General features: G+C 42.1%; 1 protein-coding gene and 2 pseudogenes across 5 annotated transcripts; 2 read left to right on the forward strand and 1 right to left on the reverse strand.

The window, feature by feature from the left end:
* Positions 1-11,382: 11,382 nt before the first annotated feature.
* On the forward strand, positions 11,383-13,138 carry LOC137095140 (NLR family CARD domain-containing protein 3 pseudogene; annotated as a pseudogene).
* Positions 13,139-80,035: 66,897 nt separating this feature from the next.
* LOC137095223 (calpain-15-like) lies at positions 80,036-419,191 on the forward strand. 5 transcript variants are annotated; one of them, XM_067461636.1, is made up of 15 exons: positions 80,036-80,171; positions 148,549-148,704; positions 163,291-163,488; positions 171,418-171,738; positions 368,710-370,192; positions 372,516-372,724; positions 386,437-386,620; positions 387,858-388,081; positions 396,357-396,482; positions 403,738-403,890; positions 406,119-406,274; positions 408,326-408,555; positions 410,358-410,524; positions 411,998-412,176; positions 418,940-419,191. In XM_067461636.1, exons 4-15 carry the CDS (start codon positions 171,560-171,562, stop codon positions 419,115-419,117), a joined length of 3,468 nt encoding a protein of 1,155 aa, XP_067317737.1. In that variant the 5' UTR covers positions 80,036-80,171; positions 148,549-148,704; positions 163,291-163,488; positions 171,418-171,559; the 3' UTR covers positions 419,118-419,191. The 5 variants fall into 5 exon arrangements, with proteins under 5 accessions (XP_067317737.1, XP_067317738.1, XP_067317740.1 ...); XM_067461637.1 differs by lacking the exon at positions 163,291-163,488; XM_067461639.1 differs by lacking the exons at positions 148,549-148,704; positions 163,291-163,488.
* Positions 324,685-325,568, reverse strand: LOC137095266 (AT-rich interactive domain-containing protein 4B pseudogene; annotated as a pseudogene).
* Positions 419,192-576,716: the final 157,525 nt, after the last annotated feature.

Here is a 576,716-nt window from a genome sequence, read left to right on the forward strand (position 1 = left end):
TCCTCCCTGTGGCTTCCTCTCACATATTTATACATGGCTATCATATCCCCTCTCAGCCTTCTCTTCTTCAGGCTAAACATGCCCAGCTCCTTAAGCCGTTCCTCATAGGGCTTGTTCTCCAGACCTTTTATCATTTTAGTCGCTCTCCTCTGGACACATTCCAGCTTGTCAATATCTCTCTTCAATTGTGGGGCCCAGAATTGGACACAATATTCCAGGTGTGGTCTAACCAAAGCGGAATAGAGGGGTAGCATTACTTCCTTAGATCTAGACACTATGCTCCTATTGATGCAGGCCAAAATCCCATTGGCTTTTTTTGCCGCCACATCACATTGTTGGCTCATGTTTAACTTGTTGTCCACAAGGACTCCAAGATCTTTTTCACACGTACTGCTCTCGAGCCAGGCATTGTCCCCCATTCTGTATCTTTGCATTTCGTTTTTCCTGCCAAAGTGGAGTATCTTGCATTTGTCACTGTTGAACTTCATTTTGTTAGTTTTGGCCCATCTCTCTAATCTGTCAAGATCGTTTTGAATCCTGCTCCTGTCCTCTGGAGTATTGGCTATCCCTCCCAATTTGGTGTCATCTGCCTTCTAACCCTTCATCTAAGTCATTAATAAAGATGTTGAACAGGACCGGGCCCAGGACGGAACCCTGCGGCACTCCGCTCGTCACTTCTTTCCAGGATGAAGAGGAAGCATTGGTGAGCACCCTCTGGGTTCGTCCATTTAACCAATTAGAGATCCACCTCACCGTAGTTTTGCCTAGCCCACATTGGACTAGTTTCCTTGCCAGAAGGTCATGGGGGACCTTGTCGAAGGCCTTACTGAAATCCAGGTACGCCACATCCATGGCATTTCCCACATCTACCCAGCTTGTAACTCTATCGAAGAAAGAGATCAGATTAGTCTGGCATGATGATGATGAAGAAGAAGAAGAAGAAGAAGAAGAAGAAGAAGAAGAAGAATTGAGACTGTTATGAGATTGTGTAATGTTTTGGAGGGTATATAACAATGGGTAACAAGATGTGGGGAGAATTTGTGGTTTGAGGAGGGGGGAGGGAGAAGGAGGAGAGGGTTAATAGATGAAATCACAGGGGTTAAAAATTATTTCTATGAATGCAAATGGTTTGAACAACTGTATTAAGAGGAAAAGGGTTTTTCACTTCATACATAAAAATAAGGTGGACATAACTTGCATCCAAGAATCCCATTTTGTATCAAAAGATAAACACTTACTAGTCCAAGATAAATTGGGACAGTTATTTACGGCGTGCAATGTAAATAACTTGGGTATTGTTCTATATAAATAAGAATCTAAACCCAGAGAAAATATACGAGGATGAAGAAGGTAGAATATTAATGGTCAAAGTGAAGCTGCAACACAAATATATTCTTTTAGTAGGGATCTATGCACCCAACACAAATCAAAAAATATTTTATAAAAAGTTATCGAATATCTTAGCAGAAGTAGGGGAGAAAGAAATGTTATGGCTAGGTGACTTTAATGGAGTAATCAACCCAAAGATAGATAGGAATTTTAAAAGAAAAAAAGACTCTAAGGAAGGGAGACTCCCGGGCACCCTACTCGCAGATTTAAAACACTGGGATTTATACGACCTATGGAGGAATCAGACAGAAGGGAATATTCATACTATTCTCATAGACATGGATCATCATCCAGAATAGACTACATTTTCGCTACTAAAGAATTGGTGGTCAAAACTGAGAAGGTGGAATTCCTTCCCAGAGTGTTCGCAGACCATAACCCGATGCTGTTACAATTTAAAGGGGGAGTGTGGGAAAGGAAGCCCTGGAGACTAAACGATTACATACTGAAAGACCAAAAAATTAAGGATAAGATCAGGTTAGGAATACAAAAGTACATCAAAGAGAATAACAAGGGGGACATCGTGGTAAAGACAGTTTGGGATGCAGGAAAAGCGGTGATAAGAGGTCTATTAATTCAACAACATGCTATTTGGTGTAAAAAAAGAAACAATATGCAATTAGAGATGCTTATTAAAATCAGAGAGAAAGAAAAAGAATTAGAGACATCTAAGGGGGGCAAGAAAAAAGCAAAACAAGAGTTAGTCAAAGTTCAACAGCAATATGAATTATTCTTATCAAATGAATTAGAAAAGAAAATTATGTACAATAGGCATAATTTTTTTGAAAATGCAAATAAACCGGGTAGGCTTCTGGCTTGGCAAATGAAAGATCATAGGAAGAGACCATTAATTGCCAAAATAAGGCACAAAGGAGAGACAATTACGAACATAAGAAAAATTCAAAAGTCTTTTGAAGATTATTATAGAAATTTCTACAAAAATAATCCAATAGATATAAAAAAAAATAGACCAATACCTAGCGGACATAAAGGTCACTAAGTTCACAGAAGATATGAAACTAGACCTGGATAGACAAATAACATGGGAAGAATTGAATACGGCCATAGATAAAGCTAAATTAAATAAAGCCCCAGGTCCAGACGGATTCTCCGCTCTGTTCTATAAGGTATATAAAGAAGAATTAGGTCCGTTATTGCTATCTACAATGAATCAAGTACTCCAAAAAGGAGAGATGCCAGGGTCCTGGGAGGAAGCTACAATAGTTCTCTTACCTAAACAGGACAGAGACTTGGAGCAAATAAAGAACTATAGACCAATTTCATTGGTTAATAACGATTATAAATTATTTGCGGAAATCTTAGCAAACAGGTTGAAACAAATTCTAGCTAAAATAATTCATGGGGATCAAGCAGGCTTTCTTCCAGGCAGACATCTAAGTCAAAATGTGAGAACGGTGATAGATATATTAGAGTATGCTGAACAAGACCCAAGCAGAGAGATTGCATTATTATTCTTAGATGCGGAGAAAGCATTTGACAACGTGCAATGGGACTACTTGATTAAAGTACTGGACCATTTTGGAGTGGGTCCGTACTTCAGAAAGGCCATAGGAGCCATTTACTCAAAACAAAGGGCTAAACTAAAAATAAATGACCAAATGTCAAGCTATATAGAAATTCAAAAAGGAACAAGACAAGGCTGTCCCCTATCACCACTATTGTTTATTTGGATATTAGAAATCTTGAACGGAAGAATTAGAGAGGCAAGTGAAACCAAAGGAGTTAAGGTAAAAGGGCATGAATTTAAAGGGAAAGCATATGCAGATGACGTGGTTTGTTTTTTAACGGACCCATTAAGAAGCACGCATACCTTATTGGAGATTATTAATGAATTTAGCACGGCGTCAGGTTTTAAAATTAATAAAGAGAAATCAGTATTTCTAACTAAAAACTTACCTACAAGAAATATTGCTAAATTGGAGAAACTAACTAATTGTAAGGTAGTGCCAAAAGTAAAATATCTTGGAATATGGCTCCCCAACAAAAATAGTAAACTTTACCAAAATAATTACAACAAAATGTGGAAGGAGATCAAAAGAGACCTCGTAAACTGGCAAAGACTTCAACTTACCTGGTTAGGGAGGGTAGCAGTTATAAAAATGATGGTATTATCTAAAATGTTGTTTTTGTTTCAGAACTTACCGATTATCAAGGGAGTAAAGGTTTTCAAAAAATGGGATTTGGTCAATTTCATTTGGAAAGGCAAAAAAGCCAGAATTGCTTATAGGAACCTTATTGATGGGAAAGACAGAGGGGGCTTGGCTCTGCCAGACCTCAGATACTATTATGAAGTAGCCAACTTTAGTTGGCTAAAAGATTGTATCAGACTGGAAAATAAGGAACTGCTTAACTTAGAAGGACATAATCTAAGATATGGATGGCATGCCTATCTATGGGATGAAAAGGACAGGGTGAATAAAGAATTCAATAGACATATAATAAGAGCCAGCCTTTTGGCAACGTGGAAAAGGTACAAGAAGGGGATAGAGCCCAAAATCCCCTTATGGCTGCGTCCACTGGAAGCTGTGCAGTGACCGGCCACACATTCTGAATTTAGAACTTATGAAGAATATTTAGTTAAAGAGAAAGGGCAATGGACACTTAAAGGTAGAGAAGAATTGGGGATAAAAGATTGGTTTTGCTTCTTTCAATTGCATGATAGATTTAGGAAGGACGTAAAGGTAGGAAATGCCTCTAAAAAGTCAGAGCTAGAACTCTATAAATTTATCTTAGATTACAATTTAATAGATAACCAGATAAAACCTGTTATGATTATGTGGTCCAAAGATTTAGGCAGAAATATTGATTTGGAAGAATGGGAACATTTGTGGAAAAAGGGGTTTAAATTTTCAGTGGCCAGTTCAATTAGAGAAAATATGTTTAAAATGTTTTATAGAACCTACATAACTCCAGAATTATTGGCTAAAATAGAGAAAACAGGACAAGGAACTTGCTGGAGATGTAAGAAGGTGAAGGGTTCATTTTTCCATGTATGGTGGATGTGTAATATAGTTAAAGAATTTTGGGAAAAAGTGGTGAAGGAAACAAACAATATGATTAACAAAAAAGTTAAGAAACCCGGAAATGTGCCTTTTAGGATTATTTAGAACATGTATCAGTGCAGGAGATGAAGAAATTTGTCAATATTGCTTTGTTGCGGCAAGACTAATAATAGCCAAAACTTGCAAAGGGGAAAAAGAGTTATCTCTTAATGATTGGAGAGATAAGTTAGCAGACTATATCCAAATGGCCAAGCTGACAAATAGCAACAGAGGAGGAGATAATGAAGAATTTGCAAATAAATGGAGGCTGGCACTTGAGTATTTGGAAAAGAAGACAAAGGTAAACTTGAAGATTGCCATAAAGGGGATTCAGTGAAAGAAGATATTTGGGTAGTTGTTGTTTTGGAATGCGATCCTGTTTTGAGGGGTGTTGGAGGTCAGGGGGTGGGGGAGGGAGGGTTAGGTAATGTTAAGGTATAAATAATTGTACAACCAAATCTGATTGTACATATGTTTAATGAGCGCTGAATGTTGACTCTTTTGTTTTTTTTTGCATATGTTTTCTTTGTTTACTTTTGTTCCTTTTGTTTGTTTTGTTTTCTGCATACACTATAAAACAATAAAAATTATTTAAAAAGGAAAAAAAAGAAACTACTTTGAGGTAACAGAAATGCAAAATAGAGGGGGTTTTTTCAGAGGAGCAAGACCCCTTGGTCCAATGTGCCCGCAGTAAGTGGTTGAAACTACTTTGAGGTAACAAAAAAGCAAAATATAGGGGTTTTTTTTCAAAACAGCAAGACCCCCTTGGGCCAATGACCCCGCAGTAAGTGGTTGAAACTACTTTGAGGTAACAGAAAAGCAAAATAGGGGTTTTTTTTCAGAGGAGCAAGACCCCTTGGGCCAATGTGCCCGCAGTAAGTGGTTGAAACTAGGCCTGGGTAACAACGCAAAAATTTGTTTCTAAAATCGATTTGTAATTGGGGGGTTTTTTTGTTTCGATATTTAAAATAATTACAAAATTTTCCCCTAAAAAAAGTTTGGTATTTACGAAATTTCGTAAATATTTACAAAACATTTTGTAAAGATGGCGCCCTTTTTTTCAATATTTTTTCAATATTTTTTTAATTTAATTATTAATTTAGTAGAATAGGGAGGAGAAATTAAAATTATTATTAAGGAGGGAAGGCAGGCACTCACTCTGGCGGGCTCTCTCGCTCGCCGCTCACTCGCCGCTTGCTCGCCCCTCTCGCTCACCACTCGCTCGCCCCTCTATGCTTAGAAGAGACGGAAAGCGTCCCAAATCCTCCTCCAGCCCCCTCTCCACCTCCCCTGACTTGGGACTGAATGGCCTCTGATCCCAGGACAAACTCCCTTCCAAGGAAAAGTAAAAGCTCACCCTCAGTCCATCCATCCAGCGTGCTTTTCTCCCACTCTTCCCCGGCTTGGAAGAGGGGGAGGAAAGAAGTCATTCAAACACCCCTGCCTGCCGTAGGTATGTGCTTTAAAGCTCTTTCTGTGTATTGGGGGGGGGGGAGGAGATGAGAGATGAACAACACCAAAAGGACTCCTTCTCTACCACCAAAGATAGACTAATGCAATGAAAATGTCTCTGGTTAATCGCCCCTCTCGCTCGCCGCTCGCTCGCCCCTCTATGCTTAGGAGAGACAGAAAGCGTCCCAAATCCTCCTCCAGCCCCCTCTCCACCTCCCCTGACTTGGGACTCAACAGCTTCTGATCCCAGGACAAACTCCCTTCCAAGGAAAAGTAAAAGCTCACCCTCAGTCCATCCATCCAGCGTGCTTGCTGCTCGCTCGCCCCTCTCGCTCGCCGCTCGCTCTCCCCTCTCGCTCGCCCTCTCGCTTGCTTGCTCAGCCGGCGCCGAGAGAGGAGAGCTCCCAGCAAGCATCGGCAGGCGGCCATCTTACGTATTTCTGAAATGGACGGAAATACAAAATTTTTTGGCGCCTGCCGTTTCGATATTTAAAAACACTTCCGGGTTTAAAAAAAAGTTTTGTAATTGTTTTGTAATTGCTAAAATTAACGAATATTTAACGAATTACAAAATTAACGAACGAAACCGCCCAGGCCTAGTTGAAACTACTTTGAGGTAACAGAAAAGCAAAATAGAGGGGTTTTTTTCTAAACAGCAAGACCCCCTTGGGCCAATGACCCCGCAGTAAGTAGTTGAAACTACTTTGAGGTAACAGAAAAGCAAAATGGAGGGGTTTTTTTCAGAGGAGCAAGACCCCTTGGTCCAATGACCCCGCAGTAAGTGGTTGAAACTAGTTTGAGTTAACAGAAAAGCAAAATAGAGGGGGTTTCTTCAAAAGAGCTTGATCCCCTTGGGCCAATGACCCCACAGTCAGTGGTTGAAACTACTTTGAGGTAACAGAAAAGCAAAATGGGGGGGGGGTTTCAAAAGAGTTTGACCCCCTTGGGCCAATGACCCCGCAGTAAGTGGTTGGAACTACTTTGAGGTAACAGAAAAGCAAAATGGAGGGTTTTTTTTCCAGAGGAGCAAGTCCCCTTGGGCCAATGACCCCGCAGTAACTGGTTGAAACTACTTTGAGGTAACAGAAAAGCAAAATAGAGGGGGGTTTTTCCAAACAGCAAGACCCCCTTGGGCCAATGACCCTGCAGTAAGTAGTTGAAACTACTTTGAGGTAACAGAAAAGCAAAATGGAGGGGTTTTTTTTTCAGAGGAGCAAGACCCCTTGGTCCAATGACCCTGCAGTAAGTGGTTGAAACTACTTTGAGTTAACAGAAAAGCAAAATAGAGGGGGTTTCTTCAAAAGAGCTTGACCCCCTTGGGCCAATGACCCTGCAGTAAGTGGTTGAAACTACTTTGAGGTAACAGAAAAGCAAAATAGAGGGGTTTTTTTCAAAAGAGTTTGACCCCCTTGGGCCAATGACCCCGCAGTAAGTGGTTAGAACTACTTTGAGGTAACAGAAAAGCAAAATGGAGGGGTTTTTTTTCAGAGGAGCAAGTCCCCTTGGGCCAATGACCCCGCAGTAACTGGTTGAAACTACTTTGACGTAACAGAAAAGAAAAATAGAGGGTTTTTTTTCAAAACAGCAAGACCCCCTTGGGCCAATGACCCCGCAGTAACTGGTTGAAACTACTTTGAGGTAACAGAAAAGCAAAGTGCACTGAATAATAATAACAATAATAATAAAACTATGTATTAATAATAACAGAAAAATAATTCTTTATAAATAATAAAATTAATAATATAATAAAATATTGCTAATTAAATAAAATTAAAGAAAAATAAATTAAATTAAAATTTCTTCCCCTCCCCACCCCACACACAGGCAGGCCTGGCGCAAGCCACAGCCTCAGCTAAAACAAGGGACTGGGAGACAGTCTACAAGCTCTCTGTCCCCAACCCCCAGCACTCCAAAGCCAGAGCAAAACTCCCGGTCCCAAGAAAGGCACTCCAAAGCCAGAGCAAGAAGCACACAGGCAGGCCTGGCACAAGCCACTGCCAGCCAGCCACAGCAAGGGACTGGGACGGGAGGCAGTCTACAAGCTCTCTGCCCCCAACCCCAAGTACTCCAAAGCCAGAGCAAATACTCCAAAGCCAGAGCAAAACTCCCAGTCACTGAAGAAAGCCCTCCCACCCTCGCTTCCCCGGCTGCAATGCGGCCACGAGGAGCGCACAGCCGCTTTTAAAGGGCAATGGCCGCCCTGACTGACCCGTGGCTACTCCTGATTGGCTCGCTGCGCTCCCAGGATCCTTCCATCTTTTTTTTTTAAATATAATCTTTATTAAAGTTTTCAGTACAAACATCAGAAATATTTAGTGCATAAGAAAGCGGGTTAGACAGTGTGGGACGGAGAGGTCGGGGGAGGGATGGACTGGGTGACGGGTAGGGAGAAGAGATTAAGATGGGTAGGAGAGTTGGGTAGGGTAGGGAGGGGGAAAGAGCAGAGTTTTAAAGATAAAAAAGCTTGACTTCCGAATAGTCTGTCGGGGTTATTCCAAAACTTTGATGTACTTTGTCCTTCTTTCTCTTAGTCACTTCCTCTACCTTCTGTCCCAACAATCTGGGGCAATGTTTCTCTTTTCCTTCAGAAATGATTTCATTAATTCCCAATCTGTCCCTTTTTTTTTGCTTTTGTCATACATTAAGTTGGTTAGCGTGTCCATGTCCATTAGGTCTCTTATCTTTAATAGCCAGTCTTCAGTAGTTGGTAGCTCCTTTTTTTTTTCCACATACTCGCCAGGACAGTCCTCGCTGCGGCTGTTAGGTGGTACAGTAGCCTCTCTTTGCTATTTTCTAGCTCGAAATCTATTAGATGGAGTAAGTAATACTCTGGTCTTAACTCAAATTTGGTCTGTATGATATGCTGGGTCTGCTTGTGGATCTCCGCCCAGAAGCTCTTCACTCTCTTGCACTGCCACCATAAGTGGAAGTATGTCCCCAGGTGGGAACCACACTTCCAACAGCTGCTGTTCGTCCCTTTATAGAATTTCGCTATTTTCTGCGGGGTGAGATGCCAACGGTACGCCATCTTATACCAGTTTTCTGTTATCGATGTCGCCTTTGCAAACCTAATTTTCTTTTTCCAGACCTTTTCCCACTCCTGAAGCAGTATAGTATGTCCAAAGTCAGAGGCCCATGCGATCATACTTTCTTTGATTAATTCAGTTTCTGTATCCCATGCAAGGAGTTTCTGGTAGAGCACTCTTATCAGTTTTTTTTCCTTCTTCATTATTGAGTCCCAAAAGTTGTCTTGTGACGCAAAGCCATTTTTTTAATCCTCCCTGAAGGCATTTGCTACTTGATAGTAGTGGAACCAAGACATATTTTTGTCCATCCTCCTGATTGCGTCTATTGACTTCAGTTTCAATTGATTGTCTTTGTTTTCTAGTAGTGTTTTGTAGGTGTGCCAGTTGTTGCTTGGGAATTCTCTCTTGTGGTAGGCTTCAATGGGTGATAGCCAGAGGGGAGTTTTGCTGTAAAAGTTTCTTTTGTATTTTACCCAAACTTTGAGGAGGGCTGCTCTGACAAAGTGGTTGGTAAAGTTTTTCTCGATTTTTGCTTTGTCATGCCAGAGATAGGAATGCCAACCTCTTCGGATATCAAATCCTTCTAGATTTAGCAGTCTTTTCTTTGCGAGTGTGGACCATTCCTTTACCCAAGTTAAAACACAGGCCTGGTAGTAGAGTTGAAGGTTTGGTAGACTCAGGCCTCCTCTTTCCTTTGAGTCTGTCAAGGCTTTGAAGTTGATCCTGGCTTTTTTTCCGCTCCACACAAATTTCAGAATGTCTCTCTTCCATTGTGTGAAGCAATAGTTGGTTCTTAGTATCGGGATCATTTTAAATAAAAAAATCATTTTGGGGAGTACGTTCATCTTCACGATGGCTATCCTGCCGAGAAGGCTTAAGTTTAAAAATTTCCAGCTGTCCAACTTCTTAGTAATGTCTTTCCAAGTTGTTTCGTAGTTGTTTTTTATCAGCTGGGCATTGTTTGCTGTAAGATGAATCCCTAAATATTTTATCTTGTTTGTGATCCCGAACTGTGTTATTTCCTGTAGTTTGTCTTTTTTAGTTGTGTCCATATTTTTTGTCAATATTTTGGTCTTGGTTTTGTTAATTCTTAGACCTGAGATTTTCCCGTAGGTGTTTATTTTGTCCGTCCACTCTTGAATCGTCTCTATCAGGTCCTCAATTATACAGACGATATCGTCGGCGTAGGCCTTCACCTTGAATTCGTCCTTCCGCACTTTGGTTCCTTTCAAGTTTGCGTCACTTTGACGTCACTTCCGAAACTGGCGGAAGTTGTTTCAAAGCTGGCGGATGCCGCTTCAATATAGAAAAAACACTTCCGGGTTCTAGAAATAGCTCAAAATCGCTTCTAAATAAAAAAAATAATGAAAAAATAATGAAATGCAAAATTAACAAACGAAACCGCCCAAGTCTACTTCCCAGTTCTCAGTGTCTATGCTAGAGTTCTTAAGGTTGTCTTTGAGCCCATCTTTAAATCTCTTTTCCTGTCCACCAACATTCCGTTTTCCATTCTTGAGTTCGGAGTAGAGCAACTGCTTTGTGAGATGGTGGTCGGGCATCCGGACACTCTCTTTCCAAAGCAAGGAGGCAAGTTCTGGGAAACACTCAGTTGCAGGTGAAAGCAGGCTTGGAGCTGGAATCAGCTCCAGCTTGCTTTCAGGTCAAGCTGATTTTCACGTGAGGAGGTGGCTTACCGTTTCAGGCTCCTGATGAAATGAAAGACATGGGAGAAATGAATTCACCACACAACTCTATTACAGAGTAAATACTGTTTGACACCGCTTTCACTGCCAAGACTCAGTACTTTGCAGTCACAGAAGTTGCAGTTTTACAAGGTTTTTAGCTTTCTCTGCCAAAGGGTTCTGGTGTCTATATAAATACAACTTTTGTGATTCCATGCTGCAGGCAGACCATAGAGAACCTAGAGATTCCTAGCAAGGTTTTCTCTCGGGTGCGGGAAGTTTTGATGAAAAGCAAGCCCATCCCTAATTAAAATTTTAATAAATAACAAGAACGTTCATTTGCAAGGCTTGTTAAACAGGCTGTTTTTCCTTTTTGAGTAACACAGCTGGAGCATTTTCTGCAGAGTCCACTATAAACTCAGCACAGTGTTGTAAACAGATTTGTGTAAATAGGTGGCATTCGGAAATCTTTTCCTGTTGCTAAATTGAGGTAAGGGGATCTTATTTGGCTTAGGGTCCACAGTTTAAGAAGCAGTCATTTAGAAAGGTTGGAGGTTGCCTATCTTCTACTTGGCCCATAGGACCACTCTGGCTTTCTATTTCCCAGTGAACCCATGGAATGATCCTCAAGTGGATTTCTTGTGAAATCCACCAGTCTATTAGAAGTCATGAGAGTGGGAAAAATAGTGATAAGAAAATTCTAGAATGTCCAAATAAGATCCTTCTCTCTCTTGCCAATGTCTCCTTCTGATTCCTTTCTTTGCAGAGGCAATGCTGCAGAAGCACATAGAGACCCTTCCAGCCTAGTGTGGCCTGAGCACCCAGTTTGTCCCTTTGGGAGGACTGACTGACCTCCTGCTGGTGGAAGGACTGACCGACCTCCAGCAGAAGCAGCATGACTTTGTCCAGATCAAAACCACGAAAGGCACGAGGAATCCCTCCAAACAGATCTCCTTGGAGAAGCTCTTCTTGCCCCTCTCCAAGCTCAGCATCCCTCTGCAGGTTTCGGTGACCATTGTGGTCAGTGGCATTGGCAAGAGCACATTGGTCAAGCTCTTTGTCCACACTTGGAGGAAAGGCGAGCTGGGCAAGGACTTTGAGTTTGTGTTGTCCCTCACCTTCCAGGAACTGAAAGGTGAGGGACAACAGGCTCTCTGCCGAGCGGCTGATCCACTTGGCATCTCCCCACTTAGTGGACCTGAGCCTTTTCTCTTCTGTGGACGCATCCCAGACTCTTCTAATTCTGGATGGCTTGGATGAATTTAAAACACTCTTAGATTTTTCCAACGCCGCTGTTTGCACAGACCTTTGCAAGGAGGTTCAGGTAGAAAACCTAATCACCAACATCATCCGAGGAAACCTATTGTGTGAAGTTTCAGTTTGGGTCACCTCCTGGCCTACAGCAGCTAGTCAGATCCCAGGTGGCCTGGTGGACAGGATGACTGAAATCCAAGGTTTTCAAGAGGCAGAAATCAAGGACTATTTAGACCACATGTTCATCGAGGACCTAAACTTATCAGATGATGTGATGCATCATCTCAAGGAGAACAGGCCTTTATATATCATGTGCACAATGCCAGCGTTTTGCAGGATCTGTGGATCCTCCATCGGATACTTCCTAAAGAGTGCCAAGGGCTCTCCTGAAATGTTAGCTGTTCTGAAGACTTTGTCAGAAATCTATTCACACTTCTTTAAAATGGCACTGTGTAGTGAAGGAACAGGGAAGCAAAACGAAGTTCTCAGGATAGAGCAGGTGGAGCAAAATTGCAAAAAACAATGAGTTGTTTGGGCCGATTGGCCTTCTATAGCCTGATCAAGAAGAAATATATCTTTCATGAGCAGGACATGAAGGCCTACGGCGTGGACTTCTGGTCTCTTCACATCAGCTTGAGCAACAGGCTCTTGATGTAGGAAGAGATTCCGTTTTCCACGCTTTACTATTTCCCCCATTTAACGTTTCAGGAATTCCTGGCAGCTGCTTATTATTATATGGCTTCCAAACGGGCCCTTTTTGACCTCTTTGTTGAGAGCGGGATGTCTTGGCCCAAGTTGGGCTTCTTCAACCACTTCAAAAATGCCATGCAGAAGTCCCTGCAGTCTGAGGATGGACACCTGGATGTCTTTGTGCGCTTCCTTGCTGGCTTCCTCTCTCCACAGGTGAACAAAGTCCTGTCTGATTGGTTCTTGGTGAGGGAGGAACACCACAGTTACCGGAGCCACGCCATCAGCCTGCTCAAGAACATCCTGGGTTTGGACCAAGTGGTTTCCTGCCAGACAGTGAACCTCATGAGATGCTTCCATGAGATCCAGCACACAGAGGTCACTGGCATCATTGAGGATGCTATTAATAATGAGAACCTGACTGGGACAGTTAATTGCTCTGCCTTGGCTTATGTTCTGCAGACCTCAGAGGTGTGTGCGGAGGAGGCAAACCTCTCCAGCTGCCTCACTTACCATGCCTTCCAAAACCTTCTCTCCCAGCTGCTCTATTACAACAAGCTCAGGTAAGTGACACCACAGATGAGGACATGGGCCAAGATTCACCATGTTGTGGTCCCCAAGTGTGTTCTCAGCAGTAGGACTTCATTCTGAGTGAGTATGAACCAGGAACAAAGTTGAGTGTTGGGGTGTTGTGTGGTTTCCAGGCAGTATGGCCAGTGTGTTCTAGTAGAATTTCTCTGAATGTTTCTCCTGCATTTGCCACGAAATTAACTGCAGAGACTGGTTTGATGGCAGCTGAGTCAGGATTGGGCACTCAGGGCAGAATCCTATTGCTGACATCAGGCCCGTAGCCAGGATTTCGTTTCGGGGGAGGCTAAAAAATTTTCAGGGGGGGTTTCGGGGGGGGCTGAGTTTCGGGGGGGGGGCTGAGTGAGTGAAAGAGGGTCTAGCCTAGCAAACCTTTTGTATCATTACCCCAATACCCCCATACATATGGGATATATTGAGAATGGTGATCAAATCATGATATTAATAAACATAACAGTTTAAATAATGCACCAGTAAGGCCTTTTCGCGAACCACCATGAGAATTTCGGGGGGGGGGGGGGCTGAAGCCCCCCGAGCCCCCCCCCCCCCCCCGGCTACATGCCTGGCTGACATATTACTATATACCTGGTTCAGTTTCTCTAGACCAGGGGTTCTTAAACTTTTTCAGCCATGGAGCCCTTTTTGAAGCAAAAGTTTCTCATAGAACACCAAGAAATGTGTATATATTATATTTAGTGTGTGTGTGTGTGTGTGTGTGTGTGTGTGTATATATATATATATATATATATATATCAGCCCTTGGTGGTGCAGTGGGTTAAACCGCTTAGCTGCTAAACTTGTTGACTGAAAGGTCGCAGATTCGAATTCAGGGAGCAGCATGAGTTCCTGCTGTTAGCCCCAGCTTCTGCCAACCTAGCAATTCAAAAACATGCAAATGTGAGTAAATCAAGAGGTATCACTCCAGCGGGAAGGTAACAGCACTCTATGCAGTCATGCTAGCCACATGACCTTGGAGGTGTCTATGGATAATGCCAGCTCTTTGGCTTAGAAATGGAGATGAGCATCAACCCCCAAACCTTTACCTATATATATATATATATATATATATATATATATATATATATATATTAGGCCTGGGCGGTTTCGTTCGTTAATTTTGTAATTCGTTAATTATTCGTTATTTTTAATAATTACAAAACGATTACGAAACACATTTTCAAACCTGGAAGGGTTTTAAAATAACGAAGTGGCATCCCCCATTCTTTTAGCGAGCTTCCGCCCGTTTCGGAAATGGGATGGAGGATGCTGGTGCCTGGGAGCCAATCCGGCGCTCCCAAGCACCCAAGCAGTGCACCGTGGCTGTGTCTGATTGGCCAGCAAGGCCTTTAAAAGCGGCTCCGCGTGGCCGCAGAGCTCATTTGTTGCGCGGAGGCGAGGGAGGAGAGAGGTCTGGGAGGGCTGCTTGCTTTGGGTTGGCTTGGTTGGTAGGAAAAAGACTTGCATTGGGTTGGCTTGGTTGGAAAAGCTCTCGATTGCCCTGTCTTTTGGCTGTGTTAGCTCTACATCAGGGCCAGTTTTTGGTTAATTTTCCATTTTTGAATATTTTCTAAAAATACCTGTCTTTTATTCTTAAAAAAAATACAAAAAATATTCTAAAAAAAGAAAAGACTCTTCTGTTGGTGTGTGCTCTTGATTGCCCTGTCTTTTGGCTGTGTTAGCTCTACATCAGGGCCAGTTTTTGGTTAATTTTCCATTTTTGAATATTTTCTAAAAAATACCTGTCTTTTATTCTTAAAAAAATACAAAAAATATTCTAAAAAAAGAAAAGACTCTTCTGTTGGTGTGTGCTCTCGATTGCCCTGTCTCCTGACTGTGTTTGCTCTATTTCAGGGCCAGTTTTTGGTTAATTTTCCATTTCTGAATATTTTCTAAAAATACCTGCCTTTTATTCTTAAAAAACAAAACAAAAAATATTCCAAAAAAGGGAAAGACTCTTCTGTGGCGGTGTGCTTTCGATTGCCCTGTCTCCTGCCTGTGTTAGCTCTACATCAGGGCCAGTTTTTGGTTAATTTTCCATTTCTGAATATTTTCTAAAAATACCTGTCTTTTATTCTTAAAAAAATACAAAAAATATTCTAAAAAGAGAAAAGACTCTTCTGTTGGTGTGTGCTCTCGATTGCCCTGTCTCCTGCCTGTGTTTGCTCTATTTCAGGGCCAGTTTTTGGTTAATTTTCCATTTCTGAATATTTTCTAAAAATACCTGTCTTTTATTCTTAAAAAAAATACAAAAAATATTCCAAAAAAAGAAAAGACTCTTCTGTTGGTGTGTGCTCTTGATTGCCCTGTCTCCTGCCTGTGTTTGCTCTACATCAGGGCCAGTTTTTGGTTAATTTTCCATTTCTGAATATTTTCTAAAAATACCTGTCTTTTATTCTTAAAAAAAATACAAAAAATATTCCAAAAAAAGAAAAGACTCTTCTGTGGCGGTGTGCTTTCGATTGCCCTGTCTCCTGCCTGTGTTAGCTCTACATCATGGCCAGTTTTTGGTTAATTTTCCATTTTTGAATATTTTCTAAAAAATACCTGTCTTTTATTCTTAAAAAAAAACAAAAATATTCCAAAAAAAGAAAAGACTCTTCTCTTTTGAATATAATACAGTGCTCGCTCATTCTTTGTGTAGTTACAGCCATTGTGATGAAACGCTTCCTTCCCGGCTTTTCTAGTCGCAAGGGCCAAGTGCTATTGCGAATACCAAAGAAAGGCAGGGGAATGCAGATGGACACATTGAGAAGAAGGGAACATTCAACCGACGAGATGGTTATTGAAACACCCACAGGTGCTTCAACCAGCTGTGAGATGGCAGGACCTCCTCCTTATTCCTCAGTTCGAAAGACTCTACGTTCAGATCCTGATTTCCTTCCAAGTACCTCTGATCCTACTCGTTATGAAGAGGAGGGCGAGGAGGCGGACGTGTCTGAGGAATGGGAGGAAGAAGACAATATGGAATCTGCTTCCACCACAGGAATTAGTGATCAAGAGGACTGCATGGTGCTGGAGGGCGAGCCACAGAAACAACCAACAATCCCTTCCACAAACACCGACAGTCCAAACACGAGCATGAGTACATCTCAAGTGAGTAATAGGGGTAAGCCGAGATCGCTCCTATGGGATCATTACGACGTCCATAAGGAGGCCACTTTGGCAGTTTGCAGGCATTGCGGTGCGAGCGTCAGCAGAGGAAAAGATATGAGGCATCTTGCCACAACAGGGATAAGGATGCACATAAGGAGACACCACCCAACTGTGAAGTTGGACGCAGTTGAAGTCGCCAGCACATGCAGCAGTACACAGAGCACTCCAAACACACCAACAGGCCCCATGCAGAAAACCATCGATGCTTGGGGCCTGCAAGTTACAAGGGTGAGATCTGGATTTAAGCCGCCATCAGTGAAGGAAATAACACGTCGCCTGGGAGAGATGATGGCTCTGGACCACCAGCCCTTCCGTATGGTGGAACGGGAAGGTTTCCGCCGATTTGTTCACCTCCTGGCACCATGGTACAATATCCCAAGTCGTAGAACTTTCTCTCGAACAGTCATTCCCGCTTTGTTCGAGGGATGCAAGCAACGTCTCAGAACCCTCTTGAACAAATCACAACCCGTCCATGTACATTTCACCTCAGACATCTGGACGAGCACGGGAGGAGGGCATTCCTATTTGTCCCTGACCGCTCACTGGTGGGAGATGGAGGGTTGCCTAGACTCGGGTCATCGTTGGGCACTCCTGTCCCTTGAGGTGATCGATACGGATCACAGGGCCAACACCATTTCTGAGTACTTGCGAGAGATGATGAGAGACTGGATGCGGCATACTCATTCCGGTGGTACTACCTCGGGATTCATGGTCACAGACGCAGGAAGGAACATGATCCGGGCGGTCGAAAGTGCCGGCTTCACAAACGCATATGCCGGCTTCACAAATGCATAACTGCGTAAAAGATGGCTTCAAGGGGCCCGATGAGAACAGCGCCACCGCCGTCTCTCAACTCATTGAGCGTCGCCGCAGAATCGCGGGCTTCTTCCACCGTAGCTCTAAGTCTGCAAAACTGCTGCGTGACAGGCAAATCCTGGAGTGCCTCCCACAACAGTGAAGGGGCAATAAAGATCTCCAGCCTGCTCCCAGGGGCAATAAAGATCTCCAGCCTGCTGTGAAGGGACAATAAAGATCTCCAGCCTGCTCCCAGGACTCCTTGTGAGTAGCCAGCAGCCCAGGCCTCCTCCAGTGGGGTGTGACTCAGCAATCTGCAAGGAGGCCTCTACATCTATAAAGCTGAGTCCACAGGCCTGCCAGGGACTGAGTCTGCTGTGCTTGCTGTGAAGGGGCAATAAAGATCTCCAGCCTGCTCCCAGGACTCCTTGTGAGTAGCCAGCAGCCCAGGCCTCCTCCAGTGGGGTGTGACTCAGCAATCTGCAAGGAGGCCTCTACATCTATAAAGCTCTACATCTGCGGCCGCCATCTTGCGTCTCGCTTTTCCATTGCCGCCGCCGTCCCTTCACCGCTGCCGCTGCGACCGGACCACCGCTGGGGCCAGGGCCGAGCCAGGGCGTCCCGCTTCTCCATCGCCGCCGCCGTCCCCTCACCGCCGCCGGTACGACCGGACCACTGCTGGGCCACGGAGAGTGTCGCGGCCGCTGAGGCCGCCATCTTGGCGCCCCGCCTTCACCATCGCTGCCGCTGCTGCGACCGGTCCACCGCTGGGGCCGTTGGGCCAAGCCAGGGCACGGAGAACGCCGCGGCTGTTGCGACCGCCATCTTGGCACCTCGCCTCACCATCGCCGCCTTTCCATCGCTACCGCTGCAGCTGCTGGGCCGCCGCTGGGCCGCTGGGCCATCGCTGCCGCCTTCCATCGCGGCCACCACCATTTGGCCCGCCGCCTTGTCATCGCTGCTAGATTTCACCTTTGCCACCACTGCTGGATCTTCTAGAGTTTCATCTTTTCAGCGTTGACTAATATTGTGTAGAACCTTTGTATGTGCCTTAATATTGTGTAGACCTCTTGTGCTGGCCTCAATAGTGTGTAGACCTTTGGTGCTAGCCTTAATACTGTGTAGACCTCTTGTGCTGGCCTTAATATTGTGTAGACCTCTTGTGCCGGCCTAATATTGTGTAGACCTCTTGAGCTGGCCTTAATATTGTGTAGACCTCTTGTGCCGGCCTAATATTGTGTAGACCTTCTGTGCTGGCCTTAATACTGAGTAGACCTTTTGTGCCGGCCTTAATATTGTGTAGACCTCTTGAGCTGGCCTCCTTTGGATTGATAGATATACAATAGACCAACTGTGCTGACCGCCACTGTGTACACCATCCCCGGATGCCCCCATCCGCTCTCAGACCAACCGTCTAGAGGTACATCTGAATCATAACAACCTTATTCAAGTGGTATCACCATCATCTTCGTAAGAACGTGACTACATATTACTATCTTAGCACACTCTTCTGGTTGTCGCTGCTGCTAAGCTGATATAAGAACACAACAGCACTTTAAGGCGCCTGCCACCTGCTGCTAAATAACACTAGCACTTACGCCCCCTTCCTTATCCCTCTATGCCGCACTTTAGTGAATGCTGAGAACCAGTTTCAGGTTACCTATTGCACTTTAGATCTTGCACTTTATGTATGTGCCCAACGGCACGTAGTGTGTTGTTAACTGAGTGGTATTACTGACTGTGCTGCACTGAAGACTCTCGCACTCTCGCACTTTACGAACTATCCTAACTGGTGTGGCTGGAACGCCCCTTCCTTCTGAAGCTATTGTTATCCATGAGGTCCCCCACCCCCCTGTTGGTACTATCCCTGTTGCTACTGACTAGCGGAAGGGTCAGGGGAGGAGGCGGGCTGGAGCCTGTGGATAAAAATGGGGCGGGGAAGGGGGAGGAAGGGGAGCAAGGATGTTGGCAGGGACCAACAAATCAAACAACTGATGAAGCAGGAAATAAGACCTTGATATTAGATCGCGGCATGGAGGGGGGGAGGTGTTCCACTAGCCGAGGGGCCCCCATAGAGGTCGTGGTGGGGAGGAGGAGATGCGGAAAAAGGAGACCTCGAATTTGGCCTAATTCGGACCGTTTATCTACATTAACAATTCCCAACCGGTCTCCTAAGGTAAATTGGTGTAACCAGGTGAGCGGGCCCTCGGGATTGAAGGTGGTGCTGCTGAACGCCAGATCTGTCAACGGAAAAACGACCTGGATCCAGGACCTAATCCTGGAGGAGCGGGCAGATCTGGCGTGCATTACGGAGACCTGGTTGGATGAAGCTGGAGGCGTAAATCTGACCCAGCTTTGTCCTCCAGGCTTCTCCGTACAGCACCAACCGAGATCCGGAGGACGGGGAGGCGGGGTCGCAGTGGTCTATAGAGATTCCATCCGTCTGACCAGGAGCCCCATCCCGCAGACCACAAATTTTGAATGCGTCCACCTGAGGGTGGGTGACCGGGACAGAATAGGGATTCTGTTAGTGTACCGTCCACCTCGCTGCACTACAGTCTCCCTACCTGAGCTAGCGGGGGTGGTCTCGAGCCTGGCGTTGGAGTCTCAACGGCTTCTTGTGCTGGGGGACTTCAACATCCATGCCGAGGCGACCCTCACAGGAGCGGCTCAGGACTTCATGTCCGCCATGGCAACCATGGGGCTGTCCCAACGAATAACTGGCCCCACCCACTGTGCTGGACATACATTGGACTTGGTTTTCTGCCAGGGATGGGAGCAGGGTGGCGGGGTGGAGGAGTTGTTCATCTCTCCGTTGCCATGGACCGACCACTTCCTGATCAGATTTAGGCTCACTGCGCCTCCTAACCTCCGCAAAGGTGGAGGACCCATTAAGATGGTCCGCCCCAGGAGGCTTATGGATCCGAATGGATTCCTGATGGCTCTTGGGGACTTTCCCGCTACCTCGGCAGGTGATCATGTCGAGGCCTTGGTCGCTCTCTGGAATGGGGAGATGACCAGGGCAATTGACATGATCGCTCCGGAACGTCCCCTCTCAAGTAACCGAGCTAAACCAGCTCCTTGGTTCACTGAGGAGCTGGCAGCGATGAAGCGAAGGAAGAGGGAACTAGAGAGCGTGTGGCGCTCGGACCCAAGCGAGCCAAACCGAGCACGGTTTGTGTCCTTTCTAAGGGCATATGCCGCGGCAATAAAAGCCGCAAAGAAAACTTTCTTTGCGGCCACTATTGCGTCTGCAAAAAACCGTCCGGCGGAGTTGTTTCGGATTGTCAGAGGTCTTTTGACTCCCGCCACCTCAGGCGGGAGCCCTGACAATTCGGCCACGCGCTGTGAAGCATTTGCTCGGTTCTTTGCAGACAAAGTCGCTTTGATCCGTTCTGGGCTGGACACCATATTAAATGCAGTCTCTGTGGATGTGACACGAGCACCTGCTTGTCCTGTTTTGATGGATTCTTTTCAGCTTGTGAAGCCCGAGGATGTGGACAAGATACTTGGAGGAATGAGGCCCACCACATCCATCCTAGACCCCTGCCCATCCTGGCTTCTGAAGGAGGCCAGAGGGGGATTGACCGAGTGGGTAACGGTGGTGGTTAATGCCTCCCTTCGGGAAGGCAAGATTCCAGCGAGCCTAAAACAGGCTATTATAAAGCCGCTGTTGAAAAAACCATCACTGGACCCCACTAAATTTGACAACTTTCGGCCTGTTTCCAATCTTCCCTTTTTGGGCAAAGTCATGGAAAGCGTGGTGGCCTCACAACTCCAGGTATTCTTGAGAGACACGGATTATCTGGATCCGGCACAGTCTGGTTTCAGACCGGGACATGGTACCGAGACGGTCTTGGTCGCCTTAGTGGATGATCTGCGCCGGGAGCTAGACAGGGGGAGTGTGTCCCTGTTGGTGCTCCTGGACCTCTCAGCGGCCTTCGATACCGTCGACCACGGTATCCTTCTGGGGCGCCTTGCGGAAATGGGTCTTGGGGGCACTGCTTTGCGGTGGCTCCAGTCATTTCTGGAGGGTCGTACCCAGAAGGTGTTATTGGGGGACTCCTGTTCAACCCCACAGCCTTTGACCTGTGGGGTTCCACAGGGCTCTATATTGTCCCCCATGCTGTTTAATATCTACATGAAGCCGCTGGGTGAGATCATCCGGAGTTTCGGGGTGCGGTGTCATCTGTACGCAGATGATGTCCAGCTCTGTCACTCCTTTCCACCTGCTACTAAGGAGGCTGTCGAAGTCCTGAACCGGTGCCTGGCCGCTGTAATGGTCTGGATGAGGGCGAACAAACTGAAATTAAATCCAGACAAGACAGAGGTACTCCTGGTCAGTCGCAAGGCCGAGCAGGGTATAGGGTTACAGCCTGTGCTGGATGGGGTCGCACTCCCCTTGAAGGCGCAGGTTCGCAGCTTGGGTGTGATCCTGGATTCATCGTTGAGCCTGGATCCCCAGGTTTCAGCGGTGACCAGGGGAGCATTTGCACAGCTTCGGCTTGTGCGCCAGCTGCGCCCGTACCTTGGGAAGTCTGACTTGGCCACGGTGGTACACGCTCTGGTCACATCCCGTCTTGACTACTGCAACGCTCTCTACGTGGGGCTGCCCTTAAAGACGGCCCGGAAGCTTCAGCTCGTCCAGCGCGCGGCAGCCATGTTGTTAACAGGAGCAGGACGCAGGGAGCACACAACGCCCTTGTTGTTCCAGCTCCACTGGCTGCCGATTTGCTACCGGGCCCAATTTAAGGTGCTGGTGTTATCCTACAAAGCCCTAAACGGTTCCGGCCCAAAATACCTTACGGACCGCATCTCGGCCTACGAGCCCACGAGGACCTTGAGATCATCTGGGGAGGCCCTTCTCTCGATCCCGCCTGCCTCACAGGCATGTCTGGAAGGGACGAGAGAGAGGGCCTTCTCGGTGGTGGCCCCCCGGCTGTGGAACTCCCTCCCTGCTGACATCAGACAGGCGCCCTCCCTCATGGCCTTTCGTAAGGGCCTGAAGACGTGGCTCTTCGAGCAGGCTTTCAACTGAGTGCTATGTTACTGGAAATGACAACCGGAATGAATTTACGACTACGAGATTGATTATGATTCCATAATATGACGCAGCGGATTTTTAGTGTAATTTAAATGTTGTGTATTAGTGATGTTAGTTTGTTGTCCTGATTGCTTTGTAAAGTGTCTTTTTTGTATTGTACACCGCCACGAGTCGCCCTAGGGCTGAGAGCGGCGGTTAATAAATGCAAGAAATAAATAACACTGGTTACTGCAGGATGTCCCCACCCGCTGGAACTCCACCTACATCATGTTGGAGCGCATGGTGGAGCAACAGAGGGCAGTCCATGCTGTCTCGCTGTCAATTGCGGCTCCGATAAACAAGCTGGTCCCCAACAACCAGGAGTGGATGACCATCACTCAGCTGGTTGAGATCCTAGAACCGTTCACACTGGCCACCGAAAAACTTTCAGGACAGAAAGCACTACTCAGCCATGTGGTCCCAGTCATCTTGCGTTTGAAGAGCCATTTGGAGTCGCTGGGTGGACAAAGTACATTGCAGTGTACGGCTCGGCCCTTGACTCCACAGGCCCAGGAGGTGGTCAGAAAGTTGAATTTCGCCCTCCGTAAACGTCTTCTACCGTTGACGGAGAGTAAGACTCATGTTGTGGCAGCACTCTGCGACCCTTGCATCAAGGACTCTGTCTGCCCCAAAGAACTGCCAAAGTGGAAGGCCGAACTTCTCTCGCTCGTGAGAGAAGAATACTCTCGGAGGGTGGGGGAACGCTCAGAGCAAATTCATTCTGCCGTTACTCCCCAAAACACCAGCGGTTACGGCAGCACCGATAACATCAGTCCCACCTTGCCACCTATCAGGGATGAAGCAAGAGCACTGCAGCTGAAAAAGAGGAGAGCGGAGCGTTTCATATCCGACAGTATCGTTTTGATGGCAGGGCAAGGAACATCTTCGTCGGCCCAGGCAGCAAAGATGGACTCGGCAGAGTTCTCTGTCAATCGGTACTTTGACGAGCCTCAGGAGATTGTAGACAGCGATCCATTGGCGTACTGGTCCTCAAAAAGCAATACATGGCCTGACCTCTCAACCATAGCCCACAAGTTTCTCAGCTGCCCACCAACTAGCGTGCAGAGTGAGAGGGTCTTCAGTCTGGCAGGAGATGTCATCACCCTCCAACGTACCTCACTCGACCCCCTTGCGGTGGAAAAGCTGGTGTTCTTAAAGGCCAACTTGCCAGTTTTGGGATACCTGGAGATAGATTTCGATAGCAACCCTTGCTCCGTGCCGTAGATCACCTTAGTTCCTTTGCGCTTTGTGTTGCCTTACATTACAACTGCCTGCTGAACGCGGGAACATTGTCCTGATGCGTACTATTTTGCTTTGTGTTGCCTTACATTACCTATCAGGGATGAAGCAAGAGCACTGCAGCTGAAAAAGAGGAGAGCGGAGCGTTTCATATCCGACAGTATCGTTTTGATGGCAGGGCAAGGAACATCTTCGTCGGCCCAGGCAGCAAAGATGGACTCGGCAGAGTTCTCTGTCAATCGGTACTTTGACGAGCCTCAGGAGGATGTAGACACCGATCCATTGGCGTACTGGTCCTCAAAAAGGAGTACATGGCCTGACCTCTCAACCGTAGCCCACAAGTTTCTCAGCTGCCCACCAACTAGCGTGCAGAGTGAGAGGGTCTTCAGCCTGGCAGGAGATGTCGTCACCCTCCAACGTACCTCACTCAACCCCCTTTCGGTGGAAAAGCTGGTGTTCTTAAAGGCCAACTTGCCACTTTTGGGCTACCCGGAGATAGATTTCGACACCAACCGTGCGGTAGATCACCTTAGTTGCTTTGTGCTTTGTGTTGCCTTACGTTACCACTGCCTGCTCAACGCGGGAACATTGCCCGGATGCGTACTTTTGTGCTTTGTGTTGCCTTACATTTCCACTGCCTGCTCAACGCGGGAACATTGCCCAGATGTGTACTTTTGTGCTTTGTGTTGCCTTACGTTACCACTGCCTGCTCAACGCGGGAACATTGCCCTGATGTGTACTTTTGTGCTTTGTGTTGCCTTACGTTACCACTGCCTGCTCAACGCGGGAACATTGCCCTGATGTGTACTTTTGTGCTTTGTGTTGCCTTACGTTACCACTGCCTGCTCAACGCGGGAACATTGCCCAGATGCGTACTTTTGTGCTTTGTGTTGCCTTACGTTACCACTGCCTGCTCAACGCGGGAACATTGCCCTGATGTGTACTTTTGTGCTTTGTGTTGCCTTACGTTACCACTGCCTGCTCAACGCGGGAACATTGCCCAGATGCGTACTTTTGTGCTTTGTGTTGCCTTACGTTACCACTGCCTGCTCAACGCGGGAACATTGCCCTGATGCGTACTTTTGTGCTTTGTGTTGCCTTACGTTACCACTGCCTGCTCAACGCGGGAACATTGCCCAGATGTGTACTTTTGTGCTTTGTGTTGCCTTACGTTACCACTGCCTGCTCAACGCGGGAACATTGCCCTGATGCGTACTTTTGTGCTTTGTGTTGCCTTACGTTACCACTGCCTGCTCAACGCGGGAACATTGCCCAGATGCGTACTTTTGTGCTTTGTGTTGCCTTACGTTACCACTGCCTGCTCAACGCGGGAACATTGCCCTGATGCGTACTTTTGTGCTTTGTGTTGCCTTACGTTACCACTGCCTGCTCAACGCGGGAACATTGCCCAGATGTGTACTTTTGTGCTTTGTGTTGCCTTACGTTACCACTGCCTGCTCAACGCGGGAACATTGCCCTGATGCGTACTTTTGTGCTTTGTGTTGCCTTACGTTACCACTGCCTGCTCAACGTGGGAACATTGCCCTGATGCGTACTTTTGTGCTTTGTGTTGCCTTACGTTACCACTGCCTGCTCAACGCGGGAACATTGCCCTGATGCGTACTTTTGTGCTTTGTGTTGCCTTACGTTACCACTGCCTGCTCAACGCGGGAATATTGCCCTGATGTGTACTTTTGTGCTTCGTGCTTTGTGCTGCCCCCCCAAACTCCCTTTCATACACCCTTTCCCCAGTCGTCCCCTACCGGTCCCCTTTCAGCCTGTTGGGCATCGCCTCTGGGGTGCCAGGAGAAGAGGCACTCCTGTACTCCTGTGTACGCTTCCCCCCTCCCCCAACTCCCTTACCCATAAACAAACTACCTACCTCATAAAAAAAACACAAAAAAAACCACCAAAAAAATGAAAAACCCATTAAAAATGAAGGTACTTCTATTTTAATATTTATAAGTAGAACAGCTGCTATTATTCGTTGATTTAATTATTTAAAAAAGGAAAACAAAGATACTCACCAAAAAATGCTGCTATTATGTATTTATTTATATATTTCTTTAAGAGGCACTCCTGTAGTCCTGTGTACGCTTCACAACAGGGCGTTTGTCCTCTAGTTTGTCCTGTCTCGTGGCTGTGTTTGGTCCACAACAGGGCCAGTTTTTTGTTAATTTTCAATTTCTGAATATTTCCTAAAAATACCTGTCTTTTATTCTTAAAAAAATACTAAATATTCGCTTTCACGAATCGATTCGTTATTAATCTCAATATCGAATCGAATCGTATTTAATAACAATGTTTCGGAAGTCGCTTTTGCGCATGCGCGATCGCGTCCACCGTACTAACGAATCGATTCGTTATATCCTTAACGAATCGACCCCCGCGCCAATAATGAAGCTTCGGTAGTGTATTTTAAGAGCCTCAGGAGAATTTATCCAGCGATCCATTGGTGTACTGGTCCTCCCGAAGCAATCATGGCAAATCAAAGAACAATGCCTTCCCAAGCTTCCTCTCCCATCCTTCCCTCTCAGGCAAGAAGCCCAACTGCCTGTGCTCCAGTGTACGCTTCCCCCCCGTGACCCCGTAAAAATAGGGATTACTACAAAATGGGAAAGTTCAGAAAAGCAAAGGGGAAGCAAACTACAAGCTATCATTAGCTAAATATTTCTTTTATTCTTGATTAATGATTAATGATTGATTTTAATGGCGACTTTTAGTCAAGTTTATTTATGGTCACCCTCTTTTTTTCCCCGTCACCCCATCACGAATGGGGTTCAACGGGTTACCTGCACCTGTCGGCGTAGGGAACATTGCCCTGATGCGTACTACTTTGTGCTTTGTGCTTTGTGTTGCCTTACATTTCCACTGCCTGCTGAACGCGGGAACATTGTCCTGATATTGAATACAAACAGTACATAGGCACTCCTGTACTCCAGTGTACGCTTCCCCCCCCCCCAACTCCCTTTCATACACCCTTTCCCCAGTCGTTTCCTGCCGGTCCCCTATCAGCCTATTGGGCATCGTCTCTGGAGTGCCCGGAAAAGAGGCACTCCTCTACTCCTGTGTGTACGCTTCCCCCCCCCCCCCAACTGCCTTTCATACACGCATCCCTTTGCAAATAAAATGCATAGAAATTAAAGAACTGGGTTCAAAGGCAATTAATTTCCTGCTGGTAAAAGATTAAGAATTCTTTCTGTCCCTCTCCATGGAAAAAAAAGTATCTTTGTGGTTCCTAGTTAAATGCATTAACTAGGCAACAGCTAGGCACTACACGCCCCCCCCCCCAACTCCCTGCCATGCAGCCTTTGGCACTCCTGTGCCCTCCCCCCCCCAACTCCCTGTCATGCAGCCGTTGGCACTCCTGTGCCCTCCCCCCCCCCAACTCATCACAACAGCTTCGGGAGGGAAGCACATGGAGCGGTGAGGGAGGAAGGGGACACCCGCATTGCCAGCCAGATCATCCGAATCAACCCTGGCGATCAATGGCACTCCTGTACTCGTGCACTTGTTCCTGATAGATGGGACCGGCCTGCTTTGAACACACTAAAAAGGAAACACTTTGGACCACAGGGACACTCGTTTAAGAGCATGGGGGGAGCACCGAGAGGCAGGGGCTGGGACAGACTGGCGGAAGAGGTCTCTGCTGCCCTCTCTACATTTTGGAGGAAGCACTTCTTTGTATTGATGATTTTAATGGCGACTTTAGGGCAAGTTTTCGGACTGATAACGACCAAAGGAACCATAACAGATGCAAATCAACTGGGTTAAATAGCTTTTGTTTCACCAAAGAGAAATGCACTCCTGTGCCCTCCCCCCCCAACTCCCTGTCATGCAGCCTTTGGCACTCCTGTGCCCTTCCTCCCCCCCTCCCAACTCCCTGTCATGCAGCCTTTGGCACATTGCCCTGATGCGATCGGACCCAGGTTATCTAGAGTAACCAAAGCGGCCGGGCCGAAATACTCTTCCGTTGGTGTTTGCTCTCACTTGCCCTGTCTCGTGGCTGTGTTTGGTCAACATCAGGTCCACTTTTTGGTTAAGTTTCCATTTTTGAATAGAGGCACTCTACTCCTCTGCCCTCCCCCCCCAACTCCCTGTCATGCAGCCTTTGGCACTCCTGTGCCCTTCCCCCCCCAACTCCCTGTCATACAGCCGTTCCTCCGGTATCTGACCGTCTTCAAACCTCCGACTTTCGTTCTTGATTGATGCAAGCGGCCAGCTTTGACCGCACTAATTTTTTCAAAGTAAATGCTTCGGTCCTCCACATTTTCATAGAAGCACTTCTTTTTATTGATGATTTTAATGGCGACTTTATGGCAAGTTTCTGTGCCCTTCCTCTTGGCACTCCTGTGCCTTCCCCCCCAACTCCCCGTCATGCAGCCTTTGGCACCCCTGTGCCCTCCCCCCCCAACTCCCTGTCATGCAGCCTTTGGCACTCCTGTGCCCTCCCCCCCCAACTCCCTGTCATGCAGCCTTTGGAAAAACGAATGCGACTTTATTTTGTTATAAAAAATAGGGATTACTACAAAATGGGAAAGTTCAGAAAAGCAAAGGGGAAGCAAACTACAAGCTATCATTAGCTAAATATTTCTTTTATTCTTGATTAATGATTAATGATTAATGATTGATTTTAATGGCGACTTTTACTCAAGTTTATATACGGTCACCCTCTTTTTTTCCCCGTCACCCCATCACGAATGGGGTTCAACGGGTTACCGGCACCTGTCGGCGTAGGGTAGACACACACTGTAGTGCGCGTGCAGCCCCGGACATCTAAGGGCATCACAGGAACCCCAGGACACTTTTTATTGATGATTTTAAAGGCGACTTTAATACTGGAGACCTCGGTACACTCCTTCTTTACCTTGGACGTCGTCCTCTGCCACCGAGCGCGCAGCTTCGGGAGGGACGCACATGATTAATGATTAATGATTAATGTTTTTTAAATTAAAATTAAAATTAAACTCTAGCATTACCACAGTTATACAAGGATGGAATTACATATTGGGAGGGTGCCCTGATGCATACTAAATGCGGGAACATTGCCCTGATGCGATCGGACCCAGGTTATCTAGAGTAATCAAAGCGGCCGGGCCGAAATACTCTTCCGTTGGTGTTTGCTCTCACTTGCCCTGTCTCGTGGCTGTGTTTGGTCAACATCAGGTCCACTTTTTGGTTAATTTTCCATTTTTGAATAGAGGCACTCTACTCCTGTGCCCTCCCCCCCCCCCAACTCCCTGTCATGCAGCCTTTGGCACTTCCTCTCCCCCCAACTCCCTGTCATGCAGCCTTTGGCACTCCTGTGCCCTTCCTCCCCCCCCCCCAACTCATCACAACAGCTTCAGGATGGTCACCAAAATACTGTATATTTCAGGTTTGTGATTGATTACCAGTCTTGGAATTACTCTAAAGATTTTCTATCATATTATCTACCAATCTATATGTCTTTATTAACATTAATATGTAGTCTACATTATTGTAAAAAAAGAGAGAGGTAGGAATGGCCTCCTCCCAAGCTGGACCAAACGTCCGACGTGAAGTGGATGCAGCTTCCTTGGGCGCTGTGCAAAAACTTCACAAGGCGTTCCTTGCAGCCCTCATAAAAGGATGGAATGATGTTTTTGGAGAAGATGGCACCTGTGGGGATCTTGTAGTGAGGAAATGCGAGAGCCATCAAGCGGCGGAAGCCTTCCCGCTCCACCATATGGAAGGGTTGGTGGTCGAGAGCCATCATCTCTCCCACGCACTGGGTGATCTGCTTGGCTGTGGGTGACTTTTCCCCCGATCTCATCCTGCCCATGGGCAGACCCCAAACTTTCAGCGTGGACTGAGTCTGTCTCCCCGCTTTGGCAGTTGGCAAAGTGGGAGTATTCTTCCTGCGGCTGCAGGTGCTGCCAGTTTCTCTTACTCTCACCTTGATCATTGGGTGATGCCTCTTCATATGCATCTCCAACCCTGTGCTACCCAGATGCGTCAAGTTTCTGCCCCTGCTGATCTTCCTCCTGCAGTGCTTGCAAACTACCAGTGAGCGCACCTGGGGGTGGACATCAAAATGATCCCAGAGGAACGAGGTTGTGAGGTCTGTTGGAAACTAGGCAAGTGGCGTTGATATATATATAAATTCATTCAGACCCCCGGGACACTCATTTAAGAGCATGGAGGGAGCGCAGAGAGGCAGGGGCTGGGAGAGGCGGTAGCTCGCCTCGCGGTGGACCGCCAGCTTGATCCCAAGATCCATCAAATCAAATCAAATCAATCAAATCAATCAAATCAAATCAATTCAATCAAATCAATCAATTTTGCTTTGCTTTACTTTTACATTGCCACTGCCTGCTGAACGCGGGAACATTGTCCTGATATTGAATACAAAACAGATCATAGAATCATACAGTTGGAAGAGACCTCATGGGCCATCCAGTCCAACCCCCTGCCAAGAAGCAGGAAAACCGCGTTCAAAGCACCCCTGACAGATGGCCATCTAACCTCTGTTTTTTTTTTTAGGCCAGCTCGATCCCAAGATCAATCAAATCAAATCAATCAAATCAAATCAATCAAATCAATCAAATCAAATCAAATCGGACCCAGGTTATTTAGAGTAACCAAAGCGGCCGGGTGAGCCCGGGTTGTTTTCGGACTGATAAATGCACGCATCCCCAACTCCATAAAAAAATGAATATTATTTCATACACCCTTTCCCCAGTCGTTACTGGCTTCCCCCCATCCCAACTCCCTTTCATACACGCATCCCTGAGGTCTGCACTCGTCGGCATGTATAAGCTCTAGAGGGTGAGCATGATTTTAATCGCAACTTTTCGTCAAGTATTTAAAATTAAAATTAAAGATTCCAAACAATGTCATAAAAGGATGGAATTATATTTTGGGAGAGTGCCCTGATGCGTACTACTGTACTTTGCTTTCTGCGTTGTGGTGCCTTACATAACCAGTGCCTGCTCAACGCGGGAACATTGCCGTGATGCGATCGGACCCAGGTTATCTAGAGTAACCAAAGCGGCCGGCCGAGCTTTTTGGTTAATTTCCCATTTTTGAATGGAAACCCTCCCCCCCAACTCCCCTTCATACACGCATCCCTGAGGTCTGCGCTCGTCGGCATGTATTAGCTCTAGAGGCCATCCAATCCAATCTCCTTTTGCTAGGCAGGAAGGCACCATCCAAGCCTTCCTGACAGATGGCTAGCCTGTCTCTACTGAATCATAGAATCCTGAATCACAAAATCCTACATTTGGAAGAGACCCAAAAGGCCACCTAGATGGCTTCCCCCCCCCCCCCAACTCCCTTTCATACGCATCCCTGAGGTCTGCGCTCGTCGGCTCTAGAGGGTGAGCATGATTTTAATCGCAACTTTTCGTCAAGTTTTTCGTCCAGTTTAAAATAGCTTTTGTTTCACCAAAGAGAAATGCTCCCATAACTTCATACCCTGCCAGTCCCCATTTTCATAAAAGCACTTCTTTTTATTGATGATTTTAATTTTCAGGGCTGGGAGAGGCGGTAGCTCGCGTCTCGGCGGACCGCCAGCTCGATCCCAAGATCCATTTAGCTTTCTAAAGTTTCTCGGTGGATTTGGGAAGCCTTATGCAAGTAGTCGTCGTTTCTTCTTGTCAAGCATGATTTCTTGCAAGGCACTTCTGTGAGTCTTCTCTTGCCGTGCCGTTTCGGAAAACGTAGAAATTCTCAGGTTTGAAATGTCTTCTTGGCTGCTGTGAGCTTTTTGGTTAATTTCCCATTTTTGAATGGAAACCCTCCCCCCCAAATCCCCTTCATACACCAGGGTTCAGAGACGTTGCTCGCATCCCTCATAGAAGGCTGGAATAATGTTTTGGGAGGGTGCTAACTGTCTTCCTGGTTGCTGAGAGTAGGCCAGTACTTCATCCCAGACTACCCTCGGGAGTCTCTCTGCTTCGGTCCTCTACATTTTCGTAGAAGCACTTCTTTTTATTGATGATTTTAATCGCAGGGGTCAGCACACACGGAGTGCAATGGATGAGCCTAACCCCGGAATACCACCTTCGTGATCATGGTGTCTCCCCGGTCATTCCCTGCCAGTCTCCCCTAACTCCCCTAACTCCCCCCGAACTAGAAGCACTTCTTTTTATTGATGATTTTAATCGCGACTTTTCGTCAAGTTTCTAAAATTAAAATTAAAATTAAACTCTAGATTTACCACAGTTATATCTAAGGAACACATTATGCAGTGAGTTTCCCGCATTTGGGGAAATCGCAGGGTTAAGCACACACGGTATAGCTTTTGTTTCACCTAAGAGAAATGCTCCCATAACTTCATTCCCTGCCAGTCCCCATTTTCGTAGAAGCACTTCTTTTCATTTATTGTTTTTATTGCCAGTCCTGTACTCTAGTGTACGCTCCCCCCCCTCCAACACAACATGCTTTGAGCACAGTAGTTTTTTCAAAGTAAATGCTTCGGAACCGCGGGACTCAATTGAAAATTTGACTTTGAATGGCTGTGAGACCAAAGTTCCTCTTTACCTCCCTTAACTCCCTGTCATACACCCTTTCCCCATACACCTTTCCTCCGGTATCTGTTCGTCTGCAAATTAAACTCTAGAATTACCACAGTTATATCTAAGGAACAGGGGGAGCGACCAAAGGAACCATAACAGATTCAAATCAACTCGGTGAAATACATACATACACCCTTTCCCCAGTCGTTACTGGCTCCCCCCCCCCCCAACTCCCTTTCATACATGCATCCCGGAGGTCTGCGCTCGTCGGCATGGATTAGCTCTAGAGGGTGAGCATTTGGAAAATTTTCCATTTTTAAATAGAGGCGAACAACTCGGTGAAATAGCTTTTGTTTCACCATGGGAAAACCACCTTCGTGAGCACTTCTTTTTATTGATGATTTTAATCACGACTTTTCGTCAAGTTTCTAAAATTGAAATTAAAATTAAACTCTAGAATTACCAGTTATATCTAAGGAACAGGGGGAGCGACCAAAGGAACCATAACAGATTCAAACAACTCGGTGAAATAGCTTTTGTTTCACCATGGGAAAACCACCTTCGTGAGCACTTCTTCATCACGGAGGTCTGCGCTCGTCGGCATGGATTAGCTCTAGAGGGTGAGCATTTGGTTAATTTTCCATTTTTGAATGGAAACCCTCCCCCTCAACTCCCCTTCATACACCAGGGTTCAGAGACGTTGCTCGCATCCCTCATATAAGGATGGAATTACATTTTGGGAGGGTGCCCTGATGCATACTACTTTGCTTTCTGCATTGTGGTGCCTTACATTCCCCAGTCGTTACTGGCTCCCCCCCCCACCCCAACTCCCTTTCATACACGTATCCCTGAGGTCTGCGCTCGTCGGCATGTATTAGCTCTAGAGGGTGAGCATTTGATTAATTTACCATTAAATAGAGGCAAACAACTCGGTTAAATAGCTTTTGTTTCACCTAAGAGAAATGCTCCCATAACTTCATTCCCTGCCAGTCCCCATTTTCGTAGAAGCACTTCTTTTTATTGATGATTTAATTTTTTTTGATGATTTTAAATCCAAGCACTTTTTGCGGAGACATTGGCCCTTTGGGTTCCGGCACTTATTGAAAATCAATTTTACTTTGCTTTCTGTTACCTCGAAAGACTTAGGCTTGGCCAGTTTCGTTCGGTAATGTTGTATTTCGTCAATGATTTGTATTTCAATTATTTTACATTCGAATATAGATCCATTTTGTAATAGTTTGAGGATCAATGAAGAATCAAATGCATGTCTCCAAGTTTAGTAATTGATTTGTTACTTTTTTGTATATCTGGTGCAAGTGTTACAATCTTCGTTTAATTTTACTTTAATTTATATAATTCTTTATTTTATTTTATTCTAAAATATTCAAAAAAGTATTCTAAAAACAAATATTCTCCTGGAATTCCAATCTGTCTGCTATGCATCCACCCATAAAAAACTTCCCTCTTTACCTCCTTTGTCTCCAGGCAAGTACTGCTTGATTACTGTGTTTTCATGGAAGCACTTCTTTATATTGATGATTTTAATCGCGACTTTTGGTTGGTCCCCATCCCTGACCTATACTTGAGAACCCTCCCCCCCAACTCCCCTTCATACACCAGGGTTCAGAGAAGTTGCTCGCATCCCTCATACATGGCTGGAATAACATTTTGGGAGGGTGCTAACTGTCTTCCTGGCTGCTGAGAGTAGGCCAGTACTTAATCCCAGACTACCCTCGGGAGTCTCTCTGCTTCGGTCCTCTACGTTTTCATGGAAGCACTTCTTTTTATTGATGATTTTAATTTTTATTGATGATTTTAATCAAGTTTTTTTCAAATCAAGTTTTTTCAAAGGAAACCCTTCGGACCCCTGGAACACTCAGTTAAGAGTTACTGGCTTCCTTCCCCCCCCCCCCCAAACCCCTTTCATACACCCTTTCCTCAGTCGTTTCCTGCCGGTCGCCTTTCAGCCTGTTGGGCATCGCCTCTGGCGTGCCCGGAAAAGAGGTACTCCTCTACTCCTGTGTAGTGTGTACGCTTCACAACAGGGCGAGCATTTGGTTAATTTTCCATTTTTGAATAGAGGCACTCTTCTACTCCTGTATACGCTCCCCCCCCCCTCAACTCCCTTTCATACACGCATCCCAGAGCTCAGTGCTCGTCAGGATGTATTAGCTGTAGAGGGTGAGCATTTGGTTAATTTTCCATTTTTGAATAGAGGCACTCTTCTACTCCTGTATACGCTCCCCCCCCCAACTCCCTTTCATACGCACCTGTATACGCTCCCCCCCCCCAACTCCCTTTCATACACCCTTTCCCCAGACGTCCCCTGCCGGACGCCTTTCAGCCTGTTGTCTGTCCTCCCCCAAATCTTGCAAGACAATAAACCGGTTCATTGTGGTTAATATGTGTGTCAACTTGGCCTTCAGTCTTCAACAGGGGGTCGCAGCAGAAGGGCCGCACTGCTTGGAACTACACAAATAATGAGCACTGTAAGCATTTTGTGTTGGCTTATGGGCCGCACTAGTTGGAACTACACAAATGAAATGCTTGCCCTGATGTGCAGCGAAACTGCCACAGGGCACACAAAAACTGCAGACAAATGTGCTGCAGTGTTTTCATTTTTTTTCAAATATTTTATAAATTTTTCTTAAGAATAAAAGAAATATTTAGCAGTGAAACTTTTAAAAAAGAAAAATTTCAAAATGCTTGCCCTGTAGTGCGGCAAAAACAGCTGCAGGACAGCCACAACAACTGGGTGAAACAGCTTTTGTTTCACCAAAGACAAATGTGAAGACGTCTACGGATGGCGAAAGTCAACTTTCTGACCACCTCCTAAGCCTGTGGAGTGAACAGGGGCCCAACCATAGATACTGATAGCAATGTACTTTGTCCACCCAGCGACTTACCACAAAAAAGGCTGTAGTGATCTACGGGTCCATGCTATCCAGATCAATCTGAGGATAGCCCAAAACTGGCAAGTTGGCCTTCAAGAAGACCAGCTTTTCCACAGCAAGGGGGTCGAGCAAGTTACGTTGGAGGGTGACGGTTGCAATGTACTTTGTCCACGCAGTGACTCCAAATGCCTCTTCAAACGCAGGACGACAGGAACCACATGGCTGAGTAGTGCTTTCTGTGCTGAAAGATGTTCGGTGGCTAATTTGAATGGTTCTAGGATCTCGACCAGCTGAGTGATGATCATCCACTCCTGGTTGTTGGGGACCAGCTTGGGCTGACAAAGATGTTCCATGCGCTCCAACATGATGCAGGTGGAGTTCCAGCGGGTGGGGACATCCTGTTGTGGGAGGCACTCCACTTTTGCGGACTTAGAGCTACGGTGTAAGAAGGCCGCGATTCTTTGGCAGCGGTCAATGAGTTGAGTGACGGCGGTGGCGCTGTTCTCATCGGGCCCCTTGAAGCCATCTTTTACAAAGTTATGCAGCAAATGCGCCATGCATGTTACGTTTGAGAAGCCGGCACTTTCGACCGCCCGGATCATGTTCCTTCCTGCGTCTGTGACCATGAATCCCGAGTTAGTACCACCGGAATGAGTATGCCGTATCCAGTCTCTCATCATCTCTCGCAAGTACTCATCACTCGAACAAAGCTGCAATGACTGTTCGAGAGAAAGTTTTGCAATTCGTATTGTACCATGGTGCCAGGAGGTGAACTGAACAAATCAGCGAAAACCTTCCCGTTCCACCATACTGCATGATTGCAACAGCCTGTCTCAGTGGCATGGGAGGGAGAAGGCCGGGAAGGGTATCGGCCTTCTCTCAGCAGACAAAAAGGCAGTCAATCCCGGGGGGGGGGCAGGGTCAAGAGCCCACCCCGGGAGGACTTACAGTCTGTCTCAGTGGCATGGGAGGGAGAAGGCCGGGAAGGGTATCGGCCTTCTCTCAGCAGACAAAAAGGCAGTCAATCCCGGGGGGGGCCAGGGTCAAGAGCCCACCCCGGGAGGACTTACAGTGTGTCTCAGTGGCATGGGAGGGAGAAGGCCGGGAAGGGTATCGGCCTTCTCTCAGCAGACAAGAAGGCAGTCAATCCCGGGGGGGGGGCAGGGTCAAGAGCCCACCCCGGGAGGACTTACAGTCTGTCTCACTGGGGGACGGCCAATATGCTGTGAAAGAAATGTGCACACCATGACACTCACGGGGGGGGGGGGGGGCTGAGCAATGTCCCCCTGGGAGGGCATGGGAGGGAGAAGGCCGGGAAGGGGACGGCCAATATACTGTGAAAGATATATACTTGTTTTGAAGGAGTTATTGGGAGTTTTTGGCCAAAAAAGCTTAACAAAAAAAACTGTTATTTTAAGAAAAATTGCCCAAGAACTGGAGTTAAAGAGATGCATGGTCAAGGAACCCTTATTTTGCAAATAAAATGCATAGAAATTAAAAAAACTGGGTTCAAAGGCAATGAATTTCCTGCTGGTAAAAGATTAAGAATTCTTTCTGTTCCCTCTCCATGGAAAAAAAATATCTTTGTGGTTCCAGGAGAGAGAAAAAACTGGAGTAAGTAAATGCATTAACTAGGCAACACCTAGGCAGACTTGTTTTGAAGGAGTTATTTGGAATGTTTGACCAAAAATGCTGAACAAAAAAAAAAGTTATTTTAAGAGAAATTGCCCCATACGCATTTTCTTTGCAACTAGATAAAAATGGGTGATTGCAAAGGCAAAACTCCTAATTATTGCATTGCCTTTTTCCAAATTATTTTACTTCCTTTCCTTTAAGAAATAACAACTACGGCCCTAAAACTCTCTTTCCAATTCTTCTTTGCCTATTAGCAAGAACTAGAACTATAAATTCTTTTGAGTGGAAAGAACTTCGATTTAGAACTTCGATTTAGAAGAAACACTTCCAGGTTTGAAAGAAATGTCGATATTGTACTGTTATAAAAAAAAACAATTTACAAAATTGTCGAACAAAACCGCCCAGCCAGATAATTTCCCTTAATTTAATATTCATAGTTGTTTCAAAGTGCAATTTATGATATTTTCTTCTTTTGATTTAATTTACTTTCTGCATTTTTAAAAATTAATTTGTAATTTTTGACATTATAACTATATATTATAAATAAATAATTTATATTTCGTATTGTTATGTTAAAATATGATAATTACATTTCTTTATGTATTATATTTTATTACAGTCTTAAGTAATTTAATTTCAATTTCTTACCTTGCTTCTTGTTTAGCAACTGACTGTGTTTTAATTTTTTGTTTAACTTTTTATTCTATTTGATTTATATTCTATTTGATAATTTTATTATTGTTATTATTGTTTATGTTTAGTTATATTATTTTATTGTAGCAGTTTATTGTAGCAGTTTTTTGTTAACGAATCGATTCGTTATTAACGAATATACGAATAACGAAATTTTGTTAATGCCTTCGCGCATGCGCTTAAGCGCGGGAGCGCCATCTTAAAGAATCGATTTGTTATTAACGAATAACGAAATTTCGTTTCGTAATTAGCGGATTGACGAATTAACGAATTTCGTTAATGTTCGCGCATGCGCTAAAAACCCGCAGGCGCCATCTTAACGAATCGATTCGTTATTGGGCCTAAATAACGAAATTTCGTTTATATTAACGAAATTTCGTAAATAACGAACTTTTTTGGGGGAAAATTTTGTAATTATTTTAAATAACGAAACAAAAAAACACCCAAATTACAAATCGATTTTAGAAACAAATTTTTTCTTGATCAAACAGGCCTACTGTGAACCCAAAGAACAATGCATCTGGACCAAACTTGGCAAGCATACCTGATATGCCCAAATTTAAATACTGGTAGGTTTTGGGGGGGGTTACCCTTGACATTTGGGAGTTGTAGGTAATGAGATTTAAAGTTCACATTAAATCAAAGAGCACTCTGGACCCCACTTATGATGGACCTGGACCTAATTTGGCACACAGAACCACCATGATCAACTGAAAATACCCGGGGGTGGGGGATTGGAGGGAATGGACCTGCCTTTCTGGGATTTATAATTCACCTCTATCTAGAGACACTGACCATCACCGATGATGGATCTGGACCAAACTTGGCACACAGAACCCCAATGACCAATTTAACCTACTGGCAGGATTTGAGGGGACTGATCCACCATGGTTTATCCTGCAGCCAGAGATCACACTGAACAGCACTGATGCATCTAGTGCAAACTTGCCCAACATGACAAACTTTACTGATGGAGTTTCAGGGGGTAAACCTGGCATGATTATTATTTACTGTACTTATACCCCACTCTTCTCACCCCTGAAGGGGGATTTGGACCGGCTGATGTGATGTAGTACACCCACAACCTTATGCTGGATACCCAAGCTAGTTACTTAATAAAATTGCAAAAAGTTTCCAAAATGTTAATCTTAGCATGCTGATGCACTTCTGTTGCATTGACACAAGGGGGCATCCAAGCATTGTTGAAATTACAGCGTGCAAGTGGAACATTGCCTTGCACCTTTCTTTAGAGAAAGGCAAACGATGCATCTGTTCTCTTCCCTCTGGAGACTCATGCCTTCTCTTTGATGAAAGGCTCATCTCTTGGTTGCATTTCACAATAATGGGACAAGAGAATTTAGCTTTCATAGAGAATGAGGGTATGAATCCACATGATCAACCTAATGGATGCATTATTCTGAAGTGTTCAATCCATTTACATTAGAAAGTGGCAACATCAGAGCATCTTGGGGCTAATATGCAGATCTGAGGACCTTCTGGTGGCCAAAAATGAAATCTGGAAATGAGCTGACACCCATTTCTGGTTTGATTTTTTTTAATGGTAAAATAGTGTATGATGGGAGGTGCTGCAACTTGCCCTGAGTATGAATTGCTGTACTTGGCAGCTTTCAAGAAAAAACTGTCATCTGCTTGTCCAAAAGAGGCACAGTTATTCAAAGTAGTTGAGGTCTGAAAAAACCTAATACGGATAATTCACCATTCCACTCAACAGCTCACTGCAAAGACCTCACATCATTTTTTGCTTCCAAAATCAATCAGATTAGCTCTGAATTAGATATCATAGTTGCTCCAGCTCCTGTGAATGCAACCAAAGCACCATCTAGTTCCTTATTTATAGATCATTTTCAATTGGTGTTACCTGAGGATGTAGACTGGATTCTTGGAGAGGTCAGGGCCACCACTTGTTAAACAAGCCAGGAGGGGCATGTCTTGGATAAAGGAGCTTATCAGTGCCTCAGTCCACCAAGGCAAGGTCTCTACAGTACTAAAAGAAACGGTGGTGCAACCTAAGTTGAAAAAAAATCACCCCTTAATGCGACCATGTTGAGAACTATAGACTGGTGTCAAATTTGCCATTTATTAGAAAAGTTCTGGAACGGGTAGTGGCCAGACAACTTCAGGGATTCTTGGATGAAGCAGATTTTCTTGACTCATTTCAATCTGTCTTAAGGCTGGGACATGGAACAGAGACTGCTTTGGTCCCCTTGGTTGATGATCTACATGGAAAACTAGATGAGGGGAGTATGACCTATTAGGTTCTCCTGGACCTCTCACTGACTTTTGATACCATCAGCAATGGTATCCTTCTGGAATGACTGAGGAGAGTGGGGCTGAGAGGCCCTGTCTTTCAGTGGTTCCAGTCCTTTCTAATGGATCACAGCCACAAGGTGGTTCTGGGCAAGTCCTCCTCAACCCCATGGTAATTAAACTGTGTGATCCCAAAGGGCTTATCACTTTCCCCAATGTTATATAACATTTACATGAAACCGCTGGGAGAGATCATCAGGAGTTTTTGAGTTTGTTATCATCTGTACACAAACGATGCCCAACTCCACTACTCCTTTCCACCAGAAATCACCAAGGAAGCCATGATGCGCCTGAACCGGCGCCTGGAGGTAGTAATGAGGGTGAGGGTGAAAAATTGAAACCGAATCCTATTAACATGGAAGTACTACTGGTCCTGTGTAAGATGGATCCAGGAATAGGGTCACAGCCGGAGCTGGACAGGGTAACACTCCCCTCGAAAGCTCAGGTCCATAGCTTGGGGGTGATTCTGGATTCCTTCTTAAACTTGGAAGCCCAGGTGACGGAGGTTACCAGGATCGCCTTTACACAACCTATACTGGTGTGCCAACTGCACCTGTTCCTGGACAAATCTGACCTGGCTACAGTGGTGCACACCCTGGTTCCATCCCGCCTGGACTACTGTAACATGCGTTACATGGGGCTGACTTTGAAAATGGTTTTGAAACTCCAATTTGTTCAAACATCGGCAGCTAGGCTGTTGTTGGGAGCAAACATAAGAGAACACACCACTTTGCTCCTTAAACAGCTGCACTGGCTCCCTATTAGTTTCTAGAACTGATTCAAAGTGCTGGTGTTGACCTTTAAAGCCCTTCAGAGCATTGGTCCAGATTATTTGAGAGACCGGGTTCTTATATATGTGCCAGAGAGATCTCTTAAGTCCAGAAGGGAATTGTTAGTGTCCTCTAACATCTGGTACACTCAACACCTGGAGATCGGTAGAGAGAGATCCTTCTCAGGGGTGGCTCCCTTTCTCTGGATTGCCCTGCCAGATGATATTAGACCTGAATCTTCTCTATAACATTTAGAAAGGGCCATAAAACCTTCCTGTTCAAGAAAGCCTTTGGGGATCATAATTCAATGGTACTAAATGGCTAAGAAGGCCAATAGGTCTTTTACATATGACTGGGTTGGTATAATTTATTTTATTCAACTTTAATTAGACTTTACGGCATGTCTAATATTTATGGTTTTAACTTGGTTTTCATTTGTGTATTGTATGTTTTATTGGCTGTGATCAACCTTAGGCCCTTGAGTGGAGAAAAGCGGGGCACAAATTTCTTAAACAAACAAACAAACAAACAAACTTGGGAGTGAGAGAAGTTATTGGGGCCACTTCTCTCCCAGGACTTTAATTTTCCTCCCCCTATGAAGTGTTCTTCTACCAGCATTATAAGAGAATTACATTTTTGTCAGAGATGGGGAAAGTGTGCTTGAAATATCTTGAGTCCAGTAAAGGTTCTGACATATATACCATTTTATTATTTCAGACAAGCCAGTAAAACATGGGCTTTACTGGCTTCAGGCAGGTTTTTGGTTTTTGTGATCTTCAGGCAGGTTTTTGGTTTTAATGCAATGGCCCAAGCCCTTAAAACACTTTTTATCATGGAGAAAAGTGGCAAGTGGAGAAGGTGCCACAAAGTTCAGTGCGGTTCAACATCTTCAATCGATATTCATCAGATAAGAAGAAGACATCAACCTCTCAAGAGAATCAAGATCCCAGATGACCAGGAGAAATAAAATTGGGCCAATTATTTTCAACATCATTTCAAGACCTGTACATTTAAACAGGGCGGGGAGGGGGCCACACAGAACAAATTGCACTTGGCTGGACACTGGACAACAGCACACTTAAAAAGCTGTTCCAGAAGATCAGAAATGTAAATACCAGTTAATAAAAGTGTTGCAGAAATTAAAACAAAAACACTCTGTCAAAAATGCAATTCTAAGCTGTATCGGAAGCACAGTGTCCAAGAGATGTATAATATATCTATCTACACTGCCATACAATGCAGTTTCAGAAGGCTGGATTGAACTGGATTATCATCAGTGATCACTCATGTCCGATTGTCTTCCAGGTATAGTGACTTGGTGTTGGTTCCGTAGGTGACTGTAGAGACCTATTCTTGATCTGCATGTTCTTCTGCAGTGAGGACATTAGTTTTCCAGATGGAAGATGGTCCTGGTCAGGGTTGGCTTAATGCACCTTCCTCTTGGCATGTTTCAGGAATCCTTTCGCCCTCCATTCATGTCTCCTCAAATTCCACAGCACTGTTGGTCACAATTGATCTCCAGTTAGACACTTGAGGGCCAGTTCTCTCTTACAGTTGATGCCACAGTTTTTAAGGCTGGCTTTAAACACATATTTCAATCTCTTTTCCTGTCCACCAACATTCTGTTTTCCATTTATGAATTGAGAATAGAGTAACTAATTGTGAGACAGTGATCTTTGGGCATTTGAACAACATGATCTTTAGTCCAGTGGAGTTGATGGCAGAGGATCATTGGTTCAGTGCTGGTGGTCTTTGCTTCTTCTTTCAGAACACTGACATTTGTCCACCTGGCTAGAAATATGCAAGATTTTTTGGATGCAATGTTGATGGAATTATTTCAGAAGATGAGTGTGATATCTGTAGACAGTCCATGTTTCGCAGGCAAAGAACAGGGTTGGGAGGACAATGACCTTATAGACAAACATCTTGGTCTTCCTTTGAATGTCCCAATCCACAAATACTCTCTGCTTCATTTGGAAGAATGCTGCACTCGCAGAGCTCAGACGGTGTTGTATTTCAGTATTAATGTTGGCTTTTGTGGAGAGGTGGCTGCTAAGGTAGTGGAAATGGTCAATGTTTTCTAACATTATACCAATAAACTGTATTTCTGGCCTTGCAAAAGGTTTGGCTGGTTCCATTTGCTGAAAGAGCATTTTGGTTTTCTCAATGTTCAGAGAGGGGCCAAGCTTTTTTTGGTGTTTAGAGTGGCTTGTAGGTCTTATTCCTAATGAGCACAGACTACAGCATCCCTACCTGAAATCCAAGGGAGATTATACTCCAGCCTTACTTCTTCTGAAAGTTGACTAGCCACAGATTCTAACCATGTTGGGGGGGACACCGGAGGAGGGGGGCACCATTCAAGTCGTGTGGGGGAGGAGAATTGCTGGTCACCAATGCCCTAGGGAGAAGCGCAACACAGTTCTTGCGACCTTGGTGAAGGTAGGAAGTGGTAGGCCCCATGGCAGACCCCTCGGTCTTAAGGTCTTGCTGATCAATGCCAGATCCGTCAATGGTAAGACCGCTGCCATTCAGGACCTGATCCTGGATGAGGGGGCGGATCTGGCTTGCATTACAGAGACCTGGCTGGACGAGCTGGGGGGAGTAAATCTCACTCAGCTGTGCCCACCGGGTTTCGGAGTACATCAGCAGGCCAGGCTGGGGGGGGGGCAGGGAGGAGGGGTCGCAGTTGTCTATCGGCAATCCATCGCCGTGGTCAGATGCTCTGTTCCGCAATCATCTGGGTTCGAGTGTGTCCACCTGAGGGTGGGGAACAGTGATAGCGTGCGGTTTCTGCTGGTGTACCGCCCACCCCGTGACCCAGTAGCTTCCCTGTCTGAGCTAGCAGAGGTGGTCTCTAATTCGGCCTTGGTCTCTCAGCACCTGGTTGTGCTGGGAGACTTTAACATTCATGCCGAGACCTCATTGACTGGTGCAGCTCAGGATTTCATGACCGCCATGATGACCATGGGGCTATCAGAAATCATATCTAGATCCACCCATCAGGCTGGACACACACTCGACCTAGTTTTTGTGGCGGACAGTGGAATGATCAGAGTGAAAGAACAAAACATCCTTCCTTTGTCATGGTCCGATCACTATCTGGTCAGTTTTAGATTCTCTGCGATACTTAACCTCCACAGGGGCGAGGACAGATTTTTGGTCCGACCTAGGAGACTGATGGATCCGGAGGGATTCCTGAGGAATCTTGGAGTTCTTCCTGCCATGGAGCCTGGCGATTCTGTCGATGTCTTGGTCCATATCTACAACAGGGAGATGACCAGGGTGATAGATACGATCGCTCCCGAACGCCCCATCATGTTGTGTCATGACATGCCGTCTCCCTGGTTCACCGAGGAGTTGGCTGTGATGAAGCACACAAGAAGGGGGCTAGAGCGCATTTGGAGGAGATCTCGGGATGTGTCTGACCAAGTACGGGCTACTGCCTCTTTTAGGGCATATACCGTGGCTATACGGGTAGCCAAGGAGTCCTTCACGACTGCCCATATAGCGTCTGCAGCAAATAGATCATCGGAGTTTCGGGTCGTCAGGGAACTCCTTCAGCCACCTGTGGTGGAGGAGACCTTCGACGACCCAGCAACTCGGTGTCGCGAGTTCACACACCATTTTGCAGGCAAAGTTGCTCAGATACGCCTTGAGCTCGACTCCAATTTCATCACAGTGCCAGAGGAGGTGATTGAGGCATTTATTTATTTATTTATTTACTTTACTTGTATACCGCAGTTTCTCAGCCTAACAGGCGACTCAACGCGGTTTACAACAAGGATAAGATCAATCAACGATATACAATTTAAAACCATTAGAGCACAATATACAATATTGACACAACAATAACAACACAATGCATCTCATAACTAGAGTCGTGATCCAAATTCGTCGTCCATATTTCCATTCCTGTAATCGTCACATTCATTGCACTGATTAACCAAATGCCTGTTCAAACATCCAAGTTTTTAATCTCCTTAGGAACACCATTAGCGAGGGGGCTGATCTTACCTCTATGGGAAGGGCATTCCACAGCCGAGGGGCCACCACAGAAAAGGCCCTGTCTCTCGTCCCCGCCAGCCGCACCTGTGAAGCAGATGGGATAGAGAGCAGGGCCTCCCCAGAAGATCTTAGGGTCCTGGCGGGCTGATAGGCAGAGATACGTTCGGATAGGTAGCTTGGGCCAGAACCATTTAGGGCTTTAAAGGCCAACGCGAGCACTTTGAATTGAGCCCGGTAGCAAATCAGCAGCCAGTGGAGCTGGTGCAGCAGAGTAGTGGTATGCTCCCTGCGCTCTGCTCCTGTTAGTATCATGGCTGCCGAGCGTTGGACTAGTTGAAGCTTCCGAGCCGTCTTCAAAGGCAACCCCACATAGAGAGCGTTGCAGTAATCTAAGCGGGATGTAACAAGAGCGTGGACTACCGTGGCCAAGTCAGACTTCCCAAGGTACGGGCGCAGCTGGCGCATGAGTTTTAACTGTGCGAATGCTCCCCTGGTCACCACCGAAACCTGAGGTTCCAGGCACAGCGATGAGTCCAGGATCACACCAAACTGCGAACCTGCGTCTTCAGGGGGAGTGCGACCCCATCTAACACAGGCTGTAACCCTATACCCTGTTTGGCCTTAAGACTGACCAGGAGTACCTCTGTCTTGTCTGGATTCAGTTTCAATTTGTTCGCCCTCATCCAGACCCTCACAGCGGCCAAGCACCGGTTCAGGACCTTGACAGCCTCCTTAGTAGCAGGTGGAAAGGAGTGACAGTGTTGGACATCATCCGCGTACAGATGACATCGGACTCTGAAACTCCGGGTGATCTCTCCCAGCGGCTTCATGTAGATGTTAAACAACAAGGGAGACAGTATTGAGCCCTGAGGAACTCCACAAGACAAAGCTTGTGGGGTTGAACAGGAGTCTCCCAGTAACACCTACTGAGACCGACCCTCAAGGAATGAGTGGAGCCACTGTAAAACAGTACCTCCAAGACCCATCCCCGTGAGGCATCCCAGAAGAATACCGTGGTCGACGGTATCGAAGGCCGCTGAGAGGTCCAGCAGCACCAACAGGGACACACTCCCCCTGTCGAGCTCCTGTCGCAGATCATCGACTAAGGCGACCAAGGCTGTCTCGGTACCATGCCCCGGCCTAAAGCCAGACTGTGCCGAATCCAGATAATCCGTGTCTACCAAAAATGTCTGGGGTTGTGAGGCCACCACACGTTCCAGGACTTTGCCCAAGAAGGGGAGATTGGAAACAGGTCGATAGTTGACGAATTGAGTGGGGTCCAGTGATGGTTTTTTCAACAGTGGTTTTATTACAGCTTGCTTTAAGCTGGCTGGAATTTTGCCTTCCCAAAGGGAGGCATTAACCACCACCTTCACCCACTCAGCCAATCCCCCTCTGGCCTCCTTCAGAAGCCAGGATGGGCAGGGGTCTAGGATGCATGTGGTAGCTCTCATTCTTCCAAGCACCTTGTCCACATCCTCGGGTTTCACCAATTGAAATGAATCCAACATAACTGGACAAGCAGATGCTCGTGTTACATCCTCAGAGACTGCCGTTAATATGGTATCCAGACCAGAGTGGATCAAAGCGACTTTGTCTGCAAAGAACTGAGCAAAGGCTTCACAGTGAGCTGCCGAGTCATCAGGGCTCCCATCCTGCGTGGTGGGATTTAAAAGGCCTCTGACAACTCGGAACAGTTCAGCCGGACGGTTCTTTGCAGACGCAATAGTGGCCGCAAAGAAGGTCTTCTTTGCGGCTTTTATTGCCGCGGCATATGCCCTTAGAAAGGACACAAACCGTGTTCGATTTGGCTCGCTCGGGTCCGAACGCCACACGCTCTCTAGTTCCCTCTTCCTTTGCTTCAACGCTGCCAGCTCCTCTGTGAACCAATGGGCTGGTTTAGCTCGGCTACTTGAGAGGGGACATTCTGGAGCGATTGTGTCTACTGCCCTAGCCATCTCCCCATTCCAGAGAGTGACCAGGGCATCAACAGGATCACCAACCGAGGTGGCGGGGAACTCCCCAAGAGCCATCAGGAATCCATCAGGATCCATAAGCCTCCTGGGGCGGACCAGCTTAATGGGTCCTCCACCTCTGCAGAGGTTGGGGGGTGCAGTGAGTCTAAAACTGACCAGGTGGTGGTTGGTCCATGGCAACGGAGAGATGGACAACTCCTCAACACCGCCACCTTCCTCCCATCCCTGGCAGAAAACCAAGTCCAATGTGTGTCCTGCACTGTGAGTGGGGCCAGTTACCTGTTGGGACAGTCCCATGGTTGCCATGGCAGACATGAAGTCCTGAGCCGCTCCTGACAGAGCAACCTCGGCGTGGACATTGAAGTCCCCCAGCACAAGCAGCCGTTGGGACTCCAATGCCAGGTCCGAGACCACCCCCGCTAGCTCAGGCAGGGAGACTGTAGTGCAGTGAGGTGGACGGTACACTAACAGAATCCCTGTTCTGTCCCGGTCACCCACCCTCAGGTGGACACATTCAAAATTTGTTGACTGCGGGATGGGGCCCCTGGTCAGAGGGATGGAATCTCTATAGACCACTGCAACCCCGCCTCCCTGCCCTTCAGATCTCGGTTGGTGCTGTACAGAGAAACCTGGCGGGCAAAGCTGGGCCAGATTCACACCTCCAGCTTCGTCCAGCCAGGTCTCCGTAATGCATGCCAGATCTGCCCATTCATCCAGGATTAAATCCTGGATGAAAGCTGTTTTACCATTGACAGATCTGGCGTTCAACAACACCACCTTCAATCCAGAGGGACCGCCATCTTGGTTACACCAACTTACCACATCAGGAGACCAATTTGGAATTACTAATATTGTTCCACAATCCCTAGGCCAAATTAAAGGTCTCCCTTTCCCGTATCTCCCCCTCACCACCATGGCTTCTATGGGGGCTCCTCGGCTGACGGAACACCCTCCCTCCTCCATGACGCGATCAACATCCATAACTTCAACCCATGCTTCACTGCTAATTATTTGATTTATTGCAGGTTCAATTTTGTGGGATTCAATTTTGTGGCATCAATTTTGTGGGATTCTTTTAGGCTTGTTCTTCCTGAGACTGTGGAAGAGGTCCTTGTGGCTGTGAGGGCGACCATGTCGGCTCTAGAACCTTGCTGTGAGGGCGACCACGTCGGCTCTAGACTCTTGGCTAATTAAATCAGCCAGGGAGGGGTTGGTTGATTGGTTAGTGCTGATCATTAATGCATCGCTAGAGCAGGTGATCTTTCCATCTCATCTGAAACAGGCTGTGGTTCGTCCACTCCTCAAAAAGGCCTCCCATGAACTCCACGGTGCTGAACAATTTCAGATCAATCTCCAACCTCCCTTTTTTGGGTAAGGTGCTGGAGCAGGTGGTTGCCTCCCAGCTCCAGGGCTTTTTAGATGACATCAACTCCCTAGATTAGTCACAGTTTGGTTTCAGGCCTGGTCACGGCACCGAGACAGCCTTGGTTGCCTTGGTGGATGACCTCCATAGAGAGCTGGACAGGGGGAGTGTGACTCTGTTGGTTCTCTTGGACATCTCAGCGGCTTTCGATGCCATAGATCATGGTATCCTTCTGGGTTGACTCTCTGGGATGGGTCTTGGGGGCACGGTTTTGTCATGGCTCTGGTCCTTCCTGGAGGGACGATCCCAGATGGTGAAGCTGGGAGATGCCTGCTCGGACCCCTGATCTTTGACCTTTGGGGTCCCACAAGGCTCTATTTTGTCTCTCATGCTTTTTAACATCTACATGAAACCGCTGGGAGAGGTCATCCAGAGTTTGGAGTTAGGTGCCACCTCTATGCAGATGACACACAACTCTATTACTCATTTCCACCTAACTCCAAGGAGGCCTCTCGGGTGCTGGACGAGTGCATGGTTGCTGTGTCTATCTGGATGAGGAGGATCAAGCTGAAGATCAATCCCGACAAGACAGAAATCCTCCTGGTTGATTGCAAACCAGATTGGGATATAGGGTCGCAACCTGTGTTGGACGGGGTTACATTCCCTCTGAAGCCACAGTTTGGGAGTCCTCTTGGATTCATCGCTCACGCTTGAGGCTCAGGCGTCAGTGGTGTACGGGAGGGCTTTTGCACAATTGAGACTCGTGCGCCAACTGTAACCGTACCTCGTGAAGGTTGATCTGGCCGGGGGGGTCCATGCCTTGGTCACCTCTAGATTGGATTACTGTAATGCGCTCTATGTGGGGCTGCCCTTGAAAACAGCTCAGAAATTCCAACTAGTCCAACGGGCAGCGGCCAGGATGTTAACTGGTGCTCCTTACAGAGAGAGGTCAACCCTCCTGTTTAAGGAGCTCCACTGGCTGCAGTTTATTTTCTGAGCCCAATTTAAGGTGCAGGTGCTTACCTACAAAGCCCTAAACGGTTTGGGACCACCCTACCTGCGTGACTGCATCTCCGTTTATGAACCCATGCACTCACTTTGTTCATCCGGAGAGGCCTTGCTCGTGATTCCGCCAGCATCGCAGGCGCGTTTGGTGGGGACGCGAGACAGGGCCTTTTCTGTGGTGGCCCCCTGACTCTGGAACACCCTCCCAAAAGATCTTAGACAGGCCCCTACATTGGCAGTCTTTAGAAAGAACTTGAAGACCTGGTTGTTCCGATGTGCCTTTCCGGAATAGGAAAACTCCAATAACAAGTCCCAGAAGCACTTTATTAGAATTAAGATTGCTGCACACTGCACACTGCACTTACCCTATAATCCTTACATATCACCTGTCACACTTTTAATCCTGTACCTATTACTCTGGCCCAGTTTTATAGTGTCGTGATGTATTGTTTATTGCTTGTTGTTTAATATTGCTTTAATTGTTTTTAATTTGCTTTAGGTTTTGTATTGTTGTTGTGTTTTGAGGCCTTGGCCTTTGTAAGCCGCATCGAGTCTTCGGAAGATGCTAGCGAGGTACAAATAAAGTTAATAATAATAATAATAATAATAATAATATCATCAGTTTATTGGAGTTCTATAACAGACGTTGTTGTGAGCTTGCTTTTGGCTTTTAGTCTGCTGAATATAAACAGCTTGCCATCTGTCCAATAGATGATTTCTACACAGGTAGGAAGCTTCCCATTAACAAGGTGCAGGATCATAGCAATGAAGATGGAGAATAAGGTTGGAGTGGCAACACACCCGATTGCACCTTAAATGAGTCACTTTGGGAGCCACTGCCGTCCAAGACTGCTGCCATTATGTCATCATGGAACTAGATTATATGGTAGTGTAGACTAGTATAATCCAGTTCAATATAGTTAAACTACATTGTTTGACAACGTAGATCCACCCCCAATTTACCATTCTGTTTTGTTTTGATTGGATTTTACCTCATGTACTGTGTCCAGTCTTGAACCTCACATTTAAAGAAAAATACCAAGAAGTTGGAACAACAACAACAAACAACAACAACAATGTCTTGAGGAGGACACCTTGGTTGTAGAAACCCAGTCCTTTGAAGAGTACTAAGGACCTTAGTATCTTGAAAAGGGAAGACACAGAAATGATGGGATAGCTGTCTTCAGACATATGAAAGGCTGTCATGTTGAAGATGGAACAAATGCATTTCAGCTAATGCATTCCGATCACAAGAGAAATGTTTATTTATTTATTTATTTATTTATTTATTTGGTTTACTTTTACCCCGCCCTTCTCACCCCAAAGGGGACTCAGGGCGGCTTACACATCCAAGGCACAATTCGATGCCCATAGCATACATCAATAATAAACAATAAAGCAAAATAACACAAATTAGCAAACAACAACAATACATTGCATCTAAACCCGTTAAAACCAATAAAACCAATAAAATTTCATACAAACCGATACAAACCGCTTCTTCCTTCTTGCCAGTCAATGTTCGCTATCTCATGGTTCAGAGTTTTCTTCCACATTTATCAGTCCACATATATCAGTCTTGCCGGTCCTAATTGCCTGGTTGTCCTATCTAGTTAGCAGATTGCCTGAAGGCAATGTTTGTGATGAAACCTTAAGATTGCCCGAAGGCAATGTTTGTGATGAAACCTTAAAAATAACTTTCTGGAGGGTAAGAGCTGCTTGACTATGGAATGTATTGTCTTTAAAACCTTCACTGGGTTTTTAAAAAGTGAAATCCACTGGGAAAACATCATCTGATGTTTTCAGCTGCCTTAAGCCTTAATTCAGGACATAGACGGGATATTGAATTCTTTGATGAATTCTATTACCATAGCTATTTTTATTTTACTATGTCATTACTAAGTATTTATGTGATGTTATTGTTTTTGTTTATATGTTTTTGGTTTATTGTAATTTTGTTTGGGCTCGGCCTCATGTTAGCCTCCCTGAGTCCCTTCGGGGAGATGATGGTGATGTATAAATAATAATAATAATAATAATAATAATAATTATTATTATTATTATTATTATATTGATCAGTCCAATCAATCTGTGGGTTCCTGCAAAGGTAAAGGATAGGACTAGAAGGTAGCTTTAAGTTTGACCTGTCTATGAGATAGATCTAGTTGGAGCAGAACATGCATTTCTCTAATGCACAAGGAGCATTGGCTTATTTATATCTCCTACTTTGACATCAGTGTGTGATTCTGAAAGCCCTGAGATGTTAAACTCTTTCAACTTGGTGGAGTAGGGGTCTTTTAAATAATATTTAGTAAGCCTACTGAAAATGCCTGATGTTACATATGCTGATTGATTTCTGGCAGCCTTTTAAATGTTGTTCCCTCGGTTCCTAAGCTTTTAGTTTTCTCTTCCCCCTTAAAACAATGGCACAAAACATTTGCCCCTCCCTTTGAATTTTGATGAGAAAACATACATAACACCAGAGGTGACCCTAGGTAATTTTCAACAGTAAGCAAACAGTATTTTGGTGCCCCCCACCCAACCAATCACTGATATATATTTTCTGTTGGTCATGGGAGTGCAATGATTGGTAATGAACATAGGAATGGAACAATGGATGACGAATCTGGATTATGTTTTTGATTGACGATAGTGAATGGTTATTGTAGTAATTGTTTATTAATTGTGTAATGTGTTAAGTTGTTAACCCCCTCGATGGACTGTCACCTTGTCGTGGTGAGGGGGCTTGCGTGTTCCGATGAACCTGTGGGCACAACTGGAGTCCTGCGCTCCCAGGAGTGGCCGCGGGGGAGGTCCCAGACCAAGCACAGTCCGAAGACCCAAAGACCTCAACGGCGGAGCAGGCGGAGGATAACATGGCACATGTTACAACGGCTGCGAAGGCGGAAGAAGGCTGCAACAGACTGAGAAGCCATGGTCATTGTGTTAAACTACATCACCAGTGGAACCTCATCTGTGAAGACTGTGTGTTGTTCAGTTGTGCACTGACCTCCACACATTAAAAAAACCCACGCACAGGCGTCTTCCAAAGAAAATAAAAACAAACCAACCAAAGTCCCATGGCGATCAGCGAGTGGCGATGGGGGCAGGACTGTGAAATCTGGAAGCCCCTAGTCACAGACTGGCACATGGGCGGTGGGTACGGACTCAGTCGTTCTACCTCAAGGTCCGAGGCAGTTGAGTAGTTCGGCAGCTGTATCCACGACTGAGCAGCCCTATTGAGGACCCACTCTGCTCACCCCACACGGGGAGGGGGCTAGAAAAGGTGCCCTAAACATAGTCTGCCTCTCTCATCCCTGACTGGACTGCCGCGTCCAGTGGGGTCACCATCCTGCGGCCAAAAAAGAAAAATGAACTTCGGTACGTGGAACGTACGGACACTGATGGACAACAGTGACAGTGAACGCCCCGAACGCAGAACTGCCATCATCGCAAGGGAGCTGGGACGCTTTAACATCGACATAGCAGCCCTTCAGGAGACCCGGAGAGCTGGAGAGGGACAGTTGAAGGAAGAAAAAGGAGGCTACACCTTCTTCTGGAAGGGACTGCCCGAAGAAGACCAAAGAATGCATGGAGTTGGCTTCGCTATAAGAAATGATCTGATGAAACATCTGTCCGAAGCACCCACTGGCATCAACGAACGACTCTCCACCCTCCGAATTGATCTTGCCAAAAACCAACGGGCAACCATCATAAGTGCCTATGCACCAACACTAGACGCTGATGAAGACATCAAGGAGAAATTCTACTGTCAGCTGGACACCGTCCTATCGGGAATACCTAAGGAGGACAAAATCATTCTCCTGGGGGACTTCAATGCAAGAGTCGGGCGAGACTTCGACCTGTGGCCAGGCACCATAGGAAAAGACGGGGTTGGAAACAGCAACTCGAGTGGCATCCTGCTTCTCACCAAATGTGCGGAGCACAACCTTGTCATCACCAACACGCTCTTCCGCCAGAAAAACAAGTTCAAGACATCATGGAAGCACCCCCGGTCAAAGCACTGGCACCTCTTAGACTATGTAATCACACGTGCCAGAGACCGCCGTGACGTGCTCCTCACAAGAGCCATGACAGGTGCTGACGACTGCTGGACCGACCACAGGCTAATCCGAACCACGATGGCTATCAAGATTGCCCCCAAGCGCAGACTCCAAGGAAGGAAGACAAGGAGCAAAATGAACACCCAAGCCCTTCAGGAGCCCTCCAGGCGAGCCCATCTCCAAACAGCACTCAAGGACCATCTACCCACAGTACACCCCGAAAATGTTGAGGAACATTGGAGCAAACTGAAGACCTCCATCATCCAAGCCTGCGAAGAAACTATTGGATACCAAGCCAAGAAACATCAAGACTGGTTTGACGAAAATGACATCGAGATCCAACAGCTAATCGACAAGAAAAGGAAAGCCTTCCAAACATGGCAGAGAGACATCAACTGTGCTGCTAAGAAAAAGATCTATGCCAGTGCAAAAGCTGAGGTCCAAAGAAGGACAAGAGAACTCAAGAACATCTGGTGGACAAAGAAGGCTGAATAAATCCAACACCTGGCAGATACCCATAATGCTCAAGGATTTTTCAAAGCCACAAAGGTCATCTATGGGCCAAGAAACCATGGCATACAGCCTCTACGCTCATCAGACGGAACCAAACTCCTGAAGGACCAAAAGTCAATTGCACTACGTTGGAAAGAACACTACCAAAGCCTCCTAAACCGCAGCTCCAGTGTGGCCGAAGAGGTCCTCTCACAAATCCCGCAACAACAAACCAGGGATGAGCTTGCAGCACTGCCTAGTTTGGAAGAAGTCAGCAATGCCATCAGCCAACAAAAGAACAACAAAGCCAGCGGACCGGATGGGATCCCTGCTGAAATCTTTAAAGAGGGAGGACCTGCGCTGACACACCAACTCCACCAGCTCATAGAAAAAGTGTGGGCGACCGAGAAAATCCCAGCAGACTTCAAGGATGCCACCATCATCACCCTCTTCAAAAAAGGGGAAAGAACAGATTGCGGAAACTATCGAGGTATCTCCCTTCTAACCTCCGCTGGGAAAATCCTCGCAAGAATCCTTGCAAACTGCCTTCTGCCCCTCTCAGAAGACACCCTCCCAGAATCCCAGAACGGCTTCCGCCCCTCCAGAGGAACTGTGGACATGATCTTCACTGCACGACAGCTCCAAGAAAAATGCAGAGAACAAAATCAACCTCTGTACATGGCATTCATCGACCTTGCAAAGGCATTCGACACAGTGAATCGCAGCGCTCTCTGGACCATCCTCCAAAAAATCGGGTGCCCAAGCAAATTCGTGAACATCCTGCGGCTCCTCCACGATGACATGATGGCAACAGTCTTGGACAGCAATGGCTTCCAAAGTGACCCATTTAAGGTGGAATCGGGTGTCAAACAGGGATGTGTTATTGCCCCAACTCTATTCTCCATCTTCATCGCCATGATACTTCACCTTGTTGATGGGAAGCTTCCCACCGGAGTGGAAATCATCTATCGGACAGATGGCAAGCTATTCAACCTCAGCAGACTGAAAGCCAAAACCAAGGTCACAACAACATCTGTTATAGAACTCCAGTATGCTGATGACAATGTCGTCTGTGCGCATACAGAAGAAGATCTACAAGCCACTCTCAACACCTTTGCAGAAGCATACACAAAGCTTGGCCTGTCACTGAACATCGAGAAAACCAAAGTGCTGTTCCAGCAGTCACCAGCCGTCCCCTCTCCAATGCCAGAGATACAGCTTAATGGTGTAACATTAGAAAATGTGGACCATTTCCGCTACCTTGGCAGCCACCTCTCCACCAAAGTCAACATCGACGCCGAAATACAACACCGCCTGAGCTCTGCAAGTGCAGCATTTTCCCGAATGAAGCAGAGAGTGTTTGAGGACCGGGACATCCGTAGGGATACCAAGGTGCTTGTCTATAAAGCTATTGTCCTCCCAACCCTGCTATATGCCTGTGAGACGTGGACTGTCTACAGACGTCACATGCAGCTCCTGGAACGATTCCATCAGCGCTGCCTCAGGAAAATCCTGCAAATCTCCTGGGAAGACAAGCGGACAAACGTCAGCGTGCTGGAAGAAGCAAAGACCACCAGCATTGAAGCAATGGTCCTCCAACATCAACTCCGCTGGACAGGCCACGTTGTCCGGATGCCTGACCACCGTCTCCCAAAGCAGTTGCTCTACTCCGAACTCAAGAACGGAAAACGGAACGTTGGTGGACAGGAAAAGAGATTTAAAGATGGGCTCAAAGCCAACCTTAAAAACTCTGGCATAGACTGTGAGAACTGGGAAGCCCTGGCCCTTGACCGCTCCAGCTGGAGGTCAGCTGTGACCAGCAGTGCTGCAGAATTCGAGGAGGCACGAGTGGAGGGTGAAAGAGAGAAACGTGCCAGGAGGAAGGCGCGTCAAGCCAACCCTGACCGGGACCGCCTTCCACCTGGAAACCAATGCCCTCACTGCGGAAGAAGATGCAGAGCAAGAATAGGGCTCCACAGCCACCTACGGACCCACAAGGAAACCCATGATGGAAGACCATCTTACTCGTCCAACGAGGGATCGCCTAAGTAAGTAAGTAAGTTGTTAACTGTTTTTTTCACTGTAGCATTGAATTTTTGCTGTTCTTATCGGTTGTGAGCCGCCATGAGTCGCCTTCGGGCTGAGAACAGCGGTATATAAGTAAAGTAAAGTAAAGTAAAGTAAATAAATAAATGGGAGCTCTGTGTGTTATATTTGGTTCATTTCCATCTTTGGTGGAGTTCAGAATGCTCTTTGATTGTAGTATCCCAGTAACTGCAACTCGCATATGTCAAGGTCTATTTCCTCAAGAGTGCCCCTGGGAAAACCAACTATACTGCAAATGCTTACTTTGCGTAATGGGTTGAGCCGCCCGTGCATAACACCCACAAATCCTATTCCCATGCTTAAATATATGTTACTTGTTGAAAATCTGAAAATTCCCTTAGAACTGAGAGTGACCGTGCTTTTAAATGTATTTATTTATTATTTATTTACTTTACTTCTATACCGCTGTTCTCAGCCCGGAGGAGACTCACAGCGGTTCACAGGACACAAGACACAGCAAAGTTTAATACACCAATATAAAACAGTTAATAAACAATCTAATACACAGTTAGTATACAATTACTATAATAACCATTCAATAGTGTCTCTTCACTAAAAACATGATCCAGATTCGTCATCCATTGTTCCATTCCTATGTCATTGCCATTCATTGCACTAATTATTCGAACGCCTGCACAAACAACCAGGTCTTTACTTTTTTGCGGAATGCGATTAAAGATGGTGCTAATCTAATGTCTGTGGGAAGGGCGTTCCACAGCTGGGGAGCCACCACCGAGAAGGCCCTATCTCTCATCCCCGCCAGCGTGCTTATGATACTGGTGGGACTGAGAGCAGGGCCTCCCTGGAAGATCTCAAAGTCCTGGTGGGTTCATAGGCCGAGATGCGGTCGAATAGGTAGCTTGGGCCAGAACCGTTTAGGGCTTTAAAGGTCAACACCAGCACTTTGAATTGAGCCCAGTAGCAAATCGGTAGCCAGTGGAGTTGGCGCAACAGGGGGGTTGTATGCTCCCTGCGCTCTGCTCCTGTTAGAATCATGGCTGCCGAGCGTTGGACTAGTTGAAGCTTCCGAGCCGTCTTCAAAGGCAACCCCACGTAGAGAGTGTTGCAGTAATCTAAGCGGGATGTAACCAGAGCGTGGACCACCATGGCCAAGTCAGACTTCCCAAGGTACGGGCGCAGCTGGCGCACAAGTTTTAACTGTGCAAATGCTCCCCTGGTCACCGTCGAGACCTGGGGTTCCAGGCTCAGTGATGAATCCAGGGTCACATCCAAGCTGCGAACCTGCGTCTTCAGGGGGAGTGCGACCCCATCCAACACAGGCTGTAACCCTATGCCCTGTTTGGCCTTGTGACTGACCAGGAGTAACTCTGTCTTGTCTGGATTCAATTTCAATTTGTTCGCCCTCATCCAGTCCGTCACAGCAGCCAGGCATCAGTTCAGGACCTCGACAGCCTCCTTAGTAGCAGGTGGAAAGGAGTGACAGAGTTGGACATCATCTGCATAGAGATGGCACCGTACCCCGAAACTCCGAATGATCTCCCCCAGTGGCTTCATGTAGATGTTAAACAACATGGGAGACAGAATTGAACCCTGTGGAACCCCACAAGACAACAGTTGTGGGGTTGAACAGGTGTTCCCCAATAACATCTTCTGGGATCGGTCCTCTAGGAATGACCGGAGCCACTGTAAAACAGTGCCTCCAAGTCCCATCCCTGCAAGGCGTCCCAGAAAGATACCGTGGTTGATGGTATCGAAGGCTGCTGAGAGATCCAGCAGCACCAACAGGGACACACTCCCCCTGTCGAGCTCCCGGCGCAGATCATCCACTAAGGCGACCAAGTCTGTCTCGATACCATGTTCCGGTCTCAAACCAGACTGTGCCGAATCCAGATAATCCGTGTCTACCAAGAATACCTGGAGTTGTGAGACCACCACGCGTTCCAGGACTCTGCCCAAAAAGGGGAGATTGGAAACTGGCTGGAAGTTGTCAAATTTAGTGGGGTCCAGTGATGGTTTTTTCAACAGCAGTTTTATTATAGTTTGTTTTAAGCTCGCTGGAATCTTGCCTTGCCGAAGGGAGGCATTCACCACCACCTCAACCCACTCAGCCAATCCCCCTCTGGCCTCCTTCAGAAGCCAGGATGGGCAGGGGTCTAGGATGGATGTGGTAGGCCTCATTCCTCCAAGTATCTTGTCCACATCCTCGGGTTTCGCCAATTGAAAAGAATCCATCAAAATAGGACAAGCAGGTGCTCGTGTTACATCCTCAGAGACTGCATTTAACATGGTATCCAGACCAGAGCAGATCAGAGCGACTTTGTCTGCAAAGAACTGAGCAAAAGCTTCACAGCGAGAGGCCTAATTGTCAGGATTCCCACCTTGAGTGGGGGGATTTTAAAGGCCTCTGACAATTCAGAACAACTCAGCTGGACGGTTCTTTGCAGACGCAATAGTGGCCGCGAAGAAAGCTTTCTTCGCGGCCTTTATTGCCGCGGCATATGCCCTTAAAAAGGACACAAACCGTGTTCGATTTGGCTCGTTCAGATCCGAACGCCACACACTCTCTAGTTCCCTCTTCCTTCGCTTCATCGCTGCCAGTTCCTCGGTGAACCAAGGAGCTGGTTTAGCACGGCTACTTGAGAGGGGACGTTCCGGAGCGATCTTGTCAATTGCCCTAGTCATCTCCCCATTCCAGAGAGCGACCAGAGCATCGACAGGATCACCTACCGAGGTGGCGGGAAACTCCCCAAGAGCCATCAGGAATCCATCCAGATCCATAAGTCTCCTGGGGCGGGCCAACTTAATGGGTCCTCCACCTCTGCAGAGGTTAGGGGGTGCAGTAAGCCTAAATCTGACCAGGTGGTGGTCGGTCCATAGCAACGGAGAGATGGTCAGCTCCTCAACACCGCCACCTTCCTCCCATCCCTGACAGAAAACCAAGTCCAATGTGTGTCCTGCACTGTGAGTGGGGCCAGATACTTGTTGGGACAGTCCCATGGTTGCCATGGCAGACACGAAGTCTTGAGCCGCTCTGATAGGGCCATCTCAACATGGACAATGAAGTCCCCCAGCACAAGGAGCCGTTGAGATTCCAATGCCAGGCCCGAGACCACCCCCGCTAGCTCAGGTAGGGAGACTAGTGCAGCAAGGTGGATGGTACAGTAACAGAATCCCTATTCTGTCCCGGTCACCTACCCTCAGGTAGACTCATTCAAAATTTGTTGACTGCGGGATGGGGCCCCTGGTCAGAGGGATGGAATTTCTATAGACCACTGCAACCCCGCCTCCCCGCCCTCCGGATCTTGGCTGGTGCTGCACAGAGAAACCTGGCGGGCAAAGCTGGGTCAAATTCACGCCTCCAGCTTCGTCCAACCAGGTCTCTGTGATGCACGCCAGATCTGCCTGTTCGATGAAAGTTGTTTTTCCATTGACAGATCTGGCGTTCAACAGCACCACCTTCAGTCCGGAGGGACCGCCATCCTGGTTACACCAATTTACCATATTAGGAGACCGGTAAAATGCTGCAATTAAAAAAAACTAAAATATGGATCAGCATTTTAACAGCTGAACAGAGAAAAGGAATTAAAATGCTGCAATTAAAAAAAATCATGAGTGGATGGGTAAAGCATGTAGAACTGAAAATTTACAAACTAGTTAAACTAATGTTGTTTCACGATCCCTAGGCTGAATTATTGGTCTCCTTTTCCTGCATCTCCCCTTCCCCACCACCACTGCTATGGGGGCCCCCCGGCTAGTGGAACACCCTCACCCCCCATGCCGCATTCCATGTCCACAACCCCGGCCTGCATTCCATTGTTGGTTATTTGATTTGTTGAGGTCTCAACTCGCCATACATTTCTGTTCTCTTTGTCTCGCCCCTCCCCCCCCGCCCTGTTGTTTCCTGCGATCTCCAGCCCGCTTTGTCCCCTGTCCCTTTCGCAATTAATAAGCAATAAGAGTAACAAATACAGGGGGATTGGGTAGCACATGGGTGATAGATGTTAAGACACTTCACTAGAATTTCACAATATCGAAAAGTGCAGTAGATAATCGTACCCATCGTAATATTCATTACAAACACAGAATGGAAATGGAGAATCTCCCCAAAAAATGACAGGAAAGCAATTTTTTCTGAAATGCACACATTTTGAAATGCTTCAGCTTAAAAGTCCTAAATAAGATGGCCATAAATGCTAAACTTATCTTCCAATATGTCACATTGCATTCTGCTAGATCTATTCTCCATTACAGTCCTGTCTTCCTGTCCCTCCACTTTCTACTTGAAAACAGCTCCTGATTTTCCATTGCCAATCCTGCAGGTACAAACAAGTATAGTAGCATTCTTATATATGTTTGCAGCCCTTTTTGCTTGAGAACAAACGTGATAGTTGTTAAAGATCTGGTCCTTAAACCTGCTTTCTTTGGGAAATGAAGGAGGCTAAATGGGGTTTCTAAGAGAGATGGAAGTGTGAAAGTATCACTTTATAGCTCATCAAGATACCGAACTCTAATAATTTGTGTCTAAATACAGATTATTATTATTATTATTATTATTATTATTATTATTATCATTTACACTCTTTTTATCTACCCAAAGGTGACTCAAAGCAGCTTGACATAAATGTATTTTAAATTTAAAATAAACAAATATACAAACATTAAAACAGAATTAAACACAAACAGCACTAAAAAATTGCCTCCAGAACATGGCCATATAGCCCGGAAAAACCTACAACAACCCAGCACTAAAAAAAAAATAAATCAATGCTTTCTTCTCCAACTAAAGATAGCAACAAATCTGTCCCTGCTTTAGTAAATTAGTGTGGTTTGACAGCACTTAACTACCATGGCTCAATAGTATGAATTCCTGTGAATTGTGGTATAGAAGGCACTCTTTGGCAGAGAAAGCCAAAGACTTTTGAAATCTACAACCCCCACCTTTAACTTTTCTACCTGATGGGTCATCTATATGTCATTAATGCTTTCTTAAGCATTGAAAAGGTTCTTTTATTTTACTTACAGCGAGACAGACTATATCACAGGTGCTTTACAGAGGAAGAAGTTAGACTTACAGACTATAGCTACATTGGATACACAATCAAACCAAAAAGGGAAGCAGTCACATATACTCCAGCATCCATTCATCATTCATTCATCATGCATACATTACTATTCCTTCTTGCTTCTCCTGAAGAAGAGACCTGAATGTAGGCCAGATCGCATTGCCTACAAAACTGATATTCTGTCAAATACACCATCTCTCTCCTTTCCTTGGAGAAAGAGGCGGTTGTACAGACTTTGCATTCCTCTACAGTCTGTCACGCTTTTGGATAGTAAAAAGGTCTTTTATGTAGCATATTTATTGCTGTTGTGGTTTCAAAAAGTTGTAAATGACTGACAGGTTGTTTTTCCTAGCTAAAACATGCTAACTCCATCAGTTCTGGAGAGATGTTGGCTTTTCTTCCTTAACTGATGTTGGCTTTCCTTCTTAGGTAAGGTGCATTGTGTTTGCTTCCTTAACTTAAGGAATTATTCTCTTTGAATATGTAAATATGTTGTTTTCAACCACAGAGTTAATTATTTGTCTCTGGTCATGTTAGCAGTTTAGTGGTTCGTGAACTCTCAATTTCTTTTTCCAGGCTTTGATATTCTTAGGACGGTATCTTCATGCTATATACTGAGGCCCCAACCATGCTCATTTAATGCTATTTCATTCAATCCACTCATTACATTCACTGCAGGAATGGATGCTAGTTGTTGTTTAATAAAATCTAGGGATCCAAATTGGGTAGAAACTAAAGCGCACTGAACACTATGTAAAAATAATTGTAGATCTGTCCATGGATGCAATGGAGTTCTGAAAGCAACCATGAGACTGGTGTGGCCCTTGCTGGGAATGAGTTCAACATCCTCACAATACTTCATAATATTATATAGATGTGGTATTTTTACAATGTCTATGGTGTTTTAATTATTCTGTAACCAACTTCAAGCCACAAGGAGAGGCAGGTAAGAAATAATAATAATAATAATAATAATAATAATAATAATAATATACTTTATTTATATTCCACTCTATCTCTCCAAGGGGACTCAGAGTGGATTACAGAATATATATATGGCAAACATTCAATGCCATTATACAATTAATAACAAAGACAGACAGTATATAAACAGAGGCAAGGTTTCCCTCTTTTTTTTCATCTCCGACATCAGGAGGCTGTGCTCGACTCAGCCATGGGGAGGTGCTGTTGATCCATTTTTCCATGCCAGGGAGCCTGTTGTCCATGAACACCTTCCTAATCAAATATTCAGAATGTCTTCAAGGGCGCCTTTTACTTCCCCACCAAAGCAGTACCTATTGATCTACTCACATTACATGTTTCCGAACTGCTAGGTAAGCAGAAGCTAGGGCTGACGAGGAGGAGCTCACCTTAACCTGTGGCTTGGACTTCGGATCTTCTGATTGGAAGGATATTTTTGTAGCTGGTGGCTTAACCCGCTGTGCTAACCGCAGCCCCCTATTATTACAATTAGAGAAGCCAAGGAGTCAGACTCAGACCTCAGGAGCACTGGAAAACACATGGCTTCCTATCCTTCCTCTGAATTGTACTATCTGGACTTTTAATTTTCCCATGATGGATCTATTTCTAATACTTCAAAAACCCTCCCCATCTATATATACCTGCTGCTAAGTATAGCAGTCCACACATCTCATTAAATGCAGTCTAGTTCACAAAAGCTGACATCGACGTGCACGCGTTAGTTATCAAGACCCTAGAAGACGCTTGGTGGTTTTTATTTATTAACTAGCTTGGGGAACCGGCGCTGCACGGGTTATTAGCAAAAGTGGGTAATGGCGGTTCTGTATACCAAGTTTGGTCTTTATTGATTATTGGATGACGGTTGCATTGTTTTCAGGAAGTGAGTGAAGGTACTGCAAATCCCATCATCCATCGTCCGCCGTCCTCCAAACAGCATTGGGATCTAAAGTGGGCCATGGGGGCTCATCCAAAGTCCATTCTCTTTCAAACTGCAGCAGGCTGCAGAGTGGGTCATAGGGGCTCTGTGTGTTAAGTTTGGTATTTATTAGTCATTGGATTAGGGTCGCAGTGGTTTCAGTAAGTGAGTGAAGGTACTGCAAGTCCCATCATCCATGATCCACCCTCCTCCAAAGTGAAATAGGATGTAGATAGGTCATGGGGGCTCTGTGTGCCAAGTTTGGTCTTGATTGGTCATTGTTGAGTGTCACAGTGGTTTCAGTAAGTAAGTAAAGATACTGCAAGTCCCATCATCCATGGTCCATCCCCCTTAGAACTGCATCAGAATGTAGAGTGGGCCATGAGTACTCTGAGTGCCAAGTTTGGGCCTGGTCTGTGATTTGTAGGGGCTACATTGTTCTGTGGAATGTGAATCGGGTGAAGATTCTACAAATCCCATCATTCGTGGCCCATTCTGCTCTAAACCGCACCAGGTTTAATGTGAGCCATTGGTCCTCTTTTGCCAAGTTTGGTCCTGACCCGTCATTGGTGTGGGCCACAGTGCTCTAATGAAGTGAGTTAAACTACTGCAAGTCCCATCATCCATGGTCCATCCTCACTCAAACTGCACCAGGATGTTGAGTGGGTCTTGGGGGGGGGGGGTCTGTGTGCCAGGTTTGGTCTTGTTCTGTCATTGTTGGGGGCCACAAGGTGTTTTGGACTTCAACTCCAACCATTCCTGACAGCTTCAGGCCCCTTTCCTATTCCCTCTGCTTCCTCGAAATGTTGCGGTTGGCTAATCAGAGACCATATGCAAATTGTACCTCGGAATGTTGAAGTTGGCCAATCAGAGACCATATGCAGATTGTACCTCGGAATGTTGAAGTTGGCCAATCAGAGACCATATGTAAATTGTACCTCGGAATGTTGAAGTTGGCCAATCAGAGACCATATGCAGATTGTATCACAGTGACAGCCAATCGGAAACTTGGAACTTTCAGGTTGGCCAATCAGAGACCGCAGTGGCAGCCAATCAGAAAGGTAGCACATACACCGCCACACCTCTGTCTGCCGCATACAAACTTTGACTTTTATTTTATACTAGCTTGGGGACCCGGCGTTGCCCGGGTTACTAGAGAAAGTGGGTAATGGTGGTTCTGTATGCCAAGTTTGGTCTTTATTGTCTTTGGATAACGGCTGCATTATTTTCAGGAAGTGAGTGAAGGTATTTGAAGTCCCATCATCCATGGGCCATCCTCCTACAAACAGCAACAGGATATAGAGTCATGGGGGCTCGGTGTGCCAAGTTTGGTCTTTATCAGTCATTAGATGAGGGTGGCAGTAGTGTCAGTAAGTGAGTGAAGGTACTGCAAGTCCCATCATCCAAAGTCCATCCCCTTTCAAACAGCAGCAGGATGTAGAGTGGATCATGGGGGCTCTGTGTGCCAAGTGTGGTCTTGATTGGTCTTTAGAAGAGGGTTGCAGCAATCTTCGGAAGGGAGTGGAGGTACTTGAAGTCCCATCATCCATGGTCTGTTCTCCTCCAAACTGCACCAGGATGTAGAGTGGGTCATTGGAGCTCCATGTGCCAAGTGTAGTCTTGATTAGTCATTGGCGAGGGTCTCAGTGGTCTCAGGAAGTGAGCAAAGGTAGTGCAAGTCCCATCATCCATCTCCAATTTTTTCCAAACAACACCAGGATGTAACGTGGGTCATGAGAGGTCTATGTGCCAAGTTTGGTCTTGATGAGGTCCTGGATGAGGTTAACAGCAATCTCAGAATGTGAGTGATGATACTGCATGTCCCATCATCCAAAGTCGATCCTCCTTCAAACTGCAGCAGGATGCAAAGTGGGTCATGGGGGCTCTGTGTGCCAAGTTTGATCTTGATCAGACATTAGATGAGGGTTGCAGCCGTCTTGGGAAGGGAGTGGAGGTACTTCAAGTCCCATCATCCATGGTCTGTCCTCAAAAGTGCACCAGGATGTAGAGTGAGTCATGGGGACTCTGTGTGCCAAGTTTGGTCTTGATCAGTCATTGGTGAGGGTCTCAGTGGTCTCAGGAAGTGAGTGAAGTGACTGCAAGTCCCATCATCCATTATCAAATTCTTCCAAACCGCACCAGGGTGTAGAGTGGGTTATGCGGGCTCTCTGTGTAAATTGTGGTCCTGATCCATCATCGTTGGCAGTTGTAATGGTCTTAGGAAGGGAGTGCAGGTATTGCAAGTCCCATCGTCCATGGTGCATCCTCCATGGTGCACCTGGATGTAGAGTGCGTCATGGAGACTCAGTGTGCCAAGTTTGGTCTTTATCGGTAATTGGATGATGGTTGAAGTGGTCTCAAGAATTGAGCAAAGGTACTGCAAGTCCCATAATCCATGGTCCATCCCTGGCCAAACCATACCAGGACGTAAAGTGGGGCATGAGAGGTCTATGTGCCAAGTTTGGTCCTGATCAGTCATTGGATGAGGTTAACAGTAGTCTCAGAATGTGAGTGATGGTACTACAAGTCCCATCCTCTATGGTTCATCCTCCTCCAAACTGCAATAGGATGTCAAGTGGATCTTGCAAGCTCTGTGTGTCAAGTCTGGTCTGTATTGGTAATGTTCTAACTCAGCCCCTGGCCTTTTCTTTTCCTCTCTTTGTCATCTCGGAATCTTGGAATTGAGGCTGGCCAATCAGAGACCATATGCAAATTTCCTTCTCATGTCCCCGTTTCTGTCACGAACCCTTTTCTCCACCAGGGGCTCCTATTGAAGCTGGCCAATCAGAGACCATATGCAAATAGCACCACAGCGGCAGCCAATCAGAACACTGGCACATACTCCTCCCGCCACATTTTTGTCCTCCGCATACAAGTTTTGACTTTTATTATATACATAGACTAGCTTGGGGACCCGGTGCTGCCCGGGTTATTAGAGAAAGTGGGTAATGGCAGTTCTGTATGCCAAGTTTGGTCTTTACTGGTCATTAGATAATGGCTGCATTGTTTTCAGGAAGTGATTGGAGGAACTTGAAGTCCCATCATCCATGATCTACCCTCCTCCAAACAGCAGCTGGATACAGAGTGTGACATGGGGGCTCTGTGTGCCAAATTTGGTCTTGATGAGTCATTGGCGAGGGTCTCAGTGGTCTCAGGAAGTGAGTGAAGTGACTGCAAGTCCCATCATCCATTGTCAAATTCTTCCAAACCGCACCAGGATGTAGAGTGAGTTATGCAGGCTCTCTGTGTAAATTGTGGTTCTGATCCATCATTGTTGGCAGTTATAATGGTCTTCGGAAGGGACCATGGCACATCCTCCTCCAAGTCGCACCAGGATGTAGAGTGCTTCATGGAGACTTAGTGTGCCACGTTTGGTCTTTATCGGTAATTGGATGAGGGTTGCAGTGGTCTCAAAAATTGAGCAAAGGTACTGCAAGTCCCATACTTCATGGTCCATCCTCGGCCAAACCTCACCAGGACGTAAAGTGGGTCATGAGAGGTCTATGTGCCAAGTTTGGTCCTCCTGATCAGTCATTCCATGAGGTTAACAGCAGTCTCAGAATGTGAGTGGTGGTACTGCAAGTCCCATCATCCATGGTTCATACTCCTCCAACCTGCAGTAGGATGTAAAGTGGGTGATGGGGGCTCTGTGTGCCAAGTCTGTTCTGTATTGGTAGTGTTCTGACCCAGCCCCTGGCTTTTCCTTTCCTCTCTTTGTCATCTCGGAATGTTGGATTTGAGGCTGGCCAATCAGAGAACATATGCAAATTTCCTTCTGTCATGCTCCGTTTCTGCCATGAACCCTCTTCTCCACCAGGGGCTCCTATTGAAGCTGGCCAATCAGAGACCATATGCAAATAGCACCACTGCGGCAGCCAATCAGAATGTTGGAACTTTCAGGCTGGCCAATCAAAACGCTGGCACATACTCCTCCCGTCGCACCGCCACACTTTTGTCCGCCGCATACAAACTTTCACCTTTATTATATATATATATAGACTAGCTTGGGGACCCGGCGTTGCCCGGGTTATTAGAGAAGGTGGGTAATGTTGGTTCTGTATGCCAAGTTTGGTCTTTATTGGTTTTTGGATAACGGCTGCATTATTTTCAGGAAGTGAGTGAAGGTACTTGAAGTCCCATCATCCATGGGCCATCCTCCTACAAACAGCAGCAGGATATAGAGTGCATCATGGAGACCCGGTGTGCCAAGTTTGGTCCTTATCAGAAATTGGATGATGGTTGCAGTGGTCTCAGGAATTGAGCGAAGAGACTGCAAGTCCCATAATCCATGCTCGATCCACAGTCAAACCACACCATGGTGTAAAGTGGGTCATGAGAGGTCTATGTGCCAAGTTTGGTGTTGTTCAGTCATTGTTGAGGGTCGCAGCAGTCTCGGAAAACGAGTAGAGGTATTTCAAGTCCCATCATCCATGGTATGCCCTACTCCAAACCACAGTAGGATGTAGAGTGGGTCATGGGGGCTCTGTGTGCCAAGTTTGGTTTTGTTCAGACATTAGATGAGGGTTGCAGCAGTCTTGGGAAGAGAGTGGAGGTACTTGAAGTCCTATCATCCATGGTCTGTCCTCCTCGAAAGTACACCAGGATGTAGAGTGGGTCATGAGGACTCTGTGTGCCAAGTTTGATCTTGATCAGTCATTGGCAAGGGTCTCAGTGGTCTCAGGAAGTGAGTGAAGTGACTGCAAGTCCCATCATCCATAGTCAAATTCTTCCAAACCGCACCAGGATGTAGAGTGGGTTATGCGGGCTCTCTGTGTAAATTGTGGTCCTGATCCATCATTGTTGGCAGTTATAATGGTTTTAGGAAGGGAGTGCAGGTATTGCAAGTCCCATCGTCCATGGTGCATCTTCCTCCAAGATGCACCAGGATGTAGAGTGGGTCATGGAGACTCAGTGTGCCAAGTTTGGTCTTTATCGGTAATTGGATGAGAGTTGCAGTGGTCTCAAGAATTGAGCAAGGGTACTGCAAGTCCCATAATCCATGGTCCATCCCCGGCCAAACCACACCAGGACGTAAAGTGGGTCATGAGATGTCTATGTGCCAAGTTTGGTCCTGATCAGTCATTGGATGAGGTTAACAATGGTCTCAGAATGTGAGTGATGGTACTGCAAGTCCCATCATCCATGGTTCATCCTCCTCCAAACTGCAATAGGATGTCGAGTGGGTCATGGGAGCTCTGTGTGCCAACTTTGGTCTGTATTGGTAATTTTCTGACAGAGCCCCTGGCCTTTTCCTTTCCTCTCGTTGTCATCTCGGAATCTTGGAATTGAGGCTGGCCAATCAGAGACCATATGCAAATTTCCTTCTCATGTCCCCGTTTCAGTCATGAACTTTTTTCTCCACCAGGTACTCCTATTGAAGCTGGCCAATCAGAGACCATATGCAAATAGCACCACAGCGGCAGCCAATTAGAATGCTGGCACATACTCCCCCCGCCACACCGCCACACGCCTGCCGCATACAAACTTTGACTTTTATTATATGTATAGATATATAGATACAGATAGATTGCTTGCCGCCAGACTCTCGCTCGCTTTCGGCACAACACAAAGTAACGGGGTAATTCCCCTGCCAATGAAATAATAAATACGTAGCTGGGCATTTATTGAAGGCAAACAGCAAACCTCTGCTTCAGCCAGAATATGTGGAGGAGAGATGATTTCTGGTTCACAGCCTTATTGCTGCACGTTTCCATTTCAATCGAGGTCAGAAACATGTACTACAAAGGGAGGAGGATCTGGGTGAGTAAGAAAGGGCAAGGAGACATGGGTTTCGGTGGTTAGTATGACAAAAATGAAAAGGCAGGGGATCGGGTTTGGTAGGAAGGACTGTGTGTGTGTGTACCTTTCCTAACAACTTAGAATCTATTCTGTGGTTGGAGTAAGCTTTCAGGATCCAAGATATTCAAGGAGCTAAAGATTTAGGGAGAAATATTGATTTGGAGGATTGGGATTATCTCTGGGAAAGGGGGTTTAAACTCTCGATAGCTGGTTCAATTAGGGTGGAAAATAACTCTATGGTTCTTAAAGACTCAATGCTAATCAAGTTTACTAATTGCAACATTCACAATCCACATTCAGTCTTTAAGTATATATCTTATTAACGTCTTTGATCTATGGACTATTAATTAAGAATGAAGCCCTGTGTTCTCAATACAGGGAAACTACATCCTATTTATAACTGAATTTTAATAAGAAATGTGCCTATATGCTAAATTAATACAAGATATTTGTGAGTAAACAGACACATTACTTTCTAAATAAGACTTTGTTTTGTTTTGTTTTGTTTTTGGTCTTTGAGTGCATAAGAGGTTTTGGGCAATTGTAATTTCAATTTCAACTTCAGAGAAACATTTTCAAAACTCTACTAAGTAAGTATATGTAGATAGCGTAGTATCATGTCTTTGTCCCTGGCAGTTTGTAATGATTCTTACCTAGTAGGCCAAAGGAGAAGCCTGGGATATCAGTGAGTCAGACCTCCATTTTGGGAGTGTAAGCCAGGGAAGCAGACATCTTGTGAGGGGAAAGTGAGAAGAGGGGAGGGGAGAAGATGGAGGGAAGGAGTTGGAGGGGAAGAGCTGGAGATCTCTTGTGATTGGTTAGGGCAGATGGGAGGAGTCAAGTCCTGGGAGGGAAAAAGTGTCAGCTTCTAAGAGAGAGATGAGTTTTGGGAACAGAAGAGAAAAGAGGTATTTTGAAGTCTAGGTTTACTGAGAGAGAGCGTTTGTGGCGGGCAAGGCTGCATTATTGGCCAGAAGGTGTTAACCAAGTTGTTTGCTCTCTGGGTGGAGTAGATTAGCTTTAGAGTACTCTGTTTAGAGTGAGCTAATTGCTCTGAAGACAGCCTAAGGAGGTTAGTCTGGGACTCACTGCTACTTCGTTATTGTAGTGTGATGAATTTTGCTAATAGTGAAGCCAAGTGACTGTTTAAAGAAACCATCATGAATATTGTACCTTAGTAACAAGTTAAGCTTTTGTGCCTCATCAAAGAAGTCAGTTGTTAGTTTATTCTCATAAAAAATCTTTTCTCTATTCAACTTTTAAAGGAGTCTCAATTGTTATTCATTCCTGTGGGGATAATTCTAGTTTCTTTAACATCTTAACATCACAGTCATCTTTGGGAGTTAAGGGACAGCTGGGTTGGCAGGGAAAGGTTTACCTCAGAGGATCATTTTTAAATTCCTAAGGTGGCTTAGGTGGTGGCAGCAAACAAACCAGAAGAAGATTGAAGCGGTGTTCATTCTACCAGAGCACACACATTACAACATTATATATATAATAACTCTGTGTAGAATCCTTTGTACTGGTGTCGGCAGGTAGGATGTGATATTCTCTCCCCCTTACAGTGTAAAAGGTCGCCTTTTTCTTTCCCATATCTTTTATACAGTTCAAAGACATAGTTTATCAGTTTAACAGCTGAGTTACCTGTGTGCCATTACATGAACACTTTTCAAAAGGTTGACTTCTAACAAGGTCATGCCTTTCTTTGACTAGTGGTCTCCAGATGTTCATGGAGATTCACATTTGCCAAAAGGTTACGAGTGCCATTTTTCCAAATTGGAAAGCTTAAAGAAATGATATTTAGAAATATCTGATTCAAAGAAACTGCTAAAGAAAACACCTGCTCCATTGTTCAACTGGGGAGGTTGTCTTTGGGCAGATCATATACCATAAAATTGATTATCATGAAGACACAAGCTGATTGGACTCTTAGATGTACACATGGTTTATCAGAAATCACCTAATTTCAAAAATTGAAAGTTACATAGAAATAGCACCACACATGTGCACCTCACCCAATCTGCTAATAAGGATAAAACCCCTGATTTACAGGAATATATGGTTTGAAGGAAATGTAAAGTTAACTTTGAAAAGAGTATAAAAGCCCACCTATCTATAAACTCAAGATGGCAGTTTCACCTTTTACCTGCATGTCCAGAAAATAAATCTGATTTTTCACTTGAACCAATCAATTTGTTTTCTCCACCTGCTCTCTCTCTGATCTAGTGTCTTCACAAATCCACTACAAACTCAGACGGTGTCCTTTTGTATTATATGTAATAAGTGTGTGGTCTTGTTTCTGCATTCATATGCAAAATTTGGTTTTTTAAATTGCTTTAAAATACAATATGTTGAAAGCATGACCTATTTGGGGGCCCAAAACTAAATCATGGAACTATTAATTGTGTCCTGATCTGCACCTTTGTCCAAAGCCAGTTTACATAAGAATTAATGCATCTCCAATTTCTCAGAGGTCCCCAGCTCTACTGCAGGGTCATTTTGTAGCTATCTCTGCAATGATTAATTTGATGCAACAGCTCTTTCTTCTGAGAACAACCATATCCCTCTGACGTTCTCTGAGAAATAAATGCAACCTGGCTGTCTTCTAGGCATGTTTTCACAGCAAGTGGGAAATAACGTGGTTTTTTTCAAAGGACCTGATCCAATAATCTTCAGCTCTTCTGATTCAGGAGGAACCCCTAACCTCAGCTTTCAATATGGGAGCTGCTTCTAAGTTTCCGCTTTCTCTCTGCCCTTTCTAATCTTAATCCTAGCAAGGTCTTTTACACCATCTGTTGATATGTAAGGGCCTATTTTATATCTCTACCTCTCCAAATGATGCTGTGTTTTTCTTTCCTTTGTACGATTGTTTCTTCTGTATCAAGCAGGAAAAATATCTCCCCCTCTTTTTTCTTGATGTGACGATGTAATGTAATGTAATGCAGTGCAAAAACCAATGCTGTGCAAATCAAATGCAATGAAAAAAACAATGCAATGCAAAAACCAATGCAGTACAAATTTCCAAATTTGGAAAGCTTGCAGGACTCAAAATAAATAAGAACAAAACCAAAATACTCACAAAAAATATAACTAAGGAAGAGAAAGAGAAAATCTATAAAGACTCAAAGATAGAAGTGGTCAAAAAAATTAAATACCTAGCTGTTACGATATCAACTACTAACAGGCATATATTTAAAGACAATTATGAGAAAATATGGGACAAAATCCAAAAGAAATTTAATAACTGGAAATATCTAAACTTGTCATTATTAGGGAAATTTTCAACCATTAAAATCAGGGGTATCCAAACTCAGGCCCGCGGGCCGGATACGGCCCGCCAAGGGCATTTATCCGGCCCGCGTGGCCTGGCCTGGCGCAAGGCCCCTCGCCGTTTCTATCTCTCCCTCCGGAGCGGCTTCAGGTGGGGTCGCGCCGGAACAGGCTTCTCCCTCTTTCTTTCTTTCTTTCTTTCTTTCCTTCCTTCCTTCCTTCCTTCCCTTTCCCCCTTTCTCTCCCCTTCCCCTTCCTTCTCCTTTCCCCTCCCTCCTTCCCTCCCTTCCTTTCCTTCTTCCTTCCTTCCTTCCCTCCCCCCGGATGCCGGCCCGGGGAAGCCAGCGCCCACCCGGCCACGCCCACCCGGCGCCGCCTCCGCTTGTTCTCCTGCCACGGCTGGGAGGGGAACAGGAACCTCATGGCCGCGGATCTTCTTCTGCTGCGCTACCTTGTTCTCCGTGGCCACGAGACGCTGCCTGCTTCCCTCCTAGCCGTACCAGGAGACAAGCAGAGGCGGTGCCTTGCCCGGTGTCCCCACAGAGAGAAGGAAGAAGGAAGGAAAGGAAGGGAGCGAAGGAGGGAGAGGAAAGGAGAAGGAAGGGAAGGAAGGAAGGGGAAGGGAAGAGAAAGGGGCAAGGTGAAGGAAGGAAGGAAAGAAGGAAAGAGGGAGAAGTCTGGTCTGGCCAAGTTTGGTCCAGATCCAACATTGTTTGAGTCCACAGTGATCTCTGGATGTAGGTAAACTACCACTCCAAAACCAAAGGACACTGCCCACCAAACCCCTCCAGTATTTTCTGTTAGTCAGGGGAGAATTGTGTGCCAAGTTTGGTTCCATTCCATCGTTGGTGGGGTTCAGAATGCTCTTTGATTATAGGTGAACTATAAATCCCAGTAACTACAATTCCCAAATGTCAAGGACTATTTCCCCCAAACTCCACCACTGTCCACATTTGGGCATATTGAGTATTTGTGCAAAGTTTGGTCCAAATCCATCCTTGTTTGCGTCCACAGTGATCTCTGGATGTAGGTAAACTACAACTCCAAAACCAAAGGACACTGCCCACCAAACCCTTCCAATATTTTCTGTTAGTCATGGGAGAACTGGTTCCATTCCATCATTGGTGGGGTTCAGAATGCTCTTTGATTATAGGTGAACTATAAATAACAGTAACTACAATTCCCAAATGTCAAGGTCTATTTCCCCCAAACTCCACCAGTCTCCACATTTGGGCATATTGAGTATTTGTGCCAAGTTTGGTCCAAATCCATCCTTGTTTGAGTCCACAGTGATCTCTGGATGTAGGTAAACTACAACTCCAAAACCAAAGGACACTGCCCACCAAACCATTCCAGTATTCTCTGTTGGTCATGGGAGAACTGTGTGCCAAGTTTGGTTCCATTTCATTGTTGGTGGGGAGGGGGGGGGGGGAAGGGTTCAGAATGTTCTTTCATTATAAATCCCAGGAACTACAACTCCTAAATGTCAAAATCAATTTTTTTGAGTGAAGGACATACATTGGGTTGTTAAGTGTCCAGTGGTTTTTGATTTCTGTGAATCTCACAAATGAACATTACATTTTTATTTATATAGATTTATTTCCTATATTTATACCCTGCCCTTCTCCCCCTGAAAGTGGTTTCCAAAAAACCACTTTCAAAACGACAGAAAATATAATTTTTTTCCTCATTTTCATTGGAACCATTTTATTTTCAGAAATGCTACAGCCATCTTTTTCTACGTACTCCTATATTGCTTTCTGCAGCCCATGGTTGAGTGTGTGTTCTCCTTTTATTGTGTGTGTTATCCTTTTATTTATGGCATCCCCATGAATTTAATAGGGTTTTCTTTGAGAGGAAATACTCAAAAATAGTTTTGACAGTTTCTTTCTCTGAAATAGAGCACCTGCTATTCATTTGTGGCTTCCCATCCAAATACTAACCAGAACTGGCCCTGCTTAGCATTCCAGGTCAGAGACATTTAGTCTTTCATTGACTTTGCCAGGTATTATTCTTCTATACCGTCATCTCTGTGACCCCCTGTGACCCAACCTGGACAGGCAGTCCCCAAGTTACAAACAAATTATGTAGTCAGTTCTTGTGGGTTTTTTCGGGCTATATGGCCATGTTCTAGAGGCATTTCTCCTGACGTTTCGCCTGCATCTATGGCAGGCTTCCTCAGAGGTCTGCTGGAGCTGGGAAAAAAGGGGTTTATATATCTGTGGACTGACCAGGGTGAGACAAAAGGCTTTTGTAAGTTGGGCTAGGTGTGAATCTTTTCAACTGACCACCTTGATTAGCATACAATGGGCTGACTGTGCCTGGAGCAAACTCTTAATGAAAGGTGCTTAGATGTCCCTGCCTGTTTTTCTCTCTGCTGTTTTAATTTTAGAATTTTTTAATACTGGTAGCCAGATTTTGTTCATTTTCATGGTTTCTTCCTTTCTGTTGAAATTGTCCACATGTTTGTGGATTTCAATGGCTTCTCTGTGTAGTGGAAAAGAAGGAAGATTGCCTTTTCTAGATGTCCTAGTCATCTGTAAACCAGATCAACAATTGGGTCACACCGTTTACAGAAAACCCACACACACAGACAGATATCTACATAAAAACTCCAACCATCACCCAAGTCAAAAAAGAAGCACCATTAAAGCCTTGGCAGACCGTGCAAAAAGAATCTGTGAACCCCACCTCCTCCAAGATGAACTGAACCACCTCAACTGGGCTCTACAGGCCAATGGATATTCCACCTCAGACATCAGAAGAGCTGAAAGACCAAGAACAAGCCACAAGAGTAAAGATGAAGATCCACCCAGAGGAAAAGTGTTCCTGCCATACATCAAGGGAACCACTGATCGCATAGGAAAGCTGATGAGGAAACACAACATACAAACAATCTACAAACCCACCAAGAAAATCCAACAAATGCTACGTTCAGCAAAGGACAAGAGGGATCCTCTCACCTCTGCAGGAGTCTACCGTATACCATGCAGCTGTGGACAAGTCTACATAGGGACCACCAAACGCAACGCCCAAACAAGAATCCAGGAACATGAAAGGCACTGCAGACTACTCCAACCAGAGAAATCAGCCATAGCAGAGCACCTGATGAACCAACCTGGACACAGTATTTTATTTGAGAACACAAAAATGCTGGACCACTCTCACAACCACCATGTCAGACTACACAGAGAAGCCATTGAAATCCACAAACATGTGGACAATTTCAACAGAAAGGAAGAAACCATGAAAATGAACAAAATCTGGCTACCAGTATTAAAAAATTCTAAAATTAAAACAGCAGAGAGAAAAACAGGCAGGGACATCTAAGCACCTTTCATTAAGAGTTTGCTCCAGGCACAGTCAGCCCATTGTATGCTAATCAAGGTGGTCAGTTGAAAAGATTCACACCTAGCCCAACTTACAAAAGCCTTTTGTCTCACCCTGGTCAGTCCACAGATATATAAACCCCTTTTTTCCCAGCTCCAGCAGACCTCTGAGGAAGCCTGCCATAGATGCAGGCGAAACGTCAGGAGAAATGCCTCTAGAACATGGCCATATAGCCCGAAAAAACCCACAAGAACTGAGTGATTCCGGCCATGAAAGCCTTCGACAATAAATTATGTAGTTTTGTCCTCACTGAGGGCTGAACAGTCAACATATTCATGGATTTCCTGCTGTTATATTAAGACTGTTACACATGCTGTGACATGCTTGAAATCAAAATTTCATTTATTTGTAATTAGAAATAAATATTTCACAATGTATATTACATATTGTTTTTGTGATTCATCACTATGCTTTATGTTCAGATTGTAACAATAAAAATATATCGTGCATATCAGATATTTACATTACGATTAATAACAGTAGCAAAATAAGACATGTGTAGTGTGCATAGGAATTTGGTCATTTAAAAAACAAACAAACTATTGTCCAGCCCTCCAATGGTCTGGGGGACAGTAATCCGGCCCCCGGTTTAAAAAGTTTGGGGACCCCTGATTAAAATGTGCGTGTTTCCCCAAATGATCTTTTTGTTCCAAATGATCCCAATTATAAAAACAGGTAAATGTTTCAGAAAATGGAACAAGGACATCTTAAACTTCATTTGGGATGGGAAAAAGCCTAGGATCAAATTTAAAATGCGAAATGCAGAGGGGGATTGGCTTTACCAGACCTGCTGACATACTACGAAGCGTGTGCCCTATTGTGGACCAAAACGTGGGCCACGCTGGAACAGAAAAAAATCTTAACTTTGGAAGGGCACGACATTAGAAGGGGATGGCATGCCTACTTTCTAAATTTAACAAAAATTACGATGGAACCTGCTGGAAATGCAAAAAGGAGTCTTACTATCTTCAATTTTACTATTGAAGTAATTTTACAACTTACTATCATCAATTTTGGGAATGTAAGAAAATCCAAAAATTTTGGCAGTTGGTTCACAAACATGCCCAAAACATGATTCAAACAAAATTTGATGTGAAGCCCGAATGTTACTTATTGAACATAATGGATCTAGACCTAAAGAAAAACGAAGAAAAGATCTTCCTCTACATATCATCAACGGCAAGAATCCTTATAGCACAAAAATGGAAAAATAAAGAAACCCCATCCAATGAAGATTGGATTAAAAAAATAATAGAGTTTAAGGATTTGGATAAGCTCTCGCAAATACTAGAAGAAAAGAGCAAAGAAAAACAAACCAATTGGAAATATTTTGGAGAATACATAAGAAAACAAATTAAGTTGGACATTTAGGATGCTACATACAAGACCGAATTTAGATCAACACAATTACAGGATGAACTATTAAACTATGGACTATTTTCCTGCGGACTGAATGGGAGTCAGATACCTTTCTTTCCCCTCTCCCTTATCCCTAGTACCTACCCCTTGACCCTTCCCGATCCCTTCCCCAACCTTTCACTGCCCCCCCCCCCCGTCCCACCCTTCTCTTTCCCCACCACACAAGCCGGCTCAAATTTTCCCACCCTTTCTATCTGAAGTTTTGTTCCCCCTCTTTCACTGTATATTTCAAAAAGAATCAATAAAAATTACATTATATATTAAAAAAACCAATGCAGTACAAAATGGGGTGGCACAGCTGGTTGGGAGTCAGCTGCATTAAAATCATTTCTGACAGAAGGTCATAAGTTTGAAGCCAGCCTGGGTCGGAGTAAACTCCCGGCAATTTGTCTAGCTGGCTGTCGACCTTTGTAGCCTGAAAGACAGTTGCATCTGTCAAGTAGGAAATTTAGGTACCGCTTATGCAGGGAGGCTAATTTAAGTAATTTACGATGCCATAAAAATCTTCAGCAATGTGCAAAATAATGAGGAAGTACTCCATTGGTGTCACAAGTGGACGGTGAAGCGACAGCTCCCCTGGTGGCCGGAATTCGAGCATACCCTCATGAAGCTGGAAAGTTAAATAGCCTCTGAGTGTCTGTCTATATATGTTGTGTGTCTATGGCATTGAATGTTTGCCATGTATATCTACGAACCCACACGCTTGCTCCGGTCATCTGGGGAGGCCCTGCTCGTGATCCCACCCACGTCGCAAGCGCGCTTGGTGGGGACACGGGACAGGGCCTTCTCTGTGGCGGCCCCCCGATTCTGGAATGCCCTTCCAAAAGATCTTCGACAGGCCCCTACTTTAGCAGCTTTCAGAAAGAACCTAAAAACTTGGCTGTTCTGATGTGCCTTCTCAGATTAGGAATCCCCCATCCCAAGTCCTAGAAGCACTTTAGTACAATCAATATTACTGCACACCGCACTATTTTAATCCTACGTTCCTCCTGCCATTTCAGCATTTTTAACTCTGTACCCCATTGCGCCGGCCGGCCCAGTTTTAAAGTGTCTTGATGCATTGTCACTGTTGCTGTTATTTTGCTTAATTATTTGATTTGCTTTGTTTATTGTTGTGTTTATGTTTCTATTGTATTGTGCTCTGAGGCTTCGGCCTGTGTAAGCCGCATTGAGTCCTTCGGGAGATGCTAGCGGGGTACAAATAAAGTTAATAATAATAATAATAATTGTCACATCCATTTTGCAAATATGAATCTCCATGAACATGTGGAGACCACCTTTTGAAAACCACTAGTCAAGAAAAGCATGACCTTGTTAGAAGTTAACTCTTTGAAAAAGTGATACTCATAAGCATTCATGTAATGGCAGCTGTACTATTGTAGCAAGTGTCACTCAAATAGCTGTCAAAATAAGGGAGAGGGAGAAAGCAGCCCTTGAAGTCTCCCCACTTGCACAATTACTAGGATGAAACAGTCACAAAATGGAGTTACTCTTGGTATAGGAATGAAATTTTCACTAGCAATGTCAAACTGGCACCCCCTAATTTTGTAATGACTTTTGAAAATGCCTACAAGTGTGCTGAATTTCATCCTGATAGTTGTAAAAATAACAACCCTTGAATTTTTTCCTCATTGCCGCCCGTGGAACGAATCTTAACAAAGCCATTACAAAACTTCAGAGATTACTGTGACGGCGCGTGTGGCACCACATATATGTAGTACTGTTAGTTGCAGGATTTAAACTGTCATTTTATTCCTGTCTACCTTGTATATGTATAGTTAAATTTCATTGGTTATTATAGCTGTCAATTTATTGTTGTTGTGCGCCAATTGGCTTGTTTCCCCAGTTAATTTGTTTAGATTCCGCCCCTTCCAAGGGAGAAAGGAAAGGTATCTCTCTCACCTTTTTTACCTCAGAAAAAGACTCATTGGATGGACATGTGCAAAGCTTGGCCCAAAGCCCCTGGTCAAGCCATTTTTTACTATCAACTCTTAGGTTTTTACCCCTGAGTCTTATTCTTTATGTTCAGACCACCCTGAATGGAATTGTGAAGATCTCAGGCGCCTTCATTCCGGTTCTTTGGCACCATAGGAAGGTCTTGTCCTTCAATTTAGGCCACTGAACTGGGGTTGTGGTTTGCTCCGGCATTCACAACCATAGAGAAAGAGGGAACAGGAAAAGCTTCTCAGCTTATAACTCCTAGGACCCTGGACTTTAGAGTTTATAAAGTATTTTTCCCTGTTGAAACATCACGTTTGTGTCTACGAAAGTGAACCCATTGCCAACAATAAACATCATTTCGAGTTACCTGTTGTGTTCTGGTCCTTGGGAGTTCCAGTTTCCCTAAAGGAGGGCAAGAAGCAATCCCCTGGGGAAAGATTTCACATCCATGCATCTTTCTCTATAGCCCCAGGCGCGATGGCATAATTACCATAATGAATCTTTACGAAATGAAGCGTTTCTGAACCTCGAATTGGATTACTAATTTGATTTCAGCACACATCTGTCATCTCTTCTGGGAAATTTGTATAAACCTTTCCCTTGTTGTTGTTCATTCGTTCAGTCGCTTCCAGCTCTTCATGATCTCATGGACCAGCCCACGTCAGAGCTCCCTGTCGACCATCATCACCCCCAGCTCCTTCAAGGTCAAGCCAATTACATCAAGGATGCCATCCATCTATCTTGTCCTTGGTCTGCCCATCTTCCTTTTTCTTTCCACTTTCCCCAGCATCATTGTATTCTCTAAGCTTTCCTGTCTTCTCATGATGTGGCCAAAATACTTTGCCTCTAATATCCTTCCCTCCAATGAGCAGTTGGGCTTTATTTCCTGAAGTATGGACTGGTTGGATCTTCTGGCGGTCCAAGGTACTCTCAGAATTTCCTCTAGCACCACAGTTCAAAAGCATCTATCTTCCATAGTCTTCCCTATGGTCCAGTTCTCACATCCGTAGGTGACTACGGGGAATACCATTGCTTTGACTACGCGGATCTTTGTTGCCAGTGTGATGTTTCTACTCTTCACTATTTTATCAAGATTGGGCATTGCGCTCCTCCCAAAAAGTAAGCATCTTCTTTTTTCCTAGCTGCAGTCTGCATCTGCAGTAATCTTTGCACCTAGAAATACAAAGTATGTCACGTCCTCCACATTTTCTCCCTCTATTTGCCAGTTATCAATCAGTCTGGTTGCCATAATCTTGGTTTTTTTATGTTTAGCTGCAACCCAGCTTTTGCACTTTTTCTTTCACCTTGATTAGAAGGCTCCCCAGCTCCTCCTCACTCAAACTGGTATCATCTGCATATCTAAGGTTGTTAATGTTTCTTCCAGCAATTTTTACCCCAGCCTTCCATTCGTCAAGCCCCGCACACCGCATGATGATGATGAACCTTTCCCAGTTCTGCCTATAGGACTAAATGGAGCTGTATCTTTAAGAAGCGCGCGGGTGGGCGGGGCCGAACGAGGAGGCGGAGCCTCGTTTGGCTGAATGGCTCTAACTAGGTAGCGCGCAGGTGGGCGGGGCCGAAAGAGGGGGCGGGGCCTCGCTTGCTCTGCGTTGGCCGGGCCGAACAAAGGGGCGAGACTTGGGTCGGCTGAGTAGTCTCTAACATTTGGATCCACGCGCACGGTGGGCTGGGTCGAGGCAAGAGCGCAGCCTCGGTCAGCTGAACGGCTCTCTAGATTTGGGATGCGCGCGCAGGGTGGGCGGGGGCCGGGCGAGGGGGCGTGGCCTCGCTCGATCTTGGCTCCGCCTCCAGAGCGCCCCTTAAGACTGACCGAGGCCGCGAAAGGCATCCTGGGATTGCCCGCCCTCACCTAATTGTCTGCCCTGCCGCCTTAAAAGCGCGTTCATCTGAAGGACGGAAGCCACGCCTTGCAGGGCGGGGCTTAGCGTCGCTCCTACATCCGTCTTCCGCGCAGCGCCTTCTGGGGCTTGTAGTCGCGCGGCTTGCGATTCAGGAAGGCTTTTGCTCTCTTTTCTCAGTGGGACCCCGGCTTGGGGTGCGGGGGCGGGGCTTGCGCTACGGAAATGACGTAAGGCGCCGGGTTTCTGGGCTCTGTGAAGGGGTTGAGTGGGAGGAAGAGGGGAGGAAAGGAGGAAAGGACGGGAAGAAGGAAGGAAGGGCGGCAGCGGAGGAAGAGGCCGGCAGCAACGGTCAGTTGGGCGAGCGGTCAGGAAGGGAAGGAAGGAGGGAGGGGCAGCGGGGGTTAGAACAGCGGGGAGGCTGAGAGAGTGGCACCCGCTTCTTTTTAAAGGCTTTGCTTCCAGACCAACTATTCCTATTATTGTTATTATTGTGCCTTCAGGTTGTGTGTCTATGAAGCAGGGATGGGTTTTGGGGTCTATAGCCCTTCCACACCGCTATAGAACCGAGAGTATCCAGGCCGGTTATCCACAATCTCTGCTTTGAACTGGGTTTTCTGAGTCCATATTGCTATCCAATCCAGTTCAATGTGGGTTTGACACCACTGTGTGGAAGGGGTTTATGCAAGTATTCCTAAAGAGACACTCAGGTCACTTCTACACTGCCATATAAAAATCCAGACTACCTGCTTTGAACCGGGTTATATGTCAGTGTAGACCCGAGTTCAGACCAGATGCTCTCCTTTGATAATCTGGATTATATGGCAGCGTAGAAGGGGTTTGGGATGCCCCATTGGTATCGCTTTGAGGCTGAGAGATTGTGACTCGGTTTAAGGGTGCGTCTACACAGCAGAAATGATGTAGTTTGACACCTGTTTCATCGCTATGGCTACGGTTTATGCTGGAGTTTGTTTTGGCGGGGGGGGGGGGGGGGGGGGGGAGACACGGGACACCAGCGCTTTTTGGGTGCAGAAGGTGACGAAAGGCCTTGTTGAAACTCCATGGAATTGAGCCATGGCAGTTCAGGCAGCGTCAAACCGCATTTAATTCTGCAATGGAGAGTCACCTTAAAATTCTCCCCTACCCATTGTGTGTTTCCATGGAAAAGTAGGAATTCAAGTTGTGATCTTCAGCAGGGTCATCGTAACAGTCCCTTGGTTATAATTTTTTTATATATATATAAATTTTAATTAAGTTTTATATAATTACAGCGAAAGTGGGGGAATAATATAAGAAGTTAGAAAAGATAGAAAATTCCAAGAGCCATAACACCTGTGAGGGGAAAAAAAAGAAAACAAAACGAGCATCCAAAAAAATCAAAAACAAAATCCACAGAAAACTATCGTAAAAAGAAAAAAGAAAAAATATATAAAAATAAGAGAAAAAAAATAGGGGAAAAAAAAAGACTCCCTTCTGATTCAGCTCGTACCATAACTTTCGTTTTATCTGTTTATATGAGAAGAAGAAAATAATCTATTTTGTACCATCCTAATGGCCTCAGTCCCATTATAGTTCTTTGTATCTTGTTTCTATATAATCATCAATTATTGACCAATTTGTCTCTTTGATTATATTACCTGTGTTCTTTTTTAATAGAAACATTAGCATGTCCATGTCCTTTATTTCATTTATTTTGTTTACCCAGTGGAGTTTTTCTGGTGTTTCTTTCTGCTTCCAGATTTTAGCAAGACAATTCTGGCGGCCGTCGTCAAATATGTAAACAAGATATCCTCATTCGAGTCCAATTTAATATCATCATCTACAATTCCCAATAAATAGTATTCGGGTTTTCTTGGAAATTTCTTATTGAATATTATTTGCATTTCTTCATGTATGTCTTTCCAATATTTCTGCGATTCTGTACAGCTCCACCATAAGTGAAAAAAGGTTCCATCGTGTTTATTACATTTCCAACAGGCTTTTGATACATTCTTATACATACAATTTAGTTTTACTGGAGTCATGTACCACCTATTGGTTATAATGTTTTAATGACTAATGCATCTTACGTTTCATCTTCAGTTTTGTGTATCTCAATATGAATTTTGTGGAAACAATATATGTGTGTTTTAAAGATTTTTTTTCTGATGAGTGTGGGTTTTAGCAATGCTGTGAGCTTTGAGCTGTGAGGTGGGCAAGAAATAAATATTATTATTATTATACTTGTATGCCACATGCAACCATACACAAGCACATATACACACATTTATGTATGTATTATGTACTTATTTCCGTACATAACGAAAATGCAGAATCTTTAAATTGCTGCAGTATTCCTTTAATAATTATTATGATTATTTTAGTTCTAACCTGTCTCTTCTCATGGCTCAGTGCTGGTTACAGCATAATTAAAACACATAAACATTTACAAGTTCTACAACTATATATATATTAAAATGTATTTTTTTAAAAAAGATACATATTTGAAAGGTATTTTTAACCTAGAGAACTAGCCTTCTGTAGGCTATTGGACTCTTGATAATAAAAAATGACATTCTTTTCTTTCTGGTGGGAGTTCTTGTTGGTCAGAGAAGACTGGTTTCCGGACACTTCCGGGTGGAGGCAAGATAGAGGCAGCAGCAGCTTTCAGAGCTCCATGAGCCTGAAACTGAATTTCCTTCTCTAAGAGGTTGGGAGAATATCTAATCTCCCCAATATCGACGGAAAAAAGTCGAATTGGCATACTTCCATTGAGGAATTGTTCGATAGGAAAGGAGAGGACTCAAAGGAGCCTCTACAATCCATATCTGAATCTCAAGGAATGACCTCAGAAGGAGGACGCCGGACTGCAAAGAATGGTGAGCAAGCCTTCCGCCTCCACTTATTTTCAAAGTAAAGTCAAATAAGTCAAGTACAGATTAGAAGAAAAATAAGGAAAGCAGAGGCAAAAGAAAGAAGGTCAGAAAGATCAAAAAGACTAGCCCAAAAACTGGGAAACTGGGAAATCTACATGTGAAAGGACTCCCAGCAACAACTACATTACACATTCAAATAGCAAATACCTGGGAACAAAGAGCCGAGGCGGCAACGGTAGTAAAAAGGGGAAGAGATGGTTGACAGTGGGGCTGCTGCTAGCGAGAGTTGCCGAGTTACTGAGTTGCTGAGGGAGACTGGAAAATGTCATGCGTTAGCATGAGTAGCATGCAGATTGACTCTAGCCCAGTTAACTGTGTGTGTGATGAATTGGCTCATAAAAGAAAAACACACGAGACTTCGGCTTAAAGTAGAAAAGAAAAATATTGTAGTATTGGCAGCATACAAAAACAAAGTAGCAGGATTACTGTTTCCACAAAAGTAACATGAAACAATATCTTTTGAGAGATATCACTACTCAGCTGAGATAAGCAGGAATCCTTGTCCTCTTCTCATGGCTGTGTCTTTGCAGGACATCTGCAGCGAAGTCCCCGGCTTACACAAAGCAGAACGGCACAGAGGCATAGATGCACAGTAGCATAAATGCACAATGGCAAAGAACTAAACACACAGTAGCTATCTTTATACACATGAAAATAACACTCTCAATTAACTCTTCAATTAACTGAAACAGCTGTAGCACAAACAGCCTTGAACCTTACAGCAACTTAAAGTTATAGCACAAACAACATTGATCCTTACAACAACTTAGATAAAGTACGTTGCAACCTCTTAGTAGCAACAGAAAATACCAGAAAGTAAAAGCCGCAGAAAAAAAGCCGCAAAACTCTCGCCAGGAAACAATTGCCAAGGAAACAAGGGAACTACTACCAACTCACCCCCCCCCCCCTGCCCAGAAGGAGTAGAATGCTGCCACTTCCAGCTCCCAACTGGAACATGTTAACTTAACAGAATCGCCAGAACAGAGGAAGAGTCTAAAGACAAGCCTAATGGAGAATCCAAGAATCTAAGAATCTTGATATGAGAGCCAAACGGATGGTGACAGATGAAAGAGGACATATCCAGCGTCAGTGAGTAACTTAAACCTCAAACCAATTAATTTATAACTATTGACATAAATAACATTAGAATTGATATTGGATGTACAACTATAAACGAGAGTAATAGAATTGAATAGTAACTAAGTAGATATTATAATAATAAACTGAATTGTGTTCTGCTCATTGTGTATTGTGTATTGTGTATGACTCTGTATGATGAACTGAATTGTGACTGCAAAAGAATATAGGATATAGAATATAGTCTCTTTTCTACTCCTTATTGTGGACAAATTGTTAACTAAGTAATTGTTAACGGAACGAAGATTAATATGCAAGGTGAATAAGGTGAAACTGGAATCAAAAGGAATTGAAAATATAATATTTATAGTTTGAGAAGACTAAGTGGAACTTTACAGAACTACGAAAGAAACCAGAAAACAAAGAATGAATCTGAGGACTTTTAATTAACTATATGAAGGACTATAAAACGCAATAGTCCATTAGAATGCTGAACTGCCGAACTGCTGAATGAGAGCACACTTGTTCATATAACGAATTATATTTCCACAATTCAATTCAATTAAGTATTTATAACTTAAGAAACAGAAAACGTAGTTCAGGATGGACAAACAGACAACAGCCAAATAAAGCAAGTTACTTGCTGTAAGAAGACACTTGGTACATCTAGTACAAGGCGAATCTTCCCCCAAACAAGGAGAACCAACTTTAACAGATCTAATGGCCGAGCTACTTAAAATACAAGAAACACAAGTCAAACTACAAGAAACACAAGTGAAACTGCAAGAAACACAAGAGAAAATGCGACTATCTCAAGAAAAAAAGCAGGCAAAATTAGAGAAAATGATCCAAGACGAAATGGGGAAAGAGAGGGGAGATCAAAGATGAACTTTCCACAGTTAAAAAAGAGATGGATGGAATGCAAAATGAAATTAGTGCCATCAAGAAAGATAATACAACACAGAAGAAGTACCAGGAGAAAATGAAGAAAAGATTGGATACAGTGGAATAGATCTCAAACAGAATAACTAGACAACAAGAGATGATAGAAATAAGAGAGACAGAATACCAGTTAAGAATAAGGAATATTGAAGAGGAGGAACAAGCTAATTTAAGAGGTATTATAACGGAAATAACCACCAAAATACTCGACATTTCTACAGTAGAAATGGCATCAAATATAGACAAAGTGTACCGAGTGCAAACAAATTACGCTAAGAACGGAACAGTAAAAGATGTTGTGGTCCACCTAACAAGGAAGTGCCTGAGGGACCAGATTCTAAAAAATAACGCCAAGCAACCGACATTCTACAGAGGAAAAAAAATAGCCATTATAAAAGAAGTGCCAGCGTTTAAAAAAGGAAAGGAAAGGAAACCATATTATTTCTTGACGGATGAGCTTAAAAAACAGTAAATAAAATTTTGATGGGAAAGGAAGGAAGGGTTAATGGCAACCTTTAAAGGAGAAAAAATATGGGTGACCTCGGTGGAGAAAGCGAAAGCCTTTTACCAGAGAATCACAAAAGAACAAGATTATGATGGAAAATAACACAAAGATAAGCCAGCCCCCAAAGACGACACTGAGTCAGATGACGATAATAAAATAATGCAGGCCGCGGGAGGGCCAGAAAGGAAAAAAGGAGAGAAAAGACTTTCCAGAAAGGAAAAAAGGAGAGAAATATCACCGGAGGATTACAGTAAACAGTACTATAGAAACCAACCAACAAAGAATTTGATAGACTTAGAACTTAAAGATGGCGCTGAAGATCGTATCGAATAATGCGAATGGCTTTAATGCACCTAATAAAAAAAGTAATATTTAACCAACTCAAAAGTTTAAAGTGTGACATAATTGCGATACAGGAAACACATATAGCACAGAAGCATTTCTCACACCTCGAGAATAAGCAATTAGGGAAACTATTATATTCTTCCGCATTGGAGAAGAAACGAGGCGTGGCCTTATACATAAAAGAAAATTTAAACCCAGGATTTGCATTTAAAGATTGTGGTGGTAGAATAATAGGAGTTAAAATAAGAATAAAAGATCAGAACATACTCGTTTGTAATATATATGCCCCTAATGGAGCTAAGTCCTCATTTGTAAAAGTTCTAAGAGAAAAAATAACAGAACATGTGTGTGACAACTTGATGGTGATAGGGGACTTTAATGGTATAATAGATAGTAAGCTAGACAAAACAGGAAAGTGGGAAACTACTCCAAAACCTTCTACAATTGAAAAAAGGAATTAAGACTACAGGACATATGGCGAATAAAAAACCCTGATGTTAGAGATTATACCTACTATTCTGCCAGTCACTGGATATGGTCCCACATAGACATGTGCTGGGTGTCTAGTTTTTTGTCAGTTAAAACCAAAAAGGTCAAAATACTTCCTAGAACCAACACAGATCATTGTCCACTTATGCTAGAGATTACAATTAGCCCAAAAGATAGGAGGTGGAAGCTAAATGAAATTCTAATCAAACAAGAAGAGGACATAAAGAATAGCAAAAAAGCATTAATGAATTACTTTGAGAATAACATTGACAAAGGCACTAATCTAGAGACTGTATGGGAAGCCAGCAAAGCAGTGATGAGGGGCCACTTTATCCAGCTAGGAGCCATTAAAAATAAGAAAAGGAAAGAAGATCGGGGGAAGCTAGAAGCAAAATTGAAAGAAAAAGAAGAACTATTAAAAAAGAAACCAGGGAATAAAAAAATACAGTTAGAAATTGACATAATAAGAAAAGAAATTAACTCCGCACAGTTAAATTTAATGGCTCAGAATCTAAAATTTTTAAAAGCCCAATATTTTGTTGAAGCAAATAAGCCGGGGAAATTCCTAGCCAAAAAATTGGCAAAGAAACGGCAGCAAAGGCTGATTACACAAATAATAGAAGGAGGAGAAAATTATACCAAGGAGAAAGATATCGCCAATCAATTCAAGGAATTTTACAAAAAACTATATAAAAAAGACATATTAAAGAATGAGGACATAACAGCATTTATTTCCAACCAAAAAATATCGAGGATTTCTGATGCAGAAAGGGAACTACTAAATACACCGATTAATGAAGACGAAATATATGATGTAATAAACAAATTGGCAAACAATAAAGCACCTGGGCCTGACGGCTTTACGGCGCAGTATTATAAATTATTCAAAGAAGAACTAGTGCCGCATCTCAAAGGAGTTATGAACAACATAATGAAAGGGAAAGATATGCCGGAGACCTGGAAGGAGGCGTATATAACACTGATCCATAAGGAGAGCTCAGATCCCACAAATGTAAAGAACTATCGCCCTATTTCTTTATTAAACTGTGATTATAAGATATTTGCAAGCGTAATCGCTGAAAGATTCAAGGGAGTACTTAATGCAAGAATAAAAGAAGATCAGAGAGGATTCCTTCCGGGAAGACAACTGAGAGATAATATAAGATCCATCTTAAACATAATTGAATATTATGAAAAGAACAGACAAAAAGAAATAGGCCTTCTCTTTTTAGACGCTGAGAAGGCATTCAATAATACAAACTGGAATTTTCTAACCCATACACTAAAAGAGATGGATGCAGGTTACCACATTTTAAATATTATAAAATCCATATACGCTAATCAGTCAGCAAAAATAATAGTGAACGGGCAATGTACTGAGACAATCAAAATACAGAAAGGAGTTAGACAGGGATGTCCCCTGTCCCCGTTATTATTTGTAATGATATTAGAAGTCCTATTAGAAGACCTAAGAGCAGACAAAGACCTAAAAGGAACTAAGATCAGATCAGAGGAGTACAAAGTGTTGGCGTTCGCCGATGATGTTGTATGCATTATGGAGAACCCAACTGAGCTCGCTCAGAAATGGCTGACAAAGATTGAAAATTTTGGGAAACTTGCGGGCTTTAAGATAAATAGAAACAAGACCAAAATACTAACTAAAAATATCAAGGCAGACAGAAAGGATAAGATTGCCAAAGAAACGGGAATAGAGGTAGTTAAAAAAATTAAATACCTGGGAATCACTATCTCCACATCTAATGTAAACCTATTTAAAGATAATTATGAAAAGACATGGGGAATTATCCAGAAGAAACTCAAAAATTGGAAATATCTTAATTTATCCTTATTGGGGAAAATATCAGTTATCAAAATGAATGTATTGCCGAGATTAATATTTCTGTTTCAGACAATCCCAATTATTAAAACAAATACCTGCTTTAGAAAATGGAACAAAGATATTTTGAATTTTATTTGGGACGGAAGGAAACCAAGGATTAAGTTTAAAAACTTAACTGATGCAAGAAGGTCTGGCAATGCTGGACCTTCAACTGTACTTTGAGGCGTGCGCACTATCATGGGCAAAAGCGTGGGCCACTCTTGAACCAAAGAGAATTCTGACTCTCGAAGGACATGACATTAGAAGAGGATGGCACGCCTATTTGTGGTACGGCAAGGCTAAGATAGAAAGAAATTTTAACAACCACTATATAAGCTCATCCTTGCTAAAGGTCTGGAACAAATATAAGGATTACATATATACTAGAACACCCAGATGGTTATCTCCAATGGAGGCTTTTCATAGAAGGGAGTTACCCAAGGAGAAATGGCTAAGATATAAACATCTTTTGATAAAAGACAATAGCATGTGGCGCCTTAAAACCATGGAAGAACTTAAAGAAACAGATGAAGAGATAGAATGGTTCCACTACCTACAGGCCAAAGAGCACTACAATGAAGATCGAAAGAAAGGATTTAATGAAAATGATACGTGCTGGGACAAGGTGATGAAAAGAGAGAAGAATGGTATAGGTCACAATCCTATACCAGAAGTTGCTTGAGTGGAGCAATGAGAGAGAACTGATAAAGGAAACCATGAACAAATGGTCGAAGGATATAGGCCGCTCCATACTATTTAAAGAGTGGGAACAAGTATGGAAGAGCAAAATAAAACTAACAAGAGCCACCACAATAGTAGAAAACTGCTACAAAGTATTTTATAGATGGCATTTGACACCAGCGGTTCTAGCCAAATTTAATAAAAAACAGAATAATTTATGCTGGAAGTGCAGAAAAGAAGTAGGAACATACTTCCATATGTTCTGGAATTGCAAAGAGATCCAAAAATTTTGGACATCGGTCCACAGACATGTACAAAATATACTAAAAACGAAGTTTGATATGAAACCCGAATATTATCTACTAAATATAACAAACTTGGATTTAAAAAGAAATGAGGAGAAGATTCTTTTCTATCTGGCAGCAGCTGCAAGAATACTAATAGCCCAAAAATGGAAGACAATGGAAACACCTTCAAATGATGACTGGATAAGGAAGGCTATAGACTTTATGGACATGGACAGACTTTCGTGCCTACTGGAAAATCAAGACAAGAGGAACCCAATCAACTGGAATCAATTTAAAGAATACTTAAAAACAAAAAATATAATCAGTATATAATATTAAATTACAAGACTCATCCAGAGTAAATAATTAAAACAAGGTTCTTGTGGGTTTTTTTGGGCTATAGAGCCATGTTCTAGAGGCATTTCTCCTGACGTTTCGCCTGCATCTATGGCAAGCATCCTCAGAGGTAGTGAGGTCTGTTGGAATTAGGACAATGGGTTTATATATCTGTGGAATGGCTGGGGTGGGGCAAGGAGCTCTTCCCTGCTGCAGTTAGGTGTGAATGTTTAGCTGATCACCTTCATTAGCATTTGAAGGCCTGCCTGAGCCTGGGAAAATCTCTTGCTGGGAGGTGTTAATCTGTGCCTGGTTGTTTCCTCTGTTGTTTTGCTGTTATAATTTTAGAGTTTTTTTTAATATTGGTAGCCAGATTTTGTTCATTTTCATGGTCTCTTGCTTTCTGTTGAAATTGTCCACATGCTTGTGGATTTCAATGGCTTCTCTGTGTAGTCTGACATGGTGGTTGTTGGTGTGGTCCAGCATTTCTGTGTTCTCAAATAATATGCTGTGTCCAGGCTGGTTCATCAGGTGCTCTGCTATGGCTGACTTCTCTGGTTGAAGTAGTCTGCAGTGCCTTTCATGTTCCTTGATGCGTGTCTGGGTGCTTCGTTTGGTGGTCCCTATGTAGACTTGTCCACAGCTGCATGGTATACGGTAGACTCCTGCAGAGGTGAGAGGATCCCTCTTGTCCTTTGCTGAACGTAGCATTTGTTGGATATTCTTGGTGGATTTGTAGATTGTTTGTATGTTGTGTTTCCTCATCAGTTTCCCTATGCGGTCAGTGGTTCCCTTGATGTATGGCAGGAACACTTTTCCTCTGGGTGGATCTTCATCTTTACTCTCGTGGCTTGTTCTTGGTCTTGCAGCTCTTCTGATGTCTGAGGTGGAGTATCCATTGGCCTGGAGAGCCCAGTTGAGGTGGTTCAGTTCATCTTGGAGGAGGTGGGGTTCGCAGATTCTTTTTGCACGGTCTGCCAAGGCTTTGATGGTGCTTCTTTTTTGACTTGGGTGATGGTTGGAGTTTTTATGTAGATATCTGTCTGTGTGTGTGGGTTTTCTGTAGACGGTGTGACCCAATTGTTGATCTGGTTTGCGGATGACTAGGACATCTAGAAAAGGCAGTCTTCCTTCATTTTCTTTTTCCATGGTGAACTGGATGTTTGGGTGGATGCTGTTAAGATGGTCTTGGAACCTGTTGAGTTCTTCTTCTCCATGGCTCCAAATGGTGAACGTGTCATCCACATATCTGAACCATATCGTGGGCTTTTTGGTTGCTGTCTCCAGGGCTTGTTTTTCAAAGTGTTCCATGTAGAAGTTAGCTATGACCGGGCTGAGAGGGCTCCCCATAGCTACTCCATCTTTCTGTTCGTAGAATTCATTGTCCCACTGAAAGTAACTGGTGGTGAGGCAATGGTGAAACAGAGACCAAAACAAGACCAATTAAAACAAGACCAAAAAGAAGCATCTAAACTGGAAACTACAACCTCTGTGGACCGAACGGAAGTTACCAGAGATCTACTACTCTCTAACCCTTCCCTCTCCCCCCTTCATCCCCCCTTCATCCCCCCTTTTTTCCCCTTTCCTTTACCGAATCTCTTCCCATTCTGCCCCCACTTTGAACCCCCACTTCAACTATCTTCCCACTTTACTATCACTGAGATTGTTCCCACCCTTTCGATGTTAAAAGGAAAACTTTAATAAAAATCAATTATTAAAAAAAGAAGAAGAGAAGGCTGGTTTCTGACATCAGAGAAAATTATGTTTTATTAAACAAATTATCAAGTGTGATTCTGTGACATAAGGTTTATTCCCCATCTCTCACTATTAAGGAGATAATGCAGTTCATACGTGTTGATATCCTGCTTTTCGAGTGATAAAAGTTGAATTCCTAGCGGTTTGCAAAAGGAGGTGGCAGCAAAACGGTTCGGTTTTCCCAGTAAAAGAAAAACAGAAGTCAAAATGTCATAATACTGTATTGGCAGCCTCAGACTGAAAAAACCGAATTGGAAGTGTGAGTCTTGTGTGTTGTGGAAAAGGTTTCAATTTTAGAACTTTGTTCTTTCCTGCCTTTGATCGGATGTGTTTTACCAAAGGTTAGGTTTTATTTAATACACATTTCAATCTGAGGACACATTTAATAATAAAGAGAGTTGGAGACATTCTTCTTGTGTCACGATAGCAGAGTTTGGACACCACTGACTTGGCAGTGTATGGTTAAGAGCAAGACTGAAACAAAGACCTATACCAAAGGCCCTTCTCGGGCCTTCTCGGTGGTGGCCCCCCGGCTGTGGAACTCCCTCCCTGCTGAAGTTAGACAGGCGCCCTCCCTCATGGCCTTCCGTAAGGGCCTGAAAACCTGGCTCTTCGAAAAGGCCTTTAATTAAGTGCTGTGTTTTGGAATGACCACCGGAATGGACTACGATGACGAGATGGATTACGACCCAAACTAGACGAAGCGGATTTTTAGTTTAATTAATTGTATGTTAGTAAGATGTGTGTTATGCTCCTGATTATTGTAACTGTTGTCTTTATGTTCTATGTTCTGTACACCGCCACGAGTCGCCTCCGGGCTGAGAGTGGCGGTAAACAAATGCAAATAATAATAATTTTATCAATAATTCACAAAAGAAATATGGAAGTCTGATCACAGAAGATGTTTCAGAGCATCATAGAACAAGCTTTGCTTTCAGAATTTGGGTCAGTGACCGTCTAGCACAGACATGGACAAATTTCGGCCCTCAAAGTGAAGTCGAGCATGCCCCCCCCCCCCCAAACAAGGGATGGTGACTTATAGTTCTGCAAAGGACAAAGGTACCAGACTGCACAATAGGGGTTAAGTCTTGGTCAATTTGCCAAGGCCTTAACAACAATGAGGACCCCATGAAACTTCGGGAATAGCTAGACCTTGGGGTCTCTGCTTCTCTCGGGAGCTGTAGTTCTCCAAGGGCGGGGAGCAAAGCTTGTTTCCAGAGACACTAGGTCCATTTGGGCCACTCAAGAACTCCTGCCAGGACCTTTGTGCAACACCCTTGCGTTTTAGCCATCCCCTATGGACACTCCCCCCCCCCCACATGGACAAACCTTATGAAATCTTGCCTTTTATGAAGTTTAGATATATGAAATGTGCTTTCTGATTTCTTTGTGTGGCAGAAGCCTTTCCCTTTTTCTTCTGCCCTTTGTTTCCCCTATATACATGAAGAAACTCCACCAAAGGGACTACAAAGCCCCAAACATTCCAGGAATTTTTTATCCACAACTTCCTTTTGCATGAACAATAGCCTGGGCAGCTGGTGGCCCTCGGAGGAATTGCCCAGCCCTCAGCTTGCCCTTTTGGCAAAAATCTTAATCATATTTCCTCCTGAAGGGCAAAAGGTCCTCGAAAAAACCTTTTGCCTTCGCTCTGATTAACTCAGCTATCTCCACCAAGAAACAATCACCCCAGTCTACACATGTTGATCCATTCCACTCAAAGCGCAATAGATCAGGCTGGCTTGAGATTTCCCCTTTGTCTCGCTGGCCACATGGCACTTTTTTCACATTAATTCATAGATTCCTTTGTGTCCTTTCATCCCACCTTCCTCTTTTCTGATTTGCTATCGCCGCTAGATGACAGAAGCCTCCCCATTGGACCCTGCGGACCGCTGGAGCTTCCTGATTGGTCCAGAGGCACCGGGGGTGGGAGGGCCACCTCCCAGCTGTTCGCCCATTGTCCAATCACAGTGGAGGGCGGCAGGGAGGCTGGGGCGGGAAGTTTGAACTCTGCAACTTTGAAAACTCTATATAAATGGCTGTATCAAACGTATTTCTTTATGCTTGCATGTGAATGATCTCTGCAATTGCATCCGCTTCAGCTGAATTGCACAATAATCCTCAGTGCCACTTCTTCGCCTTGGCAAGAGTCTCATTTCAATTATTAATATCAATAAAATTGCTGGAATGAGGCTTCTCTGACGGCTTGCCAAGGTCATGGGCCCTCTTTGATGCGGTCCTAGGGTTTCTTTTACTGGGGAGACCCTCCTAAAGTCCGTATTGACTTCAAAAATGTTTTGAACTTCAACTCCTTACATTCCTAACACCCTCAGGCCCTTTCCTTTTCCCTCTCAGCTGCTTAAGCGGAAAAGGAAAGGGAAAAGGAAAGGACCCGAGGCTGTTAGTAATTGTGGGAGTTGAAGTCCAAAACACCTGGATGGTCTTTGTTTGCCCATGCCTGATCTAGCATAAACCTTGTTCCTACTAGAATACATTGTGTCTTCTGCTGCTTACAGTCTGTTTCTTTGGATGGTACACCATGTCGTTTCTTGAGTATTTGCTATGTGACTTCCAATTAAAGGTGAGACTGTGATCTCATTTGCAGTGATCGTTTAATGCAGTTCAAACCTGGCTCCAAACTGCGGCACGCAAGCAACAAACTCCCACCAGAGTGTATGAAAGAAAGCTGTTAATGTGCATCTGTGGTTTATATCATCCCCATCTGGTTCCATCGTTTTTTATGTAATTATCTGCACTAGAAAACGACTTTCTTCAATACTGGTTAGAAGCTTCATTATATGGTCAATGTGGATGCTCCCTGACTTTGGCTTCTTGGGATTGTCTTTAAACTGATCTTCTTTATAGTTATAAAGACCCAAAAGTATGGTCCGTAGTCAGAGATATGATAGTGCAACCCAAAATATCTGTAGAATAGAGTCATCCCTTCCACACAGTCATATAATCCACATCTACTTTGAACTGGATTATCCGAGTCCACACTGCCATATAATCCAGTTCAAAGCAGACAATGTGGATTTTATACAGCTGTGTAGAAGGGGCCTTGGAATAAATAGCCTTGCCAAGCCTCTTTGTTCACCTCTAGAGGGTTGCTGCCCTTTTTTCAAATATTTTGATAAACTAAAACAGGAAATGTTTTATTCCCCCCCCCCCCCCCCCCCGATTTTTAGGTGAATCACCACACAGTGAAGGAAATGACTGGTAACGTGCTTTTTTCCCCTAGTCGTGTTTGTTTTGGGTTGAAGTTCCAGGATTGTTTTCAGGGCAGTGCAGAATGATGACGAAGAGCTGGAGGAGAAAACAGTTTCCCTCAGAATTACTTTTTGTGTTTAGCTGAATAACACCGAGTAGAATGCATTTTCTGGAAATGTATAAATGTGAGTAAAATGCCAAAAGAGCCTGTTTGGAATAGCGAGGAATAAGAATGTCCTGATTATTTGAATAAGTCTTGGTATAAAGAGTAATTGGAAACAGCAGGTTACAAGAATAGGAGGATCAATCTACAAATGCACCTGATGGTCCAGGATGTCTCTTAACTCACATTAGTATGCCTGTGTGTAATGAATTCTCAGTCATGTGTGCCTTTTTGGAAAAGTTATGCCTGCCCTTTCGAAGTCTCTTGGAGATGGTGAGTGGCCATTTATGCCTTCAAGAAAATTGTTTAAATTATTTATTTATTTATTTATTTATTTATATGCCACCCTTCTCACCCGGAAGGGGACTCAGAGCGGCTTGCAATATATATTTTCATACAATATATTATATTATTAGCATGGTGCAATATCAGTATATATTACTATATTGCACTATACCATTATATTGTAATATTATTAGTAATATTACCTGTAATGTAAATTTAAAATTATAATTATAATATTGAATTATTATTACTAGTATTATATTGTATTACATTACAATATTATAAATATTATATATTAGACATCAAATGCTTATTAAGGCTTCAGTAAATTCCTTTGCCAATAAATGTTATGGATTGTAACACAGCCCTCTGCAAAGCGATGAAGTTCCCAAACAGGAATGAACTTAACCTCCTGATTCTGCTTTGGTGCAAATATGACAGATGGACAGCATGGAGTGAAGCAGCGTCCTGATGAAAGGGCAAAGAGTGGCTGAGAGCAGAATGTCAGATTTCTTGGTCTCCTGTCTTTCATTCTCTTTTTATTGTATGACTAGCTTGGGGACCCGGCGTTGCCCGGGTTATTAGAGAAAGTGGGTAATGGCAGTTCTGTATGCCAAGGTTGGTTTTTATTGGTCTTTGGATAACGGCTGCATTATTTTCAGGAAGTGAGTGAAGGTACTTGAAGTCCCATCATCCATGGGCCATCCTCCTACAAACAGCAGCAGGATATAGAGTGGGTCATGGGGGCTCTGTGTGCCAAGTTTGGTCTTTATCAGTCATTAGATGAGGGTGGCAGTGGTGTCAGTAAGTGAGTGAAGGTACTGCAAGTCCCATCATCCAAAGTCCATCCCCTTTCAAACTGCAGCAGGATGTAGAGTGGATCATGAGGGCTCTGTGTGCCAAGTGTGGTCTTGATCGGTCATTAGAAGAGGGTTGCAGCAATGTTTTGAAGGGAGTGGAGGTACTTGAAGTCCCATCATCCATGGTCTGTCCGCCTCCAAACTGCACCAGGATGTAGAGTGGGTCATTGGAGCTCCATGTGCCAAGTTTAGTCTTGATTAGTCATTGGCGAGGGTCTCAGTGGTCTCAGGAAGTGAGCAAAGGTACTGCAAGTTCCATCATCCATCTCCAAATTTTTCCAAACAACACCAGGACGTAAAGTGGGTCATGAGAGGTCTATGTGCCAAGTTTGGTCTTGATCCGTCATTGGATGAGGTTTGCAGAGGTCTCAGAATGTGAGTGAAGGTACTGGAAGTTCCATCATCCATGGTCCACCCTTCTCCAAAACTGCAGCAGGATGTAGAGTGGGTCATGGGGGCTCTGTGTGCCAACTTTGGTCTTGATTGGTCATTAGATGAGTTTTGCAGCAGTCTTGGGTAGTGGAGGTACTTGAAGTCCCATCATCCATGGTCTGTCATCCTCCAAACTGCTCCAGGATGTAGAGTGGGTCATTGAAGCTCCATGTGCCAAGCTTAGTCTTGATGAGTCATTGGCAAGGGTCTCAATGGTCTCAGGAAGTGAGTGAAGTGACTGCAAGTCCCATCATCCATTGTCAAATTCTTCCAAACCGCACCAGGATGTAGAGTGAGTTATGCGGGCTCTCTGTGTAAATTGTGGTCCTGATCCATCATCGTTGGCAGTTGTAATGGTCTTAGGAAGGGAGTGCAGGTATTGCAAGTTCCATTGTCCATGGTGCATCCTCCTCCAAACTGCTCCAGGATGTAGAGTGTGTCATGGAGACTCAGTATGCCATGTTTGGTCTTTATCAGTAATTGGATGATGGTTGAAGTGGTCTCAGGAATTGAGCAAAGGTACTGCAAGTCCCATAATCCATGGTCCATCCCTGGCCAAACCACACCAGACGTAAAGTGGGTCATGAGAGGTCTATGTTCCAAGTTTGGTCCTGATCAGTCATTGGATGAGGTTAGCAGCGGTCTCAGAACATGAGTGATGGTACTGCAAGTCCCATCATCCATGGTTCATCCTCCTCTAAACTGCAGTAGGATGTCGAGTGGGTCTTGCAGGCTTTGTGTGCCAAGTGTGGTCTGTATTGGTAATTTTCTGACTCAGCCCCCTCTGGCCTTTTCCTTTCCTCTCTTTGTCATCTCGGAATCTTGGAATTGAGGATGGCCAATCAGAGACCATATGCAAATTTCCTTCTCATGTCCCCGTTTCTGCCATGAACTCTTTTCTCCACCAGGGGCTCCTCTTGAAGCTGGCCAATCGGAGACCATATGCAAATAGCACCGCTGCCCAGCCAATCAGAATCTTGGAACTTTCGGGCTGGCCAATCAAAACGCTGGCGCATACTCCTCCTGTTGCACCGCCACACTTTTGTCTGCCGCATACAAACTTTCACCTTTATTATATAGACTAGCTTGGGGACCCGGCGCTGCCCGGGTTATTAGAGAAAGTGCGTAACTGCGGTTCTGTATGCCAAGTTTGGTCTTTATTGGTCTTTGGCGAGGGTCTCAGTGGTCTCAGGAAGTGAGTGAAGTGACTGCAAGTCCCATCATCCATTGTCAAATTCTTCCAAACCGCACCAGGATGTAGATTGGGTCATGCTGGGTCTCTGTGTAAATTGTGGTTCTGATCCATCATTGCTGGCAGTTGTAATGGTCTTAGGAAGGGAGTGCAGGTATTGCAAGTCCCATCATCCATGGTGCATCCTCCTTCAAACTGCACCAGGATGTAGAGTGTGTCATGGAGACTCAGTGTGCTAAGTTTGGTCTATAGGTAATTGGATGAGGGTTGCAGTGGTCTCAAGAACTGAGCAATGGTACTGCAAGTCCCATAATCCATGGTCCATCCCCGGCCAAACCGCAGCAGGACATAAGATGGGTCATGAGAGGTCTATGTGCCAAGTTTGGTCCTGGTCAGTCATTAGATGAGGTTAACAGTGGTCTCAGAATGTGAGTGATGGTACTGCAAGTCCCAACATCCATTACTCATGCTCCTCCAAACTGCAGTAGGATGTAGAGTGGGTCATGGGAGCTCTGTGTGCCTAGTCTGGTCTGTATTGGTAATTTTCTGACCCAGCCCCCTCTGGCCTTTTCCTTTTCTCTCTTTGTCATCTCGGAATCTTGGAATTGAGGTTGGCCAATCAGAGACCATATGCAAATTTCCTTCTCATGTCCCCGTTTCTGTCATGAACTCTTTTCTCCACCTATTGAAGCTGGCCAATCAGAGACCATATGGAAATAGCACCACAGCGGCAGCCAATCAGAACGCTGGCACATACTCCTCCCGCCGCACTTTTGTCCTCCGCATACAAGTTTTGACTTTTATTATATACATAGATATAGAGTAGACTTATATTCAAGTAAATACAGTATTTCCCATGGGAGCAATTCCATGGAAATCAAAGGCTAAATTTGTTGCACTCCAGGCCTGGAAACACCTATGACCACTGAATCTCACATACGAGTCCAGTAATATAAGCAGACAGTTGATTATAGAAGCATATAAAAATCAGGAATAAGAAAAGAAGATATAATCCAAAAAGGTTTGGCAACAAGTGATACCTAAACAATAATCGAAATGTTCCAAAAAGTTCCAGAGGTGTCAAAGTCCAGGAATAGCCATGAAATACAGATACAGCGTAAGTCCACAATCATAAAGGTCTAACTAGTAACACTTGAACAGGAGTATATGAACATGAACACAGAAAACTTCCAAGATATATTAAATCCAAAATCAAAGTTTGACTTGAACCACAAAAAAAGAGAACTCAGGCTCAGCTTCTCACTCTCACACAGTGTTGCCTGAGCTGAATAAGGTAAACAACTTGTTGTTTAATAGACACCCATGAAATCATTCTGTTTCCCATAAATTTCTTTCTCACCTTTCCCACATAATCTCTCTGAATGACATAATCTATTTTTGGCTCTGATTTGTAAACGAAGACTTTTGTTGATCTCCGTAGCTGCAGGGGGGTTCCCATGGGAACCCTCCTTATTACTCAGCTCTTCACTCAGTTTCCTATCTGCTGTTGCTACTTCTGATTCCTTGCACTTTCCGAGCTGGTCTTCTCACAGAAAGAACCATTGTTTCCCAGACTTGAGGACCCATCACTTTGTGCCACAGGAAAGCTCTCAATCCTCTCTAAATCATCAGTTAAACCATCAGCCTCTGGTGACCAATCTATAACAAAATTCTACTGTGTTGAAGATGCACCCCCAGTCCCTGTTGTTAACACTTGCACCATAAGTGTTAAGCATTTAAGCAAGAAAAACAGTTTCGACATGGAAAGGAACATAATCAAACACTGGATACAAATGCTAGCAAATTTCCTGCACTGAATTTGAAGGTGGAAATGTTGGAGTTTGATGCCCAAGTTCAGAACACAATTATTAGTCAATGGACTAATCAATAAACTTTGCTTGCTAATTATTTGTGCTCATACTCAAGCTAGACATCCTGAATGATTTCTGAAAATGCTGGGAGCATCAGATCTCAAAAAACACTACACTACAACAATTGTTATCATTTTGCTTGCATGTACACATAACCGGCAAGTAAAAAGAATCGGGAGTCAGTTCTTACATATTTATTTTATACTAGCTTGGGGACCCGGCGCTGCCCGGGTTATTAGAGAAAGTGGGTAATGACGGTTCTGTATGCCAAATTTGGTCTTTATTGGTCATTGGATAATGGCTGCATTGTTTTCAGGAAGTGAGTGAAGGAAGTTGAAGTCCCATCATCCATGGTCCACCCTCCAAACAGCAGCAGGATATAGAGTGGGTCATGGGGGCTCTGTGTGCCAAATTTGATCTTTATCAGTCATTGGATGAGGGTCGCAGTGGTTTCAGTTAAGTGAGTGAAGGTACTTCAAGTCCCATCATCCATCTCCAAATTTTTCCAAACGACACCAGGATATAAAGTGGGTCATGACAGGTCTATGTGCCAAGTTTAGTCTTGATCAGTCATTGGATGAGGTTCGCAGAGGTCTCAGAATGTGAGTGAAGGCACTGAAAGTCCCATCATCCATGGTCAACTCTCCTCCAAAACTGCAGCAATATGTAGAGTAGTTCATGGGGGCTCTGTGTGCCAAGTTTGGTCTTGATTGGTCATTAGATGAGGGTTGCAGCAGTTTTGGGGAGTGGAGGTACTTGAAGTCCCATCATCCATGGTCCGTCCTCCTCGAAAGTGCACCAGGATGTAGAGTGGGTTAAAGGAGCTTTGTGTGCCAATTTGGCCTTGATTGGTCATTGGATGAGGGTCGCAGTGGTTTCAGTAAGTGAGTAAAGATACTGCAAATCCCATCATCCATGGTCCATTCCCCTTAGAACTGCATCAGGATGTAGAGGGGGCCATGAGTACTCTGTGTGCCAAGTTTGGGCCTGGTCTGTGATTTGTAAGGGCTACAATGTTCTGTGGGAAGTAAATCGGGTGAAGGTACTGCAAATCCCATCATTAGTGGCCCATCCTGCCCTGAACTGCACTGAAAGTCCCATCATCCATCGTCCGTCCTTCTCCAAAAAGCATCGGGATGTAGAGTGGGTCAAGTTTTGTCTTGATCGGACATTAGTAAGGGTTGCAGCAGTCTTGGGAAGGGAGTGGAGGTACTTGAAGTCCCATCATCCCTGATCTGTCCTCCTCGAAAGTGCATCAGGATGTAGAGTGGGTCATGGGGACTCTGTGTGCCAAGTTTGGTCTTGATCAGTCATTGGCGAGGGTCTCAGTGGTCTCAGGAAGTGAGTGAAGTGACTGCAAGTCCCATCATCCATAGTCAAATTCTTCCAAACCGCACCAGGATGTAGAGTGGGTCATGCGGGCCCTCTGTGTAAATTGTGGTCCTGATCCATCATTGTTGGCAGTTGTATTGATCTTAGGAAGGGAGTGCAGGTATTGCAAGTCCCATCATCCATGGTGCATCCTCCTCCAAACCGCACCAGGATGTAGAGTGCGTCATGGAGACTCAGTATGCCAAGTTTGGTCTTTATCGGTAATTGAATGATGGTTGAAGTGGTCTCAAGAATTGAGCAAAGGTACTGCAAGTCCCATAATCCATGGTCCATCCCTGGCCAAACCACACCAGGACGTAAACTGGGTCATGAGAGGTCTATGTGCCAAGTTTGGTCCTGATCAGTCATTGGATGAGGTTGACAGCGGTCTCAGAATGTGAGTGATGGTACTGCAAGTCCCATCATCCATGGTTCATCCTCCTCCAAACTGCAGTAGGATGTAGAGTGGGTCATGGGGGCTCTATGTGCCAAGTGTGATCTGTATTGGTAATTGTCTGACTCAGCCCCTGGCCTTTTCCTTTCCTCTCTTAGTCATCTCGGAATCTTGGAATTGAGGCTGTCCAATCAGAGACCATATCCAAATTTCCTTCTCATGTCCCCGTTTCTGCCATGAACTCTTTTCTCCACCAGGGGCTCCTATTGAAGCTGGCCAATCAGAGACCATAGGCAAATAGCACCACTGGGGCAGCCAATCAGAATGTTGGAACTTTCAGGCTGGCCAATCGAAACGCTGGCACATACTCCTTATATACTAGCTTGGGGACCCGGCGCTGCCCGGGTTATTAGAGAAAGTGGGTAATGGCGGTTCTCTATGCCAAGTTTGGTCTTTATTGGTCATTGGATGATGGTTGCATTGTTTTCAGGAAGTGAGTGAAGGTACTTGAAGTGCCATCATCCATGTTCCACCCTTCTCCAAACAGCAGCAGGAGATAGAGTGGGTCATGGAGACTCTGTGTGCCAAGTTTGGTCTTTATCAGCCATTGGATGAGGGTGGTAGTGGTTTCAGTAAGTCCATCCTCCTTTAAACTGCAGCAGGATGTAGAGTGGGTCATGGGGGCTCTTTGTGCTAAGTTTGGTCTAGATTGGTCTATGGATGAGGGTTGCAGCAATCTTGGGAAGGGAGTGGAGGTACTTGAAGTCCCATCATCCACAGTCTGTCCTCCTCCAAACTGCACCAAGATGTAGAGTGGGTCATGGGGGCTCTGTGTGCTAAGTTTAGTCTTGATCAGTCATTGGATTAGGGTCGCAGTGGTTTCAGTAAGTGAGTAAACATAATGCAAGTCCCATAATCCATGGTCAACCCTCCTCCAAAGCTACAGCAGGATGTAGAGTGGGTCATGGGGGCTTTGTGTGCCAAGTTTGGTCTAGATTGGTAATTAATGAGGGTTGCAGCAATCTTGGGAAGGGAGTGGAGGTACTTGAAGTCCCATCATCCATGGTCTGTCCTCCTAGAAAGTGCACCAGGATGTAGAGTGGGTCATGGAGACTCTGTGTCCGAAGTTTGGTCTTGATCAGTCATTGGCGAGGGTCTCAGTGGTCTCAGGAAGTGAGTGCAGTGACTGCAAGTCCCATTATGCATTGACAAATTCTTCCAAACCGCACCAGGATGTAGAATGGGTCATGCAGGCTCTCTGTGAAAATTGTGGTCCTGATCCATCATTGTTGGCAATTGTAATGGTCGTAGGAAGGGAGTGCAGGTATTGCAAACCCCATTGTCCATGGTGCATTCTCCTCCAAACTGCACCAGGATGTAGAGTGCATCATGGAGACTCAGTGTGCCAAGTTTGATCTTTATTGCTAATTGGATGAGGGTTGCAGTGGTCTCAGCAATTGAGCAAAGGTACTGTAAGTCCCATAATCCATGGTCCATCCCCAGCTGAACCACACCAGGACGTAAAGTGTGTCATGAGAGGTCTATGTGCCAAGTTAGGTCCTGATCAGTCATTGGATGAGGTTAACAGCGGTCTCAGAATGTGAGTGATGGTACTGTAAGTCCCATCATCCATGGTTCATCCTCCTCCAAACTGCAGTAGGATGTCGAGTGGGTCATGGGGGCTTTGTATGCCAAGTCTGGTCTGTATTGGTAATGTTCTGACTCAGCCCCCTCTGGCCTTTTCCTTTCCTCTCTTGGTCATCTCGGAATCTTGGAATTGAGGGTGGCCAATCAGAGACAATATGCAAATTTCCTTCTCATGTCCCCGTTTCTGCCATGAACTCTTTTCTCCACCAGGGGCTCCTATTGAAGCTGGCCAATCAGAGACCATATGCAAATAGCACCACAGCGGCAACCAATCAGAACGCTGGCACATACACCGTCTGCCCTCCACAATTCCTCTGTCCCATACAAACACTCTCTTTTATTATAGACTAGCTTGGGGACCCGGCGCTGCCCGGGTTATTAGAGAAAGTGGGTAATGGCGGTTCTGTATGCCAAGTTTGGTCTTTATTGGTCATTGAATAACGACTGCATTGTTTTCTGGAAGTGAGTGAAGGTACTTGAAGTCTCATCATCCATGGTCCACCCTCCTCCAAACAGCAGCAGGATATAGAGTGGATCATGGGGGCTCTGTGTGCCAAGTTTGGTCTTTATCAGCCATTGGATGAGGGTGGTAGTGGTTTCAGTAAGTGAGTGAAGGTAATGCAAGTCCCATCATCCAAAGTCCATCCTCCTTCAAACTGCAGCAGGATGTAGAGTGGGTCATGGGGGCTCTGTGTGCCAAGTTTGGTCTAGATTGGTCATTAATGAGGGTTGCAGCAATTTTGGGAAGGGAGTGGAGGTACTTGAAATCCCATCATCCATGGTCTGTCCTCCTCGAAAGTGCACCAGGATGTAGAGTAGGTCATGGAGACTCTGTGTGCCAAGTTTGGTGTTGATCAGTCATTGGCGAGGGTCTCGGTGGTCTCAGGAACTGAGTGCAGTGACTGCAAGTCCCATCATCCATTGTCAAATTCTTCCAAACCGCACCAGGATGTAGAATGGGTCATGCAGGCTCTCTGTGTAAATTGTGGTCCTGACCCATCATTGTTGGCAGTTGTAATGGTCGTAGGAAGGGAGTGCAGGTATTGCAAGCCCCATCGTCCATGGTGCATCCTCCTCCAAACTGCACCAGGATGTACAGTGCGTCATGGAGACTCCGTGTGCCAAGTTTGATCTTTATCGCTAATAGGATGAGGGTTGCAGTGGTCTTAAGAACTGAGCAAAGGTACTGCAAGTCCCATAATCCATGGTCCATCCCCAGCCAAACCACACCAGGACGTAAAGTGGGTCATGAGAGGTCTATGTGCCAAGTTTGGTCCTGATCAGTCATTGGATGGGGTTAACAGCGGTCTCAGAATGTGACTGATGGTACTGCAAGTCCCATATTCCATGGGTCATCCTCCTCCAAACTGCAGTAGGATGTAGAGTGGGTCTTGTGTGCTCTGTTTGCCAAGTGTGATCTGTATTGGTAATTTTCTGACAGAGCCCCTGGCCTTGCCTTTCCTCTCTTTGTCATCTCGGAATCTTGGAATTGAGGCTGGCCAATCAGAGACCATATGCAAATTTCCTTCTGTCATGTCCCTGTTTCTGTCATGAACCCTTTTCTCCACCAGGGGTTCCTGTTGAAGCAGGCCAATCAGGGATCATATGCAAATAGCACCACAGCAGCAGCCAGTCAGAATCTTGGAACTTTCAGGCTGGCCAATCAGAAAGCCGGCACATCCACCACCACACATCCACCGCATACAAGTTTTGACTTTTATTATATACTAGCTTGGGGACCCGGCGCTGCCCGGGTTATGAGAGAAAGGAATTGTATATCAAGGCTGGTGTTTGGCTCGCAGTGGTCTCAGGAAGTTAGTGAAGGTACTGTGAGTCCCATCGTCCTCCAAACTGCACCAGGATGGAGAAGTTTGGTCTTGATCAGTCATTGGATGAGGGTCACAGCAGTCTCAGAAAGTGAGTTAAGGTACTGCAAGTCCCATCATCCATAGTCTCCCTCAAACATCACCAGAATGTTGAGTTGGCCATGGGGGCTCTCTGTGCCAAGTTTGGTCTTTATTGGTATTTGGATAAATGTCACTGTGGTTTCAGGAAGTAAGTGAAGGTACTGCAAGTACATCATCCATTGTCCGTCCTCCTCCAAACAGCACCAGGATGTTGAGTCTCTCATGGGGGCTCTGTGTGCCAAGTTTGGTCTTGATTGGTCATTAGATGAGGGTTGCAGCAGTCTTGGGAAGTGAGTGGAGGTCCTTGAAATCCCATCATCCATAGTCTGTTCTCCCCCAAACCTCACCAGAATGTTGAGTTGGCCATGGGGGTTCTGTGTGCCAAGTTTGGTCTTCATTAGTCATTGGATGAGGGTCTCAGTAGTTTCACTAAGTGAGTGAAGGAACTGCAAGTCCCATCGTCCATGGTGCATCATCCTCCAAACCGCACCAGGATGTGGAGTGCATCATGGAGACCCGGTGTGCCAAGTTTGGTCCTTATCGGAAATTGGATGATGGTTGCAGTGGTCTCAGGAATTGATACTGCAAGTCCCATATTCCATGCTCAATCCACAGTCAAACCACACCATGGCATAAAGTGGGTCATGAGAGGTCTATGTGCCAAGTTTGGTGTTGTTCAGTCATTGTTGAGGGTCGCAGCAGTCTCGGAAAGCGAGTAGAGGTACTTCAAGTCCCATCATCCATGGTATGCCCTACTCCAAACCGCAGTAGGATGTAGAGTGGGTCATGGGGGCTCTGTGTGCCTATTTCGGTCTGTATTGGGAGTGTTCTGACCCAGCCCCCGGCCTTTCCTTTCCTCTCTTTGTCATCTCGGAATGTTGGGTTTGAGGCTGGCCAATCAGAGACCATATGCAAATTTCCTTCTCATGTCCCCGTTTCTTCCATGAACTCTTTTCTCCACCAGGGGCTCCTCTTGAAGCTGGCCAATCAGAGACTATATGCAAATAGCACCACTGCGGCGGCCAATCCGAATGTTGGAACTTTCAGGCTGGCCAATCAAAACGCTGGCACATACTCCTCCCGCCACACCGCCACACATCCGCCACATACAAGTTTTGACTTTTATTATATGTACTAGCTTGGGGACCCGGCGCTGCCCGGGTTGAGAAAGTGGGTAATGGCGGTTCTGTATGCCAAGTTTGGTCTTTATTGGTCATTGGACAATGGCTGCATTGTTTTCAGGAAGTGTGTGAAGGAACTTGAAGTCCCATCATCCATGGTCCAACCTCCTCCAAACAGCAGCAGGATATAGAGTGGGTCATGGGGGCTCTGTGTGCCAAATTTGGTCTTTATCAGTCATTGGATGAGGTTGCCAGTGGTTTCAGTAAGTTAGTGAAGGTACTGTAAGTCCCATCATCCAAAGTCCATCCTCCATGACACACTCTACAGCAAGATGGGGGCTCTGTGTGCCAAGTTTGGTCTTGATCAGTCATTGGTTTGGGGTCGCAGTGGTTTCAGTAAGTGAGTTAAGATAGTGCAAGTCCCATCATCCATGGTCAACCCTCCTCCAAGCTGCAGCAGGACGTAGAGTGGGTCATGGGGTCTCTGTGTGCCACGTTTGGTCTTGATTGGTCATTAGATGAGGGTTGCAGCAATCTTGGGAAGGGAGTGGAGGTACTTGAAGTCCCATCATCCATGGTCTGTTCTCCTCAAAAGTGCACCAGGATGTAGAGTGGGTTATGGGGACTCTGTGTGTCAATTTGGCCTTGATTGGTCATTGGATGAGGGTTGCAGTGGTTTCAGTAAGTGAGTAAAGATACTGCAAGTCCCATCGTCCATGGCCCATCCCCCTTAGAACTGCATCAGGATGTAGAGTGGGCCATGAGTACTCTGTGTGCCAAGTTTGGGCCTGGTCTCTGATTTGTAGGGGCTACAATGTTCTGTGGGAAGAGAATCGGGTGAAGGTACTGCAAATCCCATCATTAGTGGCCCATCCTGCCTTGAACCGCACTGGAAGTCCCATCATCCATCGTCCCTCCTTCTCCAAACAGCATCAGGATGTAGAGTGGGTCAAGAGGGCTCTGTGTGCCAAGTTTGGTCTTGATTGGTCATTAGATGAGGGTTGCAGCAGTCTTGGGAAGGGAGTGGAGGTACTTGAAGTCCCATCATCCATGGTCTGTCTTCCTTGAAAGTGCACCAGGATGTAGAGTCGGTCATGGGGACTCTGTGTGCCGTATTGATCAGTCATTGGCGAGGGTTTCAGTGGTCTCAGGAAGTGAGTGAAGTGACTGCAAGTCCCATCATCCATTGTCAAATTCTTCCAAACCACACCAGGATGTACAGTGGGTCATGCGGGCTCTCTATGTAAATTGTGGTTCTGATCCATCACTGTTGTCAGTTGTAATGGTCTTAGGAAGGGAGTGCAAGTATTGCAAGTCCCATCGTCCATGGTGCATCCTCCTCCAAAGTGCACCAGGATGTAGAGTGGGTAATGGGGGCTCTGTGTGCCAAGTGTGGTCTGTATTGGTAATTTTCTGACCCAGCCCCCTCTGGCCTTTTCCTTTCCTCTCTTTGTCATCTCGGAATCTTGGAATTGAGGCTGGCCAATCAGAGACCATATGCAAATTTCCTTCTCATGTCCCCGTTTCTGTCATGAACTCTTTTCTCCACCAGGGGCCCCTATTGAAGCTGGCCAATCAGAGACCATATGCAAATAGCACCACAGCGGCAGCCAATCAGAACGCTGACACATACTCCTCCCGCCACACTTTTGTCCTCTGCATACAAGTTTTGACTTTTATTATATACATAGATAGACATAGATATAGATATAGATATAGATAGAATTTATTTAGGCTTCTAATGTAGAATCCGAAAATAAGTTGAAATATCTTGGGATTGTTGGCTGCCGGCCTATTCTATTAATTGTCTTTTGCACTTAAGTGTGTCGTTGGGAGTGATCAGAAGCCAATATGTTTGCAGATCCAGAGGCAACCCCTGTGTTTCCCTTGAGGGAAGGTTTGAAAATGCAAAAGCCATTTACACACTCATGTCTTGAATGTGTCTTGAGATAGAATAATACAATCCTAAAATTGAAAGAGACCTGGCGGGCCATCCAGTTCAACCCCATTCTGCCAAGAAGCAGGAAAATCCCATTCAAAGCACCCCGGACAGATGGCCATCCAGCCTCTGTTGAAAAGCCTCCAAAAAAGGAGTCTCCACCACACTCTGGGGCAGAGAGTTCCATTGCTGAACAGCTCTCACGGTTCGGAAGTTCTTCCTAATGTTGAGGTGGAATCTCCTTTCTTTCCAGTAGTTTGAAGCCATTGCTCTGCATCCTAGTCTTCAGGGCAGCAGAAAACAAGCTTGCTGTCTTCTCCCTATGATTTTCCCTCACCTCTTGATACATGACCCTCATAATGCCTCCTCTCAGCTTTCTCTTCTGCAGGCTAAACATGCCCAGCTCTTGAAGCCGCCTAAGTGGAGTATCTTGCATTTGTCTCTGTTGAACTTTATTTTGTTAATTTTGACTAATTTTCTCTCTAATCAGTTAAGATTTCTCTCTAATCAGTTGAATTCTGCTCCTGTCTTCTGGAGTGTTGGCTCTCCCTCCCAATTGGGTGTCATCTTTAAACTTGATGATCATGCCTTCTAACCCTTCATCTAAATCATTGATAAAGATGTTGAACAGATTTGGGCCCAGGACGGAACCCTGCATCAGTTCTTTCCAGGATGAAGAGGAAGCTTGGGGAGAATCACCCTCTGGGTTCGTTCACTTAACCAGTTACAGATCCAGCTAACCGTAGTTTTGCCGAGCCAACATTGGACTAGTTTTCTTGCCAGAAGGTCATGGGGGACCTTATCAAAGGAAGGCCTTCCTGAAATCTAGATATGCTCCATCCACGGTGTTCCCTTCATCTACGCAGCTTGTTACTTTATTGAAAAAAGAGATCAGATTACTCCGGCATGACTTGTTTTTTATAAATCCATGTTGACTATTAGCGATGACTGAATTGCTTTCTAAGTTCTTGCAGACCACTTCCCTAAGTCTTTTCCAGAATCTTGCCTGGTATCAACATGAGGCTGACCGGACAGTAATTGTTTGGGTGGTCCTTTTTTCCCTTCTTGAAGATAGGAACATTTATCATCTCTCATATTCCATTGGATCATTTTCTTTAAATGATGGAATGTTGTGGACATTGCTTTGACTGGAGTTTATTGGCATAAAGTTCTTTAACCTCTGGATTTCTGTTAGAGAACAATGGAGGTCTCATCATCTTCTGAGTTATTACCCCCAATTTCTAAACCATTCTGCTTTTTTTCTTGCCTCATGATGTGTCTTCAATGATGAATGTATGTATCGACTAGGTATGAACTACATTTCAGTGATTTTTAGAGCCAGTGAGGTAAAGTGGACACTCTTAAACAGCTGGCTGCAGATAATGGCATCTGAGAGTCCTTTTTGGATAGTTTGCACTTGCTTAGCCTAGTCTGCCTCACGGGTAAAATGGGATAGTCCTGGATATGTTATTCTGGATGCAGATGCGGGCAGAAATCTAGTCTTTATTTAGTTATTTGGAGAACAGTGAAACCTCAACTTAAGAGTGTCTCAACCTCAGTATGTTTTGTGTTGAGAGTTGTCACTTGCTCTGTGTTTTGTTTGACATACGAGCAGCATTTTGAGTTAAGAGCGAGCACTAGAGAGAGTGCAGGGCTTCAAAAGAGCAGCCTCCGGTCCTCGTACTCTTGTCTGCTTTGGGAGAGAGAGATTGCAGTCCACTTTGCTCTTGTCTGCTTTGAGAAACTTTGGGTTTATTGATTTTGTTTGGTTTGTTTTTATTCCTGGTCTATTTGGCTTCATGAAGAGAGAGAGAGAGCAAGAGAGGGAGGGAAAGTGGCTGGAAGGAGGACAGAAGGAAGATGAAAAGGAGGCTTCTGCCTCTTCACTTGGTGCTTTGGGCTTCCTTGCCACAACTTTGGGATTCTACCATTGTGCCAGAATTTTAAAGTTGATCTTTCTTTTTTAAATTGTGCAGTTATAAATTATTTGTTTTTTCTAAAATACATTTTCTTAGTCACAAGCATGTAACAAAAATGGGGAAGTCAGGGGGCTGGAAGGGATTTAAAGCATTTCAATGGGAAAATTTAAGGTAAGAGTTTTTTGAGCTAACAGCTCAGTTACGGAAGGAATGACCCTTAACTCAAGGTATCACTGCATGTACCCTGATCTTCAGCCACAAAAGGCTCTAAAAGCACCAACAAATTGTTAATTTGACAACCCTCTGCCTTCCAGTCAACAGTCTAAAGATCCACTAGGAAAAGGGGAATAAGTCCGTCAGATGCTCATTCTACTCCCCTCCATTTAAGACAATGGCAGTTGAGATGGCAGGAGGGCCTTCCTTCTGCCTCTGGGGCCAGGCACGAGGAAGTATTTGGTCAGAGATATCTCTTAGAAAAATAGGAAGTATTTGAAAAGCAGTGAAACACTACTTTTGTGCTCTACTGCTCTGATGCCATGCTGTCTTGTGACATTATCCACATAATGTCAGCACAGAGATGAGTGCAAAGGATACTAAATCATTAACGGTTTGCATGCTTTTTCCTTGACCTCCATTTTTCTTTGTTAGCTTTTAAATCTGAGATCAGGAGTGTTTGTGGCTGCACATATGATTTCACACTATATCATGAAATATGTTCATGTTTTGTTTTTTAAAAAAAGCTTCCGACTTTGTATTGCATTCCTGGCATTTTCCCATGTGTTATTTTGCTTCATTAGCTTGTACGAATTTGTCCATTCCTGTTTAAAAATTTGATCACCTGTGTAGCATGGTTTTGTACTGTGTAGTATGGGAAGTGATCCATTTGTCTGTTGTCATTGTTATTACCTTCTGTTTGGGATCTGTTTAAAAGTACCAGAGCAGTGGTTCTCAAGCTGTGGGTCCCCAGATATTTTGGCCTTCATCTCCCAGAAATCCAAACATCTGGTAAACTGGCTGGGATTTCTGGGAGTTGTAGACCAAAATACCTGGGGACCCACAGGCTGAGAACCACTGTATTAGAGGATACAAAAGCCGCTAACTTGCAAAAATACCTAGTTCATGGCACTTTAATACACCACTAGCACATGCCGTGTTTAAATTTGGAACTATTCAATTGTTTGTACAAGGTCTAGTATAGCTATGTGCCCTAACTTAGGAGTTAAAATGTAGTGAGGTATCTGATCCTATGCTTGCTTATTTGGAAATAAGTTCTCACAAAGGGAAGCAAATTGTTTTTGAAGTTGTCTGGAGGATTTTTTTAAGAGATAAAGGGAGTTCCAGACATTCCACTTAGCATCCTGTTCAGATTGTTTCCTTTGAATAACAGGCAAGTGCGGCATTGTACCCAGAGCCCTGCGAGATAAACTTTGCTGTCAAAGGGCACTTTCACATGCAAGATAAATCAGCTTCTGATGTGAAAATAAAACCTAATTGGTTGCAGTGTACCTTTTCTGTTCCCAACTTCTTTCCAATGTTAACTGAACTCATGCACAACCCAAGTAAGTATGGTAATGCGTTAGTGTGATAGGGCATGCCACTTTGGATAACAGGTAGGCTATGACGATATGCAACATTGCTCTTTTATCTCTATTCTTTTCCTTTGTAGGCTTTTTAAAGCCATTGTTGCTGATTTAATTATTGTGTCAGGAGCAAATTGAGAAAAGAGTTATAGTGTGTGTGTGTATACACACTACAAACAAAAATAAAAACTTGGCATTATTCTAAATTTCCTTTGACCAGAAGCTGGCCACTTGAAGTGCCACTGGTGTCACTTTAAGAAGGTCCTCCATTGTGCATGTGACGGGGCTCAGGTTGTATTGTAGTAAATGGCATGTGGTTTGTATTGTAGTAAATGGTATTGCTCAGGTTGTATTGTAGTAAATGGTATGTGCCCTAACTTAGGAGTTAAAACGTAGTGAGATATCTGATCCTATGTTTGCTTATTTGGAAATAAGCAATGGCCTCATTTCTTAAGGCTAGCTCTGCATCTCATGGTGCCAGAATGCAGTCATTCATCTTCTGTGTGCCCAGGAGGGAGTTGCAGTGATGGCACAATCGTCAGCATAGATGAAACTCTCTGTCTCCTGGCAGTGGCTGATCATTTGTGTAAATGAACAACAGGTAGGCCATGATAACATGCAACATTGCTGCTTTTATCTCCACTCTTTTCCCTTTCAGGCTTTTTTTTTTTTGAGCTGTCATTGCTGATAGAAGTACATGTTTTTTTCAAAGCCTTCAGAATGAATTTTGTATCTTTTTGGTTGTCCTAATGATAGCATTATCACACTAGGGGTGTAAACTGGCTTTTTATTTATCTAATTTGAGGAATACTAAACGTATCCACCATCTATGAGAGGCTACACTGGCAGAGCAGGTAAATAATAATAATAATAATAATAATAATAATAATAATAATAATAAACCTTTATTTGTACCCCACTATTATCTCTCAAGGGACTCGGTGCGGCTTACAAGAGGCCGAGCCCAAATACAATAGTAAAAACAATAACAACAAGAGCAAAATAATTCAAAAAACAAAGCAACGGCATTAACAACACACAATGACGCCATAACAATCAATGGCAGGGTCAAATGTAATAATTAAAGTTAAAAAGTGCTGGGCGTGACTTTTGGAGGGGGGTGGGCATGCAGATATCCTAGACCTCTGATAAAGTGCATTGGGACATAATGCTAGGAGTTTCCTTATTCTGGGAAGGCACACTGGAACAGCCACGTTTTCAAGCTCCTCCTAAAGATTGCTAGCGACGGGGCCTGCCTGATGTCCTTAGGGAGAGAGTTCCAGAGTCGAGGGGCCACCACCGAGAAAGCCCTGTCCGATGCAGGTGGGATCGTGAGCAGGGCCTCTCCAGATGAACAAAGAGATCATGTGGGTTCATACAAAGAGATGCGGTCACACAGGTAGGCGGGTCACTCAGTAGTTTCATGTAGATGTTAAAAAGCATGGGAGACAAAATAGAACCTTGCAGGACCCCACAGGTCAAAGGCCAGGGGTCCGAGCAGGTGCCTCCCAGCTTCACCAACTGGGAACGACCCTCCAGGAAGGAATGGAGCCACGATAGAACCGTGCCCTCATGGCCCATCCTGGAGAGTCATCCCAGAAGGATACCATGATCGATGGTATCGAAAGCCGCTGAGATGTCCAGGAGAAATAACAGGGTCACACTCCCCCTGTCCAGTTCTCTGCGGAGATCATCCTCCAAGGCGATCAAAGCTGTCTCGCTGCCGTGGCCAGGTCTGAAGCCAGACTGACTGATCCAGGTAATTGATGTCATCCAGAAATCCCTGGAGCTGAGAAGCGACCACCTGCTCCAGCACCTTGCCCAGAAAAGGGAGGTTGGAGATAGGTCTGTAGTTGTTCAGCACCGTGGAGTCAAGGGAAGGCTTTTTCAGAAGTGGTCGAACCACAGCCTGTTTTAGCTGAGATGGAAAAATTTCCTGCTCCAACAATGCATTAATGATCAACACAAACCAGTCAACCAACCCCTCCCTGGCTGATTTAATTAGCCAAGACGGGCAACGGTCTAGAGCTGATGTGGTTGCCCTCACAGCACCAAGGACCTCCTCCATGTCCCCAGGGTGAACAAGCCGAAAAGAATCCCACAAAATTGGACAAGCAGATGCCTCAGTCACCTCCTCTGGCACTGTGATGAAATTGGAGCCCAGCTCAAGGCGTATCTGAGCAACTTTATCTGCAAAATGGTGTGCAAACTCGCAACACCGAGTTGATGGGTCCTTGAAGGCCTCCTCCACCTCAGGAGGGTGAAGGAGTTCCCCGACAACCTGAAACAACTCTGAAGATCTATTTGATGCAGATGCTATATGGGCAGTCATGAAAGACTCCTTGGCTGCCCGTATAGCCATGGAATAAGCCTTAAGAGGCTTTAGCCCGTGCTTGGTCAGATGCGTCCTGAGACTTCCTCCATGTGCACTCTAGCCCCCTTCTCGTACATTTCATCATAGCCAGCTCCCCGGTGAACCAAGGAGATGGTGTGTCTTGAAGCAACGTGATGGGGCGTTCGGGAGAGATAGTGTTAATCATCCTGGACATCTCGCTATTATAGTGATCAACCAGGGCGTCAAGAGGATCAACAGGCTCCAGGACAGGAAGAACCCCAAAATTCCTCAGAAATCCGTCCGGATCCATCAGTCTCCTGGGGCGGACCATCTTAGTTGGTCCTTCACCCTGCGACGGTTGGTGGTCACAGCAAGTCTAAAACTGATCAGATGATGGTCAGACCATGACAATGGAAGGATGTTTTGTTCTTCCACTCTGACCTTTCCGCCGTCCGCAACAAAAACCAGGTCGAGTGTGTGTTCAGCCTGATGGGTGGGTCAGGCTATAACTTGTGATAGCCCCATGGTCATCATGGCGACCATGAAGTCCTGAGCCATTCCTGTTAACGAGGTCTCTGCGTGAATGTTAAAGTCCTCCAGCACAATCATGTGTTGGAAGACCAGGGCCAAATTGGAGACCATGTCAGTTAGCTCAGGCAGGGAAACTGCTGAGTCGTGGGGTGGGTTGGTACAACAGCAGAATCCCCAAGCTATCACAGTTCCCCACCCTTAGGTGAACACACTCAAACCTGGAAGATTGCAGAACGGCGCATCTGACCACAGCGATCGACCCCTACTCCCCGCCCCCCAGGCCTGGCCTGCTGGTGCACCCCAAAGCCTGGTGGGCACAGCTGGGTGAGATTTACCCCGCCCAGTCTACCACTTCCTACTTTCTCCAGGGTCGCAAGAACTCTGTTGCGCTTCTCCCTTGGATGTTGGTGACCAGCAAATCTTCTCCTCCATACGACCTGAATGGTGCCCCCCTCCTCCGGAACCCCTCCCCCCCTACAGAGCTAGATTCTTTAAGTAGTCAACTCTCTGAGGAAAGGGAGCTGGGGTATAACTTCCCTTGGATGTCCTGTAGGGATATTTCTGACATCAGAGTGGAGAGGGAATCATCAAGGGAACTGAGTGGGCTAAAAAAGGTGAGTGTTCTGGGTGAGAGAGTGTGGCCTATTGTGAGGGGACAACTGGAACAGATGGAGTTTTGAATTGATACAATCCAGGTGGGGGGGCCCTAACCGGGGAGCTATTTGTGGATTTATCACAGGGACCTGATGGAGCAAGACGAGAAGGTTCCACTGTGTCAACAAGGGGGCGAACATGGGGGTCCACAAACACCCTTCTGATGGTAATGCCCCATTCTTTTAAGCAAGATGGAATTGCTAGCAGCTCGCTGAGCCATGAATTGTCTTCCGGTGTAGTTAAAAGACAGGTAGAGCGATTAAACGACTGATAGTTTCTACACAACCAGGTTATGGCTTTCAATCTAATTTCCGATGGTCTCTTTGATAAAATTAGGGCCAAAGATTCACACACCGCCCTCCTAGAGGTCCATCTGCCTCTATTAATAATTAAACCAGCAATTTCTACCCCAAAATTGTCTGTTCTCAAAAGATGTTGATCTTGGCCACACACTGTGGTCGGATGAGTAATAGAGATGTAAATGTGATTTAGCAAACAAATTGATATAACAGTGTAGATTTCTTGGGGATCTCACTATTCTTTTCTACAAAGGACTAGGTATAGGCAGTTTTGAGCTTTTCTTTTCTTTCCTTTTTTTTTTTTTTGCATTTTTATAGAAATCCAAGATTTGTTGTTCTGACTTTGTTGTCATCATTTAGCTCATGGCCATTGACTTGATGAGCTGACTTTGACAATATGTAGACTCTTCCTTGTCTATGCCATCTGGCAACCACATACAGTCTATGTAACGAGAACGTCACTCCTCTTCTTAAATATTTTCAACATTTCCTTGATAAAGAAATGTGTGTGTTTTGAATGCGGCATTATCAGATTGGTGCTCTCTTTGCTTCGTTCAATGAAGGTATTTCTACAATATGTATGCTAGAATTTGCCTCACTGTCAATACAGCTGTCATTGAATGTTGTGTTTGCTAAATGGCACTGAAAGGAGGCAAATGCTCTAAACATCTTCTGCCCTCCTACTTTATATCTATCTCGCCGTTCTTTCAGAAGGAGTTCTGTTGTGACATGTATGGTTATTCCGCATGCTTTTATTCTCATAACAACCTCGTAAAGTTTGGATACAATATGGTAATGGGTCCTAGCCTACCCACTGAGATGAATGGCGATATGAACTTTGTTGTGCCAGCTGTGGCCAGGTATCTAACCACTATGTTATTAGGGTCCTTTTCCTGAGAAATGGTAGCTTCTCTCTTCTTCATCAGGCCAAGATTCAGACTCAGAGCATGGCCTTCCTATCACCCTTTCCTGCCCCATTGCAGGAATTCATAGGCTGTGAGGGACAAGGGAAGAAATAACTAGTCAACCATTTTCTGAAAATTCATTGTAATCTTTTATCTGTCATTTTAGTTCTGTTAAGTTGTTTGGGGAGCTAGCTTTCCTCTGGAAAGCAGTATAAACATTTAAAAAAACCTCCCCATGTATATTGCAAACCTCTCTGTAGTTCAATGTAGTTGTTTGTGTTGTCCTCCATGTTTGGCAAAAGCAACCTTTCACATTGGAATCCCAACAAGACTACCCTCTCACATTCTTTTTTTTTTTTTTAAGAATAGTTTTATTGATTTTGTATCGGTAGTGAACCTATAACAGTGACAATAACACACAGTACAGATGTCCATGACAAAACAGTAACTCACAGTACAATTACACATGACAAACATGACGAACAAAAAAGTATCAAGCATAGAATGGTTTCCATACATAGCATTAAATTGACACTTAAATATTTATTTATTCGTGCTCCTTATTATCCCCCCTAGTCCTCCCCCCTTGATTGATTTTTCTCAATGTCTGGTTCAGTTAGTTTCTTCTTGTTCCTTTTCCCTTTTCGCTTCTCCCCTCCTACGCTCCTTCAGTAGCGGTGGTAGGGGATGGTAGGGGGGCATGGTAAGGGAGTAGGGGAAAAGGATTCGGAGTATGTTTGAGTTTACTAACTCCAAATAGATGAAGCATTACAGTACTTGAAACCTTAGGGTTGGGTTATCTGGGGAGGGGAGGGAGTTGTGGAACCTAACTATGGATATACCCACCACCTTGAATAACCCTAGTGACCTTAAAAGTGCTTCCAAGGATATTCTGGGCAATAATTATTATAGTGGGCAGTAATTTGCCCTTTTATTCTGTTTGGTTATCATACATCGGATGGCTAGTGTCGTTCCCTTGATAGCTTTCATTAATCTATACTGATATTAATTTCGTTGTTTGATCTGTTGATGTATTCTATAAAGCTTTTCCAGTTAGTTTTTGGTGGTTTAGGTATGTTTTGAGATATTTTATGGGTTAGGATATCCATATTCATTATATCCCATACCTTTAACAGCCATTGGTCTAGCGAGGGGATTTCTTTAGATTTCCAGACCTTAGCTATAACTGTTCTGGCTGCCGTGGTGAAATAGAAGAACAGTTTGTCGGAATTTTTATTTTGGAGGGGATCTGTAATTCCCAGCAACATTGCTTCTGGTTTAAATATTATTTTCTCTCCTAGTATTATCTGTATAGTTTTGTTCACTTTTTGCCAGAAGTTTTTTATTCTCCTACACTTCCACCATGTGTGGATATAGCTTCCTTTGTGTCTCTCACATTTCCAACACGTATTTTTGATTTTCCCCTTGCTGAATTTGGATATCCTGTCCGGCGTGTAGTACCATCTGTAAAATTGTTTATACCAGTTTTCTTTCATCTCAGTTGAATATGTGTATTTGATTTTTTGGCGCCAGACCTCCTCCCACTCTGTCATATTTATTGGCCTACCTATATCTCTAGACCACTGAATCATGTTGTGTTTGACCTGGTCTGTTTCCGTTGCCCATGTTAAAAGCTGCTGAGTGTTTGTATCGGACAGAGGAAGGGCGGAGGGAGGGCGGTGTATGTGCCAGCGTTCTGATTGGCTGCCGCAGTGGTGCTATTTGCATATGGTCTCTGATTGGCCAGCTTCAATAGGAGCCCCCGGTGGAGAAGAGGGTTCATGGCAGAAACGGGGCATGACAGAAGGAAATTTGGATATGGTCTCTGATTGGCCAGCCTCAAATCCAACATTCCGAGATGACAAAGCGAGGAAAGGAAAGGCCAAAGGGGGCTGGGTCAGAACACTCCCAATACAGACCGAAATAGGCACACAGAGCCCCCATCACCCACTCGACATCCTACTGCAGTTTGGAGGAGGATGAACCATGGATGATGGGACTTGCAGTACCACCACTCACATTCTGAGACCGCTGTTAACCTCATCCAATGACTGATCAGGACCAAACTTCACACAGAGACATCTCATGACCCACTGTATGTCCTGGTGTGGTTTGGCCGGGGATGGATCGTGGATTATGGGACTTGCAGTACCATTGCTCAATTCTTCAGACCACTGCAACCCTCATCCAATTACCAACAAATACCAAACTTGGCACACTGAGTCTCCATGACGCACTCTACATCCAGGTGCAGTTTGAAGGAGGATGCACCATGGACGATGGGCCTTGCAATACCTGCACTCCCTTCCTAAGACCATTACACCTGCCAACGATGATGGATCAGGACCACAATTTACACAGAGACCCAGCATGACCCACTCTACATCCTGGTGCGGTTTGGAAGAATTTGACAATGGATGATGGGACTTGCAGTCACTTCACTCACTTCCTGAGACCACTGAGACCCTCGCCAATGACTCATCAAGACTAAACTTGGCACATGGAGCTTCAATGACCCACTCTACATCCTGGAGCACTTTGAAGGACGACACACCATGGATGATGGGACTTCCAAGTACCTACACTACCCAAGACTGCTGCAAAACTCATCTAATGACCAATCAAGACCAAAGTTGCCACACAGAGCCCCCATGACCCACTCTACATCCTGCTGCAGTTTTGGAGAAGGGTGGACCATGGATGATGGAACTTCCAGAACCTTCACTCACATTCTGAGACCTCTGCAAACCTCATCCAATGACGGATGAAGACCAAACTTGGCACATAGACCTCTCATGACCCACGTTACGTCCTGGTGTTGTTTGGAAAAATTTGGAGATGGATGATGGGACTTGCAGTACCTTTGCTCCCTTCCTGAGACCACTGAGACCCTCGCCAATGACTAATCAAGACTAAACTTGGCACATGGAGATCCAATGACCCACTCTATATTCCTGGTGCAGTTTGGAGGAGGACAGACCATGGATGATGGGACTTCAAGTACCTCCACTCCCTTCCGAAGATTGCTGCAACCCTCTTCTAATGACCAATCAAGACCACACTTGGCACACAGAGCTCCCATGATCCACTCTACATTCTGCTGCAGTTTGAAAAGGGATGGACTGTGGATGATGGGACTTCCAGTACCTTCACTCACTTACTGACACCACTGCCAACCTCATCTAATGACTGATAAAGACCAAACTTGGCACACAGAGCCCCATGACCCACTCTATATCCTGCTGCTGTTTGTAGGAGGATGGCCCATGGATGATGGGACTTCAAGTACCTTCACTCACTTCCTGAAAATAATGCAGCCATTATCCAAAGACCAATAAAGACCAAACTTGGCATACAGAACCGCCATTACCCACTTTCTCTAATAACCCGGGCAATGCCGGGTCCCCAAGCTAGTATATAATAAAAGTCAAAACTTGTATGCGGCGGATGTGTGGCGGTGTATGTGCCGGCTTTCTGATTGGCCAGTCTGAAAGTTCCAAGATTCTAATTGGCTGCTGCTGTGGTGCTATTTGCATATGGTCCCTGATTGGCCTGCTTCAACAGGAGCCCCTGGTGGAGAAAAGAGTTCATGACAGAAACTGGGACATAAGAAGGAAATTTGCATATGGTCTCTGATTGGCCAGCCTCAATTCCAAGGTTCCGAGATGACAAAGAGAGGAAAGGAAAGGGCCAGAGGGGGCTGGTTCAGACAATTACCAATACAGACCAGACTAGGCACACAGAGCCCCCATGACCCACTCGACATCCTACTGCAGTTTGGAGGAGGATGAACCATGGATGATGGGGCTTGCAGTACCATCATTCACATTCTGAGACCGCTGTTAACCTCATCCAATGACTGATCAGGACCAAACGTGGCACATAGACCTCTCATGACCCACTTTACGTCCTGGTGTGTTTTGGCTGGGGATGGACCATGGGTTATGGGACTTGCAGTACCTTTGCTCAATTCTTGAGACCACTGCAACCCTCAACCAATTACCGATAAAGACCAAACTTGGCACACTGAGTCTCCATGATGCCCTCTACATCCTGGTGCGGTTTGGGGGAGTATGCACCATGGACGATGTGACTTGCAATACCTGCACTCCCTTCCTGAGACCATTACAAGTGCCAACAGTGATGGATCAGGATCACAATTTGCACAGAGCGCCCGCATGACCCACTCTACATCCTGGTGCAGTTTAGAAACATTTGGACATGGATGATGGGACTTGAAGTCACTTCACTCACTTCCTGAGACCACTGAGACCCTTGCCAATGACTGATCCAGACCAAACTTGGCACACAGAGTCCCCATGACCCACTCTACATCCTGGTACAATTTCGAGGAGGACAGACCATGGATGATGGGACTTCAAGTACCTCCACTCCCTTCCCAACACTGCTGCAACCCTCATCTAATGTCCGATCAAGACCAAACTTGGCACACAGAGCCCCCATAACCCACTCTACATACCGATGCCGTTTGGAGGAGGGTTGACCATGGATGATGGGACTTGCAGTACCTTTACTCACTTACTGAAACCACTGCGACCCTGAACCAATGACTGATAAAGACCAAACTTGGCACACAGAGCCCCCATGACTCACTCTATATCCTGCTGCTGTTTGGAGGAGGGTTGACCATGGACAATGCGACTTCAAGTACCTTCACTCACTTCCTGAAAACAATGCAACCATCATCCAATGACCAATACAGACCAAACTTGGCATACAGAACCGCCATTACCCACTTTCTCTAATAACCTGGGCAGTGCCGGGTCCCCAAGCTAGTATATAATAAAGAAGAGTGTTTGTATCGGACAGAGGAAGGGCGGAGGGCGGAAGGGCGGACGGTGTATGTGGCAGCGTTCTGATTGGCTGCCGCTGTGGTGCTATTTGCATATGGTCTCTAATTGGGCAGCTTCAATAGGAGCCCCTGGTGGTGAAGAGGGTTCATGGCAGAAACGGGGCATGACAGAAGGAAATTTGCATATGGTCTCTGATTGGCCAGCCTCAAATCCAACATTCCGAGATGACAAAGAGAGGAAAGGAAAGGCCGGGGGCTGGGTCAGAACACTCCCAATACAGACCGAAATAGGCACACAGAGCCCCCATGACCCACTCTACATCCTACTGCAGTTTGGAGGAGGATGAACCATGGATGATGGGACTTGCAGTACCACCACTCATATTCTGAGACCGCTGTTAACCTTATCCAATGACTGATCAGGACCAAACTTCGCACAGAGACCTCTCATGACCCACTTTACGTCCTGGTGTGGTTTGGCCGGGGATGGACCGTGGATTATGGGACTTGCAGTACCATTGCTCAATTCTTCATACCACTGCAACCCTCATCCAATTACCAATAAATACCAAACTTGGCACACTGAGTCTCCATGACACACTCTACATCCAGGTGCAGTTTGAAGGAGGATGCACCATGGACGATGGGACTTGCAAAACCTGCACTCCCTTCCTAAGACCATTATAACTGCCAACAATGATGGATCAGGACCACAATTTACACAGAGAGCCCGCATAACTCACTCTACATCCTGGTGCGGTTTGGAAGAATTTGACAATGGATGATGGGACTTGCAGTCACTTCACTCACTTCCTGAGACCACTGAGACCCTCGCCAATGACTCATCAGGACTAAACTTGGCACATGGAGCTTCAATGACCCACTCTACATCCTGGAGCAGTTTGGAGGACGACAGACCATGGATGATGGGACTTCAAGTACCTCCACTACCCAAGACTGCTGCAAAACTCATCTAATGACCAATCAAGACCAAAGTTGCCACACAGAGCCCCCATGACCCACTCTACATCCTGCTGCAGTTTTGGAAAAGGGTGGACCATGGATGATGGAACTTCCAGTACCTTCACTCACATTCTGAGACCTCTGCAAACCTCATCCAATGACGGATGAAGACCAAACTTGGCACATAGACCTCTCATGACCCACGTTACGTCCTGATGTTGTTTGGAAAACTTTGGAGATGGATGATGGGACTTGCAGTACCTTTGCTCACTTCCTGAGACCACTGAGACCCTCGCCAATGACTAATCAAGACTAAACTTGGCACATGGAGCTCAAATAACCCACTCTACATCCTGCTGCAGTTTGAAAGGGGATGGACTTTGGATGATGGGACTTCCAGTACCTTCACTCACTTACTGACACCAGTGCCACCCTCATCTAATGACTGATAAAGACCAAACTTGGCACACAGACCCCCCATGACCCACTCTATATCCTGCTACTGTTTGTAGGAGGATGGCCCATGGATGATGGGACTTTAAGTACCTTCACTCACGTCCTGAAAATAATGCTGCCATTATCCAAAGACCAATAAAGACCAAACTTGGAATACAGAACCGCCATTACCCACTTTCTCTAATAACCCGGGCAATGCCGGGTCCCCAAGCTAGTATATAATAAAAGTCAAAACTTGTATGCGGCGGATGTGTGGCGGTGTATGTGCGGCTTTCTGATTGGCCAGCCTGAAAGTTCCAAGATTCTGATTGGCTGCTGCTGTGGTGCTATTTGCATATGGTCCCTGATTAGCCTGCTTCAAAAGGAGCCCCTGGTGGAGAAAAGGGTTTATGACAGGAATGGGGACATGACAGAAGGAAATCTGCATTTGGTCTCTGATTGGCCAGCCTCAATTCCAAGATTCTGAATGGCTGCCGCTGTGGTGCTATTTGCATATGCTCCCTGATTGGCCTGCTTCAACAGGAGCCCCTGGTGGAGAAAAGGGTTCATGACAGAAACGGGGACATGACAGAAGGAAATTTGCATTTGGTTTCTGATTGGCCAACCTCAATTCCAAGGTTCCGAGATAACAAAGAGAGAAAAGGAAAAGGCCAGGGGGGGCTGGGTCAGAAAATTACCAATGCAGACCAAACTTGGCACACAGAGCCCACAAGACTCACTCTACATCCTACCTCAGTTTGGAGGAGGATGAACCATGGATGATGGGACTTACAGTCCCATCACTCACATTCTGAGACTGCTGTTAACCTCATCCAATGACTGATCAGGACCAAACTTGGCACATAGACCTCTCATGACCCACTTTACGTCCTGGTGTATTTTGGCCAGGGATGGACCATGGATTATGGGACTTGCAGTACCTTTGCTCAATTCCTGCAACCCTCATCCAATTACCGATAAAGACCAAACTTGGCACACTGAGTCTCCAAGATGCACTCTACATCCTGGTGCAGTTTGGGGGAGGATGCATCATGGACGATGGGACTTGCAATACCTGCACTCCCTTCCTGAGACAATTACAACTGCCAACAGTGATGGATCAGGATCAAAATTCGCACAGAGAGCCCGCATGACACACTCTACATCCTGGTGCGGTTTGGAAAAATTTGGAAATGGATGATGGGACTTGCAGTCACTTCACTCACTTCCTGAAACCACCAAGACCCTCACCAATGACCGATCAAGACCAAACTTGGCACACAGAGTTCCCATGACCCACTCTACATCCTGGTGCACTTTCAAGGTGGACAGACCATGGATGATGGGACTTCAAGTACCTCCACTCCCTTCCCAAGACTGCTGCAGCCCTCATTTAATGTCCGATCAAGACCAAACTTGGCACACAGAGCCCCCATGACTCACTCTACATCTTGATGCTGTTTGGAGGAGGGTTGACCATGGATTATGGGACTTGCAGTACCTTTACTCATTTACTGAAACCACTGCGACCCTATTCCAATGACTGATCAAGACCAAACTTAGTACACAGAGCCCTCATGGATGATGGGACTTCAAGTACCTTCACTCACTTCCTGAAAACAATGCCACCGTCATCCAATGACCAATAAAGACCAAACTTGGCATACAGAAGCGCCATTACCCACTTTCTCTAATAACTCGGGCAGCGCCGGGTCCTCAAGCTAGTACATATAATAGAAGTCAAAGTTTGTATGAGGCGGACAAAAGTGTGACGGTGTGGCGGGAGGAGTATGTGCCAGCATTCTGATTGGCTGCTGCTGTGGTGCTATTTGCATATGGTCTCTGATTGGCCAGCTTCAAGAGGAGCCCCTGGTGGAGAAAAGAGTTCATGACAGAAACGGGAACATGAGAAGGAAATTTGCATATGGTCTCTGATTGGCCAGCCTCAATTCCAAGATTCCGAGATGACAAAGAGAGAAAAGGAAAATGCCAGAGGGGGCTGAGTCAGGCAATTACCAATACAGACCACACTTGGCACACAGAGCCTGCAAGACCGACTCGACATCCTACTGCAACCATGGATGATGGGACTTGCAGTACCATCACTCACATTCTGAGACCGCTGTTAACCTCATCCAATGACTAATCAGGACCAAACTTGGCACATAGACCTCTCATGACCCACTTTACGTCCTGGTGCGACTTGGAGGAAGATGCACCATGGACGATGGGACTTGCAATACCTGCACTCACTTAGTGAAACTACTGAGACCCTCATCCAATGACTGACGAAGACCAAACTTGGCACACAGAGCCCCCATGGCCAACTCAACATTCTGGTGAGGTTTGGGGGAGAACAGACTATGGATGATGGGACTTCAAGTACCTCCACTCACTTCCCAAGACTGCTGTAACCCTCATCTAATGACCAATCAAGACCAAACTTGGCACACAGAGCCCCCATGAGAGACTCTACATCCTGGTGCTGTTTGGTGGAGGACGGATAATGGATGATGGGACTTGCAGTCACTTCACACACTTCCTGAGACCACTGTGACCCTCGCCAATGACTGATCAAGACCAAACTTGGCACACAGAGTCCCCATGACCCATTCTACATCCTGGTGCACTTTCGAGGAGGACAGACTATGGATGATGGGACTTCAGGTATCTCCACTCCCCAAGACCAAAATTGGCACATGGAGCCCCAATGACCCACTCTGCACCCTGGTGCAGTTTGGAGGACAGACCATGGATGATGGGTCTTCAAGTACCTCCACTCCCTTCCCAAGATTGCTGCAACCCTCATCTAATGACCGATCAAGACCAAACTTGGCACACACAGCCCCCATGACCCACCCTACATCCTGGTGCTGTTTGAAGGATGGACGATGGATGATGGGACTTGCAGTACATTCACTCACTTCCTGAAACCATAGCGACACTCATTCAAGAACCAATAAAGACCAGACTTTGAACAGAGAGCCCCCATCGCCAACTCAACATTCTGGTGAGGTTAGGGGAGTACAGACTATGGATGATGGGACTTCAAGTACCTCCACTCACTTCCCAAGACCTCTGCAACACTCATCTAATGACCGATCAAGACCAAACTTGGCACACAAAACCCCCATGACCAACACTCCATCCTGGAGCAGTTTGGAGGGGGATGGACCACAGATAATGGGACTCACAGTACCTTCACTAACTTCCTGAGACAACTGTGAGTCATATAAATAACTGATAAAGACCAACCTTGATACAAAATTCCTTTCTCAAATAACCCGGGTAGCGCCGGGTCCCCAAGCTAGTGTATATAATAAAGGTGAAAGTTTGTATGCGGCGGACAAAAGTGTGGCGGTGCGACAGGAGGAGTACACAGAGAGCCGCCATGAGAGACTCTACATCCTGGTGCTGTTTGGAGGAGGACGGACAATGGATGATGGGACTTGCAGTACCTTCACTCACTTCCTGAAACCACAGTGACATTCATCCAAATACCAATAAAGACCAAACGTGGCACAGAGAGCCCCCATGGCCAACTCAACATTCTGGTGATGTTTGAGGAAGACTAGGAATGATGGGATTTGCTGTACCTTAACTCACTTTCTGAGACTGCTGTGACCCTCATCCAATGACTGCTCAAGACCAAACTTAGCACACAGAGCCCCCATGACCCTCTCTCCATCCTGGTGCAGTTTGGAGGACGATGGACCACAGATGATGGGACTCACAGTTCCTTACGAACTTCCTGAGACCACTACGAGCCATATAAATAACTGATAAACACCAACCTTGATATACAATTCCTTTCTCTAATAACCCGGGCAGCGCCGGGTCCCCAAGCTAGTCTATCTATACATATAATAAAAGTCAAAACTTGTATGCGGAGGACAAAAGTATGGCGGTGTATGTGCCAGCATTCCGATTGGCCAGCCTGAAAGTTCGAACATTCTGATTGGCTGCGGCAGTGGTGCTATTTGCATATGGTCTCTGATTGGCCAGCTTCAATAGGAGCCCCTGGTGGAGAAAAGAGTTCATGGCAGAAACGGGGACATGAGAAGGAATTTGCATATGGTCTCTGATTGGCCAGCCTCAATTCCAAGATTCCGAGATGACTAAGAGAGGAAAGGAAAAGGCCTTTGGCTGGGTCAGACAATTACCAATACAGACCAGACTTGGCACACAGAGCCCCCATGACCCACTCGACATCCTACTGCAGTTTGGAGGAGGATGAACCATGGATGATGGGACTTGCAGTACCATCACTCACATTCTGAGACCGCTGTTAACCTCATCCAATGACTGATCAGGACCAAACATCGCACATAGACCTCTCATGACCCACTTTACGTCCTGGTGTGGTTTGGCGGGGGATGGACCATGGATTATGGGACTTGCAGTACCTTTGCTCAATTCTTGAGAACACTGCAACCCTCATCCAATTACCGATAAAGACCAAACTTGGCACACTGAGTCTCCATGACCCACTCTACATCCTGGTGTGGCTTGGAGGAGGATGCACCATGGACGATGGGACTTGCGATATCTGCACTCCCTTCCTAAAACCATTATAACTGCCAACAATGATGGATCAGGACCACAATTTACACAGAGAGCCCGCATAACCCACTCTACATCCTGGTGCGGTTTGGAAGAATTTGACAATGGATGATGAGACTTGCAGTCACTTCACTCACTTCCTGAGAGCACTGAGACCCTTGCCAATGACTGATCAAGATCAAACTTGGCACACAGAGTCCCCATGACCCACTCTACATCCTGGTGTACTTTCGAGGAGGACAGACCATGGATGATAGGACTTCAAGTACCTCCACTCTCTTCCCAAAACTGCTGCAACCCTCATCTAATGTCCGAACAAAACCAAACTTGGCACAGAGAGCCCCCATGACCCACTCTACATCCTACTGCGGTTTGGAGTAGGGCATACCATGGATGATGAGACTTGAAGTACCTCTACTCGCTTTCCGAGACTGCTGCGACCCTCAACAATGACTGAACAACACCAAACTTGGCACATAGACCTCTCACGACCCACTTTACACCATGGTGTGGTTTGACTGTGGATCGAGCATGGATTATGGGACTTGCAGTCTCTTCGCTCAATTCCTGAGACCACTGCAACCATCATCCAATTTCCGATAAGGACCAAACTTGGCACACCGGGTCTCCATGATGCACTCTACATCCTGGTGCAGTTTGGAGGGTGATGCACCATGGACGATGGGACTTGCAGTTCCTTCACTCACTTAGTGAAACTACTGAGACCCTCATCCAATGACTGATGAAGACCAAACTTGGCACATAGAACCCCCATGGCCAACTCAACATTCTGGTGAGGTTTGGGGAGAACAGACTATGGATGATGGGATTTCAAGTACCTCCACTCACTTCCCCAGACTGCTGCAACCCTCATCAAATGACCAATCAAGACCAAATTTGGCACACAGAGCCCCCATGAGAGACTCTACATCCTGGTGCTGTTTGGAGGAGAACGGACAATGGATGATGGGACTTGCAGTACTTTCACTCACTTCCTGAAACCACAGTGACATCAAATACCAATAAAGACCAAACTTGGCACAGAGAGTCCCCATGGCCAACTCAACATTCTGGTGATGTTTGAGGGAGACTATGGATGATGGGACTTGCAGTACCTTAACTCACTTTCTGAGACTGCTGTGACCCTCATCCAATGACTGATGAAGACCAAACTTAGCACACAGAGCCCCCATGACCCTCTCTCCATCCTGGTGCAGTTTGGAGGACGATGGACCACAGATGATGGGACTCACAGTACCTTCACTAACTTCCTGAGACCACTGCGAGCCATATAAATAACTGATAAATACCAAACTTGATATACAATTCCTTTCTCTAATAACCTGGGCAGCGCCGGGTCCCCAAGCTAGTATATAGTAAAGAAGAGTGTTTGTTTGTATAGGACAGCGGGCGGACAGAGGGAGGAAGGTGTATGTGGCAGCGTTCTGATTGGCTGCCGCTGTGGTGCTATTTGCATATGGTCTCTGATTGGCCAGCTTCAATAGAAGCCCCTGGTGGAGAAGAGGGTTCATGGCAGAAACGGGGCATGACACAAGGAAATTTGCATATGGTCTCTGATTGGCCAGCCTCAAATCCAACATTCCGAGATGACAAAGGGAGGAAAGGAAAGGCCGGGGGCTGGGTCAGAACACTACCAATACGGACCGAAATAGGCACACGGAGCCCCCATCACCCACTCTACATCCTACTGCAGTTTGGAGGACTATGAACCATGGATGATGGGACTTGCAGTACCACCACTCACATTCTGAGACCGCTGTTAACCTTATCCAATGACTGATCAGGACCAAACTTGGCACAGAGACCTCTCATGACCCACTTTATGTCCTGGTGTGGTTTGGCCGGGGATGGACCGTGGATTATGGGACTTGCAGTACCACTGCTCAATTCTTCAGACCACTTCAACCCTCATCCAAGTACCAATAAATACCAAACTTGGCACACTGAGTCTCCATGATGCACTCTACATCCAGGTGCAGTTTGAAGGAAGATGCACCATGGACGATGGGACTTGCAATACCTGCACTCCCTTCCTAAGACCATTATAACTGCCAACGAAGATGGATCAGGACCACAATTTACACAGAGAGCCCGCATAACTCACTCTACATCCTGGTGCGGTTTGGAAGAATTTGACAATGGATGATGGGACTTGCAGTCACTTCACTCACTTCCTGAGACCTCTGAGACCCTCGCCAATGACTCATCAAGACTAAACTTGGCACATGGAGCTTCAATGACCCACTCTACATCCTAGAGCAGTTTGGAGGACGACAGACCATGGATGATGGGACTTCAAGTACCTCCACTACCCAAGACTTCTGCAAAACTCATCTAATGACCAATCAAGACCAAAGTTGGCACACAGAGCCCCCATGACCCACTCTACATCCTGCTGCAGTTTTGGAGAAGGGTGGACCATGGATGATGGAACTTCCAGTACTTTCACTCATATTCTGAGACCTCTGCAAACCTCATCCAATGACGGATCAAGACCAAACTTGGCACATAGACCTCTCATGACCCACTTTACGTCTGGTGTTGTTTGGAAAACTTTGGAGATGGATGATGGGACTTGCAATACCTTTGCTCACTTCCTGAGACCACTGAGACCCTCGCCAATGACTAATCAAGACTGAACTTGGCACATGGAGCTCCAATGACCCACTCTACATCCTGCTACAGTTTGGAGGAGGACAGACCATGGATGATGGGACTTCAAGTACCTCCACTCCCTTCCAAAGATTGCTGCAACCCTCTTCTAATGACCAATCAAGACCACACTTGGCACACAGAGCCCCCATGATCCACTCTACATCCTGCTGCAGTTTGAAAGGGGATGATGGGACTCGCAATACCTTCACTCACTTACTGACACCACTGCCACCCTCATCTAATGACTGATAAAGACCAAACTTGGCACAAGAGCCGCCATGACCCACCCTATATCCTGCTGCTGTTTGTAGGAGAATGTCCCATGGATGATGGGACTTCAAGTACCTTCACTCACTTCCTGAAAATAATGCAGCCGTTATCCAAAGACCAAAAAGACCAAACTTGTCATACAGAACCGTCATTACCCACTTTCTCTAATAACCCGGGCAACGCCGGGTCCCCAAGCTAGTAGGACATAAAGTAAGATATTTATATGGTGTTGGTTTCATTCATTCCCAGTTTCATTCAGTGAATTTGTGTCTGGGACTGATTTCCAGTTTGAAATTTAAACACTTTTCCTTTTGCTTACACTTGCAACCATCATTCCATACCAACTTCCAGATGGCACAGCTCTGGGATGCATGGCATCTTCTTTGGGGAGATCTCCAATCTAAGTACAATGTTGGCTCAAACATCATCTCTTCATGAGCCAAAAGGCGGCTTCAGCACTCTGTTCTCTGACAGTTGAAAACATTGCCGGCCTCCATAAAATATGGTTTACAGGGGAGAATAATCTTGAGGAATATTCTGCCCAATGAGATATTAACTAGCTACTCCGTACATGCAGCCATGCTTATTCCACAGTGATGACAAAAAGATTTCTTCAGTTTCTGTTGGCTCCCATCACTGCAGAAGTCGAACTGCTAGGAATTTTGCTTGAGGGTTCTAGTCCATGTCTGTCTGTTTTTTGCTACTTATACGGATTGAAAAATAACCTCAGTTCAAGAGAGTGTGCATGTAGACCTGTAGTAGACATGGCTTGGTGAGTCACTAGAGAAGGGAGTTTGCTTATTAGCGGGGATGAAACAACAGTGTTTATTAAGGAAGCCGTTGTTTCTGGCAAGCTCAAAATAGTTGTTCCTAGCTTGAGGCAAATTAATTGTACTTTTGTGATGGTCTGATCTGTCACTGCTTCGGGTGCCTGGACTGAAAATTCTTACTGCCTTATTAAAATAGCATTTTAGTCAAGCTGAAATACAGATTGAGGTCCTTCTAGTACCTGATGGCAGTGATACATACCAAAATACAACAACAACTACTACTACTATTACTACTGTGAGTTCCACACCAAAATAGTTGGGGATTGGTAACCAAAGTGTCAATTGCCATCTCTTTTTTCTGTATGTTATCATAGTGCTTTGGTATAGTTCAGTACATAAGAAACAAATGGTTTAATCAATGTGGTGTCTCTAGAAACTCCAAACATCTTTGGTGACCTTTATAAAGAATGGATTTATGTATATATGCAAGACTTTTTGAAAGTTAGTTTGTATGATGGGAACAATAAGACATTTTACAACATCCGAATGCAAAACAACCACTGGGCAGACATTTGGGTTACAGTCTATGGAAAAGTGCTTTGCAATATGATTTGTTGCCTGATATTCGTGTTTTGAAAGTCTGGGAATAGATGGATTCTTCCTAGAACCGAGCTTCCTTTTTCCTTGTAGGCAAAGGGTGGGGGGGTGGGGGGGGGGTCAGGCTGACCTTCTAACTGCAACTCCCTCATTGCTAACAATCGTTCTTCCTTGGAGACAAGGAAATAGCTAAATCAGAATATTATTAGCCAGCTGTCAGAGTTTCAGATGAATTGCTGAGAAATCTGTTTGTGGTACATTTCTATGATAAGTGTAGAGGAGGGGGAAGGTTTGGCTTCTTTTATGCAGAGTGCAGTCTGTTCACTCACTTGTGTGGAATTGCTTGCACTCACCTTGATTCATCCCTGTCGCCTGTGGCATCCAGGTTAGTGCTTGAACATAAGGCAGACTTTGATTTAAACAGAGCTTGACGGGCCTTGTTACCTCAGGGATGGTGGCCACTGGAGCCAAGAAAAATAATTTTGCCAAGCTCAGTTATCAGTGGATCTCAAGTTTGCCAATGTTGTGACTTCAGAAGCTGATATCCGCTGCTGATTTACTCTGGTTGGAATACTTTTTAGCCATATTTTACTTATCCATTTGTTGTGTTTTTGTCCTGGGTAGTTGCAGACTTGTAAGCACTACAACACGGCAGGAAAGTATGGAAAGAGTGAATATTGAAAGGTACATTGCTTTAAGCAGTCTTTTCTAAAGCTTGCAAAATGTAACTGACTCTATAGTCCATACACTGAGACAGGTTAGTATTGATGGAGACACTCTAAAGTGATCAATGCAAACCCATTGATATTAACTACAACTTTATAGTTCAGGCTTTGGAGAGCAGAATAACTCCCATGGTGTCATTTATTACTTTTTCTGTTTTCTTCCTTCTGTGCCTTGCCTTTTGCCACAGTTTGCTTGTTAGGTGACTCTAGCTGTGCCATATGTGTGGCTGTCACGATCTAAGGGTTGCTATGGGAGCAAATAGGAGACTGGGGCTAGCCAGTCCATGCAAAGAGCTATGAGTTATGTATGATTGCACAAACCAGCCATATAAGGGAATGGAGACATGGAGGAGTATACAGTTTCTCGTTCCTACCTGCTGCTTCTTTCCGAGCTTGGGTGAACCATTCCTAAGGTGTCCTGATATCAAGGGGTGGAATCAATGTGTACTGGTGTGGTTTCTACTTGAGGTGAAGGATTCGTTATTATTGTGTGCCTCCGAAATGTGGAGAAATGTCATGTTGCTCCTTTGGGAAATATCCTTTTTGGCTGGCTGTGATTCCTGGAGCAGCATGTGTCATTTTGCTTAGGATGAGCTGTCCGTTGCAGTGAGTGGTCATGCCTTTGGACCTTTTGTTGAAAGCTTTGTCAACTGTCCGGTTTTTGTCTTTTTATTTTGGCTGTCAGGGACGCTTTCCCAGTATAACATAGAATTTTCAGAAGTCTAAATAGGGAAATAACATAATATGAGAAACTATCCAAGTTCATTCTCCAATAAGACAATACAACTTTTTCCTTGCACCGTCTGTAATGAATAGATGTTCAAAGTCAGGATCCATGTTGGTTTCAAGATCACAGGTTGGAAACTCATGTCATCTGTTTGTGATGTTTCCTTCCTTTTCACAGGATAATGCAGTCAGTCATTTGTCTGGTTTTACTCCTGCTTATAGTTAGTACTGGAAAACAGGGGTGCTATTCCTAAGACAGGATTTAAACATGCCCTGAGTTATTTCTGTTGTACTGATGGCAGTACTATGAACTTGGGCTTACTTGAGGAAGAAAGATCCTGTGCTCTGGAGACTAGGGCTCAATGGAGCTGTGAGTTCAAAGGGCAGAAAAAGAGATTCCACTTTAAACATTAGGAAGAACTTCCTGGCTGTAAGAACAATGCAACTCTCTGCCTCAGAGTTTGGCAGAAGATCCTTTCTTGGAAGCTTTTTACCATAATTTGTGTTTTTCATTTTTAATTAACACACGCATAAAAACAATGAAACAAATCTATATACATTTATATATACATAAACCAAAACAGTACTACCTAACATCTATACAGTGTTCGTATTGAATTCTACCCTCCCATATGGGTTTTCCTGTCCCAAAATGGGTTGGAAACATCTGTAATTTTGTTCTTCCTTCCTATTACATTGTGTTTTCTATTCTTCCTTCTGACTTGAAAGTTATTATTTCTAAATTCCCTCCACAGATTCTAACTGATTAAATTATGAAATGTCCTATTAAAACTTTCCCTCTTTCTTTCTTTCTTTCTTTCTTTCTTTTTACAACATTTAGAAGTGGCTCCCAGTCCTTGCTGAATATTTGTTGTGGTTTTTTTCCTGTGTTCATTACTCCTAATTTGTCAATTTCTGCTATTTTACAGACTTTGGCCATCTGTTCTTCTCTATTGTTGAGAGGTCCTACCTTCTTCCAAAACTGTACAAATAATACTCTTGCTACTATTATTATGTAGTGCGATATTTTGTTGTTTAATGATTTTGATTGTTCATTTGACATTTCCAATAAAAAATAATTTGGGCTCCAATTGCATCTTTGATTGAAAGCTTTTAAACAGAGGTTGGATGGCCATCTGTCAGGAGTGCTTTTAACATTCTTTTCCTGCATGGCAGAATAAGGTTGGACTGGATGTCCCATATTGTCTGTTCCATCTCTGTGCTTCTAGCAACATCAGCCCAAGGGCAGGTAGATCTCAGGTCAAATCCACTTTTGACTCCGGTCGATTGCATGGCTTTGGGCATAAGGCTCCTCCCAGCCTAATTCACCTTTTAGATTGGGTGGAGAACCATGACAGACGTGTAATAAAGGGATTCAAACAAATTGCATTTTGCAGTTTGCACTTTTACATGCTTGACTGAGTCAGCTGGACTTGTTTGACGGGCTTGGTCTTTGTCACACGCTGCTCTGTATGTAGCTAAGTGAGAGATCTCCCTTGCCTATGGTGCAAACATACCTAGAATGTCTTTTGGTCATTTTTTTTTGAGTGAAGGGGGAAACAATAAAAAGGGAATTACTAGCATGTTTACAACTTTCATGTCAAGTGTGTTTATGGCTTGTTTGGGATTTTTAAAAGCTTTCCTTTCTTTGTCTGCTTGGAGCTGGAGGGAAGGAGATGAGGGGAGAAGCTTTAATTTGCTTTCCACAGTAACCATTTATGGCATGGACCAACTTCGGCCCTCCATCCAAGTGTTTTGGACTACAACGCCCACAATTCCTAACAAAGTCAAAACACCTGGAGGGAGGACCAAAGTTGACCTAGACCTGCTCTACATTGTAATTTCCAATGAAAGTGTTTCCTCTCTTTGATGTTCTTGCTATCTCTCTGCCAGCCCACAGGCCGTATCAGACACCAGTCCTCACAAATCTAGGACATTGGGTTGGAAATGAGGGCACAGTGAATCATTTTAAGCTCAGAAGAAATGACAAATAATATTTAATCATGGGGACCAGAAATAGGACTTGCTTTAATTAAAGCCAAGATCATGTTTACATACATTGCAATCAGCTGCTAATAATATAGTTAACGTTTCAAATATGGCCCAGTAATTTAGTTCTAGATTGAAATTTCAGTTGTTACGATTAGCTTCACTTCTTTTTTAAATCTGTGAAATGGAATGTCCATTGTCTGCTTGATGGGTTTATTGAGGGAGTAATGATATGTGATGTGTAGCTTATCCAAGAATAAAAAAAAATAGATAAAATGTTTTTTAAAAGATGACTTGCTGGGTTTGATGACTTTCTAAAGCAAGAATGAATTGATAACTTTCTAAAGCACGTCATTGGATTGCAAATCCCAGCATTGCTCCTCTGAAGGTAGTCCACAAGCATTCGTGCAACACACCTACACTCTGCAGCCCACTCACTAATGGGGAACACTGGTTGGGAAACTCTGGTTTGCAGTCTCCAGTAGGAGAATGTATATTTGGTTTCTGAACTAAGTATGGAGAATTTCACTGCCAAAATATTGGCTGATAAACTGTGTAGCAATTATTTGTGCAGTGTTGGTGTAGAAGTGATTGGCTTTGTTGGAGGGGCTGTCTGAACTCATAAACTCATGGCTTTTCAAGGCATTTCAGGTATAATAGATAGATAACAATGTAGTATTTGGTTTTTAAAGGCTTTGAGAAATGAGGGTGCAGGTCAATAGATTGTCTTTTTGAAATTTAGCTGTGTGCTTGAATAGATCCTAGGCATCTTGTTTACTCCTACAGATATATCAGCTACTTTGTAGTATGAGGGGTTGAAAGTGATGAAGAAATTGGGTAAATATTTCAAATTTGAATGGCAGAAAGCACAGCGAAAATGTGATCAATGACAGAAAAGGGCCTATCTTTGGTGGTATTATGTGGTTAGGAGATGGTGATTGGGCATTCGGATGGAAAACGGAATGTTCGTAGACAGGAAAAGAGATGCAAAGATGGGCTTAAAGCTAACCTTAAAAACTGTGGCATAGACACCGAGATCTGGGAAGCCCTGGCCTTTGAGCGCCCTAGCTGGAGGTCGGCTGTGACTAGCAGTGCTATGGAATTTGAAGAGGCACAAATGGAGGATGAAAGGGAGAAACGTGCCAAGGGGCATGCACATTGTGAAGATCCCTTACCTTGCCAGCTGGGGGTGGCAGGGCCTAGGAAGAGACAGGCTAGGTAGTTTCAGCTTAGAAGGCCTGGCAGAGAGCTGCAGGAGCCATCTTAGTTTAGGGAAGCTCCAGTTCAGAGAGGGGGAGTGGCCGAGGCCTGAGCTGGCCCAGCAACAGCCAGGATTGGTTTGGAAAAGGGGGGCGGAGTTAGACAATTGGAGGGAAAGAGAGCAGCTTATTTTGACAGTTCAGTTCAGTTCTGGGTGATGTTAGAGTAGGATTAGAGTTTTAGGAGTCTCTGTTAGGAAATAGGCAGCTTGCCTGAAGTTTGCACAGCAAAGCAGGCTGTGGCAGACTGGTTACAGCTATTTTAGGAAAGAAAATAACTGGGTTGTGTTTAGGAATTGTAACAAAGCATAGAACCATTCTCTCAAGCAACCGTTACGCTTCTAAGAAACAAGAACACTTTAATTTGTAACAGCTAAGCCTCTGAACCTGCATTCACTTTTATTCTGTAACTTGTATTCAATAAACTCTTTCTTGTTATTTTTAAAATTTAAGCCTGAGTCAAGTGCCATTTGTGGTTTGAGTCTATTTCCTTTTTGAAACAACCTCTCCTGTTTCCCCTCAAAGAAGCCTTGATAATATACAGTACTTGGTGGTCCTAGAAAAGCCTTTTAACATTCTAAATAGCTAGAGGGTTCCTGATTATTTGGTTTATGGTGGCAGCGAAGGTTTTAAATCAAGAGACATCCCCTCAAACGCTATAAGTGCCAAAGTGGTGTGAATTCCTCATTGAAGGAGGGACAGGGTTGGGATCTGTTTGCCCCCTGTCCAGTGATATTGTTTGGCCATAAAGACTGCCTTTATGATTAGGGGTAGATGGTGGGATTGAGCGCATTGCCATCTGCCTGGTTATTACAATTGGTGTGGCAGTGGTGGGTTTGCTTGACCCCCTGCCCAAAGAGCATAAAGGAGGCTTTATACTTGGTTTGCAGCGGTGTGGGTTCGTGTAACATCTCAATCCAGGGCATTTTTGTGTGAATCCTGAGGTAAAATTTTGTCAAAACGTGACACCAAGAATTACCTCAGAGAGAGAACACCTCGAGCACCATTTTAAAACACATTAGGCACCATGGCACCACCAAAGACAAAGAAGGGTACTCCTGAAGACCCAGAAAGAGAAGGGGAGACAACTGCCTCTGCAGTTGAGGAAACTGAGACCCAAATACCAGAGGGTAGACAAGAACAGATAGCTACCTCTTTGGCCATTGAAAAGCTTAGGCTAGAAATGAGGTTGAAGGAACTTGAGTTTCAGGCTGAAAGAGAAAGAGAAAAGATTCAGGTTGAAAGAGAAAGGGAAAAGATACAAGAAAGGGAGAAGGAAAGAATGATTGAATTGGAAAGAGAAAAAATGCAGATGGAGAAGGAAAGAATGCAAGCTGAAGAAAGGCAGAGAGAAAGAATGGCTGAGTTAGAGAGGGAGAGAATACAAGTTGAGATAGAAAGAGAAAGAGAAAGAGAAAGAGAACGTTTAAGACATGAGGAACGAATGGCAGAACTACAATTAAGAGAACATGAGAGAACTCCTAACTTAAGCCAACAGCAGGACTCTAACATGCAAAGGGTGTTAAAGAACTTTCCCCGTTATGTAAAAGGGGACTGTGTAGAGTCATTTCTGGCTACCTTTGAACGGGCTGCCCATGATTTCGAGGTACCTGAAGATAAGATGATGGTGTACCTGAGACCACTGCTTTGTGGGGAACTTAGTGAGGTTTACGCTGATCTGCGAGAGACAGAGAGCGGGAGTTACCTCATATTTAAAGAAAGGGTGAAGCTGAGGTTTGGCTTGACTCCTGAACAAAGTAGAAAGATGTTCAGGGAGATCAAAAGGAAGCCAGGAGAAACCTTTTCACAATTGGGAAGCCGAGTGGAAAAAGCCTTAGAGAGATGGCTTGAGGGAAGTAAAACGACCACTTTTGAGGAGTTAAAACATTTAGTTTGTATGGAACAGTTTTATCGACTGATCCCCATACAAATGAGGTGGTTCGTTAAGGACAAGAAGATTAAACAAGTGTCAGATCTCGCGGCTTGGTTGGATGAGATGGAGCATGACTGGAATGTGAGTCATGGCTCAGGAGCCACCAAGAGACCGAGGGAATGGGTTCCAAAAGAGAAAACTGACGTGGGAAACCAAAATCCTGTCAGGAGGGACCGCATTCCAGAGATTGCCACAGGAAAACTTGTCTGTTACTTCTGCCATCAAGAGGGTCATAAGAAAACGGCTTGTCCTAAACTAAACACCCAGAAAAGGCCAGTTACACCACCAAAGCCAGTTAAGGTGGTTAGGCAAATATCTCCACACGAAGAAAGTCAGTCTCCACACGCACAGGAAGAGCCTGTGAAGATAATGCGTGTATGGAGTACTGAGAAAGAGACAAATGGAGATTATTTGAGAGTGATCAAAGTAAAGGGTCAAGAACTAATGGGATTCAGAGACACTGGGTCTGAAGTATCGCTCATTAGGCCAGAGTTTGTCAAGGAAGACCAGATACTTCCAGGCCAAAAGTACAAGCTGAGAGGAATTTATGGCCCTGTGTTCGAAGTGTCAGTGGCTGAAATCCCAATAGAATATAAGAACTTCTCTGGAAAATGGAGAATGGGACTGTTTAATGATTTAGAAGTGCCAGTATTGTTGGGCAATGATTTGGCTGAGCACTGCAGACATGTTAATATGATTACTAGAAGCCAAGCTGAACTAGAAGGGGAGGCTGAATACACTGTTACAGATGAACAACCATCTACCTCACAAACTGAAAATGTCAGCCAAGAAATTCCCTTCAGTTTGAACCAAAGCCATATGAGGCAGTTTGAAGCAGCTCAACAACATGATGAAAGCTTAAAACCCTTATGGGATGAAGTGGTCCCAGAAAACCACACACCCACAAGTGAAAAGCCAGCTTTGTTTAAAGTTGTGGAGAACAAATTGTACCGAGTTGTGAGGAGACAAAAGGGTCCCAAATTCTTTGAGGAAAGAACACAACTGGTAGTTCCACAAAAGTATAGGGCTAAAATCCTCAAGCTAGCCCATGATACCACCTTCAGTGGACACCTAGGTATCAAGAAGACCAAAGATCGCATCCAGTCGAAATTTTTTTGGCCCGGAATGGGAGGTGATGTGACAGCCTATTGTAAATCCTGTGAGACTTATCAAATGGTGGGAAAAGCCAAAGACAAGACAAAAGGACTGTTACAATCCATTCCAGTTGTCACTGTTCCCTTTGACAAGGTCGGAGTGGACATCATTGGCCCTATGTCCCACAAGACGCTTGATGGACATAGATTCATCTTGACTGCCGTGTACTTTGCCACACAATACCCAGAGGCAATTCCACTGAAGGAAACGGATGCCAAAATAGTGGCAGACGCGCTGCTCAATGTATTTGCACGCGTGGGTTTCCCCAGATCTATTATTACAGATCTTGGAGCCACCTTCATGTCCCAGATGATGCAACAACTGTTCCGGACCTGCAAGATCAAGCATCTGACTTCTACTCCATACCATCCTCAAACCAACGGCTTGACGGAGAGATTCAACGGTACCCTCAACCACATGCTGAAGGCGTACGTCCACAAGAACCCTAATGATTGGGACAAGAAACTTCAACACTTCTTGTTTGCTTATCGGGAGGTTCCACAAGCCAGCACCAAGTTCAGCCCATTTGAACTGTTATATGGGAGAACACCAAGAGGATCTATGGACATTTTGAAGGAAGCATGGACAGGAGCAGAGGACATTCCAGAGAGTGATATCAACAGCTACATCGAGGACTTAAGAGAACATTTAACCACCATGAGAGACTGCGCAGCCGAGAGTTTGTCAACTGCCCAGCTGAAGCAGAAAGAACAGGCGGATCTACACGCAAGACATCGTTGTTTTGATGTGGGAGATAAGGTCCTGGTTTTGAAACCAAGATCTAAGAAGAAACTGGAGGTTTCTTGGGAGGGACCTTATGTGATATTGTCTAAGATTTCTGAAGTCACTTATCTGGTGGGGGAAAACATAGATGGGGGAAGGTGTAGGAAATTACATGTTAATATGCTTAAGCCTTACTACTCCAGGGCTAGGGTGGTTATGCAAGTATCCCAGGAGACAGATGGGGAGATTTCACTGTCGGGATGGGGAAAGGTAACGGCGGATTGTACTTTACCCTCTGTAGATGAGAATACCAACTTAACAGATCCCCAGAAACAACAGTTAAAGGATCTATTGTATCAACATAGGGAGGTATTTTCCAACATACCGGGTAGGACCCACTTAGCTTGTCACCGGATCAATACAGGGACAGCTAACCCTATAGCATCTGCCCCATACCGCGTTACAGGAGAACAAGCCAGACTGATCTCAAAGGAGATACAAGAAATGCTAAACCTTGGTTTGATTGTCCCATTGAGTAGCCCCTGGTCATCTCCAATTGTGTTAGTACCAAAGCCAGATAATACCATCATTCTGTGTAGACTACCGTAAATTAAATCAGGTTACCATCTCTGATGTGTATCCGATGCCGCGAATAGATGAGCTAATAGAGACCATAGGGTCAGCCCAATACATAACAACCCTAGACCTTACCAAAGGATATTGGCAGGTGGCTATGCACCCAGAGGACCAGGAGAAGACCGCTTTTATTTCTAAGGATGGGTTGTACCAATTCAACGTCCTGAGTTTTGGGCTAAAAAATGCCCCAGCCACATTCCAGAGGTTAATTGATCAAATGTTAGTAGGGATGAAATACTTTGTTCAACCGTATATCGATGATTTATCAATTTATAGCCAGACGTGGGAGCAACATCTGGAGCACTTAGGGAAGGTGTTGCACAAAATCCGGGAGGCTGGTTTAACAGTCAAAGCCTCTAAGTGCCAAATGGCCAGATCACATGTTAAATATCTTGGACACATAGTGAGAGGAGGTTCCATATTGCCAGATATGGATAAGGTACAGGCAATATGTGAATGGCCGATTCCAAAAACAAAGAAACAAATCCGATCGTTTTTGGGAGCTGTAGGATTCTACAGACGTTTCATTCCTCAATTTAGTTCTCTGGCGGCAGTATTAACTGATTGCACAAAAAAGTCATCACCGGATAAAATTAAGTGGACACCTGAGTGTCAGACCTCCTATGATTTGTTAAAGAGTGCCTTAATGAGTGAACCTGTTTTGATAGCGCCCAATTTTGAGAAACCTTTTGTTTTAACCACAGATGCCTCCAAGGTAGGACTTGGGGCAGTGCTAGGTCAGGAAAACGAAGAAGGTGTGATACAACCTGTGCTGTATCTCAGTAAAAAGCTAATAGAGAGGGAACAACACTTGTCAGTAATCGAAAGGGAGTGTTTGGCGATAGTGTGGGCTATCACAAAATTGAAACCATACTTATGGGGAAGAAGGTTTACTTTGTGCACTGACCATTCACCCTTAAGGTGGTTACACCAGGTTAAGGGCACTAATAGCAAGTTAATTCGTTGGAGTTTAGCCCTCCAAAATTACGATTTTGAAATAAAACATATCAAAGGCATTCAGAATGTCATTGCAGATATTTTGTCCAGAGCTCTGAGAGAAGGTAAAGGTTAGGATTACAAAAGGTATAGTATTTGCTGTGTTAGATTGATTATATGCAATGTTGTATGTATTTAACATGTTTTTTTCCTACAGGAATGTATTTATTGTGTATAATGTATTTATGGTATATATTGATTGCAAAATGTATTTATTGCATAAATGTTTTATTGCAAAAGGTGTTTATTGCAAATGTAGGTATGTACATAGATAGATAGATTAGCTAGAATAGATAGTAAGGGGGGTTAGTTAGGCCTAGTATAGGGTTAGGCTTTGCTTCGGAAAAGGTCTGCAAACCTTTTCACTCCGCAAACCATCTTGACGTGGGGAGGGAATGTGAAGATCCCTTACCTTGCCAGCTGGGGGTGGCAGGGCCTAGGAAGAGACAGGCTAGGTAGTTTCAGCTTAGAAGGCCTGGCAGAGAGCTGCAGGAGCCATCTTAGTTTAGGGAAGCTCCAGTTCAGAGAGGGGGAGTGGCCGAGGCCTGAGCCAGCCCAGCAACAGCCAGGATTGGTTTGGAAAAGGGGGGCGGAGTTAGACAATTGGAGGGAAAGAGAGCAGCTTATTTTGACAGTTCAGTTCAGTTCTGGGTGATGTTAGAGTAGGATTAGAGTTTTAGGAGTCTCTGTTAGGAAATAGGCAGCTTGCCTGAAGTTTGCACAGCAAAGCAGGCTGTGGCAGACTGATTACAGCTATTTTAGGAAAGAAAATAGCTGGGTTGTGTTTAGGAATTGTAACAAAGCATAGAACCATTCTCTCAAGCAACCGTTACGCTTCTAAGAAACAAGAACACTTTAATTTGTAACAGCTAAGCCTCTGAACCTGCATTCACTTTTATTCTGTAACTTGTATTCAATAAACTCTTTCTTGTTATTTTTAAAATTTAAGCCTGAGTCAAGTGCCATTTGTGGTTTGAGTCCATTTCCTTTTGAAACAACCTCTCCTGTTTCCCCTCAAAGAAGCCTTGATAATATACAGTACTTGGTGGTCCTAGAAAAGCCTTTTAACATTCTAAATAGCTAGAGGGTTCCTGATTATTTGGTTTATGGTGGCAGCGAAAGTTTTAAATCAAGAGACATCCCCTCAAACGCTATAAGTGCCAAAGTGGTGTGAATTTCTCATTGAAGGAGGGACAGGGTTGGGATCTGTTTGCCCCCTGTCCAGTGATATTGTTTGGCCATAAAGACTGCCTTTATGATTAGGGGTAGATGGTGGGATTGAGCGCATTGCCATCTTCCTGGCTATTACAATTGGTGTGGCAGTGGTGGGTTTGCTTGACCCCCTGCCCAAAGAGCATAAAGGAGGCTTTATACACATCAAGCCAATCGTGACTGGGATCACCTTCCACCTGGAAACCAATGTCCTCACTCTGGAAGAACATGCAGGTCAAGAATAGGTCTCTACCATCACCACCAAGATCCTACACTTGGAAGGCCATCATACTCGGACAAGTTTATAGAATCGCCTAAGTCAAAGTCAACATGGTTGTAATTGGAAGGCGAAGAAATGTAACTGTTCTTCCAGTATGGCATCAACACATTACTAGCCAGAACACTGGTATGGTATTAGGCCAATCTAAATGCAGTGGATCTGAAGATAGAATCTTTAATTTGCAGTGTACTTCATAGGTAAATTATTGTTTGCTTTGAATTAAATACTGAATCTGGATAGTGATGGATACTTTCGTGTTTGTTTGACCAGAGGAGATGGGTGAGCTGCTTGGAGATTTAAGACCTACTGCCTGTTCTCTGCATTTTTGCATGTCATGACTACTTAAAAGCATTAGATTTTTTGTTCTGGACCTTGGAGGGAACAAATACAACTTTAGGAGTGGATATAGTAGTATGTGGTTATTGATTGTCCATGTAAAGCTTAGATACGTTGTGTATGGTGCTGCATGTATTTAATAAGTGTTGTGATTTATCTTTCTCTTTTAAACCTTTTGTACATCATCATTATCCTTATTTCTTTTGATATTGAAGAATAATGAGGATGATAATGTACATTTGCAGAAGACAGTGTTGAGTGGTGTGCATCCCATTCCGTGTCTTATGGGATATGGATGCCAGAGGTTACCTTTTGTTGTCAATAGAATATGAAAAATTCACTCCCTCTCACTAGGCAGACATTCCAGATTTTAATCTGCAGGGCTAAATGTAGTTTTGAATTGCTTTCAACAAATAGACAAAGCTTGTTTGGCATACTGGCATCTATATTTTGGGATTTTTTTTAGCATTCAAAATTGTTCTACTTTTTCTTGCAGTAGTCAATTGCAGTTAAACCTTACATTAATATTCTACTTTTTTTAGTCACTGTGTTATTATTCCGTTTTTGTGTTTTACCTTTTTTAACAGACCGTACACTCTGCCCAGAAGGCAGTTTCAAAGTTAAATAAGCACCTGTAATCCTCGTCTGCTTTGCATGTGCACTGAGAAGGCACTGTTGCTTTTACACTTAGTGTATCTGGTTTCCCTCCACAAATGCATTTGGCATGCTGCTGTTCTATGAAATGGCTAATGCTGTGAATTAGATGTCTGTTTCTTCCTGTTCGGGCTGTCTGTTTGTACAGCTGGGGCTGCAAGCTATTTCTTCCATGTTAACAACACTAGCTTCTTAAGCAAAACGTTTGGTGACATTGTGCATCTTTTGAACAAGTTCTATTTTATGCTGCTACATTGGTTGATCTGATCTCTTTGGATATTAGCTGGTTGCTGAACATATCCTCTGTTTGCCCTTTGGAGCAAGATGTTGCTGCCAGACCCTTCAGTATATAGCAGGCTAGTCGGTAATGCACCTGAGATGAATGTATTTCAAATCTAATTTCTTTCTGAAATTTGAGATTTTATTCTCAAGACCTTATAAAACTATATGATTCTATAACATTGAACCAGGGCAGTTAAAGCATATTCATTCTGCAGCATAGATGCACCCAAGGTTTTCTTTTCCATTAATGGTAGTTTTTGGTATTTTAACACTTTTGTTTTTAAAGAAGGAATACAAAAAATGGGTTGTTGTAGGTTTTTTCGGGCTATATGGCCATGTTCTAGAGGCATTTTCTCCTGACGTTTCGCCTGTATCTATGGCAAGCTTCCTCAGTGCTCATATCTGTGGAATGACCAGGGTGAGACAAAGGGTGAACTGGATGTTTGGGTGGATGCTGTTAAGATGGTCCAGGAACCTGTTGAGTTCTTCTTTTTCCATGGTTCCACCCAAACATCCAGTTCATCATGGAAAAAGAAAATGAAGGCCGTCTTTTCTAGATGTCCTAGTCATCCGCAAACCAGATCAACAATTGGGTCACACCGTTTACAGAAAACCCATACACACAGATAGGTAATCTACATAAAAACTCCAACCATCACCCAAGTCAAAAAAGAAGCACCATTAAAGCCTTGGCAGACCGTGCAAAAAGAATCTGCGAAACCCACCTTCTTCAAGATGAACTGAACCACCTAAACTGGGCTCTACATGCCAAGGGATACTCCACCTCAGACATCAGAAGAGCTGCAAGACCGAGAACAAGCCACGAGAATAAAGACAAAGATCCACCCAGAGGAAAAGTGTTCTTGCCATACATCAAGGGAACCACTGACTACATAGGAAAGCTGATGAAGAAACACAACATACAAACTATCTACAGACCCACCAAGAAAATCCAACAAATGCTACATTCAGCAAAGGACAAGAGGGATCCTCTCACTTCTGCTGGAGTCTACCGTGTACCTTGCAGCTGTGGACAAGTCTACATAGGGACCATCAAACGCAGCGCCCAAACACAAATCAAGGAACATGAAAGGCACTGCACACCAGAAAAATCAGCCATAGCAGAGTACCTGATGAACCAACCTGGACACAGCATTTTATTTGAGAACACAGAAATGCTGGACCACTCTCACAACCACCATGTCAGACTATACAGAGAAGCCATTGAAATCCACAAGTATGTGGACAATTTCAACAGAAAGGAGAAAACCATGAAAATGAACAAAATCTGGCTACAAGTATTAAAAAACTCTAAAATTACAACAGCACAACAACAGAGAGGAAACAAACAAGGACATCTAATCACCTCTCAACAAAAGTTTGCTCTAGGCACTGTCAGGCCATTATATGCCAATTAAGGTGGTCAGTTGAAACATTCACACCTTCACAACATTCCAGCAGACAAGAGCCCTTTGTCTCACCCTGGTCATTCCATAGATATATAAACCCTTTTTCCTAGTTCCAACAGACCTCACTACCTCTGAGGATGCTTGCCATAGATGCAGGCGAAACGTCGGGAGAAAATGCCTCTAGAACATGGCCATATAGCCTGAAAAAACCTACAACAACCCAGTGATTCCGGCCATGAAAGCTTTCGACAATACATCAATACAAAGCATGCAGCTACCATCATGTGCATCTTTTTTGGTCAAATTACAAAAAGTGTACTTTTTGCAGCAGGGGTTTTGCAGGGTTTTGCAAATTGAGATTCGCATTTGATTCAATGGCTCATGACACTCGAGTCAAGACGGGTAAGTGGTAATTTTGCATCTGAACCATGTTGGAAGTCATTCCTATATGTTGAATCATCGGCACCTGGTGGAACAGATCTCATAGGAAGATGGTGCCTGGCTCACCGCAGTGTGTATCTCTTGGCTATGAATGTGCAAAGACAACAATGCTGCTCTGAACAGACTGGCGCAGCCTCCGATAGGAAGATCTGTGACCGACCCACTTGGCACACCGTTGTTATATATATATATATATATATATATATATATATATATATATTGTGGCAGTTGAATCAGACAAGAAGAGCCGTGCTGTCATTGTAAAGGGAGAGCACCAGGACTGAGCGAAATCAAGGAATAATGTCATCTTGTCCATTTTAGCATTTGTTAGTTTGACATTTTGACTCAAAAAAGAAAAAGAAAAAAAAGAGGGAAGTCAATATTTCCTTCATATTACCAAGTCAAAGTTAGCTCAAACCAAAACATCCTAGGGTGCCATTAGAAGATGTACATGTTCAGTTAAAGCAGTTCGATAACTGAAGAACAGAGCAAAATTGTATTAAGTAAATAAGAATGGTATTCTCTGTACTGTTGAACTTTTTTTGCATTGAGATTGGCAGTAAAATGTTGCATGTCTTATAACATTTATTGTGTATTCTTTTGCAAACAGATAGGCAAAAAGGGGGAAAACACATCATGACACCTTAGCACACATTTTTCATAGAGAACTTGGCTTTGAGTATAGGTGATCAGGGAGACTCTTTATATGGCAATAATGTTGACCAGTAATATTTATTTATTTATTATTTATTTACAGTATTTATATACTACTTTTCTCACCCCTGGGGGGACTCAAAGCAGTTTACAAAAATCATGGCAAAATTCAATGCTTTACATACATAAACCAAATCATAAAGAGATAGACAGAATATAGATATATACCACCAACCAGTGATCCTGTATCCATCCATATCTGTGTGCGTGTGTGTCTTCACTGCCATAGAATCCAGTCCTAAGTAGATAATCTGGATTTTACATGGCAGTGTGGAAGGGGTGACTTTGAGTGCATCCAAGCTGTAGATTTAATAAAGGATGAAGCTGGTGAGGGGGGTGGGGGAGAAAAGGGAAGGAAAGAAAAGGAGGAAGGGAAGGGAGAAAGGAGGAAAGGGAGAAAGGAGTAATGGAGAAAAGGAAAGGGAGGGAGGAAGGAGGGAAGAGAAAGAATTAAAGGAAGGAGAATGAAGGGAAGTACAGAAAGGAAGGAAAGGGTGGAGGGAGGAAAGGGGGCGTTGGTGTGGATGAGAGAATGAGGAGGAGGAGGAGAAATTGTTTATCCGGAGAGCACTGTGAACCCAAACAAAGATGGATCGGTACCAAACTTGGGAGGAATCCTCAATATGCCCAAAGGTGAATTCTGGTGGAAATTGGGGGAAATTTGACCTTGGGAGCTGCTTGGATGTCCAGCTCACCTGGAACTGAACTGGGCTCTCCCCTTCCTTCCTTCCTTCGTCCCCAGCACACTCTGCTCTATTAGGGGTGGGGCTTACTGGATCCCCTTGATGGCAGCATCCAAGGCGAGAGCTGAAGACGGAGGAAGAAGGGAAGGAGGAATGATAAAGGGAGAGAGGAAAGGAAAGAGGAAAGAGAAAAGGAAAGAGGGGAAGGATGCGGGAAAGAGGGAGGGAGGAGAGGAGGCAGGGAATGCATGAAGGGAGAAAATGGGGGAAGAGAGAAGGAAGGGAGAGAAGGAGGAGGGAGAGAGCCAAGGCTGACACCAGGCCGTTGCCGGCACAGGCTCCGCCACGTGGAGCTCTCCTGTGTGTGCGAGTGCGCGTGCACCCCCCCCCCCCATCCCAGTACGCATGCCCAGTGGTATCTTCTCCTTTTTTAGGATTTGTAAGTGCGTTTTTTTGTTTGTTATTATTGATGGTTACACCTTGTATGGTGAGGAGTTTTGTTGCCAAATTTGGTGGGTATTGGCCCAGCGGTTCTTTTGTTTTTAAGCCACTCATTACGACATGAGCATTTATATATATATAGATTATATATATTACTGTTATATCTATTACTATATAATATGTTACTCCTATATGTTACTATATTAAATGGACTCCTAGAATAGAGTTAGAAGGGACTCTACCAGACAGAAGAGCAGTAAGGAGGGAAGGAAGGAGAGAAGGAAGGAAAGAAAGAGGTACCGAAGGAAGGAAGGAAGGAAGGAAGAAGATAAAGTAGAAAGGAAAGGAAAGGCAAGAAAGAGGTAAAGAAGGAAGGAAGGGAAAAGGAAATAAAAAGTGAAAGAAGCAAGAAAACAGTGAAGGAAGACATGAGACAAAGGAAGAAGTAGAGAAAGGGAGAGGGAATGAAGGAAAGAGAGGAGGAAGGATGAAACCAAAGAGTGAAATAAGGAATGAAAGAAAGAGCTAGAGAAGGAAGAAAGGAGAGAAAGGGGAAGGGGAAGAAAAAAAGGGGAAGGAATAGGTAGGTACCTCTCTTTCATAATAGTCCAGATATCTACCTCTACTTCGAAAATTCTTACTATAGACCACAGCAATGCCTGGCAGGGTACAACTAGTAAGATAATAAGACATCTAAATATACAAATACAAATTCAAAACACCTAATAAAAGCATTGGGTATCGTTTAGACATCCCAAAGAAGAGGGTCATAACATTGCTATTATTTTCTGCAAGCAAAACATATAGTACCTGGCTTTTGTGTGACAGCTTCAGAGTGTCCCAAAACCTGCTGCTATCATGTTAGAAGAAGCTAACCCTAAAAATGTTATATATCTTTAATTCACCCTTCAAAAAAAGTATGTTTTTCTTTTCTGAATATTTTGTCTGCTGTGGCTTCAAAGCATCCAGATACTCTACCTCTTGCTTTATAGTTATTGTAGTTTAGAAGCCAAAGTTCAGAAGCCAAACACTTCGAACATCCAAACAAACAGGGAAATTGTGTCTTCAGCAAGCTTGTCTAACGTTGTCAGCCTTTTTATAGCCTGCAGGCCTATTTGGTTGGTCAATTTAGATATCACACAAAACCCATAACATCCCACAAACTGGTTTGCAGGTCTGCTTTGGATCATAGTTTCCCATTCATAATTGTTCCCTTGATCACAGGTTGCATTTTGAATATTTCGCCGAACTATTGCTCAGTGTTGGTGCTGGCAGCTGAATTCCTCCAACGTTTCTCCTCTCCAAAATGATCAAAGGAGGATCTTGTAAACTACAGTCGTACATACGGGGAGAGAGGAACGATCTGTTAAGTATGCAGAGGTAAGTTAGTGTTCTGCAAAAGGACATATTTTAACAAGACTCCTGGCATAATTCCTGTCACATTGTGGTATTCATTTAATAGGCTATCTCACTGAATAAATTAAAGCATTCAGTCATATTTTATGTCTAGTTTCGACAGTTTAAGAAACGGATTTTTTGATATTTAGTCTGTCAATCAGGAGAAACAATTAAAAACATGTCATAGGGGACAGTTCCAAAGTCTCAACAAGATGCAGTCACTCAGTTGCTCAATGTTTGCAGAAGTTATATTGCATTGTCTTCAAGTGGCTGCTGTTCAGATGCCCTGGTTTACAATATCCATATTCGTCTTATAGCTAAGGGATTATGAGAGTTGTTGCCCAAAACACCTGGTTTGTTTGATGTGGAGAATGCTGTTGTATTGTGTGCCCATAGTTGGTTTTTGTTCTTCTTTCCCTTATGTGTGTGTCAGGGTGAAACAGAACTGCTTAAATGGTTGCTGTGTTGCTAATAAGCCATAGATTTCTCCCCCTTTCTATTAGTGCTATCCTAAAAAACAAACAAACATTGAGATGCAGTTCATTGATAAACTGGAAAATACCAAAAGATCTGTCGCACCTTATTGCAGTAATGTTAATCACTGTAATGCATGTTTTTACAGAATTTACATTTTTTGTTTTTGGAATTATGTGCTCAGTCCTGTGTAATCATTGCTGGTTTGTTCAACTGGTGATGCTTGGTTGGCTATGCACCGACTGCCACACATTAAAAAAAACCCAAAAAAACACACAGGCGTCTTCCAAGAACTTGGAAGGCCATCATACTCAGACAACAAGGGATCGCCTAAGTAGGTAAAATAAGTGATGCTTATCTAAAACAAAATCCCTGCTTCTAAATCAGGAGCAAAAAACAAGCTTGTACCTTAGATGTTACTTTAAAAAACATAAGCCACACAACTCCATCCACTGTATTTCATGATTTCATTCTTTCTTGTACTGCAACTTTTTCAGATGCTTGGAGGGGTGGGGGGAAGGACTGTGATTTCATCTATTATTATTATTATTATTATTATTATTATTATTATTATTATTAGCTTGGGGACCCGGCGCTGCCCAGGTTATTTGAGAAAGGCATTGTGTCTCAAGGTTGGTTATGTAATATGGCTCGCAGTGGTCTCAGGAAGTTAGAGAAGGTACTGCGAGTCCCATCATCTGTGGTCCATCCTCCTCCACACTGCTCCAGAATGGAGAGTGGGTCGTGGGGGCTCTGTGTGCCAAGTTTGGTCTTGATTGGTCATTAGATGAGTGTTGCAGAAGTCTTGGGAAGTGAGGGGAGGTATTTGAAGTCCCATCATCCATACTCTGTACTCCCCCAAACCTCACCAGAATATTGAGTTGGCTATGGGGGCTCTCTGTGCCAAGTTTGGTCTTTATTGGTATTTGGATGAGTGTCGCTGTGGTTTCAGGAAGTGAGTGAAGGTACTGCAAGTCCCATCATCCATTGTCCATCCTCCTTCAAACAGCACCAGGATGTAGGGTGGGTCAAGGGGGCTCAGTGTGCCAAGTTTGGTCTTGATTGGTCATTAGATGAGGGTTGCAGCAATCTTGAGGAATGGAGGTACTTGAAGTCCCATCATCCATGGTCTGTCCTCAAAAGTGCGCCAGGATGTAGAGTGTGTCATGGGGGCTCTGTGTGCCAATTTGGTCTTGATTGGTCATTGGTTGAGGGTCGCAGTGGTTTCAGTAAGTGAGTGAAGATACTGCAAATCCCATCATCCATGGTCCATCCCCCTTGGAACTGCATCAGGATGTAGAGTGGACCATGAGTACTCTGTGTGCCAAATTTGGGCCTGGTCTGTGATTTGTATGGACTACACTGTTCTGTGGGAAGTGAATCGGCTGAAGGTACTGCAAATCCCATCTTTAGTGGCCCATCCTGCCCTGAACCACACCAGGTTTTAAAGTGTGCCATTGGGCCTCTGGGTACCAAGTTTGGTCCTGATCCGTCAGTGGCGTGGGCCTCAGTGCTCTAAGGTGGTGAGTTCAAGCACTGCAAGTCCCATCATCCATGGTCCATCCTCACTCAAACTGCACGAGGATATTGAGTGGGTCTTTAGGGGGATGTCTGTGTACCAGGTTTGGTCTTGTTCTGTCATTGTTGGGGGCCACAAGGTGTTTTGGACTTCAACTCCAACCATTCCTGACAGCTTCAGGCCCCTTTCCTATTTCCTTTGCTACCTTGGAATGTTCAAGGTGGCCAATCAGAGAGCATATGCAAATAGTACCACAACGGCTGCCAATCAGAAAACTGGCACATACACCGCCACATTTCCGCCGCATATAAACTTTGACTTTTATTATATAGATAGATTATTATTATTATTATTATTATTATTATTATTATTATTTAAAACTTTTATATCCTGATTTTTTTGACCTCTGTAGAGGGACACAGACCAGCTTACAGCAAGGAGTCGATGCTACTAATACAAGTTAAAACATCATACAGAAATACAAGATTAAAATACATATAGATAAAATACATATATATCAAATCGCCAAGGTAAAATCATGTTCAACTCAGTCCGCATATGTGGTCACTCATTTTGGTCTGTAACCAGTCTCAGCCATTATTCTGGGAATGCTTCATCCCATAACCAGGATTTCACTAGCCTCCTGAAGAACAAGAGGAAGGGGGCAGATCTAATCTCGCTCAAGAGAGAGTTCCATAGCTGAGGGGCCACCACAGAGAAGGCCCTGTCTCTCATTCCCACCAAACGCACAAGATGTTTGTTGTAGGGGATCTCGGCATTCAGTTTTTCAGGAACTTTTTAAAAATGTAGTTATGATAAGCTATTTTGAAAGTTAACTGGAACTCTGTGATATTCAAAATGCTTTATGCCAGAAATGTCTTCCCGCACAGCTGCTGAGATCTAGGGAATGTTCTTCCCTAGATCTCAGCAGCTGTGCGGGAAGACATTTCTGGCATAAAGCATTTTGGGAATGTTCTTCCCTAGATCCATGTTCTTTCTAATACTGTGGCAGAATCTGAGCTTGCAAAAGCAATATTTCTTTACTTACTCTCCATCTGAGGAAGAGGAATTCTGTGAGTTTGGTCCAAAACCACACTTGCTTTCCAGCTGCTTTGTCCATTCTATCAGTCCAGCTCATTTCTCAGAAAACAATACTTGAAAAATATCTGTATACTTTTTAATTGTTAGCTTGTTTCATCTTTTTAATATAAATGTTAGGAAAAAATTCGTGACAGTATCTTTTTTTTTATGGTGTCGTGGCATTGGTTTGATTCTGTGTCATTTGAAATCATAGAATCCTAGAGTTGGAAGAGACCTCGTGGGCCATCCAGTCCAGCCCCATTCTGCCAGGAAACAGGAAAATCGCAATCAAAGCACCCCCGACAGATGACCATCCAGCCTCTCTTTCAAAGCCTCCCAAGAAAGAGACCCCGCCACACTTCAAGGCAGAGAGTTCCACTCCTGAACAGCACTCACAGTCAGGAAGTTCTTCCTTATGTTCAGATAGAATCTCCTTTCTTTCCTCTAGTTTGAAACCATTGTTCCGTGTCCTAGTCTCCAGGGCAGCAGAAAACAAATCTGCTCCCTCCTCCCTATGACTTCCCCTCATCTTTTGATACATGGCCCTCATCATGTCTCTTCTCAGCCTTCTCTTCTGCAGGCTAAACATGTCCAGCAATTTAAACCGCTCCTTATAGGACTTGTTCTCCAGATCCTTGATCATTTGAGTTGCCCTCCTCTGGACACATTCCAGCTTAGAGTCAACATCTCTGTTCAGTTGCAGTGCCCAGAATTGGACACAGTGTGATTCCAGGTGCGTTTTGACTAAGGCAGAATAGAGGGGTAGCATGACTTCCCTAGATCTAGGCACTAGACAACTATTGATGGAGGCCAAAATCCCACTGGCTTTTTTAGCCGCCACATGACGTTGACTCATGTTCGTCTTCCTGTCCATGAGGACTCCAAGATCTTTTTTTACATGTACTGCTGTTGAGCCTGAAATCCCCCATTCCATATCTTTGCATTTCATTTTTTCCTGCCTGTGGAATATCTTGCATTTGTCCTTTTTGAACTTCATTTTGTTAATTTTGGCCAATCATCTCTCTAATCTGTTAAGATCATTTTCAAAAATGTTTTCAAAAAAGCAGCCTCCAGTATAGTACATAACAAAAGGGCTAATACATGTTCCTTTCATGTTCTTGGCCTGAAGCCTTGCAGATGATGTTGGTTTGTTTGAGAAGGGCGAAAGGCTATATTATATGCTCTGGCCATTGCTTTTATTATGCTGAGGATGTTGGCAACAAAGAAAGTAGTTGTAACCACCATTGCATCTACACAGTGTTGTTCAGAGGATTACTTGGATTCTTCAGACATTAACATCATCTTATTGCTCTCCAAAGCATTACAGTGTTCCCTCACTTATCGCGGGTGTTACGTTCCAGGACTACCCGCAAAAAATGAAAATTCGTGAAGTAGGGATGCTATCTATATATATAAAAATGCTCTGTGCATAATGAGTACCTTAAAAACAAAAGAACCAATGAACGAAATCACCCCAAATTTGGCAACAAAACTTCTCACAACACAAGGAGTGACCATCACTCAAAATTTTTTATGATTTTGTCATTTGAGAGTTGTGGTTGCTGGGATTTATAGTTCACTCACAATCAAAGAGTATTCTGAACTCCATCAACGATGGAATTGAACCAAACTTGGCACACAGAACTCCCATGACCAACAGAAAATATTGGAAGGGTTTGGTGGGCATTGACCTTGAGTTTGGGAGTTGTAGTTCACCTACACCTCGAGAGCACTGTAGACTCAAACAATGATGGATCTGGACCAAACTTGGCACAAGCACTCAATACACCCAAATATGAACACAGATGGAGTTTGGGGGAAATAGACCTTGACATTTGGGAGTTGTAGTCACTGGGATTCATAGTTCACCTACAATCAAAGAGCATTCTGAACCCACGAACAACAGAATCGGGGCAGACTTCCTACACAGAACCCCCATGACCAACAGAAAATACTTAAGGCCATCCAGTCCAACTCCCTTCATGAGGGCAAGAAAACGTAATCAAAGTCCTCCTGACAAAGAGCCATCCAGCCATAGATATAGTGAGATAGATAGATAGATAGATAGTTAGATAATGATTCCCACACAGAGAGAAATAGTATCATAGATTTGAAAGGGACCCTTAAAGAAGGACAATGATATGTTGCATGTTCCAGGGTGGGCAAACTAGCCACTTTCCACATCAAAGAAACAGCACTGACAAAGAAACAGCAAGAAATATTGTTTACACACAAGCATAAAGAAATGACATATATTAGAAACCAACACTTTCTCATTACTTTATTTCTGAGATCAACAGACTGGGCCACAGCAACGCATGGCAGGGGATAGCTAGTATATGTATATAGGGTTCTGAGGGTGAGGCAGAAGCAAAGAGAGGTTTAAAGGCACTGAACACTTTTTTTTGCTAGCTATCTCTGCTTTGGAATCTCTCTTGATTGGCGGCCTCTCTCTCTTTTTTAAAAAATATATTCTTTATTGAAATTTTTCTATTACATAATCATTAAAAATCAGAAAGAAAAAGAAAACAAGAGGTCAAAGTTTGGGAAAAGAAAAGGGGAAAGAGCATTGGGAAAAAGAGGGGAAGGGAAAAGCACAGAAAGTAAAAAGAAAAAAGAAAAGTCAAGAAGTGGTCTTTCACCACTCAGGGTGTCTCTTCTTCTTCAAATTGACTTCTAGGGTTCCTTGAGGAGGGTTTCTTCCTTTTCTTTCTTTCTTCTTCCTTTCTTGAGTCTATATCATTTTTTCATTTTTTATTTTTGTCTAATCTATTGAACATAATTGTTGATTTACAAGTTTATACTTTTATTATTCTTATTATACATATTTTCTTCTTATTTATTGTCCTCTTACTTCTCTTGCATTAAATATTCATTTAGTAGTGTCCAATCTGTACATTTCTCTGCCACTCCTTTATTTCTTTGTATTAGATAACTGAGACTGTCCATATTCTTAATATCTAATATTTTCTTTTTCCATTCTTCTATAGTTGGTATTTCTTCCTTTCTCCATCTTTTGGCATAGCACATCCTGGCTGCCGTTGTGGTTAGGAATATCAATTTATCTATATTTTCCTCAATTTTCATATCCGTTATGCCCAATAGAAATAACTCGGGTTTTAGAGGGATTTTAATTTTCAGAATTTTTTGTAGGTTTTTTTGGATTTCTTTCCAATATTTTTTTGCCTTTTTGCAATGCCACCACATGTGGTAGAATGTTCCTTCTGCTATTCCGCATTTCCAACAATTAGGTTTCAATTTTTTATAGCATTTACTTAATTTGTAGGGGGGTCATATACCATCTAAAAAATATCTTTGTCCAATTTTCTTGCATGTCATATGCGCGCAAATATTTTCTTTTCTTTTTCTAAATTAGTTCCCATTCTTCTATCCTTATCGATCTGCCCACGTTTCTTGCCCATTTTATCATACATTCTTTTATTCCTTCCTCCTCTGTGTTCCATTCCAGCAACTTTTTGTATATTCTGGATATTTTTTTCCTCCCTGTCTCCCAAATTACATCCAATTTATTTCTTTTTATCTCAAATCCTATTTTTTTTTGTCATTACCAAAATATTCTTGAATCTGCCTGTATTGCAGCCAGGTCATGTTGGGATAATTTTTTTTTATTTCCTCTAAGACTTTTAAATTTACTTCTCCTTTCTCTTCTCTTATCAATTCTTTATAGTTTGGCCATTTAATCCAGCCTATTTCTCGTCTTTGACATGATTCCAGCAGCGATACCCATGTTGGCGTTTTATTATACATTCTTTTCTTATATTTGTTCCATGTCCTAATAATTGCAGCCCTGATGAAATGGTTTCCAAAGTTCTTTTCTAGTTTTATTTTGTCGTACCAAATGTACGCGTGCCAGCCCCTTCGTAAATCGTGGCCCTCTAGATTCAACAATTTTTCGTTTTTCAATTTTATCCATTCCGTGGCCCATGAAAGTGCGCAGGCTTCTGTGTACAATCCTAGATCCGGGAGTGCTAGTCCTCCTCTTTCCTTTTCATCTGTTAAATTTTTAAAACTTATCCTAGGTTTCTTATTTAGCCAAATGAATTTCCTAATCACTCTGTTCCATTCAGTTATCCCTTTTTGATTCCTTAAAATTGGCAAGTTTTGAAACAAAAATAGCATCCTTGGTAGGACATTCATTTTTATACATGAAATTCTCCCTAGCATTGATATCTTCAAATTCTTCCATTTTTCTAAATCTTTTTTTTATCTCCATCCATGTTTTTACATAATTATTTTGCAAAAGTTGGGAATTTTTTGGTGTTATTATAATCCCTAAATATTTAAGTTTTGAGACTATTCGTATCTTCCATTTTTCTTTGATTTGATCAATCTTTTTCTTGGGTATATTTTTTGTTATTGCTTCTGTCTTGTCTAAATTTAATTTAAATCCTGCCACTTTTCCAAAATCATTGATTGTCTCCATCCAGTTGTTTAAATTTTTGTTTGGGTCTTCAATTATACGCACGATGTCATCCACGAATGCTCTACATTTAAACGAGCTTTCTTTTATCATTGCCCCTTTCAATTCTTTATTTTCTCTTATATTGTTTAGTAGGATTTCAAATGTTGCTATAAATATTAGCGGTGACAGCGGACACCCTTGTCTCGTTCCTTTTCTTATTTCAATCGCTTTACTCTCCTTTCCATTGATTATTATTTTTGCCTGTTGTGTTTTGTAAATGGCCTCAATTGAATTTCGAAAGTGATAACCCATATCCATCTCCCCAAATATCATTTTAAAAAAATTCCAATTTACGTTATCGAACGCTTTTTCTGCGTCGATAGCAAGAAACATAGCTTTACTCGCTTCCCAAATTGTGAATGTTTTTACGTCTTGCGTTTCATTATTTTCAAAGTATTGTTTCAGCACTTCCTTACTTCTCTTGATGTCCTCTTCTTTTACTAGAAGATTGTCATCTAACCTCCATCTCCATGTTCTCTCTCCTCCTTTAATTTCCATCTTTAGGGGGCAATGATCCGAATCTGTTCTTGGAAGAATCTTTTTTTTTTTAACAAAAGGAATGAGGGATGATGAGGCCCAGATCATATCAATTCTCGACCAGGTTCTATGCCTGGCCGAGAAAAAAGTGTAATCTTGCTTGTCTTCATTTTTGTGTCTCCATACATCTTCCATTTTTGTTTCTTTAAATAGCCTTATTAGAGTATTGGGTATCTGTCCCGCCACTTTTTTTCCTTTCTCATTTTGTTTGTTCCCTGATGACCTGTCTAGTTTTCCATCTAGGACGCCGTTGAAATCTCCCATAATTATTATCTTATCAAATTCCTGTTTTATTATATTGGCTTCTAATTCTCTTATAAATGTGGATTTTGTGTCATTGGGTGCATAAATATTACAAATTAATATCTTGGAGTTTTGCCATGTAATTTTTACCCCTACCATTCTTCCTTCCTGGTCCTTAAAGGCAAGTTCTGACTCTATATTTTCTCTCATGTATTTTGCCACCCCTCTTTTCTTTTCTGGGGCTGAAGCGTAGTATAGTTTCCCTAATGCCTTATTTTCTAAATGGGCGGTATGTTTGTGCGATATGTGTGTTTCTTGTATGGCAATCACTTGACATTTTCTTTTTTAAATATTATTAAAAACTTTATTCCTTTTATTGGGGCTGTTCAAGCCATTAAGATTGTTACAGTATATTTTCAAATCAGTGTTCATCTAAAAATTGTTTCCTTGTTCTTGTTGTTGTCTTTCCTGCTTTTCTTCTTCTTGCTTTCCTTCTTCTTCTTCTCCTTGTCCTTCTTCCTCTCCCTTGTTTCCCATTTCTTCTAATTCTGTTACTGGTTCATTTATTTGGTTAGATGTTTTTAAGTTTAATCTGTAGTTCCTTGGGTCTAGGTCTTCTTTCTTGGGGGAAGTCATGCGTTGTCTTTTCGTCTGTTTTCCTTTGTATTCCAGATTCTCCTCTCCTTCCTCTTTGTCTCTTACAATTCCCTTGTAAAACTGTTTGGCCTTTTCCACCGTTTTTATCCAGTTCTTCTGTTCTTTGTACGTTGCCATTAATCCTTCGTCCTTCTCCCACCGAAACCTGATGTTCTGTTTTATTCAATTCATCTGTAAGGAATGTACATTTTCTTCTATTACTGATAACCGGTCCTGGGCACTCCTTCAGAATTACTACTCTTCTGTCTTTGTAGCAAATTACCTTCTTGTTGCTTATTCTCAATATTTCATCTCTTGTCACTTTTCTAGTAAATTGGACTATCACGTCTCAGTCGGTTTTGTTCTTTCTCGCAAAATTCGTGTTAATTCTGAACACTCTGTCCATCTGTTCATCCATATACTCTGTTGTGCATTGCAGTAGTTCAGCTAGTATCTCCGTGATCTTTTCTCTTATGTCCTCTTCTTTTTCTTCTCTTACACTTCTCAGTCTAAGTTGGTATTCTGTCTCTCTCATCTCTAAATTTTCTTGTCTTGCTATTAACTTCTGATTTAACATCTCCAGAGTTTTCATTCTTGTATGGACCGCACTTTGATTTTCTTCCTTTTCGATATTTTTTTCTGCAGTTGTTTTATCTCTTCTTTCATTGTTTCCTAGTCTCTTCTCATCACCCCCAGTTCTTCTTTAATTTCCTTCTTCAATTCAGCCATTTGTTCCTGAGCTATTTTTTGATATGCATCTTGCTTTTCATTCATTTCTGTCAGTTCTTTCCCAATGGCTTTTATTTCCTTTAGTAGTTCCTTCATTCTCATGTCTTCTCCCAAGGAGAGTCTTCTTCCCATATTACTTATGTTACCAGTAATACTTGTATTGTTTGTATTATTTACTTCCTTAGACTCCTTGTCCTTGTCTTTATCTTTATTCGATTCCTTCATTTCTTTAACTTCTTTAGTTTCTTTGCCATTCTTAAGGTACTGGATTGTGGCTTCCTTGCCATTCTTAACCTTTGCTGCTGCTGCCATTTGTCCCTTGTAGATGAACGTTTCTATCTGTAAATAATTTTATTATTTATTTTCTGGTTTTTTCTTGCATATATTTCACAGTTTTTATATAGGCGCTCCCGCTTTCTCCTTTCTGGTATTTCCCTCCTCCTATATCCTTATTTTCTTTCTGTTGCAACAGTTTATTCTTTTGGCAGTCTATTCCCTAGATTTCTCTTCCCTTTTACTCTCCCTTCCTTGCTCTCCATTTATCTAGTATTTACCTTGCTTCGTTCTGTCTCTTCAGTCTGTTCAGTCTGTTTCTCTCCTTTCCCTTCAGTTACTCCGTCACTCCTTCAAGCCGCTTTTCTGTGTTTGCCGCTTTTTTCTCTCCCTTTTATTTTCCACTCTCTTCCGCCCTTCCTTATGCTTCTTCCGCCCTCACTTGTGTTACTGTAAATGCCGTCCCTTCCGCTTTGGTCCGCCTTTTCTAATTCCCTCTTCTTCTTCTTCCTTTTCTCACTTTCTATCGTGGTGCCTTGCGGTCCTTCCTTGCTTTTGGTTCCCACTCTCGTTCACCACCTAATCTCGCGAGATCTTCTGGCTAGTTTGTTTTCATTCCTCCAGCCTCCGTAGACAAAACAAATCAGCCTCAAGGTCAGTTCTTCCTCTTTCAATATCCAGTCTTTTATTTATTTTTAGTAAAAAGCATAATTTTTATATTTTGTTCTAGTTTTTTTCCTCTGTAGATTAACCCCGTTATTTCTTTCTTCTTTTCTTTTCTCCGTTTCTTTCTCTCCTTTCTTCTCTCTATTTATCTATTTTCTTATTTAATTATTTGATTATTTTACTGCATTTAATTTACTTTTAGTAACCACTCTTCATTTATTTAACCGCTCTTCATTCATTTAATTTCCAGTTTATAATATCTCTGCCTTTAGCTTTGGACTCTTCTTTCTCCTCCGTTCTCCTGTTCTCGCGTTCTCCCGTTCACTTCACTTCACCTCACCTCCTCCTCCCTTCTCTCTTCTCTTTGTCTTTCCCCCCTTCGGGACCAAATTCTACTTTTTCCTTCCTTCCCCCTTGGGGAAGGGAGCTTCCACCCTCCTCTCCGAACCCTTCTCTGTTTATTTACTTACCTTTTCTCTTAGTTTCTTGCTCTTCTCCATTTAAAATGCACGTGGCTGGGGATTATTCGGGTATTGTCCCGAGCGCCTTGCCGCAACCTGCCGTACCTCGGGAGCCTTGCCGGGTCTATTCGGGGACCCCCTCTTGAGGAGGGAGCCTCCTTTTAGACCATCGGCGGCATCCCCGGTTCCGCTGCTCCCCTCGCTTCGATCCACGCCGGGGAAGGGAGCTGATGCTCTACCCGGTCTATTGGTCAAGGCTGGCACTTGCCGGAGCACTAAAGTGCCTGTCTCCCCGCCATATTCCATGCACCGGAAGTTGATTGGCGGCCTCTCTCCTGAGGGTGAAACCCTCTTCCATACTCCACCATTGCCAGGAGGCATGATTAGAACACCACTCTGGGCAATGACAACTATTCATAAACTGGGAGGCAAAAACCTGTGAAATAGCGAGTCCGCGAAAAGCGAACTACGAAGTAGCAAGGGAACACTCTACCGCTCTAGCTGGAAGTAATGACGCTCCATGCAGTAATGCTGGCCACATGACCTCAGAGGTGTCTACGGACAATGCCGGTTCTTCAGCTTAGTAATGGAGAAGAGCACCAGCCCCCAGAGTTGGGTACGACTAGACTTAATGTTGACGGAAAACCTTTATTTTTACTTACTTATTATTTATTGGTTGTTTAATTCCATATTTGTGTTGTGTTGTGTGTTGTGTTGTGTTGTGTTGGATACAACAGTGGCTTCTGTGAAGTGATTGAAAGTTGTCTTAGGAGTCAAAGTGTAATCCCTCCATCCCAGAGTGGACATGATACTGGGAGTGATGTATATATCCCTTGAATGTTGTTGCGGCATCATAGAAGTGTCAGGTTGGAAAGTTACCCAAGGCTCATCTACTGCAACCCTTGCCATTTTAGGAATTACTTTCAGTATATATAGAGAACCATAGCAAAAAGCCTTGTTTCTAAGTTTCATGTGCCTTTTGTCTTCCTGCATTGTACTTATTTATTTATTTATTTTATTTGCTGCATTTGTTGACCGCCGTTCTCAGCCCTAGGGCGACTCACGGCAGTGTACAACATATAAAAAACAGTTTACAATAAAACCATAACAAAATATCAACATATCACGAATACCACAATAATATAATTATACTAAACAATCCGCTCCGTCTCATAGTAGAATCATAACCAATCTCGTAATCCATATTCCGTTCCGGTCATCATTACTTGAAAGTGTTCAGTTTTCTTTTCCATTGTTAACTGACCTTGGCATCAATTGCATTGTAAATATGAAATACTTCTGTTTTGTAGTTCTCTTGTGTTGAAGATGACCTCCACTATACCTGAATGTTTGCGAAGTATGACTGATGTTAACGCAAAGCCAGGAATCTTGAGGATTTCCTCTGGCAGGTTTAAATTGTAGTGTTCAGGCTCTCAGAGACTCTAAAAAGGCTGTTAGCCATTGGCAATGTAGCTACAATTTTTCATGCAAAGATCTCAATTTCAGTTTCATTTCACATGCAATTGTAAAAAAAAAGAAACTTATAATTTTGTTTCTTTATTATTATTATTATTATTATTATTATTATTATTATTATTGCAGTAGCTCTCTGCATTTCTTTATGGTTCTCTTGTGTGGTGTATCAATTTGCAAAACTCTGAAACCTTTGGTGAATGTAATGCACAGCAGCAAAAAGTGCATTCTTTTTTTTTTTTTACCCAAACAGTGTGCATTACAGTTGCTGTCTGCTTAGGATTCTTTCTTCAAAAACAGAAGTGTTAGGACATCAAAGCTTTTAGCAATTGAAAAGAAAATCTTGGGGTGCATCTCTGTTGCAGAATAAATCCACTTTAACTGCACTGGTTCAATGTTAGGCCTGTCGCAAACTCTGTTCCTGCGAGAGAAAACCTTGCTAGCAAGTCCCTGACGTCATGAGCCTGCGCCTCTCTCCCCGCCCCTTTCTCCGCCCCTTTCTCTTTGCGAGCGTGGTTTTTCCTTTGCTAGGGCAGCGTTGCCCGCATTTTCTCTCAGTTGAATTCAGCCAACTGAGAGAAAATGCGGGCAATGCTGCCCTAGCAAAGGAAAAACCACGCTCGCATGGAGAAAGGGGCAGAGAAAGGGGCGGGGAGAGAGGCGGAGTCTCGTGACGTCAAGGACATGCTAGCAAGGTTTTCTCTCGCAGGAACAGAGTTTGCGACGGCTCTTATGAAATCACATTGTTTTGCAAGGTCTTGGGCGTCGTCTTCACTAAACTACAAATCCCAGCATTGCACAGCATTGAGTTTCGGTCATTCAATGAGACATGACGTGCCTCAGAGAAGAGTTTGGGAAGCAGCTTCCCCTTTTGCTTCGTCTCAGCGCTGAGATGACCTTATTGCACAAATCTTATGCACACCCCACTTTTGGCGAGGCAAGGCAATTCAGCCAAAAAAAAAAGATGAGCATTAGATTTTAGCAAATATGGTAATTTGGGACACAGAGAAATAAAACAGTAGCTCTTGTTCAGATCGTTTAAATCAGGCATCCTCAAACTGCGGCTGTTTGGACCTCCAACTCCCAGAAGCCCTAAAGAGCTTGTTCAGTTGTCAGGAATTCGGGGAGTTGAAGGCCCAAACAGCTGAAGGGTTGCAGTTTGAGGATGCCTGGTTAAATGAACTTTCTAGTTTGTTGAGAAGATAACTCTGGTTGTGTGTTCCTGTATGGCCGAATGGAGTTAGACTGGGTGGCCCTTGACATCTCATCCCACTTTGGTAGAAGGAAGAAGCAATAGAGAACCAGTGAATTGTGTATGTTGTTTCACATTAAACTTCCGTAGTTCAGTCCAGAATACTGATATTTGTCTATGTCAGGCATGGGCCAACTTTGGCCCTCCCTCCAGGTGTTTTGGACTTCAACTCCCAGAATTCCTAACATGGGCAAACTTCAACCCTCCAGGTGTTCTGGACTCCCGACTCCCACAGTTCCGAACAGTTTTATCAGCTGTTACGAATTGTGGGTGTTGAAGTCCAAAATACCTGGAGGGAGGGCTGAAGTCTTGTGCCTGTTCTATGGCAACCAATAGCGGTAGCTAAGTGTGTGAAGGAAAGCCGCTCAGCACATGGGCCCAGGCACATGTCCTGGGAATTGGCCCTGGTCCTGAAACGCACACACTCTCTGGCTTAGCCATCTTAATGTCTTGCTTTTGGGGGATGGAAGATGGGTACCAGGCGACAGGAACGGATTTGACTGGGATGTGGGGCAGACAAGCTCTCCCCCCTTCCAGAGCCTGATCTTGTTTGTGTTCTCAGCTTTGGCAAGCTCCTACTCTGGATAAACTGGGTAAAGCTGGCTGATTGGCTTATGGGGCTGGGTTGGGGCTGCCTGGGCCCGGCCCCCATGTCAGGCCTTGTTAGAGGCAAACCCCTCTCCTCCCTACGTCTCAGTAGCCCCCAGATTGGCAGCCTCTGCACTCTCTGTTGATCTCCCAGGTGCCCTTAATCGGATGTGGCATTGGGAAAGGCAAGGATAAGCTCGGCACCGCTGTCGGTTTCCTTCCTGCTCTTCTTTGCGCTTAGTGCTAGTCTGTCGAAGGAGGGAGATTCCACCCGGAAGGAAGTATGCCTCTTTTGGGAAGTCTGAAGAGCCCGCTTCATGGGACCGGCTGGCCTTCTTTCTCATATCCTTCCGTAAGTGTTGCTTGGGATGGAGGGGAGAGAAATGTTGTCGCAATTGCTTCATAACAGATTGGTTTATTTTTTTCTAGAAACACTCTTCCAGGCATAATTAACTATAACACTTGAAATGCAATAATTATGCATGAGAACTACAAAAGAAGGCCAAAATAGATACTTAATTATATGTTTGGATTCATTAATTCTTCCCATTCATCTTTTCCCCACGTTGTTATTCCTACAGTGATTTATTTCTCTGCGGGGAGGGCTCCTCCTTCTCTTGGCCCCACTCTCCCCATGCATGTGTTTTCTGCTATTTGCAATATTGTTTGTGAAACATCAGGCAGGTCTTATTTTGACATGCCACCTCTTTGTGTGGCCTCCCTTCTGTTCTCCACAAATTTCACAAACCACTGAACCCAAGCCTTTGAATAATTTTCTATGTGTTGTTTTGTTTCTGTTCATTTTCGCAGCCATGTGCAAACCGTAAATCAGCATAGGAACTGCAGTGAGGCAGGCAGGTAATTACTTACCTGCCTGCCTGTTGGCTCTTCTGTTGCCATAGAGTGGATTTTGATTTAAACATCATTGGGATGAGCACAGTCCTGAACTTGGTTCTCAAGAATGGATATGAACCTCACAATGTGCAAAAGATGGAAGCAAACAATATTTATACTAGGTTACAAATTTTGAAAAAAAAAATGTTCCTGAGTTGAATGTTTAATTGTGCAGCCTTACTTTGAAGATAGTTGTTCTACTCCAGAAGCTTCATTGTTTTTGTGACTGCCACAAACCAGGTTGAATTGGTTGAGACTGGATTATGAAGTATTCATTGTAAAACTAGAGCAAAAGGTGCAGGATGCCCCTTCCACAGAAACAAAACTTTTGTGGTTTAATAAACTTTCCCCATGTTTTTATGATACAAATAGTTATTTATTTATTTATTTATTCATTTATGATATTTCTATCCCATCTTTCTCAAGCCTGAAGGTGATTTAAAGTGACTTACAAATTGGCAACCATTCAATGCCATAACAATCCACAATATACAAATTTAAAAACATTATAAAATCAATATGAAAGCCATTAAAACCATATAATAACCAATGTCTTCCTGTTAATCTCATTTTCCAGTAGCATTGTCTAAGTGAGTGGTTCTCGACCTTCCTAATGCTGCGACCCCTTAATACAGTTCCTCATATTGTGGTGACCCCAGGCATAAAATTATTTTCATTTCATTGAATATTTAATATACCCAAATGTGAGCACTGGTGGAGTTTGAGGAAAATAGACCTTGACATTTGAGAGCTGTAGTTGCTGGGATTTATTGTTCACCTACAGTCAAAGAACATTCTGAACCCCACCAATGATAGAATTGGGCCAAACTTCCCACACAGAACCCCCATGACCAACAGAAAATATTGTGTTTTCTGATGGTCTTTGGCAACCCCTCTGACGTCCCTCTTGCAAATCCCCAGGTGTCCTAGCTCCCGGGTTGAGAAATGCTGGTCTAAGCCGTTCCATGTTTCAACTTACATAATTCCATGTTTGTCTATTGCACTGCATTTCCAAAGGCTTGATCAAAGAACCAGGTTTTTACTTTTTCGGAAGGTCAGGTGGGAGGGGGGCGATCTAATATCCCTAGGGAGGGAGTTCCACAGCAGAGTAGCCACTACTGAGAAGGTCCTGTCTCTCATCCCCACCAGACGTGCTTCGAGGAAGGCAGAATCAAGAGCAGGGTCACCCCAGATGATCTTAAATTCTTAGATGGCTCATAGGGAAAGATATGTTCAAACAGGTAAGTTGGGCCGGAACCATTTAGGCCTTTATAGGCTAAATCCAGCACTTTGAATTGTGCACAGAAGCAAAGTTAAGAAATGACATTGTAAATTGTGTTACATAGTGTTATTTCTTCTATAGCAAATATCTTGTTTGTTGTTATATGCATTGTACCTAAGATGGGATTGATTTTAAAAATCTGGAACAGGAGCTGAAAGAATATTGATGCAGGCGCAACGTGGCTTTTTCTTAACTGTCGTTAATGGCCTGAGTAGTGGGACCATGTGCTTCCATTTCTCCTTGCCTTCATCATATTCAAAAGTTATATCAAACCTGTTGAAAGTAATGAGTGTTTGCTTCTCATGGGACATTTCTCCTAAAATTCTTGGGCTGGATCTACACTGCCATATAATGTAGTTAGGAATGGACTTATGTAGAGTCATATAGCACAGTTCTGTGCAGTTAAACTGCATTATATGAGTCAGCACTGACTATTTAATGTAGTTCCAAACTGTATTATATGGCAGTGTAGATCTGGTCTTGGTTTAGAATAAATCCTAATTAACATTATCTATGTTTAACACAGGCTTCAGCTTTAACCATGGCTTAGGTTATTGAGTAGAACATATATGGGGAAGAATTATTAAGGAGCAATCTGTATTTGGTCTTTTCTGAAGATCGCTTCTCACTGATCTTGGTTTATCCTGAGTTTCAACTATGCATTCACATTCTGCAGTTATTTTTTTTTTAAAAAAAAACAACCCTGAAAATAGCAGTTCATGCCCTTAAATTGTATGTGTGACAAACCTTGCAATACAGTGAGGTGTAGCAACCCATTAAATCAGCAGAAGGAAATGTCAATGCTACTGTCTTTTTTAAAATACTGAAGCAGTAGGAGCAACAAAATAAAAGTCTTTCCCAATTCTGGATCCTATAGCAGTTTTGAAGTTCCCAGAAGAATTACAATTATCTATACAAATGTCTGTAAAATGTAGAGTGCCAATGTGATGAAACACATGTCACATTAGTCTAGTTGTCAGGGACATTAAATGAGCAGAGGCTTCTGGTCAAGTGAATTGCCAGCGACCCTGTGTTTCCTCCATTGTCATGTGTGAAATGGCCTTGAGGATATGTCATTGCTGACTTAATCCTCATTTCTGTCCCACTCACTCTGACTGCCGGCCGCAAATTTTTTTAATATTTTAAAACTTATTTTGTTCTGTTTAGATTCTTGCTCTGTTTCTTCCCAATGTAAGTTGTGAAATTGTATATTTGTTCTATTATTGTTTAATTTTTGATAATGTGTTATCCTTTCTGGTGTAGATGTGGTTATGTTTCAGGTCTGGGTGGGTTGGGTTATTTGTCCTGGTCTAGTTCTTATAGCATTGAATTTTAACCGATATTTGTTGATAACTGCCCTGAGTCCCTTTGGGGAGATAGGGCAGGATATAAATAAATAAATAATAGTAATAATAATAACTTACTTACTTAGATGATCCCTCGTTGACCGAGTATGATGGGTCCGTAGGTGACTGTGGAGCCCTATTCTTGATCCCACAGTGAGGGCAACGGTTTCCAGGTAGAAAGTGGTCCTGGTCAGGGTTGGCTTGACACACCTTCTTCCTCTTGCATGTTTCTCCCTTTTGCCTTCCATTTGTGCCTCTTCAAATTCCCCAGCACTGCTGGTCACAGCTGACCTCCAGTTAGATGAGGGCCAGGGCTTCCCAGTTCTCAGTGTCTATGCCACAGTTTTAAAGGTTGGCTTCAAGCCCATCTTTAAATTTCTTTTCCTGTCCACCAACATTCTGTTTTCCATTTTTGAATTGGGAGTAACTGCTTTGGGGAATGGTGATCAGGTTTGTGGCCAGTGCAGCAGAGTTCATGGCATAGAAGCATTGCTTCAGTGCTGGTGGTCTTCACTTCTTCTTCCAGCACACTGATATTTGTTCACCTGTCTTCCCAAGAGATCTGTAGGATTTTTTGGAGGCAATGCATTGAACCAAGGCAGTTCAAGTACATTCATTCTACATTCATGCACCCCAAGGTTTTCCTTTCCATCGCTGGAATTTTTGGTATTCTAATACTTTTGTTAATGAAGGAGTTCTAATTAGGCAGCCAATGTAATGCACACCTTTTTTTGGCCAAAAAGAGTACATTTTTTTGCTGCTTCATATGACATTTGGCAGCAAATACTTTTCTGGTTTCGGAGTTTTGAAAATTGAGGTGCACCTTGGATTCAATAGTGTATTAGACTCGAGTCAATATGGGTATTTTTATATGGCAGAGCAACAGTAGGCTCAAAAGACTTTCCTCTCCTTGGTTTTTTTTTGGTGAAAGCTGGGCTTCCTAATTACTTCTTTGTAAAAAAAAAACCCTAAAAAAGCTTCAGAGCTTGCAAATGGCTTGTTAAAATCAGTGTAATATTAAACTGTTGGTGTGGGAGAGATTTTAACGAAGTTGGTTTCTAATTTGTTGAGACATTAAATAACTGAACATGGGCCATAATGAATTAAAGTAACAGGAATGATTAATTGCTACTTGAAAGTAATATCGTTGGCATTGAACTGCTAAAAGGATGGATTTTAACATTGTTGTTGAAAATATTAATGCCTTAGACACAGTGAGTTAATTTTTGGTGAATGTTTTGCAATTTTTGTGCAAAACATATTGGTGAATATAAACCTGGACCTATCAACAATATAAAGCAGGCACCATTGTACAGCAAGTGGTTGTCTGAGCAAAAAGAGACAACATTTTTGAAAATCAGATGACTTGGACTGAAGCTGTCTGCAACTATGTCACAATTATAACCATTCAGTATCACCCTAAGTAGTGTGGCTTGGGTTTGCACTTTGGTGAGGTTCTCAGAATTAGAGAGCTCTATCTAGGGCATTCCCAAAGATATTCCCGATTCCACGGGACAAAGCCATGACCAGGTGGCAGTGAACCTATCAACCATGCAGCTGGGGTCAAGTCTACATATGACCACCAAATGCAGCACCCAAACACAAATCAAGGAACATGAAAGGCACTGCAGACTACTTCAACCAGAGAAGTCAGCCATGACAGAACACCTGATGAACCTAGCTGGATATAGCATATTATTTGAGAACACAGAAATGTTGAACCACTCTAACAACTACCATGTCAGGCAACACAGAGAAGCCATTGAAATCCATAAGCATGTGGACAATTTCAACAGAAAGGAAGAAACCATGAAAATGAACAAAATTTGGCCACCAGTATTTAACAAAAAACTCTAAAATTATAACAATAAATAAAGAACAAAACTCTCAAACACAGGGGAACTCCAAACAAGAAACAATCAGGAACAGCTAATCACCTCTCAACAAAGAATTTTCCCAGACAGTAAAACCTCACAACCTCTGAGGATGCCTGCCATAGATGCAGGCGAAACGTCAGGAGAGAATGCTTTTAGAACATGGCCATATAACCCGAAAAACCTACAACAACCCAACCACTATGACTCTTGTGCTGTGTAGATACAAGTAATCAAATGTCAAGTGTATACAGTCTTATTTTCAGAAATTCCTCTCCAAAGCAGTTTCAGATGTTCTTATGACAAACCACCCCCTTTCTTTGCTTTCTTCTTTTTGATAAATTTGCGCTGTTGGGAAGCACATGGCCATTCAGTAGCTGCTAGCAATTACAGCATAATCTTTTTGTGTATCTAATCAATAGTAATATTTGTTAAGAATAAGAAGAATTGAATTCAGTGTGTAGAATTGCAGTCTTTCATAATTGAGCCTTTTTCTGTGCATGCAGAGCAAGTAGACTGGTGAAAACAAGGTTGTGTTAATACTGTTCACTGGGCCACTTTTGAAAGGCAAGCTTTAATCCCTTCAACGCTGGTCACTGGGTTGTACATGGGTGGACAATTTGATTTCTGAAGTAGTAAATTGTCTGTATACACTTGAGGTAAAGTGTGTGCTTCACTTTACCTTCCCTTAAATATCAGACCTTTTGAGTCCGCTTTGGAGTTATCCCATTCAACTTAGTGGGGCGCTCTAAGGCTGCAAATGGTCAAATTGGGATAGTCAGCACTTTGCCACCTTTTGAAATTTGGGTCACAGGGAAATCAGAGACATTCTTCAGGCTACTTTCAATTTCTAAATATGAAACAATTCCTTTCCGCCACCAGTAAATAAATCTTCTTTTGGCAATGAAATGAGGGGAAATACTTCCTCATCCAAATGCCATGGCCCCTTCATATCCACTGGCATGTATTTGGAAGTCCCATTATCTATACAATGGCATGATAAAGTAGTGCCTCTATCAAACCGAGGTTTACTTTTGAGATTTAGAAAAAAATATTTCCATGCTGCTGTTAAATCCATAGATACATGGTTCCATAGGAATCTGGCTTGCAATGTAACAATATTATGCCAGTCTATGATCACCACTCATCTCTGATTGTCATGAGGGTATCTAACAATACTTTCTGAGTTTGGTCCCACGGTTTGTTTAATGCTAATGTGTCAACGTGACAACTTGGCCTGTGCTCCCATCCTCAACCAACATGACAAGAGAAACAAACAGCTGGTTTGTTCTCTGTTTTGTTGAGGAACAAAACTTCAGATCAGTGTCTGTGGTTAGTTTAGCTTCTCTTGCTGCATGGACCAGGCCCACTGTGTGATTATTTTTTGTTATCATGTTCTGTACTACATGGCATAGATGTTTAAATTTTTTTCCTCTCCCTATAGTTCATGTCTTTCTGTCTTATTTCTAAATCCTGGTTATAGTTAAATAAGCAGAAGCCTAGTAATCCTTCTCCTATGCCTTTGATTTTCCTTTGCTAATTGTTCACTTAATCTTGTCTTTTCCAGCCCTGCTCAACGTAATAAAGGCTTCCTCTTCTGCTTAAAAAGAGGACGAGTATCTGTCCTTACATATCTGTCTAATCCTCAATGTTTCCTTCATCATCTAGGCCCATGATGGTGAACCTATGACACGCGTGTCAGCACTGACACGCATGGCTATTTTTGATGACACGCAGACACAGAGAAGTAACACCTTATAAGAGCCCATCTAATTCCATCCTTAAATTTGTCAAAGGTGCTACAAATTTAACATCTGCACGTTTGAGCATTGTTTGCTCCATAACTCAGCATGGAATATACATTTTTCTTATTGAAACTATAAATATTGCAAAATTATGGGGGGGTTTTTTCTCGAAGTTGACACCCCACCCAGGTTTTTGGCAAATTTTGACACATCAAGCTCAAAAGGTTGCCCATCACTGATCTAGGCAAAGAGGAGCCACATAGCCCTGCTGTGTGGTCAGAATAGACAGCCGGTCGAGGAGCCTGGGCTGATGCTATAAAATGTTTATCGTGGGATAGAGGGATTCTCTAAGGGAAAACATGGGATAAAGAAGGGAAAAGGGCTTTTTAATCAGCAGTACTCTTCTTAGAACAATGCGAACACACTGGATGATAGGAAAACAGTTCCAAGGGGTGTACGCAATGTGAGTGAAAGCTTGGTTGCCAATGGAAGTTCCTCTTCTTGTGACAGGCAATGCTTCCCTGTTCTTCCTTGCTGAGCAATCTCAGTATACTGAAGAATCAATTTTTCTGAGAATTCTGGGGTGTCCTCCAGGAAGCGCATCCACTTTGCATAGCCCGTGCACAGGCCTGGTGAGAATTGTGTGAGTGTAGCCAGTTCTTCCAAGCAACTATATCTTTTAGCCAGGTGGACACAAGGAAGTTAAGCAGTCTAGTTGAAAAGGCATTGAAGAGAATATCAACTTTACTTGATCTTCTTTCTGCACCAGATAGGGGTTGTGTTTTTTTTTATATCTCAGGGTTCCCACAATATTCCATAGTTTGAAAAGGTCCATGTAGTAAGCTTCACAAGGATCAAAGGTAAGATGTCCCTCGGAATTTGGGGCTATTTGTTTTATAGAGTGCAGCCAGTGGAAATCTCTTCCATATTCTAGGCCTCCTTCTACATATTTAAATGGGAAACTATGGTTGGCTTGCTTTGCACGATGTGTATGTCTTCCATTCCATCTCTGTTTGAGCGAAATTTTAGAAATGTCATTTCATGGGTTTTGAAGCATCGTTCCTTATTTCTTTCTTCCTTTTCTCTCTTTCTCTCCTCTCCCTCTTGTTCTGTATTTTTATTTCCTTCTGTTTCAACCAGCACTGGCCTCCTTTCCTCCGGTCTTGGGACCTTTCACACCACTCCATGCTGCTGCTCCTCACCCTTTTGGGCCGTCTGCTCGTACCGCTGGTGTGGACCTAGCCTGGGATAACTCTTGGCCTGGACAGGGTTGGGGGGAGCCATGGGCAGCTCGGCCTCATCGCTGGTGGCTGAGACGGAGTCGGACCACGGTTTCACTGGCCCAAACTACCCAGGGCACCTGGCTGCCAGTTGGCATAGGAGCAGCCACAGTGGCCCTGTTTGGGAAAGTGCCCTTATCACACGGCAGCACCCGCAGCACGTGATGCCCTGGGCACGAAGGTAAGAGAGCGGCCAAAGGAGCCTGGTCCCAAGTCCCCAGCTCTGTTTGAAAACTCCACTCACTTTATCCACATTGGCTCTTTAAAACACAGATCGTTGTATCAATTCACATTTTCTGTGTCTGGTCTGATAGACTCATATGTGCAATATTAAAATTGGCTGCTTGGCATACTAATTCAGACTTAACCAGTATTTCCAAGGCCTAAGGACTAAGATTCCCTTTTGGGAGTCAGCATTAAATTTTTAAAATCTTGGAAATGCTCTGAAGGCACCATATCTTGGGATCAAAGCAGTCAGCCAAAGTTGGGACTTGCATGTTTTAGGGGCTCTATGCAGTATTACAATTTCTGTTCATGCAGAAGTGACTTTATTCATTCCAGTTTAGGAATCAGGTATCCAAAAAACACTCTTGTAATACTCTTCTCCTTGAACACACAAGGATAATCAACATAAAACCTTACAGATCTCCATGGTAAACTTTCTAAAATTGGATTTATAAAATGTTTTCGAAGATCTCGGTAAAAAGAGCAGTACAACAAAATGTGCCCCATAGTAACAACAACAACAACAACAACAACACTTTATTTACATTCTGCCTTATCTTCCCAAGGGGACTCAGGGTACACTTACATGGCAAACACAGTACACTTACACAGCAAACATTCAATGCCATTTTGGATAGACAATACAGAGACAGACAGAACAGAAAGGAGTGTGTTGTGTCAACATCCAGCTTTTTTGGCGCCTTGGAAAGTTGTGTTCAAATCCCGCCGCAGGGGGGTGTTGTTGCTCCATCCTCTATAATGAAGAACCATCAGGACTTCCTCCTTCCTTTTGGTCACCAGGCATTTTCTGATCTTTTTTCTTTATGGTGTCATAAAATCCCCCCCCCCCCACACACACACACTTGTTTTAGCAGTACCTAATTTCTCTAAGAACAGCTTAGGTCAACAATAAGCTGGGCTGACAGTCGGCAGCTCATGCTGACCAGGCTTCTAACTGGTAACCTTTCACATGGTAGATCTTATCATTGCTGGTGATTTGCCAGCTGTGCTAAAGCTCATCCCTAATGCTAAATCCCGGTGCTAAAGCCAAGCCCTCAGTTTCCCTTGTTACACTTTTACAAGTGGTTAGGCTAGAGGTATATAAAATGGCAGGTAATTTCCAAATTCTGACAGCACGGGAGATTGCTGATCAGCACCAGGTGTTATAGGCTCTATTTCAGAGGAAGGAGCTCACAAAACTGTCTCTCAGTATTCCTTGCCTATGAAAATCTAACAGAATTCTTGGGGGTTATCCTAAGGCAGGAGATGACTAGAAGACACATGCACACAGATTACATTTTAAAGTGCTGCATCACTTCAGAATGTGTTTCAGATTTTTAGCCGGGCCCAACATCCAATGCTTTTGCAATCCCCTTCCAGCCAGATTGACAGCACCTCTGTACATAACGCCCCGTATTTGCTTGTTAGTGCCTATTTCATAATGTATGACATCCCTGCAGCTAATTGCTGTAAAAGTGATGATAGTATCAACAGTGAATGATTATCAGGAACTCATGACACCTCCAGCTGTGTGGAATATATGCAAACATAAACCTACCCCTGCCGTGGTTGTGAGTGCACAGTCCCTAGAGCAGGGGTCCTCAAACTTTTTCAACAGGGGGCCAGATTACTGTCCCTCAGACCGTTGGAGGGCCGGAGCATCATGCGAGCCAGGCAAAGGAGGCTACACTGCGCAGCCTGGCCTTTCGTGAAGCCCCTCGCAAGGCCCAATCCCCTCACTTGCCTCGCGCTGCCAGTCACGCGAAGCCCTCGCCGCTTCCATTGTTTGCCAGGCCCGACTGGCAGCGTGAGGCAAGTGAGGGGATTGCACCTTGCAAGCAGTGAGGGGCTTTGCATGAGGCCAGATCGTGTGGTGCAACTTACCTACCTCGCGCTGCCCATCATGCAAACTGGGCAAGGGAGGCTGCACTGCGCAGCCTGGCCTCGCGCAAAGCCCCTCGCCGCTTGCAAGGCCCAATCCCCTCACTTGCCTCATGCTGCCAGTCGGGCCTGGCAAGGAATGGAAACAGCAAAGGCTTCACGTGAGAACAGGAAGTGCGGTGTAGCCTCCCTTGCCTCAGATAACCCAATTCAACACAGCTGTATAACCCAGAATATCACGGCAGAAAATCCCACAATATCTGCTTTGAACTGGAATATATATGGCAGTGTGGACTCAGATAACACAGTTCAAAGCAGATATTGTGGGGTTTTCTGCCTTGATTTTCTGGGATATATAGATGTGTGGAGGGGACCTGGGTGCCCTTCTAAACAGCTGTTTAACCCAGAATATCAAGGCAGAAAATCCCACCATATCTGCTGTGAACTGTAATATATATGGCAGTGTGGACTCAGATAACCCAGCTCAAAGCAGATATTGTGGGATTTTCTGCCTTGATATTCTGGGTTATAGAGATGTGTGCAGGGGACCTGGGTGCCCTTCCACACAGCTGTATAACCCAGAATATCAAGGCAGAAAATCCCACCATATCTGCTTTGGACTGGAATATATGGCAGTGTGGACTCAGATAACCCAGCTCAAAGCAGATATGGTGGAATTTTCTGCCTTGATATTCTGGGATATAGAGATGTGTGCAGGGGACCTGGGTGCCCTTCCACACAGCTGTATAACCCAGAATATCAAGGCAGAAAACCCCACAATATCTGCTTTGAACGGGAATATATGGCAGTGTGGACTCAGGTAAAACCAAGACAAGAACCCACCTCAGAATTCCTCGCCGGGCCTTTCCTGCCTTCCTTTCCTTTCCTCCTAAGCCCCAGGAGCCTGGGCTGGTTCTGCTACGGGTTCGGTGTGTTTTGCACAAGAGGATGGAAAGGAGAGGGAAAGGGAGGCGGGCTTGTAAGCTCACATCCTGGTGGGGAGGGGAGAGCAGCGCCCGAGAAGGAGGGCCTGCCAGGCCTCGGCCTCCCTTGGAACTCTCCTCCCGGGAAGAGGCAGCCAGGCTGCTCTCGCTCCACAGGACAAACCAAAGGCGTGGTTGTTTGGAAAGGTGCTTCTCTGAGAGCCAGGCATGTAGCGAAATTCTCATGGTGGTCCGCAAGAAGGCCTTACTGGTATATTGTTTAAACCAGGGGTCCTCAAACTAAGGCCCGAGGGCCAGATACGACCCGCCAAGGTCATTTACCCAGCCCTCACTCAGGGTCAACCTAAGTCTGAAATTACTGGAAAGCACACAACAACAACAAGAATCCTTTCTCATCAGCCAAAAGCAGGCCCACACTTCCGATCAAAATACTAATAAGTTTATATTGGTTAAAATTGTTCTTCATTTTAATTATTGTATTGTTTTAAGTAATTTTTGCATGCAAAGAAGTATGTGCAGTGTGCATAGGAATTCATTTATGCTTTTTTCAAATTATAATCCAGCCCTCCAACAGTTTGAGGGACTGTGACTGGCCCTCTGTTTAAAAAGTTTGAGGACCCCTGATTTAAACTGTTACGTTTATTCATATCGTGATCTGATCACCATGCTCAATATATATCCCATATGCATGGGGGTATTGGGGTAACGATACAAAAGGTTTGCTAGGGTAGACCCTCTTTCACTCAGACTCAGCCCCTCCCCTCCCCCTGAATCAAACTCAGCTCCCCTTGAAACAAAATCCTGGCTACGAGCCTGCTGAGAGCCCTTCTCAGCTGCCCATCGGGCCTGACAAGGGAAGCTGCAATGCGTGGCCTGTTCTTGCCCGAAGCCCCTCCCTTGCCAGGCTTGCACGAGGAGCAGCGTGAGGCAGGTAAGTTGCATCGCGAGCGAAGCACCTCACCGCTTCCATTGCTTGCCAGGCCTGATGGGCGGCGTGAGGCAGGCGAGGGAATTGGGCCTGGCAAGCAGCGAGGGGCTTTGCGTGAGGCCAGGCCAGGCTGCGCGGCCCGGATAAATGCCCTCGGCGGGCCGCATGTGGCCTGCGGGCCTTAGTTTGAGGGGCCCTGTCCTAGAGTCTCGTATAGGTGCCAAGAATCCTTTGACATGTGTTGATCACCTCAGAGACTATTAGCCAGCCTTGTTGTTGTTTGCAGTCAAGCTCACTTTGACTGTATGATTGAGAGACATCCATGGGCTCCAGTGTCAAAAGCCCTGCTGTGTTTATTCCGTCTTTTTCAAACTCAATGGCATGGCTTCCTTGAATCCATCTGTAATGTTGCTTTTCTCTTTTTCCTTCCACTTTATCAAAAATTCTTGAATTTTTCAGTGCATCATGTAGTATCCTAATAGGTCCTAAATACGATTCATGACTTTGAATTTGTCCACCTGTTATAAATGCTGCTTTGGTTACATTTCAGTACCTCTGCTTGCTGGACTATTAACAAAATACTTCCCACTGCTTATTAATTACGATATGAATTGATTAGGGGAACAATGCATTTAATACTTTTTCTGCAGGCTGTGGCCAACGCAGAAGGCAAAGAAGTTTGCTCAATGAGGTGGAGGTTTCCATGTTTATATTGCAAAGAAGGATATACCATCAGTAAATGACTGTTATTTATAATTCTTTTTTTTCTTCAAAAAGCTACATTGGCTCCCAGCTAGTTATCATTGCATCAATGGGTTTATTTTTTTATTGTGTCAAAAGCCAATTGAGGGTATAGTTGTAATGAATTTAAAAACACAGACAAAGTTAACACTTGGCATTATACTAAATGTCCTTTGATCAGTAACTGGCCACTTGAACTGCCTCTGGTGTTGCTATAAGAAGGTCCTCGAAGGGACATTATAGTCAAGGTCACATACCACAAGAAAAAAGAACAGCTGATGGCAATATTAAGGAAAGGTTAAGATCTGGAGGAGTGAATCTACAAATCTACAATGACTCTGTGCTGAAACAAAAACTTGGAGACAATCAGTGAAACCATGCACAGTGTATCTAAGAGAAAAAGAGATTCCCTATTCTTGGGAATATCCAGTACACGAGATTTTTCTTCTAGAAGAAAAGATACAAAATTGACTCTCAAAAACAAGGTCTGCAATTATTAAAAGACCTAGGAATTTGCAAGGACAAAAATGAGGTTTTAAGTAACACCAGGAAAGCAAATGAAGGAAAAGAGAAAAGAGAAGAGGAAGGAGAAGGAGAAGAAGGAGAATTAATAGGAGCTTTTGGAAGAGAGGACTAGATGACAAGAAAACCCAGTCTTAATATAAAAGAAAAGGAAATATGGAGCATGGGGGGAAGGGGGGCTTCTTGTCAGACTTTTGAAGGAACACGGTTCCACTCTCCACAACAGCCCTTGGGGCAGGGTATGGGGCAGGGTGCCTCATAAGTGGGGAGGAGGGAAGGAAAGAGGGGAGGGGAGGGTTAAGGGACATAAAGGTAATAGAACTAAGGGGAAATGGGATGAGGAGCACTGTTTGGAGTTCACTAGTTAACAATATATTGTATAAAAATGATGTCTAAACTAAAATTGGCACAATTAACACAAGAGGTCTTGGAAATGGGTATAAAAGAAAGAAAATTGAAGGTTTGCTTTAAAAAAAATGCTGTGCATGTTTATTTTCTCCAAGAAACTGATCAAAAATGGAAGGTGTAAATGAACTAAAATTAAACTGGGTAAAATATTATGAGAAAGCATATGGCAACTCCAAATCTAGAGGAGTAGCCATAATTGTAGCAAAAAAAATATGTAATTTTGTGAAAACTGGTATATTGAAAGATGAAGAGGGTAGATTTATAATAATGGAAGGAGAAATTGGACAAGACAAATATGTATTAGTAAATGTTTATGCCCCCAATGAAAAGCAAGAAGAATTTTATGAGAAAGTGTTAAAGAAAATAACGAACTGACAACAAAAATATATAATTTTTGGAGGGGATATGAATATGGTAATGGATACAGTAAAAGATAAATCTAACCCAACAGCTAGAGATAAAAGCAACAATATGACAAAGTTAAGTAGGACTATGGGCAAATGGGGATTGAGAGATGCTTGGAGATTACTAAAAGGAGTTGAGAGAAGGTATACATATTTCTCAGAAGTGCATAAAACATACACAAGAATAGACTATATGTTCATTACAAAAAACATGTTAGATAAAGTTACAAATACCAAAATAGGAAACATAAGGATTACTGATCATGCGCTAGTTAGTATAGAAATTGAAATTAAGCAAGATTACAATCAGATAAAAAGATGGAGATTTAATCCTAGTATTCTGAAACAAGAGGAAAATGTAAATAAATTAGCAAAACAGTGGCAAGAAATTTGGGACTTAAACAATAAAGAGATATCAAGAGCTTTATTATGGGATACGATGAAAGCAGTGATGAGAGGGCTGATAATAAAAGAAGCATCAAAGATAAGAAAGAAACAGGAAGAAAGGAAATTATTTCTAGAAAAAGAGATAGAAAAATTGGAAAATCAGTACATAACAAAAAGAACCAAATTTATATACAATGAATTAAGGGCAAAGAAGAAGAATTAAACAAAATGGAGATGGACCAGGTAGAAAAATTTTTGATATATCTAAGGAGAGAATTCTTTGAATATAGCAATAGAAATTCAAGAATGTTGGCTCGGTCAGTACAGAAAATGAAAATGGCAAACACAATAAATGAGGTAAAAGATAAATCAGGAAAGATATGTAGATTAATGAAAGAAAAGTTAAAAATATTTGAGGAAGCTATACCAAGCAGGAGAACACTCAATTGATAAAATAAATGAATACGTGGAAGGAAATTGGAATATAAAATTAAGGGAGGAGGATAGGAAATCATTAGAATCCCCAATAAGAGAAGAAGAAATTGAGACAGTAATATTGAAATTGAAGAATGGAAAAGCCCCAGGATGGAATGGATTAGGGCCAGAATATTATAAATTATTTGGGGAAAAACGAATCCCAAAACTACTAGAGTTATACAATGCAATACTAAATGGAGAAAAAATTCCAGAATCCTGGAAACAGGCACTAGTGATATTAATCCCCAAATCTAATAGAGATTAAACAGATCCAGGGTCTTACAGACCAATTTCATTAATTAATCAGGACGCCAAAATATTGTCAGCTATTATAGCAAACAGAATGAATAATTGGATACAATATATTAATAAGGATCAATGCGGTTTCATAAAAGGAAGACAAATGTCAAATTTAGTAGGGAAACCAATTAAAAATTCAGATAATAAAAAATCAAAAGATAAAGGCAGGGATTATAGCGCTAGACATATTCAAAGCATTTGATTGCGTAGAATGGCCAACATTAAAATGTATTCTGAATAAATTTGGATTGGGAAGCAGAATAATGGGACTAGTGAATCAACTATATCCAGATAGTTATATACAGGTATTAGAAAATGATGGAATAACCAATAGAATAAAAGTAACGAGAGGGACTAGGCAAGGATGTCCTATGTCACCAATACTATTTGCAACCATAATAGAAATATTAGCAAATGTAATCAGGAATGATGATAAATTAATAGGGATAGGACAAGAAACAGATAAAATTAGCCTGTTTGCCGAAGACACAATTTTGACTTTAACAGGCATAACAGATAAAATGAAGATAATAGGAGAACATATAAAGAAATTTGGAGAAATAACAGGGCTGAAAATAAATTGGAGAAAAACAGAAATGATTTTATTTAATTATACAAAAAAGAAGAGGAAGATTTCAAAAGTCAAAGGGAGATAAAAATAACTCTAAAAGAAGATATAAAATACCTTGGAGTAGTAGTAACTAAGAATCTAAGTGAGATGGAAAGGAAAAATTTAGCGGTATTAAGGAAAGAAACAGAGAAAATATTAGTTGAATATAACAATTCACACCTATCTTGGTTTGGCAGAATAGCCTTATTTAAAATGAAAATCCTACCCAAAGTAAACTTCATATTTAGAATGATACCCCTCAAAATTTCAGAAATTGAATTGAATAAATGGCAGCAATTAACAAATAAATTTTGCAACAATGGGAAAAAGAATAGAATAAATACCACTGGTACAAACTACAGAAAGAAGGAGGACTAGGACTACCCGAAATCAAAAGTTAGTATGAGGCAAACCAATTGAGACATGTGGTGGACGGGATGCTAAATAAAGCTGATACAGACTGGATGGAAATAAATAATAAAGATATAGAAATGAGATTAGAACACACACACACACACACACACACACACACATATATATATTTAAGGAATACTCAAAAAAGGAAATTAATCAAATTGGAAATGTACCATTGGAAAATATACTAACAATATGGAACAAATATAAGAAAAACCTAATTAAAGGGAATTCAAAAATAATGCCAGTTATAATGGGGGGGGGGGGATTTCCTAAAAATCTAAAAAAGGAGTTGAAAAAAGAAGAAATTAGACAAAATTGGAAGTTGGATGGAACAAATAAAGGGGAAGACTACCATTAAGGAAATCCTAGGTGAATTAAATATATCATGGCTCCATTGGGTCCAACTGGACCAATGGTTTAAAAATTGGAAAGGAAAGAGCTTAGAGGAAAGAGAACCAACGAAATTTGAAAATATAATATAGTATTAAAAGAACTGCCTAAAGAAGAAAATGAGCATCACAAAGGGACAACAAGTATTATATACAAAATATTAATAGAGATTAAAGGGGTGAGAAAAGGGATACAAATAAGGGAACTATGGGAAGAAGAACTGGGAATAAAAATAGGAGAAAGGAATTGGGAAAAATTATGGAGAGCAAGACACCTCAAGAATTTATCAATTTGGATAAAAGAAAACTACTATAAGATGATATGGAAATGGTACCTGACCCCAACAAAGATCCATAATATGGATAAGAGTTGTTCAGAAAAATGTTGGAGGGGTTGCCAAGAAAGGGATACGTATATCCACATGTGGTGGCAATGCAAATATATACAGAGTTTCTGGGGAAAAGTTATAGTAGAAATAGAAAGTATTATGAAGAAAAAAATTAATAGAAATCCAGTGACTATACTGTTATCTATTTACAATACAGATGAATGGAAGGAAAATGAAAAGAATCTGATAACAATGTTGTTAACGGCTGCAAGGCTACTAATAGCAAAATATTGGAAAGGAGAGGTTGAAATTAAGATAGAAGAATGGTACAAGGAAATTTGGAAATTAGCAATAAATGACAAATTAACATGCAATTTAAAGGTTAAAAAAGGCCTAAGGAAGGATAATGATTTTGAAAATATATGGAAAATATTTATTTTTTGGCAAGGCGGAAAGTGACCCAGGCAAGGCAGATTTGCAGATAATTTACTCCTAAAAATAAGCCGCCAGAGCAATTTCCTGCTTTTTATTTAGATGTTGAACTTTGGCAAAGCTCTCAATTGAAAACAGCTGGTTCACAAGGGTGCCTGGTCCTCCCCCTGCTTCGCCCCCAGTTAGAATGTGCCATCTCAGTTGAGGGTCTCCTGTCCTGCATTTAGCCCTTTATGTAGCAGATCGAGAGGTGTGCCACAGCATTTAGCGGTGCGCTAACTAGGAGAAAGATGGGTGGGTAGCTGTGGCTAGTGAAAGCTGCCATGTGTGCTAAGAATGTGGGAGCCTTTCATTCATGCTGTCTTTTTATAGCTTTTCCATGTTCTGAATGACCGTGCCTTCCTTTCAGCCTGTGTGGAGGCTGCTGCCTATTTCAGAAGAGCAGCTTGCTTCTGTCTCCCATCCACCTTGGCTTAGGAAACATTGGCTTTCTGATGTGTGCTTTGATATCTGTGCCTCCTGCTCTTCTTCTTGCCTGTTGCTTCAAACCCTGAAGAATTTGTTGTTTGCATCCTGCTTGGGGACGTTCTTCAGGCAAACTAAATCCCACGGTTTAATCCCACAGATCTTTTTCAGCTTGGTTTTCAAGTGTTTCAAGAATGATATTTATTTATCATATCAAAAGCAAATTGAGAATATAGTTATAATGTATAAAAACCACAAAGTTAAAACATTGGCATTATACTAGATTTCCTTTGACCGGAAGCTGGCCACTTGGAGCACCTCTGAAACCGCTGTAAGATGGTCCTCCATTATGCATGTGGCAGGGCTCAGGTTGCATTGTAGTAGGTAGTCTGTGGTTTGTTCTTCTCCATACTCGCATGTTGTGGACTCCACTTTGTAGCCCCATTTCTTAAGGTTGGTTCTGCATTTCGTGGTGCCAGAGTGCAGCCTCTTCATCCTTCCTAGTCGGCCCATCTTCTGTATGCCCAGGAGGGAGTTTCTCATTTGATCTCAAGCATTGATTGAGGTTCCTGGTTTTAGCCTGCCACATTTGGACTCTCACATGCTGAGGTGTTCCTCCATATCAACAAAAGGTGGATGCTAGAAATAACTATACGGAAACTGACTGGCACAACCTGGGGATCACAAACAGATACAGTGAAGACATCTGCCCTTGCACTTTGCTACTCTGCTGCTGAATACGCCTGCCCAGAGTGGAACACATCTCACCACATTAAAACAATGGATGTGGCTCTTAATGAGACATGCCACATTACCACAGGATGTCTGCACCCACTACTGGAGAAATTATACTGTTTAGCCAGTATTGCACCACCATTGGGAAATAGCAGCCAGCCATAATAAGACCAAATCATGGACATCTCCGGCCCATCCTCTGTTCTGATATCAGCAAGCAGGCCATCGCCTTAAATCAAGAAATAGCTTTCTAAGATATACTTCAGTGATGATGATGATGATGTAACCAAGTTGTTTCTCAAAACTTTTCTGAGTTGCAGATAACCCTCTTTTAGTTCTCTGTTTGTTGCGTTCTCCATACCGCATTTTGTTTTTTGTCCGATCTTTTGCAACCTGCTGTAGCAAAAAGTATAAAAAGTGAAGAGGGGACAAATTCTCCAGGGACAAACTTTAGAATAGCAAAGACCGATATGGGAAAGTCATAAAGTATATGCACTCATTCCCTGAGAGCCAAAAAGCAAGATGCATATGGCAGAAATCTATAAGATTAGTTCCTGTGCTCATAACCATCTTGGACTCTATTAAGAGCTTTATTTAGCAATTCCACATACCTAGTTTTGTGCAATTAATGACACTGATGTTGAGGTGATACATTGTAAGACAGAAGAGCTTGGAATACAAATTATTAGTTGTTTGTCTTTCATGGGAGCAGCAATTTGTTTTATTTTATTTATATCTCACCATTTTACAATATGGTGCCCCAAATTAGCTAACAGCATAGTGATTAATGCATATTAATGCAAATAATACATTTTTTAATGGAAGAGAATGGGTTAGATGCTCGTTGCTTTGCAGAGATAGAGAGATGGAACATTCATGCATTACCTAAAAATGGCTACTCCTGTGACATGAATTTTACATCCATCTATGCCTGAGGCAAGGCCAGCGATGACAGGGAGATTTAATGCCTTCTGAGTTACATTTTTCAGAACTGCCTTGTGCATTCATATGTGTATCCATTATATTTGCAGCTTGAACAACCCCAGGGTTGCGGATGTACAGTATCCTCACAAAATAGTGCCAATTGGTTGGTTTGAATATTTAACTGGAAGCATGGAAAGCCAGATTCAAATTCTCACTCATATATGAAACTCAGTGTGCTATCTTAGGAATTCCAATTCTTCCCTTTCTTTCTTTTCTCTCTCACATTCTGTCTTATGGAGTGCTTGCGCGGAAATGGTTATGTAGTCATTCTGAAGTGTTTGAAAGAAGGACAGGTTAAAAATGTAATTTAAAAATTGGCAGCCTTGTTAGTTACACCGAGGAACCCAAGTCGCCTAGTAAGCAGAAATTTCAGCAGAGATCTCTCTGTCACTAATATGATATTCTGTCAGTCCTATCAGAAGCTAGACATTCTTTTCTGTGAGGTTTTGCTTCTACCTTTGCTTCAGGTATTCTATGTACTCAGGGCTCCATGTGCACTGCGAAACATAGATCATCTACAAATGTCACTCTCAACTTCTGGAACAATTCCATCAGTGTTCCCTTTGAAGAATCTTGCAAATTCTGAAAAGAAGACAGGTAGAGAAACATCAGTATTCTGAAGAAGCAAGGACCATCAGCATTGAAGCCATCCTCTTAGCTTGACCAAATGCCGTGTTGTCTGAAGACCCCATCACCTTCTCCTAAAGCAGTTAGTTTACTTTCAGCCCAAGAACAGAAAATGGAATGTTGGTGGACAGCAAAAGAGATAAAAAGATGGTCTTAAAGCTAACCTTAAACAATGTGGAATAAACACTGAGAGAGAACTGGGAAGCCCTGGCCCTTGAGTGTCAAACTGGAGGCCAGGTGTTACCAGCAGTGCTATGGATTTTGAAGAGGCACCAATAGAGGCCGAAGGGGGAGGGGGACATGCCAAGAGGAAAAAGGCACATCAAGCCAACCCTTGGTGGGATTGCCTTCCATCTGGAAATGTATGTCCTCACTGTGAAAGTAAGAATGTGGATCCAGAATAAGTCTCAACAGTTGCCTATGGACCCACCACCAAGGTTCTACCCTTGGAAGACATACTAAGCCACAGGTGATATTCTGTAACACACGCATGCAACTTGCTGTTCTTGAGCTTCCCCCCATGGTTTATTTTTCCCTGTTGCACATTGGATGCACAAAAAGACCCTTCTGTGAATTTCCTGGCAAAATTGGAATGGAACAAGGAATATGAGACTGGCTATGATTCCACTAAGAGACGAAGCGGATTTTTAGTGTAGTCTGTAGTTGTTGTATAGTCTATATGTTGTCGAAACTGGCTTTTTGTAATTGTCTTTTATGTGTACTGTACACCGCCATGAGTCGCCCTTATGGGCTGAGAATGGCGGTTAATAAGTGCATCAAATAAATAAATAAATAAATAAAACCCTGAGACAGGCATGTAGCCGGGGGGGGGGGGGGGCTCGGGGGGCTTCAGCTCGGGGGGCTTCAGCCCCCCCCCCCCGAAATTCTCATGGTGGTTCGCGAAAAGACCTTACTGGTGCATTATTTAAACTGTTATGTTTATTAATATCATGATTTGATCACCATTCTCAATATATCCCATACGTATGGGGGTATTGGGGTAATGATACAAAAGGTTTGCTAGGCTAGACCCTCTTTCACTCAGACTCAGCCCCCCCGAAACTCAGCCCCCCCCCGAACCCCCCCCCTGAAATTTTTTTAGCCCCCCCCCCCCCCCCCCCCCCCCCCGAAACGAAATCCTGGCTACGGGCCTGCCCTGAGAGAATCATTTGATGCCTGTTATGATCATGCCAACTTCCTCTCTTTACAATAGTTTTAAGGATTGACTGAAGAAAGATGGCAAGTCAGACTGCCTAGGAGAAACAACCTGATCACCATTAGACTATCAAAAAGGACACAGTGCAAGAAAGAGCAAGGGATGGAAAATAATCATAATGTATAATATATTACAGTTTCCAGGGTGTACCTATCCAAGGCCATCTTAATATGGAAAGGTGTGAGAAGGTTGGAGAAGAATGATTTGTGTATTCCCAGGAAAAGGCTATAGATCAAGTAACTGCGGAGAGAGAAAAAATTCAGAACTTTCAGTGGAATTGATGGCATCCCTTTAATAATTTGCCTTCTTTGAATTTTTTTTAGGATCTCGTGCATTGGTTCTCAGCTTGTGGGTCCCCAGGTGTTTTTGCCTACAACTCCCACAAATCCCAGCCAGTTTAGCAGCTGTTAGGATGTCTGGGAGTTGAAGGCCAAAACATGTGATAACACAGAGGTTGAGAACCTCTGATCTAGTGTGAATCATATGAACTATATTTTTCCATTCCCAGTTTTAGAAGTAATCCAGAAACCGCAGCATGGTTCCATAAAGCTTTTATTGTCCTATGTGCTTCTAAGTTTCCTGTGGCTCAAGGTGAATTTCAAGGTTTTCATGGACATGGAATACTCAGAAGTGGTTCTGCTGGTCCACTCCATTTAAGAATACCTGGTATTCATTGGCAGTCTTTCATCCGAACAGGAACCAGGGCTGGTCCTGCCTAGTTTCCAGGATCAGGTGGGAGCTGGTATCTTTAGGATATTTAGGCCAATAAAGGCTCTGTTTAAGAGCGGCAAAATTATCAAAAATTAACAAACTTACAAGTTTCCCAGAACTCTGCTCCACCGAATGCTGATCTTTATCAGACAAGGTGATAGAAGGTAGTGTTCCAATCTGTGGTGCATAAGGATGCGTTCACTTTGCATTTTGAGCTATGTGAGCTGGTGATGTGTATACAATCATTTCACTTCAGTTGATCAAGGTATATAAATAATTCTGTTCCTGTGCATGAGAGAATCAGGGAATCTTTGTGGAAGATTTTGCATCTGTCTGCTTTTGTTAACTTGGCTTTTGAGTGCTGTTTCCAAAGAGCTCGTGCCTGATCTTATTGCTCTAGTCTAGAGGCCACCTGAGGCTGCAGATAGATTTGGCTTTTCCAGTCAGTCTCTTATCATAGAAGCCAGCCTAAGAGTCAGTCTGCAAGTGGGGGAGATGCATTGTTTTCCCAAGGATTCATTAGACCAGCATTGTGTTTAGATCCCCAGGTGAAGCTTGATAAAGGTAGAATATGCCTTCAATTTTTATGTTATGCTAGGATAATGTGTGTGCCGGCACATTGTTGGGAAGTCATCTCTATGTTAGCTCAGAGACCGTGCTAGAAACTAATTGTAAGCCTAATGGCTAATTTGCATACTTGCAGCTACATCATTTGCATGGATGCGGCATCATCTTGCCCCTGCTGCTGGCACACTGCGTAGCTTAGTTGATGCTGCTCATCCAAAACATGGCATGAAAGTGGAGGCATCTGTGGTAAGGAATACATTCTGAAACAATTCTTTATTTAAAGTCATAAGTTTACAGTTGAACCTCATATTAAAATAATAGAATCCTAGAGTTGGAAGAGACCCCTAAGGCCATCCAGCCCAACCCTCTTTGACCATGCAGGAAAAGCATAATCCAAACCCTCCTGGCAGATTACTGTAAGAAAGATCTTCTACTTTGAGGATACAGAGTGATGTCTGTATCAAAAAAATTGAACCAAATGCTTGTGTCCCCAATTTTGAATGACTCAGAACATTCTTCCCAGTGAACCAGTGAACTTCCGGTTAAGATGGCGACTTGCTAACAGCTAACCTCCCGTCCGGGTAAGGCGATTGCTCTCAATCCGAGCTTAATCTGATCCATCCGCCCCTATTCTGAACTCCTGTCATCGGCTCCTGAACCGGCATCTCCTCAGGACCCCGGAGGGGGGCTTGAGGGGAGCAGAGGAGGAAAAACCAGGGAGGAAAGAAGAAGGGAGAGGAAGGAGGTAGAGCGAAGGCCGCTACTACCGATACGGCCTAGCACGCTCCCTCCCAGCCCGGTTGCTCGGTCTAACCTGGCCTGGAACATCTAACCCGCCAGCTTGCCAATTACCACCCGCTGTGTCGACTACCGGAGGGAGGTCGGAGCGGCCGCCCTTGGAGCTCGGCAGTGTGCGCCGTGTTGCCTGTGTTGCTGTGCCCGGACTCATCCGCGGCTTGGATTGAATTGCGGCCCGGAGCGGAGGCCTGGGCTGGTTGGAGTGGATTGTGGGGCTGCCGAGGGACTGCCGAGCCGGAGAGAGTTGCTGGGGCAGCTGGGGCAGCTGGCTGTCGCTCCGAGCGCTGCGGTGCCAGCGACTTGCCGTTCTGCATTGTCCATCTCCACCCACGGCGCGATCTGGCCCTGACTTTCATCTGAGCCCTCGGCCTGTGTCCCCAGCGTGGCTCCGCTCCCCGCTCCCCGGATTCTGTGCCGATCCTTCCGCGCCAAGCTTGAACTCCTCTGCACTCGGAGGTGTGATTCCTCCGCGACTCCAACTGAGACAGGCCTCGTACTCCAACTTTCTCCGAGGCCTGGAGGCGTCCCGGCTGCTTCTCCCATGCGCCGATACCGCTGGGGCAAGCTCGACAGGGTGAGCCGGCGGTGACTCGGCGCCTTCCTGGGAGAGCCTGACCAACGCCGCGCGGTGACTCAGCGTTTTTAAGATCTCTTGCGGCGATCGTGATCTCTAGCCTGCAACGCTCTTAACCAGCAACACTAACTTCACGACTGCTAGGCTGACTCCTGGGTGGTTGGAACTATATATATTGCTACATAGCTGCTGTTACATGCTTTGTGATCAACCGCCATTACTGTAACGCCACCCACCGCGTTACTGCCTCCATTTCCGGAATTATCCAGCTCATCAGCAGTTCCGGTGGCCATCTTAGCGATCCGTCACTCTGCTGCAAGGCCCCAGTCACCCGACCCTGACACTGATGGTGGGAGGGGGAGGAGGGAGACCAACTGGACTTTACATCTACCAATAGGACTGAGGACTATTCGATCAGTTTGCACATTCATTGCGCTAGTAAATTGTTGTCTGAGCCAACGCTGATACCCTGCCAACTGCCAGCACTTTATATGAGCCAACGCTATTAAGTCTTCCAATTACCAGCACTTTATTTGATCTATTGCTGCCAAATTTTACAACTGTTAGCACTTAGAGGGGCCAATTGCTGCCAAGGTATACAACGGTCAGCACTTTATCCAACAACTTGCACTTTAACCCTGTATAAGTAAGGTTATTAAGTGACTACCATAGCAGTCAGTCTCTGATAACGCGTTATTGTATGCACTTTAACAGCTCTCTATGCACTTTAACAGCTTAGACTAAATCTTTAGCACTTTAAGACCTAGCAATTTAAAATCTACTACTACTTGAACCTAATATCCTACCTCAACCCTGTATCAACTCTGTTCCCCAATGTCAGCATTCCTCTCTTGGGGTCTGCTTATTGTGTTACTGGTGGACTGGGAGGACAATAGAGGGTGGAACGGGTGGGGGGATCCTGGAATTAACACACCAGGAATAGGAAAGAATTGGACTGAGACTGAGTGGCAAAAGTATATAATCTGGTACAAGTCATGGGTTGAAATTACGAATTCTAAGTGCAATATGGTAGAAGAAGGGTATTCCACTGGCCGGGGGGCCCCCATAGAGCCCGTGACGGGGAGGGGGAGATACGGGAAAGGGAGACCACCAATTCGGCTAATTCGGCCTAGAAATAGTAAAAATTTTACAACCCAAATTCGGCCTAGGGAAAGAAGGAAAAAAAACTTAATTACTTGTAATCGGTCTCCTGACTTGGTAAGTGGGTGTACCCAGGTTGGCAGTCCCTCTGGGTTGAAGATGGTGCTGCTGAACGCCAGATCTGTCAACAGCAAAACATCTTTCATCCAAGATCTAATCTTGGAGGAACGGGCAGATCTGGCGTGCATTACAGAGACCTGGCTGGATGAAGCTGGAGGAGTTAATTTGACCCAGCTTTGTCCGCCAGGATTCTCTGTACAGCACCAGTCGAGACCTGGAGGGCGGGGAGGCGGAGTTGCGGTGGTCTATAAAAATTCTATCCCTCTGACCAGAGGCCCCATTCCACAGTCAACCAATTTCGAGTGTGTCCACCTGAGGGTGGGCGACCGGGACAGAATAGGGATTCTGTTAGTGTACCGCCCACCTCGCTGCACTACGGTCTCCCTACCTGAGCTAGCGGGGGTGGTCTCGAGCCTGGCATTGGAGTCTCAATGGCTTCTTGTGCTGGGGGACTTCAATGTACATGCCGAGACTTCCCTAGGAGGAGCGGCTCAGGACTTCATGTCATCCATGGCAACCATGGGGCTGTCCCAACAAGTATCTGGCCCCACCCACTGTGCGGGACACACATTAGATTTGGTTTTCTGTCAGGGATGGGAGCAAGGTGGCGGTGTTGAGGAGTTATCCACCTCTCCGTTGCCATGGACCGACCACTATCTGGTCAGATTTAGACTCACCACACCTTCCAACCTCTGCAGAGGTGGGGGACCCATTAAGATGGTCCGCCCCAGGAGGCTTATGGATCCGAACGGATTCCTGACGGCTCTTGGGGATTTTCCTGCCACCTCGGTTGGTGATTCTGTTGAAGCCCTGGTGTCTCACTGGAATGGGGAGATGACTAGGGCCATAAACACGATTGCTCCGGAACGTCCCCTCTCAAGTAGCCGAGCTAAACCAGCACCTTGGTTCAACGAGGAGCTGGCAGCGATGAAGCGAAGGAAGAGGAGACTAGAGCGCGTGTGGCGTTCGGACCCGAGCGAGTTAAATCGAACACGGTTTGTTGCCCTATTAAGGGCATATGCCGTGGCAATAAAGGCGGCAAAGAAAGCTTTCTTTGCGGCCAATATTGCGTCCGCAAAGAACCGTCCGGCGGAGTTGTTTCGAGTTGTCAGAGGGCTATTGAACCCCACCATTCCGGATGGGAACCCTGACAACTCGACGGCCCGCTGTGAAGCATTTGCTCGGTTCTTTGCGGACAAAGTCGCTTTGATCCGCTCTGGCCTGGATACCACGTTAACGGCAGTCTCTGAGGATGTAACACAAGCATCTGCTTGTCCGATTTTGATGGATTCATTTCAATTGGTGAAACCCGAGGATGTGGACAAGATACTTGGAGGAATGAGAGCTACCACATGCATCCTAGACCCCTGCCCATCCTGGCTTCTAAAGGAGGCCAGAGGGGGATTGGCCGAGTGGGTGGAGGTGGTGGTTAATGCCTCCCTTCGGGAAGGCAATATTCCAGCCAGCTTAAAACAAGCTGTAATAAAACCGCTGTTGAAAAAACCATCACTAGACCCCACTCAATTCGTCAACTATCGGCCTGTTTCCAATCTTCCCTTTTTGAGCAAAGTCCTGGAACGTGTGGTGGCCTCACAACTCCAGGTATTCTTGGTAGACACTGATTATCTGGATCCGGCACAGTCTGGCTTTAGGCCGGGACATGGTACCGAGACAGCCCTGGTCGCCTTAGTGGATGATCTCCGCAGAGAGCTCGACAGGGGGAGTGTGTCCCTGTTGGTTCTGCTGGATCTCTCAGCGGCCTTCGATACCGTCGACCACGGTATCCTTCTGGGACGCCTCGCGGGAATGGGCCTTGGTGGCACTGTTTTACAGTGGCTCAGGTCCTTCCTAGAGGGTCGTACCCAGAAGGTGTTGATGGGGGACAGCTGCTCGTCCTCACAACCTTTGTCTTGTGGGGTCCCGCAGGGTTCAATACTGTCCCCCATGTTGTTTAACATCTACATGAAGCCGTTGGGAGAGATCATCCGGAGTTTCGGGGTGCGGTGTTATCTGTACGCAGATGATGTCCAACTCTGTCACTCCTTTCACCTACTTCTAAGGAGGCTGTTCAGGTCCTGAACCGGTGCTTGGCTGCTGTGTCGGACTGGATGAGGGTGAACAAATTGAAGTTGAATCCAGACAAGACAGAGGCACTCCTGGTCAGTCGAAAGGCCGAACGGGGCATAGGGTTACAGCCTGTGTTGGACGGGGTTACACTCCCCCTGAAGACGCAGGTTCGCAGCTTGGGTGTGACCCTGGATTCATCGCTGAGCCTGGAGCCTCAGGTCTCAGCGGTCGCCAGGTGAGCATTTGCACAGCTTCGGCTCGTGCGCCAGCTGCGCCCGTACCTCGGGAAGTCGGACTTGGCCACGGTAGTCCACGCTCTGGTCACATCCCGCATAGATTACTGCAACGCGCTCTATGTGGGGCTGCCCTTGAAGACTGCCCGGAAGCTCCAGATGGTCCAGCGCTCGGCAGCCAGGTTGCTAACAGGAGCAGCTCTCAGGGAGCATACCACTCCTCTGTTGAGCCAGCTCCACTGGCTGCCAATTCCTTACCGGGCACAATTCAAGGTGCTGGCATTAGCCTACAAAGCCCTAAACGGTTCCGGCCCCACCTACCTCTCCGAACGCATCTCCTCCTATGAACCGACACGGACATTAAGATCGTCCGGGGAGGCCCTGCTCTCGGTTCCGCCTGCGTCACAGGCACGGTTGGCGGGAACGAGAGACAGGGCCTTCTCGGTGGTGGCCCCTCGGTTATGGAATGCCCTACCAAGCGACATCAGACAGGCCCCTTCGTTGCTGGCATTTAGGAAGAAGCTCAAAACCTGGCTTTTTGAGCAAGCGTTTGGCTAATCAGCGCAATTGTACACAGAATGACGGTAAATTGAACATAGGAACGGTATAAGGATATGAGACTGGATCTTGGTTGCGATCGAGGCATTGTATGAATGGTTGTGTGTTTGTTATTGGGTATGCTGTGTTTTAATTGTTATTGCTGTGGTAATTAATATTGTGTAAACCGCATTGAGTCACCTATTATAGGTTGAGAAACGCGGTATAGAAATAAAGCAAATAAATAAATAAATAAATAAACCAGAGGCAGTGATTTTCTCGTACATCTATTCTGAAAAGGGATATGCCGAGATGTAAATAAAATGTTTGAGTTAACCTTTCAAAACCCTTAATAGAGGAAGATGTTATTTGTTTTCCTGCTTTGTTTCTTCAAATTTTCAGAGAAGAAATGTGCAAAAACCCCTAGATTTCTACTGTCTTCCTAGTTTCTAAACTCTAGGACTTTCAGTTCTCAGATTTCTAAACACGTCAAACTTGTAAGTGCTAGAGGTCTCTCCTGCATTTTTAAAAGAGCATTTCAGACAATAGGAAAAGAGGGAATCTGTGTTTTGTTTTGTTGGCTGTTTCTCCCTTTGATTTCTCAGGCACCTTATTTCTGGTTTCCTTCATGCCTGGTTAGAAATGTGGTTTCTCTTCAAGGTTTTGTGCCTTTAGCCTTATTCCTCCTGAGTGAATTGCTTGGCCCCTTTATCTGGCTTTCAGTTTGTTTGCCTTAAATGGTACAAAGCTGGGTACGTGCTCCGAGTCAGGGAGTGGTATCGTTGAGCCTATCAGGCGTTTGAATGCTTAGGTGAACCAGTCAGCAGATGGGCCAAGATGTAAAATGGGCACAAAGGGATTCTTGCAGGTCCCTTAGAATGCATGGCAATTGGACTTCCGGTGAGCAAAGATGGAGACTTCCGGTGAGCAAAGATGGCGGCAGGTAGGATATTCTGAGAATGCTCAGGATACCAACCCCCTCTCAGGCCAGGTGGGCTGTATAGACCCCCTCCCCAGGCAGGACAATAAGCCAGAAGGGGATGCGAAGCCAGGGCATTCCCATCGACGACCCCAAAAGCTGACCCACCTCAAGGGGGCCAGCCGAGTGGGTCCGGAAAGGAACGCTGGTGAGCGGGCCGTGAGGAGGGAAGCGAGCGACAGCCCGCAGAAACTGCCAGCCCAGCTCACCTTTTAATTAAAAGAAACAAAGAAGATTCTACAAATGGCAAGGCGCAAGACCAGCCACAGCGTAACAGTAAGTTACCAGAAAACAGCCTCTACTCTCACCCTGGGTTCCAAAAAGGCACTTACAGAGACTATTAGCAATAATGATATTGAATTAAAAAAAAAACTCGAAGATGGGAAAATCCAGAGGGAAACAGGGCCAGAATAGGAAAAGAAGCTGAAACAACTTAAATACCGAGCCAATACATTATCTTAACATTATAATCAAGCCCTCAAAGGAAGCCTCCTTCCCAACTAAGAACTAACATAAGGCCAGTAAAGAGTAATCCAAGCATAAAATAATAGGATAAACAAAAATTATATACCTACCCCGAAGAACAGGCTGCTCCATCTGGGTGGGGAGGTTCCCCTTTAAACATCTGAAATCACAGAGAGCACAAAGGACAGAGCGGCAAGAACGGCAAAGCAGAGAAACCAGGAAGTAAACAACAAATTACGGGAGGAGAGAGTTCCAAGAGTTCCAAGAAAGGGCAAAAGAAGTTCAATGAGGGCAGAAATAACTAAAAAATACCAAAGCAAGCAACAAATAATACAACAAATAATAAACCCCAGTACCTGAATTTAAAAAGACAAGCAAACTAAAGACCAAAACATTCACGGAAATGCGGGGAAGGGAGAAGGGAGATTAGAAGGAGTTACGACAGAAACCAAAGAGGGAAGAGGACAGCCTTTGATATTGTGGGGCCGCAATTTCAGACTTCTGCCAGCAGATGGCAGCAGATGGCCGCATGAAGAGATAAAAAGAGACAGAATCAAAAAGGGAACCCAGTCAGCAAAAGAACACGTTGTGAAGTACATTCCGCGAGGAAAGGCAGAGGAAAGAAGACTGAAGAGAGAGAAGAGATAGAAGACAAGATCATTCGCTACCTCCCCCCCCCCCCAATGTCAAAGCCAAAAATCATGATATTTCTACAATACTAATATGATCTAGGGCTCCCTAAAACACCAAACAAATAGACAAAAATAAAGCAAAATTCCAGTCTTATACAAAATAATAAAACAATAACAATAATAATAATAATAAAAAATAAAAATAAAATAAATAAAACAAAATACCTATTAAACCCTATAACGTATAATATAACAAAACAAACAAAAATAAATAAATAAATAAAATAATATAAAATAATAATAATAATAATAATAAAATAACAAAATAACAACACAACAAGTAATGAACTAACAACAAAAACAACATACACACAAATAGGTGTGTGTGTGGGCATGTATAATATATTTTAAAAAATTGAAAAAAATTAAAGAAACAAAATAAGACATCAAAAAGCAAAGTTAAAAAGCAAAGTTAACTAAAAGCCAAACAAAACACACAAACAACCTTAGAGGGAACCAAACGGGTCTAATAACCTACTAATATACTACACAATGAACTAACACCAATATTTATTCAATGAATTAATCCCAATAGTTAATAATAAATTAACCAACTGATTCCCTTCTTTCAACCTCCGATTTCCACTGATTAATTATCTTTACATATCTCCATTCATTATTAATACTATTTAATACTTTTTAATACTATTTAATATCTACCAATATTTATAATAGTTATTACAAATCCTATCTAAAAACCCACCAACTGATATAATGTACTGAAATCTCCCTATAAATCATAAGAAAGGGGGAAATAATAATAACAATAATATACTAAATAACAAACCATACCAACTCACAAACCCAGCGCTAAAGCATTGACTATCCTTCAAAAGCTAGCTTATAGAATCCCTATCCAGGATGGACTTAAAGAAGAAAAGACCAGCCCCAAGACAAAATACCCCAGTTAACTTGGACAAAAGAAACCAGGACTTGGAAGAAAACATGGTTACACCAAAAAACAAAGAAGCCAAAGACACCAAAGAGACAAAAGGAACGCAGAAAAAACCCTCAGGAACGGAAGAAGCCTCACTAAAAGACGTAATAAAAGAAATACAAAAACTAGCTGAGAAACAAGAAGCCCACCAACAAAAAATGGAAACTTTGTTGGAGAAACAGGAAGAACAGTACAAGAAGGTCCAAGAACAGATCCAGGGTATGAAAACTGACCTAGACGAAGACATTGGCTTTATAAAAGCAGAACTTAAAGCAGTATGTAACGAAATGAAAGTACTCAAACAAGACAAAGAGAAAATAGAAGTAACACAAGAAAAAATCCAAAGAAGAGTCAAAAGCTTAGAGATCAAGAACACAAAGCTAGAACAAATGCAGGAAAGACTAGAACAAAAAGAATTGGAATTTCAACTAAGGTACAGAAATATCCAGGAAGAACCAAAAGAAAACATAAGACAGATAATTGTGAAAATGACAGCGTCAATCCTGCAAAAAGAAATAGAACAAATGGACCAGGAAATAGACAGGACCTTCAGGGTCTCCACTACCTTTGCCAAAAGAAATAAAGTCCCTAGAGATGTAATCGTGCAATTTAATAGGAAAAGAACACGTGATGAAGTTCTCAAGAAGAACAGTGAGACACCAACCTTCTCCAATGGAAACAGAATGATCATTCTAAAAGAGCACCCCATGTCTACTCTTAGTAAAAGAAGAAAATATTTCTTCCTGACGGACGAACTAAAAAAACTCCAAATTAGGTTTAGATGGGAAAAATCTGAAGGTCTAATGGTTACCTACAAAGAACAAAGATATTGGCTTACTTCTGAAGAAAAGGCACGGGATTTTTATAAGAAATTGAAGAAAGAAAACGAACAAAATACCACCAACGAACCAAATGAGACAAGAACAACGAAGAAACGCTGCCACTCCTCACCAGATTATACCAACGCAACAACCAGCAGAGACTCCCAGCAGCCAAACAATACCGAAGAAGGCGAAATTACCCCGGATGAGATACCTTTTAATAATAAAAATGATGATGAATGATATACAAATAGAAATAAAGTGCTTCTCAAATAATATTAACGGACTCAACTCATTGTCTAAAAGGAAAAGGGTCTTTAATTACCTTAAAAGAGCTAAATATGATCTAGTGATGTTACAGGAAACCCATATAAGACAGAAACATGCATCACATTTGACAAATAAAAACTTAGGTAAAGAATTTTACTCTCTGGTAACTGAAAAAAAAGAGGGGTGGTTACATATGTAAAAGAGAATATACCAGCCGAACTCGCCTTTAAAGATCAGGATGGCAGAATAGTGGGGGTAAAGCTAAGAATAGGAGGGTCAACAACCTTAGTTTGTAACATATATGCCCCAAACGGTCCAAAGACCAAATTCACAGAGACATTAAAGCAACTCATAGAAGAACAAAACTTTGATAACCTGATCATCTTTGGGGATTTAAACGGTGTTCTAGATATAGACGCAGAAAAAAAACCCAAAAAGAAAAACAGGAAAAAAGAAGAAATCAGCACACTCTCAAAATCTCTGCTAAAATTGAAAGATGAATTTGACCTACAAGATACCTGGCAAACACACAACCCAACAAAAAAGGATTATACATTTTTCTCCAATAGACATTTAAGCTGGTCCAGGATCAATATGGCCTGGACCTCAAAATCTCTAACCTCCAAAATAACCCAAATAAAAATTCTGGCCAGAAACCACTCAGATCATTGCCCAATAGAAATGAAAATTAACCACAGAAATAATACAAGAAGATGGAGGCCAAATGACAACTTACTGAAAAAAGAGACAGACATTAAAAAAAACAAAGGACTGATAAAAGAATACTTCGAGAAAAACATCACACTGGATGTAAAACCAGAGACAATTTGGGACGCCTGCAAAGCAGTTATGCGAGGCCACTTTATCCAACAAACTGCGGCCAAAAACAAACACTGACAAAAACAGCAAGAAATACAAACAGAAATAAACAGGGAGGAAAAAAACTTAAACAAAAACCAAACGATAGACAGGCAGCCCAAAACCTGGATACACTGAAAAAGCAAAAACATCATTTAGAGATAGAACAAATGGCCAAAGAATTAAAATTTATCAAACAAAAAAACTTCCAAAATGCAAACAAACCGGGTCATTGGCTTGCTAGGAAGATAAGGGAAAAAAAACAAGTGAACTTTATAACCAGAATCAAAGTAGCAACACACTAGTGTCGGAAGAGGTCATCAAAGATGATTTTTTTAAAATTCTACACAAAATTGTATGGCAAAGACCTTTTTTGATTTGGTCTTTGCCGTACAATTTTGTGTAGAATTTTAAAAAATCGTATTTGATGACCTCTTCCGACACCAGTGTGTTGCTTTCTACTTTGATTCTGGTTATAAAGTTCACTTGGTTTTTTTCCCCTTATCTTCCTAGCAAGCCAACGACCTGGTTTGTTCACATTTTGGAAGTTTTTTTGTTTGATAAATTTTAATTCTTTGGCCATTTGTTCTATCTTTAAATGATGTTTTTGCTTTTTCAGTGTATCCAGGTTTTGGGCTGCCTGTCTATCATTTGGTTTTTGTTTAAGACATCACGAACTTCCTGGGAAAACAAAAACTAGACAAAATATCAGAATACCACAGAGAAATATTAAATAAAGAGATAACCGAGGATGAGATAAAGAAAGCGATAAAGAACCTCGATGGGAGCAAGGCACCAGGGCCAGATGGCCTGACAGCAGGATTTTACAAAGTAATGAAGGAGGAGATAACACCATTCGTCAAGATACTGATGAACCGTGTACTAACTGGAGAGAACATCTCTGATACCTGGAAAGAAGCCATTATCACACTGATATAAAAAGAAAATACAGATGAGACTGACGTCCGGAATTACAGACCAATATCGCTACTCAACATCGACTATAAGATTTTTGTGAATATTCTAGCGGAACGGTTCAAAGTATGGCTGAAAGAATGGATCGGAGAAGACCAAAGCGGATTTCTACCGGAGAGACACATTAAGGACAACGTGAGAACGGTCATAGATCTAATAGAATTTTACGAGACCAACCATCAAAAAGAAATAGCCTTCCTTGTGTTAGACGCGGAGAAGGCGTTCAACATCCTTAATTGGGAATTTTTTAAACTCCTAATAGAGGAAGTCTATTAACAATGCAATTAAGGCGATTTACGAAACACAAAACGCGAAATTATGGATAAATGGCCAACTGACGAAGAGCTTTCAAATATTAAAAGGCACAAGACAAGGATGCCCCCTCTCGCCCTTAATCTTCATCCTTGCCATCGAGATACTAATGAGAAATATAAGGACAGACCAGGAACTTTTAGGACAAAAGGTAGGAAAACAAACATACAAAATAAAAGCCTTCGCGGATGATCTAATTTGCTTCGTAGAAGAACCGAGAGACAACATCAACAAATGGCTGAATAAAATTGAAGAGTTTGGCAATCTGGCCGGCCTCAAAATAAACAAGAAAAAAAACAACGATCTTAACGAAAAACATCTCCAAATCAAACCAAGAAAAACTACAGAAAATAACAGACATGAAAACTTCATCCAAAATCAAATACCTAGGAATCCAAATTACAGCCAAAAACTCAATTAATGAAGAACAACTACGAATCACTGTGGTCGGACATCAAAAAAGATCTATCCTCCTGGAAAAGTTTAAAACTATTATGACTGAGCAGGATTGCAACAATCAAAATGAATATACTGCCAAGATTCCTATACCTGTTCCAAACTATACCAATCATCAGAAACAACAAACATTTGAAAAATGGAACAAAGACATTCTACGATTCGTATGGGAACGGAAAAGGCCCAGAATAAAAATCAAACACCTGATAGACAGCAAAAAAAAGAGGAGGTCTTGTCCTGCCAGATCTTAAATTATACTTCGAAGCGTGCGGGTTATCCTGGCTAAAAGATTGGATCACACTTAAAAGAGAGAAAGTATTAGCTCTGGAAGGGTTCGACCTACGAGTCGGATGGCACGGCTACCTCTGGTATGAGAAGACAAATGTAGAGAAGAACTTTAAAAATCATTTCGTAAGAGCACTGATCAGGATTTGGGAAAAATACAAGAACCACTTTTACACAAAAACACCGACTTGGATCTCACCCCTAGAAGCGAGCCAAAGGAGACTACTAGGCTGGTCGGAATGGCCAAAATACAGCGACCTACTAATGAGGAAAGAAGGGAAAATACATCTAAAACCACAAGAGGAGATAACAATTTAACACAAAAACATTACCTGGTTCCAATTCTTATAAATCAAAGAACACTTTAACAAAGACTCAAAGATAGGATTTACAGATAAGGAAGACTTCTGGGAACCCCTGATAAAGAACGGAAAGAAAATCATAACCAAGATCTACTCAAAACTACTAGAATGGTCAACTGAGACCGAATTAATAAAGGAATGTATGATCAAGTGGGCCAGAAACATTGGAAGACCAATAAACATAAGAGAATGGGAACAAACATGGAAACTGAAACTAAAATACACGTACTCATCTGACTTGAAAGATAATTGGTACAAAATGTTCTTCCGTTGGCACATGACCCCACAGAAACTTGGACTAATGTATAAAAACACCCAAAACAAATGCTGGAAGTGCCAAACCCAAGTGGGAATATATTACCACATGTGGTGGTCATGTACTAAAGCTAGAAAATACTGGAAAACAATACAGGAGGCCTCTCAGAAGATCCTGCAAACAACAATACAATTAAAACCAGAATACTTCTTTCTCAGCATTACGGATGAAGACATACCGCTTGAAAGAAATAAAAACAAACTATTCACCTTCCTGACAACAGCAGCAAGGACAACATATGCCAAGAAGTGGAAACTAAAGGAACTGCCAACCAAAGAAGAATGGGAAGCTAAGGTTTCTGAAATAATGGACATGGATTTATTAACATACTATCTTAAAGACCTAGAGGGCAAGCCAGTAAACCCAACAGACTGGACCCTCTTCAAAAATTACATGGAATCACAACGAATCCCATGAAGACTTGCTACCCCTGAGTGAGTACAAGTGACAGAAATGAAAACAAGAAATCAGAGACTTGGAAAATCCAAAAAAGAAGTGACCAATATTAAACAAAAACGCGGCACCAGAGTGATGACCAAGACTACCCAGGGAAGATAAAGGCGGAAGTCAACAAAAAGAAACAGTTTCTAAACTATTTTTTTAACTGTTATATATCTGTCCCTTTTTCGCCTTTTTTCTCTCCCACTACTCCCCCCCTTGCTTCTCATCCTTTCCCCCTTTTTTCCCCTCGCCATCCCCCTGCTTCTTCATTGCCCCTTATTCTTGACGCTTGAATGCGTCCATCCCCTACCCCCAAGCCCACCCTTGCCTACCCCCACACCTATCCACTATCTTCCCTTTCCTCTTTCTAAGAATTCTAGTGTTTTTAAATGTTTGTAAACAAAACTACAATAAACATATTTTAAAAAAAAGAATGCATGGCAATTGACCAATGCTCCTCGCAAAGAATTAGGTGAGCGTTGGGGAATGGATGATTATCTGAATTAAGTTCGGCACTATGAATTAGGTAGCTCTGAGTAATGCTGCGGGTCCTCTATTAGTAATAATGCCAGAAGTGAGGGTTAAAAGTGAAATACTCTGGTTCACTGTTTGGAGCTACAGGTGCAATAATAGTCTGCACAGTGTTTTATCTCATTCATTAGCTGTTTAATGTCCATATGGCATACATTTTCAATTTCTCTGTGCAAGGGGAAATTCATTCTGCTATGCCCTGTTTCTGGTTCCTTCTCATATGCTCTGCAATAATGTCTTTGGCATTTGGTACATCATAAGGTGCATGAAGTGCTAGGCAAACTTTGTAGATTCTTTGTTCACTGTATGCTCTCTGCAAAATATCAAAGGGTCCCCATGCACTCTACATTGCACTGTGTAACAGGTAAAATTGGACAAGTTTTTTTAAAAAAACAAAAAAACAAACAGAAGCTTTATTTTCATTACTGGCTAGTATTTCTAGCTTACGGAGGTCTACATGCCAGTACATGCCAGTTGGAGATTTTTTTTCCTGGTTTATAAAAGTCATTTACTAATTAGTTCTATCATAAAACATAGAAAAGATTTATTAAACTAAAAGAAAACCTTTGTTCTGTGAAGGGATATCCTGCAAAAGCACATTTTGCAATAGTTTTCTAATGAATATCTCATCATCAAGTCTCAACCAGTTTAACATATTTTGTGGCAGTCACAGAAATGAAGTTTCTTGAAGAGAACAACTACTTTCAAAGTAAGGACTACACAGTTAAACAGGAAATAACACTTCCAAACCAGGAACAGATAATTTTTCAAATTTTGTTCCATGGTGTTATGGGATTTGCAGTCCAACAATATCTGGATCACTTCAAATTAGTCACTCCTCATCTCAAAAATTCCTTCTCTCTTAAAAAAGCATTTGAAGTGTCTCTCCTCCCTGAGCTTGGTTACGGCTGGGGCAGTGTTGGCTCAGTTTTTTGAATAGTCCTTTGTTCTGAGTTTGAGTTTAGTTCAGTTTGTTCAAGATAAGATCTGTTTGGGAAAGGTTCCTGGGTGAGAAAGTGGTTTCTGGTGCAGCTGTTTGTCCCTTAAACCTCTTGGTTGCTAGGCTATAAATAATAATGGGTGGGAATGGTTGGTCTTGTTCAGGAATGAACACCTTCAAAAGTGGAAATGAACTAATCATCACCATCTTCATCATCATCATCATCATCATCATCATCATCTTTATTTATACCCTGCCACCATCTCTCCAAAAGGACTTGGAGTGGCTCACAAAATAATAATAATAATAATAATAATAATAATAATAATAATAATTTTATTATTATTACGTACGACTTAGCAAAATTTCTGGCTGCACAGTTACAAACTCATTTTGGGCTCACTTCACACTACAAGGACTCATCCCACTTCATAGAAAAAATCAGCAATCTCAAGCTAAATACCAATGACAAACTGATCAACTTCGACATGGTGTCTCTATTTACCATGGCCCCGGTAGCAGATACCATTGCACTAATCAACCAGAAGTTCCCAGAAGACATCACGGCTCTATTTCACCATTGCCTCACCACCAGCTACTTTCAGTGGAACAATGAGTTCTATGAACAGAAAGATGGAGTAGCTATGGGGAGCCCTCTCAGCCAGTCATAGCAAATTTCTACATGGAACACTTTGAAAAACAAGCCCTGGAAACAGCAACAAAAAAGCCCATGATATGAAGAACTAAACAGGTTCCTGGATCATCTTAACAGCATCCATCCAAACATCCAATTCACCATGGGGAAAAAAATGAAGAAAAACTGCCTTTTCTAGATGTCCTAATGATCCGCAAACCAGATCAACAATTGGGTCACACCATTTACAGAAAACCAACACACAGAGATAGATATCTACATAAAAACTCCAACGATCACCAAAATAAAAAAAGCACCATTAAAGCCTTGGCAGACCATGCAAAAACAATCTGCGAACCCCACCTCCTCCAATATGAACTGAACCACCTAAACTGGGCTTTACAGGCCAATGGATACTCCACCTCAGACATCAGAAGAGCTGCAAGACTGAGAACAAGCCAGGAGTGTAAAGATAAAGATCCACCCAGAAGAAAAGTGTTCTTGCCATACATCAAGGGAACCACTGATCACATAGGGAAGCTGGTGAGGAAACACAACATACAAACTATCTACAGACCCATCAAGAAAATCCAACAAATGCTACGTTCAGCAAAAGACAAGAGGGATCCTCTCACTTCTGCAGGAGTTTACCGTATACCATGCAGCTGTGGACAAGCCTACATAGAGACCACCAAACGCAGCACCCAAACACGAATGAAGGAACGGCAGACTACTTTAGCCAGAAAAGTCAGCCATAGCAGAGTACCTGATGAACCAACCTGGACAAAGCATATTATTTGAGAACACAGGAATGCTGGAGCACTCTAACAACCACCATGCCAGACTACACAGAGAAACCATTGAAATCCATAAGCATGTGGACAATTTCAACAGAAAGGAGGAAACCATGAAAATGGACAAAATCTGGCTACCAAACTCTAAAATTACAACAGCAAAACAACAGAGAGGAAACAATCAGGGACAGCTAATCACCTCTCAACAAAAGATTACCTCAGACACTTTCAAGCCACACCAAAAAACTGCCAGGCCATCAAATGCTAATCAAGGTGGTCAGTTGAAACATTCACACTTAGCTCCGGCAGACAAGAATTCTTTGTCCCACCCTAGTCATTCCACAGATATATAAACTCAATTTTCCTATTTCCAACAGACCTCACAACCTCCAAGGATGCTTGCCATAGATGCAGGCGAAACGTCAGGAGAGAATGCCTCTAAAACATGGCCATATAGCCTGAAAAAACCTACAACAACCGAGTGATTCCAGCCATGAAAGCCTTTGACAATAATAATAATAATAATAATAATAATAATAATAATAGTAATAACAACAACTTTATTCTTGGATCCTGCCACCACCTCCCCAGAGAGAGTAGGGGCGGCTTACACAAGGCACAAGGTGCCTAAAAATAAAACATAAAATGAAAACAAATTAAAAATACAATTAAATACAACATATGGATATATAAAATATCAACTAACACTCAATTAAAAACAGCGCTTATCAATGAGCGGTAACCTACTAAACATGTGGCCAGGCAATCAACAAACAAACTGGGAACGGGATAAGTGTAAAACTGTAGCCATGGGAAGAGGACATGGGAAAAAGTGCAAGAGTGCATAACATAGTGTAGATAACTAGGGTCTAGGCATTCTCAGAGGGTTGTATGAACATCCAAGCCATCAAATCCCTATGGAAGCAGGACAATGTGGGTGTCTACCTAATCTCCCTAGGAAGGGCATCCCAGAGCCGGACAACCACCACCGGTAAGGCCCTCTCCTTTATCCCCATCAACTGCGCTTGAGACGGTGGTGGGACCGAGAGGAGGATCTCCCAGGCAGATCTTAGAGCTCCTGCTGGTTCATGGGGGAGGGGGGTGGGTGGGTGTGGTCACGAAGATAGGCAGGACCCAAATCATTTCGGCTTCATAGGTAATAACCTACACCTTGAAGTAGGACTGGAAATTTATTGGCAGCCAGTGGAGCTGCTTTAATAGGGGCGCTGTGTGTTCCCTATAACTAGCTCCAGTTAGTAACTGCATACAAAATAAACAATACATAAGCATAAAAACAATAACAACATAAAATTATAGCAGCAACCACAACGCACGCACTTAACATCACATAAGTAATAAAATAGTTAAAATGTATAAAATGCAAAAACTTAAGGTTTCAGGAGCAGCATATTGTGGAGGTTGAAGTGCCTTGACTTATATATGAAACCACCTTATACAACATGTATATATAGTACTTCACATTGGGAATGAATCATAGGGATGATGTGGGATCATTTATGCTGCCTTGAGCCCTTTCCAGGAAGGACGAGAATAAATGTTGTAAGAATAAAATGAGAGCTTCATTTTGGGAAAATGTCTGGTTTGAGTAATATTTAAAATGGCTTGTGTGATCTTCTTTATGCCCTCCATCATCCTTTGCTGCAGATTTAACTTTGAATACATTTTTAATCAGTTTTAAGGATTTTAAATGTTCATTTTAATTAATACAATTGATGTTTAATTCTGTATTAACGTTTGCATATTTTTTAGATTTTAAATAGCATTGAAATGTTTTTAATGTAAGCTGCTTTGAGTTTTATTTGTGGAAAGAAAAAGTGGGTTATAAATAATAATAATAATAATAATAATAATAATAATAATTGTATTACACTCAAACCATCTATACTAATTTCTCTGGGTTGAATGATGTAGTTCTCTCCAAATTCCTGTTTTCAAACAAAGCTCTTTAAATATAAAGCAGGCATGGGCAAACTTGGGCCCTCCAGATGTTTTGGACTTCAACTCCCACAATTCTTAGCAGCCAAAACACCTGGAGGGCCTAAGTTTGCCCATGCCTGATACAAAGCCTAAAGATGTTTCACATTTTATACTCAAATTTTATTTATTACCAAGTAGTAATTAATCAGGAGAGGGCATTAGTCAGGCAAATATAAGGGCCAACTACTTGATGTTATAAACAAATTGTTCAACAACACCAAATATTAGTTCTGGACGTCCTTTGGAAATGACACTTGGGATGAGCCAACAAGAGCTAATGGACTGAAGATATGTCTGATTGACACCTGCTTCTCCTGGATGGTTCAAGTTATGTTGGCTTCTGCCTTTAGTTGCAAAACCCATTGCAAGGAATAGAACAGCTTGCAAGGATCCAAAATCCATTTTGTCGAGCCTGGTTTGTCACTTTGTACCTTGCTGTCAGCTTCATTAACCACGGTTGTTTTTCATCTTAAATGGACATTTGAGAACACGGTTATGTGTTGGTTGCCATGGGTACTGTATCAAGCTGAGTTGGAAGGTGAGCTCGGCTTCTATGAAACATTTAATATGGGAAGGGATAGAAATGTGTCTGGCGAGGAGTATGGAAGATATTTGGAACTTGATGGAGAATGTAATGTGTTTCTGCTTTTTCTGGATCCAGATCTCACTGTAACTTTAGCTAATTCCATATGCTTGATTTCAGCCAGCGATTTACAAAATTTACTAGATTGTTCATGATGATGTTATAAAACTAAGAATAGTTCCTGAAGGAATCTGCACTAATGATGTAGTTTTCAGGGTTGGTTGGAACTTGGTCTGCGCTAGCGGCTGATTCTGGACTAATGGGACTGGAAATGGCCCGTGGGCTGGAGATAAGAATTGTGTGGCCTTCCAGATGTGGCAAGGCAGCATGTCCTGTCATCCCTTTTTGCAGAGCCAATCTTGCGAAAGACTCATGCTTGCAGCCCAGCCTATCCTTGCTGTAGGCAGCATGCTTACCTCCGAATTAATACTGAAACAAATCTAGAACAACAGAGGGGCTGTTCCCATTTTATTTAGCTTGGGTATTCGGCGATGCTTGGGTTAGGTAATTTGTAATGCTGTTTGTCAGAATAAGTCAGTCTTTGCTTTTGTTTTTTATAAATGCACCCATTAGAAAATGCATAAGGATGTGGGTAAACTACAATTCCCAAAATCTTGGGTTAATTCTCCCCAAACCCTGTCAGAATTCAGAGTTGTCCACATTGAGTGGTCCAAACTATGTGCCAAGTTTGGACCAGATCCATCATTGTCTGAGTTCAGTGCTCTCTGGATGTGGGTGAACTATAACTCCCAGATTTCAAGTTCAATCACACTCAAACCCTGCCAGTATTGAAGTTGGCCACATTGGGTCTGTGTACCAAGCTTGTCCAGATGTGTCGTTAGCTGGGTTCAGTGCTCTTTGGGTGTGGGTGAACTATAAACCCCAGAATGCAAGGTCAATCACCCCCAAATCCTGTCAGCATTCAAATTTGGCCATGTTGGGTCTGTGTGCCAAATTTGTACAGATCCGTCATTAGTTGGGTTCAGTGATCTCTGGTCAATGACAACTCCCATCCAGATAGATCAGTCCCCCCAAATAATAATAATAATAATAATAATAATAATAATAATAATAATTTATTTATACCCTGCCACCATCTCCCCAAGGGACTCAGGGCAGCTTACATGAGGCCAAGCCCAACAACACATCACAACAGAAAAGCAATAACAACAATGCAAACCAATACAAAATAATATACATAACATATAACAATAACACACAGGGTTTAAAAGCTTATGGCTAGGCCAGATATAATGATTTAAAATTTAAAAAATAACCCTGGGTATGACAAGATAGGATATATCCCGTAGGAGGTTTTTTAAAAAGTGAGGGTTTTAAAAAAGTGAAGGGTACAGTCCAACGCAACCCAATGGTTAAAGTGCATTTGTAAGAACGTTTTGCTGGGAGTTGTTCCTTTATTCCGGGAAGTCACACTGGAATAGCCATGTTTTCATGTTCCTCTTAAAGACTGCCAATGTTGGGGCATTTCTGATATCCTTTGGAAGTGAGTTCCAGATTCGGGGGGGGGGGGGTCACTACCGAGTAGGCCCTCTCCCTCATCCCCACCAATCGCACCTGCGAGGGAGGCGGGAGCGCGAGCAGGGCCTCTCCGGATGATCGAAGAGATCGTATAGGTTCGTACACAGAAATGCAGTCACGTAGATAGGCGAGTCCCAAACCGTTCAGAGCTTTGAAGGTAAGAACCTGTGGCCACGAGGCATCTCCCGCTCCACTCCCAGCCACGCCGGGAGAACAAGCGATGGGTGCGCGCTTATCTGGACCAGCAGCGGCTCCTGGAGCCCCCACAGGGCTGCTCTGACAAGGTTTGGCCCAATTCTATTGTATATGGGGTTCAGAATGCTCTGTGATTGTAGCAACTACAACTCGCAAAGATTCTATTTCCCCCATACTCCACCAGTGTTCATATTTGGGCATATGGAATATTAGTGCCAAGTTTGGTCCAGATCTATCATTGAGTCCACAGTGATTTATGGAGGCAGGTGAACTACAACTCCAAAATTCAAGGTCAATGCCCACCAAACCCTTCCAGTATTTTCTGTTGTTCATGGGAGTTCTGTGTACCAAGACTGGTTCAATTCCATCATTGGTGGAGTTTAGAATGCTCCTTGCAGATGAATTATTAATCCCAGCAAATACAACCCCCAAACACCAGCAGTGTTCACATTTGGGCATATTGAGTATCAGTGCCAAGTTTGGTCCAGATCCATCATTGTTTGAGTCCACAGTGATCTCTGGATGTAGGTGAACTACAACTCTAAAACCAAAGGACACTGCCCACCAAACCCTTCCAGTATTTTCTGTTGGTCATGGGAGAACTCTATGTCAAGTTTGGTTCAATTCCATTGTTGATGGGGTTCAGAATGTTCTTTGATTATAGGTAAACTATAAATCCCAGCGATTACAACTCCCAAATGACAAAATCATTTTTTTTAGTGAAGGACATCCATTGGGTTGTTAGGTGTCCAGTGGTTTTTGAGTTCTGTTAATCCCACAAACGAACATTACATTTTTGTTTATATAGATTTATTTCCTGTATTTAAACCCTGCCCTTCTCCCCCACCCCCCGATAGGGGACTCATGCTTACATATTCCAAAAACCACTTTCAAAAAGACAGAAAATAGAATGTTTTCCTCATTTTAATTGGAACTATTTTATCTTCAGAAATGCTAAAACTATGCTTTATGTTCAGATTGTAACAATAAAAATACATCATGCATATCAGATATTTACATTACAATTCATAACAGTAGCAAAATAGAACATGTGCAGTGTGAATAGGAATTTGGTCATGGCTTTTTTTAAAAAAAACAAACAAACAAACTATAGACCGGCCCTCCAACCATCTGGGGGACAGTAATCTGGTCCCCCATTTAAAAAGTTTGAGGACCCCTGCTTTATAGGTTTGTAGCCTGAGGCTATAAGAATGGAGAGACCAAGGCTTTTTGCCCCTTGCTGTCTCAGGAATATCCTACGAAGTCAGGAAGTTTCTGAGCTTAGATGAAACTGGATGGGAATGATGGCTGTCTGAGAAACTTCAAGTTGCTTCTGGTGTGAGAGAATTGGCTGTCTGCAAGGATGTTGCCCAGGGGACGCCCAGATATTTAATGTTTTACCATCCTTGTGCGAGGCTTCCCTCATGTCCCCACATGGGGAGCTGGAGCTGACAGAGGGGGCTCAATCAGCTCTCCCCAGATTTGCTGACCTGTCAGTCAGCAATCCTGCTGGCACAAGTGTTTAACCCATTTCACCACCAGGGGCTCCAGGATGAGATGGTGGACGGGAGAGAAAAAGTGTATTCATTAGATCCTGTATTGCTTACTCTTGATATATAATCCTAGAATGCTAGATCTGTAAGAGACCTCCAAGGGCCATCCAGTCCAACCCCCTGCCATGCAGGAAGGCACAATTAAAGCACTCCCAATAGACAGCCTCTTCGGAAAAGCCTCCAGAGAAGGAGGCTTCACAACACTCCGAGACAACCTACGCCACTCTCCAATGGTTCTTACTCTCAGGAAGTTCTTCCTATCTCTTTCCTTGCTATTTGAACCCATTGCTCCCTTGTGCCTGGTCTCTGGAGCAGCAGAAAGTCAGCCCCCCCCCCCCCAAACGGGACATCCTTTGAAATCTTGAAACATGGCTCTCATGTTCCCTCTTTAGCTTCTCTTCTCCCAGATAAAAGGAGAGAGGGAAAGAAGGGTGGAAGGGTGGAAGGGAAGGACTGAAGGAGGAAGAGGGAACTACAGAAGGAAGGGAAGGATGGAAGGAGGAAGGAAAAGAGAGAAGGAAGGAAGGATATTATGTTTAGAGAGAGGAGGGCCTGAGAAAAGAGCCCAAGGGGCTGCATCTGGCTCCCAGGCCTGGGTTTACCCATACCTGCGTTATGTCATGAATTTGGATCCACAGACAATGTGTTTACATGTCTGAATAGAATAACTGTATTGTCTTTTCACATTGTACAACAACATTGAAAACTACCCCAATAAAATATATATGTAGAATTACAAAACCAAAACGCCTGCATATTACAACTTCTCCTATCCAATTTTAACCTAAAAGTACCAGATCCTATCTGATTTTAGAAGCTAAGCAGGGTGAGTCCTGACCAGTCTTTGGACAGAAGACTGTAAATGAATACCAGGTGCTGTGGGCTATACTTCAGAGGAAGGGATTGGCAAAATCACCTCTGAATGTTCCTCATTTAAATAGTTCTATGATTTTCATGGGATTGCCATGAGTTCCCAGACAAATGAAAGCACACGCACACACAAATGGATGCATAACCCTGCATTGTTATTAAAAGGTTTCTCAGGTTTCTCAGCTGCCCACGTTCATTCCTGCTGTTCCCTCGATTGATCGGAGCCGGGCTGACTTTCTTCTTGACTGGATTGTTGTGAGCTTTCTGGGCTGTATAGCCATGTTCCAGAAGCATTCTCTCCTGATGTTTCACCCATATCTATGGCAGGCATCCTCAGAGGTTGAGGGGTATTTTGGAAACTAGACAAGTGAGGTTTATATATCTGTGGAATATACGGGGTGGAAGAAAGAACTCTTGTTTGTTGGAGGCAAATATGAATGTTGCAGTTGGCCAACTTCAAAGCCTGGCTGGTTGCTGCCTGGAGGCTCCTTTGTTGGGAGGTGTTAGCTGGCCCTGATGGATTCTTTTCTGGAATTCCCCCAGCTTTTTGAGTGTTGTTCTTCCTTTACTGTCCTGATTTTAGAGTTTTTAAATATTGGTAGCCAGATTTTGTTCATGTTCATGGTTTCCTTCTTGATTCCTGTATTGGCATCAGGCAGGGAGAGATTTTGTCTTCTGGCTTGTTGTTTCCTCGTAACTAATCATGCTGCTTCTTGCCTGGGTGCCTTTTGCACTCCTGGATCGAAAGACCAGGATAGAAGCTTAAATTGTTTGCATTTTTCCAAATCCACACTTTTTTTTGAATGGAAAGAACTGGAGACTAAAAAACATCACCAGGAATAATAAAGAAGCTGGAAAATGTCTCCATCCTGGCAAAATGTTTTGGATACTGATCTCTGGGGTATGAATGATTATTTATTAATTTTCTATTTATATATACCCCACTTTATCTCCTCTGAAAATTATTCAAATTGGCTTAACATAAAAATGTTAGCACAGCATTTAAAATATACAAATATGCAAATATTAAAACAGAATTAAAGATAAACAGTATTAAAGGATTCATAGTTAAAACCATTCAAACATATTTGGCTCTTTGTATTTGAATCCCTTTGTATTTGGCTGTTTTGGTCTTGAATTAGGATTGTTCACTTTTTTTGCTTTTTAAACTTTTTAGCTGTTCGTCTTTGACATTTGTGTGGCATCATGGTGCCATGTGGGTTTCTCCATGCTCAGAGTAGGAACTATTGACTTGGCTGATACAGACATGGGAGAATGAAGAAAATGCGGGCAATTTTTCTGTTTCAAACTCCAACTACCCCTCAACTCCCCAAAGTCCCTCCAGGCCTTCCAGTCTGAGCTGGTTTATGTTATCAGGGCCTGCAGATGTTTCCATTCTGTAGCCTTAGCTATGAAACTCATAGCATGGAGGTGTTCTAGTCCAGGGGTCCTTAAACCTTTTAAACGGGGCCAGATTGCTGTCCCTCAGACCGTTGGGCTGGACTACAGTTTTTTTTAAAAAAACGACCAAATTCCTATGCTCACTGCACATGTCTTATTTTGCTACTGTTATGAATCGTAGTGTAAATATCTGATATGCAGGATGTATTTTTATTGTTACAATCTGAACATAAAGCATAGTGATTAATCACAAAAACAATATGTAATTATACATTGTGAAATATGTATTTCTAATTACAAATAAATGAAATTTTAATTTCAAGCATGTCGCAGCATGGGTAACAGTCTTAATATAACAGCAGGGAATCCATGAATATGTTTACTGTTCAGCCTATCAGATGAACTCCCATTACCAACAGAAAATACTGGAGAGGATTGGGGAAATTAGACTTTGGCATTTGGGAGTTGCTGGGATGAGTAGTTCCCCTGCCAACGAAGAGCATTCTGAACTCCAACAATGAAATTGAACCAAACTCAACTTAGAGTGAGAACAAAACTACATAATTTGTTTGTAACTTGGGGACTTCCTGTTACAAGTTGGGTCACAGGGGTAACAGATACTACTGTACAGAAGAATAATACCTGGCACAGTCAATGAAAGATTAAATGTCTCTGATCTTGAATGCTAAGCAGGGCCAGTTCTGGTTAGTATTTGGATGGGAAGCCACAAATGAATAGCAGGTGCTATATTTCAGAGAAAGAAACTGACAAAACTATTTTTGAGTATTTCTTCTCAAAGAAAACCCTATTAAATTCATGGGGCCGCCATAAATAAAAGGAGACCTGTACACACACCCAACCATGGGCTGCTGAAAGCAATATTTATTTATTTATTTACATCACTTATTTCCCGCCCATATCTGTCCGCAGGCGACTCAGGGCGGTCTATCTATCTATCTTCTATCTATCTATATCTATATCTATATCTATCTATACCTATACATATAATAAAAGTCAAAGTTTGCATGCAGCGGACATGTGGCGGAGTGGCGGTGTATGTGCCAGCATTCTGATTGGCCAGCCTGAAAGTTCCAAGATTCTGATTGGCTGCCGCTGTGGTGCTATTTGCATATGGTCTCTGATTCACCAGCTTTACAGGAGCCCCTGGTGGAGAAAAGGGTTCATGACAGAAACGGAGACATGAGAGAAGGAAATTTACATATGGTCTCTGATTGGCCAGCGTCAATTCCAAGATTCCGAGATAACAAAGAGAGGAAAGGAAAAGGCCAGGGGCTGGGTCAGAAAATTACCAATACAGACCAAACTTGGCACACAGAGCCCCCAAGACCCACTCTACATCCAGGTGCACTTTCGAGGAGGACAGACCATGGATGATGGGACTTCAAGTACCTCCACTCCCTTCCCAAGATGGCTGCAACCCTCATCTAATGTCTAATCAAGACCAAACGTGACACACAGAGCCCCCATGACCCACTCTACATCCTGATGCTGTTTGGAGGACAGACGATGGATGATGGGACTTCCAGTACCTTCACTCACTTCCTGAAACCACAGCGACACTTATCCAAATACCAAGAAAGACCAAACTTGGCACAGAGAGCCCCCTTAGCCAACTCAACTTTCTGGTGAGGTTTGGGGGAGAACAGACTATGGATGATGGGACTTGCAGTACCTAAACTCACTTTCTGAGGCCACTGTGACCCACATCCAATGATTGATCAAGAACAGAACTTGGCGCACAGAGCCCCCACGACCCACTCTCCATTCTGGTGCAGTTTGGAGGAGGATGGACCACGGATGATGGGACTCACAGTACCTTCACTAACTTCCTGAGACCACTGCGAGCCATATAAATAACTGATAAAGACCAACCTTGATACACAATGCTTTTCTCAAATAACCCGGGCAGCGCTGGGTCCCAAAGCTAGTCTATATATATAATAAAGGTGAAAGTTTGTATGTGGAGGACAAAAGTGTGGCGGTGCGGCGGTGTGGCGGTGCATGTGCCAGCATTCAGATTGGCCAGCCCGAAAGTTCCAAGATTCCGATTGGCTGGACTGTGGTGCTATTTGCATATCGTCTCTGATTGGCCAACTTCAGTAGGAGCCCTGGTGGAAAAAAGAGTTCATGGCAGAAACGGGGACATGAGAAGGAAATTTGCATATTGTCTCTGATTGACCAGCCTCAATTCCAAGATTCCGAGATGACAAAGAGAGGAAAGGAAAAGGCCAGGGGCTCTGACAGAAAATTACCAATACAGACCAAACTTGGCACACAAAGCCCCCATGACCCACTCGACATCCTATTGCAGTTTGGAGGAGGATGAACCATGGATGATGGGACTTGCAGTACCATCACTCACATTCTGAGACTGCTGTTAACCTCATCCAATGACTGATCAAAACCAAACTTGGCACATATACCTCTTGACCCACTTTATGTCCTGGTGTGAAAATGTGGCTGGCCAATCAGAGAACATATGCAAATTTCCTTCTCTCATGTCTCCGTTTCTGTCATGAACCCTTTTTTCCACCAGGGGCTCCTGTTGAAGTTGGCCAATCAGAGACCATATGCAAATAGCACCACACTGGCAGCCAATCAGAAAGTCAGCATATACACCACCACACTTGCGCCGCATACAAATATTGACTTTTATTATATACACTAGCTTGGTGACCTGGCGCTGCCCGGGTTATTAGAGAAAGGAATTGTATATCAAGATTGGTCTTTATCAGTTATTTATATGGCTCGCAGTGGTCTCAGGAAGTTAGTGAAGGTATGGATGCGAATCCCATCATCTGTGGTCCATCCTCCTCCAAATTGCACCAGAATGGAGAGTGGGTCATGGGGGCTCTGTGCACCAAGTTTTGTTCTTGATCAATCATTGGATGAGGGTCACAGTGGTCTCAGAAAGTGAGTTTAGGTAGTGCAAGTCCCATCATCCATAGTCTGTTCTCCCCCAAACCTCCCCAGAATGTTGAGTTGGCCAATGGGCCTCTCTGTGCCAAGTTTGGTCTTTCTTGGTATTTGGATAAGTGTAGCTGTAGTTTCAGGACGTGAGTGAAGGTACTGGAAATCCCATCATCCATCGTCCGACTTCTTCCAAACAGCATCAGGATGTAGAGTGGGTCATGGGGGCTCTGTGTGCCAAGTTTAGTCTTGATCGGACATTAGATGAAGGTTGCAGCTGTCTTGGGAAGGGAGTGGAGGTACTTGAAGTCCCATCATCCATGGTCTGTCCTCCTCGACAGTGCACCAGGTTGTAGAGTGGGTCATGGGGGCTCTGTGTGCCAAGTTTGGTCTTGATCAGTCATTGGTGAGGATCTCAGTGGTCTCAGGGAGTGAAGTGACTGCAAGTCCCATCATCCATTGACAAACCGCACCAGGTTGTAGAGTGGGTCATGCGGGTTCTCTGTGTAAATTGTGCACCAGATCCATCATTGTTGTCAGTTGTAATGGTCTTAGGAAAGGAGTGCAGGTATTGCAAGTCCCATTGTCCATGGTGCATCCTCCCCCAAACCGCACCAGGATGTAGAGTGCGTCATGGAGACTCAATGTGCCAAGTTTGGTGTTTATTGGTAATTGAATGAGGGTTGCAGTGGTCTCAAGAACTGAGTAAAGGTACTGCAAGTCCCTTTGATCAATGGTCCTGGAAGTCCCTTTGGTCCATGGTCCATCCCCAGCCAAACCACACCAGGACGTAAAGTGGTTCATGAGGGCTCTGTGTGCCAAGTTTGGTTTGTATTGGTAATTTTCTGACAGAGCCCCTGGCCTTTTCCTTTCCTCTCTTTGTCATCTCAGAATCTTGGAATTGTGGCTGGACAATCAGAGACCATATGCAAATTTCCTTCTCTCATGTCTTCGTTTCTGTCATGAACTCTTTTCTCCACCAGGGGCTCCTCATCCAAAGTCCACCCTCCTTCAAACTACAGCAAGATATAGAGTGAGTCATGGGGGCTGTGTGCTAAGTTTGGTCTTGATCAGTCATTGGTTCAGTGATTTCAGTAATTGAGTAAAGGTACTGCAAGTCCCATCATCCATGGTCAACCCATCCCCAAACTACCGCAGGATGTAGAGTGGGTCATGGGGCTCTGTGTGCCTATTTGGTCTTGATTGGTAATTGGATGAGGGTTGCAGTGGTTTCAGTAGGTGAGTAAAGGTACTGCAAGTCCCATCGTCCATGATCTGTCCTCCTCGAAAGAGCACCAGGATGTAGAGTGGGTGAATGACTGATCTGGACCAAACTTGGCACATAGACCTCTCATGACCCCTTTACATCCTGGTGTGGTTTGGCCAGGGATGGACCATGGATTATGGGACTTGCAGTACCTTTGCACAATTCTTGAGACCACTGCAACCCTGAAACAATTACTGATAAAGACCAAACTTGACACACAGAGCCCCCATGACCCTATCTGCATCCTGTTTCAGTTTGGAGTTGGGTGGATCAGGGATGATGGGACTTGGAGTACCTTCACTCATTTACTGAAACCACTGCGATCCTAATACAATGACTGATCAAGACCAAACTTAGCACACAGAGCCCCCATGACCCACTCTACATCCTGCTGCACTTTGAAGGAGGATGGACTTTGGATGATGGGGCTTGCAGTACCTTCACTCGCATTCTGAGACCGCTGTGAACCTAATCCAGTGACTGTTCAAGGCCAAACTTGGCTATAGACCTCTCATGACCCACTTAACGTCCTGGTGTGGTTTGGCCAGAGGTGGACCATGGATTATGGGACTTGCAGTACCTTTGCTCAATTCTTGAGACCACTGCAACCCTCATCCAATTACCGATAAAGACCAAACTTGGCATACTGAGTCTCCATGATGCACTCTACATCCTGGTGCAGTTCGGAGGAGGATGCACCATGGACGGTGGGACTTGCAATACCTGCACTCCCTTCCTAAGACCATTACAACTGCCAACAATGATGGATCAGGAGCACAATTTACACAGAGAGCCCGCATGACCCACTCTACATCCTGGTGCGGTTCGGAAGAATTTGACAATGAATGATGGGACTTGCAGTCACTTCACTCACTTTCTGAGACCCTCACCAATGACTGATCAAGACCAAACTTGGCACACAGAGTCCCCGTGACCCACTCTACATCCTGGTGCACTGTCGAGGAGGACAGACCATGGATGATGGGACTTCAAGTACCTCCACTCCCTTCCCAAGACAGCTGCAACCCTCATCTAATGTCCGATCAAGACTAAACTTGGCACACAGAGCCCCCATGACCCACTCTACATTCCGATGCTGTTTTGAAGAGGACAGAGGATGGATGATGGGACTTCCAGTACCTTCATTCACTTTCTGAAACCGCAGCAACACTTATCCAAATAACAAGAAAGACCAAACTTGGCACAGAGAGCCCCCTTGGCCAACTCAACATTCTGGTGAGGTTTGGGGAAAACAGACTATGGCTGATGGCACTTGGAGTACCTAAACTCACTTTCTGAGACCACTGTGACCCTCATCCAATGATTGATCAAGAACAAGACTTGGCACACAGAGCCCCCACGACCCACTCTCCATTCTGGTGCAATTTGGAGGAGGATGGACCACAGATGATGGGATTCGCCGTGCCTTCACTAACTTCTTGAGACCACTGCAAGCCATATAAATAACTGATAAAGACCAACCTTGATACACAATTCCTTTCTCAATTAACCTGGGCAGCTAGTACATCTATATAAATAAAAATGTAATGTTCGTTTTTGGGATTAACAGTACTCAAAAACCACTGGACGAATTGACACAAGGCACCTAACAACCCAATGTATGTCCTTCACTCAAAAATTTGATTTTGCCATTTGGGAGTTGTAGTTGCTGGGATTTATAGTTCACCTACAATCAAAGAGCATTCTGAACCCTGCCAACGATGGAATTGAACCAAACTTGGCACACAGATCTCCCATGAGCAACAGAAAATACTGGAAGTGTTTAGTGGGCAATGTCCTTTGGTTTTGAAGTTGTAGTTCACCTACATCCAAAGATCACTGTGGACTCAAACATTGATGGATCTGGAGCAAACTCCACACGAATACTCAATATGTCCAAATGTGTACACTGGTGGAGTTTGGGGGAAATAGAATCTTGACATTTGGGAGTTGTAGTTGTTGGGATTTATAGTTCACCTACAATCACAGAGCATTCTGAATCCCACCAATGACAGAACTGGGCCAAACCTCCCACACAGAACCCACATGTGGGCCACAGCAACACGTGGCAGGGGGCAGCTAGTAAATAAATACTAGTCTCTCTCTCCCCCCACGTGCGGAGCAAGGGTGGCTGCACTGCGCAGCCTGGCCACTTGCAAGGCCCCGTCCCCTCACTTGCCTCATGCTGCCAGTCGGACCTGGAAAGCAATGGAAGCAGCGAGGGCTTCGCATGGTGTAGCGTCCCTTGCGCGGGGAGAGAGAGAGACACAGACAGAAGAAAGAGTTAAAAGGAAGCTGTCCTTTATCGTTCGATAAAGGGTAATGAAAAAAGATTTACTTTCCACTCCTCAGTGCATAAAAATTATTCAAGAATAGATTATTTCTGTTTCAAAAGACTTAATTTCTAAATCTCAAGATGCCGAAATAGAGATTATAAAAATTTCAGATCATGCACCTATTAGTATTATAATACAAAATAAAAAAATAGGCTAGTTAAAAGATGGAGAATTGACAATAGAGTATTAGAAGATAAAAAAATCAGGAAAAATAGCAAAAGAACTAGAGGAAATTTGGGAGATAAATGACAATAATCAATGTTCTATTGCAATAGTATGGGATACAATGAAGGCGGTGGCCAGGGGACTCTCCATTAAAGAATATCATAGTTGTTTGATTGGTATTTTCTGAATTTCTAATTGTTGTTTTTTATTTTATTTTTTAAAGTTCCTTTTCCGGGTCTGGTCCTACCGACAGAGGGGGGGGGGGGGGGATGGAGTGCATAGAGCCAAAATATATAGTGTTGTAGTGTTAGAGTTCGGGGCAGAGTAATCAGATAGTGGGTCGCAACGTCCTTTCGGTTGGGGCAGCCAGGCTGCGACGCCTGCCCTGATTTTTCAAGATATTCTCTCCTTCTCCCCTCCTGGCGCCCACCTCCTCGGTCTCCTCTGCGATGTTCTTCGTTGTCTCTTCTTCACAACTCCCCCTGGTTTCAATCCTCTTATTATTTATCTCCTGCTGTTCCTTCTCTGTGTCTCTTTATCTCTTTATCTCTTGCTCCTCCCTTCCTTTTCCCTTCCTTTTCCCTTTGCCTTCGTTCTCGGCTGTTTTGAAATGTAGTCTTTAATTATTATGTTGATTAGGCCTTAGCCAGCGTGTGCCTAGTTACAGCTGTGTTGTAGAGCTTGACTCAGCTTAATTAGGCAACGCTGTGCTTCCTCCGAAAAGTCCTCCGAAAAGTCAATTTATACATTCCCCCAGTCTACATTCGAAAGTCCACATAATCAACACAATTATAAACAACAGTCAAAAGTCAATTCCACTTATGGTTAGTGATTCCTAGTGGTTCATATTCTTTATATTCCCTATTCCATATTCCATCTGTATTTCATCTGTATATCTTGTCAACACTGTAAAGGCCAGTAAAGGCCAGCAACATTTCTTCTCTTTTTTGGTATTTTAGCTGCCAGTCATTGACTTTGCGGACATAATTGAATTAAATTAGGTTGCCGCTTGTACTCGGGCAATCATCAGAGTCTCAATTATACAGTCAGATGTAACACTAAAGTGCATTGCGATTATAAATCCATTAGGTTGTAAATCCTAGAGTCATTAGGTTGTAAATCCAAGAGTCATACATTTTATAGCCTTCTTACCATGCCGGGTTCCCTTTTTTCCTTCACAATCAGTTTCTTACTTCTTCCATTCTTCTTCTTTAAAATAGCGGCAAACGGACTGTTCCCGGCTTTTGGCCAGGTAACTTTTCCAAACCCTGCACAACTCGCCAGTAGCTCGAACAGGGAGGGAGACCCTCTGATGCAATTGTCCTGTTTACCGGCTGAGTTACTAGCACCCACCCACTTCTCGCTGCCGGGTTGGGGGGAGCTGGGGGTGAAAGACCCCCGCTCTACCAAGGGTTAATGCGGAAAAGAGGATGCCGAGCTCGGAGCTTCAGCAACCTGTGGCGTCTGCCATGCTGCCGCTACCAATCAAACTACAAGGAAGGCAGAAGGCAGAAGTAACCGCAAAGGAAAAAAAAGCCCAACGAAACACAAAGGAACTTAACAAAATCTGTCAACATAAATCAAATAAGCATGCTCCAAATCTTCATCTACCCCCTCCTCTCACCCATTCCCCTTTTCTATACTCCCTACCAGAGAAAGGTGAAAGAAGCGCAAAGATACAAAGGAGCGACGGTCATAAGGATATTCGAAAGAAGCCAACTTAGCGGGAGTGGCAAAGGACACCCGGCGGGCACGAGTCCCGCCGCGCTCTCACCAGGAAGGATCGCGAGACTGGCAGAAGAGGGAAAAGAAGAAGACGGACTCAGTGTGAAGCAACAGGAGTACAGAAACGGGAAAGTGAAAGACTAGAGATCCACGGAGAAGGGAGGGATAAGGGTGGAGGGTGACAGATGGGAGGGAGAAGGAGAAATGTTTAGGAAATATTCAAGCGAGCCATTCCAAGTCTTAGGCAGGTTAAAAGGAAATATATATATACATATATACATACACATAGGACAAAACAATAGAAAATAATAATAATAATAATAATAATAATAATAATAATAATAATCACACCCTACAAAACTACAATTGAAAATAAAACAACATAACAAATAGAAATATAACAATCCAATACCTTACATACCATAATAAAAGGACAGGTATATTTAACTACCAGAACATTGAAAAATTAAAGGACAATCAACAACAATAGTAACCTCCCATAAAGATGGAAAAAAAGGGGGGGGGAAGCGAATAGGAAAAACTCGCTAACAGAAGAGGTAGGGGTTAAAGATATCCTGAAAGAAATTTGGAAGTTACAGTCAGAAATAAAGAAAGTACAAGAAACCCAAGCAAGTCAAAATGAGATATTGAGAGGAGAAATGAATGAAATAAAAAAAGAGATGAAAGAGGAAATAAAGAAAAGAAAAGAAAAAGAGCTAGGGAGAACTCTCCGAATGTATACCCATCACAGAGACCCGAAAACAAGAGTGATATGGAGATAGAGGATAAAGATAAGATTAATGATGGACAGGAAAATTAAAGTGTATAGTAACAATGTTAACGGTCTTAACCACCCCAATAAAAGAAGGAAAGTATTTCACCAATTAAAAAAGGGTAATTATGGAATTATTTCTCTAGAAGAAACACACATCACAGAAAAACATAATAACTTATTAGAACAAAAAGTATTGGGAAAAATGTATTATACTGCAGGTCCACAGAAGAAAAACGGAATTGTAATGTATATTAAGGAAAAAATACCATCAAAACTAATATTCAAAGATCATGAGGGGAGAATATTAGGAATACAAATAGAGATGGAAGGTAGGGAGATACTGATATGCTCGATATATGCACCAAACTTAACAAAAGACAGCTTTATCAGTAAGCTGAAAAATTATATAGAGGAACAAGAATATAGTGAGCTACTTATAATAGGAGATTACAATGGGGTCTTAGACCCAATACTGGACAAATCCACTAATAGAACAAAACTGAATAAAAAAAGAACAGGAGTATTACCAAAAAAATTCAAGAGTTTGATGGAGGATCTTAATTTAAAGAATGTATGGAGGCACCAACATGAAGGTGAAAAAGATTTCACCTTCTTTTCACACAGACACAGAATATGGACACGGATAGACATGGCTTGGGGGTCCAAATCATTGTTACCAAACATCACAAAAACGAAGATATTACAGATGATAAACTCCGACCACTCCCCGATAGAGATAACAATAAACATCCAGCAGGGATGTCATAGTACGTTTATATGGAAACTGAGGGACAATCTCATAAAGGAGCCTAGCCAATTGGAAAATATTAACTCAGTGATAGAGGAGTATTTCAAGATCAATATGGACAAAGGAACACCAATAGATATAGTTTGGGACGCAAAGAAGGCCTATCTAAGAGGGCACTTTATTCAACAAGGTGCAAGAATGAATAAAATTAAAAGAGAAAAATGTGAGAAACTTCTTAAAGAATTAGCAAAATTCGAATCATTAAAAAAGAAAATCCATATAATAAAAAAACTGCCCATCAATTAGAATTACTAAGAAAGCAAATGAATATATTACAAGTAGAGGAAATAGAAAAGAAGCTTAAATTCGCTAAACAACATCATTTTGAAAACGCTAATAAAATTGGCAAGTGGTTAGCGAGAAGAATAGCTATAAAAACAAAGTAAACAAATAACAAAAATAGATGAAAATGGAATAAGCTACTTCCAAACAAAAGATATTATGGAAAAAATTGTAAAATATTACAAAAATTTATACAAAGATGAAAATGTGTCAGAAGAAAAAATATCTCAATACCTAGGGAAACAACAGATAGAACGCATAACAGAGGAACAAAGGGAAGATTTGAACAAAAAAATAACACAGGAAGAGATAAAAAAAATAATTCAAAACATGCCTACAGATAAAGCGCCAGGGCCTGACGGCTTTACTACTAAATATTATAAAGCCTTTCAGGAAACCTTAATACCTCACTTACAAAAAGTAATGAACAATATACTAGAGGAAGGAAAAATGCCTGAATCTTGGGAAACTGCTTCAATCTCCTTAATACACAAAGAAAACACGAGCAACACATTAGTTAGAAACTATAGACCCATCTCCCTACTAAACGTAGATTATAAGATATTCACGGGAATTTGGCAGCCAGACTAAAAGACCTACTAAGCAAAAGAATAGAGGAAGACCAGGTAGGGTTCCTCCCGAAGCGACAATTAAAAGATAATATAAGAGTAATAATAAATATAGATCACTGCGAAAAAATGAACCAGAAGGAGGTAGCGTTTATGTTTATCGACGCAGAGAAAGCGTTCGATAGAGTTAACTGGAACTTTATCTTGGTGGTACTAAGGGAGATGGATATAGGATATCAATTCACGAAAGCAATTAAAGCCATATATACTGACCAAACAGCAAAAGTAGTGGTAAATGGACAACTCTCTACGGATATTCCTATAATGAAAGGGACGAGACAAGGTTGCCAAATCTCCCCGTTGATTTTCATTCTAACTCTGGAAATCCTTTTAAGCAACATAAGAAACAACAAAGACCTATCAGGATTAAGAATAAAAGGCCACTCTTTTAAAACACGCGCGTTCGCAGACGACGTGGTGTGCTTCATAGAAGATCCAATAAACAACATAAATAAATGGTTATCAGCAATAGATGAATATGGAGCAGTGGCGGGCTTGAAGGTAAACAAAGATAAAACGCAAATCATTGCAAAGAACATGAATAAAGAAAACAAAGAAAAATTGCAGGGCATAATGGGAATAAAAATTAGTACAAAGGTAAAATATCTGGGAATAACAATTACACCTAATAACAACCAACTTATAAAAAATAACTATGAAAAGAAATGGTCAGAAATTAAGAACAAACTTCAGAAATGGTCAACACTCAATTTATCACTGCTTGGTAAAATAGCAGTAATAAAAATGAATGTCCTACCGGACATCCTTTTTATATTCCAAGCACTCCCAATTCTTAAAACAAACACTATGCTGAAGAGGTGGCAAAAAGAAATAATTAAGTTTATCTGGAACAGCAAAAAAACATAGAATAAGTGCGATAAACTTGATCGACGATAAAGGGAGGGGAGGTCTGGCTCTTCCCGAGCTACAGTTATACTACGACGCAACTGCACTAAGCTGGCTAAGAGAGTGGGTGACACTAAAAAAGGAGAAGATTCTGGCACTAGAGGGCTTTGACATAAACTAGGGATGGCATGCCTACCTATGGAGGGATAAGGGGAAAAAAGAATCGGCCTTCAGAAATCACCCCATAAGGGCTGCTTTAATCAACACATGGAATAGATACAAAAATAGATTGTACCAAAAAACACCATTATGGTTCTCCCCTAACGAGGCATATCATAAGAGGGAAATACCAAGTAAGATCTGGTTAACATATAATCAACTCTTAAACATCAGGGGGCAGGACATAACTTTAAAACCAAGAGAGGAACTGAATCAGATAAATCCCTCAATCTCTTGGTTTCAATACCTACAGATTGTAGAAAATTACAAAGAAGATATGAGATTAGGGTTTGAAATAAAGAAACCCTTCTGGGACAAGATACTGACTACCGAAACAAAAATTATAAGAAAAATATATAATCAATTACTAATTTGGGCTACAGAAACAGAACAAATCAAGACTAACATGATAAACTGGTCAAGAGACGTAGGCCAATCAATTCCACTAGCAGAATGGGAAAAAATATGGAAAAACAAACTCAAATATACATATGCCACAGATTTAAAGGAAAGCTGGGTAAAGATCTTTTATAGGTGGCATCTTACGCCTGAGATACTAGCAAAAATTAACAAAGATAGGACCAAAGATCGTTGCTGGAAGTGTAGCAAAGAAAAGGGCGTGTTTTTCCACATGTGGTGGAACTGTAAAAAGGTAAAAAAATATTGGTCACAAATCCACAAGATGATAGAAAAAATACTTAATGTAAGATTTGAACTAAGACCAGAAATACTACTATTAGGAATCCATAATCTGAAGTTAGAAAAGAATGAGGATTAAAAAAAAAATTTTTTTTACTTGACAACTGCTGCTAGGATGGTATTAGCTAGAGTGTGGAAAACGGAAGAGATACCAACAACAGAACACTGGATTGGCAAAATAATGGACATAATGAATATGGCCATTTTGACGCAGAGAATCTCACAAATCTACAAGAAACCACAGAGAACGGACTGGAAATGTGTAATAGAATTCATCAAGGAAGAGAACCAAGAGATGTATACAATAGATCTATAAAAGAAACCCAAGAGAATGACTGATGAAGAAGGGAACGATCACCCCGAGCAAATATGTATAAATTAGCTTTAATAAATATTAAGAGAAGGGACAGAAGTTGGAAGACTAAATATTAGGGCTGGGCGGTTTCGTTTCGTTAATTTGTAATTCGTTAATAATTCGTTAATTTTTTCAATTACAAAACAATAACGAACCATTCTGGAGCAATTATTAAAAAAACGAATTTTCAAAAACGTTTTGTAAATGCTTCGTATTTCGATATTGTATTCGTTTCGTTATGGTTTTGAGGTCGTTTTGTTATTATTTCCGCATGTCTGGGCCAGTTTTATGGTTTAATTAGTGAAAAAAAATTATAATATCACACCAACAGTCAACAACAGAGGGAGAGGGAAGCTTCAGCAGGTTTTGGAGGTTTTTTAGCGTATTTCGCGGTCGCGTCCGCCATTAACAAATCGATTCGTTATTGTTTCGGAAATCGATTCGTTAATTTTTTACCATTTACGAAATTTTGTAATTATCGAACTTTTTAAAAGGAAAATTTTGTAATTATTTTAAATATCGAAACAAAAAACCCCCCCAAATACAAATCGATTTTAGAAACAAATTTTTCCGTTGTTACCCAGGCCTACTAAATATGTATTGAATGAATGTAAAGCATGTAGAATTAAGAATACTTGTACCACCCTGGGCTAACCTGGAAGTACCCAACCCTCACCTGCCACTCCCCCTCCCCCTCCACCCCCCCCCCTTCGCTTACCTTTTAGCCTCCTCCTTCCCCATACCCAACTTATCCCTTCTGTTATTGCCCCTTTAAACCTTCCCCCCGTCTCTGAATTTTGTATGTTTAAATAAAAAAAAGAATATCATAGTTTAAAAAAACAACAGGAGGCAAAAGAAAAAAAACTAGAGGCAGAAATCAAGGAATTAGAGAGAAGATATATGACAGAACAAAATAGAATGAGTTATGCAAAATTAATAGCAAAGAGGCAAGAACTTGAAAAAGAGGGATTGAAAAAGCACAGAGAGATTTGTTTTATTTAAACAGAGAGTATTTTGAGTATAGTAATAAAAACTCTTAAGTTATTAGCTTTTTTTTTTTTGTCGTGTCATGAGCATCCTGTTGTGAGAGAATTGGCCGTCTGCAAGGATGTTGCCCAGGGGATGCCCGGATGATTCTGATGTTTTATCATCCTTGTGGGAAGCTTCTCTCATGTCCCCGCATGGGGAGCTGGAGCTGATAGAGGGAGCTCACCCGCCTCTCCCCGGATTCGAACCTGCGACCTGTCGGTCTTCAGTCCTACTGGCACAGGGCTTTAACCCACTGCGCCACCGGGCTCCGTAGTTATTAGCTAATGCAGCACAAATTAGGAAACAAAAGAAATTGATAACTGTGATTAAAGATAAAGATGGAAAACAGTGCATGAGAATGGAGGATAAAATATTATTTTTTCAGGAATTCTATCAGGAGCTATATACAGCAAATGAAGCCCCTAGAAAGAAAGTTGAAGAGTATATAGATAAACACTGTAAAATAAAGATCCAAGAAACAGATAAATTAATTATGGAACAAGCAATATCAGAGAAAGATATTGAGGAAATTATAGACAATTTAAAACCTGGAAAGACTCCAGGGAGGGTTGGGTTGCGACCAGAATATTACAAAAAATTCAAAACATTATTGATACTGTTCTGTCGCCACTGGGTCCAAACAAAATGTCTTTATTCTATAGAACGCACACTTTAAACCCAGTGGGAAGCCGGGGTGCCCGAAGAGAGATTGTTAGAGACTTCCAAAAGTAATGGGCCTTAGAGTCTTTAAAAGTACAACAAAGTCTTTATTAAGGAACAAATCTTCAAACAAAACTTCACGGCTTTACTATTCAAGTCTTTAAGAGACTGGCACTAACTTGGTTTGACTGTACTATCTCATAAGGAAGAACTCTTTATAATCCCTCCCAGGCCGTCCATCACCTAGGCCTCGCTGGTCTGGGTAATACTGCCGATCCCCAAATGCGTCTGGAAACCGAGTAACCTACCAGACGAAGCTAGAAGATGTTTAGCTGGAATTCTGTGGTTCTGCAGTGATGTCCTGTGGAAACTTCAGGGCTGTTTTCCCCTCTGGTGCTGTGAGGCTGAGAGGCTGTGAGCTCTCAGCCAGAGCGTTTGGGACCTTTTCCTTCTGTTTCCCTGGAACTGGATGGTCACTGGATGACCCCTGGATGAACCCAGGATCACCTTTGGATGATCCCCGGATGGCTATTTCTATTTCCCCGGAAGGTTTTGAGGAATGAAGCCTTTCCTACGGGACTAGCTGATCTGCGTCCTATAGACTGGCTTCCTTGTGTGACTGAAAGAAAAATGGCCCCTTCCCTCCAAAAACTCAAGAAGGGGCGGGACCAGGGAACCTAACTATAATTGGCAGGTGGCTTACCCTATGATTGCAGCCTATAACAGGAAGCCACCCTGCCGCAAAATCCCAACCCTGGGATTGCAAACAAACATTAAACACAGCAAATAAATCTGGAGCTCTTGGAACAGCTGTTCCAGAACAGATACCTAAATTAAAAGATCTATATAATAAAATAATAAAAGGAGAAAAATTCCGCCATCATGGGAACAGTCATTGATCACTTTGATATTAAAACCCAATAAAGACCCTACAGACCCAAGATCGTACAGACCTATCTCATTAATCAACCAAGACGCAAAAATATTAACTGCCATACTGGCTAAAAGGATGAATAAATTTATATATAAATATATCAAAGAGAATCAGTGTGGATTTATAGGAGTAAGGCAAATGTCAAATTTAATGGGTAGGGTATTAAACATAATTCATAGTATTAAAAAAAAGAAATTTAGTTGCAGGAGTATTAGCTCTGGATATTTATAAGGCATTTGATAGTGTATCCTGGCAGACAATGAAATTAATATTAGCTAAATTTGGATTTGGAGAAAAATTTAGAAACCCAATTGATAAATTATATTCCAAAAATTGTGCCCAAGTAATGGTGAATGATGGTTTAACAGGGAAAATAGATATAACACGAGGCACGCGACAGGGATGTCCTCTTTCCCCAATTTTATTTGTAATTATAATGGAACTATTAGCTAATGTAATTAGAGACGACAGTAGTATAAAAGGAATAGGAATAAAACAGAAATATAAAATTAATTTGTTTTCAGATGACACCCTTTTATCAATGGAACATCCAATAAAACAATGGGAGAAAATTGAGGCTCATTTAACAGAATTTGGATTAATGACAGGGTTACAAATTAATTGGAACAAATCAGAAATGATTATATTTAATTATCAAGAAGAAGAGATAAAAAAATATAAAAAAGGAGGGGAAAATTAAAATTAAAATCAAAGAAACTATTAAATATTTAGGAATAAATATAACTAAAGATTTTAAAAACTTAGAAATAAATAATCTAACCAAATTAAGAAAGGAAATTGATAAGAAATTACTGGAATACAATAAGCTCAAATTATTATGGTTCGGTAGGATAGCATTAATTAAAATTAATGAACATTTCTTCTATGTTTCTCTTGTCCGCAGTAGTAGATCTGGTGGTCATCTGATGTGAAGTGGCCCATTCCAGTCCATTTCAGTTCGCTGACCCACAGAATGTCTATCTTTAGTCTTGACATCTCGCCAATAACAACATCCAATTTGCCCTGGCTCATAGATCTTACATTCCAGGTTCCTATGGTGTGTTGATCTTTAGAGCATCGGATTCATCATTCACCTCCAGTACCGTCGGCCGCTAGCCTTCCTTTCAGCTTTGAGCTAGCTGCGTCATCACATCTGGGGCTAGTTGAACTTATCCTCTGCTCCTCCCCAGTAGCATTTTGGCCATCTTCCGACCTGGGAGTCCCATCTTCCAATGGCATACCGACATATCTCTGGTTGTACTGGTCCATTTAGTTTTCTTGGCAAGGATACTGGGGTGGTTTGCCATTGCCTTCCCCAGGGATCACGCTTGGTCTGACCTCTCTACCATGACCGTCCCGTCTTGGGTGGCCCTTCACGGTTTCGCTCATGACATCATTGAGGTGCTCAAACTCCAGCGCCACAACAAGGCGGTGATCCTTTACTGGGGAAAATGAAGATATTACCCAAACTAAATTTTCTATTTAGAATGCTACCTGTACATTTTCAGATCAAGAAATAAAAATCTGGCAAAACATGTTAAATCTGTATTGTAATGGGAACAAAAAAGCTAGGGTTTTTTAAAAATAAAAATGTATGGTATAAGTCACAGAAAGAGGGAGGTCTTGGATTACCAAACCTCAAGTTATATTATCAATCAAATCAAATTAGATATATAGTAAAAAGTTTAGCAAAACAAAAGAGCTTGGAGTGGTTAGAAGAAGATGATAAAAAATTAGAACTGAAATTAGAATACATTTTTAATAAGGGTAATAGAGAAAAGGGTAAAAAGAAATGGTATAACAATTTAAACAATCCCTTTCTAAAAAATATTTTAGAGATTTGGGGGAGATATAAAAAAAACCCTAATGCCAGGTGTGACGATGTGTAAGTTTTATTTCTTTGGTTATGTGTAGTTTGGACAGTGGTTTAGGGATGGTAAGTATGGGAGATTATGTTTTGTGGGGGATGGTGGCTTGGCGTTAGCTGAGTTGCCATAGCAACAGGGGCGGAGCCAACTGCCTCTTCAGGAGGCAGCTGTTTTAAAAAGCCAGTTGTAAGCCGGTGAGCTACAGGGAAGGACTGGTTTCTCTAGTGGGAGAACCAGGGAATTAATTTGTGACCAAAGGGGTTACAGGAAAGGACCCGGTAGTGATAAAACTACAGGGGGTTATTGATTCTGGGTTAAGAATCAAGGTTTGGCTGGGAGCCAATTCTGTTGAATAGGCCTTTTGGCTTATTTGTTTTGTTAGGACAGTTGTCCAGGAAAAATACTTCTGCGTATAGAAACTTCTTGAAGACTGTGCCTGAGATTACTCATGAAACCTTTCCAATGTAACCATCAAGATTTGTGCCTCTTTTGAAGAAACAGTTAAACATGTTATACTCATGTTAAAATAAACTTGTTACTGTTCTCCTCAAGCCTTGCCTGATACAGTTTCTCCTAAGTTGAACAGCCTGTAATAGTAAAGTCAAGCCAGGAAAGAAAACGCTACGCTATCCACTGAATAAGACCTTCTGTAATTAACAGTTCCTTTATAAAATAGCTCCTAGGCTGATATTGATCGTTGCCCAGCTTCCCTCATATATTAGGTGGCAATGGGTGTTTTACCACTCGCACCTTCACATTTGGTGGCATTCAGTGGCATTAAAACGGTCTTCTTCACAATTGGTGGCAGCAGTTTAACGACCTCTTCACACCAGGTATTTTCTCCTATCATTCCAGTTTTAATGACAGAAAACTTCCCAGAAAATTTAAAAAAAGAACTCGAAGTAGAACTTAAAGGAAGAGGTTTAATGAAAGTAAAAGACTGGGATCTGAAAATGGTAAATATGGAAAGAATAAAAGAGGATTTAGGAGACTTGGATTGGTATAAGTATCTACAATTGGATAAATGGTCAAGTGATATAAGGAAAAAATATAATGTAGGTAGTGAATATTCAAAAATAGAAAAGATGATAACTCAAAGGGAGACTAAAGAAGAGAATATAATTTTAAAAGGCACAGTAAGTGATATCTATAAACTGTTAATGAATGAACAGGAACAAGATTATTTGAAGGAGGTATGGGAAACAGACTTGGGGGGGGGAATGAATAATCAAGAATGGGCAAACCTATGGAATATGAGAATATTAAAAATATATGTCTATCAGAATTAAAGAAAATTACTACAAAATGTTATGGAGGTGGTATCTAACCCCTATTAGATTAAATCAGATTGATTAAAAAAAATATTCAAATCAGTGTTGGAGAGGTTGTCAGGAAATAGGGACGTATCTTCATATGTGGTGGTCATGTTACATTATACAAAAATTTTGGGAAAGCATATTCAAAGAAATAAGAGCAATATTAAAAATAGAGATTGAGATTACACCAAAATTAGCTTTATTACTTATACATGATAATATAATTCCCGTACAAGAGGAGAAAGAATTGGTTTCTAATTTGATATCAGCAGCTAAATTGTTAATAGCAAAAAATTAAAAGGAAAAAAAAAGAAATTCAATTAGAAGAATGGTATAGGGAAATTTGGAATATAGCAATTAATGATAAGCTAACTTGCAATATTAAAATTAAAAGGGAAATATATAAACAAACAGACTTTTGGAAAATATGGGGAAAATTTATCGAATATGTGTTTAATGAGGGAAAGGGATATAAGCCAGCAAGAGAAACAATGATATTTTGGAATGGTGAAACAACATGAGTTGGTTGGTCCTTTTGGAGGGGGCACAAACTAAGGGTAAGGGGAAGAGGGGGAAAATGGTATAATAATAATTATAAAGAAATACAATATGTATAACTGGATAAAAGGTGTGTGATAGAGTTATATGTAGCACAAGTTGTAATGGAAATTTTAAAATAATGATAAAAAATATGATCAAAGAAGTTTTTGATGTTTATTTACTGTTAGATTGTATATAATATAAAAAAAAATGAAATCTAAAAAAAAAGAAAAGGAAGCCGTCCTGCAAGAAGCCAGTGGGAGAGTCCAGTTTGCCTTCCCCTCACCCTGTTCCATCCCTGTTTTTTCATCCCTTCCCTCTCCCGCTTCCCAAGCCTTACCATGTTATCTCAGGGTTTGCAACCTTTTTCTTTTTTCACTAAAGATCAAAGTTCTTGCAGGGGCCAAGCCAACAATGTCTGCTATTTATTTAGACAACACTGTGCTTTGAAGCCTGCTTTCAAAGCAAACACTCAGGGAAGGAGAGCTGCACTGGCCCGATGGGCGGCGGGAGGCAGATATATTCCTCGCCTAGATATATTTTCCCGCCATGGAGATGGGCTTCTATTTTTTTTAAATCAATTAAAAATGACGGGGTGCAGCTCTTCTTCCCTGAGTGTTTGTTTTGAAAGCAAGCTTTTTAAAGGTGAAAAAAGAAAAAGGTTGCAAATCCTGAGATAACATGGTAAGGACTTTTGCAGGATGGCTTCCTTTTAACCCTTTCTTCTCTGTGTGTGTGTGTGTGTCTCTCTCTCCCCGCACGCTCTGCTTTGGTGCCTTTTCCCGCCACATCAAGCCCTCATTTGAGCAGCTCCCCATTCTGATGGCGATGAGGGCGTCCGCGATTGGCAGAGGCGGCGCCGGGTGAGTGTGGCCAGGCAACGCCGGGTTCCCTGGCCCAGAGGCCCTGCCCCATTTTACTACAGGCAGCTGCACCACACGGGAGGGAGAAGCCTGGCCCGGCACAACCCCGCCTGAAGCCACTCCGGAAGGAGTGAGAGAAATGCCGCTGACGCAAGTCGCAAGGGGCTTTGCACCAGGCCAGGTCAGGCTGTGGGGGCTGGATAAATGCCCTCGGGGGGGTCGCATATGGCCCGCAGGCCATAGTTTGAGGACCCCTGTTAGTGTCTCGAACACACTAGATACGGATCCGTGACAAAAATCCAATCAACATCAACAAAACCAAGTTGCACATAACAGTGACGGGATTCTCTGAATGCTGATAGTGTTAACAGTCCCTTGTCCTTGTTGACAGAATAAAAGGATGTATGTAAATCTGAATAGGGCTAGGACAGAAATCTAAATAAGTAATTTTACAGAGGCCAGCTGGAAAGTCGCTTCGGCCTTAATAGTGCATAGTGCAGGAAAGATAAAAGATGGAATCTTTCACTGGGCCAAATTAGGTTGTTTGCAATCCAATTAACTGCCTTGGCCAGGGATCTCCTGAAGTCTCAGAGCAATCACACCAACCAAGCCCTGTATAACTTAAGAAGTGAAAATTAATTTTATTTTAATCTTGTGCTGAACTGCCAATGCCCCGGAGAACCTTGCATGGTCTGATACCTTGCAGAAAGAAAGATCTTAAAACAAGCAAAGCTGGTTGAATAATGGATACTCTTTTCACCTGGATTCTCGTTACTGACCAGTGAAGTCTATATTCCTTCCACATCCTGAAGCATTTAGCAAGTGTAACGCACTACCATTGAGCCTACTGGCATTGCTGGGTTTTTTAAAAAGTTTGAGAAGAGGAAGATACAGCAAAGACTTCCTTCTACGATCTGAACAATCTTCACTGCCTGCTGATTGTTCCTTCTCTAATGATACTCGGAGAATTTGCACAGTTCTCCTTTGCTAACTAAACAATTTGCTATCACAACCATTGCCGCTGAAATATTGAATTCAAATGTGGCTAAAGAACTCTAAATGGAAGTCATATTATAAGTGTACTGATATGGCAGCTTCGCACTATGCAGATTTTGTGTCTATAGAACAGGCATGGGCAAACTTCGGTCCTCCAAGTCTTTTGGACTTTAACTCCCACAATTCCTAACAGACTCGGGCCCTTTCCTTTTCCCCCCTCAGCCACTTAAGTGGAAAAGGAAAGGGAAAGGGAAAAGGAAGGGGCCTCTGGCTGTTCGGAATTGTGGGAGTTGAAGTCGAAAACACCTGGAGGGCCCAAGTTAGCCCATGCCTGCTATAGAAGGTAGAACCGGATCTATAGGTCAATTTCAGGGTTATAGTAAGAGACTGGGTTTTCTGAATTCCACATATCTAACTACAGCAGCAATAAAACAATATCCCACTGCGGTCTTTATTTAATGAAGAAAACTTAGGGGAACCACAAATGATTTTGGATATAAATGTCATTATCTGTATATGCAAAACAAATCCCTGGTGAAAATTAAGGCAATCCATTCAGCAAATGCAATAAAGAAATCAGGCATGGAAAAAGGAAGCAGACTTTTTTCGAATATCAGGATAACTAAATCTGACTCCTGTATTCACTTTTTGTTCTGCACAAAAAATGAAAGCACTTGCAAATTTTGGTATTTTTTCAGTCACAGGTGGAAATAAAATTCCTAACTTGGCTGTATAGTAGTAACCTAGCATTAATGAAATTTCCAAGACTTCCTTGTGAGTGATTTTAATTGCTACCCAAAGTTTTGCAGTTACCACCGTTTTGTTCAACCCCATTTTGAGAGCCAGCATGTTGTAGTGTTTTTTTAAATAAGTAACTTTTTTATTAAATAGAAAATAATGTTAATAAAAGCATTAATAATACAAAGAAGACATTTTTATTCCATATAAAGTCAAAGAGAGGAAAAGCGGAGTATGAAATGGGTTGGCACTGAAACTTTGGGCAAGATTAATTGCTGATACTGCAGTTGACTATGCAGGGGAAGCTCTTAACTAACTATTGTGTGGCTGCTTATATTCAACGTTCTCTTGTTTAAGTATTCAATAATATTGAATGTTACATGGTTTCTAACAATGCAAGAGCTAGTTTATATAGTATTTTAATGTTGCGTTGTTTGATCTATATATATAAATCTGTTTGGTTGGTTCAACGGGACAGCAAAACTCTAAAAAAACCCAACAAAACTTAACCAAAATTCCCATGCCCATAACACAACCCACAAGGTACAAACATATCTACTCAAAATGAAAAACAACACAACAACACACTCACAAAATGGCAAAACAACAAAACTCAACTCCCCCCCAACGAAACTTAACCAAAATTCCCATGCCCATAACACAACCCACAAGGTACAAACATATCTACTCAAAATGAAAAACAACACAACAACACACTCACAAAACGGCAAAACAACTGAGCATGCGCATTGGCGCCCAGCCGCAAGTTCCCTGGCGCACACACACAGCCTTCCGGCCAACGTTCCCTCTGCGGAAGCCATGCCCACTCAAAGCCCCGCCGCGCCACTTCCCGCACACCCACACACCCTGCTGCACGCACACACGCAAACCCACGCTCCATCACTCCCCCCACCACCGCACACACACATGCAACCCCACGCTCCATCACTCCCCCTGCCGCCGCACACACACGTGCAACCCCACACTCCATCACTCCCCCCGCCGCCGCACACACACACGCAACCCCACTCCCCCTGCTGCCGCACACACACACGCAACCCAGAAGAGACCAGAAGAGAAAGAAAAAGGGGGAAGAAAGGAAAGAGATAGAGAAGGAAGAGGAGAAGGAAAGATGTGAGGGAAGGAAGGAAGGAGGGAAAGAAGGAGAGAAAGAGGGAAGGTTGGCCACAGCAACACGTGGCGGGTAAAGGTTGTTATTTCTATTATTATTATGCTATTATTCCTCTGAGACCCTTTTAGGGGGAATGGGAGAGGTGTCAGATCCCAGAGGCAATGCATTGCATTATTGTTATTGTTATGATGGTGGTGAAATAAAAGGAAATAAAAAGAGAAAGAAGGAAGCAAACAGGGAGGGAAGAAAGGCAAAGGAAGAAAGGGGGAGGGAATGAAGGAAAGAGAGAAGGATGAAACCAAGTAGTGAAAGAAGGAAAGAAAGAAAGAAGTAGAGAAGGAAGAAAGGAGTGAAAGGGGGAGAAAAAGGGGGAAGGAATAGGTACGTACCACTCTTTCATAATAGTCCAGATATCTACCTCAACTTTGATAAGTTTTACTATAGGCCACAGCAACGCGTGGCAGGGCACAGCTAGTATTTTACAATTTTATAGTAATTGGGTTTATTTATTTATTATTATTATTATTATTATTATTATTTTATTATTATTAACTTTATTTATACCCCGCAAAATCTCCTGAAGGACTCGATGCGGCTTACAAAGGCTAAGGTCGCCAACAACAAAAACATACAAATATAACAGTAAAACTCATAAACAAATACTAAAACATCAAGCAAAAACAATAAAACACTAAAAACAATGACACTATGATGCATTTAAAACCTAAAGGCCGGGCCAAATGTAATAGACAAAATTTAAAAGTGCTGAACTTGACAGGAGGTATGTAGAGGTTTTTTGAAGGTAGGTGCATTGTGCAGACAATCCTGGTCTCTAACAAAGTGCATTTGGGACATGATGCCAGGAGTAGACTAATCTGGAAAGGCACACTGGAACAGCCAAGTCCTCAGTCTCTTCCTAAAGATTGCCAACGTTGGGGCTTGTCTGATGTCCTTGGGGAGAGAGTTCCAGAGTTGGGGGGCCACCACAGAGAAGACCCTGTCCCTCGTCCCCACCAAACATACTTGCGACGCAGGTGGGATCATGAGCAGGGCCTCTCCAGATGATTGAAGGGAACGCGTGGGTTCATATATGGAGATGCAGTCATGCAGGTAGGCGGGTCCCAAACCGTTTAGGGCTTTGTACGTGATCACCTGCACCTTGAATTGGGACCGGAAGATGAACGGCAACCAATAGAGCTCCTTAAACAGGAGGGTTGACCTCTCTCTGTAAGGAGCGCCAGTTAACAGCCTGGCCGCCGACCGTTGGGCCAGTTGGAATTTCCGAGCCGTTTTCAAGGGCAGCCCCACATAGAGCGCATGACAGTAGTCCAATCTAGAGGTGCCAAGGCATGGACCACCCTGGCCAGATCATCCTTTACGAGGTATGGTCGCAGTTGGCGCACGAGTCTCAATTGTGCAAAAGCCCTCCCGGCCACCGCCGACGCCTGAGCCTCAAGCGTAAGTGATGAATCCAGAAGAACACCCAAACTGCGGATCTGTGATTTCAGGTGGAGTGTAACTCCGTTTAACACAGGTTGCCACCCTACACCCCGATCCGGTTTACGATCGACCAGGAGGACCTCTGTCTTGTCGGGATACTTGTTTGTTTTATATGTGAAAGACCCATGGTCTAAGCATGAAATAAGATAGATAATATATAATGCTAAAACCGTGCAACAACATTTTTGCTGTTACAAAGAGTTACAAAACCAAATCAAAATGCAAATACAGCCACAAGTCACACTTCTACATGGAGAAACTCACACAAATTACACTAACAAACAAGGGAACAATTCTACAAACCTAACTTTCATGAACTGATTGCTTTTATACCTTCTACTCTCTTATGATACTATATAACTTACAACTTTTAGTAGCACTCTTGTACTTCATAAGTCTTGTAGCTGACATTTGCCCCCATCCTGGTTGTGAAAATGTGGTTTGGTGTATTGAGTGTTCTGTGGCCAAGCAGGGCTTCAAACTTTTGAGTGATTTCAGCAAATGCAAGAATCGCAGGTTTGGAGGCCCAGCGTATCTAGGTAATCCAGAAAGCCAAATCAGACACAGACAGGGTAGAAGGCCAAAACAGAGGTTTATTCTCAATGGCCAGAGAGGATGCCAGTGGGGAGAGCTCTCCGAAGTACTGACATACTACCATGTGAACACAGAACACTTTTTTTCCCATTTAGCAGCCATTGAAAAAACCTTGCCAGCTCCTGATCAGTTGGAAATCAGCCTGGCTAGGTTCTGTGTCCTGCTTGGCTCAGTACTCCATTAGACATCTTCTTTGGTTGGCTCTTGGTGATGCCGGGACATTAAATCAACCATCATTGGAGCATTTTAAGTGTCCGTCTGTTTAATGGTCTGTCCTTGAAAGGGGCACTATCCAAAAGGAATGTGGTGTGTTATCCAAAAGGAATGTGGTGTGTAATGGGCCCATGGTGAGCTTAATGGTATGGATCAATTGAACATAATTGGGTTAATACACAATAGATATTTGGGATTATGTCCATCTCAACAGTTGAAATTGGCTTGGGGCTTGGGTGCCAGATCATTCTCATAGTCCTGATATTATCAATAGGAGCAGGAAGCACTCTGACGTACATTCGCTGGGTAATTTTCCTCCATACCATTGTGAGGAAACTATGGATCTTGGGTTTGTTGTTGTTCATTTGTTCAGTTGTCTCCGACTCTTCGTGACCTCATGGACCAGTCCACGCCAGAGCTCCCTGTCGGCCGTCACCACCCCCAGCTCCTTCAAGGTCAGTACAGTCACTTCCAGGATGCCATCCATCCATCTTGCCCTTGGTCGGCCCCTCTTCCTTTTGCCTTCCACTTTCCCCAGCATAATTGTCTTCTCTAGGCTTTGCTGTCTCCTTATGATGTGGTCAAAGTACTTCAACTTTGTCTCTAGTATCCTTCCCTCCAGTGAGCAGTCGGGCTTTATTTCCTGGAGGATGGACTGGTTGGCTCTTCTCGCAGTCCAAGGCACTCTCAGAACTTTCCTCCAACACCACAGCTCAAAAGCATCGATCTTCCTTCGCTCAGCCTTCCCTAAGGTCCAGCTCTCACATCCGTAGGTGACTACAGGGAATACCATGGCTTTGACTATGCGGATCTTTGTTGCCAGTCTGATGTCTCTACTCTTTACTATTTTATCGAGACTGGACATTGCTCTCCTCCCAAGAAGTAAGCATCTTCTGATTTCCTGGCCACAGTCTGCATCTGCAGTAATCTTTGCACCTAGAAATACAAAGTCTGTCACGGCCTCCACATTTTCTCCCTCTATTTCCCAGTTGTCAATCATTCTTGTTGCCATAATCTTGGTTTTTTTTATGTTTAGCTGCAACCCAGCTTTTGCGCTTTCTTCTTTCACCTTGATTAGAAGGCTCCTCAGCTCCTCCTCGCTTTCGGCCATCAGAGTGGTGTCATCTGCATATCTGAGGTTGTTAATGTTTCTTCCAGCAATTTTCACCCCACCTTTGCATTCATCCAGCCCCGCACATCGCATGATGTATTCTGCATACAAGTTAAAAAGGTTGGGTGAGAGGATGCAGCCTTGCCGTACGCCTTTCCCAATCTTGAACCAGTCTGTTGTTCCGTAGTCAGTTCTTACTGTTGCTACTTGGTCCTTGTACAGATTCCTCAGGAGAGAGACAAGGTGGCTTGGTATGCCCATCCCACCAAGAACATGCCACAATGTATTATGATCCACACAGTCAAAGGCTTTAGAATAGTCAATGAAGCAAAAATAGATGTTTTTCTGAAACTCCCCGCCTTTCTCCATTATCCAGCGGATATTGGCAATCTGGTCTCTCGTTCCTCTGCCTTTTCTAAACCCAGCTTGAACATCTGGCAACTCTTGCTCCATGTATTGCTGGAGTCTTCCTTGCAGGATCTTGAGCATTACCTTACTGGCATGAGAAATAAGGGCCACTGTACGGAAGTTGGAGCAGTCTTTCGCATTTCCCTTTTTTGGTATGGGGATATAAGTTGATTTTTTCCAATCTGATGGCCATTCTTGTGTTTTCCATATTTGCTGGCATATGGCATGCATCATCTTGACAGCATCATCTTTTAAGATTTTAAACAGTTCAGCTGGGATCCCGTCGTCTCCTGCTGCCTTGTTGTTAGCAATGCTTCTTAAGGCCCATTCAACCTCACTCCTCAGGATGTCTGGTTCTAATTCATTCACCACACCGTCAAAGCTATCCTCAATATTATTATCCTTCCTATACAGATCTTCTGTATAGTCTCACCACCTTCTCTTGATCTCTTCAGCTTCTGTTAGGTCCCTGCCATCTTTCTTTCTTATCATACCAATTTTTGCCTGAAATTTACCTTTTCCAGAAATTTCTAATTTTCTGGAAAAGGTATCTTGTCCTTCCTATTCTGTTGTCTTCTTCCACTTCCATGCATTGCTTATTTAAAAATAGTTCCTTATCTCTTCTGGCTAACCTCTGGAATTGCGCATTTAACTGGGCATATCTCCCCTTATCCCTGTTTCCTTTTGCTTTCCTCCTTTCTTGGGCTACTTCCAGTGTCTCAGCAGACAACCATTTTGCCTTCTTGGTTTTCTTTTTCTTTGGGACGTACTTTGTTGCCGCCTCTTGAACAATGTCTCAGACTTCTGTCCATGGTTCTTCTGGGACTCTGTTTACTAAATCTAGTCCTTCAAATCTGTTCTTCACTTCCACTGTATATTCGCTAGGAATGTTAGTGAGATCATATCTAACTGGTCTGTGTATTTTCCCTGATCTCTTTAGTTTTATTCTAAATTGTGCAATAAGAAGTTCGTGATCTGAGCTACAGTCAGCCCCAGGTCTTGTTTTCACCGACTGGATGGATGTCCACCACCTTTGGCTGCAAAGGATGTAGTCAATCTGATTTCAGTGCTGACCATCTGGTGAAGTCCATGTATAAAGCTGTCTTTTAGGTTGTTGGAAGAGAGTGTTTGTTATACACAGCGAGTTTTCCTGGCAAAATTCTATCAGCCTGCGTCCTGCTTCATTTTGTTCTCCCAGACCATGCTTGCCTGTGATCCCAGTTGTCATTTGACTTCCCACCTTGGCATTCCAGTCTCCTGTAATGAAAATAATGTCTCTTTTTGGTGTATTATCCAGTAGGTCCTGCAGATCTTGGGTGCGACCAGATAAAATTTAAGGGACAGTTTACACAGAAGATTAATGTGAGACAAAAGGCACGGTGGCTTGCTGGGTTTTATATATTTCATGATTTGGGGGTTCAATTAGATGCCAAAACCTTGGTCTGAGGTCAAGAGTTTGAATCCCTGTTTGGCTCTAGAAACTTACTCGTTGACTTTGAACAAGTCATACTCTCCCAGCGTCAGAGGAAGGTAAGGGCAAGCCCCCTCGGAATAAATTCTGTACAAGAAGCACCTTAACGTTGCCATAAGTCAGAAAAGACTTGAAGGCATGCAACAGCATCAGCTTTGAACATGCCAGGCAATGAGCCTGGGAAGGCCTGCATGTCAAACATCTGTTGTTCCACTGAGCTATGATTCCTTTCTGTAGAAACCAGCTGCATCCGAACTGTTGCACACTGCTGTTCTGCCAGCGAAATTAATGTTCCTCATTTAGTTGTCATTGAAGTCAGCAAGTGACAGGAAGCCATTATTAACCACTCTGGAAATCAAAGCCTCTTTAAGTAGGTCTTCAGCACTCAGAGTGAACATAATATTCACCCAGCCCTAGTATCCCAGTCAAGCATTCAGTCTTTGTAGAGGAGAGGACAAACAATTTGCCTGAAATTGAAGGCTCGCATCTGCCTGATCCCAAGCAGAGAGAGAAGCAGCTACAGCTGCTTTTGTGTATTTATCTATGGCACCGAGACACATACGGCTCCCAGTTGTGATCTGTCTGGCAATGGATTTGAGAACCTGTGTAACCCAAGTTGGCTGATTTTTTTTTAAATTAACGCAAACCTTAGCTGGTGTCAAGGTGCAGAATTCAATACAAAAAGTGGAGCTTTCCTGCAGAATAAATATATCATTGCCTTCCTAGACAGGCTTCATCTATGGCTAACAAAAGAACCCATGCTTATTGTGGTCAGAACTTAACTTTTGCTAGATTTATGAAGCACCTGACTCTTAACGGGACATAATTGGCTTTCTGCAAAAGACAAAACCACAAGCTTTTGTGAGTCTATGGGTGGTCAGGATTAAAAGGGTTTACCCTTGAACTGTTCTGTTTTTCTAGACTTGGTTTTGATCTATGGAGGGTATGAAATGATATTTCAAATCAAACAATAATTTTCAACTTTAGGGGTAAAAAAAGCAAGTGAGAGTAGTGAGGCTTTCTGATTGTTATAGGGCTTTAGGGAGTTTTCTTGTCTAAATTTGAAAATGCTGATCAGAGAAAGTAATGTTCCGCAACTCTTTCAGTAATCCAGCCAATATTTATGGATGGCTCTCTGGGGATATGGAGTTGCTCTGTTCTTAATGTTTGGAAAATATAGAAAATCAAAGTGCTTTCTCTAAAAATGTTCTTCTTAGCATGGGATCTATATCTTGAGGCTGTGTGGGCTCAGTCAGTGTTTATGTTGGTCACTGGACCTCTTCCTACATATCGTACAAATGCAAAATCAAGTTCTAAATTGTTCTGCCTATATATGATATGTACCCAGGAATTTGATGAAAGCCAGATTAAATACAGTGAAGTTGCTGAAAATGGGAAGACTTTTTAAAAACAAAATGAGAATAAACATGCATTGGGAATACAAATCTCAATGAAAGCGGGACTTTAGCATTCACTGCAAAAGATCACAAATATTTCTGAGCTTATTCCAAATTGACTGTGGAGCAGGTCACTTTGTTTGTTGTAGCAAAAGCTAACAAAAGCACTAGAGATCCTCAGTGTCTTGGAAAATGTGGTCAAGGCAACCCCAATACTGTTTCAAGTCCTTTGAGAACCCTATAATTGCCTCCCCCATTTAAAAATTAACACACACACACTCCTTTGTGGTATGTAATGTAATTTTATTTAGGATTGTTTTAGGTGCAGAGAAAGCCGTTTTCTCAATAGGAAATGAATGGGAAAATAAATTTCTGATTGACTTCTATTTTTTAAATGACGTATCCACAATATAGAAACATAGAATCCTAGAGTTGAAAGAGACCTTGTGGGCCATCCAGTCCAAACCCATTTTGACAAAGAGGCAGGAAAATTGCATTCAAAGCACCCCCGACAAATAGCCATCCAGTCTGTTTAAAAGCTTCCAAAGATGGAGCAGAGATTTCCACTGCTGAACATCGCTCACAGTTCTTTGTAATGTTCAGGTGGAATCTCCTTTCCAGTAGTTTGAAGGCATTGTTCTGTGTCCTAATCTCCAGGGCAGCAGAAAACAAGCCTGTTCTCTCCTCCCTATGATTTCCCCTCACCTCTTTATACATGGCCCTCATCATGTCTCCTCTCAGTTTTCTCTTCTGCAAGCTAAACATGCCCAGCTCTTGAAGCCGCTCCTCATAGGGTTTGTTCTCCAGACCCTTGATCCTTTGAGTCACCTTCTTCTGGACACAGCTTAGAATCAGCATCTCCTTTCAATTGCAGTGTCTAGAATTGAACACAGTGTGGTTCCAGGTGTGGTCTGACCAAGGCAGAATAGAGGGGTAGCATGACTTCCCTGGACCTAGTACTATACAGTAGAGTCTTGCTTATCCAACTAAATGGGCCAGCAAACATTGGATAAGTGAAAATGTTGGCTCATAAGGAGGCACTTAGGAAAAGCCTATTAAATGTCAAATTATGATTTTACAAATTAAGCACCAAAACATCATGTTTTACAACAAATCGACAGAAAAGGCAGTTCAATACATGGTAACATTATGTAGTAATTACTGTATTTATGAATTTAGCGCCAAACCATCACAATGTATTGAAACAGTTGTGGATCCAAGCAGGAGCCAGACTGCGTTGGATAATAAAGAATGTTGGATGAGTGAAGGTTGGATAAGCAAGACTCTACTGTACTCCTATTTATTCAGGCCAAAATCCCATTGGCATTTTAGCCACAGCATGACATTGTTGGCTCATGTTCATCCTCCTGTCCACGAGGATGCCAAGATCTTTTTCACACGTACTGCTATCAAACCAGGCATCCCCCATTCTGTATCTTTTCATTTCATTTTTTTCTGCCTAATTGGAGTATCCTGCATTTGTCCCTGTTAAACTTCATTGTTGTTGTTGTTGTTTTTCCATTCATTTGCTTCCAACTCTTCATGACCTCATGGATCAATAGACTCCAGAGCTCTCTGTCATTTTGTTAGTTTTGGCCAATCATTTATCTAATCTTTTAAGACCTTTTTGAATTCTGCTCTTGTCTTCTGGGCTGTTAGCTATCCCAATTTGGTTCCGTTTGCAGACTTGATGATCCTGCCTTCTAACCCTTCATCAGAGTCATTAGTAAATATGTTGAACAGAACCGGGCCCAGGATGGAACCCTGCTTATGGCACTCCACTTGTCACTTTTTTCCAGGATGAAGAAGAAGCATTGGGGAGAATAACCCATTGGGTTTGTGTGCTTTAACCAATTACAGATCCACCTAACCATAGTTTTGAGCTAGTTTGTTTGCCAGAAGGTCATGGGGGACCTTGTCAAAGGAAGACCTTCCTGAAATCCAGATAAGCTCCATTCACTGCTATCCCTGAATCTACCCAGCTTGTGACTATCGAAAAAAGAGATCAGATTAGTCTGGCATTACTTTTTTTTTTGATAAATCCATGTTGACTATTAGCGATGACCACATTCCTTTCTAAGTGTTTGCAGATGACTTCTTTAATGATCTTTTCCAGAATCTTCCCTAGTATTGACGTGTGGCTGACCGAACAGTAATTGTTTTGGTTGTACTTTTTCCATTCTTGAAGTTAGGGTATATATGGTTTTGATTTGGGGTAGCATTTTTACAGAGTAAAAGAATGCACCAGTTGAAAGGAACAATTTGTATGTGCAGCCGCCCAAGATCCAAGGAGAGCCAATGCAACTCCTTCGCACTCGGCAATGTGTAGACCTCGCTGATGAAAGTGAGGTTTGAAAAAGCCTAGCGTTTGCCACAATTCTGGTACCCAGAGATTAGAGCCTCTTTCTACTTTTGAGCTGCTTTCCTTCATCTCCCCCTTTCCTCTCTTGAGCAGCGGGAGAGTGCCTGCTTTGCATGCCGATTTCAACAGGTTCATATTCATCCAGGGCTTGGAAAGACTTCTCTTTCAAAGACTGGAGAACGGCTGCTGTCAAGCTAAATGACCCAGTGACTTGGCTCTGTCCAAGGTTTCTGTGTTCCTCCTTTCACTGGTGCATTGCGCCACATCACAAACCTATTGAAAACAGAACTCTAATCCAGGCATGGGCAAATGTTGGCCTTCCCTCCAGGTGTTTTGGACTTCAACTCCCACAATTCCTAACAGTCAGTAGACTGTTAGGAATTGTGGGAGTTGGAGTCCAAAACACCTGGAGGGTGCAAGTTGGCTCCTGCCTGCTCTAACCGATAATTCAGAACATATAATATGCATGCCGACTGAAGACATGTATGTGAGTTATACAGGCACACATGGGTATACATCACTTCTAAGTGTGTACTTGAGTTTGTAATGCTTTCAAAATTAGGCATTTCTCCCCATTACTATGCCATTGCAACCCGGCAACTTTAGAAGGAAGCTGCAAGAGAAAGCGAGCACTGCCATTTCTGGTGAGATTCCTCAGAAGTACACTATTGCTTCTTACAATAGAGAATTGCCTCTTCCCTGTGTAATCATCTTTTTACTATTCTTAGAGCCCAAGGACCCTATTCCTAAATTTAATAAGTGGTTTGCTGAATTGATATCGTCTTTCTTGTTTCTTTTAGACTTTAAACTATCAAAATGTGCACGGGGAAACTAACATAAAATGTGTGTAGATTAATCACAGTTGTCTTCTCTCACACCTATACTAAACTATTATTTTTCTATGAGCCCTAAAGGCACTAGATCCCATGTGGACTTGGAAGCAAAGCAGAGTCAGTTCCGCTTTGTGCTGGGATGGGAGACCTCCAAGGAATATAGGTGCCAAAGGTTGTGTTTCAGAGGAAGAATCTGTTTCTGAGTATTCCTTGCCTAAGGAAACCCTATGAGATCTTTGTAAATCTTACGTCGCCATTAGTCCTTCAGGCAGCTTGAAGGCACATACACATATATACATAGATACACACATTTTTTTCTCCATGGCCAATCCATTTAGCGGTCTCCTTGCCCTGCTTGTCCAGTTTGCATGTTGATAAAGTAGAGATACTCCATCCCAGCCACAAAATAGTAATCTATGGGCAAATGTACATGAAAGTGTACAACTAAAAATAACTGGCTATACACTGCAATGTTGAGGTACATCTTGAGCTGCAAGAGAGATTGGACAGAACTTGGCATGATTAAAGGAGATGCTTCCTAAAAGATGGTATTAGCAGGTGTAGTATTATCTAGGGGTGAAGAGGTCTATTGTTTCCTGGTCAGATCTCATATCAAGTAAAGCTCCCGCTACTTCCCCACTATTTGAAAGAAAAATGGGAAGCCTGGAAACAGAAAAGAAATAAAAAGGTAATAGACAAGGGATAGGTAAACTTGTCCCTCCAACTATTTTGGATAGCTAATAGGGTATTAGGAATTGTGGGAGTCGAAGTTTAACTTGGAGGGATCAAGTTTGCCCATGCCTGTAATAGACTCACCCTTAGATGCAAGAGTAGCAAGGAAAGTGCCCTTAATGTATTACACTGAGAATTAAATTAAGAAAGAGTTCTTATAGGTGTATTGTATAGTCAGGCTGGGCTATGTATGATGCTGCAGTGAAGAGGACTGCAGTTCTACCAGCCACTAGCAAAGGTGGATGGCATTTGTTGTTTTCAAACCTCTAGATTATCCATCCATTATCTAGTGAGCAATATTGCAACAGAGCGTGTTCATCTGTGGACTGCCACTATTGCCCTTCATTTGCAGACATTGTCCATGGTAAGGGCATAGCATCTGATGACACCTGTTGTGTCTAATACTGCGTCCAGTCTCCCATTGGTGACCCATAGTGGCCTGCCTGGCCATCAGCTCCAGGTACATGGAAACCCAACAGATAACCGGCTTGTGCCAAGGTTACAAATAAGGGGGAGGATCTTTGTTTGTTGGTTTGTTTTGCAAGGTTCTTGGCCTGCACTTAATCTGGAAATCTACACACTTTTGAATGTTGCATGCTAGCGCTCAGGATGGCAGACAAAACTGGGTTGTTGATATCTAAAGCCACTTTCTTTTTGAGTAGAACATCTCCAGAACTTGTGCGCGGAGGAGAACATTGGCTTGTCTGCATTTATTTCAGCACTGCCAGCTCCTCACATGATATCATTAGAATGGGATGTTTAAACCGGATTTCAATTTCTCTTTGGCTTTTGATTTTATCTTCCCATAGCCATGGAACTGAGGTCAGGGAATGTGTTAATATTCTTGCATTCTCAGCTATTCCTGGACCTGCTGGGAAGGAATGTTTTGCCGGTACTACGGATGGAAGAAATACTGTGACTTTCAGATATAGCTGCATATAATAAGCCTTCCCAAGAAAGGAGTACCAAAGGAAGGAGGTTAACAAGCCATTTGTTTGACAGAGCTTTGTGAAGAAGAAAGAAGGGAGGAAAAAAAAACAATCAATTCAGGCAGATAATAATAAATAACTCATATGGGACAGTGGTGATTACCTGCAGCAAGTGCTGGTCTGCAGACGAAATTGCTTGGTTGTATTGCTGACCTTGCAAGCTTAAGTAAGATTTTTCTATAACATACGCAGTTGGTTTGCCTCCAGAGTCAGGACATTTGAGCTTGCCGCCTCCCTATTACATCTGCAATTCATATACAGATGCTCAGGCCCAGACACATTAATAACCTGGTGGCTAGGAAACTATATTCAGTATATCTGAGAATATTTTTCCCTATTACCTGCCGGTCCCTCTTCCTCACTCTGGATGGTAAAAGAGGGGGAGAATATAGCATATAGCATGTGTAGTGGTTAGAGCAAGACTAAGCAACTTAATGATCTCAAGATGTTTTCACTGGAAACCTTCACAGTCTGAGCATGATGTCTGGGGCTCAGGGAAGTTGTATTCCATTTTGTCCCCAATATTTTAATGGACATTTTAAAAAGAAAAAGAACACACACATAATAACAAACCTTACTTAATACATAAACACAAACAGACCTAGCAACTGGGTTGTAGGTTTTTTGGGCTGTATGGCCATGTTCTAGAAGCATTCTCTCCTGACGTTTCGCCTGCAACTATGGTAAGTATCCTCAGAGGTTGTGAGGTCAAAACTTGCCATAGTTGCAGGAGGATACTTGCCATAGTTGCAGGCGAAACGTCAGGAGAAAATGCTTCTAGAACATGGCCATACAGCCAGATAAACCTACAACAACCCAGTGATTCTGGCCATGAAAGCCTTCGATAATACATAGACCTAGCAACGATGGCATATCAAACTACACAACATACATCTTTATTTTGATTACATATACATTTAAACTACAAACATATATACATAAATTGATTTTAAAAGTGGGTTTCTTGCTTCCGTTTTGTCGCTTTCTTTATGTTTATTAGCTTTTCCTTCCACCTTATGTCCCACAGTTTACTTCTGCTTATTTGAACATTAACATACCATATCGCTACCGTTTATATTTCCAAGCCTACATATAAAGTGCTTCCCTTTCCCTCAGAGAGAGAGAGAGAGAGAAGGAGAGGAGTGGGGGAGTGGGAGGATAGGTTTCTATTCTTCTAAGAAGTTGTCTACCAAAAGACTTGGGGGACACCATCTTGAGTACCTTGGTTTCGGGTTTCGGGTTAGGATGAGGAGACCCGGGTTCACACACACCAATTGTGAAACTCACTGGATAAAATTATGACACAGCATATTATTTGAGAACACAGAAATGCTGGACAACTCCAACAACCACACAGAGAAGCCATTGAAATCCACAAGTATGTGGACAATTTCAACAGAAAGGAGGAGACCATGAAAATGAACAAAATCTGGCTACCAGTATTAAAAAAAACTCTAAAATTGCTACAGCAAAACAGCAGAGAGGAAACAACCAGGCACATCTTAACACCTCTCAACAGAACATTTTCCCAGGCTCAGCCAAGCCTTCAAATGCTAATGAAGGTGGTCAGCTGAAACATTCACACCTAGCTTCAGCAGAGAGCTCTTTGCCCCACCCCAGTCATTCCACAGATATATAAACCCATTTTCCTATTTCCAACAGACCTCACTACCTCTGAGGATGCTTGCCATAGATGCAGGCGAAACGTCAGGAGAAATGCCTCTAGAACATGGCCCTCTAGCCCGAAAAAACCCACAAGAACCTAAAATTATGACTGTTATCATTTCTCAGGATTACCTACCTTGCAGTCCTTTGGTGAGGATAAAACATGGGTGGGAAATATGCAGCTTTTAGTCCCTTGGAGCAAGGGGAGGATCCCGCAATAATAAATAATAAAACATACTCCTCCATCTGCATTCCATCTTTTCCTTCCTTGTTTCTGTTCAAGGCAGATTTGACCTAGGATTTCTTATGACAGGTTATGAAAATTAGAGTGCCATGAGATATTGCTCTGACTTAAAGACATCTCCCTGGCATTGAAGCTTAGTTGGATCTGTGATTTGATTTTGTCACAGTACTCTTCTTGCACCCATTCTGCTGTATTGTGCAGACTGTATATCTGTAGTGTGTTGCTCTCACATTACTTTTAAGTTGCCCCAAAATGACAATTTTCAATGGTAACACTTTGATATAATATTGCTTTGTGCACCTAAAGCAGGCATGGGCAGACTTTGGTCCTCCAGGTGTTTTGGACTTTAACTTCCACAATTCCTAATAGCCTCAGACCCTTTCCTTATCCCCCTTAGCCAGTTAAGCAGAAAAGGAAAGGGAAAGGGAAAAGGAAGCGGCCTGAGGCTGTTCGGAATGGTGGGAGTTGAAGTCCAGAATACCTGCAGGGCCAAAGTTTGCCCATGCCTGCTCTAAAGAGATGCAATAACATTCCTGTCTCAGTTTCCAAGATAATATTGCCATCATTACAACTAAAGCTGCATGTGGCTTCCAAACCCTGTTGCTATTTCTTGCAAATCCCATGATCTCAGGTTGACAGAAAGTTGGTTTTGGATTACAACCACAGGATCCTCATGCCAACAGACTGTGAGATTCTGGGCTATGTAATGCAAAAGTAACTTCTCCAAGTCATGCAGCCTAGGTATCAGATGAGTCTCTCTGTGATTAGGGCTAGGGTCAGATTTGAGTGTATTTTATTCTTTTAGCCTGGCAGGTGTATATTTTGAACATATTGAGCATTAGAAGCTGGAATAAGTGTAACAATTGACAGCTCCCTAGCAAGGTATGCTGCGCTAATCTGAGCAATTCAAGCAGACGGCTCCATTGACCCATTTTCCCTTCCGCTCTTCTTCTCTTGACTTTATTTACTAATGGCACAGATTGCAGTGTAAATCACAGCGGAACAGCAATCAAAATAGCAAGCCTTTGGGGGGGGGGGGAGACCCATATCCCCTTTTCCTTAGCCAAAGGTGCTTATTTTGTGTTCACGTGTAGATGTTGCTGCTTCAGGGCATTGGAACATCTGCACAATGTCGCTGTTTCGTAGGCTGTGCAATTTCTGAAAGAATCCTGGCTGAAGTCGTCTTGAAATTCCTGCTCCTCAAAAACCTGAGGTTGCTGGAAACATGCTATTTTGGACAACCACTCCCAAGAAAGGCCATTTGTCTGGGAAATGTTGGGATTTGTATTCCATAAAAAATAGGTTTCCGAGTAGTCTTTGCGCACCTGTTGGAACTGGATTTTTATACCACACTTGTCTTGTGAGTTTTGATGGGAAGAAGTTCTTTGAATTGACCCCATCCTTAGGAATAGAATATGAGAGATGCCTGCAAATCCACTCATCCCATTCTGTGTGTGTGCATGTGCTTTTTGTGTCCTTATGCTGCTGTCTCTAGGGTTTGAGAGGAACTGAGCAGAAGAAATTCCTATATCTCCTAGTGCTTCAAGGGATATTTGTTCCCAGTTTCCTACTCTACATAGGCCTTGGCCATGTGATTGGGTACATGTGTCAACCCCAAAGCCTACGGGCTGAATGCAGCTCACCATGTTCTTTTATGTGGCCTTCCAAATGCCGGACTCCAACTCCTGGACTCTTATTCCTCCTCATTAGGCATGGAGCTGATGAGAGTTGGGATACAGGAACATCTGAAAGACTGCTCTTTGTTTTATTTAGGTCAAGAGAACGGGGTTTGGATTGAGATGCAAGGCTTGTGGCTAGGGTGTCTGGCTTCTAACATGTCCTTTAACCTTTCCCAACCTCAAAGCTGCAAGGGCTGTTGGGTTGCAATTCCTATTATTACCAGCCCACATGGCGGATAATCAAAAGTGATGGGAGTTGTCATTCAGTAACATCTGGGGACCTAAACTGGATGAAAACTAAAGAGCACCAACCACTATGTAAAAAGTTATAGTTGGCCTTCTGTCTCCCTGGATTGTCCGTCCATGGATTCAGTGGTCCTTTGAAGGCAATTGTAAGGTTGATATGGCCCTCTGCGAAAACTAGTTTGAAAGACCTGTGTTGCAGATTATGAGAGTTGTACACTAGACACCTCTGGAATGGAGGTAACAGTGTGTGGCTTGAAATAATTCTCATAGGAAAAGGCTAGAGTTTCTCAACATTGCAGTAATTCTTTAATAGAATCATAGAGTTGGAAGCAACCCCAAGGACCATCCCATTCAGCCCTCTGCCAAACAGGAAAAGCATGGTCAAAGCTCTCCTGAGATATAGCATCATCTACACAAGACCATAGGGAAGGCTGAGCGAAGGAAGATAGATGCCTTTGAATTGTGGTGTTGGAGGAAAGTTTTGAGAGTGCCTTGGACTGCGAGAAGATTCAACCGGTCCATACTTCAGAAAATAAAGCCCAACTGCTCATTGGAGGGAAAGATAGTAGAGGCAAAAATGAAATACTTTGGCCATATCATGAGAAGAAAGGAAAGCTTTAGAGAAGACAATGATGCTGGGGGAAATGGAAGGAAAAAGGAAGAGGGGCCGACCAAGGACAAGATGGATGGATGGTATCCTTGAATTGACTAGCTTGACTCTGAAGGAGTTGGGGGAGGTAACAGCCGACAGCTCTAGCGTGGGCTGGTCCATGAGGTCACAAAGAGTCGGAAGCGACTGAATGAATAAACAATAACACACAAGACCTGAGAAAGATTTCGCCAAAGTAAAACCATTGACCCATATGAAATGTAAGCAGAGAGCTTCTCTGAACAAAGCTACAGACTCCAAGAGTTCCTTCTCTCTTCTCACCTCTCCTGCTCTCTCCTTCCTTCTCTAAGTTGTGTTGCTGCTGCGCTTAAAAGATTTAGCTCCGGAACTTGTTTTCATTCAAGGAGTATGTGATGCATTCTGGTGTCTCCAATCCCACATAGAATTCCTTTTTGTCCCTACTGGAGAACTTCAACCACTCCCTTTACTGGTAGTAGTTATAGTTCTCAGATAAGGATGCACATCCTCCCCCCACCCCCTCTCTATATATATTAAAGCTAGAATTTGAGGTAATGATAGGCAACTGCCACATCTCTCTCTCTTGGATTTCTCTCCATTCTTTTTTCTAGTGTCATTTCCTACCTGATAAGACTCTAGAAAACTAGAGATGCTCCGCTTGCCTAGACATCTGAGTGGATTCAATAGTTAATGCCGTGTTTTGTTTTGGAGGACTGTTATGGAATTTCAAACCTGCTTTTCTCCTCAACAAGAACTCAGTCCCTTTTCTCTATTCCATGTTGATAATGTGCTACTTTATGACAGGACATATTATTGCCTGTGCTGTTCAAGCTCTTCTGCAGAGCCAGACTCACTTAATGTGCATGAAGAGACCCTTCAGAAAAGAAATAGCAGGTTTCTTTTTGAAAAGGCACCAACCAAATTGAATCATGAACAGACAATTGGAGCTAGTGATGTTGCTTCTTTTTTCACAAAGCCAATAGCATCATAGTACATGAATGAGAGACTCTTGCAGTGTCCCAGAGTTGCAAGCATTTGCTTGAGTTTTCCTAACATTTAGTCTGAAGGTCTGCAGTCAAAAGCTTGACAGCTGCTGTTGTTGCCATCCAGATAAAGGGATGACTCTCACACTCTTTTTCAACCATTATTCTTAAACGTTGTTTGACCATCTGATGTGTTTGGGCCTTTGGTCTGGACTGGAAGGCTTCCAAAGCCTCTAATGGGACCTTTCCAGATCAAAGCCCCCTTGGCCAAGAGCCACTCTCTGCAGTGCTAAATGATGCTCAGGGACGGTGCCAGACCCTTGAACACATGGACACGCTGAAGCAGCTCAGCGTTCTACTCTTTGAAGGCTCTCTTCCCTTAATTTCTCCAATAAATCATATGCCAGGCTTGCTTCAGAACAAAGCAAAACAAAACCGAAAAAACAAATAGGAGTTGGAAGAGAGTGCTCAAGAGCACATGGACCTGCACTGCCAGTCGAAATGTAAGCTGTTTCAGAGGCATGTTGCGAAAGATGAGGTGGTGAGTAAATTGAAAAGATCTTTGTGAATCAAGGCAGCTGCTGCTGCTTACAGGACTTCAATGTTCTGGTTTCTTTCTTACTCCCTACGGCAGTGTTTCTTCCTAATGCCGTGATCCCTTAACATAGTTCTGCATGATGTGGTGACTCCCAACCATAACATTATTTTCATTGCTACTTCATAACTAATTTTGCTACCATTATGAATTGTAATGTAAATATCTGATATGCAGGATGTATTTCCATTCACTGGACCAAATTTGGCACAAATACTCAATGCCCCAACTCCTGAGGCAGCTCCTTCAGTTTTGCCTAGAAATTTATTTATTTATTTATTTATTTATTTATTTATTTATTTCGTATCAAAAGCATTGCATAAATTAGTATAAAACTGATAAAGATAGAAGGAGCACAAGCGGCTAAATACCTTTTGACCAAAAACAGGCAACAGCAATGGTATTGTTTGTAACCTCCAACAATTCTTCCTCTGTACATGAGGCAGGGCATAGTGGACAAGCATAAAGATGCAGAGTTTTCCGTCTGCTCCACAGTCACACAAGGTGGGGGATCCTTTTAGGTAGTGCCAAATTGCCAGGTTGTTTTTTGATCTGCCCACTCCACTTCTGAGTATGTTAAGGGACTTTCAGGTTGCCCCTTCTTGGTTTGCCCCTGAAGGAAGATCCTTGTGAGGGGGCATCCAACTGGGATTGCCTGGTTTAGCTGCCAAGAGGGATACTCTTGCTGTTGCTGGGGGGAACGTTGAGGAGTGGTGGTTCTATTGACGCTTTTCCTTAATTTAAGTCTACTGGAGAGGACTGATAGCCATGCAGTGGGTGACTTTCACAGTGTTCACCCTTATTTCTCTCACAGTTAACAGCAACTTCCTGTCACACAAGTGGGGGGAGGGGGGTGCCAGCTAGCTTGTAGAGTTTATCAACAGGTGTAGATTTAAGACTTCCTGTGATTATTCTGTATGCCTAGAGATAAAGAGGGCAATTCCAGTCAAAGTTGGTGGGGAAAAATAGTGTTGCAGGAACTGGGAAGAGAGTGTTCTCCTGCAGAAAGGATTGTACAATTTGATATAAACAAAAGCAGGCTTCTGGAGTAAGGGAATACGTTTTCTTGGGGTAAATGATTAAGATAATTGAAATATATCAAAATCTACTTAAACTGGGTTTCATTCTTTTCCAGAAAATGTCAGATGACATTTTATTACAAATATCTGTATACAGTTGATATAGAGTTTCTGGTTTGGTTCAATTTTTTTTTTGGAAAGGTCATGATGTCAGTGCTAGGCTCTGGTACATTAAAGTACAATGTGGAGTGTGTACTTTAATGTACCAGAGCCTAGCAAGATATGAAAGGTATCAGTTACCCTCTCATTGGTCCCGTATTCTGAAATGTACACATCCGGCCTCATAGTCAGCACAGTGAAGAAAGAAAAATCTATATTGCTCAGGGCACTGCAGATTTTTTTTTTTAGCCTGCCTTTAAAAGGACTCTTTTGTGCACTGGTCTTCTTTGTTCATTATTTTGGATCTGTCCTGGATGCTCTTGCCTTTGGATCTTATATGACTGGTTAGTGAAGGTAGTCTTTGGGCCCCTCTGTCATTTGAAATCCCAGTAGCAGCCATTGCTTGTTCATCCACATTGGCTGCTTAGAGTAAGATCAGGTACTGCTGCAAAGCAGATGGAGGGCAGCTTAAGGCATGTTTGGGTTCCTTCCATGAAGCGCAGCCTTCCAGATTAAGCTTTCCTTTCCTTTCTGTCTCATCCAGCTTCTATCCCCCATTCAGCCATGAAAGTCATAGTGGGTCAGTGACTCCTTTCTCAAAGATGGTGAAGATATAAAACGGAGTAAGAAACTCACGTTGATCTCATTGGAGTATAAGGCAGGAAGGAAACTTAAGAAATACATAAATAATACATATGCCTCACATGAGAGATGCCATCTCTTGTCCCATTTCCATCGTACTTCTCTGGTTAATGCTCAACTGGTGCAGGCTTGGGGAAGTTCCTTTCTTGGACCACAGATGAGCTATCTTTAAAAAGACCTTCCCTGAGTTGTGAAGGAGTGGCATCTTCACCCCAGAGAAGGCTGTGACGGTCACAGCTTTCGCCAGTTGCCAAAGAGAACATCTTCCTCACTCCCTGGTGTTGGGCAGAGTTGTGTCCCTTCTCTTTGAGAGACTTCTGCAGCTACTGTGTGTTTCTCAATCTCCTGTCCCTCTCCCATGGGGAAGGCAAAGGCTGTCAAATGTGGTTGCAACATAATTGACACTGTCTGCGTTCGACTGTTGGAACATCTCATGTTGCACTTTGTTGCTTCTTGTCTGCTAGATCAAGGATGCTTTGGGGGGAAGAAAAGGAGAGGCTCTGAGATTTGTGGGGAAGGTTGCTCTTCCCCATGAGTTGTTCACGCTTGAGTTGTTTCATGGTTTGAATAAATAGATAACTGCATTTAAAAATCTGGAGGGCCATATTTCTTCCACATACTAAGGAAATATTACAGTTTTCTGGATCATCAAGCAGGACAGCTATATACTGATCTGTTCCTCTTCCTCTTCTCCTCCCCTTCTTCTCCTTATTCTTCTCTCCTTCTTCTCCTTCTCCCTTTCTCCTTCTCCTGTTCTCATTTTTCTTTCCATTCTCCACCTTCTCCTTCCCCTCCTTCCCCTCCCCTTCTCCTCCTTCTCCTCATCCTTTCCCCCTTATTCTCCTTCTCCCCATCTTCATCTTCTTCTCCTTCTTATTTCCTCTTCTCCTTCTCCTTCTTCTCCTTCTTCCCATTCTCCACCTCCTTCTCCACTTTTTCCTCCTCCTCCTCCCTCTTCTTTTCCTTCTCCTTTTCCTCCCTGTGAAGATGTGTATTTTTATTCTTAAGGTTATGTGTTGTTTAAACAGTAGTTAATAAATGGTAAGTATGTAGGATTATATTTTGTTAGAGATGGTGGCTGGCTTGGTTTGAGCTGAGTTGCCATAGCAAGGGGGTGGAGCCAACTGTCACCTAGCTGCACGGCTGTTTGAAATAGGCAGTCTGTGACCATTAGAGTTACAGAGAAGACTGAAATCTCTGGTGGGAGATTCAGGGAACTAGTCTGTGACCAAAAGGGTTACAGTAAAGGATCTGGTAATGATAAAGCTACAGGGGGTGATTGATTCTGGGTTAAGAATCAAGGTTTGGCTGGGAGCCAATTATGTTAAATAAGCCTTTTAGCTTATTTGTTTTATTAGGACAGTTGTCCAGGAAAGATACATCTGCTTACAGAAACCTCTTAAACTCTGTACCTAAAGTTTCTCATGAAACCTTACTATTGTAACCAACTAAGTTTGTGCGTCTAGTGAAGAAACATTGAATCAGTTATATTCTAATAAAACTTGTTACTGTTCTTTTTACAAGCCTTACCTCTGTTACCTTTACTTCTAAGCCAAACAGCCTGCATAAGAAGTAAAACCAAACCAGGGACATTAAACGCTATGCTATCAAATAAATAAATCCTTCTGTAATTAATCGTCCCTTTATAAACCAACTCTTAAGCTGATAGTGATCATTGTCCGGCTTCCTCACAGAATTGGTGGCAGTAATTTTACACTCCTTCACACTCCCCTTATCTTTCTCCTCCCCTTCTCCTTTTCCTTCTCCTTCTCTCCCCCCCCCCCCCCCCCGCTTTCCTCCCTCTCCTTCACTGTATCTGAACTTATATTTAATGTAACTGTGTAACTGTTGCGTATGTGAAGTCCTGGTTTTGGTGTTCATTTCTCAGCATTGTCCCTGATGGCGCAATGGGTTAAACCCTTGTGCTGGCAGGACTTCTGACTGAAAGGTTGGCTGTTCAAATCCGGGGAGCGGGGTGAGCACCCGTCTGTCAGCTCCAGCTTCTCATGTGGGGACAAAAGAGAAACCTCCCACAGGATGGTAAAACATCTGGGTGTCCCCTGGGCAACATCCTTGCAGACTGCCAATTCTCTCACACCAGAAGTAACTTGCAGTTTCTCAAGTTGCTCCTAACACAAAAAAAAATCAAATGAAATACATATTCAGTTCTCTGACTGCCATTTCCTTTCTCCTTTACATGAATTCACCATCCAAGCACTTTCTGAACTTACGCACCCATGACTTCCTGCTCTATCTGAACTGGATGATGGTCACTAGGATCCATGTTAGAGAACTTGGCTCCCTTTCTGGGAAATGTTGATATATGAGACACAAGGACTACTATACAAGTTATGAATAAGGATATGAATAAGGATATGAACGTTAAATGATGAAAAGGAGCTCCTATAGAGCTGGAACATTTTGGTTGAAGTCCTGTGAAATATCTCGCCTTTCTAAGCCAAACTAGACCATAAAGATCTCGAAAAGGAATAAGAGGGCAGGAAAGAGTCAAACACTGTATACTGGAATATGGAGAAATCAGAGCAGCGCAACCTTGGAGAAAGATGAGGATGAAACATGTACTTTCATAGCTGAAATAAGTTCCTTTTTTTGTACTGCAATTTTCAAAATTCTGTAGGCAGCATGGCTATAAACCATAGATAAATGTAAGAAATATCATATTTCCAAGCCCTGTTTTGGCTCTATTGATGTTTTGGTGTCCCACTTTCCCTTCTAAATTGCTATCCTCTGTGACATTTGATTCATTAACTAGTTTTTAATGGATTTTTTTAAAAAAAACTTGGGGGAACGTGCTATAGAGCAAAGGAATTTGTGGTCTTGACCAGAACTGGGCCGCATGCAAGGATAGAAAATTGGCAGATGGAAACAGCGAGGTGGTCCATTTAAAAAAGGAAAAAGAGAGAAGAAACTTGGAACCAGACACAGTCAAGTAGAAAATCAGGGTAATTAGCATTTTCTCTTATATTGTTGTGCAAAAGCGCTGAGCCTGCCCTGCGGGGTAGCTCTTCCAACAGGAATCTCGTATTGAAGATAGTCGGATGCTATTCATTGCCCCCAGGTGCAGTTATGCCCTCAAGGCAGGCGAGCGCTGTGAATTCTCATCTCTGGAAGTATGCAGAAAAGTTTTAAGTGCTGAAAACTGCCCTTAACATTACAGACAGTGTTTTGACATTTATTGAGCAAGTGAAGGCTTTAATACTAATGAGATTCTCATAGGGCTGCTTCCTCCTTGTGTTCCAGCCTTGGTTTTCAAAAAGCCATTTAGCTCTTCTCTTTGTCTCACTCTCCTTCTGCACATTTGGTGCGTCATGCAAATCAACCAAATGTGCACAGATTGTCTTAGTCTGCATAATTTAGTATTTTATATGGCTTGTGCAGTTTCTGTTGCATCAAGATCTGTCAAGGAGAGGTCCAGGAACCTATGGGACGCTATGTGTTGCTGTTTGTGACTTGTGTTTCCTAGGCCAATGAAGCTGTGATGACTCTTCCCAATAAGACCGGCAATTGGCCACCGTTGTCCCAGAAGGCTAAGAAAGGCTGCAGAGTCTGGCTAGACTTTGTCTGGGTAATAATAGTACCTTCTATTTCTGCTTCAGGTTCTCTTTGTCTCGTTGCATACAGCTTGCCCTGGGAATTGCTAGGAGAGATAGAGGGGAACATGTTGCATTCCAGATGATGTTGCTCTTTATTTTTCTTTGGCCTGACAACATTTCCAGCCATAAGACATACATCTGAGGCCATTTTTCTCTCTCTTGATCCAGACAGGTTTTTTTCCCTGGCGTCTTCTATCAGTGGGACATCATTTTATAAAAAGTCACAACATTCAAAATTTGAGACCACATCTTTTCCCAAGAATTCTAGCTCATTTAGTTATGCATTCCTACACTTGTTGGCTTTCCTTCTCATTTTTAACTAAACCTTATAGACCTTACCTATTATGTGTTCATCATTTAGGATAGTGAGAGAAATAAGGTTGAACACTCTGACAGCCACCCACTGCGTGGCTATCAGCTCCCTCCCAGTAGACTCAAATCAAGGAAAAGTTTCATCAGAACCACCACTCCTCTTAATATTCCCCCATCAACAGCAAGATTATCTGGGCAGCTAAACCAGGCAATCCCAACTGGATGGCGCCCCACAAAAGTCTTCTTCCAGGGGCAAACCAAGGATGGGCAACTTGGAAGTCCCTGAACAGACTTAGAAGTGAAGTGGGCAAATTAAAAGATAACCTGGCAAAATGACATACCTAGTAGAGTCCTCCACCTTGTGTGACTGTGGAGCAGAATAGACAACTTAACACCTGTATGCTTGCCCACAATACCCTGCTTCATGCACAGAGGAAGAAATGTTTCAAGCTACAGACAATGCGGTCACTGTTGCCTGTTTTTGGTCTAAAATTATTTAGCCGCTTGTGTTCTCTCTGTTTTATCAGTTTTATACTAAGTTATTTTGCAATGCTTTTGACATGAAATAAATAAATCATTTGAGCATAATTGCATTTCAGATTCAGATTCTCTTGAGTTTTCCCAATAGAGTCCCTTTTTATCTGGAAGGATGTTTCACATTGCCTGGGAACTAATTGATTCCTGTGTGCAGAATGGGAATTGTGGAGGCATTGGAGATGATGGGCTCTTTTCCAATGTGATCCTTGCCAATTGCCCCATCTCAGATAATTGACCTTGTACTTGTAATGGTAAAAATGCAGCAACTAGACCTCATCACTCCATTATTCTCATGCTCCGTCTTGTTCATAAACCGTTTCCAAAAATGTGGATGTTTAAGGTTTTGCATTGTTGTGTTCTGTGTTTCCTTATGAAACAATATAAATAAAAATACATCTCTAATAACTTATCCTCTAAAAATGCATTGAAACCAGGGCTAGCTCAAGCTATACTGAATTAATGCATTGAATATCAAACATGGGTGTTCGTTTTAGAGTTTCCATTTTATAAAATTGGCTCTAGTAATTGTCTGGGGTTTTTTCCTGAAAGTTTTTGCTTTCTATTTCTGCTTAAAGCTACACAGCCTGAACCAGATTGTCTTCTTGTGATGGAGCTGGATAAGCAAGGGAGAGAAGGCAGGGGGAAAATAATAGCAAATGCAACAAAAGGCTCTGTTCCCTTTGAAATTCGGAGATGAACTTTCGGGGGGGGGGGTAGTGTAAGAGAGGGCCTTACACATTTTTTAAAAATAATCTTTATTACAATTTTCAATATACATAAAAACCTGGGGGGGGGGAGATTGGGTGAGGGGATGGGTGGGGGACGAATGGCGGGACGTTTGGAAGAGGTATAGGGGAGGGTGTAGGTGAGGAGAGTACACAAGGAATAGATGGGGAGGGAAGGGGGGTTGGGGTAACATCAAGGAAAAAAGGGGGGGTTAAGTTACAAGTACTTCCCAGTTGAACAGACAGATAATTATTTCTCTTGTACAAAATAGCAACTGATAATATATCCAGTTCTTTTCCATGATAGTCGAGGTACAGCTCAAACTTTGTAAATTCTTATCTTTCCTTTTCCAGATAGTCCATGAAGTTACCCCAGTCTGTATTTTTTCTCTTGTCGCCATTGACTGTTAGTCTCTGTGTCAGTAAGTCCATATTCATCACTTCAGCGTCCATTGTTCTATTGTAGGGATCTCTCTGGATTTCCAGAGATGGGCCAGTTGGATTCTGGCCGCTGTCGAGAGATGGAAAAAGATCTTGCTTTCATTGCTATCTAGGTCAAAATCAGTAATACTCAACAGGAAATATTCGGGTTTTAGAGCAAACTTCTTTTTTAGAATTATTTGTGAGTCTTTATGAATTACACGCCAGTAGGCTTTCACTTTCTTGTACCCCCACCACATATGTATAAAGGTTCCTGTGGTTCTTTTACATTTCCAACATTTCGCCCCTAATTTCCCTTTACTGAATTTGGCTAGCTGTTCTGGGGTCAGGTACCATCTATAAAACAGTTTGTACCAATTCTCCTTATAATCATTGGAATATGTATATTTCAATTTTTTTTTTACCAAATTCCCTCCCACTCCGTAAAGTTGATTGAGCGGCCTAAGTCCTTCGCCTATTTCACTATATTGTCTTTCATTTGTTCTTTTTCTGTTTCCCACCTGAGTAATAGTTGGTATATTTTCTGTACGTGTTTGTCCTCAGATTGTATGATTTTGTCCCAAAAGGACTCTTCTATTTCGAAACCTATCTTTTGATCTAGGTTGTAACTTTCTTTGATCTGGTGGAACTGGAACCATGAGAGTGTAGGGTCATATTTTTTTTATTCCTCCTGAGTTTTTAGGGATAACTCATGTGGGGTTCTTTTTATTATCTCTTTATAAGTTAACCACTTTTCCCTGCTGGCCCCTCTAATTTGACTGGCCTCATTTGGGGAAAACCAGAGGGGGACTTTTGTGTGGAATTTGTTTTTATAATTTTCCCAAATTTGGATGAGTGGAGCTCTTATGAAGTGGATTTTAAAATTTCTTTCCTTCTTTGCTTTTCTTCTCCATAGGTAATTATGCCAGCCTTGCATTAAGTCATTCCCCTCCAGGGCTTAGCAGTTTTCCCTCTTTAAGACTTATCCATTCCTTTACCCAGCATAAGACTGATGCATCGTGGTAGAGTCATAGATTTGGAAGTGAGAGGCCCCCTCTTCTCTTGTTGTCTCAGAGGTTGACAAAGCTTATTCTATGTCTCCCTCCCTTCCATATAATTTTTTTGATGTCTTTGTGCCAGCTTTCAAATGTGTTTCTTGTTTTAATGATGGGCAGGGTCTGAAAGAGATACAGCATGTCAGGAAGGATATTCATTTCTATTGCTGCTATTCTCCCTAGGAGGAAGAGTTTTAGTGGTTCCCATCTTTTCAGTTTCTCTCTAATTTGTGGCCATTTTCTCTTGTAGTTGTTCTTCTATAGCTGAGCATTTTTCGCTGTTAGGATGACGCCTAAATATTTCACTTTCTTAACTATTCTGACCTCAGTTCTTTATAGAAGTTCTTCTTCTTTCTTTTTGGCAATATTCTTTGTCTGCATTTGAGTTTTTTCTTTACTTATTCTAAAGCCTGCCACGGAGCCATAAGACTCCAATGCTTGCCACCATTTATCCATAGTGTTAAGTGGATCTTCCATCACGCATACAATGTCATCTGCAAAGGCTCGAATCTTGAACCTATACTTCCCTATCGTTAGGCCTTTCAGATCTTCGTTTTTTCTTATGTTATTTAGTAGTAATTCCAATGTCAGAATAAAGATAAGGGGAGACAGTGGACAACCCTGTCTGGTTCCTTTTTCGATGGCAAACCTGGGCGATGATTGGCCATTGATCACTATGTTGGCAAATTGTTGTGAATAAAGAGCATCTATTGCTTTATTGACGTTATAGCCCGTATCCATCTCTTTTAGGGTCTCTTTAATGAAGAACAATTGACGTTACCGAATTCCTTTTCAGCGTCCAAAAAGAAGAATGCCACTTCTTTGTTTATTTTTTTATCGTAGTATTCAATTGCATCTATTATTATATGTATATTATCCCTTATCTGTCGCCTTGGCAAAAAGCCTTTTTGATCTTCTTCTGTCCTGTCAGTAAGTATCTCTTTCAGCCTATTTCCAAGGATGCTGGTAAATATTTTATACTCATTGTTAAGGAGTGAAATTGGTCTGTAGTTTTTGGTCTTGGTATTGTCTGTATTTTCTTTGTGTATTAGGGTTATGTTAGCTGATTTCCATGTATCTGGGATTACTCCTTCTTCAAGTACCTTATTCATTACTTTCAGAAGAGGATTGGTTAAGTGATCTATAAAGGTTTTATAGTATATTGACGTGAACCTATCCGGGCCGGGTGCTTTGTGGAGGGGTAAGTTCTTGATTGTTTTTTACATCTCTTCTTTCGAGATTTTTTTATTTAACCTTTCTCTTTGGGTTTCCGTTATCTTTGTTATATTCTGTCTGCCTAGAAATTGCATCACCTCTTCTTTTGGGATCGTATCTTCAGCATATAGTTTTTTATAGTATCTTACAAATTGTTCTAATATTTCCGGTGTTTTACAGAAAGTCTCCCCTTCCTCTTCTATCTGCATTATTCTGCGGGATTGTCTTTTTATGTCTAGTTTCCTAGCCAGCCACCTGCTTACTTATTGGCATTTTCAAAATAGTCCTGCCTTATATACTTTAGTTTTTTTTTCCTATCTCTTCTAAATCTAAGATATTCAGTTGTTTTCTTATTAGCTCTGTTTGGTGTTGTAATCTTTTATTTCATGGGTTTAATTTTGCTTGCTTTTCTTGATGTTCTAAATCTTTCCTTAATTTCTCATAGTCCATTTTTTCTTTTTCCTTTCCCTTGTTGCATGTTCTATAAAAAGGCCTCTCATATAAGCTTTAGAGGCGTCTCAGACAACTTCTATGGCAGTGTCTTTCTCCATGTTAAGAGTGAAAAAATATTTTATTAGTTTGTTGTATCTATTTTGATTGTCTTCTCCTTTGACTAGATGTTTGTTTAATTTCCAATTATACACTGTTCCCTTTCCTTTATTTTCTCGGATTGTTAGTAGAATTGGGGCATGATCTGATGTTAATATTGGTAGTATTTTGTATTTCTCCACCTTATTTGCTATTGATTTTGTACACCATACCATGTCAATACGTGACCATGTTTGGTGATGGTTGGAGAAAAAGGTATAATCAATCTCAAACTTATGCTGTAATCTCCATATGTCTACCAAGTCAAATTCTGCTAGTATTGGGCAGCAGGATCTGGGGAGTATCCCTGTTACACAAGTGGAACCCCATCCTTCTTTAGCTGATTTATCTTTTTGGATATTGAGGACCCCGTTAAAATCTCCCATGATCAACAGTTCATCATACTCTTGTTCTACTACATAATTTCTTAATTTCTGCATAAATTCCACCTTCCCTCCATTAGGTGCATATATGTTACATACAAGTGTTTTGTCTCCATTTATGTCTACCATAACTCCCAGAATTTTCCCTTCCCCATCCTTAAAGGCTAATTTAGGAGTCAATTTTTCCTTGACATAGGTTGCAACTCCTCTTCCCCCCCCCCCACTACATGCATAAAATAGTTTCCCCAATTTATTCTGTTCCAAATATGCGGCATGTTTCCCTGTAATATGAGTCTCTTGTTATCTCACACTTCTCCTCATATAGAGAGTGCCAAATTTTCTTTCTTTTGTTTGCGGAATTAAGTCCATTAACATTTTGGGTTATTACTTTAATTCTTTCATCCATTTTAGTTTATTTTTATTATTTTCAGCCACTTGTACAGTCTCTCCTGGTCCATCGGGTTAGTGTAGTAATCGGGGTGATTTCTTCCTTGCTCTTTTCCTTTTCTTCTTAATCAGGCCTATCTCTGTCAGGGATTCTTCCTCACTGCCTTCTTCCTCGCCTTTTCCTTCTGTCATGGATGTTTCCATCTCGTTTCTGGTTACTGGTGTCTGCAGTTCTCTACCTTCATCTCATTGAATTTTTCCCCAAAATATTTTTGCCTCGGCTTCAGAGGTTACCCAGTGTTTGGTGTTGTACAGAAGTGTTTATAATAATATGCTTATAACTGTATTTATGTTTGCATTGGTTGCCCTAAGGCTGGAGCGGCCTAGCTGTGAGAAATGTGTTACCATGGAAACGAGCCAGAAGAGGAGGTGGGAGGAGCTTAGAGAGAAAAGGTTTTAAAAAAGTGACAGTTAGAGTCAGTCAGGGAGAAAGACTCTGAGAGAGCAGCAGAGTCAGTTTTAGACTCTGAGGAGTGAAGAGGTGAAGAGTCAGGTTTTAGTGTTCGTGAATAGTAGAGATTTCTTCAGCTAGGAAGCTGAAGGGGAAAACCTTGTTAGTTGCTTTAGTTAGAAAGAACTAACATAGGCTTGTTAGGATCGCCAGTCAGGAGGGAGACTGGAGATCTGTGATTTGATCAAGTATAGATCAAACAGAAAGACTATTCATTGTAGGGAACACTGGTTAATAAAGCGCTTCACCACAGCAAGAGTTCATAAGTTGTAACAACGAAAGTCTGAATTGTATCGCAACCAAGTTACATGTAACCATCAAGTATTTGCCAAGCTTAACATCTTCATACTGCAACCATACGCTTTGTTTAAAAATAAACTTGTTCTCTTTGGTTTTTAAAACTGCCTCATCTCCATTAATTTTACGTTCTGCGCACCCACTCTACCAAAATTACCTCACAACACAAACAGAGCTTTAATACCAGAGCCTTTTACAAATCAGTGGCTCCTCTCTCCTAAACCTAGGCGCTTCCTCACGAGTTGGTAGCGTCTCTCTACAATTGGGTGGCAGCTTCATTACCAGTGGCGGAGGTTCTTTACAATTTTGGTGGCAGATGACGGGATACGTTTAACAACTGATCAAGTGCCTTAAGATTATTTTAAGAATAAGTTGTGAGGTAAAAGTTATTGGAATATGGCTACCAGGCGACAGAGAAAGCTTGCTGAGGAAACAGAGGGAGACCAAGAAGGAAGTTCGGGCTCTGAAGCAGAAACAGAGCCAGTGCCTGTGTCAGAAATGGCTTATAAGTACAAACTAGAGATGAAACGATTGGAGATAGAGGCAAAACAAAGAGAGAGAGAACTGGAAATAGAGGCAAAAGAAAGACAGCAAGAGAGAGAACAAGAGTTAGAATTGAAGAGAATGGAATTTGAGCTGCAGAAGCAAAGATTGGCTTTGTCTCAAACATCCAGTGACATCCAGGAAGGGAGATCTGGAGTGGATACCCCAGATTTGATAAAGAGATTCCCTAAATTCACCAAGGATGACGATCCAGAGAAATTTTTGATCTCTTTTGAGAGATGTTGTAGAGATTTTGGGGTTGCTAAGGAAAAATGGATGATATATCTAAGGCCACAGATAACTGGAAGACTTTTACAGATTTATGGAGATTTGCCTGAGGGGTCTTATGGAGACTATGATTTATTTAAGAAACAACTTCTACAAGAGTTTCAATTAACTCCTGAATTCTACAGATTTAAGTTCAGGACCCTAAAGAGAGATAAAACCCAAAGTTTTGCTCAGGTGGCCTCTAAATTGTCTCAACTGTTTGATAGTTGGCTAAGGACGTCTGAGGTGGAAGATTACCAACAGCTGAGAGAACTTTTAAAGTTGGAACAATTTTTCCAATTAGTGCCTTATGATATTCGCTGGGTGATTCAGGATCGCAAACCATCCACTATAGTAGAGGCAGCGGTTATGGTAGATCAAATAATAACCCTAAAAGAAGGATTCAAAAGGGAAGATCTGCCAAGTGATAAAAGAACAAACAGGCAGCCATTTTACCAACAACAAACGCGCCCACAGCAAGAAAAAGGTTCTGACATAGAAAACACCACCTGGAGGAGGCAGGGTGTAATAAGACAAACTGCTCCTGAGGGAAAAGGAAGGTGCTTCCAGTGTGGAAAGTGGGACCATATAAAGTATCAATGTCCCCTGTTAAGAAAAGAGAAAACAACCCTCTTTGTGAATAAAGTAAAAGAAACACAAAAGGCAGAACCAGATACTTTGTCAAAGGAGAGTTCAGAATCAGAGCCTCAAGAGAAACAGTGTTTGTTCATCTTGTCAAACACCCCATCTAAAGATTACTTAGAATCCATTTCCATTGACAACAAAGACGTAAAAGGACTTCGAGATACAGGCTCCGAAGTATGTATAGTACATCCAGAAATAATACCTCAGAAATTTCAGCGGCCTACCTCTGAAATAAGATTAAAAGGTTTGGGACCTGCGATACCAACAGCAGTGGTGACTTTGCCAATAGAATATGGAGGATGGAAGGGTATGTGGGATTTTGCAGTCAGTCCTGACATACCATACAGATGTTTAATTGGAAATGATCTGGCTAAGAAGATTGAAAGCTGGAGGATGACGTGTGAGGAGGAAGAATATAATAACAAAAGCCCTGATCAAAAAGCCATGTGTTTTGCCATACAACAGGATGGGGATGAGAGTCCGGAATCCAGCGCTACGGTTGCTGATCTTGTTAAGAAGACGGGAGGAGTTGGGGAAATTCGGCAGGAACAAGGAGCCGATGAATCTCTTAAACCTCTGTTCGCTTTGGCTCAAAACCCCACAGTATCGGCAAAAGGACAGCCCTCCGAGTTTGTGTTAAAGAATGGTGTCTTATATAGAGAAATCAGAAATGTGAAGTCAGCACAAGGATCAGTGACATGTAATCAAATTGTAGTGCCTCAAAGTTTTAGAGAACAGCTGATGAGGGTGGCACACGAAAACCCTCAAGGTTGACATTTGGGTGTGAGGAAAACCACAAAGAGAATCACTAAGAACTTTTATTGGCCTGGCATGTTCCAGAAGATCAAAGAGTTTTGCCAGTCTTGTGATATCTGCCAAAGATTGAGTATTGGAAGGGATAAAATTAAAGCTCCTATGATCCCTATGCCGATAATTGGAGAACCATTTTACAGAGTGGGCATTGACATAGTGGGTCCTCTTTGTAAGCCAAGCAGACGTGGTTACAGATACATTTTAACCATGATTGACTACGCCACAAGATATCCAGAGGCTGTAGCTCTAACTAACATCGAGACAACAACGATTGCAAATGCACTGTTATCTATTTGGGGAAGAACTGGTTATCCTAGAGAATTGGTTTCGGATTTGGGAACTCAATTTACTTCCACACTTATGTCGAAATTGCTTGAGTTATGTGGAATCAGACACCTGACTTCAACAGCTTATCACCCACAGACAAATGGACTAGTTGAAAATCTGAACAAGACTTTAGTCAAAATGATAAAGTCTTACAGTCAAAAGAAGCCATACGACTGGGACGTCAAATTGCAACAACTGTTATTCGCCTACAGGACCGTCCCTCATGACAGTACTGGCTACAGTCCATTTGAATTGCTATATGGAAGGAAAGCTCGTGGTCCATTAGACCTGATAAAGGAATATTGGGAGGAAAGTCCGGCAACAGATCCAGTTCCAGTGTCTGAGTATTTAAAGGATCTTCAATCAACAATGCAACTGGCTAGGGACATTGCACAAGAACATTTGCTTGCGGCTCAGCAGAGACAAAAAGACTATTATGATTCTACTGCTAAACCAAAGATCTTCAACATCGGAGATGAAGTTTTATTTTTATCTCCCAACAAAACCAACAAACTTCAATTGGATTGGTCGGGACCCTGGAAGATCACCAGGAAGCACAACCAAATAAACTATGATATTTATGATGAACATTCCAATGTAGAAAGAAGAGTTCATGTAAACATGTTAAAGCCTTATGTTGGAAGGTCTGCTAATGTATGTTTTGTTGTTTCGGAAGAAGAATCCGGTCCCTTCTCTTTTTGGGAGAGTGATCGTGAACAGTACAAAAATTTGGATCGAGTAGAAATGAACATAGAATTGTCCCAACCACAGCGAAGAGAGGTTGTGAAAGTTTTGAATAAATATAAAGACATATTTTCAGATTTGCCAGGAAAGGTCCAGGGAGTCCAGCATCAAATAAACACCGGTGATGGAACTCCTATAGTATCTCCACCCTACAGGGTCACGGGGAGAATTAATGAGTGTATTGAAAAGGAGATTAAAGAAATGTTGGACCTAGGTATCATTGTTCCATCAATTAGCTCTTGGGCTTCACCCATAGTGTTAGTACAGAAGCCAGACAAGACAATTAGATTTTGCGTGGATTATAGGCGGTTAAATAAAGTAACCCAGACAGATACTTATCCTATGCCACGTTTAGATGGAGTTTATGTTTACAGGATTTTACATTTGAAATTAAACATGTTTCAGGTAAACGGAACATAGTTGCAGACGCCTTATCTAGAATTTCGTAAGGTTAAAGGTTTGTATGTATGTATAAATTGTAATGCTTTTAACCATAATATGTTTGCCTTTCAGAAATGTTGTGTATGTATATACTGTTGGATAATATGTAGAATTATTTTTGCCATTCCGGGATTGAGAATGGTCCAAAAATAATTTTTCTGGGGGGGAAGGTGTACAGAAGTGTTTATAATAATATGCTTATAACTGTATTTATGTTTGCATTGGTTGCCCTAAGGCTGGAGCGGCCTAGCTGTGAGAAATGTGTTACCATGGAAACGAGCCAGAAGAGGAGGTGGGAGGAGCTTAGAGAGAAAAGGTTTTAAAAAAGTGACAGTTAGAGTCAGTCAGGGAGAAAGACTCTGAGAGAGCAGCAGAGTCAGTTTTAGACTCTGAGGAGTGAAGAGGTGAAGAGTCAGGTTTTAGTGTTCGTGAATAGTAGAGATTTCTTCAGCTAGGAAGCTGAAGGGGAAAACCTTGTTAGTTGCTTTAGTTAGAAAGAACTAACATAGGCTTGTTAGGATCGCCAGTCAGAAGGGAGACTGGAGATCTGTGATTTGATCAAGTATAGATCAAACAGAAAGACTATTCATTGTAGGGAACACTGGTTAATAAAGCGCTTCACCACAGCAAGAGTTCATAAGTTGTAACAACGAAAGTCTGAATTGTATCACAACCAAGTTACATGTAACCATCAAGTATTTGCCAAGCTTAACATCTTCATACTGCAACCATACGCTTTGTTTAAAAATAAACTTGTTCTCTTTGGTTTTTAAAACTGCCTTATCTCCATTCATTTTACGTTCTGCGCACCCACTCTACCAAAATTACCTCACAACACAAACAGAGCTTTAATACCAGAGCCTTTTACAAATCAGTGGCTCCTCTCTCCTAAACCTAGGCGCTTCCTCACGAGTTGGTAGCGTCTCTCTACAATTGGGTGGCAGCTTCATTACCAGTGGCGGAGGTTCTTTACAGGTGTCCTTCCAGGTAATCATCACGCCCTCCTTTTTCTCCCATCTAAATCGGATATTCCTTTTTTCAGTTCATCGATCAAGAAGTGGTATTTTCTCCGTTTTTCTAATATTGTTATGGGGATTTCTCTTAAAATCGCGATCTTATTCCCTTTGTAGATTATTGGGGATTTTGCATTTTCTCTTAATATCTCATCTCCTGCACTTTTCCTTGTAAAATGCACCAAGACATCCTGAGGTACATTATGTTTCTTTGCATAGATGGAGCTGACTCTGGTAACTCGATCAATGTTCTTTCCGTTGACTCTGGGCTTTTTTTCCCTATGGATGCCACCAGATCTGAGATCATTCCCCTGATGTCCTCATTTTCCTCTTCATTTATATTGCGGAACCTTAGTTGGAATTCCTTTTCTCTCAGTTCTTGCGCCTCCTGTTGGTGTTTTAGAGCAGTGATTGTCCCTTCCATTGTCTTCAGCTTCTTTTTCAGGTCCAGTTGTTGTTCTCTGAAATTGTCATTTTCGTTTTTAAGTGTCTTATTTTCTTGTTTCAGTCTAGTTATGTCTTCTCTTACTACCACTATTTCTCTGTTAATGGCAAGGTGTAATTCCTTCTTTATGTCTTCTTCATCTCCTTTAGTTCCCCCTTTAATTCCTCCTTCAGGGCAGTGTTTTGTTTGTCGTGTTTGTCTTGCATGGCTTGTACTACTGTGTGTAGCTTCGTTATTTCTTTCATGATGTCTCTAAGGTTTGGTTCTTCTGTTGGTGTATCTTTTTTCCCTCCCCCTTTCTTGTCTTTTTCTTTTTCCTTTTCCATCTTCTCTGTCTTTTTTTGGACTGACATGTCTATTGTTGTTGTTGGATTTTTGGTTTCCCTTTCGGTTTTTGTTCCTTCTGTTCTCTCCTTCTCACCCACACCCTTTCCCCACGATGTGGCTAATCTCCAGCAGCCTTCAGTCAGGGGTGGCTTCTCTGCCTCATTCCGACGAGGCTCCCGCTTTACACATTTCTCATGGGGCTGCCCTTCTGTAGCTTTCCCTGTTCCCTCTCACAAGGTTTCCCTCTCCTCGCGAGGTTTCCAATTCGCGCAAGCTTCTTTCTTGCGAGGTTTCCCTCTACTCGCGAGACCTCCTATCCGCGTGGGCTTCCCACGAGGCTCCTCTGGGACTCTCTCCCTCCTCCAGCGTCCCTGGAATCCCCTTTGGTCTTCTGCTCCGTCTCCTCCACCGAAGGGTACAAGATGGGTCAAGTGGGCCCGAAATTCCTAGGTAGGTTTGTCAGATCTTCACGGGGTGGGGGGGGGGGGAGAGGGGAGGGGGGGGTAATGGGATCTTTGGCTGGATTCGTCAGTCCTCCACATTTCTCCGCTTTTCGGCACCAGCTGTGCGGTGGCGGTGCTGTGCGGCTTCTCCCTCTGAACTCCTTGGCTCTATTTCCTCGCCTCCAGCTTTTTATATCTTGCTTCTTGTTCCTTACCCCCCTTGCCCCCAGGCCCCGCTCTCCTCTCTCCTCTCCTCTCTCCTCTCTCTTCTCTCCTTCTCGTTCATTTTCCTCTGGGTTCTTCTGGGTTCTAGTATTTCTGGTATCTTTAATACTTAGTATTTATATTAGTTTTAGTATTAGTATTAGTGTTAATCCTTCCTTCTTTCAGGATTTCTGCGACCTCGACTTATTCTTCTCCCCCTTTTATTACTTTCTTGTTGCTCTGTTCACCTTTTTCATTCCTTTCTCTTCTTTCATGATATTATTAGTTTAAAATAGTGGCTGGTGTCCTGGCCCAGATCCACCCGGGTGCCCACGTTTGGCCCCACCCCTTGGTCTGTTTCAGGGGGATCTCCTAAGGAGATCTCAGCCCAAGGGTCTTGCTGCCCCGTTATATCCACTGGGCAGGGGGAGAAAAAACTCACCCTGAGGCAGGTAACTAATGGCAAGTTCTGACGAGAGTCAGTAACTTGCTGCATCCACCATCTTGCCACCACCGGAAGTGGGGCCTTACACATTTTGAAGAATTTTCTTCCCTAGATTCCGGAAGAAAAAGGAAAACCAGTGGAAGGGCAACACAACTGATGCTGAATAGTACAAGACAGAGAGGCAGCTCCTAGCACTTTGAACCAGTTCCAGTTTTTCACAGCAGCACTGGGATAGTGAGAATATTATCTTCATCTGATATTACTCGCCCACAGCTGACAAGTGGGTCTCCAGTTAAAAAAGCTGCAGGAGAATTCCTATTTCTGTTTTAGTCTGAGAATAATGGTCATAATAATAATAAAATGACTTCGGGAACATGTAAGAGAAGAAATAGCCATGCAAGACTGTAGGGTGGAGTCCATTTATGACTTCAGATTTACAATTTCCTATTATTATTATGATGATGTTTATTTATACCTCATTTTTTCTCTCCGCGAGGAGACTCGTCGGCTTATGTTAAAAGCATTTCCAAACAATTTAAAATCTATGACTCAAGAAGGCTTTTTTAAAAAATTAAAAGAATAAAAAAATACAAGTAGGATTAATCAAAAGGCAGGTTAGGAATGTCTTGGTACTCTCAATGAATCCAGCCCTTCAGGGCCAAGTGAACTACATCCAAATTTATTAAAAGAACAAGCAGAAATCATTTCAGAATCACTGGCAATAATCTTTGAGAATTCCTGGAGAACAGGAGAAAGTTTCAGCAGATAGGAGGAAGGCAAATGTCACAATCTTCAAGAAGGAGAAAAAGAGGACCCAAACCATGACCAGTCTCCAGCCAGCTTGATATCAATAGCAGGAAATACTCTGGAGAAGATCATGAAAGAGGCAGTCTGTAGTCATTTAGAAAGAAATGCTGTGATCACTCAAAGACACCATGGATTTCTTAAAAAGAAGTCATGCCAGACTCATCTTTTTTCTTTTTTTCTTTTTTTTGATAGTGTTACAAGCTTGGTAGATGCAGGGAATGCTGTGGATAGAGCAGATCTTGATTTCACTAAGGCCTTCAACAAGGTCCCTCCATGACTTTCTTGCAAGCAAACTAATCCAATGTGGGCCAGGCAATGCTACTGTTAGATGGACCTGGAATTGGTGAAGCAACAGAACCCAAAGGATGCTTCTCCCCAGTGGTTCCTCTTCATCCTGGAAATAAGTTACTATTTGGTGCCATAAAGAGGGGTTTGGTCCTGGGCCCAGTACTGTTCATCATCTTTATTAATGTCTTGGTTGAAGGTTTAGAGGGAAGGCTGACCAAGTTTTCAGATGACACCAAATTAGGAGGGATTCTGTATCAAAAAATTCAACAACCCATGGTTTGAAAATATATTTTTTTTAATCTGAAAGACAAATTTTTATTTTGCCATTTTATATATAAGGGATGCTATCTTGTTATGTTATCTATCTATCTATCTATATCTATAAAAGTCAAAGTTCGTATGCGGAGGACAAAAGTGGTGGGAGGAGTATGTGCCAGCGTTCTGATTGGCTGCCGCTGTGCTGCTATTTGCATATGGTCTCTGATTGGCCAGCTTCAATAGGAGCCTCTGGTGGAGAAAAGAGTTTGACAGAAACGGGGACATGAGAAGGAAATTTGCATATGGTCTCTGATTGGCCAGCCTCAATTCCAAGATTCCGAGATGACAAAGAGAGGAAAGGAAAAGGCCATGGGGCTATGTCAGAAAATTACCAATACAGAACAAACTTGGCACACAAAGCCCCCATGACCCACTCAACATCCTACTGCAGTTTGGAGGAGGATGGACCATGGATGATGGGACTTGCAGTACCATCACTCACTTTCTGAGGCCGCTGTTGACCTCATCCAGACTGATCAGGAACAAACTTGGCACATAGACCTCTCATGACCCACTTTACGCCCTGGTGTGGTTTGGCCAGGGATGGACCATGGATTATGGGACTTGCAGTACCTTTTCTCAATTCTTGCAACCCTCATCCAATTACTAATAAAGACCAAACTTGGCACACTGAGTCTCCATGATGAACTCTACATCCTGGTGTGGTTTGGAGGAGGATGCACCATGGACAATGGGACTTCCAATACCTGCACTCTCTTCCTAAGACAATTACAACTGCCAACAATGATGGATCAAGACCACAATTTACACATAGAGCCCCCATGACCCACTCTACATCCTACTGCGGTTTGGAGTAGGGCATATCTTGGATGATGGGACTTGAAGTACCTCTACTCGCTTACTGAGACTGCTGCAACCCTCAACAATGACTGAAAAACACCAAACTTGGCGCATAGACCTCTCATGACCCACTTTACGCCCTGGTGTGGTTTGACTGTGGATCGAGCATGGATTATGGGACTTGCAGTAACCTCACTCACTTTCTGAGACCACTGAGACCCTCACCAATGACTGATCAAGACCAAACTTGGCACACCGGGTCACTACATCCTGGTGCTGTTTGGAGGAGGACGGACAATGGATGATGGAACTTCAAGTACCTCCACTCCCTTCCCAAGATTGCTGCAACCCTCATCTAATGACTAAACAAGACCAAACTTGGCACACAGAGCCCCCATGACACACTGTACATCCTGTTGCAGCTTGGAGGAGGGTTGACCATGGATGATGGGACTTGCAGTACCTTCACTCACTTACTGAAACCACTGAAACCCTGAACCAATGACTGATCAATACCAAACTTGGCCCACAGAGCCCCCATGACCCTATCTACATCCTGTTTCAGTTTGGAGGAGGGTGGACTTTGGATGATGGGACTTGCAGTACCTTTACTCACTTATTGAAATCACTGCCAGCCTCATCCAATGACTGATAAAGACCATATTTGGCACACAGAGCCCCCATGACCCACTGTACATCCTGCTGCAGCTTGGAGGAGGGTTGACCATGGATGATGGGACTTGCAGTACCTTCACTCTCTTCCTGAAACCACAGTGACACTCATCCAAATACCAAGAAAGACCAAACTTGGCACACAGAGCCCCCATGGCCAACTCAACATTCTGGTGATGTTTGAGGGAGACTATGGATGACGGGACTTGCAGTACCTTAACTCACTTTCTGAGACCGCTGTGACCCTCATCTAATAACGGATCAAGACCAAACTTAGCACACAGAGCCCCCATGACCCAGTCTCCACCCTGGTGCAGTTTGGAGGAGGATGGACTACAGATGATGGTACTCGCAGTACCTTCACTAACTTCCTGAGACCACTGTGAGCCATATAAATAACTGATAAAGACCAACCTTGATACACAATTCCTTTCTCAAATAACCCGGGAAACGCCGGGTCCCCAAGCTAGTCTATATATATAATAAAGAAGAGTGTTTGTATGGGAAGGACAGAGGTGCGGAGGGCGGAAGGTGTATGTGCCAGCGTTCTGATTGGCTGCCGCTGTGGTGCTATTTGCATATGGTCTCTGATTGGGCAGCTTCAATAGGAGCCCCTGGTGGAGAAGAGGGTTCATGGCAGAAACGGGGCATGACAGAAGGAAATTTGCATATGGTCTCTGATTGGCCAGCCTCAAATCCAACATTCCGAGATGAGAGAGGAAAGGAAAGGCCAAAGGGAGCTGGGTCAGAACACTCCCAATACAGACCGAAATAGGCACACAGAGCCCCCATGACCCACTCTACATCCTACTGCAGTTTGGAGGACTATGAACCATGGATGATGGGACTTGCAGTACCACCACTCACATTCTGAGACTGCTATTAACCTTATCCAATGACTGATCAGGACCAAACTTCGCACAGAGACCTCTCATGACCCACTTTACGTCCTGGTGTGGTTTGGCTGGGGATGGACCATGGATTATGGGACTTGCAGTACCATTGCTCATTCTTCAGACCACTGCAACCCTCATCCAATTACCAAAAAATACCAAACTTGGCACACTGAGTCTCCATGACGCACTCTACATCCAGGTGCAGTTTGAAGGAGGATGCACCATGGACGATGGGACTTGCAATACCTGCACTCCCTTCCTAAGACCATTATAACAGCCAACAATGATGGATCAGGACCACAATTTACACAGAGACCCAGCATGACCCACTCTACATCCTGGTGCGGTTTGGAAGAATTTGACAATGGATGATGGGACTTGCAGTCACTTCACTCACTTCCTGAGACCACTGAGACCCTCACCAATGACTGATCAAGACCCAACGTGGTATACAGAGTCTCCATGACCCACTCTACATCCTGGTGCACTTTGGAGAAGGACAGACCATGGATGATGGGACTTCAAGTACCTCCACTCCCCAAGACTGCTGCAGAACTCATCTAATGACCAATCAAGACCAAAGTTGGCACACAGAGCCCCCATGACCCACTCTACATCCTGCTGCAGTTTTGGAGAAGGGTGGACCATGGATGATGGAACTTCCAGTACCTTCACTCGCATTCTGAGACCTCTGCAAACCTCATCCAATGACGGATCAAGACCAAACTTGGCACATAGACCTCTCATGACCCACGTTACGTCCTGGTGTTGTTTGGAAAACTTTGGAGATGGATGATGGGACTTGCAGTACCTTTGCTCACTTCCTGAGACCACTGAGACCCTCGCCAGTGACTAATCAAGACTAAACTTGGCACATAGAGCTCCAATGACCCACTCTACATCCTGGTGCAGTTTGGAGGACAGACCATGGATGATGGGTCTTCAAGTACCTCCACTCCCTTCCGAAGATTGCTGCAACCCTCTTCTAATGACCAATCAAGACCAAACTTGCCACATAGAGCCCCCATGATCCACTCTACATTCTGCTGAAGTTTGAAAGGGGATGGACTTTGGATGATGGGACTTGCAGTACCTTCACTCACTTACTGACACCACTGCCACCCTCATCTAATGACTGATAAAGACCAAACTTGCAACCGGAGCCCCCATGACCCACTCTATATCCTGCTGCTGTTTGTAGGAGGATGGGCCATGGATGATGGGACTTCAAGTACCTTCACTCACTTCCTGAAAACAATGCAGCTATTATCCAATGACCAATAAAGACCAAACTTGGCATACAGAACCGCCATTACCCACTTTCTCTAATAACCCGGGCAGCGCCGGGTCCCCAAGCTAGTATATAATAAAAGTCAAAGTTTGTATGCGGAGGACAAAAGTGTGGCGGTGTGGCAGTGTATGTGCCAGCATTCTGATTGGTCAGCCTGAAAGTTCCAAGATTCTGATTGGCTGCCGCTGTGGCGTTATGTGCATATGGTCTCTGATTAGCCAGCTTTACAGGAGCCCCTGGTGGAGAAAAGGTTCCACGACAGAAACGGAGACCTGAGAGAAGGAAATTTGCATATGGTCTCTGATTGGCCAGCCTCAATTCCAAGATTTCGAGATGACAAAGAGGAAAGGAAAAGGCCAGGGGCTGGGTCAGAAAATAACAATACAAACCAAACTGGGCACACAGAGCCCCCATGACCCACTCTACATCCTACTGCAGTTTGGAGGAAGATGAACCATGGATGATGGGACTTGCAGTACCATCACTCGCATTCTGAGACCGCTGTTAACCTCATCCATTGACTGATCAGGACCAAACTTGGCACATAGACCTCTCATGGCCCACCTTATGTCCTGGTGGGGTTTGGCCGGGGATGGACCATGGATAATGGGATTTGCAGTACCTTTGCTCAATTCTTGAGACCACTGCAACCCTCATCCAATTACCGATCAAGACCAAACTTGGCACACAGAGCCCCCTTGACCCACTCTACATCTCAATGCTCTTTGGAGAAGGAGGGATGATGGATGTTGGGACTTCAAGTGCAGTTCAGGGCAGGATGGTCCACTGATGATGGGATGTGCAGTACCTTCACCCGATTCACTTCCCACAAAACATTGTAGCCCCTACAAATCACAGACCAGGCCCAAACTTGGCACACAGAGTACTCATGGCCCACTCTACATCCTGATGCAATTCTAAGGGGGATGGGCCATGGATGATGGGAATTGCGGTATCTTTACTCACTTACTGAAAACACTGTGACCCTCATCCAATGACCAATCAAGGCCAAATTGGCACACAGAGCCCCTATAACCCACTCTACATCCTGGTGCACTTTCCAGGAGGACAGACCATGGATGATGGGACTTCAAGTACCTCCACTCCCCAAGACTGCTGCAATCCACAACTAATAACCAATCAAGACCAAACTTGGCACACAGAGCCCCCATGACGCAATCTACATATTGCTGCAGTTTTGGAGGAGGTTTGACCATGGATGATGGGACTTTCAGTACCTTCACTCACATTCTGAGACCGCTGTTAACCTCATCCAATGACTGATCAAGAACAAACTTGGCACATAGATCTCTCATGACCTACTTAACGTCCTGGTGTGGTTTGGAAAAAATTGGAGATGGATGATGGGACTTGCAGTAACCTCACTCACTTTCTGAGACCACTGAGACCCTCGCCAATGACTGATCAAGACCAAACTTGGCACACGGAGCCCCCATGACCCACTCTACATCCTGGTTCAGATTGGAGTAGGACAGACCATGGATGATGGAACTTCAAGTACCTCCACTCCCTTCCCAAGATTGCTGCAACCCTCATCTAATGACTAAACAAGACCAAACTTGGCACACAGAGCCCCCATGACCCACTGTACATCCTGCTGCAGCTTGGAGGAGGGTTGACCATGGATGATGGGACTTGCAGTACCTTCACTCACTTACTGAAACCACTGCAACCCTGAACCAATGACTGATCAATACCAAACTTGGCCCACAGAGCCCCCATGACCCTATCTACATCCTGTTTCAGTTTGGAGGAGGGTGGACTTTGGATGATGGGACTTGCAGTACCTTCACTCACTTACTGAAACCACTGCCAGCCTCATCCAATGACTGATAAAGACCATATTTGGCACACAGAGCCCTCATGACCCACTCTATATCCTGCTGCTGTTTGGAGGAGGGTGGACCATGGATGATGGGACTTCAAGTTCCTTCACTCACTTCCTGAAAACAATGCAGCCATTATCCAATGACCAATAAAGACCAAACTTGGCATACAGAACCACCATTACCCACTTTCTCTAATAACCCGGGCAGCGCCGGGTCCTCAAGCTAGTTAATATAATAAAAGTCAAAGTTTGTATGCGGCAGACAGAAGTGCGAGCGGAGGAGTATGTGCCAGCTTTCTGATTGGCTGCCTCTGTGGTGCTATTTGCATATGGTCTCTGATTGGCCAGCTGCAACAGGAGGCCCTGGTGGAGAAAAGGGTTCATGACAGAAATGGAAACATGAGAGAAGGAAATTTGCATATGGTCTCTGATTGGCCAGCCACAATTCCCAGATTCCGAGATGACAAAGAGAGGAAAGGAAAAGGCCATGGGGCTATGTCAGAAAATAACCCATACAGACCAAACTTGGAACACAGAGCCCGCAAGACCCACTCTACATCCTACTGTAGTTTGGAGGAGGATGAACCATGGATGATGGGACTTGCAGTACCATCACTCACATTCTGAGACCGCTGTTAACCTCATCCAATGACTGATCAGGACCAAACTTGGCACATAGACCTCTCATGACCCACTTTACGCACTGGTGTGGTTTGGCCGGGGATGGACCATGGATTATGGGACTTGCAGTACCTTTGTTCAATTCTTGAGACCACTTGAACCCTCATCCAATTACCTATAAAGACCAAACTTGGCACACTGAGTCTCCATGACGCACTCTACATCCTTGTGTGGTTTGGAGGAGGATGCACCATGGACAATGGGGCTTGCAATACCTGCACTCCCTTTCTAAGACCATTACAACTGCCAACAATGATGGATCAGGACCACAATTTACACAGAGAGTCCGCATGACCCACTCTACATCCTGGTGCAGTTTGGAAGAATTTGACAATGGATAATGGGACTTGCAGTCACTTCACTCACTTCCTGAGATCACTGAGGCCCTCACCAATGACTGATCAAGACCCAACGTGGTATACAGAGTCTCCATGACCCACTCTACATCCTGGTGCACTTTCGAGGAGGACAGACCATGGATGATGGGACTTCAAGTACCTCCACTTCCTTCCCAAGACTGCTACAACCCTCATCTAATGTTCGATCAAGACCAAACTTGGCACACAGAGCCCCCATGACCCACTCTACATCCCAATGCTGTTTGGAGGAGGACGTTTGATGGATGATGGGACTTCCAGTACCTTCACTCACTTCCTGAAACCACAGCGACACTTATCCAAATACCAAGAAAGACCAAACTTGGCACAGAGAGGCCCCTTGGCCAACTCAACATTCTGGTGAGGTTTGGGGGAGAATGGACTATAGAGGATGGGACTTGCAGTACCTAAACTCACTTTCTGAGACCACTGACCCTCATCCAATGATTGATCAAGAACAAAACTTGGCACACAGAGCCCCCACGACCCACTCTACATTCTGTTGCAGTTTGGAGGAGGATGGACCACAGATGATGGGACTCGCAGTACCTTCACTAACCTCCTGAGACCACTGCGAACTATATACATAACTGATAAAGACCAACCTTGATACACAATTCCTTTCTCAAATAACCCGGGCAGTGCCAGATCTCCAAGCTAGTTGTATATAAAAGAACATTATAGTAAAATTGCACAATCTGTATACCTTGCTAGTCATTGTAACCACATTAACTTTAGTGATCCAGATTTGTGCCATAGTTCAATAAATATGGAAAAAAGTACCCAGGAGAAATTGTATTGGGCTTTTCTATTGGTGATCCAGGAATTAAATAAATCCACCCTTCAAGCAAATTGTCCTTGGAACGGAATATTTTCTGCCTAAAATACATCCTCATATAGATCTGATTATTCTTTTCTTCTTCTTCGTGGTCTCTGTGAATGCACACATATAGAGAGTCTGCGTCTGAGCAGGCTCCAACGGAAACTTCTCTAGTTTAAACTTTTCAAGTTTTGGTGGTAACCCCGTCCAGCCCTGGCAGGGCATAAAAGGGCACCCCGTGCGCAGCCTCGCAATTCCTTTTTTTCCGCCGCAAGGCTCACTTCAGTACTTCTGCGATGTCCACGACTTGATTCAAACACTGCACACAGTGTTCCAAAAGATTCTGGATTCGGATAAGCTATCTTTGTTTCTTCTTTGCCTCGGTAAGGCACATATCGCCGACTCTTGCCGTTGTTCTGTCGCCACTGGGCCTGTACACAATGTCCTTATTCTACAGGACGCACACTTTAAACCCAGTGGGAAGCCGGGGGCCCCGAAGAGAGATTGTTAGAGACTTCCAGAAGTAATGGGCTTTAGAGTTCTTTAAAAGTACAACAAAGTCTTTATTAAGGAACAAATCTTCAAACAACATTTCAAGGCTTTACTATTCTAGTCTTTAAGAGACTGGCACTGACTTGGTTTAACTGTACTATTTCAGCATAAGGAAGAACTCTTTATAATCCCTCCCAGGCCGCTTTCTATCTATGCCTAGTCGGCGTGGGTGCTGCTACCGAAATCCACGTGCATCTAGGTATCGAGCAGACCTTACCAGCTGACGCTTGAAGATATAGCAGCTGGAATTCCGTGGTTCTACGATGCTGTCTAGTGGGAACTTCAGGTCTGTTTTCCCCTCTGGTGCTGTGAGGCTGAGAGGCTGTGAGCTCTCAGCCAGAGCCTTTGGGACCTTTTCCTTCCATTTCCCTGGAACTGGATAGTCAGTTAGGACCCCAGATGGTCTTGAGGAATGAAGCCTTTCCTATGGCACAAACTGATTTGCATTCTATAGGCTGGCTTCCTTGTGTGACTGCCTGAAAAAATGGCCCCTTCCCTCCAAAAAACCCAGAGAGGGGCGGGACCAGGAATCCTAACTATTATTGACAGGTGGCTTGCCCTATGAATGCAGCCAAAGGAAGCCACCAATCTGCAAACTCCCTGCAACTTAGGACTATGAACAAACACAGCAAAACACAAAATTGGAGTCCCTGGAACAGCCGTTCCAGAACATTCCTGGCCTAGATTTCTCAATGATGAGAAATCTGCACTATAAAATTGACAAATCTGATTTGGCAATAAACAATTACCCCTTCAATAACAACACAATATCACAAATTGGTCTGTGCAACACAGAAACATTGCCATTTTGGCACACTCTTAGCTTTACCTTCCTTACCAACCCATCTGGACTTGGCAAGGTCTCTGTAACTTTGGCCAAAGGCCACTTGAAACGAGGTAGGGAGTCTTTGAACAAAACAATGTCCCCAACTTAGAGGTTGGGCTTAGAGTCTTTCCACTTCCTTCGACTCTGGAGTTGAGCCAGGTACTCTGCCTACCAGCGTCTCCAAAACCGGTTGGCAAGAGTTTGAGTTTGTTTCCAGAGTGCTTTGTAAGATCCTTCGGGGACAGGGGACATAATTTCCTGCCATTCTGAAGTCTTTTGAGTTGAAATGGACACAGGAATGAGAATCTGTGGAGTATCAGAGTCTGTGGTGATGGGCACTGTGAAGAAGCACTAATCCCACCGCTTGTCAACAAAATTATGTGAGGAAGTATTAATCTTCTTTATAGCCACTAATATTCTGTGAGGAACCTTCTTTTAGATATCAATTAAGCTGCCACCAATATGTTTAGAGACGCTGGATTATGTCTCTGTTTATCTTTAGTTGTGCTGTGAGGTGATTTTGGTAGTGTGGAATGCACCAAGCATGTAAGCAATCGAGGAGGCAGGTTTGAAATATAAAGAGAACAAGTTTTATTGTTAACAGAACGTAATTGTTGCAGTTTTGAGACTTTGAACTTGGCACAAGGCTTGATGTTACAAAATGGCTGGTTTGAGATACATGTTTCTGATGATACAATTCTACAAACTTCTTCTTTAGTGAAGTGCTTATACTACTTCAGAGTTCCCTATTGTGAATGTCCACACTGTTTGCCCTATACTCGGAACAAACCACTGATCACCAGTCTTTCCTTACTGGCAATCCTGAAAACCCCCTCTGTTAGATTCTTTTAACCTAAGCAATCTAACAAGGTAACACCTTCAGCTCTCTTGCTGAAGAAATATTCACAAATTCTAGGAACTACTGAATTCTCACAGCTTCACAACAGAGCCCTAACTGGCTATCCTCTTCCCCGGGTCTCTTCCGCCGGACTGGAGCTTAACTGCCACTTTCAAACCTTTTCCTCCGTAAGCTCCGCCCACCTCCTCTGAGGCTTTGTCTTGTCACCATGGCAACCTATCCCTCACAGCTAGGCCATGGCAATAAATGTAATACATAAATACAGTTTAAATACAGTATAATAAACACTCTATAATAAACATTTCTCTACACCTTCCCCCCCAGAAAAATATTTTTGCATATTTCTTAATCCTAGAATAGCAAAAATAATCCTACATATCATTTAACAATAAATACATATACACCAATTCTGAAAGGGAAACATATTAGGGTTAAATACATTTCAATTACACATACATACAAACCTTTAACCTACGACATTCTAGTATCATCTATGGATGTGGTATCAAAGTCTCACATTTTTATACTTATACATATATTTGTAAATATTTATTGCCTATTGCAAAACGTATATACCTACCACACTTTATTATAATGGGATTATATCTTATATCTATGGTATGAAACATATACAGTTCACCACTGTAATAACATCCTATATTTTATAAGTCTATAATAAAACAGTATACCCATTTGGTTTAAATATTACACTATACTATTTTATACTATATTACACATACATTACCTTTATACATTAACATATATAATTGACCTTCTACCTAGTCTGGTTAATTTATAAGACATTTATCTATATATCATACCACAACTTTTCTCCATACATATGGTCTCAATTTGTTAATAGCCCACACAATAGTTAAACTCCCACATTTGATCATTGACATAGATGTCTTAGTGTCCAATGTCCCATGGTTCAAACACAACCTCAGTTGTATTGGACCAACTGTCTACAGCAATGTCTCTTTATGATGATCTTTTAGCTTCTTTTTTCCACTTCTTCGTTTCTTCTTTTTAGGTTTCTTCTTTTGTCTCTTGATGTCTTTTCGATTACCTGGAGATATGGTTTTCTTCCTCACACGATGTCTGCAAGTCTTTTCTTCTCTCTTTTTTGTTGCTGGGGTATCTTCTTTTAATCTGACCTTCCAATTATCAGGAACAGTTCTGTTTCCATCGACTTTCAGGGCTTGAACAATGGCTTGCTTCCATGAAGCATCAGGTTGTAGTGAATAATCTGGAATTCCTCTAGCATCTTTTCTTGGCACTGAAGAGAATTCACTGTCATTAGAAGAACGAACACGAATATTGTCCTTCTTCATGGCAAGCTCATCACTGCTATCTGGACAAACTTCTAAAGCTAGAAATTGCAGCTTTTTCTTTTTATCACCACCAATATAGTCTGCGTACATCAGCTCTCCTGACAGTCCATCAGCTCGGCCTCCACTCTCTCCTTTCTCTCCGTTCAAGGATAAAGAAGATCTCTCTTCCGACACATGGCCAAATCTTCTTTTTCTGTTCACTTTCTCTTCAGATGTATGGATCTTTGTTTCACAGAAGACCCCTGGATATTCTGAACTCGCATCAGCTTCTACTGTCACATCTAGAGTTTGTTTTTCTTCAGCTTTCCCTTTAGAATTTATTTTATTGTCTTTGTCAAAAAGTTCAGCTGAGGCAATTTCCCTACGTGGAGCTGAAGGAAATACATCTTCCAAGGTCAAGGATTCCTCCTTCTCCTCAGAATTCATCACCCGTCTTTCCAGACCTACTGTCTCTATACTCTCTTCACTGGCTCTCAAATAATCAGCCACTGGAATCGGCTCTGCTGCAGGGCTTGTTCCTCGTTTGCATGGTCTCTTCTGGCTGTACACCTCTGACTTTACACTTGGAACACCATCTTCAGCAATAAATCCATAGGGTTGTTCTTCTGCTCTTCGTTCCTGTCGAATTTCCTCAACTCCTCCCGTCCTCCCAACAAGCTCAGCAACTGTAGCACTGGCTTCTGGGCTCCTATCCCCATCTTGTCGGATGGCAAAACACAGGACTTTCTGTTCAGGGCTTTTGTTGATACATTTTTTCTCCCCACACGCCATCTTACAGTATTTAATCTCCTCAGCCAAATCATTTCCAATTAAACATTGGTATGGTATGTCAGGACTGACTGCAAAATCCCACACACCCTTCCATCCTTCATATTGTATTGGCAAAGTCACGACCGCTGTCGGAATCGCAGGACCTAAGCCTTTTAATCTTACTTCAGAGGTTGGCTGCTGAAATCTCTGAGGTATTATTTCGGGATGCACTATGCATATTTCGGAACCTGTATCTCGAAGTCCTTTCCTGTCTTTGTGATCAATAGAAATGGTTTCTAAGTAGTCCTTAGATGGGCTGCCTGACAGGATGAACAGACATTGTTTCTCTTGAGGCTCTGAGCTTGAACTCTCCTTTGAAACAGTATCTGCTTCTGCCCTTGGTGTTTCTTTCATTTTATTCACAAAGAGGGTTGTTTTCTCATTCCTTAACAGAGGACATTGATATTTTATATGATCCAATTTTCCACATTGATAGCACCGACGTTTTACCTCAGGAGCAGTTGGCCTTATTACACTCTGCCTCCTATAGGTGGTGTCTTCTAAGTCAGCACCCTTTTCTTGCTGTGGGCGCTTTTGTTGTGAATAAAATGGCTGCCTGTTTGTTCTTCTGTCCCCTGGCAGATCCTCCCTTCCAAATCCTTCTTTCAAGGTTGTTATTTGATCTGCCATACCCGCTGCCTCTACAATCGTGGATGGCTTGCGATCTTGAATCACCCAACGAATTTCATAAGGAACTAATTGGAAAAATTGTTCCAATTTCAAAAGTTCCCTCAGCTGTTGATAATCTTCTACCTCAGACGTCTTTATCCAACTATCGAACAGTTGAGACAATCTAGAGGCCACCTGAGTAAAACTTTGTGTTTTATCTTTCTTCAACGTCCTGAACTTAAATCTATAATATTCAGGAGTCAATCTATATTCCTGTTGAACCTGTTTCTTAAACAGATCATAGTCTCTACAAGACTCCTCCGGCATCTGTCCATAAATCTGTAAAAGCTTCTCATTTATCTGAGGCCTTAGGTATATCATCCATTTGTCTTTAGCTAACCCAAAATCTCGACAACATCTCTCAAAAGATATAAGGAATTTCTCTGGGTCATCTCCTTTTGTAAATTTTGGGAATTTCTTTGTCAAATCTGGGGTATCCACTCCAGATCTCCCTTCCTGGACAACACTGGATGTTTGTGCCAAAGCCAACCTTTGTTTTTCTAGCTCAAACTCCATTCTCTTCAATTCTAACTCCTGTTCTCTCTCTCTTTCTCTTTGTCTTTCTTCCAGTTCTCTCTCTCTTTCTCTTTGTCTTTCTTCCAGTTCTCTCTCTCTTTGTTTTTCCTCCATCTCCAATCGTTTTTCCTCCAGTTCTCTCTCTCTTTGTTTTGCCTCCATCTCTAGTTCTAACCGTCTCATCTCTAATCGTTTTTCCTCCATTTCCAGTTTGTATTTATAAGCCATTTCTGACATAGGCACTGCCTCTGTCTCTGACTCAGAGCTCGAGCTTTCCCCTTGGTCTCCCTCTCTTTCCTCAGCCAGCTTTCTCTGCCGCCTGGTAGCCATGTTTTCAACAACTTTTACCTCACAACTTATTCCTAAATTAAACTTAAGGCACTCAATTAGTTGTTACACGAATCCCGTCGTCTGCCACCAAATTATGTGAAGAAGCACTAATCCCACCGCTTGTCAACAAAATTATGTGAGGAAGTATTAATCTTCTTTATAGCCACTAATATTCTGTGAGGAACCTTCTTTTAGATATCAATTAAGCTGCCACCAATATGTTTAGAGACACTGGATTATGTCTCTGTTTATCTTTAGTTGTGCTGTGAGGTGATTTTGGTAGTGTGGAATGCACCAAGCATGTAAGCAATCGAGGAGGCAGGTTTGAAATATAAAGAGAACAAGTTTTATTGTTAACAGAACGTAATTGTTGCAGTTTTGAGACTTTGAACTTGGCACAAGGCTTGATGTTACAAAATGGCTGGTTTGAGATACATGTTTCTGATGATACAATTCTACAAACTTCTTCTTTAGTGAAGTGCTTATACTACTTCAGAGTTCCCTATTGTGAATGTCCACACTGTTTGCCCTATACTCGGAACAAACCACTGATCACCAGTCTTTCCTTACTGGCAATCCTGAAAACCCCCTCTGTTAGATTCTTTTAACCTAAGCAATCTAACAAGGTAACACCTTCAGCTCTCTTGCTGAAGAAATATTCACAAATTCTAGGAACTACTGAATTCTCACAGCTTCACAACAGAGCCCTAACTGGCTATCCTCTTCCCCGGGTCTCTTCCACCGGACTGGAGCTTAACTGCCACTTTCAAACCTTTTCCTCCGTAAGCTCCGCCCACCTCCTCTGAGGCTTTGTCTTGTCACCATGGCAACCTATCCCTCACAGCTAGGCCATGGCAATAAATGTAATACATAAATACAGTTTAAATACAGTATAATAAACACTCTATAATAAACATTTCTCTACAGGCACCAATAGGCGACTATTTACAATAGCTGTCACCTCCGCTATCAAAGTGATCAAAACATCGTGAGTCAAATTCTTACACTCTAAAAACATAGCATTTAAAATATTTCTACACAAACCAATCATACGTTCCCACACACCACCCATGTGAGATGCATACGGTACATTAAATAGCCATGTAACCTTTTCTGCATTCAAATAATTGTCGACACTGGGGTCCTTGGCAAACTTAACAACACAGTCTAATTCTTTGGTTACCCCAACAAAATTTGTGCCACAATCCGATCTGATAGTTCTAACAGGTCCCCTGATAGAGATAAATCTCTTCAAAGCATTTAAAATGGCAGAAGTATCCATACACTCAGTCACCTCGATGTGAATGGCTTGGATAACTAAACAGGTGAAGATGACTGCCCATCTTTTGTTGTTAACAGGGCACCCACGAGTTCTCCTAGTAACAACCTCCCACGGACCAAACACATCAATACCAATATGGGTGAAAGGAGGGTCAATCTGGGTCCTATTGGGGGGGAGGGGGCAGTTCTGACATGAGTTGGCTTTGGCAACTGGCTCTTAGCTTCCTGCATGTAACACATTTATAAATAAAACTACTGGCTAGCCTTCTGGCATTGACCAACCAAAAACCTTGATTTTTCAATGCTCCTTCTGTAAGGGACCTGCCCTGAGGCTGTACCTTGCCGTGAGCATAGCGAACCAACAAGGTGGCTAGATGACCTTTTGGGACGATTACAGGGTTTTTGACACAATCTGAAAACTTAGATCTGTTTAATCTCCCTCCCACTCTAAGGACTCCCTGAGAGTCTAGAAAGGGGTTCAACAATTTAATATAGCTGTCTTCAGGGAGACTGGCTCCCCTTTGAAGGCAGTCGACCTCTTTTTTAAACATGCCCCTCTGGACAGACCTGAAAAACAATTTTTCAGCCTTCAAAAAGTCTTGGCCTTGGGGATTGCCTCCTTTCTTGTGCACAGCTAAATGAAAGAGTCTGGCCACCATGCTCTTCAGTGTGGGCCAACTTGAAAAACATTCAAAAATTGATGAGTCTAAAACTCCAAATTGCTTGCTGGGCTCTAAAGTTGTTGCTTTGCAGGATTGGACCTCAGGAAGGTCCGGATTTTCTGTAAATGAAAAAACCTTTGGAAAGTCAGGGTTGGCTAGGCACTCTGGTCCAGACAGCCAGGTGGAACTTAAAGTCTTGTGTGCAGAAGCGCCTTGACTAGCGATAACTGCAAGGTTGTCATCGAAGATGGATGAAAATTCAGATGAAACTCCTTGGCAGCAAACAGAAATGTGGCTGAGGTAACTTTGCATGAGGGTGACTCTGCCACAACTGAGGGTGTCTGGCTGATCTGGACACAGAGAAGATGGAGGATGTATTCTGTCAACATATACAGGTCCCTGTATGGTCCATCCTAATGGAGTCTTCTGTGCCAAAGGTGCACCAGGAGGACATCTCTTTTCAGCTCGGATGCTCATCAAGCTGGGGCAGTTGGATCCGATGAGCAGGACTATGTCAATGCCCGGCTCAAAGGGTGGAATGAGGTCCTGTATTCCTTTTAGGTGAGGATGTGCCTGCATCATCTCTCTGGTAGCAATCTGGTCCTTATTGCGTGGGATGGATGCACACTCAATAAGGTCAGGTAACTCAAAACAAATGTCTTTGCCACATGGCGAAATGATAAATCCAGATGCAACACAGCTCTGTCTTCATTGTTTGCCTGTACAAGTAGAAATACAATAGTCAATAGTCTTTGCCTGCCCCTTAAAGATTTTGAAGAAGTCAGGGGTGGCCAGGGAACCGTCGCTTTGATTGTCAAGGGCCACGTACATTTTCTTCTTCATCCAAGGCTTGCTGGCAGGAAAAACCTCTGCCAAACAAATGGGGTGGCAAATCCTAGTCTTCTTTGGGCTGCCGCACAACTGGGTGCAGGCCACAGAAGGTGCCTCAGTGCCCGATGAAGGTCCAGCTGAATCCTTAGAACAAGCTTCTGGGGAGTGCTGACTGGTGGCTCCGCTCTTGACCTTGGAGGGCACGAAATCCTTGTCATGCAGAGCTGAGCAATGCTTTTCGGATTGGCACATCTCGCACTTCACCTTTTCTTTGCATGACTTTGACTGATGGGAAGTTGCACCACAGCACCTGAAGCAGATCCTGGACTTCTTGAGGATCTCAACTTTGTCTGCGTGAGGTTTCTTGGCAAACTCTCCGCAGTCGGCCAAACTGTAGAGTTTTGCATGCAGTGGGCACAAGACATCCTTGGGGTCAGCTGGAGATGAGTTGGTCTCCGTGGACTTGACAGCGATGTTTCTCTTGGTACCACTGTCTTTTGTAGATTTCTTAGGGTTTTGATGGGCCTGTCCATCCTTGGAGTCCCATAAAGAGTTGGAAATCCCGTTGTGGGTCGTTGAGCTGCATGGCGGCATTCATAACAAAATCCACAAGATGGGTGAACGAAGGGTACACCTGATGATTGGCCTGTTTAAATCTGAAGACTTCTTGTAAGGAATATGGCAGCTTCTGAGTGATGGCAGTTTGGGACAAGTGTTGGTCCAGGTAGGCAAACCCTGGAAGCTGTGGGTTTCCCTTGGCAGACTGAAGCGCAATCAATAAGTCTGACAAGTCCTAAAGCTATTCAAAGTCCTTAGGTTTGAGCACTGGGAACTTCTGAAGTCTATCCATCAGCGAGGCTTCAATCTGGGTGCTGGACCCGTAGCGCTGATCCATACAGTGTCCAAAGCTCTATCTGGTTGGTCGATGACACCCGAGAAAATCCTTCTCACCTGCTGAGCTGATACTGGACCAAGCCAGGCGATCATAAGAGTCAATTGTTCCTCAGAGGTGAGCCTTAAACTCTGTATGACACGTTGAGAGGTCTTCTTCCAAAGTAGGAAATCTTCTGGCCGGTCAGAGAATTTTTCCACACCTTTGTCCCTCAAATCCTTCTTCGGGTTCCTAAATAGAGACTCAAGCTGCGACTGAGGAGTCTGAAGAAACGGGAGGGGATTTTGGTCAGGGGTAAAGGTGAAGTTTCTCTCGAACCCGGAAAGTCCCTTTAGAGGAACACCTGTGGTCTCAGGTATGGGCAAAACCCTGGTATTCAAGCTGGGCCTCGCTGCCTGAGTTGGTGGCTGTGGGCTCCTGGCCCTGAATTGCTCAACCTGCCTGCGTGGCATGAAGTCGCTGTCCACCTGCACCAGCTTGTCATCTTGGAAGCCAACGTGGGCTGGCAGAAGAGGCGTGGTTGGTGGTGTTGGTAAACGGTTGACATTTTCTTGAGACAGCTCTCCTTGCAGTGCCTTTGCAAGGATCTGGGCACGAACCCTCTTATGAGCTGCCTCTTGTTGGACGCGTGCCAACTTTAGCTTTGATTCTATTTCCATTTGAGCCCGCTCTGCTGCTGCCTCTTGCTGGATGCACGTCAACTTTAACGATGCTTGTTCAGCCTGGAGCTCAACCTGGGCCCGCTTGAAGCCCAGGACTAGATCTGCTGCTGCTGCCTCAGCATTAGCCTCGAGAATCTTCTCTTGTAACTCCATGCGCCTGGCTTCTTTGTTGTAAAGGGCCGCCATCAATGAGGAGCTGTTCCTGCTGATGGAAGACCCTGACGTGGAGCCATGTCTGCTGCTATGCTTCCTGCTGGTGTGGCTGTGCTTGCTTTGACCAGAAGCACCTCCCTGACTGGTCTGCGCACTTAAAGCCTTTGGGGAATGCTCAAGAAGCTCAGGGATCACACTACCAGCGGGCGAAGCTTGACCTTCTTTGTCCCTTCTGGGGGAGGGACCAAAGTCGGCTGCATGAAACAAATGAGCATAGCTAACTTCCCTACACCTAACAGTGTTCAAAAACCGAATTGCCCTAGAATCTGCATCCTGGTTGTTTATTTTACTAAGCAACTGAGTGATGTCATCAACCAGGCACCTCCATTTGTTAACCAAAACCTTAAGATCTGCCTTTATGTTCTGGGATTCTTCTAAATCCTCTGAAAGTTGTAACTGGTTGTCAAGTTTGACAATAGAAAGCCATACGCTTTCAATCTTGTCTGTAAGCTGATACTCCTCCTGCAGGAGCGCATCTAAGGCTTTCTGGGAGGGGTGCCTAGAACCCTGGGATCGGAGGTCAAAGGGTTTGCTTTCAGATTTTGGTGAACCTGAGGTATGAACCATGACAGCAGAATGCCCAAACAATATAGCAATACAGGTAAAATAGCAAGTGGAGCAATCAGTATATCAATAACAACAGTCAATAGAACACACAAAATGAAAATGCAATACGTAGCAATTAACAGTAAATAGAGCAATGCAATATAGCAATGAAGTTACAAAGCAGTCAGTGTACAACAAGCAATATATCAATGCAGTTTCAATAGGATGCAGCAAACAGCATGTAAATGCAATTGCAACAACAAATAGAGCAAGCAAATATCAAGGCAGTTATTAGCACACTCAAGCTTATCACTTTACTGGCAGAATAGACACGGCCAACACGATAATTCAAATGCACAATAAACTCTTGCTGTAAGGCTGCAAAAGGCAAAAAGGAATGCAAATGCTCCTTTCCAGAAATTAGAAAGGCAAAGCAGAAACAAAGCTTATTTCAAAAGAGTGGGAAAGCTTGCTTCTGCTGCTTGAACAAACTGCAGCAATGTTGTGCAGGGCCGCAGAAAAAGGGTGGGAAGAATCTTGCTTCTGGCTGGAGACTTGCAAAGTAGCAAACTGCAGACTTGCTGTGCAAATATTGTAGCAAACTTTGCAGAGCTGGCTGTGTAGATACTTTAGAAAGGGCGGGGAAACCTTGCTTCTGGAGCTGGAACAAACTGTTGCAATTCTGTGTAGACCTGCTGTGCAAGACTGGAGGAATGAAGCAACTTGCAAACTCCCTCTTGCAAAGAAGGTATGGCTTGGAGCGAAGGAGGCAACCAGCCCCTCCCTACTGGTCACATGGTGTGCCTTCCAAGATGGCCGAAAATGAACAGACCCAGCAGATGGATACAGGTAATAGAACTTAAAATGGCCCTGTGCAGGCTCCCTGTTATATACTGTTCTGTAGCTTTTAAAAGTCCTTTTTCTTATACTCCCGGGTGACAAAGGCCACCAGCATCATTCCTCAATGTTCTGTCGCCACTGGGCCTGTACACAATGTCTTTATTCTACAGGACGCACACTTTTAACCCAGTGGGAAGCTGGGGGCCCCGAAGAGAGATTGTTAGAGACTTCCAGAAGTAATGGGCTTTAGAGTTCTTTAAAAGTACAACAAAGTCTTTATTAAGGAACAAATCTTCAAACAACACTTCAAGGCTTTACTATTCTAGTCTTTAAGAGACTGGCACTGACTTGGTTTAACTGTACAATTTCAGCATAAGGAAGAACTCTTTATAATCCCTCCCAGGCTGCTTTTATCTATGCCTAGTTGGCATGGGTGCTGCTACCAAAATCCACGTGCGTCTGGGTATCGAGCAGACCTTACCGGCTGAGGCTTGAAGATATAGCAGCTGGAATTCCGTGGTTCTATTATGCTGTCTAGTGGGAACTTCAGGTCTGTTTTCCCCTCTGGTGCTTTGAGGCTGAGAGGCTGTGAGCTCTCAGCCAGAGCCTTTGGGACCTTTTCCTTCCATTTCCCTGGAACTGGATAGTCAGTTAGGACCCCGGATGGTCTTGAGGAATGAAGCCTTTCCTACGGGACAAACTGATTTGCATCCTATAGGCTGGCTTCCTTGTGTGACTGCCTGAAAAAATGGCCCCTTCCCTCCAAAAAAACCAGAGAGGGGAGGGACCAGGGATTTTAATTATTATTGACAGGTGGTTTGCCCTATGAATGCAGCCAAAGGAAGCCACCAATCTGCAAACTCCCTGCAACTTAGGACTATGAACAAACATTCACAGCAAAACACAAAATTGGAGTCCCTGGAACAGCCGTTCCAGAACAGCCGTCATTGCCAAGCTCTGACGGCACAATCCCAAAACAAGCGGGTTCATTGTCTACGGTACCTGCTCTACCAACAGTCTTTGGCTCCGGTACCCTCGACATCGACGACTCGACCATCGAGATCGGCATCAATGTCGACCGCACAGCTGTCGACCTTGACAGTGGCATCGACCTCTCAATTGGTCAACCCATTAGCTCAGCCTACAATTTGTCAGACAAGGTCAAAGAAAGCAGCTCAAAAGAGACCCCGAGCAACCATGTCAATGACCTCGAAGACCACGAGGCCAACCAGACCATGAACAGTGACTATTGAAACTGTGCAGGTGCGCCACTCCTCGACCAGCTCGGTGGTTTCAGTGAGGTCAGCTCGATCCACGAGATCGACAGCAGCAACTCCGCAATCATCCACAGTGGTTCGGATTGCCTTTCGTCGGGCTCAGTAAGAATCTCGGCGTGCTGCGACTCCTCTGTTCCTCCTACGCCAGGCAAGTCGTTCTCGAAGTCGACATCGACTCAACCCCCGGCAAAGAAGAAAAAGACAATGCCACCTCCTTCATCCTTTTCCTCAAGAAGAGTAAGAACAGCCTCATCAGCCACCTCGTCAGTGAGGTCTTTGCCAATACATTCGGCCCAGCCGGAGCCTCTCCTGCAACCTACTCAGGAGGAGCAAGTGCCGACAGAGGTGCCCGTAGAGCGGCCAGAATCCCCCGTGATTTCGGTGGATATGGTGATAGAGGCACCCAATCGTTCTGTGACTGCCAGTCAGGAGCTTTTCCCGCCCGTGGCAACGCCAGAACGAGGGAGGCAAACCGCAAGATTGGCTTGCGCTGCCCAATCTTCGGCATTCAAGCAACCCCCAGCCTCATCTTCCATGTCGCCACCCCAACCTGCGCGGGACCGTTCCTCATCCACTCCCCCTCCATCCGAAGCTGCAGAAGAAGAGGAAGATGGTGAGATTCTGGCATCAGTCCACTCGGGCTTGGTACTGTCCCTCAGGATCGAGAGGTCACCTACCCACGATGCCTATGAGGCCGACCCTCCGTCACCAACAAATAATGTCAGGGCCTTTGCCGACCAGATGGCCCGCATGGCGGACACTTTGGGCCTGGAGGTTAAGCACACCTCCAAAGGATTAACTGACCCAGTTTTCAAACAGGTGCAATCGGAATCCCCACCGGCCCCTCTCCTACCCTTCCTGCCTTATCTCCTCAGTGTCATCCAAGCCTCTTGGAAGACCCCGTCCTCTATCCCCCCAACTTCTAAGACGATCGAGGCCTGGTATCGAACTGATGATGAGGGCCTGGAATGGCCAAAGCACCACCCCCACCCTAACTTGGTGGTCGTGAAAGCGGCCCAGGCATTTGGGAGACAATCTTCAGCCCCTTCATACCGGGAGGGAAAGAGGTTCGACGCCTTACGCTGAAAACTTTAATCAGGCGCCCTCTTGCTAGCCAGAATGGCTAACTATGGCACGTGCATAGGAGCCTACCAGCATATTCTCTGGGAAAAGGCCATGCCGTTCTTTCAAAGGATGTCAGAGGATGACCGTACGGTCCTGTCCACCCTGGCCCATGAGGTGAACTCTCTGGCGCATCACCAGATGCAAATGGCCAAACACACAGGGGACACAGTGGGGAAGATGATCGCCCATGCAGTCACCATCAGAAGACACGCCTGGCTCTGCTCCTCTGGCCTCTCGATGTCATCAAGACAGGTCATTGAGGACTTGCCCATTGATGCTCTTGGCCTCTTTAACGCAGGGACTGATGATAAATTGAAGGCGAACCAGGAGTTCAAGATTCTGGCAGCCAAATGCAGGATCGAGAACGAATCTCAATCCCAGAGAATAAGATGGTTCCAGTACACCAGGTGTCGAAATGGGGCTCCATACCAGCAGATCCAGTACTGTCAGTCTTTTTGCCCCCTCCAGTCATCCCACCAGCAATCCCACCCGCAACAGCCTCAGCAACAGCGAAGAGCATAACTGCAACAACAGCGCTCGAGGTCCTGCCAGCAGTCGGGAGGGAACCACCCTAGGTGCTGTGTTTGACACCCTAATGGATGATACCGTCTCGTTATCCAGTACCGATGCCATTCCCATGTCCCTCCCGCCAATCCCCAACCTCAAACTTCAACTCCGATGCCCGCCGTTCGGTGACCGCCTGACAGGTTTCATCACTGCATGGCAAGATATCATCTCAGATGCATGGGTGCTAAAAATTGTAAAGGAAGACTATGCATTGGAGTTCGAAGAGCTCCCTCCAACAGGACAGATTGTCGACACCGAACCTTCCTTGGCAATCCTATTGGAGGTCAACACCCTCCTCCTTGCTACAACGGTCAGGCTTTTTTCTCCAGATATTTCACTGTCCCCAAGCCAGCAACTAAAAAGACTTATGTGGCCTGTTTTGCCTGTTTCCAAGTTTTTCTCTGGGAACGGGGAATCGAGGAACCTCAGCCCTCGATACCGTCTATTCTTCAGTTCCTGTTGACCCTTACCAAGCGCGGACTCCCGCTCTCATCCCTGAAGTCTCACCTCGCCGCCATTTCCTGGCATGCCCAACAGAGAGGGGGAGCCTCCCTCTTCAGAGACGCTTTGGTGAGATCCTTTTTGAAGGGGTTCAATAATCTTCACCCCCCGGTCCATCCTCCTACCCCAGGCTGGAGCCTTGACCTCGTCCTCGCACAGTTGGTGCAACCCCCTTTCGAACCCCTGGCTACGGCAGAGCTTCACCTTCTTTCGTGGAAGGTGGCTTTTCTTGTAGGAGTCACCTCTGCCCATAGGCTGTCCGAGTTGGCAGCATTGTGGGTTGACAAACCTTACTTGATCTTCCATGTTGACAGAGCAGTTCTCCGCATGGATGTGTCATTCCTCCCCAAGATTGTTTCCCCGTTTCATGTGAACGAGGACATTGTTTTGCCTTCTTTCTTCCAATCACCTTCCACTCCGGTGGAAAGGAGATTACACCTCCTTGATGTGAGGAGAGCTCTGTTGTTTTATAAGGACAGGACTTCTCAGTCCTGAAAGACTCAGAGACTCTGTGTGTCGTATGCCCAGGACAAGGTGGGCCTATTGATCTCCTCACAATGCCTGTCCCATTGGATTGCGTTGACCATTGAGCTGTGTTACCAACTGGCTCGCCATCAGCCCCCTTCGGTCGTTCGGGCTCGATCGACCAGAGCAATAGCTGCCTCAACTGCCTTTCTAAAAGGGATTCCCCTGGACTCTATTTGCAAGGCGACCATCTGGGCAAACCCGCAGATGTTTGTTTCCCATTATAGGCTGGACACCAGGCATAGACCTGACATGGCCTTCGGGAGGGCGATCCTGGCATCTTGTCCTCCTTAGTCTCATCGTTACTGTGTGGTTGTCTCGATACCGTATTGATTGTTAGGTCTCGATACCATGTGTACATTGACATTGATCGGCATGGTCTTGAGGGTTTTCAATTTGCGCATGGTTTCCATGTGCAAGCAGGGAATTGAACCCTGGTCTCCAAGTCATAGTCCAACACTCAGAACCACTGCAGTGCACTGCATCCATACATTGACTTACAAACACATGCTAAACGCTTGATTGGGGAACAAGTTGAAGCATGCTATTAAGCCTACTTATCAGGAAAATGGGAAAGAGAATGGAAGCGCCCACAGCGTATCGCTTATCCTCCAAACCATGGAGATTCTATCCCGTTTCACCTTGTAATGCTCAGAGCTTTTGAATTGGGATCCCAGCGGATTTATCCAACCTACTTATCTTCGACAAAGCTTACTACATCAGATATCCTCGGGGTTTTGATTTCTGAAGGAAAGTGGCATTTCCAAAAGGCCCAGATTTACGTCAAAACTCCAGTATGCTGTCAGCCTTTACAAATTTGTTTCAGAGTGCCTTGAGCTCCCAGCTGATTTTGTATTACTGCATAAGGAAATAACTCAGAGGCGGTCTACCATAAGGCAACTGAGGGCTGCACCTTGAAGGAGTGCACTGTCTTGATGCAAGTCTCAGTAAAAAGTAGTATTTACCACAAAGTGTTCCCCACACTCCTTAGGTGGAATTTGGAGACTTTTGAAAATAGTTTGCAGCAGTCTGTTCTACTGCAATTTAGATTTACTGTGATTTAGAATGTTGGAAGACAGGAAAAGAGATTTAAAGATGGGCTCAAAGTCAACCTTAAAAACTCTGGCATAGACATTGAGAACTGGGAAGCCCTGGCTCTTGAGCGCTCCAGTTGGCGTTCAGCTGTGACCAGCAGTGCTGCAGAATTTGAAGAGGCACGAATGGAGGGAGAAAGAGAGAAACATGCCAAGAGGAAGTCACATCAAGCCAACCCCGACTGAGACCACCTACAACCTGGAAACCGATGCCCTCACTGTGGGAGAAGATGCAGATCAAGAATAGGGCTCCAGAGCCACCTACGGATCCACCCCCAGGTTACCACTCTTGGAAGACCATCATCCTCAGACTACGAAGGATCGCCTAAGTAAGTAAGTACTGTGATTTAACTGTGCCAGTCATTGTGCAGCCTGGTTATGATCTCACTTCGTTATTGGAGTTCCCATGGTTTGATCCTTTAAGGAAGCATTCCGCTCCCTACTTAGTGTCCTTCTATTTTGCATTGAGAATTTTCTTAGCAGGTTTTCACCTTGAATTTGATTCCCTGACAAGCAAGAATAACCTGATATTTGGCAACCTCTGGCATTGGGAAGGAGAGAGACTTTGATTTTGAGAAGATTCGCCTTCCTGAAACTTGGTGACCTAAACTTGCGAGCAGAATCCAAGGGCAGCATGGCTCGTCATCCTCCTGAGTTATCATGGAAAAGAGATGGATCCCAGGGAAGAAGATGCAAGTAGCCCCTGTGGGCTTAAATGTCAGCCAGGGAGACCAGTGACATCACAATGTGGCCTCCGGCTGCTGATCTAGCTGAGCTGTTATGCCAGAACAATAAGTCCACTCAAGAAAGCCAGCTCCTGGGGTCCTCAACAAGACAGATCATGAAGACCCACAGTCAGAGCATTGCAATCAATTGCTGGCTGATCAGGGCTAGCGAAGAGAAAGGTGAGTGGAGCATGTTGGGAAGGAAGGTGTCATTGGGGTAAGCAGGTAAGGAAGGTGTTGGAAATATTCTGCATATCAATCAATCAGTGATTTATTACGATCTTTGACCAGCACAGTACAGAATGGGGCATCGGTGCCCAAGGAAGGGAATCGCAGTTCCCAAGTAGATCAGGTATAAAAGCAGATTAAAAGCAGATTAAAAGCAGATTAAAAACATGTTATAAAAGGGACAAATTAAAAAGATAAAACAGACTAAACTTACAGTTTAAAGTGCATGTATGAATCTAAAATAGGGGGTGGCTAATAACAAATATCAGACGACTGGGAAGCTATAAAATGGATGAGAGGGGAGCATTTACAGCATTTCAGTTATTACAAATCATTCTAACTATATTCCCAGCAGGAAGTTGCCTGGTGGAGTCGGTCATCAGCCTTCTAATGTTAATTGCTGCTGCACAGAACTTGGCAACACTGTAGGTTGTCGCAGAGCAAGAGTCCGAGAGCAACAGGGAGGTGTAATATCTTTCAGTGCGCCCTGGATGTTTTAAAAGCCATGGAGTGATAAAATTAGCTCTAATGTCTCTATAGAACGCACATTGGAGGAGCACATGCTCGGTTGTTTCGATGTAGCCAGACTCACACGGGCATAGTCTCTCCTGGGCAGGGGTCTTCCGGTACCTCCCCTCCAGTACTGCCGATGGAAGGGCATGGCATCTTGTCAAAGTGAAAGCTCTTCGGTGTTTAGGCACCTCCAAATTTGCTAAGTAAGGCATGGGAGCGATGAGATATCTGCTATCTTCGCTAATGGTGAATGCTGGAGAGCAGGCTAAGTCTGATTGTCGCTCTATATCCAGGATCCGTTGTCTAATAAGAGCCTTGGCTTGGTCCCATCCCATACCTAGCAGTTGTCCTTGAGAGAAGCCTAGAGTTGCGATTTTGATTGCCACTGCCTTATTCCATGTAGACTGAAATTCATCTCTCAGAGTTAACGGAGCAAGGCCACATATTGAGAAAGACAGATGCAGCCAATAATTGAGAGTGGCTGTCCACACTCTCGCCTCCACTCTCACAAGGCCTGTCTCTAATCGCATTTGGGTGGCATTTGAGACACATCTGGGGACCTGCATCGCCGATCTTAGAAATTTTGATTGTACTTGCTCCAGAGGGGTATAGTTTGTGAAGGGACCAAGTTGGGCTCCATACATCATTTGTGCTATGGATTTTGCCTCAAAGAGCTTAAGTGCAGCTGGTATGTAGTGGCCTCCTCCCGTTTTGAGGAACTTTAGGATAGCATATGAGCTCTTTTGTGCTGCCTCTGCTACATAATCCACATGTACTTTCTTGTTTCCTGTGCAGTGATAGAATACTCCCAGGTATTTAAAGCTGGAGACCTGTTCAATATTGTGTCCATCTAGTCTCCAGGTATGATGCTTGGGTCATTTCGCAAACACCATAATTTTGGTTTTTTTTATAATTAAGATGAAGCTGTTCTTCATTACAATATTTTGTTAGGGCTCTCAAGGCTCTTTTCAGGCCTACTTGAGTTCTGGATAGTATCACTGCATCGTCTGCATAAAGCAGGGTAGACACGTGTCTTCCTGCCAGTTTTGGCGGGTGGTAGTCCAAGTTGTAAAGGTGCTCCACCATGGAGTTGATATAAAAGTTAAATAGAAGTGGAGCCAAAGTACATCCCTGCTTGACACCTTTCTCAGTTTCAACGTCCCTAGTGAGATGACCTTGAGGGGTACATCTTATTTTCAATATGGTCCTTTCATGTAGTATGCGAATTAATTGCAATAGTCGTCTATCTATTGAGGTGGACCCAAGTTTTTTCCCATAATTTGATACGAGAGATAGAGTAAAAGCTGCTCTAAAGTCTATGAATGCAGCATAGAGGGAAGATGTTCTCTGGGAGGTATATTTTTCTATAAGATGCTGTGGAACTATGCACTGGTCAATGGTGGACCGACCCTCCCTGAAGCCGGCTTGCTCCTCCGCAAGTATGTTTTCTTGTTCCATCCAGTCCAACAATTTCCAATACAGATGCCTTGTGTATATTTTACTAATGGTATTAAGGAGGCTAATGGGCCTGTAGTTTGCTGGATCATCCTGCCTGCCTTTTCTTTTGTATATTGGTACAATAATTGCCAACCCCCAATCCTTAGGAATTTGGCCATATTTATCAATACAGGTAAATAAAGATGCTAGGATAGGGGCCCAGAAATCCAAATTGTTCTTAATGACCTCGGGTGGGATTGCATCCTCTCCTGATGCCTTTCCCGCTTTTAGTTGGGCTACTAGTCTCTCTATTTCTGCGGTGGTCACAGGTGGCCAGGTAGGGAGGTTTTCCATTGATGTATTAGAGCAAGAGTTTATGCCCGCATTGTCTGAATAGGTGTCCCTGTATAGCTCTTGAAAGTATACTTCCCATCTTGCTGGCAGGATTTGGGAGTCAACTGCAGTTCGGTCCCAGCTTCGTATGTTAGATGTAATGCGCCAGAAGGTGATTGTGTCCTTTGCCTTAACAGCTTGTATGAGCGGATCCCAGTTGTTTTTTATAGCCTCTCTCTTCTTACGGGTTAGTAATTGTTTGTATTGTCTCTTTTGCAGCAGGAGATCTTGTGCAGCTGTTGGGGTAGGATTGAGTTTATAGCTCTGATAAACAGTGGAGAGGGCTTTTTTAGCAGAGAGACATTCCTTATCAAACCATGTTTGTGATTGTTGATATGGTTGCTGAAGTAGCTGTGTCCCCTCTGTATTATTGCCCTGGCGAAACTGAATTTGGAGCTCTTGGACAATGTTTCTGTAGGTTTCCATGAGTACATTGGGAGTTTCTGCAGAGATCAGAGAAGTGCGGAGGCTCGTAAGCCGCTCTATCACCAGCAGGTCTGTTATTCTTTGATTCATGTGTGGGGTCCACTTGACTCGCTTATAGGCTCCTTTTGTAGGCTGTATCGAAGATTTATAGGATTCCGTTAAATGGATTTCCTGGGGGGGGGGGGAGAGAGAGATGTAATTGAAGCAGAACTGGAAAATGATCACTCTCAGGTTTAGACATAACTTTAAGAGTTTTAGCATAGGGGATAAAATCCCTAGAGATTGCTATATAGTCAATAGTGCTAGTTTTTTCACCTGAAAGGAAGGTGAATTCACCTGGATAATCTCCTTTCAGCGCCCCATTTAAGATGTGAAGATTTAGCCTATATGTTGTTCTGGCTAAGCATAGGCCTGCAAAATTCGATTTCTGGTCTTTGGACCAACGGGGCAGAAGGGGTTCTTCATCCTCAAAGGCTGGTGATGGGCAGTTCTGCTGCTTATAGAGAGAGGTCATCTGGGCCCATCCTTGCATTAAGATTCTGCATATCGACTTCCGGTGGACATGACGATGGGGTAGCCTCGCCGAGAGGGAGCTCCCGACGAGGACCGGCGTTGTGGTGGTTAGGTTGAGCTAAAAAGCTCCCCCCTTTGCCGGATTGAGTGCAAAGGTGTCGCGAACCCCAAAGAGGCTTGAGACCCCGGAGATCTCCCCTCCCTCAAGGAGGAGAGATCGAGAGGGTCCGAGCGGGATAGGGGAAGCGAACCACCCCTCAAGGATCAAGCCGCAAGGCTTGTCTTACCGCCGCCAAGCCACTCCAAATAGAAGAAGAGGAAGATTGAAGAAACCCCCAGTAGGGGGAAGAAAAAAGAAAGACTTCATCCCCAGGTAACGGGAGAGTGCTCCCAATTTGATAATAGTTGAAAGAGTGGAGAAACGGAGGGAAAAAGGAGGATAAGGAGAATAAAACGTTGGAGAAGTAACAAGAATAAAGAAATAAAGAAATAAAGAAATTCTAGGAAGCATAAAGAATAAATAGACTACTTGGTGAATTGATAAATTGGACAAGTGGACATTTGGCGAAATTTGGCTAAATTAATTGAAAAATAGGCCGATCTATGGGAATTAATTTTTATAATATAATATAAAAGAGGCGAAGAGGACGAAGAGCCCCCCCACGCATTCCCCCCCGCGACATCTCCCGGACCCAGAGAATAAAGAAATAAATGTAAACAACACCGACCTTGACGCCATGTTTGTTGAGTCTATCCCAGCCTTCTCTATAAACAATCTGACCGCGTAAAGGAAAGGAAGTGACGGAACTGGAAGGCAGGAGATAGCGACGGACCAAGAAACAGGAAGGGAACTAAGAAGGGCCGGAAGGGACTGAAAGGAGGAAGTGACGGGGCGGAAAGGGAGACGGCGCCATCTTGGATCATAGAGAAAAAACGCTATAGATCGGCAGGAAAGAAATTTGTGTATTTTGAAGATATTGAGACCCGGAAGGGGCAGAGGATAGGTGGTGCAAGGACAAGAACGACGAGGAGAAATAACGGAGAGGAGACACGAGGACGAGAAGCAGACGAAAGACATCATAACGAGGACGAGAAGTAGACGATAGTTGAATATTGGAGGAGTAAAATAGAGAGAAGCAGATAAGTAGAGGATCAAATTTTTCGGCTTTTTCAAGTGGAGGAATAGAAGAAGAAGACAGTATTTACCATTAGAATCTATGCCTTTTTGACAAACTGACAAATTGAAACAGTGAAATTAATATTAACTACTACATGAAATTGATTTTATATAAAACAGTGTCATTTCATTAAGTATTTTTTTTAAATAAGGGGGAAAAATAAAAAATAAAAAATAAAATTAATTATTAAAATATTAGGGCCAATAATAGATTGTCTGATATTAGTAATTACAATATTAAATATTAAATTTTAGTGGGGAAATATATTATAAGTAATTGAATTTGTCTTATAAGTTGTAATAATTGAATTGAAGATTTATAAGAAGTTTGAAATCAATTTATATCTTCATTGATTACTCAATTAACTAATTAATTAAATATTAAATTTTAGTGGGAAAATATATCATAAGTAATTGAATTTGTCTTATAAGTTGTAATAATTGAATTGAAGATTTATAAGAAGCTTGAAATCAATTTATATCTTCATTGATTACTCAATTAACTAATTAATTAATTGCCTCCAGTCTTGGAATTTAAATAGTATAATTTGAAGTGGATATTAGTAGAACAAAGATTTTGGAATATAAGAAGCAAATTGGAAATGACAACCCCAAGTAAACCAGAGTCACGAAGAGGATCATTGGATATAAATCCAAAAATGGATAACCTATTAAAAGAGATTAAAAAGATATCAGAAAAACAAGATGCTTTGAAAGTAGAATTGAAGGAGGAAGTGAAGACTAAACATGAAGAATATTATAAGAAACAAGAAGAAATTATTACAAAAATGACAGAAGAATTTAAAGCAATGAAAAAAGAAATAAAAGAAGAATTCGGACAGATAAGAAAAGATATAACACAGCTAGATGGAGAAGTGAAAGAATTGAAAGCCTCTAAAGAGAAAATCGAGGGAACACAAACAGAGATGGCACAGAAAATAAAAGGACTGGATAGACAAAGGGAAAAAATGGAACTAGAACAAGAAAGACTGTTGCAAATGCAAATGGATTTCCAATTAAGACTTAGAAATATAATGGAAGATGACAAAGAAGATATAAGACTATTAATAATCAAAATTCTGGCAGATTGTTTGGAATGTGAAGAAGACGAACTGGAACAGGAGGTGGATCAAGTTTACAGGATATCATCATTTTATTCTAGGAGGAACAAGACAGATAGAGATGTGATAGTGAAATTCACAAGGAAGAAGGTTCGAGACGATGTGCTCTACAACAATAATAGAAAACCAATCTTTTATAAAGGAAAGAAAGTGGCGGTGCTGAAGGAATTTCCACAGATGACCTTAGCAAGAAGAAGAAAATATTTTTTCTTAACAGAAGAATTGAAGAAAAGAATGATAAGATTTAGGTGGGAAAGAAAAGAAGGGATAATGGTGACATATAAGGAAGAAAGATATTGGTTGACATCTGAACACAAGGCCAAGGCATTCTATGAAAAGCTTATGAAACAGAAGGAAGGAGAGGGAGAGAAAGGAGAAGAGGAAGAAGAAGAAGGAACAGGAGAAGAAGAAGAAGAAGGCGAAGCAGAGGCAGAGGAAGTGGAAGAAAGAAGATTATCTACCCCGAGAAAAGGAGTAAAGGAAAAAAAGGCAAGATATAAATCACCAAAAGACTATAGCTATCTGGGAAAAGAACCGAAACCACAGAGAACGACACCACGGAAAAAGGAAGAAAAGGAAGGTCAGAGTATGGAAAAATCGTTAACTGCAACAGCGGAACCGGCTTTTGGCGACATAGGATTGGGACTAGATCAGAATGAATAAAATGATGGAGAGACAAATAAAGTGTTTTTCAAACAACATTAACGGTATGAATTCCCCTCAGAAACGAAGGAAAGTGTGGAAGAGTTTGAAGAAACAGAATTATGATGTAATAATGTTACAGGAAACCCATATCTGCGATAAACATGTGGCGCACCTTTCGAATAAAAAATTAGGAAAGGAATACTATTCGGCTTTTGAAAAAAAGAAAAGAGGAGTGGTAACATATGTAAAAGAATCAATAGACTCAGAACTGGCCTTTAGAGATACAGAAGGAAGATGTGTGGCAGTGAAAATAATAATTGGAGATTCCAAAATATTGATTTGCAACATATATGCACCCAATGGACCAAAGAGAAAATTTGTGGAATACTTAAATATCAAATTAAAAGAAATAGAGTTTGATGAATTGATCTTGGCAGGAGATTTTAATGGGGTCATTGACTGTCAAATAGATAAAAGCGGGAAGAAAAAGAAGCTTAAGGGAGGTAAACTCCCGCAGAAATTTACTGATCTACAAAAAGATTTTGATCTGGATGACGTATGGAGAAGTAGAAATAAAGATAAAAAAGATTATACTTTCTTCTCGAACAGATATCAATCCTGGTCTAGGATAGACATGGTTTGGATTACCAGGAACCTCTCCACTAAAGTGAAAGAGATTAATATTTTACCACGAGATTTATCGGACCACTGCCCTGTAGAAATGGTTATAAACCATAAAAACTATCATAGAAAATGGAGACTAAATGAGAATCTGATAAAAACAGAAGAGGATAAAGAATATTATAAGAAAATAATCCAGGACTACTTACAAATAAATAAATTGGAGGAAATAGAGCCACGAGTGGTATGGGACGCCTTCAAGGCAGTTTTGAGAGGGCACTTTATCCAACAAGGAGCAAGAAGGAACAGAGAAAGGAATAAAAAAATAAATGAGTTGTTGGTAGAAATAGCAGCTAAAGAATCGGAACTTAAAAAAAACCCATCGAAACGAATAGAAAAACAACTGATGACACTGAAACAAGAGAAAAATTATGTGGAGTTGGAACTTCAATCAAGACAAATGAAATTTTTAAAGCAACAGGCCTTTGAAAATGCCAACAAACCGGGTAAATGGTTAGCAAACCAAGTTAGGAAAAAAAAGGCAAATTAATCACATTGCCAAAATAATTACCAAAGAAAAGGAATTGAAGACGGATAAAGAAATCTTGGAGGAGTTCAGGAGATTCTACACACAATTATATACAAAGGATTATATAAGGAAAGAGGACATCATGGAGTATATCGGTCAAATGAAGTTAGACAAAATAACAGATGAAGATAGAGAAGAATTGAACAAAGAGATAACAGAGGAAGAAATAGAGAAAGCTATACATAAAATGAATGCAGACAAGGCCCCGGGACCGGATGGGTTTACGGCAGGATTTTACAAATCGTTCAAACAACAATTAATACCTACTTTTAAAGTTATTGCGAATGAAGCATTGAAATATCGAAAGGTACCAGACTCCTGGAAGGAGGCAGAGATTACTGTGATACACAAAGAAGGCTCACCAGAAACTGATATTAAAAATTATAGACCGATCTCCTTGCTAAACACGGACTATAAAATGTTTGCGAATATTATGGCCACAAGACTAAAATCATTCTTAAGCAAGTGGATTGGAGAAGAACAAACAGGTTTTCTCCCAAATAGACACATGAAAGAAAACATACGCAACGTTTTGGATCTTTTAGAATACTATGAGACTAACCACCAGAAAGAATTTGCCCTTTTGTCAATAGATGCTGAGAAAGCATTTGATAATTTGAACTGGGATTTCTTCAAGATTTTGATACAAGAATTGGACATGGGTGAGAAATTTAATAATGCAATTAATGCCATTTACGAATTTCAAAAGGCTAAAGTTAAAGTGAATGGTCAAGTGACTCAAGAATTTGAAATTACAAAAGGCACTAGGCAGGGTTGCCCACTTTCACCATTGATCTTTGTTATGGCAGTGGAGATCCTGATGAAGAAAATTAGAGAAGATGAAAAGATTAAAGGAGCAAAAATTGGTAAATTTGAATATAAAATACGAGCGTTTGCGGATGATTTAATAGGAACAATCGAAGACCCAGGGAAAAACCTACAAAATTGGATAAATAAAATAGAAGATTTTGGAAAAGTGGCAGGTTTTAAAATGAATATGAAGAAAACTAAACTTTTATTCAAAAATGTGAATAAGGAGAAACAAATAAAGATTCAACAACAGGTGGGAATAGAGGGTGTTAAGAAGATTAGATATCTGGGAGTCTGGATCACAGCTAGAAATGGCCAACTTTTGAAGAATAACTATGAATTAGTATGGAAGAAGGTTCAAAAAGATTTACAGAATTGGGATCGGCTAAACCTATCTCTCCTGGGCAGAATAGCCTTGATAAAAATGAATGTTTTACCAAAACTTATATTTCTATTTCAAAATATACCGGTGATAAGAAACCAAACTCTTTTTAAAAAATGGAAGAAAGATCTATTGAAATTCATATGGAAAGGAAAAAGACTGAGAATTAACTATATAAATCTAATAGATAAGAAAACGAGAGGAGGATTGGGATTTCCCGATCTGAAGACTTATCATGAGGCCTGTGCCCTGTCTTGGATTAGGGATTGGATGACTTTGGATAAAGAAAAGTGTCTAAACCTAGAAGGTTACGATTTAAGAGTGGGATGGCACGCATATGTTTGGTATAATAGAGAGCGGAAAGAAAAAAACTTCGGTAACCACTTTGTTCGAGCCTCCCTATTGCGGACATGGATGAGATATAAAGCACTTTTCTATAAAACTACACCATTATGGATTTCAGCAATGGAGGCACACCAAAGAAGACTTTTAGGATGGAGGACTTGGCCAAGATATAAGGACATATTAGTGAAAGGAAAATTGGAGATTAAATCCTTTGAACAATTAAAGATCTCATATGGTAACATAACTTGGTTACACTACTTACAAATTAAAGAATATTTTAAACAAGACCAAAAAATTGGCTTTGATTGGAAAGAGAATACATGGGATAAAATATTAAAAACACAAAAGAAAATAGTTACAATACTATATAATAAACTGCTTCAGTGGCTAACAGAAACTGAACAGGTGAAAGCCTGTATGGTAAAATGGGCTGAAAATATAAGAAGGCCCATCCATTTCAGGGAATGGGAACTGATATGGAATAAAAAATTGAAATATACATATGCTATGGATTTGAAAGAGAATTGGTATAAAATGTTTTATAGGTGGTATTTGACACCGAGTAAACTTAGTCATATGTACCAAAATGTATCAGATAAATGTTGGAAATGTAGTGAGCAAGTAGGTACATTCTACCACATGTGGTGGACATGTAAAGAGACATCTAAGTTCTGGTCAATTATCCATGAGGAGATGCAAAGAATATTGAAAAAAAGATTCAAAAAGAAACCTGAATATTACCTTTTGGGATTTACAGATTCTGATCTTAAACTGGAGGAGAATGAAGATAAATTATTTACATATTGCACAACAGCAGCTAGGATAGTCTTTGCCAAATACTGGAAGAATGATGGTGTTCCGACTACTGAAGAATGGTGGAAGAAAATTAAAGAAATAAGAGATATGGACGAACTAACTTTCCTGTTGAGAAGGAACAATGGAAAAACTTTAAGGAGGACAGATTGGTCCTCTGTATATGATTATGAAAAGAAAGTTGAAAAAGTATTAGGATGAGAATAGATTAATAAGGAGAAGAAACAGTTTGAGAAGATCCTGAGGCTGGAGTGGAAGTCATTTTAGAATAGTTTAGGTAGTTATTTTGTTTGTATTAGGTGTTTGTTATATTTTGGTTGTTTTCGTTGGTGGGTCTTTCCCTTTCCTACTGTTCTATCTTCTTGTCATTGTTCCCCCTCTTTCCTTGTGTGGATTTGTGAAAACTTTAATAAAAATCATTTAAAAAAAAAAGATTCTGCATATCACTGCTCTTCTTGGATCAACGATTATGGGAGGGTACCTCTCAGGACACAATCGGGACTATTGTCTTTTCTGCACAGTGGATTTAAAGTTCTGGGTCAAGAAATGGCCATATAACATCATCATCCCGTCAAGGCTATCCCTTGTAACCCATGAATCTGATTGCCTTTCAAGTGTAGGGTCTTGATAATGCGTCCGTAGGTGATGGTAAAGACCTATTTTGGATTGGCATGGTCTTAGTTTTGCAGTGAGACATTGGTTTCCAGGTGGAAGGCGGTTCCGACAAGGGTTGGCTTGAGTCGCCTCCTTCTTCTTGATGCGCTCCTCCCTTTCGCCCTCCGTTCATGCCTCCTTGAATTCCATAGCACTGCTGGTCAGAGCTGACTTCTAGTTTGATGCTCAAGAGCCAGGCTTCCCAGTCTCTCTTGGTGTCTATGCCACAGTTTTTAAAGTTGACTTTAAAGCTCTCTTTTAATCTCTCACCCTGTCCACCAACATTCTGTTTTCCATTCTTGAATAGAGTGTAGATTAAGTGCTTTGGTAGACAAAGTAGAATAATTGCTTTGGGAGACATTTGGACAACGTGGCCTACCGTCCAGCGGAGTTGATGGCAGAGGATCACTGCTTCAGTGTTGGTGGTCTTTGCTTCTTCTTCCAGAAGACTGACCTTTGTTGGCCCACCTTCCCAAGAGATTTGCAAGTTTTTTCAGAGCAATGCTGATAGAATCATTCCAGAAGTTAAGAGTGACGTCTGTAAATGGTCCACATTTCGCAGGTGTAAAACAGGGTTCGAAGGACAGTAGTTTTAGAAACAAGCATCTTGGTATCCCTACAAATATCCCAATCCCCAAACAATTTCTGCTTCTTTTGGAAGAATGTTGACTTTTGTGGAGAGGTGGCTGCCAAGGGAACAGAGAGGGTCAACATTTTCCAATGTTGCACCATTAAGCTGTATTTCAGGCATTGCAGAGGGATTGGCTGTTGCCTTTTTCTGAACGAGCACTTTGGTTTTCTTGATGTTCAGTGAGAGGCTAAGTTTTTTGTATGCTTCTGCAAAGGTGTTTAGAGTATATCACCTAACTGTGTCTGGTTAAGATCTGTGCAAGCTAAAGAAGCTTCTCCCAACTTCCAATTGCAATAAGTTCTGTCAACCCAACTATCTTTGGCATTGCTCACATACTTTAAAGCCTCAAGGGCGTTGTTTTAGTCTTAAACCGTGCACAGGAAGTTGGAGCAGATACTTTCACCTTTGAGAATATTTAAGAGCTGTAATAAAAGGAGCATATGCAACTGTAGCATTTCTCATATCTTGCATATCCCATGGAACAAAGCTGGCAATACTAGAACTCACCTGTTTTATATCTATATAAATAAAAACGTAAATGTCTGTTTGTAACATACATTTCATATCTCCCAAACTACTTCACCGATTGCTACAAAATTTTGACAAAACACAGCATGTGAACTGGTGAGTGTTTTAAGGTATTCACATACCTACTACTATACCTGAAACGGATAACAATGCAGAGGACACACATCAAGACCTCGCCACCACCCTATATATAAATATATTGATTTACCCATCTTTTTTTCCAAGGCACTTGAAAAAATAAGTATGGCGTTCAAGCCATGTTATCTATGTAAACAACTCTATGAAGTCAGCCTGATTAATTGTGATTGGCTGGAGTTCACCAGGGAACTCCAGCCAAGGGGAACAATGTAAGTTTGAGTCAAAAGTGCTGTCATTATCTTCACATTTTTCTTCGTGGTCTCCGTGAATGCACACATATGGAGTTCTGCGCCTGTGCGGGCTCCAACGGAAAACTTCCCAAGTTTAAAAGTTTCAAAGTTTTGGCGGTAACCCCGCCCAGCTGCCCACAGGGCATAAAAGGCGCTCCTGCGCACGCTCCCGGTAGTTCCTGTTTTTCCGCCGCACAGCTCGCTCAGAAAAGCTTTCCCATACTATGTCAACGACACGCTTCAAGCGTTGTACCGAATGCCCGAGAAAGATCCCTGACTCGGACAAACATTTGAAGTAACTTCGCTGCCTTGGAGAAGGCCACAACACTCCGACCTGCAAACATTGCCAGGCGCTGTCGGCCCAATCCAGAAAGAACAGGGCGGCGCGCCTTAGAGTCCTTCTTCTCAAAGAAACCCTAGCTCCTTCGACATTGAATGCTTCGACGTCTCGACCTTCCTCGATACCGACGCCCTCGACATCCGCGACGGCATCGGGTCCGTCGGCGTCAACTTCGACGATGCAGGCCTCAAAACCCGCATCGACTTCGTCCAGGGCGTCCAAACGACCTCAAAAACAGCCGTGCACGCTGACAACACAGACGATGCTGGCAAGACGATCGTCCACCTCGAGCTCGGTGGCTTCGGTTTGTTTGACGAGGTCGACCATGGCTACACCGCCTTCGATGTCGGCAATGTGGATAGCCTTTAAGAGGTCGCATGAAGAGTCTCGCAGGTCAAAGTCTGCCCTGCCTGCGGTCCCTCCAATGCCGGGAAGATCTTTTCAGCAACCCCCGGCGAAAAAGAGGCCGCAGCCGAGATCGTCCTCTTCATCCTCCTCCAAACATCCGGCTCAATAGTTGTCGGCGACCTCATCGTCTAGGTCGTCTCCCATCCAGTCGGCTCAGAAACCAGGGCCGGTGATGGACGAGACTCCGGACGTCCAAATTGAGGTGCCTCCGTCACCGGTGCAATCGGTTTCGACCATCGTCGAAAATCCTCCACCGGCAGCGAAGCAACAACTTTTCCCGCCTTCTACTCCAGAAAGAGGACGGCAGACCACGCGGTTAGCAAGAGCTGCTCAGGCCTCGGCATCTAAACAAGCGCCTCCACCTTCCTCCCCGGTGGGAGTGGCCAGGCCTCTCCAGATACCATCGAGACATCCCTCTTCCTCTTCTCAGCGCTCAGAGGAGGAAGAGCTCGACATTCAAGGCTCTATACACTCAGAGTCTGTAATTTCTCTGGCCTTGGACAGATCTCCAACCCATTATGCCTATGACGCCGACTCACCCTCGCCTACGGACAATGTTCGGACCTTTGCCGACCAGATGGTGAGGATGGCAGAAACGCTGGGTCTTGGGATTAAACAGACCTCGAAGGCAGTCACCGATCCGGTCTTTAAGAGGGTGTATTCTGAAGCCCCTCCGGCTCCACTGCTTTCTTTCCTGCCCTACTTATTAGAGGTCATCCAAGTATCCTGGAAGACCCCTTCCTCGATACCCCCTACCTCTAAAAGAATTGAGACATGGTATCGTACCAATGATGAGGGACTGGAGTGGCTCAAACACCATCCTGACCCAAATTCTGTGGTGGTCAAGGCAGCCCAGTCAGGGAGGCAGTCCAACACCCCGTCAGATCGAGAGGGAAAACGCTTCGATGCCGTGGGGAGAAATCTTTACTCGGGAGCCTTGCTCCTCACCCGAATGGCCAACTATGGGGCTTGCATGGGTGCTTACCAGCAAATCATCTGGGAGAAGGCCCAACCATTCCTGGAGAAGCTCTCCTAGGAAGATCGTGCAGTGATGTCCGCCCTCTCTCAAGAGGCCACCTCCCTAGCCCACCATCAAATGCAGATGGCAAAGCATACAGGTGATACTGCTGGAAAAATGATCGCACATACGATAGCAATCCGAAGACACTCCTAGCTCCGGTCTTCTGGCCTCTCTACCTCTTCTCGTCAAGTCATCAAGGATCTTCCCTTCAATGCTCTCGGCCTTTTCAACGCAGGGACTGATGACAAGCTGAATTCCAATCAGGACTACAAACTCTTGGCCACTAAATGTGGTTTCGATAATCCACCGCAGGCCCAAAGAAACCGCTGGAATACTTACCGACAGCGTCGTTTCTCCAACTACCCATATCGACAACAGTCGACGAGGCAGTCTCCACGGCCAGCTCAGGCCGCCCAAAACCAACCCCAGCAACAACAGCGCCGGGGCCAGCAGAACCAGAGGTCTCGCTCCCGCCAACCTCCGAACAACTCCAGATGTCTGGATTGACGCCGTCCTCGACGATACCGTCTCCACATCAGATACTTCTGCCAACTCCACCTCAACCCTCCCAGTTCTGCCCCACACCAGAGAACCCGCAATCTCGAACCACGATCTTCCACAGTTTGGAAACCGTCTCTCAAAATTCATTGAGGCATGGCGACGCATCATATCAGATCATAGAATCATAGAATCATAGAATCAAAGAGTTGGAAGAGACCTCATGGGCCATCCAGTCCAACCCCCTGTCAAGAAGCAGGAATATTGCATTCAAATCACCCCTGACAAATGGCCATCCAGCCTCTGCTTAAAAGCTTCCAAAGAAGGAGCCTCCACCACACTCCGGGGCAGAGAGTTCTACTGTTGAACGGCTCTCACAGTCAGGAAGTTCTTCCTAATGTTCAGATAGAATCTCCTCTCTTGTAGTTTGAAGCCATTGTTCCGCGTCTTAGTCTCCAAGGAAGCAGAAAACAAGCTTGCTCCCTCCTTCCTGTGGCTTCCTCTCACATATATATACATGGCTATCATATCTCCTCTCAGCCTTCTCTTCTTCAGGCTAAACATGCCCAGTTCCCTAAGCCGCTCCTCATAGGGCTTGTTCTCCAGACCCTTGATCATTTTAGTCGCCCTCCTCTGGACACATTCCAGCTTGTCAATATCTCTCTTGAATTGTGGTGCCCAGAATTGGACACAATATTCCAGATCTGGTCTAACCAAAGCAGAATAGAGGGGTAGCATTACTTCCTTAGATCTAGACACTATGCTCCTATTGATGCAGGCCAAAATCCCATTGGCTTTTTTTGCCGCCACATCACATTGTTGGCTCATGTTTAACTTGTTGTCCACGAGGACTCCAAGATCTTTTTCACACGTACTGCTCTCGAGCCAAGCGTCACCCATTCTGTATCTTTGCATTTCATTTTTTCTGCCAAAGTGGAGTATCTTGCATTTGTCACTGTTGAACTTCATTTTGTTAGTTTTGGCCCATCTCTCTAATCTGTCAAGATCGTTTTGAATTCTGCTCCTGTCCTCTGGACTATTGGCTATCCCTCCCAATTTGGTGTCATCTGCAAACTTGATGATCATGCCTTCTAGCCCTTCATCTAAGTCATTAATAAAGATGTTGAACAGGACCGGGCCCAGGACGGAACCCTGCGGCACTCCACTTGTCACTTCTTTCCAAGATGAAGAGGAAGCATTAGTGAGCACTCTCTGTGTTCGTCCACTTAACCAATTACAGATCCACCTCACCGTAGTTTTGCCTAGCCCACATTGGCCCACATTGGCCAGAAGGTCATGAGGGACCTTGTCGAAGGCCTTACTGAAATCCAGGTACGCTACATCCACGGCATTCCCCGCATCTACCCAGCTTGTAGCTCTATCGAAGAAAGAGATCAGATTAGTCTGGCATGACTTGTTTTTGATAAATCCATGTTGACTATTAGCGATGACTGCATTTGTTTCTAAGTGTTTGCAGACCGCTTCCTTAACAATCTTTTCCAGAATCTTGCCCGGTATCGACGTGAGGCTGACCGGACGGTAGTTGTTTGGGTCATCCTTTTTTCCCTTCTTGAAGATTGGGACCACATTGGCCCTCCTCCAATCTGCTGGAACTTCTCCCGTTCTCCAAGAACTCTCAAAGATGGTTGCCAATGGTTCCGAAATGACTTCCGCTAGTTCCTTCAATACTCTGGGGTGTAGTTGATCTGGCCCTGGGGACTTGAACTCATTAAGAGCGGCCAGGTATTCCTGGATGACTTCTTTCCCAATTTGGAGTTGGATGTCCTCCAATCCCTCATCCACTCCATCTTGCTGAGGTTGAAGACTCTCTTTTTGTGAGAAGACCGAGGCAAAGAAGGCATTAAGCAGTTCTGCCTTTTCCCTATCCCCTGTCAGCATTGCCCCATCTTCTCCTTGAAGAGGTCCTATCGCCTCCTTGTTTTTCCTTTTTCTACTGACATAAGAATAGAAGACCTTTTTATTGTTTTTAATGTCCCTGGCAAGTCTGAGCTCGTTTTTTGCTTTAGCCTTGCGGACCTTTTCCCTACAAGTGTTGGCTATTTGTTTGAATTCTTCTTTGGTGATTTCTCCCTTTTTCCACTTCTTGTGCATGTCTCTTTTGTGTCTTAGCACAGTTAGAAGTTCTTTGGACATCCATTCTGGTTTCTTTGCACTTGTCCTATTTTTTCTCTTTGTTGGTACGGTTTGCAGTTGCGCCTTGAGTATTTCACTCTTGAGAAATTCCCGTCCATCCGTAACTCCCTTGTCTTTTAGTATCTGTGTCCACGGAATGCTGCTCAGCGTTTCCTTCATTTTTTGGAAATCAGCTCTCCTAAAGTCCAAAATGCGGGTTTGACTTGTCTTAGTTTCGGCCTTCCTTTGTACCTCAAATTGCAGGAGCACATGGTCACTTGCCCCTAAGGATCCTACCACTTCGACCGCGTCGATCAGGTCCTCCGCATTTGTTAGGATGAGATCAAGAGTAGCCAATCCCCTTGTTGCCTCTTCTACCTTCTGGACCATGAAATTGTCTGCAAGGCAAGCGAGGAATTTGTTGGACCTTGTACTCTTGGCCGAGTTTGTTTTCCAGCAAATATCGGGATAGTTGAAATCGCCCATGACTACTACATCTCTTCTCTGTGCCTGTTTGGTAAACTGTTGGCAGAAGACTTCATCAAGTTCTTCCTCCTGGCTTGGGGGTCTGTAGTAGATGCCTACAACGACATCTTTTTGAGTCCCAGTTCCCTTGATTCTTATCCAGATGATTTCAAGCTGGTTTCCCAGATTGCTGTCTTGAATCTCTTCTCAGCATAAGAGTTTTTGACATATAAGGCTACTCCGCCTCCTCTCCCCTTTGTTCTGTTTCTGTGAAAGAGGTTATACCCCTCGATATCTACATTCCAGCGATAGGAGTCATCCCACCAGGTTTCAGTGATGGCTATGATATCATATTTGTGGTGTTGTGCTAAAAGTTGGAGTTCGTCTTGTTTATTTCCCATGCTCTGTGCATTAGTGTAAAGACATGTGAGCCCCTGAGATCTTCCCTTGAGCTGTTTAATTGGGATTATTGTGCTTTTGGTACTTGGTCCTTGTTGTGTTTGTGCAGCCCTCCGTTTAGCCTTCTGGCGATTCCCAGACATTATGGGTAAAGTAGTGTTCGCAAGGCTGTTGTCCCCCTCCACCGGTGGACCTAGTTTAAAGTGCGTCTAATGAGGTTTGCGAGTCTGTGAGCAAAAAGGTGTTTTCCTACTTGTATGAGATGCACCCCATCCCTTGCCAGTAGGCCATCCTCCTGGAAAAGCAGGCCATGGTCGAGGAAGCCAAAGCGTTCCTCCTGACACCATTTTCTAAGCCAGTCATTGACCTGTAGTATTTTTCTGCCCCTTGTGGGTCCGTGTCTTACAACAGGGAGGAGGGATGAAAAGACCACCTGTACATTACATTCTTTTAGCTTTGCTCCTAGAGCTCAAAAATCATTTGTGATCTTTTGAAATGTATGCCTTGCAGTATCATTGGTTCCTACATGAATCAACATGAGGGGAGGATGGTGATAGGGCTTGAGGAGCCTGGTGAGCCTCTGAGTGATATGGTGTATTTTTGCCCCCGGTAGGCAGCATATTTCTCGAGCCATCCCATCCGGTCTGGAAATGACAGCTTCCGTTCCTCTAAGGAGGGAGTCGCCTACTACCAAGACCTGTTTACTTTCGGGAATGACAGGGCCCCTTTTGTGCAATGTAGTGTGTAGGTCTCCAGAAAAGTGATCCTGTTGGTGTGAATTGTGTAGGTGAAAAGTGTTGTTGTCCTCCTCCTCGACAGCCCCGGTGCATTCGTCAAGGACAATCCATTGAGATTCGTCCAAGAGCCTATGGTTCTCCTGTATGTGTTCCTGTTGCACCTGGTCTATGGTTGGGGATGGTACACCTGCACGATTGTGCAAGTGTGAATGTTGTGAAGTGTTGTCCCAGTCAGGGCTATCCCCCGCACACTGATCAAGGATGAGCCACTGATCAGTATCTAAGCCATTCTGGTCTTCCCCAATATGTTGTGTTTCTTGGTCAGGTGATAGTTGTGTGAGAACTATCTATTGTGTAACTGAAGCTGAACGGAAGTATTCTGAGGAGGCTTCCGGGTCCTATGTGTCCTTCTAAGGGTGACATTTCTCCAAGCCTGAGGGTTGTCCACATCTGAGGTGCTGTTCTGTTGAGCCTCCCCGTAATGTTGGTGCGATATGGGCTGCGTGTCTAGGCCAGTGTGGTGTGTGGTGTCTAAAAACAGCTCAAGTTCCTGAATGTCCTTAAGGGTCTTAATACGGTCCTCGAGTTGTCGGATCCTGTGTTCCATGCGAGTGATCCGTTTACACTTGGGGCAGATGTAATTGAGTAATTGTAGTGTGAAAAAGCTAAACATGCCACAGCTTGTGCATGAGATGGGAAGTTTTCATGTTTGTTCCATCTGGAGGTTGCCAATTACCTCCTCTTGGTGTGTGTTTTATGTTGTTGTCTGTATGCAGGGGTGAAAGTACAGGTTATTGAGTGTACGAGTGCACCTGACGGCGCGCGCGACACTGGTTTATATAGGATAACCAGGAAGCCCCGCCTCTCAAACAAAGCAGTTAATTTTTAAACTCAGGAAGCCCCGCCTCTCAAACAAAGCAGAATGCTTTGGGTGCTCCGTATTGTCAAAGACGGTTATGCCTTCCAGTTCAAAGAACTCCCTCCTACGGGCTGCATAGTCCTGACGGACCCGTCACTGCCCATTCTGGCAGAAGTCGACTCCCTCCTCCAGAAAGGAGCAATCCAAAGGTCTCCATCTCACTTGGACAGTTGAGCCTTTTTTTCGAGGTACTTCATGGTACCGAAGTCCGATGGCTCCCTGCACCCTATCCTAGACCTCAGGGCACTGAACAAATTCATTCGTCTTACGAAGTTCAGAATGGTCACAGTATCGTCGATAACTCCTATGTTGTATCGAGGTGACTTCTTCGCATCGATAGACCTAAGGGACGCGTACTTTCATTTGTCTATCAGACAGTCCCATAGACGTTTCCTGTCCTTCAAAATTGGATAACAAACTTATTCCTTCTCCGTACTGCCATTCGACCTCAGTACAGCCCCAAGGACATGCACGAAATGCATGTCGGTGGTGGCAGCATTCCTCAGAAGACGGAAAATCCGGGTTTTTCCATACCTGGATGACTGGCTTTTGGCCTCGACATCGCCAAGGCTGCTGGAGTCACAAATCTCCTTCACCCTCAGACTTCTAGAGGATCTCGACCTTCAGTTGAACGCCGAAAAGTCTTGCCTACTTCCATCGACGTCGATAAAGTTCATCAGCGCCAACTTCGATTCCCTCTCAGAGACAGTGTCCTTACCAAAATTAAGATTCCAGGCCCTACAACGAGAATTCAACCATTGCACTTCAACAACAAGACTAAGGGCGCGACGCATCCAAATACTCCTCGGCCATATGGCCTCAACGGTGATGGTCACCCCATTGGCCAGGCTGAAGATGCGCCCTCTCCAGAGGTGGTTTCTCGACAATTTCAACCCCCACCGAGATCCCGACTCCAAACTGCTGACAATGCCAGCGAGAGTCAAACATTCCTTGAGATGGTGGAAAGATCCCATCAACGTCTGCGTCAGCCTCCCATTCCACCCCAGACAACCGTCAACAGTCCTCACGACGGACTCATCAACCTTTGCATGGGGAGCCCTCATCGACCATTTCTCGGTCCAGGATATTTGGTCGACACAAGAAAAGACTCATCACATAAATTACTTGGAGCTCCTCGCCATTTTCAAGGCACTCAAGTCATTCCTCCCTCTGCTATAGGGCAAAATGGTCCAAATACAAACAGACAATATGGTAGCAATGTACTACCTAAACAAATAGGGAGGAACAGGGTCGAGAAAGCTCCTCAAACTCTCCATCGAGATCTGGGAATGGTGCTGCCGGTACTCGATAGTTCCAACAGCGCTCCATCTACCGGGCCGACTGAACGACCAAGCAGACTTCTTGAGCCGCTCGATGTCGACGTCCCATGAATGGAGACTCGATCCCGAGGTGATACAACATATCTTCGACATCTGGGGACAGCCGTCGATCGACCTCTTCGCCTCTCCGGACAACGCTCATCTCCGGCCCTTTGCGGCTCGTCTTCCCCGGGATGATACCAACGGGTGTCTCGGAGACGCCTTCCTCCTCGACTGGTCAAGCGAGTTCCTCTACATGTTTCCCCCGATCCTGCTCCTGCTCCGTGTGATCGAGAAAATTGAACTGGTCCAGTCCAACTGCATGCTTATCGCACCAGAATGGCCGCGCCAAGTGTGGTTCCCGACTCTCTCTTGGCTGGCCAAGGGTCGAGTGATACGCCTGTATCCCAGGCCGAACCTCCTCTCCAGAGAGCAGAGCCTGCTCCTCCACCCGGACATCCCGTCCCTGCACTTGGCCGCTTGGAGGATTCTTCCTTGACATCCCTTCCTCCCGAGGTTCGATCAATCATGGAGGCGGCCCACAAGCCTTTGACTTCAAAGGCCTATACTTACCGTATCGCACGGCTTCATGCCTTCCTCCGAGAACGGTCGTGTACCGAGATGCCGCCTTCGGTACCGACCATACTACACTTTCTCCTCTCTTTGGCCGATCAGAAACTGGCCTTGTCGTCGCTGAAGTCTTACGTGGCGGCCTTATCCTGGTACTTCCAAAAACTGGGTTCACCGTCCCTGTTCCAGAACCACTTCATCAAAACTTTTCTTCGGGGGTTATAATAACCTGAACCCCCCAGTCCACCCTCCTACCCCAGGATGGAGCCTCGACCTCGTTCTAGCTCAACTGATTGGCCCTCCCTTTGAACCACTGGCTGCAGCCAACTTGAGGTTGCTCTCCTGGAAGGTTGCCCTCTTGGTTGCAATCACATCTGCTCGAAGGCCCTCAGAATTGGCGGCCCTTCGAATCGACGAACCTTACCTATTGTTCCACTCTGATCGAGTAGTCCTCAGAACTGACATTACCTTCTTGCCGAAGGTAGTATCTGCTTTCCACGTAAACGAGGACATTGTGTTGCCTTCTTTTTTTCAACACCCATCTTCGTCGACGGAGAAAAAGCTCCATGCCCTTGATGTCCAAAGGGCTCTCCTCTTCTATAGACAGAGAACGGCTTCTATCCGTAAGACGCCTAGGTTATTTGTGGCCTATGCGCCGGATAAAGCTAGACTACCAATATCATCGCAGCGAATTTCTCGCTGGATCGGGTCGACAATTGAACTATGTTACGAGTTGGCCCGTAAGACTCCCCCGACCTCAGTTTGCCCGAGGTCGACAAGGGGCATGGCTGCCACGACAGCTTTCCTCAAGGGTGTCCCCATTGACTTGATTTGCAAAGCGGCCATTTGGTCCAACCCGATGACTTTTGTTTCACACTATCGTTTGGACACTCGTTCTCGAAGAGACACTCTATTTGGCAGGTCAATTTTGACCACTTGCCCACCCTAACCATGTCAAGGTTTTTGTTCACTTGTTTGATCTATTTGCACTGATATGCAATGTTTATTCTGTGCCCTTATCTTTTTCCTTTATGTAACAAGCTAAGCCTGGACCTGTGGATACCGTACATACCCCACATGTAGTTTGTAACTGCCTTTATTGCACTTATGCTTCTATGCTGCAATTTCCACTCATTCTTTTTTATCTTATTGACCTTGCACTTGTTCGTGTATTGCATTTGCACTCGTTTGGGTCTCACTGACCCTTATCCGTCTATCCCCTCGATAGACATGTTCTCCTCAGGTTATTTATCCAACTGAAGTTGGTGTATTATGTTATTCTTATTGGGCCATTTTTACATGTATCGACCGTGCTTGTGTTGTATCAACCGTGCTTGTGTTTACATATATGTTTCTTGTCAACATGCGCTCTCAATGGTTTTATTACATATATTTGTCGATCCTTCAATAAACATGTGTTTGGCCCTTAACTGGTGTCGGTTTGTTCCCACCTTCCGGGACCTTAGCTTGCTAGTTCTCCATATGTGTGCATTCATGGAGACCACGAAGAAAAATGGTAGGTTACTCACCTGTAACCATCTTTCTTCGAGTGGTCCTCCGTGAATCCACACAAACCCGCCCGGCCATCCCCTCTTTAAACCTCCCCCTTTTCCCTCGCTAATGCGGCGTAGGAACTACCGGGAGCGTGCGCAGGAGCGCCTTTCATGCCCTGCGGGCGGCTGGGTGGGGTTACCGCCAAAACTTTGAAACTTTTAAACTTGGGAAGTTTTCCGTTGGAGCCCGCGCAGGCGCAGAACTCCATATGTGTGGATTCACAGAGGACCACTCGAAGAAAGATGGTTACAGGTGAGTAACCTACCATTCTGTGTCAAGATGGTAATTGATTTTGAAAGACACTAAGTGCCGACCGCATCAGAACTAAATCATACGGTTTGCAATAGCAATCTTTCAAGTTATACAGATGTCTTCATCAAGAAAAGTAGATGATTGTCCTGCTTTGGGGGAAAGGGGGAAAGTTTCTACTTTTGTTCTGTGTTTGAATGGAGAAGCAAGAAGGGTTTCTTTAGTGTTGCAGAACTACAACTCTACCACTTTATATCAACAGGATTTTTGCTACACTGTTTTGTAAGAGTTTTTTCTGCATTCTTCTACCACTTCCACATGGCTGTGATTTAGGAACATGGAAGAGTTAATTTTGTGGATCCTGAGAGTTATAATCCAGTAACCTAATGTACAGAAGTTGATTATAAATTGTATGATTTTAACTGTATTTGTGTTTAGATTGGCTGCACTAATGCTGGAGCGGCCTAACTGAGAGGAGTGCGTTGCCATGGAGACGATGCAGTAGAGAGAGAAGTGGGAGGAACTTAGAGGGGAGAGTTTGAAAAACGACAGTTAATGTGCAGTTAGGTTTTAGGTTCCGAGGAGTGAGGAGTTAGGGTTTAGCAGTGAGGAGTTAGAGTGAGGAGTTGAGAGAGGAGGAGAGGAAAAGGTGGCTGAGTGACTTCTGAAGCAAAGTTTCGAGGCTTTGGAAAGCCGGGTCTGGCTATTGAAAGTTTCTCTGGCTAGGGTAGCTGAAAGGGGGGAAACATAGCCAGAATTCTTTAGTCCAAGGAGAGGCTAAAGAATAGCTTATTTAGAATTTGATCTAGGAAGGATCAAATAAGGGAAATATCCCTGTATTGATACTTTGTCCGAAGCAAGTGCTCTATGTCAAGAAGATACTGTATAACTTGAAAGAGTGTAACATTCATCTAACCAAGCATTATTCTGAGTTCCATAAGAAAAGTTACAACTTGCAACCACACGCTTTGTGTTCAATAAACTTGTTAACTTTTGTTTGAAGACTGCCTCACCTCCATCAATTCTGCATCCAGTGTGCCATTTCTCACAATATTATAACTTACCTCACGTGGTGGCAGAAACGCAGGGGAAAGTGACCAAATAGATCTATATTCTTATCTCCAGTCACACTGCAATACATATAGTGTAATTACTACTAAGTTATTGCTATCTTAATAAAGGAGGAGGTGCGATTGAACAGCCTCCCTTCTGACTTGATGGTAAATTTGGTTCCTTTCAAATTGGTAACAACAATAATCATCCCTAGGCTCCCCTGCTCCTGCGCACCTAACTTTGCCCAACTCGGTTTAAGAGTCATCCTTATAGTCTTGAGTCTTTATTTTAACTTAGTTCAATGCATTCTTTGTTGGCCCTGAAAGAGTCCCATATCAATGAATCATGTTTGCCTAGAAGAGAGAGACGTCTCCCAAAGTTCCTTGTTTCATCTGGCAATTCGGCAGTGCTTTGTTTTTTGTCTTCAGTTACGTTGACTCTTCAGAGAACAGCCTGAGAATAGATTTTCCATTCTTAGAAAATAATCCATCCTCTTGTAAATTCTCATGAGTTCTACCCATCATGTGCAGTTTGGGGGGGGGGGGGATCCATTAAAAACATTTTTCCTAGGGTTTGGGGAAGTGATATCTACTTCTAGGGGAAATCTGTCCTCAGTGTGACTTTTCACTCTTCTTCTTCTCCTTCTCCTCTTCCTCCTCCTCCTTTATATTTGCTTTTTCTCTCCACAAGGACATGAAAATAATAATAAAGAAGTGCCAGAAGCCTCTACCCATAACTTTATTAACAACTTAGATGAGAGGTTAGAAGGGATAATCATCAAGTTTGCAGATGACACTAAATGGGGAGGGAGAGCCAATACTCCAGAAAACAGGAGCAGAATTCAAAATGATCTTAACAGATTACACAGATAATTGGCCAAAACTAACAAAAGAAAGTTAAACAGAGACATATGCAAGATACTCCACTTAGGCAGAAAAAAATGAAATGCAGCGATACTGAATGGATCTTGGAGTCTTCGTGGACAGGAAGGTGAACATGAACCAACAACTTAAAAAGCCAATGGGATTTTGGTCTGGATAAATAGGAGTCTAGTATCTAGATCCAGGGAAGTCATGCTACCCCTGTATTCTGCCTTGGTCAGACCACACCTGGAATCACACTGTGTCCAATTCTGGGCACCGCAATCCAAGGGAGATGTGACTCTAAGCTGGAATGTGTCTAGAGGAGGGCGACTCAAATGATCAAGAATCTGGAGAACAAGCCCTATGATGAGCAGTTTAAGAGCTGGGCATGTTTAACCTGCAAAAGAGAAAACTGAGAGGAGACATGATGAGGGCCATGGATCAAAATGTGAGGGGAAGTCAAAGGGAGGAGGGAGCAAGCTTGTTTTCAGCTGCCTTGGAGACTAAAGGCCCATCCAGACAGCCCCTTTATTGCAGAAACTTCCACAATGAAAAGGGGGCTGTCTAGATTACATTCTGGCCAACCCGCAATTAATTCACCACAAACTAGGAAAACCCTGGTTTGTACTGAATTAATCAGATAGTAGATTTATTTCGCGCCTTTTTGGATGGAGTGGGATAAACCCACTACTGGGTGTGGACTGCAGACCAGAGACCATTCTGAAGTTTTCCTGACTAAATAAGTCCAGAAAGCCACTGGAATCCCGCCCCTCCCCCAAAGCCCTTTTAAAAGTAAGGAAAACTTACCCAGCCTCCCCAGTGCATAGAAAGGACGAGCCAGGAGTATGCGATGGGGGGTGGGGGTGGGGTGGAGAAAGCTCAACAAATAATTAAGTCTCAACATATCCAACTAGTTTGTAACCCAAAATGAAGTTTCTGGAGTACAACAATACTTTCAGAGTAAGAACCTCATAATTAAACAGGAAATAACACTTTTTAAAACGTTGACAGTGGGTCCATAAGTGACATGGAGACCTGTTCTAGATCCTCAATATCTTTCACAGTGAGAATATACATTTCCAGATGGAAGGCAATCCTGACAAGGGGTTGCTTGATGCTCCTTCTTCTCCTTGATACTCTTCTTTCTTCCGTCCTCCACTGGTGCCTCTTCTAAATCCATAGTCTTGTTGGTCACAACTGACCTCCAGTTTGACACTAAGTGGCCAGGCCTTCCCAGTTCTCTCTCGGTATTTGTTCCACATTTTTTGAGGTTAGCTTCAAGCCCATCTTTCAATCTCTTTTCCTGTCTACCAGCATTCCATTTTTCATTCTTGAGTTGAGAATAGAGTAGCTTCTTTGGGAGACTGATCTTTGGGCATTCTGACAACGACATTGAGTCCAGCAAAGTTGACAGAGAAGGGTAATCTTGTTACTAAAGATCTCTGATCTTGCTCTGGTGCCACATGCCTTGGTGACATCCCATTTGGATTACTGTGATGTGGTCTACATGGACCTGCTTTTGTCATGTTTTTGGAATGGTTGTAAGTTCGGAATTATAGAAGGCACTGGGCAACAGAGAAGATGTGAAAGCATGTGATGTGTGGTCCTCAGAAGGTAGAAAACACTGGCTGTTAGTACATTTTAGATGTTTGGGTATCTGGCCATATGGGAAGCAAAGTGTCCCCTCCAGCAAGCTGATAGGGATGTGTTGCAGCATAGGGCAAGTAGCCAAGAGCCACAGCATATGAGAGAGTAAAAGGTATTTCAGTCACAGTTGTCAGATGGAGAGAAACCTGATGGATGCAAAGCCCTGCCTGGAAGATTTTGTTGCTTGTTGGAAGGTAAAGCAAGCCTGCGATTTCTATTTGAAGGCTCTTCCAAGCAAGAGGATTTGCCTGGGATGTATTGTCTATTGGAGAATTCCGGCTTTCTACTTTGTTAACAAGAAGAATTGATTTATTTTAGTTTTGGTTCGGTTTCTTATAGTAGAGCAAAGCGAAGCAATGGGTTTTAAGGGCTTTGTGTATTTTGAACTCCAAGGAATTTCTTAACTTATTTATTCTTGCTCTTGCGAGAGGGAGAAGGCCTGATTTGAGACTCTGATCTGATGTGTAAATCAATCCACGACAGCACTTGGTGCAGGAAGAGGCGCAAAGGGGCACCTTCAGCCTCGCCGTCTCTGCTCACGGCACAAACCTAACAGGTTTAAGAACTTCTTGTATCTCTACTCAACATGATTGTGTGCCCATTGTAAAGGAGGGTATAATTACTGCCACCAAATTTGTGAGGAAAGCCGGGCAATGATCAATATCAGTTTAGGAGTTGGTTTATAAAGGGACTATTATTTACAGAAGGCTTTATTCATTTGATAGCGTAGCGTTTACTGTTCCTGGTTTGACTTTACTTCTTATGCAGGCTGTTTGACTTAGGAGAAACTGTATCAGGCAAGGCTTGAGGAGAACAGTAACAATTTTACTGGAACAAGCGAGGTATAACACCGGGATTGTGGCGCAGCTGGCTGAGTGTCAGCTGCATTAAGATCACTCTGACCAAAAGGTCATGAGTTCGAAGCCAGCCCGGGCTGGAGTGGGTGTCCAGCCATTGTGTAGCCCGTTGTCGACCTTTGCAACCCGAAAGACAGTTGCATCTGTCAAGTAGAAAAATAAGGCACCACCTTGTGTGGGAGGCTAAATTTAACTAATTTATGAGGCCATAAAGAAAGAAGACTCCGGGGAATGTGGAATGCGGAAGAACTTCATCGGTGTCGTTGATGGACAATGAAAAGCAACAACTCCCCTGGCGGCCAGAAAAAAAGTTAAATAGCCTTTGTCTGTTAAATGTTGTTTGTCAAACTGGCATTGAATGTTTGCCATATATGTGTTTACTGTAATCCGCCCTGAGTCCCCTGCGGGGTGAGAAGGGCGGAATATAAGAACTGTAAATAAATAAATAAATAAATAAATAAATAATAAAATAAAACTGTAAATAAATAAATAACAAATTTGATTGTTTCTTCACAAGAGGCACAAATCTTGATAGGTTACATCAGTAAGGTTTCATGAGTAACTTTAGGTACAGACTTTAAGAGGTTTCTATAAGCAGATGTATATTTCCTGGACAACTGTCCTAATAAAACAAATAAGTCTCACCTCCCAACCCATAGGGATTATTTTTTACTTTTCTACCAACTAGAACGATCAAAAATTATTTGGGTGATATCAACAACATCACCCACAACTACATACAAACCATATACTGATTAGTTATCCAATATCCATGGATGCAATACCAAAGTCTCACATTTTTCTTATCTCTTTTGCAATATACTTGGTTAGTTTCCCTGTGACTCTACTGACATATAATCTCAATATTTTTTACATATATCAGTCTTTTAATATCATTAAGTCCTTTAAACTTATGAACAAGTCTAAATTATTTGAAGAGATTTAAGTCTCTATAGCTAATCACAGGTTGTTCATTACTAAGAGTCTCTCAGTCTTCCATGAAGTTACAACGTTGTTATAGAAAGTTTTCTCTTTTCACTTCTTTGCTGCTGGAGTTTCTTCTTTTAACCTGGTCTTCCAATTATCAGGAACAGTTCTGCTTTTATTGAGTTTTAAGGCTCGTATAAAGGCTTGCTTTAATGTAGCATCAGGTCTTAGTGAAGAATCTGTAGTTCCTTGAACATCTTTTCTTGGTATTGAAGAGAATTCGCCATCGAAGAACGAACAAGAACATTGTCTTTCTTTATTGCAATCTCAACACTGCTGTCTGGATGAACCTTTAAACCTTGGAACTGGAAATTTGTCTTTTTATCAAGACTAACACAGTCAGTGTATATCACTTTTCTTAACAGACCATCAGCTTGGTTTGTATTCTCTTTTTCTTCCTTGCTTGAAAATGAAGAAGATTCTTCCTCCAATATATGATTAAATCTTCTTTCTCTGCTTACTTTCTTTTTAGTTGTAGGCATTTTGAAGTGTTCAGGTTTAGTAAGGAGAAGCTGATCTAATGTTTTATTATTAGCAAAATGTCTCTTCTTTTTGATAAGCTTCACTTAGATTCTTAACTTCAACCACAGTTCTGATCTTTAAAACTTCTTTTGTGCAATCATCTGGAACCTTTACAGTGAATGAATCATGTTTGGAAGTTATCTTTACTTTAACTAGTCTTTCAGATGTGTGGATGTTTGCTTCACAGAAGGCTTTTTGATATTTTGTACTCCCAACCATGTCTACTGCCAAATAAATAGGTTCCTTAAGGGTTAGCTTTTCTTCAGCTTTCTCTTCTTATTGTATTTCATTGTCTTTGTCAATGAGCTCAGCAGAGGTAATTTCTTTACTTGGAGCTGAAGGTAATACATCTTTTAAAGTCAACTATTCTTTCAGCTCTTTTTTCTCCTCAGAATTTTATCACTTGTTCTGCAGGAACCACTGTTTCTATATTCTCATCACTGGCTCTATCTGAGGTACCACACTCAAGTCTTTTCCCTCTTTAGGTAACTCTGATATTTTCTTAATCCTTCTGGCCAAGTCTGAACTTATGGCAAAATCCCACATGCCTGTCCAATTGCCATATCTTATAGGCAAAGAGACTACGTTTGAAGTAATCACTGGTCCTAAACCTTTTAAATTAATCTGTGAAGTAGGATTTTGATACCTCTCGGGTACCATCTTTGGATGAATTACATAAACTTCAGAACCCGTGTCTCTCCATACTTGCAACAGGTTTCCATCTATTTTGATGGGTTCCAAATACTCATTTGGGACTATGTTTAGTACCACAAACAAACACTGTTTTTCAACATTGAGACTTAAAATGTCCTAATTTTCCACAATGAAAACATTTATTTCCCTCAGTACTGTTAGGCTGCATGGTGCCTGTCATCCTCCAGGTGGCGTTTTCTATTGCAGACCTCTCCCTGGCTGACTGTGAGGGAAGTTTTTAAATGGCAGTTGAGATTGTCTTGCTTCCTTCCTGACTCCTCCTTCTTCTTTAAATCCTTCCTTTAAAGTAATCAACTGGTCCACCATGATAGCTGCTTGTGTTGAAATGTTGGGGTTCTATCCTGTATAAGCCATCTATAATCAACAGGAACCTGTTGATAAAACTGCTCCTTTTGAATTAAGTTTTTGAGCTGCTGGAAGTCATTTACCTCAGCGCCTCTGATCCAGCTCTCAAAGTATTGTGCCTGCTTGGAGGCCAATTGAGAATAACTCTCATATTTTTCTTTTTTGATCGTCCTGAACTTCATCCTATAAAATTCTAATGTAACCTTTCAAGATTTGTGCGTCTTGTGAAGGCATCAGCTGTAATTTCTGTTGGACTTGTTATTTGAACTTAGAGTAATCTCTATGTTCTGTCTCTGCCATGTCGCTATAACTCTCCAGGAGTTTACCACAAATTTGTGGCCTTAAATATGCCATCCATTTTTCCTCAGCAACATTGAAGTCCTAACAGCATCTTTCAAAAGAAATTAAAAACTTTTCCACATTATCTTCTTTATTATATCTTGGGAATTTTCTCAAAATATGATCCATAGGGATCTCCTCTTGTCTCTCCTTTAGATTTATTTGAGCTTGAGGGAGAGTTAAATGTTTTTCAATTTCTAATTCCATTTTCTGTAATTCAGCCTGCCTAACTCTCTCCTCCACTTGTCTGATTTTTTCCCTCTCCTCAAACTCCATTTGTGCTCTTTGGGCTTCCATTTCTGCCTGTCTCTTTTGAGTTTCCATTTCTAGTTTCTTTAACTCTAGTTGATATTTGAGTTGTATTTCGGACGTATGAGTTTGTTCTGAGTCTGAGCTTCCCTCTTCTTGATAAATCTCAACCTCCTTTGTAACTTTGCTCTGCTTCTTAACCGCCATATTTTGGGTCCAACTTTTACCTCAGGATTTTTCTTTTTGGCGATCTTAGGCCCTAAATCAGATGTTACACGTATCCCGTTGTCTGCCACCAATTTGTAAAGGAGGGTATAATTACTACCACCAAATTTGTGAGGAAAGCCGGGCAATGATCAATATCAGCTTAAGAGCTGGTTTATAAAGGGACTATTATTTACAGAAGGCTTTATTCATTAGATAGCGTAGTGTCTACTGTCCCTGGTTTGACTTTACTTCTTATGCAGGCTGTTTGACTTAGGAGAAACTGCATCAGGCAAGGCTTGAGGAGAACAGTAACAATTTTATTGGAACAAGCAAGGTATAACAGATTCGATTGTTTCTTCACAAGAGGCACAAATCTTGATAGGTTACATCTGTAAGGTTTCATGAGTAGCTTTAGGTACAGACTTTAAGAGGTTTCTATAAGCAGATGTATATTACTTGGACAACTGTCCTAATAAAACAAATAAGCTAAAAGGCTTATTTAACAGAATTGGCTCCCAGCCAAACCTTGATTCTTAACCCAGAATCAATAACTCCATGTAGTTTTGTCACTACCAGGTCCTTCCCTGTAACCCCTTTGGTCACAAATTAATTCCCTGAATCTCCACCCAGAGATTCAGTTTTCCCTGTAACTCTAAAGGTCACAGACTGCCTATTTCAAACAGCTGCGCCGTGAAGTGACAGTTGGCTCTGCCCCCGTTGCAATGGCAACTCTGCTCAAGCCAAACCAGCCACTATCTCTAACAAAGTATAATCCTACATACTTACCGTTTATTAACTACTGTTTAAACAACACATAAGCATAGAATAAAAATTACACATCGTCACACCCATCTTCATACCAAACCCAGAAGAATCCAAAGAATATGGAGAGAGAGAGAAAAATCTATAGTTCAGGAAGTGCCTTTGTTCTCTGTCAATTGTAGTCTGAAATGATTGTCATCCCATGGTCAAATGAGAGATATGTTTTTGTATTGGTTCTCCTTATGGTATTTCTGTAAGAGGTTGTATAAGCTGTTGTACATATAAAAATGGGGGTGGGAGTTATCTCCTTTTGAAGTTACTTGGTTCCATGCCTTAGTTTGAGGATATAAAGCAGCTGTCTTGAACAAAAGGGTGTCTTTGGATCCAAAGCATACACATGTTTTAAAATAGAGAGTTTGGGAAAATAACTTTTCTGGTCTTTATTTTCCCAACTTGCTTCTTTTTTCATTTCCCACCCATTTTCCAATTATTTCTTTATTCATTGGGATTTGGGCTTTTCTTTGTGTTCCCAGGTTGTTTTTGCCTCTCCAGAGATAAGACAATAACAGCACAGAGAATTAGTGAAACATTGCTCTTTGTTTACTTGTGGTGATCCGTGCATTATGTTCTCAGAGTTTGACATTTGTTATTATTTCGTCAGCATAATTTTGCTTATTCATTTCATTTAATAAATATAAATAAATGAATGCTGAATCAGGGGAATGGGGGAATGAATGCCCATATTCACACAAATTGGATAGCTGCCCAGAAATACCTTGGCAGCTGCTAAGTAGCTCTGTGTGTGTTTGTGTGTATATGTATTTGTATACCATCACATATACATGCATGTACTTTGTATTATGTTCTCCTCATGCCCCAAGGGTGGTACTCTCCAATCCAATTCCCTCCAGGTATGTATTCTGGAGTATAACCCCCAGAACCTAATAATGATCAAAGATGATGAGGTTTGTGTACAGAATTTATTTTTTGTATGTGGAAGCAGGCGTTCGGACATGATAACTATAACTTATTATGTTGATGCCTTTTATAATTATAAACACAACGTGGTTTAAACTTTTGCCCTGGTGAACAATATGTTTTTAAATCCTACTAAATTTAATCTGTGTATATTATGATAATGTTAGTTTAGTTTGCGATGCTTTTTGATTTTGTCTTATGTATTATGTGCTATGTTTTTATTTTTGCTTGATGTTATATTTACTTATAAGCTGCCCCAAGTCCATTTGGAGAGGTGGTTTGGAGAGATTCTTCTTCTTCTTATTATTATTATTATTATTTCACATATATTTTGCCTGGTTTGGAATGCAGTTAAGTTTGACATGGTTTCCATAATAATAATAATAATAATCAACTTTATTTATATTCTGCCCTTCTCCCCTAGGGGACTCAGAGTGGATTACAGCATTTACATACATGGGCAAACATTCAGTGCCTTTACAATCACAGAGACACACACAAATACAAACAAAGGCAGAGGCTTCTCCTTTCATTTCTGGTTTCTGGAGGTGGTGCTCATCTCTGGCTCTGGGGAGGTGGTTTCTCCATTTTCAAGCCATGGAACCTCCTGGTTGTCACCTCCTGGTTGTGTGGCCAGCAAGATTGCTTGAATCGTCTCTTTGCCTTTTCCCACCAAAGCGATACCTATTTGCATGTTTTTGCTAGGTTGGCAGGAGCTGGAGTTGACAAATGGGAGCTCACCCGTCTCATGGATTTGAACTGCCAACCTTTGAACTGCTGAACAGGTCAGCAGTTCAGCCACACAAGGTTTAACCCATTGTGCCACCACAGCTCCATAGTTTGTCTTTTTTCCTTCTTAATTTCCTTAGAATCATATCCTGTCTCCTTATGCTGGTCTGTGACCATAATAAAGATTTGTTTGTTAGAATCATAGAATCCTAAAGTTAGAAGAGACCCCAAAGACCTTCTAGTCCAACCTCCTTCTTTCTGCCATGCATGAAATGCAAAATCAAAGCACCTCTACGGATAGCCATCTGTTTTTTATGAATATTCGTGGGGTTTTTTTCCCTGTACTGAATGGTATTTGGTTTTTAAAATTGATTATTTGTTTATTACATTAATATTCTGTCATTTTTTCAAAGGCAGTGTAAACAATTGTTGTGCAGATGCACAGGATGGGCCACATGATCAACCTTGATTGCATCTCTATGGCAGCACAGTTCTCTATTTCGTTTTAATCATTTTGATTGTATTTATGGGTGTTTTAGAAATTCTTGTCGGTGATTATTTCTTCCCACAGAAGAGCGGGATAGGAATAATTGAGAGATAAATAATGAATGCATTTATGTCCCCAATTTAAATAGGCTAGAATAAGTAATTATCAGTATATATTCAGCTTGGAATTTCCTCATTTTTGTTTTATGGTTGGATTAAAGGGCATATCTCTAATTCTTATGCTTCCAGGAGTATGTTTTAAAATATAATGGCAAAACAAGGAACCAAATACAAATAAGCCCAAAGATATGACATCTCTTTATATTTCACAGTTCGTCAAGGACTGACTCATAGATTTCACATAAGCAACAGATGGTTTTTTGAATATAAATGTTGTGGAATAAATTCAACATATCCCTGCTGTAGGGTCACTTCTGCCTTGCCAGTGGAAATACTTTTGTTATGTTAATTCTATGCACCTGAAATATGCAAATCAGTATCGGTTGCCAGCTCATGATGTCTTTCGTGATATGGCGCTGACTTCCAACCTAATCCCAACCTGGTGAGAATTTAGGAAAGCTGTAGACATACTTTGGGTGTTATTTACCTAGTACTCATATAATTGCAAGAAACAAGGCTTTTTGTGACTTTCTGAAAATATTTGTTTTGCTGACTTCTTAGACCGATTGGTAAAATAACATTAGATAAGAGGCGTGAGCTGTCTTCTATGTTTACATAGAAAAATATCATAGTTCTGGACTTAACTAATGTTGCTTAATGTGAAACCATTGCATATTGATGCCTGCACACAAGCCATTGATTCTCAATTGCTTCTTCCTTCTGCCAGAGTGGGATGAGACGTCAGGGGCCATCTACTCAAACTCCATTCAGCCATGCAGGAACACACAGTCAGAGTTGTATTCTAAACGATCTCAAAGGTTCATTTAACTTGTTTGAACCAGAGCTACTGTTTTTCTTTTCTTCTTCTTCTTCTATGTTCCAAATTACCATATTTCCTCAAATCTAATGCTCACCATTTTTGGCTAAATTGCCCCTCCAAAATTAGGATGCACATTAGATTTGTACAATACGGTCATCTTAGTGCTGAGCCAAAACAAGAAGGGAAGCTGCTTCCGGAGATCCTCTTTGAGGGATGTCATGTCTCCTTGGATAGCCATGACTCAATGCTATGCAATGCTGGGATTTGTAGTTTGGTGAGGAATTTGCATCCTTTGGCAGAGAAGGCCAAAGGACTTGAGTTCTTGTTTTTTTTTTAATATAAATTTTATTGGTTTTGCATTAATAGTAGACACTGAACATTTTACATATATAAAAGGAGACAAGACAAACAATGGGGGTTGGACCTAAGGAGACATTGGACAAAAGACAAAAGACATCCGACTAACAGAGTATGGACACATGTACACCTTACAAATTCCCCGCCCTCGTGATCCCTCCCCCTTCCCCCCCTCCCTTCCCCCCTATCTAAAACCGACTTCCCCTCTTCTTCAGTCACATTCTAAATATTTTCTTCTTACAATCCTATTATTACATTCCTTCTCTCCTCATTTCCCGTGCTAATATTACTTTCATCTTCAAACATTTCTTTTACTACATCAATCTTAAATAAACTCTAATTATTGATTGCATCTCAGTACATTTCAGTTTCTATATAATTCTTGAGTAAGCTCCAATCCGACATCTCTGTTCCTTTTCCATTATTCTGTCTTAACCAGAAAGTTAGTTCATGCATTTCTTGAATGTCCAGTAGTTTTTCTAGCCATTGTACTCTAGTTGGTATAGAGTCCTGTTTCCACATTTTAGCAAACGTCATCCTCGTGGCTGTTACAAAGAAAGTAAACAACTTTTCCATATTATTATCGGGAAAGAGATTTGTGTCAAACATTCCTAACAGGTATGCTTCTGGGGACATAGGAATATCTAATTTTAAGATTTTTCTACATTCCTTATGTATCAACTTCCAGTACTCCCTCGCTTTCGGGCATAGCCACCATAAATGATAGAAAGAACCCTCCTTATCTTTACACTTCCATTTGTTGTCTGCGTTTCTATATATTTTTGCTATCTTTTGAGGTGTTAAGTTCCAAAGATGCAACATCTTGAGCCAGTTCTCATTTAAGTCAGAAGAGTAGGTGTATTTGAGCCATCTCGTCTATATTATTTCCCATTCCCTTAATTGGATGGGTCTCCCTATATTTTTTGCCCATTGGACCATTGAGTTCTTAATTATCTCAGTTTCTGTGGCCCACCCCAGTATATTTTGGTATAGGACCATTTTTACTTTCCTATCTCTCTTCTGAATCCTTTCCCACAGATCATTTTCCTCCCCAAAACTTAGTTTTTTGTCCTCCTTGTAGCTTTCTTTAATCTGGGCAAATTGAAACCATGAGACGTTACTAAAATCTTTGGCTAAGTCACTCTGAGTTCTTAATTCTCTTGAGCCATTCTTTTTAAAGAGAATGTCTTTATAAGTTGGCCATTGGACCCAGCCCAAAAGTCTACGTTGTCTTGCCTCCAGCAAGGAAATCCACAATGGAGTTTTATGGAAGAGGTATCTCTTATGTCTATCCCAGACCTTTATCAGGACTGACCTCACAATGTGGTTCCCGAAATTACTCTCTTTTTTTGGCCCCTTCGTACCAGAGGTACGCGTGCCAGCCCTTTTGGAGGTCGAAGCCCTCGATGTTCAGCGTCTTTATGTTGGTTAATCTGGTCCAGTCGCGTATCCAAATTAGGGCACAAGCGTCGTAATAGGATTGCATGTTTGGTAGGCCAAATCCTCCTTTGTTTACTGGTAAAGTCATTATTGTTTATTTTATTCTAGGCCTTTTGTTTCTCAAGATAAATTTTGAGATCTCTTTGTCCCACTCTAGGAAGATTCTGGAAGAGATAGAGCATTTTGGGTAGGACATTCATTTTAATTGTCGCTACCCTGCCTAATAATGACAGATTTAGTTTTTTCCATGTCTCAATTTCCTTCTTAATTTCATGCCATTTTACTGTATAGTTGTTTTTTGGGAGGTGTAAGTTTCTTTGGGTGACCCAAATTCCTAGGTATTTGATCTTGCTTACCGTTTTGATTCCTGAGAGATCTTCTAACTTCTTCTGGTTGGACTTCGTAATATTTTTAGGTAATAACATTGTTTTCTCCCTGTTTAGTTTGAACCCCGTGACCTTCCCGTATTTGTCGATTTTCTCCAGCCATGTTGTTATATTTTCCCTTGGGTTTTCTACTGCATATATGATGTCATCCGCAAAGGCTCTTAAGTTCTTGTTTATCTATTTTCAGTCCCTTTAATGCTTTGCCCTCCCTTATTTCTCTCAGTAAGATCTCCAACACAAAGATGAAAATTAATGGGGATAGGGGACAACCCTGCCTTGTGCCTTTCTCGATTGGAAAATCCTCTAATCTGAGTCCATTTATTATTAGTTTCACTCTCTGGTCCTTATATAAGGCCTCTATTACGTTTCTAAATTGGAAGCCAAAATCCATCTCCTGGAATAATGTTTTAAAGAAGCCCCAGTTGATGTTATCAAACGCTTTCTCAGCGTCGATGGCTAGTAGAGCCACTTCTTCCTGATGGTGGGTTTCATAATATTCTATTGTGTCTAGGATGATTCTCACATTATCCTTGATATTCCTATTAGGCAGAAAGCCATTTTGGTCATCCCCTATCCACTTTACTAGGAAGTTCTTAAATCTGTTTGCCATGATGTTTGAGAAAATTTTATAGTCGTCGTTTAACAAGGAGATCGGGCGGTAGTTCCTAATATCTTCTTTATTTGTGCCCTCTTTGTGGATTAAGATAATTTCCGCCGATCTGCAAGACTCTGGGATTTTGCCTTTTGTAGTATTTTGTTCATGACTTTTCCCAAAGTGTTTGTGACTTCATCTTGCATTGTCTTATAGAAGCATGCAGTATATCTGTCGGGGCCAGAGGCTTTGTTATTTTGAAGGCCCTTGATCGCTTTTTAAATTTCTTCTGCTGATATTTCTTTATTTAGGTCATACCTTTGTTCCTCCGATATCTTCTCTAGTTTTATATATTTTACTATTTTTATATATTTTAATATTTCTTCTTCATTTACTTCGTTTTTACTGTAGAGGTCTTAGAAGAAGTTTTGGAATTCCTTTATAATATTCTCCTTTATCAGTATTTTATCTTTTGTTTTGATTCTAGTTATTCGTTGCTGCTGATTATTTTTCCTGATTTTCCAAGCCAGAAGTCTTCCTATTTTATTTGCATTTTCGAATTCTCTTTGGCGTATAAACTTTAATTGTTTTGCCATCTTTTCTAACTCCAGCCTATTTTTTTCTTTTTTAAGTATTTCCAATTTTTCTTTCATTATCTGATTATCTGGGCTGTCTTTCGGGTCTTTTTCTGCTCCCCCTATCTTTTTTTCAATCTGGTCTTTTTGGTGATTTTTTATTTTATTTCTGATTACATTTCGTTGAATTAAGTAACCCCGTAATACCGCTTTATATGTGTCCCATACGGTTTGTATCCCAGGTTCCTCTTTGACATTTAATTGAAAATAATCCTTTGTTTTTTCCTTGTTTCTCTTGATGTCCTCTTCTGATTTGAGTAGGTTGTCATCTAGTCGCCATTTTCTAAATCCCTGTTTATGGTTTATTATTATGATTATCGGACTGTGATCCGAGTAGTCCTTGGAAGTATTTTTATTTCCTTTACCTTTGCTATAATTGACCTTGTGGTCCAGATCATGTCTTTTCGGGACCAAACACGGTGTCTATTTGAGTAATATGTATAGTCCTTAACTTCTTCATTATGGGTCCTCCATGTATCATCCAAGTCGTACTCTTCCATACAGGCGAGTAAGCTTTTTGGGAGAGTATTTGTATTTGCTGTCTTTCTCTTATTCTGGGGTACCGTCTTATCTAGTTTGTAGTTTATGATTCCATTAAAGTCACCAAGAATTACCATGTGATTACAGATTCCAGGTGTGATCTTTTCCTTTAGGGTTTTTACAAATCTACCTTTGGGGCCATTAGGGGCATAGATATTACAGATAAGAATGTTTTCTGTCCCTATCGTTATTTTAACTGCCAACATTCTGCCCTCCTGATCTTTAAATATAAGTTCTGTGGGAAAATTCTCATCTATATAAAGTACTACCCCTTTTTTTTTTTCAGGAGCTGAGGAGTAAAATAGTCTGCCTAGTTTTTTTATGCGCTAAATGTGCAGTATGGCGTTGTGATATATGCATCTCCTGTAAGGCAATTATGTTATACTTTCCTCGTATTAGTTGGTTAAGATAAATTGCAAGCAGATTTTCAGGCACGGGCAGAAAAACAAGAGGCCCAACAAAAAGTAATCCAAACAGAAGTCTCAGAAATTAAAAAGGAGTTTAAAGAAGATATGAACTCAATGAAAGGAGAAATAACCAAGGCACTACAGGAAATAAAAGAAATTAAAGCCAATAATACAATGTTAGAGAAAGCCCATTCAAAAGTGGAAAAAAGATTGGACAGTGTAGAGAAGCAAAATCAAAGACTAGAGAGAGTACAGGAGAAACTAGAACAAAGTGAGACAGAATTTCAAATTTGCTTCAGAAATGTAGCAGAGATGGAGAAAGAAAACATTAGGGAGACATAGTCAATCTTCTGAATAAACTATTAGACCTACCGATGCAAGAAATTGATAATGGAATAGACAGAGTCAATAGGATTCAAATGAACTCCGCAAAAAGAAATAAGACCCCAAGGGACATTGTGGTGAATTTTGTCAGGAAAAAGACAAGGGATGAGATATTGAAAATAAGCCATCAGAAGCCTGTATATTACAAAGAGGCTAAAGTGTCAATACTAAAAGAATTCCCACCGAACACATTGGGTAGGAGGAGGAAATACTTCTTCCTAATGGACGAGCTAAAAACATTAAACATTAGGTTCCTCTGGGGAAAGCAGGAGGGAATTATGACCACCTATAAAGGAGAAAGATTTTTGCTCACCTCGGAGGACAAAGCAAAAGAATTCTTTAAGAAGCTAGAAAAAGAGTTCAAAATCAGAACCCCGCAGAGACCAGACGAAAAAAGGAAAAAAAAACCAAGAGGAAAAGAAGCAACTCTCCAGAAACCGGCGGAACGACTTTGAACTCAAAACATACAAACAAGGAACAGGACGATGGAGAAGATGATGACGACATGGACCAGGATGAATTAAAAGAAAGAAATGGATGACTTCACACAACAGGTAAAATTCTACTCTAATAATGTAAATGGTTTAAACTCTCCTAGCAAAGGAAAGGCTATTTTTAACCAACTAATACGAGGACTTGAATTCTTGTTAAACTACAACTTCCATGATTCAATAGCATTAAACCAAGGCAGTTAAAGTGCATTCATTCTGCAGCATAGGTGCACCCCAAGGTTTTCTTTTTCGTTACTGAAATCTTTGATGTCTTAACATTTTTGTTTTCGAAGAAGGAATCCTAAGCAGGCAGCAAATGTAATGCACACCATTTTGGGCCAGAAAGAATGCACTTTTTGTCACTGTGCATTATATTCGCCAGGAATTACTGTTTCTGTTTTCAGGGTTTTGCAAATTGAGGTACTCATTAGACTCAAGTCAATACAGTAGTTTGGAACTCTAACAAGGGATGAACCCCTCTTTGTAGTTCTGTCTCATGAAAGAGGAGTGACAACCAGATAGCTGTCCTTGCCATTTTTTTAGAGAGGGGGAAAAACACTCCCAAGCTTTCATTGTACGCAAAACCATTATGGAGACCAGTCATGAAACTACATTCCCATTGGTAGTGGAAAATGGGTAAAAACCATAGTGAAATAGGGAGGAAATGTTTATAGTATATCCCCGTCCTGTGGTTTTCTATTTAGTTGTCATGGTTCACAGCTTTTGTTTAGACTTATCTCCATTTGAAGAGAAAGAGAGCCTCAATAACTATTAGGAGAAGTTTCAGAATGCCCTGAATCCCTATCAAACTCTGGCTTTTTTATTCCTGCAGTGGGAAATGATGTTTTGGAACTGTGTCATTTTAGCCCAAGGTTGTTGCTGTATTTTCTCCCATTACTGCAGCGAGGAAGTAGAGGAAAGCAGGATTTAATTTTGGAAAGGGCAGGAAGCCTCACCTCAACAGTTTGGGGTGGCAACATTGACTAAGATTCCAGGAAACCATGCATTTTTCTTCGTGGCCTCTGTGAATGCACACTTATGGAGAATCTGCACTTGCGCAGGTCCCAACGGAAAACTTTTCCAAGTTGAAACTTTTAAGTTTTGGCGGTAACCCCACCCAGCCGCCCGCAGGGCATAAAAGGCGCCCCGCGCGCGCGCCGCCATTCCTGTTTTTTCCGCCACACATCCCGCTTGGAAAATCCTATTATGTCAATGACTAGATTTAAGCATTGTGTACAATGCTCGAAGAAAATTCCTGATTCGGACAAGCACTCGAAGTGCCTCCCGTGCCTCGGTGAGGGTCATAATACTTCGACTTGTCGACACTGCCAGGCCCTCACGGCACAATCAAGAAAAAATAGAGCAGCACGGCTGAAGGTGTTGTTCTACGAACAAACCTTAGCCCCTCAGCCATCAATACTGACGGCTGCGATGTCTCAACCGTCAACTGCTCCCTCGACATTGAGACCGACATCGGCTGCGCCCTCAACATCTAGACTGGCATCGGTGGCTTCCACGGCGTCGAGAAGACCATGCCAGGCCAAACAGCCATGCACCCTTACTACACAGACGGTGCCGGTGAGGCGGCCGTCTACGTCGAGCTCAGTGGCCTCGGTCCGATCAACAAGGTCAACCTCCGCTACTCTACCCTCGACTTCGGCCATGAGGATCGCTTTTAAACGTTCCCACGAGGAGGCTAGATGGGCCAAATCGACTCAGCCCTCAGTTCCCCCGACTCCGGGAAAGTCTCTCCAATCTGGACAGCCTCCGGCTAAAAAGAGGGCCCAACGCTCCTCGTCCTCTTCGTCGAGGAGAGTGGCTCCGACCTCCTCAGCAACCTCTTCGTCGAGATCGTCGCCAATCCAGCCGGCTCAACAACCCCTCCCGATCGAGCCTACACCGGAGGTCGTACCTGAGACAGAGTCTCATGTCTCACCTCAACAGTCGGTGGAGATGGTGATACAACTCCCTCAACAACGAACGACCGCGAGACAAGAACTCTTCCCGCCTCCGTCAACGCCAGAAAGAGGGCGCCAAACCACACGATTGGCTAGAGCTGCACAGGCCTTGGCCTCCAAACAGCCTCCTCCACCGTCATCGCCAGTGGAAGTTGCACGACCTCTCCCGGCCGCCTCTAGACAACCGTCATTGTCTTCTCATCCATCCGAGGAGGACGACCAAGATAAAGACATTGAAGGCTCGATCCATTCGGAGTCGGTTCTTTCTCTCAGCATCGAGAGATCTCCTACACACGATGCTTACGAGGCGGAGCCTCCATCGCCTACTGACAACGTTCGGGCTTTTGCCGACCAGATGGCCAGGATGGCTGAAACACTGGGTCTCGAGGTCAAACAGACATCTAAAGCTGTGACCGATCCCGTGTATAAAAGGGTACAGTCCGAGGCGCCCCCAGCTCCTCTTCTACCTTTCCTCCCTTATCTACTGGAGGTGATACAAACATCGTGGAAGACTCCTTCCTCGATTCCACCGACATCCAAGCGCATTGAAGCCTGGTACCACACAGATGATGAGGGGCTTGAGTGGCACAAACATCACCCAGACCCTAACTTGGTGGTGGTCAAGGCGTCCCAGTCCGGAAGACAATCTAACACACCATCGGACTGTGAAGGGAAGCGTTTCGACACCGTAGGCAGGAAGCTTTACTCGGGAGCCCTCCTCTTGACGAGAATGGCCAATTATGGAGCCTGCATGGGAGCCTACCAACAAATTATATGGGAAAAGGCCCAGCCTTTCCTGACTAAGATGTTGGATGAAGATCGGGCAGTCCTTTCTGCACTTTCACAGGAAGCAACCTCTCTGGCCCACCATCAAATGCAAATGGCTAAACACACCAGAGACACTGCGGGCAAGATGATTGCCCATGCCGTGGCTATCCGAAGGCATTCCTGGCTACGTTCCTCGGGTCTCTCCTCGTCATCCCGTCAACTCATCGAGGATCTTCCCTTCGATGCTCTGGGACTGTTCAATGCTGGAACAGACGATAAGTTAAAGTCAAACCAGGACTATAAGATCCTTGCCTCAAAATGTGGGATTGAGACGCATCCACAAACCCAGCGCACACGGTGGTACAGTTACCGTCAATGACGCTTCGGATCCTACCACCATCAATCGGCTAGGCAGGCGCCTCGGCCGCTCCCGTCGGCCCAGGCCCAGCCCCAGCAGCAACAACAGCAGCAGCGCCGAGTTCAACAGCCACAGAGGTCCCGAACTCGCCAGACACACCAACTCTAGACGTCGAGTTTGACGTTTTCCCCGGCGATACCGTCTCCGTCTCCGTTACTTCTGCTGTGCCCATCTCGCCCTTGTCGGGATGCCTTCCTGACACAATAATCGACAACCCAGTCAAGTTTGAAGACCGTCTAAAGACTTTTATACAGGCCTGGCACCATATCACATCCGATGCATGGGTGCTGAAAATTGTTCGAGACGGCTATGCGTTGCAGTTCAAGGACTTACTTCCAACTGGACGCATTGTCCGAACCAAGCCGTCTCCTCTGATCTTGGCGGAAGTTGAGGCCTTGCTTCAAAAAGGGGCGATCCGAAGATCTCCATCTCATTTAGACGGTCGTGCCTTCTTCTCCAGGTACTTCACGGTACCGAAGCCGGATGGCTCCCTTCGACCAATTCTCGACCTCAGGGCACTCAACAAATTCATGAAACCGACAAAGTTCAAGATGGTGACGGTATCGTCAATTATCCCCTTGCTTCATCGAGGTGATTTTTTCGCATCAATAGACTTAAAGGACACTTATTTCCATTTATCCATTCAAGAGAATCACAGAAGGTTTCTCTCCTTCAAAGTAGGCGAAAAGACTTTTTCATTTACCGTTCTTCCATTCGGGCTCTGTACGGCACCCAGAACATTCACCAAATGCATGTCCGTGGTTGCCGCTCATCCCAGAAGAAGGAAAATCCTCATTTTTCCTTACCTGGACGACTGGTTGCTGGCCTCAAAGTCTCCAGAGTTACTTCGAGATCAGATTTTCTTCACTCTCGACTTGCTGCGAAGGCTCGATCTTCAGCTGAACGCAGAGAAGTCCCACCTTACACCCACGACATTGATAAAATTTATCGGCGTTGACTTCGACTCACTGAGAGAAAAGGTGTCTCTCCCAGCGGTTAGGTTCCAGGCCCTTCAACACGAAATTGCACGATGCCTCCTTCCTGTCAAGCTGAGGGCGCGCCAGATCCAAGTTCTCTTGGGACACATCGCATCAACGGTAGCTGTCACACCGTTTGCCAGGCTCAAGATGCGCCCCTTACAGTTCTGGTTCCTCGACAACTTCGATCCTTGTCGAGATCCCGAGACAAAGCTGCTGTCGATGCCAGCCGTGGTTCGCCGTTCCCTGAACTGGTGGAAGGATCGACAAAATGTCTGCGTTGGCCTGCCCTTCCATGCGAGGCAACCATCGGTCGTGCTCACGACGGACTCATCGACGTTCGCCTGGGGCGCCACACGGGACAATTTTCCATACAACACGTGTGGTCCCCAGAAGAACAATCTCACCACATAAACTACCTAGAGCTGTTAGCCATTTTCAAGGCTCTCAAGGCCTTCCTTCCCCTCCTGACGGGGCAAGTGGTTCAGATCCAGACAGACAACATGGTGGCCATGTATTATGTCAACAAGCAGGGGGGCACGGGCTCCAGAAAGCTGCTAGCACTGGCCACGAGACTATGGAACTGGTGCATCCAACATGCAATTTATCCATCGGCACTTCATCTTCCAGGTCATTTGAATGACCAAGCCGACTCCCTGAGCCACTCCACGTCGACTTCTCATGAGTGGAAGCTTGACACAATAGAGCTTCAAGCCATGTTCGACAGGTGGGGATGGCCTTCGATCGATCTGTTTGCCGCTCCAAACAATCATCAGCTCCCGCTCTTCGGTGCACGCCTTCCTCAGGACTCAACGCCAGGCTGTCTGGGAGACGCTTTCCTGATGGACTGGTCGACTCAGTTTCTATACATCTTTCCACCGATCCCTCTCTTGCTCCGAGTGATCGAGAAAATTGAGATGTCCAGGGCCAACTGCATCCTCATCGCACCGGAGTGGCCGAGGCAAGTCTGGTTCCCAGCACTTCTGAGACTATCCAACGCTCAAATGATCAAGTTACCATACCGTCCGGACCTCTTATCCAGGGAAGACGGCCTTCTTCTGCACCCAGATGTTTCATCCCTCCATCTGGCAGCATGGAGGATAACGTTCTAGACCCGTTTTCCCCCGAGCTCAGGTCGATCCTTGAGGCAGCCCACAAGCCTTCGATGTCGAGAGCTTATGCATACCGTATCGGGCGCCTTCGAGAATTCCTTCAGCTTTGAGCGATTTCGGAGTTTCCTCCGCTGATACGGATGGTTTTGGACTTCCTTATGTCTCTGACGACTCAGAAACTTACCTTAGTTTCCTTGAAATCCTACCTCGCAGCGCTCTCCTGGTATTTCCAAAGGTTAGGTGCTCCCTCGCTCTTCAGCAGTCATCTCATCAAGACCTTCTTAAGAGGGTACAACCACTTTAATCCACCGGTTCACCCACCGACGCCGGGATGGAGCCTCAACATCGTACTCTCCCAGCTAACGGGCCCTCCCTTCGAACCTTTGACCACAACAGACCTCTGCCTACTTTCATGGAAAGTCTCCTTCCTGGTCGCCATCACGTCGGCACGGAGACCTTCAGAATTGGCGGCATTGTGGGTCGACGAACCTTACCTGCTTTTTCACACCGATCGAGTAGTGTTGAGAACCGATATCACCTTCCTACCAAAGGTGGTATCCTCCTTCCATTTCAACGAGGACATAGTCCTGCCGGCTTTCTTTCAAAACCCTTAATCTATACCAGAGAAAAAACTACATTCTCTCGATGTTCGAAGGGCATTGCTGTTTTATAGACAAAGGACTGCTGCCCTGAGAAAGACTCCCAGACTTTTTGTTGCTTATGCGTCGGACAAGCTGGGACTACCACTCTCTTCCCAGAGACTCTCTCGATGGATTGCCTCGACGATCGAACTCTGTTATGAACTGGCACATAAGCCACCGCCGTCGACGGTTAAATCGAGGTCGACAAGGGCCATGGCGGCCACGACAGCATTCCTCCGGGGGATCCCGTTGGACTTGATTTGCAGGGTGACCATTAGGTCTAGCCCAATGACTTTCATTTCCCACTACCGACTGGACACCCGTTCTCGGCGAGAGACCGCCTTCGGTCAATCAATCTTGTCAACTTGCCCCCTATAAATATGGTCACTCGGGCTCACCGGGGTGTTTTTCTTTCATAAGTTGTCCTCTTTCGGGACAAAAGCATTACAAAAGCACTACTGTACAATAGAGACTATGCTCTACATGACCCCCGTTGGGTCCATTGATCGCGTGTGCTTTAACAGGTTCCCCCCCATACCGGGAGTACAAAAGTTCAATGTGCCTTGGTTTTTCTGTGTAACATGTGTTCTTTTAATGATATGCCTGCAATACACTTTCGGTACTTGCACGTACTTAAGATTTTGATACCTCTTCTTGTTATCTATCGTGTACCTCTCATTGGACCCATGGTGGTCCGGGGTTGGCTCTGTTGTCACACAAGGTTATGTATTGTTAGCCATCTATGTGGGAATGTGTCCTTCCCCTGGTTTGATTGTATGTTTGCTTATGCAACAGTTATGTTCTTGCTACTGCATATGCTTATGCACACATAAACTTTCCTGTACTATACAGGCTCTCTTTTTATTCACAATAAAACATGTTTTGGTCCATTAATTAAATGTCAGTTTGCTTCCCACCAGCCAGGACCTTAGCTTGCTAGCTCTCCATAAGTGTGCATTCACAGAGGCCACGAAGAAAAATGGTAGGTTACTCACCTGTAACCATGTTTCTTCGAGTGAGCCTCTGTGAATCCACCCTAACCCGCCCGTCCGTCCTCTCTTGCAAACCTCCCCCTATTCCTCGCTAAGCAGCGTAAGGAATGGCGGAGCGCGCGCGGGGGGCACCTTTTATGCCCTGCAGGCGGCTGGGCGGGGTTACCGCCAAAACTTAAAAGTTTCAACTTGGAAAAGTTTTCCGTTGGGACCTGCGCAGGCACAGATTCTCCATAAGTGTGGATTCACAGAGGCTCACTCGAAGAAACATGGTTACAAGTGAGTAACCTACCAATTTTCTGCTGCACTAAACTAAATCTCTGGGTGGCCCCAGTGTTTGGTATTTTTAGATGTTGGTTTTCTGAGTTCCTGTGCAAGTGTTGAAGGTTGGTCACCAGAAGGCAGTTTTTTTAGCCTCTAAAAAGAGAATCTTGGGCACCTCAGGTTTCATCCAAGAAACTGACTTTCTTCCCAAATGTGGGCAGATTGGTTGGGAAGCAAGAACTTCCTGCACACACTTCAGAATTCCCAATTTGTCACTTGTTGCTTGTACATGGATGAAGATGCCTTGTGGTGCAGGGCTGCGTGCGTAGCAGTCTATGGCTTCCTGAGGATTTCAACCAATGTGAGCTCTGGAGGAGGCCTTTGAAGCTAGGGGGAAAGAGGGAAGGTTTGGAGGCAGCCGACAGGGCCATACTGAAAGCCATCTGCTTTGACAGCTGCTTCCTCCAGTGGCAATAAATATACAACCAACTCACAAAATAAACTGCTGGTGTGGGTGGTCTGCCTACATGTGTAATGCGCAGGTCACAGTCCCTGTGATGTTGTCTAAGAATTTCAAGTTCCGTTTTGCTAAAGTTTATCATTCAACCAATTTGGGAGAGATACAGAGGTCCGTCCCCCCTTTAAAAGTATCTGTAAATAGTTTGATAAAACAGTTACAGGCAGAATCCAGGTGTTATCGGAGAGACAGGTAATTCAGATCATTAAGGGAACTGGAAAGTGCAAATAGTTGGTTCATGAGAGGTTGACATGATTGGCAGGGCTCTGATCAGAAGGAAATATGGACCTGAACAAGCTAGATCAGATATGGGCAAACTTCAGTCCTCTAGGTGTTTTGGACTTCAACTCCCACAATCGGCTGTTAGGAATTGTGGGAGTTGAAGTCTAAACACCTGGAGGATTGAATTTTCCCCACACCTGAGCTAGATGGCATATTTACTTTCCCTACCTATAGTTTTGCCATGTCCTCCTCTTATAAATTGGCTTGTAGCTATATCAGAAACATCTCATCTCTTCTCTTGCCCCCCTGCTGCGTCAGCTCCACTGGCTGCCGATCCAATTCTGAGCACAATTCAAAGTGCTGGTTTTGACCTACAAAACCCTATACAGTTCCGGCCCAGTGTATTTGTCCGAACGGATCTCCCTCTACATCCCATCTCGAAGCTTAAGATCTTCTGGGGAGGCCCTGCTCTCGACCCCGCCACTATCACAAGTGAGGTTGGTGGGGACGAGGAGCAGGGCCTTCTCAGTGGTGGCCCCCCACCTGTGGAACTCACTCCCCGGGGAGATTAGATCGGCGACTTCCCTTCTGGCGTTTAGGAAAAAACTGAAGACCTGGGTGTGGGACCAAGCCTTTGGTCATTCTGACAACTAATTTAAGGATCTGACGATAAAGGGCAAATGGAATGGAATGGATATATGGACTCTGAACCCTGAGCATGAGATTGTTTTATTATTTTATGATGTATTGATGTTTTTAATTTAACTGTTGAATTGCTTTGTATTTGTACTGCTTGTCAATGGATTTCGGCATCTAATTGTGCCTCCTCTGTAAGCCGCCCTGAGTCCCCCCCCCCCCCCGGGGTGAGAAGGGCGGGGTATAAGTAAGTGAAATAATTGCCTCTGAAAAGGATTTCAAAAAGTACAAGGAATGTTGGGCATTTCCAGCTAGTTTTTGGACCAAAGACACAGAATCTCCCAGTTAGGTCCATCTTCATGCTGGTTATAGAATGTTATCTAATACATTCAGCATCTCCATGCTCTTGAAGTGACATCATGAGGAGACTGTTGTGGCAATAGGTTTACATCATAATACCTTAATATTTTTATGTTTTCCCAAGTGTTAAAAACTTACAGCAGCTCTAAGATAATCACAGTATTTTTATTTATCCAGTTTGTTCCTGAGCAGAAGAGCCTGCATGTTGTATTGTCTGTGAGTTCATGGTAGAATCAAGATTCAAACCAGGAACTTTGTGTTCCGTAGCTTAGCCTCTTAACCATTATGCTATACTCTCTCTGTGTGTGTCTTACTTCTTATGAAATAATAGCTAATAAAGGTAGAAAAAGGACAGCTTAGAATAAGAGAGATATGCAAAAATAAAAGAACAAGGGTTTTGCAAGATTAAAGTTGTCCTATAGTAGTCCTCTTCCCTTACATTAAAACTGGTCAGGGTATAGCACCTATCAACCTCTAGAGACCATCTCTAAGAGAGAAGAAGTGCATTCTTGCACATTTCCAGGAAATTCCCCTTTTCTTTCTTTTTCTTTTCTTTTCTTTTCTATTCTATTCTATTCTATTCTATTATTATTTTCTATTTCTATTTTTTCTTTTCTATTCCGTCCATCGTAACATGTGATAACAAAATCAAGCAAACAAGCAAACAAATGAAAGTAGATTTTCTGCAACTTCGAGTGTCTTCCTCTCCTCCTCGTCCTCCTCGTCCTCCTGTGTTTACTGTATTGATGGGTGTGGTCTCATGTAAGACGCAACGAGTCCCCTTGGGGAGATGGTGACGGGTATAAATGAAGTTTTATCATCATCATCATCATCATCATCATCACCATCATCGCATTTCTTACCCCCCTCTCCTCATGGCTTGAGACGAGTTACAGAACAATTGAAACACAAACACTGTGTTGTTGAAAGCTTTCCTGGCTGGAATCATTGGTTTGCTGTGGTTTTTCAGACTGTATGGCCATGTTCCAGAAGCAATCACCAGGGTGCTAGTGGAATATGGCTCTATAGCCCGAAAAACTCACAGCAACCCACATAAACACCACATATTAAAATGTACCTCTATAAAAACTGCACACTAAAATATATCTCTATAAAGTACATATTAAAATGCACAAAACAGAGATTAAACATAGGACATGCATTTAAAATTCATGCTTAAGGAAGTAGTCATAAGGGAGTAGTTAAGCCTTTGATGGGCAATGAGAAAAAGTTAGCACACTGGTCCTGCAAAGCCCACCCTTGCCCTGAGATGGGACATTCCGGGAATGGTCCTTGTGCAAAATACTGGATCACAGAAGTGTTTAGCCGTTCATTGCCCTTTGAAAGGCACGATTGCCCACTGCTGTCCACCTGAAGATGCATTTTCCTAGATAGAGCAGTGGGGTTGAAGATAGATGTTGTGCAAAACTGTCTGCGGTCTTGTACCGAAATAGGCATTATGTCATTTTGTGCTTTGCAGAATTGTGTTCTAATCGTTATCATGCTGCTGCTGCCAGTTGTTCTTTTAGGCCAGCCGCATGGGTGAACATTGGGAGGAGCTGCTTCCCTGCTGGCTCTTTTGGCAGCCCCTGCCAAGGCTGTCTCTCTGTGGCTTCGCTGGTCAATTGGACCTGCTGGCCACATGTTGGGAAGACCCAGGCTGAGGGGAAGAAATCGACGGCCTGAGCATGTGTCCTTCTACAAGCAAAGTGCTGAGGCAGAATGTGCACTGCTGCTGTTGCTGCTGCCGGGAGCCCCTAGCTTCCAATCCTTCCCCATGGATGGCCAGGCATTGGGCAGGGTGCGCATGGTGGATGGGCGGGCAGCAGTAACTAGGGCATCCACATCCCAGGGCTGGAAAATAATTAGGCAGCTGGAGCTGGGAAGGGAGGGAGAGAACTCCCTTTCTGAGGAGTGAGAAAAAGACAGGGATGAAGCAAACAGAGGGGCGCATGGCCGTCGTAAGTGCCAAAGAAGACACTGGGGAAATGCTTTCTCACTTTGCCTTGTTTTTTCATCTCAAAACTGTTTTAGTTTATTTTTACAATCATATATTTCAGAAGTTACATTTTTAATCAAGATCAAATGCAAATAACTGCTGCTGAATATGTATGCCCAATGTGGAATACATCTCACCACGTTAAAACAATGGATGTTGCTCTTAATGAGGCATGCCGCATTATCACAGGATGTCTACACCCAACACCGTTGAGAAATTATACTATTTAGGCAGTATTGCACCACTTGATATCATCATCATCATCATCTTTAATTACTTATTAATCACCCTCCATCCAAGATGCTCTAGGCAATTTACATTGCATAAATTATACAGGATAAAATACATACATACAAATATTAAAATTAACATGGATCAAATTCTCTAGTAAAAAGCCAGGTCCTAAGTGCTAGAATAAAATGCTCTAAGTCACGCATGGCTCTCAAATAGGGAGGCAAGGAATTCTATAAGGCAAGGGCAGAAATAGAGAAGGCCCTGTGTCTGGTGCTTTCCAAGTGCACTTCCCTAGGACCCGGTATATAGAGCAAATCGCGTTGGGATGGTCGTGGCGACCTCTGATGATGGGAGAAGGAGAGACGGTCTCTAAGATACAATGGACCCTGGCCATATAAAGTTTTAAAGGTCAGGACCAGCATCTTATACAAACCACAATACTCAATTGGGAGCCAGTGTAGATGCCACAGCACTACACTGGTGTTATATGGCGTTTCATGGGTGTTTTTGTGAGTAACCTGGCTGCAGCATTCTGGACAATACAGAGCTTTTGGGTTGTAGAAATAGGAAGGCCAACATACAAGGCGTTACAATAGTCCAGCCTAGATGTGACCATGGCATGGATGACTGTTGCCAGAGCCTCATCCGACAGATAAGGTGCCAGTTGCCTCACTTGTCATAGAAGGAAAAAGGCCTGTGTGCTGGCAGCAGCGACCTGAGCTTCCATTGTCAGCTGTGAATCCAAAACGACACCTAAACTCTTAATATCCGCTGGGAAGTAGCAGCCATTAGTGAAAAGACCAAGCCATTGGCTCAACCTCTGTTCAAATATCAGCCAGCACCCCAACACCTTAAATCAAGAAATAGTTTTCTAAGATCAACAGAGATACTCACAGGAACACCACCACCACCATCATCATATTTAATTATTTATTAATTGCCCTCCATCCGAGAATGCTCTAGGCGATTTACAGCTAAATTGTAAAAGATAAAATACATACATACAGAAATAAAAAATTAACAAAGATCGAATGCTCTAGTAAAAAGCCAGATCTTAAGTGCTAGAGTAAAAGGTCATAAGTCACGTATGGCTCTCATATAGGATGGCAAGTAATTCCATAAGGCAGGGGCAGAAATAGAAAAAGCCCTGCGTCTGGTCCTTTCCAAGTGCACTTCTCTAGGACCCGGTATATAGAGTAAGTCACGTTGGGCTAGTTGTTGCGACCTCCAACGATGGGAGAAGAGGTGGTCCCTAAGGTACGATGGACCCTGGCCGTAAAGAATTTTATTTTATTTTTATTTTTTATAATAATTTTTATTGATTTGTCACAATTATTACATTCGTGATACATTTGTAATTACTATTATGTTTTGTACAGGAACCTCTTTAATATGTTGTCTTATTATTTTGCTTTAACATTTTCCCCTTTTTTATTTCACCACAGTGCTCCTCTCCACCCGTCTCAAGCCACTATTCTTACATATCATCTGTCCAAAATCTCATTTCTTCTTGTGACGGTAATTTTCCTTCCTTGTTTTTTAGACCATTTACCACAAATCTTCCCCATACAGCATCAAAGTCACTTTGTTTCCATATACCTTTTTTAACCTTTAATATACATGTCAGTTTATCATTTATTGCTATTTTCCATGCTTCCTTATACCACTCCTCTATTTGTATATTCATTTCTTTTTTCCAATTCCTTGCTATGAGCAATCTTGCTATTGTTAGTAAGTTTGTTATCACTTCTTTATCCTCCTTTTTCAATTGCTTATTGTTATATAATGATAGTAAGGCTATACTAGGACTTTTATCTATTTTCATATTCATTATATCTTCTATTTCTCTAAATACTTTCTCCCAAAAATTATTTACATATTTACATTGCCACCACATGTGTATATATGTTCCTGGTTCTTGACACCCTCTCCAACAATTTATTGAGTTATTTTTATTCATATATGCTATTCTTACTGGTGTCAAATACCACTTCCATATTAACTTGTAATAATTTTCTTTAACCCGTATCGATAAGTTTTTAAAATGTCTTTGTCCCCATAACTGTTGCCACTCTATTTCACTTATTTTCATCCCTAAATCTTCTTCCCAAATCTCCTTAAGGGTACACTTTTTTATTTTTTTATCCTTCATTTCAATTAATATCTTATAAATTTTACTAATTATACCTCTCAAGTTTTCATGTTCTTCTACAGCCCTTCCCTTCTGTATTATTTGTTCAAATTGATTGGGTTAGCTTCCATTTCTATTTTTTTCCAGTTTTTTAACCATTGCTCTAGTTGTATACAATGGAACCATGACAATTTTATTTCTTTAAACTCTTCCAACATCATTTCCTTCTTCATTTCCACCTTCATCCAATCCCCTAACCTATCTAAATTTATTTTCCTTACCTTTTTATCCATTACTTTTTAAAAAATTTTTGGAAACTTCTTTTCCATCACTATTGGGGTTATAATTGATCCCTCCTTTATTAACTTCCCCCTATATTTGTTCCATACTTCCAGTATGTTGCTCAACATTGGGTTTCTAATTTCCCTCATTTCTTTTCTAGTAAACTGTTTAAAAAATATATTCCAAATTTCATCTTCCACTTTTCCTGAATCATTACTAAGCCAATCTATTCCCTCTTTTTTAACCATTCCTTCTATAACTAAACTGAATCTACTTGCTTCATAATATTTTTTAATGTTAGGTAGTGCTAGTCCTCCCTCCTTTTGTGATCTGTACCGTAACTGTTTATTTTCCTGTCATAGTCACTGTGAATCGTACACTTGGTATTCCTGCGCATGCGCAGTCAGCTTTCGGAACCTTCTAGAAATAAAAGAAGTACTTCAGACCCGGCTAAGCCCGCCCACCCCGTGGGCGGGGTTAGCCAGCAGTTCTCTTTTCCGTGCTTCTTTTGCAGCAGCTTGAGAACCTCTCTCCTTCCTTGCGAGCTTCACTAACAATTTTTGGCTTTGAACGGGCCGTTTACTGGACTACACTATCTCTTTAACAATTTGGACTTATCTTGCTTCGTTGGTATATCGACCCGGACTGTCTGACCACCCCTTCGCCACTCTCCTGCCCCGATCCGGCCTGTTGACCACGTCATTCCTGCTGCCGTTATGTCTACCTCCTCCTTTAAGAGGTGCACCAATGCCAGCTGCCCCAACACTTTCCCCGACACGGATGGCCATTCTCTGTGTCTGACGTGCTTGGGAGAGGGCCACCTTACCCAATCTTGCGCTGTTTGCTTGGCCTTTACTGCACAGACGCGAAAGAACAGGGAATCGCATCTTAAAGCGGCCCTTTATGAAAGGGCCCTTTTGCCGCTGCCCCCCCCCCCCCGGGACAGACCGCTCCTCCGGAGCCAAATTTACTTACTTTGAGCCGTGCTGACCCCTTAGCCAAGAAAAAAGCCAAGAAGCCCAAGGACAAGGGCCTCCAAGATGGCGGCTGGGCTGTTCCTACAAAAAAGACAGCTCCAAAAAGAGCGGGAAACCCTGGACCCGTCGCTTCAGCTCCTCTTCGCAGAGAACCCTCCCTGGGAGGCTCCTTGCGGCCTCTAGCGGCGGCTGTTGGCGATGCGCAAGTTGCCGCCGGTCCCGAAACCGCTCCGTGCTAGCTGGGCCCTGAAAGATCGGGGGAGGGAGCCCCATCGCTCCCCGCAACACCGACCCCTCCAGCTCAAGAGAGCCATGTTGATAAAGGAAGGAGCCCACTGATGTTCAATGGCTCCCCACCGACACCCCGGCAGCAAACCCATCGGGAAGCCAGGCTTTCGGGGGCATTTTCAACGCCCCTCCGATCCTGCTGGAGGTTCCTCCCACCCTAGCAGCTGACACCCCGATGCCTGCAACTATGAGCGCCTCCCTGATGCCAGCAGGGGTGATACCGAGGGAAGAACCCAGCTCGGTCCCGGCACCGCCTCCCCTGGCACTCTCCCTCCTCCCTCCAGATCAGCTGATACAACCCAGAGCAGCGTGTCCTCCAGGCGGACACCCGAGGCGGTCCCGATCGCCATCTAGAAGGAGCAGAAGCTCCCGGCATCGGCGGTACCGCTCGTCCGCGAGAAGCAGGGCTCGAGGCAGATCTTCCTCCTCCTCTTCATCCTCCTCCTCCTCGTCCTCTTCGCGATCTAGGCACCGATGTCGCTCCAGATCCTCGTGCGCACGCTCCTCTCAACGGAGGGTTTGCGGAGTGGCCCCCATGCCCCCTTCTGGGTATTGGCAATTGAACCAGGTGGGCCAATTTGTCTTTGTGGCAGCTCATATGTCTTTGCCTCCCACCATACCTGCCCTGCCAAGGGCTGCAACCATGGGGCCTGGGATGGAATCCCCTCTAACTGCGCTGCCCTTACCTGCCTGTGCTGCCTGCCCCTGTGGCTACTGGTACTGCTCCACCTCTGAACAACCGCCCTCAAGGAGGGACATCTTGTACTGAACTGAATTTGTGTCGTCCTGATGCTTTGGCATCCTCCACTAATTGTCTTGACCAAGGTGTGTGTAATCCTCCTAATGTACAAACTTACATGTATAATTTGTGCAAAACTCTTTCTTACAAACCCCGTGCCCCCCCCCACAGGGATGGCGGTCTTACAACCCCCACCGGGCACCCCTATCACCCCGATGGCCACCTCCAATTTGGTCTTACCTGGCATCTCTTCTCAAGATGATGATGAGCAAGGGGCTTCTGATTCTGACTCTGAGTCACCTGACACCCCACAATTGGGAGTTGAGGAGGCCTCCACTAACTTGCCTGCAGACTTCAATAAGTTCACCGCACTTGTTGAAAGGATGATTAAAGCCCTCGACATCCCTGCTCCTAAACCCCCGGAGCATGTGGAGGATCCCATGTTTCCTTCAGAAGAACAAAATGTGGTTTCCTCCTCAGCCCTTCCTATACTACCGTACCTGTTGAAACTAGCTAAGGTAGCCGATCTGTCTCCTTCCATGGTAACTGCTGTTCCGAGGCGCTTAGATTCTCCGTATAAGATTGATACGTCCACAGCGAAATGGGTCACAGTGCCCCCCAAAGCAAACACTGTGGTGGCGGAAGTTACAAAATCAAAACTCCCTAGAAACTCCCTCACAGCTCCAGCCGACAGGTAGGGAAGAAAGCTGGACACACTGGGAAAAAAGGCTTACCTCTCGGCTAGCCTGTTCACTTGCATGGCCCACTATGCAACATATATGAGTGGGTACCAGACCTTTCTCTGGAACCGAATGCTACCCTACATTGACGCCTTGCCCGTGGATGATCAACGCCTTCCCTGGGCATTGCAAACCGAAGCTTTGGCGTTGTCCAAACTACAAAAGGACTTCGCGAAGCATATGGTGGAAACATCTGGGAACTTGTTTGCCACCGCCACGTCCCTAAGAAGGCATGCATGGTTAAAGGCTTCTAACCTTTCCGAGGAAGGGAAGGCCCTGGTTGAGGACCTTCCCTTCCACGAAGAAGGATTGTTCAACCCCAATACAGATGACAATCTCAAGCAAAAACAAGATGTTAGGCAATCTGCCTTTAAATTTGGCTACACGTGGCAACCCTATCAACAACAAAAGAGCAAGTGGCAACCTTCTCCCTCTGGCTACCGGAAGCCCTTTAGCGGCTCCTCGGGTTCCTATAGGAATAGGTCAGCTAAACATCAGATATAGCTGGGAAAAACAGGAAGGAATTATGGTTACCTACAAAGGGGAAAGACAGTGGCTTACCTCTGAGGAGAAAGCCAAAGAATTCTATAAAAGACTGGAAAAAGAGTTTAAAATCAGAACGACTTTGAGGCCAGAGGAAAAAAGGAAAAAATCTAAGAGGAAAAGAAGCACATCCCCTGATACCGGAAGAACGACTAAGGATCCTAAACTAACACAAGAAGATCTGGATAATGATGAGGAAGATGGCGATACGGACCTGGATGATATAAAAGAAAGAGATGGATGACTTTACACAAGAGGTAAAATTCTACTCTAACAATGTAAATGGTTTAAATTTTCCTAGTAAAAGGAAATCCATCTTTAACCAAATAATAAAAGGAAAGTATAATATAGTTGCCCTACAGGAGACACATATAGCTCAGCGCCATACTGCACACTTAATCTACAAAAAGTTGGGTAGAATGTTTTATTCCTCAGCCCCCGAGAAAAAGAAAGGTGTAGTGTTATATATTGATGAAAACATCCCCTCAGAATGTATTTTCAAAGATCAGGAGGGCAGAATGTTGGGAGTTAAAATACTTATAGGATCTGAAAGCATTCTTATATGTAATATATATGCCCCCAACGGCTCTAAAAGGAAATTCGTGAAAACCTTGAAGGAGAAGATAGCATCTGAATCGTATAACCATTTGGTTATACTGGGAGACTAATGGTATTATCAATTATAAATTAGACAAGACCACTCCCTCAAATAAGAAAAAAACACAAAATACAAATACTTTACCGAGATGCTTCCTCTCCTGCCAGGAAGAATATGATCTTGAAGACGTCTGGAGGACTCTTAATGAAGATGTAAAAGACTACACATACTACTCTAACCGACATCGTGTGTGGTCCAGGATAGACATGATCTGGACCACCCGGTCAATCACATCCAAGGTAACAGAAATAAAAATACTCCCGAGGGACTACACTGACCATGGTCCAATAACGATGACAATTAATCATAGACAGGGTCCCAGAAAATGGCGCCTAGACGACAATCTACTCAAGATGGAAGAAGATATTAAAAGAAACAAGGAGAAAACGAAGGAATATTTCCAGATCAACAACAAAGATGATATAAAGACTCAGACGGTGTGGAATGCATACAAAGCGGTCCTGCGAGGTCACCTAATTCAACAAAAATCAATTCGTAATAAACTCAAAAGGCTTCAAAAAATCCAGATAGAAAAACGGATATGCAAAGCAGAAAAAGATCTTAAAGATAATGCAGGCAACCAGATAATGAAAGAAAAACTGGAACTACTGAAAAAAGAAAAACATCGATTGGACTCGGAAAGGACGGCGAAACAATTAAAGTTTATAAGGCAACGAGAGTTCGAAAATGGCAACAAAATAGGGAAACTCCTGGCCTGGAAAATCAGGAAAAAGATACAACAGCAACGAATATCCAAGATCAAAATAAAAAATAAAATATTGATAAAAGATGCCGAAATAGTAGAAACATTCCAAGCCTTCTTCCAAGGTATATATAAGAGGAATGAAGTTAATTATATAAGTAATCAAAAACTAGAGAAGATATCAGAAGAGCAAAGATATGAGCTAAATAAAGAAATAACTAAGGAAGAAATTAAAAAATCAATTAAAGACCTTCGAAATAACAGAGCCCCTGGTCCGGGTGGATATACGGCGTGTTTCTATAAAGCAATGGAAGACAACATCGTGGACATCTTAGGAAAAGTGATGAATGAAGCATTACAAAAAGGCATAATCCCAGAGTCCTGGAAATCGGCGGAAATCACCTTAATTCATAAGGAAGGGACGAACAAAGAGGATATAAAGAACTATCAACCAATTTCTTTGTTAAATAGTGATTACAAAATATTTGCCAATATATTAGCAAACAGACTTAAAACCTTCCTTATGAAATGGATAGGGGAAGACCAAAATGGCTTCCTGCCTAATAGAAACATCAAGGACAATGTCAGAATCATCCTGGACACATTAGAATACAATGAAACCAATCATCAGAAGGAAATGACATTGCTTGCCATAGACGCTGAGAAAGCGTTCGATAACATCAATTGGTGCTTCTTCAAGACGCTTTTCCAGGAAATGGACCTTGGCTTCCAATTTAGAAATGCGATAGATGCCATTTACAAAGAACAGAGAGCCAAACTAATAATTAATGGTCTATACTCGGATGAACTCCAAATTGAGAAGGGCACTAGACAGGGATGCCCCCTCTCCCCCCTAATTTTCATCTTCGCCCTGGAGATTTTATTGAGGGAAATAAGGGCAGACAAAAACCTATGTGGATTAAGAATTGATAAACAAGAGCTCAAGGTAAGAGCCTTCGCAGATGACATCATTTGCGTAGTGGAAAACCCAAGGACAAATATAACCAAATGGTTGGAGAAAATCGAGAAATACGGGAAGGTGGCGGGGTTTAGGCTGAACAAGGAAAAAACAATATTGTTATCAAAAAATATGACTAAAACTAACCAAGAGAAATTAGAAGAACTTACGGGTATTAAAATATCAAACAAGATCAAATATCTGGGAATATGGGTAGCCCAAAGGAATCTACATCTACTTAAAAATAACTATACAGTAAAGTGGCGAGAAATTAAGAAGGAATTGGAGAAATGGAGTAAATTAAACTTATTGCTCTTGGGCAGAATAGCGGCCATTAAAATGAATGTCCTTCCGAAATTGCTATATCTTTTCCAGAACCTACCAATCATCCGAAATAATAAGGTATTCAAAGAATGGGACAGAGAGATTTCGAAATTCATCTGGAAACATAAAAGGCCAAGAATAAAATATACACTTATGACTATGCAAATCAACAAAGGAGGCTTTGGTCTACCGAATCTACGTCTATACCATGATGCGTGCGCCCTGTCCTGGGTACGGGATTGGTCAAGATTTTCCAACATTAAAACCCTGACCATAGAGGGCTTCGGTCTTCGCAAAGGGTGGCACTCGTATCTTTGGTATGGGGGAGGGAAAACCGAAAGTAACTTCGGGAACCACTTCGTTAGATCGGCGCTCCTGAAGGTGTGGAATAAATACAAGGGACATTATTTCCACAAAACACCGCTATGGATCTCCCCCCTGGAGGCTAAGCAACGCAGACTGTTAGGGTGGACCTATTGGCCGTCCTACAAAGATATCTTGCATAAAAATAATGGTGTCATTGAATTAAGGTCACAGGAAGACATAGCTAAGGACTTTAGCAACATTTCGTGGTACCAGTATGCCCAAATTAAAGAAAGTTACAAAGAAGACAAGAAAATAGGTTTCGGTGATGAAAACGACCTATGGGGAAGGATTCTGAAGAAGGACAGGAAAGTAGTAACATCTATATACCAGAACTTATTGGGATGGGCTACTGAAACTGAGGCAGTTAAACATTCTATGATTTTGTGGGCCAAAAATATAGGAAAACCTCTCCCCTTAAAGGAATGGGAAATAATTTGGATGAAACGATTAAAGTATACCTATTCATCGGATATGAAAGAGAACTGGCTAAAAATGCTGCATCGCTGGTATCTCTCACCTCAGATGATAGCTAAAATGTATAGGAATACGGACAACAGATGTTGGAAATGTAAAGTGAGGGAGGGATCCTTTTACCATCTTTGGTGGCTATGCCCAAAAGCGAAAGAATATTGGAGGTCTATCCATAACGAGTGTAGGAAAATCCTAAAATTAGAAATTCCAATGCTCCCAGAACTATATTTATTAGGAATGTTTGATAAAAAGCTGTTCCCCAATAACAACATGGAAAAACTATTTATTTTCTTTACTACAGCCGCTAGAATGATATATGCTAAAATGTGGAAGCAAGAATTGACACCAACTATGATCCAGTGGCTAGGAAAGCTGATAGAAATTCAAGAGATGGATGAACTGACCTTTTGGTTAAGACAAAACACTGGAAAAGGCTTTGAAATGACAGACTGGAGTTTGCTTAAAAATTACATCGAGAATGAAAGATATGGGAATACCGGGTCGGACTAAGGCCACTCTATGAGAGGATGTAGCAAATGTACTAATGTTTAAAACAAATGTAATATTAAAAATAGGAATCGCACTTTAAGGAATGCAAATTTAGAATACTAAGAAAAGGAAATAAGGTTTTAAGAAATAATATGTATTGTTACAAAAAAGTTAGTATAAAACCATTTTAAGAAATGAGGAGAGAAAGGCTGTAATAACTTTATTTATTGTATAAATTGTCTCCCATGCGGGAGAACTAACCATTGTAAATGATTGGTGAGGGGAAGTCGGTTTTATAAGGGGGGGAGGGGGGCACCGTATGTACGTTTGTTGGTTAGATATGTATGTGTTTCACACCTAGGAGTAACTCGCTGTACCTCTAGGCGTACTTATTACTAGGTTGTATTCGTAGTTCTGTTTCGTCTTTGTCACGTCATTGTTTCACTGTTCTCCTCTATTTATTGTAAGCGCAAAACCAATAAAAATTATTATTTAAAAAAAAAGGAATAGGTCAGGGGGCCAATCCAGATTTCAGGGAGGAAGACGAACTCCATATTTCCAGAAACCGAGGTCCCAACCTTTCCAGGGAAAGACTAGGCCTGTAGGTGCCTCCAAGAAGTGCCTTTGATGCTCAATACCTACACATGGGAACAGAGCCCCTTCCAATTCACTGTTCTTCCCAGGTTTGTTCACCCTACAATGTCCAACTCCCACACTGCCTGATCAACCCTGATCCAAGGCGTTCAGCAGAGCCACTACCCAGTTTTAAGGACAGGCTCTCCGCCTGTTACCCTTCATGGGCAGAAATTACCTCAGACACCTGGGTGCTGTCTATCATTTCAAGGGGTTATATCATTGAATTTGAAGATCATCCCAGAGTTGGCATTTTTAGGGATACCCAACCCTCATCACAGTTGATGCAAGAGATTGACATGTTGTTAAAAGAAAGGGGCTGTCTTCCTTGTTGACCCCAATGTTGTTCCATTCTGCTTTTTCTCCCGTTATTTCCTTGTTTCTAAAAAGGGTGGTGGGCTGCGTCCCATCTTGGATTTAAGAGCACTAAATAAACACATCAAGCCCAAGAAATTTCGCATGGTGTCCCTCGCCTCCATAACTCCTCTCCTGTCTGGAGGTGTTTGGTTCGCTACTATAGATCTCAAGGATGCATACTTCCACATTTCCATCGCCCTACATCATCGTAGAGTCCAGGGACAGACCTACTGCTTTAATGTACTACCCTTCAGGCTTTCTACCGCCCCACGGGTTTTTACTAAGTGTATGGCAGTGGTGGCGGCACACCTTAGAACAAGAGGGATCACGTTTTCCCTTACATTGATGATTGGCTTCTAGTAGCTGGCTCCCGCAGTCAACTTCAAACACACATCTCCACGGTTTTGTCTCTACTCCAGTCTCTAGGTCTTGTCCTCAACCGGGAGAAGTCTGTACTGGTGCCGACCCAGTGTATCCAGTTCATCGGAGCTCTCTTGGACTCTACCTGCAAGAGGGCTTTTCTGCCGGAGGACCGTTTCGTCAACCTCCAAGATCTGGTGCGACAGGTCACGACCAAAACTCTGGTGTTGGCCAAACAACTACAGGTTTTGCTGGGGCACATGGCATCCACCACGTCAGTCATCAGATATGCCAGGTTACGCATGCGACCACTTTAGTTTTGGTTCCTGTCCAATTTCAACCCCTTATTGGACAAGCCATCCACCAGATTGTCCCCTCCCCACTGGGTCTGCTCCTCACTCCATTGGTGGCTGGACCCAACCTGGGCCTGTTCGGGACTGTCATTCCACACCCCTGTTTCCACAAGAACGATTACCACAGATGCCTCACTGACGAGATGGGGTGCACACTCCCAAGGCCTTGTCACCCACGGGATGTGGTCAGATCAAGACACCAAGCTTCATATAAACATTCTAGAGCTCATGGCAGTCGAAAACGCTCTAAAATTCTTCGAAAGAGTGGTAACAGGTCAGGTAATACACGTTCTCACCGACAACACCACGGTGATGTATTACCTCAACAAAGAAGGGGGCACCCACTCTCAAACACTCTTAACCCTATCCACACAGATCTGGGAGTGGTGTATAGACAGGGGAATCCATCTGATGACAACACACATGCCGGGGGAACAGAATCTGCTAGCAGATGCACTCAGTCACAATCCACTAGCCCACCACGAGTGGTCCCTCAACGATGCGGAAACCCAGAGACTCTTTCTAGCCTGGGGCACTCCCAAGATAGACCTCTTCACAACACGGCTCAACGCCAAGTGTCCCCTGTTCTGTTCCAGGGATCACCCCTCTCCGGAGGAAGGATGCCTGGGAGATGCCTTCCTACACACATGGACGGGTCATCCAACCTACGCTTTCCCCCCCATTCCCCCTCCTGTTGAGGGTGGCGGCGAAAATCCTAAGGGACAATGCACATTGTATCCTGGTGACGCCATAGTGGCCCAGACAACCCTGGTTCCCCCTCCTTACTCAGCTGTCACAAGGGATCTTTTTTCGATTCCCACCCAGGACAGATCTCCTAACATCTCAACAAGGCTTAGTACTGTACCCGGAGGTCCACAAGCTGAGGTTGACTGCGTGGCGGATCCTCCCCGCCCATTAGTTTCCTCCTCAGTTCTGTCCCCCGCGGTGTTGAGGATCATTGAGGCAGCCCACAGGTCTTCCAGCAGGCGATCAATTCTCCATAAATAGAATCATTTTTCTGCCTTCTCAAATTCGCGAGGGGTGGACCCTGGTGTCGCTCCTATCTCCATAATTCTAGACTTCCTGGTTTCTCTATCTGACGCAGGACTGGTTTACGCCTCCCTGAAATGCTATCTGGCCGCCATCTCCTGGTTCAGGAGGAAGTCGGGCCTGCCCTCCTGTTTTACTGATCCCTTGGTCAAGGCCTTTCTGAGAGGGATCATGAATACTAGGCCTTCCATAGCTCCAATCGCTCCTTCCTGGAGCCTGGAGATTGTGCTAAACTCCCTGATGAGACCCCCGTTTGAGCCGTTAGCAACTGTCAGCCTTACTTACCCCTCATTGAAAACCGCCCTTTTGGTGGCAATCACCTCGGTCAGATGGGTCAGCGAACTGTGCGCTTTCAGGGTAGACCCTCCTTACCTCAGATTCCATTCAGACAAGGTTGTCCTAAGGACTGATATAGCCTTCTTACCTAAAGTCTCTACGCGGTTTCATGTTTCGCAGGAGGTGGTTTTGCCTTCCTTCTTTCAAAACCCTACCACTCCTCTAGAAAGGAACTTACACCTGCTCGATGTCCATAGAGCACTGGCTTTTTATACGGATAGAACATCCTCCCTCAAGAAGTCTCCCAAGTTGTTTGTTAAATATCGTTCTGATGTGTTAGGTTTGCCTGTTTCTTCACAGAGACTAGCTTCGTGGATCATATCAACGATACAACTTTCTTACCGCATGGCTGGGAAGGAACTTCCTCTTCCCGTCAGGGGTCACTCGACCAGATCAGTTTCCACGTTGGTCGCCTTCTGGAGGGGTGTCCCATTAGATGCCATATGTCGAGCGGCCATTTGGTCTTCACCGCTTTCCTTTGTATCTCACTATAAGTTGGATATTGTTTCTAAGAGGGATGTTCAGTTTGGTAGAGCTGTTTTATTCTTGGCGGTGGCATGAGTCCCACCATCCTTTTTGGTTAGCTCACTAATCTACCAAGTGTACGATTCACAGTGACTACAACAGGAAATTATAAGTTGCTTACCTGTAACTGTAGTTTCCTGAGTAGTCACCTGTGAATTCGTACACACCCGCCCATCCTCCCCTCGAGTCATGCCATGCCTTCTGGCTGCTTTGCGGCAGAAGAGAACTGTTGGCTAACCCCGCCCACGGGGTACTTATAGTCGAGGGAGGTGGGTGGGCTTAGCCGGGTTTGAAGTACTTCTTTTATTTCTAGAAGGTTCTGAAAGCTGTCTGCGCATGCGCAGGAATACCAAGTGTACGAATTCACAGGTGACTACTCAGGAAACTACAATTACAGGTAAGCAACTTATAATTAGTCTATTTCTTTTACTTCCATTACAGTACTTATTAATCTTTTTTTGCCATCTAGTTAATTCTTCTTCTGTGATTTGAAGTGGTAGCATCCTAAATATAAAATTTATCTTTGGAAGTATTTTTATTTTTACTAATGCTATTCTTCCAAACCAGGATAAGCGTATACCTTCATACTCTATTAACTTTTTCTGAACCTCTTTCCTTAATGTTACTACATTTACTTCTTCTATCTCTTTTAAATCCTTAGTTATTATTACTCCCAAATATTTTAATTTATTCTTAATTCTTATTCCCATTTTACTCTGTTCTATAAAATCTTTTTCTTCTTCCCTTGTATAATTAAGTAGCATCATTTCTGACTTATTCCAATTAACTTGTAAACCCGTTGTTTTCCCAAATATCTCCAAATGTTCTTTTATTCTATCCATTTTCTCCAATATATTTTCTATAAATAACAATGTGTTGTCAGCGAATAAGCTCACCTTCTGTTTCTCCTTTTTTCCTAACCCTTCTAAATTCTTATCATTCCTTATGCTATTAGCAAACAGTTCTATCACCATTGCAAATAGTATCGGAGACAAAGGGCACCCTTGTCTAGTTCCTCTAGTCACTTTTATTTCGTTTGTCACTCCATCGTTTATGGTTATCACTGCTGAATTCCTTGAATAAAATTGTTTTAATATTCCTTTTATTCTATTTCCCATTCCAAATTTATTCAGTATTTCCCTTAATGTCTCCCATTCCACACAATCGAACGCTTTAAAAATATCTAGTGATAATATCCCTGCTTTTTCCTTCCCCTCTTTAGCCCAATTTGACATTTGTCTTCCTTTTACAAACCCGCACTGTTCTTCTTTTATATACTTATACATGCATTTATTCATTCTATTAGCTATTATCGCGGACAATATCTTTGCATCCTGAATAATTAATGATATGGGCCTGTATGATCCTGGGTCTGTTAAGTCTTTATCAGGTTTAGGTATTAATATTATTAATGATCTTCTCCATGATTCTAGTATCTTATCTCCCTTCATTATTCCATTATACAATTCTAATAATTTTGGGGTTAAGACTTCTCTAAAGCTTTTATAATATTCTGTCCCTAGACCATCCAAGCCTAGAGCTTTCCCTACTTTTAATTTCTTAATAACTTCCTCTATTTCTTTCTTCTTGATAGGTTGTTCCAGTAGCTCTTTATCTTTCTCCTCCAACTTGCTCTCCCAATTTTCCTCCACATATTTCCTAATTGTCTCTATGGGGCTTGCTTGGTTTGATATAATTCTTTATAAAATTCTTCAAATACTTTCAATTTTTCTTTCATAGCTCTACATAATTTATCTTTTATCGTATTTATCATTCCTTCCATTTTCTTTTTCTGTGTTGATTTGGCTAGCATCTTTGAATTCCTATCACTAAACTCAAAATATTCCCTCCTTAAATAAATTAAATTTTCTTGTACTTTGTCTATTTCTATTTTATCCAATTCCTCTTTTTTTGCTCTCAACCTAGCATAAATTTGTATATCTCTCTTTATTACATATGCTTTTTCAATCTCTTCTGTTTCTCTTTCTAAGTTCTTTTCCTTTCTTCTTGCCTTCTTTTTAGATTGTTTCTTTTATACATAACCCTCTAGTCACTGCTTTCATAGTATCCCATAGAACTCCTTTTGTCACCCCCTTTTCGTTAAAGCCCCATGTTTCTTGCCATTCTGCTTGCACTCTATCTACTATCTCTTTATGGTTCAATATTTTTGTGTTTAACCTCCACCTTTTCATTTTGTTATAATCACATTTCAACACAATCTCAATTGAAACCAGAGCATGATCCGAAATCTTAATCATACCTATATCAGCATTTAGCACTTTACTTGACATATTTTTGGAGATGAAAATATAATCTATTCTTGTATACACCTTATGCACCGATGAGTAATATGTATATCTGCTTTCATTCCCTTTTACCAATCTCCACACATCCTTTAATTGCCATTTGTTCATTACTCTATTTAATTCCGTTGTTTCAATATTTCTAGTTTTTGATGCTAATGTAGTTTTATCCTTCTTTGGGTCCATATAACAATTACAATCTCCTCCAAATATTACATTTTGTTGGTGGTAATTCTCTATTTGTGCTAACACTTTTTCATAAAATTCTTGCTGTTTTACATTTGGTGCGTATACATTTACTAATACATATTTTTCCTCCCCTATTTCCCCATATATTATTATATATCTTCCCTCCTCATCTTTCAATACCTTGTTTATGGCAAAATTACATTTCTTTGCTATTATTATAGCTACTCCTCTTGATTTTGATGACCCAAAAGATGTTTCATAGTTCCTTATCCAGCTCGACTTTAGTTCATTTGAGCCCAATTTGTTTTGATGCGTTTCCTGTAGGGAGATGACATCCGCCGCGTCCTTCTTCAGTAGGGATTCTATCCGCCTTCTCTTAATTACCGTCCCCAACCCTCTCGTGTTGAGCATTGAAATTCTTAATTTATGGGATATCATTTCCATTTCCCTTTAAAAGCTTTTTTGTGGCTTGAAACAATGTGAACCCTTGTCCCTTACCCTCCCCTACCCTTGCCCCCCATTCCCCCTCCCCCCTGATCCCCCCTTCCCTCATTCCCCCCTTCCTCCCCTTCCATTCTTTGGGACTTCTCATCCCAATCATGACCCCCGGCCTTCCCAGTTGGGGAGGGAGGGGTGAAGTCATCCCGTGGCCCAGAGTCTCCCTCCCCCCGAGTGCTCATTTTAGAATAAGTAGTAAATTTAATTGCAGTGTTTTAATTTCTTCTTACATCCCGATTCCTCCAATGGCGCCAACTAATTCCTCCATTTCTCCTGCCTCCGGATCCTTCTCCTCCTCTTCCTTTTCCTCTCTCTCTTGTCTTCTTACTATACCAAGTTCCTCCAGTAGTTGTTGTCCTTGTTCCAATGAGTCTATTCTGTATCTCTTGCCTTTCCATTGAAATTTGAGAAAGATGGGGTATCCCCAGGTGTACACAATTCCAGCCTTCATTAGCTGCGTCGTAATAGGCTTCATTGAATATCTCCAGTTCTTAGTTTCAGGACAGTAGTCATTAAATATTTCCAGTTTTGAGTCGCCCATCTTTAGAAAATCTGGGTTCTTCTTTAATATTTTCATCAAGTCTTCTTTCTTTATGAAGTTGTAAAATCGAATTATTATATTCCTAGGAATTATTTTATTTCTTCTAGCCGGAAGGCGATGAACTCTCTCAATATCCAATTCTGACCAGTTTAAAGTTGGCAAGATCTTTTGCAACCATTTCAAAATCTCAGATTTCAGATCTTCTTTCTTATTTCCTTCTGGATAATTTTTTATTATTGCATTGTTTCTTCTTTGATTGCCTTGCATGTACACAAACTTTCTTTCCACATCTGAGAGCCTATTTTATTTTTTTGCGTTTGTTGTTTGAGTACCAGTTGTTCCTGTTTACTTCTTTCAATTTCTGCTCTATTTTTTGTATTTCTCCATGTGCTGCTTCCAAAGCTTCTCTTATTGTCTGAAATTTTCCATCTGAGCTTTTTCTTTCTGCATCCAGATGTGCTTTCATTTCTTTGTTGCTGGTCAGAATTTCTTGCTTCAATACTTGAATTTCACCCTTCCTTATTTCTCTTTCTTTATCAAACATCAAGTTTATGTTCAAGTTCATTTCCTTTGTTTGTCTTTCAGCCTCTCCTTTAATCAATTCCGCTATTTTGCTTAACATTTGACTACTGCCCATCCCCAATTCTTCCCTCTCACTGCTCTTCCTGCTTCCTTCTGGCTCTGCTGTTAAACATGGTAGCAAGGTAGAAATGGTTCCTCCCCCTTTTGCCCCCTCTGTTTGGGGGGGGGGTTCGTTTTAACTGTTTACCTCCTTTGATTGTGCGGGGAGGACTTCTTCTGACAGTGCTCATTTCCTCGGGGGACTGTGGAACCCTTTCCAATCTTGAAAATGATCTATCTGAAGGCTTGGTATGTAACCAAAGAGGATTTGGCTTTGGAATATCCTGGCTTTGTTTATTCCTTCTCATTCGACCTCCCTTCAGTTTTACTCCTCCTGCTTGGACCGTTCTACACAGTCCAAGAAAGATCCACTCAAATATGCCTTACAATGCCAAGGGGGTTCGCTTTTAATATGACGAGACTAGCTCACTCCTTCTTCAAAGGAGGAACCTGCCTCTAATCATTATTTTGCCTTCCCGGATCGTTAAGTCCATTAAATCCAGTATTTCTAATTATTTTAATGTGTATTTAAGTTGCAGACTATTTATCTTCTCCAGCTCGGTACGCAGTTATTGCACAATTAGCAATTGCACAATTGCACAATTATCTTCTCCAGCTCGGTACGCAGTTATTGCCACAATTAGCAAGTGGCTTTCACTTTCAAGCAGCTTTCACTTTCAGGCAGCCTGCTTTGGCCAGCTGCCCTCGCTTCTGCCAAAGCTCATAAATCAGAGCAATTAAGTGGTAATAAATTACCTTCTCAGGCTTCTTGTATGCTCCAGACTTTCACCTCCTTTTTAGTCCAGGAAGGTCAATCATCCATCCATTTTTATTGCTTTTTTGCTTTGTTTCCACAAGAGCTGAAGGGAAGAAGTCTTTCACCCGGCCATGGCTGACTCCGCCCCCACCGTAAAGAATTTTAAAGGTCAGAACTAACATCTTATACAGGCCACGATACTCAGTTGGAAGCCAATGTAAATGTTGCAGCACTGGTGTTATATGGCATTTCATGGGTATTCTTGTGAGTAACCATGGCAAGCTAGAGTCCAAAAGTGGCGGGCTAAAACCCATAACATCCATCAGTGGCTGAGATCATATTAAAAACTCCCTCCTGGAAGATTGAGCAACTTGGAAGGTGCTGAACAGACTGTGCTCTGACACCACGAGATGCAGAACCAGCCTTAAGAAACTGGACCACTAAGTAGAGTCCACAAAATGCAAGTGCGGAGAATGGCAACTTACTGCAATGCAGTCTGAGCCCTGCCACATGCACAATGGTAAACCTTCTTACAACGACACTAGAGGCACTCCAAGTGGCCCGTTTCTGGTTAAAGTAAATTTACTATCATGCCAAGTTTTTAGCTTTATTTGTGACTTTTATACATTATAGGGGAGCCGCCAGTGGTGCAGTGGGTTTAAGTGCTAAGCTGCTGAGCTTGTTGACCGAAAGATTGCAGGTTCTATTCCGGGAAGTGGCGTGAGCTTCCGCTGTCAGCCCTAGCTTCTGCCAACCTAGCAGTTCAAAAACATGCAAACGTGAGTAGATCAATAGGTACTGCTGCAGCGGGAAGTTAACGGCTCTCCATGCAGTCATGCCAGCCACATGACCTTGGAGGTACCTATGGACAACGCCGGCTCTTCAGCTTAGAAATGGAGATGAGCATCACACCCCAGAGTCAGACATGACTGGACTTAATGTCAGGGGCAACCTTTACCTTTACCTATACATTATAACTGTATTCTTTATTCACTTCTGACACAATAAATGAATTGGCATGAATGCTTACCTTCCCTCCACTCTCCCAAAATCTGGACAATATGTGCATATGTAACACATTTTTCCCAGTAGTATTTTGTATCTCGGCACCGGCAACATCCCAGTCTAATCCAGTGGCAAATCGTGGTTTCCATGTTGGTGCAATAGGGTTTCTATTCTTCTGAAAAGGAGCTGTCCAGCGTGCTGAAATCTTTCATCTCAAATAGCTCCGATTACCCGTATAGCTCGTTTACAGTTCAAACTAAAATCAGGGGCAAATTTGCCACCTCACTGGCACAGAAGCCGCAACTGATAAACTCTCTTCCTCTTTCTGTAGAGCCATTTGATCACTTACTTGCAGGTTCCTTTCCCTTTTATGCCAGTTCCTTTCCTTTCCTTTAACAACTGGATTTAGGACTTTTCTTCCATATTTCATTGCCTTCTTCTTCCTCCTGTTGATGCTAGCCACCCACAAAAAAAGTATCAGCAGATGGAGATGGTGTGGGTAATGGACTCTGGTCCTTCCGTAAGAGATTATATGTTTTCTAATGGTTAGCGTTAAAAAGGAACAGTTGTTGCTGTTGTTTTAAGTTGCTGAGTGTGCCACAATATTTAACATCAACTGGCTCGGGAAATGCACCTTGCGAGAAGGGACATCGCAATCTGGTTCTCAGGCAAACCAAATTACAAGAACAACTGGGCACTCTGTTTCTGCAGTTTTGTTGTCACTATCAAAAGTTATCGCAGCAAAGAATTGCAAGGTACAATAAGAAAGGGAGAAACTAGGTTTTTGTGTGTGTCTGTATGTGCCGTCAATCTCCTGTTGTCTGATGGTGACACCATGAATTTCATAAGGTTTTTTTTTAAAAAAACGAAAACCTATTCACTGGTGGTTTTGCCTGTTGTTTCCTCAGAAAAATAGTCTATGGTACCTGGCAATCATTGGCAGCCACCCAATGTAAAGTCAAGCCAGGGACAGTAAACGCTACGCTATCAATACTTCTGTAAATAATAGTCCCTGTATAAACCAGCTCATAAGCTGATATTGATCATTGCCCGGCTTTCCTCACAGATTAGGTGGCAGTAGTTTTGCCCTCCTTTACACAGCGAGTCTGCTAAAAGCCAACCGCGAAGTAGTGAGGGAACACTGTATATCACTTAGTTGCTTCAGTTGAGGCACAGCATCTGATTAATGGCTGACACCATTCCTAAATAAACCTCTTGTACTAGGACTTCCAGGGAAGCATTGAAAGCTTGCATAATGTATGCACTCTGGTTGCCCAATAATAAAGGTACCACTTTTTTGTAGGTTTTGTTGTATTTCGCTTTGACAGTTGCTGTGTCGTAATGGTTTTAGTTTGGAATTAGGGCACTGGGAGACCCGGGTTTGAATCTCCACTCAGACATAAGAGACCACTGGATGAAGTCACACTTTCTCAGCTTCAGGTGAAGGCAAAGGCAAACCTTCTCTGAATAAATCTTGCTGGGAAAAACCAGGGATGGGTTCTGCTTAGTGTTGCCATAAGTCAGACATGACTTTAGGGCACACAGAAATAACTGAAGGTAGTTTTTCATTGTTCCTGCAATGCCCAGTAATAAATTAATTGCTTTCCTTTCATTTGTAAAAACTCAAAACTTTCCCTATTTTTTGTTTTTTTTAATCACAGCTCATAGCTTAATTAACTATAGTATGACCACTATATTTATGAGACTGGTACCCAAGGTTTTATTTATCGATATAAGACAAAATATGTCCTCTCCATGCAACTTCTAGGACTCCAGTTTTGTGTATCTACACTCAGTCTGAGAACATACTTCCTGCAGATAGGGAGTCATTCCATGCCATTATTTCTCTGAGAATTAACTTGAGGTATTCCACTTTGAGCCAAGGGAAGGAAAGATGTCATGAAAATGTGACTAATAACTCAAGGGAGAGATAGCAGGATTATTTTAAAGGGAGAGCACATCCTTTTTATTAGGGTTTTTTGTGGTAAACTTCCACTATGGCTGCTTTTAAATGATAGTGCCATAGATGAAGCTCAGAATTCCAGTGCCATGCACTCACAGTCTTCTCCTCTTGTCTCTTGCAGCCACACTCATTCTGGTTCTATGGCCGCTGTGCGGGAATGGTCCTGTACCCGCTGCACGTTCCTGAACCCCGTGGGACAGCACCAGTGCTCCATCTGCGAGGCCTCTCACCAGAAGCCCGACCTCAACCACATCCTTCGCCTCAGTGTGGAGGAACAGAAATGGGCCTGTGCCCGCTGCACTTTCCGGAACTTTTTGGGAAAAGAGGCCTGTGAGGTGTGTGGTTTTACCCTGGAGCCGGGCCCCGGAGGCTCTCCGCTGCCAATCATCAACGGAGTCCTGCCCAAGGCGGCAGCCCTAATTGAGCCCAAAGGGACCTGCAAGGAGGAGGCGCCCAAGGCCAAGATCTCCAGAGAGGAGTTGGGGGGGAAGAGCCCCGAGGAGGCTGGGATGGAGGAGGAGGAGGAGGAAGAGGAGGGCTGGGCCTGCCAGCGCTGCACCCTCCACAACACCCCTGTGGCCCATTCCTGCTCGGCCTGCGGGGGACCCCGAAAGCTTTCACTGCCCAAGATCCCCCCAGAGGCGCTGGTTGTCCCTGAAGTCATCGCTCCTGCAGGTTTCCACGTCGCTCCCACCGCCCCGCAACTCGGAGCCATTACAGAGACCCCCGAGAGCCAACCGGTTGTCAACCAGGTCACAGTCACAATGGAGCAAGAGAACCAGAAGATGCCAAGCTTTAGCCTTTTCTCCCCGGGCCTCCAAAACAACCCAGTTCCCCACAGCCGCCGCGAGGTGCCCCCCCAGCTGCAGCCGCTGGTGCCTGATGCCTCCCAGCCAGCCTCCCCACCTGCCCCAGTGCAGAAGGCCATCCGCTTCCAGGAGCTGATGGTCAATAAGCGGCTGAGCGCGCAGGAGGAAGAGATGGAGGTGAGCCCATCGCCCTGGAAGTGCAGTGCCTGTTCCCTACTCAATACCTCAGGCGCCGGGCTGTGCGAGGCCTGCAGCACCCAGAAGGGCAGCGACACCATCGATCGGACAGGTGACTCAGTGCGTTTCATCCCCTGTGGCCCCTCCAGTCCTGACTTCACCACTTGGTCCTGTTCCAAGTGCATGCTGAAGAACTCCACAGCCTCCCAGAAGTTCAAGGCCTGTGGCTCCTCCAAGTTGCATGGCTTCCAGGAGCATGGCGGCCTCCAGGGTGAGCTGCCTGTGAAGTGCCCCGAGTGCGGGTCAGACGAGGGCACGTCCTGCATGGCCTGCACCTCCAAAGCCCCCTCGGCCCGCAAGGTGGCCCGCCTCTTCCCCTTGCAGCCCCCAGCCACTCCAGAGCGGCCAGCCCAGTGGCCCTGCCCTGCCTGCACCCTGCTCAACGAGCTCAAGACAAAGCACTGCGTGGCCTGCCACACCCCTCAGGGGTACATGGTGCAGTGCAAGGGCGCCATGCCTCCCCGGCGCCGTGAGAGCATGCATGTGGAGAAGCAGCGGCAGACAGATGAAGGGGAAGCCAAAGCCCTGTGGGAAAACATTGTCTCCTTCTGTCAAGAGGTGAGTCCCTGTCTTTCTGGTACAATGATCCCTGGCGGTAGGGAATTCTTTTTCATTTTAAAATACAACTTTTTCAATCTTATTGATATTTAGGTAAGCCTGTTCAAATATATTAGTCTGGATCAGTATGCAAAGGGGTCTTGTAGCACTTTTGGGACAGAGTGAGAGAAAAATGTTATTGGGCACATGTCTATAAAAACTTATGCCACAAACATATTTCTCTCATTTAATCTCAAGGTTGTTACAAATCCTTTGCACAGGTAAGCAAATGTAAATAGTGATTTGTTGAAACCTAGAGCTTGGGAACTTCAGCTGCCTGACAGGTTGGATTCTGAGGAGTTGCAGTCCAAAAAAAAAGTAACTTTTCTTAGTGACAATAGAGGGCTGTGACTGTGACGATGTGTAAGTTTTATTTCTTTGGTTATGTTTAGTTTGGACAGTGGTTTAGGGATGGTAAGTATGGGAGATTATGTTTTGTGGGAGAGGGTGGCTTGGTGTTAGCTGTGTTGCCATAGGAACAGGGGCGGAGCCAACTGCCTCTTCAGGGGGCAGCTGTTTTAAAAAGCCAGTTGTAAGCCGGTGAGCTACAGGAAGGGACTGATTTCTCTAGTGGGAGAAACAGGGAATTGGTCAGTACGCCAGTGAGCTGCTGAGAGGACTGGGTCTCTGGGTGGAGATTCAGGGAATGTGTCTGTAGCCAGTGTGCTATAGGGAATTCTGTTAAAATAAGCCTTTTAGCTTATTTGTTATATTAGGACAGTTGTCCAGAAGGGTTACATCTGCTTAAAGAAACTTCTTGAAGACTGTGCCTGAGATTACTCATGAAACATTACTATTGTAACCATCAAGATTTGTGCCTCTTGTGAAGAATCAGTTAAACTTATTATACTGCTGTTAAAATAAACTTGTTACTGTCTTCCTCAAGCCTTGCCTGATACAGTTTCTTCTAAGCTGAACAGCCTGCAATAGTGAAGTCAGCCAGAGACAGTAAACGCTACGCTATCCACTGAATAAAACCTTCTGTAATTAACAGTCCCTTTATAAAATAGCTCCTAGGTTGATATTGATCGTTGCCTGGCTTCCCTCATAGATTAGGTGGTGTTTTACAATGCGCACCTTCACATTTGGTGGCATTCGGTGGCATTAAAACGGTCTCCTTTACAATTGGTGGCAGCAGTTTAACTACTCCTTTACAGTGACAAATTCTGGTCACAGCCATTTCCTCCGCTTATCTATCTCATATGTCTCTTGTTGGAAAAGGAAGAGGGAGAGAAGAGCAATGCATGCTACCTTGATCAATGTGGATGAAAGATACAATACAGATGTGACCAACAAGAGCCATATGAGGTCGGTTACTTAAGGGAGAGATTGTGGCTGGTTCCAACAAGTTGCATGACTCAGTAAGAACTAGAATGTGAATCTTCCAAGTGTCAGCCCACATACTCAGTCTCTCTGGCTTTCTCTTAAGCCATCAGCTATCGAAGCACACTCTGACTTTGCCACCTCCAGAGCAAATGCAAGCATCCACACTGTTTGTATAGGTTGGGAACGCCTTGAGAGGACAATAACCTTTTCAGCTGGACAGTGTAGAATACATACTGTCATTGTTCCAGAAAACGGTGCCCACAGAAGCCATGCCTCTTTCTTGTCCCAGTGTGCTCACAGAAGGCCACATGATAAGAAAGCGAATAGCCTGCACATTGTCCTGCTCCCTGTCCCTTTCATCAACTGTGAGGACAAACAGATCTTCAAATGTCGTAAGACTTGAGTAAACAAAGGTCCCAAAGACACAGTTCTGGTCCTTCAAAGAAGAGCCTGTTTGCTGCCTGCCATCGTGTTGGATATTCTTTATATACAAACATACACACCTCTTCCCTGACTTGGTCTCATTTTCCCTGTAGAAATAGCTAAGGGTTTCCATGTTTCTCTGAAAGGTAAAACCTTTGATGCTTCCTTGGGGAGCCTATGGCATTAACTGCAATGTAATTCGGGGAGACAAATGTAGAAACCTGTGGTGTTGTGGAACCTGGTCTTCCAGAGTCGAAGCACTTGGGCTTTCTGATTACAGGAACAGCAAAGTCTCCTGCTTTTGTCTCATTTTCCCCATCTTAGGCCACACCCTCACAAGTAGCTAGAATTTCCCAAGCAATAAATATTTTTGTGAGCAATCATTACCGTGGTGGATAGGGTCTTTCTTTTTTCTCAAATGGGCATTTGAATCCTTTCTTTAGCTTTGCAAAAGGCATCATCAAGGTGGGGTGTTGTTACTCATTACTGTCTGGGCAATCATTCCTTAACTTGTTACAACATTCTATCCCTTCAGAACAAGGTTAACTTTGTGGATGACAGTTTCCCTCCGGGACCCAAGTCGGTGGGCTTCCCAGAGGGGGACAGTGTCCAGCAGCGAGTGAAGCAATGGCTGAGGCCGCAAGAGATCAACTGCAGCATCTTCAAGGACCGTTCAGTCAAGTGGTCGGTGTTCCGGACCCCAAGGCCCTCGGATATCTTGCAGGGACTGCTGGGGAATTGCTGGTAAGAAGCTACAGGGTCCAGAAACTGAGATGAGAGCAAAACCTCCTAAAGCCATCTGTCCTTCCCAGCACAAAATACAAGGACATCAGTCAGACTTTTTCAGGACAGTACTCACCCTAACCAACATTTCCCAGGTCCCACCCAGTCTTGGACCCTGGGCAGCTCATTCTTTCGGCAGATTTGTTTTCATCTGTAGCAGAATATGTACAAAGTAGCCCTGCAGATGTTCTTAATCTTCAGCTCCAGCATTCTTACATAAGCTAAGCATCCTCAACCTGTGGCCCTCCAGCTGTTTGGACTTCTAACTCTCAAAATTCCTGACCATTAAACAAGCTGACAATAGGGGCTTTTGGGAGTTGGAGGGCCATAGTTTGAGGATGTCTGGTGTAAACTATGTTGGTAAGGGTCCACCCCGGTGCATGGCTTTGCCTGGATATACTGTATTTCCACACATCTAATGCTCACCATTTTTGACTGAATTACCTTCCCAAAATTAGGCTGTGCATTAGAGTCATGTAATATTGTACTTCAAGTGCTCAGCCAAAGCCAAAGGGGAAGCTACTTCAGAAGAACCTGAACCTGGTCAAGAGACATAGGTCAATCGATATCACTAGCAGACTGGGAAAAAATCTGGAAAAATAAAATCAAATACACATACGCCACTGACCTAAAGGAGAGCTGGTATAAGATCTTTTATAGATGGTACCTAACACCCGAGATACTAGCTAAAATAAATAAGGACATAACAAAGGACCGATGTTGGAAATGCGAGAAGGAAAAAGGTGCATTTCTACACATGTGGTGGAACTGTAAAAAGGTAAAAAAATATTGGTCATAAATCCACAGGACGATGGAAAAAATATTAGAGATAAAATTTGAACTAAGACCAGAAACACTACTATTAGGACTCCATAATCTCAAATTGGAAAAGAATGATGACAAACTATTTTTCTATCTAACAGCAGCTGCTAGGATGGTGCTAGCAAAAATGTGGAAAACTAAAGACATTGGAACATTGGACTAGCAAGATAATAGACATAATAAACATGGACATCTTGTCACAGAGAATCTCTCAAAACCATAGAAAACCTCAAAGAACCAACTGGAAATCAGTACTAGATTTTATAAAGGAGGGAAATTAGGAGATGTACACAATAGATTTATAAATGTAATCCAAGAGAAAGGTAAATGTAAAGGTAAAAAAGGGACCATACATCCCGAGCAAACAATTATCGACAATTCTTGAGGCAAGCAAGTACAAGGTGAAAAACACAACTTAGTATTTATTTTGAATACAATATGTAAAATTAAGAATGTTTGAACCACCCTGGACAAACCTGGAAGTACCCAATTCCTACCCCTGTCGCCTCTCCTACCCACCGTCTTCCCCTCCCTATATGTGACCCGATCCCCTTTCCTTCCTAACTTCCCCTCTCCTTCACAGCAATCCTTTGTAACCCCCTGTGACGATGTGTAAATTTTATTCCTTTGGTTATGTGTAGTTTGGACAATGGTTTAGGGATGGTAAGTATGGGAGGTTATGTTTTGTGGGAGTGGCTTGGTGTTAGCTAAGTTGCCATAGCAACAGGGGCGGAGCCAACCGCCTCTTCAGAGGCAGCTGTGTTTTAAAAATCCAGTCAGTGGCCGGAGAGCTGCTGAGAGGACACGGAATCTTTTGGTGGAGATTCAGGGAATGTGTCTGTAGCCAGTGTGCTATAGGGAAAAACTGAATCTCTTAGAGATTCAGGGAATTAATTGGTGACCAAAGTGGTTGCATAGAAGGACCCGGTACAGGGGGTTGTTGATTCTGAATTAAGAATCAAGGTTTGGCTGGGTTTAAGCCTGTTGTGCCAGCTGTGAAACCTTATGAAGTGTTTGCCTGAGTTTACTCATGAAACCTTTCCAATGTAACCATCAAGATTTATGCCTCTTTTGAAGAACAGTTATACATTGTTATACTCCTGTTAAAATAAACTTGTTACTGTTCTCCTCAAGTCTTGCCTGATACAGTTTCTTCTAAGTTGAACAGCCTGCAATAATAAAGTCAGCCAGAAACAGTCCCTTTATAAAATAGTTCCTAGGCTGATATTGATCGTTGCCCGGCTTCCCTCATAGATAAGGTGGCAGTGGGTGCTTTACCACGTGCACCTTCACAATTGGTGGTATTCGGTGGGATTAAAACGGTCATCGTTACAATTGGTGGCAGCAGTTTAATAACGACCTCCTCACAATTGGTGGCAGCGGTGGGATACGTTTAACATCTGATTTAGTGCCTAAGATCGCCTAAAGGAAAAATCCTGAGGTAAAAGTTGGAGCCAAAGATGGCGGCTAAAAAGCAAGGCAAAGTAACAAAGGAGGTTGAGGCTTATCAAGAAGAGGGAAGCTCAGACTCAGACCAAACTCCTATGTCTGAGTTACAGTATAAATATCAGATAGAGTTAAGAAAATTGGAAATTGAGGCACAGGACAGGGCAAGACAGGCAGAAATGGAAGCCCAAAAGAGGCAGGCAGAAATGGAAGCCCAAAAGAGGCAGACAGAAATGGAAGCCCAAAAGAGACAGGCAGAAATGGAGTTTGAGGAGAGGGAAAGAGTCAGGCAGGCTGAATTACGGAAAATGGAATTAGAAATTGAAAAACAACGTTTAACTCTCCCTCAGACACAAGTGAATATACAGGAGAGACCAGAGGAGATCCCTATGGATCATATTTTCCCAAGATACAATAAAGAAGACAATATCGAAAAGTTCTTAATTTCCTTCGAACAATGTTGTAGAGACTTCAATGTAGCTGAGGAAAAATGGATGGCATATTTAAGGCCACAGATTTGTGGTAAACTTCTGGAGATTTATAGCGACATGGCAGAGACAGAACATAAAGATTACTCTAAGTTTAAACGAGAAGTTCAACAGAAATTGCAGCTGACACCTGAATTTTATAGGATGAAGTTCAGGATGATCAAAAAAGAAAAATATGAGAGTTATTCTCAATTAGCTTCCAAACAAGCACAGTACTTTGAGAGCTGGATCAAAGGCGCTGAGGCAAATGACTTCCAGCAGCTCAAAAACTTAATTCAAAAGGAGCAGTTTTATCAACAGGTCCCCCTTGATTATAAATGGATTATACAGGATAGAAACCCTGAAACTTCAGCACAAGCAGCTATCATGGTGGACCAGTTGATTACTTTAAAGGAAGGATTTAAAGAAGAAGAAGGAGTCAAAAAGGAAACAAGACAATCCCAACCGCCATTTAAAAAATCCCCTCACAGTCAGCCAGGGAGAGGCTTTTCAGTAGAAAACACCGCCTGGAGGATGGCAGGCACCATGCAGCCTAACAGTGCTGAGGGAAATAAGGCTTGTTTTCATTGCGGAAAAATAGGACATTTTAAGTCCCAATGTAATCTCCTGAAAAAAGAGAAGTCCACCTTCTTCATTAGAGAAAGAAATACCCCTGGAAAAGAAATGGAACCCAGTGCTAAGAAGGATTGCACTGAGGTGGTTCAAAAAGGGGAACAGATAGAAAGACAGTGTTTGTTTGTGATGCTAAACACAGTCCCAAATGACTATTTGGAACCCATCAAAATAGATGGAAACCCGTTACATGGATGGAGAGACACGGGTTCCGAAGTTTGTGTAATTCATACAAAGATGGTACCTGAGAGGTATCAAAATCCTATTTCTCAGATTAATTTAAAAGGCTTAGGACCAGCGATTACTTCAAACGTGGTCTCTTTACCTATAAAATATGGCAATTGGACAGGCATGTGGGATTTTGCCATGAGTTCAGAGATCCCTTACTCATGCTTGATTGGAAATGACCTGGCCAGAAGGATTAAAAAAATATCAGAGTTACCTAAAGAGGGAAAGGACCTGACTGTGGAACAGACTGGAAAACGAAACACTTCATGTTTGCCCATCTGTCAACCTCTGGGACAGAAACCCGAAGCAAGCTCTATTGTAACTGAGTTGCTTCAAGGGACGAAAGGAGAAAATGAAATTTCTAAAGAACAAAAGGCTGATGACACACTCCAGACCTTGTTTGATACAACTCAAACCGAAAAGACAGAGTTAACCCCAGAGAAACCAAACCGATTTGTAATCAAAAATGAAGTTCTATGCAGGGAAGTTTTAGACCACAAGTCTCCAGCTGTTTCTTACACCCAAAGTGTGGTACCTCAGAAACATGATGAGCACCCAGATGGAGCCAGTGATGAGAATGTAGAGATAGTGGTTCCTGCAGAACAAGTGATGGATTTTGGGGAGAAAGGAGAGCTGAAAGAATCGTTGACTTTGGAGGATGTATTACCTTCAGCTACAAGTAAAGAAATTAACTTTGCCAAGTTCATTGACAAAGACAATGAAATACAATCAGAAGAAAAAACTGAAGAAAAGCTAATCCTTAAGGAGCCTATTTATTTGGCAGTAGACATGGTTGGGAATACAAAATATCAAAAAACCTTCTGTAAAGCAGAGATCAACACACCTAAAAGACTAGTTGAAGTGAAGATAACTTCCAAACATGATTCGTTCACTATGGAGGTTCCAGATGATTGTACAAAAGAAGTTTTAAAGATCGGAACTGTGATTGAAGTTAAAAATCTAAGTGAAACTTATCAAAAAGAAGAGAGACATTTTGCTGAGAATGAAACATTGGATCAGCTTCTTCTTACTAAACCTGAACACTTCAAAATGCCTGCAGATGAAAAGAGAGTAAGCAGAGAAAGAAGATCTCATCATATATCGGAGGAAGAAGAGGATAAAAACCAAGCTGATGGACTGTTAAGAAAAGTGATATACACTGACTATGTTAGTTTTGATAAAAAGACAAATCTCCAGTCCCAAGGTTTAAAGGTTCATCCAGACAGCAGTGATGAGACTACAATAGAGAAAGACAATGTTCTTGGTTGTTCTTCCAACGATGGCGGATTCTCTTCAATACCAAGAAAAGATGTTCAAGGAACTATAAATTCTTCAATAAGACCTGATGCTATGTTAAAACAAGACTTTATTCAAGCCTTAAAACTCAATGAAAGCAGAACTGTTCCTGATAATTGGAAGATCAGATTGAAAGAGGAAGCTCCAGCAACAAAGAAAAGAGAAAACTTCCTACAACAGCGTGGTAACTTCGTGGAGGACCAAGAGACTCTTGATTGTAAACAACCTGTGATGGACTATAGAGACTTGAATCTCTTCAAATTGTTCAAACTTGCTCATAAGTTTAAAGGACTTAATGATATTGTGAGACTGTTATATGTAAAAATATTAAGAATGTATGTTAGTACACAGGAAAATTAGCCAAGTATGTTGCAAAGGAGATGGGAGGAATGTTAGAGATGTGAGACTATAATATTACATACTGAATGATATTGGATAACTGAACAAAATGTGGTTTGTATATAGTTATATGATGTTGGTATTATCCAAATTATTTTTGACCATTCTAGTTGATAGAAAAGTCAAAAATAATCCCTATGGGTTGGGAGGTGTGACGATGTGTAAATTTTATTCCTTTGGTTATGTGTAGTTTGGACAATGGTTTAGGGATGGTAAGTATGGGAGGTTATGTTTTGTGGGAGTGGCTTGGTGTTAGCTAAGTTGCCATAGCAACAGGGGCGGAGCCAACCGCCTCTTCAGAGGCAGCTGTGTTTTAAAAATCCAGTCAGTGGCCGGAGAGCTGCTGAGAGGACACGGAATCTTTTGGTGGAGATTCAGGGAATGTGTCTGTAGCCAGTGTGCTATAGGGAAAAACTGAATCTCTTAGAGATTCAGGGAATTAATTGGTGACCAAAGTGGTTGCATAGAAGGACCCGGTACAGGGGGTTGTTGATTCTGAATTAAGAATCAAGGTTTGGCTGGGTTTAAGCCTGTTGTGCCAGCTGTGAAACCTTATGAAGTGTTTGCCTGAGTTTACTCATGAAACCTTTCCAATGTAACCATCAAGATTTATGCCTCTTTTGAAGAACAGTTATACATTGTTATACTCCTGTTAAAATAAACTTGTTACTGTTCTCCTCAAGTCTTGCCTGATACAGTTTCTTCTAAGTTGAACAGCCTGCAATAATAAAGTCAGCCAGAAACAGTCCCTTTATAAAATAGTTCCTAGGCTGATATTGATCGTTGCCCGGCTTCCCTCATAGATAAGGTGGCAGTGGGTGCTTTACCACGTGCACCTTCACAATTGGTGGTATTCGGTGGGATTAAAACGGTCATCGTTACAATTGGTGGCAGCAGTTTAATAACGACCTCCTCACACCCCCCCCCCCACACACACACGCCCATTCCTTGTTTTTATTAAAGTGTATGTAAAATAAAATCAATAAAAATATTTATATATATAAAAAAGAAGAACCTGAAGCTCCTATCTGAGGGATGTCACGCTTAATTTAATGGCCAGGGCTCAATGCTATGCAGTGCTGAAATTTGTAGTTTGATGAGGCTTCAGCAATCTTTGGCAGCCCCCATGATCTCAAACTACAGCCATCATAGCATTGAACTAAGGCAGTAAAAGTGGACTCATTTCAATGCATAGGTGCACCCCAAAGTCTTCCTTTCAAATGCTGGAAGTGTTGGTGTTTTAACAGTTTTGTTTATAAAGAAAGACTCATAAGCATGCAGTCAATGTAATGCACATATTTTTTTGGCCAAATTACAAAGAGTGCACTTTTTTATTTCAGTTTTTTGAAATTTGAGGTGCGCATGAGATTTGATGGCACATGAGACTCGAATAAATAGGAGTATTTTTCCAAGGTTTCACAATTCCTTTCCCTTCCTTCTTTCTGCTGACTTGTAGTCACAGGCTGCCCTCCGGTGGTATTGATTGATAGAACATTGGTGTCCTTTTCTCCTCCGAGCCTAAAACTCGGAGGAGAAAAGGACACCAATGTTCTATCAATCAATTTGCTGCCAGAATAAAAATAATAATAAAGTGATGTTCAGACACTTTCTTACCATCCCCAGAAGGGAGAGCATGGCAAATAAATGGGGAACCTGAGATGAATGAAACACAAAGCAAAGATGCAGATGAAGAAAGTTCCAGGGAAGTGAGGTTGTGGCTTTCGGTGCACATTGTTCCCTTGGAAACATGACTTCCTTTGATTACAGATATTTTGCCATAAGTTCTCGGTCAGCCTGGCAAAATGTCAAGACATGAGAGCCGTTCCCTTCCATGTTGATTTTACCTTTTGGGGACATCATTGGATCTCACTAGGGGCCATCCTGTTTGGGGCTGGATTAATATAGTTATGAACTGAAGGCAGCAGCAAAGGGGCTCATCATCACCCATATGGTTTCATAGATTGTAGGTGACCATTTGTTATTCTATGAACTCACCCCTTTTCCCTTCTGCCTGCTTCTCAGTTAATCCTATGCTAAGATAAATGTACATAAATACTAGTTTGCAATGAGCTGCACTCATAGTTCAACATGAAATTGATTTGGAATCTTGGTTCCTCACACTGAATCTGCTGTTTACAGTGGAGTTCTTCCTGTTTCCTTTTTTTAAAAAAAATGATTTGGTTCTTTTATTGGGATACTGCATTTCTGCTGTGAAAACCATTTCAAGCCCAGTGAGAGACCAAGACATCGACAGAGTCGCCAGCCAAGAAGGTGGAGAATTCCCCAAGAGCCGTCAGGAAGCCTTTTGGGGTGAAAGTGACGGGGTGGAGGAGCTGACCATCGCTCCATTGCCATGGACCGATCACCATCTGATCAGGTTTAGACTCACTGCACCTCCTAACCTCCGCAGGGGTGGTGGACCTATTAGAATGGTCCGCCCCAGGAGGCTTATGGAGCCAAAAGGCTTCCTGACGGCTCTTGGGGAATTCTCCACCTTCTTGGCTGGCGACTCTGTCGATGTCTTGGTCTCTCGCTAGGATAGGGAGATGACCAGGGCAATCGACACAATCGCTCCGGAACGCCCCCTCTCGAGTAACCGAGCTAAACCTGATCCTTGGTTTACCAAGGAGCTGGCAGCGATGAAGCGAAAGAAGAGGAGGCTAGAGTGCGTGTGGTGCCAGAACCCCACCAATCCTGCCCAAACACACCTGAATGCCTTCCTAAGGTCCTACGGTGTGGCAATAGCGGCGGCACAGAAAACATTTCTTGCCGCCAACATTGCATCTGCGAAGAACCGTCCAGCTGAGCTGTTCCGAGTTGTCAGGGGTCTGTTAAATCCGCCGAAAAGCGAGGCCCCTGATAACACGGTAGCTCGCTGTGAAGCATTTGCTCGATTCTTCGCGGATAAAATTGCGTGGATTCGGTCGGGCTTTGACGCCATATTAACGGCAGTCCCTGGGGATGTAACGAGAGCATCTGCTTGTCCAGTTTTGTTGGATTCATTTCAATTGGTTCAGCTTGAGGATGTGGACAGGATCCTTGGAGAGGTGCGGCCTACCACATGCATCCTAGACCCCTGCCGATCCTGGCTGATAAAGGAAGCCAGAGGGGGTTTGGCAGAGTGGGTGAAGGTGGTGGTTAACGCCTCCTTACAGGAAGAAGAGTTTCCAGCGAGCTTAAAACAAGCTATTATAAAACCGTTGTTGAAGAAACCATCACTGGATCCCACTCAATTAGACAACTATCAGCCAGTTTCCAATCTCCCCTATTTGGGCAAAGTCATGGAACGTGTGGTGGCAACACAACTCCAGGGGTTTCTGGTAGACACTGATTATCTAGATCCGGCACAGTCTGGCTTTAGGCCGGGGCATGGTACTGAGACAGCCTTGGTCACCTTGGTAGATGATCTTCACAGGGAGCTGGACAGGGGGAGTGTGTCCCTGTTAGTTCTGCTGGACCTCTCAGCGGCCTTCGATACCGTCGATCACGGTATCCTCCTGGGACGCCTCATAGACATGGAGCTCGGGGGCACTGCCTTGCAGTGGCTCCGATCCTTTCTTGAGGGACGGTCCCAGAAGGTGTTATTGGGTGACACCTGTTCGGCCCCACAACCGTTGTTGTGTGGAGTCCCACAGGGTTCAATTCTGTCCCCAATGTTATTTAACATCTACATGAAGCCGCTGGGGGAGATCATTTGGAGTTTCGGAATGAGATGTTATCTCTATGCAGATGATGCCCAAATCTGTCACTCCTTCCCACCTGTCACCAAGGAGGCTGTCCGGACCTTGAACCGGTGCTTGGCTGCTGTGTAGGACTGGATGAGAGCTAACAAATTGAAACTGAATCTAGACAAGACAGAGGTCCTACTGGTCAGTCGTAAGGCCGAACAGGGTATAGGGTTACACCCTGTGTTAGACGGGGTTACACTCCCCCTGAAGACGCAGGTTCGCAGCTTGGGAGTGATCCTGGACTCATCGCTGAGCCTGGAACCCCAGGTCTCGTTGGTGGCCGGGAGAGCTTTTGCACAATTAAAACTTGTGCGCCAGCTGCGCCCGTATCTTGGGAAGTCGGATCTGGCCACGGTGGTCCACGCTCTTGTTACATCCCGGATAGATTACTGCAATGCACTCTACGTGGGGTTGCCTTTGAAGACTGTTCGGAAACTTCCATTAGTCCAGCGGGAAGCAGCCAGACTGCTCACTGGAGCGTCATACAGGGAGCATACCACCCCCCTGTTATGTCAGCTCCACTGGCTGCCGATCCATTTCCGAGCACAATTCAAAGTGCTGGTTTTGACCTACAAAACCCTATATGGTTCCGGCCCAGCGTATCTGTCCGAACGCATCTCCCTTTACGTCCCATCTCGGAGTCTGAGATCCTCTGGGGAGGCCCTGCTCTCGACCCCGCCTCTGTCACAAGTGAGATTGGCGGGGACGAGGAGCAGGGCCTTCTCGGTGGTGGCCCCTCACCTATGGAATTCACTCCCCGGGGAGATCAGATCAGCAACATCCCTTCTTTCATTCAGAAAGAAATTAAAGACGTGGATGTGGGACCAGGCGTTTGGGCACTCTGGCAGATGAATAAGGGACTGTGACAAAGGATAGGAATTGGACAATGGTGGAACGAAATATGAACTCTGAGTTGGTGAACGCTGTGTCTGAGATTGGCTATCGATTGTGTGATATATTGTTTTTAAGTGTTTTTAATTGTTGACCATTTAATTGCTGGTTTTATATGTTATTGTATTTGTGTAGGCACCAAGATGTGCCTTTTGTAAGCCGCCCTGAGTCCCCCCTCGGGGGTTGAGAAGGGCGGGGTATAAGTACACGAAATAAATAAATAAATAAATTGCATGTCATTAAAAAGCAACGTTGTCACTTGTAATATAAAAAGATGATTTTCAGTGAAAGGCAGAACAGAAATAAGTTCAGAAACTCAATAGTGGATGGAGAGTGCTTTCAAAATAAGATCTAAACAGAAAGAAACTCCAGTGAAGCTCCCTGTTCCTGACACATCTAGCATGGAGCAAAGGGTTGATTCCAGTCAATATTGATTGCATTCTTCTTGGGAATTTCTGTAAGGTAGACTTTGACAATCTTATGAATGAATACCTCCAAGTCACCCTTGCAGACTCCTTGGTGGTTCATAGTTGCCACTGCCTTGTCTGCAGTCTCTGTCCATCTGTGCTTGGATTTCATAAAAGCTCAAAACCCAAGGCCTTTGGCATAGCCGCCTTTGCCCCTGAATCCAGCATAAAGTTTGTAATAAATTATTATTTGAAACATAACAAGATTAGTACACAGCAAACAAGATCACTATGCTGGTTGTTGTATTGGATCACAAGGCAGACACTTCTCAACTGTCTAGGACTATGTGATGTATCAAATAATGCGTGAAGATCCCAGTAGGCTGGCCTTTTGCAGCTGACAGGTGGTAATTTTGTCAGTGCCGATTGTGTTTAAGTGCAGGCCAAGGTCTTTAGGCAATGCACCCATTGCAGCAATCACCACTGGGACCACCTTGACTGGCTTGTGCCGGAGTCTTTGCAGTTCGATCTTTAAATCCTTGTATCGTGTCGGCTTTTCCAATTGTTTATCTCCAATCCTGTCACCTGGGATTGCAACATCAATGATCCATACGTGGTTTTTTAACACGATTGTGAGTATTGTGCTCCAAAACTCTGTCAGTCTGAATTCGGAAGTCTCAGAGTAGTTTGATGTGTTCATTTTCTGTAACTTTTTCAGGCTTGTGATCTCGCTAGTTCTTTGTCGTAGGCAGATGGTATTTGTGGCAAAACTTCCAATGTATCGTCTGAGCAACTGTGTTATGCCTCTGCTTAAAGTCTGTCTACGCGATCTTCTTGCAGCAGCTGAGGATGTGATCTATTGTTTCATCTGCTTCCTTGCAGAGTCTACATTTGGAATCAATCGTCAACTTTTCAATTTTGGCTTTGATGGCATTTTTTCTAGAAAGCCATCTAGAATCAGACCCTCTCTCTCCTTTTTCAAAGTTCCATTTGTGAGCCACATCCACATAAATAAATGTAATAATAATAATAATCTAATCTATACTCCCAATCGGGTGCTGTCTTGTCATTGGCGGGGGGCTTAACTGCTTCTATGATGCTGAGAGCTGTGCTGGCAGTAGTGTAATAGATTATTTATTTATTTATTTATTTATTTATTTATTTATTTATACCCAGCTTTATCTCCCCAAAGGGGATGCAAAGCAATGAGTCCCCTTTCCGAAAGCAGTGATCCTCTGAGGCTGCAAGGCCATGATGCAGCCATAATGCAGCCGGGCCGACAGCCAAGAAACAGTCAGCCCACTCTTTCTCCCATGCTCTTCCTCTCTTCTTTCCCACCAGGAGAATGAATAGGGAGAGAAATGATCCCTCCTATGGAGCCAGCTTTTAAAATTAGCTCAAAGACTCCATGAGGACAAGCCAAGGCTATGGAGCCTTAAACGAAGATTGGCTCTCAGTCCCAGTCCAGGCTAGTCTGCCTTCAGTGGTAGGCCCAGTGTAAACAACATGTGAATATAGAACTGAGTAGCTGTATTTGTCACTGTGCTATCATATACAACGAAATTAAATACCCCCCCCCCCAAACACACAAACCACAAAACAACACACTATCCCTCCACACCACAACCAACACTGGACAGCCCCCAATGCCACATCAGTGCAAAATCATGGAGTTCAGCATAGCTACAGCTCTAGGATAAAAGCTCCCTTTCAGTCTGTTTGTCCTTCCATTTGTCACCCTGTACTGCCTGCCAGGTGGTAATAATTTTTTTAAAATATGCTGGTTGAAATGTATTGCCAAGAATACTCTGAGCTTTCTTAAGGCAGCAGAAATTATAAAGAGGGGAGAAATAGGGCAACTTATGATGCTCTGTGCAGAAGTGGTGACCATTTGGAGTGCCTTCCTATCTGCAATTATGTGCAGTTTACCAAACCAGGTGCAGATGCAGTAGGTTAGGGCACTCTCTAGAGCACAGCGGAAGAAAGTCACTAGCACTTTTCCACTCAGCTATTGGTCCCTTAGAAGTCTATCTATTCATCCATCTACCTACCTACCTGTCTACTAATCCATCTATCTGTCGACCTATCTATCTATCTGTCTGTCTGTCTGTCTGTCCATCCATCCGTCCGCCCGCCCGCCCGCCCGCCCACCCACCCTTCTATCTGTCTGTCTGTCTGTCTGTCTGTCTGTCTGCCTATCTATTGACCTACCTATCTATCTACTAATCCATTCATTATTCTACTTATTGATCTATCTATCTATCTATCTATCTATCTATCTATCTATCTATCTACTAACCCACCCACCCGTCTGTCTGTCTGTCTGTCTGTCTATCTATCTATCTATCTATCTATCTATCTATCAACATTTCTACCTATCTACAGATCCAACCATGCATCTCCCTATCTATGCATCTCCCTATCTACTGACCTTTTTTTTTTTGTCATGTCAGGAACAACTTCAGAAACTGCAGGTCGCTTCTGGTGTGAGAGAATTGGCCATCTGCAAGAACGTTGCCCAGGGGACGCCCAGATAATTTGATGTTTTTATCATCCTTCTGGGAGGCTTCTCTCATGTCCCCACATGAGGAGCTGGAGTTAATAGAGGGAGCTCATCCGCCTCTCCCCGGATTCGAACCTGCGACCTGTCGGTCTTCAGTCCCGCCAGCACAGGGGTTTAACCCACTGCGCCACCGGGGACTATTGACCTGGAGCCCCCAGTGGCGCAGTGGGTTAAAGCACTGTGCCGGTAGGACTGAAGACCGACAGGTCGCAGGTTCGAATCCGGGGAGAGGCAGATGAGCTCTCTCTATTAGCTCCAGCTCCTCATGCGGGGCCATGAGAGAAGCCTCCCACAAGGATGATAAAACATCAAAAATCATCCAGGCGTCCCCTGGGCAACGTCCTTGCAGACGGCCAATTCTCTCACAACAGAAGCGGTTGCTCCTGACACGACAAAAAAAAATCTATTGACCTTTCTGTCTGTCTGTCCGTCCGTCCGTCCGTCCATCCATCCATCCATCCATCCATCTATCTATCTATCTATCTATCTATCTATCTATCTATCTATCTATCTATCTATCCATTTTTATCTATGTCTTATGGGTTGGACTGAATGACCTTTGGGGGTTCCTCAGAACTTTCAAGTAATACAATCTCTACTGGATCCTCTTCACCAAGGCTGCTGCATGAACACTGCCTCAGGCCAGATCCTCCTTCATAGTGACACCCAGGAACTTGAAACTGGCCACCTACTCCACTTGGTCTCCATTTATGTACATAGACAGAAGCATTTTGTGTGTCTTCTGTTGAGCCTTCCAGGATTACTTGTTTTCACACGACTTCTCCCTTTTTAGGTTCCTGAGTGCTCTGGCTGTGCTGGCGGAATGGCCAGAGTTGGTGGAGCGAGTCATGATCACGCGGAAGATTTGCCCTGAGGGGGCCTACCAGGTGCGGCTTTGCAAGGACGGCACCTGGACCACCGTACTGGTGGATGACATGCTTCCCTGTGATGAGTTTGGCTACCTCCTCTTCTCTCAGGTTGGTGCGGGAGTGGGATTTGGCCACTGCTGGGCCATTATGTCCGAGGAAAGAGGCAGTATGTCAGGGTGGGTGAGGTTATAACACAGGTATGGGCAAACTTCGGACCTCCATCCAGGTGTCTTGGATTTCAACTCCCACAGATCCTAACAGCCTCAGACCCTTTCCTTTTCTCCTCCTTTTCCATGGCTGAGGGGGGAAAGGAAGGAGCTGTTAGGAATTGTGGGAGTTGAGGTCCAAAATACCTGGAGGGCTGAAGTTTGCCCACGGCAATATAGAAGCAGAATCCAGTTTTTGTCAGCACAAATTTTCAATTGCCTGGCCGCAGGGTGCTATTTACCCAGATCTCAAGAAAGTTCCTTTTTTTGGCTTATAACTCCCAGAATGTATAAAGTGAATTTCACAAAGTTTGAATGGGTTAAAGAGAAAGAGAAAAGGAAGGAAAAAGGAGCGAGAAGCAGTGAAGGAATATGAGATAGCTAAGGCTATTAGGTGTTGCGAAGTGCCAGGACAAGATATCTGTGTCAATAGGTAGAAAGAGATCAAGTTGACCTGACAAGATGGGAGGGAGGGAGAAGAAGGAACAGAAATTGTTTTCAGAATGGGCAGGAAATTGTTTGGGAACAAAAGAGAAAACAAAAGGATGTTCGTAGTACAGAATAAAGACACAAGAGACATGGAGCTAAGAGAAGAAAAACTACAGATAAGACAGAGAGAATCAGAAAATAATAGAGTTGGAAGAGACTTTGTGGACCATCTAGTCCAATCCCCTCCTGTCATGCAGGAAAAGCACAATCAAAGCCTCCCCGACAGATGGCCATCCAGCCTCTGTTTAAAAGTTTACAGGGAAGAAACTCACCAGACTCTGTGGCAGAGAGTTCCACTGTTGAACAGCTTGTACGGTCAAGAAGTTCTTCCTAATGTTCAGGTGGAATCTCCTTTTTGCCTTCATGTTGTACACATGTGTGTGTTTTCATCAATTGAGACTATAAAGCCTATGATCCAGAGACAGACAAATGTGGGATTTTTTTTTTAACGCTTATCTTGGCTTTGCTTGATTAGAATACCACCCCTTAGTTTATCTGCAGAATGAAACTATTGAATTTTAATCTCCTCGATCCCTAGTATTAGTTGGGAAGTAAAAGGACCAAAGATACATAAGGGGGGCACTGCAACAAAACCATTAAAAAGACAGTCCAGAAGATAAATTGTGATGTCCTTCTGCCTTGTCTTGTAGGCCCAGAGGAAGCAGCTGTGGGTGGCCCTGATCGAGAAGGCCCTGGCCAAACTCCACGGCTCATACTTTGCCCTCCAGGCAGGGCGCGCCATCGAAGGCCTGGCCACACTCACGGGCGCCCCTTGCGAGAGCCTGATGCTGCAGGTCAGCTCCACTAACCCTCACGAGGAGCCCATTGACACTGACCTCATCTGGGCCAAAATGCTGAGTTCTAAGGAGGCTGGGTAAGAGGACCAGGCCAAAAGGAAGAGGGTGTTTTCCTTCCACTGGGAGGAGGAGAACAACACCTGTCACTGCAAACCTAAGTGGATTGGCGATCTCCTTTCGGCAGAGAGCCGCGAGGAGGGGCATGCTGTTTGGCCAGCCGGTCTTATGTTTTGACTGGAGCTGGGAAATATACATACACATACACCTTATTTCCCAAGATTGGGCATTTGTCAAATTGTAGCAGGTTCTGATAACGCTATGTAACATTATTTTTATTATTGTTGTTCTTATATTTATTTATACCCTGATTTTTCTCTCCACTGGGAGACTCAAAGCAACTTACATTAAAAGTATTTCAGTACAATTTAAAATCTACAAATATACAAATTTTAAGACAGAATTAAATCTCATGGATAGTTTAAAAAAAACGCTAAAAATCAAAATCATGACACTGAAAGATGGTTTGGAGAATCAGGGACAAACTGTAGGTATAAGTGGTCTCTAACCTTCCTTATATCTGCTTATTGATACCTTATCATCAGGATAAGGCTTTTTCTTAGAGGATTGGTAGTTTAAAAAGAAAAAAAAAGAAAATGAGAGCAGCTTTATCTTGTGTAATCACACAAGAAAGGAGTTACAGAAAATGGTTGGAAGCCGCCCGCCTTGGGGTAAGGTTCCCAATAAGATACTGGCCACCCTTCAAATTGTCTCCCAGTCCAAATAGCTTGCATAGCTATGGAAGCATGGATTGAAAATGCAGCTGCTCAATGACAGGTTGATGGATGGTAAAAGTACTATAACACAATATAACAATTTTTGTTCCTGGGTTATAAATGTCATTTCCTAATGGGTTTTATCATTAAAGCACAGGAAAACTTTACTAAACTGCCAAAACTTTGTTTCTGTGGGAGGAACGTCATCCTGTAGCACATTTTGCTCTAGTTTTTCAATGCCTCTCTCATCATTGAGTCTCAATATTGATTTTATTGATTTTATGGTTATAATGTATATTTGTTGTTAACTGTGTATTGATGTAATTCTGTGTTTGATTGTCTTTATGATGCAAGCATCAAATTGTGCCTTTGCTTTTGTAAGCCGCCCTGAGTCCCCTTCGGGGTGAGAAGGGCGGGGTAAAAGAACCCCAAATAAATAAAATAAATAAATAAACTCATTCAACCTAGATTGTGGCCAGCACAGAAACAATGTTTCTAGGGCAAATAACAACATTCAAAGTAAGGGCAGTGTAAAGAACCCTTACCTTTTAGCAGCCAGGATAGAGGGCCTAGAAAAGCCTGTAAGCTTAGTGGGATTAGTTATGGGCAAGGCGAAACATCAGCGGCCATTTTGATGAAAGGAGACACCATTTTAGGGTAGTTCAGAGCAGGGGGCATGTCCTAGGCATTAGACAGCAGGGAATGGCCGGGATTCGTAGAGAAAAAGGGGGCTGAGTTTAGGAGAAGCTGAGAGGGAAAAAGGAGCGTTTTAAGATATAGAGAGGTGTCAGGATCCAGTTTCTGGAGCCCAGACTTTGGCGCCGAAAACTAGATTCCTGACGTTTCACCCCGATAAGGAATCTGCAGCTGGTGGCCTTGGAGGGAGGCAGTTGTCTGGTGGTGGGAAGCTTTTGCGTGGGGTTTTGGGTTTGGCGGGAGTTCACGTTTTGGACTGGTGGGAGTGTATATAAGGGATTGCCTGCTGCGACCAGGCAATCCCGGCTTTGTTGTGTCTTAGTATCTGATAGTAAAGTTCTTTGATTATGATGGAAGTCTCCTGTCGTCATTGAGCCCAGCTATCGTGAGCTGACATTAAGCCGGGATTCCTCGCACCATCCTGCAGCAGTAGTAAGGTGCTATGATGGAAGAGGGGAGCAAATCCCCCTTGGAGGAGGAAGAAGACACCGTCCTCGGAGCGATGGGAGGAAAACTAACCTCGCCTCTCGGCGAGGCCGAGGCAGAGCTCGAAAGAGTGGCGGCGCTCGCCTCCTCAACAGCATATGCTAATCCTAACGGGGTCACCCAAAGGCGAACGAGAGAGGTCGCAGGAAGATGCAACAGCGAGATAGACTTCACCTCCCCCCACAGGTATGGCTACTTGGAGGAGAGGGTAGCTGCCATGGAAACCACATTAGCCATGATGTCAAGGCTGATGGATCACCTGGCCCCCCTGCTGGAGGAACCCCAGCCCCGTACGGAGTCGCCATGGGAGTGGAGTGCGGGGAGCAGCCAGATCCTGGGGGCGAGGCGTAGGACCCAAGCAGCTCCGAGCGACGGAGGAGAGAGAATGCCACGGGGAGCCGTGACAACCCCGCAGGCCCTTCCTGTAGCAGTCCCAGCCAGGGCAGGACATGGCACGGGGCAACCCGCACAACCGGGAGGAATGGCACACGCAGGCGCCCAAGGGATGCACCCCCAACCCCTGCAGCAGAGGAGAGAGGAGCTGCGTGCAGAATTTGGAGGGAAGTCTGAAGACCTTGATTTCTTCCTGACGCTGGTACGAGGATATCTGGAGGACAACATGCATACCTTCAGATCGGAGGCCAGCCGAGTGAGAGCCGTAGGGGCAGCGTTGAGGGGAGGCGCAGCAAGTTGGTATGTCCAGCTCCATGTCCGACGCGACCCATGCCTGGGGTCAGCGAGGGCGTTCTTAGCTGCTTTGGCTTAATGTGCTTCCGGGACCCCCTCGAGCGCATCAAGGCGAGAGATAGGCTGAAAACCATCACTCAAGGCCAGAGAAGTGTATCGGAGTTTGCCGAGGAATTCCAGTTGCTCGCCAAAAGGGTCCCAGAGTGGTCAGCCCAAACCAAAGTCGAAATCTTTAAAGAGGGCTTGAGGAAGGAATTGCTGGCCTGGGCGCTTCACCACGATGACCCGGGAACGATCCAAGGATGGATCCAACTAGCTGGGCGGGTCGAGACGACGTTGGCCCAAATCAGCAGGCATCGAGGAGCGGCGGCGCAGATCGGACCGCCAAGGATGGAGAGCCGGAAGCCTGGAGAGGAGCCGCCCAAGAAAGAGCCTGCGAGCGGACAGAGTAACCGGCAGAATGGTTGCTTTATTTGCGGCCATTTAGGCCTTAAAGCCTCTGGCTGTTGGCAGAGGAAGGGGGGGATCCACCGCGGCTCAAAACAAAAGCTGCTGCTGGAAAGAAAGCTGAGGAATGTTTCCCCCTGGAGGCCCCAATGGGATCCTTGGTGAGTCACAACCCTGCAATGTTAGTCTTCCCCATCAGGCTAGAAGGGATGGGTAAATGGGCCAGCTGCAAAGCCTTTTAGATTGCGGGTGCTCCAGGAACATAATGACTCCCGAACTCGCAGAGGAACTGGAATGCGAGAAGATAACTTTGCAGATCCCCATAGCTTTCACCCAATTAGACGGGTCGATGGCATCAGGCGCCCCGGCGAGGTTTGAAGTTAGGGGAGTGAAGTGCAAAGTGGGAGGCTGGGAGGGTGAGATAACATTTGTTATCTCCCAATTAGCAACATACAACGTAATCCTGGGTATGCCATGGCTACGAGGAGCAAACCCTTGCATAGATTGGGAGGAGAGGAGCCTGAGATTCCCAAAGACGCTAACGGAAATGGGTGGTCGAGGTGAGGAAAGCAAGCCAAAGGATTGGGTGCAGGACATTCCCCCCCAATACCGGGACTTTGCTGATGTTTTTGATGAGAAAGAAGCTGACAGACTACCTCCCAAAAGGAGGGTTGAGGTGAAAATTGAACTGCACAAGGACGTTACACTCCCTAAAGCCAAAATCTACCCGATGTCGGCTAGGGAGATGGACAAATTGAAACAGTACATAGACAAAAACCTCGCACGGGGGTTCATTGAGCCTTCAGATTCCCCCCTCGGGGCCCCTGTGCTATTTAGATGGAAAAAGAACGGTTCGCTTCAACTGTGTGTAGACTACAGGGGGCTAAACGCTGTGAGCACAACCACCTGTTACCCTCTACCCCTAACCAAGGACTTATTATCTAGACTGGCAGAGGGGAGGGTGTTCACAAAACTGGACCTGATCGAGGCTTACCACAAACTCAGGGTGAAGCCAGAGGACAGGTGGAAAACTGCATTCTCATGTGCGCTAGGATTGTACCAATTCTGTGTTTTACCTCACGGCCTAAAAGGAGGGGGAGGAGCGTTCATGCAGATGATCAACGAAGTGTTACACCCATTATTGTACCGTGGGTTCTTTTGTTTTATTGATGATATAATAATTTTTAGTAAAAATGAAGCGGACCATACCCAATTGGTGAGGTCGGTACTCCAAAGGCTAAGGGAGGCAAAATTGTTCGCCAAACTAGCCAAATGTGAGTTTAATAAGATGCAAATTGACTTCTTAGGATATAGGATATCCCACAAAGGTATTGCTATGGATCCCACGAAGGTGGAGGACGTGAGAGCATGGGAGCCCCCAACCACACGCAAACAGCTACAGTCATTCTTGGGGTTCGCAAACTTTTACCGATCATTCATAAAAGATTTTGCCCAGCTCACGTTACCACTCACAGAACTGCTGAAAACAAAAGGGAAGGGGGAGTCAGCCAAAACACGATCCCCAGGGCCTAAGCTAGTATGGTCAAAGGAGTGTCAGGATGCCTTCGAAAAGCTAAAGTGCAGATTTACAGAGGAACCACTTTTAACACACCCTGATACGGCCAAGCAGTTTGTGCTGCATTGCGATGCATCCAATTGGGCATATGGAGCAGCACTTATGCAAAGAGATTCTGAGGGGAACTTGAAGCCTTGTGGGTTCATATCCAAAAAAATCACTGAGACAGAACATAATTGGCCGATTTGGGAAAAGGAGGCACTAGCGATAATGAGGGCACTGGAATGTTGGAGGCACCTATTAGAAGGGAGCAGAATCCCATTTGAGGTGTGGACTGATCATAGAAACCTACAGCACCTAACATCTCCCCGCAAATTGTCAGCCAAACAGATTTGGTGGGCTCAGTTCTTCTCACGTTTCCAATTTGAATTAAAATTCCACAAAGGTAAAATGAACATAGTCGCAGATACGCTCTCTCGTATGCCGAAACAGGAGGGGAAAGAAGAGCGAGTACTAGAAAGCCTCATATCAGTGCAGCGGGGGGGAGGGATGGCGGTCGTGACCAGGGCACAAGCGGAGCGCTGCAAAGAGCTGGTTGGAGTAGGAGGAGGGGGTAAGGATTGGGAAGATGAGTTGAAGCAAGCATACAAAGAAGACAAATGGCTCCAGGAGAATAAGGAAAAGGTGGAGTGGAATAGTGGATTAGGGTTCGTGAACAGAAAACCATACATTCCCAAAGTTTTGCAGGAGGAGATGATGAGGAGATGTCATGATAATAAGAGTGCGGGTCATTTTGGGGTCACAAAAACTTCCAAACTACTAGCTAGGCAATGTTGGTGGCCTAGGATGAGGGGTGATATCAAATTATATGTTTCTAAATGTGACACTTGCGCAAAAAGCAAAACCCCCACTACAAAACCCTCAGGTCTGTTACAAAAGATGGCTGACCCCATGAGACCGTGGAGCTCAATTGCATTCGATTTTGTTGGGGAACTACCACCCAGTAGGGGCCAACGATATGTCTGGACAATCCTTGACCTATTATCCAAGCAGGCACATTTTGTTGCACTCCCTAAACTACCATCAGCAGAGAAACTGGCAGAGTTATTTGTAAAACATGTTTACCGTCTGCACGGATGTCCAGACCAGGTTATCAGTGACAGAGGGGTTCAGTTCACTGCAAATTTCTGGAAGGAATTCATGCGGCTGCTAGGGGCGGAAAGAACATTGAGCTCCGCATTCCACCCCATGACAAACGGGGTGGGGTGGGGGGGTGGAACGCACCCAGCAAACTTTGGGGACGTTCCTCAGATCATACACCAATCAACGTCAGTGAGACTGGGCCGATCTTCTCCCGTATGCAGAACTAGCGTACAATGCAGCCCCACACTCAACAACAGGGGAGTCCCCTTTTAAAGTAGTGTACGGCCAAGAGGTCTCTCCCCTTCCAAGGTTGCCAGAATGGGAGGAAAGAGAGCAGAGGAGGGAGGAGGATTGGGCAGACAGAATGAGGGCCAGCTGGGAAGGTGTGGTCACGGCTCTACGGGAAGCCCAAAAGAAACACAAACTGTTCGCCGATCGGAAACGGAGGGAGGGGGACAAATTAGAGGAGGGCGAGTTGGTCTGGCTGTCAGCAAAAAACATCAGGTTGGATGCTCCATCTCGAAAACTCACCCCAAGGTATCTGGGCCCATTCAGAATTTTGAATAAAATAAATGATGTCACATATAAGTTGAAGTTACCCAAAAGTTTGGGAAAAGTCCACCCCGTGTTCCACTGTGGATTACTCAAAAAGTATCAAGGCCCTCTCGACCCGGAAAGCATATAGAGATATTTCCTATTTTCATTTCAGGAGGAAGAAGAGGAGGAGGACGTCATGTCAGGATCCAGTTTCCGGAGCCCAGACTTCGGCGCCGAAAACTAGATTCCTGACGTTTCACCCCGATAAGGAATCTGCAGCTGGTGGCCTTGGAGGGAGGCAGTTGTCTGGTGGCGGGAAGCTTTTGCGCGGGGTTTTGGGTTTGGTGGGGGTTCACGTTTTGAACTGGTGGGAGTGTATAGAAGGGATTGCCTGCTGCGACCAGGCAATCCCGGCTTTGTTGTGTCTTAGTAGCTGATAGTAAAGTTCTTTGATTATGATGGAAGTCTCCTATCGTCATTGAGCCCAGCTATCGTGAGCTGACAGAGAGGAGTTTGGAGTTTGGGGTTTGAAGAGAAAGGGTGTTTAGGAGTGGAGTGGTGTTAGGGTTAGAAGAAAAGGCCTAAGTCTGCCAGGAGTTTGCTAGGAAGGTAGCTAAAGCAAACTTACAGCTAATAGGAGATTAGCTGGGTAGTAGCAGGATAGAATCAGGCTAGATTTATCTGGGCTACTGAAGAATCTCTGGCAGAGACACAGTCCTGTTGGGATTCTTGTTTTGTTTTGGAGGGAGATAAGAAACTCTTTAGTAACAAAGATAGAACCATTCTTGTAACCATCACGATTTTAAGACACAACTTTCGTAACAGCCAAGATATTGATGCATTTGTACCTGTTCTAACTAATAAACTTTGTTGATCATTGTTCATCAAAACCTGACTCAAGTGTGCCTCAAAGTTTGAAGATTACAAAAGCAACTTTTGAAGAAACTAATGGGGCAGCATACTTTCAAAGTAAATAAGCCTTTTGAAATTTGGTTAACCCTTGACAATTGGTGACCGCTCTACATATTGGTGGCAGCATGAATTAGTGATCTGAATAGATCTTTATAATTTGGTCTCCAGTGATTGAGATCGATTTGCTAGATTCTTTACAATTGGTGGCAGCGAGTGAGGTCTGATTTAGGGATTAAGATATCTGATTTATCCGACCTTTACAGGCAGCGCCATTAAACAGGAAATAACACTTTCAAACCAAGAACCGATTTATTTATTTACTTACTTACTATGTTTCAACCGCACTCTTACCTCACCCAGAAGGCGACTTGGGGCGGCTTCCAGTTTTGGCAATTATTCGGTGCCACATAAGAGAAGCAATACATATCACAATTAAGCTATAAAAACAGTAAACATATAGGTAAAAGGTAGTCCCCTGACATTAAGTCCAGTCATGTCTGACTGGGGTGTGGTGCTCATCTCCATTTCTATGCCGAAGAGCCAGCATTGTCCATAGACACCTCCAAGGTCATGTGGCTGGCATAACTGCATGGAGTGCCGTTACCTTCCCGCCGGAGCGGTACCTATTGATCTACTCACATTTGCATGTTTTCGAACTGCTAGGTTGGCAGAAGCAAGGGCTGACAGTGGAAGCTCACGCCGCTCCCCGGAATCGAACCTGTGACCTTTCGATCAACAAGCTCAGCAGCTCAGTGCTTTAACCCATATTAGCACCAATCCCATTGTGTTTCAAATTGTGTTACGTAATCATACTCTAGAAAAGTAACATGACTTTAACACAGGATTTGGCATGTAAATTGATTTTCACCATGGGTGGTTGCACAGGTAATGTGCATTTCTAATCCATGCTTATGTCACCATTGCTGTAGTGGTTCTCATTCAGAAGTTGCCAGGCTGAGATTGGAGTCTGTTGTCTATTTCTCCACTCTTACGAAAATGATCAGTAGTGCATTTTTCTCTTAAGATAATCTCCCAAATGTGTTCCCCCCATTTGATTCCTGGTGCCATGTATGATAGATCTTTGCCTTTTCTCCACCTTCACCCTACTGATCCATCCATCCATCCCTCCCTTCCCATCCATCCTTCACTCTTCAGTTTCCTAATGGGCGCGTCCTGTGGAGGGGGCAACATGAAGGTAGACGATGCAGCCTATGAAAGCATGGGCCTTCGACCAAGGCATGCATACTCCATATTGGATGTACGAGATGTGCAAGGATGCAGGTAAGGACAGCTAAGACAAACACTGTGGCCCATGTGTTTGTTTCAAGGATTACTTGCTTGCTTTAAATTGCCCATTCATCCCTCAAGTAGATGGGGATTCAGATTATAAGAGTTGCTTCATAGACCTTTCAGCAGTATATAATACTGTAAATCATCACCTCCTTATGAGAAAAAATATAATATCACAAAGGGTTACCACCTCACCTGCTTCATAGAAAATCTGCTACAAAACAGGAGCTTTTTGTGGAGTTCCAGGATAAAAGAAGCAAATGACAAAGACAGAAGAACAACCTGCCTCAGGGGAGCATGCTTGCTTCATCTGTGTTTAACGTTTACACAAATGATCAGCCACTGCTAGAAGGGACAGAGAGTTTCATCTATGCTGACGATCGTGCCATCACCGCTCAAGCAGGGAGCTTTGAAATTGTTGAACAGAAGCTCTCCAAAGCTTTAGGTGTTCTTACTGCCTATTACAGAGAAAACCAGCTGATTCCTAATCCATCTAAAATACAGACGTGTGCTTTTCATCTTAAGAACATACAATCATTTCAAGCTCTGAGGATGACGTGAGAAGGAATCCCACTGGAGCATTGAGGCACACCCAAATACCTGGGAGTACTCCTGACCATGCTGTCACCTGCAAGAAGCACTGTTTGAATATCTTTTTTTTTTTTTTTTTTTTTTTTTTAATTGTTTTATTGGTTTTTCCCACTCCCACCCTCCCCTCCTTGTACATGCCATTTATACATCAAACTACAGAAGTTACATTTGAAATATCAGTCTCAGTCTTAATTTTTCTGCTCCACATCCTAACACATTCTCTAAATAGTTGCGAACTGGTTCCCACATCCTCTTAGTTATTGTAACCTTTTCAATTTTATCTATATTATTCCATTTGCAATTTGTTATTTCCACATTTAACATGTTCACTATATAGTTATACCAATTAATCAGCGTCCATTTTGTTTTGTCTTTCCAACCCCTCACTAAAACTATTTGTGCACAAGCGATTAATTTGTCAACCATTTTTTCCTTTTGTATATTCTTCACTCCTGCTATTCGTGCATGTAGTATATTTCTATTAATTATTACTATTTGTAAGTTTAACATTCTATTGATTTCCCCTTCAATCCTTTTCCAGTATTCTTGCACTTGATCACATTCCCATATCATATGATTAAACACCCCTCTTTGTTCACAGCCATGCCAACACCTATCCTTTATCCCTGGTACAAAGCGTGAAAGTTGTGCAGGAGTTCTGTACCATTTTTGTAACATTTTCCTTCTTGCTTCCCTTAATACATTATACTTTTCTTTTGCTATATTACTTATTTCCCTTTGGATGTCTTCCCTCTCAATTTCCATATCCAATCTCCATGTTTGGAAAATTTCCTCTATTATTTCTTCTTTTACTGTTATAATTTGGTCGTACAGATCTCCTGCCACTTTCTTTTCCCCTCTCAAACATTTCCTAATCACCTTCTCAAATGGACTATCCTGTTCTCTAATTTTCCCCCTCCGTCTAAAAATTTCCTGTCTTATAGCCCAGCTTTGAATCCAATTCCCTGACCCTATCCAATTCTGAATTTCTTTTTGTTCTACGGGGTTTCCATCCTCTGTATATAGATCCTCTACTAACCTTTTCCCTCTGCTTTCAATCAGTCTCAATGTTCTGCCTATCATTTCATCATTATTATAATTCATTTGCCATATAGTTGCCATCTTATTCTCATTACCTGGATTTAACTTCTTCTTTCTTTTTTTCCACACTTTTACTGTTCCTTTAAGGGGTTCCTTAAGTTCTGTTTCCTCTCTCCTCTTCCATTCCCTAAATATTATTTCTTTTCCTTTAATATTATTTATTATCTTCTCCATATTTACCCATTTTTTTTCCGTATATTGTATTTCCAGCAATCTTTGGATTTGAAATGCATCATGATAAACTTCCAGACTTGGGATCCCCCAGCCTCCCTCTTCTTCTTTTGCATTTAACCATTTATCCCTTATTCTGGGTCTTTTCCCGCCAACTGCCCATATTCTTATTCTTCTGTCCCATGTCTTTAATGTTTTCCTCTCTACTGTGTTTGGTAAGGTTTGGAGTAAATATAATAATTTCGGTATTATGAACATTTTCAATGCCCTTATTCTGTCCACTCTTGTTAATGTTTTCCCTTCCCAGTTCTTAAGTTGCTTCTCTATTACTTTCCACTTTTGTTTGTAATTCCCCTTAACTATACTCTTTGGATTTTTGTATACCCATATTCCTAAATATTTTAGCTTCTTTGATCCTAATTTTAATCCTGATATTTTCCTAATCTCCAATTGTTCTTTTGGTGGGGTGTTAATACATAGTATCTCTGACTTTTTGATGTTAACAAATAATCCAGATATATTCTTGAAATCTTCTAATTTTTTTATCATATCTTTTATCATGATTAATGGTTGATTTGTAATAATCATTGCATCATCAGCAAAGAGATTCAGCTTTATTTCTTCCTTTTCCCCTCCCTCCTTTTCTATTTTATATCCTGTCCACTTGGTGCTATTCCTAATACTTTCAGCTAGTATTTCTATCGCTATTACGAATAAAGTGGGGGATAATGGACATCCTTGTTTTGTACCATTTAAGATGGGTATCTCTCCTGTCCTTCTGTCGTTAACCCTTACTCTTGCCTTGCAGTTACTATATAGTTGCTGCAATGTTTTACAAAAGTTTTCCCCCATATTCAACTGTTGACATACATTTAATAGAAATTTATGATTGACCTTATCAAAGGCTTTGTAAACATCCAATTTAAGAATTCCAATTTTTTCCTTATTCAAATTTGCATGATTCATTGCGATTACCACATTTTTTATTGGATCCCCAATTTTTCTTCCCTTCACAAATCCATATTGATCTTCTTTAATTATTTTTGGCATTATTGTTTCCAATCTTTTCGCTAAAATTTTTGTAAATATTTTGTAATCCTGATTACATAGACTAATAGGCCTGTATGACCCTGGTTCTGTTAAATCTCTTCCCTTTTTTGGTATAGTAATAATTTCTGATACCTTCCAGGTTTGTGGGACTTTTTGCTTAGTGTATATTTCATTAAACAACTCTGTTAAATGTGGTACCAATTCTTCCATATATGCTTTATAATATTCCGCTGGGAATCCATCTGGCCCTGGTGACTTAGCTCCCTTTAACCCTTTAATTACCCCTAATATTTCCTCTTGTGTTATTGGTTGATTTAATAACTCTCTGTCTTCCTCTGCAATTTTTTCTCTAATGTTTAAGTTCCCTTGTACTACCCTCTCCTCCTTATATAAATCTTTATAATATTTTGCCATTACCTCCCTAATTTTACTTTGCTCCTCTTGTTCTTTCCCTTTTTCATCTTTCAATTTCTTTACCCAGGTTTTTTCCTTTTTCTTTTTCAAATAGTAAGCCATCCTCTTCATTGATTTTATATTCCAACTTTGGGAATAACTTTTAACATATAAATACTTATTCATTATATTCATTTCCTCAAAAGCTTCTAATTGTTTTCTCTTCTCTTTTAATTCTATCCAGATCTTTCTATCCCTAGTTCTTTTATGTTTGTCCTGCAAGACTTCTATTTCTTTTAGTATCTTATCTTGTTCATTCCTCCATCTCCTTCTGAGATTTGCCTCTAAACTTATACAGTGACCCCTTATCACAGCCTTGCTTGCATCCCAAATTATATCTTTAGTTACTTGTCCATTATCATTGGTCTCAAAATACTTGATTATTTCTTTCCTTATCATTTCATATTCTTGCTCTCTACTGTTTAAAATTGTATTGTATCTCCAGGTTCTTTCTTTTCTCTCTACTTCTAATTTTACTTTTACTCTTAATGGTGCATGATCTGACAAATATATTGGAAGTGTTTTTGCCTCTAGAATCAATGATTGGTTTGTATTTTTCCCCAAAATATAATCTATTTTACTATATGTATCATGTCTTCCTGAATAATAAGTCCACCTATTGTTCTCTGATTCCCCTTCTAATAGGTCCTGCATGTTGTATTCTCTTATATTTAATTTCCTATTATTATTTTGCCTTGTTGACACTAATTCCAAATTGTAATCTCCTGCGCAAAACAATTCCCCTTCTGCAAACTTATCCACCTTTCTAAATACTTGTTTTATGTACCTTTTTTGGTTTTTGTTTGGGGCATATATACAAACCAAAGTCATTCTAATTTTCCCTATGTTTCCTTTTATCATTACCCACCTCCCCTCTGAATCCCTTTTTACTTTTTCCACCTGGAAATCTAATGTGTTTTTAATTAAAATAGCCACACCACGTGATCTATTTGAACCTCGAGATTCATAAATTTGACCCCAAATCCTGTCATTAAATAGTGGAGTACTATCCCGCAATCTTTTATGTGATTCTTGTAAAAATAGAACATCCACCTTGTTATCTTTCACCATTTTCATCAGTCTTGCTTTTCGGTTCTGAGCAGATAAGCCATTGCAATTATGTGAGACAATTACAAACTGAGCCATAACAAGATATTGTTTACAATTACCCTCCTGTAGTTCCTTTTCCCTGTTTGCTTGTCTCCCCCTCCCCCTCCCCCAATCCCCTCAGAGTCCGGTCTTCTTCCTCTCCCTCTCAGAGGAAGACCTGAAAGAGAATTCCATCTGTTCTCTTCCATCCCAGACTCCCCTGGTGGCTGTGTTGCCCTTCTCCAGCTCCCCCCTCCTGCAAGTTCTTAAACCCCATTTATCACAGTTCTATTATTTTTAGGATGCTTCCTTCTTATATCCCCACAGTGGATCTTGTTTCCATTCTTTTTGGTTCTTCTCTAAGCTTTTGTCGTTTCAGTTCTCGAATTTCTTTCTCGTATTCCCGTAGTTGCTGCAGATTCATTGCCTTCAGATCTCTTAAAGATTTTTTCTCTTGTCTCTGATTCTCTTCCTTGTCCTTCGCATCTCCAATAACAAATAATGTTTGAGGTGAGCATAACTCTGTCAGTCCAGCTCCTTCTGTATCTCTCGTCTCCAAATCTGTTATCTGTCCAGCTGTCTTGTAAATGTCCTTGACATTTTTACTCCTTTCCTTTCTCCGTGTGGAACTCTGAGCTTCTTCTTCTTTATCTGATTCCTCCGTTCCATCCAATGCTCCTCCCTCTGTAACCAGTCTTAGTTTCCTGAGCATTTTCCTTCCACTGTCCAAATTAAAGGCTTTATAAAGTTTACTGTTCTTATAGACGATCAAAGTTGCTGGAAACGCCCAGGTGTAACGTTGGCCCTTGTTTTGTAAGGTACTTGTAATTTCCCTCATTTCAGCCCTTTTGCTCAATGTCTCTGGTGATAAATCCAAGAGTGGCCAAACTTTTTTACCAGCAAAGTTCAAGTCCTTGAATTTTTTAAGCTTCCGAAAAACCTGTTCCTTATCTGACTCTTTCGTGAATTTAATTAGAATGTCCTTGGGTGTATTTTTTCCTCTATAAGCCCAATGCACTCTCTCTATCTGCTCTGATGAAATTTGAGCCAATGTCTGTAACCATATAACAATATCCTCTTTCAAACTCTCCTTGATTTGGAAATCTTCCCCTCCACCTCCTCTCAAACGTATGTTTGCACGTCTGGAACGATCTGCCAGGTCAGCAATTTTGTCTAGGAGTTGTTGATTCGCATACTTTAATTGAAGTATCTCCTCTTTTTGTTTCTTAGTCTCCTCTGCCACCTCCTTGATCATTCCCTCGTATTTTTCCACCCTGCCCTCGATCAGTTCGAGCCGGGAATTCATCACTTTAATTTGCTCCTTTATTTCATTATTTCCTTCTCTTACGCTATCAGTACTTATTTTAAGCTCTTGCAGATTTTTCATGATTCTGTCCAATTTATCTCCCCAATCTGCTCTCTCCGCTCTCTCCGCCATCACGAAAACTTACTTTCAGTTTTCTCAGTCGCCTCAGTTGGTGAGTTTGTTATTTTAGAGATTTATAGCTCCAGGCACATCACACCGCAACCTCTTCGGCTTCCCTTTCAGTCCGGGTCCAGGTTGAGGAGAAATTTATGGATTTATAGTCTTTTTAGGCTTTTTTAAAGCTTTTACTGCTTGCAGTCAGGGAGCTGTATCAGGCGCGTCTATCCGAGCTGACGCATCCCACAGCTCGCACTGTTTGAATATCAAGCCAGAAGTGGGTGTTAGAAATAATAATGTACAAAAGCTGACTGGCACAACCTGTTAATCGCAACCAGATACAGTGAAGACATCTGCCCTTGTGCTTTGCTACTGTGCTGCTGAGTACACATGGCCAGTGAGGAATACATCTCACCACGTCAAACCAGTGGATGTGGCTCTTAATGAAACATGCCACAAGATGTTTACACCCAACACCACTGGAGAAATTATACTGTTTAGCTGGTATTGCACCACCTGACATCCATTGGGAAGTATCAGCCAATAATGAAAGGACCAAGGCATTGACATCTCCGGCCCATCCTCTGTTCGGATATCAGCCAGCATGCCAACCCCTTAAATGAAGAAACACCTTCCTAAGATCTACAGAAATACTCACAGGAATACCTCAGCAAGCAAGTATCCAAAAGTAGCAGGCTATAACCCAGAACCTCAATCAGTGGCTGAGGCTGGGCAAGAAACTCCCACCTGGGCATGCAGAAGAATGGGGGAATTAGAAGGCGCTGAACAGGGTGTTCTCTGAGACCACAAGCTGCAGAGCCAATCTTAGGAAATGGAGCTACAAAGTCGAGTCCATGGCATGTGAGTGTGGAGGAGAGCAAGCTACAGACTTCTTACTACAATGCAGTCTGAGTCCTGCCATACACACAATGGAGGACCTTCTTACAGCAACACCAGAGGTCAAAGGACATTTAGTATAATGCTAAGTTTTTAACTTTGTTTGTTTTTTTATATATTATAACTGTATTCTCAATTCACTTAAATAAATAAATAAATAGCATAATAATGAGTCAGGACTCTCAATGCTTTAGTCCATGTTTATGAGGAAGTCCTATCAAATGAAGCAAGGTTTATTTCTGAACAAGCATACATAAAATTGCAGTGTTCATTTCCTCGTTGATCTACTTCTGTTTGCTTTAGATAAAATAACTCACTTTTGGCTATGGAAGAGATTATGTTTTGACCCTCCCTTAGAAGGTCAGGGTCAGACACTGACTCAGAAAGGAAGCTTGAGCTGGTTTTGAGCCCCTGAATCACCCATTCACTTACTCAGGCCTGACTCTGTTCTTTCCTCCTCGTTTTGCTTAGGCTGCTCCAGCTCCGTAACCCATGGGGTCGCTTCTCTTGGAATGGCAGCTGGTCTGATGAGTGGTCTCACTGGCCGACACCCTTGAGGCACGAACTGATGCCCCACGGGAGCAGCGAGGGGGTCTTTTGGATGGAGTACAGTGACTTTATCAGGTATTCCTATATATTCCATGGAGCCAGGGGAGATCTTTCCCAAGCTCCTGGTTGCACTCACTTGGGGGGCTTCCATTTGAGAGAGCGGTTCCTCAATTCATGATCAGACATTGAAGGCATCTCCCATTGTGTCTGAAGCAGAAGGAAGTAAACAGTTCAGAGATTTCCCACATTTAATCAGATTGAATAATAAAATTATTATTATTATTATTATTATTATTATTATTATTATTATTATATTTCTTGCCAGCCTCTCCTTGTGGCTCAAAGAGGATTAATACACTGAACAGAAATTAAATACAAGACACAAGTTTAAAATTGGCTGGGTAGGCCTTCTGCCGGAAGAGATAGATGTTTAGATGGTTTTTAAAATCAGACAGTTGATCTAGCTGTCAGAGCACTTCCAGCTAAAATGTTAAGTAAAAATCTCTATCTCAATGGTTTTCCCTGTTGTTTTTCTTAGGCTTTGTGTGTGTGTGATTTGGAGTTGTTTTGAAATGGAATTTTAACACAGCTGCACCATTTACTCGTGCTTTCATGATTTCCTGACTCTTCTGTGAACTGTTAATTTTAACTTAGGTCTTTTTATTTGGAGGCCGTAAGATGGCTTCTTAATCTGCTGAATTGCACAGCTAGCCAGAACATGTTAAAAATACATTGGGTAGAAGGAGATAGGAGAGCTATCACCGCCGCAAAATTATGTGCTTTTCCTGGTGAAAAGGTCATATTGGAGTGCTGGATATCATAGAATCATAGTGTTAGAAGGGTTCCCATCAAGGTTCTCCAGCTAGAGTGTTCCCAGCAGCAGGTAGCTATCTGTAGCTATCCAATCTCTTATTTTGAAGAGTCTCTACCATTGTATTGTCGAAGGCTTTCATGGCTGGAATCACTCCGTTCTTGTGGGTTTTTTCGGGCTATATGGCCATGTTCTAGAAGCATTTCTCCTGACGTTTCACCTGCATCTATGGCAAGCATCCTCAGAGGTGAGGTCTGCTAGAAATGGGAAAAAGGGGTTTATATATCTGTGGAATGACCAGGGTGAGACAAAGGGTTTTTGTAAGTTGGACTGGGTGTGACTGACTGTGAGAACTGTTCAGCAGTGGAACTCTCTGCCCCGGAGTGTGGTGGAGGCTCCTTCTTTGGAAGCTTTTAAGCAGAGGCTGGATGGCCATTTGTCAGGGGTGATTTGAATGCAATATTCCTGCTCCTTGGCAGGGGGTTGGACTGGATGGCCCATGAGGTCTCTTCCAACTCTTTGATTCTATGATTCTATGATTCTATGAATCTTTCCAATGACCACCTTGATTAGCATAGTATTAAAAAATTCTAAAATTGCAACAGCAAAATAGCAGGGAGAAAAACAGGCAGTGACATCTAATCACCTTTCAAGAAGAGTTTGCTCCAGGCACTGTCAGCCCATTGTATGCTAATCAAAGTGGTCATTGGAAAGATTCACACCCAGCCCAACTTACAAAAGCCCTTTGTCTCACCCTGGTCATTCCACAGATATATAAACCCTTTTTTCCCATTTCTAGCAGACCTCACCTCTGAGGATGCTTGCCATAGATGCAGGCGAAACGTCAGGAGAAATGCCTATAGAACATGGCCATATAGCCCGAAAAAAACCCACAAGAACTGAGTCTCCACCATCTCTAGACAATTGGTTCCATTGCTAAACAATTCTCACTGTCAGGAAGTTCCTTCTAATGTTCAATTGAAATCTACTGTCTTGTAACTTCAAACCACTAGGCTAGGTCCTATCTTCTGGTCCCTCCCTTCCTTTCCTTCCTTCTCTTTCCCTTCCCCCTTTTCTTCTCTCTTCCTTTTCTTTCTTCCCTTCTTCCTATCCTCTTGTCATCCATCTCTCCCTCTTTCTTTCCTTCCTAACTCTTTCCATCCCTACTCCTCTCTTCCTTTTTTTTCCCTTCCCTTACTGCCTTCTTTCCTTCTCATCCTCCTTTTTTCTTTCCCTCTCTCATCCTTGTCTTTCCTCCTCTTTTCTTCCTTCCTTCACTCTTCCTTCCTTTTCTTTTTACCCCTTACTCTCGGGAGCAGCCCTTGATTCCAGTCATGGCACTCCTCTTCTGTCCACCAGACTGAATATGCCCAACTCCTTCAGTCTTTCATCATATGTTTAGTTCCCTCACAGGATTGTTTGGAGAGGATTGTGGGGGTCTTGGCAAGAGCTGCTTCCAGATCCAATGAGCTTTCTGTTGTTCCTTTCCCAGGTATTTTGACTCAGTAGACATCTGTAAGCTCCATTCAGATTGGCACGAGGTGCGTGTGCAAGGCACTTTCCCAAACAGTGGTCCCATCACGGTGACCTCGCTGACGGTGCTGGAGCGTGCCACCTTAGAGTTTGCCCTCTTCCAGGAAGGCAGCAGGTAAGACTGGCTTTCAAGCGTAGGAGAACATGGCCATAACTTGCTCCGAGGGCCTTTTATTCTCTTGGCTTCACAAGTTTCAGCCATCTGGGTTGGAGGGACCGCAGTAACACAGCAGATTAAACTGCTAGCTGCAGAAAAACTTGCTGACTGGAAGGTTGGCAGTTTGAAGCTGCGGGTTAGGGTGAGCTCCCACTGTTAGCCCTACCTTCTTCCAACTTAGCAGTTTGAACACATGCAATGTGAGTAGATCAATAGGTACCGCCTTGGCGAGAAGATAAAAGGTGCCCCTGCAGCCATGCCAGCAACACAACCAGGAGGGTCTATGGACAACAGGCTTCTCGGCATGGAAAATGGATCAAAAGCACCTCCCCATCTCCTCCAGGTGTTAAGCATCTCCTCCAGGCACTGGAGATGGAAAGGGAAACCTTTGCCTTTGTTAGTGTATTGTATGTCATTGTTGTGAAGGAGCGTAAAATTACTTCCACCAAATTTGTGAGGAAAGCTGGGCAATGATCAATATCAGCTTAGGAGCTAGTTTATAAAGGGACTATTATTTGTAGAAGTATTTATTCATTTGATAGCGTAGCGTTTACTGTCCCTGGTTTGGTTTTACTTCTTATGCAGGCTGTTTGACTTAGGAGAAACTGTATCAGGCAAGGCTTGAGGAAAACAGTAACAAATTTATTTAACAGGAGTATAACATATTCAATTGTTTCTTCACAAGAGACACAAATCTTGATTGGTTACATTAGTAAGGTTTCATAAGTAACTTTAGGTACAGACTTTAAGAGATTTCTTTGAGTAGATATATCTTTCTTCAACAAGTGTTATTTTACTACCAATAAGCCACCTGACTTATCTAACTATATTGGCTCACAGCCAAACCCTGATTCTTAATTCTGCGGTTCTTTAATAATTCTTAATATTAAAGAACCGCAGTTTTCTGACTATAGAATTCCTGCTTGTTTTCCACACACCACTGAATCAACCTGTAACTCTCCTGTAACTCTTTGGTCACAGACTAGTTCCCTGAATCTCCCACCCAGAGATTTCAGTGTTCTCTGTAGCTCTCCAGCTTACAGATTCTTCCCTCATTCTCCCACTAGAGAAATCAGTCTTCCCTGTAGCTCACCGGCTTACAGACTGCCTATTTCAAACAGCCGTGCAGCTAGGTGACAGTTGGCTCCAACCCGTTGCTATGGCGACTCAGGCCAAGCCAGCCACCATCTCTGACAAAATATAATTCTACATACTTACTATTTATTAACTGCTGTTTAAACAACACATAACTATAGGAATAAAAATTACACATCATCACAATTGTTCCCTGTGTAAAAGGCATTGAATGTTTGCCTATATATTTGTATACTGTATTCCACTTTGAGTCTCTTCGGGAAGATAGAGTTGGATAAAAATAAAGTGTATTATTATTATTATCTTGGGTAACCCTGTAAACTTCAGAAATCTTTACTGTAATTCCCATGACCGATGGCAGTGCTGACTGAGACTGATGGGACTTGTAGTGAAAAAACTTAGAGCAGGCATAGGCCAACTTCAGCCCTCCAGGTGTTTAGGACTTCAACTCTCACAAATCCTAACAGCCGGTTGTGAGAGTTGAAGTCCAAAACATGTGGAGGGAGGACTGAAGTTGGCCCATGCCTGTTCTAATATAGGAACCCAAGAGTCTGCCTTTTACCCCTTTCCTTTTCCCCTGCATTGTCATTACTTTCTCTTATCATGAATATCAGTCCTGATATTCTGATATAACTAATTAAACTGATAAATGCAATACAAGATGCATATGAACAAGGGTAAGAACACTACAAATAGATACAGGACAAGTTTCAGCCTGAGTCCAACACAGGAAATTGTCTTATCCTGGCTAACTCAACCTTTGAACAAATCCCATCATCCCTGATCATTGGTACTTATCCAAAACATCTTCTGTTGACGTCTGGTCTGTCATGACTGCCTGTGCAGGTTTTCCAGTTGGAACCTTTCCTTTCCCATATGCAAGGCATGAGGCCGTCTCCTCTCCCTTACTGCAGGCGCTCAGAGACCGTGGACAGCCACTTGCTGGACCTTTGCATCATGGTATTCCGTGCCACCTTCATCAACGGCAACAAGCTCAGCCTGGGGCTCCTCATGGCACACAGCAAGCGAGCAGTCAAGAAGTTTGTCAACTGCAATGTCATGCTGGAACCAGGCGAGTATGCCGTGGTGTGCTGTGCCTTCAACCACTGGACCGCGGCAGTAACCAGCAGCTCCTCCGACCAAGGTAACCGCAGAAAGCAAGCCAGGCAGTGGGCAGGGAAGTTGCTCTTGCTGGCTTACTTACTTATCAAAATAATATTAGAAGGTAGAGGGTCAGGATAGCATAGAATAGAAAAGTATGTAATACCTTTATTGTTATTGTGCTATTGCAAAATGAAATTACATGCCTTCCCCAGCACACACCACAAAACAACACACTCACCCCTCCACACTCCAACCACCACTGCACAACCCCCAATGCCACATCAGTGCGAGACCATGGAGTTCAACATAGTCACAACTCTAGGATAAAAGTTATCTCTAAGTCTGTTTGTCCTTGCCTTTATCACCCTGTATGGTCTGCCAGATGGCAATAATAAGATATTGTAAGGAATTCCTTCTCAGAGCTGGAGAAGGGAAAAAGTAGGGAGGCAGTGGTCACAATGACACTCAAGCAACACCAGGTATATACACGAATACATAGGCTAGACTAGAATAGAATAGTTTTATTGTCATTGTGCTATGCGAAATTAAATGCCTTCTCTAGCACACACTACAAAGCAACACACCCATCGCTCCGCACTCCCACCACCAACATACAGCCCTCACTGCTACATCAGTGCAAAGCCATGGAGTTTAGTATGGTTACAACTCTAGGATAAAAGCTCTCTCTCCATCTGTTTGTCCTTGCCTTTGTCACTCTGTACCGTCTGCCAGATGGCAAAAATTCAAAGAAAGAATATGCTGAGTGAGATGAATCTCCAAGAATGCTCTGAGCTTTTTTAAGGCTGCAGGATTTATAAAGTTCTTCCAAAGAGGGGAGAAAGAGGGCAACCCGTGATTTTCTGTGCAGAAGTGGTGTAACAAATAATAATAATAATAATAATAATAATAATAATAATAATACATACATACATACATACATACATACTTTATAGACCAGCCTCTTTCCCCAAGGGGACTCAGGGCAGTTTACATACAAAAAAGACAAACATCCAATGCTGTAGTCAAATTCACACAAGCTGTATAGAAACCTATGCTTAATTTTCAGTTTACTTCTCTTTTGACCACCATTGAATACATTGGGCTGCTTCGAACCCCTCAGTTAAATAATGATGTCCTGAAGTTTGTGAAATCAGAGTCCGGCTGATTCTGAGCTGAAGCTGGCTAGGCTACTAGCATCAAGAGCTTTACACTACATTATGTTATCGTGTTTGGTCTCCTGTTTCTAACCCTAGGAAGCCACCACTGGAATCCTTGAGATTTCAGTCTCAGGCTGGGAAAAGCTCCCTTGCCCTAGATCCACATTTGTCAAGTCCATAGTCCAATTTTATGAGCCTTTGGATCAGGCATGGGCCAACTTTGGCCTTCCTACTGGCTGTTAGAAATTGGCTCCAGATCCTTCACATGTGGCCTGCTCCAGATCCTTCACATGTGCCCAAAAGATGCTTAAAAATAAGAAAAAAAGGAAGTAGCTGGAACTTCTATCAGACTTTGAAAACATATATTTTGTGCTGAACAGTATGGGTTGGGAGAGTTCTTAAGACCTACTTATAAGGTCACCTGAGCTATTCCAAAAGAGGTCCTTCATCCTTTCCCCATCCAGAAGGGCAGCCCTATTGTTTCTTTTCCAGCCCTGATTCCTGCATCTTTTAAAAAATCAACCCTTCCATAATGGGTTGGCTTGTGCCGGAGTCTGCATTCTAGAGTTGCATTCAAGCTTAAGCTGTGTGAGAAGGAGGCCTGATGGCAGGGAGGGTGAGGACAGGGATCCTAGAGATGCAGCTCAGCCACCTGACATGGCTTGTTTATGTCCACCCCTCCCAGTCTCCAGTCCTACCACCGGCAATGCGAGCCCAGCTATGGAAGTTTCCTGCTACATCTTGGCCATCTACAGCTCCCGCTTGGTGATGGTGGAGCAGATTGAGGCTCAGTCTACCACTCTAGCTGATGCCATCATCCTTCTCACAGAGAACAAGGGCGAGAGGCACGAGGTAAGTACAGAGTTCAGGTGTGGGGCACCTAGCATTCCAGATAATTCCAGAGTAATTTTTCCAAGCTATCTCCTATCGGATAGGATAGGATACTAACTTAAGTACCTGGCAATACCCAGGTTATTTGAAGAAGCCATTTGTTTTATTTTATTTATGAATATTCCAAATAAGAAAATGTATAAAGATGTGGGTGGACTACAACTCTCATTGTGCCAGATTAACCCCCTCAAACTGTGTTAGTATTTGAAATGGTTGTGTTAGGCATGTGTGCCAAGTTTGCTGCAGATGCATCATCAGTGGGGTTCAATGCGCCCTCTGGCTGCAGGGTGAACTACAACTTTCAACTTGGTGACTCAGTCACCTGCAACCCCCTCCAGTATGTTCAGCTGGTCATGAGAGTTCTGTGCACCAGGTTTGGTCCCAGTCTGTTATCTGTGGAGGTCACAGCGCTCTGCTTGATGCAGGTTGAACTACAACTTCTATCATGTTGAGTGAGTCCCCCCAACACCTCCAGTATACTATATTTCTGATCAATTCTGCTCTGTTTGATGTGCAGACAGAGTAGAAAAAAAGTAGGAAAGGGTTATAGGAGAGACAGTGGGTGGGGTCATGCGCATTTCACATCAATGGAGAGAGTCAGAAACACTGGGATGTCTGTGGTGGAGAAAACACATAAAATCTAGGATGAAATTGTATAAAAGCCTTCACTTGGGTGATGGGCAGTATGGCGTTTGAGGAGGACACTGTCATGGGTTGGTGGCTCTAGTTCACGGTGCTCACTATAACCTGCAATGTCATTGGAGGGAGGGCCTTTGCTTGCTCCTCATTGGTGAGGCTCATAGTTCTTTATGGAAATGGGCGCCTGTCTGTGAAAGTGGGAGCCCCAGCCACATACCTACTTTCACTTTGATTATATATATATATATATATATATATATATATATATATATATATACACCAGTTCAAAAAGATCTCAAATGTTGTGGTTGTGTGCCTTCCAAGTCATGTCTCACTTCCGGCTACTCTAAGGCAGATCCATGGATAAGATTTGCTGAGAGGAAGGTCTCCACACTAGTTCTGGAGACCATTTCAGATCATTCTGCAAAAATTGCATTTTCCTCATACGCTGGATTTCAGTGTTCAGAAATCAGCAGGGTTTTTTTAATATTAAAAAAGTGAAGAGTGCTGAAGGAGGATTGACATTGGGAGGGACATATGGCCCCAGTATATGTCCTTTTCCCAACACTGTTCTTTATATGGTTAGAGAGCATCTTTATGTACTTCTTGCATGGTTCCCCCTTTTATTTTATTTTTTTGACAAGATCTTGCAATGTTTTCCTCTTTCTTAAATCCCATCTTGGGAGAAAGATGAAACATCAATTCAATGATTTTTTTTCCATTAGTGTTGCCCCTGGGTGCAAGGTGTCAGTGCCTGAGTCAAAAAAAGACTGATCACCTGCTTTGCTTCCTTAGGGGCGCGAAGGCATGACCTGCTACTACCTGACACACGGCTGGGCTGGCCTCATCGTTGTGGTGGAGAACCGGCACCCAAAGTCCTACCTGCACGTTCAGTGCGACTGCACAGACAGCTTCAACGTAGTGTCAACACGGGGGAGTCTCAAGACTCAGGACAGTGTGCCACCACTACACAGGTGAGAAAGGAAGGAGCCTTGGCCTAGTATGGACAATATACACTGAATACACAGATGTCTATAATATGCCAAGAAGAGAAAAGTAGGTATATAGTATATGTAATGGACTATCCACTTCTGTAGAACTTCTCTTAAAGATATTGAATTTGGTAACACTTCACTCACGTATTACCATACCATTAATTCTCTATTCATTTTAAATAACAATATTGACAGAAAAGGAATTTGAAACACCAAAACACAGTTTTACTACATACTTGATGATATTCTCAAGTGTTCCAGAAGCTTTAAATCAAGTTACTAACACTCTCTTACCATCAAGCATCAGATTAAAGCATTTTTTTGGACCTAAAATGGATAACGTACATACAGACCCCTTCAAACCTAAAAGCAAATTTTGTCCAAACACTGAGAATATCATGATCAAAACATTTGAAAAGGTAGTTACCAGAGATATAGAAAGACTTCCCAAATGTAAGAAAGGGTCACATCCCAACATGTCAAATAGGGAATTAGACACTCTTAATAAATTGTCCAACTTGAAAGATTACATCTGGAAACCAGCAGACAAGGGAGGAGCCTTAGTATTAATGAATAGGTCAGATTATCTAGCTGAAATCAAAAAACATCTCTCGGACCACTTATTCTATAGGGAACTACCATCTGATCCCACAAACAAAATAAAATCATTAAGTAGAATAGTATGCTCAGAGGGACTTGCAAAGGGATACATTACTATGCAGACATTTCAATTCCTTCAGAACCTATACCCTAGAACTCCTATTTTTTATGTTCTTCCCAAAATACATAAAGGAACTATACCTCCACCAGGACTTCATCCATATTAGAACTCTGGCCCAATACTTAGATTATTTCCTCCAACCTTTTGTTTCTAAATCACCGTCATACATCAAAGACACTACGCATCTTATTAACACTATAGAACCATTACATATTCCACAATCATGTATTTTGATGACCTTAGATATTGCTTCCCTTTACACTAATATACCACTATCCGAGGTTAGAACCATCATCAAAGACTTATTTGACTCTAGAGAAACACTATTGCCTCTCACACATTTTTTATTAGACCTATTAGATATAGTTTTGGAAAATAATTATTTTAGATTTGACTCCAAGTATTTCCTACAAATATGGGGAGTAGCTATGGGAATCTCCTTGCGCCATCTGTCGCTAATTTATTCGTTGCCCATCTCGAAACAGTTTTCATATACAATCAGACCCAGAATCCATACTTTACAAATATGTTATATTATGGGAGATACATTGATGATATATTAATGGTTTTTGATTGTTTTGAGAAAGCTAAATCATTCAGTGATTGGATTAACGCCATCCATCCCAATATGAAATTTACGAGTACCATTAGTTCCACCAACATCAGTTTTTTGGATGTGACAATACACAAAGAGAGGGAACACTTATATGTAACCAATTATACAAAACACACAGACAGAAATTCCATCTTACATTATAGAAGTTTCCATCATCATGCTTTAAAAGCTAATTTACCATATTCATAGTTGTTAAGGCTAAAACGAAACAACAGCAAACATAAGGATTTTCTAAAGGCAGCAGACACCTATAAGAACAACTTGAAAGCAAGAGGATACCCTGAAAGAATTTTCAATATAGCATTGGACAAAACACACACAAAAAATAGAGAGATGTTACTCAAATACCAACCGAAGACACAAACCAACAGAATCATTTGTCTCCTCACCTTAAATACACAAACATCCAACATACAAAAAAATAATTTTTAAACACTGGCATTTAGTACAAGACATCCCTGGCTGTCAACTAAAACCAATTATAGCCCAAAAAAGGTAAAAAAAAATGTAAGGGACATGCTGATCCAATCAGATATAAGAAAATCCGATACAGGCACACAGAACCCCACTATGGGACACTTTCAATGTGGACATTGTGAATGCTGTAAATTTACAGCAAACATAAAAGAATTCACTCATCCTACGTTAAACATTAGTGTTAAATTAAAAAATTACTCCACCTGTTCATCGGAAAATGTGATTTACATAATTCAATGCCCCTGCAGTATGTTGTATATAGGCATGACAAGCAGACCTATAAGAACAAGGATCCAAGAACACAGATCCAGGATCAAAAGAATGAGTTGTGAATCCACGTTGTACTTGCACTTTAAAGACAGCTCTCATTCCAGTAATGACCTTAAGTATTATGTCTTAGAGAAATTACAAGCCCCTACTCATATGGACAACAGGAAATTACTTCTCCGCAGAAGACCTTTTGGATCTACAAACTAAAGAAATTAACACCTCAAGGGTTGAATGACAAACTAGAATTCAGCTGTTACCTTTAATGATCCCATAGTACTCATTGTCTCTTAATGATCCTCCAGTACTTAAGAACCTACTGTAATACATTAGAGTGCTTGCAACTGATTAAAGAACAACACATGTAAAGATGCTGCATGGACATGTAAGTTATAACAATAATACTAAGATCATTGATTATTATATACATCAATTTGGGGTGTTTTTCTACATGTCTATTTTTAGTATGGCATATATCAATTCAACTGTACTGCTTAGTATACTAGTAGTTTTCCTTTATATTTTCATATGTACAAGAAGGAATGAGAAGGCAGAGCCAAGCAAGCAGGGAGAATACCTGAGGAAGTATCGAAACTGGCCTGTACCCGGGAAACCAGTTGTACTCGTCCCGGCATTACGGATTACTTGGCCATCCCTGTTATCCAGAAATAACAACCTTGATAAATATTGTTAAAAGACTGTGACAACTACTCTGTTACACAGCGGGAAGGAACTCATCCAAGAGCAACTCAACGTTGATATTACTCATATGAAGAATTTGTACTACTGCCACTTTTGTATAATAATATTGATGTAAGGCGTTACTAGAATGTATATCTTGATGTTAAGAGTGTGGTAGTAACTTGTTTTAGAGCTTGGTTGGGCAATTCTGACAGGGGATAGGGAAAAGGCAGAACTACTAAATACCTTCTTTGCCTCTGCATTCTCACAAAAAGAAAGTCATCTTCAACCTCAGCAAGACGGAGTGGATGAGGGATTTGAGGACATCCAACTCCAAATTGGGAAACAAGTCGTACAGGAATACCTGGCCACTCTAAATGAGTTCAAGTCCCCAGGGCCAGATCAACTACACCCAAGAGTATTGAAGGAACTAGCGGAAGTCATTTCAGAACCATTGGCAACCATCTTTGAGAGTTCTTGGAGAACAGGAGAAGTTCCAGCAGATTGGAGGAGGGCCAATGTGGTCCCAATCTTCAAGAAGGGAAAAAAGGACGACCCAAACAACTACCGTCCGGTCAGCCTCACGTCGATACCAGGCAAGATTCTGGAAAAGATTGTTAAGGAAGTGGTCTGCAAACACTTAGAAACAAATGTGGTCATTGCTAATAGTCAATATGGATTTATCAAAAACAAGTCATGCCAGACTAATCTGATCTCTTTTTTCGATAGAGTTACAAGCTGGGTAGATGTGGGGAATGCCGTGGATGTAGCATACCTGGATTTCAGTAAGGCCTTCGACAAGGTCCCCCGTGACCTTCTGGCAAGGAAACTAGTCCAATGTGGGCTAGGCAAAACTACGGTGAGGTGGATCTGTAATTGGTTAAATGAACGAACCCAGAGAGTGCTCACCAATGCTTCCTCTTCATCCTGGAAAGAAGTGACAAGCGGAGTGCCGCAGGGTTCCGTCCTGGGCCCGATCCTGTTCAACATCTTTATTAATGACTTAGATGAAGGGTTAAAAGGCAGGATCATCAAGTTTGCAGATGACACCAAATTGGGAAGGATAGCCAATACTCCAGAGGACAGGAGCAGGATTCAAAACGATCTTGACAGATTAGAGAGATGGGCCAAAATTAACAAAATGAAGTTCATCAGTGACAAATGCAAGATACTCCACTTTGGCAGGAAAAATGAAATGCAAAGATACAGAATGGGGGATGCCTGGCTCAAGAGCAGTACGTGTGGGACTTCCGGTGAGCTGTGATGGCAACAGGCAGGACGCTTTAGGAGCTCCTAGGGTGCCAACCTTCCAACAATGGCCGGTGGGCGACGGTACACCCCCCTCCCTCCGGCAAAACAAGCGGGGGGGGGGAGCGCAAAAACCAATAGCATCCAGCAGACCCCAGTGGCGCTCACCCCTCAAGGGTGGGGGTCGGAGGATAGGCTGTGGCGAGGTTGAGCGGACCAAAGGAAGGGAAGCCGGCTGGGTCCAACCCAAGCCCAGCACTCACTGCCAATCCGGCTCAGATACCAGAGAAGGAGATAGAAAAATGAAGAGTGGCTGCGGAAAACCACGGCCAAGGAGAAACGTAAGTTTTTCCACCTGAGAGTCCATTGCACTGCGGAGGGCTCTATCCCCAAGGAAAGGTGCGTTTGGGAGAGGGATTCAAGACAAGGAGATTGCCTTTCCTTTACTCATCTCGCACAAGGAATCTCCACCATTCAAGATAAGAAACATCTTTGTTTTTCCCAAAGGGGGACTACAATAAGGCAATCGGAATCCACTCTGGCCAATGTGATTTTATGTTGTGATAACGACAGGAAATAAAGGAACTAAAGTGAATGGCGCTTAGGGCAAACTAGTGTCTAGATCTAGGGAAGTAATGCTACCCCTCTATTCAGCTTTGGTTAGAGCATACCTGGAATATTGTGTCCAATTCTGGGCACCACAATTCAAGAGAGATATTGACAAGCTGGAATGTGTCCAGAGGAGGGCGACTAAAATGATCAAGGGTCTGGAGAACAAGCCCTATGAGGAGTGGCTTAAGGAGCTGGACATGTTTAGCCTGAAGAAGAGAAGGCTGAGAGGAGATATGATAGCCATGTATAATGTGAGAGGAAGCCACAGGGAGGAGGGAGCAAGCTTGTTTTCTGCTTCCCTGGAGACTAGGATGCGGAACAATGGCTTCAAACTACAAGAGAGGAGATTCCATCTGAACATGAGGAAGAACTTCCTGACTGTGAGAGCCGTTCAGCAGTGGAACTCTCTGCCCCGGAGTGTGGTGGAGGCTCCTTCTTTGGAAGCTTTTAAACAGAGGCTGGATGGCCATCTGTCAGGGGTGATTTGAATGCAATATTCCTGCTTCTTGGCAGGGGGTTGGACTGGATGGCCCATGAGGTCTCTTCCAACTCTTTGATTCTATGATTCTATTTCCAGGGGATTTTGTCCCTTGTGCTACTCAGAAACCTCCATGTATTTACTTGCATCTAATGCGCAATTGAATCCAATGCTCATCTCAATTTTCAAAACCTTGAAACCAAAAAATATAATTGCTGCTGAAAAAAGTGCACTCTTTCTAATTTGGCCAAAAAAAAAAAAAGGTGTGCATTTTAGCAGCTGCATGCTTCGCATTCCTTCTTTAAAAACAAAAGTATTAGGACATCAAAGTTTCCAGCTGTGGAAAAGGGTGCACCTATGCTGTAGAATGAATCCCCTTTAACGGGCTTGGCTCCATGCTATAGAGTCAGAGGGACTGTAGTTTGAGATCATGGGGGCTGCCAAAGAATGAGGGTGCCTCAAACAAACAAATCCCAGCATTGCATAGCACTGAGCCATGACCATTAAATAAGAGCAAATGTCCCTCATAGGACCTCCAGGTGCTGCCCCTGAAGCAGCTTCCCCTTTTGCTTTGGCTCAGGACTAAGATGACTATATGATGCAATTCTAATGTGTACCCTGATTTTGGGAAGGTCATTTACACAAAAAAAGGGTGAGCATTAGATTTGAGTCACTTGTCCAGAATAGTCCAGCTCAAAGATCCAATTTCTACTATTTTTAACCGTGGTTCAAAGATCAGGAAATTGGTCATGGGCTCATTTGAACATCATGAGTATTGTAAAGCACTAAAGGACCTCCAAGGTTATCTAGCCCTATGCAGTGCTTCTGTGTGGAATCTGCTGCTAGGTAGCGGTGTCAAACTTTTGGTCCTCTAGGTGTTTTGGCCTCCAACTCCCAGAAACCCTGAGCAAAGTGTCTAATGGCCAGGAATTCTGGGAGTTGAAGCCCAAAACACTATAGGGCCACAAGTTTGACACTAGCATCTCTGTTTGGTAGTCATCTGTTTAAAGCCCTTGGAAAATGGGAGTATTGTAGTATTTGCTTTAAAGGACTATAGTCCTTATAGGCCTTGCTTGGCATGTGCATTGTTGGGGGGAATGGTATCAGCATAAAAAAAATCATTTTTGGATTGTATGTATACTTGGTTAAAGCTGTTTCTGGTCTAGAGGAGACAAGAGTCACAGGTACGCAGCTCTCTCCCTGCAGGAGGCAGTTTTCCAAGGCATATGAAGGGGGCTTCCCATTTCCCAGGGAAGGAAGAGGGATTGACTTGGAGGTATCCTGCCCTGGCTTCCTTTAAAAAGCACTCCCTTCTCTCTTGAAAGGAGATTGAAGTATGGAGCCAGAGGCGGGGAAAGGCGTTATAAGTGAGGCACCATTTCTCCTTTCTACCTCCAGATCAAGAGAGAAGGGAGTGCTTTTTTAAGGAAGCCAGGGCAGGATGCCTCCAGGTCGATGCCTCTTCGTTTCCTAGGAAGCCCCCTTCATATGCCTTGGAAAACTGCCTCCTGCTGGGAGAAAGATGCAGGAAGATAGCCGAGTAGAAACAGCCTTAACAAAGTATATTTACAATCCAAAACTTTTTTCCCCACATGCCTAATACCCAGCGCACCTGTTACCCTCTCTTTTTCTCATCTCCTAGGCAAGTCCTTGTGATTTTGTCCCAGCTGGAAGGCAACGCTGGCTTCTCCATCACCCACCGCCTGGCCCACCGCAAAGCCACCCAGGCATTTCTAAACGACTGGATGTCAACCAAGGGGATGCACAACCCACTGCTCACCCCAGAGGTGGCCGGACTGCATGGGCCCCGGCCGCTATGACAAACGGCCCCACTGCCCGCCCCTCTGCTCTTCTGCTTCTGCCTTTTCTCCAGACCCTTCTGCCTCGGGCAATGACTGGGACACCACTACTGAGCCACCGGGATGTAGGAAGAGGATGGGCGGCGGGCAGAGCGCCTCCAGCCAAGCGCCTTGCCTTCCCTCCCATCCTGTCCTATCCCGTCCCATCCTCTGGGGCCAAGCAGGGAGCTGCTCAGGTTCCCTCTCCCTTGCAGCCCCCCTCCTCTCCCCTCCCTTTCCCCCACAGATGATGCACTTTATCCAGAACTGCTGTCAGAATAGGAGAACAAGGGAATTTTGCGGCCGGGAGGAGGAGGAGGAGGAGAGGTCCGGGCTCTGGCAAGCAAGGGAAAGAAAGGGCCTTGGTCGCCCTTGGCTCCTGGACCTGGCCCTTCCCACAGCCGCCAAAAACCCCAAGGCTGCAACAATATACCTCTGGCCAACCTGTCTGTCTGTGTGTCTCTGCCTCACCTCACCATTACATGTCCCAGCTGAATGCTGCAGTGGAAGGTGCTGCTGGGGCAAGGTATATGTTGATATGTTGCCCCCTGTCCCCATCCCCTCACGACTGGTATGACAATTGACAGGCGAAGGGATGCAGATGGGCAGGATGGGGTGGGAACATTAATTGGAGTTTGGGTGGGGGGGGGGGGTAGCAAAGCATCATACATTTTGACCATTCTTGCTGGGCAAGTCACAGGTAAGCCTTAGGGTGCAAGCCATTTTGCAGCAGTCAAGGGGGGAAAAGATGTGTGGGCTGGTCATTTGTTGTTTCCGCCATTGTTTTTTGTTTTTGTTTTGTTTTTTGGTGCTCCTTGGCGAGGCAGGTCAAAGCATAAGCCATGAAAGGGACCTGCCACTGTTGACCGTATGGAACTGGGAAACAGCCTTTCTTTGCCTGCCTCCTTCACTTTAGTTCCTGTCTGTGCATCCCTCTAAAACACAGTCACTCTGAGTCGTGCAGAGGAACAAACAGCAACATAGATCAGAGACATAGGAGCTGCAGGCCATTTCCCAGGACTATCCTCTGCCGGGGGTCAAGCTTCTCACTGAACACCATTTGCCTGCAGGTCTTTACCTGTAGGAGGTGTGGAAGGAGATGGGACTGGGAGCATGCTAAGAGGATTAGCCTCTGCTGGGTCCTTTGAAAGGGCTAGGAAGTGTGGTTTCACAGGCGACCTTTGCGCTGGTATGGGCACACTTCCCACGTCCCTTCTGGCCTTTTGCAGCCAGAAGGGAGAAGAGTCAGGACTCAGCGGTGGAGCTGGAAGAAAATGGCTGACCTTCTCTTGGTGCCTTGGCCACTTGGTGATAAGAGGAAAGCTCCAGGTGGCTGCAGTCTTGCGTATATGGTGTAATCCAGGCTTCTTCAACCTGGGGATTTCAGCTTCCAGAATTCCTGACCATTGAGCCAGCTGGCCAGGGCTTTTGGGAGTTGGAGGTCTGCATGTTGAAGAGGCCTGATCCATCAGTGGGGCCCTTTGGGTGCACCACTGCTCAGCTTTGCAGTTCAAACCTCAGCCTCCAACAAAGCAAATGTTCTAAGTAACTGTTTGAACTACAACTATTCAAACTTTGCAAGTGGGTCCTACAAAGCTGTAGTCTGAACATGGAACGCTCTCGAGAGGTTCTGTGCTGGGGAATGGGTTGTGAGTTAAGCCAATACTTAGACTGGATCCACACTCCCATATCATCCAGATTATCAAATTAATGATACAGATTATCTGCTTTAAACTGGATTATATGAATCTTCACTGCCATATTGAGAAGAAACAGAGGAGCTGAGGGATGATTTATTGTTGCCACCAATTTAAAAAGAACCAGTATTCAGGAGATTTTACCCCAGTTCCCAATTTTAACAAGAACTGGTCGATTTGCAGTGGAGGTTGCCAATTAGGAACCAAATTTACCATCAAGTTGGAAGGGAGGCTGTTCAATTGCATCTCCTCCTTTATTAAGAAAGTAATAACTTAGTAGTAATTACACTGTATATACTATAGCGTGACTGGAGAGAAGAATGTAGATTTATTTGGTTACTTTTCCCTGCGTTTCTGCCGCCAGGTGAGGTAAGTTGTAATATTGTGAGAAATGGCACTTTGGACACAGAATAGACGGAGCTGAGGCAATCTTCAAATAAAAGTTAACAATTTTATTAAGTACACAGCGTGTGGTTGCAAGACTTAACTTTTCCTTGTTGCACTTGGAATAATACTTGTAACATTAACAGTTTATTCTTTCAAGTAACACAGTATCTTTCTGACATAGAGCACTTGTTTCAGACAAAGTTTCAATACAGGGATGTTTCCCTTATTTGATCTTCCCTAGATCAAATACTAAGTAAACTATTCTTTAGCCTCTCCTTAGACTAAAAGAATACTAGCTCTATTTCACCATTCGGCTGCACTAGCCTGAGAAACTTCCAATAGCCAAACCCAGCTTTTCAAAGCCTCAAAGCTTTGCTTCACAAGTCACTCCGCCACCTTTCCTTTCCTTCTCTCCCAACTCCTAACTCCTCACTCCTCTGAACCTAACTCCTGACTGCTCACTCCTCTAAACCTAAACCCCTAACTGATTTTTAACTGTCATTTTTCAAACTCTCCCCTTTAAGCTCCTCCCACTTCCCTCTCTCCTGCATCGGTCTCCATGGCAATGCACATGGAGGACTCTTCTGACTTAGGCCGCTCCAGCCTTACTGCAGCCAATTTAAACACAAATACAGTTAAAATCATACAATTTATAATCAACTCCTGTACACATATAATCCAGTCCAAAACAAAATTTCATATGGTAGTGTCAATGGGGCCATGGTGGAACATCTTCAACACGAGAGGCCAATCTCTAGTCTCATCTGAAGCTGCTTAACTTGCCCAAACTTTGCTTTAAACAGCACTGAACTATATAACGTAGGGATGGGCACAGACCCAGAGGAAGGCTGAGCACAATGGGTATACCAGAACTCAATAACAGGGTATCAGGGACAGGGTTTGTAATCTGCGCCATGAGCTCAGGCACAGGGATATCAGGAATGGCATATTTCTGCCAACTTTGTTGGTTCAAGCTCAGGGTTGGAGAAGTGGTCCCTGGGAAACGTATCATCGATAGGACCTCCCTCACCCCCTAATGTGTGCCCAAGCCATGCATCCAAGTAATGTAGCCTTGGCACTCATATGGTCCATCGGGAAGCTGGCACGTCCAAAGCCCTGCCCACTCCATGGGGTGCCTATTAGCTGCGTAGTGTCCAGGGGGGAGTGGGAAAGCAGAAGGCAGCATTGGTATTTGCACAGTGGTTTGAAGCATCAATCTGGGGACTATGCAGGGGAGGTACAATTGGCTGAACCTGCTTCCAGGTCAGAGTTTGGAAAAGTACCCTTTGGCTCCAAAAGCGCAACACAGAAAGGTCCTTTTCTAAAGTTCAGGGCTACCCTTTGCACTTCCATGTCCTAATGTCCGAGCTGTTACCAGGCCCATCACTGGTGTCCCTTGGGATCGAGGCTTCGGCTTCTTTGTAGCTTCAAGCAGATAAGAGGGAAGAAATGAGTCCCAGTTGCAGATTCCTGCTGACAAAGGGATTCTGGGAGGTGTCCTCCATAAAACTTGGTTTTCTGACTCCTTGGTATGAAGAGGAACTGTATATTCCTCCCTGCTTTTAGTCAGTGTCCCTTCTGAGAAGGACCGCCCCTCTCACATTCCCATATTGGGAAGAGGGCCTTGTATTTTAATGGCACTGTGGCAGACAATAGTCAACAGGTGAGCCTGGATCCAAGCACAGAAGTACAGTAACTGCCCTCACCAGTTTCTGCCTTCCGTGTGGCTACTCAAAACACAAGGGCCAACCCAGAAGGAGCAGGCAACACTACTTTCAAGCCATTTGCACTAATTCCTTCCTGCTGTGACTCCTGGGAAATGTAGTTTACTGGGAGGCTTGTGGCAGGGAAACACGGGTCGGCAGGGTTTGCGTGTCGCTTTGGAGGAGCTGTTTCCCAAAGCATTGACTGCATTTCTGATGTCGAGGAAGCAGGAGAAAAAGCAGCAGCCATCGGAATTGACCAATTCCTGCAGCCCTTCATTCCATGGGTTGTGCAGAAAGTTGCTCAAAACTCAAGCGATTGTGTCATGACTATGCTGCTTGAGCAGCTGCCTATAAGGCATTATGGACTTGCCCAAAAGAGTTGCTTGCCTAAAAGGGCCAACTGCAGCAGTTGATGCTATGTCTGTGCAATGCAAGGATCCCATTGGTCTGAGGATGCAGGTGCTGGTCAGTCTTGGTGTGGAGGGGGTGGCATTGGGTCCCTGGAGAAGGCTATGGTCTCCTTGTCCGAGGGCTATACTGGCATTGCTGCAGCCACAGGTTGATGGAGTAGCCATACCAACCTGTCCTGTGCGAATGCAAGCTCCAACACGTGTTCGTCCCATGCCATTTCAGCCAGTCGTGCAGCAACAGTCATGAAGTCGAGTGTTTGTACCCATCACCCCCAAACCAGTGTTACTGGCACTGCTGCTCCAGGCCAGGGAGTGGGTGGACACTCTTCTTTTTTGTATTCGTTTTTGATCTGTCCAAAATGTCTCCTGTCTTTTTTCCAACTTTTTTTTTGTTGACTTTCATTTTGTCATGCGGTTCATTCTCTTTCTGTCTCTCCGAGCTATGAATATTTTTTAACTGTGTAAATATTGTCCAGCTCTTAAGGAAAACATAGAATATTTCATCAACTGTAAATCAAATCTGTAATCAAGTCCCTGTATAAATATGAATTATTCCATGGGTCTCTGGTTCCTTCTGGATTGAGAGAATCAGCCGTCTGCGAAGACGTTGCCCAGGGGACGCCGGATATCTTGCAATCCTGCGAGGAGGCTTCTCTCATGTCCCCCCTAGATGCTCTTACTGCCTATTACAGGGAAAACCAACTGATCCCCAACCCATCTAAAACACAGACATGTGCCTTTCATCTCAAGAACAGACAAGTATCCCGAGCTCTGAAGATCACCTGGGAAGGAATCCCACTGGAGCATTGCAGCGCACCCAAATATCTGGGAGTCACTCTGGACCGTGCTCTTACCTACAAGAAGCACTGCCTGAACATCAAGCAAAAAGTGGGTGCTAGAAACAATATCATACGAAAGCTTACTGGCACAACCTGGGGATCACAACCAGATACAGTGAAGACATCTGCCCTTGCGCTGTGCTACTCTGCTGCTGAGTATGCATGCCCAGTGTGGAACACATCTCACCACACTAAAGCAGTGGATGTGGCTCTTAATGAGACATGCCGCATTATCACAGGGTGCCTGGCCCTACACCACTGGAAAAATTACACTGTCTAGCCGGTATTGCACCACCTGACATCCGCCGGGAAGTAGCAGCCAATAGTGAAAGGACCAAGGCAGAGACATCTCCAGCCCATCCCCTGTTTGGGTATCAGCCAGCACGTCAACGACTTAAATCTAGAAATAGTTTTCTAAGATCTACAGAGACACTCACTGGAACACCTCAGCAAGCGAGAGTCCAAAAGCGGCAGGCCCAAACCCAGAACCTCAACCAATGGCTGATACCCAATGAGAGACTCCCCCCTGGGCACACAGAGGACTGGGCGACCTGGAAGGCACTGAACAGACTGCGCTCTGGCACCACGAGATGCAGAGCCAATCTTAAGAAATGGGGCTACAAAGTGGAATCCTCGACGTGCGAGTGTGGAGAGGAGCAAACCACTGACCACCTGCTGCAATGCACCCTGAGCCCTGCCACATGCACAAGGGAGGACCTTCTTGCAGCAACACCAGAGGCACTCCAAGTGGCCAGATACTGGTCAAAGGACATTTAATCAACTCTCATACTCACAAATTTTGTAATCTGCTTGTTTGCTTTGTTCTGTTAGAAATGTAATATAATTTGACTGGTTGTTCTGACACGACAAATAAATAAATAAATTCCATGGGTAGTTTTCAAACTCAGGTTCCAAAGGACCAAATAATAATAAAAGTTTTGTTTTGTATTTGTTTGATTTGCTCTGTACATTATTAACACATCTGACCTACAGACGGAGAGCTGATATCCTATACACTGGCCTCGCCAAGCCTTTAAGAGATGTAGTCAAACCATATGAAGGCTGCTTGCTTGCAGAAGGATGCTTTACCTTTTGTGTGTAACCAGCCTTGTTCTGCTATACAGAGAATTCTTTCAATGGATTGTATACAGACTTTTTTCTGTACCTTCTCTGCTTCACAGTGAATATAAACAAGGGAAAGGAGGAAAACCACAAACTATGGGGGAAAAGGAACACTCCAAGACTAATGATCGTCCTACTACTCTTTATAGTGCAGGTATAGGCCAGACCCGGAGCTTGGAACTTGCAACCTTTTGGTTGATAGGTCTTATAATTGCTGGTGATTTACCAGCTGTGCTGAACTTCCGGCCTAAAAGAGGATATAGAGACTTATTTAAAGAAGAGATGAACAGTAGGTTTAAACAACACCTCTCCTTGAATAAGCTTTACCCCTCTCTCCAACTCCCTAATGAACATTGTGGAAAATATCAATTAATTTCTTTTAAAAGAACAAACCTATAGAACCACTCTTGTTCGTAACTAGTAGAGGTTTGCATTTTTTGTTTGCTTCTTACTTTGGATCAAATTTGTTAAATTTTGTACTTATGGGGCAATATCTGATACGTGGGCGTGGCTCATACCAAACGTTTAAGAATTGAAATTTACCCCATTTTTTCATTTTAGTTTTGTAAATCTTGGAAGGCTCCCAAAGTCAATTTCATATTCAGTGCAAGAAAGCAAAACCATTACACCAAAAAGGCTGCCTTAAAGCTTTCCCTTGGCTTTTCTCTAAATTAATGGTGTCTCGACATTAGGAGTGGAAAAAGAGGGAGCGGTGTTTTCTTCAAGCAGCATATAACTGGGAAATGTAGTTCGGGAAGATAGGAGCTCTATGCCAGAGAATTAAAAAGGCCCTGCCCTAAACTACATTTCCTAGAATGCATCAGGTATCAGAGAGAGAGATGTGTCCCTCCCTAACAGCAGCCAGTGAGAGGTCCAATGAATGGTTGAATCTTCAAAGAGGAGGATGGTGAGACTTCTAGTAAGTCAATCTCTGTGCTGGGCTGGGAGGAAATGACTCAATGGATGCCCCTTGTACTATAGGGGAAGCATTTTAATTAGTTTAGATACTAGATGGGCATCTGTCAGAAGAATTTGGATGGTGCCCTTCTTCCTGGAAGAAGGGGGTTGGACTAGATGGCCCTTGGAGGTCCCCTTCAACTCTAGGATTCTATCAAAATGTAGAATGAGTTAATATTGGTTTCTATTGGTTAATATGAGAGTCAATGAGATAGCTGTTGTCGCTTTTTAAAAAAAAACATTTTTGCCAAAACTTTTTTAAAATTCCTAAAATCAATAGATGTATAAATATTTCTGAAAGTTGGAGGAAATTATTCCCTGTTATCTCCTATCATTGTAAAGAAAATTCAAGAAGATCACTCTTGTTGGTTCTTTTTTTTTTTAAAAAAAAGGTGTTTATAAAAACTTTGAAATTTTCCCCCCAATATCTGTGGATAACTAAAACGTTCTGAAATTTGATGTGCTAACAGTGGTAAATGTGTTCTACCATTGTAGTGTATACAGTAGGCTTGTTTGATCAAGAAAAAATTTGGTTCTAAACTCGCTTCGCTTCCAGAGGGCACCAGCGTTTCGAATTTCTGAGGACTTCCAAAATTTCAGATTTCAAAATTACAAAATTTACAAAATTTCATTAATTATGGCGTTAATGGCGGACGCGATTGCGCAATGTGCTAAAAACACCTCCAAACGGGACAGGGGGAACTTCTGAAGCTTTCCTCTCATTCTGAAGATGATTACTCTCAACTAAGTAACCAATACCAAATTAAAATACATTTTGGATGAAATTAAAATACAGGAAGTTAGTAAAAATACAAATTAAAATCATTTTAATCAATCAATCAATTAATAAAATAATAAAATAAATAACAAAATAATAAAATAAAGTAATGAAATAAGTACTAAGATAATAAAATTAAGTGTAATAAAACACAAGTTAATAACAAAATACTATAAAAATATAGAAAGAAAAGAAAGAAAAAAATAAAAACTAATTAAAATTGCACTTTGAAAGTAACTATTACTTTATTAAATTATGGCCAAATTATCTTGCAAGCGTACTTATTAATTATAATTCCTCTATCAGTCCTGCAAGTTAAGTAAGGGCAGACGATTACCCCTGGGAGGGGTGGGGGAGGGGTGGGTGGGGGGTGAAATCAAATACATTAAGTAACTATATAATTTCAAATCAATAAAAATTAGGTAATTGATTTATACATTAAAAACATTACATTAAATAAAATAAAAGTAATAACAAAAATGTAATAAAATGCATACATTACATAATAAATAAAAATAAAATAAAATAAATAATACATAAATTAAATAAAATATAATAAACAACATAACTAAAAATAAATAATAACTGCACTTATAATCAAATTATTAAATTACTGCCAAATTTGTAGGAAAGTGAAGACTCATATAATCTAGTTCAAAACAGATAATCTGTGTTAACCCCCCCCCCCCCCCCACTGACTGACTGACTGCTTTCCTGCTGTGAAGGCCACAGCCCCATTCCGGCCACCTCCAAGTACTGGAGGGGGGGGGGGAATCCATCCTGCCCCCACGGGACTGACTGACAGACTGCCTGCAGTGAAGGCAAATGCCCCGATTCCGGTCACCTCCATGCCCTCCTGGGGGACATTGGTCCTAACCCCCCCCCCTACTCACTAAACCAACTGAGGCATCAGGAGGAAGGAGTGTATTTAAATCCAGTCCTTTCAATGAGATCTTATCAATGTGCACTAAACCTCTTGAGGCATCAGGTGGAAGGAGTGTACTGAAATCCACTCCTCTCAATAGAATCTTAACAATGTGCATTAAACCTTTGAGGTATCAGGTGGAAGGACTGTATTTAAATACACTCCTTTCAATGGAATCTTAACAATTTGCACTAAACCTCTTGAGGCATCAAAGGAAGGAGTGTATTTAAATCTAGTCCTTTCAATGGGAACTTAACAACTTCTTGAGGCATCAGGATGAAGGAGTGTATTTAAGTCCAGTCCTTCCAATGTTGTCTTAATGATGTGCACTAAACTTCTTGAGGCATCAGGAAGAAGGAGTGTATTTAAATCCACTCCTCTCAATGGGATCGTAACAATGTGGCCTAAACCTCTTGCGGCATCAGGTGGAAGGAATGTATTGAAATCCACTCCTTTCAATAGGATCGTAACAATGTGCACTAAACCTCTTGAGGTATCAGGTGGAAGGAGTGTATTTAAATCCACTTCTTTCAATGGCATCTTAACAATGTGCAGTAAACCTCTTGAGGCATCAGAAGGAAGGAGTGTATTTAAATCCAGTCCTTTCAATGAGATCTTATCAATGTGCACTAAACCTCTTGAGGTATCAGGTGGAAGGAGTGTATTTAAATCCACTTCTTTCAATGGAATCATAACAATGTGCACTAAACCTCTTGAGGCATCAGAACGAAGGAGTGTATTTAAATCCCGTAATTTAAATGTGATCTTAATAATGTGCACTAAACCTCTTGAGGCATCAGAAGGAAGGAGTAGATTTAAATCCACTCCTCTCAATGGGATCTTAACAATGTGCATTAAAACTCTTGAGGAATCAAAAGGAAGGAGTGGATTTAAATCCACTCCTCTCAATGGGATCCGAACAATGTGGCCTAAACCTATTGCCGCATCAGGTGGAAGTAGTGCATTGAAATCCACTCCTTTCAATAGGATCTTAACAATTTGCACTAAACCTCTTGAGGTATCAGGTGGAAGGAGTGTATTTATATACACTCCTTTCTATGGAATCTTAACAATGGTCACTAAACCACTTGAGGCATCAGGAGGAAGGAGTGTATTTAAATCCAGTCCTTTCAATGAGATCTTATCAATGTGCAGTAAACCTCTTGAGGCATCAGGAGGAAGGAGTGTATTTAAATCTAGTCCTTTCAATGGGATGTTAACAATTTGCACTAAACCTCTTGAGGTATCAGGAGGAAGGAGTGTATTTAAATGAAGTCCTTTCAATGAGATCTTATCAATGTGCACTCAACCACTTGAGGCATCAGAAGGAAGGAGTAGATTCAAATCCACTCCTCTCAATGGGATATTAACAATGTGCACTAAACCTCTTGTGGCATAAGAAGGACGGAGTGTATTTAAATCCACTCCTCTCAATGGGATCTTAACAATGTGCACTAAACCTCTTGAGGCATCAGAATGAAGGAGTGTATTTAAATGCACTCCTCTCAATGGGATTTTAACAATCAGCATAAACCTCTTGAGGCATCAGAAGGAAGGAGTGTATTTAAATCCAGTCCTTTCAATGGGATCTTAACAATGTGCACTAAACCTCTTGAGGCATCAGAAGGAAGGAGTGTATTTAAATTCAGTCATTTCAATGGGATTTTAACAATGTGCACTAAAACTCTTGAGGCATCACAAGGAAGGAGTGTATTTAAATCCAGTCCTTTCAATGGGATCTTAACAATGGGCACTAAACCTCTTCAGGCATCAGAATGGAGTGTATTTAAATCCAGTCCTTTCAATGGGATCTTAACAATGTGCACTAAACCTTTTGAGACATCAGGAGGAAGGAGTGTATTTAAATCCAGTCCTTTCAATGACATCTTACCAATGTGCACTAAACCTCTTGTGGCATAAGAAGGACGGAGTGTATTTAAATCCAGTTATTTCAATGGAATCAAACAATGTGCATTAAACCTCTTGAGGCATCAGAAGGAAGGAGTGTATTTAAATCCACTTCTTTCAATGGGATCTTAACAATGTGCACTATACCTCTTGAGGCATCAGGAGAAAGGAGTGCATTTAAATCCACTCCTTTCCATGGGATCTTAAAATTGTGCACAAAACCTCTTGCGGCATCAGGAAGAAGGATTGTATTTAAATCCTCTCCACTCAATGGGATCTTAGCAATTTGCACTAAACGTCTTGAGGCATCAGGAGGAAGGAGTGTATTTAAATGCACTCCTCTCAATGGGATTTTAACAATCAGCATAAACCTCTTGAGGCATCAGAAGGAAGGAGTTTATTTAAATCCACTCCTTTCAATGGGATCATAACAATGTGCACTAAACCTATTGAGGCATCAGAAGGAAGGAGTGTATTTAAATTCAGTCCTTTCAATGGGATTTTAACAATGTGCACTAAACCTCTTGAGGCATCGCAACGAAGGAGTGTATTTAAATCCAGTCCTTTCAATGGGATCTTAACAATGTGCACTAAACCTCTTGAGGCATCAGAACGAAGTGCATTTAAATCCAGTCCTTTCAATGGGATCTTAACAATGAGCACTAAACCTCTTGAGATATCAGGAGGAAGGAGTGTATTTAAATCCAGTCCTTTCAATGAGATCTTATCAATGTGCACTAAACCTTTTGAGGCATCAGGAGGAAGGAGTATATTTAAATCCACACCCTTCAATGAGATCTTAACAATGTGCACTAAACCTCTTGTGGCAAAAGAAGGAAGGAGTGTATTTAAATCCACTCCTTTCAATGGGATCTTAACAATGAGCATTAAACCTGTTGAGGCATCAGAAGAAATCAGTGTGTTTAAATTCAGTCCTTTCAATGGGATTTTAACAATGTGCACTAAACCTCTTGAGGCATCAGAAGGACGGAGTGTATTTAAATTCAGTCCATTCAATGGGATCTTAACAATGTGCACTAAACCTCTTGAGGCATCAGAAGAAATCATGTGTTTAAATTCACTCCTTTCAATGGGATTTTAACAATGTGCACTAAACCTCTTGAGGCATCAGGAGGAAGGAGTATATTTAAATCCACTCCCTTCAATGCGATCTTATCAATGTGCACTAAACCTCTTGTGGCACCAGAAGGAGTGTATTTAAATCCACTTCTTTCAATGGGATCTTAACAATGTGCACTAAAGCTCTTTAGGCATCAGTAGGAAGGAGTGTATTTAAATCCATTTCTTTCAATGGGATCTTAACAATGTGTACTAAACTTCTTGAGGCATCAGGTGGAAGGAGTGTATTTATATACACTCCTTTCAATGGGATCTTAACAAGGTGCACTAAACCTCTTGAGGCATCAGAAGGAAGGAGTGTATTTAAATTCAGTCCTTTCAATGGGATCTTAACAATGTGCAATAAACCTCTTGAGGTATCAGGTGGAAGGAATGTATTTATATACACTCCTTTCAATGGGATCTTAACAATGTGCACTAAACCTCTTGTGGCATAAGAAGGACGGAGTGTATTTAAATCCAGTTATTTCAATGGGATCAAACAATGTGCACTAAACCTCTTGAGGCATCAGAAGGAAGGAGTGTATTTAAATCCACTTCTTTCAATGGGATCTTAACAATGTGCACTATACCTCTTGAGGCATCAGGAGAAAGGAGTGCATTTAAATCCACTCCTTTCCATGGGATCTTAAAATTGTGCACAAAACCTCTTGCGGCATCAGGAAGAAGGATTGTATTTAAATCCTCTCCACTCAATGGGATCTTAGCAATTTGCACTAAACCTCTTCAGGCATCAGGAGGAAGGAGTGTATTTAAATGCACTCCTCTCAATGGGATTTTAACAATCAGCATAAACCTCTTGAGGCATCAGAAGGAAGGAGTGTATTTAAATCCACTCCTTTCAATAGGATTTTAACAATGTGCACTAAACCTCTTGAGGCATCAGAACGAAGGAGTGTATTTAAATCCAGTCCTTTCAATGGGATCTTAACAATGAGCACTAAACGTCTTGAGATATCAGGAGGAAGGAGTGTATTTAAATCCAGTCCTTTCAATGAGATCTTATCAATGTGCACTAAACCTTTTGAGGCATCAGGAGAAAGGAGTATATTTAAATCCACACCCTTCAATGAGATCTTAACAATGTGCACTAAACCAATTGTGGCAAAAGAAGGAAGGAGTGTATTTAAATCCACTCCTTTCAATGGGATCTTAACAATGAGCACTAAACCTGTTGAGGCATCAGAAGAAATCAGTGTGTTTAAATTCAGTCCTTTCAATGGGATTTTAACAATGTGCACTAAACCTCTTGAGGCATCAGAAGGAAGGAGTGTATTTAAATTCAGTCCTTTCAATGGGATCTTAACAATGTGCACTAAACCTCTTGAGGCATCAGAAGAAATCATGTGTTTAAATTCACTCCTTTCAATGGGATTTTAACAATGTGCACTAAACCTCTTGAGGCATCAGGAGGATGGAGTATATTTAAATCCAGTTATTTCAATGGGATCTTAACAATGTGCACTAAATCTCTTCAGGCATCAGAAGGAAGGAGTGTATTTAAATCCACTTCTTTCAATGGGATCTTAACAATGTGCACTAAACCTCTTGAGGTATCAGGTGGAAGGAATGTATTTATATACACTCCTTTCAATGGGATCTTAACAATGTGCACTAAACCTCTTGTGGCATAAGGAGGACGGAGTGTATTTAAATCCAGTTATTTCAATGGGATCTTAACAATGTGCACTAAATCTCTTGAGGCATCAGAAGGAAGGAGTGTATTTAAATCCACTTCGTTCAATGGGATCTTAACAATGTACACTAAACCTCTTGAGGCATCAGGTGGAAGGAGTGTATTTATATACACTCCTTTCAATGGGATCTTAACAATGTGCACTAAACCTCTTGTGGCATAAGAAGGACGGAGTGTATTTAAATCCAGTTATTTCAATGGGATCTTAACAATGTGCACTAAACCTCTTGAGGCATCAGAAGGAAGGAGTGTATTTAAATCCACTTCTTTCAATGGGATCTTAACAATATGCACTGAACCTCTTGAGGTATCAGGTGGAAGGAGTGTATTTATATACACTCCTTTCAATGGGATCTTAACAATGTGCACGAAACCTCTTGTGGCATAAGAAGGACGGAGTGTATTTAAATCCAGTTATTTCAATGGGATCTTAACAATGTGCACTAAACCTCTTGAGGCATCAGGTGAAAGGAGTGCATTTAAATGCACTCCTTTCCATGGGATCTTAAAATTGTGCACAAAACCTCTTGCGGCATCAGGAAGAAGGATTGTATTTAAATGCACTCCTCTCAATGGGATTTTAACAATCAGCATAAACCTCTTGAGGCATCAGAAGGAAGAAGTGTATTTAAATCCAGTCTTTTCAATAGGATCTTAACAATGTGCACTAAACTTATTGAGGCATCAGAAGGAAGGAGTGTATTTAAATTCTGTCATTTCAATGGGATTTTAACAATGTGCACTAAACCTCTTGAGGCATCACAAGGAAGGAGTGTATTTAAATCCAGTCCTTTCAATGGGATCTTAACAATGTGCACTAAACCCCTTGAGGCATCAGAACGGAGTGTATTTAAATCCAGTCCTTTCAATGGGATCTTAACAATGTGCACTAAACCTCTTGAGGCATCAGGAGGAAGGAGTATATTTAAATCCAGTCCTTACAATGCGATCTTAACAATGTGCACTAAACCTATTGTGGCATAAGAAGGACGGAGTGTATTTAAATCCAGTTATTTCAATGGGATCTTAACAATGGGCACTAAACCTCTTGAGGCATCAGAAGGAAGGAGTGTATGTAAATCCACTTCTTTCAATGGGATCTTAACAATGTGCACTAAACCTCTTGAGGTATCAGGTGGAAGGAATGTATTTATATACACTCCTTTCAATGGGATCTTAACAATGTGCACTAAACCTCTTGTGGCATAAGAAGGACGGAGTGTATTTAAATCCACTCCCTTCAATGCGATCTTAACAATGTGCACTAAACCTCTTGAGGCATCAGGTGGAAGGAGTGTATTTATATACACTCCTTTCAATGGGATCTTAACAATGTGCACTAAACCTCTTGTGGCAAAAGAAGGAAGGAGTGTATTTAAATCCACTCCCTTCAATGCGATCTTAACAATGTGCACTAAACCTCTTGAGGCATCAGGTGGAAGGAGTGTATTTATATACACTCCTTTCAATGGGATCTTAACAATGTGCACTAAACCTCTTGTGGCATAAGAAGGATGGAGTGTATTTAAATTCAGTCCTTTCAATGGGATTTTAACAATGTGCACTAAACCTCTTGAGGCATCACAACGAAGGAGTGTATTTAAATCCAGTCCGTTCAATGGGATCTTAACAATGAGCACTAAACCTCTTGAGGCATCAGAATGGAGTGTATTTAAATCTAGTCCTTTCAATGGGATCTTAACAATGAGCACTAAACCTCTTGAGACATCAGGAGGAAGGAGTGTATTTAAATCCAGTCCTTTCAGTGAGATCTTATCAATGTGCACTAAACCACTTGAGGCATCAGGAGGAAGGAGTGTATTTAAATCCAGTCCTTTCAATGAGATCTTATCAATGTGCACTAAACCTTTTGAGGCATCAGGAGAAAGGAGTATATTTAAATCCACACCCTTCAATGAGATCTTAACAATGTGCACTAAACCAATTGTGGCAAAAGAAGGAAGGAGTGTATTTAAATCCACTCCTTTCAATGGGATCTTAACAATGAGCACTAAACCTGTTGAGGCATCAGAAGAAATCAGTGTGTTTAAATTCAGTCCTTTCAATGGGATTTTAACAATGTGCACTAAACCTCTTGAGGCATCAGAAGGAAGGAGTGTATTTAAATTCCGTCCTTTCAATGGGATCTTAACAATGTGCACTAAACCTCTTGAGGCATCAGAAGAAATCATGTGTTTAAATTCACTCCTTTCAATGGGATTTTAACAATGTGCACTAAACCTCTTGAGGCATCAGGAGGATGGAGTATATTTAAATCCAGTTATTTCAATGGGATCTTAACAATGTGCACTAAATCTCTTGAGGCATCAGAAGGAAGGAGTGTATTTAAATCCACTTCTTTCAATGGGATCTTAACAATGTGCACTAAACCTCTTGAGGTATCAGGTGGAAGGAATGTATTTATATACACTCCTTTCAATGGGATCTTAACAATGTGCACTAAACCTCTTGTGGCATAAGGAGGACGGAGTGTATTTAAATCCAGTTATTTCAATGGGATCTTAACAATGTGCACTAAATCTCTTGAGGCATCAGAAGGAAGGAGTGTATTTAAATCCACTTCGTTCAATGGGATCTTAACAATGTACACTAAACCTCTTGAGGCATCAGGTGGAAGGAGTGTATTTATATACACTCCTTTCAATGGGATCTTAACAATGTGCACTAAACCTCTTGTGGCATAAGAAGGACGGAGTGTATTTAAATCCAGTTATTTCAATGGGATCTTAACAATGTGCACTAAACCTCTTGAGGCATCAGAAGGAAGGAGTGTATTTAAATCCACTTCTTTCAATGGGATCTTAACAATATGCACTGAACCTCTTGAGGTATCAGGTGGAAGGAGTGTATTTATATACACTCCTTTCAATGGGATCTTAACAATGTGCACGAAACCTCTTGTGGCATAAGAAGGACGGAGTGTATTTAAATCCAGTTATTTCAATGGGATCTTAACAATGTGCACTAAACCTCTTGAGGCATCAGGTGAAAGGAGTGCATTTAAATGCAAACCTTTCCATGGGATCTTAAAATTGTGCACAAAACCTCTTGCGGCATCAGGAAGAAGGATTGTATTTAAATGCACTCCTCTCAATGGGATTTTAACAATCAGCATAAACCTCTTGAGGCATCAGAAGGAAGAAGTGTATTTAAATCCAGTCTTTTCAATAGGATCTTAACAATGTGCACTAAACTTATTGAGGCATCAGAAGGAAGGAGTGTATTTAAATTCTGTCATTTCAATGGGATTTTAACAATGTGCACTAAACCTCTTGAGGCATCACAAGGAAGGAGTGTATTTAAATCCAGTCCTTTCAATGGGATCTTAACAATGTGCACTAAACCCCTTGAGGCATCAGAACGGAGTGTATTTAAATCCAGTCCTTTCAATGGGATCTTAACAATGTGCACTAAACCTCTTGAGGCATCAGGAGGAAGGAGTATATTTAAATCCACTCCCTTCAATGCGATCTTAACAATGTGCACTAAACCTCTTGTGGCATAAGTAGGAAGGAGTGTATTTAAATCCAGTCCTTACAATGCGATCTTAACAATGTGCACTAAACCTATTGTGGCATAAGAAGGACGGAGTGTATTTAAATCCAGTTATTTCAATGGGATCTTAACAATGGGCACTAAACCTCTTGAGGCATCAGAAGGAAGGAGTGTATGTAAATCCACTTCTTTCAATGGGATCTTAACAATGTGCACTAAACCTCTTGAGGTATCAGGTGGAAGGAATGTATTTATATACACTCCTTTCAATGGGATCTTAACAATGTGCACTAAACCTCTTGTGGCATAAGAAGGACGGAGTGTATTTAAATCCACTCCCTTCAATGCGATCTTAACAATGTGCACTAAACCTCTTGAGGCATCAGGTGGAAGGAGTGTATTTATATACACTCCTTTCAATGGGATCTTAACAATGTGCACTAAACCTCTTGTGGCAAAAGAAGGAAGGAGTGTATTTAAATCCACTCCCTTCAATGCGATCTTAACAATGTGCACTAAACCTCTTGAGGCATCAGGTGGAAGGAGTGTATTTATATACACTCCTTTCAATGGGATCTTAACAATGTGCACTAAACCTCTTGTGGCATAAGAAGGATGGAGTGTATTTAAATTCAGTCCTTTCAATGGGATTTTAACAATGTGCACTAAACCTCTTGAGGCATCACAACGAAGGAGTGTATTTAAATCCAGTCCGTTCAATGGGATCTTAACAATGAGCACTAAACCTCTTGAGGCATCAGAATGGAGTGTATTTAAATCTAGTCCTTTCAATGGGATCTTAACAATGAGCACTAAACCTCTTGAGACATCAGGAGGAAGGAGTGTATTTAAATCCAGTCCTTTCAGTGAGATCTTATCAATGTGCACTAAACCACTTGAGGCATCAGGAGGAAGGAGTATATTTAAATCCACACCCTTCAATGAGATCTTAACAATGTGCACTAAACCTCTTGTGGCAAAAGAAGGAAGGAGTGTATTTAAATCCACTCCTTTCAATGGGATCTTAACAATGAGCACTAAACCTGTTGAGGCATCAGTAGAAAGGAGTGTGTTTACATTCACTCCTTTCAATGGGATTTTAACAATGTGCACTAAACCTCTTGAGGTATCAGGTGGAAGGAATGTATTTATATACACTCCTTTCAATGGGATCTTAACAATGTGCACTAAACCTCTTGTGGCATAAGAAGGACGGTGTATATTTATATCCAGTTATTTCAATGGGATCTTAACAATGTGCACTAAAGCTCTTGAGGCATCAGGTGGAAGGAGTGTATTTATATACACTCCTTTCAATGGGATCTTAACAATGTGCACTAAACCTCTTGTGGCATAAGAAGGACGGAGTGTATTTAAATCCAGTTATTTCAATGGGATCTTAACAATGTGCACTAAACCTCTTCAGGCATCAGGAGGAAGGAGTATATTTAAATCCACTCCCTTCAATGCGATCTTAACAATGTGCACTAAACCTCTTGTGGCATAAGAAGGATGGAGTGTATTTAAATCCAGTCCTTTCAATGGGATCTTAACAAGGTGCACTAAACCTCTTGAGACATCAGGAGGAAGGAGTGTATTTAAATCCAGTCCTTTCAATGACATCTTACCAATGTGCACTAAACCTCTTGAGGCATCAGGAGGAAGGAGTGTATTTAAATCCAGTCCTTTCAATGACATCTTACCAATGTGCACTAAACCTCTTGAGACATCAGGAGTAAGGAGTGAATTTAAATCCAGTCCTTTCAATGAGATCTTATCAATGTGCACTCAACCTCTTGAGGCATCAGGAAGAAGGAGTATATTTAAATCCACTCCCTTCAATGAGATCTTAACAATGTGCACTAAACCTCTTGTGGCATAAGAAGGAAGGAGTGTATTTTAATCCATTTATCTCAATGGTATCTTAACAATGTGCACTAAACCTCTTGAGGCATCAGAAGGAAGGAGTGTATTTAAATCCACTTCTTTCAATGGGATCTTAACAATGTGCACTAAACCTCTTGTGGCATAAGAAGGACGGAGTGTATTTAAATCCAGTTATTTCAATGGGATCTTAACAATGTGCACTAAACTTCTTGAGGCATCAGGGGAAAGAGAGCATTTAAATGCACTCCTTTCCATGGGATCTTAAAATTGTGCACAAAACCTCTTGCGGCATCAGGAAGAAGGATTGTATTTAAATCCTCTCAACTAAATGGGATCTTAACAATGTGCACTAAACCTATTGAGGCATCAGAAGGAAGGAGTGTATTTAAATCCAGTCCTTTCAATGGGATCTTAACAATGTGCACTAAACCTCTTGAGACATCAGGAGGAAGGAGTGTATTTAAATCCAATCCTTTCAATGACATCTTACCAATGTGCACTAAACCTCTTGAGGCATCAGGAGGAAGGAGTATATTTAAATCCACTCCCTTCAATGCGATCTTAACAATGTGCACTAAACCTCTTGTGGCATAAGAAGGACAGAGTGTATTTAAATCCAGTTATTTCAATGGGATATTAACAATGTGCACTAAACCTCTTCAGGCATCAGAACGGAGTGTATTTAAATCCAGTCCTTTCAATGGGATATTAACAATGTGCACTAAACCTCTTGAGACATCAGGAGGAAGGAGTGTATTTAAATCCAGTCCTTTCAATGACATCTTACCAATGTGCACTAAACCTCTTGAGGCATCAGGAGGAAGGAGTGTATTTAAATCCAGTCCTTTCAATGACATCTTACCAATGTGCACTAAACCTCTTGAGACATCAGGAGTAAGGAGTGAATTTAAATCCAGTCCTTTCAATGAGATCTTATCAATGTGCACTCAACCTCTTGAGGCATCAGGAAGAAGGAGTATATTTAAATCCACTCCCTTCAATGAGAACTTAACAATGTGCACTAAACCTCTTGTGGCATAAGAAGGACGGAGTGTATTTATATCCAGTTATTTCAATGGGATCTTAACAATGTGCACTAAACCTCTTCAGGCATCAGAACGGAGTGTATTTAAATCCAGTCCTTTCAATGGGATCTTAACAATGTGCACTAAACCTCTTGAGACATCAGGAGGAAGGAGTGAATTTAAATCCAGTCCTTTCAATGAGATCTTATCAATGTGCACTCAACCTCTTGAGGCATCAGGAGGAAGGAGTATATTTAAATCCAGTCCTTTCAATGACATTTTACCAATGTGCACTAAACCTCTTGAGGCATCAGGAGGAAGGAGTATATTTAAATCCACTCCCTTCAATGGGGTCTTAACATTGTGCACTAAACCTCTTGTGGCATAAGAAGGAAGGAGTGTATTTAAATCCACTCCTTTCAATGGGATCTTAACAATGTGCACTAAACCTCTTGTGGCATAAGAAGGACGGAGTGTATTTAAATCCAGTCATTTCAATGGGATCTTAACAATGTGCACTAAACTCTTGAGACATCAGGAGGAAGGAGTGTATTTAAATCCAGTCCTTTCAATGACATCTTACCAATGTGCACTAAACCTCTTCAGGCATCAGAAGGAAGGAGTGTATTTAAATCAACTTCATTCAATGGGATCTTAACAATGTGCACTAAACCTCTTGAAGTATCAGGTGGAAGGAATGTATTTATATACACTCCTTTCAATGGGATCTTAACAATGTGCACTAAACCTCTTGTGGCATAAGAAGGACAGAGTGTATTTAAATCCAGTTATTTCAATGGGATATTAACAATGTGCACTAAACCTCTTCAGGCATCAGAACGGAGTGTATTTAAATCCAGTCCTTTCAATGGGATCTTAACAATGTGCACTAAACCTCTTGAGACATCAGGAGGAAGGAGTGTATTTAAATCCAGTCCTTTCAATGACATCTTACCAATGTGCACTAAACCTCTTGAGGCATCAGGAGGAAGGAGTGTATTTAAATCCAGTCCTTTCAATGACATCTTACCAATGTGCACTAAACCTCTTGAGACATCAGGAGTAAGGAGTGAATTTAAATCCAGTCCTTTCAATGAGATCTTATCAATGTGCACTCAACCTCTTGAGGCATCAGGAAGAAGGAGTATATTTAAATCCACTCCCTTCAATGAGAACTTAACAATGTGCACTAAACCTCTTGTGGCATAAGAAGGACGGAGTGTATTTATATCCAGTTATTTCAATGGGATCTTAACAATGTGCACTAAACCTCTTCAGGCATCAGAACGGAGTGTATTTAAATCCAGTCCTTTGAATGGGATCTTAACAATGTGCACTAAACCTCTTGAGACATCAGGAGGAAGGAGTGTATTTAAATCCAGTCCTTTCAATGTGATCTTATCAATGTGCACTAAACCTCTTGAGGCATCAGGAGGAAGGAGTATATTTAAATCCACACCCTTTAATGAGATCTTAACAATGTGCACTAAACCTATTGTGGCAAAAGAAGGAAGGAGTGTATTTAAATCCACTCATTTCAATGGGATCTTAACACTGATCACTAAACATCTTGAGGCATCAGTAGAAAGGAGTATATTTAAATCCACTCCTTTCAATGGGATTTTAACAATGTGCACTAAAACTCTTGAGGCATCAGAAGGAAGGAGTGTATTTAAATTCACTCCTTTCAATGGGATTTTAACAATGTGCACTAAAACTCTTGAGGCATCAGAAGGAAGGAGTGTATTTAAATTCACTCCTTTCAATGGGATTTTAACAATGTGCACTAAAACTCTTGAGGCATCAGAAGGAAGGAGTGTATTTAAATCCAGTTATTTAATGGGATCTTAACAATGTGCACTAAACCTCTTGAGGCATCAGAATGAAGGAGTGTATTTAAATGCACTCCTCTCAATGGGATTTTAACAATCAGCATAAACCTCTTGAGGCATCAGAAGGAAGGAGTGTATTTAAATCCAGTCCTTTCAATGGGATCTTAACAATGTGCACTAAACCTAGAGAGGCATCAGAAGGAAGGAGTGTATTTAAATCCAGTCCTTTCAATGGGATCTTAACAATGTGCACTAAACCTATAGAGGCATCAGAAGGAAGGAGTGTATTTAAATCCAGTCCTTTCAATGCAATCTTAACAATGTGCACTAAACCTCTTGTGGCATAAGAAGGAAGGAGTTTATTTAAATCCACTCCTTTCAATGGGATCTTAACAATGTGCAATCAACCTCTTGAGACATCAGGAGGAAGGAGTGTATTTAAATCCAGTCCTTTCAATGACATCTTACCAATGTGCACTAAACCTCTTGAGACATCAGGAGGAAGGAGTGAATTTAAATCCAGTCCTTTCAATGAGATCTTATCAATGTGCACTCAACCTCTTGAGGCATCAGGAGGAAGGAGTATATTTAAATCCACTCCCTTCAATGAGATCTTAACAATGTGCACTAAACCTCTTGTGGCATAAGAAGGAAGGAGTGTATTTAAATCCACTCCTTTCATTGGGAACTTAACAATGTGCACTAAACCTCTTGTGGCATAAGAAGGACGGAGTGGATTTAAATCCACTTCTTTCAATGGGATCTTAACAATGTGCACTAAACCTCTTGAGGTATCAGGTGGAAGGAAAGTATTTATATACACTCCTTTCAATGGGATCTTAACAATGTGCACTAAACCTCTTGTGGCATAAGAAGGACGGAGTGTATTTAAATTCAGTCCTTTCAATGGGATTTTAACAATGTGCACTAAACCTCTTGAGGCATCACAAGGAAGGAGTGTATTTAAATCCAGTCCTTTCAATGGGATCTTAACAATGTGCACTAAACCTCTTGAGGCATCATAATGGAGTGTATTTAAATCCAGTCCTTTCAATGGGATTTTAACAATGTGCACTAAACCTCTTGAGACATCAGGAGGAAGGAGTGTATTTAAATCCAGTCCTTTCAATGAGACCTTTTCAATGTGCACTAAACCTCTTGAGGCATCAGGAGGAAGGGGTATATTTAAATCCAGTCCTTTCAATGGGATCTTAACAATAAGCACTAAACATCTTGAGGCATCAGTAGAATGGAGTGTGTTTAAATTCACTCCTTTCAATGGGATTTTAACAATGTGCACTAAACCTCTTGAGGCATCAGAAGGAAGGAGTGTATTTAAATTCAGTCCTTTCAATGGGATCTTAACAATGTGCACTAAACCTCTTGAGGTATCAGGTGGAAGGAATGTATTTATATACACTACTTTCAATGGGATCTTAACAATGTGCACTAAACCTCTTGTGGCATAAGAAGGAGGGTGTGTATTTAAATCCAGTTATTTCAATGGGATCTTAACAATGTGCACTAAACCTCTTGAGGCATCAGGAGGAAGGAGTGGATTTAAATCCACTCCTCTCAATGGGATCTTAACAATGTGCACTAAACCTCTTGAGGCATCAGAATGTAGGAGTGTATTTAAATGCACTCCTCTCAATGGGATTTTAACAATCAGCATAAACCTCTTGAGGCATCAGAAGGAAGGAGTGTATTTAAATCCAGTCCTTTCAATGGAATCTTAACAATGTGCACTAAACCTATTGAGGCATCAGAAGGAAGGAGTGTATTTAAATTCAGTCATTTCAAAGGGATTTTAACAATGTGCACTAAACCTCTTGAGGCATCACAACGAAAAAGTGTATTTAAATCCAGTCCTTTCAATGGGATCTTAACAATGTGCACTAAACCTCTTGAGGCATCAGAACGGAGTGTATTTAAATCCAGTCCTTTCAATGGGATCTTAACAATGTGCACTAAACCTCTTGAGGCATCAGGAGGAAGGAGTGTATTTAAATCCAGTCCTTTCAATGACATCTTTCCAATGTGCACTAAACCTCTTGAGGCATCAGGAGGAAGGAGTGTATTTAAATCCAGTCCTTTCAATGACATCTTACCAATGTGCACTAAACCTCTTGAGACATCAGGAGGAAGGAGTGAATTTAAATCCAGTCCTTTCAATGAGATCTTATCAATGTGCACTCAACCTCTTGAGGCATCAGGAGGAAGGAGTATATTTAAATCCACTCCCTTCAATGAGATCTTAACAATGTGCACTAAACCTCTTGAGGCATCAGGAGGAAGGAGTATATTTAAATCCACTCCCTTCAATGCGATCTTAACAATGTGCACTAAACCTCTTGTGGCATAAGAAGGACGGAGTGTATTTAAATCCACTTCTTTCAATGGGATCTTAACAATGTGCACTAAACCTCTTGAGGTATCAGGTGGAAGGAATGTATTTATATACACTCCTTTCAATGGGATCTTAACAATGTGCACTAAACCTCTTGTGGCATAAGAAGGACGGAGTGTATTTAAATCCAGTTATTTCAATGGGATCTTAACAATGTGCACTAAACCTCTTGAGGCATCAGAAGGAAGGAGTGTATTTAAATCCACTTCTTTCAATGGGATCTTAACAATGTGCACTAAACCTCTTGAGGCATCAGGAGGAAGGAGTGTATTTAAATCCAGTCCTTTCAATGACATCTTACCAATGTGCACTAAACCTCTTGAGACATCAGGAGGAAGGAGTGAATTTAAATCCAGTCCTTTCAATGAGATCTTATCAATGTGCACTCAACCTCTTGAGGCATCAGGAGGAAGGAGTATATTTAAATCCACTCCCTTCAATGAGATCTTAACAATGTGCACTAAACCTCTTGAGGCATCAGGAGGAAGGAGTATATTTAAATCCACTCCCTTCAATGCGATCTTAACAATGTGCACTAAACCTCTTGTGGCATAAGAAGGACGGAGTGTATTTAAATCCACTTCTTTCAATGGGATCTTAACAATGTGCACTAAACCTCTTGAGGTATCAGGTGGAAGGAGTGTATTTAAATTCACTCCTTTCAATGGGATTTTAACAATGTGCACTAAAACTCTTGAGGCATCAGAAGGAAGGAGTGTATTTAAATCCAGTTATTTAATGGGATCTTAACAATGTGCACTAAACCTCTTGAGGCATCAGAATGAAGGAGTGTATTTAAATGCACTCCTCTCAATGGGATTTTAACAATCAGCATAAACCTCTTGAGGCATCAGAAGGAAGGAGTGTATTTAAATCCAGTCCTTTCAATGGGATCTTAACAATGTGCACTAAACCTAGAGAGGCATCAGAAGGAAGGAGTGTATTTAAATCCAGTCCTTTCAATGGGATCTTAACAATGTGCACTAAACCTATAGAGGCATCAGAAGGAAGGAGTGTATTTAAATCCAGTCCTTTCAATGCAATCTTAACAATGTGCACTAAACCTCTTGTGGCATAAGAAGGAAGGAGTTTATTTAAATCCACTCCTTTCAATGGGATCTTAACAATGTGCAATCAACCTCTTGAGACATCAGGAGGAAGGAGTGTATTTAAATCCAGTCCTTTCAATGACATCTTACCAATGTGCACTAAACCTCTTGAGACATCAGGAGGAAGGAGTGAATTTAAATCCAGTCCTTTCAATGAGATCTTATCAATGTGCACTCAACCTCTTGAGGCATCAGGAGGAAGGAGTATATTTAAATCCACTCCCTTCAATGAGATCTTAACAATGTGCACTAAACCTCTTGTGGCATAAGAAGGAAGGAGTGTATTTAAATCCACTCCTTTCATTGGGAACTTAACAATGTGCACTAAACCTCTTGTGGCATAAGAAGGACGGAGTGGATTTAAATCCACTTCTTTCAATGGGATCTTAACAATGTGCACTAAACCTCTTGAGGTATCAGGTGGAAGGAAAGTATTTATATACACTCCTTTCAATGGGATCTTAACAATGTGCACTAAACCTCTTGTGGCATAAGAAGGACGGAGTGTATTTAAATTCAGTCCTTTCAATGGGATTTTAACAATGTGCACTAAACCTCTTGAGGCATCACAAGGAAGGAGTGTATTTAAATCCAGTCCTTTCAATGGGATCTTAACAATGTGCACTAAACCTCTTGAGGCATCATAATGGAGTGTATTTAAATCCAGTCCTTTCAATGGGATTTTAACAATGTGCACTAAACCTCTTGAGACATCAGGAGGAAGGAGTGTATTTAAATCCAGTCCTTTCAATGAGACCTTTTCAATGTGCACTAAACCTCTTGAGGCATCAGGAGGAAGGGGTATATTTAAATCCAGTCCTTTCAATGGGATCTTAACAATAAGCACTAAACATCTTGAGGCATCAGTAGAATGGAGTGTGTTTAAATTCACTCCTTTCAATGGGATTTTAACAATGTGCACTAAACCTCTTGAGGCATCAGAAGGAAGGAGTGTATTTAAATTCAGTCCTTTCAATGGGATCTTAACAATGTGCACTAAACCTCTTGAGGTATCAGGTGGAAGGAATGTATTTATATACACTACTTTCAATGGGATCTTAACAATGTGCACTAAACCTCTTGTGGCATAAGAAGGAGGGTGTGTATTTAAATCCAGTTATTTCAATGGGATCTTAACAATGTGCACTAAACCTCTTGAGGCATCAGGAGGAAGGAGTGGATTTAAATCCACTCCTCTCAATGGGATCTTAACAATGTGCACTAAACCTCTTGAGGCATCAGAATGTAGGAGTGTATTTAAATGCACTCCTCTCAATGGGATTTTAACAATCAGCATAAACCTCTTGAGGCATCAGAAGGAAGGAGTGTATTTAAATCCAGTCCTTTCAATGGAATCTTAACAATGTGCACTAAACCTATTGAGGCATCAGAAGGAAGGAGTGTATTTAAATTCAGTCATTTCAATGGGATTTTAACAATGTGCACTAAACCTCTTGAGGCATCACAACGAAAAAGTGTATTTAAATCCAGTCCTTTCAATGGGATCTTAACAATGTGCACTAAACCTCTTGAGGCATCAGAACGGAGTGTATTTAAATCCAGTCCTTTCAATGGGATCTTAACAATGTGCACTAAACCTCTTGAGGCATCAGGAGGAAGGAGTGTATTTAAATCCAGTCCTTTCAATGACATCTTACCAATGTGCACTAAACCTCTTGAGGCATCAGGAGGAAGGAGTGTATTTAAATCCAGTCCTTTCAATGACATCTTACCAATGTGCACTAAACCTCTTGAGACATCAGGAGGAAGGAGTGAATTTAAATCCAGTCCTTTCAATGAGATCTTATCAATGTGCACTCAACCTCTTGAGGCATCAGGAGGAAGGAGTATATTTAAATCCACTCCCTTCAATGAGATCTTAACAATGTGCACTAAACCTCTTGAGGCATCAGGAGGAAGGAGTATATTTAAATCCACTCCCTTCAATGCGATCTTAACAATGTGCACTAAACCTCTTGTGGCATAAGAAGGACGGAGTGTATTTAAATCCACTTCTTTCAATGGGATCTTAACAATGTGCACTAAACCTCTTGAGGTATCAGGTGGAAGGAATGTATTTATATACACTCCTTTCAATGGGATCTTAACAATGTGCACTAAACCTCTTGTGGCATAAGAAGGACGGAGTGTATTTAAATCCAGTTATTTCAATGGGATCTTAACAATGTGCACTAAACCTCTTGAGGCATCAGAAGGAAGGAGTGTATTTAAATCCACTTCTTTCAATGGGATCTTAACAATGTGCACTAAACCTCTTGAGGCATCAGGAGGAAGGAGTGTATTTAAATCCAGTCCTTTCAATGACATCTTACCAATGTGCACTAAACCTCTTGAGACATCAGGAGGAAGGAGTGAATTTAAATCCAGTCCTTTCAATGAGATCTTATCAATGTGCACTCAACCTCTTGAGGCATCAGGAGGAAGGAGTATATTTAAATCCACTCCCTTCAATGAGATCTTAACAATGTGCACTAAACCTCTTGAGGCATCAGGAGGAAGGAGTATATTTAAATCCACTCCCTTCAATGCGATCTTAACAATGTGCACTAAACCTCTTGTGGCATAAGAAGGACGGAGTGTATTTAAATCCACTTCTTTCAATGGGATCTTAACAATGTGCACTAAACCTCTTGAGGTATCAGGTGGAAGGAATGTATTTATATACACTCCTTTCAATGGGATCTTAACAATGTGCACTAAACTTCTTGTGGCATAAGAAGGACGGAGTGTATTTAAATCCAGTTATTTCAATGGGATCTTAACAATGTGCACTAAACCTCTTGAGGCATCAGAAGGAAGGAGTGTATTTAAATCCACTTCTTTCAATGGGATCTTAACAATGTGCACTAAACCTCTTGAGGTATCAGGTGGAAGGAATGTATTTATATACACTCCTTTCAATGGGATTTTAACAATGTGCACTAAACCTCTTGAGACATCAGGAGGAAGGAGTGAATTTAAATCCAGTCCTTTCAATGAGATCTTATCAATGTGCACTCAACCTCTTGAGGCATCAGGAGGAAGGAGTATATTTAAATCCACTCCCTTCAATGAGATCTTAACAATGTGCACTAAACCTCTAGTGGCATAACAAGGAAGGAGTGTATTTAAATCCAGTTATTTCAATGGGATATTAACAATGTGCACTAAACCTCTTCAGGCATCAGAACGGAGTGTATTTAAATCCAGTCCTTTCAATGGGATCTTAACAATGTGCACTAAACCTCTTGAGACATCAGGAGGAAGGAGTGTATTTAAATCCAGTCCTTTCAATGACATCTTACCAATGTGCACTAAACCTCTTGAGGCATCAGGAGGAAGGAGTGTATTTAAATCCAGTCCTTTCAATGACATCTTACCAATGTGCACTAAACCTCTTGAGACATCAGGAGTAAGGAGTGAATTTAAATCCAGTCCTTTCAATGAGATCTTATCAATGTGCACTCAACCTCTTGAGGCATCAGGAAGAAGGAGTATATTTTAATCCACTCCCTTCAATGAGAACTTAACAATGTGCACTAAACCTCTTGTGGCATAAGAAGGACGGAGTGTATTTATATCCAGTTATTTCAATGGGATCTTAACAATGTGCACTAAACCTCTTCAGGCATCAGAACGGAGTGTATTTAAATCCAGTCCTTTCAATGGGATCTTAACAATGTGCACTAAACCTCTTGAGACATCAGGAGGAAGGAGTGTATTTAAATCCAGTCCTTTCAATGACATCTTACCAATGTGCACTAAACCTCTTGAGACATCAGGAGGAAGGAGTATATTTAAATCCACACCCTTCAATGAGATCTTAACAATGTGCACTAAACCTCTTGTGGCAAAATAAGGAAGGAGTGTATTAAAATCCACTCCTTTCAATGACATCTTACCAATGCGCACTAAACCTCTTGAGGCATCAGGAGGAAGGAGTATATTTAAATCCACTCCCTTCAATGCGATCTTAACAATGTGCACTAAACCTCTTGTGGCATAAGAAGGACGGAGTGTATTTAAATCCAGTCCTTTCAATGGGATCTTAACAATGTGCACTAAACCTCTTGAGACATCAGGAGGAAGGAGTGAATTTAAATCCAGTCCTTTCAATGAGATCTTATCAATGTGCACTCAACCTCTTGAGGCATCAGGAGGAAGGAGTATATTTAAATCCAGTCCTTTCAATGACATTTTACCAATGTGCACTAAACCTCTTGAGGCATCAGGAGGAAGGAGTATATTTAAATCCACTCCCTTCAATGGGGTCTTAACATTGTGCACTAAACCTCTTGTGGCATAAGAAGGAAGGAGTGTATTTAAATCCACTCCTTTCAATGGGATCTTAACAATGTGCACTAAACCTCTTGTGGCATAAGAAGGACGGAGTGTATTTAAATCCAGTCATTTCAATGGGATCTTAACAATGTGCACTAAACTCTTGAGACATCAGGAGGAAGGAGTGTATTTAAATCCAGTCCTTTCAATGACATCTTACCAATGTGCACTAAACCTCTTCAGGCATCAGAAGGAAGGAGTGAATTTAAATCCAGTCCTTTCAATGGGATCTTAACAATGTGCACTAAACCTCTTGAAGTATCAGGTGGAAGGAATGTATTTATATACACTCCTTTCAATGGGATCTTAACAATGTGCACTAAACCTCTTGTGGCATAAGAAGGACGGAGTGTATTTAAATTCTGTCCTTTCAATGGGATTTTAACAATGTGCACTAAACCTCTTGAGGCATCACAATGAAGGAGTGTATTTAAATCCAGTCCTTTCAATGGGATCTTAACAATGTGCACTAAACCTTTGAGGCATCAGAATGGAGTGTATTTAAATCCAGTCCTTTGAATGGGATCTTAACAATGTGCACTAAACCTCTTGAGACATCAGGAGGAAGGAGTGTATTTAAATCCAGTCCTTTCAATGACATCTTACCAATGTGCACTAAACCTCTTAAGGCATCAGGAGGAAGGAGTGTATTTAAATCCAGTCCTTTCAATGACATCTTACCAATGTGCACTAAACCTCTTGAGACATCAGGAGGAAGGAGTGAATTTAAATCCAGTCCTTTCAATGAGATCTTATCAATGTGCACTCAACCTCTTGAGGCATCAGGAGGAAGGAGTATATTTAAATCCACTCCCTTCAATGAGATCTTAACAATGTGCACTAAACCTCTTGAGGCATCAGGAGGAAGGAGTATATTTAAATCCACTCCCTTCAATGCGATCTTAACAATGTGCACTAAACCTCTTGTGGCATAAGAAGGACGGAGTGTATTTAAATCCACTTCTTTCAATGGGATCTTAACAATGTGCACTAAACCTCTTGAGGTATCAGGTGGAAGGAATGTATTTATATACACTCCTTTCAATGGGATCTTAACAATGTGCACTAAACCTCTTGTGGCATAAGAAGGACGGAGTGTATTTAAATCCAGTTATTTCAATGGGATCTTAACAATGTGCACTAAACCTCTTGAGGCATCAGAAGGAAGGAGTGTATTTAAATCCACTTCTTTCAATGGGATCTTAACAATGTGCACTAAACCTCTTGAGGTATCAGGTGGAAGGAATGTATTTATATACACTCCTTTCAATGGGATTTTAACAATGTGCACTAAACCTCTTGAGACATCAGGAGGAAGGAGTGAATTTAAATCCAGTCCTTTCAATGAGATCTTATCAATGTGCACTCAACCTCTTGAGGCATCAGGAGGAAGGAGTATATTTAAATCCACTCCCTTCAATGAGATCTTAACAATGTGCACTAAACCTCTTGAGGCATCAGGAGGAAGGAGTATATTTAAATCCACTCCCTTCAATGCGATCTTAACAATGTGCACTAAACCTCTTGTGGCATAAGAAGGACGGAGTGTATTTAAATCCACTTCTTTCAATGGGATCTTAACAATGTGCACTAAACCTCTTGAGGTATCAGGTGGAAGGAATAGTATTTATATACACTCCTTTCAATGGGATCTTAACAATGTGCACTAAACCTCTTGTGGCATAAGAAGGACGGAGTGTATTTAAATCCAGTTATTTCAATGGGATCTTAACAATGTGCACTAAACCTCTTGAGGCATCAGAAGGAAGGAGTGTATTTAAATCCACTTCTTTCAATGGGATCTTAACAATGTGCACTAAACCTCTTGAGGTATCAGGTGGAAGGAATGTATTTATATACACTCCTTTCAATGGGATTTTAACAATGTGCACTAAACCTCTTGAGACATCAGGAGGAAGGAGTGAATTTAAATCCAGTCCTTTCAATGAGATCTTATCAATGTGCACTCAACCTCTTGAGGCATCAGGAGGAAGGAGTATATTTAAATCCAATCCCTTCAATGAGATCTTAACAATGTGCACTAAACCTCTAGTGGCATAAGAAGGAAGGAGTGTATTTAAATCCATTCCTTTCAATGGGATCTTAACAATGTGCACTAAACCTCTTGAGACATCAGGAGGAAGGAGTGAATTTAAATCCAGTCCTTTCAATGAGATCTTATCAATGTGCACTCAACCTCTTGAGGCATCAGGAGGAAGGAGTATATTTAAATCCAGTCCTTTCAATGACATTTTACCAATGTGCACTAAACCTCTTGAGGCATCAGGAGGAAGGAGTATATTTAAATCCACTCCCTTCAATGGGGTCTTAACATTGTGCACTAAACCTCTTGTGGCATAAGAAGGAAGGAGTGTATTTAAATCCACTCCTTTCAATGGGATCTTAACAATGTGCACTAAACCTCTTGTGGCATAAGAAGGACGGAGTGTATTTAAATCCAGTCATTTCAATGGGATCTTAACAATGTGCACTAAACTCTTGAGACATCAGGAGGAAGGAGTGTATTTAAATCCAGTCCTTTCAATGACATCTTACCAATGTGCACTAAACCTCTTCAGGCATCAGAAGGAAGGAGTGAATTTAAATCCAGTCCTTTCAATGGGATCTTAACAATGTGCACTAAACCTCTTGAAGTATCAGGTGGAAGGAATGTATTTATATACACTCCTTTCAATGGGATCTTAACAATGTGCACTAAACCTCTTGTGGCATAAGAAGGACGGAGTGTATTTAAATTCTGTCCTTTCAATGGGATTTTAACAATGTGCACTAAACCTCTTGAGGCATCACAATGAAGGAGTGTATTTAAATCCAGTCCTTTCAATGGGATCTTAACAATGTGCACTAAACCTTTGAGGCATCAGAATGGAGTGTATTTAAATCCAGTCCTTTGAATGGGATCTTAACAATGTGCACTAAACCTCTTGAGACATCAGGAGGAAGGAGTGTATTTAAATCCAGTCCTTTCAATGACATCTTACCAATGTGCACTAAACCTCTTAAGGCATCAGGAGGAAGGAGTGTATTTAAATCCAGTCCTTTCAATGACATCTTACCAATGTGCACTAAACCTCTTGAGACATCAGGAGGAAGGAGTGAATTTAAATCCAGTCCTTTCAATGAGATCTTATCAATGTGCACTCAACCTCTTGAGGCATCAGGAGGAAGGAGTATATTTAAATCCACTCCCTTCAATGAGATCTTAACAATGTGCACTAAACCTCTTGAGGCATCAGGAGGAAGGAGTATATTTAAATCCACTCCCTTCAATGCGATCTTAACAATGTGCACTAAACCTCTTGTGGCATAAGAAGGACGGAGTGTATTTAAATCCACTTCTTTCAATGGGATCTTAACAATGTGCACTAAACCTCTTGAGGTATCAGGTGGAAGGAATGTATTTATATACACTCCTTTCAATGGGATCTTAACAATGTGCACTAAACCTCTTGTGGCATAAGAAGGACGGAGTGTATTTAAATCCAGTTATTTCAATGGGATCTTAACAATGTGCACTAAACCTCTTGAGGCATCAGAAGGAAGGAGTGTATTTAAATCCACTTCTTTCAATGGGATCTTAACAATGTGCACTAAACCTCTTGAGGTATCAGGTGGAAGGAATGTATTTATATACACTCCTTTCAATGGGATTTTAACAATGTGCACTAAACCTCTTGAGACATCAGGAGGAAGGAGTGAATTTAAATCCAGTCCTTTCAATGAGATCTTATCAATGTGCACTCAACCTCTTGAGGCATCAGGAGGAAGGAGTATATTTAAATCCACTCCCTTCAATGAGATCTTAACAATGTGCACTAAACCTCTTGAGGCATCAGGAGGAAGGAGTATATTTAAATCCACTCCCTTCAATGCGATCTTAACAATGTGCACTAAACCTCTTGTGGCATAAGAAGGACGGAGTGTATTTAAATCCACTTCTTTCAATGGGATCTTAACAATGTGCACTAAACCTCTTGAGGTATCAGGTGGAAGGAATAGTATTTATATACACTCCTTTCAATGGGATCTTAACAATGTGCACTAAACCTCTTGTGGCATAAGAAGGACGGAGTGTATTTAAATCCAGTTATTTCAATGGGATCTTAACAATGTGCACTAAACCTCTTGAGGCATCAGAAGGAAGGAGTGTATTTAAATCCACTTCTTTCAATGGGATCTTAACAATGTGCACTAAACCTCTTGAGGTATCAGGTGGAAGGAATGTATTTATATACACTCCTTTCAATGGGATTTTAACAATGTGCACTAAACCTCTTGAGACATCAGGAGGAAGGAGTGAATTTAAATCCAGTCCTTTCAATGAGATCTTATCAATGTGCACTCAACCTCTTGAGGCATCAGGAGGAAGGAGTATATTTAAATCCAATCCCTTCAATGAGATCTTAACAATGTGCACTAAACCTCTAGTGGCATAAGAAGGAAGGAGTGTATTTAAATCCACTCCTTTCAATGGGATCTTAACAATGTGCACTAAACCTCTTGTGGCATAAGAAGGACGGAGTGGATTTAAATCCAGTTATTTCAATGGGATATTAACAATGTGCACTAAACCTCTTCAGGCATCAGAACGGAGTGTATTTAAATCCAGTCCTTTCAATGGGATCTTAACAATGTGCACTAAACCTCTTGAGACATCAGGAGGAAGGAGTGTATTTAAATCCAGTCCTTTCAATGACATCTTACCAATGTGCACTAAACCTCTTGAGGCATCAGGAGGAAGGAGTGTATTTAAATCCAGTCCTTTCAATGACATCTTACCAATGTGCACTAAACCTCTTGAGACATCAGGAGTAAGGAGTGAATTTAAATCCAGTCCTTTCAATGAGATCTTATCAATGTGCACTCAACCTCTTGAGGCATCAGGAAGAAGGAGTATATTTAAATCCACTCCCTTCAATGAGAACTTAACAATGTGCACTAAACCTCTTGTGGCATAAGAAGGACGGAGTGTATTTATATCCAGTTATTTCAATGGGATCTTAACAATGTGCACTAAACCTCTTCAGGCATCAGAACGGAGTGTATTTAAATCCAGTCCTTTCAATGGGATCTTAACAATGTGCACTAAACCTCTTGAGACATCAGGAGGAAGGAGTGTATTTAAATCCAGTCCTTTCAATGACATCTTACCAATGTGCACTAAACCTCTTGAGACATCAGGAGGAAGGAGTATATTTAAATCCACACCCTTCAATGAGATCTTAACAATGTGCACTAAACCTCTTGTGGCAAAATAAGGAAGGAGTGTATTAAAATCCACTCCTTTCAATGACATCTTACCAATGCGCACTAAACCTCTTGAGGCATCAGGAGGAAGGAGTATATTTAGATCCACTCCCTTCAATGCGATCTTAACAATGTGCACTAAACCTCTTGTGGCATAAGAAGGACGGAGTGTATTTAAATCCAGTCCTTTCAATGGGATCTTAACAATGTGCACTAAACCTCTTGAGACATCAGGAGGAAGGAATGAATTTAAATCCAGTCCTTTCAATGAGATCTTATCAATGTGCACTCAACCTCTTGAGGCATCAGGAGGAAGGAGTATATTTAAATCCAGTCCTTTCAATGACATTTTACCAATGTGCACTAAACCTCTTGAGGCATCAGGAGGAAGGAGTATATTTAAATCCACTCCCTTCAATGGGGTCTTAACATTGTGCACTAAACCTCTTGTGGCATAAGAAGGAAGGAGTGTATTTAAATCCACTCCTTTCAATGGGATCTTAACAATGTGCACTAAACCTCTTGTGGCATAAGAAGGACGGAGTGTATTTAAATCCAGTCATTTCAATGGGATCTTAACAATGTGCACTAAACTCTTGAGACATCAGGAGGAAGGAGTGTATTTAAATCCAGTCCTTTCAATGACATCTTACCAATGTGCACTAAACCTCTTCAGGCATCAGAAGGAAGGAGTGTATTTAAATCAACTTCATTCAATGGGATCTTAACAATGTGCACTAAACCTCTTGAAGTATCAGGTGGAAGGAATGTATTTATATACACTCCTTTCAATGGGATCTTAACAATGTGCACTAAACCTCTTGTGGCATAAGAAGGACAGAGTGTATTTAAATCCAGTTATTTCAATGGGATATTAACAATGTGCACTAAACCTCTTCAGGCATCAGAACGGAGTGTATTTAAATCCAGTCCTTTCAATGGGATCTTAACAATGTGCACTAAACCTCTTGAGACATCAGGAGGAAGGAGTGTATTTAAATCCAGTCCTTTCAATGACATCTTACCAATGTGCACTAAACCTCTTGAGGCATCAGGAGGAAGGAGTGTATTTAAATCCAGTCCTTTCAATGAGATCTTAACAATGTGCACTAAACCTCTTGAGACATCAGGAGGAAGGAGTGTATTTAAATCCAGTCCTTTCAATGACATCTTACCAATGTGCACTAAACCTCTTGAGGCATCAGGAAGAAGGAGTATATTTAAATCCACTCCCTTCAATGAGAACTTAACAATGTGCACTAAACCTCTTGTGGCATAAGAAGGACGGAGTGTATTTATATCCAGTTATTTCAATGGGATCTTAACAATGTGCACTAAACCTCTTCAGGCATCAGAACGGAGTGTATTTAAATCCAGTCCTTTCAATGAGATCTTAACAATGTGCACTAAACCTCTTGAGACATCAGGAGGAAGGAGTGTATTTAAATCCAGTCCTTTCAATGACATCTTACCAATGTGCACTAAACCTCTTGAGACATCAGGAGGAAGGAGTATATTTAAATCCACACCCTTCAATGAGATCTTAACAATGTGCACTAAACCTCTTGTGGCAAAATAAGGAAGGAGTGTATTAAAATCCACTCCTTTCAATGACATCTTACCAATGCGCACTAAACCTCTTGAGGCATCAGGAGGAAGGAGTATATTTAAATCCACTCCCTTCAATGCGATCTTAACAATGTGCACTAAACCTCTTGTGGCATAAGAAGGACGGAGTGTATTTAAATCCAGTCCTTTCAATGGGATCTTAACAATGTGCACTAAACCTCTTGAGACATCAGGAGGAAGGAGTGAATTTAAATCCAGTCCTTTCAATGAGATCTTATCCATGTGCACTCAACCTCTTGAGGCATCAGGAGGAAGGAGTATATTTAAATCCACTCCCTTCAATGGGGTCTTAACATTGTGCACTAAACCTCTTGTGGCATAAGAAGGAAGGAGTGTATTTAAATCCACTCCTTTCAATGGGATCTTAACAATGTGCACTAAACCTCTTGTGGCATAAGAAGGACGGAGTGTATTTAAATCCAGTCATTTCAATGGGATCTTAACAATGTGCACTAAACTCTTGAGACATCAGGAGGAAGGAGTGTATTTAAATCCAGTCCTTTCAATGACATCTTACCAATGTGCACTAAACCTCTTCAGGCATCAGAAGGAAGGAGTGTATTTAAATCAACTTCATTCAATGGGATCTTAACAATGTGCACTAAACCTCTTGAAGTATCAGGTGGAAGGAATGTATTTATATACACTCCTTTCAATGGGATCTTAACAATGTGCACTAAACCTCTTGTGGCATAAGAAGGACGGAGTGTATTTAAATTCAGTCCTTTCAATGGGATTTTAACAATGTGCACTAAACCTCTTGAGGCATCACAATGAAGGAGTGTATTTAAATCCAGTCCTTTCAATGGGATCTTAACAATGTGCACTAAACCTTTGAGGCATCAGAATGGAGTGTATTTAAATCCAGTCCTTTGAATGGGATCTTAACAATGTGCACTAAACCTCTTGAGACATCAGGAGGAAGGAGTGTATTTAAATCCAGTCCTTTCAATGTGATCTTATCAATGTGCACTAAACCTCTTGAGGCATCAGGAGGAAGGAGTATATTTAAATCCACACCCTTTAATGAGATCTTAACAATGTGCACTAAACCTATTGTGGCAAAAGAAGGAAGGAGTGTATTTAAATCCACTCATTTCAATGGGATCTTAACACTGATCACTAAACATCTTGAGGCATCAGTAGAAAGGAGTATATTTAAATCCACTCCTTTCAATGGGATTTTAACAATGTGCACTAAAACTCTTGAGGCATCAGAAGGAAGGAGTGTATTTAAATTCACTCCTTTCAATGGGATTTTAACAATGTGCACTAAAACTCTTGAGGCATCAGAAGGAAGGAGTGTATTTAAATTCACTCCTTTCAATGGGATTTTAACAATGTGCACTAAAACTCTAGAGGCATCAGAAGGAAGGAGTGTATTTAAATCCAGTTATTTAATGGGATCTTAACAATGTGCACTAAACCTCTTGAGGCATCAGAATGAAGGAGTGTATTTAAATGCACTCCTCTCAATGGGATTTTAACAATCAGCATAAACCTCTTGAGGCATCAGAAGGAAGGAGTGTATTTAAATCCAGTCCTTTCAATGGGATCTTAACAATGTGCACTAAACCTAGAGAGGCATCAGAAGGAAGGAGTGTATTTAAATCCAGTCCTTTCAATGGGATCTTAACAATGTGCACTAAACCTATAGAGGCATCAGAAGGAAGGAGTGTATTTAAATCCAGTCCTTTCAATGCAATCTTAACAATGTGCACTAAACCTCTTGTGGCATAAGAAGGAAGGAGTTTATTTAAATCCACTCCTTTCAATGGGATCTTAACAATGTGCAATCAACCTCTTGAGACATCAGGAGGAAGGAGTGTATTTAAATCCAGTCCTTTCAATGACATCTTACCAATGTGCACTAAACCTCTTGAGACATCAGGAGGAAGGAGTGAATTTAAATCCAGTCCTTTCAATGAGATCTTATCAATGTGCACTCAACCTCTTGAGGCATCAGGAGGAAGGAGTATATTTAAATCCACTCCCTTCAATGAGATCTTAACAATGTGCACTAAACCTCTTGTGGCATAAGAAGGAAGGAGTGTATTTAAATCCACTCCTTTCATTGGGAACTTAACAATGTGCACTAAACCTCTTGTGGCATAAGAAGGACGGAGTGGATTTAAATCCACTTCTTTCAATGGGATCTTAACAATGTGCACTAAACCTCTTGAGGTATCAGGTGGAAGGAAAGTATTTATATACACTCCTTTCAATGGGATCTTAACAATGTGCACTAAACCTCTTGTGGCATAAGAAGGACGGAGTGTATTTAAATTCAGTCCTTTCAATGGGATTTTAACAATGTGCACTAAACCTCTTGAGGCATCACAAGGAAGGAGTGTATTTAAATCCAGTCCTTTCAATGGGATCTTAACAATGTGCACTAAACCTCTTGAGGCATCATAATGGAGTGTATTTAAATCCAGTCCTTTCAATGGGATTTTAACAATGTGCACTAAACCTCTTGAGACATCAGGAGGAAGGAGTGTATTTAAATCCAGTCCTTTCAATGAGACCTTTTCAATGTGCGCTAAACCTCTTGAGGCATCAGGAGGAAGGGGTATATTTAAATCCAGTCCTTTCAATGGGATCTTAACAATAAGCACTAAACATCTTGAGGCATCAGTAGAATGGAGTGTGTTTAAATTCACTCCTTTCAATGGGATTTTAACAATGTGCACTAAACCTCTTGAGGCATCAGAAGGAAGGAGTGTATTTAAATTCAGTCCTTTCAATGGGATCTTAACAATGTGCACTAAACCTCTTGAGGTATCAGGTGGAAGGAATGTATTTATATACACTACTTTCAATGGGATCTTAACAATGTGCACTAAACCTCTTGTGGCATAAGAAGGAGGGTGTGTATTTAAATCCAGTTATTTCAATGGGATCTTAACAATGTGCACTAAACCTCTTGAGGCATCAGGAGGAAGGAGTGGATTTAAATCCACTCCTCTCAATGGGATCTTAACAATGTGCACTAAACCTCTTGAGGCATCAGAATGTAGGAGTGTATTTAAATGCACTCCTCTCAATGGGATTTTAACAATCAGCATAAACCTCTTGAGGCATCAGAAGGAAGGAGTGTATTTAAATTCAGTCATTTCAATGGGATTTTAACAATGTGCACTAAACCTCTTGAGGCATCACAACGAAAAAGTGTATTTAAATCCAGTCCTTTCAATGGGATCTTAACAATGTGCACTAAACCTCTTGAGGCATCAGAAGGGAGTGTATTTAAATCCAGTCCTTTCAATGGGATCTTAACAATGTGCACTAAACCTCTTGAGGCATCAGGAGGAAGGAGTGTATTTAAATCCAGTCCTTTCAATGACATCTTACCAATGTGCACTAAACCTCTTGAGGCATCAGGAGGAAGGAGTGTATTTAAATCCAGTCCTTTCAATGACATCTTACCAATGTGCACTAAACCTCTTGAGACATCAGGAGGAAGGAATGAATTTAAATCCAGTCCTTTCAATGAGATCTTATCAATGTGCACTCAACCTCTTGAGGCATCAGGAGGAAGGAGTATATTTAAATCCACTCCCTTCAATGAGATCTTAACAATGTGCACTAAACCTCTTGAGGCATCAGGAGGAAGGAGTATATTTAAATCCACTCCCTTCAATGCGATCTTAACAATGTGCACTAAACCTCTTGTGGCATAAGAAGGACGGAGTGTATTTAAATCCACTTCTTTCAATGGGATCTTAACAATGTGCACTAAACCTCTTGAGGTATCAGGTGGAAGGAATGTATTTATATACACTCCTTTCAATGGGATCTTAACAATGTGCACTAAACCTCTTGTGGCATAAGAAGGACGGAGTGTATTTAAATCCAGTTATTTCAATGGGATCTTAACAATGTGCACTAAACCTCTTGAGGCATCAGAAGGAAGGAGTGTATTTAAATCCACTTCTTTCAATGGGATCTTAACAATGTGCACTAAACCTCTTGAGGCATCAGGAGGAAGGAGTGTATTTAAATCCAGTCCTTTCAATGACATCTTACCAATGTGCACTAAACCTCTTGAGACATCAGGAGGAAGGAGTGAATTTAAATCCAGTCCTTTCAATGAGATCTTATCAATGTGCACTCAACCTCTTGAGGCATCAGGAGGAAGGAGTATATTTAAATCCACTCCCTTCAATGAGATCTTAACAATGTGCACTAAACCTCTTGAGGCATCAGGAGGAAGGAGTATATTTAAATCCACTCCCTTCAATGCGATCTTAACAATGTGCACTAAACCTCTTGTGGCATAAGAAGGACGGAGTGTATTTAAATCCACTTCTTTCAATGGGATCTTAACAATGTGCACTAAACCTCTTGAGGTATCAGGTGGAAGGAATGTATTTATATACACTCCTTTCAATGGGATCTTAACAATGTGCACTAAACCTCTTGTGGCATAAGAAGGACGGAGTGTATTTAAATCCAGTTATTTCAATGGGATCTTAACAATGTGCACTAAACCTCTTGAGGCATCAGAAGGAAGGAGTGTATTTAAATCCACTTCTTTCAATGGGATCTTAACAATGTGCACTAAACCTCTTGAGGTATCAGGTGGAAGGAATGTATTTATATACACTCCTTTCAATGGGATTTTAACAATGTGCACTAAACCTCTTGAGACATCAGGAGGAAGGAGTGAATTTAAATCCAGTCCTTTCAATGAGATCTTATCAATGTGCACTCAACCTCTTGAGGCATCAGGAGGAAGGAGTATATTTAAATCCACTCCCTTCAATGAGATCTTAACAATGTGCACTAAACCTCTAGTGGCATAACAAGGAAGGAGTGTATTTAAATCCAGTTATTTCAATGGGATATTAACAATGTGCACTAAACCTCTTCAGGCATCAGAACGGAGTGTATTTAAATCCAGTCCTTTCAATGGGATCTTAACAATGTGCACTAAACCTCTTGAGACATCAGGAGGAAGGAGTGTATTTAAATCCAGTCCTTTCAATGACATCTTACCAATGTGCACTAAACCTCTTGAGGCATCAGGAGGAAGGAGTGTATTTAAATCCAGTCCTTTCAATGACATCTTACCAATGTGCACTAAACCTCTTGAGACATCAGGAGTAAGGAGTGAATTTAAATCCAGTCCTTTCAATGAGATCTTATCAATGTGCACTCAACCTCTTGAGGCATCAGGAAGAAGGAGTATATTTTAATCCACTCCCTTCAATGAGAACTTAACAATGTGCACTAAACCTCTTGTGGCATAAGAAGGACGGAGTGTATTTATATCCAGTTATTTCAATGGGATCTTAACAATGTGCACTAAACCTCTTCAGGCATCAGAACGGAGTGTATTTAAATCCAGTCCTTTCAATGGGATCTTAACAATGTGCACTAAACCTCTTGAGACATCAGGAGGAAGGAGTGTATTTAAATCCAGTCCTTTCAATGACATCTTACCAATGTGCACTAAACCTCTTGAGACATCAGGAGGAAGGAGTATATTTAAATCCACACCCTTCAATGAGATCTTAACAATGTGCACTAAACCTCTTGTGGCAAAATAAGGAAGGAGTGTATTAAAATCCACTCCTTTCAATGACATCTTACCAATGCGCACTAAACCTCTTGAGGCATCAGGAGGAAGGAGTATATTTAAATCCACTCCCTTCAATGCGATCTTAACAATGTGCACTAAACCTCTTGTGGCATAAGAAGGACGGAGTGTATTTAAATCCAGTCCTTTCAATGGGATCTTAACAATGTGCACTAAACCTCTTGAGACATCAGGAGGAAGGAGTGAATTTAAATCCAGTCCTTTCAATGAGATCTTATCAATGTGCACTCAACCTCTTGAGGCATCAGGAGGAAGGAGTATATTTAAATCCAGTCCTTTCAATGACATTTTACCAATGTGCACTAAACCTCTTGAGGCATCAGGAGGAAGGAGTATATTTAAATCCACTCCCTTCAATGGGGTCTTAACATTGTGCACTAAACCTCTTGTGGCATAAGAAGGAAGGAGTGTATTTAAATCCACTCCTTTCAATGGGATCTTAACAATGTGCACTAACCCTCTTGTGGCATAAGAAGGACGGAGTGTATTTAAATCCAGTCATTTCAATGGGATCTTAACAATGTGCACTAAACTCTTGAGACATCAGGAGGAAGGAGTGTATTTAAATCCAGTCCTTTCAATGACATCTTACCAATGTGCACTAAACCTCTTCAGGCATCAGAAGGAAGGAGTGAATTTAAATCCAGTCCTTTCAATGGGATCTTAACAATGTGCACTAAACCTCTTGAAGTATCAGGTGGAAGGAATGTATTTATATACACTCCTTTCAATGGGATCTTAACAATGTGCACTAAACCTCTTGTGGCATAAGAAGGACGGAGTGTATTTAAATTCAGTCCTTTCAATGGGATTTTAACAATGTGCACTAAACCTCTTGAGGCATCACAATGAAGGAGTGTATTTAAATCCAGTCCTTTCAATGGGATCTTAACAATGTGCACTAAACCTTTGAGGCATCAGAATGGAGTGTATTTAAATCCAGTCCTTTGAATGGGATCTTAACAATGTGCACTAAACCTCTTGAGACATCAGGAGGAAGGAGTGAATTTAAATCCAGTCCTTTCAATGAGATCTTATCAATGTGCACTCAACCTCTTGAGGCATCAGGAGGAAGGAGTATATTTAAATCCACTCCCTTCAATGAGATCTTAACAATGTGCACTAAACCTCTTGAGGCATCAGGAGGAAGGAGTATATTTAAATCCACTCCCTTCAATGCGATCTTAACAATGTGCACTAAACCTCTTGTGGCATAAGAAGGACGGAGTGTATTTAAATCCACTTCTTTCAATGGGATCTTAACAATGTGCACTAAACCTCTTGAGGTATCAGGTGGAAGGAATGTATTTATATACACTCCTTTCAATGGGATCTTAACAATGTGCACTAAACCTCTTGTGGCATAAGAAGGACGGAGTGTATTTAAATCCAGTTATTTCAATGGGATCTTAACAATGTGCACTAAACCTCTTGAGGCATCAGAAGGAAGGAGTGTATTTAAATCCACTTCTTTCAATGGGATCTTAACAATGTGCACTAAACCTCTTGAGGTATCAGGTGGAAGGAATGTATTTATATACACTCCTTTCAATGGGATTTTAACAATGTGCACTAAACCTCTTGAGACATCAGGAGGAAGGAGTGAATTTAAATCCAGTCCTTTCAATGAGATCTTATCAATGTGCACTCAACCTCTTGAGGCATCAGGAGGAAGGAGTATATTTAAATCCACTCCCTTCAATGAGATCTTAACAATGTGCACTAAACCTCTTGAGGCATCAGGAGGAAGGAGTATATTTAAATCCACTCCCTTCAATGCGATCTTAACAATGTGCACTAAACCTCTTGTGGCATAAGAAGGACGGAGTGTATTTAAATCCACTTCTTTCAATGGGATCTTAACAATGTGCACTAAACCTCTTGAGGTATCAGGTGGAAGGAATAGTATTTATATACACTCCTTTCAATGGGATCTTAACAATGTGCACTAAACCTCTTGTGGCATAAGAAGGACGGAGTGTATTTAAATCCACTTCTTTCAATGGGATCTTAACAATGTGCACTAAACCTCTTGAGGCATCAGAAGGAAGGAGTGTATTTAAATCCACTTCTTTCAATGGGATCTTAACAATGTGCACTAAACCTCTTGAGGTATATTTATTTATTTATCGTGTCATCAGCAACCATTGTATTACAATTCTAACAGAGCAAAACAAACACAGAGATTAAAAAGAAAAGGAAAAAGAAGAAAGAAAGAGAAAAAAAAACCATACAGATTTTGCAAAATTTGGTATTTGGTTAAATGTCCTTTGACCAGTATCTGGCCACTTGGAGTGCCTCTGGGGTTGCCGCAAGAAGGTCCTCCATCGTGCATGTGGCAGGGCTCAGGGTGCACTGCAGCAGGTGGTCAGTGGTTTGCTCTTCTCCGCACTCGCATGCCGAGGATTCCACCCTGTAGCCCCATTTCTTAAGATTGGCTCTGCATCTCGTGGTGCCAGAGCGCAATCTGTTCAGCGCCTTCCAAGTCGCCCAGTCTTCTGAGTGCCCAGGGGGGAGTCTCTCATCTGGTATCACCCATGAATTGAGGTGCTGGGTTTGGGCCTGCCACCTCTGGACTCTCGCTTGCTGGGGTGTTCCAGCGAGTGTCTCTGTAGATCTAAGAAAACTATGTCTTGATTTAAGTCGTTGGCGTGCTGGCTGATACCCAAACAGGGGATGAGCTGGAGATGTCTCTGCCTTGGTCCTTTCACTATTGGCTGCTACTTCCCGGCGGATGTCAGGTGGTGCAATACCGGCTAAGCAGTGTAATTTCTCCAGTGGTGTGGGTCGCAGACACCCTGTGATAATGCGGCATGTCTCGTTAAGAGCCACATCTACTGTTTTAGTGTGGTGAGATGTGTTCCACACTGGGCATGCATACTCAGCAGCAGAGTAGCATAGCGCAAGGGCAGATGTCTTCACTGTGTCTGGTTGTGATCCCCAGGTTGTGCCAGTCAGCTTTCGTATGATGTTGTTTCTAGCGCCCACTTTTTGTTTGATGTTCAGGCAATGCTTCTTGTAGGTCAGAGCACGGTCCAAAGTGACTCCCAGGTATTTGGGTGTGCTGCAATGCTCCAGTGAGATTCCTTCCCAGGTAATCCTCAGAGCTCGGGATGCTTGTCTGTTCTTAAGGTGAAAGGCGCATGTCTGTGTTTTAGATGGATTAGGGATCAGATGGTTTTCCCTGTAATAGGCAGTAAGAGCGCCTAGAGCTTCGGAGAGCTTCTGTTCTACCATCTCAAAGCTCCCTGCTTGAGCAGTAATGGCACGATCATCAGCATAGATGAAACTCTCTGTCCCTTCTGGCAGTGGCTGGTCATTTGTGTAGATGTTGAACATGGATGGAGCAAGCACGCTCCCCTGAGGCAGGCCATTCTTCTGTTTCCGCCATCTGCTTCTCTGGCCCTGGAACTCAACAAAAAAGCTCCTGTTTTGTAGCAGGTTTCCTATGAGGCGGGTGAGGTGGTAGTCCTTTGTGATATTATACATTTTTCTCAGGAGGAGGCGGTGGTTCACAGTATCATAGGCTGCTGACAAGTCTATGAAGACAGCTCCTGTGATCTGCTGCCTTTCAAAGCCATCTTCTATGTGCTGAGTCAGGTTCAGCACTTGCGATGTGCAGCTTTTGCCTTTTCTGAAGCCAGCTTGCTGTGGGATCAAACAGGGGTCTATATTTTCCATAATTCTATGCAAAATAAGTCTCTCCAGAACTTTGTAGAGGTGGCACAACAGGGAGATTGGTCTGTAGCTTTTTGGGTCATTACGGTCTTTGCCTGGCTTCAAGATGGCGATGACTCTTGCTTTCCTCCAGATTTTGGGGATCTGACAGGATGCAGTGCAGTTGTTCATCAGCTCCAGCAGCCAGCGCCTTGCTTTTGGGCCAAAGTTCTTGATTTGTTCCATCCGTAGATCATCCAAGCCAGCTGCTTTGCCATTCTTACATTTGTTGAGAGCCATGTCCAATTCAGTAGATGTAAAAGGTTCATGGAGGTTATTGTTCTCAATCTCTGGTTGTCTGGCTATTGGTTTCTTTCCTACTTTGGTGGCAAGGTTGGGTTTCCCATTCTTCAAGAGTTGGTGTGCTATCTGATCTGCCTTTATGTTGGCATGGGTATTAGTTTGTGAGGGATCGTTGCTCAGCCGTCTCAGCAGCCTCCACGCCTTCTGGCTGCTTCTGCCCATGTCGACCTCTGTGATCAACTTGGTCCACTGATCTTTCTTGGCTTCAGAGATGGAGGACACAATGCTCTGCGCTGCCTGAAGAGTCTGCTCACTAAATGGGTCTTCGTTGTGGAGCCTGTAATAGTTTTCCAACAAGGCAGCTGTTTCAGGAGTAATGCCCTGGAGGTAGTGGGTTCTGCAGCCTCTCGGTATAGAGGCCCGTGAGCAGGTTTTCACTATTTCAATAAAATGTTCATATTCCTCAGGGATTGGTGCGACTGATGTGATCATGTCGTCTAACATGTCTGAGAATTTAGTCCAATCTGCCTTTCTGAAGTTGTATCTTCGTTTAAATCGAACTTCCTGAGGCCTTATTGTTGGGAACAGTTGGCATATTATTGGTCGGTGCTGTGTGTTTGGGATTGGTGGTCCCACTGATTTGGTGCATTGCTGTACGATGCTGTCGCTCACAAATAAGAGGTCTGGGTTATAACCTCGGTGCCATCTCCCGCTGTTGTAGGATGGTGGAAGCTTGCTATCATGGATGAGTGATAGTTTGTGCAGTTCAGACCAGGACAGGACAGCCTCTCCATTTCTGTCCTCTTGGGCATAGCCCCATACGTGGCTATGGCTGTTGAAGTCACCAATTACTACCGCCCTTTGGTGCCTGTCAAAGTTCTCGGGGGAGGAGAAGCAGAACTCTTCATTTGGGGGCTTGTACACAGAGGTGATGGTGATGTTATTAAGCTCTACTGTTAGAACCTCGATATTGTTTTCTTCAGTGTTGTGGGCACTGCTGACTTGGAGGCCAGCAGTGCCTCTTGAGGTATCAGGTGGAAGGAATGTATTTATATACACTCCTTTCAATGGGATTTTAACAATGTGCACTAAACCTCTTGAGACATCAGGAGGAAGGAGTGAATTTAAATCCAGTCCTTTCAATGAGATCTTATCAATGTGCACTCAACCTCTTGAGGCATCAGGAGGAAGGAGTATATTTAAATCCACTCCCTTCAATGAGATCTTAACAATGTGCACTAAACCTCTAGTGGCATAAGAAGGAAGGAGTGTATTTAAATCCACTCCTTTCAATGGGATCTTAACAATGTGCACTAAACCTCTTGTGGCATAAGAAGGACGGAGTGGATTTAAATCCACTTCTTTCAATGGGATCTTAACAATGTGCACTAAACCTCTTGAGGTATCAGGTGGAAGGAAAGTATTTATATACCCTCCTTTCAATGGGATCTTAACAATGTGCACTAAACCTCTTGTGGCATAAGAAGGACGGAGTGTATTTAAATCCAGTCCTTTCAATGGGATCTTAACAATGTGCACTAAACCTCTTGAGGCATCATAATGGAGTGTATTTAAATCCAGTCCTTTCAATGGGATCTTAACAATGTGCACTAAACCTCTTGAGACATCAGGAGGAAGGAGTGTATTTAAATCCAGTCCTTTCAATGAGACCTTTTCAATGTGCACTAAACATCTTGAGGCATCAGGAGGAAGGGGTATATTTAAATCCACTCCTTTCAATGGGATCTTAACAATAAGCACTAAACATCTTGAGGCATCAGTAGAATGGAGTGTGTTTAAATTCACTCCTTTCAATGGGATTTTAACAATGTGCACTAAACCTCTTGAGGCATAAGAAGGACGGTGTGTATTTAAATCCAGTTATTTCAATGGGATCTTAACAATGTGCACTAAACCTCTTGAGGCATCATAATGGAGTGTATTTAAATCCAGTCCTTTCAATGGGATCTTAACAATGTGCACTAAACCTCTTGAGACATCAGGAGGAAGGAGTGTATTTAAATCCAGTCCTTTCAATGAGACCTTTTCAATGTGCACTAAACCTCTTGAGGCATCAGGAGGAAGGGGTATATTTAAATCCACTCCTTTCAATGGGATCTTAACAATAAGCACTAAACATCTTGAGGCATCAGTAGAATGGAGTGTGTTTAAATTCACTCCTTTCAATGGGATTTTAACAATGTGCACTAAACCTCTTGAGGCATCAGAAGGAAGGAGTGTATTTAAATTCAGTCCTTTCAATGGGATCTTAACAATGTGCACTAAACCTCTTGTGGCATAAGAAGGACGGTGTGTATTTAAATCCAGTTATTTCAATGGGATCTTAACAATGTGCACTAAACCTCTTGAGGCATCAGAAGGAAGGAGTGTATTTAAATCCACTCCTCTCAATGGGATCTTAACAATGTGCACTAAACCTCTTGAGGCATCCAAATGTAGGAGTGTATTTAAATGCACTCCTCTCAATGGGATTTTAACAATCAGCATAAACCTCTTGAGGCATCAGAAGGAAGGAGTGTATTTAAATCCAGTCCTTTCAATGGGATCTTAACAATGTGCACTAAACCTCTTGAGACATCAGGAGGAAGGAGTGTATTTAAATCCAGTCCTTTCAATGAGATCTTATCAATGTGCACTAAACCTCTTGAGGCATCAGGAGAAAGGAGTATATTTAAATCCACACCCTTCGATGAGATCTTAACAATGTGCACTAAACCTCTTGTGGCAAAAGAAGGAAGGAGTGTATTTAAATCCACCCCTTTCAATGGGATCTTAACAATAAGCACTAAAACTCTTGAGGCATCAGTAGAAAGGAGTGTGTTTAAATTCACTCCTTTCAATGGGATTTCAACAATGTGCACTAAACCTCTTGAGGCATCAGAAGGAAGGAGAGTATTTAAATTCAGTCCTTTCAATGGGATCGTAACAATGTGCAATAAACCTCTTGTGGCATAAGAAGGACTGTGTGTATTTAAATCCAGTTATTTCAATGGGATCTTAACAATGTGCACTAAACCTCTTGAGGCATCAGAAGGAAGGAGTGTATTTAAATCCACTTCTTTCAATGGGATCTTAACAAGGTGCACTCAACCTCTTGAGGCATCAGGAGGAAGGAGTATATTTAAATCCACTCCCTTCAATGAGATCTTAACAATGTGCACTAAACCTCTTGTGGCATAAGAAGGAAGGAGTGTATTTAAATCCACTCCTTTCAATGGGATCTTAACAATGTGCACTAAACCTCTTGTGGCATAAGAAGGACGGAGTGTATTTAAATCCACTTCTTTCAATGGGATCTTAACAATGTGCACTAAACCTCTTGAGGTATCAGGTGGAAGGAAAGTATTTATATACACTCCTTTCAATTGGATCTGAACAATGTGCACTAAACCTCTTGTGGCATAAGTAGGACGGAGTGTATTTAAATTCAGTCCTTTCAATGGGATTTTAACAATGTGCACTAAACCTCTTGAGGCATCACAAGGAAGGAGTGTATTTAAATCCAGTCCTTTCAATGGGATCTTAACAATGTGCACTAAACCTCTTGAGGCATCATAATGGAGTGTATTTAAATCCAGTCCTTTCAATGGGATTTTAACAATGTGCACTAAACCTCTTGAGACATCAGGAGGAAGGAGTGTATTTAAATCCAGTCCTTTCAATGAGACCTTATCAATGTGCACTAAACCTCTTGAGGCATCAGGAGGAAGGGGTATATTTAAATCCACTCCTTTCAATGGGATCTTAGCAATAAGCACTAAACATCTTGAGGCATCAGTAGAATGGAGTGTGTTTAAATTCACTCCTTTCAATGGGATTTTAACAATGTGCACTAAACCTCTTGAGGCATCAGAAGGAAGGAGTGTATTTAAATTCAGTCCTTTCAATGGGATCTTAACAATGTGCACTAAACCTCTTGAGGTATCAGGTGGAAGGAATGTATTTATATACACTCCTTTCAATGGGATCTTAACAATGTGCACTAAACCTCTTGAGGCATCAGGAGGAAGGAGTGGATTTAAATCCACTCCTCTCAATGGGATCTTAACAATGTGCACTAAACCTCTTGAGGCATCAGAATGTAGGAGTGTATTTAAATCCAGTCCTTTCAATGGGATCTTAACAATGTGCACTAAACCTCTTGAGGCATCAGGAGGAAGGAGTGGATTTAAATCCACTCCTCTCAATGGGATTTTAACAATCAGCATTAACCTCTTGAGGCATCAGAAGGAAGGAGTGTATTTAAATCCAGTCCTTTCAATGGGATCTTAACAATGTGCACTAAACCTATTGAGGCATCAGAAGGAAGGAGTGTATTTAAATTCAGTCATTTCAATGGGATTTTAAAAATGTGCACTAAACCTCTTGTGGCATAAGAAGGAAGAAGTGTATTTAAATCCACTCCCTTCAATGCGATCTTAACAATGTGCACTAAACCTATTGTGGCATAAGAAGGAAGGAGTGTATTTAAATCCACTCCTTTCAATGGGATCTTAACAATGTGCACTAAACCTCTTGTGGCATAAGAAGGACGGAGTGTATTTAAATCCAGTCCTTTCAATGGGATCTTAACAATGTGCACTAAACCTCTTGAGGCATCAGGAGGAAGGAGTGTATTTAAATCCAGTCCTTTCAATGACATCTTACCAATGTGCACTAAACCTCTTGAGACATCAGGAGGAAGGAGTGAATTTAAATCCAGTCCTTTCAATGAGATCTTATCAATGTGCACTCAACCTCTTGAGGCTTCAGGAGGAAGGAGTATATTTAAATCCACTCCCTTCAATGAGATCTTAACGATGTGCACTACACCTCTTGAGGCATCAGGAGGAAGGAGTATATTTAAATCCACTCCCTTCAATGCGATCTTAACAATGTGCACTAAACCTCTTGTGGCATAAGAAGGAAGGAGTGTATTTAAATCCACTCCTTTCAATGGGATCCTAACAATGTGCACTAAACCTCTTGTGGCATAAGAAGGACGGAGTGTATTTAAATCCACTCCTTTCAATGGGATCTTAACAATGTGCACTAAACCTCTTGAGGCATCAGAAGGAAGGAGTGTATTTAAATCCACTTCTTTCAATGGGATCTTAACAATGTGCACTAAACCTCTTGAGGTATCAGGTGGAAGGAATGTATTTATATACACTCCTTTCAATGGGATCTTAACAATGTGCACTAAACCTCTTGTGGCATAAGAAGGACGGAGTGTATTTAAATCCAGTTATTTCAATGGGATCTTAACAATGTGCACCAAACCTCTTGAGGCATGAGAAGGAAGGAGTGTATTTAAATCCACTTCTTTCAATGGGATCTTAACAATGTGCACTAAACCTCTTGAGGTATCAGGTGGAAGGAATGTATTTATATACACTCCTTTCAATGGGATTTTAACAATGTGCACTAAACCTCTTGAGGCATCACAACGAAGGAGTGTATTTAAATCCAGTTATTTCAATGGGATCTTAACAATGTGCACTAAACCTCTTGAGGCATCAGAATGGAGTGTATTTAAATCCAGTCCTTTCAATGGGATCTTAACAATGTGCACTAAACCTCTTGAGACATCAGGAGGAAGGAGTGTATTTAAATCCAGTCCTTTCAATGAGATCTTATCAATGTGCACTAAACCTCTTGAGGCATCAGGAGAAAGGAGTATATTTAAATCCACACCCTTAGATGAGATCTTAACAATGTGCACTAAACCTCTTGTGGCATAAGAAGGACGGTGTGTATTTAAATCCAGTTATTTCAATGGGATCTTAACAATGTGCACTAAACCTCTTGAGGCATCAGTAGAAAGGAGTGTGTTTAAATTCACTCCTTTCAATGGGATTTCAACAATGTGCACTAAACCTCTTGAGGCATCAGAAGGAAGGAGAGTGTTTAAATTCAGTCCTTTCAATGGGATCTTAACAATGTGCAATAAACCTCTTGAGGTATCAGGTGGAAGGAATGTATTTATATACACTCCTTTCAATGGGATCTTAACAATGTGCACTAAACCTCTTGTGGCATAAGAAGGACGGTGTGTATTTAAATCCAGTTATTTCAATGGGATCTTAACAATGTGCACTAAACCTCTTGAGGCATCAGAAGGAAGGAGTGTATTTAAATCCACTTCTTTCAATGGGATCTTAACAAGGTGCACTAAACCTCTTGAGGCATCAGGTGGAAGTAGTGTATTTATATACACTCCTTTCAATGGGATCTTAACAATGTGCACTAAACCTCTTGTGGCATAAGAAGGACGGAGTGTATTTAAATCCAGTTATTTCAATGGGATCTTAACAATGTGCACTAAAGCTCTTGAGGCATCAGAAGGAAGGAGTGTATTTAAATTCGGTCCTTTCAATGGGATCTTAACAATGTGCAATAAACCTCTTGAGGTATCAGGTGGAAGGAATGTATTTATATACACTCCTTTCAATGGGATCTTAACAATGTGCACTAAACCTCTTGTGGCATAAGAAGGACGGAGTGTATTTAAATTCAGTTATTTCAATGGGATCCTAACAATGTGCACTAAAACTCTTGAGGCATCAGAAGGAAGGAGTGTATTTAAATCCACTTCTTTCAATGGGATCTTAACAATGTGCACTAAACCTCTTGAGGCATCAGGTGGAAGGAGTGTATTTATATACACTCCTTTCAATGGGATCTTAACAATGTGCACTAAACCTCTTGTGGCATAAGAAGGACGGTGTGTATTTAAATCCAGTTATTTCAATGGGATCTTAACAATGTGCACTAAACCTCTTGAGGCATCAGAAGGAAGGAGTGTATTTAAATCCACTTCTTTCAATGGGATCTTAACAATGTGCACTAAACCTCTTGAGGCATCAGGTGGAAGGAGTGTATTTATATACACTCCTTTCAATGGGATCTTAACAATGTGCACTAAACCTCTTGTCGCATAAGAAGGACGGAGTGTATTTAAATCCAGTTATTTCAATGGTATCTTAACAGTGTGCACTAAACCTCTTGAGTCATCAGAAGGAAGGAGTGTGTTTAAATTCACTCCTTTCAATGGGATTTTAACAATGTGCACTAAACCTCTTGAGGCATCAGAAGGAAGGAGTGTATTTAAATTCAGTCCTTTCAATGGGATCTTAACAATGTGCACTAAACCTCTTGAGGCATCAGGTGGAAGGAGTGTATTTATATACACTCCTTTCAATGGGATCTTAACAATGTGCATTAAACCTCTTATGGCATAAGAAGGACGGAGTGTATTTAAATCCAGTTATTTCAATGGTATCTTAACAGTGTGCACTAAATCTATTGAGGCATCAGAAGGAAGGAGTGTATTTAAATCCACTTCTTTCAATGGGATCTTAACAATGTGTGCTAAACTTCTTGAGGCATCAGGTGGAAGGAGTGTATTTATATACACTCCTTTCAATGGGATCTTAACAATGTGCACTAAACCTCTTGTCGCATAAGAAGGACGGAGTGTATTTAAATCCAGTTATTTCAATGGTATCTTAACAGTGTGCACTAAACCTCTTGAGGCATCAGAAGGAAGGAGTGTGTTTAAATTCACTCCTTTCAATGGGATTTTAACAATGTGCACTAAACCTCTTGAGGCATCAGGTGGAAGGAGTGTATTTATATACACTCCTTTCAATGGGATCTTAACAATGTGCACTAAACCTCTTGTCGCATAAGAAGGACGGAGTGTATTTAAATCCAGTTATTTCAATGGTATCTTAACAGTGTGCACTAAACCTCTTGAGTCATCAGAAGGAAGGAGTGTGTTTAAATTCACTCCTTTCAATGGGATTTTAACAATGTGCACTAAACCTCTTGAGGCATCAGAAGGAAGGAGTGTATTTAAATCCAGTCCTTTCAATGGGATCTTAACAATGTGCACTAAACCTCTTGAGGCATCAGGAGGAAGGAGTGTATTTAAATCCAGTCCTTTCAATGACATCTTACCAATGTGCACTAAACCTCTTGAGACATCAGGAGGAAGGAGTGAATTTAAATCCAGTCCTTTCAATGAGATCTTATCAATGTGCACTCAACCTCTTGAGGCTTCAGGAGGAAGGAGTATATTTAAATCCACTCCCTTCAATGAGATCTTAACGATGTGCACTAAACCTCTTGAGGCATCAGGAGGAAGGAGTATATTTAAATCCACTCCCTTCAATGCGATCTTAACAATGTGCACTAAACCTCTTGTGGCATAAGAAGGAAGGAGTGTATTTAAATCCACTCCTTTCAATGGGATCCTAACAATGTGCACTAAACCTCTTGTGGCATAAGAAGGACGGAGTGTATTTAAATCCACTCCTTTCAATGGGATCTTAACAATGTGCACTAAACCTCTTGAGGCATCAGAAGGAAGGAGTGTATTTAAATCCACTTCTTTCAATGGGATCTTAACAATGTGCACTAAACCTCTTGAGGTATCAGGTGGAAGGAATGTATTTATATACACTCCTTTCAATGGGATCTTAACAATGTGCACTAAACCTCTTGTGGCATAAGAAGGATGGAGTGTATTTAAATCCAGTTATTTCAATGGGATCTTAAAAATGTGCACCAAACCTCTTGAGGCATGAGAAGGAAGGAGTGTATTTAAATCCACTTCTTTCAATGGGATCTTAACAATGTGCACTAAACCTCTTGAGGTATCAGGTGGAAGGAATGTATTTATATACACTCCTTTCAATGGGATTTTAACAATGTGCACTAAACCTCTTGAGGCATCACAACGAAGGAGTGTATTTAAATCCAGTTATTTCAATGGGATCTTAACAATGTGCACTAAACCTCTTGAGGCATCAGAATGGAGTGTATTTAAATCCAGTCCTTTCAATGGGATCTTAACAATGTGCACTAAACCTCTTGAGGCATCAGGAGAAAGGAGTATATTTAAATCCACACCCTTAGATGAGATCTTAACAATGTGCACTAAACCTCTTGTGGCATAAGAAGGACGGTGTGTATTTAAATCCAGTTATTTCAATGGGATCTTAACAATGTGCACTAAACCTCTTGAGGCATCAGTAGAAAGGAGTGTGTTTAAATTCACTCCTTTCAATGGGATTTCAACAATGTGCACTAAACCTCTTGAGGCATCAGAAGGAAGGAGAGTATTTAAATTCAGTCCTTTCAATGGGATCTTAACAATGTGCAATAAACCTCTTGAGGTATCAGGTGGAAGGAATGTATTTATATACACTCCTTTCAATGGGATCTTAACAATGTGCACTAAACCTCTTGTGGCATAAGAAGGACGGTGTGTATTTAAATCCAGTTATTTCAATGGGATCTTAACAATGTGCACTAAACCTCTTGAGGCATCAGAAGGAAGGAGTGTATTTAAATCCACTTCTTTCAATGGGATCTTAACAATGTGTACTAAACTTCTTGAGGCATCAGGTGGAAGGAGTGTATTTATATACACTCCTTTCAATGGGATCTTAACAATGTGCACTAAACCTCTTGTGGCATAAGAAGGACGGAGTGTATTTAAATCCAGTTATTTCAATGGTATTTTAACAGTGTGCACTAAACCTCTTGAGGCATCAGAAGGAAGGAGTGTGTTTAAATTCACTCCTTTCAATGGGATTTTAACAATGTGCACTAAACCTCTTGAGGCATCAGATGGAAGGAGTGTATTTAAATTCAGTCCTTTCAATGGGATCTTAACAATGTGCAATAAACCTCTTGAGGTATCAGGTGGAAGGAATGTATTTATATACACTCCTTTCAATGGGATCTTAACAATGTGCACTAAACCTCTTGTGGCATAAGAAGGACGGAGTGTATTTAAATTCAGTTATTTCAATGGGATCTTAACAATGTGCACTAAAACTCTTGAGGCATCAGAAGGAAGGAGTGTATTTAAATCCACTTCTTTCAATGGGATCTTAACAATGTGCACTAAACCTCTTGAGGCATCAGGTGGAAGGAGTGTATTTATATACACTCCTTTCAATGGGATCTTAACAATGTGCACTAAACCTCTTGTGGCATAAGAAGGACGGTGTGTATTTAAATCCAGTTATTTCAATGGGATCTTAACAATGTGCACTAAACCTCTTGAGGCATCAGAAGGAAGGAGTGTATTTAAATCCACTTCTTTCAATGGGATCTTAACAATGTGCACTAAACCTCTTGAGGCATCAGGTGGAAGGAGTGTATTTATATACACTCCTTTCAATGGGATCTTAACAATGTGCACTAAACCTCTTGTGGCATAAGAAGGACGGAGTGTATTTAAATCCAGTTATTTCAATGGTATCTTAACAGTGTGCACTAAACCTCTTGAGTCATCAGAAGGAAGGAGTGTGTTTAAATTCACTCCTTTCAATGGGATTTTAACAATGTGCACTAAACCTCTTGAGGCATCAGAAGGAAGGAGTGTATTTAAATTCAGTCCTTTCAATGGGATCTTAACAATGTGCACTAAACCTCTTGAGGCATCAGGTGGAAGGAGTGTATTTATATACACTCCTTTCAATGGGATCTTAACAATGTGCATTAAACCTCTTATGGCATAAGAAGGACGGAATGTATTTAAATCCAGTTATTTCAATGGGATCTTAACAATGTGCACTAAATCTCTTGAGGCATCAGAAGGAAGGAGTGTATTTAAATCCACTTCTTTCAATGGGATCTTAACAATGTGTACTAAACTTCTTGAGGCATCAGGTGGAAGGAGTGTATTTATATACACTCCTTTCAATGGGATCTTAACAATGTGCACTAAACCTCTTGTGGCATAAGAAGGACAGAGTGTATTTAAATCCAGTTATTTCAATGGTATCTTAACAGTGTGCACTAAACCTCTTGAGGCATCAGAAGGAAGGAGTGTGTTTAAATTCACTCCTTTCAATGGGATTTTAACAATGTGCACTAAACCTCTTGAGGCATCAGAAGGAAGGAGTGTATTTAAATTCAGTCCTTTCAATGGGATCTTAACAATGTGCAATAAACCTCTTGAGGTATCAGGTGGAAGGAATGTATTTATATACACTCCTTTCAATGGGATCTTAACAATGTGCACTAAACCTCTTGTGGCATAAGAAGGACGGAGTGTATTTAAATTCAGTTATTTCAATGGGATCTTAACAATGTGCACTAAAACTCTTGAGGCATCAGAAGGAAGGAGTGTATTTAAATCCACTTCTTTCAATGGGATCTTAACAATGTGCACTAAACCTCTTGAGGCATCAGGTGGAAGGAGTGTATTTATATACACTCCTTTCAATGGGATCTTAACAATGTGCACTAAACCTCTTGTGGCATAAGAAGGACGGTGTGTATTTAAATCCAGTTATTTCAATGGGATCTTAACAATGTAAACTAAACCTCTTGAGGCATCAGAAGGAAGGAGTGTATTTAAATCCACTTCTTTCAATGGGATCTTAACAATGTGCACTAAACCTCTTGAGGCATCAGGTGGAAGGAGTGTATTTATATACACTCCTTTCAATGGGATCTTAACAATGTGCACTAAACCTCTTGTGGCATAAGAAGGACGGAGTGTATTTAAATCCAGTTATTTCAATGGGATCTTAACAATGTGCACTAAAGCTCTTGAGGCATCAGAAGGAAGGAGTGTATTTAAATCCACTTCTTTCAATGGGATCTTAACAATGTGTACTAAACTTCTTGAGGCATCAGGTGGAAGGAGTGTATTTATATACACTCCTTTCAATGGGATCTTAACAATGTGCACTAAACCTCTTGTGGCATAAGAAGGACGGAGTGTATTTAAATCCAGTTATTTCAATGGTATCTTAACAGTGTGCACTAAACCTCTTGAGGCATCAGAAGGAAGGAGTGTGTTTAAATTCACTCCTTTCAATGGGATTTTAACAATGTGCACTAAACCTCTTGAGGCATCAGGTGGAAGGAGTGTATTTAAATTCAGTCCTTTCAATGGGATCTTAACAATGTGCACTAAACCTCTTGAGGCATCAGGTGGAAGGAGTGTATTTATATACACTCCTTTCAATGGGATCTTAACAATGTGCACTAAACCTCTTATGGCATAAGAAGGACGGAGTGTATTTAAATCCAGTTATTTCAATGGGATCTTAACAATGTGCACTAAATCTCTTGAGGCATCAGAAGGAAGGAGTGTATTTAAATCCACTTCTTTCAATGGGATCTTAACAATGTGTACTAAACTTCTTGAGGCATCAGGTGGAAGGAGTGTATTTATATACACTCCTTTCAATGGGATCTTAACAATGTGCACTAAACCTCTTGTGGCATAAGAAGGACAGAGTGTATTTAAATCCAGTTATTTCAATGGTATCTTAACAGTGTGCACTAAACCTCTTGAGGCATCAGAAGGAAGGAGTGTGTTTAAATTCACTCCTTTCAATGGGATTTTAACAATGTGCACTAAACCTCTTGAGGCATCAGAAGGAAGGAGTGTATTTAAATTCAGTCCTTTCAATGGGATCTTAACAATGTGCAATAAACCTCTTGAGGTATCAGGTGGAAGGAATGTATTTATATACACTCCTTTCAATGGGATCTTAACAATGTGCACTAAACCTCTTGTGGCATAAGAAGGACGGTGTGTATTTAAATCCAGTTATTTCAATGGGATCTTAACAATGTGCACTAAACCTCTTGAGGCATCAGAAGGAAGGAGTGTATTTAAATCCACTTCTTTCAATGGGATCTTAACAATGTGCACTAAACCTCTTGAGGCATCAGGTGGAAGGAGTGTATTTATATACACTCCTTTCAATGGGATCTTAACAATGTGCACTAAACCTCTTGTGGCATAAGAAGGACGGTGTGTATTTAAATCCAGTTATTTCAATGGGATCTTAACAATGTGCACTAAACCTCTTGAGGCATCAGAAGGAAGGAGTGTATTTAAATCCACTTCTTTCAATGGGATCTTAACAATGTGCACTAAACCTCTTGAGGCATCAGGTGGAAGGAATGTATTTATATACACTCCTTTCAATGGGATCTTAACAATGTGCACTAAACCTCTTATGGCATAAGAAGGACGGTGTGTATTTAAATCCAGTTATTTCAATGGGATCTTAACAATGTGCACTAAACCTCTTGAGGCATCAGAAGGAAGTAGTGTATTTAAATCCACTTCTTTCAATGGGATCTTAACAATGTGCACTAAACCTCTTGAGGCATCAGGTGGAAGGAGTGTATTTATATACACTCCTTTCAATGGGATCTTAACAATGTGCACTAAACCTCTTGTGGCATAAGAAGGAGGGAGTGTATTTAAATCCAGTTATTTCAATGGGATCTTAACAATGTGCACTAAAGCTCTTGAGGCATCAGAAGGAAGGAGTGTATTTAAATCCACTTCTTTCAATGGGATCTTAACAATGTGTACTAAACTTCTTGAGTTAAAAGGTGGAAGGAGTGTATTTATATACACTCCTTTCAATGGGATCTTAACAATGTGCACTAAACCTCTTGTGGCATAAGAAGGACAGAGTGTATTTAAATCCAGTTATTTCAATGGTATCTTAACAGTGTGCACTAAACCTCTTGAGGCATCAGAAGGAAGGAGTGTGTTTAAATTCACTCCTTTCAATGGGATTTTTAAAATGTGCACTAAACCTCATGAGGCAACAGAAGGAAGGAGTGTATTTAAATTCAGTCCTTTCAATGGGATCTTAACAATGTGCAATAAACCTCTTGAGGTATCAGGTGGAAGGAATGTATTTATATACACTCCTTTCAATGGGATTTTAACAATGTGCACTAAACCTCTTGAGAGATCAGAAGGAAGGAGTGTATTTAAATCCAGTTATTTCAATGGGATCTTAACAATGTGCACTAAACCTCTTGAGGCATCAGGTGGAAGGAGTGTATTTTTATATACTCCTTTCAATGGGATCTTAACAATGTGCACTAAACCTCTTGTGGCATAAGAAGTATGGAGTGTATTTAAATCCAGTTATTTCAATGGGATCTTAACAATGTGCACTAAAGCTCTTGAGGCATCAGAAGGAAGGAGTGTATTTAAATCCACTTCTTTCAATGGGATCTTAACAATGTGTACTAAACTTCTTGAGGCATCAGGTGGAAGGAGTGTATTTATATACACTCCTTTCAATGGGATCTTAACAATGTGCACTAAACCTCTTGTGGCATAAGAAGGACAGAGTGTATTTAAATCCAGTTATTTCAATGGTATCTTAACAGTGTGCACTAAACCTCTTGAGGCATCAGAAGGAAGGAGTGTGTTTAAATTCACTCCTTTCAATGGGATTTTAACAATGTGCACTAAACCTCTTGAGGCATCAGAAGGAAGGAGTGTATTTAAATTCAGTCCTTTCAATGGGATCTTAACAATGTGCAATAAACCTCTTGAGGTATCAGGTGGAAGGAATGTATTTATATATACTCCTTTCAATGGGATCTTAACAATGTGCACTAAACCTCTTGTGGCATAAGAAGGACGGAATGTATTTAAATCCAGTTATTTCAATGGGATCTTAACAATGTGCACTAAACCTCTTGAGGCATCAGAAGGAAGGAGTGTATTTAAATCCACTTCTTTCAATGGGATCTTAACAATGTGCACTAAACCTCTTGAGGCATCAGGTGGAAGGAGTGTATTTATATACACTCCTTTCAATGGGATCTTAACAATGTGCACTAAACCTCTTGTGGCATAAGAAGGACGGAGTGTATTTAAATCCAGTTATTTCAATGGTATCTTAACAGTGTGCACTCAACCTCTTGAGGCTTCAGGAGGAAGGAGTATATTTAAATCCACTCCCTTCAATGAGATCTTAACAATGTGCACTAAACCTCTTGAGGCATCAGGAGGAAGGAGTGTATTTAAATCCACTCCTTTCAATGGGATCTTAACAATGTGCACTAAACCTCTTGTGGCATAAGAAGGACGGAGTGTATTTAAATCCAGTTATTTCAATGGTATCTTAACAGTGTGCACTAAACCTCTTGAGGCATCAGAAGGAAGGAGTGTGTTTAAATTCAGTCCTTTCAATGGGATCTTAACAATGTGCACTAAACCTCTTGAGGCATCAGGTGGAAGGAGTGTATTTATATACACTCCTTTCAATGGGATCTTAACAATGTGCACTAAACCTCTTATGGCATAAGAAGGACGGAGTGTATTTAAATCCAGTTATTTCAATGGGATCTTAACAATGTGCACTAAATCTCTTGAGGCATCAGAAGGAAGGAGTGTATTTAAATCCACTTCTTTCAATGGGATCTTAACAATGTGTACTAAACTTCTTGAGGCATCAGGTGGAAGGAGTGTATTTATATACACTGCTTTCAATGGGATCTTAACAATGTGCACTAAACCTCTTGTGGCATAAGAAGGACGGAGTGTATTTAAATCCAGTTATTTCAATAGGATCTTAACAATGTACACTAAAGCTCTTGAGGCATCAGAAGGAAGGAGTGTATTTAAATCCACTTCTTTCAATGGGATCTTAACAATGTGTACTAAACTTCTTGAGGCATCAGGTGGAAGGAGTGTATTTATATACACTCCTTTCAATGGGATCTTAACAATGTGCACTAAACCTCTTGAGGCATCAGAAGGAAGGAGTGTATTTATATACACTCCTTTCAATGGGATTTTAACAATGTGCACTAAACCTCATGAGGCATCAGAAGGAAGGAGTGTATTTAAATTCAGTCCTTTCAATGGGATCTTAACAATGTGCAATAAACCTCATGAGGCATCAGAAGGAAGGAGTGTATTTAAATTCAGTCCTTTCAATGGGATCTTAACAATGTGCAATAAACCTCTTGAGGTATCAGGTGGAAGGAATGTATTTATATACACTCCTTTCAATGGGATCTTAACAATGTGCACTAAACCTCTTGTGGCATAAGAAGGACGGTGTGTATTTAAATCCAGTTATTTCAATGGGATCTTAACAATGTGCACTAAACCTCTTGAGGCATCAGAAGGAAGGAGTGTATTTAAATCCACTTCTTTCAATGGGATCTTAACAATGTGCACTAAACCTCTTGAGGCATCAGGTGGAAGGAGTGTATTTATATACACTCCTTTCAATGGGATATTAACAATGTGCACTAAACCTCTTGTGGCATAAGAAGGACGGAGTGTATTTAAATCCAGTTATTTCAATGGGATCTTAACAATGTGCACTAAACCTCTTGAGGCATCAGAAGGAAGGAGTGTATTTAAATCCACTTCTTTCAATGGGATCTTAACAATGTGTACTAAACTTCTTGAGGCATCAGGTGGAAGGAGTGTATTTATATACACTCCTTTCAATGGGATCTTAACAATGTGCACTAAACCTCTTGTGGCATAAGAAGGACGGAGTGTATTTAAATCCAGTTATTTCAATGGGATCTTAACAATGTGCACTAAACCTCTTGAGGCATCAGAAGGAAGGAGTGTATTTAAATCCACTTCTTTCAATGGGATCTTAACAATGTGTACTAAACTTCTTGAGGCATCAGGTGGAAGGAGTGTATTTATATACACTCCTTTCAATGGGATCTTAACAATGTGCACTAAACCTCTTGTGGCATAAGAAGGACGGAGTGTATTTAAATCCAGTTATTTCAATGGTATCTTAACAGTGTGCACTTAACCTCTTGAGGCATCAGAAAGTAGGAGTGTGTTTAAATTCACTCCTTTCAATGGGATTTTAACAATGTGCACTAAACCTCTTGAGAGATCAGAAGGAAGGAGTGTATTTAAATTCAGTCCTTTCAATGGGATCTTAACAATGTGCAATAAACCTCTTGAGGTATCAGGTGGAAGGAATGCATTTATATACACTCCTTTCAATGGGATCTTAACAATGTGCACTAAACCTCTTGTGGCATAAGGAGGACGGTGTGTATTTAAATCCAGTTATTTCAATGGGATCTTAACAATGTGCACTAAACCTCTTGAGGCATCAGGTGGAAGGAGTGTATTTATATATACTCCTTTCAATGGGATCTTAACAATGTGCACTAAACCTCTTGTGGCATAAGAAGTACGGAGTGTATTTAAATCCAGTTATTTCAATGGGATCTTAACAATGTGCACTAAACCTCTTGAGGCATCAGAAGGAAGGAGTGTATTTAAATCCACTTCTTTCAATGGGATCTTAACAATGTGTACTAAACTTCTTGAGGCATCAGGTGGAAGGAGTGTATTTATATACACTCCTTTCAATGGGATCTTAACAATGTGCACTAAACCTCTTGTGGCATAAGAAGTACGGAGTGTATTTAAATCCAGTTATTTCAATGGTATCTTAACAGTGTGCACTCAACCTCTTGAGGCTTCAGGAGGAAGGAGTATATTTAAATCCACTCCCTTCAATGAGATCTTAACAATGTGCACTAAACCTCTTGAGGCATCAGGTGGAAGGAGTGTATTTAAATCCACTCCTTTCAATGGGATCTTAACAATGTGCACTAAACCTCTTGTGGCATAAGAAGGACGGAGTGTATTTAAATCCAGTTATTTCAATGGTATCTTAACAGTGTGCACTCAACCTCTTGAGGCTTCAGGAGGAAGGAGTATATTTAAATCCACTCCCTTCAATGGGATCTTAACAATGTGCACTAAACCTCTTGAGGCATCAGGAGGAAGGAGTGTATTTAAATCCACTCCTTTCAATGGGATCTTAACAATGTGCACTAAACCTCTTGTGGCATAAGAAGGACGGAGTGTATTTAAATCCAGTTATTTCAATGGTATCTTAACAGTGTGCACTAAACCTCTTGAGGCATCAGAAGGAAGGAGGTGTGTTTTAAATCCACTCCTTTCAATGGGATTTTAACAATGTGCACTAAACCTCATGAGGCATCAGAAGGAAGGAGTGTATTTAAATTCAGTCCTTTCAATGGGATCTTAACAATGTGCAATAAACCTCTTGAGGTATCAGGTGGAAGGAATGTATTTATATACACTCCTTTCAATGGGATCTTAACAATGTGCACTAAACCTCTTGTGGCATAAGAAGGACGGTGTGTATTTAAATCCAGTTATTTCAATGGGATCTTAACAATGTGCACTAAACCTCTTGAGGCATCAGAAGGAAGGAGTGTATTTAAATCCACTTCTTTCAATGGGATCTTAACAATGTGCACTAAACCTCTTGAGGCATCAGGTGGAAGGAGTGTATTTATATACACTCCTTTCAATGGGATCTTAACAATGTGCACTAAACCTCTTGTGGCATAAGAAGGACGGAGTGTATTTAAATCCAGTTATTTCAATGGGATCTTAACAATGTGCACTAAAGCTCTTGAGGCATCAGAAGGAAGGAGTGTATTTAAATCCACTTCTTTCAATGGGATCTTAACAATGTGTACTAAACTTCTTGAGGCATCAGGTGGAAGGAGTGTATTTATATACACTCCTTTCAATGGGATCTTAACAATGTGCACTAAACCTCTTGTGGCATAAGAAGGACGGAGTGTATTTAAATCCAGTTATTTCAATGGGATCTTAACAATGTGCACTAAACCTCTTGAGGCATCAGAAGGAAGGAGTGTATTTAAATCCACTTCTTTCAATGGGATCTTAACAATGTGTACTAAACTTCTTGAGGCATCAGGTGGAAGGAGTGTATTTATATACACTCCTTTCAATGGGATCTTAACAATGTGCACTAAACCTCTTGTGGCATAAGAAGGACGGAGTGTATTTAAATCCAGTTATTTCAATGGTATCTTAACAGTGTGCACTTAACCTCTTGAGGCATCAGAAAGTAGGAGTGTGTTTAAATTCACTCCTTTCAATGGGATTTTAACAATGTGCACTAAACCTCTTGAGAGATCAGAAGGAAGGAGTGTATTTAAATTCAGTCCTTTCAATGGGATCTTAACCATGTGCAATAAACCTCTTGAGGTATCAGGTGGAAGGAATGCATTTATATACACTCCTTTCAATGGGATCTTAACAATGTGCACTAAACCTCTTGTGGCATAAGGAGGACGGTGTGTATTTAAATCCAGTTATTTCAATGGGATCTTAACAATGTGCACTAAACCTCTTGAGGCATCAGGTGGAAGGAGTGTATTTATATATACTCCTTTCAATGGGATCTTAACAATGTGCACTAAACCTCTTGTGGCATAAGAAGTACGGAGTGTATTTAAATCCAGTTATTTCAATGGGATCTTAACAATGTGCACTAAACCTCTTGAGGCATCAGAAGGAAGGAGTGTATTTAAATCCACTTCTTTCAATGGGATCTTAACAATGTGTACTAAACTTCTTGAGGCATCAGGTGGAAGGAGTGTATTTATATACACTCCTTTCAATGGGATCTTAACAATGTGCACTAAACCTCTTGTGGCATAAGAAGTACGGAGTGTATTTAAATCCAGTTATTTCAATGGTATCTTAACAGTGTGCACTCAACCTCTTGAGGCTTCAGGAGGAAGGAGTATATTTAAATCCACTCCCTTCAATGAGATCTTAACAATGTGCACTAAACCTCTTGAGGCATCAGGTGGAAGGAGTGTATTTAAATCCACTCCTTTCAATGGGATCTTAACAATGTGCACTAAACCTCTTGTGGCATAAGAAGGACGGAGTGTATTTAAATCCAGTTATTTCAATGGTATCTTAACAGTGTGCACTCAACCTCTTGAGGCTTCAGGAGGAAGGAGTATATTTAAATCCACTCCCTTCAATGGGATCTTAACAATGTGCACTAAACCTCTTGAGGCATCAGGAGGAAGGAGTGTATTTAAATCCACTCCTTTCAATGGGATCTTAACAATGTGCACTAAACCTCTTATGGCATAAGAAGGACGGAGTGTATTTAAATCCAGTTATTTCAATGGGATCTTAACAATGTACACTAAACCTCTTGAGGCATCAGGAGGAAGGAGTATATTTAAATCCACTCCCTTCAATGCGATCTTAACAATGCGCACTAAACCTCTTGTGGCATAAGAAGGACGGAGTGTATTTAAATCCAGTTATTTCAATGGTATCTTAACAGTGTGCACTAAACCTCTTGAGGCATCAGAAGGAAGGAGTGTGTTTAAATTCACTCCTTTCAATGGGATTTTAACAATGTGCACTAAACCTCTTGAGGCATCAGAAGGAAGGAGTGTGTTTAAATTCAGTCCTTTCAATGGGATCTTAACAATGTGCACTAAACCTCTTGAGGCATCAGGTGGAAGGAGTGTATTTATATACACTCCTTTCAATGGGATCTTAACAATGTGCACTAAACCTCTTGTGGCATAAGAAGGACGGAGTGTATTTAAATCCAGTTATTTCAATGGGATCTTAACAATGTGCACTAAATCTCTTGAGGCATCAGAAGGAAGGAGTGTATTTAAATCCACTTCTTTCAATGGGATCTTAACAATGTGTACTAAACTTCTTGAGGCATCAGGTGGAAGGAGTGTATTTATATACACTCCTTTCAATGGGATCTTAACAATGTGCACTAAACCTCTTGTGGCATAAGAAGGACGGAGTGTATTTAAATCCAGTTATTTCAATGGGATCTTAACAATGTGCACTAAATCTCTTGAGGCATCAGAAGGAAGGAGTGTATTTAAATCCACTTCTTTCAATGGGATCTTAACAATGTGTACTAAACTTCTTGAGGCATCAGGTGGAAGGAGTGTATTTATATACACTCCTTTCAATGGGATCTTAACAATGTGCACTAAACCTCTTATGGCATAAGAAGGACGGAGTGTATTTAAATCCAGTTATTTCAATGGGATCTTAACAATGTGCACTAAATCTCTTGAGGCATCAGAAGGAAGGAGTGTATTTAAATCCACTTCTTTCAATGGGATCTTAACAATGTGTACTAAACTTCTTGAGGCATCAGGTGGAAGGAGTGTATTTATATACACTCCTTTCAATGGGATCTTAACAATGTGCACTAAACCTCTTGTGGCATAAGAAGGACGGAGTGTATTTAAATCCAGTTATTTCAATGGTATCTTAACAGTGTGCACTAAACCTCTTGAGGCATCAGAAGGAAGGAGTGTGTTTAAATTCACTCCTTTCAATGGGATTTTAACAATGTGCACTAAACCTCTTGAGGTATCAGGTGGAAGGAATGTATTTATATACACTCCTTTCAATGGGATCTTAACAATGTGCACTAAACCTCTTGTGGCATAAGAAGGACGGAGTGTATTTAAATTCAGTTATTTCAATGGGATCTTAACAATGTGCACTAAACCTCTTGAGGCATCAGAAGGAAGGAGTGTATTTAAATCCACTTCTTTCAATGGGATCTTAACAATGTGCACTAAACCTCTTGAGGCATCAGGTGGAAGGAGTGTATTTATATACACTCCTTTCAATGGGATCTTAACAATGTGCACTAAACCTCTTGTGGCATAAGAAGGACGGTGTGTATTTAAATCCAGTTATTTCAATGGGATCTTAACAATGTGCACTAAACCTCTTGAGGCATCAGAAGGAAGGAGTGTATTTAATTCCACTTCTTTCAATGGGATCTTAACAATGTGCACTAAACCTCTTGAGGCATCAGGTGGAAGGAGTGTATTTATATACACTCCTTTCAATGGGATCTTAACAATGTGCACTAAACCTCTTGTGGCATAAGAAGGACGGAGTGTATTTAAATCCAGTTATTTCAATGGGATCTTAACACTGTGCACTAAAGCTCTTGAGGCATCAGAAGGAAGGAGTGTATTTAAATCCACTTCTTTCAATGGGATCTTAACAATGTGTACTAAACTTCTTGAGGCATCAGTTGGAAGGAGTGTATTTATATACACTCCTTTCAATGGGATCTTAACAATGTGCACTAAACCTCTTGTGGCATAAGAAGGACGGAGTGTATTTAAATCCAGTTATTTCAATGGGATCTTAACAATGTGCACTAAACCTCTTGAGGCATCAGAAGGAAGGAGTGTATTTAAATCCAGTTATTTCAATGGGATCTTAACAATGTGCACTAAACCTCTTGAGGCATCAGAAGGAAGGAGTGTATTTAAATCCACTTCTTTCAATGGGATCTTAAAAATGTGCACTAAACCTCTTGAGGCATCAGGTGGAAGGAATGTATTTATATACACTCCTTTCAATGGGATCTTAACAATGTGCACTAAACCTCTTATGGCATAAGAAGGACGGTGTGTATTTAAATCCAGTTATTTCAATGGGATCTTAACAATGTGCACTAAACCTCTTGAGGCATCAGAAGGAAGGAGTGTATTTAAATCCACTTCTTTCAATGGGATCTTAACAATGTGCACTAAACCTCTTGAGGCATCAGGTGGAAGGAGTGTATTTATATACACTCCTTTCAATGGGATCTTAACAATGTGCACTAAACCTCTTGAGGCATAAGAAGGACGGAGTGTATTTAAATCCAGTTATTTCAATGGGATCTTAACAATGTGCACTAAAGCTCTTGAGGCATCAGAAGGAAGGAGTGTAATTAAATCCACTTCTTTCAATGGGATCTTAACAATGTGTACTAAACTTCTTGAGGCATCAGGTGGAAGGAGTGTATTTATATACACTCCTTTCAATGGGATCTTAACATTGTGCACTAAACCTCTTGTGGCATAAGAAGGACAGAGTGTATTTAAATCCAGTTATTTCAATGGTATCTTAACAGTGTGCACTAAACCTCTTGAGGCATCAGAAGGAAGGAGTGTGTTTAAATTCACTCCTTTCAATGGGATTTTAAAAATGTGCACTAAACCTCTTGAGGCATCAGAAGGAAGGAGTGTATTTAAATTCAGTCCTTTCAATGGGATCTTAACAATGTGCAATAAACCTCTTGAGGTATCAGGTGGAAGGAATGTATTTATATACACTCCTTTCAATGGGATCTTAACAATGTGCACTAAACCTCTTGTGGCATAAGAAGGACGGTGTGTATTTAAATCCAGTTATTTCAATGGGATCTTAACAATGTGCACTAAACCTCTTGAGGCATCAGAAGGAAGGAGTGTATTTAAATCCACTTCTTTCAATGGGATCTTAACAATGTGCACTAAACCTCTTGAGGCATCAGGTGGAAGGAGTGTATTTATATACACTCCTTTCAATGGGATCTTAACAATGTGCACTAAACCTCTTGTGGCATAAGAATGACGGAGTGTATTTAAATCCAGTTATTTCAATGGGATCTTAACAATGTGCACTAAACCTCTTGAGGCATCAGAAGGAAGGAGTGTATTTAAATCCACTTCTTTCAATGGGATCTTAACAATGTGTACTAAACTTCTTGAGGCATCAGGTGGAAGGAGTGTATTTATATACACTCCTTTCAATGGGATCTTAACAATGTGCACTAAACCTCTTGTGGCATAAGAAGGACGGAGTGTATTTAAATCCAGTTATTTCAATGGGATCTTAACAATGTGCACTAAACCTCTTGAGGCATCAGAAGGAAGGAGTGTATTTAAATCCACTTCTTTCAATGGGATCTTAACAATGTGTACTAAACTTCTTGAGGCATCAGGTGGAAGGAGTGTATTTATATACACTCCTTTCAATGGGATCTTAACAATGTGCACTAAACCTCTTGTGGCATAAGAAGGACGGTGTGTATTTAAATCCAGTTATTTCAATGGGATCTTAACAATGTGCACTAAACCTCTTAAGGCATCAGAAGGAAGGAGTGTATTTAAATCCACTTCTTTCAATGGGATCTTAACAATGTGCACTAAACCTCTTGAGGCATCAGGTGGAAGGAATGTATTTATATACACTCCTTTCAATGGGATCTTAACAATGTGCACTAAACCTCTTATGGCTTAAAAAGGACGGTGTGTATTTAAATCCAGTTATTTCAATGGGATCTTAACAATGTGCACTAAACCTCTTGAGGCATCAGGTGGAAGGAGTGTATTTATATATACTCCTTTCAATGGGATCTTAACAATGTGCACTAAACCTCTTGTGGCATAAGAAGGACGGAGTGTATTTAAATCCAGTTATTTCAATGGGATCTTAACAATGTGCACTAAAGCTCTTGAGGCATCAGAAGGAAGGAGTGTATTTAAATCCACTTCTTTCAATGGGATCTTAACAATGTGCACTAAACCTCTTGTGGCATAAGAAGGACGGAGTGTATTTAAATCCAGTTATTTCAATGGTATCTTAACAGTGTGCACTAAACCTCTTGAGGCATCAGAAGGAAGGAGTGTGTTTAAATTCACTCCTTTCAATGGGATTTTAACAATGTGCACTAAACCTCTTGAGAGATCAGAAGGAAGGAGTGTATTTAAATTCAGTCCTTTCAATGGGATCTTAACAATGTGCAATAAACCTCTTGAGGTATCAGGTGGAAGGAATGCATTTATATACACTCCTTTCAATGGGATCTTAACAATGTGCACTAAACCTCTTGTGGCATAAGAAGGACGGTGTGTATTTAAATCCAGTTATTTCAATGGGATCTTAACAATGTGCACTAAACCTCTTAAGGCATCAGAAGGAAGGAGTGTATTTAAATCCACTTCTTTCAATGGGATCTTAACAATGTGCACTAAACCTCTTGAGGCATCAGGTGGAAGGAATGTATTTATATACACTCCTTTCAATGGGATCTTAACAATGTGCACTAAACCTCTTATGGCTTAAAAAGGACGGTGTGTATTTAAATCCAGTTATTTCAATGGGATCTTAACAATGTGCACTAAACCTCTTGAGGCATCAGGTGGAAGGAGTGTATTTATATATACTCCTTTCAATGGGATCTTAACAATGTGCACTAAACCTCTTGTGGCATAAGAAGGACGGAGTGTATTTAAATCCAGTTATTTCAATGGGATCTTAACAATGTGCACTAAAGCTCTTGAGGCATCAGAAGGAAGGAGTGTATTTAAATCCACTTCTTTCAATGGGATCTTAACAATGTGCACTAAACCTCTTGTGGCATAAGAAGGACGGAGTGTATTTAAATCCAGTTATTTCAATGGTATCTTAACAGTGTGCACTAAACCTCTTGAGGCATCAGAAGGAAGGAGTGTGTTTAAATTCACTCCTTTCAATGGGATTTTAACAATGTGCACTAAACCTCTTGAGGCATCAGAAGGAAGGAGTGTATTTAAATTCAGTCCTTTCAATGGGATCTTAACAATGTGCAATAAACCTCTTGAGGTATCAGGTGGAAGGAATGTATTTATATATACTCCTTTCAATGGGATCTTAACAATGTGCACTAAACCTCTTGTGGCATAAGAAGGACGGTGTGTATTTAAATCCAGTTATTTCAATGGGATCTTAACAATGTGCACTAAACCTCTTGAGGCATCAGAAGGAAGGAGTGTATTTAAATCCACTTCTTTCAATGGGATCTTAACAATGTGCACTAAACCTCTTGAGGCATCAGGTGGAAGGAGTGTATTTATATACACTCCTTTCAATGGGATCTTAACAATGTGCACTAAACCTCTTGTGGCATAAGAAGGACAGAGTGTATTTAAAACCAGTTATTTCAATGGGATCCTAACAATGTGCACTAAAGCTCTTGAGGCATCAGAAGGAAGGAGTGTATTTAAATCCACTTCTTTCAATGGGATCTTAACAATGTGTACTAAACTTCTTGAGGCATCAGGTGGAAGGAGTGTATTTATATACACTCCTTTCAATGGGATCTTAACAATGTGCACTAAACCTCTTGTGGCATAAGAAGGACGGAGTGTATTTAAATCCAGTTATTTCAATGGTATCTTAACAGTGTGCACTTAACCTCTTGAGGCATCAGAAAGAAGGAGTGTGTTTAAATTCACTCCTTTCAATGGGATTTTAACAATGTGCACTAAACCTCTTGAGAGATCAGAAGGAAGGAGTGTATTTAAATTCAGTCCTTTCAATGGGATCTTAACAATGTGCAATAAACCTCTTGAGGTATCAGGTGGAAGGAATGTATTTATATACACTCCTTTCAATGGGATCTTAACAATGTGCACTAAACCTCTTATGGCATAAGAAGGACGGTGTGTATTTAAATCCAGTTATTTCAATGGGATCTTATCAATGTGCACTAAACCTCTTGAGGCATCAGAAGGAAGGAGTGTATTTAAATCCACTTCTTTCAATGGGATCTTAACAATGTGCACTAAACCTCTTGTGGCATAAGAAGGACGGAGTGTATTTAAATCCAGTTATTTCAATGGTATCTTAACAGTGTGCACTTAACCTCTTGAGGCATCAGAAAGAAGGAGTGTGTTTAAATTCACTCCTTTCAATGGGATTTTAACAATGTGCACTAAACCTCTTGAGAGATCAGAAGGAAGGAGTGTATTTAAATTCAGTCCTTTCAATGGGATCTTAACAATGTGCAATAAACCTCTTGAGGTATCAGGTGGAAGGAATGCATTTATATACACTCCTTTCAATGGGATCTTAACAATGTGCACTAAACCTCTTGTGGCATAAGAAGGACGGTGTGTATTTAAATCCAGTTATTTCAATGGGATCTTAACAATGTGCACTAAACCTCTTAAGGCATCAGAAGGAAGGAGTGTATTTAAATCCACTTCTTTCAATGGGATCTTAACAATGTGCACTAAACCTCTTGAGGCATCAGGTGGAAGGAATGTATTTATATACACTCCTTTCAATGGGATCTTAACAATGTGCACTAAACCTCTTATGGCTTAAAAAGGACGGTGTGTATTTAAATCCAGTTATTTCAATGGGATCTTAACAATGTGCACTAAACCTCTTGAGGCATCAGGTGGAAGGAGTGTATTTATATATACTCCTTTCAATGGGATCTTAACAATGTGCACTAAACCTCTTGTGGCATAAGAAGGACGGAGTGTATTTAAATCCAGTTATTTCAATGGGATCTTAACAATGTGCACTAAAGCTCTTGAGGCATCAGAAGGAAGGAGTGTATTTAAATCCACTTCTTTCAATGGGATCTTAACAATGTGCACTAAACCTCTTGTGGCATAAGAAGGACGGAGTGTATTTAAATCCAGTTATTTCAATGGTATCTTAACAGTGTGCACTAAACCTCTTGAGGCATCAGAAGGAAGGAGTGTGTTTAAATTCACTCCTTTCAATGGGATTTTAACAATGTGCACTAAACCTCTTGAGAGATCAGAAGGAAGGAGTGTATTTAAATTCAGTCCTTTCAATGGGATCTTAACAATGTGCAATAAACCTCTTGAGGTATCAGGTGGAAGGAATGCATTTATATACACTCCTTTCAATGGGATCTTAACAATGTGCACTAAACCTCTTGTGGCATAAGAAGGACGGTGTGTATTTAAATCCAGTTATTTCAATGGGATCTTAACAATGTGCACTAAACCTCTTAAGGCATCAGAAGGAAGGAGTGTATTTAAATCCACTTCTTTCAATGGGATCTTAACAATGTGCACTAAACCTCTTGAGGCATCAGGTGGAAGGAATGTATTTATATACACTCCTTTCAATGGGATCTTAACAATGTGCACTAAACCTCTTATGGCTTAAAAAGGACGGTGTGTATTTAAATCCAGTTATTTCAATGGGATCTTAACAATGTGCACTAAACCTCTTGAGGCATCAGGTGGAAGGAGTGTATTTATATATACTCCTTTCAATGGGATCTTAACAATGTGCACTAAACCTCTTGTGGCATAAGAAGGACGGAGTGTATTTAAATCCAGTTATTTCAATGGGATCTTAACAATGTGCACTAAAGCTCTTGAGGCATCAGAAGGAAGGAGTGTATTTAAATCCACTTCTTTCAATGGGATCTTAACAATGTGCACTAAACCTCTTGTGGCATAAGAAGGACGGAGTGTATTTAAATCCAGTTATTTCAATGGTATCTTAACAGTGTGCACTAAACCTCTTGAGGCATCAGAAGGAAGGAGTGTGTTTAAATTCACTCCTTTCAATGGGATTTTAACAATGTGCACTAAACCTCTTGAGGCATCAGAAGGAAGGAGTGTATTTAAATTCAGTCCTTTCAATGGGATCTTAACAATGTGCAATAAACCTCTTGAGGTATCAGGTGGAAGGAATGTATTTATATATACTCCTTTCAATGGGATCTTAACAATGTGCACTAAACCTCTTGTGGCATAAGAAGGACGGTGTGTATTTAAATCCAGTTATTTCAATGGGATCTTAACAATGTGCACTAAACCTCTTGAGGCATCAGAAGGAAGGAGTGTATTTAAATCCACTTCTTTCAATGGGATCTTAACAATGTGCACTAAACCTCTTGAGGCATCAGGTGGAAGGAGTGTATTTATATACACTCCTTTCAATGGGATCTTAACAATGTGCACTAAACCTCTTGTGGCATAAGAAGGACAGAGTGTATTTAAAACCAGTTATTTCAATGGGATCCTAACAATGTGCACTAAAGCTCTTGAGGCATCAGAAGGAAGGAGTGTATTTAAATCCACTTCTTTCAATGGGATCTTAACAATGTGTACTAAACTTCTTGAGGCATCAGGTGGAAGGAGTGTATTTATATACACTCCTTTCAATGGGATCTTAACAATGTGCACTAAACCTCTTGTGGCATAAGAAGGACGGAGTGTATTTAAATCCAGTTATTTCAATGGTATCTTAACAGTGTGCACTTAACCTCTTGAGGCATCAGAAAGAAGGAGTGTGTTTAAATTCACTCCTTTCAATGGGATTTTAACAATGTGCACTAAACCTCTTGAGAGATCAGAAGGAAGGAGTGTATTTAAATTCAGTCCTTTCAATGGGATCTTAACAATGTGCAATAAACCTCTTGAGGTATCAGGTGGAAGGAATGTATTTATATACACTCCTTTCAATGGGATCTTAACAATGTGCACTAAACCTCTTATGGCATAAGAAGGACGGTGTGTATTTAAATCCAGTTATTTCAATGGGATCTTATCAATGTGCACTAAACCTCTTGAGGCATCAGAAGGAAGGAGTGTATTTAAATCCACTTCTTTCAATGGGATCTTAACAATGTGCACTAAACCTCTTGAGGCATCAGGTGGAAGGAGTATATTTATATACACTCCTTTCAATGGGATCTTAACAATGTGCACTAAACCTCTTGTGGCATAAGAAGGACGGAGTGTATTTAAATCCAGTTATTTCAATGGGATCTTAACAATGTGCACTAAAGCTCTTGAGGCATCAGAAGGAAGGAGTGTATTTAAATCCACTTCTTTCAATGGGATCTTAACAATGTGTACTAAACTTCTTGAGGCATCAGGTGGAAGGAGTGTTTTTATATACACTCCTTTCAATGGGATCTTAACAATGTGCACTAAACCTCTTGTGGCATAAGAAGGACAGAGTGTATTTAAATCCAGTTATTTCAATGGTATCTTAACAGTGTGCACTAAACCTCTTGAGGCATCAGAAGGAAGGAGTGTGTTTCAATTCAGTCCTTTCAATGGGATTTTAACAATGTGCACTAAACCTCTTGAGGCATCAGAAGGAAGGAGTGTATTTAAATTCAGTCCTTTCAATGGGATCTTAACAATGTGCAATAAACCTCTTGAGGTATCAGGTGGAAGGAATGTATTTATATACACTCCTTTCAATGGGATTTTAACAATGTGCACTAAACCTCTTGTGGCATAAGAAGGACAGAGTGTATTTAAATCCAGTTATTTCAATGGGATCCTAACAATGTGCACTAAAGCTCTTGAGGCATCAGAAGGAAGGAGTGTATTTAAATCCACTTCTTTCAATGGGATCTTAACAATGTGTACTAAACTTCTTGAGGCATCAGGTGGAAGGAGTGTATTTATATACACTCCTTTCAATGGGATCTTAACAATGTGCACTAAACCTCTTGTGGCATAAGAAGGACGGAGTGTATTTAAATCCAGTTATTTCAATGGTATCTTAACAGTGTACACTAAACCTCTTGAGGCATCAGAAGGAAGGAGTGTATTTAAATCCACTCCTTTCAATGGGATCTTAACAATGTGCACTAAACCTCTTGAGGCATCAGAAGGAAGGAGTGTATTTAAATCCACTTCTTTCAATGGGATCTTAACAATGTACACTAAACCTCTTGAGGTATCAGGTGGAAGGAAAGTATTTATATACACTCCTTTCAATGGGATTTTAACAATGTGCACTAAACCTCTTGAGGCATCACAACGAAGGAGTGTATTTAAATCCAGTCCTTTCAATGGGATCTTAACAATGTGCACTAAACCTCTTGAGGCATCAGAATGGAGTGTATTTAAATCCAGTCCTTTCAAAGGGATCTTAACAATGTGCACTAAACCTCTTGAGACATCAGGAGGAAGGAGTGTATTTAAATCCACTTCTTTCAATGCGATCTTAACAATGTGCACTAAACCTCTTGAGGCATCAGGAGGAAGGAGTATATTTAAATCCACTCCCTTCAATGCGATCTTAACAATGTGCACTAAACCTCTTGTGGCATAAGAAGGAAGGAGTGTATTTAAATCCACTCCTTTCAATGGGATCTTAACAATGTGCACTAAACCTCTTGTGGCATAAGAAGGACGGAGTGTATTTAAATCCAGTTATTTCAATGGGATCTTAACAATGTGCACTAAACCTCTTGAGGCATCAGAAGGAAGGAGTGTATTTAAATCCACTTCTTTCAATGGGATCTTAACAATGTGCACTAAACCTCTTGAGGTATCAGGTGGAAGGAATGTATTTATATACACTCCTTTCAATGGGATCTTAACAATGTGCACTAAACCTCTTGTGGCATAAGAAGGACGGAGTGTATTTAAATCCAGTTATTTCAATGGGATCTTAACAATGTGCACTAAACCTCTTGAGGCATCAGAAGGAAGGAGTGTATTTAAATCCAAATCTTTCAATGGGATCTCAACAATGTGCACTAAACCTCTTGAGGTATCAGGTGGAAGGAATGTATTTATATACACTCCTTTCAATGGGATTTTAACAATGTGCACTAAACCTCTTGAGGCATCACAACGAAGGAGTGTATTTAAATCCAGTTATTTCAATGGGATCTTAACAATGTGCACTAAACCTCTTGAGGCATCAGAATGGAGTGTATTTAAATCCAGTCCTTTCAATGGGATCTTAACAATGTGCACTAAACCTCTTGAGGCATCAGGAGAAAGGAGTATATTTAAATCCACACCCTTCGATGAGATCTTAACAATGTGCACTAAACCTCTTATGGCAAAAGAAGGAAGGAGTATATTTAAATCCACCCCTTTCAACGGGATCTTAACAATAAGCACTAAACCTCTTGAGGCATCAGTAGAAAGGAGTGTGTTTAAATTTACTCCTTTCAATGGGATTTCAACAATGTGCACTAAACCTCTTGAGGCATCAGAAGGAAGGAGAGTATTTAAATTCAGTCCTTTCAATGCGATCTTAACAATGTGCAATAAACCTCTTGAGGCATCAGGTGGAAGGAGTGTATTTATATACACTCCTTTCAATGGGATCTTAACAATGTGCACTAAACCTCTTGTGGCATAAGAAGGACGGAGTGTATTTAAATCCAGTTATTTCAATGGGATCTTACCAATGTGCACTAAAGCTCTTTAGGCATCAGTAGAAAGGAGTGTATTTAAATCCATTTCTTTCAATGGGATCTTAACAATGTGTACTAAACTTCTTGAGGCATCAGGTGGAAGGAGTGTATTTATATACACTCCTCTCAATGGGATCTTAACAAGGTGCACTAAACCTCTTGAGGCATCAGAAGGAAGGAGTGTATTTAAATTCAGTCCTTTCAATGGGATCTTAACAATGTGCAATAAACCTCTTGAGGTATCAGGTGGAAGGAATGTATTTATATACACTCCTTTCAATGGGATCTTAACAATGTGCACTAAACCTCTTGTGGCATAAGAAGGACGGAGTGTATTTAAATCCAGTTATTTCAATGGGATCTTAACAATGTGCACTAAAGCTCTTGAGGCCTCAGAAGGAAGGAGTGTATTTAAATCCACTTCTTTCAATGGGATCTTAACAATGTGCACTAAACCTCTTGAGGGATCAGGTGGAAGGAATGTATTTATATACACTCCTTTCAATGGGATTTTAAAAATGTGCACTAAACCTCTTGAGGCATCACAACGAAGGAGTGTATTTAAATCCAGTCCTTTCAATGGGATCTTAACAATGTGTACTAAACTTCTTGAGGCATCAGGTGGAAGGAGTGTATTTATATACACTCCTTTCAATGGGATCTTAACAATGTGCACTAAACCTCTTGTGGCATAAGAAGGACAGAGTGTATTTAAATCCAGTTATTTCAATGGTATCTTAACAGTGTGCACTAAACCTCTTGAGGCATCAGAAGGAAGGAGTGTGTTTCAATTCAGTCCTTTCAATGGGATTTTAACAATGTGCACTAAACCTCTTGAGGCATCAGAAGGAAGGAGTGTATTTAAATTCAGTCCTTTCAATGGGATCTTAACAATGTGCAATAAACCTCTTGAGGTATCAGGTGGAAGGAATGTATTTATATACACTCCTTTCAATGGGATTTTAACAATGTGCACTAAACCTCTTGTGGCATAAGAAGGACAGAGTGTATTTAAATCCAGTTATTTCAATGGGATCCTAACAATGTGCACTAAAGCTCTTGAGGCATCAGAAGGAAGGAGTGTATTTAAATCCACTTCTTTCAATGGGATCTTAACAATGTGTACTAAACTTCTTGAGGCATCAGGTGGAAGGAGTGTATTTATATACACTCCTTTCAATGGGATCTTAACAATGTGCACTAAACCTCTTGTGGCATAAGAAGGACGGAGTGTATTTAAATCCAGTTATTTCAATGGGATCTTAACAATGTGCACTAAACCTCTTGAGGCATCAGAATGGAGTGTATTTAAATCCAGTCCTTTCAAAGGGATCTTAACAATGTGCACTAAACCTCTTGAGACATCAGGAGGAAGGAGTATATTTAAATCCACTTCTTTCAATGCGATCTTAACAATGTGCACTAAACCTCTTGAGGCATCAGGAGGAAGGAGTATATTTAAATCCACTCCCTTCAATGCGATCTTAACAATGTGCACTAAACCTCTTGTGGCATAAGAAGGAAGGAGTGTATTTAAATCCACTCCTTTCAATGGGATCTTAACAATGTGCACTAAACCTCTTGTGGCATAAGAAGGACGGAGTGTATTTAAATCCAGTTATTTCAATGGGATCTTAACAATGTGCACTAAACCTCTTGAGGCATCAGAAGGAAGGAGTGTATTTAAATCCACTTCTTTCAATGGGATCTTAACAATGTGCACTAAACCTCTTGAGGTATCAGGTGGAAGGAATGTATTTATATACACTCCTTTCAATGGGATCTTAACAATGTGCACTAAACCTCTTGTGGCATAAGAAGGACGGAGTGTATTTAAATCCAGTTATTTCAATGGGATCTTAACAATGTGCACTAAACCTCTTGAGGCATCAGAAGGAAGGAGTGTATTTAAATCCAAATCTTTCAATGGGATCTCAACAATGTGCACTAAACCTCTTGAGGTATCAGGTGGAAGGAATGTATTTATATACACTCCTTTCAATGGGATTTTAACAATGTGCACTAAACCTCTTGAGGCATCACAACGAAAGAGTGTATTTAAATCCAGTTATTTCAATGGGATCTTAACAATGTGCACTAAACCTCTTGAGGCATCAGAATGGAGTGTATTTAAATCCAGTCCTTTCAATGGGATCTTAACAATGTGCAATAAACCTCTTGAGACATCAGGAGGAAGGAGTGTATTTAAATCCAGTCCTTTCAATGAGATCTTCTCAATGTGCACTAAACCTCTTGAGGCATCCGGAGAAAGGAGTATATTTAAATCCACACCCTTCGATGAGATCTTAACAATGTGCACTAAACCTCTTATGGCAAAAGAAGGAAGGAGTATATTTAAATCCACCCCTTTCAACGGGATCTTAACAATAAGCACTAAACCTCTTGAGGCATCAGTAGAAAGGAGTGTGTTTAAATTTACTCCTTTCAATGGGATTTCAACAATGTGCACTAAACCTCTTGAGGCATCAGAAGGAAGGAGAGTATTTAAATTCAGTCCTTTCAATGCGATCTTAACAATGTGCAATAAACCTCTTGAGGCATCAGGTGGAAGGAGTGTATTTATATACACTCCTTTCAATGGGATCTTAACAATGTGCACTAAACCTCTTGTGGCATAAGAAGGACGGAGTGTATTTAAATCCAGTTATTTCAATGGGATCTTACCAATGTGCACTAAAGCTCTTTAGGCATCAGTAGGAAGGAGTGTATTTAAATCCATTTCTTTCAATGGGATCTTAACAATGTGTACTAAACTTCTTGAGGCATCAGGTGGAAGGAGTGTATTTATATACACTCCTCTCAATGGGATCTTAACAAGGTGCACTAAACCTCTTGAGGCATCAGAAGGAAGGAGTGTATTTAAATTCAGTCCTTTCAATGGGATCTTAACAATGTGCAATAAACCTCTTGAGGTATCAGGTGGAAGGAATGTATTTATATACACTCCTTTCAATGGGATCTTAACAATGTGCACTAAACCTCTTGTGGCATAAGAAGGACGGAGTGTATTTAAATCCAGTTATTTCAATGGGATCTTAACAATGTGCACTAAAGCTCTTGAGGCCTCAGAAGGAAGGAGTGTATTTAAATCCACTTCTTTCAATGGGATCTTAACAATGTGCACTAAACCTCTTGAGGTATCAGGTGGAAGGAATGTATTTATATACACTCCTTTCAATGGGATTTTAAAAATGTGCACTAAACCTCTTGAGGCATCACAACGAAGGAGTGTATTTAAATCCAGTCCTTTCAATGGGATCTTAACAATGTGCACTAAACCTCTTGAGGCATCAGAATGGAGTGTATTTAAATCCAGTTATTTCAATGGGATCTTAACAATGTGCACTAAACCTCTTGAGAGATCAGAAGGAAGGAGTGTATTTAAATCCACTTCTTTCAATGGGATCTTAACAATGTGCACTAAACCTCTTGAGGCATCAGGTGGAAGGAGTGTATTTATATACACTCCTTTCAATGGGATCTTAACAATGTGCACTAAACCTCTTGTGGCATAAGAAGGAGGGAGTGTATTTAAATCCAGTTATTTCAATGGTATCTTAACAGTGTGCACTAAACCTCTTGAGGCATCAGAAGGAGGAGTGTGTTTAAATTCACTCCTTTCAATGGGATTTTAACAATGTGCACTAAACCTCTTGAGGCATCAGAAGGAAGGAGTGTATTTAAATTCAGTCCTTTCAATGGGATCTTAACAATGTGCAATAAACCTCTTGAGGTATCAGGTGGAAGGAATGTATTTATATACACTCCTTTCAATGGGATCTTAACAATGTGCACTAAACCTCTTGTGGCATAAGAAGGAGGGAGTGTATTTAAATCCAGTTATTTCAATGGGATCTTAACAATGTGCACTAAACCTCTTGAGGCATCAGAAGGAAGGAGTGTATTTAAATCCACTTCTTTCAATGGGATCTTAACAATGTGCACTAAACCTCTTGTGGCATAAGAAGGACGGAGTGTATTTAAATCCAGTTATTTCAATGGGATCTTAACAATGTGCACTAAAGCTCTTGAGGCATCAGAAGGAAGGAGTGTATTTAAATCCACTTCTTTCAATGGGATCTTAACAATGTGTACTAAACTTCTTGAGGCATCAGGTGGAAGGAGTGTATTTATATACACTCCTTTCAATGGGATCTTAACAATGTGCACTAAACCTCTTGTGGCATAAGAAGGACAGAGTGTATTTAAATCCAGTTATTTCAATGGGATCTTAACAGTGTGCACTAAACCTCTTGAGGCATCAGAAGGAAGGAGTGTGTTTCAATTCAGTCCTTTCAATGGGATTTTAACAATGTGCACTAAACCTCTTGAGGCATCAGAAGGAAGGAGTGTATTTAAATTCAGTCCTTTCAATGGGATCTTAACAATGTGCAATAAACCTCTTGAGGTATCAGGTGGAAGGAATGTATTTATATACACTCCTTTCAATGGGATTTTAACAATGTGCACTAAACCTCTTGTGGCATAAGAAGGACAGAGTGTATTTAAATCCAGTTATTTCAATGGGATCCTAACAATGTGCACTAAAGCTCTTGAGGCATCAGAAGGAAGGAGTGTATTTAAATCCACTTCTTTCAATGGGATCTTAACAATGTGTACTAAACTTCTTGAGGCATCAGGTGGAAGGAGTGTATTTATATACACTCCTTTCAATGGGATCTTAACAATGTGCACTAAACCTCTTGTGGCATAAGAAGGACGGAGTGTATTTAAATCCAGTTATTTCAATGGTATCTTAACAGTGTACACTAAACCTCTTGAGGCATCAGAAGGAAGGAGTGTATTTAAATCCACTCCTTTCAATGGGATCTTAACAATGTGCACTAAACCTCTTGAGGCATCAGAAGGAAGGAGTGTATTTAAATCCACTTCTTTCAATGGGATCTTAACAATGTACACTAAACCTCTTGAGGTATCAGGTGGAAGGAAAGTATTTATATACACTCCTTTCAATGGGATTTTAACAATGTGCACTAAACCTCTTGAGGCATCACAACGAAGGAGTGTATTTAAATCCAGTCCTTTCAATGGGATCTTAACAATGTGCACTAAACCTCTTGAGGCATCAGAATGGAGTGTATTTAAATCCAGTCCTTTCAATGGGATCTTAACAATGTGCACTAAACCTCTTGAGACATCAGGAGGAAGGAGTATATTTAAATCCACTTCTTTCAATGCGATCTTAACAATGTGCACTAAACCTCTTGAGGCATCAGGAGGAAGGAGTATATTTAAATCCACTCCCTTCAATGCGATCTTAACAATGTGCACTAAACCTCTTGTGGCATAAGAAGGAAGGAGTGTATTTAAATCCACTCCTTTCAATGGGATCTTAACAATGTGCACTAAACCTCTTGTGGCATAAGAAGGACGGAGTGTATTTAAATCCACTCCTTTCAATGGGATCTTAACAATGTGCACTAAACCTCTTGAGGCATCAGAAGGAAGGAGTGTATTTAAATCCACTTCTTTCAATGGGATCTTAACAATGTGCACTAAACCTCTTGAGGTATCAGGTGGAAGGAATGTATTTATATACACTCCTTTCAATGGGATCTTAACAATGTGCACTAAACCTCTTGTGGCATAAGAAGGACGGAGTGTATTTAAATCCAGTTATTTCAATGGGATCTTAACAATGTGCACTAAACCTCTTGAGGCATCAGAAGGAAGGAGTGTATTTAAATCCAAATCTTTCAATGGGATCTCAACAATGTGCACTAAACCTCTTGAGGTATCAGGTGGAAGGAATGTATTTATATACACTCCTTTCAATGGGATTTTAACAATGTGCACTAAACCTCTTGAGGCATCACAAGGAAGGAGTGTATTTAAATCCAGTTATTTCAATGGGATCTTAACAATGTGCACTAAACCTCTTGAGGCATCAGAATGGAGTGTATTTAAATCCAGTCCTTTCAATGGGATCTTAACAATGTGCAATAAACCTCTTGAGACATCAGGAGGAAGGAGTGTATTTAAATCCAGTCCTTTCAATGAGATCTTCTCAATGTGCACTAAACCTCTTGAGGCATCAGGAGAAAGGAGTATATTTAAATCCACACCCTTCGATGAGATCTTAACAATGTGCACTAAACCTCTTATGGCAAAAGAAGGAAGGAGTATATTTAAATCCACCCCTTTCAACGGGATCTTAACAATAAGCACTAAACCTCTTGAGGCATCAGTAGAAAGGAGTGTGTTTAAATTTACTCCTTTCAATGGGATTTCAACAATGTGCACTAAACCTCTTGAGGCATCAGAAGGAAGGAGAGTATTTAAATTCAGTCCTTTCAATGGGATCCTAACAATGTGCAATAAACCTCTTGAGGCATCAGGTGGAAGGAGTGTATTTATATACACTCCTTTCAATGGGATCTTAACAATGTGCACTAAACCTCTTGTGGCATAAGAAGGACGGAGTGTATTTAAATCCAGTTATTTCAATGGGATCTTACCAATGTGCACTAAAGCTCTTTAGGCATCAGTAGGAAGGAGTGTATTTAAATCCATTTCTTTCAATGGGATCTTAACAATGTGTACTAAACTTCTTGAGGCATCAGGTGGAAGGAGTGTATTTATATACACTCCTTTCAATGGGATCTTAACAAGGTGCACTAAACCTCTTGAGGCATCAGAAGGAAGGAGTGTATTTAAATTCAGTCCTTTCAATGGGATCTTAACAATGTGCAATAAACCTCTTGAGGTATCAGGTGGAAGGAATGTATTTATATACACTCCTTTCAATGGGATCTTAACAATGTGCACTAAACCTCTTGTGGCATAAGAAGGACGGAGTGTATTTAAATCCAGTTATTTCAATGGGATCTTAACAATGTGCACTAAAGCTCTTGAGGCCTCAGAAGGAAGGAGTGTATTTAAATCCACTTCTTTCAATGGGATCTTAACAATGTGCACTAAACCTCTTGAGGTATCAGGTGGAAGGAATGTATTTATATACACTCCTTTCAATGGGATTTTAACAATGTGCACTAAACCTCTTGAGGCATCACAACGAAGGAGTGTATTTAAATCCAGTCCTTTCAATGGGATCTTAACAATGTGCACTAAACCTCTTGAGGCATCAGAATGGAGTGTATTTAAATCCATTTATTTCAATGGGATCTTAACAATGTGCACTAAACCTCTTGAGAGATCAGAAGGAAGGAGTGTATTTAAATCCACTTCTTTCAATGGGATCTTAACAATGTGCACTAAACCTCTTGAGGCATCAGGTGGAAGGAGTGTATTTATATACACTCCTTTCAATGGGATCTTAACAATGTGCACTAAACCTCTTGTGGCATAAGAAGGAGGGAGTGTATTTAAATCCAGTTATTTCAATGGGATCTTAACAATGTGCACTAAACCTCTTGAGGCATCAGAAGGAAGGAGTGTATTTAAATCCACTTCTTTCAATGGGATCTTAACAATGTGTACTAAACTTCTTGAGGCATCAGGTGGAAGGAGTGTATTTATATACACTCCTTTCAATGGGATCTTAACAATGTGCACTAAACCTCTTGTGGCATAAGAAGGACAGAGTTTATTTAAATCCAGTTATTTCAATGGTATCTTAACAGTGTGCACTAAACCTCTTGAGGCATCAGAAGGAAGGAGTGTGTTTAAATTCACTCCTTTCAATGGGATTTTAACAATGTGCACTAAACCTCTTGAGGCATCAGAAGGAAGGAGTGTATTTAAATTCAGTCCTTTCAATGGGATCTTAACAATGTGCAATAAACCTCTTGAGGTATCAGGTGGAAGGAATGTATTTATATACACTCCTTTCAATGGGATCTTAACAATGTGCACTAAACCTCTTGAGGCATCAGAAGGAAGGAGTGTATTTAAATCCACTTCTTTCAATGGGATCTTAACAATGTGCACTAAACCTCTTGAGGCATCAGGTGGAAGGATTGTATTTATATACACTCCTTTCAATGGGATCTTAACAATGTGCACTAAACCTCTTGTGGCATAAGAAGGACGGAGTGTATTTAAATCCAGTTATTTCAATGGTATCTTAACAGTGTGCACTAAACCTCTTGAGGCATCAGAAGGAAGGAGTGTGTTTAAATTCACTCCTTTCAATGGGATTTTAACAATGTGCACTAAACCTCTTGAGAGATCAGAAGGAAGGAGTGTGTTTAAATTCAATCCTTTCAATGGGATTTTAACAATGTGCACTAAACCTCTTGAGAGATCAGAAGGAAGGAGTGTATTTAAATTCAGTCCTTTCAATGGGATCTTAACAATGTGCACTAAAACTCTTGAGGCATCAGGTGGAAGGAGTGTATTTATATACACTCCTTTCAATGGGATCTTAACAATGTGCACTAAACCTCTTGTGGCATAAGAAGGACGGAGTGTATTTAAATCCAGTCCTTTCAATGGGATCTCAACAATGTGCACTAAACCCCTTGAGACATCAGGAGGAAGGAGTGTATTTAAATCCAGTCCTTTCAATGGGATCTTAACAAAGTGCACTAAACCTCTTGTGGCAAAAGAAGGAAGGAGTGTATTTAAATCCACCCCTTTCAATGGGATCTTAACAATGTGCACTAAACCTCTTGAGGCATCAGTAGAAAGGAGTGTGTTTAAATTCACTCCTTTCAATGGGATTTCAACAATGTGCACTAAACCTCTTGAGGCATCAGAAGGAAGGAGAGTATTTAAATTCAGTCCTTTCAATGGGATCGTAACAATGTGCAATAAACCTCTTGAGGTATCAGGTGGAAGGAATGTATTTATATACACTCCTTTCAATGGGATCGTAACAATGTGCACTAAACCTCTTGTGGCATAAGAAGGACGGAGTGTATTTAAATCCAGTTATTTCAATGGGATCTTTACAATGTGCACTAAACCTCTTGAGGCATCAGAAGGAAGGAGTGTATTTAAATCCACTTCTTTCAATGGGATCTTAACAATGTGCACTAAACCTCTTGAGGCATCAGGTGGAAGGAGTGTATTTATATACACTCCTTTCAATGGGATCTTAACAATGTGCACTAAACCTCTTGTGGCATAAGAAGGACGGAGTGTATTTAAATCCAGTTATTTCAATGGTATCTTAACAGTGTGCACTAAACCTCTTGAGGCATCAGAAGGAGGAGTGTGTTTAAATTCACTCCTTTCAATGGGATTTTAACAATGTGCACTAAACCTCTTGTGGCATCAGAAGGAAGGAGTGTATTTAAATTCAGTCCTTTCAATGGGATCTTAACAATGTGCAATAAACCTCTTGAGGTATCAGGTGGAAGGAATGTATTTATATACACTCCTTTCAATGGGATCCTAACAATGTGCACTAAACCTCTTGAGGCATCAGGTGGAAGGAGTGTATTTTAGTCCAGTCCTTTCAATGGGATCTTAACAATGTGCACTAAACCTCTTGAGGCATCAGGTGGAAGGAATGTATTTATATACACTCCTTTCAATGGGATTTTAACAATGTGCACTAAACCTCTTGAGGCATCACAACGAAGGAGTGTATTTAAATCCAGTCCTTTCAATGGGATCTTAACAATGTGCACTAAACCTCTTGTGGCATAAGAAGGACGGAGTGTATTTAAATCCACTCCTTTCAATGGGATCTTAACAATGTGCACTAAACCTCTTGAGGCATCAGAAGGAAGGAGTGTATTTAAATCCACTTCTTTCAATGTGATCTTAACAATGTGCACTAAAACTCTTGAGGTATCAGGTGGAAGGAATGTATTTATATACACTCCTTTCAATGGGATCTTAACAATGTGCACTAAACCTCTTGTGGCATAAGAAGGACGGAGTGTATTTAAATCCAGTTATTTCAATGGGATCTTAACAATGTGCACTAAACCTCTTGAGGCATCAGAAGGAAGGAGTGTATTTAAATACACTTCTTTCAATGGGATCTTAACAATGTGCACTAAACCTCTTGAGGTATCAGGTGGAAGGAATGTATTTATATACACTCCTTTCAATGGGATTTTAGCAATGTGCACTAAACCTTTTGAGGCATCACAACGAAGGAGTGTATTTAAATCCAGTTATTTCAATGGGATCTTAACAATGTGCACTAAACCTCTTGTGGCATAAGAAGGACGGAGTGTATTTAAATCCAGTCCTTTCAATGGGATCTTAACAATGTGCACTAAACCTCTTGAGACATCAGGAGGAAGGAGTGTATTTAAATCCAGTCCTTTCAATGAGATCTTATCAATGTGCACTAAACCTCTTGAGGCATCAGGAGAAAGGAGTATATTTAAATCCACACCCTTCGATGAGATCTTAACAATGTGCACTAAACCTCTTGTGGCAAAAGAAGGAAGGAGTATATTTAAATCCACCCCTTTCAATGGGATCTTAACAATAAGCACTAAACCTCTTGAGGCATCAGTAGAAAGGAGTGTGTTTAAATTCACTCCTTTCAATGGGATTTCAACAATGTGCACTAAACCTCTTGAGGCATCAGAAGGAAGGAGAGTATTTAAATTCAGTCCTTTCAATGGGATCGTAACAATGTGCAATAAACCTCTTGAGGTATCAGGTGGAAGGAATGTATTTATATACACTCCTTTCAATGGGATCTTAACAATGTGCACTAAACCTCTTGAGGCATAAGAAGGACGGTGTGTATTTAAATCCAGTCATTTCAATGGGATCTTTACAATGTGCACTAAACCTCTTGAGGCATCAGAAGGAAGGAGTGTATTTAAATCCACTTCTTTCAATGGGATCTTAACAATGTGCACTAAACCTCTTGAGGCATCAGGTGGAAGGAGTGTATTTATATACACTCCTTTCAATGGGATCTTAACAATGTGCACTAAACCTCTTGTGGCATAAGAAGGACGGAGTGTATTTAAATCCAGTTATTTCAATGGGATCTTAACAATGTGCACTAAAGCTCTTGAGGCATCAGAAGGAAGGAGTGTATTTAAATCCATTTCTTTCAATGGGATCTTAACAATGTGTACTAAACTTCTTGAGGCATCAGGTGGAAGGAGTGTATTTATATACACTCCTTTCAATGGGATCTTAACAATGTGCACTAAACCTCTTGTGGCATAAGAAGGAAGGAGTATATTTAAATCCACCCCTTTCAATGGGATCTTAACAATAAGCACTAAACCTCTTGAGGCATCAGTAGAAAGGAGTGTGTTTAAATTTACTCCTTTCAATGGGATTTCAACAATGTGCACTAAACCTCTTGAGAGATCAGAAGGAATGAGTGTATTTAAATGCAGTCCTTTCAATGGGATCTTAACAATGTGCAATAAACCTCTTGAGGTATCAGGTGGAAGGAATGTATTTATATACACTCCTTTCAATGGGATCTTAACAATGTGCACTAAACCTCTTGTGGCATAAGAAGGACGGTGTGTATTTAAATCCAGTTATTTCAATGGGATCTTAACAATGTGCACTAAACCTCTTGAGGCATCAGAAGGAAGGAGTGTATTTAAATCCACTTCTTTCAATGGGATCTTAACAATGTGCACTAAACCTCTTGAGGCATCAGGTGGAAGGAGTGTATTTCTATACACTCCTTTCAATGGGATCTTAACAATGTGCACTAAACCTCTTGTGGCATAAGAAGGACAGAGTATATTTAAATCCAGTTATTTCAATGGGATCCTAACAATGTGCACTAAAGCTCTTGAGGCATCAGAAGGAAGAAGTGTATTTAAATCCACTTCTTTCAATGGGATCTTAACAATGAGTACTAAACTTCTTGAGGCATCAGGTGGAAGGAGTGTATTTATATACACTCCTTTCAATGGGATCTTAACAATGTGCACTAAACCTTTTGAGGCATAAGAAGGACGGAGTGTATTTAAATCCAGTTATTTCAATGGGATCTTAACAATGTGCACTAAAGCTCTTGAGGCATCAGAAGGAAGGAGTGTATTTAAATCCACTTCTTTCAATGGGATCTTAACAATGTGCACTAAACCTCTTGAGGTATCAGGTGGAAGGAATGTATTTATATACACTCCTTTCAATGGGATTTTAACAATGTGCACTAAACCTCTTGAGGCATCACAACGAAGGAGTGTATTTAAATCCAGTCCTTTCAATGGGATCTTAACAATGTGCACTAAACCTCTTGAGGCATCAGAATGGAGTGTATTTAAATCCAGTCCTTTCAATGGGATCTTAACAATGTGCACTAAACCTCTTGAGACATCAGGAGGAAGGAGTGTATTTAAATCCAGTTATTTCAATGGGATCTTAACAATGTGCACTAAACCTCTTGAGGCATCAGAAGGAAGGAGTGTATTTAAATCCACTTCTTTCAATGGGATCTTAACAATGTGCACTAAACCTCTTGAGGCATCAGGAGGAAGGAGTGTATTTATATACACTCCTTTCAATGGGATCTTAACAATGTGCACTAAACCTCTTGTGGCATAAGAAAGACGGAGTGTATTTAAATCCAGTTATTTCAGTGGGATCTTAACAATTGCACTAAACCTCTTGAGGCATCAGAAGGAAGGAGTGTATTTAAATCCACTTCTTTCAATGGGATCTTAACAATGTGCACTAAACCTCTTGAGGCATCAGGTGGAAGGAGTGTATTTAAATCCAGTCCTTTCAATGGGATCTTAACAATGTGCACTAAACCTCTTGTGGTATAAGAGGGACGGAGTGTATTTAAATCCAGTTATTTCAATGGGATCTTAACAATGTGCACTAAACATCTTGAGGCATCAGAAGGAAGGAGTGTATTTAAATCCACTTCTTTCAATGGGATCTTAACAATGTGCACTAAACCTCTTGAGGTATCAGGTGGAAGGAATGTATTTATATACACTCCTTTCAATGGGATTTTAACAATGTTCACTAAACCTCTTGAGGCATCACAACGAAGGAGTGTATTAAAATCCAGTTATTTCAATGGGATCTTAACAATGTGCACTAAACCTCTTGAGGCATCAGAATGGAGTGTATTTAAATCCAGTCCTTTCAGTGGGATCTTAACAATGTGCACTAAACCTCTTGAGACATCAGGAGGAAGGAGTGTATTTAAATCCAGTCCTTTCAATGAGATCTTATCAATGTGCACTAAACCTCTTGAGGCATCAGGAGAAAGGAGTATATTTAAATCCACACCCTTCGATGAGATCTTAACAATGTGCACTAAACCTCTTGTGGCAAAAGAAGGAAGGAGTATATTTAAATCCACCCCTTTCAATGGGATCTTAACAATAAGCACTAAACCTCTTGAGGCATCAGTAGAAAGGAGTGTGTTTAAATTTACTCCTTTCAATGGGATTTCAACAATGTGCACTAAACCTCTTGAGAGATCAGAAGGAAGGAGTGTATTTAAATTCAGTCCTTTCAATGGGATCTTAACAATGTGCAATAAACCTCTTGAGGTATCAGGTGGAAGGAATGTATTTATATACACTCCTTTCAATGGGATCTTAACAATGTGCACTAAACCTCTTGTGGCATAAGAAGGACGGTGTGTATTTAAATCCACTTCTTTTAATGGGATCTTAACAATGTGCACTAACCCTCTTGAGGCATCAGGTGGAAGGAGTGTATTTATATACACTCCTTTCAATGGGATCTTAACAATGTGCACTAAACCTCTTGTGGCATAAGAAGGACGGAGTGTATTTAAATCCAGTTATTTCAATGGGATCTTAACAATGTGCACTAAAGCTCTTGAGGCATCAGAAGGAAGGAGTGTATTTAAATCCACTTCTTTCAATGGGATCTTAACAATGTGCACTAAAACTCTTGAGGTATCAGGTGGAAGGAATGTATTTATATACACTCCTTTCAATGGGATTTTAACAATGTGCACTAAACCTATTGAGGCATCACAACGAAGGAGTGTATTTAAATCCAGTCCTTTCAATGGGATCTTAACAATGTGCACTAAACCTCTTGAGGCATCAGAATGGAGTGTATTTAAATCCAGTCCTTTCAATGGGATCTTAACAATGTGCACTAAACCTCTTGAGACATCAGGAGGAAGGAGTGTATTTAAATCCAGTTATTTCAATGGGATCTTAACAATGTGCACTAAACCTCTTGAGGCATCAGACGGAAGGAGTGTATTTAAATCCACTTCTTTCAATGGGATCTTAACAATGTGCACTAAACATCTTGAGGCATCAGGAGGAAGGATTGTATTTATATACACTCCTTTCAATGGGATCTTAACAATGTGCACTAAACCTCTTGTGGCATAAGAAGGACGGAGTGTATTTAAATCCAGTTATTTCAATGGGATCTTAACAATGTGCACTAAAGCTCTTGAGGCATCAGAAGGAAGGAGTGTATTTAAATCCACTTCTTTCAATGGGATCTTAACAATGTGTACTAAACTTCTTGAGGCATCAGGTGGAAGGAGTGTATTTATATACACTCCTTTCAATGGGATCTTAACAATGTGCACTAAACCTCTTGTGGCATAAGAAGGACAGAGTGTATTTAAATCCAGTTATTTCAATGGTATCTTAACAGTGTGCACTAAACCTCTTGAGGCATCAGAAGGAAGGGGTGTGTTTAAATTCACTCCTTTCAATGGGATTTTAACAATGTGCACTAAACCTCTTGAGGCATCAGAAGGAAGGAGTGTATTTAAATCCACTTCTTTCAATGGGATCTTAACAATGTGTACTAAACTTCTTGAGGCATCAGGTGGAAGGAGTGTGTTTAAATTCACTCCTTTCAATGGGATTTTAACAATGTGCACTAAACCTCTTGAGGCATCAGAAGGAAGGAGTGTATTTAAATCCACTTCTTTCAATGGGATCATAACAATGTGTACTAAACCTCTTGAGGCATCAGAAGGAAGGAGTGTGTTTAAATTCACTCCTTTCAATGGGATTTTAACAATGTGCACTAAACCTCTTGAGGCATCAGAAGGAAGGAGTGTATTTAAATTCAGTCCTTTCAATGGGATCTTAACAATGTCCAATAAACCTCTTGAGGTATCAGGTGGAAGGAATGTATTTATATACACTCCTTTCAATGGGATCTTAACAATGTGCACTAAACCTCTTGTGGCATAAGAAGGACGGTGTGTATTTAAATCCAGTTATTTCAATGGGATCTTAACAATGTGCACTAAACCTCTTGAGGCATCAGAAGGAAGGAGTGTATTTAAATCCACTTCTTTCAATGGGATCTTAACAATGTGCACTAAACCTCTTGAGGCATCAGGTGGAAGGAATGTATTTATATACACTCCTTTCAATGGGATCTTAACAATGTGCACTAAACCTCTTATGGCATAAGAAGGACGGTGTGTATTTGAATCCAGTTATTTCAATGGGATCTTAACAATGTGCACTAAACCTCTTGAGGCATCAGAAGGAAGGAGTGTATTTAAATCCACTTCTTTCAATGGGATCTTAACAATGTGCACTAAACCTCTTGAGGCATCAGGTGGAAGGAGTGTATTTATATACACTCCTTTCAATGGGATCTTAACAATGTGCACTAAACCTCTTGTGGCATAAGAAGGACGGAGTGTATTTAAATCCAGTTATTTCAATGGGATCTTAACAATGTGCACTAAACCTCTTGAGGCATCAGAAGGAAGGAGTGTATTTAAATCCACTTCTTTCAATGGGATCTTAACAATGTGTACTAAATTTCTTGAGGCATCAGGTGGAAGGAGTGTATTTATATACACTCCTTTCAATGGGATCTTAACAATGTGCACTAAACCTCTTGTGGCATAAGAAGGACAGAGTGTATTTAAATCCAGTTATTTCAATGGTATCTTAACAGTGTGCACTAAACCTCTTGAGGCATCAGGAGGAAGGAGTGTATTTAAATCCAGTCCTTTCAATGACATCTTACCAATGTGCACTAAACCTCTTGAGGCATCAGGAGGAAGGAGTGTATTTAAATCCAGTCCTTTCAATGACATCTTACCAATGTGCACTAAACCTCTTGAGACATCAGCAGGAAGGAGTGAATTTAAATCCAGTCCTTTCAATGAGATCTTATCAATGTGCACTCAACCTCTTGAGGCATCAGGAGGAAGGAGTATATTTAAATCCACTCCCTTCAATGAGATCTTAACAATGTGCACTAAACCTCTTGAGGCATCAGGAGGAAGGAGTATATTTAAATCCACTCCCTTCAATGCGACCTTAACAATGTGCACTAAACCTCTTGTGGCATAAGAAGGAACTAGTGTATTTAAATCCACTCCTTTCAATGGGATCTTAACAATGTGCACTAAACCTCTTGTGGTATAAGAAGGACGGAGTGTATTTAAATCCAGTCCTTTCAATGGGATCTTAACAATGTGCACTAAACCTCTTGAGACATCAGGAGGAAGGAGTGTATTTAAATCCAGTCCTTTCAATGACATCTTAACAATGTGCACTAAACCTCTTGAGGCATCAGAAGGAAGGAGTGTATTTAAATCCACTTCTTTCAATGGGATCTTAACAATGTGCACTAAACCTCTTGAGGTATCAGGTGGAAGGAATGTATTTATATACACTCCTTTCAATGGGATCTTAACAATGTGCACTAAACCTCTTGTGGCATAAGAAGGACGGAGTGTATTTAAATCCAGTTATTTCAATGGGATCTTAACAATGTGCACTAAACCTCTTGAGGCATGAGAAGGAAGGAGTGTATTTAAATCCACTTCTTTCAATGGGATCTTAACAATGTGCACTAAACCTCTTGAGGTATCAGGTGGAAGGAATGTATTTATATACACTCCTTTCAATGGGATCTTAACAATGTGCACTAAACCTCTTGTGGCATAAGAAGGACGGAGTGTATTTAAATCCAGTTATTTCAATGGGATCTTAACAATGTGCACTAAACCTCTTGAGGCATCAGGAGGAAGTAGTATATTTAAATCCACTCCCTTCAATGCGATCTTAACAATGTGCACTGAACCTCTTGTGGCATAAGAAGGAAGGAGTGTATTTAAATCCACTCCTTTCAATGGGATCTTAACAATGTGCACTAAACCTCTTGTGGCATAAGAAGGACGGAGTGTATTTAAATCCAGTCCTTTCAATGGGATCTTAACAATGTGCACTAAACCTCTTGAGGCATCAGAAGGAAGGAGTGTATTTAAATCCACTTCTTTCAATGGGATCTTAACAATGTGCACTAAACCTCTTGAGGTATCAGGTGGAAGGAATGTATTTATATACACTCCTTTCAATGGGATCTTAACAATGTGCACTAAACCTCTTGTGGCATAAGAAGGACGGAGTGTATTTAAATCCAGTTATTTCAATGGGATCTTAACAATGTGCACTAAACCTCTTGAGGCATGAGAAGGAAGGAGTGTATTTAAATCCACTTCTTTCAATGGGATCTTAACAATGTGCACTAAACCTCTTGAGGTATCAGGTGGAAGGAATGTATTTATATACACTCCTTTCAATGGGATTTTAACAATGTGCACTAAACCTCTTGAGGCATCACAACGAAGGAGTCTATTTAAATCCAGTTATTTCAATGGGATCTTAACAATGTGCACTAAACCTCTTGAGGCATCAGAATGGAGTGTATTTAAATCCAGTCCTTTCAATGGGATCTTAGCAATGTGCACTAAACCTCTTGAGACATCAGGAGGAAGGAGTGTATTTAAATCCAGTCCTTTCAATGAGATCTTATCAATGTGCACTAAACCTCTTGAGGCATCAGGAGAAAGGAGTATATTTAAATCCACACCCTTAGATGAGATCTTAACAATGTGCACTAAACCTCTTGTGGCAAAAGAAGGAAGGAGTATATTTAAATCCACCCCTTTCAATGGGATCTTAACAATAAGCACTAAACCTCTTGAGGCATCAGTAGAAAGGAGTGTGTTTAAATTCACTCCTTTCAATGGGATTTCAACAATGTGCACTAAACCTCTTGAGGCATCAGAAGGAAGGAGAGTATTTAAATTCAGTCCTTTCAATGGGATCGTAACAATGTGCAATAAACCTCTTGAGGTATCAGAAGGAAGGAGTGTATTTAAATCCACTTCTTTCAATGGGATCTTAACAAGGTGCACTAAACCTCTTGAGGCATCAGGTGGAAGGAGTGTATTTATATACACTCCTTTCAATGGGATCTTAACAATGTACACTAAACCTCTTGTGGCATAAGAAGGACGGAGTGTATTTAAATCCAGTTATTTCAATGGGATCTTAACAATGTGCACTAAAGCTCTTGAGGCATCAGAAGGAAGGAGAGTTTTTAAATCCACCCCTTTCAATGGGATCTTACCAATAAGCACTAAACCTCTTGAGGCATCAGAAGGAAGGAGAGTATTTAAATTCAGTCCTTTCAATGGGATCGTAACAATGTGCAATAAACCTCTTGAGGTATCAGGTGGAAGGAATGTATTTATATACACTCCTTTCAATGGGATCTTAACAATGTGCACTAAACCTCTTGTGGCATAAGAAGGACGGAGTGTATTTAAATCCAGTTATTTCAATGGGATCTTAACAATGTGCACTAAACCTCTTGAGGCATCAGTAGAAAGGAGTGTATTTAAATCCACTTCTTTCAATGGGATCTTAACAATGTGCACTAAACCTCTTGAGGTATCAGGTGGAAGGAATGTATTTATATACACTCCTTTCAATGGGATTTTAACAATGTGCACTAAACCTCTTGAGGCATCACAACGAAGGAGTGTATTTAAATCCAGTTATTTCAATGGGATCTTAACAATGTGCACTAAACCTCTTGAGGCATCAGAATGGAGTGTATTTAAATCCAGTCCTTTCAATGGGATCTTATCAATGTGCACTAAACCTCTTGAGGCATCAGGAGAAAGGAGTATATTTAAATCCACACCCTTAGATGAGATCTTAACAATGTGCACTAAACCTCTTGTGGCAAAAGAAGGAAGGAGTATATTTAAATCCACCCCTTTCAATGGGATCTTAACAATAAGCACTAAACCTCTTGAGGCATCAGTAGAAAGGAGTGTGTTTAAATTCACTCCTTTCAATGGGATTTCAACAATGTGCACTAAACCTCTTGAGGCATCAGAAGGAAGGAGAGTATTTAAATTCAGTCCTTTCAATGGGATCGTAACAATGTGCAATAAACCTCTTGAGGTATCAGAAGGAAGGAGTGTATTTAAATCCACTACTTTCAATGGGATCTTAACAAGGTGCACTAAACCTCTTGAGGCATCAGGTGGAAGGAGTGTATTTATATACACTCCTTTCAATGCGATCTTAACAATGTGCACTAAACCTCTTGTGGCATAAGAAGGACGGAGTGTATTTAAATCCAGTTATTTCAATGGGATCTTAACAATGTGCACTAAAGCTCTTGAGGCATCAGAAGGAAGGAGAGTATTTAAATCCACCCCTTTCAATGGGATCTTAACAATAAGCACTAAACCTCTTGAGGCATCAGAAGGAAGGAGAGTATTTAAATTCAGTCCTTTCAATGGGATCGTAACAATGTGCAATAAACCTCTTGAGGTATCAGGTGGAAGGACGGAGTGTATTTAAATCCAGTTATTTCAATGGGATCTTAACAATGTGCACTAAACCTCTTGAGGCATGAGAAGGAAGGAGTGTATTTAAATCCACTTCTTTCAATGGGATCTTAACAATGTGCACTAAACCTCTTGAGGTATCAGGTGGAAGGAATGTATTTATATACACTCCTTTCAATGGGATTTTAACAATGTGCACTAAACCTCTTGAGGCATCAGAATGGAGTGTATTTAAATCCAGTCCTTTCAATGGGATCTTAACAATGTGCACTAAACCTCTTGAGACATCAGGAGGAAGGAGTGTATTTAAATCCAGTCCTTTCAATGAGATCTTATCAATGTGCACTAAACCTCTTGAGGCATCAGGAGAAAGGAGTATATTTAAATCCACACCCTTAGATGAGATCTTAACAATGTGCACTAAACCTCTTGTGGCAAAAGAAGGAAGGAGTATATTTAAATCCACCCCTTGCAATGGGATCTTAACAATGTGCACTAAACCTCTTGAGGCATCAGAAGGAAGGAGTGTATTTAAATCCACTTCTTTCAATGGGATCTTAACAATGTGCACTAAACCTCTTGAGGTATCAGGTGGAAGGAATGTATTTATATACACTCCTTTCAATGGGATCTTAACAATGTGCACTAAACCTCTTGTGGCATAAGAAGGACGGAGTGTATTTAAATCCAGTTATTTCAATGGGATCTTAACAATGTGCACTAAACCTCTTGAGGCATGAGAAGGAAGGAGTGTATTTAAATCCACTTCTTTCAATGGGATCTTAACAATGTGCACTAAACCTCTTGAGGTATCAGGTGGAAGGAATGTATTTATATACACTCCTTTCAATGGGATTTTAACAATGTGCACTAAACCTCTTGAGGCATCACAACGAAGGAGTCTATTTAAATCCAGTTATTTCAATGGGATCTTAACAATGTGCACTAAACCTCTTGAGGCATCAGAATGGAGTGTATTTAAATCCAGTCCATTCAATGGGATCTTAGCAATGTGCACTAAACCTCTTGAGACATCAGGAGGAAGGAGTGTATTTAAATCCAGTCCTTTCAATGAGATCTTATCAATGTGCACTAAACCTCTTGAGGCATCAGGAGAAAGGAGTATATTTAAATCCACACCCTTAGATGAGATCTTAACAATGTGCACTAAACCTCTTGTGGCAAAAGAAGGAAGGAGTATATTTAAATCCACCCCTTTCAATGGGATCTTAACAATAAGCACTAAACCTCTTGAGGCATCAGTAGAAAGGAGTGTGTTTAAATTCACTCCTTTCAATGGGATTTCAACAATGTGCACTAAACCTCTTGAGGCATCAGAAGGAAGGAGAGTATTTAAATTCAGTCCTTTCAATGGGATCGTAACAATGTGCAATAAACCTCTTGAGGTATCAGAAGGAAGGAGTGTATTTAAATCCACTTCTTTCAATGGGATCTTAACAAGGTGCACTAAACCTCTTGAGGCATCAGGTGGAAGGAGTGTATTTATATACACTCCTTTCAATGGGATCTTAACAATGTGCACTAAACCTCTTGTGGCATAAGAAGGACGGAGTGTATTTAAATCCAGTTATTTCAATGGGATCTTAACAATGTGCACTAAAGCTCTTGAGGCATCAGAAGGAAGGAGAGTTTTTAAATCCACCCCTTTCAATGGGATCTTACCAATAAGCACTAAACCTCTTGAGGCATCAGAAGGAAGGAGAGTATTTAAATTCAGTCCTTTCAATGGGATCGTAACAATGTGCAATAAACCTCTTGAGGTATCAGGTGGAAGGAATGTATTTATATACACTCCTTTCAATGGGATCTTAACAATGTGCACTAAACCTCTTGTGGCATAAGAAGGACGGAGTGTATTTAAATCCAGTTATTTCAATGGGATCTTAACAATGTGCACTAAACCTCTTGAGGCATCAGTAGAAAGGAGTGTATTTAAATCCACTTCTTTCAATGGGATCTTAACAATGTGCACTAAACCTCTTGAGGTATCAGGTGGAAGGAATGTATTTATATACACTCCTTTCAATGGGATTTTAACAATGTGCACTAAACCTCTTGAGGCATCACAACGAAGGAGTGTATTTAAATCCAGTTATTTCAATGGGATCTTAACAATGTGCACTAAACCTCTTGAGGCATCAGAATGGAGTGTATTTAAATCCAGTCCTTTCAATGGGATCTTATCAATGTGCACTAAACCTCTTGAGGCATCAGGAGAAAGGAGTATATTTAAATCCACACCCTTAGATGAGATCTTAACAATGTGCACTAAACCTCTTGTGGCAAAAGAAGGAAGGAGTATATTTAAATCCACCCCTTTCAATGGGATCTTAACAATAAGCACTAAACCTCTTGAGGCATCAGTAGAAAGGAGTGTGTTTAAATTCACTCCTTTCAATGGGATTTCAACAATGTGCACTAAACCTCTTGAGGCATCAGAAGGAAGGAGAGTATTTAAATTCAGTCCTTTCAATGGGATCGTAACAATGTGCAATAAACCTCTTGAGGTATCAGAAGGAAGGAGTGTATTTAAATCCACTACTTTCAATGGGATCTTAACAAGGTGCACTAAACCTCTTGAGGCATCAGGTGGAAGGAGTGTATTTATATACACTCCTTTCAATGCGATCTTAACAATGTGCACTAAACCTCTTGTGGCATAAGAAGGACGGAGTGTATTTAAATCCAGTTATTTCAATGGGATCTTAACAATGTGCACTAAAGCTCTTGAGGCATCAGAAGGAAGGAGAGTATTTAAATCCACCCCTTTCAATGGGATCTTAACAATAAGCACTAAACCTCTTGAGGCATCAGAAGGAAGGAGAGTATTTAAATTCAGTCCTTTCAATGGGATCGTAACAATGTGCAATAAACCTCTTGAGGTATCAGGTGGAAGGACGGAGTGTATTTAAATCCAGTTATTTCAATGGGATCTTAACAATGTGCACTAAACCTCTTGAGGCATGAGAAGGAAGGAGTGTATTTAAATCCACTTCTTTCAATGGGATCTTAACAATGTGCACTAAACCTCTTGAGGTATCAGGTGGAAGGAATGTATTTATATACACTCCTTTCAATGGGATTTTAACAATGTGCACTAAACCTCTTGAGGCATCAGAATGGAGTGTATTTAAATCCAGTCCTTTCAATGGGATCTTAACAATGTGCACTAAACCTCTTGAGACATCAGGAGGAAGGAGTGTATTTAAATCCAGTCCTTTCAATGAGATCTTATCAATGTGCACTAAACCTCTTGAGGCATCAGGAGAAAGGAGTATATTTAAATCCACACCCTTAGATGAGATCTTAACAATGTGCACTAAACCTCTTGTGGCAAAAGAAGGAAGGAGTATATTTAAATCCACCCCTTGCAATGGGATCTTAACAATAAGCACTAAACCTCTTGAGGCATCAGTAGAAAGGAGTGTGTTTAAATTCACTCCTTTCAATGGGATTTCAACAATGTGCACTAAACCTCTTGAGGCATCAGAAGGAAGGAGAGTATTTAAATTCAGTCCTTTCAATGGGATCGTAACAATGTGCAATAAACCTCTTGAGGTATCAGAAGGAAGGAGTGTATTTAAATCCACTTCTTTCAATGGGATCTTAACAAGGTGCACTAAACCTCTTGAGGCATCAGGTGGAAGGAGTGTATTTATATACACTCCTTTCAATGGGATCTTAACAATGTGCACTAAACCTCTTGTGGCATAAGAAGGACGGAGTGTATTTAAATCCAGTTATTTCAATGGGATCTTAACAATGTGCACTAAAGCTCTTGAGGCATCAGAAGGAAGGAGTGTATTTAAATCCACTTCTTTCAATGGGATCTTAACAATGTGTACTAAACTTCTTGAGGCATCAGGTGGAAGGAGTGTATTTATATACACTCCTTTCAATGGGATCTTAACAATGTGCACTAAACCTCTTGAGGCATCAGAAGGAAGGAGTGTATTTAAATCCACTTCTTTCAATGGGATCTTAACAATGTGCACTAAACCTCTTGAGGCATCAGGTGGAAGGAGTGTATTTATATACACTCCTTTCAATGGGATCTTAACAATGTGCACTAAACCTCTTGTGGCATAAGAAGGACGGAGTGTATTTAAATCCAGTTATTTCAATGGGATCTTAACAATGTGCACTAAAGCTCTTGAGGCATCAGAAGGAAGGAGTGTATTTAAATCCATTTCTTTCAATGGGATCTTAACAATGTGTACTAAACTTCTTGAGGCATCAGGTGGAAGGAGTGTATTTATATACACTCCTTTCAATGGGATCTTAACAATGTGCACTAAACCTCTTGTGGCATAAGAAGGACGGAGTGTATTTAAATCCAGTTATTTCAATGGGATCTTAACAATGTGCACTAAAGCTCTTGAGGCATCAGAAGGAAGGAGTGTATTTAAATCCATTTCTTTCAATGGGATCTTAACAATGTGTACTAAACTTCTTGAGGCATCAGGTGGAAGGAGTGTATTTATATACACTCCTTTCAATGGGATCTTAACAATGTGCACTAAACCTCTTGTGGCATAAGAAGGACGGAGTGTATTTAAATCCAGTTATTTCAATGGTATCTTAACAGTGTGCACTAAACCTCTTGAGGCATCAGAAGGAGGAGTGTGTTTAAATTCACTCCTTTCAATGGGATTTTAACAATGTGCACTAAACCTTTTGAGGCATCAGAAGGAAGGAGTGTATTTAAATTCAGTCCTTTCAATGGGATCTTAACAATGTGCAATAAACCTCTTGAGGTATCAGGTGGAAGGAATGTATTTATATACACTCCTTTCAATGGGATCTTAACAATGTGCACTAAACCTCTTGTGGCATAAGAAGGACGGAGTGTATTTAAATCCAGTTATTTCAATGGGATCTTAACAATGTGCACTAAACCTCTTGAGGCATCAGAAGGAAGGAGTGTATTTAAATCCACTTCTTTCAATGGGATCTTAACAATGTGCACTAAACCTCTTGAGGCATCAGGTGGAAGGAGTGTATTTATATACACTCCTTTCAATGGGATCTTAACAATGTGCACTAAACCTCTTGTGGCATAAGAAGGACGGAGTGTATTTAAATCCAGTTATTTCAATGGGATCTTAACAATGTGCACTAAAGCTCTTGAGGCATCAGAAGGAAGGAGTGTATTTAAATCCATTTCTTTCAATGGGATCTTAACAATGTGTACTAAACTTCTTGAGGCATCAGGTGGAAGGAGTGTATTTATATACCCTCCTTTCAATGGGATCTTAACAATGTGCACTAAACCTCTTGTGGCATAAGAAGGACGGAGTGTATTTAAATCCAGTTATTTCAATGGGATCTTAACAATGTGCACTAAAGCTCTTGAGGCATCAGAAGGAAGGAGTGTATTCAAATCCATTTCTTTCAATGGGATCTTAACAATGTGTACTAAACTTCTTGAGGCATCAGGTGGAAGGAGTGTATTTATATACACTCCTTTCAATGGGATCTTAACAATGTGCACTAAACCTCTTGTGGCATAAGAAGGACGGAGTGTATTTAAATCCAGTTATTTCAATGGTATCTTAACAGTGTGCACTAAACCTCTTGAGGCATCAGAAGGAGGAGTGTGTTTAAATTCACTCCTTTCAATGGGATTTTAACAATGTGCACTAAACCTTTTGAGGCATCAGAAGGAAGGAGTGTATTTAAATTCAGTCCTTTCAATGGGATCTTAACAATGTGCAATAAACCTCTTGAGGTATCAGGTGGAAGGAATGTATTTATATACACTCCTTTCAATGGGATCTTAACAATGTGCACTAAACCTCTTGTGGCATAAGAAGGACGGAGTGTATTTAAATCCAGTTATTTCAATGGGATCTTAACAATGTGCACTAAACCTCTTGAGGCATCAGAAGGAAGGAGTGTATTTAAATCCACTTCTTTCAATGGGATCTTAACAATGTGTACTAAATTTCTTGAGGCATCAGGTGGAAGGAGTGTATTTATATACACTCCTTTCAATGGGATCTTAACAATGTGCACTAAACCTCTTGTGGCATAAGAAGGACAGAGTGTATTTAAATCCAGTTATTTCAATGGTATCTTAACAGTGTGCACTAAACCTCTTGAGGCATCAGGAGGAAGGAGTGTATTTAAATCCAGTCCTTTCAATGACATCTTACCAATGTGCACTAAACCTCTTGAGACATCAGCAGGAAGGAGTGAATTTAAATCCAGTCCTTTCAATGAGATCTTATCAATGTGCACTCAACCTCTTGAGGCATCAGGAGGAAGGAGTATATTTAAATCCACTCCCTTCAATGAGATCTTAACAATGTGCACTAAACCTCTTGAGGCATCAGGAGGAAGGAGTATATTTAAATCCACTCCCTTCAATGCGATCTTAACAATGTGCACTAAACCTCTTGTGGCATAAGAAGGAAGGAGTGTATTTAAATCCACTCCTTTCAATGGGATGTTAACAATGTGCACTAAACCTCTTGTGGCATAAGAAGGACGGAGTGTATTTAAATCCAGTCCTTTCAATGGGATCTTAACAATGTGCACTAAACCTCTTGAGACATCAGGAGGAAGGAGTGTATTTAAATCCAGTCCTTTCAATGACATCTTAACAATGTGCACTAAACCTCTTGAGGCATCAGAAGGAAGGCGTGTATTTAAATCCACTTCTTTCAATGGGATCTTAACAATGTGCACTAAACCTCTTGAGGTATCAGGTGGAAGGAATGTATTTATATACACTCCTTTCAATGGGATCTTAACAATGTGCACTAAACCTCTTGTGGCATAAGAAGGACGGAGTGTATTTAAATCCAGTTATTTCAATGGGATCTTAACAATGTGCACTAAACCTCTTGAGGCATGAGAAGGAAGGAGTGTATTTAAATCCACTTCTTTCAATGGGATCTTAACAATGTGCACTAAACCTCTTGAGGTATCAGGTGGAAGGAATGTATTTATATACACTCCTTTCAATGGGATTTTAACAATGTGCACTAAACCTCTTGAGGCATCACAACGAAGGAGTGTATTTAAATCCAGTTATTTCAATGGGATCTTAACAATGTGCACTAAACCTCTTGAGGCATCAGGAGGAAGTAGTATATTTAAATCCACTCCCTTCAATGCGATCTTAACAATGTGCACTAAACCTCTTGTGGCATAAGAAGGAAGGAGTGTATTTAAATCCACTCCTTTCAATGGGATCTTAACAATGTGCACTAAACCTCTTGTGGCATAAGAAGGACGGAGTGTATTTAAATCCAGTCCTTTCAATGGGATCTTAACAATGTGCACTAAACCTCTTGAGGCATCAGAAGGAAGGAGTGTATTTAAATCCACTTCTTTCAATGGGATCTTAACAATGTGCACTAAACCTCTTGAGGTATCAGGTGGAAGGAATGTATTTATATACACTCCTTTCAATGGGATCTTAACAATGTGCACTAAACCTCTTGTGGCATAAGAAGGACGGAGTGTATTTAAATCCAGTTATTTCAATGGGATCTTAACAGTGTGCACTAAACCTCTTGAGGCATCAGAAGGAGGAGTGTGTTTAAATTCACTCCTTTCAATGGGATTTTAACAATGTGCACTAAACCTTTTGAGGCATCAGAAGGAAGGAGTGTATTTAAATTCAGTCCTTTCAATGGGATCTTAACAATGTGCAATAAACCTCTTGAGGTATCAGGTGGAAGGAATGTATTTATATACACTCCTTTCAATGGGATCTTAACAATGTGCACTAAACCTCTTGTGGCATAAGAAGGACGGAGTGTATTTAAATCCAGTTATTTCAATGGGATCTTAACAATGTGCACTAAACCTCTTGAGGCATCAGAAGGAAGGAGTGTATTTAAATCCACTTCTTTCAATGGGATCTTAACAATGTGTACTAAATTTCTTGAGGCATCAGGTGGAAGGAGTGTATTTATATACACTCCTTTCAATGGGATCTTAACAATGTGCACTAAACCTCTTGTGGCATAAGAAGGACAGAGTGTATTTAAATCCAGTTATTTCAATGGTATCTTAACAGTGTGCACTAAACCTCTTGAGGCATCAGGAGGAAGGAGTGTATTTAAATCCAGTCCTTTCAATGACATCTTACCAATGTGCACTAAACCTCTTGAGACATCAGCAGGAAGGAGTGAATTTAAATCCAGTCCTTTCAATGAGATCTTATCAATGTGCACTCAACCTCTTGAGGCATCAGGAGGAAGGAGTATATTTAAATCCACTCCCTTCAATGAGATCTTAACAATGTGCACTAAACCTCTTGAGGCATCAGGAGGAAGGAGTATATTTAAATCCACTCCCTTCAATGCGATCTTAACAATGTGCACTAAACCTCTTGTGGCATAAGAAGGAAGGAGTGTATTTAAATCCACTCCTTTCAATGGGATGTTAACAATGTGCACTAAACCTCTTGTGGCATAAGAAGGACGGAGTGTATTTAAATCCATTCCTTTCAATGGGATCTTAACAATGTGCACTAAACCTCTTGAGACATCAGGAGGAAGGAGTGTATTTAAATCCAGTCCTTTCAATGACATCTTAACAATGTGCACTAAACCTCTTGAGGCATCAGAAGGAAGGAGTGTATTTAAATCCACTTCTTTCAATGGGATCTTAACAATGTGCACTAAACCTCTTGAGGTATCAGGTGGAAGGAATGTATTTATATACACTCCTTTCAATGGGATCTTAACAATGTGCACTAAACCTCTTGTGGCATAAGAAGGACGGAGTGTATTTAAATCCAGTTATTTCAATGGGATCTTAACAATGTGCACTAAACCTCTTGAGGCATGAGAAGGAAGGAGTGTATTTAAATCCACTTCTTTCAATGGGATCTTAACAATGTGCACTAAACCTCTTGAGGTATCAGGTGGAAGGAATGTATTTATATACACTCCTTTCAATGGGATTTTAACAATGTGCACTAAACCTCTTGAGGCATCACAACGAAGGAGTGTATTTAAATCCAGTTATTTCAATGGGATCTTAACAATGTGCACTAAACCTCTTGAGGCATCAGGAGGAAGTAGTATATTTAAATCCACTCCCTTCAATGCGATCTTAACAATGTGCACTAAACCTCTTGTGGCATAAGAAGGAAGGAGTGTATTTAAATCCACTCCTTTCAATGGGATCTTAACAATGTGCACTAAACCTCTTGTGGCATAAGAAGGACGGAGTGTATTTAAATCCAGTCCTTTCAATGGGATCTTAACAATGTGCACTAAACCTCTTGAGGCATCAGAAGGAAGGAGTGTATTTAAATCCACTTCTTTCAATGGGATCTTAACAATGTGCACTAAACCTCTTGAGGTATCAGGTGGAAGGAATGTATTTATATACACTCCTTTCAATGGGATCTTAACAATGTGCACTAAACCTCTTGTGGCATAAGAAGGACGGAGTGTATTTAAATCCAGTTATTTCAATGGGATCTTAACAATGTGCACTAAACCTCTTGAGGCATGAGAAGGAAGGAGTGTATTTAAATCCACTTCTTTCAATGGGATCTTAACAATGTGCACTAAACCTCTTGAGGTATCAGGTGGAAGGAATGTATTTATATACACTCCTTTCAATGGGATTTTAACAATGTGCACTAAACCTCCTGAGGCATCAGAATGGAGTGTATTTAAATCCAGTCCTTTCAATGGGATCTTAACAATGTGCACTAAACCTCTTGAGACATCAGGAGGAAGGAGTGTATTTAAATCCAGTCCTTTCAATGAGATCTTATCAATGTGCACTAAACCTCTTGAGGCATCAGGAGAAAGGAGTATATTTAAATCCACACCCTTAGATGAGATCTTAACAATGTGCACTAAACCTCTTGTGGCAAAAGAAGGAAGGAGTATATTTAAATCCACCCCTTTGAATGGGATCTTAACAATAAGCACTAAACCTCTTGAGGCATCAGTAGAAAGGAGTGTGTTTAAATTCACTCCTTTCAATGGGATTTCAACAATGTGCACTAAACCTCTTGAGGCATCAGAAGGAAGGAGAGTATTTAAATTCAGTCCTTTCAATGGGATCGTAACAATGTGCAATAAACCTCTTGAGGTATCAGAAGGAAGGAGTGTATTTAAATCAACTTCTTTCAATGGGATCTTAACAAGGTGCACTAAACCTCTTGAGGCATCAGGTGGAAGGAGTGTATTTATATACACTCCTTTCAATGGGATCTTAACAATGTGCACTAAACCTCTTGTGGCATAAGAAGGACGGAGTGTATTTAATTCCAGTTATTTCAATGGGATCTTAACAATGTGCACTAAAGCTCTTGAGGCATCAGAAGGAAGGAGTGTATTTAAATCCACTTCTTTCAATGGGATCTTAACAATGTGTACTAAACTTCTTGAGGCATCAGGTGGAAGGAGTGTATTTATATACACTCCTTTCAATGGGATCTTAACAATGTGCACTAAACCTCTTGTGGCATAAGAAGGAAGGAGTGTATTTAAATCCAGTTATTTCAATGGGATCTTAACAATGTGCACTAAACCTCTTGAGGCATCAGAAGGAAGGAGTGTATTTAAATCCACTTCTTTCAATGGGATCTTAACAATGTGCACTAAACCTCTTGAGGTATCAGGTGGAAGGAATGTATTTATATACACTACTTTCAATGGGATTTTAACAATGTGCACTAAACCTCTTGAGGCATCACAACGAAGGAGTGTATTTAAATCCAGTTATTTCAATGGGATCTTAACAATGTGCACTAAACCTCTTGTGGCATAAGAAGGACGGAGTGTATTTAAATCCAGTCCTTTCAATGGGATCTTAACAATGTGCACTAAACCTCTTGAGACATCAGGAGGAAGGAGTGTATTTAAATCCAGTCCTTTCAATGAGATCTTATCAATGTGCACTAAACCTCTTGAGGCATCAGGAGAAAGGAGTATATTTAAATCCACACCCTTCGATGAGATCTTAACAATGTGCACTAAACCTCTTGTGGCAAAAGAAGGAAGGAGTGTATTCAAATCCACCCCTTTCAATGGGATCTTAACAATAAGCACTAAACCTCTTGAGGCATCAGTAGAAAGGAGTGTGTTTAAATTCACTCCTTTCAATGGGATTTCAACAATGTGCACTAAACCTCTTGAGGCATCAGAAGGAAGGAGAGTATTTAAATTCAGTCCTTTCAATGGGATCGTAACAATGTGCAATAAACCTCTTGAGGTATCAGGTGGAAGGAATGTATTTATATACACTCCTTTCAATGGGATCTTAACAATGTGCACTAAACCTCTTGTGGCATAAGAAGGACGGTGTGTATTTAAATCCAGTTATTTCAATGGGATCTTTACAATGTGCACTAAACCGCTTGAGGCATCAGAAGGAAGGAGTGTATTTAAATCCACTTCTTTCAATGGGATCTTAACAATGTGCACTAAACCTCTTGAGGCATAAGAAGGACGGAGTGTATTTATATACACTCCTTTCAATGGGATCTTAACAATGTGCACTAAACCTCTTGTGGCATAAGAAGGACGGAGTGTATTTAAATCCAGTTATTTCAATGGGATCTTAACAATGTGCACTAAACCTCTTGAGGCATCAGGTGGAAGGAGTGTATTTATATACACTCCTTTCAATGGGATCTTAACAATGTGCACTAAACCTCTTGTGGCATAAGAAGGAAGGAGTGTATTTAAATCCACCTCTTTCAATGGGATCTTAACAATGTGCACTAAACCTCTTGAGGCATCAGGTGGAAGGAGTGTATTTATATACACTCCTTTCAATGGTATCTTAACAGTGTGCACTAAACCTCTTGAGGCATCAGAAGGAGGAGTGTGTTTAAATTCACTCCTTTCAATGGGATTTTAACAATGTGCACTAAACATTTTGTGGCATCAGAAGGAAGGAGTGTATTTAAATTCAGTCCTTTCAATGGGATCTTAACAATGTGCAATAAACCTCTTGAGGTATCAGGTGGAAGGAATGTATTTATATACACTCCTTTCAATGGGATCTTAACAATGTGCACTAAACCTCTTGTGGCATAAGAAGGACGGAGTGTATTTAAATCCAGTTATTTCAATGGGATCTTAACAATGTGCACTAAACCTCTTGAGGCATCAGAAGGAAGGAGTGTATTTAAATCCACTTCTTTCAATGGGATCTTAACAATGTGTACTAAATTTCTTGAGGCATCAGGTGGAAGGAGTGTATTTATATACACTCCTTTCAATGGGATCTTAACAATGTGCACTAAACCTCTTGTGGCATAAGAAGGACAGAGTGTATTTAAATCCAGTTATTTCAATGGTATCTTAACAGTGTGCACTAAACCTCTTGAGGCATCAGGAGGAAGGAGTGTATTTAAATCCAGTCCTTTCAATGACATCTTACCAATGTGCACTAAACCTCTTGAGGCATCAGGAGGAAGGAGTGTATTTAAATCCAGTCCTTTCAATGACATCTTACCAATGTGCACTAAACCTCTTGAGACATCAGCAGGAAGGAGTGAATTTAAATCCAGTCCTTTCAATGAGATCTTATCAATGTGCACTCAACCTCTTGAGGCATCAGGAGGAAGGAGTATATTTAAATCCACTCCCTTCAATGAGATCTTAACAATGTGCACTAAACCACTTGAGGCATCAGGAGGAAGGAGTATATTTAAATCCACACCCTTAGATGAGATCTTAACAATGTGCACTAAACCTCTTGTGGCAAAAGAAGGAAGGAGTATATTTAAATCCACCCCTTTCAATGGGATCTTAACAATAAGCACTAAACCTCTTGAGGCATCAGTAGAAAGGAGTGTGTTTAAATTCACTCCTTTCAATGGGATTTCAACAATGTGCACTAAACCTCTTGAGGCATCAGAAGGAAGGAGAGTATTTAAATTCAGTCCTTTCAATGGGATCGTAACAATGTGCAATAAACCTCTTGAGGTATCAGAAGGAAGGAGTGTATTTAAATCCACTTCTTTCAATGGGATCTTAACAAGGTGCACTAAACCTCTTGAGGCATCAGGTGGAAGGAGTGTATTTATATACACTCCTTTCAATGGGATCTTAACAATGTGCACTAAACCTCTTGTGGCATAAGAAGGACGGAGTGTATTTAAATCCAGTTATTTCAATGGGATCTTAACAATGTGCACTAAAGCTCTTGAGGCATCAGAAGGAAGGAGTGTATTTAAATCCACTTCTTTCAATGGGATCTTAACAATGTGTACTAAACTTCTTGAGGCATCAGGTGGAAGGAGTGTATTTATATACACTCCTTTCAATGGGATCTTAACAATGTGCACTAAACCTCTTGTGGCATAAGAAGGACGGAGTGTATTTAAATCCAGTTATTTCAATGGGATCTTAACAATGTGCACTAAACCTCTTGAGGCATCAGAAGGAAGGAGTGTATTTAAATCCACTTCTTTCAATGGGATCTTAACAATGTGCACTAAACCTCTTGAGGTATCAGGTGGAAGGAATGTATTTATATACACTCCTTTCAATGGGATTTTAACAATGTGCACTAAACCTCTTGAGGCATCACAACGAAGGAGTGTATTTAAATCCAGTTATTTCAATGGGATCTTAACAATGTGCACTAAACCTCTTGTGGCATAAGAAGGACGGAGTGTATTTAAATCCAGTCCTTTCAATGGGATCTTAACAAAGTGCACTAAACCTCTTGAGACATCAGGAGGAAGGAGTGTATTTAAATCCAGTCCTTTCAATGAGATCTTATCAATGTGCACTAAACCTCTTGAGGCATCAGGAGAAAGGAGTATATTTAAATCCACACCCTTCGATGAGATCTTAACAATGTGCACTAAACCTCTTGTGGCAAAAGAAGGAAGGAGTGTATTCAAATCAACCCCTTTCAATGGGATCTTAACAATAAGCACTAAACCTCTTGAGGCATCAGAAGGAAGGAGAGTATTTAAATTCAGTCCTTTCAATGGGATCGTAACAATGTGCAATAAACCTCTTGAGGTATCAGGTGGAAGGAATGTATTTATATACACTCCTTTCAATGGGATCTTAACAATGTGCACTAAACCTCTTGTGGCATAAGAAGGACGGTGTGTATTTAAATCCAGTTATTTCAATGGGATCTTTACAATGTGCACTAAACCTCTTGAGGCATCAGAAGGAAGGAGTGTATTTAAATCCACTTCTTTCAATGGGATCTTAACAATGTGCACTAAACCTCTTGAGGCATCAGGTGGAAGGAGTGTATTTATATACACTCCTTTCAATGGGATCTTAACAATGTGCACTAAACCTCTTGTGGCATAAGAAGGACGGAGTGTATTTAAATCCAGTTATTTCAATGGGATCTTAACAATGTGCACTAAAGCTCTTGAGGCATCAGAAGGAAGGAGTGTATTTAAATCCATTTCTTTCAATGGGATCTTAACAATGTGTACTAAACTTCTTGAGGCATCAGGTGGAAGGAGTGTATTTATATACACTCCTTTCAATGGGATCTTAACAATGTGCACTAAACCTCTTGTGGCATAAGAAGGACGGAGTGTATTTAAATCCAGTTATTTCAATGGGATCTTAACAATGTGCACTAAAGCTCTTGAGGCATCAGAAGGAAGGAGTGTATTTAAATCCATTTCTTTCAATGGGATCTTAACAATGTGTACTAAACTTCTTGAGGCATCAGGTGGAAGGAGTGTATTTATATACACTCCTTTCAATGGGATCTTAACAATGTGCACTAAACCTCTTGTGGCATAAGAAGGACGGAGTGTATTTAAATCCAGTTATTTCAATGGTATCTTAACAGTGTGCACTAAACCTCTTGAGGCATCAGAAGGAGGAGTGTGTTTAAATTCACTCCTTTCAATGGGATTTTAACAATGTGCACTAAACCTTTTGAGGCATCAGAAGGAAGGAGTGTATTTAAATTCAGTCCTTTCAATGGGATCTTAACAATGTGCACTAAACCTCTTGTGGCATAAGAAGGACAGAGTGTATTTAAATCCAGTTATTTCAAAGGTATCTTAACAGTGTGCACTAAACCTCTTGAGGCATCAGGAGGAAGGAGTGTATTTAAATCCAGTCCTTTCAATGACATCTTACCAATGTGCACTAAACCTCTTGAGGCATCAGGAGGAAGGAGTGTATTTAAATCCAGTCCTTTCAATGACATCTTACCAATGTGCACTAAACCTCTTGAGACATCAGCAGGAAGGAGTGAATTTAAATCCAGTCCTTTCAATGAGATCTTATCAATGTGCACTCAACCTCTTGAGGCATCAGGAGGAAGGAGTATATTTAAATCCACTCCCTTCAATGAGATCTTAACAATGTGCACTAAACCTCTTGAGGCATCAGGAGGAAGGAGTATATTTAAATCCACTCCCTTCAATGCGATCTTAACAATGTGCACTAAACCTCTTGTGGCATAAGAAGGAAGGAGTGTATTTAAATCCACTCCTTTCAATGGGATCTTAACAATGTGCACTAAACCTCTTGTGGCATAAGAAGGACGGAGTGTATTTAAATCCAGTCCTTTCAATGGGATCTTAACAATGTGCACTAAACCTCTTGAGACATCAGGAGGAAGGAGTGTATTTAAATCCAGTCCTTTCAAAGACATCTTAACAATGTGCACTAAACCTCTTGAGGCATCAGAAGGAAGGAGTGTATTTAAATCCACTTCTTTCAATGGGATCTTAACAATGTGCACTAAACCTCTTGAGGTATCAGGTGGAAGGAATGTATTTATATACACTCCTTTCAATGGGATCTTAACAATGTGCACTAAACCTCTTGTGGCATAAGAAGGACGGAGTGTATTTAAATCCAGTTATTTCAATGGGATCTTAACAATGTGCACTAAACCTCTTGAGGCATGAGAAGGAAGGAGTGTATTTAAATCCACTTCTTTCAATGGGATCTTAACAATGTGCACTAAACCTCTTGAGGTATCAGGTGGAAGGAATGTATTTATATACACTCCTTTCAATGGGATTTTAACAATGTGCACTAAACCTCTTGAGGCATCACAACGAAGGAGTGTATTTAAATCCAGTTATTTCAATGGGATCTTAACAATGTGCACTAAACCTCTTGAGGCATCAGGAGGAAGTAGTATATTTAAATCCACTCCCTTCAATGCGATCTTAACAATGTGCACTAAACCTCTTGTGGCATAAGAAGGAAGGAGTGTATTGAAATCCACTCCTTTCAATGGGATCTTAACAATGTGCACTAAACCTCTTGTGGCATAAGAAGGACGGAGTGTATTTAAATCCAGTCCTTTCAATGGGATCTTAACAATGTGCACTAAACCTCTTGAGGCATCAGAAGGAAGGAGTGTATTTAAATCCACTTCTTTCAATGTGATCTTAACAATGTGCACTAAACCTCTTGAGGTATCAGGTGGAAGGAATGTATTTATATACACTCCTTTCAATGGGATCTTAACAATGTGCACTAAACCTCTTGTGGCATAAGAAGGACGGAGTGTATTTAAATCCAGTTATTTCAATGGGATCTTAACAATGTGCACTAAACCTCTTGAGGCATGAGAAGGAAGGAGTGTATTTAAATCCACTTCTTTCAATGGGATCTTAATAATGTGCACTAAACCTCTTGAGGTATCAGGTGGAAGGAATGTATTTATATACACTCCTTTCAATGGGATTTTAACAATGTGCACTAAACCTCTTGAGGCATCAGAATGGAGTGTATTTAAATCCAGTCCTTTCAATGGGATCTTAACAATGTGCACTAAACCTCTTGAGACATCAGGAGGAAGGAGTGTATTTAAATCCAGTCCTTTCAATGAGATCTTATCAATGTGCACTAAACCTCTTGAGGCATCAGGAGAAAGGAGTATATTTAAATCCACACCCTTAGATGAGATCTTAACAATGTGCACTAAACCTCTTGTGGCAAAAGAAGGAAGGAGTATATTTAAATCCACCCCTTTCAATGGGATCTTAACAATAAGCACTAAACCTCTTGAGGCATCAGTAGAAAGGAGTGTGTTTAAATTCACTCCTTTCAATGGGATTTCAACAATGTGCACTAAACCTCTTGAGGCATCAGAAGGAAGGAGTGTATTTAAATCCAGTCCTTTCAATGACATCGTAACAATGTGCAATAAACCTCTTGAGGTATCAGAAGGAAGGAGTGTATTTAAATCCACTTCTTTCAATGGGATCTTAACAAGGTGCACTAAACCTCTTGAGGCATCAGGTGGAAGGAGTGTATTTATATACACTCCTTTCAATGGGATCTTAACAATGTGCACTAAACCTCTTGTGGCATAAGAAGGACGGAGTGTATTTAAATCCAGTTATTTCAATGGGATCTTAACAATGTGCACTAAAGCTCTTAAGGCATCAGAAGGAAGGAGTGTATTTAAATCCACTTCTTTCAATGGGATCTTAACAATGTGTACTAAACTTCTTGAGGCATCAGGTGGAAGGAGTGTATTTATATACACTCCTTTCAACGGGATCTTAACAATGTGCACTAAACCTCTTGTGGCATAAGAAGGAAGGAGTGTATTTAAATCCAGTTATTTCAATGGGATCTTAACAATGTGCACTAAACCTCTTGAGGCATCAGAAGGAAGGAGTGTATTTAAATCCACTTCTTTCAATGGGATCTTAACAATGTGCACTAAACCTCTTGAGGTATCAGGTGGAAGGAATGTATTTATATACACTCCTTTCAATGGGATTTTAACAATGTGCACTAAACCTCTTGAAGCATCACAACGAAGGAGTGTATTTAAATCCAGTTATTTCAATGGGATCTTAACAATGTGCACTAAACCTCTTGTGGCATAAGAAGGACGGAGTGTATTTAAATCCAGTCCTTTCAATGGGATCTTAACAATGTGCACTAAACCTCTTGAGACATCAGGAGGAAGGAGTGTATTTAAATCCAGTCCTTTCAATGAGATCTTATCAATGTGCACTAAACCTCTTGAGGCATCAGGAGAAAGGAGTATATTTAAATCCACACCCTTCGATGAGATCTTAACAATGTGCACTAAACCTCTTGTGGCAAAAGAAGGAAGGAGTGTATTCAAATCCACCCCTTTCAATGGGATCTTAACAATAAGCACTAAACCTCTTGAGGCATCAGTAGAAAGGAGTGTGTTTAAATTCACTCCTTTCAATGGGATTTCAACAATGTGCACTAAACCTCTTGAGGCATCAGAAGGAAGGAGAGTATTTAAATTCAGTCCTTTCAATGGGATCGTAACAATGTGCAATAAACCTCTTGAGGTATCAGATGGAAGGAATGTATTTATATACACTCCTTTCAATGGGATCTTAACAATGTGCACTAAACCTCTTGTGGCATAAGAAGGACGGTGTGTATTTAAATCCAGTTATTTCAATGGGATCTTTACAATGTGCACTAAACCTCTTGAGGCATCAGAAGGAAGGAGTGTATTTAAATCCACTTCTTTCAATGGGATCTTAACAATGTGCACTAAACCTCTTGAGGCATAAGAAGGACGGAGTGTATTTATATACACTCCTTTCAATGGGATCTTAACAATGTGCACTAAACCTCTTGTGGCATAAGAAGGACGGAGTGTATTTAAATCCAGTTATTTCAATGGGATCTTAACAATGTGCACTAAACCTCTTGAGGCATCAGGTGGAAGGAGTGTATTTATATACACTCCTTTCAATGGGATCTTAACAATGTGCACTAAACCTCTTGTGGCATAAGAAGGAAGGAGTGTATTTAAATCCACTTCTTTCAATGGGATCTTAACAATGTGCACTAAACCTCTTGAGGCATCAGGTGGAAGGAGTGTATTTATATACACTCCTTTCAATGGTATCTTAACAGTGTGCACTAAACCTCTTGAGGCATCAGAAGGAGGAGTGTGTTTAAATTCACTCCTTTCAATGGGATTTTAACAATGTGCACTAAACCTTTTGAGGCATCAGAAGGAAGGAGTGTATTTAAATTCAGTCCTTTCAATGGGATCTTAACAATGTGCAATAAACCTCTTGAGGTATCAGGTGGAAGGAATGTATTTATATACACTCCTTTCAATGGGATCTTAACAATGTGCACTAAACCTCTTGTGGCATGAGAAGGACGGAGTGTATTTAAATCCAGTTATTTCAATGGTATCTTAACAGTGTGCACTAAACCTCTTGAGGCATCAGAAGGAAGGAGTGTGTTTAAATTCACTCCTTTCAATGGGATCTTAACAATGTGCACTAAACCTCTTGAGGTATCAGGTGGAAGGAATGTATTTATATACACTCCTTTCAATGGGATTTTAACAATGTGCACTAAACCTCTTGAAGCATCACAACGAAGGAGTGTATTTAAATCCAGTTATTTCAATGGGATCTTAGCAATGTGCACTAAACCTCTTGTGGCATAAGAAGGACGGAGTGTATTTAAATCCAGTCCTTTCAATGGGATCTTAACAATGTGCACTAAACCTCTTGAGACATCAGGAGGAAGGAGTGTATTTAAATCCAGTCCTTTCAATGAGATCTTATCAATGTGCACTAAACCTCTTGAGGCATCAGGAGAAAGGAGTATATTTAAATCCACACCCTTCGATGAGATCTTAACAATGTGCACTAAACCTCTTGTGGCAAAAGAAGGAAGGAGTGTATTCAAATCCACCCCTTTCAATGGGATCTTAACAATAAGCACTAAACCTCTTGAGGCATCAGTAGAAAGGAGTGTGTTTAAATTCACTCCTTTCAATGGGATTTCAACAATGTGCACTAAACCTCTTGAGGCATCAGAAGGAAGGAGAGTATTTAAATTCAGTCCTTTCAATGGGATCGTAACAATGTGCAATAAACCTCTTGAGGTATCAGATGGAAGGAATGTATTTATATACACTCCTTTCAATGGGATCTTAACAATGTGCACTAAACCTCTTGTGGCATAAGAAGGACGGTGTGTATTTAAATCCAGTTATTTCAATGGGATCTTTACAATGTGCACTAAACCTCTTGAGGCATCAGAAGGAAGGAGTGTATTTAAATCCACTTCTTTCAATGGGATCTTAACAATGTGCACTAAACCTCTTGAGGCATAAGAAGGACGGAGTGTATTTATATACACTCCTTTCAATGGGATCTTAACAATGTGCACTAAACCTCTTGTGGCATAAGAAGGACGGAGTGTATTTAAATCCAGTTATTTCAATGGGATCTTAACAATGTGCACTAAACCTCTTGAGGCATCAGGTGGAAGGAGTGTATTTATATACACTCCTTTCAATGGGATCTTAACAATGTGCACTAAACCTCTTGTGGCATAAGAAGGAAGGAGTGTATTTAAATCCACTTCTTTCAATGGGATCTTAACAATGTGCACTAAACCTCTTGAGGCATCAGGTGGAAGGAGTGTATTTATATACACTCCTTTCAATGGTATCTTAACAGTGTGCACTAAACCTCTTGAGGCATCAGAAGGAGGAGTGTGTTTAAATTCACTCCTTTCAATGGGATTTTAACAATGTGCACTAAACCTTTTGAGGCATCAGAAGGAAGGAGTGTATTTAAATTCAGTCCTTTCAATGGGATCTTAACAATGTGCAATAAACCTCTTGAGGTATCAGGTGGAAGGAATGTATTTATATACACTCCTTTCAATGGGATCTTAACAATGTGCACTAAACCTCTTGTGGCATAAGAAGGACGGAGTGTATTTAAATCCAGTTATTTCAATGGGATCTTAACAATGTGCACTAAACCTCTTGAGGCATCAGAAGGAAGGAGTGTATTTAAATCCACTTCTTTCAATGGGATCTTAACAATGTGTACTAAATTTCTTGAGGCATCAGGTGGAAGGAGTGTATTTATATACACTCCTTTCAATGGGATCTTAACAATGTGCACTAAACCTCTTGTGGCATAAGAAGGACAGAGTGTATTTAAATCCAGTTATTTCAATGGTATCTTAACAGTGTGCACTAAACCTCTTGAGGCATCAGGAGGAAGGAGTGTATTTAAATCCACTTCTTTCAATGGGATCTTAACAATGTGCACTAAACCTCTTGAGGCATCAGGAGGAAGGAGTGTATTTAAATCCAGTCCTTTCAATGACATCTTACCAATGTGCACTAAACCTCTTGAGACATCAGCAGGAAGGAGTGAATTTAAATCCAGTCCTTTCAATGAGATCTTATCAATGTGCACTCAACCTCTTGAGGCATCAGGAGGAAGGAGTATATTTAAATCCACTCCCTTCAATGAGATCTTAACAATGTGCACTAAACCTCTTGAGGCATCAGGAGGAAGGAGTATATTTAAATCCACTCCCTTCAATGCGATCTTAACAATGTGCACTAAACCTCTTGTGGCATAAGAAGGAAGGAGTGTATTTAAATCCACTCCTTTCAATGGGATCTTAACAATGTGCACTAAACCTCTTGTGGCATAAGAAGGACGGAGTGTATTTAAATCCAGTCCTTTCAATGGGATCTTAACAATGTGCACTAAACCTCTTGAGACAACAGGAGGAAGGAGTGTATTTAAATCCAGTCCTTTCAATGACATCTTAACAATGTGCACTAAACCTCTTGAGGCATCAGAAGGAAGGAGTGTATTTAAATCCACTTCTTTCAATGGGATCTTAACAATGTGCACTAAACCTCTTGAGGTATCAGGTGGAAGGAATGTATTTATATACACTCCTTTCAATGGGATCTTAACAATGTGCACTAAACCTCTTGTGGCATAAGAAGGACGGAGTGTATTTAAATCCAGTTATTTCAATGGGATCTTAACAATGTGCACTAAACCTCTTGAGGCATCAGGAGGAAGTAGTATATTTAAATCCACTCCCTTCAATGCGATCTTAACAATGTGCACTAAACCTCTTGTGGCATAAGAAGGAAGGAGTGTATTTAAATCCACTCCTTTCAATGGGATCTTAACAATGTGCACTAAACCTCTTGTGGCATAAGAAGGACGGAGTGTATTTAAATCCAGTCCTTTCAATGGGATCTTAACAATGTGCACTAAACCTCTTGAGGCATCAGAAGGAAGGAGTGTATTTAAATCCACTTCTTTCAATGGGATCTTAACAATGTGCACTAAACCTCTTGAGGTATCAGGTGGAAGGAATGTATTTATATACACTCCTTTCAATGGGATCTTAACAATGTGCACTAAACCTCTTGTGGCATAAGAAGGACGGAGTGTATTTAAATCCAGTTATTTCAATGGGATCTTAACAATGTGCACTAAACCTCTTGAGGCATCAGAAGGAAGGAGTGTATTTAAATCCACTTCTTTCAATGGGATCTTAACAATGTGCACTAAACCTCTTGAGGTATCAGGTGGAAGGAATGTATTTATATACACTCCTTTCAATGGGATTTTAACAATGTGCACTAAACCTCTTGAGGCATCAGAATGGAGTGTATTTAAATCCAGTCCTTTCAATGGGATCTTAAGAATGTGCACTAAACCTCTTGAGACATCAGGAGGAAGGAGTGTATTTAAATCCAGTCCTTTCAATGAGATCTTATCAATGTGCACTAAACCTCTTGAGGCATCAGGAGAAAGGAGTATATTTAAATCCACACCCTTAGATGAGATCTTAACAATGTGCACTAAACCTCTTGTGGCAAAAGAAGGAAGGAGTATATTTAAATCCACCCCTTTCAATGGGATCTTAACAATAAGCACTAAACCTCTTGAGGCATCAGTAGAAAGGAGTGTGTTTAAATTCACTCCTTTCAATGGGATTTCAACAATGTGCACTAAACCTCTTGAGGCATCAGAAGGAAGGAGAGTATTTAAATTCAGTCCTTTCAATGGGATCGTAACAATGTGCAATAAACCTCTTGAGGTATCAGAAGGAAGGAGTGTATTTAAATCCACTTCTTTCAATGGGATCTTAACAAGGTGCACTAAACCTCTTGAGGCATCAGGTGGAAGGAGTGTATTTATATACACTCCTTTCAATGGGATCTTAACAAGGTGCACTAAACCTCTTGTGGCATAAGAAGGACGGAGTGTATTTAAATCCAGTTATTTCAATGGGATCTTAACAATGTGCACTAAAGCTCTTGAGGCATCAGAAGGAAGGAGTGTATTTAAATCCACTTCTTTCAATGGGATCTTAACAATGTGTACTAAACTTCTTGAGGCATCAGGTGGAAGGAGTGTATTTATATACACTCCTTTCAATGGGATCTTAACAATGTGCACTAAACCTCTTGTGGCATAAGAAGGAAGGAGTGTATTTAAATCCAGTTATTTCAATGGGATCTTAACAATGTGCACTAAACCTCTTGAGGCATCAGAAGGAAGGAGTGTATTTAAATCCACTTCTTTCAATGGGATCTTAACAATGTGCACTAAACCTCTTGAGGTATCAGGTGGAAGGAATGTATTTATATACACTCCTTTCAATGGGATTTTAACGATGTGCACTAAACCTCTTGAGGCATCACAACGAAGGAGTGTATTTAAATCCAGTTATTTCAATGGGATCTTAACAATGTGCACTAAACCTCTTGTGGCATAAGAAGGACGGAGTGTATTTAAATCCAGTCCTTTCAATGGGATCTTAACAATGTGCACTAAACCTCTTGAGGCATCAGGAGAAAGGAGTATATTTAAATCCACACCCTTCGATGAGATCTTAACAATGTGCACTAAACCTCTTGTGGCAAAAGAAGGAAGGAGTGTATTCAAATCCACCCCTTTCAATGGGATCTTAACAATAAGCACTAAACCTCTTGAGGCATCAGTAGAAAGGAGTGTGTTTAAATTCACTCCTTTGAATGGGATTTCAACAATGTGCACTAAACCTCTTGAGGCATCAGAAGGAAGGAGAGTATTTAAATTCAGTCCTTTCAATGGGATCGTAACAATGTGCAATAAACCTCTTGAGGTATCAGGTGGAAGGAATGTATTTATATACACTCCTTTCAATGGGATCTTAACAATGTGCACTAAACCTCTTGTGGCATAAGAAGGACGGTGTGTATTTAAATCCAGTTATTTCAATGGGATCTTTACAATGTGCACTAAACCTCTTGAGGCATCAGAAGGAAGGAGTGTATTTAAATCCACTTCTTTCAATGGGATCTTAACAATGTGCACTAAACCTCTTGAGGCATCAGGTGGAAGGAGTGTATTTATATACACTCCTTTCAATGGGATCTTAACAATGTGCACTAAACCTCTTGTGGCATAAGAAGGAGGGAGTGTATTTAAATCCAGTTATTTCAATGGGATCTTAACAATGTGCACTAAAGCTCTTGAGGCATCAGAAGGAAGGAGTGTATTTAAATCCATTTCTTTCAATGGGATCTTAACAATGTGTACTAAACTTCTTGAGGCATCAGGTGGAAGGAGTGTATTTATATACACTCCTTTCAATGGGATCTTAACAATGTGCACTAAACCTCTTGTGGCATAAGAAGGACGGAGTGTATTTAAATCCAGTTATTTCAATGGGATCTTAACAATGTGCACTAAAGCTCTTGAGGCATCAGAAGGAAGGAGTGTATTTAAATCCATTTCTTTCAATGGGATCTTAACAATGTGTACTAAACTTCTTGAGGCATCAGGTGGAAGGAGTGTATTTATATACACTCCTTTCAATGGGATCTTAACAATGTGCACTAAACCTCTTGTGGCATAAGAAGGACGGAGTGTATTTAAATCCAGTTATTTCAATGGTATCTTAACAGTGTGCACTAAACCTCTTGAGGCATCAGAAGGAGGAGTGTGTTTAAATTCACTCCTTTCAATGGGATTTTAACAATGTGCACTAAACCTTTTGAGGCATCAGAAGGAAGGAGTGTATTTAAATTCAGTCCTTTCAATGGGATCTTAACAATGTGCAATAAACCTCTTGAGGTATCAGGTGGAAGGAATGTATTTATATACACACCTTTCAATGGGATCTTAACAATGTGCACTAAACCTCTTGTGGCATAAGAAAGACGGAGTGTATTTAAATCCAGTTATTTCAGTGGGATCTTAACAATGTGCACTAAACCTCTTGAGGCATCAGAAGGAAGGAGTGTATTTAAATCCACTTCTTTCAATGGGATCTTAACAATGTGCACTAAACCTCTTGAGGCATCAGGTGGAAGGAGTGTATTTAAATCCAGTCCTTTCAATGGGATCTTAACAATGTGCACTAAACCTCTTGAGGCATCAGGTGGAAGGAATGTATTTATATACACTCCTTTCAATGGGATTTTAACAATGTGCACTAAACCTCTTGAGGCATCACAAGGAAGGAGTGTATTTAAATCCAGTCCTTTCAATGGGATCTTAACAATATGCACTAAACCTCTTGTGGCATAAGAAGGACGGAGTGTATTTAAATCCACTCCTTTCAATGGGATCTTAACAATGTGCACTAAACCTCTTGAGGCATCAGAAGGAAGGAGTGTATTTAAATCCACTTCTTTCAATGGGATCTTAACAATGTGCACTAAACCTCTTGAGGTATCAGGTGGAAGGAATGTATTTATATACACTCCTTTCAATGGGATCTTAACAATGTGCACTAAACCTCTTGTGGCATAAGAAGGACGGAGTGTATTTAAATCCAGTTATTTCAATGGGATCTTAACAATGTGCACTAAACCTCTTGAGGCATCAGAAGGAAGGAGTGTATTTAAATCCACTTCTTTCAATGGGATCTTAACAATGTGCACTAAACCTCTTGAGGTATCAGGTGGAAGGAATGTATTTATATACACTCCTTTCAATGGGATTTTAACAATGTGCACTAAACCTCTTGAGGCATCACAACGAAGGAGTGTATTAAAATCCAGTTATTTCAATGGGATCTTAACAATGTGCACTAAACCTCTTGAGGCATCAGAAGGAAGGAGTGTATTTAAATCCAGTCCTTTCAATGGGATCTTAACAATGTGCACTAAACCTCTTGAGGCATCAGGTGGAAGGAGTGTATTTAAATCCAGTCCTTTCAATGGGATCTTAACAATGTGCACTAAACCTCTTGAGGCATCAGGTGGAAGGAATGTATTTATATACACTCCTTTCAATGGGATTTTAACAATGTGCACTAAACCTCTTGAGGCATCACAACGAAGGAGTGTATTTAAATCCAGTCCTTTCAATGGGATCTTAACAATGTGCACTAAACCTCTTGTGGCATAAGAAGGACGGAGTGTATTTAAATCCACTCCTTTCAATGGGATCTTAACAATGTGCACTAAACCTCTTGAGGCATCAGAAGGAAGGAGTGTATTTAAATCCACTTCTTTCAATGGGATCTTAACAATGTGCACTAAACCTCTTGAGGTATCAGGTGGAAGGAATGTATATACACTCCTTTCAATGGGATCTTAACAATGTGCACTAAACCTCTTGTGGCATAAGAAGGACGGAGTGTATTTAAATCCAGTTATTTCAATGGGATCTTAACAATGTGCACTAAACCTCTTGAGGCATCAGAAGGAAGGAGTGTATTTAAATCCACTTCTTTCAATGGGATCTTAACAATGTGCACTAAACCTCTTGAGGTATCAGGTGGAAGGAATGTATTTATATACACTCCTTTCAATGGGATTTTAACAATGTGCACTAAACCTCTTGAGGCATCACAACGAAGGAGTCTATTTAAATCCAGTTATTTCAATGGGATCTTAACAATGTGCACTAAACCTCTTGAGGCATCAGAATGGAGTGTATTTAAATCCAGTCCTTTCAATGGGATCTTAACAATGTGCACTAAACCTCTTGAGACATCAGGAGGAAGGAGTGTATTTAAATCCAGTACTTTCAATGAGATCTTATCAATGTGCACTAAACCTCTTGAGGCATCAGGAGAAAGGAGTATATTTAAATCCACACCCTTAGATGAGTTCTTAACAATGTGCACTAAACCTCTTGTGGCAAAAGAAGGAAGGAGTATATTTAAATCCACCCCTTTCAATGGGATCTTAACAATAAGCACTAAACCTCTTGAGGCATCAGTAGAAAGGAGTGTGTTTAAATTCACTCCTTTCAATGGGATTTCAACAATGTGCACTAAACCTCTTGAGGCATCAGAAGGAAGGAGAGTATTTAAATTCAGTCCTTTCAATGGGATCGTAACAATGTGCAATAAACCTCTTGAGGTATCAGAAGGAAGGAGTGTATTTAAATCCACTTCTTTCAATGGGATCTTAACAAGGTGCACGAAACCTCTTGAGGCATCAGGTGGAAGGAGTGTATTTATATACACTCCTTTCAATGGGATCTTAACAATGTGCACTAAACCTCTTGTGGCATAAGAAGGACGGAGTGTATTTAAATCCAGTTATTTCAATGGGATCTTAACAATGTGCACTAAAGCTCTTGAGGCATCAGAAGGAAGGAGTGTATTTAAATCCACTTCTTTCAATGGGATCTTAACAATGTGTACTAAACTTCTTGAGGCATCAGGTGGAAGGAGTGTATTTATATACACTCCTTTCAATGGGATCTTAACAATGTGCACTAAACCTCTTGTGGCATAAGAAGGACGGAGTGTATTTAAATCCAGTTATTTCAATGGGATCTTAACAATGTGCACTAAACCTCTTGAGGCATCGGAAGGAAGGAGTGTATTTAAATCCACTTCTTTCAATGGGATCTTAACAATGTGCACTAAACCTCTTGAGGTATCAGGTGGAAGGAATGTATTTATATACACTCCTTTCAATGGGATTTTAACAATGTGCACTAAACCTCTTGAGGCATCACAACGAAGGAGTCTATTTAAATCCAGTTATTTCAATGGGATCTTAACAATGTGCACTAAACCTCTTGAGGCATCAGAATGGAGTGTATTTAAATCCAGTCCTTTCAATGGGATCTTAACAATGTGCACTAAACCTCTTGAGACATCAGGAGGAAGGAGTGTATTTAAATCCAGTCCTTTCAATGAGATCTTATCAATGTGCACTAAACCTCTTGAGGCATCAGGAGGAAGGAGTATATTTAAATCCACACCCTTAGATGAGATCTTAACAATGTGCACTAAACCTCTTGTGGCAAAAGAAGGAAGGAGTATATTTAAATCCACCCCTTTCAATGGGATCTTAACAATAAGCACTAAACCTCTTGAGGCATCAGTAGAAAGGAGTGTGTTTAAATTCACTCCTTTCAATGGGATTTCAACAATGTGCACTAAACCTCTTGAGGCATCAGAAGGAGGGAGAGTATTTAAATTCAGTCCTTTCAATGGGATCGTAACAATGTGCAATAAACCTCTTGAGGTATCAGAAGGAAGGAGTGTATTTAAATCCACTTCTTTCAATGGGATCTTAACAAGGTGCACTAGACCTCTTGAGGCATCAGGTGGAAGGAGTGTATTTATATACACTCCTTTCAATGGGATCTTAACAATGTGCACTAAACCTCTTGTGGCATAAGAAGGACGGAGTGTATTTAAATCCAGTTATTTCAATGGGATCTTAACAATGTGCACTAAAGCTCTTGAGGTATCAGAAGGAAGGAGTGTATTTAAATCCACTTCTTTCAATGGGATCTTAACAATGTGTACTAAACTTCTTGAGGCATCAGGTGGAAGGAGTGTATTTATATACACTCCTTTCAATGGGATCTTAACAATGTGCACTAAACCTCTTGTGGCATGAGAAGGACGGAGTGTATTTAAATCCAGTTATTTCAATGGTATCTTAACAGTGTGCACTAAACCTCTTGAGGCATCAGAAGGAAGGAGTGTGTTTAAATTCACTCCTTTCAATGGGATTTTAACAATGTGCACTAAACCTCTTGAGGCATCAGAAGGAAGGAGTGTATTTAAATTCAGTCCTTTCAATGGGATCTTAACAATGTGTACTAAACCTCTTGAGACATCAGGAGGAAGGAGTGTATTTAAATCCAGTCCTTTCAATGGGATCTTAACAATGTGCAATAAACCTCTTGAGGTATCAGGTGGAAGGAATGTATTTATATACACTCCTTTCAATGGGATCTTAACAATGTGCACTAAACCTCTTGTGGCATAAGAAGGACGGAGTGTATTTAAATCCAGTTATTTCAATGGGATCTTAACAATGTGCACTAAACTTCTTGAGGCATCAGAAGGAAGGAGTGTATTTAAATCCACTTCTTTCAATGGGATCTTAACAATGTGCACTAAACCTCTTGAGTTATCAGGTGGAAGGAATGTATTTATATACACTCCTTTCAATGGGATTTTAACAATGTGCACTAAACCTCTTGAGGCATCACAACGAAGGAGTGTATTTAAATCCAGTCCTTTCAATGGGATCTTAACAATATGCACTAAACCTCTTGAGGCATCAGAATGGAGTGTATTTAAATCCAGTCCTTTCAATGGGATCTTAACAATGTGCACTAAACCTCTTGAGACATCAGGAGGAAGGAGTGTATTTAATTCCAGTCCTTTCAATGAGATCTTATCAATGTGCACTAAACCTCTTGAGGCATCAGGAGAAAGGAGTATATTTAAATCCACACCCTTCGATGAGATCTTAACAATGTGCACTAAACCTCTTGTGGCAAAAGAAGGATGGAGTGTATTTAAATCCACCCCTTTCAATGGGATCTTAACAATAAGCACTAAACCTCTTGAGGCATCAGAAGGAAGGAGTGTGTTTAAATTCACTCCTTTCAATGGGATTTTAACAATGTGCACTAAACCTCTTGAGGCATCAGAAGGAAGGAGTGTATTTAAATTCAGTCCTTTCAATGGGATCTTAACAATGTGCAATAAACCTCTTGAGGTATCAGGTGGAAGGAATGTATTTATATACACTCCTTTCAATGGGATCTTAACAATGTGCACTAAACCTCTTGTGGCATAAGAAGGACGGTGTGTATTTAACTCCAGTTATTTCAATGGGATCTTAACAATGTGCACTAAACCTCTTCAGGCATCAGAAGGAAGGAGTGTATTTAAATCGACTTCTTTCAATGGGATCTTAACAATGTGCACTAAACCTCTTGAGGCATCAGGTGGAAGGAGTGTATTTATATACACTCCTTTCAATGGGATCTTAACAATGTGCACTAAACCTCTTATGGCATAAGAAGGACGGAGTGTATTTAAATCCAGTTATTTCAATGGGATCTTAAAAATGTGCACTAAATCTCTTGAGGCATCAGAAGGAAGGAGTGTATTTAAATCCAGTTCTTTCAATGGGATCTTAACAATGTGTACTAAACTTCTTGAGGCATCAGGTGGAAGGAGTGTATTTATATACACTCCTTTCAATGGGATCTTAACAATGTGCACTAAACCTCTTGTGGCATAAGAAGGACAGAGTGTATTTAAATCCAGTTATTTCAATGGTATCTTAACAGTGTGCACTAAACCTCTTGAGGCATCAGAAGGAAGGAGTGTGTTTAAATTCACTCCTTTCAATGGGATCTTAACAATGTGCACTAAACCTCTTGAGGCATCAGAAGGAAGGAGTGTATTTAAATCCACTTCTTTCAATGGGATCTTAACAATGTGCACTAAACCTCTTGAGGCAGCAGGTGGAAGGAGTGTATTTATATACACTCCTTTCAATGGGATCTTAATAATGTGCACTAAACCTCTTGTGGCATAAGAAGGACGGTGTGTATTTAAATCCAGTTATTTCAATGGGATCTTAACAATGTGCACTAAACCTCTTGAGGCATCAGAAGGAAGGAGTGTATTTAAATCCACTTCTTTCAATGGGATCTTAACAATGTGCACTAAACCTCTTGAGGCATCAGGTGGAAGGAATGTATTTATATACACTCCTTTCAATGGGATTTTAACAATGTGCACTAAACCTCTTGAGGCATCACAACGAAGGAGTGTATTTAAATCCAGTTATTTCAATGGGATCTTAACAATGTGCACTAAACCGCTTGAGGCATCAGGTGGAAGGAATGTATTTATATACACTCCTTTCAATGGTATCTTAACAGTGTGCACTAAACCTCTTGAGGCATCAGAAGGAAGGAGTGTGTTTAAATCCAGTTATTTCAATGGGATTTTTAAAATGTGCACTAAACCTCTTGAGGCATCAGAAGGAAGGAGTGTATTTAAATTCAGTCCTTTCAATGGGATCTTAACAATGTGCAATAAACCTCTTGAGGTATCAGGTGGAAGGAATGTATTTATATACACTCCTTTCAATGGGATCTTAACAATGTGCACTAAACCTCTTGTGGCATAAGAAGGAGGGTGTGTATTTAAATCCAGTTATTTCAATGGGATCTTAACAATGTGCACTAAACCTCTTGAGGCATCAGGTGGAAGGAGTGTATTTATATACACTCCTTTCAATGGGATCTTAACAATGTGCACTAAACCTCTTGTGGCATAAGAAGGACGGAGTGTATTTAAATCCAGTTATTTCAATGGGATCTTAACAATGTGCACTAAAGCTCTTGAGGCATCAGAAGGAAGGAGTGTATTTAAATCCACTTCTTTCAATGGGATCTTAACAATGTGTACTAAACTTCTTGAGGCATCAGGTGGAAGGAGTGTATTTATATACACTCCTTTCAATGGGATCTTAACAATGTGCACTAAACCTCTTATGGCATAAGAAGGACGGAGTGTATTTAAATCCAGTTATTTCAATGGGATCTTAACAATGTGCACTAAATCTCTTGAGGCATCAGAAGGAAGGAGTGTATTTAAATCCACTTCTTTCAATGGGATCTTAACAATGTGTACTAAACTTCTTGAGGCATCAGGTGGAAGGAGTGTATTTATATACACTCCTTTCAATGGGATCTTAACAATGTGCACTAAACCTCTTGTGGCATAAGAAGGACAGAGTGTATTTAAATCCAGTTATTTCAATGGTATCTTAACAGTGTGCACTAAACCTCTTGAGGCATCAGAAGGAAGGAGTGTGTTTAAATTCACTCCTTTCAATGGGATCTTAACAATGTGCACTAAACCTCTTGAGGCATCAGAAGGAAGGAGTGTATTTAAATCCACTTCTTTCAATGGGATCTTAACAATGTGCACTAAACCTCTTGAGGCATCAGGTGGAAGGAGTGTATTTATATACACTCCTTTCAATGGGATCTTAACAATGTGCACTAAACTTCTTGTGGCATAAGAAGGACGGTGTGTATTTAAATCCAGTTATTTCAATGGGATCTTAACAATGTGCACTAAACCTCTTGAGGCATCAGAAGGAAGGAGTGTATTTAAATCCACTTCTTTCAATGGGATCTTAACAATGTGCACTAAACCTCTTGAGACATCAGGTGGAAGGAGTGTATTTATATACACTCCTTTCAATGGGATCTTAACAATGTGCACTAAACCTCTTGTGGCATAAGAAGGACGGAGTGTATTTAAATCCAGTTATTTCAATGGGATCTTAACAATGTGCACTAAAGCTCTTGAGGCATCAGAAGGAAGGAGTGTATTTAAATCCACTTCTTTCAATGGGATCTTAACAATGTGTACTAAACTTCTTGAGGCATCAGGTGGAAGGAGTGTATTTATATACACTCCTTTCAATGGGATCTTAACAATGTGCACTAAACCTCTTGAGGCATCAGAAGGAAGGAGTGTATTTAAATCCACTTCTTTCAATGGGATCTTAACAATGTGCACTAAACCTCTTGAGGCATCAGAAGGAAGGAGTGTATTTATATACACTCCTTTCAATGGGATCTTAACAATGTGCACTAAACTTCTTGTGGCATAAGAAGGACGGTGTGTATTTAAATCCAGTTATTTCAATGGGATCTTAACAATGTGCACTAAACCTCTTGAGGCATCAGAAGGAAGGAGTGTATTTAAATCCAGTTATTTCAATGGTATCTTAACAGTGTGCACTAAACCTCTTGAGGCATCAGAAGGAAGGAGTGTGTTTAAATTCACTCCTTTCAATGGGATTTTAAAAATGTGCACTAAACCTCTTGAGGCATCAGAAGGAAGGAGTGTATTTAAATTCAGTCCTTTCAATGGGATCTTAACAATGTGCAATAAACCTCTTGAGGTATCAGGTGGAAGGAATGTATTTATATACACTCCTTTCAATGGGATCTTAACAATGTGCACTAAACCTCTTGTGGCATAAGAAGGACGGTGTGTATTTAAATCCAGTTATTTCAATGGGATCTTAACAATGTGCACTAAACCTCTTGAGGCATCAGAAGGAAGGAGTGTATTTATATACACTCCTTTCAATGGGATCTTAACAATGTGCACTAAACCTCTTGTGGCATAAGAAGGACGGAGTGTATTTAAATCCAGTTATTTCAATGGGATCTTAACAATGTGCACTAAAGCTCTTGAGGCATCAGAAGGAAGGAGTGTATTTAAATCCACTTCTTTCAATGGGATCTTAACAATGTGCACTAAACCTCTTGAGGCATCAGGTGGAAGGATTGTATTTATATACACTCCTTTCAATGGGATCTTAACAATGTGCACTAAACCTCTTGTGGCATAAGAAGGACAGAGTGTATTTAAATCCAGTTATTTCAATGGGATCTTAACAATGTGCACTAAAGCTCTTGAGGCATCAGAAGGAAGGAGTGTATTTAAATCCACTTCTTTCAATGGGATCTTAACAATGTGTACTAAACTTCTTGAGGCATCAGGTGGAAGGAGTGTATTTATATACACTCCTTTCAATGGGATCTTAACAATGTGCACTAAACCTCTTGTGGCATAAGAAGGACAGAGTGTATTTAAATCCAGTTATTTCAATGGTATCTTAACAGTGTGCACTAAACCTCTTGAGGCATCAGAAGGAAGGAGTGTGTTTAAATTCACTCCTTTCAATGGGATTTTAAAAATGTGCACTAAACCTCTTGAGGCATCAGAAGGAAGGAGTGTATTTAAATTCAGTCCTTTCAATGGGATCTTAACAATGTGCAATAAACCTCTTGAGGTATCAGGTGGAAGGAATGTATTTATATACACTCCTTTCAATGGGATCTTAACAATGTGCACTAAACCTCTTGTGGCATAAGAAAGACGGAGTGTATTTAAATCCAGTTATTTCAGTGGGATCTTAACAATGTGCACTAAACCTCTTGAGGCATCAGAAGGAAGGAGTGTATTTAAATCCACTTCTTTCAATGGGATCTTAACAATGTGCACTAAACCTCTTGAGGCATCAGGTGGAAGGAGTGTATTTAAATCCAGTCCTTTCAATGGGATCTTAACAATGTGCACTAAACCTCTTGTGGCATAAGAAGGACAGAGTGTATTTAAATCCAGTTATTTCAATGGTATCTTAACAGTGAGCACTAAACCTCTTGAGGCATCAGAAGGAAGGAGTGTGTTTAAATTCACTCCTTTCAATGGGATTTTAAAAATGTGCACTAAACCTCTTGAGGCATCAGAAGGAAGGAGTGTATTTAAATTCAGTCCTTTCAATGGGATCTTAACAATGTGCAATAAACCTCTTGAGGTATCAGGTGGAAGGAATGTATTTATATACACTCCTTTCAATGGGATCTTAACAATGTGCACTAAACCTCTTGTGGCATAAGAAAGACGGAGTGTATTTAAATCCAGTTATTTCAGTGGGATCTTAACAATGTGCACTAAACCTCTTGAGGCATCAGAAGGAAGGAGTGTATTTAAATCCACTTCTTTCAATGGGATCTTAACAATGTGCACTAAACCTCTTGAGGCATCAGGTGGAAGGAGTGTATTTAAATCCAGTCCTTTCAATGGGATCTTAACAATGTGCACTAAACCTCTTGAGGCATCAGGTGGAAGGAATGTATTTATATACACTCCTTTCAATGGGATTTTAAAAATGTGCACTAAACCTCTTGAGGCATCACAAGGAAGGAGTGTATTTAAATCCAGTCCTTTCAATGGGATCTTAACAATGTGCACTAAACCTCTTGTGGCATAAGAAGGACGGAGTGTATTTAAATCCACTCCTTTCAATGGGATCTTAACAATGTGCACTAAACCTCTTGAGGCATCAGAAGGAAGGAGTGTATTTAAATCCACTTCTTTCAATGGGATCTTAACAATGTGCACTAAAACTCTTGAGGTATCAGGTGGAAGGAATGTATTTATATACACTCCTTTCAATGGGATCTTAACAATGTGCACTAAACCTCTTGTGGCATAAGAAGGACGGAGTGTATTTAAATCCACTTCTTTCAATGGGATCTTAACAATGTGCACTAAACCTCTTGAGGCATCAGAAGGAAGGAGTGTATTTAAATCCACTTCTTTCAATGGGATCTTAACAATGTGCACTAAACCTCTTGAGGTATCAGGTGGAAGGAATGTATTTATATACACTCCTTTCAATGGGATTTTAACAATGTGCACTAAACCTCTTGAGGCATCACAACGAAGGAGTGTATTAAAATCCAGTTATTTCAATGGGATCTTAACAATGTGCACTAAACCTCTTGAGGCATCACAACGAAGGAGTGTATTTAAATCCACTTCTTTCAATGGGATCTTAACAATGTGCACTAAACCTCTTGAGACATCAGGAGGAAGGAGTGTATTTAAATCCAGTCCTTTCAATGGGATCTTAACAATGTGCAATAAACCTCTTGAGGTATCAGGTGGAAGGAATGTATTTATATACACTCCTTTCAATGGGATCTTAACAATGTGCACTAAACCTCTTGTGGCATAAGAAAGACGGAGTGTATTTAAATCCAGTTATTTCAGTGGGATCTTAACAATGTGCACTAAACCTCTTGAGGCATCAGAAGGAAGGAGTGTATTTAAATCCACTTCTTTCAATGGGATCTTAACAATGTGCACTAAACCTCTTGAGGCATCAGGTGGAAGGAGTGTATTTAAATCCAGTCCTTTCAATGGGATCTTAACAATGTGCACTAAACCTCTTGAGGCATCAGGTGGAAGGAATGTATTTATATACACTCCTTTCAATGGGATTTTAACAATGTGCACTAAACCTCTTGAGGCATCACAACGAAGGAGTGTATTTAAATCCAGTCCTTTCAATGGGATCTTAACAATGTGCACTAAACCTCTTGTGGCATAAGAAGGACGGAGTGTATTTAAATCCACTCCTTTCAATGGGATCTTAACAATGTGCACTAAACCTCTTGAGGCATCAGAAGGAAGGAGTGTATTTAAATCCACTTCTTTCAATGGGATCTTAACAATGTGCACTAAACCTCTTGAGGTATCAGGTGGAAGGAATGTATATACACTCCTTTCAATGGGATCTTAACAATGTGCACTAAACCTCTTGTGGCATAAGAAGGACGGAGTGTATTTAAATCCAGTTATTTCAATGGGATCTTAACAATGTGCACTAAACCTCTTGAGGCATCAGAAGGAAGGAGTGTATTTAAATCCACTTCTTTCAATGGGATCTTAACAATGTGCACTAAACCTCTTGAGGTATCAGGTGGAAGGAATGTATTTATATACACTCCTTTCAATGGGATTTTAACAATGTGCACTAAACCTCTTGAGGCATCACAACGAAGGAGACTATTTAAATCCAGTTATTTCAATGGGATCTTAACAATGTGCACTAAACCTCTTGAGGCATCAGAATGGAGTGTATTTAAATCCAGTCCTTTCAATGGGATCTTAACAATGTGCACTAAACCTCTTGAGACATCAGGAGGAAGGAGTGTATTTAAATCCAGTCCTTTCAATGAGATCTTATCAATGTGCACTAAACCTCTTGAGGCATCAGGAGAAAGGAGTATATTTAAATCCACACCCTTAGATGAGTTCTTAACAATGTGCACTAAACCTCTTGTGGCAAAAGAAGGAAGGAGTATATTTAAATCCACCCTTTCAATGGGATCTTAACAATAAGCACTAAACCTCTTGAGGCATCAGTAGAAAGGAGTGTGTTTAAATTCACTCCTTTCAATGGGATTTCAACAATGTGCACTAAACCTCTTGAGGCATCAGAAGGAAGGAGAGTATTTAAATTCAGTCCTTTCAATGGGATCGTAACAATGTGCAATAAACCTCTTGAGGTATCAGAAGGAAGGAGTGTATTTAAATCCACTTCTTTCAATGGGATCTTAACAAGGTGCACGAAACCTCTTGAGGCATCAGGTGGAAGGAGTGTATTTATATACACTCCTTTCAATGGGATCTTAACAATGTGCACTAAACCTCTTGTGGCATAAGAAGGACGGAGTGTATTTAAATCCAGTTATTTCAATGGGATCTTAACAATGTGCACTAAAGCTCTTGAGGCATCAGAAGGAAGGAGTGTATTTAAATCCACTTCTTTCAATGGGATCTTAACAATGTGTACTAAACTTCTTGAGGCATCAGATGGAAGGAGTGTATTTATATACACTCCTTTCAATGGGATCTTAACAATGTGCACTAAACCTCTTGTGGCATAAGAAGGACGGAGTGTATTTAAATCCAGTTATTTCAATGGGATCTTAACAATGTGCACTAAACCTCTTGAGGCATCGGAAGGAAGGAGTGTATTTAAATCCACTTCTTTCAATGGGATCTTAACAATGTGCACTAAACCTCTTGAGGTATCAGGTGGAAGGAATGTATTTATATACACTCCTTTCAATGGGATTTTAACAATGTGCACTAAACCTCTTGAGGCATCACAACGAAGGAGTCTATTTAAATCCAGTTATTTCAATGGGATCTTAACAATGTGCACTAAACCTCTTGAGGCATCAGAATGGAGTGTATTTAAATCCAGTCCTTTCAATGGGATCTTAACAATGTGCACTAAACCTCTTGAGACATCAGGAGGAAGGAGTGTATTTAAATCCAGTCCTTTCAATGAGATCTTATCAATGTGCACTAAACCTCTTGAGGCATCAGGAGGAAGGAGTATATTTAAATCCACACCCTTAGATGAGATCTTAACAATGTGCACTAAACCTCTTGTGGCAAAAGAAGGAAGGAGTATATTTAAATCCACCCCTTTCAATGGGATCTTAACAATAAGCACTAAACCTCTTGAGGCATCAGTAGAAAGGAGTGTGTTTAAATTCACTCCTTTCAATGGGATTTCAACAATGTGCACTAAACCTCTTGAGGCATCAGAAGGAGGGAGAGTATTTAAATTCAGTCCTTTCAATGGGATCGTAACAATGTGCAATAAACCTCTTGAGGTATCAGAAGGAAGGAGTGTATTTAAATCCACTTCTTTCAATGGGATCTTAACAAGGTGCACTAGACCTCTTGAGGCATCAGGTGGAAGGAGTGTATTTATATACACTCCTTTCAATGGGATCTTAACAATGTGCACTAAACCTCTTGTGGCATAAGAAGGACGGAGTGTATTTAAATCCAGTTATTTCAATGGGATCTTAACAATGTGCACTAAAGCTCTTGAGGCATCAGAATGAAGGCGTGTATTTAAATCCACTTCTTTCAATGGGATCTTAACAATGTGTACTAAACTTCTTGAGGCATCAGGTGGAAGGAGTGTATTTATATACACTCCTTTCAATGGGATCTTAACAATGTGCACTAAACCTCTTGTGGCATGAGAAGGACGGAGTGTATTTAAATCCAGTTATTTCAATGGTATCTTAACAGTGTGCACTAAACCTCTTGAGGCATCAGAAGGAAGGAGTGTGTTTAAATTCACTCCTTTCAATGGGATTTTAACAATGTGCACTAAACCTCTTGAGGCATCAGAAGGAAGGAGTGTATTTAAATTCAGTCCTTTCAATGGGATCTTAACAATGTGCACTAAACCTCTTGAGACATCAGGAGGAAGGAGTGTATTTAAATCCAGTCCTTTCAATGGGATCTTAACAATGTGCACTAAACCTCTTGAGGTATCAGGTGGAAGGAATGTATTTATATACACTCCTTTCAATGGGATTTTAACAGTGTGCACTAAACCTCTTGAGGCATCACAACGAAGGAGTGTATTAAAATCCAGTTATTTCAATGGGATCTTAACAATGTGCACTAAACCTCTTGAGGCATCAGAATGGAGTGTATTTAAATCCAGTCCTTTCAATGGGATCTTAACAATGTGCACTAAACCTCTTGAGACATCAGGAGGAAGGAGTGTATTTAAATCCAGTCCTTTCAATGGGATCTTAACAATGTGCAATAAACCTCTTGAGGTATCAGGTGGAAGGAATGTATTTATATACACTCCTTTCAATGGGATCTTAACAGTGTGCACTAAACCTCTTGAGGCATCAGAAGGAAGGAGTGTGTTTAAATTCACTCCTTTCAATGGGATTTTAACAATGTGCACTAAACCTCTTGAGGCATCAGAAGGAAGGAGTGTATTTAAATTCAGTCCTTTCAATGGGATCTTAACAATGTGCACTAAACCTCTTGAGACATCAGGAGGAAGGAGTGTATTTAAATCCAGTCCTTTCAATGGGATCTTAACAATGTGCACTAAACCTCTTGAGGTATCAGGTGGAAGGAATGTATTTATATACACTCCTTTCAATGGGATTTTAACAATGTGCACTAAACCTCTTGAGGCATCACAACGAAGGAGTGTATTAAAATCCAGTTATTTCAATGGGATCTTAACAATGTGCACTAAACCTCTTGAGGCATCAGGAGGAAGGAGTATATTTAAATCCACACCCTTAGATGAGATCTTAACAATGTGCACTAAACCTCTTGTGGCAAAAGAAGGAAGGAGTATATTTAAATCCACCCCTTTCAATGGGATCTTAACAATAAGCACTAAACCTCTTGAGGCATCAGTAGAAAGGAGTGTGTTTAAATTCACTCCTTTCAATGGGATTTCAACAATGTGCACTAAACCTCTTGAGGCATCAGAAGGAGGGAGAGTATTTAAATTCAGTCCTTTCAATGGGATCGTAACAATGTGCAATAAACCTCTTGAGGTATCAGAAGGAAGGAGTGTATTTAAATCCACTCCTTTCAATGGGATCTTAACAATGTGCACTAAACCTCTTGAGGCATCAGAATGGAGTGTATTTAAATCCAGTCCTTTCAATGGGATCTTAACAATGTGCACTAAACCTCTTGAGACATCAGGAGGAAGGAGTGTATTTAAATCCAGTCCTTTCAATGAGATCTTATCAATGTGCACTAAACCTCTTGAGGCATCAGGAGGAAGGAGTATATTTAAATCCACACCCTTAGATGAGATCTTAACAATGTGCACTAAACCTCTTGTGGCAAAAGAAGGAAGGAGTATATTTAAATCCACCCCTTTCAATGGGATCTTAACAATAAGCACTAAACCTCTTGAGGCATCAGTAGAAAGGAGTGTGTTTAAATTCACTCCTTTCAATGGGATTTCAACAATGTGCACTAAACCTCTTGAGGCATCAGAAGAAGGGAGAGTATTTAAATTCAGTCCTTTCAATGGGATCGTAACAATGTGCAATAAACCTCTTGAGGTATCAGAAGGAAGGAGTGTATTTAAATCCACTTCTTTCAATGGGATCTTAACAAGGTGCACTAGACCTCTTGAGGCATCAGGTGGAAGGAGTGTATTTATATACACTCCTTCAATGGGATCTTAACAATGTGCACTAAACCTCTTGTGGCATAAGAAGGACGGAGTGTATTTAAATCCAGTTATTTCAATGGGATCTTAACAATGTGCACTAAAGCTCTTGAGGTATCAGAAGGAAGGAGTGTATTTAAATCCACTTCTTTCAATGGGATCTTAACAATGTGTACTAAACTTCTTGAGGCATCAGGTGGAAGGAGTGTATTTATATACACTCCTTTCAATGGGATCTTAACAATGTGCACTAAACCTCTTGTGGCATGAGAAGGACGGAGTGTATTTAAATCCAGTTATTTCAATGGTATCTTAACAGTGTGCACTAAACCTCTTGAGGCATCAGAAGGAAGGAGTGTGTTTAAATTCACTCCTTTCAATGGGATTTTAACAATGTGCACTAAACCTCTTGAGGCATCAGAAGGAAGGAGTGTATTTAAATTCAGTCCTTTCAATGGGATCTTAACAATGTGCACTAAACCTCTTGAGACATCAGGAGGAAGGAGTGTATTTAAATCCAGTCCTTTCAATGGGATCTTAACAATGTGCAATAAACCTCTTGAGGTATCAGGTGGAAGGAATGTATTTATATACACTCCTTTCAATGGGATCTTAACAATGTGCACTGAACCACTTGTGGCATAAGAAGGACGGAGTGTATTTAAATCCAGTTATTTCAATGGGATCTTAACAATGTGCACTAAACTTCTTGAGGCATCAGAAGGAAGGAGTGTATTTAAATCCACTTCTTTCAATGGGATCTTAACAATGTGCACTAAACCTCTTGAGGTATCAGGTGGAAGGAATGTATTTATATACACTCCTTTCAATGGGATTTTAACAATGTGCACTAAACCTCTTGAGGCATCACAACGAAGGAGTGTATTTAAATCCAGTCCTTTCAATGGGATCTTAACAATATGCACTAAACCTCTTGAGGCATCAGAATGGAGTGTATTTAAATCCAGTCCTTTCAATGGGATCTTAACAATGTGCACTAAACCTCTTGAGACATCAGGAGGAAGGAGTGTATTTAAATCCAGTCCTTTCAATGAGATCTTATCAATGTGCACTAAACCTCTTGAGGCATCAGGAGAAAGGAGTATATTTAAATCCACACCCTTCGATGAGATCTTAACAATGTGCACTAAACCTCTTGTGGCAAAAGAAGGATGGAGTGTATTTAAATCCACCCCTTTCAATGGGATCTTAACAATAAGCACTAAACCTCTTGAGGCATCAGAAGGAAGGAGTGTGTTTAAATTCACTCCTTTCAATGGGATTTTAACAATGTGCACTAAACCTCTTGAGGCATCAGAAGGAAGGAGTGTATTTAAATCCAGTTATTTCAATGGGATCTTAACAATGTGCACTAAACCTCTTGAGGCATCAGAAGGAAGGAGTGTATTTAAATCCACTTCTTTCAATGGGATCTTAACAATGTGTACTAAACTTCTTGAGGCATCAGGTGGAAGGAGTGTATTTATATACACTCCTTTCAATGGGATCTTAACAATGTGCACTAAACCTCTTGTGGCATAAGAAGGACGGAGTGTATTTAAATCCAGTTATTTCAATGGGATCTTAACAATGTGCACTAAACCTCTTGAGGCATCGGAAGGAAGGAGTGTATTTAAATCCACTTCTTTCAATGGGATCTTAACAATGTGCACTAAACCTCTTGAGGTATCAGGTGGAAGGAATGTATTTATATACACTCCTTTCAATGGGATTTTAACAATGTGCACTAAACCTCTTGAGGCATCACAACGAAGGAGTCTATTTAAATCCAGTTATTTCAATGGGATCTTAACAATGTGCACTAAAACTCTTGAGGCATCAGAATGGAGTGTATTTAAATCCAGTCCTTTCAATGGGATCTTAACAATGTGCACTAAACCTCTTGAGACATCAGGAGGAAGGAGTGTATTTAAATCCAGTCCTTTCAATGAGATCTTATCAATGTGCACTAAACCTCTTGTGGCAAAAGAAGGAAGGAGTATATTTAAATCCACCCCTTTCAATGGGATCTTAACAATAAGCACTAAACCTCTTGAGGCATCAGTAGAAAGGAGTGTGTTTAAATTCACTCCTTTCAATGGGATTTCAACAATGTGCACTAAACCTCTTGAGGCATCAGAAGGAAGGAGAGTATTTAAATTCAGTCCTTTCAATGGGATCGTAACAATGTGCAATAAACCTCTTGAGGTATCAGAAGGAAGGAGTGTATTTAAATCCACTTCTTTCAATGGGATCTTAACAAGGTGCACGAAACCTCTTGAGGCATCAGGTGGAAGGAGTGTATTTATATACACTCCTTTCAATGGGATCTTAACAATGTGCACTAAACCTCTTGTGGCATAAGAAGGACGGAGTGTATTTAAATCCAGTTATTTCAATGGGATCTTAACAATGTGCACTAAACCTCTTGAGGCATCAGAAGGAAGGAGTGTATTTAAATCCACTTCTTTCAATGGGATCTTAACAATGTGTACTAAACTTCTTGAGGCATCAGGTGGAAGGAGTGTATTTATATACACTCCTTTCAATGGGATCTTAACAATGTGCACTAAACCTCTTGAGGTATCAGGTGGAAGGAATGTATTTATATACACTCCTTTCAATGGGATTTTAACAATGTGCACTAAACCTCTTGAGGCATCACAACGAAGGAGTCTATTTAAATCCAGTTATTTCAATGGGATCTTAACAATGTGCACTAAACCTCTTGAGGCATCAGAATGGAGTGTATTTAAATCCAGTCCTTTCAATGGGATCTTAACAATGTGCACTAAACCTCTTGAGACATCAGGAGGAAGGAGTGTATTTAAATCCAGTCCTTTCAATGAGATCTTATCAATGTGCACTAAACCTCTTGAGGCATCAGGAGGAAGGAGTATATTTAAATCCACACCCTTAGATGAGATCTTAACAATGTGCACTAAACCTCTTGTGGCAAAAGAAGGAAGGAGTATATTTAAATCCACCCCTTTCAATGGGATCTTAACAATAAGCACTAAACCTCTTGAGGCATCAGTAGAAAGGAGTGTGTTTAAATTCACTCCTTTCAATGGGATTTCAACAATGTGCACTAAACCTCTTGAGGCATCAGAAGGAGGGAGAGTATTTAAATTCAGTCCTTTCAATGGGATCGTAACAATGTGCAATAAACCTCTTGAGGTATCAGAAGGAAGGAGTGTATTTAAATCCACTTCTTTCAATGGGATCTTAACAAGGTGCACTAGACCTCTTGAGGCATCAGGTGGAAGGAGTGTATTTATATACACTCCTTTCAATGGGATCTTAACAATGTGCACTAAACCTCTTGTGGCATAAGAAGGACGGAGTGTATTTAAATCCAGTTATTTCAATGGGATCTTAACAATGTGCACTAAAGCTCTTGAGGCATCAGAATGAAGGCGTGTATTTAAATCCACTTCTTTCAATGGGATCTTAACAATGTGTACTAAACTTCTTGAGGCATCAGGTGGAAGGAGTGTATTTATATACACTCCTTTCAATGGGATCTTAACAATGTGCACTAAACCTCTTGTGGCATGAGAAGGACGGAGTGTATTTAAATCCAGTTATTTCAATGGTATCTTAACAGTGTGCACTAAACCTCTTGAGGCATCAGAAGGAAGGAGTGTGTTTAAATTCACTCCTTTCAATGGGATTTTAACAATGTGCACTAAACCTCTTGAGGCATCAGAAGGAAGGAGTGTATTTAAATTCAGTCCTTTCAATGGGATCTTAACAATGTGCACTAAACCTCTTGAGACATCAGGAGGAAGGAGTGTATTTAAATCCAGTCCTTTCAATGGGATCTTAACAATGTGCACTAAACCTCTTGAGGTATCAGGTGGAAGGAATGTATTTATATACACTCCTTTCAATGGGATTTTAACAATGTGCACTAAACCTCTTGAGGCATCACAACGAAGGAGTGTATTAAAATCCAGTTATTTCAATGGGATCTTAACAATGTGCACTAAACCTCTTGAGGCATCAGAATGGAGTGTATTTAAATCCAGTCCTTTCAATGGGATCTTAACAATGTGCACTAAACCTCTTGAGACATCAGGAGGAAGGAGTGTATTTAAATCCAGTCCTTTCAATGGGATCTTAACAATGTGCAATAAACCTCTTGAGGTATCAGGTGGAAGGAATGTATTTATATACACTCCTTTCAATGGGATCTTAACAGTGTGCACTAAACCTCTTGAGGCATCAGAAGGAAGGAGTGTGTTTAAATTCACTCCTTTCAATGGGATTTTAACAATGTGCACTAAACCTCTTGAGGCATCAGAAGGAAGGAGTGTATTTAAATTCAGTCCTTTCAATGGGATCTTAACAATGTGCACTAAACCTCTTGAGACATCAGGAGGAAGGAGTGTATTTAAATCCAGTCCTTTCAATGGGATCTTAACAATGTGCACTAAACCTCTTGAGGTATCAGGTGGAAGGAATGTATTTATATACACTCCTTTCAATGGGATTTTAACAATGTGCACTAAACCTCTTGAGGCATCACAACGAAGGAGTGTATTAAAATCCAGTTATTTCAATGGGATCTTAACAATGTGCACTAAACCTCTTGAGGCATCAGGAGGAAGGAGTATATTTAAATCCACACCCTTAGATGAGATCTTAACAATGTGCACTAAACCTCTTGTGGCAAAAGAAGGAAGGAGTATATTTAAATCCACCCCTTTCAATGGGATCTTAACAATAAGCACTAAACCTCTTGAGGCATCAGTAGAAAGGAGTGTGTTTAAATTCACTCCTTTCAATGGGATTTCAACAATGTGCACTAAACCTCTTGAGGCATCAGAAGGAGGGAGAGTATTTAAATTCAGTCCTTTCAATGGGATCGTAACAATGTGCAATAAACCTCTTGAGGTATCAGAAGGAAGGAGTGTATTTAAATCCACTCCTTTCAATGGGATCTTAACAATGTGCACTAAACCTCTTGAGGCATCAGAATGGAGTGTATTTAAATCCAGTCCTTTCAATGGGATCTTAACAATGTGCACTAAACCTCTTGAGACATCAGGAGGAAGGAGTGTATTTAAATCCAGTCCTTTCAATGAGATCTTATCAATGTGCACTAAACCTCTTGAGGCATCAGGAGGAAGGAGTATATTTAAATCCACACCCTTAGATGAGATCTTAACAATGTGCACTAAACCTCTTGTGGCAAAAGAAGGAAGGAGTATATTTAAATCCACCCCTTTCAATGGGATCTTAACAATAAGCACTAAACCTCTTGAGGCATCAGTAGAAAGGAGTGTGTTTAAATTCACTCCTTTCAATGGGATTTCAACAATGTGCACTAAACCTCTTGAGGCATCAGAAGAAGGGAGAGTATTTAAATTCAGTCCTTTCAATGGGATCGTAACAATGTGCAATAAACCTCTTGAGGTATCAGAAGGAAGGAGTGTATTTAAATCCACTTCTTTCAATGGGATCTTAACAAGGTGCACTAGACCTCTTGAGGCATCAGGTGGAAGGAGTGTATTTATATACACTCCTTCAATGGGATCTTAACAATGTGCACTAAACCTCTTGTGGCATAAGAAGGACGGAGTGTATTTAAATCCAGTTATTTCAATGGGATCTTAACAATGTGCACTAAAGCTCTTGAGGTATCAGAAGGAAGGAGTGTATTTAAATCCACTTCTTTCAATGGGATCTTAACAATGTGTACTAAACTTCTTGAGGCATCAGGTGGAAGGAGTGTATTTATATACACTCCTTTCAATGGGATCTTAACAATGTGCACTAAACCTCTTGTGGCATGAGAAGGACGGAGTGTATTTAAATCCAGTTATTTCAATGGTATCTTAACAGTGTGCACTAAACCTCTTGAGGCATCAGAAGGAAGGAGTGTGTTTAAATTCACTCCTTTCAATGGGATTTTAACAATGTGCACTAAACCTCTTGAGGCATCAGAAGGAAGGAGTGTATTTAAATTCAGTCCTTTCAATGGGATCTTAACAATGTGCACTAAACCTCTTGAGACATCAGGAGGAAGGAGTGTATTTAAATCCAGTCCTTTCAATGGGATCTTAACAATGTGCAATAAACCTCTTGAGGTATCAGGTGGAAGGAATGTATTTATATACACTCCTTTCAATGGGATCTTAACAATGTGCACTAAACCACTTGTGGCATAAGAAGGACGGAGTGTATTTAAATCCAGTTATTTCAATGGGATCTTAACAATGTGCACTAAACTTCTTGAGGCATCAGAAGGAAGGAGTGTATTTAAATCCACTTCTTTCAATGGGATCTTAACAATGTGCACTAAACCTCTTGAGGTATCAGGTGGAAGGAATGTATTTATATACACTCCTTTCAATGGGATTTTAACAATGTGCACTAAACCTCTTGAGGCATCACAACGAAGGAGTGTATTTAAATCCAGTCCTTTCAATGGGATCTTAACAATATGCACTAAACCTCTTGAGGCATCAGAATGGAGTGTATTTAAATCCAGTCCTTTCAATGGGATCTTAACAATGTGCACTAAACCTCTTGAGACATCAGGAGGAAGGAGTGTATTTAAATCCAGTCCTTTCAATGAGATCTTATCAATGTGCACTAAACCTCTTGAGGCATCAGGAGAAAGGAGTATATTTAAATCCACACCCTTCGATGAGATCTTAACAATGTGCACTAAACCTCTTGTGGCAAAAGAAGGATGGAGTGTATTTAAATCCACCCCTTTCAATGGGATCTTAACAATAAGCACTAAACCTCTTGAGGCATCAGAAGGAAGGAGTGTGTTTAAATTCACTCCTTTCAATGGGATTTTAACAATGTGCACTAAACCTCTTGAGGCATCAGAAGGAAGGAGTGTATTTAAATCCAGTTATTTCAATGGGATCTTAACAATGTGCACTAAACCTCTTGAGGCATCAGAAGGAAGGAGTGTATTTAAATCCACTTCTTTCAATGGGATCTTAACAATGTGTACTAAACTTCTTGAGGCATCAGGTGGAAGGAGTGTATTTATATACACTCCTTTCAATGGGATCTTAACAATGTGCACTAAACCTCTTGTGGCATAAGAAGGACGGAGTGTATTTAAATCCAGTTATTTCAATGGGATCTTAACAATGTGCACTAAACCTCTTGAGGCATCGGAAGGAAGGAGTGTATTTAAATCCACTTCTTTCAATGGGATCTTAACAATGTGCACTAAACCTCTTGAGGTATCAGGTGGAAGGAATGTATTTATATACACTCCTTTCAATGGGATTTTAACAATGTGCACTAAACCTCTTGAGGCATCACAACGAAGGAGTCTATTTAAATCCAGTTATTTCAATGGGATCTTAACAATGTGCACTAAAACTCTTGAGGCATCAGAATGGAGTGTATTTAAATCCAGTCCTTTCAATGGGATCTTAACAATGTGCACTAAACCTCTTGAGACATCAGGAGGAAGGAGTGTATTTAAATCCAGTCCTTTCAATGAGATCTTATCAATGTGCACTAAACCTCTTGTGGCAAAAGAAGGAAGGAGTATATTTAAATCCACCCCTTTCAATGGGATCTTAACAATAAGCACTAAACCTCTTGAGGCATCAGTAGAAAGGAGTGTGTTTAAATTCACTCCTTTCAATGGGATTTCAACAATGTGCACTAAACCTCTTGAGGCATCAGAAGGAAGGAGAGTATTTAAATTCAGTCCTTTCAATGGGATCGTAACAATGTGCAATAAACCTCTTGAGGTATCAGAAGGAAGGAGTGTATTTAAATCCACTTCTTTCAATGGGATCTTAACAAGGTGCACGAAACCTCTTGAGGCATCAGGTGGAAGGAGTGTATTTATATACACTCCTTTCAATGGGATCTTAACAATGTGCACTAAACCTCTTGAGGCATCAGAAGGAAGGAGAGTATTTAAATTCAGTCCTTTCAATGGGATCGTAACAATGTGCAATAAACCTCTTGAGGTATCAGAAGGAAGGAGTGTATTTAAATCCACTTCTTTCAATGGGATCTTAACAAGGTGCACGAAACCTCTTGAGGCATCAGGTGGAAGGAGTGTATTTATATACACTCCTTTCAATGGGATCTTAACAATGTGCACTAAACCTCTTGTGGCATAAGAAGGACGGAGTGTATTTAAATCCAGTTATTTCAATGGGATCTTAACAATGTGCACTAAACCTCTTGAGGCATCAGAAGGAAGGAGTGTATTTAAATCCACTTCTTTCAATGGGATCTTAACAATGTGTACTAAACTTCTTGAGGCATCAGGTGGAAGGAGTGTATTTATATACACTCCTTTCAATGGGATCTTAACAATGTGCACTAAACCTCTTGTGGCATAAGAAGGACGGAGTGTATTTAAATCCAGTTATTTCAATGGGATCTTAACAATGTGCACTAAACCTCTTGAGGCATCGGAAGGAAGGAGTGTATTTAAATCCACTTCTTTCAATGGGATCTTAACAATGTGCACTAAACCTCTTGAGGTATCAGGTGGAAGGAATGTATTTATATACACTCCTTTCAATGGGATTTTAACAATGTGCACTAAACCTCTTGAGGCATCACAACGAAGGAGTGTATTTAAATCCAGTCCTTTCAATGGGATCTTAACAATGTGCACTAAACCTCTTGTGGCATAAGAAGGACGGAGTGTATTTAAATCCACTCCTTTCAATGGGATCTTAACAATGTGCACTAAACCTCTTGAGGCATCAGAAGGAAGGAGTGTATTTAAATCCACTTCTTTCAATGGGATCTTAACAATGTGCACTAAACCTCTTGAGGCATCAGTAGAAAGGAGTGTGTTTAAATTCACTCCTTTCAATGGGATTTCAACAATGTGCACTAAACCTCTTGAGGCATCAGAAGGAGGGAGAGTATTTAAATTCAGTCCTTTCAATGGGATCGTAACAATGTGCAATAAACCTCTTGAGGTATCAGAAGGAAGGAGTGTATTTAAATCCACTTCTTTCAATGGGATCTTAACAAGGTGCACTAGACCTCTTGAGGCATCAGGTGGAAGGAGTGTATTTATATACACTCCTTTCAATGGGATCTTAACAATGTGCACTAAACCTCTTGTGGCATAAGAAGGACGGAGTGTATTTAAATCCAGTTATTTCAATGGGATCTTAACAATGTGCACTAAAGCTCTTGAGGCATCAGAATGAAGGAGTGTATTTAAATCCACTTCTTTCAATGGGATCTTAACAATGTGTACTAAACTTCTTGAGGCATCAGGTGGAAGGAGTGTATTTATATACACTCCTTTCAATGGGATCTTAACAATGTGCACTAAACCTCTTGTGGCATGAGAAGGACGGAGTGTATTTAAATCCAGTTATTTCAATGGTATCTTAACAGTGTGCACTAAACCTCTTGAGGCATCAGAAGGAAGGAGTGTGTTTAAATTCACTCCTTTCAATGGGATTTTAACAATGTGCACTAAACCTCTTGTGGCATAAGAAGGACGGAGTGTATTTAAATCCAGTTATTTCAATGGGATCTTAACAATGTGCACTAAACCTCTTGAGGCATCAGAAGGAAGGAGTGTATTTAAATCCACTTCTTTCAATGGGATCTTAACAATGTGCACTAAACCTCTTGAGGTATCAGGTGGAAGGAATGTATTTATATACACTCCTTTCAATGGGATTTTAACAATGTGCACTAAACCTCTTGAGGCATCACAACGAAGGAGTCTATTTAAATCCAGTTATTTCAATGGGATCTTAACAATGTGCACTAAACCTCTTGAGGCATCAGAATGGAGTGTATTTAAATCCAGTCCTTTCAATGGGATCTTAACAATGTGCACTAAACCTCTTGAGACATCAGGAGGAAGGAGTGTATTTAAATCCAGTACTTTCAATGAGATCTTATCAATGTGCACTAAACCTCTTGAGGCATCAGGAGAAAGGAGTATATTTAAATCCACACCCTTAGATGAGTTCTTAACAATGTGCACTAAACCTCTTGTGGCAAAAGAAGGAAGGAGTATATTTAAATCCACCCCTTTCAATGGGATCTTAACAATAAGCACTAAACCTCTTGAGGCATCAGTAGAAAGGAGTGTGTTTAAATTCACTCCTTTCAATGGGATTTCAACAATGTGCACTAAACCTCTTGAGGCATCAGAAGGAAGGAGAGTATTTAAATTCAGTCCTTTCAATGGGATCGTAACAATGTGCAATAAACCTCTTGAGGTATCAGAAGGAAGGAGTGTATTTAAATCCACTTCTTTCAATGGGATCTTAACAAGGTGCACGAAACCTCTTGAGGCATCAGGTGGAAGGAGTGTATTTATATACACTCCTTTCAATGGGATCTTAACAATGTGCACTAAACCTCTTGTGGCATAAGAAGGACGGAGTGTATTTAAATCCAGTTATTTCAATGGGATCTTAACAATGTGCACTAAACCTCTTGAGGCATCAGAAGGAAGGAGTGTATTTAAATCCACTTCTTTCAATGGGATCTTAACAATGTGTACTAAACTTCTTGAGGCATCAGGTGGAAGGAGTGTATTTATATACACTCCTTTCAATGGGATCTTAACAATGTGCACTAAACCTCTTGTGGCATAAGAAGGACGGAGTGTATTTAAATCCAGTTATTTCAATGGGATCTTAACAATGTGCACTAAACCTCTTGAGGCATCGGAAGGAAGGAGTGTATTTAAATCCACTTCTTTCAATGGGATCTTAACAATGTGCACTAAACCTCTTGAGGTATCAGGTGGAAGGAATGTATTTATATACACTCCTTTCAATGGGATTTTAACAATGTGCACTAAACCTCTTGAGGCATCACAACGAAGGAGTCTATTTAAATCCAGTTATTTCAATGGGATCTTAACAATGTGCACTAAAACTCTTGAGGCATCAGAATGGAGTGTATTTAAATCCAGTCCTTTCAATGGGATCTTAACAATGTGCACTAAACCTCTTGAGACATCAGGAGGAAGGAGTGTATTTAAATCCAGTCCTTTCAATGAGATCTTATCAATGTGCACTAAACCTCTTGAGGCATCAGGAGGAAGGAGTATATTTAAATCCACACCCTTAGATGAGATCTTAACAATGTGCACTAAACCTCTTGTGGCAAAAGAAGGAAGGAGTATATTTAAATCCACCCCTTTCAATGGGATCTTAACAATAAGCACTAAACCTCTTGAGGCATCAGTAGAAAGGAGTGTGTTTAAATTCACTCCTTTCAATGGGATTTCAACAATGTGCACTAAACCTCTTGAGGCATCAGAAGAAGGGAGAGTATTTAAATTCAGTCCTTTCAATGGGATCGTAACAATGTGCAATAAACCTCTTGAGGTATCAGAAGGAAGGAGTGTATTTAAATCCACTTCTTTCAATGGGATCTTAACAAGGTGCACTAGACCTCTTGAGGCATCAGGTGGAAGGAGTGTATTTATATACACTCCTTCAATGGGATCTTAACAATGTGCACTAAACCTCTTGTGGCATAAGAAGGACGGAGTGTATTTAAATCCAGTTATTTCAATGGGATCTTAACAATGTGCACTAAAGCTCTTGAGGTATCAGAAGGAAGGAGTGTATTTAAATCCACTTCTTTCAATGGGATCTTAACAATGTGTACTAAACTTCTTGAGGCATCAGGTGGAAGGAGTGTATTTATATACACTCCTTTCAATGGGATCTTAACAATGTGCACTAAACCTCTTGTGGCATGAGAAGGACGGAGTGTATTTAAATCCAGTTATTTCAATGGTATCTTAACAGTGTGCACTAAACCTCTTGAGGCATCAGAAGGAAGGAGTGTGTTTAAATTCACTCCTTTCAATGGGATTTTAACAATGTGCACTAAACCTCTTGAGGCATCAGAAGGAAGGAGTGTATTTAAATTCAGTCCTTTCAATGGGATCTTAACAATGTGCACTAAACCTCTTGAGACATCAGGAGGAAGGAGTGTATTTAAATCCAGTCCTTTCAATGGGATCTTAACAATGTGCAATAAACCTCTTGAGGTATCAGGTGGAAGGAATGTATTTATATACACTCCTTTCAATGGGATCTTAACAATGTGCACTAAACCACTTGTGGCATAAGAAGGACGGAGTGTATTTAAATCCAGTTATTTCAATGGGATCTTAACAATGTGCACTAAACTTCTTGAGGCATCAGAAGGAAGGAGTGTATTTAAATCCACTTCTTTCAATGGGATCTTAACAATGTGCACTAAACCTCTTGAGGTATCAGGTGGAAGGAATGTATTTATATACACTCCTTTCAATGGGATTTTAACAATGTGCACTAAACCTCTTGAGGCATCACAACGAAGGAGTGTATTTAAATCCAGTCCTTTCAATGGGATCTTAACAATATGCACTAAACCTCTTGAGGCATCAGAATGGAGTGTATTTAAATCCAGTCCTTTCAATGGGATCTTAACAATGTGCACTAAACCTCTTGAGACATCAGGAGGAAGGAGTGTATTTAAATCCAGTCCTTTCAATGAGATCTTATCAATGTGCACTAAACCTCTTGAGGCATCAGGAGAAAGGAGTATATTTAAATCCACACCCTTCGATGAGATCTTAACAATGTGCACTAAACCTCTTGTGGCAAAAGAAGGATGGAGTGTATTTAAATCCACCCCTTTCAATGGGATCTTAACAATAAGCACTAAACCTCTTGAGGCATCAGAAGGAAGGAGTGTGTTTAAATTCACTCCTTTCAATGGGATTTTAACAATGTGCACTAAACCTCTTGAGGCATCAGAAGGAAGGAGTGTATTTAAATTCAGTCCTTTCAATGGGATCTTAACAATGTGCAATAAACCTCTTGAGGTATCAGGTGGAAGGAATGTATTTATATACACTCCTTTCAATGGGATCTTAACAATGTGCACTAAACCTCTTGTGGCATAAGAAGGACGGTGTGTATTTAACTCCAGTTATTTCAATGGGATCTTAACAATGTGCACTAAACCTCTTCAGGCATCAGAAGGAAGGAGTGTATTTAAATCGACTTCTTTCAATGGGATCTTAACAATGTGCACTAAACCTCTTGAGGCATCAGGTGGAATATAAATACACTCCTTTCAATGGGATCTTAACAATGTGCACTAAACCTCTTATGGCATAAGAAGGACGGAGTGTATTTAAATCCAGTTATTTCAATGGGATCTTAAAAATGTGCACTAAATCTCTTGAGGCATCAGAAGGAAGGAGTGTATTTAAATCCAGTTCTTTCAATGGGATCTTAACAATGTGTACTAAACTTCTTGAGGCATCAGGTGGAAGGAGTGTATTTATATACACTCCTTTCAATGGGATCTTAACAATGTGCACTAAACCTCTTGTGGCATAAGAAGGACAGAGTGTATTTAAATCCAGTTATTTCAATGGTATCTTAACAGTGTGCACTAAACCTCTTGAGGCATCAGAAGGAAGGAGTGTGTTTAAATTCACTCCTTTCAATGGGATCTTAACAATGTGCACTAAACCTCTTGAGGCATCAGAAGGAAGGAGTGTATTTAAATCCACTTCTTTCAATGGGATCTTAACAATGTGCACTAAACCTCTTGAGGCATCACAACGAAGGAGTGTATTTAAATCCAGTTATTTCAATGGGATCTTAACAATGTGCACTAAACCGCTTGAGGCATCAGGTGGAAGGAATGTATTTATATACACTCCTTTCAATGGTATCTTAACAGTGTGCACTAAACCTCTTGAGGCATCAGAAGGAAGGAGTGTATTTAAATCCAGTTATTTCAATGGGATTTTTAAAATGTGCACTAAACCTCTTGAGGCATCAGAAGGAAGGAGTGTATTTAAATTCAGTCCTTTCAATGGGATCTTAACAATGTGCAATAAACCTCTTGAGGTATCAGGTGGAAGGAATGTATTTATATACACTCCTTTCAATGGGATCTTAACAATGTGCACTAAACCTCTTGTGGCATAAGAAGGAGGGTGTGTATTTAAATCCAGTTATTTCAATGGGATCTTAACAATGTGCACTAAACCTCTTGAGGCATCAGGTGGAAGGAGTGTATTTATATACACTCCTTTCAATGGGATCTTAACAATGTGCACTAAACCTCTTGTGGCATAAGAAGGACGGAGTGTATTTAAATCCAGTTATTTCAATGGGATCTTAACAATGTGCACTAAAGCTCTTGAGGCATCAGAAGGAAGGAGTGTATTTAAATCCACTTCTTTCAATGGGATCTTAACAATGTGTACTAAACTTCTTGAGGCATCAGGTGGAAGGAGTGTATTTATATACACTCCTTTCAATGGGATCTTAACAATGTGCACTAAACCTCTTATGGCATAAGAAGGACGGAGTGTATTTAAATCCAGTTATTTCAATGGGATCTTAACAATGTGCACTAAATCTCTTGAGGCATCAGAAGGAAGGAGTGTATTTAAATCCACTTCTTTCAATGGGATCTTAACAATGTGTACTAAACTTCTTGAGGCATCAGGTGGAAGGAGTGTATTTATATACACTCCTTTCAATGGGATCTTAACAATGTGCACTAAACCTCTTGTGGCATAAGAAGGACAGAGTGTATTTAAATCCAGTTATTTCAATGGTATCTTAACAGTGTGCACTAAACCTCTTGAGGCATCAGAAGGAAGGAGTGTGTTTAAATTCACTCCTTTCAATGGGATCTTAACAATGTGCACTAAACCTCTTGAGGCATCAGAAGGAAGGAGTGTATTTAAATCCACTTCTTTCAATGGGATCTTAACAATGTGCACTAAACCTCTTGAGGCATCAGGTGGAAGGAGTGTATTTATATACACTCCTTTCAATGGGATCTTAACAATGTGCACTAAACTTCTTGTGGCATAAGAAGGACGGTGTGTATTTAAATCCAGTTATTTCAATGGGATCTTAACAATGTGCACTAAACCTCTTGAGGCATCAGAAGGAAGGAGTGTGTTTAAATTCACTCCTTTCAATGGGATCTTAACAATGTGCACTAAACCTCTTGAGACATCAGGAGGAAGGAGTGTATTTAAATCCAGTCCTTTCAATGGGATCTTAACAATGTGCAATAAACCTCTTGAGGTATCAGGTGGAAGGAATGTATTTATATACACTCCTTTCAATGGGATCTTAACAATGTGCACTAAACCTCTTGTGGCATAAGAAAGACGGAGTGTATTTAAATCCAGTTATTTCAGTGGGATCTTAACAATGTGCACTAAACCTCTTGAGGCATCAGAAGGAAGGAGTGTATTTAAATCCACTTCTTTCAATGGGATCTTAACAATGTGCACTAAACCTCTTGAGGCATCAGGTGGAAGGAGTGTATTTAAATCCAGTCCTTTCAATGGGATCTTAACAATGTGCACTAAACCTCTTGAGGCATCAGGTGGAAGGAATGTATTTATATACACTCCTTTCAATGGGATTTTAACAATGTGCACTAAACCTCTTGAGGCATCACAACGAAGGAGTGTATTTAAATCCAGTCCTTTCAATGGGATCTTAACAATGTGCACTAAACCTCTTGTGGCATAAGAAGGACGGAGTGTATTTAAATCCACTCCTTTCAATGGGATCTTAACAATGTGCACTAAACCTCTTGAGGCATCAGAAGGAAGGAGTGTATTTAAATCCACTTCTTTCAATGGGATCTTAACAATGTGCACTAAACCTCTTGAGGTATCAGGTGGAAGGAATGTATATACACTCCTTTCAATGGGATCTTAACAATGTGCACTAAACCTCTTGTGGCATAAGAAGGACGGAGTGTATTTAAATCCAGTTATTTCAATGGGATCTTAACAATGTGCACTAAACCTCTTGAGGCATCAGAAGGAAGGAGTGTATTTAAATCCACTTCTTTCAATGGGATCTTAACAATGTGCACTAAACCTCTTGAGGTATCAGGTGGAAGGAATGTATTTATATACACTCCTTTCAATGGGATTTTAACAATGTGCACTAAACCTCTTGAGGCATCACAACGAAGGAGACTATTTAAATCCAGTTATTTCAATGGGATCTTAACAATGTGCACTAAACCTCTTGAGGCATCAGAATGGAGTGTATTTAAATCCAGTCCTTTCAATGGGATCTTAACAATGTGCACTAAACCTCTTGAGACATCAGGAGGAAGGAGTGTATTTAAATCCAGTCCTTTCAATGAGATCTTATCAATGTGCACTAAACCTCTTGAGGCATCAGGAGAAAGGAGTATATTTAAATCCACACCCTTAGATGAGTTCTTAACAATGTGCACTAAACCTCTTGTGGCAAAAGAAGGAAGGAGTATATTTAAATCCACCCCTTTCAATGGGATCTTAACAATAAGCACTAAACCTCTTGAGGCATCAGTAGAAAGGAGTGTGTTTAAATTCACTCCTTTCAATGGGATTTCAACAATGTGCACTAAACCTCTTGAGGCATCAGAAGGAAGGAGAGTATTTAAATTCAGTCCTTTCAATGGGATCGTAACAATGTGCAATAAACCTCTTGAGGTATCAGAAGGAAGGAGTGTATTTAAATCCACTTCTTTCAATGGGATCTTAACAAGGTGCACGAAACCTCTTGAGGCATCAGGTGGAAGGAGTGTATTTATATACACTCCTTTCAATGGGATCTTAACAATGTGCACTAAACCTCTTGTGGCATAAGAAGGACGGAGTGTATTTAAATCCAGTTATTTCAATGGGATCTTAACAATGTGCACTAAAGCTCTTGAGGCATCAGAAGGAAGGAGTGTATTTAAATCCACTTCTTTCAATGGGATCTTAACAATGTGTACTAAACTTCTTGAGGCATCAGATGGAAGGAGTGTATTTATATACACTCCTTTCAATGGGATCTTAACAATGTGCACTAAACCTCTTGTGGCATAAGAAGGACGGAGTGTATTTAAATCCAGTTATTTCAATGGGATCTTAACAATGTGCACTAAACCTCTTGAGGCATCAGAAGGAAGGAGTGTATTTAAATCCACTTCTTTCAATGGGATCTTAACAATGTGCACTAAACCTCTTGAGGTATCAGGTGGAAGGAATGTATTTATATACACTCCTTTCAATGGGATTTTAACAATGTGCACTAAACCTCTTGAGGCATCACAACGAAGGAGTCTATTTAAATCCAGTTATTTCAATGGGATCTTAACAATGTGCACTAAACCTCTTGAGGCATCAGAATGGAGTGTATTTAAATCCAGTCCTTTCAATGGGATCTTAACAATGTGCACTAAACCTCTTGAGACATCAGGAGGAAGGAGTGTATTTAAATCCAGTCCTTTCAATGAGATCTTATCAATGTGCACTAAACCTCTTGAGGCATCAGGAGGAAGGAGTATATTTAAATCCACACCCTTAGATGAGATCTTAACAATGTGCACTAAACCTCTTGTGGCAAAAGAAGGAAGGAGTATATTTAAATCCACCCCTTTCAATGGGATCTTAACAATAAGCACTAAACCTCTTGAGGCATCAGTAGAAAGGAGTGTGTTTAAATTCACTCCTTTCAATGGGATTTCAACAATGTGCACTAAACCTCTTGAGGCATCAGAAGGAGGGAGAGTATTTAAATTCAGTCCTTTCAATGGGATCGTAACAATGTGCAATAAACCTCTTGAGGTATCAGAAGGAAGGAGTGTATTTAAATCCACTTCTTTCAATGGGATCTTAACAAGGTGCACTAGACCTCTTGAGGCATCAGGTGGAAGGAGTGTATTTATATACACTCCTTTCAATGGGATCTTAACAATGTGCACTAAACCTCTTGTGGCATAAGAAGGACGGAGTGTATTTAAATCCAGTTATTTCAATGGGATCTTAACAATGTGCACTAAAGCTCTTGAGGCATCAGAATGAAGGAGTGTATTTAAATCCACTTCTTTCAATGGGATCTTAACAATGTGTACTAAACTTCTTGAGGCATCAGGTGGAAGGAGTGTATTTATATACACTCCTTTCAATGGGATCTTAACAATGTGCACTAAACCTCTTGTGGCATGAGAAGGACGGAGTGTATTTAAATCCAGTTATTTCAATGGTATCTTAACAGTGTGCACTAAACCTCTTGAGGCATCAGAAGGAAGGAGTGTGTTTAAATTCACTCCTTTCAATGGGATTTTAACAATGTGCACTAAACCTCTTGAGGCATCAGAAGGAAGGAGTGTATTTAAATTCAGTCCTTTCAATGGGATCTTAACAATGTGCACTAAACCTCTTGAGACATCAGGAGGAAGGAGTGTATTTAAATCCAGTCCTTTCAATGGGATCTTAACAATGTGCACTAAACCTCTTGAGGTATCAGGTGGAAGGAATGTATTTATATACACTCCTTTCAATGGGATTTTAACAATGTGCACTAAACCTCTTGAGGCATCACAACGAAGGAGTGTATTAAAATCCAGTTATTTCAATGGGATCTTAACAATGTGCACTAAACCTCTTGAGGCATCAGGAGGAAGGAGTATATTTAAATCCACACCCTTAGATGAGATCTTAACAATGTGCACTAAACCTCTTGTGGCAAAAGAAGGAAGGAGTATATTTAAATCCACCCCTTTCAATGGGATCTTAACAATAAGCACTAAACCTCTTGAGGCATCAGTAGAAAGGAGTGTGTTTAAATTCACTCCTTTCAATGGGATTTCAACAATGTGCACTAAACCTCTTGAGGCATCAGAAGGAGGGAGAGTATTTAAATTCAGTCCTTTCAATGGGATCGTAACAATGTGCAATAAACCTCTTGAGGTATCAGAAGGAAGGAGTGTATTTAAATCCACTTCTTTCAATGGGATCTTAACAAGGTGCACTAGACCTCTTGAGGCATCAGGTGGAAGGAGTGTATTTATATACACTCCTTTCAATGGGATCTTAACAATGTGCACTAAACCTCTTGTGGCATAAGAAGGACGGAGTGTATTTAAATCCAGTTATTTCAATGGGATCTTAACAATGTGCACTAAAGCTCTTGAGGCATCAGAATGAAGGAGTGTATTTAAATCCACTTCTTTCAATGGGATCTTAACAATGTGTACTAAACTTCTTGAGGCATCAGGTGGAAGGAGTGTATTTATATACACTCCTTTCAATGGGATCTTAACAATGTGCACTAAACCTCTTGTGGCATGAGAAGGACGGAGTGTATTTAAATCCAGTTATTTCAATGGTATCTTAACAGTGTGCACTAAACCTCTTGAGGCATCAGAAGGAAGGAGTGTGTTTAAATTCACTCCTTTCAATGGGATTTTAACAATGTGCACTAAACCTCTTGAGGCATCAGAAGGAAGGAGTGTATTTAAATTCAGTCCTTTCAATGGGATCTTAACAATGTGCACTAAACCTCTTGAGACATCAGGAGGAAGGAGTGTATTTAAATCCAGTCCTTTCAATGAGATCTTATCAATGTGCACTAAACCTCTTGAGGCATCAGGAGGAAGGAGTATATTTAAATCCACACCCTTAGATGAGATCTTAACAATGTGCACTAAACCTCTTGTGGCAAAAGAAGGAAGGAGTATATTTAAATCCACCCCTTTCAATGGGATCTTAACAATAAGCACTAAACCTCTTGAGGCATCAGTAGAAAGGAGTGTGTTTAAATTCACTCCTTTCAATGGGATTTCAACAATGTGCACTAAACCTCTTGAGGCATCAGAAGGAGGGAGAGTATTTAAATTCAGTCCTTTCAATGGGATCGTAACAATGTGCAATAAACCTCTTGAGGTATCAGAAGGAAGGAGTGTATTTAAATCCACTTCTTTCAATGGGATCTTAACAAGGTGCACTAGACCTCTTGAGGCATCAGGTGGAAGGAGTGTATTTATATACACTCCTTTCAATGGGATCTTAACAATGTGCACTAAACCTCTTGTGGCATAAGAAGGACGGAGTGTATTTAAATCCAGTTATTTCAATGGGATCTTAACAATGTGCACTAAAGCTCTTGAGGCATCAGAATGAAGGCGTGTATTTAAATCCACTTCTTTCAATGGGATCTTAACAATGTGTACTAAACTTCTTGAGGCATCAGGTGGAAGGATTGTATTTATATACACTCCTTTCAATGGGATCTTAACAATGTGCACTAAACCTCTTGTGGCATGAGAAGGACGGA

The sequence above is a fragment of the Anolis sagrei genome, chromosome Y, assembly GCF_037176765.1.
Source record: "Anolis sagrei isolate rAnoSag1 chromosome Y, rAnoSag1.mat, whole genome shotgun sequence".
In the NCBI taxonomy this organism is placed as follows: domain Eukaryota; kingdom Metazoa; phylum Chordata; class Lepidosauria; order Squamata; family Dactyloidae; genus Anolis; species Anolis sagrei.

What these genes read in the sequence shown, in the direction of transcription:
- LOC137095223 (XM_067461636.1), top strand. Translation starts at nt 171,560, where the DNA reads ATGGGCAGCTCGGCCTCATCGCTGGTGGCTGAGACGGAGTCGGACCAC. An exon ending in GGACTGCTGGGGAATTGCTG is followed by an intron (nt 372,725 to 386,436) that starts GTAAGAAGCTAC and finishes CTCCCTTTTTAG; the next exon opens with GTTCCTGAGTGCTCTGGCTG. An exon ending in GCTACCTCCTCTTCTCTCAG is followed by an intron (nt 386,621 to 387,857) that starts GTTGGTGCGGGA and finishes CTTGTCTTGTAG; the next exon opens with GCCCAGAGGAAGCAGCTGTG.